Source organism: Typha angustifolia, chromosome 4 (genome assembly GCF_048772165.1).
Source record: "Typha angustifolia cultivar Huaian chromosome 4, ASM4877216v1, whole genome shotgun sequence".
Taxonomy (NCBI): Eukaryota; Viridiplantae; Streptophyta; class Magnoliopsida; order Poales; family Typhaceae; genus Typha; species Typha angustifolia.
This window is the reverse complement of record NC_133242.1, coordinates 2,202,502-2,748,523: the sequence shown is the minus strand read 5'-3', so window position 1 is coordinate 2,748,523 and position 546,022 is coordinate 2,202,502. Positions and strand designations below refer to the sequence as shown.

Sequence of the window (546,022 nt, the reverse complement as noted above, 5' to 3'; positions counted from 1 at the left end):
ATATATTTCTCTCTTCTTAGTCTAAATGAGGTTTGAGTCTCTAACCCAGGTGTGATTTGTTTGTTTGGTAGGGTTTCCGGTGAAAGAAGCAGAGGGCAGTGATTGTGACTTCGTTGGAATTTGTAGAACCAAGCAAGACTGTGCCGGTCCATGCAGCCAAGCCGGCCACTCTCCTACCGCAGTGTTGTGCGTTCCTGATCCTGCTCCCATTGGCGGTAGCCCTACTGGAATGCGTTGTTGCTGCATCGTTGCCTAAATCTTGGAAGAGAGGGGGGGAGGGGGGGGGGGGGGGGGGTCCGATTTGGATGTTAGCTAGTGGGAAGATTATTAGGCTTTTATGATGGGATTATAGTGCCTCAATAAATGTAGTCTTTTATCTTAAATCGCATGGAATAAATAAATTTATCTTGTATTTTAATGAATTAGTGATTTGGTTTCATGACCCATGTCTCAATTTATGCAAGTTGTTTGGGAGAAATAAGTAGAAAAATTATGAGATTAAAAACCCAAATAATAATGAAAGAGCTGCTAAATCTCCTAGAGGTTGCCATTTTTGATCCAAAATAGTTGGTATACATGATTGCCATAGCATTCTAACCACAAGACAAAGAATTTGTCAGGATATTTTTTTAATTTATTTTTGTTTCCATATTTATTAGATACACACACAAATGTATCTTCTCATTAGTATAACCAATTATACACAAATTAATTCAAGTTAAATAAAATCTTTTAAAATTTATTATGAAATTAATATTAGTTTCTATTATCATTTTGTATGTATCTCAATTTAAGCTTAAAATTTATTTAGGATTTTTAGCCCTTTCTCTTATTTTTTTTAAAAAAATTTTAGGTATCAAATCATGATTAATATTTTTTGAACCTTTTAATGAAGTATCTGCCCACGGACTTGACTTTAAAGAATAATAAATCGGGACCGAATCCCTTCTACTTTTGCCCTCGGGAGTATTCGGATTCGCTGGGTCCTTTGATAGAACGATCTAGAAGACGACGCTTCACTGGTTTTCTCTCTACCTTCTCCCATGCCCTTAGCGAGATCTCCAACCAGAGAAGTTAATTTTCTTCGCAATTCTCTCTGTGAGTAATGGAAGATTCCCTTCAGGATCCGCAGAATAAATCGGATGGTTGGTTCTCTCATGCTCTAATTTCTAGTTTGGTCTCTCTTGCTTGGATTTGTGTAGATGGAATCGTCTTTTATGTACTCGATGCTCCTAATTTGAGCTGAGTAACGTCTGTTTGTCCTGTGGGAACTGTGATCTAGCACTAATTTCTACATTTGAGTGCTTGCTAAGAGTTATTTCGCGCATCTTATTGGTTTTTGAAGTTTAACATTTTATCTTGATGGGAGAATATTCTAGCAAATGTAGAGTCCATCAGTCTGTTAGTTGACTTTTCACGGGAAATTTTAATGGGATTTTTTTTTTCGTATTAATTTATCTTGTAGGTGTAGATGGTGATGATGATATTGTTATGGAGAATGCTTCGTTTGTGCGTAGCGAGCCTCCCCAGGATGACCAACTTCCTCCAAAAGTTGACTCTACAATGGAGATCCTCCATGAGAAAGTCAAGAAGCAAGTCATTAGGGAAGGCCATGGTCAGAAACCTAGGAATCTGTCGACATGCTTCTGTAAGTAGTTTACATTCTACTTCGGTATGTCTTTCTCAAGTAATGCGTTTAAGTTTGGACAGTATAAACAGTTTTAACGATTTTGGATTGTGTTTTCTTGATAATTTTATTCTATAGCTATTTCATTGACCATTCTTCATTTAATTACTAAGATTTTTTACCTGTACCTGTTTCTTCTCATTGTCGTTATCTGCAGAACTATTTATTGTTGTATTCCTGCACTTTGCAAATCTCGCCTCTTCATGGTCGTGCATTTTGACTAACTTGTATTATGTCCTAGAATGGGAGATTGTGAAGACAACAAGGTCACTAGTATTGGGCTCGTTCTTAATTATGTCTTTTTGATGTGGCAGTGCACTACAGGGCATGGGTTGAGAGCTCTTTGCACAAGTTTGAAGATACTTGGCAAGAACAACGCCCGATTGAACTTATCTTGGGAAAAGGTATGCCAGTTAGTCATTACCTTTTTATTCTTTATTTTTTACCTTAAGCTACCTTAATGTAGATAAGATATCAGTGTAGAAAGTGGCCTCAAAATTATAATGGTTTATTCTACCTTTTTATCTAATATAGTGCAAATCCAATTCTCTACTATGTAAAAGTAGAACTGAAATTTTCATTCGTCTTCAACTCCACTTGGTTTTTGCATGGTTCACCAATCCAATAAGCACCAAGCAACATAAAAACCAATTAGAGAAAAAATATAGGTATGGCAGTTGGTATTTGGACCCCAATGTATAAATTGGTACAGTTCTGGCACACAAGGACCCACTCCCTATTCCATATCAAGCTTGGGTATGACTTTGATCCTTCATCCTAGTACCATTGTACACTACAATTTTGGCTAAAACTGGTTCTTGATGCAAGTCTTACCTTTTATTCAAGTTGAAACTTGAGACGACAGTATGTTTATTTTCTAATTCAAGGAAAATGATCTGTAAAGGCTAATTAGTCTTGTAATGGCGTTCAAACAAAGCAAGCATTCTATATTCTGAATTGATTGCATAATCTAATATGTGATGCCAGACATGTCAATTGTTATTATTCCTTCAGATCTATTTTTGCCTTAGATCTGCAAGCTTGCATGTATTCTGTTGGGATGAATTAAATCTGAATTTGATTGTGAACATTGGATCCACGATAGATTTTAATCATTTTGTTAGTGGAATAGCAAATGGTACTTATTGTTTAACTCTTTGAATTGTGACAGAAAAAAAGGAAATGGCTGGTTTGGGAATTGGCATTGCAAGCATGAAGAGTGGGGAGCGTGCACTGTTGCATGTTGCGTGGGAACTAGGATATGGGAAAGAAGGAAGCTTTTCTTTCCCAAATGTCCCCCCTATGGCAGACCTTTTATATGAAGTTGAGCTTATCGGTTTTGATGAGATCAAAGAAGTAGGACTAAATACTTCTCTTAATTTTGTGATCTGTATTTACAGTCTTCTTTTAAGTAGATTCAGATCTTTTATGCTTCATTTGGCAAATCATTTGTGCTGTCTTGCTGAGTATGTAAAAGTTGTTTTTGGCTCTTAGTCATCGAAGAGACTAATTAAACATGGGAATTTATTAATATGAAGTAGGGTAAAGCTCGTAGTGACATGACTGTAGAAGAGAGAATTGAGGCAGCTGATAGGAGGAAGGTTGAAGGGAATGCTTACTTTAAGGAAGAAAAGCTTCAGGAGGCCATGCAGCAGTATGAAATGGTTGGTGGCTAAAAATTTACTTGTGTTTCACTTATTTGTTACTATGCACAGGTTTTGTAGGAGTTATAATATGATTTCTTTCTGTCAGGCTATAGCATATATGGGAGATGACTTCATGTTTCAGTTATTTGGGAAATACAGAGATATGGCCTTATCTGTGAAAAACCCCTGCCACCTCAACATGGCTGCATGCTTGATCAAGCTAAAGCGATATGAGGAAGCCATTGGGCAATGTACCATTGTATGGTGATATAGTGCTTTAAAAAAATGTTCTTTATCACTTCATGTTTTAATTCATTTTCCTAATAAATCCAAGATTATTTTACCTTCCATATTAAAAAATTTCCAATATCTTCTGATAACTTGGTAGTTTAATCACAGTATGTTCTTTCATTTAAAATCAATATTCGTAGTGAGAAGAACGAAAACGAAACGTGACCATTCTCTGATTCATTAAAGATTTGGTAAATGGCGATCTACATAATTGGAAGTTTTTCTGTTTCAAGATTACAATATTTAAACAATGGGGATATAACACCAAAAAGCTGTAGCAGGACATTTTATAGGGCTGGTTAAAAAGGGATACATAAGTGGAAGTGGATGACTAGCTGGATTAGCTTCCATATTATATGTGTCTGATGTGTTTGTTGTTTGACTTGGAAGTGTAAGATCCTTGTTTTTGTTTAAAATAAGGTCCAGTAGCATAGTCAAATTTTGGTGAGTATCACAGAGTTACCAAGCTACCTTGGGGAAAAAGAACAAAACAAAGCATAAACAATGTTAATGATGCTAGAGGCTTGAGGTTTTTCTTTTATATTGTACTGTGCGAGTGCATTGTTGTCATGAATGTTGTAAGAGGCATTCAACCCTTTGCATATTCAAGTTTTAATACGATGGATAAAGTGCACAGCTATTGCCACATGTGGCCTTAGAACTCAAAGATATATGTTTTTATGATACTAATGCTAATCATTTTGCCTCTGCTCTCAGGTACTGTCAGAAGATGAAAACAATGTAAAGGCCTTGTTTAGACGAGGAAAAGCTAGAGCAGCACTTGGTCAGACAGAAGCTGCCCGAGAGGACTTCTGGAAAGCACAAAAGTATGCTCCAGAAGATAAAGCGATTTTGAAAGAACTTCGATTGCTTGCTGAACATGACAAAGCTGTTTACCAAAAGCAGAAAGAGATCTACAAGGGCATATTTGGACCCAGACCTGAACCCAGACCAAAGAGGTTGAATTACATTGTCCTTTTCTGGCAATGGCTCATCTCTCTAATCCGTCGCATATTCAGGTTTTTTAGTCATAAGACTGATTAGCCTGATTCATGCCGTAACCACCGAAACAGGTGTTCAGTAGAAACTCTGATGCCATATCCCTCTGGATCCCAGGACTATCTGACTTTTAATTTATTGCGATTTGGATGCTGTGGGAGAATTAGGAACTGTTATATTTTCTTGAGAGAAACTGTTAAAATTTGAAGTACGAAAATTTGAGGATTTGATCTACCTCTTGTATAATGATATTGTTATCGACAGCTCGACAGCTCATTGAGGATCTGTGTTGCCTTTACCAGCTCATTGTAGGACTCTACAAAGATTAAGAATCATATCTGTGAATTACTTTACTCTTTATTTCTACAGATGCTGCTCTTTCTTAGCTATGTCCTCCAAAATCTGCAGCTACTTGATTGAGTGATTAAAGAAATGAAGTATATATTACTATTTGATTTTACTCTCCTGCAGTTTTTATTGTTCGTCTACTTCAATGTATCAGAAATCTTCTACTGATCCAAAGGACTAAGCTTACTTTTCCCCTCCATTTGGAGGGTTCAAAGACAACTGGAAAGAATCCAGGAAACCCCTAAGGTTTTGAGCATAGTCTTCTGTTCCAATAACCATTTTGTCAGTTGTATTGCATGCATAGATAATTTACTTCGACAGCTTCACTTCTTTTCATTGCAAATTTCTTCTTTTATATGGTTAACATGATCTATACTGTTTTATTTTCTCTTCCAGTGTCATAAGAGAATACTCAAACACTTCATACCATTGGAATGAAGAACTAATCTTCTGAAATACTTCTCTTTTTCTTTGGAGAAAGTGGGATGATACCAAAGTTAGCATAAACTTTTTCCAGGAATCAAGAATTATTGCTACTTATCACTATCGGATCTATCATAAGACTACTTTACTTTAAGTATTTAAACAGGTTCTGATGTGCTCCCACTCAGAAAACATAGCTTTACCACTATCCCACTTTGTATCTCAAACACTTCATACCATTGGAATGAAGAACTTATCTTCTTAAAGACCTCTTTTCCATTGGAGAAAGTGTGATGATACCAAAGTTAGCATAAACTTTTTCCAGGAATCAAGAATTATTGCTACTTATCACTATCAGATCTATCATAAAACTACTTTTCTAACTATTTGAAACAGGATCTGATGTGCTCCCACTCAGAAAACACACCCTTACCACTATCCCACTTTGTATCTCATTGGGCCTCTTCACACTATCTAAACACAACAATTTTAGGGTTAATTACCTCTTAACCCTTTCAACTATCTCTCAATATTATTTTTACCCCATTAAGAAAAAAGTGGATAGAAACATTCCTTAAATTATCTAAATGCATTACTAAACCTCATTCGCTAATATTTCATTAGAAATTCCTATATAAAATAATCTTAAAAGTTAACATTCCATATCGTTCTACCTTCTCCAGGAACGACAACTTCTCTAAATATTAAATTCTAAATCGATATTTAGAGAAATAAAATCATTTTGCCCATCTAACTAGTTAATTAGTTTTACAATATTTTTTCTAACAAATTTTTTAATGAAGGTGGCTTAATGATATAATTAGATAATCTAGGAGATGCATGTGTTAATTATTATTATTTTCTTGGGAGGATCAAAATATAATCAACCCATAATTTTCTGAGAGAGAATCTATAAGAAATTTTAATAATTGGGGCCTACTTGTTGCAAAATGACAACCTTGTTCCCTGATCACCTTAAGATTACGCTTGGAATTTATACTGGAACAATGTTATAATAACATTCAAAGATGCTCTCCAAAAGTTGCTTATGGAACAGCAGAAATGGTCCCTCTAATTCTATATACCATGTTCTGATAAACAAGTATCATGGAAAGAGAATTTTCTCTCAACAAAAAGGTAAGAGTGGAAAGGGAAAGATCATAGTGGACATGACTACTGATAATTTTAAACAATAATAAATAAATTATGATATTTTTACATAATTGCTATTAAATTTTAAATTACCACCTAAATTACTGTGCTCTTTTAGTAATATCATTCTGTTAGTTAAATCTAACTAATCATAATTAAGTAATAATAATATTTTGCAGCAAAATAGATTAAAAGCTATCCAATTTTATACCTGATGCCTAGTGCAATGAAAAATATTTAAAAATAATATTTGATAAATATTTTACATTCTAACTTAAAAGAGAGAATATTTTAGTCTAATAACATATTAAAAATATTTTATTTAAAACTAACTATAATGACAATTTTAAAATGAGTCACACGATTTTAGCTAAGGTTTAAAAAAATGTAACAATAATTATAATATTTTAAAATATTTCAGTGTCAATTATATAAACAAACATAATATTTTGGTAGAAAATTAATTTCATCTCCCAAATATTCTGTACTGTAAATATCTCTTCCTTACACTTTTGATTAAGTTGCAATAATTAAGGATTTTGTCCATCCCACTTTTAACTCAAAAACTTAAGCTATTAAATAAGGACCAACAATATATATTATATATTTAACACATTTTATGATACTATACATAGACAAATAATAGATAATATGATGTGCAGCTTATCATACTACAATACTAAGTGTTATAAAATAAAAGTGGATTATTGAGATTAAAACCTAAGATCTTCAAAAAAAAATTTACTCTGATATCATATTAGATAATCAGTTGACTTAAAAACTTAAGTCATTAATTAAGAACCAATGTGACTTTAACATTAACAATTTAAATAAAAATGACTTAACTTCACCTCTCAGAATTTTTTTTTTCTTTCTTATATCAATAAGACAACTTTTAACTTTCTCTCTGAATATATATATATACTTAGCATAAACAAAATTATTTAAAATTATTTTGTTAAGATGTGTACTAGTTCCAGTTAAATTAAAAATTTATGAGGTAAAGTACATGAGATAAAATTCTTTATTAAGAAAGGTAACATCTTTGTATACATAAGAAAGGCTTTCAAGCAATAGCATGAGTCAAAGGACATTCTCATGGCAGTGAGCACTTGGACTCTGACCTCTCTACTGTTCATTTCCCCTCCTTTTCCTGCACACTGAAAACCCCTCCTTTGCTCCACTGGTCAATGCCAATGCCAATGCCAATGCCAATGCCAATGACAATGCCAATGCCAATGCCCCACTCTTGTACGCCTCCAAAAGAAGCCCATTCTTCCATGATCAGAGAGGAGAAGTAGCTCTTTTCTTGGTGGGTTTTTGGAGGAAATATGAGCAAATAAGAGGTTTTATTTTTTGATCCATTTCCAAGAGGAAAGGCGATGGCTTTCCTTCTCTGGCCCTTCTCTCTTCTAATGGTCGGTCTCTTGCTAACCGACCACCCATCCGTTGCCCAGCTCCATGACCAACTCACCATGGCGGCTCTCAAGAGGGAGTTCATGGTGTCGGATTGGGACCTCGCCAACCCCAACTACTGCGCCTGGCGCGGCGTGGTCTGTGCCGCAGCCGGAGACCAATCCGTGCGAGCCCTCGACCTCTCCCGCCGCAGCCTCCAAGGTAACATCTCCCTCATCCCCGAGCTCAAGTCGTTGCGGCATTTGGATCTCTCCTTCAATTCCTTTCGCGGGCCCATTCCGTCATCTCTCGGAAAGTTAGCGTCTTTGGAGTTTCTCGATTTGTCCATGAACAAGTTTGAAGGCGGGATTCCTCCTTCGTTGGGCGGTTTGCGAAGCCTTAGATCTTTAAACCTTTCGAATAATTTCCTCTCGGGTGAATTGCCTTACGAATTGAGGGGTTTAGAGAGATTGCAAGAGTTTCAGATTTCGGGGAACAATCTCAGTGGTTCCATTCCGGATTGGATTGGAAACTTCACTGATCTCAGGGTGTTTTCTGCGTATGAGAATGGATTAACTGGTGCTATTCCAGGGAATCTGGGATTGGTGTCTCAGCTCCAAGTGCTGAACCTCCATTCCAATCAGCTCGAAGGAGGGATTCCGGAGAGCATTTTTGCATCTGGGCAGCTTCAGGTTTTGGTCCTGACTGTCAACAAATTGAACGGTAGCATTTCTGATTCGGTTGGCAAATGTAGAGGGCTCTCAAATTTTCGAATCGGAGACAATATGTTCACTGGAACAATCCCGGTATCGATAGGCAATATTAGTAGTCTTACCTACTTTGAAGCAGACAACAATAATCTTTCAGGGGAGATTGTTCCGCAATTTGCAGAGTGTTTAAACCTCACCCTTCTGAATTTGGCGTCGAACAGGTTGACCGGTACCATTCCTGAGAAGCTTGGGGAGCTTAAGAACCTCCAGGAATTTATTGTCTCAGATAACAATTTAGGAGGTGAGTTCCCCAAGTCAATCCTCAGGTGCAAGAACCTTAGCAAGCTTGATCTGAGCTATAATAGATTCAATGGAAGCTTACCCGAAAGTATCTGCAACATGTCAAGGTTACAGTTTCTGCTCCTTGATCATAACTCCATCAGCGGGGTGATACCTCGGGGCATTGGAAACTGCGGCAGGCTGCTCGAGCTGCAGATTGGTAGTAACTATCTTACTGAAAGTATTCCACCTGAGATTGGGAAGATTAGGAATCTGCAGATTGCTCTCAACCTTAGCTTCAATCATCTCTACGGACCATTGCCTCGAGAGCTTGGGAGCCTCGACAAATTGGTAGCATTGGATTTGTCGAATAACCAGATTTCTGGAGAAATTCCATCACAGCTCAAGGGCATGCTGAGCTTGATAGAGGTGAATTTCTCAAACAATCAGTTAAGTGGCCAAATACCACTCTTCGGTCCCTTTCAGAAGAGCCCTCACTCAAGCTTTTCAGGCAATAAGGATCTCTGCGGCGATCCATTGAGTTCCAAATGTGAGGGCTACTTTGCATCAAATTATGGACTAGACCACCACAAGGTGTCTTACAAGATAATATTAGCCGTCGTCGGATCTGGTCTGACTGTATTCGCTGCAGTGTCTGTTGTCGTTGGTTTGTTCATGTTGAGGGAGAAACAAGAATTGGAGACCAAGGCAACTGCAGATGCAGGAGATGTAGTTGTGTCTCCAGAGGTGATAGCTGGGGATGTCTTCATAGAAAGCTTGAGACAAGCTATAGATTTTGATAGTTCTGTTAAAGCAACTCTCAAGGACTCAAATAAGCTGAGCAGTGGAACATTTAGCACTGCTTATAAGGCAGTTATGCCATCAGGATTGGTTATTTCTGTGAAGATGCTGAAATCCGTCGATCAAACAGTCGTCCATCACCAAAACAAAATGATAAGAGAGCTTGAAAGGCTGGCAAATATTAGCCACGGCAATCTGATGCGACCTATAGGTTATGTCATTTATGAGGATGTCGCTTTGTTGCTTCACCATCATATGCCTAATGGCACACTCACGCAGCTTCTCCATGACACTGCTACTGCTGATTACAAACCAGATTGGCCACGGCGGCTGTCGATTGCTATTGGTGTTGCTGAAGGATTAGCTTTCCTTCACCACATAGCCATCATCCATCTAGACATTTCCTCAGGCAATGTGTTCCTTGATTCTCATTTCAATGCTTTTGTTGGTGAGATAGAGATATCCAGGCTCTTAGACCCATCAAAAGGAACTGCTAGCATCAGTGCTGTGGCAGGCTCCTTTGGTTATATCCCTCCAGGTAAATCTCAATCTCCATTCTTCTTTTATTCCTTTTGATATACTATAGAGCTAACATTGCTCCATATCTCCTGGTATATTAACAGAGTATGCCTACACAATGCAAGTTACAGCACCAGGAAATGTCTACAGCTTTGGAGTAGTATTACTCGAGATCCTAACGTCCCGATCGCCGGTCGACGAGGGTTTCGGGGAAGGCATAGATTTGGTCAAATGGGTCCATGGTGCATCAGCAAGAGGTGAGACCCCTGAGCAGATACTGGATGCAAGGCTGAGCACAGTTTCATTTGCATGGAGGAAACAAATGCTGGCAGTTTTGAAGGTTGCAATGCTCTGCACTGATAGTACCCCAGCCAAACGACCAAAGATGAAGAAAGTAGTAGAGATGCTCCTTGAAGCAAAAGAAAGCTAAATGCAAGCAAAACCAAAAGAGTAGTGTTCAAGTTGGTTTAGAAGTTATTGCTTGCACTCGATTGCCAGTATGAATAATTCAGTTTATAGAATTTGATGGTAGTTTTCTTGTATTTTGGACACCTTAATTAGGCAAGAATCCTATTTGCAGAGGGGAAAAGAAAATGATAGCATCCCTTCTAATGTAGTGGAAGGATTAGTTAGTGTTGTTATCTTATGTATCTGATAAAATTATAATTCGCAAATTAGTTCCACTTTATAATTACAAATATAGACCAGAACTTGGTGTTTACCAAAACTTCCCTTAAAACTAGATTTCTTGTGAAAGACATCTTAAAATCTTGCCTTTTGTTTTCATGAATACCCTTCAAACCTAAACCTAAGTAACAGCTAAAAATATCATCAATTCAATTATGAAGGATAAAAATATATATACTCTGTTTGCATGCTACTATGTAGTTATGTGCATTTCATTCAGTTTTAAAAGCTCAAATTTACTATTATTCCAACATAAACCTTTATATAATAAGAAAATCTTATTCTGATATAAGCCTCCTTATATTAATATAATAAGTAGTCACTCATTTATCTCAATGCTAATTTATTAATAATACCCACTTTTCTCTTCTCTCACTTTAGATCACCAAATAAATAATAAAAGTTTACATATTTGCTCTCTCAAGAGAATAAAACTCAAACCAACTCTCATTTCATTATTATACTCTATCTCTCTCAAAGGTGCTTAATGCTCTCATCTCTCTTAAAAGTTAAGTTATCTCTCCTTTTAAAAGTATTGCAAAGAAATAGTTTGGCACTAATATGCCCTTAATTATGTAGTTCCTATTTTCATCAATGTAAGAAAACGTATACACTTAAGTATATATAAGTCTAGATTATATTTAAATATACAAAAAAAGTTGCTCATAATACAAGAAAATATGGTCTCACTGCATTGCAAAAAGTCTGGATTACATTTAATTATGTAGAAAATTTTATCAGTAATACAAAAGAATATATTCATATTATATTATTACATGATAAAAAGTCCCCATTACATGGTATAATCACTGCACTTTTCTTATAAAGATTACATAAGTACAAATTAATTAAAATATTATTTATATATTAATACTATTTTTATATACTAATGGGTATTTTATACTTTTGGTATAAAACATTATTAATTTTTAATACAATTTAATATTCTCTATTATTTAATATCAAATTTATGTCATATTAAATATAATAATTATTTTTTATAGTAGTATACAACTAAATATTAAAATAGTTTATATCAGTATTTTTTATTCTAATGTAAAAAAATTAAAATAATTCTTCTAAAGCCTAGAAGAAAGAAAACTTTTCATACGTCTTTGGCACATATTTGATAAAATAGAGGGTTTGACCTGTAAATATTGAGAATATAGGGTGTGAAGTTTATATAGGTAAAAAGGCAGGGCGTTAATTGCAATATTCGAAGAAAAGAGGAAAAAGAGAAGCATCAATAGTCGGATAGAAGAATCAGATAACAAACATAACCGGGGAGTAGGTACTCAACTACCTCAGCGATGGAGAAGATGGAATCACAAACCCTAGACCCTCTCCTCTCCCAATCATCGCTTCCTTCCCCTCCCCTGCCTTACTACGCCGTCGGATCCAGCCCTTCCGACAATCCCCCGGCCTACTACCTCCTCCCCGCCTACCCTGTCCTCATCCGCCGTCTCCGGCGGCGGCGGCGGCCCTCCTCCTGCTCCTGCTTCTCCTGCTTCCTCCCATTCCTCTCCGTCATCTTCCTCCTCTCCCTCGTCGGCGTATTTCTCCTCTACCCCTCCGATCCCGATCTCTCCGTCGCCCGCCTCCGCCTCGATCGTCTTCACTTCTCCCCGCCTCCTCGCGCTGCCCTCGACCTCGCCCTCCGCCTCGATCTCCGCGTTCGTAACAAAGATTTCTTTGCTCTCGACTACAATTCCGTCACCGCCGCCGTCTCCTACCGCGGCCGCACGCTCGGATCCGTCGCCTCCGCCGGCGGCCGGGTGAGAGCGCGCGGGGTCTCTTACCTTGATGCGGAGCTCCGGCTTGATGGGATTAGGGTTATTGATGATGCTGTTTATCTGATCGAGGATATAGCTAGGAGAGCCGTGCCGTTGGATACTGTTACGGAGGTGGAGGGGACGTTAAAGCTCTTCTTTCTCGAATTCCCCGTTAAGGTATTGTTCTTTTGGTCTTAAAAATCTGTACTTTTTTTCTTCTGTTCTGTTTTTTTTTAATCCTTACTTTGGTTCAAGATTTAATTGACTGTTAGGAACTTCTAACATCTGATAATCTTGCCTGACATTGTTTGACTGAAGGGATGGGAGAAGAGAAAAGAGAACGGCTTTCTGTTTTCTTGTTTGGTTGCGAGTGAAGAGAAGGAAAATAACTTCCTTTTCTTTTGTGTTAAAAGGGCTTTTAGATAGCTTATAAGGATTCAAGAGGAAGTTATGCATCTCCTTTTTGAAAGGAAGATGATAGAATATGAAAATGACAGGAAATTGTTACTTTAAACGAAAACCTACATATAGCATCACTTCTTAAGACGAAAGAGATTCTACTTGGTTAGAGGAGAAGATCTAAGTTTTTCAAGAGTTAATTTCAGGTATTGATGTGTAAGTGTAGTGACAAGCCTTCCGAAAATGTGGCATTTTGGCAGAAGGGGAAGGAATAGAGGGAGAAAAATAGGTAATGTTGGAGTAAGATAACGAGGAGACAAGAACTTGGTCTTGTGGTTAAAATAAGAAGGGAGGGTAACTTTTTATATTGATTGGGATCTAACAGATTGCCGCTTAAGGTCATCATTACTTTTTCTCGTCTCTGTCCTCTTGAAGCCTGAGTATAAGCCTTTGACTATCAAGAGTAGGTCTAACCCATGTTTGGGTGTATTTCATATTTGCATTCACTCTTTGTACGATTTACATGATAGATGATGGAAAGTATTAATACTCAGAGCTCTCTGGTCATTTCTTTCATCCATCTATTTATGTTACTGATGTTTCTTGTTGTCTGTAAGTGACCTGATCGTGAGGCTGGAATTAAAATTACAGTGTGGGTTCACCGTCTGCTTTGGCTTAAGATTCAACATGTTCCAACTGGTTGATGAGCACCTTTCATATAGTTGGAGAATGAAGAGACATATCTAGGACTTTAAAATTAATGTGATGCTTATCATTCATATTTACCTGTCTATTAACCTTGATAAGTTTATATGATATAGGAGAATTGATTGTAATCACCTTTGCAGAAGATAAGGTTTAGGAACAGAATATTAATCAATGTGGTAGCTTTGATAAAGTAATATGTAGAAGGTAAGATATAGGTCTTTTGTGAATTTCTGGTATGTTTCCGAACATGCTCTGATTCAATTCTTATTGGAACTACCCATGCTACTGTTCAAGATAGTAAGAGCCAAGTTCTATTTCGTGAAACCTTTTTGTTGCTTGGTTATTCTATCTTATGTTCAAGACTTCAATTGTTAGTTGAGTACTTGAGCCTTTGACTAGGAAAACATGGTTGTATCCCTAGTTAGTCTACATTGACATTCTGAACTTTCTTGCTAGAAGTGTTTGGGAGCTTCCACAATCATAAGGATTGCAGGAGATTCTATAAATCTCTCTGATGATGCCTTGAGCATTGTACCTTTGTACTTCAAGTATTGGATACATCATTCCAGGGATACATTCATGAATCTTAATCTTTCTCTCTCTCTCTCTCTTTTTCACTTCATTCCAGGGAAAAATTTCTTGTTCACTGATTGTCAATCCAGCAAACCAGAAAATCATTCAGCAAGATTGTTATCCCGAGGTAACTCTTCTTGATGCTTTTTTATCTGTTAACATATGGCTATTGCAGTTCTCGTCCAGTTGCGCTCTGATCCTTTTATATTACTTCTTGATTCTATGTCCAGTAATGGATGATACAGGGGTCCTGCTTGGATAATACAAAGCATACAACAACAAGGTTGCACACCTCACCAGCTGTGATTTTATCTGGATTCAGTGTGTAAAACGTAGTATCTGTGTACATATATTTATGTATCCGTTTGAGGAGCTCTGTTTGGGAACATGGCACATAGCCTTTGTGAATAAAAAGGCTCTTTCATTTTTTGTCTATCTAGTATGTTTCAATTTTTAGTCTATCTAACATATTATTGCACATGAGGAACAGATGAAGGCTACAATCATACATTTTCTCAATCAACTGCGTTCAGTCCAAAATCTCAAAATAAAGATGGTAACTCCTTCAAATTTATTATATAACAATTTATAAATTATTTTCTCTGAAAGCAATTTATTTTATAAAGCATTTTATATATATATATATATATATAAAAAGCAGTTTATATAGAAACAAAGGTAGAAAAAAAAAAAAAAAATCTCTGTCCAAGATGATAACTTTCCTAACAATTATGCAATACATTAAAAAACAATTAATTCACTAAAAATTGTTGTACGAGACATACAACTTGACTATCGTAGAGAATAATTTGAGCAGCGATGTATTTTAGAAAATATTTTGTCCTAAATACTTTAGTCAAAAACTCGAAATTCTCTATCAGACGACCAAAACATACGTGAAACATTTCAATTCTCGATCTCTCGGGATCCCCCCAATAATGCTGGGTGAGTCACTAAGTTAGCACTCTTTATTTTATTCGCCCTATCTAATCTCGGATCGGTTGGGTTGCCTTGTCAAATCCCGTGACAAGATTCCTAAAGCTGGAGACCACAAACGATGTGACTCTTGATTAACTTATAAATTTTACCTATATTGTACTTTAACCTTGGTTCTGCCTAATTTTAATTTTAATTTACCCGTTTATAATCTAAGCTTAAGCATTTGTTATATAAAAATTATAGAAGAAAATGAGAGGTTAAATTAGTGTGTTAATTAGAAAATTTAAAAAATAAAATAAAGTGTAATATATATTTGAAGAAGAGTGCGCTCCAAACTTTGTGCTCCTCCTGGGTTTTTTACTTTGTCTCTTATGATATAATAAATGCTTTATATATTTTATAAAAATATTTAATTATTTACCACTACTTTTTAGGATCTTCAAATTTTGACCTGGTCAAATGCTATGGAAACTTAACAGTTTCCGCTTGTTATATAACTATTAAAGGGTAAAACGACTCAAATAGAATTATAAGAGTGAATTTAAACCTAAGCTAAGGGTTAAACTGTAAATTTTACTCACTCTAACGCAAGGCATCTTATAATTAATATCCTTCCTTTCTGAGCTTCAAGATCCCTCGTAAGTTGTAAGTAAACGCCCTTACTGGTCTCGATAATTACGTAATATATTTCCTTTGCATTGCTTCTCTGATCTCCTCTCTCATCTTTCCTTCTCGTTTATACCGCACGACCCAAATCAAAAAAACCATAGGATATATTTTCTTTTCCCGAAGGTTTTCCTTCTATCAGCATCTTGATGTCGTCTCCTTTCGTTTGGGAAAAGATGTTTTTTTTTTTTTTAAATTTTAATTTTCGATTGTTGAGATGTTAAAGACTGTGAAAATGCTGGTGTCATGCATTTGGATTTGGCTCTTTATTATATCTAATTCGTGAATAAACAAGATTGTGGTGTTTTTTTTTTCCTCTTTAGATTTTGGCCTTGTTTTCTTTTCTCCCCTTATTTAGTGGAATCGGCGCATGACGAGGTTGTCTTTTGATCTGGATTTTATTTTTCGTGCGTGTTTATTTTGTGAGTAATAGAGCAAATTTGTAAAAATAACACTCTTTTCCTTGCTTTCTTATGCCTAATATTGTAATGCTCCTATGAAGTTTGTTTGTTTTCTTTTCGTACTCGGTAGATTCTATTTTTTTTTTTTAAAAAATATAACTCGAATAGGTGGAAATCTGTGCAGATTATATATTGGTGGGTTGGTGAAGGTTTCCAGCGATGTCGAAGACAGGGGCTCTAGATCTTGCTTCGGGTGTGGGAGGAAAGATCACCAAGGATGAAGTAAAATCGGCCGTTGAAGAGTATATTTCTCTGTCCTCTGATCTTTTCTTTTTTCTTCCTCTTGGTATAATTTTTAATAGACCCCTCTTATGATAATATTATGGAGGAAAGAAAAAGGTAAGGCAAAAAAATTTAAAAGAGTATAGTTTAACGACAGTGACAGCATTAGATGGTTTTAGTGATGTTTCAATTTGTACACCGTTTAAGATCAAAAGAATATTGTTTTAGTGGCAATGACAGCACTAGATGGTTCTAGTGCTGTTTCAATTTATACTCCATTTAAGACCAAAAGAATATATTCTAGTGGTAATGACAGCACTAGATGGTTCTAGTGCTGTTTCAAGTTATACTCCTATTTAGATCAAAAGACTATCGTATTAATGATATGACAGCAACCATTTAAGGTCAAAAGATTCTTTGCAATTTCTACTCTTACTGACTTTATAAATATTTGATGGCAACATATTGGAAATTCTACATCTTGTAGAATGATCGATAGCGGAGACGTTGCTTTTACCATCATGACCCGTGAGATTATCATGAATACTTAGTGTAGCATGCAAAGTAGTGTTGAATGCCATCTAGGAGTTGTTTGAAATAACTTCTTCCATGTGTTGCGTATTATTGGAGAAGAAGATGCCACAAAATTAAAGATTCCATCATTTATAGAATGCCTTGAGTTGTTTTAAGCCATATTATCTGCCACTGGTTTTGTTCAGCTACCAGTAGAGCTTTGCTTCATCTGTTAATAGTTACTATCAACTGATCAATCAACTAACGACGGGGAATTTCAAAATAAAGAACATCAAAGAATGTAACAGGAATCCAGATCTTTAAGATTGAAGAGGCATTTTCAATTTACATAGTGTTTTGGCCTTGTCTTGAAATTGGTTCTTACCAGGTCATGATGGTAATGTGAGTTTTCTTATTCTTGCTTCTGACTCTTTCCACTCTTTTTCTTGAAATTCTATAGTTAAATCTATTAGGCCAACCTACTGTGTTGAAGGGTCTTTGGTGCAAAACACTATGTAAAATATGTGCATATTTTCATTTCACTAGGTATGAGAAGTATCATGTTTGTTTTGGAGGGGAGGAGGAAACAAGGAAAACCAATTACAGTGATATGGTAAGAGTACCTTCTGTCTGTTTATTCTGTATTTATTTGCTGAATATATAGGAGAATAATTTTCGGTAAGTATAATAGGTTCAAACTTACTGCTACAATATGACACTTGAAGATCACCCCCTGATGAAGCCTAGGAAAATAAACAGAGAAGAAGAATGAGAGATCGATGCTACATAAGTTGAGTAGCTGAAGTGGTGTTACACTAAGATTGTTAATTATGAAATACATTGGAGCAGTTGATGACATCTGGGTTAACTGCCTCAAGCTATAACTATGAAATACATCAATTTTCGGTAATGATCATTCACAGTTGCATATTGTCAGTGAGTTTTAAGGGAAACACAATAAGCCCTACTGCCTGATCTGATACCAAAAGTAACTTACAGTACTCAATCCATTTGTATCTGTGATGGGTTTATGTAATTGTATCTAGGATGATAGGAAACATATGGATGGAAAGGTTGTTATTTCCTAGTTTCTCTAGATGCGGTATGACTCTTGCCACCTAGATAATTTGTTCTTATCATCATACCCAAATTGCTGCCCAAGTTGCATGAACTTTTAGGTCAGAAAACTGACAGAGATGATTTAGATAGTTATCTAGGCTCCAACATGAAAATAAATAAAGTTCAAATTGCTTGTTTGATTTGAAAATACCTATATCTTTAGTGGAATGTACTACAATTATGTTGAAAGTTGTCTTATACTTAAACATAACTTAGTGAAGTGAGAAAATGGACAGAACTGAGTGGCTGAATGAATGCCAGCTGAATGTGCACCTCCAAAGTCCCTTACTGTTGATGTTAGCCAACTCTGGGCAGTCATTATATTTATAATAAATCAAAATCCCTTAGTGTTGTTTATCCTTTTGAGTATAGCCTGATCTTTGCTTTTTTATTTCAGGTTAATAAGTATTATGATCTTGCCACCAGCTTCTATGAGTATGGATGGGGAGAATCCTTTCACTTTGCTCACAGGTTATTTTTCTTTCTTGACTAAAGATTGTATAAATAGTTGCAGCATATTGACAAAGCAAGTCACTTATTGGTAGATGGAAAGGCGAATCATTACGTGAAAGCATCAAGCGACACGAACACTTTCTTGCGCTGCAACTTGGACTGAAAATGGGAATGAAGGTCTGAATGATTTTTCCTTTTACTTGGAACAAATACAATGTTTTTGTCAAAGGATAACAGAACCAAGAGTTAAATGTTCTCTTCTGCAGGTTTTGGATGTGGGTTGTGGAATTGGAGGACCACTACGAGAAATTGCTAGATTCAGGTAATTACATTCATAGAATGATTTATTCCTGCTTAGATGCCATGTTTTATATAAAAAGCTGCAGTTGGTCTTCTTGCACAAGATATGTTTGACATGATTAAAAGTCGGTGGAACTTTGAGATAGCATTATGTTGGAAATGTGGATGTTATTAGGATCCTGTTGTTAGGTACTCAGCTGAGTTTGGAAGACAATAGTAGGAGGCTTCTCTTTAGGTTCTTAGGTTCAACCATTCAGATTTCCCAACTTGTACTGGCCCTTACGAGTTCTGTACTGTTAATTGATTAGATGAGCCCGTTTAGATGACAAAGTCAAAAGGAGAATTTTTTTAAGAAATATTCAAGTTTTATCAGCAATAATAACATATTCAGAATTGAATTGTGAGCTATTGGATAAATAGTCCATGTTAATGCCTGCAGCTCAAGAGTAAATCATTATTGTCCATTTGAATCTTATGTAATGGGAATAGTGGCAATATACATTACGTACTTATAATGCTTCCAGAGCCATGTGATCTTTGTCAGATATGAATACATTTCTGGGTGAATCAAGTATACTACCTGTCGAGTTCACCAATTTGGAACAGTGATTGTTTTCTTTGTCAAGTAGATCTTCTTGACATATAAAACCAATTAATCATCTTTACTTGTATTCAAATAGAAATGTTAGAGATTGATTTATATTGGGTATAACAATCAAGACAAACCAAGGTACTGCACTTTCGAAGAGTTCCGTATGCAATCCAAGGATGTTTAGGTACATTCTCCAACAAACACCACTCTTGCCTTTCCACAGTTAGCTTGCAATTGTCTCTCCAGGCTTCTTTACTCTTATTATAAATGTTCATGACAAAGCTATCAAAGTCTAATGTACAGTAGATGATTAAAAAGGAATTGTAATTCTTTTAATTTCATTTCTCCACTATGCAACTAATGTTTGAAAGTTGTCTGAAATTTCGTGTTGATTAGAGGTTTCAGTAATTCTTAAAAGTGATGATGATGATGATGGCATTTCAATTTTGATTTGTTACATTTTGATCTATTATCATATTATTTATTCATCATTGCAGCTCAACGTCGGTTACTGGATTGAACAATAATGAGTACCAGATATCTAGGGGAGAGGTTATTTCACACATCCTCCTTTTCCCCTTTTCTGCTGGAATGAAAAGATATTTTAACTTACAGAGTCATAGACATTATTGAACTTTTTCTTCTTAATGTTTCGATAATTATGGTCACTGCTGTGGGTGGCGCTCATCTATCATCATTCATAATGTTAATTTTATTTTCCAACTTATATTTCATTTCACAGGAGCTAAATCGGTTGGCAGGACTGAATGAATCTTGCAACTTTGTTAAGGTAGGTATTATGTCTGATAAATTTTACCATTATAAATGCAACTAAGTTTCTAATGTATCTATTTATAAATACTCTATTATTAGTTGTGATTAAATCATATAGCTCTTGGTGCTAACTTACTCCAATTTTAATGGATAATTTTATCTTCCTACACACCCCTTTTTTTAGAAATGAAAATTTTGTTATTCTATAAAAAAACATCTAACCTTAAGAGAATATATGTTGTGAAGCATATTATATGCAATCTTCTATGTTTTGGATTAATATATTTGCACTTGTTTCAACTTATAAATTATAAGAAACTTTGGAGGAGTTCCTATTGCAAAAGGCCCCTTTTATATGCTTATAACCTCTATGCGAGGCTAGGTGCATTAAGGAACTCGGTTATCTGAAATATAATAAGGCAATACTTATGTTCTTTCACTTCACTTTTCATTGTGCAGGCAGACTTCATGAAAATGCCATTCTCTGATAATACTTTTGATGCAATTTATGCAATAGAGGCTACGTGCCATGCACCTGATGCGGTACATAACAAATGCTTATGAGAATTCCCAATGCTTTTGCTATTCTATGAAATAACTTTAGCTCGTTTCTTCTGGTTATCTGGCTGGCATAGGTTGGCTGCTATAATGAGATACACAGAGTGCTGAAGCCTGGGCAGTGTTTTGCTGCCTATGAATGGTGCATGACTGACAATTTTGACCCTAACAATGAAACCCACCAGAAAACAAAGGCTGAAATTGAGCTAGGTAATGGCCTTCCAGATGTCCGTACAACAACCCAATGCCTTGAAGCTTTAAAACTTGCAGGATTCGAGGTAAGTCTCTAGAATTGACATAGCATTGCTGATGAATGATATATGGGGTTCAGACATTTCTGAGTACTATCATCATTGAAGGTCATATGGGAAAAGGATCTTGCACAAGATTCTCCTGTGCCATGGTATTTGCCCTTGGATGCTAGTCGGTTTTCCTTAACTAGCTTTCGCTTGACAGCCTTAGGACGTCTCATTACTCGAACAATGGTAAACAAGATAACTGCTTCCTATGTATCTCTCTTAATTCATTTATTCTATTCTGTCTAAATTCATTTTTTATTTGATTATTCCATCGGTCCATTTGCTTTGTAGGTTAAAGCATTAGAGTTCGCAGGTCTTGCTCCGCAAGGAAGTGACAGAGTCTCATCATTTCTTGAGAAGGCTGCTGTAGGGCTTGTAGATGGCGGAAGGTTAGTTAAATTTCAAACATTTTACTGAACTTTACACTGATAGGCTGCATGCTAGAGTGGTGTTTTTTCTTTCCTTTTCTAACTACCATTCGATTATCTTATTAACTGCTACAGGAAAGAGATCTTTACACCAATGTACTTCTTCTTGGCCCGGAAGCCTCTTTCAGAGTCATGAGGAACAAGTGCCAAATTTATGGTAGGCCTCAGAATATTTCTATCTTTTGGGGAGATTGAACTTTTGGTAATTTTCTTTTACTCAATTATTCTGAGAAATTATAAGATCTCTTCAAATACTCTTTCCGTGGAAGTTGGATGCAATGCTTAGATTGGAATTGAAACAAAAAAAATGTTCCTCTCTTTGAGAGTATTATTCAGATGCTTGTTGATTCTACTTTATGGATAATTATGCACCTTAATTATAGTGTCATAGCGGTGGTTTATGACAGTACTTTGTCTCAATCAGCATGTACATTAGGGTGGTATTCGCTGAGCTTGCTCAATCACTACCATGAATGCATGGTAGCCTGAAGTTTAACCCCTACGGTTTGACCTGATTTTAACGTACCTGTGTATTTTAAATTTAATGTGACAATACTTGATTACTTCTGTAGAAATAAAGTCTTATTTATATATTAGTTTCGATGGCAAGTTCAATAGTTATAGCTTGGTTTGAATCGAAGGAGCTTGAATTAAATGCTTAAATTTGAAGTATATGGCTTTAAGTTAAAAGTACATAATTTTATTTAGAACTCTTAAATTACCACTGTTTTATATGTACTCTCTAATTTGTTTATTATCTAAATATACTTTATAAACTAAAAATTATATTTATATATATCTTCTTGAATTAAGAGAAAAAGTAATTAGAGCGATGTATGTGGTGAAAGAATAAAAGTTTAAAATAGATACGTAGAAAATTGTGATAGTTTAGAAGATCTAAGTGAAATTATGATAAAATTATATAATCTAATATGGCTGATTTGAGGAAATCCTTCGCCGCATGTAGGCTCTTGTTAGGGTTTCTCCCCCTTTTGAGATCTTATTATATCCTTTTGCCTTTATCCTTACCCCTCTCTCTCTGTGTTACCTTCCTGCGTTCTTTCCCCCTTATATTGCTTCCTATATTTAGCTTTCACCTCTATCATTTTCCAGGCATAAAACACCAATCCACCAACCACCACTTGATAGCCCTTTTTTCTACCCTGATGGCCTCTACTGATGAAGATTTACTTTTAAGAAGTTCTTCTCTGTGCTTATTTCAAAGGACAAGATGGAGGAAGACTTAGTTCTCCTAGAAGACAACCACATTGCCAAACCAGAAGAGTTGAGACAGAGACGAGACAAAGATGGCGATCAACAGGCATGAGGAGTTGCCTCACAGCATGCAAATCAATCTCCAAAGACCCAAAAAAAATTTTGTAGCAATGCGTTGTATGGATAAACGTGAGCCAGAGGTGGCGTGGATATTCGACGATTATCAAAGTGCGGTTTAAGATATAATAATTGCAAAAAAAGAAGTGCCAAGACTGGAATTTTCTACTTCTAATTCAAGATTGTAATAAGTGGGTGATTTTCAATCCTAGGATAAGAGTACGCTATGCTATACTAGTCGTTGTAACAGTGTGGATGCACACAGTGTAGCTTGCCATGCCATTAACTTGCATATTACAGCAACATGGACGACCACTTGATCAAATATGTAATCATGGTTACCACTAAATACATTCATTTGTGCTCCTAAAAAATGATAGAGAATCAAAGAAAAACAAATTGTGGAAAAAATTTCATTTGTTTGTAGATGGGCCGTTTGACTTGGCTCAACAACTTAGCTCAGGCTCACCAGTAGAAGGACAACTTAAATTGTTAATGGATTTGAAGTATTTGGATAAGAGGGTTGACCTAATTATCTAACTCATTATTTTATATGCTCTGAAATCTAGATGTCCTTGTATCAAAGGAAGACTAGTCATTTATCCAGCCTTTGATGCCTTCGTAATCAAAATAAAGAAATAAATAAAGGAAACATCAAAAGCTGGCCACAGATTATGTGCAAATTAATTCCATAATATAATCACATTAGTAAAAATATAGATCCCAACCCTATATTTTGCATCATACCTACTTATTTATTATAATCATATGTTGTTTTATTAGCATGTTGTACATAAGTAGCCCCCTTTTGCAAGCAAACATGTGTTTTAGTCTACTTCTACAACGTGACATCCAGCAATACCTTGTCTAGAATATTTGTTTCAACAAAACAAGAGAAAAAAGAACCGTATGTTTGTAATGATTTAACCAACAGCAAAAACAACCTATATTCTTCTTTTAAATTTGTACATTTATACAGTTGATAATTTTGTATACTGGAAAGAATCAAGAAGAAAATCTATTTAGTTTCCTGGAAGAGGACGTGTCTTTCTCCAGAGCCAGTCACGGGCAGCGCCATCCAGCAGAGGTGAAACCTGTAAATGAGATGTACAAATTTAATTTGTGATTAGCTGCATTAAAGTGGACAATCAGAAACTATGGTAAATGGAAACGACGAGGAAAGATTAAAAAACAACTATTAGTATCGGGTTTTTGACCCAAAAAAAAAGGAACTATTAGTATTTGGCAAGTCTGAATATTGTATGCAAACTTTGCCATAGTTGCTACCTTCAGTCACCATTAATGAAAAGATAGTGTAGTTGCCATTCAAAATGAGGTAACTGACCTTCTCCCAAACTTGTAAATGATAGTCGTTGAGCCACTTGATCTCCATAGGAGACAACAGGGAAGAGTCGACTAGATTATTCTGCAAGATAAGCACAAAAGAGAATAACTTGGACAAACTCAGGAAGACATCATATGAACTATGAAGTTCAATGAAAACAACAATCAGATGCAGAAGAAAAGTGGAGAGATTTAAGGATTACAACAATGATAAGTTTTTCAAATGTAGTTGCCCGTATTGAAAGAGAGCTACTGCAGTATATTGTTTAACCAGTTAAAACTAAGTTATCATCTAATCTGAGGAAAACTAGGTTATCGTCATCATATAATTATTTCTCATCATGAAAATATTTGGAGTAGGTTTGGGTATGTAGCTGTTGGGTGCAACCGCATCTCATGCACCAATCATTATTCTATACTACTTGTTAGGATATCTAGTAACAAGGTGGCTAAGGCAGGTCCTTAAGGTGGTTAGTCAAGCACTAGGTACTAGGTGATTGGAGGTTTTGATCAGTTAAAATTTCTAGCATAGGTATTAAGTATAAGGTACTATTTCTACTTGGGTACAAGAATATACCTTATTGTTCAACTTCTAAGGGGTTCCTAACTCCTAGTAGGTGGATGTTTAGCCATAGTTTCTATTATTCTCATCCTCTCTCCCTCTCTTTTCTTCTTGCAAGGATTAGCAACAAACAAGCTTTCTTGCATATACATACGAACATTTTGATGTTTCTCAGCTTTTGTGTTATATGGCCTTAATTCTAGGCACCCGCCTAGGACCCAGATGGTCTATGCGACTCCTTGCCGCCCATCTACCACCTATAGTTTTTCAAAATATTGCTCGTATGAAATCATCTTCTTCAAAAAGTAGAATCTACATTACGAATTTCAATTATCATAACTTATATACACCGCAAGAGAGGAAGGAAATGAAGTGAAATGTAAGATACCTCAATTGGGACAAAAGTAAGCTTCTCAAAACCAAGATAACTGATGCCCCCATAAGAATTTGGCAAATCAACCTCTTTTACAAGGAGAAGATTCTGTAGAGCCAAAAAAAATAAAGAAATTAATGAAAGAAAGGTACAAAACAAAGAAAAGACAGCAGCAATTTCTATCCATAAAATATGGATCTACATTATGAGTTTGAAATTCAGCCCAAAACCAAATAGCACTACACGTTAAACAGATCAGTATTTGATGGTGAAATTATAGGGACACTAGAAACTAAGATGAACATCACACCTACAAATTTACAGGACTTCTACACTTGAAATGATTAAACAATATGGGATAAATTGCCAATATAATATATTCCTGAGAGCTACACAAAGGCATCTTGAGAGGACACAGTTTTACAGGATTCAGTCAGCATGAGATAGGATATGTATGGTATGCAAACCACATGGAGATTTTTCCATTTGCAAGTTTGAAGTTGATTAATGAGGTCTTAGATGTTGTCTGCTGTCCATGATCCCATGTGATATATCCCAATTACTTGGGTTTGGCTACATGAGTTTGTCATTCAGCTGTATCAGGGATAACGTCATCCATCAATCCATGTTATGAAAATCCTTTGGCATATAATGGCAGACAATAGACATTACAGCATGTACATGGTGGATTATAGAAATTATGGTGCTCTGCAGATGGCAGAGTCACAGAAGCTGCCTTGGCCTTAAATTGGGCATCAAGATGGATGAAAATTGCATGCAAGCATCATTTGTTGTGGAAGGTTGATCATTACTCAATGTAGAAAATACAACCTTCAAGCAGGAGACAAGAAGCTTACCAACAATAGTAAAATAGTATAGCAACTTGAAAGAAGATAGACTAACATAACCTAGAGATGCTTATAATTAAGAAAGAAAAAAGTGATACAAATAATATCACCCATAAATTTAGCTGAAGACCACAATTGTGTATAATAAGAAAAACTTACCTCTATGCGTATGCCAAAGGAGTTGTCTTCATAATAACCAGGTTCATTGCTTACAATCATGCCCTTCTGCAAAGCTGTCAAATTTCCATATCGGAAACTTATACCTTGTGGCCCCTCATGGACGTTTAGTGCAGCTCCAACGCCATGACCAGTCCCTGAAACAACCAAAGGGAAACCCAGCTATATTACATACAAAGTATAAGCTTCGACAGGTCAACAGGCATGATAGGTAATCTCAGTACAAATGCTTCTGACGGACTGGACTACCATGTCTGTAATCAAGCCCAATTTTCCAGAGAGAAGATCGTGCTAGTACATCAAGAACAAAACCAGGTGTCCTTTCAGGGAATATTGCCTGATCAAGAGCTATATGACCCTATATCAACAAGATATAATGAGTTATCCACATAACAAAGCAACAAAAGTGTTTCAGCACTTTACTGGTCTTCTGCAAAGAACAAGGGAAGTGTGATCCCAGAAGACGAAGCAGCTACTTCAAAGTCTATCTTGGTCCACATTAATGTAGTTTAACAATTCATATAATTTAGATAAAAGGAACACCTGTAAGACTCTTGTGAAACACTCCTTTTGCCATGACGAAGGCTCGCCAAAATGCACTGTCCTTGTTATATCAGTGGTTCCATCAATATATTGACCACCACTATCCAGCAGGAAGAGGTTCTTGTGACCAACAACACTGCAACTCTCTGGAGTTGCCCCATAATGTATTATAGCACCATTTGCACCATAACCTGAAAATTCAGTCAATTATAAGTGGAAGAACTGGTGCCTAATTTCATTGCGGTAGAAAGAACGTGGATATACCAAGCCAAAATAAATAAAGAAAAAGCTCAAAAGTGTAGCATCAGACATAGCAATTATGAAAATATCAAAAGTTCAAAACAAATTAAATGCTCGTTAAGAATTAAACTTATTATATTGCCCATCCAAACCAAAGGCATATCGAGAATTTAGTTTCTTCCAGTAGAAAAGGAACTGGAAGGTTGCCTGTTACCATGCAAAAATTGCCCATAAGAAAGGACAAGATTATAAAAATGTTCTCTTACATTGGCATTATCCTGAATTGTAGCATGTAAATAATATTGTAAGCAGGAAATAGAGAATCACTTAATTTTAAGGAATATACCACTTATAGTATCAAAGCTAGTTTCAATGAAACCCTCCTGCTTTTTACGAAATTCAAGTAGTTTATCAGCAACCTCTACTTCCGTAAGTTCCACATTCTCTAAAACTGCCTGTTCCATCCAGCACCAGAATTCTGATAAAGCAGCTGCATCTCTGCAACAATATTATTTATCAATAACATATGATGCAAGGAGATGAATAATATCGATGCCGAAAGACCACTAACGTTGGAACCAGTTGTGTTAAATGGGGCTCTGAAATTAAAACCAACAACTTGTTTAAAATCGATAGAAGCTAAATTTCAAACAAAATCTTAAAGTAACCTATAGGGCCTCAGCTGAATACTTGAGCACCAGTAAATTTGGACCCTGCACTAACACCAGCAACTAGCCATAATATTAGTAACTAATTTCAACCATCATTCAACTAGCCCGACCTTGATTCATAAATTATATAGTTGTATTTTGGGTCACTAAAGTCTCTACTCTCTATATTACATGATCAGATGAAAGTTCTTCACATATAGACCAAAGAAAATATCAGCAATTATTTCAACTCCAACATTCGTTAAATAGCAAATAAAAAACTTGATGGCAAAATCCTTAGCACATCATCATGCTACTTTGACTTCATTCTTTGTCTCCGTACTACCTATGTTAACAACATTCTGTATATCAAGTATATTTAAATAAAAAGCTGGGAGAAAACATAAAGGGCATCAGTTCTATAACCAGCAGCCTACAATTAGCTTATTAAGTCTTTTGAGACAAGAGGCTGGCCAAGTAGCATGATGATGGAACTAGCAGGTATATTGAAACACTGTATGTGAAGAGGACAAGTTCCAAAGAGCTTCTTATGGTACCAACAAGCACATATAAAAAAGTAATTAATGTACTTATCACCATAAGATTAACTGCCCAATCCACTTTTAAACAATATTTAGCTCGAGTTGTCTTTTTAGCCTAAGTTAAAATCTCCTCATGTAACTTGCACCATAAAGGAAATCAATAATGATAGAAGTCTACAGCTATAAATTGGATTACCTCAAATGTGAACCCTTCATTCCCTCAATTTCTGCCTTGTTTTTCACTGCTTTGGCAATGGCAACAGGAGAAACTTTATACAATCCATTAGGCCCTCCATTTTGAATACTTTTATTCAAGTTTGAGAAAAGATCTGGAGATGATTCATTATTAACTTGCTTCCTTGTATTGTTTCCATGTTTTGCGGCAAATTTGTCACAAGCAGATCTAAATATGCTAACAATTGCAGCATTTACACTTGATGTATCCAACCAAAGCTTTGCACCGTTTGCTGCCAAACTGGACAAAAATGATGAGCCTTAAAATTTTGGGCATATGAAAAACAATATGAAAAAGTATTGTGGACCAGGTGAGTCTCTTCTCAATGCCAAATATAATATCAATGTTCTTATATATAATCTATTAGATATAATATATGGCAATGAAAAGAGAAACCATCAAGTAAATCTGCTACAACCACATTGCTAAGAAGTTGATAGAGGGAAATATAATGCGAAAGAAAGTTGGGTAGCAATCCAGAACATGGGGTGACAATCCATTAGCCTTATTCTCTGGTACATTCCATTAGAACCTCCCATTCTCTTTTTGTGAGAAGACATGATAATCTAATTAACATAGTTAAGAATTGCATTCCTTACTATCCTATGGTGAGTGAATGAGATGGAATCAAGGGATCTCCAGACTCCAAATATGATAGTTTGGGTGCAAAAGTACTAATTGCTAAAGTAAGCAAAAGAAAAAAATAAGTTGAGTTATTCCTACTTCCTAGAATCGAATTTCTATGGATCTCAGTGGCTGCATTATGTCCCACAGTCCCAGACTAAGTTGTTTGATACCAAAAGTAATTGATGCCTGTATCATTCTTGAATATTATGGACTCATTCTTAAGCCTGGAAGGCTAATCGAAGCATCATTAGCTTCTTACAGAACAACAACTATTAAACATGAGCTTTAGTACAAGTATATCAAATCAAATGGATAGGCACGATTACATCTTCCCTTGAGTTCATTGGATAATGTGTACTAGATCAGATATATACTTACACTATATAATATAGGAGAACAGACACCGTTGGGATGTAACATCAGGTGTAACAGAGCATACCTTTCTATTTCAGATAGAATTGCTTCATATGGTTTCAGTTCTACTCCAGCATTTGTTAGGTGATCCAGTACTTCAGCAGAGACTTTATTATTATCGACAAACAGTGTAGCACCAGTAATATCCACAAGTAAGTAGCTATAGAATACAGGTGAATGTGGAACATCATTTCCTCTCTGCATATTCAAAGGTGACATGCATACATCAATAGAGCATATTTAGTAAAGCATACAATATAGATGAATTTTAGAAAAAGAAAGACTGAAAAATTAGCTCAAGAAGACAATGATCAAGAAAAGAATCTTAAAATTAATAAGAAAGCAACTTGTCCTTTTTCTGGATATTTATTATGGAATTTAATATCCCGCTATGAATTTATGATAACCATATCACTTATTTCTTCCAGATCCACATAATGGAACCCAGTGGTGGAATTATTCCTTTGATGAAAGATAACAGTAAATAGCTTAGCGGTGATATTTCTTTGAGAAGATAGCTCAAAGAAGAATGAAATATATAAAAAAAAAATTAAGAAATATCGAGCTCAATAATATTTACATCGTTGAAAAAAAAAATTGGACTAAATTCACAGCATGAGTGTTGAACTGAGCTACACATACATCTACTTCCAAAAAAATTAAATCAATTAACATGAAATTGATATGAGACATTTGATTGTTTGACATCATAGCAAAATTTACCAATTCATGTTTCCTGAAATTTTTTATCCACCTGATTAACCATAAGATGGGTAAAGCTAAGGGAACTTTTTCACCTATTCCTATTCATTTTTATTTACAATAGATGAAGTATCCTTTATCCCATTTCATGTCTACGGGATGTAATACTTCATAAAACAAAATTAAAAATTAATTAAATTCTAAAGTACACTTTACAAAAAAGAAAAGCTAATGGTAGAGTTTTGCTACTTTACTGTTGTAATACAGCATGACAATTAATGAAATTTAACAACCAATTTGCCTACTTCGGAATTCAGATAAAAGGTTTCAGAATCTTACCATGTTTAACAACCATGCAACTTCATCAAGCATAGAAACAACAATAGCTGTACAGCCATTGTCAATAATTTCAGATCGTAAGAATGACAATTTTGATGAGACATCAACACCAGCATATTTGATATCATGCACTCTAATTGGTTTGCTTGGGGCCTTTGGCCTTTCTTTCCAAATTTCATCAACAAGGTTGAAATCTTTCATCAAAATCAATTCATGATTCTTCTTGGAGATTGCTTCTTTCAATTCCTCAGCTGCATCAAAAGAAAAAAGAAACTGCTCCCTTCAAAAAGTCAAAGATGACATGACATTAGATCAAGAACAGTTAAAATAAGAGCTCCAGGACTGAAGTTAAATGAGGTTTAAGATTCTACCTAAATAAAACAGTTTCAATCAAATGGCCTCAGTTGCTGTCTTGGGGAATCTAGGTACTACTAAATTTCTGATTCCTTATTCCCTCCTTATACTCATATAAGTGGTCTGTCTATTTGAATGAAATCAGGAGATTTTTAATTTTTCTTCTTGTTGATGATGTAAACAGTACATTAAATAAAAGATAGAGACTATTTTCTGTTGAATTCAATAGATCGATGTGCAATAAGGTTATGCAAGTTTTCCATTATGATATCTATTAAATGTTAATTTACAAAATCTCAGACAACAAAGTCCTTGACAGTTTTTTTTGTAGATGTGATGGTAAAAAGATTTTGACACCATTAACTCAGATAAGTACTTACAAGTACAGTAAGTTTTGATGATTGCAGCAGAAAAGAGAAAGAAGTAATTGTTTGTCCTGAGGTCTTTGATAAATATTATGCCTAAGTTGCTAACAGAAGACCACATAACTAAATATAAAAAAGGAACATGGAAAATGAAATATTTTGTATGCAAGGGACATAAATTGACTTGCATTACCACACAATGCATAATTGCTAATGTAATCACAAAATCATGAAAACCAATTAACTGATACAAAATTATCCAGAGATTAACAGGAACTCACAGGGTCAATGCCAATTCGGCAACCAGGGGTTAAAACATCATTGAGCCACTCAGTGGTAGTAGGAACACCATGAGTTCCACTTCGCATGAGGATCCAATCACGACCCAATTGCTTCTCAGCCTATTCTTCATGGATATCAATTATATTATAATAAACACTAATGGTATAGATCTTAACTGAACAAAGAAAAGCCGTAGAATGGAATAGCTTAAATTATCTAGAATAACTACCTGCAGAAAATAACGGCCATCAGTCCACAGAGCAGCTTTTTCTTTGGTCACCACAGCAGTACCAGCACTACCAGTGAAGCCCGTTATGTAGGGCCGTCGCATGAAACATTCAGCAATAAATTCACTCTAAAATATACATAACAGATAGAATAGTAAGATGGTTGACAGGCAGAAATGATTCCGTTTGGCAAGAAACACATTATGGGAGAAAATGCGAGACTGTCCAATCAACATATCAAACTTAGAAGCAACATTTATGTCATTGGCAGATAAGAGCATGCAAATGTACTTATCCATTTATACATCATGAGATGGCCAATGGATAGAGATTATCTTCTTGTGCAATACCCACAGCCATGGGAGAAATTATGTCAGTGAGACCCTTCCAGCCAACACTTCTAACATGCCAAACATTTGTGAAAATGGCAAAGAACATGAGGATATACAAATTTACATAGTACGTTACTTATGCATATACATGTGGACGTATGTAAATACGATAGTTTAATAGAGGTTTAGAGTAAGAAAAAGGTTTTATGTGCAGGCAATAGAAATCACCATATGCCTCTAATTTAGAGCATAAAGAGAACATAAATCTTGACAACTAGTTCGTGGCAACCAATGTGAAGACCCCTCTTGTTATATGAATATAAAAGTTTACAATTATTATTCTTCTCTCCTGAATCTTCTTCTCATCCTTCCTCCACGTCTACTCATTTTTTGATCTCTTTTCACCAACCGCTGACTAGGATTGACCCAGATTCTACCAAAAAATTCCCATCGTAATTCTTGATTCAAATTAAGAATCAACTGAAAACCAGAAAATTATGTCAAATCTCAAACCATAAATACCCAAAGAGAAAATTATATCTTACACAGCACCCATTTACTTATCTTAATTCCCTTCATGGTAAGTCGTTATATAGACAAAAAGAAACACTAATGTTTTATTAACCATCTCTATATCATCTAATCTGATTAACGAAAAAAAAAAGTACTCGCAATTCAAATCAGAACCCTTAAAATCCTAACCTGGTGGGCGTCCTGGGAGGGAATGATATAGGCATCGATCCCGACATCGGACCTCGAGAACAACTGCCGGAGAGCTCGGAGCTTCTCGTCCTCAGCGGCGGCGGCGCTACTTCCATTGCGCTCCTTTCGGAGTTCCTTGGATGGCCGAGCGACGATGGGATCGCCGGCGGCGGAGGAGGAGATGCGGCGGCTTTGAGACGCGCGCCGGGCGCCGCCGCGCGGCGAGAGGCGGGTGAGGAAGGAGAGAGGGATGGAGAGGAAGCGGAGGGATCGAGGAGGAAGAGAGGAATGAGGTCGAGAGAGGAGGGAGGAAATGGGAGGGGAGAAGTGAGCTGCTTCCATGGGGAAGGGAGATAAGGCTGTTGAAAGCTTCACGCTTGTATTGAAATGAGACCGAGACGCGAACATTGTTAAAGTTCCGTTTTGCAATTGTATTAGCAAAGGAGGACAAAAACACATATTCCTTGCAAAGACGACCTACTTAAGCTGGATTAGTATGAGTTCTGATTTATGTTTACTAATAGTATGACTGTGAAGGAATTAATTTGTAAACCGCAAGTCACTCGCTCTTAGTATTGATTTTTTCTTTTAGAAAACAAATTTAAATCACAGCTTATATTTTATCTATTTTATGATTCACATATTGCCATTTAAGATTTTTATGATCCAACTCCTCTTGTTATTTATGATTCTTATTTAACATCTTGAGTTAATTTGAACAATATCAGTAAAAAAATAGTCTATAAATAGTTAAAGAAAAGGCAGAAAAAAAAAGGCAATGATAGGAAAATGAAGATCGGGGGGTAATTTAGTTAACATTAGTTAGTTAAAATAATATCAAAGTATTAAATAAAAATTATATATATATAAATAAAGAGTTAATTTACAAAATCTTCGAATGAGATATAAAGTACAAAATGAAGTAAAATGTACCGTGAGATTGTAAAATTCTCATTTAAAAAAAAATAACACTGTACTTTTATTATTTTTTTATTAAATTGGCTTAACGGCACAAACCTAATCATTTCAGATGGAAGTATTAACCAAGAAATATATATTTTTTAAATACTAAAGGTAGTTTTTCAAGTACCTAAATTTACTTTTGGTGGGTAAAATAGGATGATTAGATCCATGAAGAGGTTGTGATTTGGTGGAATACATTAGAGTGGAATATGACTTAACAGTTAGTTTTTCATGATTAAAAAATTGTAAATTTTTAGTAATTTAGTAAATTCTAGACTATGATTAATGATAATTAGTCAAAAGAATGGGTGCGATGTTAATCATGTTATATAAAAATTATAAGAAAAAACGAAAGGGTTAGTTACAAAATCATCAAAAACAAATTGGTAATAGTGAACATATTTTCTTTAAATAGTATTTGGCAGCAATTTATGAATATATAGAAAAAAGAATAACTCACAAACATGAAGCAACCACAAAAGATTTCATCAAGAATTAATTCACAAATACATTCTAAAAAATTAATTCACAAAGAGATGGAATCCATAAACTATATTTTAGAATTTCACTCTCCACTATATTTGTTGATGGCACTTACAAATCGAGTCATGTAAATGCTGTCATAGAAGTTTTAAGAAGGGATTGCATTATCATCAACAACTATTTAAGAGATAAACACGAATTAGGATAAGAAAAGGACGCTTTCCAATATGAACCTTCTTTTCGTCAAATGAAAGTAATTACGACATCATGTTTACTTAAAAACAATTAACAGTCGAGCCTTTCAGCTTTTTCCACTCAGTTCCAAAGAGGCAAATACACATCAACTTTTGCTAATTGCTAAGCACGCCTTGGAGCGCATCTGAGTGCAACCTACTGAATAATGACAGAATCTCCAGTGGCGTAAGAGTAAGGTGAAAATATAATTTAGTCAATAGTTTATCCACTGTACACCATAATAATGTGGATGATTGATGGCATACCACCGCATTTTCTAATAACTAGCAATGGCTTCCACCAGAAGTTGACTGAAGTTTCAAAGAATTATCAGACTGAATCACATGTCAGTGGCACAATTTGAGTTAGGGATGGAATGTGCTTTTCCTGATAACTTGGTGGCCAACTCCAAGTCTTGTTGCTCCTTAAGATATCTCTGTGCGATGGATGTCACAATTTTAGCAAAGAAATTTACGAGCACAATCCATACCACGGTGTTCCAGATTGAAGCGAAGGACAAGGTCCACTGTTTTCCCTAGTGAAGAAATGCAAAGAGATGCTCAACTTGTATATCATGAGGCAAAGAAAAGAACGCGAGAGAAAGAAGCCTAGCAATTACTACAAACATGTCAAGCAAACATGGAGACAATCCAGAGCCAACTTTGGTCAATTACACGAGCCCCATATAAATATTTTAGGTTTAACATATTTGCATGACGCTGAAAGCATGGTGTCCTACCTTCGCAGTTGTGGAAGATAAATGTGGGGATGGAGCTGATAAATACTTCTCCTGGGCCATGTGCAGTTTGGCAACTATAGTAGGAAGCATGGAAGAAAATCCAGGTATATAACCTAGTAACCAGATCAACCTATTCACCAGTTCTAGGAGTTGGTTGTTACACAAAGCAATGATAAATATAGTCTGCAGCAGCAATCACATCAAAGAAAAAAATAGATTAGTAACACCAACAACCTGAGATCCAGAAGAACTGCATATATAGTTATATACAAGGCGGGAAAATATGGGTGCACATAATTAAAAGAAATTTCAGAACATGTAGCGTATTTCTTCTAATGCAGGAAGTTGAAACAAGACAAAAGCTTTGTAAGAGAATACCTGTAGGTGAGTTTTAATAATTGCCTTTCCTATCAAAGTTGCAAGAAAAAACTCCCAGAACGGGATACCAAATTGTCCACACATGATGCCAGCAAGATCAAAGAGGGGATTTGGCACCTGATAATGGAATGAGATAAATAAAAGTTAGACCTGCCTAAGCAACTCAGGCATATCTTGAGTGAGTCGAGGAGCACCCATGCAGGCAAGGGCAATGCATATTGGTCCCGTGTTGTCATGGTACATTGGCATGTCATACCAAAAATGGGATACCACCCATCCACGTTAGATGACAACACAGTACCATGCCCTGCCACCATACTGCTGTCATAAAGCAGCATACAGAATAGTTGATACTTGGACATGATAACAAAATTAAACATTATACAACACAAGTTGAGCATTGTGCATACAAAGACAGTTGCATAAGATGCAGCATATTCCTTTATGTTTCAGCTGAAAGCTGCAAAAAAGCTACATTTACAAGTTTGAAAGAATGTAATCTCCCCTGCACAGACTAAAAGTGGAAGTGCCCATTAACTTGCTATAATTTAAACATTTTCTAACCCCTTATATAGGACATCTTAGCAAGCCTTACCCGTCAAACTTTATTTAACCTTCTTGTTCAGGACCTATAGATCCTTATCAGGCAATCTAATACAGTGAGAAGTTCCTATGGTTAATTAAATTGTTTGTTAATTTAATTTAAGCCAAGCGATAAATGGATAAAATCATGCAGACATTATATTCCAGATTTTGTTTTTGGTTTTGTGTTGTAAAAAGTATAGTTTTCTTCCCTTTATAATTGTACATGTAAACTTATATTCCCCAGCAAAATAGTCTCACAGTAATTCAAGTTTTCAACCATCTCAGAAATAGTCGATTAATTGTTGGGAATATTATAAGGATAAGATGAAATACCATATTAGTAGTAACAAAATTAGCTTACTTATCAACTATACAAGTACTACTAAACAGCTATGGAAAAGATAACTGACCGAAGCAAGTAATAAAATAGTAAAGAAGTTGAGATGTTGTGAATGAGAAAGAAGCCAGCGCTTGGTTCGACTTAGGGTTCCAGATATTCGTTCATCTCCAGAAGAAGAATCAAGTTCCTCCACAGCTTCCAGTTTGCTTCCTGATAATTGTGCTGCCAAACACACTGACATTAACATATGAAATCTACAGTATCTAACTAAAATAAACATATAATCCTAGTATCCAATAATCTTCAAAGAAGTAAGAAATATGCCATCCTAAAGGTATAATAAGAAGAAAAAAAACAGTTCGCCCAAAACTTAAAATAAATATAACTCTGCTGCAGTATTGTCCCCTGTTAGGTGACTTTTGGAATGGACTTACAATTAGGTCATTGAGCCAAGTGAACTAAGCAGATTGGTGGCAGACTGAGGTTGTGATATTCCTATTCGATTAATGTGAAATCTCACTTTCTTCCATGTTAGACAGGACTAAGTATACACAAGAATTAATAAAAGAGCATTCTAATGCACGAGGCTCCCAAATTTGGGTCTGAGGAGAGGGGGATGTCACAATCTTACCTTCATTTCTGAGGAGGCTATTTTCAAGACTTGAACCCATAATCTCTTAAATGCAAGGATTTACATATACACTAAGTAATGAGTACAATCGTACAAGTATATTGACACTACATCCTAGGATAAGTAAGGGAAGGTGCTTCTTTTCCTTCACTTGGAACCATACCATTTTCCAAGTTTTTTTTTTTCATAAAATTTTCCGAGAAATTGAAGGTATTGAAATAAACAATACCATATGGCTTCATCATGACAAAAGTGTAAAACAAGGAGCCTAGGATTATATCTCAGCGATATAAGGAAACAACTCATATAAAACAATAAAATTCAACAAACTATCTATGTTTGCATTTACATACATACCGAAACAACCAAAGTGAGAAATTAGTGTAATCTAATAATTCATACTACAAGTAATAAATTATCTTGGGTTGTTCTACACTTCTACATATATGGATCTTTGAAGCATCAATCTTATTGCAGTAATATCTGTCTCAAATTTTAAGATGGAAATTAAATGGAAAACTATATTAAGCAATCATTTAATATTATAATACCCTACTAGAATAGTATAATTACAAATGAAATGAGTTGGTATGATTAACAATTCTCCTTTACTTGTATTTTGTATATGCCATTTTGCTTAATGTCTTTATATTTGTTTGCAAGTGCATCCTGGGAAAAAAAAAACCAACATATGGAAAGTTGGATACTATATATGAAGATTGTAACTTTGTAACGAACTTATGCCATTACTACTCTGAAAAGTAGAGAAAAGATTTGAAATTTATGAACCACTGGTTGAACTTATATTATTTATTTATTATTATGTTTTGAAGGAAAAAATTTTTGTTAGATACTAGCATTAAGGTGCACAATACATTTAAACAATCATATGATTTCAGAGCCTTACTAGCCTGTTTCTATGTCAATATGCATGTAAACCAAAAGAAATGTGAAGGGTTTCCTAGAACATGTGAAGGCTGATATAGCTGCCATAAGGATTTGCATAAGAAACGGAGCACATGACTTGTATGGTAGCCAATCCAGCTAGCAATTCTTGCTTTCAAATTATGCTTACTAAATTTGGAAAATCTAAGAATAAACATGAATAAAGCAACTTAATCTTGAATCAGAAAATGAACATGGAAGGATCTTCTGGTATCTTCTATCAAAATCAAAATGGAATATATCAATAAGCATTAATACATATAATATTTGAAATTAACCTGCTCTTGAGATAAAATAAGGAGGAAGCTCCCCAAGTGCAGTTCCAATGCCCCAAAGAATAGCTTCTAGCTGAATCTGGGGAAGTATTTTTCCAACTGAAATCCCAACGAGTGAACCAGGAGATGGCAGATATAAAGGAGGTCCAAATTCTAAACAATCTTTATCGAGCCAAGAAGGTCCTTTCTTCAGTTGTATGGTATCATAGGGGGCAATTTTCAAATCAACTCGTCCACATTGTAGAGCTTTGATTGTGAAAAAGGCAATGTGAGGGCCTAAATACATCACAAATGTGTGCAAACCAGATCCTGCAGAAAATTGTTTTATATTGATTAGTATTGGATTGCTTCAATATGCTACTAGAATACTTGCTGTGTTAAGGTTGTGCACTAATACGTAAGGAAGCTCTTAAGACAGAATTAAAATGGATTTGGAAAACCAAGTTTGGTACAGTAACATCCTAACATGCATGAGATGTCATTAAAAACATTAAATTAGCATGCTCATCAAGCTTCATTAGAAGGAAAAATTACCAAGGCCCCTCAATTTTAGATAAAATAATAATGAAGTAATGTGAACATAGTTTTGAGACAGCTTAAGATATGCATTGTGATGCTCAAAGAGTTTTAGTAAAAGATAATCATATTAAGGAAAAAGCAAGGATTTATTTTCATAATTCACCTCATGAAACCATGAAGGTGTCTAAACTTTAAACGTTTACAGCCATAGAGATAAAGCGTGGAGATAAAGCAGAGCAAAATTAGGTAGAATATTAATTAAAGATTGAGGAACATTAACAGAAAGTGAAAATCGAAAATGTTACAATACTGATAGTACCCCTTAAAAGATGACACATAATTAAAAAGAACACTTTTAATACCAATATATATATATATATATATATGAACAAATAAACTGGGTTATATAAATTATCATGGAATGACCTAAGAATCATACCGTTGAAACTGTGAGAGTTAGTAGTCACGCAAATGCTAGAATGCAAAATGAGTGTAACTAATCATCCATTTAGTCTTATTCTCAATGTCATTTATCTAATCCCACTTGGAACTTCTTATGCCCCAAAATTAACCGGCTTTAACTTTCTCGAAATGTTCCACAAGTGGTGCACTTAAAAGCTAAAGTAATCTAGCTAGATCTTATACAGAAAATATCAAGTAAATAATCAAAGTCAGGAATGGAGGATGAAAATCTAGTAGATTCCATATAGTTTTAGACTTGGGATTATTAGTTTTTCTATTCTGAATTTAATCTAGTACTTGGCGTCAGTTTCTCTAGCAATGAATAGTGTCAACAAATATTTACTATTATTTTTGAAGGAATCCTAAACAGTCTAGAATCTCTAGATTAGGGTTGATTAGGTTATCTAAAGTGTTGCAATTAGATTAAAAGTTTGTTTCCTTATGGAGTAGGTTAGGATTTACTTACAAAAGGCTATCACAGGCTCACATAACAGATGATAGATTTACGAAGAAGTTTCTTTGGGCCAGGATTTACCTATAAAAGACTATCATAAGCTCAAATATGTAATGAACAGATGATGGATTTATTCTTTAGGCCAGGTGTGTTGTGTTATCTTTCTTTCTCTCTCTTTCCTTTCCTTTCTTCCTCTCTATTATCTTTCTATCTAAAATATTACTCTCTCTCTCTCTCTTCTTCTCTTTTTGTTCTATCTTCTTTTCTGTTTGTATTCATCTCTAATAGAAGGTCCACAATAGCATAGTAGGCCCCCTACTTTGTCCTACATCACAGGATAAATGGGAACTAGGAATTTAACACTAACTCTTTGACCGGAGGAATTAAGTTTTTGGGAAGTACATAGTACTACTCAAGCAGTCCAGGATCCTTTAATGTAAAGTGACAAATAGTTCACCATAGCATCCTCAGAAAAACTAACTTCACTTACCCAGTCCAATAGATGATGCCACACCAAGTGCCACCCACCACAATCCAAATCTGGCATAATGAAGGAACTCCACTAGATGCTACACAAAATACATAAACAAAGTGAGTAGCAAACAAGGATCCATTCAAACAACTTAAGAGGTGTACGAGAGCATAAAATTGATAGATTTTGTAGTGTGAACATGTGTCAAGATTACAATAGAAAAAGATGAGTTTCCATCCAGGAAAAAAAAATTAATTGTCCTAATAGTTGTTAAAAATAAAAATAGACAATTGTCTGTGAAAAAAGAAGAAAAGGTAATACCTTCTCATGAGGACCAGGGGTGTTCATAAGCAGAAACCCAGTAAGTATTGTCAAAATAACTATGGTTCTAAAGTAGCCACCTTTCCTTAGAACATATAGAAAAGATCTTCTCAAATATTGCACTGTGGCAAAAATGAAAAGTTGTAACGTCTTGCATGGCTGAGTCATTAGTGTCAAGTTTTCTAGATCCAGCCGATGCTTTTCATGAAGTTCTGCAAAATAAAGTGAAACTCTTAAAGAAAAATCATTTTAATACTTTCAATTAGTACACACTTTTCCATTCTTGTTGTCATGTGCACCAAAATAAGTAACAATGTGGACCTATAAAATTTAGATTTCCATAAAGAAATAATCAAGTAGCAACTTGAATTTTATACAAAAATGTTGACTCTATAAAATACCTAACAACTCACTATGCCCCTATGATTTGTATTTGTATATATATATATCGTGTGAACTCTAACTTCTAGAGAATAGATCCACAATCTCATTACTGTCTGAATTAGTTGAGGTGAGTCCAATTGACTACATTAACGAAAACCAACGAGCAATCTGCAGGTGATTATAATATCACCTGTTCGCATACAACATGTTTTACCCTATCATCCAGGGGACTCCAACCAAGTATGCCACATCTGGCGCCAAAATCCAAAATGAACACTTACAAGCTAAAGATACCAGGGAGTCATGAAAACATCATAACTAGCATCAAGAAAACAGATAAAGCTATGTACCCAGACTTATTTGCATAAATCAATACATTTAAGAAAAGCAACAAATAACCACAGATCACCAGACGAAGAAGACCTTACCGGAGATCGAGAGATCCTCATCCTTCAACGACGAGGGAGACGCCACCTCTCCTCCCAGCCCCATCCTTCGTACACCAGATCGAAGCACCCGAACCCTAGACTCCCTTCGCGTGATCCCGGAACGGCAAGGAATCGCAGGACGGAGACACGATCTAGTGCGATCCAGTAGAGAAGGGAGGCGAACGCTTATCTAGGGTTTCCGAGTCGGATCTAGGATCCACGAGGCCGTCATCAAGGCGTAAAGCAATGGGAGTGTACAAGAGAAGAGTCCCGGAGCTTTGGGAGAGAATAAAAAAAAAGGAATCGAAACGTTATTCCCGTTTACGGAAGCAGTTGGTATGAAAGATCGGAAGGGAGAGATAGAGGCGAGGAGGTGTAGCCGTGTAGATAAATTCCGACGGTTTTTTGTCGCATAGACCCCTAAAAGTCCTTCATTTTGCATATATAACCCTTAGCATATGTTTAACATAGTTGCTATTGTGAGTATAAAATAAAAATTTATCTTGCAAATAATGCCTTGTTTTGGGTGAACTGGTTAATAGAAAACTACCAAGTAGATAGAGCCAAAAAGATTTCAAGGTACAGGGTCGATAATCAAATCTTTTTCAATCTATTGGTAGACAAAGCCTGCGGATCTGAAAAGGCTATGAGCATACGTTGCACTAGCACAGAGTTAACTCTTTACTGGTGAAATTTCCTGGAAAAAAGGCATATTCGTCGTTCAGGATTGGTTCGATAATTTATTTATTTGTATTTTATTTACGAGGATTCCTAGAAAATTACGTGATGTCCGAGTACCATGAGACCGAGATAGAATGATTCGAAAACGATCCCAATTCTATTTGGCTTAATCTATACCAACGGAAATCAATTTAATCCTAACTTTTTGTGCTAGTAGATCGGATCTTAAATTTCACAAAAGAATAGAAACCCGATCCATTAACAGGAGAAGGCCAAGGATTTCGAAAGAAAGGTTGCGACTTGGGACAAGAAAGTGGTAGCGTAAAAACCCTTCTGGATTTCTCCTTCAAATCTTATCCTCTGTTATATGTTCCTCTCTTCGTGTTCTTCTTCCCCGGATTAGACCAAGTGCTCCTCTTCCTCCCGACCCAAGTTGTAGTTGTTTCTTCTTCTTTCTTAGGCTTGGGCACAAGACTATTTTATTCAGTTGTAACGTTTCAGGTGCTTGTGCTTTTGTAACCTTTGAATGATGGATTTGAGTTAAAATTGCCAATTTGTCTATCTTCTGTTAGAATTTTGTCACGTAACCTAGAAAAAGGTTGTAGATGATGTTTAGTAACGCGGGAGCCGAGGGATGCATAGAGGAAGTGAGGTAGTACTTCTCTTACTGCTACTTGCTATAAAAAAAATTGGTGTCAGGAAGTCAAAATTATGATCATATCTGGGTCGTAGTATAATTGACTGGAGACTGTTTCCAAGAGGAAGGGAGAGTTTTTGTTTTTCTCCTTTTTGTAGCTTATCCACAGCAATGGAAGTAGGATTACAGAGAAATAAACATGGAGGGAGTGTGAAGATCACTACAGTGAAGGATTTATGAATCACTAAAGAGATCTTTTCAATATATGTTGCGTATTGAGCAAAACTATATGTACAGTTGGACTGTTCAAACAACTAAAGAAATGTACGTAGATGCACATAACTAACAACATTTTTCTAATTGCAAAAGGTATCTAAGCTTGTGTAATGATCTTAGGACTTAAGTAGCATAATTTGTCATAAGGCCATAATTACATAATTTATGTCCTGTTTTGCCTTCTCATCAATTTGGTTGGTTGGAAAATATTAACTGTTGACTTTTTGAGATCCTTTGTTTTCCTCATAGAATGGTTTTCCATTGAAATCTTTTGTTCTGCAAGCAAATCTATATTGCCTAGTATCTTCCATATTGGTTTCTTATGTCATTACTCACTCTTTATGACAATTGGCATATGGTGATCATATTCTTAACCTAAACTTCTACTCCACTTTGTAAAGTGATTGAATAAATCACATGATCAGCAATCAGATTCATGATCCAATCTGATTCGATGTTTTCGGTTACAATCTGATACTTATCTTTGACTTGATCTCCAGAAAATCTCTAGACGATTTTCTTAGGCAAATGGATTTTGTCTTGACTCTTGTGGCACCGGTGAATTATCCATTCTGCGTAGATGGAGGGAAGCTAGACCTAGACAATTGGCATATTGTTAGGGATCAACTTGCTTGCATTGAATTCTCCGTTACCATCATTTTTGTCTAACATAAGATATTCATTAGTTACACTAATATCAATCTGCAAAAATTTTGTATCACATCATCATATGCTCCTTTCTAGTTCCAAGCCAAATTCGATTTCCTTCTACCTTTAGATTTGATGTAAATGAGTAGCAGTCATGAAATCTGGTATTAGTATTTATCATAATCATATTGATAGTTTTTGCATGTGTTGTTATGGTGCTTGCCTACAAATTTGAATGAGAAATTGAGAATGACGGACAGAGAAGCTTGAAGAAAGATATATCAAGATCATGGAAGATAAGGTTATCAAGGGGACTACAGCAGAATCAACATTCTCAAAATCTGCATGGCTTCATATACGAGAAGTTTTCAATGCACAAAGTTGAAAAAGTTACAGCGGCATCCAGTTGAGAAGCAAATTTAACCAACTAAGAATCCGGCAGAGGGAATTCTCCAAATTGATAAAGGAGGCTGGAATTAATTATAACTCAGTAAGTGGCACCGGAACTGCATCTGAGGTGGTCTGGCAGAAGGTAACAAATTTGCTTTCAAACAGCAAGGAACACCTTAAATTCTAAATGCATCAATATTGTACTTATTCAATTCTTAGCTATTTATTAACTAGTTGAGATAACAAGGTCAACTTACTGCTATGTAGGTGAAGAAATCTGCAAGAGAAATGTATAAGAAAGGTTGTCCATTTTTCAATAAACTGTCTCATGTACGAGGATGCAACACTGAGCGCTGCTCCAATTTGCAATATGCAACCAGGAGTGCACATGAGATCGAAAACTTGAACATGTCAACATCTTTCAGTGGCCAATCTGATGGTGTAGGGACTCCACATACAGATATAAACCCATCAAGCTCAAATCGAGGAAAAGAACAAATGTTTCTGCTGCTTTGATCAGTGCACTAACTGCTTACACCACATACAGATATATACAGATGATCATGTCGTCTGGTTTTGATCTGAAGCCAGACAGTCCTTGAAAGATGCTTATAAAAGAGAGCATCCGAACACCGAATGCTCTTGCGGACATAGATGGAGCAACTTATGCAAAGGCGGTAGCGAGAGTTCATGATGATCAGCTATGGATGGAGCTGTTTCTGGAGATGCCTATGGAGAGAAGAAAGGATTGGGTGCTAAATTTGAAGTGATTCTGGATACTTGGTTGCTTTTCTGCCATAAGAGGCATTGTATTTTGACACATTCATATTTAATTTGTCATATTGATTATGGCCAAAATATATGGGATTCTTTTTTCCCAAGATGAATGCTCGAATGAGTGAAAAATGTCTAGCTTCTCAATTATATAGTTTGGAATGTGGCATATCCCCATTGGTTCACACTATCCAATCGTAGCAAATTCAGACAATTTGGTCTTTCAGAGATTCCTACTCCCTCCACTTGTTCAAGGAGCGTATCAAAACACTCTCTCCCATTGGTCGAACCATATCACCTTATCCAATCCCCACCCTCCCAAATCCAACAATCCAATGACACATGAAAACTTTCAAAACCCCTCGTCTTCCGCTCTTGCACCAATTCACACACTCTACTAACCCCAACAACTCCCCCACAATGGCCATGGCAATCCCCACCACCCTCTCCACGCCCAAAACCACCACCTCTCCCTCCCTCCTCCGCCCCGGGAAGCCATCGCCTCGCCTCCTCCCCCTCTCCCCCTCCTCCCGCCCCGCCGCCGCGAACGCATTCAGAATCTCCGCCACCGCCGACAAGCCCACGTCCACCGTTGAGCCCGAAGCCCCCGTCGGCTTCACCCCGCCGCAACTAGACCCCAACACCCCCTCCCCGATATTCGCCGGCAGCACCGGCGGCCTCCTCCGCAAGGCGCAGGTCGAAGAATTCTATGTGATCACATGGAGCTCCCCGAAGGAGCAAGTCTTCGAGATGCCGACCGGCGGCGCCGCCATAATGCGAGAGGGGCCGAACTTGCTAAAGTTGGCAAGAAAAGAGCAGTGCCTTGCGCTTGGGACAAGGTTGCGCTCTAAGTACAAGATAAACTACCAGTTCTATAGGGTATTCCCTAATGGGGAAGTGCAGTACTTGCACCCCAAGGATGGGGTTTACCCGGAGAAGGTCAACCCAGGGAGGCAGGGAGTGGGCCAGAACTTTAGGTCAATTGGGAAGAATGTTAGTCCCATAGAGGTTAAGTTTACCGGCAAGCAGGTGTTTGACCTATGAGGTGGATGCATGCATGGGAGATTGTTAAATTGTAATGTGAGGTGGTTGTTTTTTAGATTTTTGTGTGGGTGAGTGAGTGTGCTAAAATGTGTATTTATTGGTTTGATTTCATGTGTTAAATGGTATATTTGTCGGTTGCCATTCTAGTTGTACAAGGCCAATCATAAGATTGTGATGCATGATGATCTATGACATTATGAGTTACCTGCCAACTCTTTTAAGGTATTGTTCTAGGACAGCCAAACTGGTTAGAATTGATTATTATGAAAAAAATTATTGGATAATTTGATGGCTTAGCTCAATAGTTTGAATTAGCTTAGTTTATAATTGGACAATGTGATTAGTTTGAAGGCACAACTGAGATAACTTAGAATAATATCTCAACAATATTTAATTCGAAATAACAATTTGAGGATGAACACAAACTAAATTCTAGATTAAGTTGCTTAGTGTATTAGCTAAAAGTTTAGTGGGTCATAAGTTTCTTTATATTATAGAGGATTAGCTCTTTGTCTAGTTCAGCCTTCTCGCTCTTAAATGATAAAAAGAAAAGTATTCTCAAGTTTAAATTTCAACGGCATTAGTTTAAATATAGTATTGTTAAGTGAGTAATCACATATAGCATTGTTAAGTGAGTAGTCACTCAACAAAACTCATAATATAAGCATATAATTTTGGGCCAGCCTAATTTATATATATTTTTTACAAATCACAAAAAATTAAGCATTTCTTATTGCAACCATTGTTTGTTATTCTTAAATTTGATCCTTACAATTTTAAGACACACATAAATGTCATTTTTAAACAAAGTTGCATTTACCTAGTTAATTAATAAGGAAAGTGCAAAGTTGGTGGCAATATGGGTAGCAAGGCAATAATTAAGTATATATGTATATAGAATTAGAATATAGTACATTTGCATATCTACAAGATACTACCAAATGTTTTGACCAATTAGATGAGAAGAAAGAATGATTAAATTCCCAATGCTTTAGCTTCTTTCTATGCAGAGCTTTTTAATCAATCAACACAAATACCAGTAAGGTACATGCTACTAAAAATCCCTTTTGGGAGGTATATGATTCATCATGGTGTATGTTCTCCACTTCACAAAAGCCAAAAACTAGTAATGATTCATAGTATTTGATGCTAATTATACTTGCCAATTGCTCCTTTAATTTTGTTCCCCTTGAAGGGCATTCTAATAGAGGTGGTTTAAAAATACTAATCAGATTATTAAGGCTAGATACATTTTACTCTCATATTTTCATACTTATATCATTAAGCCCTCATCAATTTTGACTACAATAGTACTTTTAACATAGAAACGATATATTTAGGATTTACTCTTTAATGATGTCATGCTTTGAGAGACTTGATGTCATGAGCAATGGAGGAAGATCTTCTCTCTAATGGGGAGTTAGATTGGGTGCATGTAAGAGAGTGGTGGTGGTGATGGTGGTGGAGGAGGGAAAGGGTTAGATAATGGCGATGTATGAATCTATGATTAATGATGGCATGCGCCAAACCTCGGCACGCCTGATCTGATATAATTTATATATAACATTATTGAAATAGGTTATTAAATCTTATTTTATTTTATTTTCCTTTTTATTTGTCTTCTCCTAATTGGCAAATGGCAATAGTGATGATGGCCGATGGGCACGCCCACCCCCATCATCCACCTCCCATCCATTGCTGCCCTTCAACCAAGACAAATGGAATTATTATTTGAGATGGGGTTTTTCTCATCATGCGAAGGCAATCATGCATCATCATCAGCAGCAGCAGCAGCAGCAGCACCATGTACATGCATCAAGGCATGGAGGGAAATAAATGTGCTCTGGTCGGCGAGTTATTTCGGAGACATCGCCGAGTTAATTGTAACGTATTTAGAGAAATTCTTTATTTGTTACGGATAATATTACGTTGTAAATAAAAATTATAGAAAATAATTTATATAGAAATATTAAATTAATACGTGGATCATGCTGGTTGAAAGTTAAATATAAAAGAAAAAAATAATATAATTATTTATGAACCCAGATTTTTATTTTTATTTTATTTTACCGAGGAATTGGTCCGAAATCAAATCATCGGCCATGGATACCAGAATCCAGTTCATGGGTCATCCTAGCCATCATCACGACCACATAACTCCCCCAAGAAATCCTCGCCCACGCGCATAACTCCCCCCCTCGTATCCTCCTCAAAATTCGTGCACCATTCCTCCCCCACCCTCCTAAATCCCATGCACGCACGTTTCCCTCCCTCCCTCCCTCCCCTGCTTCTTATTCGTCGAAGCTATCATTTCCAGGGTTCAAATTGCAATTTTATACGATCTCTTTTGTAACTCCCTTTTTAACTTCTTCTTCTAGAGCAATCGAGTATCTTCCTACTCCAAGGAAGATTTGCTTGCAAGGATCCAATCTCAGTTCTCAAAGCCCAAAGGGTTGGAATCATACAGCCTCATCGATTCCTCTGCCAACTCCACTTCCCCTGTTTCGCTTATATATACAAGCTCACCCATGTCTCCAAGCTTCACTACCTTCCCTGTTCAAACACAGCAACTCTAATGGGTGACATATCGAGCTCTAATGGCAGTGGCAATGGCCATGGCAATGGCAATGGCAATGGCAATGGAAGTGGTGGTGGAGTGCAGGGAGAGACAAGGAGGAAGAGTTGTTGGTACGAGGAGGAGATCGAGGAGAACTTGAGATGGTGCTTTGCTCTCAATAGGTACTAATCTAGCATGAAAATAATCTTCTTTCTTAAAAAAATAAAGTTGGATCTTTTTTGTATAAGCTGCCAAACTTTTACATAGCTTGAACTACTTTTTGTTAGTTTAATTCGAAAAATGAATCATTTCTATTCTGCAGCATATTGCACACTGGGACTAGTCAGTACCAGGATATAGCTCTGCTCGACACGAAGCCATTTGGGAAGGTTAGAACTGGATTGAAAACCTCTTCTTTTTTCTTTTCTTTTTTGGGTTCCATGATAAGAATCCTAATACGATGGCATCTAACTTTGCAGGCATTGATCATTGATGGAAAGCTACAGAGTGCAGAGATAGATGAGTTCATCTATCACGAGTCTCTTGTTCATCCAGCTCTCCTCCACCACCCAAAGTATTATACAGTGTTTGCATCGCATTGGTTTTTAATTGTACTTAAAGAGTAGTAAATGTAACATTGCATGTAACCTTCCATTGCAGCCCAAAGACAGTGTTCATCATGGGTGGGGGTGAGGGTTCCACTGCAAGAGAAATCCTCAGGAATAGGAGTGTGGAGAGAGTGGTCATGTGTGACATTGATGAGGTATAAGCAGCCTCTCTATCTCACCCAATATGGCATCTTTCCCTTGCATGATATGCTTTCATACAAGACCCATTTCAAAGTTTACAATAATTTCTTGTGGCAGGAAGTTGTGGACTTTTGCAAGTCGCACCTGGTTGCCAATAAAGAAGCATTCTTCGATTCAAGGCTCCACCTTGTCATCAATGATGCAAGGTAGCCCTTGGCCTTAGTCTAAAACTAAGGATATTTCCATTGGCAGGCAGTACTTACTACTAATAATTTCATCTGTATCTTGCAACAGAGCTGAACTTGAGAAGAGTAAGGAACAATTTGACGTGATCATTGGAGACTTAGCTGATCCAATTGAAGGTGGCCCTTGCTACCAACTGTACACCAAATCCTTCTACGAGTCGACGGTGAAGCCGCGGCTCACCGGCGATGGCATCTTTGTCACTCAGGTGTGTGGCCATTTACTCATCTCTGACATAAACATTTAAACAAATATAATGTTAGATGTTCTCTTCTTCTATATTCTCCAGGCAGGGCCAGCAGGGATCTTCTCACACACAGAGGTGTTCTCTTGCATCTACAACACTTTACGACACGTATTCAGATGTATGTATAGATGAGAGAAACAATAATATGATCATGAAATATTTGCTTACTATATGTATAACTTTTGATGATAACAAAGTTGATTTCTATTCTTTGGTGTATAGATGTCGTGCCTTACTCAGCTCATATCCCTTCCTATGCTGATACTTGGGGCTGGGTCATGGTAAGATGTTTATCTGTCAACAGCGAATGTAAATACATTCACATGCCATGATCAAAAGTTTTGAGACTAAAGATTTATTCATCAGGCGTCGGAGTCTCCGTTTACTCTCGACGCAGAGGAGTTCGACGTGAGGATCAGGCAAAGGATCAACGGGGAAAACCGGTATCTCGACGGCAAGACCTTCGCATCGGCCTCGATTTTGAGCAAAACTGTTCGGAAATCGTAAGACTTGTTGTTGATCTTTCTTTCATCAGTTTGCTTTGTTCCTTAGGATTATAATCCAAACATAGCCTTTGTTATCAGGCTAGCAAAGGAAACAGAGGTGTACACAGAGGGCAAAGCCAAGTTCATCTATGGACATGGCACCTGCTACAAGTTGTTGTCAGCTTAATGAAGTCTTGCAGATGAGAGTGAAGAGACTGATGGAGATGAAGAGAGATTTGATAACTGAAGTCTTTCTTCTAGTTATGTAGCCAAAGTTTGTATTCTAAGAATAACACTCACAACTACTTGTCTTTCTGTTTGGCAATGAAAATTTTCGTTCTATTGAAGTGTGGGCTCCTCTGTTTTTCTTAAAGAAACTAAGATTTAAGTTTGCATATAACACCCTAAATTTAAGCAATTCTTCAGTTCTTTCCCAGCATTTCACTATTTGCAAATCACACCATGGATTTTTCCACAAATTAAGCAAACAACACCCTGGGTTGGGCTAGGCTGGGATCTGTTGGCCACTTTCAAGAAGGAAAGAGGGATTATTATTAGATTTTTATTTATTTATTTTGCATACTTGTTACTGATGAAAGTATCCATCTTTATTTTTATTTTTAGAATGTAAAATATTTATCAATGATTTGTCTCTTGTATAAAAAGAAAGATTGGCCTTTTAACCATCTTAAGCAATTCACATAAGGGTAAATAGTCATTTTATAATCTAATTTCAGTTTTAATCATAATTTATTAGATTTTGACAGTGATATTTTTAAAAGAACTTAATAATCCCTCACCTTGATCTTTACTATATTTTATTGCCACCCTTGTTAGGTCTTTGTCTATCACTTACTCTCGCTGTCCATTGCCCATATCATCCTCCTTATAGAAGGTAGTTTCGCCGCCATCCGCCGCCATCCACCATACCGAGTTGCCTCCATTTCTATCTCTCTGGGAAGGCCTTAGTAGCTACACTGCTTCAAGATCTACAACGATCATGATGGAGCTTTAGTTAGTAGGACTGAATTATTTGTCAACGAGTTTTTCATTAAAAGAAATATTGACAACTATGATATCTAACAAGTTTGCAAATGGCAATTATGTAAAAATCTAAATAGGACTCCTACTACATTTACTATTATTAAAAATGTAGGATTAAGACCTAGTTAAATCTAATTAGGGCTAAACAGGCTCTTTTACCTAGTTTTTCCCCCCTACTTTTGAGGAATGTACTCTTGTTTATTGGTAGGTGATGTTTTGTTTTCTACCAAGAAACTTTTACAAGTGGACTCCACTTTTAAACAATCCTAACCATGAATTTAAAATGACCCATAATATTAGACAGCTGTAATAAGTGTTAATCTCTGCAACAAAATTCCTCCATTTGAGCGAGAAGTAGAAGAAAAGCACTATTGGCAGACAGTGTGTTGGGAAAACCTAATTGTATTGCTTACTGCTATTACTTGTTCTCACCTAAATTTTTTTTAAATTTTTTTGAATGGTTTTATTTTCTTTTATTATCGATATATAAGCTGGATAACTCTCTTAACCCTTTGAAATAACTTTTTTAAGAAACATACTACGAGAAATTCAAATTATATGCTCAGATAAAATTTTTACTAAATATCAACCCTCCGGTATATCGAGAATAAAACTTATAAAGTTAGTAAAACAACTACTTTTTAGTGGATTGGAATCTCAAAAGCCTTTCTTTGAGATCAAATATAAGGAATTGCAGCTACCTTGAGTGCTTTTAAATGTCACAAGGCATCTAATCATCGTTTTTTAATTAAGCCATCAGCACCTTTCTTGATCTATTTCTTTTATCAATAGCTTTTCTAATGCATCAAGGCCCATCCTCCTTTATTTATTCAAGTGTGTGTTTTGAGTCCAAACAAAAGATCCACTATAAGGCATGTGAATGCATGACTCATGTACACATGCTCCTGAGATGCCCACCTCCATCCATGCTTTGAAACAAAGAGAGGTGGCTGGCTATATAATAGTCTAAAAATGAAAAAGATAAAGAAGGTAAAAGTTAGGGTGAGGAGAGGACCAGAGCAAGTGGAGGGACCCATTGATGTTCTTGGAATCAAACATAAAGCCCCAGATGTGTGTGTGTGTGTGTGTGTGTGAGAGAGAGAGAGAGAGAGAGAGCAATGGAGACAACCCACATTCACATGCTCAGGCATCCAAATCCAAGACAACTTTTACAATGCTCACAGTCACAGGACCAGGATCTCAAAATTACTCATGGGCCTCTGTTCCTCTTCAGGAACTTGGACAACTTACATGGGGGAGAGAGCAAGTACAAAAGGAAAGTTAAAAGGAGAACAACCCAAAATCTCTGAGGAAGAGAACAACAATTCACATGTCAAAGACACTGCCTAGGAGTAGAAAAAAAAGGGGGGGTTGGGGTGTGTTATACTTGAATGGTACAAGAGGAAATGGGGGAGGGGGAAGAAAACTATGGGCAATTGTTGTTTTTACCAGGACCACCATAGTAGAAGTAAGTCCCCCAGTCACCATTGTTGCCATTCTGCACATCATAGCAGTTGGATTGCTCTGTGAAGGAGCCAACTCCTTTGGGTGCCTTCAGGTTGTTGGACTCATCCACTACCTGGATGTTCCTGAAGTAGCTTGCCTTGCCAAAACCTTCTTCCGGGAAGTGGCCACTCCCCATTTGGGTGGAGGTGTGCTCCCCATCTGCCTCTGAGTTCACAACCTCACCTCCCCACTCTATCATGGAGGCACTGTCAGCCAAGTAGGAGAACAAGAAGGCAGGCCAGTATCCCAGAACATAGTCATTCCCAAATTGCATCCACCAGTTCCCTTCTTTTGGGTCCTGCTCAAATAAATAAATTAAAAAAAAAAAGCTATTAAGATAAGCAATGTGGGACAGAAAGATACAATTTTTAACAATTGTTTGGGTAGAGATTCCCAGTTCATTTGTTGTAAATATATATATATATATATATTACCTTCCAGATAAGTATGCTGATATCATACTGGGAGCTCTGGAAGTTTGAGATAGGGTAGATGCTAGCACCCATTGCAACCTCACTGTTGATTTGAATGAACCCAGAGCACAGTAGGTTGTAGCAGCCAGTAGCTTGGTAAGCATCACTCTACAGTTCCATGGCAGCAGCATATGAGAGAAGCCAACCAAAACAAATTAAAAGAAGCTTCAAGCATTGAAATGAAGAATGTTTGTTAAGATAGGAAGGAATAGAAACTTACAGTCCAGTAGGTAAATAGCCTTGTGTTGTTATCCCCATAGAGATCTGGGCTGACCTGATAATCGACATACAACAAGGCAATAAATCCCAATGGAAAATTAAATGCAAGACTGTTATGCCATTATTCAAAAGATTGACAAGAACTTTACCTGCCAACCTGCTTCAATGCTATTAAGATCTTCTCCAAAGGAACCTCCCAGTATCCAAAGCTGAGACAGGCTGAACTCATTGGACTGCTGGATCTTTGGTTCCCAGACATTAATGGTGGCCTTAGCTCCATAGTACTTGTCTCCTTCCACATAAGCTATGGCATGCTGCTCAAGAAGGCCCACAAGGAGTTTAATTAAAAAAAATGAGAAAGAAGTAAAAGGAATTTAAGGAATGGGAAAAAAGGAAGCACTTTATTGCAAAGGGGCTCTTTTATTACTTTCAGCTGCTAATACCTGATGGCCACTCTCATTTAGGAGGTCAGGATCTATGGACAAGGGGTGTGGGATGCTCTTGTGCTTCTTCTTGCCATACCTCTTAACAGAACTGGCTCTAAGTATGTCATCCTTCTTTGTCCTCCTAATGGGTATGGTGTTCTCAGGGCATCTCCCATTCTGATGCCAAAGTTGAACATGGGGCTTGCTCTTCTTCTCAGATGCAACCTTGTTCTCATCAAAGAGGCCTTCTGGGTGGAAAGCTGGCCTCATCTGAAATTTGGCAAACACAATGTGGGATAAAGTGAAGAGAACTAACAAAAGCATGAACAGTAAGGGATTTGAAAAGAAGAGAAAGTGAGAAAGAGAAGCAGACCTGGATAGTGTGGTTTTTGAGGAAAGGGTGATCAAAGGCTGGCTGATGAGAGACATGCACACAGTCTATGATATCTCCATCCGGGCTCTATTTTTAGCACACAAAAAAACAATAAATATAGAGGTTAGCAGAGAGATTGAGATGAAATTTGTATGTTTGAACAAAAGAACTAACAGAATCCTTCCTTGGCGAAGTATTCCAAACTTTAGTAGAAGAATCAACACACTGAAATGATCTTGTAACAAAGATCTAGCATTATTGTGGAAAAGTGCACATAAGCATAGCAAATGAGCTAGATTTAAGAGTGTATCTGAAATGTAGAGCAAACTAATCCTTTTCACAGAAAGCTACACATAACCCCCCAAAAAAAAAATCCCAAATGAGCCCAAAACAAGCATCTTTCTCAAAAATAAAAACATTAAGATGCTATTTTGCTTCATTTAATTAACTTTTCGAGAGAGAGAACAAAAAATGGAGAGAGTAAAGGGAGGCAGACCTGGATGCTCTTAACGGCAGCTTTATTGACCCGTTTCAGATGCCGGTGCAACTCCAAGTTCTGCTTCTCCACCCCGCTCAGCCTCCCGTTGGCGCACGATAAGCACACCACCGCCGCCAACAGCCACACTAAGCGGCGGCCAACGCAGACGTGCGCCGCCATGGCTCCTCTCCTTCTCCCCCCTCTCCAAAGAAGTAAAAACCCCAAGAACTCCAAAGGCCCCAAGTATCCTTTTCACAGAAAGGACCCTCCTTTCCTCTCCTCCTCCTCAGCAAACAAACCCCCTCAACACCACCATTTCCCACCCAAGAGAGGAGGGCTTAACCTCAGAATGTATCCGTTGGAAGGGTAAAATGGGAACAGGATCCGGACAAAAGCACTCATACACTCTCTCTCTCCTCTCTAGTTTGGCGTAGTCTAAGAATACTATAATGGAGTTTTGCGTCGTTTTGTTTCGGGGAGTGGTGGTGGAGGTGATGGGTGGGGGCCGACGAGCAAACTGACGACTCCTCTGCTGCTCCCTCTTCTCTCTCTCCTCCCTACTTTTTTACCATTTCCGAGCACGTCCTATGACCAAACTACCCTCTCCCCTTTGTGCCGGCACACGTTAACACGGCACGTGGGAACTGGGTCGTATGAGCCCCTTCATTGGATTCGAAATCTTATTTAGCGTCCTTTTTCTACCTCCCCGTGTTGGCCTTTTCACGTGCGAGACCACAGTAAGGAGGTGGCGGTTCAGCGCACCGCGTGACCACTGCCTCTTTTCTCTTTGGGTTCAAAAGCTCTTTTTTTTATCACATTCTTATGCCTAAATTTACTTTATGTTATTCTTTTCTTTCTTCTTTCTCAAATGGAGCCCCACTCAAAATTAATTCAAATATTCTTTTTAATTATATTTGTTATATAAACTCATCAAAAGAATACGTTGGAAAATATTTATATTAATTTGGACAAAAACTCTTACCAAAAAGTACAAGAACTAAGATATTTTGTAAAGAGGCTAAAACCTTTTTGGCTTTTACCTTCTCGCCTTGGGTCATTAGGGGGGAGTAATTAATGAAGGGTTTTGTGGTAATTGAGTGGGATTATAGTGTTGGCGTGGGAGGTGGAAACTGACCAACTCTGTTCAAATGACTTGGTCAAAGAAACCTCAATGTCAGGTGCCTAATAAGTAATTATGGCATGTTTTCTTGAGAAGAGGGAAGATATTAAGTACAATCTTTCTTTTTTTTAATTTTCTTTTCTTTATAGTAGTAGATAAAGATTTGAATGTAATTAATGTTCATGGAAGGAGACAAGATTTTGGCGCATTCTTAGATAATTTAAATTATCTTATTAGTATATATACTTATGCTTAAAATTATTTTACTTTTCATACTTTAAAATATAATTGTATTTTTGAGTTACCGGATTATAAATCAGTTGAATTTGTTTAATAATCTAATTAGGCAGGTCAACTCGTTTAAGGGAATCCGATTATCCTAACCCTAACTCTATTTAGTACCAGGTTAAAATTTGGCACATTTATCATAACGACTAGGGAAACAAAAAAAGTCCTTTTATTTTTTTTCTATTAGTCGCAAAAGTAATAATAAAATTGATGATTTAGGACCAGCTTCTTAACGAATTATAACAAAAGAATCCAATTTAGTACCAAGAGTAATGTTGTCATAAAGATTTATTAGTAGGCCAGATGTGTCAGTCAGTGCATCAGATTCTCTCATGTTTAGGTACCTCCATTGTTGAAAGGAAACGTAGTTCTGATGCTCTCTTTTTCAACTTTAGCGGGTAGAACGCACTGGGCAAAAGGCATCACATTCAACAACAACCCAATCTTTTCTCTCTCTCTCTCTTTCCAAAGAATTTGTTTCAATTATTTTGTAGTTGTGGTTATAAAATGCTCCATTAATCTCGGAAGATACCTGCCCAAGTACAGCTATAACCAATGAGACGACCAGTATTCACGAGTTAATCTGGAGCTTTATTGGGTTCCCATAGACATGAGAGATCTCAAGAAAGAGAGAGAGAGAGAGACAGATAAAAGTCTTAGATTCGATGAGCAGAGAGATGAACTCCTCAATCAGCGCAAGGCAAAGGATAGTCCAATATGTCCTTCAAAAGGGCAAATAATTATGTTTGTGTTTATGTCTCTGTCTTAGTGGGAACGTTATTGAAAAAAACAACGACAGCAATATGGAGATCAATAAGATCATCGCTGGCTTTGGGTTGATCGAAATTGATCAGTATTTTATCTCCTTAAGTAATAATAAGAGTAAAATGATCCTTAATAGAAACAGTCAAAAGATAAAAAGAGGTTTGAAAGTAGAGCAGTAAACTTGAGCAATATCTTGGAACATGCTCTGCTTTCACAAGCCAAATTTTACTGGCCAAGTTTTTTTATTCGTAATGAACAAGAACTGTATGTAGTCCTTATACTATATATGTTATGGTTCGCGATCCCAATCTTGCAAAATTTTACCATTATATTCCCAATTTTTTGGGGGGGCATTTGTTGCATGGAGTAATAGAAACACTAGAGTTGTGATCAGAAGAATTTACAGCAGTTCATAGAAATTGTATAGAGCGCAAAGAAGTATATATATATATATATATATATATATATATATATAATGGAACAGAAGTGATGAGGTCTTTTTCTAGAAAAAAAAATATTCTAAATTTTAAATCTAATTTCAACACTCAATCAGAACGGGAATCGTAGCCATCGGAGGAGGAGGAGGAGGAGGAGGAGGAAGAGTAGTAGATGGCGGCGGCGGCGCGGCGGGGGGAGGTGATGCGGAGGCAGAAGAAGGAGAAGAGGGAGCGGGCGAGGTGGCGGAGGGGGAGGCAGAAGAGGAGCTCGAGCATGTGATCGCTGCTGAGCCGCTCCGTGTTGTTGCGCATCACGTGCTGCTGACACAGCTCCGCCGACTTCCGCGCCGCCGCCGCCGCCCACGAGCTCCGCACCACCATCTCTCCTCTCTCTTATTCGATTCGGCTCGCTGCTTCCTTTGCTCTCCTTCTCTGTTTTAATTTTTGTTCTTATATTTTGACCCCCGACCTCTTTGTTGTGGTTGCCGTCTCGTAATTTGCTTCCCTTGCCCGTTTCTTTCACGGAAAGCGGAAAATAGAGGGCAAATTGCTGTCTCAGTAGTGCTCTCCAGGTGCCGGAAATATGTGTTGAATTAGAATATAACTCATCATGATGTAGAAAGATGATATACATCTTCGGTCCCAACTACGATCAAATTCAGGCATGTGAGCGTCGGTTCCACTTTGTTCTTGTGGTCTGCTATGTAGAGGAAAATTTCAAATTTTGCAATAGATTGGAGAACATAGGTAAAACTGCAATTCGCATACAAATAGACCATTAGGAGAGCTGGTACGAAGATCCCTTCAACCTTTAGCTCTAGGCTCTGCACTGGAATCACACTGTTTCCATGCGTGGGAATTTTTTCTGAGCCTTATTTCACGCAAGAACATTGTACTACTAGAGAAAGGACTGATCACTGGTGGCTAGAAATAAACAGTAGCATCCAAAGTATTTAAGCATCTGCAATGGCACATCTGGAAGCCAAATGCCAGATGGCAAAATTGTGCATAAAGAGCATCAACTCATGGGCGTCTACAGACCAAGAATAATACCAGCGTGCATTAAAGCAAAAAATATTGGGTGTAACCAACAATTATTTCATCTCACCCTCCAAGCAGATCTTAAGGTTATGAGAGTCTCTCGATGGTAAACCAAAATATATGCTGTCTCACAAGTGTCTACACAAGTTTCAAGTAACACAGATGAAGAGAGAGAAATTAAGAAAGCCAATGACTAAATCATCAGAAAGTACTTTTAGATAAGACACGGCTTCAGCATCATCTGCTGCATCTTATTCATGCACTACAGTTTAGGACCAGAGAAGAACATACTGGGTCCCTTTATGGAATGGTTCGCTGATACAGAGGCAGGGCTCCCAAAGCCTCCCTTTCTGCCCTCTCCTTTTTCACCTGCAAGAATTCACAAAAAAATAAATACAAATGGCAAGAATTTAGACAGGAACAAGAATACTGATAATGTGCTAAGTTCCATTTCATGGATCGTAGGCTTGTAGATATTATTTATTTACGTAAATACGACGAATTAAAAATCAATTAAGCTTCTTGATTATTGTCACTGCATCCGATAGACAAACATAACCTGATGAGTGATAACCACAACAAATTAAACTAGGGTATATCTGAACCCTCAAACAGTCAGGAAGGAGGGCAGATATTAAGGTAGTTGATGCTGCCTTTTTTAAGGACTAGAAACAGAGCCTCTCAATGATCACCCAAATCTATTTTCCGATAATTAGATTAAATGTAAATTTGGTTCTTTTGTAACATATAATGTCAATATACGAGGGTCAAGAAAACCCAAACTCCCTCTTCTGGATCAGGCCCCAGGCCAGGCTGATTGACCTGGATATGACAGGTTCATTCTATATGGGGTCATCCTTATTTTGCACTTTAGTTTAAGGCTACTGGAGGAAGCAAGATAAGAAATGGGCCTATCTAGTTAAACTGAGTGACCATGATACACACACACACACACAAGAAAAAGTAGTTTGGACCTCTATTATCTTTCCCTTTGGATGTGTGATGCATCAAGTCTACCAGAAGAATACAATACACAGTGATGACTTACCAGAGCCAACATATCGCTGAGATAACTTCTAAATGGTGTCTGCAGTGCCTGTAGAAAAAGATAAGCAAAAAGAGTTTGGTCATGCTGATCAGAATAATGGAGCAAAAGTCGATATGTATCCAACTCACTACATCACAATAAAAAAAATCATAATACTTAAATTCAAATTATCAAGGAAAACCTGCTTCAAATTATCAAGGCAAACCCGCTAAAAGCATTTGATCAAATACTAGATTGTGAGAAAGGTGAATAGAAGTTATGAAGCTAACTTATCAGCTATCACAAGCATCATTGCTGGCTCAGATTTTCAAAAGAGAGACAATGGCACCAAAGAAATGCGCATCTGGTTTTGTATGCATAAGTACATATAGCAACAAGGATTAATACAAAACCCACTTTTAAGAATAACCAATATTCATTAGAACATGCATGAACTAGATAATTCGAAAAATAATAAAATGTCATGATGTCTCAAGAGCATGGTTTGACGTTTCACCCAAGTGGAACAATAATGGCCAAAAGTTAATAAAAGTTCAAAACCTAAACTCATTGGTTAAGGTCGAAACTATCAAGATTTCTGTTTTTGACATTTATATTGGACCACAATAGACTAAAATAATTTGATTTTGGTTTAAAATATTTTTTTTTCCTAATGTTCCGAAATTCGGTATAGAGATTATGATTAGCCGCTAGAAGAAATGATACTTGCTGATCATATGGCTGTATTAGTCACCCGTATCAGATTAGACTATTTATTAATTATGTAATATTTAAATATTATTTAAAAATATAGGAAAATCTCTAACAATTAGGAAAAATAAGAAAATAAAAATTAGTCACACATATAGCCTAAAAATTAAAGAAAAAACTCACTTATTAAATTTTGAGTAAAATTTATTAAATTTTTATACTTATAAAATATTGCTACAGAAGTGAGATGAATGAAGAGAACGGAATCTCTTCACTGTTGTTCTGCAACAATAAGAAAATAGAAGTTAAAAAGTGGGTGAGAAAGAAAAAGAAGAGAAATGAGAAAAATAACCTCACTAGAGTTCACCAAAGTGCAGATTAACCAGAGGGGAAATTAACTGTTAAATGAACTTGGTGAAGTTTTAGGCGTGAGAAGAGTATGTATGAGAGATAGTATAAATGCTAAAAATTTTATAAAAAAAACATTTAGGAACATCAATTACAAACGTCTCCTAAGTCAAATATATTTTAGATTTGACTTGAACCTTAAAAAATTAAAAATTTGGTTGATCTAGTCAAAACTAGCCGATCTCAAACCAAAACTAGTCACTACAGAATTGGTCGATGTAACTCAAGATTAACTGATTCTGGGAACCATGATTTTTTCTAGGGGTCAAAATTGAAACCAACCAAAATAGAAACCGAAACTTCAAACAATGCTCAAGAGTCAACAAGATAGGCAAATCTTCCTGGTATCACTTATTACAATATTACTACTGTCTCCATTGTCCCAACTGAGAAAAGAATGTAGTAGCCGTTATTGAAAGGAATAGCCTCCATTTGATACAGGAAAGATCCTTAAGAGAACAGATAAACTAGCATTAAGAACGATATCCGTTCAAACCAATAGGAAAAGTACGCCTAAATGAACATTATCATACTTCATAAAAAGCAATGAGGTCTAGAGTCCATCAAATAATATTAGGAATAAGTTTGAATAGTAAGTTCTAAAAAAGCAACATTAGAATTAAGAAATAAAGATAGATGTGGCACTATTGCACCCACTAAAAGCAATTTTATAATTGCATTCCTTAAATCTAACCTAAATGGTCAAATATCAAACGTTTCTATCAATTATCTTACAATTTTCTTCAATTCATGAAGTCAAATATCAGAGTTCTTGTAAGGACCTCAGATAAGATAACATTGGTTTTGAAACCACAGAAGCATTCCAAGTGACCATTCCATACTGAGAAACTGTCAATTAGCGATCAAAAGAAAAAAAAATCATTTATTGTATAAATATTGTGAGGGCACAATACAAGAAGAATGCAGTAAATTGCCATTCGTGTATACGTGATATTAACGCTTTAGGCTCCACTATCAAACACATAATAAACCAATCAAGGAAACAAGAAGAGATTCCAACACCTATTCCAATACTTCATCCATGATCAAGGAAACAAGAAAGGATTCCACAACAGAAAGCAAGTAAAAGAATGACCTGAAGGTCCTCGGACAAGTACTCGTGCTTCATGGAGAGATCCATGGCGCGCTTGAGCCGCTGGTTCCGCGCGTCGACGACCTCCCGGGGAAGCCGCGCGAGGGCCTCCTTGATGTCCAGATCGTAGTAGGGATCATACAGATCGTCGTATCGAAGCCCTAAAAGAAGTAACAAAGAGACCAATTTTCAAGACCAAGATCGAGATCGGAGATCTTAATATTTCCAGATCGGAAACCCTAAGAGGGATAAGGAAAAAGGGGATTAGGGTTACCGTATCTCTTGAGGCGGCCGGAGACTGCCTTCATGTGCTGGCGAGCGAACCAGTTCTTCCGAGGGTTAATCAACCATTGCACCAAAGAAGAAGACGATGCCGCCATCGGAATCCTCCTCGTTTCCTGACTCCCTCCTTCCTTTCGGATCTAATCTCTATGCGGCGATAGATTTGGAGGAGCGGACCGTCGGAATTGGGAGACAAATGGATGTTTCGAGAAATCGGGTGTTAAACGGATCCGATATCGACCCGAACGACCCACCAACTGGCACGGTCCCAATCCGGAATTATTGGGCTTTGGCCCGGCCCATTTATATTTCCTTTGGGAAACTATTAAAACTAACCTACTTTTTGCCTTTATTATCAAACAAATATTTATCATTTGACCATTTGCTTTTAATCCTCCAAAACACCATGAATAAATTTTTAATCTAATATCATGTTACTACTACTGCTCACGGCTGTGCCGGTCCATAACAAAAGGTCATGAGTTTAACTCTTCTCTTAAATGTTAGGGCGGATGCTTCAAAGTAAATTTAACCTATCGACAAATGATCTATATAAGAAGATTAATCTAATAACAACTAACCGAACAGAAAATACCCTATTACCTTTAAACTTAAATTTTTTTATAAAAAAATATAGACTATTCCTCATGATATCTACTCAGAGTTATTAATGTCATTGTCCAAACTTGTGTCAAGAAGAACAGGTCAGACTGTAGCCTATCGATGTTGAATAGACTCTGCTTACTCTAACTTCAAATTGGTTAAACAAGTATCCAATTCTGGATGTTTGGTTTTGATTGGTGTGCCAAATTTTTGTATAAATATATCGCCGTGTTGTTAAATTCAAGTTCAAGTTCCTTTTCCTAGAAGAGGGGGGATTAGGGTTTGAAATATAAATGCTAAATTGAAAATTGATAGAAATATAAAAACTTATATTCCTCTTCAAAATGGTATATATTATTCTCAAATAGAAGAAGTAGTAGGCCCATCCATGGTTTCTAAAGTTTGGCCATTATATCTTGACCTCTCTTTTGGCTGTTACACTAAGAACAGCAAAGAAGTCATTCCACATTCATGAACTGAAATTTTTTTGGTCAGACGCAAGGTCAAAACGACCAAATGAATGCCTCCTCTGTTCTCCTGCAAGTTGCTTTCAAGAGTAGTGATTTATAATGTAACAATTGTAAAGGCCTCTGGATTAGATCAGTCAATAGTTCGGGAGCTCATCATAATTTAGTGAAAGGCACCCTGCTTCTACTACCAAGTTGCAAGGTAGGCTGATGCTTTCTCCTTTTCCAATGCCAGCCTTTATAAGGATGGTGAGAAGAAGAGAACAATGGCATTCTACACCATGGCATATTGGTATAGGCTAGTGTTGAAAGTTATTTTGTTTTTAAATGTAGAGCTACCATATGTCATGCCCCCTTGGAAGCTAGCAAGAGCAGTGCTCTTTGTCCCCTTTCCATTAATAATCTAATAGACATAAGCCATGAGCATTATAAGTACTTTATATGTATGTATATATATATATATATATATATATATCTCCTCATCTAAGCCTTATCCTGCATGGCATCATTATCCATGGCAGACTTCCTAAGTTTTCAACACCATCTGTGTCCAGAATCAACATGGAAGGAGAGCTGGCATGCTTGAAAGCTTGCATGAGATGGACCACAAAAATCTCTTTCTGGTGGTATCCAATGTGAACCAGTGTGGGCTCTAGGAAGACTACACACACACAGTCACACAGACACACACACACACACACACACACACACATATATATATATAGAGCATTCGATAATTGCATCTGATCATATGTAGCCCAAAATGTAGGAATTTACTGCACCCAGAGACTGGGAGACGAGCGGTTGCCATGTATTTTCAGAATGCAAGAAATTCCTGCAGACGGGTATGCAGACGATCCGCTGAGTAGGATAATCTCGAAATCTTTGTTTGGCCATCCACAAATTGAAATGTGGCAGTGAAGTCGAAGCTATAGCAGTATATGTGGTCAGGAATGGATCAGTGAGTGGTTCCATTTACAGTTGGAATTTGCAAATTGACAGCCTACATTGAGCTAATGGTGAATGAATGGCTTCAGTTGATCATGTCAAACAAAGAGGCTTATAGAATCTTTGATATCTATTTACTTCTTTGATCTTGAGACTGAGCACAAGGAGTTTATTTCTTGGACAGCAGTAGCAGAACAAGTAGGCATTGCAGAAGAAAACTAACAATAAATTCTTCTGAAACATCTTTAGATGCTGGCTTTAGCATACACTATTGAGATTTATTTAGTGAAAGTCATAAAGCAATTACAGATTTCAGCAATCCACCCCTTCCGCTTGGTACTAGAGTGCCAAACTTTCTCCAGAACTTTATTCCCCAACTCTCAAGTGGACAAGATGGAGAAAAATTTAAGCATAATGACTATGTTGTTGGACTTCAAATGTAGCGAATTGATCTTATTTCTCAGATGATTCTGAACAAATAAAAGGCATCAGGTTGAATGGATTGTACAAACTCTGCTGAAGAAACAAAATGACATTCCACTTCAGCTGGAGAAGAAGAAAAAATGAAGTTCCATATGGCAACTGATGAGTAGATAGGCAGGCACCCATCAAGTTCCATAGCACCTGGGCAAGATCAGAGCTATACAATCTGATACAAGAACCAAATAATGTACATCGGTTGCGCTAGAATGATCTGGAAAGCCCTTCAGGCATTAACCATCCACTGCATTGATCGGAAAGGACTTTGTTCTAGGGAGAGAGTTTGGCAGTAGACCAGCATCATAGAAGCTCTTAGAAGTAAATATATCATCAGGGCTCTCAGCGTTCACCTTATAATTTGGGGCCCTTTGGATATCCAAGTCGCGGTAGCTATTCAGGTAAGACCCTGCAATTGTATCAGGATCACTGCTTTCTTCCATGACTGAGTTTGTTTCGCAAAGAGGAATGCCAAAAGAGTATCGCGTGCCAAAGTGGAAGGACTCAATTTTCCCATTAGAAGCTCGGAATGGTTTTGTCACTGAATCTTTACCTCCATTTGCTGCACCTAAGTCCCAATTGACAAAGTCTATAGATGGATGCAAAGCTCTCCTTGATTCTCGACGTCGAATTCTATATTCTCTTAGTTTTGTTTGATGCTTTGATCTTAGTTCTCGCAACTCAATCCTGTAGTCATCAGCAATTACCTCAGGATGCTGTTGCAGGGAAGAACTAGAGCATAACCTGCCTAAATATTTTCTTTCATTACACTGCTTGTCCCCATTCATGTGTATAATCTTCTCATCTTTGGCTGACAGATTAAGTTGGTCATCTCCATCAATCGAAGCTTGCGAATTAGAATCAATTCCATCTGGTTGGCTAGATGACACAGTCACTTCTGCCATCATGCATTGTTTAGGTCCCTCAACTTGGTACTTTATCTCTTCGAATCGTCCATGCATTTCAGCACACTTACAGTGAAATGATTGCAGATCAGTACAATCTAAATTTTTTGCAGTAAGGTAGTCTAGAAGTGAACCACATGATGATTCATTGGATGCACAAGTTTGGCAGAAGGTTGTAGTTGTACCAGGAAGTCCTGGCATTTCTTCTATACCTGGCCCTGGCTTCCATTCAGGTACCAATAGAGCTAACTCCCCGTCGATCATTTCTGCTATTCTAGTCACCTCATGATCAGTTATGTCTAACTCGGCAACCATCTCTGTGGCCACACTCAGTGCAGTATCAGCCTCAATGTCAAAAGAGAAATGAATGTTCCGAACATGACCTGCATAATAAATCATTTCAAGCCATAAATTCCTTTGTTTGTATCATAAGAAAGGTTCAGAGATTTGGAAATCACTTATACCATCTTTATCGGCAATCCTAAGCCTCAAAAAGATCTCTCCATCTTCTCTCCTCCTCCCCTTGATTGTGATATCCACATCTGTAAGAGGATCATCCTCCTGGCCATGGAAAAGATCAATTCCGTGGGCCTCCATGTCGGTGTCACTGTACTCAAACCCATTTTCCGTCATTGTTTCTTGATTGAAATCATTGGAATATCCACTGGTCATTAAGGATCCATTACTTTGAACAATATTAAGAGAAGGTTGTCTTGATATATAGCTCATGTTGCTGATGTCCCCTTCCCCAGAAGCAAAACCATGATCGTCAATGAGAAGAAAAGGATCCTTAAGAAGCTCCCTCGCTGGAAGTCTTTGGGATGCCGTGGCCAAGCATTTTTCGATGAATTGCCTTACCTCCGGATCTTCAACTTTGTACAGAGCTTCGGGCTTCATTCCCTATCAACAAAATGCTAATTATCCCGAGCCATATGAAAGGAAATCGAATGCTCGCAACTCATGAGTATTGTTCAGAAATTAGATCTTACAGAGATAACTTTCTTATAGATCTGCACATGATGGGTACACTCACTATACGGGTAATCGAAGGTAACCATTTCCAAGACGCACATCCCAAAAGAGTATATGTCCACCAATTCATTGTATTCCTCCTCATACACCTCCGGAGCCATGAATTCAGGCGTGCCTGCCGAAATTGGAATAACCATCTAAATCATTTCTTATACTGAACCAACAAAAAAGATGGGAAAAGAAAAAAGATAATAATTTCTCGCTATCTTTGAAGTGTATAATAAGACCCCTAAAATGCTAGAGCAACCGAATGTTTAAAAGGAGCAGCAGCTACAATCTGTTTACCTACGACAGCATGAGATTTACGGAGGATGGCGGCGAGGCCGAGATCGCCAATCTTGACCTCCCCTTGGTTCCCATTGATGAATATATTGTCACACTTGAGGTCCCTGTGGATGATAGGGGGATCATGGCTGTGGAGGTAGAGAAGACCGCTCAAGATTTGCCTACACCAATTCTTCACAGCCCTGATGTTAACCTTTCTATGTTTCTGCCTATACCTATTCCAACAAAAACAAATCATAAACAAATCAAAATAAAAGCTTATACAACCCAGAACACCGCCAAACAAAGAAATAGATGCCTAAAATCCAAAACTTACTGCCTGAGAGTGCCAGAGGTGAACATCTCAGTGATGAAATTGATGTTCCTCTTGGAGATGTCGACCCAGGAGGTGTAAAATTTCATGATGTTCTTGTGCTTTAGGGTCTTGAGGAGGTGGATCTCACAGTAGAGCCTCTCCAAATCCTCAGGGCTCTGAAGGAAGTCATAGAGCTTCACCTGGTTCCAGGCAACCTCAATCCCCTCATACTCATCAAAGGCCCTGTAACTGCAATCAAATCATAAACAAACCAAATCAGAAATCTCCCAAAAAACAAAAAAAAAAAGGAAAAAAGGAATATTCCAACAAATAGACAGAAAATTAGAGGAATGAGATCAATACACTGTCTTTGAAGCTCCCTTGCCCAGGATCTCATTGTACTGCACATAAAAAGAAAATAAAAATAAAATAAACCAAGTTAGAAACTTTTTAAACATCTGAGGGAAAGGAAGTGATCATTGTTCATGATTACCCTGCCATATCTTCCAGTGGGATCAACTTCTACAAACTCCGGATAATCTGGATCATCACTGGCCTTATCACCCATCATTCTTCTTCCCCTCCTCTAGACAATAGTCTCTCCAAGGACCCAAGAACCACTACTCCTTGTGCTTCTCCTTGGAGGCCCAGAAGAGGGATTGGAGAGCGAAGGCCAGATATTTAAGCATAAGAAGCGGATAAAGGTGGGAAGAGAAGAGGCCAAGAGAAGCAATTCTCTTGTTTGTGGAAATGCCTAGATATGTGGGAGGAGAAACAGAGGAGAGGGGGAAGATAGGCTAATGGCTTTGTGGGGGATTGCAATAAAAGAAGACAGCGGCTTACAACTCATGCTAACAAAGGCTGTTTCTTTTCTATTATTTTTAATTTTTATTTATCTATAGTTTTCTCTCAAATGGATTGAATGCCCTTCCAAAAGGACAAAAGAAATAATAATAATAATTTAAAAAAAGGACAAAAGGATTTCACTCTCTTTCTTAGGATCATCCACTGGCAAGTCTTTTATTAATTATTTGTCCAAAATAATAATAATAATAATAAGAGTAAAATTGGGATTTAATATTTTTAATCTCTATAAATTTAATTCATCTTCACATGGGCCTTTTGTTTAATTTAATTTTACTTTGACTCTCTCAAAAGAGTAAAATAATTTTTTAATATTTTTTTTAAATATAATTCTCTTTTAAAAAAAATTATGAGAAATTGAGTGAGGGTTTAAATTTAATTAATCTAAAACTAAAATTCCTATCTCTTTTTTCTCTCTCATCAACCACCCAACCACAGATTCAAGCCGCAGGAAACATATAATTTAAGACTGAAAGAAAAAAAAAAAAAAAAAGAATATATCTTTAGGAATATTTTATGGTTGAATTTTTCCAATGTCAAAATAACTTTGGCCATTGATTTGAGCCAATTAATCTAACCACTGAGATAAAATACTCATTAATATTTAATATAAACAAGATGTTTCCTTGTTTCTTTCAACTGATCAACACTGCATTAGGTGATAAATTTATATCTAGAGCTTCTCATGGTGATTTCTCAGGACATCAGACAGCATTTATTATTTCCTATGTGGGTTTTCTTTTTTAATTTTTTAATACAAGCTTTTCTAAAGAGTGACAAAAAGGAAACAAAGAAAAATATTATTCAAGAATGGCTACTTAGGAGATTGAGATAATTATGGGAGTATACAGTTGTAACTTAAACCTATCCTTCTGAAGAATATATGGACAAATTCCTATCTCAAAGTGGATATTACTGTTTAAACTCTTGTAATTTTCTTTTAATCCCTCAAAAAAAAAATCCTCTGTTAAAAATTAAAAAAAAACTAAAACATTTAAATATACCCTTGATTTAACTTTAGAGATATCTATTTTGTATAGAGTAAACTATAATTAAAAATAGAGAGAGAGAGGGTGTTTCTTATAAATTTCTCAATGAAATTTTTACAATTATATTTTTGTCCTTTTTTCATTGCAATGGGTCAATAAGACATGGAATTGTGTAATTTTCATTAAAGTGGGTAGTATATTGTAAATTTATGGTGTCGAAAGATATGAAGAAGTTGTGAGTTATCTTTTCAAAGCGGGAGGAGTCTTTTGTTTGACGAATATTAGCGTAGAAGTAGTAGTAAACTGCAGCTTGGTGCCGACTCAAATGTGACATATGGAAGTTAAATTCAATCCTCAATCCAGTTGTTCAAACCTAAGATTAAGACCATTATTTCATATTTGACCAACTGGATTATAATAACTCCAATTTACTCTCTGAGTCTCACTGTGAACAAAAGAATAATAGAGTTTTTGACCAAACTCTAAACTTGTCCCAATTTTTCTTTTTTTTTGTTGTTATCTAAGGAGAGAAAACGGTGATGCGTTGATCTGATCAGCGCTTTATGTGTAGTAACAAACAAAATAACGATAATAAGTCAGTCGGACTTAGTTGAATCTATTACTATTTCATCTAAAAATTTATATGTGACAAATTTTAGTTTTGTACATATACTGATAAAATTAGCTTCCAATCAACCGAGCCATCAGGTTTGAGAATAAGTTAGGATCTCTGAATGTTCACCAGTCTGCCAATGGAAACACCATTTTCTGTATGACTTACATGTGTTAAGCATGCTGTCGGTGTCATTTTATTTTATTAACTTATAAATATGAACGTTGAATTTATTAGGGTTTCTATCGGTTAAATTTAGGGTCTATCTATTTCAACAAAAAAGTTTCGGACAAAAAATTCAAGAATATGTCAAAAAGGTAATTATAAATTATTCTTTTAAAGTTATTTAGCCATCACATCAATTAAAGTCTCTCTCTCTCCTTTTAAACATGAAAAAAAGAAGAAGATAAAGAGTTAACCCTACTTAATAAATACTTAAGCCAGTTCTCTTAAGAAAATAATCACAACGTAGTAATTCATGCAACTTATAATATAATATTTGTGTGGAAATATTATTAGGGGAAATTGAGTGTCAAAAGTAGGAAGAAAGTTCTCAAGATAAGAAATTAAGAATGACATTAAGGTGACGATATGTATTAGAAACCTCCTTGGTATATCGTTAATGTAATTTATTGGGGTTTTTATATATGACTAATTTGCAACAAAGAATTGACCGAATCCGATGTGAAATTTCTTGGGTGGAAATTAAATTAGTAGGTGAGTAGGCTGAAATGTTCACTTAATTTAATACTTTAATCTTATGAAGAGATGCTGAGAGAGGAAATGTTTTAAATCCATCGTTTTATTTGAAAGCTTTGAAATTAAAAAAAAAATAGTAGAAAATTTATTAAATATTAATCTTAACTGTCTACATATAAGACTCAATAACTTAGCTATAGTGGTGATATTATTAGGTATTTTATTCTAGTGTTAAATATATGTTTTTATTATGTATCTATACTCAAAATTACTTTACCTTATGTACTTTAAAAGTCTCAAATCAGTCTTTATACTTAGGAGTAAGATGATACCGGAGCAGCCAGATGACCAAAATACCTCATCGATTTGTTAGGCAAAATCGACAGAGTTTTGATATAGTTTTTGAGTTTGGGCAACTTCATCTTCTTCCCCAACAACGGTAGCATTACCTCGAAAATTTATCCATAGTTGATGGTCGGAAAGAGGCCATAAAAAAAGACTATCAAAACAAGAGAAAAAAATTTAGTATCAAAGAGAAAGGCGAATTTATATAAAAGAGGAAGGGTATTCTTGTCTATAAAAAAAGAAAATGAGAAAAGTGAACGTGTTACACAACGTTAAATTAGACAGAATCACTTTAATTATAACTACAGAGACTTGTTGAGACTTTTTGAAATACAAATATCTAAAGTGATTTTAGACATAAGTATAAGAAGATAAAATATATTTAACAATTTATTTTATTTTTATTTTCTAAAGTAATATAATATTTATTATTTTATTAGTTTTTGTTCAACTTAAAATATTTTGAGGCATTGAAAAAATAAAAAAGAGGATTTATTCATGTAAATTTTAAAATCCTCAAAGTCTATCTGGACTCTCCAAATAAACAATCTAAAATAATTCTCATACATCGAGAAAATAAGGAGCCAAATATATTTCTCAAATATAAAACTACTCTGCATCAAATCCTATAAATATATTTAGAAGTTGGAGGCATATGTGGAGATTTAATTCAAATATTTATATAATAATTCAACCTGATACACTGAAAGAAAGAGACATATCGAAAGAAATAAAGAAAGAAAGAAAGAAAGAGACTTTTGGATTAATTAAAGATTGTGTACTTGTAAGTACGCGTAATGTGATCGATTGTCAAATGTTCTATGTCACTATTGGAGGACTAATGAAGGAGTTGTCTCTATTACTTCTTTTAACAAAGTAATTAAAGGTAAAAGAAAGTGACTTCCTAATTAAAGGAGTATCAACTACTCTAGTGGATGACTCCATGAGAATCCACAATCCACAAGCTAATTCACAAATTATATTTGTAGATTATAGGGAGCCAGGAATTTTGATTAGGGAGGACCAATACTTATAAAAAAAGAGATATTATATGTTACACTAATCTAATTAACAATATGTTAGGAGGTTCTCAATATATCAAATTTGAATTTCTTATCACATAGTTTAGTTTTTTAAATACTACAATATACTTATTTGAAAATAAAAGAATACATGAAAGTTTTTGTGTCAATCGTCATATCTAAGTGAATTTGGATGTCTAGCCGGATGCCCAACAGCGCATTGATTGCGAGCATTCAACAGTTCTGATCGCATTTACAAAATAATTATAAGATGTTCGTAGAAAGGATGAGCGAATGCATATGATTGATGTGTTAGTGTGTTTCGGTGGCATGCTAAAACTATATAAGTTTATGTGAAAAATAAGTAAGCTCTTAATATAATTTAAGCCAATATAGGTGGAAACTCCAAAATCAACAGTGCATGGAGGTCAGCTACTCTTCTTGTCCCAACTAAAACAAAGTAATCCACCACGAAGAGTTCATTTAATCCACCTAGCTAGTAATACTATAATTTAATATTGAGGAGATTTGAGACAAGCTTGTGACAAAGCCCACACTTCATGCATGCCTAGATGAAGGTGGAGAGCTGGATAATTAATCTTTCTATTTTATGGAAGCTCCTTTCCCCAAATATAAACTAGTATCTATATAACGTGATGACCAAAGTTTTATGCTCTATAATTTACTTGTCCCCATGACGAAGTTTCGGTGCATCCTTAAGGATATTAATGGTGAGAACTTTATTCCACATGCATCTTACCTTATGTCTTGCTGGAATAAGTTATCCATCTTATCCTTGTCAACTCTACTTATTCATCTTTTGTAATTATGCATAAGAGCATGTCAAACTTAAACATATAACCTTTTTGTAATAATTTAATCAAAATATAGAGGGTTAGTTACCGCTGAAATATAGATCATTTTTAAGTAGATCACCCACTATTTAATGTTTTGATATTTTAACTCCCTTTACTATTTAAAATCTCATATGTCCTAATGATACTAAGAAAAAGTGGTTAAATATATTTTATCTCTTATATTTATACCTAAAATTATTTTTCCAATGTACTAAATAACGAAATAAATAACCAGTCAATATATTTTGACTAAAGTTTGAATATTAAAATTTTCATCCAACTTACTGAACCTGCTAATAATTTTCAGAATTAATTTTTTTCTCAAAATCTTATATTTTATAGACCAAACTATCATTGTATTCTTTCTCACCTTTTTTAATAATAATAATAATAATAATAATAATAACTTATCGTTTTCTTCTCATCTCTCGTCATATTCTTCATGATGGTGTAAAGAACAAGATGAGTAAAATGAGCCAAGGATATTTTATTAATTTATGTGCGTCCAATTAAGTTAGATGAAAAACTTAACAGTCTCACATTAGTTATAAGTATATGAGCTTATTAAATTTTTTTTTAATACATAGAGGTAAATTTTTTTAACCTTAACAAAAAAAAGGCCAAATGACTATTTTATCTTACCATTACTTTTCTATCTTTCCTCGCTCTAAAATAATAGTAAAATGGCTTTTAAAGGATCTAAAATTAATCACATAATTTTTTTAAACAAAAAATATTATCAATAACTAATGAATAGATATTTCTAAGGTTTTATAATGTCTCAATTTAAAAATAAAAATATAATTATCACTAAAATATGCACACAAATATTAGAAACGAAAGGAAAAGGAAAGAAGGTAAGACAAAAAAAATCAAACCTATTCCAAAGCTTTGTGACCCATATACGTGTCGAGAAAACAAAGCAGGAAGGGAGGCTGTTTGCTGTTACAGCAAACGTAGCTGCCTATTTAGTGGAGCTGTGCGGTCGTCGGAGACTCTTCCAAGTATTTTATTTATTTATTTATTTATTTATGTGTGTTTTGATTGGAAGCTGAATCGACCAATGAGAGGACGAGGGAGCGACAGCGCACGTGGGTGTGCATGAAAAGTAAATAAAATTAAGTTGTCGTGAACGTACCATCCAAAGACTGCACGATACATGGAGTTTTTTTTTCTGACCAAAATAGCCCTCTCTCAAGACCTTTTTCACCTAAAAAGGACAACCTCAAATTTAAAATACTTATTAAGAAATATAACAATAAGTTCAGGGTTAGCATCTGTAAATTAATAAAATAAAGTACAAATTTTATCAGCAAATACTTTAACGTAAGTTTAGATAAAATTATTGATAAATTTAATATTTTACCCACAACTACGTTGAAGATCTATTCATGGAGCCTTCCTCTCCAATTCCTTTTTAATATTTATTGTGGCCTCATATTATAATATTTTATATATATATATATATATTTTATATTTGATGTGGTCAATAACTCTACCAAATATTAATGTCCGATTTATAAATGTTAGAATACAGGGTGTAAATTATAAATAGATGAAAAGACAGGATATATTAAGATCAAATAAGATTATTTTTTCAGGAATAATTTTAACGAATAGAATTTATATTCTAAGATTATTATAATATTTAACTGTTATTTCAAAATAATAAAATACAAATGTATTGACGGAGGAACCGCAGCATCACTCGCCTGATACGGTGTGGTGTACTTGTTGTGAGTACTAGTTAAACACAGGAAGACAAACTAAAAACCTAGCTGTTTGTTTGTTTGTCTGTGAAGTTTAGTGGTAGGGAGGAGACGAGACGGTCCACCTCATAAAAGCTTACGTTACAAAGTCGAGCTCTGATAACTGCCAATTGGGTACGGATTACGGAATCTCATCACATGTGATGTGGTTCACAGGAGACCGTGGAAAAAAGGGACCAGTTTGGGTACGGCTAAACGTCATTCATTCTCCTTAGATCTTCTTTTTTTTTGGATACCCTTCATTATAAGTTACACTAATTTCGGATCACAATAAATCTAAACCTTGCACTTAGCACTCAGCATTAAACTTACACAGGGTAACCAATCTAGAGGCGATCGATTGGTCCAAAGTCACCCGAGCCCAAGTTAGTAATGAACTCTGCGAGTTTGGTGACCAATTCCTACCTAACACCATAATATCTACCTTCCAATGGAATGTGGATAAGTCCTGGAATAATTATCCTAGAGGACTCACCTACTTTCCATTTATTACCTTCCATCCAGAGACACCTCAGCTCAAAACTATTTCGTGTCATGGGGTGAAGCTTTTGCCGCCGGTGGAGATCTCGTCAAAAGAAAACTATTGAGTCTGAACGGAGGTCCAGGCACAGTCTAGTAATCACCTCCAGTAGTAGGAAATATATAATTTAGCAAGTCACAGAATATTCTGCAATAAAACTAAAGGTTTTTAAAATGACTATTTTTCCACTGGCGACCATTGAAGAGGAAGAGCATATACGTACATTAGAAGATCGTAAGGAAGAAATTTATGCACCTGAGACGATTACAAATAAAAAGAAATCAACATCATGGCTGCACACAGCTACATTTGTTGGTAGCAAAATGCAGAGCAGTAGAGATTATATCTGATAGACTATAGCCATATATATTCATTGCATGTTGGGAGAAGTGCATCTGCTAAAAGATCTTGACGATTCCACTCTTGAGGAGATTCAAAGCATTACTTACAGGTGCCATTAAAATCAAAGAACTCGTATATTAGTAGTTATACCTTCCCTATAAAAGGGAAAAAGATATGCTATAATACATACAGAAAGAAGATGGAATCTAAGCAGGCCATCGAGTCTTAGAAAGAAGCACCAGAAAAATATCATGTAAAACATGACACAAACTGAATTATGGTACTACATATAATGGTGAATAAAGGAAATCTAAGGCGCAACAATAGTTGTCTATATGAGTATCATCAGAGCATTAGAACGGGCTTACCCATCACAACAAAATGAAGAAAAAATGTTAAATGCAACACTCCTATCTATAAGATGGCATAAAATAAGATGATTGATGTATTTTGCATGAACGGCAAGGTACTTCATCAAACCTGACAAACCAAAATTTTTTAGCTATCAATCTCTCTGGGAGCCACCTTAAATATCTGGCTAATCGCTTCAAGTGAAGAAACATTCCAGCTCTCAGCATGCCTAACAATCTGAATTGGGCAAAATTAACTTAATCTAGAATTTACACTGCCCTGGTTACTGTTAAAAAAAACCTGTAGAATGAAACGAAAAGGTTTCTTACTTTGAAATCTTTGTCCAAATCATACGTGGTTTTTCCACCAATCGCAATGAAGGGCCTCCAAGGAAGCTTCAGATATGTCCTGGAATCATAATGAATATATTAGAACCTTCACATTAGTAGGGCACTGACGTAGATACTTCTAACCAAACGCATTGCATTGAGCTGTCTTGGATAAACCAAGGAAAATTTGTTCCGTGAAAGTATAGTTGTACATAGGTAGTAGCTTAAGTTATGTGCAAATATAGGCCATATAGAATGTACAAAAAAAGAACCTCAGTTTCCATGTGGCTAATATGAAGTTTACTTCATTGTTGCAACCCTGCATAATTAGTGAAAAGATTAGAAAATTAGTATAAAAAGTACAACGTGAAGCTATGTAGCCTTCATTCTAATTAAAATGACTTTCTGAGTCCATGAAAGGGATAATTATGAGAGAGGACTATAAATCTCGTCCTCACAATTATATTCCAACTATTCCCCCCCAAACCACATTTTTCTTGAATCTAAATTCATCTGTAATAGTATCCATCCATTGTTATGCATCTATAGATTAATCATGTTGTAGATCTTCATTATCTTGCAAAGAATGCTTAGCAACTTGGTTTGGGGAGATAAATTAAGAAGTTTGCTAAGTAGAAAAAGCACTAACTAATTCCCATGAAAACATAAAATATTTCAATAGACAAGATTATTTTCTTTTATTAGAAGAAAATACAAAACTAATTTTCATTATTGACATATTTATGATGAATAATTGCCTAAATGTTACAGGGGCATAGAAAATGACTTAAACATGAACTACTTGGCGGAAATGGCTACCTTCTCAATTTTTTCTAGTTCAAGTGACGGGTCATCAAAGAAAGGAACAAGCAAGTCCAAATTTTGGGCATAACGAGCTCTTCCTAGGAGAAATAAGGAATTAGAATTAGCTTTTCCATCATATTATCTTAACTTTGCTGTTATGATTACAACATTATAATTGATTAGTTGATAATAATCGATCCAACAAAGTCTTCTACTTCCACAATAAGGGTCTGACCTTCTTTTTCTTGAAATCAATAATTAAATCATTTGATATAAACAATGCAAGCCGTAGGAGTAACTCAATTGTTTTAGTAACAATCAAATTAAAATAATAAATCTACATGTCAAGTAGACCTTCAACAAAACATACTTAACAACGGACTGTTACACTCAAGTGTAAGATGAGTCGAAGGGTATACATGCAAAGTCTAATCAAGTTATCTATACAATTCCTTTTGTCTGAAGGGTGGATGGAAAGAATAAAATCTCAAGGGATACATAAGCAAACATCTATGACGGTATTTCTATAATATAAAAAGTAAAGAATTCTAAATTGCTAACGCCAAATAAAGGAAATCTTTAGAAAAGAAAGTGACATAGAAGAAGAAATCAAAGGATCACGTCATACCACGGAATATTATAGTTGGATCCTCAAATAAGCAATCCTCAGCATATATGTCTGGGGTGAAATTTCCTGGTGTTTTGAGATCTCATTAGTCATTTCTTATAAATGTAATAATAGAGTTTTCCAATTCATATCGTTTCTATTCTCAATTTCTTTCCTCCTTATATATCGATGTGAGCATATCAGGTATTACAAATTTGAAATATAGAATTGGCAAAAGAATTTCTTGCCAAAGATGGAGTTATCTCTAATTAACGCGACTAACTTCAAAATGTTCCTTTCAAGTCCCAAATCAAGGAAATTTTTTTTGCAATTCATAAAGATTTTTAGACCTAATTCTAAACTTTCGATGCGAGCAATCAAAAATACTACCTGTGAGGAAATAAGCACGCTCATAGTCAGCCGCAAGAAATCCTAAGACATCATCGACACTTCTAGGAAGAGACACTTCCTCTCGATTCCCCACCGCATCTTCCCTGTAGCACGATTCACTTCACAACCAAATTACGGTACGAATTTGGGATGTACAAAACAAGAAGAGACGGAAACCGAACCTCGGATCCTTGGGAGAGAAAAACCTGAGGAGCTCCGTGACGCCGCCGACCGCTGCTTTTAGCAGCGGCGGAGCACCGCTACCCTCAGGTGAACCGGCGGAGCACCGGAAGCGGCGGGATTGGCGAGGAAACAGAGAAGAAAACCTAATGGTACTGATCGAATTGGGATAGCGGAGGGAAGAAGAGAGAGGTGGCGATGCGGTTAAGATTGCCGCCATTGTCCGCCCACTTTCTATGGTTCTAAATTTCCAGTTAAGTACTCGTCAATACTATATTGAAGGAATCGTTAAACTGGAACTATTTTTCCTTCTCTCCTTCTCTTCTTAAATTAAAGATAAAATAATCCCTAAAAACTAAAAAGCTATTATATCACACTTATTACATACCAATTTTCAATGAAAATAATAATAACGAATAACTTATCTGAAGAGCAGTTTGGAATTTTCGGCAGTTGTTTTATATGGTAATGTGCACCAGTTCAGGAAGTATATAGAATTTGAGAGGCCCAGTTGCACTTGCAATTACCAAGGAGATAAGGAGGAATAGGTAAAAGGATAAACTATGGATAAAAGATTTATCATTTTTCAAAGTTATCTATTTCCTCCACTATTCTGGTTGTCAACGCGTTTTAACAGTCGGCCTAACTTAGCTTTTACTCCAGTCTGATAAATACCGGCTATTCTAAGGATCATTTGTCTTCGTGCTAAATTTATATCTATTTTTATAAGCCATACTGTCCTTTCCGGACTTATGCCCTCTAACATAAATATGTAAGTTGATATTGTGATTTGTGAGAGCCATACTGAACTACAAACTCATTATTCAAGATTATAGTAAATACTAAAATTTGAAGAAAGAAAGATATGCTTCAAAACGTTTATAGTTCTGCAAGTTTAATTGTTTCATATCATTTACTCAACTTCAATTGTCAAACATAGCCCATTAGAGTCTCTGAATCTAGCGTTCATAGCTCTCTCTCTCTCTCTCTCTCTCTCTCTCTCTCTCTCTCTCTCTCTCTCTCTCTCTTATAGCAAAGGAACAATTCAGCACTGCAAAAAGATTAAAAGGGTCAATCTTTTATGGTATTAAACCAATATGATGTGATGTAATAATTTTAACTTTGCTCCAGGTGATTAATCATTGCCTGAATTTATCCCGTATGCCATCTGTTCTCAGTCGGTAAATTACATACAATAATTGAATGATGAGGGCCAGGTAAAAGGGGCAGCAGCAGCAGCAGGACTGAAGGTAAATTTGGAGCTGTGGAATCTCGGCAGTTGGATACTCCCATATCCTACCTAATTAGATCATCAAATAGTCTCAAACAAGACTCAATTCATCTGCAGTGTTTGAATCTTCCAATATGCTTCCATTTTCGGTGGAAGCAAGCTTCTTCCGCAGTGCTGCTAATTCTTCGCCAGCACCGCAGATATAGGCAGCCGTCTGTCTACCGGAAAGAGTTGCCCCTTCCATGCTGTCAATATAATCCTGCAAAAAAGACCTTCAATGTTAAGTTTCTCTAGATAAATGTCAACCTCTATTGCCCAAGAAAATACAAAAGAGAATTGGGGGATGGTTTTAAGATCTATATGCAGCTATCAGACTAGGAAAGTTGGAGATCTTTTAACAAGCTCAAAGAAATAACATGAATATCTATTGGGAAATAATTTTCCGTAGGAATGATGGAAGATAACTGAAGAATATAGAGTACAACAGATAGGTATATTAGATAATTGAAACTGAACTAGAAAACAGAACTAATTTACATTATAGAAATAAAATGTGGCCAACATGAAATAGTACATCACCAATTTACCTGTTTTGTGTAGGAACCAGCAAGGAAGAAATTCTTAATGGGTGTCTTTTGATCAGGTCTAAATGGATCACTTCCAGGAGCCTCACGATACAGGGATTGCCCAATTTTGACCACAGAGGACCACAAAACTTCTAGATTCCGAGATGAAGGGAACAAATCTAAGACCTGACAGAAAAAAAGTAAATCAACTACATGCTATTATATGTTATGCTGAAATGGCTGATCTCAAGTAGTAAGCATAAGTATGCCTCTTCTGCTACGAGAGTGTTGCAATATCTGTGGCAGATATATAAGTGGCAATTTTCTAATTTAATAAAACATTCAACTTCTAGACTACTTTAGATAAATATGTTAGCCCTTATGGTATAAACTGTCTTCATCGTGCAATTTGGCGAGGTCTATATGTATCTGGAAGGGACGCTAAGATCCATAATTCTCCAAGCTTAGTTGTCTAGTGTAGTATATAAAAGCAGAAGTGTAGCTTATCTACTGGAAAAGGTGAACTTATATCTCTATTGTAAGATATAAAACCACAAGTTGAGGTCATCTACTGGAAAGTAGGTCAGAACTAGGACAGAAGTGCTGTCGCATGTTTAATTAAGAGAAAGTTCAATCAACATACTAACCTGCTTTTGAACTCTTTTTATGATTTCATCATTAGGCAACGGCATGTAAGGATCTCCTGGTGTCAGCACAGCTCTAGAAGGAAGAGAGACAAATGTTAAAAGATAATAAGACCACTCATATATTACAAGACATATTTGCAGCAGATATTAGCAATAGAAAATTATAATATTGGGGAGTTATTGATATATAGTCAAAGTATCCAGAATTTCTAAAATGGTGAAAGAGCAAGGATATACTTACAAACAAGTCCACACATATCAAACAAAAAGAAAAGAGTCAAAGAGGTTTGGGACTCTGTATGCATGTGTTGCGTATGTGTGTTCTCCTACCTTAGCAATTAATAGTGGAATGAAGTAGTTGAAACTTGAAAGGCAACTGAGACATTGACTATTCCAGATTTATCAATAAAGAAACCCAGGAAGATGGTAATTCAGACAATGACTAATCAAGATTTATCAATAAAATAACCCAGTAAGACGGTAATTCAGACATTGACTGCTCTTAAACTGGAAAGTTGTTGCATTCGTTATCCGTACTATTAACATAAGAAATTCTAATAATAGAAGCCAAGGATGACGTTAAGCTCAGAAAGTTGGAAGAAATTATGGACTCACATCAAGATAATGGAAGGGCGACTTTCACAAAGTAGATCTCATTTGTTACATCATAATTGCAAAAGATTAAGCTAGCCTTACTGGATTAGGGATCCTTGTCCTTCAATTCTATAATCTTCCGGTGACGTGAGTGCAAGGTCAGCGAAGCAGGAGAAGTCAGCATCTGGAGTGTAAAGAAGGTTATCCAATCCTACAGCTTGTTTCAGTTGCCTATAGTCCAAGAAGGGAAGACGTCAAATAAAAAATAAAATGCAAGTTTGTAAAACTAATGAACATTGGAACCGGTAAGCATCAAATGTAACCATTAAGATACCTTCACAAGATAGATACTGTATTTGCCAAATGCCAACATTTAAATACAACTAATCAAGTTCACTTTCAAATAGCTGCTAGTTTAAAAAAAACTCAACAAGTATGTTACCTTGATTTCTCCAAATCTTGTAGCTCTGTAACCCATCCATTGTAACGAAGCTGAACAGTAACAACAGGGACTCCAACTAATTTATATAGATTGTCAAAGAGATCCCATTCTCTCCACTGAGATGGAATTAGTCTTTTGATTCCAGGGACATCACATGCTGCCATTTTAAGACCATAGTTTATTATGCTTATCAAATTAAATGTATGACACAAAGTGTAAGAAAGGATAGATGGGTGATTACAAACCTGCAACATAGGCATCTGCTTTGATAATTTTCTTACTTGTAGCCTGGCATATTTATGAAGAAGACAGTTAAACATACAGTGTTAGCAGGACGACGATAATAGCAAAAAATTGTTTCAGTATAAGAGGAAGAGACAAGGTTCACAATGTATCAAACAGACAAGAACAAAAGACAGCTCATACTTATAGGTAAGAAACATTCTCAAGTACTTTAAATGTATAATTATTGTTACGAACCTTAGATATGACAATGCCTGTAACATGTGTGTCTCCGCCAAGTGACTTCTCGTAAAGCACCTCTCTGCATCCCCACCTTAGGTGAAACCTGTAAAAGAAATTGGTCGATTCACAAATGTAACTTTTAATAACTCGAGCATATCTGTAGCACATCTGCTCACCATACCTTCCACCTCTATCTGTGATATAATTCCTTATAGGGCCACTTAAGTAAACATCAGGAGAACCCTTCAGCATACGTAATAGAGATGCTTCCGTCTTGGTGGCAAACAGGGAAAAGATAGTAAGCATACAGCGGGCACTAATATTGTCACAGTCAATAAAACCAAGGGCATAAGCAACAGGGTCCCACATTCTTTGGATGCTTGCTCGAGTGCCACCTTTGGACAAGAACCAATCTGAGAAACTTATCTGGAAAATCACAATGGAATGACAAATTCCATTAATTTGAAAGACAAACAATAGCAAATATGTGAAGTAGAAATAGAAGTGCACATAAAGCTTATACATGAAAACATCTGCTTCAAAGTTCAAACACAGACACGTATATGGAGAAAAATTGAAGGGAAGGAAGCAATCGAGTAATGTGGATCTCTAGTACATATCATACCATGTGAATCAAATGACAAATACTTGTATGTATAATTACTACAAAAATTTTAAGCACAGATTATCTGACCATTCAATATTAAGAACAATTGCTTACATTGTCTAAGTTCCGTATATCCTGCAATGCTCCATCTGGATCAACAAGAGCCCGAACAACCGGGCTTAGAGCAAGAGCCAAAGCATTCCTTGCTTTATCATAAGGCTGATCAAATGTCAGAAACTATTAGATAAGCGACCGTGACTAGGACATCAAGAGAAGATAGAGATAACAATAGCAGGAATGATTTCATCGAATCTCTCTGACAAAATAGTAATCCAGTTCAGACAGCCAAACAGTCAGAAACATTGTTCTATATTTTAAACAATAAGGATAGCAAGGATGATGATAAGATGCAATAACCATGTGCGGTGACACATAATACTACAATGGAAATTATGTAGGAAAAGGGATTATGGTGGCGCTCGATCACTTGATTTTAGGTTCACATATATGACAGATAAACCTCTTCTTAGATGCTATTATCAGCAAAAGACTTTAGTTAGCCCTTTCCAGCAAGCAATTGAACACATCAATACCCATTAAAATTTTCTGCATGAGTACAAAATCAAAGGCTAGAAAGAATCACCTTGAGCTGGTTAGTTGCTAGAAATGCACGTATACCATGTATTGGAGCCCCAACTGGAAATCGAAAATCAAGTTCTGCATAGTAATCAAAGTAACATAAGACTAGAAAATGGTGCTGCAAGCTTGTAAACTGTAGCAAAGAAGTTGATTATGTTTCTTCATTTTATTAATTTACTCAATAACCTAGGATTCAATAATCGGATATGCTATGGCACCTAGATCATAGAGAATAGTAGTAAGGAATGAAAAGCAACACTGGTAGTTTGAATGCAAAAATATACAACATACCGCCAATTTCACCTCCTTTATTTACAAAAGTGTGAGTGTGATCCTTCACCAGTAAATTGTCATCAGCACCCACCTGAAACATGTAAAGCATTCATAAGTATGGAGATGCCAATGGAACAGGAATCTAATGTTCACATGATGATAAACCAATAACACCAAGCATTTCAGCAATTTCTTTTAAAGATAGACAATCATTTCGGATGATGATGTTTTAATAAGCACAAAGATTAAATACAATTAATTAACTATCTAGGGAAACAAACAAACCATATAGATTATCTAGTAAACATCAAGAGAGAATGGCTGCAGGCGTTAAATGATACCAAGTCCTAGCAAAGAGTGTGACATCACTAGAATCAGATGTCTCCTATTTCTCTTGAGATATATTTAACGGTGCAGCACACTCTTAAATTGCCCAATGACACTTTACCATTTTATCCAAAAGTCGTCAAGTACAGATAAGTACATGGTTTGTATAAAGTCTATTAAGTATACAATGTAGTAAAAGTAACACCAAAGCGATCAAGAACTGCAGCACTACTTGAACTCATATAGAAGGTAAAATAAGTTACTCTGTTTTCCCTCTCAGCTCTAGCCGGCTTCCCAGCATAAACAGCTAGAGTGCACACTCAAGTATGAATGTATCAATATTGATATCTAGTGGCAAAGGTCTGCATAAAAGGCATGAACAATTCCCTTTGTCAAACAGTAAAAATGCGGAGATGTGCTAACCTTTTTCATAAGACGGAAAAGATTGCTGTAGCAACCAAAGAACACATGTAGTCCCATTTCAATATGGTTTCCACGCTTATCCACGAATGAACCTACTTTACCACCAATGAAAGGTCGGGATTCATATATATCAACCTGCAGATGCCAATCAACGACTACAGTTAAGTTCGCATTTCTAGCGCACAGTAAGGACCATAAGGCTATCTCAAAACATATGGGACGAATATAAGAAATCACAACCAATCTACTGAAACCAACCAAGAAATGGAATGTACAACATGAGAGGTAGCTAATATAGAACATTTCAATGATCAATCGAGCTAAACCTCGTGTCCCTGATCAAGAAGCTCCACTGCAGTTGACATACCAGCAAGCCCAGCTCCAATTATTGCTACTTTAAGCTTCGGCCCTCTATAATGCTCAGGTTCAGGAGGGAACAACCCTTTTGGAGCTGACGACAAGAACAAAAGCCAATTGTAAAGATGAACAATTCACAAACCCTAAGATTATCAAACCTTCTATACAACCAGTACATCGGAAAACCACAGACGACTGTCGAAGAAGACACTAAAAGTAACTTCCCGAACTCACCATTCACGCCCATATCAGAGACCTTCTTGTCCAGAGAACACCGAACCGACATAGCCCGATGCAGATCCTTCGGACATCCGAGAAGTTCCCTTCTCCCATTGCTCAAGGATGTAGTAGGCCGGAAGGTAGAGGAGCAGCAAGGTGAAGCCATGGCAGGATTCCACTAACAAGAGCGGAAGACAGAAGAAGCCCGATTCTCTCGCTTCTCTTAAGATGAAGAAGGGGAGGAGGAGGAGGAGGAGGAACTGGGTAGCATCTGAGCCGGGGAGATGCTTATGGTGTGGAGTTTGTCACGGCACCAAGAAGAGGAGAGCAAACTAGACTTCTCGCTCGTTAGTGTGATAATTAAGTTCACAGCGTTGGTACGAGCAACCAGAACTGCACCCCGAGAAATTACATCGCTGCGTTCCAACGTTTCGCGGGTTATGCAATTACCATTGTACCCTTGATCGTTCTCAGGCTAGGGGGCATTTTGGGTACACTTGTTTGTATGACGAATGCAAAGTGGTGGTGTCTTATTTTGCGCCCTTGGTGCGCCTTATCTCTTCCGGTTTCCCACCGTCAGTCACTAGTCGGTGCGGATCTTTACAGCCCCGGTTGCATGGATCTCCCGCAGTCGGATACTTGGCAGCATTTGATACGCTGCGAGAATACTTGATTTCTTGACTTTGGCTTTGACTTCCGCAACATTTTATTGACAGCCAGTTAGATGCTAGTAGTGTATTGTCTTGATTACAAAGTGTAGTCAAGATTCATAAATTAAAAAGATGAAGTTCATTAACAAAAATATAAGCCCATTAAGGACAACTTAAATTTAGAGATAATTATACTAAAATTCTATAAATTCTTGCTCATTTTCAATTAAACCCTCACTTTTCTTTAACACGGAAGCTCTAAATTATGGAAAACTTCCCCAACTCCGGACGATGTTGACATTTCAAACGGAGCATAATATTAATTATGTGACACTCACATATTAATTTTTAATAAAAAAAATTAACAGACAATTAATGGAAGAAATTTTTTAGAATTTTTTTATAATTAAGGGAGTCAATATGTAATTAGAAAAAAAATGGGAGGATCTATATAAAAATAGGCAATAGTGAGGTCTAGATATAAATATCCTAAAAATTTATACTTCCTTGGATCCATCCAAATTCAGAAACGCATGCTGGTTTTCGACATTACACAAACTTAAAAGGTCGTTAAGCAGTTAATATTTAATGCTATTAAGTAGATGACTATTGACTAGTATTGGTTGTTGCTCAATACAAAGTTAGGTGATTGCTTACAGTGGTTTCAGATTTCACTCTTGCACTTCAACAAGCTTCCCATGTACCCACTTTTTCTTGATTCCGTTACCTGCTGATCCATGTTCTTGGCTTACTGTAGTGTTCATTGGAGCTTCAGTTGACAGAGGAGAATTCTTGGTATTGCTTGCATCATGTCGTCCTGTGGAGTTTGCACGGCTACTTCCGATTGAACTTTGGTAGTGAGAATTTGCTCGTTGTTCATCTGTTACTAGATCTCTTTCTGGAGATTGTATACTACTCTGTGAATGTTCTACGAACCCACTAATATTTGAGGACGGTCTGTCACTCGTGTCACGATTTGCTAATTGCCTGTCTTCTGCTATTCTAATGTACTGGTTTGCCTCAGCAAGCAGTTTCCTAGTCTCCAGAAGTGAAGCTTGTGCAAGAGGGCTTCTCAGGGCAGCTACCTCTAGAGTTATGGCAGCTCTCTCTGCTTCTGCAACTAATAACCTGATCAACAATAACAAGCATGTTTTACAACTAAGTATAAATGTGAACCAACTAAAGAATAAGTTTGACTTACTTGGCCCTCTTGGTGGCTTCTCTTTTTCTGGTTTCTGTTGCTTCCCTTTGTTCTCTTATCCTTTTTATCATGTCAAACTTGGAACTTGCCATTGGATCCCTGAATGATGGATTAGAACAACTTTTACTAGATGTGATAGTGTTGGCTTCACCATTTATGCCTTCAGGTCGCACAACTTTCTTCTTCCCATAAGTCCTGACTGCAGCTTCACCATTTGCTCTTTTCCTTTGTTTTCTTTCGCTTGCAGCATGCATGCTATGATATTTTGCCAGAGCAGTGCAAACTCGTGCACGATAGCCCTGAAAGAAATTATGAAAATGGTCACAGATAACCGAATGGGAATTAGATACAAGCTAGCAGTTGAAAGGGATAAATATGCAATCCAAATATCAACAGTAAAAGAACTCTCCATACAGGATCTGCCCACTTGGCGGATATAGCCTCAGAAATCCTCCTCCTCTGCTCAGGGGACTTGGGTGCTCTCTTGCTGCCTTTGGGCCTATGTACCATTTTCCGCTTCTCCACACTTTCCAACCACTCCTGCTTCAATTGCTTGTCCAAAATCTCGTATGAATCCCACTGGAGCTCCCTTCCACCAGCATATCCCTTCCTAGATGCTTCAGCAATCACGTTGTGCCATTGAGAAAAGCAACTCTCCTGCACCAACAATCGCACATGACGTCGGCGCCAACCCTCTCGCACTCCTATACCAATTTTTGTCCTCGTCTCCTTACTTGAGAACAAGAGAAGGCAATGACACAATATGTTATTTGTTTCATGCTAAAATGAAATATCTTATAGTGACCAGAAGGCTGCTGTGGGCAATTATTTGCAGCATTACGGAAAAGTTGAACATAATGCTCATGGGCGTGCTGATTTGCAATACAAAATATTCAGATTTAACTAATCCTTTAAATCCATGATCTATATCTTTTTCTGATCCAAGTTCTTCTGTTGTAAAATTTTTACATTGCAGAATTAATTCTATGAAAACACAGAAGAATATCACAAAGATATCTACCAAACAAACCCCTAGTTGAAACAGAAAAAGAATATAATAGAGAAATGCACTGAATACTGCTTATATTTTGTCTACGCCATTGCATACAGAAAAGAAACAAGAAAAGGAAACATGGGCAGTGGTGACATTAATATGAAGTAGCAAACGATTTCTGTTTAGGTAGATATTAATAAATTTGAAGAATCAACTAACCTCTGAGCATGCCCCAACATTAGCAGCTTTCTTTTCACCTGCAGATTAGATTTTAAAAAAAAATCAAATTTGAATTGCTAGTAAGCTGAATATCATCAATTGATCTTCTAGCGCATACAAAGGGAAAACACATGCTAGGGTTCCTGATGTGCCATCTTAGAAAACAGAAAACATCTAATTCGACATTATGCCAAATGAGAAGCTACACAGATGTAAATGTTATGGTTCAACACTCAGGAAAAAGTGAATTTGAATGTTTAATTAATTGATCCAATGCTGAGAACCCCTTAAAAGTCAATGAAGCAAGTCTAGCATATCAACCATGAACCTTACTTCACTAGCTAAATAAACTAAATATATAATAAAGATTCCTCATATAATTAAGCATGATGATAAAGAAGGAACAAATCATGCACATCAATTGAGAACTAAAAGATCTAAATTTCTTATCATACTATCAGACCACATTTTAAAAGCTAAAACAACTATCTAGCATTAGAAAATTTTCATCCTAATATCAGAACAGTTAAAAAATAGAAAATAATAAGTATCTAACAAGATTGTCTGCCTCCATATTTCTATCACTAATGAAACATGTAAAGTGTAAATTAGTGCCAATATTCCAGTATCCAAATGTAACATTACCTTGGGGTCCTGCATCGCTATTTTAGTTCTTTCTCTGATCCGTTGAATTGTTACTGCATGACAGATCAACGGAGGATGAAGAAATCAATAACGCAGAACATAGCATAATACTGACAGGAGATGAAATAACAGAAAACAAACTGATATGTGCTAATTTGCCACCTGCACTATGTTTCTTTCCCTTGTTCCATGGAACTTTTCCCTTATTTGCTTTTGATATCTTCATTCGTCTCAATTTCTCCCTATCATCAAGTTTAGGAGTGTCATCAGCTGAAGATTGATGGATCTGAGAATTCGAATCAGAACCAAAGAGATGAAATTTTCCGGCTTCCTCACTCAGAAACAACCAGCTTGATGTGGCAGTAACAGCCATCCTAGAAGGTGTATAATGATCTTCAGAAGCTTCTTTAATGTTCAATCTCCAAGGACAGCAAAAGAATTGCTTCTTTGCACATGAAAACTCATCTAATATATTCCCACGAAATAAGAGCTGAAACCTTGGTAGACCTATGATATGATATGAAAGATTATAAATTAATAGCATCAGCCGACGGCACAATAAGAAAGAAAAAAAATATAAGTGAAATGACTATTAGCCATCAACCCGAGTCAAAGAACACATATATTATTTTCATCAATGCTATAAAAGATAAAAATACTACTTTGCTTAATTTTGCAATTACTTACTGGAAGAAAATTATATCAAAGTAAAGAAAATATATAGTTCGATGGAATCTTATCAATTGTCTCAACATTTTTCTGAAATCAAGCTCTTTTTTAATTGTATACATGATATAATCATCTGTTCCTTCGAGAAGAAGCAAAACCATTGACACAAGCTCACATTCCATGATCGACCATTCCAAGTACTGAGATATAATGGAAATAAGCAAGCAAGTAGTACTCGGATCATATGCACCATTCAGGACCAAAACATCTCAAAGAATCTCAAACTGATCAGTAATCGGTAGTAATTAAAAATCACAATCCATAGACAAGTATTATAGTTTTGGAAATCTCACCAGACGCAGGGTTAGCCGAGAGCACCAAGCCCGGCAACCGCCTCGATTGGCGCTGCCCCTTGCGCAACCCTAGCGAGAACGTGAAGAGATCACTCTCGGATACGCAAGACGAGGAAGCCATTTCCGGGACTAGAGAAGAAACCTAGCTCGGGGTTAGAGAGGTAGCTGCGTCGAACAAGACGCTCATGGCGGCGACGGTTTTGGGTCGAGCGGAGGCTAAGTACGAATAGGAGGAGACCGACGAAGAAGCACACATGGGAGCTCTGCAACGGAGAATATAACAAGCGAGGAGAGAGCCAGGGAGGAGGGCGTCGACTAAGCTGTGGAGTTTTGGGGGGGTGGCATGTAAAATATCTTTTTTGTCTTTTTTTTTTCTTGGGACATTTGCAAAAATGCCCCTATATTATAATTTTTTTTTGGATTTTACAAATCACATCCTATAATTTACCTATTTTGTAATTCACACTCCATATTTAAATATTGAGAATTATATATATAACACCCTAACTTTTAGCTAAATTTGTATTTATACCATATATTTTCACTATTTATAAATTGACTACTATATTTTAGGGAATATGTGCAGGAAATACCTTGTCATTAGATCTATTAGTTAAATTTAACTCAACCTCTAAATTAACTTAACTATACTACAAAAATTATAAAAATACTCCCAAAGCAAACCAACTAATCAATTAAACCCAACTCAACCCAAACAAATTACCCAAATAAACCCAACCCTTCTCCATCCTCACCATCCCCGCCTAACACTCATCCGACCTCCCTCCTCCTACCTTCTCATTCCTTCCTCCCTCTTCATCATCCCAACTTTCCTTGTCAAGATCCAACATCCGTGAGGTGTTGGACATTAGAGTTTACTTGAGCGCAAGATCTTTCGTCGAGGATGTCAGGTGCCTCATCAAGGATGCCAACGAGGGGCAAGGCTCCCTTGGCAGCACCTTCGCCGAGATTTGGGGATCAATCTCGAGGACGTAGGCAAGTTTTGAGGATGTTGATAAGGTCTAAGAATGCCTACAAGAGGCGAGAGCCAAGGATGTAAGCAAGGGTTGTGGCCGCGTTCTCCTCCCGTGGGTCAACCTTAAGGTCAACGGTCAATCTATATTTTTAGAAATAAAATAATTTTAATTAATGAAAATATCCTCACAGTGTTAGTTGAAATTTAACTTAAAGTGTTTTCTGCACATATTTTTTAAATTATAAGACTCGATTCGTAAATAATGAAAATATTGGGTGTAAATATAAATTTAGCTAAAAGGAAGGGTGTTATATACAAATTTCTCTTAAATATTTTATAATCCGCCCTCATTTTTCCTAATAATTCTTATTTAATAACTTGAGTTAACTTAGACAATACTAGAAAAAGAATATTCTATTATAATATATAAAATAATTTATAAATATCTAAATTACTTTTGTCTTTTTTATTGGAAAAAAAAAAGAATGAGGAAGAGGAAGAGGAGAAGGGAAGATAAGGAAAGGTGATGGTGGTGGCCGGAGGAGGTAGGTGAAAAAGACAGTGAAGGATATATAAAATAAAAAGGAATAGTAGGAGTATTTTATTGATTTGGTGGACGTTAGTCAAGTTAAAATAATATCAAAATGTTGAATGAGAACTATAGGGAAAAATAAAGAGTCAGCTTATAAAATTCTAAAATACAACGTGTGATCACAAAATAGGTAAAGTATAGGATATGATCTATAAAAATTATTTTCTTTTCAAAAAAAAATATTTTTATTTTATATATATATATTTTTAAAATGTACCGAGTTAATTTAACTTTATATTAGCTTAACAGAACATGAATATTCTGTTTTATTAGATATTAGGTATTGAATTGAAAAATAGATGAAAAAGAGGCTTATATATATATATATATCCGTAAACTTGTATTAAAATAAATTGTATTTAATTACTATACTAATATAAATTGTACCAATGACTTTATTATGTTCATTTTTTCAATTTTAACTTACATAAGAATATAAGAATTGAGAAAACTAACTGTCTAAGTGAATTCTAGTCAAATCCACCCTCAAATAAATATATTCACTGAAATCGACTGAAATTAATTAAAATCTCACCACTTATTTATATTCTAACACATGTATTTGGTGAAATTAGAAATTTTCAAAGTATGAATGGAGTTTTTTTTTTCCGAATAAGAATAAAGAAGAAAGAAGAAATACTACGATTCCAGCTCCGGGGATAGAAATTTATTCCCGAATTAAAGAATAAAGAAAGACCACCGATCCAAGGAACGATCAACCCCGCTGGTTTTCCGCCAACCGAGCGTCAAACTTATACGCTCTTCGTCTTCTTCCTCCTCGCATCGCATCTCTGCCGCCTCTGTTCGTCCCTAAGAATAACTTATTGCCGCAATGGACGGGACGACGAGCCCTACCCCTCTCCCCATCGTAATGGTCACCAACGATGACGGGATTGACGCCTCCGGCTTGCGAGTCCTCGTTGATCTCCTCGTCGCCTCCGGCCGCTATCGCGTCCTCGTCTGCGCCCCCGATTCGTGAGTTATCTCATTCATCTTGTTTTCTCTATTTCTTCTCTTCATCGCACTTATTTTTATGGGTTGTTTACATAATTGCCGAAGTTCCAAAATGACATATTATCATAATTGCCATTAAGATCTTTTGACTTTTTCAGAATTGCCATTGTGGATAAATTTTAACATAATACTCTTAAGAGATAATTGTTAAAGTTAACAAGCACATGTAAATGTAAATGGCTAAAATATCCTTCTTTCTGAAAGGGTAGAGCGTAAAATATTTACCAACAATTTTTACCTTATATAAAAGAAGATATATTTCTTATAATATGATATTGAGTAAAGAATTGGATAGTTTTTGAACTATTTTATATTATTTATACAAAATGAATCTAATTTTTCTTGTAATCATGATTAGTTAAATTTAGCTAAAGGAGTACAAAGATTTCGGTGGGAATTGCGATATTTTGCAAAATATAATGGGAACTATGATATTTTAAAAGTTTACTGGCAATTATGTAAAAAATCCCTATTTTTGTTCTACCATATATATGCTTATTTTGTTGTGAGTTTTTCTAGTCTTAAATAAGATTATTTGGGGATTTTGGTGGGTATTTTATTTGAAATTACTATGCTTTAAGCTAAGGTAAGCAGTTCTAGATGCGATTAATTTATGCAATTAAGCCAGATAATATCCATCTATTCATTGTTAGAAGCCTGACAAATATTGACATGAGATATTATCGGGAATCAAAATTAAATCTTTATTGGAAGCAACTCAGCAAGTACACATTATGTGTGGTATTAGTATACAATTGTACACCATACCTTATATGAAAGATTCTTGATTGTAGGATGCTAATGTATGATGTTATTATAAAATTTATGCTTAGTTGGGTAACTTAAATCTTCTTTCTGTCTGTACAAGGATCATGTCTTGCTCCTGATATAAATACATTTTCATTTCCTTAATTTTTTTTTCAATCTAATTTTCTAGAAAATCATGCATGATAATTTTTTTTATATTCCAATTTCTGCTTGTAATATAATAAATCTTTTGATGTGGTATGCGTGAATGGTAGTTAGGAAGGCTGAAACGTTTGGCACCTTATTTTTTTTTCCATTTAGAAACTCAGTAAAATCTAGTGCTGTCTAGTGTTTAATGGTATTCCTGTTGTCAATCTTCATATGATTTGCAGGGACAAGTCAGGTGTTGGTCATGGCATAACTTGGCGTTATCTGAGTGCCAAAAGTGTTGAAATTGAAGGAGCTACAGCTTTCGCAGTTTCAGGTTTATTCTGCTATCAAGTCATGTTTCCTCTGAACAATACTAAGTTGCTTCTTGGCCTATGGGTACAGATTATCTAGAAAAGTTAGATATAAAAAGACTTTCTGGTGTTCTCCAATTATTTTGTTAATCCTGTGGAAGTCTACATCAGTTTTTATAAAGAAATGCTATACCAGTTCTTTAAGATAATTGCTGATGACATTTTATTTTTAGTGCTGAACCTTCAAAGATGTCTAAAACCAGGGTAGACATGTAGAGAATTAAGGTAGATTCGAGTCTATTTTAGATTGATGAAGCCATTGCGTGGAATGGGGCAGGATGTTTAAAGTAAAGATGTCTCTTGTGTATTTTGTGACCATTATATACTTCTTGAGATAAGCGAAACCTTCGTTAGATTGCTACCCAACCATGATGTTTATTACTTTATCCCTATTGTGGTCATCTGAAGAATTTCTTATAGCAATAATCCCTTCAATCCAGACTGTATTACATGCTTTTGCTCCTGAATTTATTGTGCAAATTTTATATGTTCTCCTTTACTGCTGCTACTCTTTTTCCTTTCCTTTTCGCCATCTATTAGTCTATGTTTCAAATATCTGTGTTTGAAAATAAAATATGAAAAATCACTACTCTCTAACAACTTAATATTTTATAGTAGTTGGTAAATTATCATAGCACTAGGGCAAAGGTTCTGAGTTCAAATCTTGTCAGATCGTTTATCGTTTAAAAATATGAAATTCTACCCATTTAAGTCAAGTCTACTTTTTGGGCCTATCAAAATATCTCAAACCGAAAAATAAGTTTTAGAGTAATTGATGAGTTTTTAATCTAATTTGTCATATTATCTCCTTACTGAAAATCTAGGGAAGAAGGTTATTGGTGACAATATATGCAATATTTTTCTACAATTTAGAAGATAAAATACAGTTGATAAGTAAATCATAGTTGCTTACGGCCGAGCTACTCTAACAATTTTAAGTACTACTCCAACATGTTATTTTGCTGAATCAATCTTGGAGCAGTCATTTGTAAGGTTAAGATATAAATCTTTGACATGAATACCTTCACTCACTATTATCTTATTCTGTGCATTATAGGAACTCCTGCAGACTGTGTTTCTCTGGGTGTTTCTGGGAAACTATTCCATGATTTGGTTCCTGACCTGGTAAGCTCTTGATTAATGTGGAAAAACCATTTGCTTTATCAACACAATCCAATTACCTGGAAGCCCAAAAAGTGGGGTTTTGCTTTGTGATTTGTGGTGTTAAGTTGCTCTCTTTTGTCAAGTCTTAAAATGTAAATTACTTGACCAATTGCTTACTTAGTTTTCTTCTTGATTCAGGTAATTAGTGGCATCAACGTTGGCCACAATTGTGGATACCACATGTTAGTTATTCATCCCTTTCATCGCGTTGCTTTACTTCTAAGGAACCCTTATTTTCATAAATCATCCATCCATGAAGTACTTCTAAGCAACCCCTAGGTTACAAACTTCTGTCTGAATCTGAAATAGAATTTCTTAGTTTAGTTCAGAGCATGAGGTTCGAATCCAACTACTTCGGTTCAAATTGAACTTATATACCATAAGTAATCCTGGGCATCACTGTTTAGCTATTCAAACTATTTTTGCAGGCTGCTATATCATCTTTTAATTGAATTAACCTCTAATTTTTTTGCACAAATTGATCTTCCATAAGATGTTCGTCTTGGCCATATACGTAGATAAAATTTGTATTACTCCAGTAGAAGTATTTTTGTCCACAAATTTGCTATTACAAAACAATTGGACTAACAAAGCTACATTCATTAGTTTGACTTTTGAGTGATATATAGTATGTTTGATTGAGAATGTTAAATCCATAATTATGTATATTGATTTCAATATCAGAATTCATTGAGTGGCCTTTATGATGCTCAAATCTGTGCAACATTTTGGTCGATTCTTTGGATGTATATTTTTTGTTACCTACTTTTTATTCTGGTGCCTTCACTTTTAAACATGTGCTTATTCTTGAAAACTTGTGATGCGACCTGGTCAAGTTGGATCATATTATGAAGGCCTTAAACTCGATGGATCAAGTCTATTTGTTTTTTAATTGATTCATGTTTATCTTTTATATAAAAAATTTAAGCAAGTCTAGTTATATTATGTAAACCCTTAAGGCAAGTCTAGTTAAGGTAAGTAAGCCTCTAAGATAAGTTTAATTAAATTATGTAAATCTTTAAGATAAATCTTAGTTTGAGTTATACAAGCTTTTAGGACTAGTCCTAATAGGACTTATTATACCCAATCTCTCTATATATAGAGGTTGGGCTCCTTGTTTTTTTAATAATTTAAATATTGAGAAATTATTCAGTTTAGCCAATTTATCATCGTATTTATCGTTTTATCATAGCCATTAGATCATCTTTATTTTAATATGAGTAGATCATAGCTCTAGATCAATCCAAAGCATCTAAACCCTAGCCACCATCTTCCTCCATAAGTCACTCTATTTTATGGCCGTCCACCACCCACCCTTGGCCATCTGTGACCCTTTCAATAACCCCCGCAACTTCGGATAATTACCGATCTGTCTAATTCTTATATTCCTCCACTATTTTATTTTTAACTTTTTACCTCGACTTTGGATTCACATAAAACGAAAGTCATTAGAACCCAAACTCACAAGACTACTACTCATAAAAATATCATAATTTTCTTACATCTAGATTGGTCTAAATCTGATTCGAAACAACTTGTTGTGCGTTTCTTCTGCATGTGCGTCATTCAACTTATCTTTTTTAATTATATAGCCATGTTATCCAAGTCTCCAAGATGCTAAAAACATTCTTGACATATGCTTTTAAAGTTAATGGTTTTGGATTGGCTTGATGAAAGGATGTTATTCGACTTTCCTTAACTACAATCTTGGATCTGTTCATATACAACACTTCACAAAATAGACGCTTTTAAGTGGTTAATGGAGCTCAATTTCAATTCTCGATATCAGCATTCCATTAAGATGGATGTCAGTTGATCACAGTCTTTCTTCTTTTCTTTTAGATTTAATTAGTTAATTGCAGTCGACCAGGAAAGGCAGTTCAGTTTTATCAACAATAAGTACATTTTGACGTTCTATAGAATGGTTAGCAGCTTTTTTTGTTCATATGCAGTATTTACTCTGGGACAGTGGCTGGTGCTAGGGAGGCATTCTTGCATGGTATACCTGCCTTAGCTATATCATACAAGTGGTGAGTGAGATGCTTAGTCATTCATTCTTTCATTTCTAATCCTATTCCATATTCACGGAAGTATTATGTTGAAGGGATTGCACTTTCTTATTCTTGTATAGAACTTGAAACTTTTGCCAGCCTGTTAGTTTCTTTAGTTTGGTTAACGAGGTCCATTTTGTTGTTTATACTATTAATTATGCCCAACCTGATACAACATTCTTGGTGCTCTCCGCTATTTATTCTAGTAAAACACTTCTTATTTCTCAGGAATGTCCAAATTGAGCTACCTTTTGTAGCAAGTGATGCAATCCCACATTTCCACTACATATTTGCAGGGTAGGAGATAAGAGCAGCATTAATGACCTCAAACTAGCTGCAGAGGTTTGCTTGCCTCTAATAGATTTTGTCTTTGTCAAGTTGAAAAGTAAGAGTTATCTTGAAGGATCATTCTTGAACATAGATGTACCAACTGATGTTGCACATCACAAGGTAACTCTCAGTCTCATCGAACTGTACTCCCAATTGTGTGTAACTTTTGTTTTCTTTAATCCTTCCCTTAGATGTTTGAGTATACGTGCTTCCCTGTTAGGTGCAACTGGTTTTGTATGAGGATTCTATGATGTGGTGAATACTGGTCATTGCAAATATTTTATCTTTAGTGTAAATTGATATAAAATTCTGAGTGCTTCTATATTTCTTTCTTGTCCTCTGTGTGCCAGTAGGGATTTAAGATCACTAAGCAGGGAAAATACAATAAAAGTATTGGTTGGGAGCAAACAGATTCAAGCTTGTCTGCAGTAGATACGTATCAGACAACAAATATCGATGTTGACATTGAAAAGAACAGCTCTTCATCTGTATCAGAGAATCAATTATTGTTCAAAAGAGCGGTATTTCCATCTCACTTTTAATCTATATTGTTCTGAAACCCTCTTTGTTTACGTATATGAAATACATTACGAATAAACATTTTTCTTGTTTTTCCATTTCTTGGAAAATAGTGGTTTTCCATGATATTCATAGTTCTATACTCTGCAATATTTGGTGAGTCTTCATTGGCAAATTGTTGTCTTGCCAATATATTTCTTTATCCAAAGTATATGTCGAGAATGCCTCAATTTACTAAGAAACAGCTGCTCTGCACTACCTATTAACAAGTCAAATTTTCTAGGCAAAGCAACAATCATTGTTTCTCAATTTTTGTAGTTGTTATGTACTGATCTACTATAATCATGATAATCATCTGGCTTGATGGCATTAGACTAGCAGAGAATATAATGATCCTTTAGCACAACATGCAGATGCTTAATATATGTAGGTGATTTACTGGCTGTCTTCAAATGCTTTCCTTTTAAATTTGAAATATGAGTGAAATAAATCCTTTAATGCACTCTTTGCTACACATCTAATAGAGGGTGAAGAGAAGCAGCGAAGAAGAAGAAGAGGAAGAAGACACGGATCATAAAGCCCTCCTAGAAGGATATGTCAGTTTGTTTTAATATTGTCAGACTACTCTATTCTTTTCCTTTCCAGTTTTGGCTATTTCCTAAATTTGGATGTTTCATAATTCTTGCAGGTCTCGGTTACCCCTCTTGGTGCCCTCTCTCATACAGAAGATGCTATACCCTATTTCAAAAGGTTGTTGGTCCGATTGGTTGATCATTCCTCTTCATCCTCATAAAATGACCACTGTTCCCTTCAACAGTCGAGGTTAATTGGTGTCATTAACATTTATTCTTGCAGAAAGTTCTTAGGAATTGTCCGAAGATCTGCTATTTCTACTTCTGCTGTAATTCGTATATTGATGCTCATTGACATGATTCTCTTACCGTAATAATTTCTTTGCAGGAACCTCTGCAGTATGCAAGATAGTGCAATTGCTATCAAATAAATTTGTTCGTAAAGCTGCGAAATTTACATTGTATTTTTTTTATTGCCGCGTGGGAGTTATTCTTCAGGCTTGCTCATCCTGACAGATTAACCAGCAATTTTACAATTCATTAATATAAAATGAAATGGTGCGACTGTCATATCTGTAAGTTGTTGTATCTTGAATAAAGATTGTTGATGGCAAATACTTTTAATCACTACTGTTGTCTCAGACATCTTAAGCATCTTTGACTTGGGAGGCTTTAATTTTGATCAAATATTTCTGTTCACAGCTTGATACAGGGCCTTTTCATCTTGATGATTTGTACCATTTAAGTATCTGATATTTAACTGAAAATTATTGGCATATATCATCTGGTTCGCATGAATATTGTACTTTGAATCTCATCCATATTCTTGTTCTTAGTCCAATTGTTTCTTTATTCTTGGTTGTTTAGGTTCAAAGTGATTAAATAGATGCCTCAGAGTCATGTTTTCAGCTATGTCCATGAAATTTTCCTTGTATCTCTACTTCCTTTGTTGCAGATTATGCTAAGAAAACCCTTGATTGTCCCTGCGACAGACATTTCAGAACAGTGGACTATTGATCGAGTCTGCTATTATCTGCTATCAGGAGGATTTATATTTCTGATGAAATTCTTTTTAGAGGTTGAGATTTTAGAATTGTTGAGAAGTCAATTTCAAGCTGATCTATTTTGAAAGTTTTGAGATAGTATTTTTCTCCCAAACTTTCTAAATGAATAATACTTCACATAAAAACGAGCAACTTTGTCTCGTCCATTTGTGGAATAAGAATAGTCTTCTTCTTGCGTTAGTCTTATTATTCTTGTATAATAATTAAATAATATATATATATATATATATATATATATATATATTTATATATTTTGACATACCTTATACTAATTCATTATTTTTTCTTCTTTTATTTTATACAACTTTTAAAAATTAAAAAATAATAACTCAAAATTATTATTTTATCCTTAGATTAGACGGTACTTAATTACCGGTACTACTTAACATCCAATTAAGAGTTTTTATTATTTGATTTAAAATATCACTATTTCTCACTACTTTAATATCAAGTCTATATCACACTAAATGCAATAGTTACTCTTTATACTAGTATTCAAATAAATAATAAAATAGTTATATTAGCATTAACTTTCTTCTTATGATATTAAAATTAGAATACTTTTTTTTTAAAATTGATCTTATTTCACAAATGAACCGGACCTTTAAGACTACATATTCTAAGTAAAGCGCAAGTCAAGTCTTAACGGAGCTTGAAGATTAAGAAATTCCAACTTAAGTCTATACATCAAGCTTGACTCGTTTAAGACATTAAGGGAGTTTGATTGAGCTTAGGGGTCAAAGATATTAGTGGTGGTCTCCATCTCGAGGGCTAATTCATTAGCATCCTGTATACATACCGTTGCTTTAGTTAGAAGTTAGTCGAGCTTGAGTGAGCTAGGCCTGGGTTGACTGATAGAATTTTCTTAGCTCGAGCTTGACTTGAGTCGGCTAGTCTCTTATGGAGGAGTTTCTTAGGTCAGATATCTATATGGATATTATTTTTTTAAAAGTTTAGGGGGATAATTGTAATTATTCCTAAAGTAATTTATTCCAATAAAGAACGACTACCCGTCGAACTACACATTCTTCGTCTCTTCCGCTTCTTCCTCCTCGCTGGATAGCTTATTCTCGAAAATGGACGGGACGACGAGCCCCACTCCTCTCCCCATCGTAATGATCACCAACGACGACGGGATCGACGCCCCCGGGTTGCGTTTCCTCGTTGATCTCCTCGTCGCGTCCGGTCGCTATCGCGTCCTCGTCTGCGCCCCCGATTCGTGAGTTACTCCTTCATCTTGTTCCCTATTTCTCTTAATCCCACCTTTTTTTTTTGTTCTACTATAGTTATGCTTATTTTCTTATCAGTTTTCTTTAATCTTAAATAAGATTATTGGGGATATTGGTGGGTATTTTATTGTTTTACTATGTAGTTATGTTTAAGTGTTAATCAAACAAGGTAAATGGATGCGGTTAATATATGCTAGTATGCCATATAATGTCCATCTATTCATTGTTAGAAGTTAAACAAATGCATATGATATTTTCGGGAATCGAAATTAAATCTTTATTGGAAGCAAGTTTACATTGTATGTGATATTAGTATACAATTGTGCCCCATACCTTATATGAAAGATTCTTGACTATAGGATGCTAATATATGCTGTTATTACAAAATTTGTGTGTTTAGTTGGGTAACTTAAATCTTCCTTCTGTCTGTACAAGGATCAAGTCTTGCTCTTGATATAAATATCTTTTCATTTCGATAAATTTTCAATCTGATGTTCCAGAAAATTCATGCACTATTAACTTTTTATGTTCCAGTTTCTGCTTGTGATATAATAAATCTTTTGATGTAGTCTGTGTGAATTGCTAGTTAGAAAGGCGGAAAAGTTTGACACCTTATTTTTTACTTTTAGAAACTCTGGGAAATCTAATGTTGTCTAGTGTTTAATGGTATTCCTGTTGTCAATCTTCATATGATATGCAGGGACAAGTCAGGTGTTGGTCATGGCATAACTTGGCGTTATGCACTGAGTGCCAACAGTGTGGAAATCGAAGGGGCTACAGCCTTTGCAGTTTCAGGTTTCTTCTGCTCTCAAGTCATGTTTTGTCTGAATAATATTAAGTTGCTTACAGCCTATGGGTACATATTATCCAGAAAAGTTAGATATGAAAAGATTTTCTGGCATTCTCCAATTATTTCGTTAATTCCGTGGAAGGCAACCTAAGATGTTATAGAGCAAGGCTATACCGTATCTGTGGTTGGTCTACTCGTTACCCACCAATTTGGAGGAAACCAATAAGATAGTTTGCTCTTATCACTTGTGCGTTGTAGTACCATCCTTCCTTTATTTTTTTGTGTCGCCTAGCTTTGAAAAGAAAAGAGGGCGGCCTGCCCCTTTTCTTCTTATCATATCACAAGGGCTCGGCCTTCTTGAGACCCCTCGTAAGCTGGATGGAGGGCCGAGATGATACTGAAATGGGATTTCCTTTGCGTGCCATATCTCACTTAGTTTTGATGGTGAAGGCTTGAGTCCTAAGGATCTTGGTTGTTGTTGTGAGTGGTTGATAAACTGCGATTGCAGTTTGATTAAGATCTTTTTCTTTTGAGTTCCGGTCCAGCCCATATCAAAGGACCACGGCCCACCTTCCAGCACCTTGTAACAATCTTATTCTGTGAAGCAGAATAGAGAAGAAATGAAATGAAACTTAGCACTTGCCCTTCAAGTTAATTGTTGATGGCATTGCTTTAGTGGTGGACCATTAAAGATGTTGAAAATGAAGGAAGAAATAATGAAATATAGAGAAAAAGTTAGAATCTAGTCTATTTATAATTCTGATGATCTGTCTGATCTATTGCTTAGTCACATTAGAATGATGAAGACATTGTATCGAATGAGCAGGATACTTAAGGGAAAGAAGTATCTCGATTCTCAAGTGAATTAGAGTAGGATGTTTAAAGTAAAGAAGTGTCTCTTGTGTATTTTGTGATCGCTATGTACTTCTTGAGACAAATGAAAGCTTTGTAAGATGGCTATCCAACCATAATGTTTATCCCTATCATTGTCAGCTGGTCATCTGAGGACTTTCTAATAGCAAAATCCCTGCAATCCCAACTGTATTTCATGTTTTTGCTATTGCCTTTATTTAGCAAATCTTATATTTTTCTCCTTTACTTCTGCTATTCTTTTTTCTTTTTCTTTTCTACCATTTTCTAGTCTATGTTTCAAATTTCTGATTTGTCATATTATCTCCTTACTGAAAATCTAGGAAAGAAGGTTATTGGTGACATTATATACAGTATTTTCCTATAACAATAAGTCTTCCTTCAATGATAAAATGTACTAATGTTGTTAATTAGCAGATGCATAGCTGTTCTAACAATCTTTAGTACTATGCCAACATGTTATTTTTCTCAATCAGACTTGGAGCTGCTATTTGTAAGGTTAAATATATATACTTTGACATGCATACCTTTATTCACTATTGTTTGATTTCGTGCATTATAGGAACTCCTGCAGACTGTGCTTCTCTTGGTGTTTCTGGAAAACTCTTCCATGGTTTGGTTCCTGACCTGGTAAGCTCTTGATTAACGTGTAAAAGTTCTCATTTTCTTTGTGAATTTGTAGTGTTAATTTGCTCTTTTTTCTCAAGTATCAAAATGTTAAGATACTTGACAAATTGCTTAATTAGTTTTTCTTGATTCAGGTAATTAGTGGCATCAACGTTGGCAACAACTGTGGATATCACATGTTAGTTATTCATCCCTTTCATTACCTTGATTTATCTCTAGGCAATATCTATTTTCAGAAATCATCTATCCATGAAGTACAGTTATACTAAGAAATGAACCCTGTTTATGTTACAAATCAAATATTATCTGTGATCCTAATTAAAAGCTTTCAATGCTTGTCTTGTGGTTAAAAGGAACTCGACAGTGTTTGGGAATTGATGAATTATTTATCCATCAAGAAGCTACATTATGTGGTTTGTGTGATATATAATATGTTTATTGGAACTTTAAAATCCATAATGATGTATCTTGATTTCAGTATCAGAATACATTGAATAGCCTTTACGGTGCCCAAATCTATTCCAGCATTTTGGTTGATTCTTTGGATGTCTATATTCTGTTACCTACTTTTTTTTCTTTCGGTTCTGTTCACATTTAAACAGGTGCCTATCCTTGGAAAGTTGTTGTGCGCCTCTCCTGCATGTGTGTCATTCTTCTAGTCTTTTTTAATTATGTAGACCATGCTGCCCAAGTCTCGAAGATGCTAAAAACATTCTTGATATATGCTTTTAAAGTTGGTTTTGGATTGGCTTGACGAAAAGATGTTACTCAACTTTCATTTAGCCACAATCTTGGAGTTGTTCATATATAGTACTTCACAAATTAGATATGCTTTTAGGTGGTTAATGAAGCATGATTGCTATTTTTGATATTAGCATTTCCATTAAGATGGCTGTCAGGTGATCACAATCTTTCTTCTTTTCTTTTAGTTCTAATTTTTATTGCAGTTGATCAGGATAGATATTCAGTTTTATCAACAATAAATACATTTTGAAGTTTTATAGAATGATGAGCAGCAGCTTCTTCTTCTTCCTTTTTTTGGTTCATATGCAGTGTTTACTCTGGGACAGTAGCTGGTGCCAGGGAGGCATTCTTGCATGGCATACCTGCTTTAGCTATATCATACAATTGGTGAGAGAAATGCTTAGTGATTCATCCTTTTATGTCTAATCCTATTCCATATTTGATGAAGTATTCTGTTAAAGGGATTGCTCTTTCTTATTCTTGTATAGAACTTGAAATTTTTGCCGGTCTGCTTGCTTATTTAGTTTGGCTAATGAATTCCATTTTGTTGTTTGTACTTATTCAAACATATTTATCTTCAATCTGATACACCACTGTTGGTGTTCTCAGCTATTTATTCTAGTAACATAGTTCTTATTTCTGATGAATGTCTAAATTGAGCTGCCTTTTGTAGCAAGTGATGTTATTCCACTACATATTCTCAGGGCAGCAGGTAAGAGCAGCATTAATGACCTCAAACTAGCTGCAAAGGTTTGCTTGCCTCTAATAAATGCTGTTTTCGTCGAGCTGAAAAATAAGAGTTATCTTGAAGGATCATTCTTGAACATAGATGTACCAACAGATGTTGCACATCACAAGGTAACCTCAGATAGAACTGGACTTCCAAATGTCTTAACTTTTGTCTTCTTTAATACTTCTCTTGGATGTAAAGAGTTATGTGGATCTTAACAGATTATATGTGCTTCTCTGTTAGGTGCCTCTGGTTAAGTATGAAAATGCTAAGATGTGCTGAATGCTGATCATTGCTAATATTTTATCTTCAATGTAAATTGATGTAGAAATCTGAGCGCTTCTATATTTCTTTCTTTTCCTCTGCATGCCAGTAGGGATTTAAGATTACAAAGCAGGGAAAATTCATGATCAGGATTGGTTGGGAGCAAACATATTCGAGCGTGCCTGCAGTAGATACTTATCAGACAGCAAATATCAATGATGACTCTGTAAAAGACTCTGAAAAGAACAGCTCTTCATCTGTATCAGAGAATCAACTATTATTCAAAAGAGTGGTAACTCCATCCATTTTTAATCTATATTATTCTGAAACCCTCTTTGTTTAAATATATGAAATACATTATTAGTAAACATTTTTCTTGTTTTTTCATTTCTTGGAAATTTATGGTTTTTCATGATATTCATAGTTTATACTCTGCAGTATTTTGTAAGCCTTTATCAGCAAACTTTTGTCTTGGCAACATATTTATTTATCTGAATGTTTTAGAGATGTGTAGAGAATACTTAAATTTAGTAAGAAACAACTGCTCTGGACTATCCATTAACTAGTCAAATTGTCTAGGCAAAGAAACCATCATTGTTTCTCACTTCTTGTAGATGTAAAGTACTAATATACTATAATCATGATAATCATCTGGCTTGGTGGCATTAGACAAGCGTAGAACACGGTGATCCTTTGTCACAATATGCAGATGCTTAATATTTGTCAGTGACTTAGTGAACAGGCTTCAAATGCTTCCTTTTAACTTTGAAATATGAGTGAAATAGATCATTAATATGTTCTTTACGCATTAAATAGGTGGCAAAGAAAAATAGTGAAGAAGAAGAGGAAGAGGACACGGACCATAAAGCCCTCCTAGAAGGATATGTCAGTTTGTTTTAAAATTGTCAGACTACTGTATTTTTTTCATTTCCAGTTGCGGTTATTTCCTTATTTGGTTATTTCATAATTCTTGCAGATTACAGTTACCCCTCTTGGTGCCCTCTCTCATACAGAAGTAGATGCTGTACCCTATTTCAAAGGGTGGTTGATCAGATTGGCTGATTATTTGTCTTCGTCCTCCTTATAAAATGAGCACTGTTTCTTTCAACAGCCAAGGTTAATTAGTATCATTGACATTTATTTTGCATAAAGTTCTAACTTAGGAATCGCCCTACTTATGTTGTAATTTGTATATTTATGATTATTGGCACAATTCTCTTATCATAATAATTTATTTGCAGGAACCTTTGCAGTACGCAAGATAGTGCAATGCCCATCAAATAAATTTGTCCATGAAGCTGTGAAATTTACATTGTATTTTTCTATTACCGCATGGCAGCTGTCCATGATCATGCTTGATCATCCTGACGGATTAACGAGCAATTTTATAAGTCATTAATATGAAATTAATATAAAATTTTATAAGTCATTATCTATAAGTTGTTATATCTTGAATAATGATTGTTGGTGGTAAGTACTTCTAACCACTGCAGTTGTCCTAGACATTGAGCAGCTTTGAGTTTGGTAGCCTGTAACTTAATCAAATATATTTGGTCATATGACCAGCATTTCTGTTGACAGATCGATACAGGTCATGTTCATCTTGATGGTTTGTGCAATTCAAGTATCCGATAGCTAACAGACTAAACATTTTGGCCATATCATCATCTGGTTCGCACGAACATCATACTTTGAATATCATTGATATCAATCAACTTCGTCCTCATTGCACTCCAAAATATGTGGTAGGTCATCATTTTAGAACAGTATCATTTTCTTCTTTTTAGGAGGTTGAGCTCTCAGAACTGTTGAGAAGTCAATTCGAAGCTGATCTAATTTGAAAGTTTTGAGATGTATTTTTCTCCGACTTTCAGATTCTTGTTGCCTAATAAGTTTTCTTGATGGTCTCATTCAGAGAGTTATTTTTTTACATATAACCAGCAATAGTTTCTATCATTTATTTTATAACATATATATATTCCAACACAACACTACCTTTTGAACCATAAGAAGCACCAAGATGCGGAGATAATACCATCTGAATGACCTCTTGGGCTTGAATTTGCTAGCATATGACTTGAAAACTTAGGATTTGCTCTAAGGGTTTCCAAAACCATTTTAATTTTCTGGATGTTACACAACTAAAGTTCAATATTTTAAAAAGATTCGAGTTGTTTATTACCTTGGAGTGAGGACTGGCTGTTGATATTACTGATAATTTTTTGGCATCATAGAAGTAAAAGATTGCATGAATTTATGACATTTTGGACATGCAAGATGCTTGTATTTAATATCGAATCAAGGCACCTTCACTTTATATGATAAAATTCTTGATGCAAAGCAACATCATGCACATGAAAACGAAATCCCTGCAACCTTCCAACTACTCTAAATAGACAAACCACCAAATCATAAAAGAGGTAGACCACCTTCTACCAAATCTCTAATATGTACATTCATTCTTCTCTATATCTTGTATATAAAGTATGCATGTATATATGGAGTATCACTCCACTTATCATATACATCAAGGTCTCATTCGACCAAGCGAGAAGCAGCCCTTCTTCCACAGCGAAGCTACATTATATACATCATCCTATAAACCCAAAAGGACTGATGTGGTTATGTATCAAATCTACATATTACCAAACCTTACAGCAGACATGCAGTTCTACACAGCCAACCTTACTCTCTTCGGCTATTTGCATGTGTGAAGCATTCCTGCTTCAATTGAACAGGTAGTTCGTGCGACTCCACAAGGATCGACCAAAGTACTTGCACATCTTCAGATGGGCATGACTTCACATCCTTGTACAGGATGTATATTCCTCTCCCTGTCAGAATAAACAACAATATCAACACTATAATTCATTAGCATTCAAAAGAATTTTTTGAAACAAATCTCAAACTAAGAGATAAGTATCTCACTGATGATAATGTTCACATAGAAATAGCACATAAATGATAACTACAACTGATACCAGGAGTTACAGAATGAAGCATTATGATAAGATAGGAAGCTAGTGTGGAGCAGAACGTACTCTTCTCCTGGGTGGAATGCAGACGAAACCACAGCTTCTTCAGCGGGCTGAAGAGGGACTGAAGCCACCCCATGAGGATGGGCGCTTGCTATTGTTTCATTTGTAGGGTGAATGGAGAATGAGGAAAATAGCAAGAGCTTGCTTTAGGCTAAGGCGAAGTCCATTTTAAAAAAAAAATCCCCCCCACCACATTCCATTCACTCGCATTCCTATCACGAGTTACATATTTGTTGGTACCTTGTCATTTTCCACCTTTCACTCTTCACTTTCAAGCTCTTTCTCATTTTGAGAAACCATTTCTAGCCCTATGTATCATAAAATGGAAAAGGAAAAGAGAGGAATAATCGAATGTCCAAGGAATTTCAAGATTAGGAAATGGCCCAGTTCTGGCCGGAACATAGAAATACCTTTAAAGTGCTTGAAATGAGTAACCGGGTCTATCTAAATCTTCTTAGGTAGGTCAATTAGTTGGTGGGTTGATTTTGGGGGCCAATTTTGGCCCCTATTCGAGTCACCAAATGTCTAAATGAAGCCAAATAACTAATACTAAGAACCACTTTTCTCAAAAAATTAGTTCTTGCTTGATATTTTCACCTTAAGTGAGTAATACAATTTTTTTCATAATCATATTCAGTAAGATCAAGGTTGTAAACCATCCAAACTAGGTCAAAATTGGTGAACACCTTTAAACTGAAAGGTGAATGCCTAGGAAGAAAATGGGTGATGGAAGAAGAAAAGGCAAAAATAAAAACAAATATTTATATATACAACAACAATCATCATAAATAACATGTGAAATGAAATAGCACCACCTAGATCAAAAAGAAGATGAAATATGCATCACAGAAGATGTAGTAAAGGGAAGCATGCTCTTATCGATATGTCGTTCCTTGCAACTAACAATTGCAATGCACACCTATGTCAGATAATTTTCCTTCAGACCAGAGATCCCTTCATGTCAGACAGGAAACAAGTAGTTGCTAGCTTCCATATATTGTCAGCTGATATGCAGTGTGTTTTTCAGAGTAATTTACTACATGGGCTTATCTAAATTGTTGTATCTGTAGCCTGTGGCAGTGTCCATGCTTCAAAGACATGAAAGACAAGGTACTCCATCACATAATAAAGAATGCTTTTGAGCCTTATGTGCATCATCTTGCATTCACAATCTAAGGTTAAAAAACGCAGACTAGTAGAGCATCTACTTTCTGTACCGATATGGATCCTTACATTTTACAACTGACTACTATGTCTTATTGCAGAGCTTTATATGTCAAATAATTCTGTTGTCACAGCAAAGCATTAGAAGTATCAAGATAGGTCCTCTACTTCATTAAACAGTAAAATAATGCGTAAAAACCATGATGTGGAACTAAGATCAAGTAACACATATTAGGCATGTCGTGGCGAAGAAGGTAAGTTCAGCTAACCTTCAGCAGAACCCTCGGTTGACATACATTCCGTAAAGGTGACTGTTGGCAGTTCAGAACTAGTTAAAAAATACTGGTGTGTATCACAAAAAGTCGAGCATAGTATTGGCAGTTGATGATTCTCAAGGTAATGATCCTGCATAGAATATGCATATTCAGAAGACAATCAGGGAAAGAATGCAAACATAATCCACAGATTTCAATTTGGCGAACCTTCGCAATTCATTCTTCCATATATATCTCTGATAGCAACTTTAGTTTCCTCAACAGGATCACAAAACTATACTATGGTATAGATTCAAGATGGTGAATCAGCAACTCTTTCTTCTCACTCTCTTGAGGCAGTATTGGCTCTAGTGCAGAAAGTCATAACACCATGCCTAGTATTGAATAAGATAACTATAGCACATGATGCTGAATAAGAACAATTAAAATCATTCAATAGCACGGCTAAAAGAATAACAGAGTCAATTCCAAACTTGATTTGATCTGCCTCACATTGAAATAAAATTTTACATTAAATTTTTTATTAAGTTCATGTATCATTTTTCTAAGAGAATTGCCATTTAAAACTGCTGACATATTAGACAAAAACTCAATGAAGGAGAGCAAATGTTACCAATCTATTCAAACATTTTAATTTATAAGAGATGGTAAATCAAAAGAAAAAAAAATGGTAGCCTCACACACATTTTTAAAAACAAAATACACTCACTAAAGTATCTTGTTAGCACTCAAGAGGTGTGGCAGTAAGATACCATCCTTTATACATCTAGTCATTCTTCCATGCATATAATATCAAAGAAAAACCGAGGCTTCGCAACTGAGATTCCACAATGATCTGTGAGGATGACCATGGCAACAACTTTTCAGCTGATTGGGATGTCTGAAACATGAAGACAGCATTTCCAACAGGTGAACCAAAAAGCCAATTGTGGACATCCCAGAATACCTCCACAGGGAGCCCATCCACTACGATCGTTTGATTCCCCCTGAACTTCCATGCGAGTCGCTTCACCTGCATCACCCGCTTCTTGTCGACGCGAATTTCAAGGCATGGATCTTGGAGTCCAACTGTATCACACTCTATTGCAATATCATGAGACTGACCATTATCACAAAATTGAGCCTTGGCACAGTAGATCCTCTTCCCATATATATGCTCTCTCTTGGCTATGAACACTGCATTCGAAGGAGAAGGGCTAGCATTAGTTTTACGGTAGGCTTCCTTTGTCATATCGCCAAGCAAGAGGACCATCTCAAGATCAAAGATCACTGCTACATAGAAACCTTCCAGTGGCTCAGGCCCGGCTCCGAACTTAGCAGCAGAGAGGTCCCAGAAGATCTCCACCTTGCTATTGTCCGCCTCCATGCTTTTTGAACCTTTCCTCTTAGAGAACAACCATGGCTTTATGTCCACCTTGCAGAGGGATTGGTTCGCAGAATCGTCCACCCCAATGCTAAATCCTTGTCCCATAAGACTCTTGCTCCATGTAATGGTGATAACGCAAGATCGGCCAGACAATTGGGTCTGGTAAAGGCAAGTCACCAGATTAGGCGTAGTTCTGCTAGAACTCCCTGAGGAATCAGCGACCTGCACCCCACTCTCACCAAAGCAAGAAGGGAAATCCCTCATTCTGGCCGCAAGTATCCGACCTCTAACTCTATCCGGCTTTTCTACAAACACTACCCGTGCCGCTTGGAAACGAAATGGGATCTCTCACAGCATCCAAAGGACCGATCAAGACGAAACCTTTTTGACGGTTCCTTCAAGTATCAACCAAACTAAGCACGAAAAGGACCAGATTAGCACAACAAAATTCAAGAGCCTCAACAAACCCACCAAGAAGGGATTGCCACCGATGCCTGCCAGAGACGCAAACAAGCCAAGAACTCACGAACCCATCTCCCGAGACACTGCTCCCACCTGCTTCTATGGGCGGAGAGGATCAAAATGGGAGCTTGGGGTTGCTTTCAGCATCCCAAAGAAGGTATGGGGGCAGACCAAGGACCCTACTCAAAGCCAGAGGCCAGATTGGGGAATGTAGGCAGTAGAAAAGGTCGGAGGGTTAAAAAGAAAAAGTCCCTGCCGCTAAAGCAGACAAAGAGGCACTCGTTTCACTGCCAGCCAACTCACACCGCAGTGGTGAAGAAGAAGAAGGTAAAGAGTTGGGTTTGGGTTCTCCTGTAAAGCCACATTAAATTAATGTTAAAATAAAGGGCTTAAAAGCTATTAAAACCCCATTTTTTTTATTAAAGAAAAGAAAAAACTCCGACTATATATATACATAGAGAGAGAGAGAGAGAGAGAGATCGAAGAGCAAGATTCAAGAAAAGATCCTTCCTTTATTGGGCAAAATCACATGCATTAGAACACAGAGACCACGAAGAGATGCCAAAGAAAAGATTGCTTGTGATGCGAAGAAATAACCCAGTACCAGAAATTGGTTCTTTATTGCAAAGTTTTTTTTTAATTATTTTGCAATTTAATAACATTTTTCTATTTGATCGCTAATTAATGAGCTTTGGAGTGTAAGAGTGTACTGCTGCATGTATAATTGTGTGCACTCTTCTATTATTATAACAAAATTATATATAATTTTCAAAATCTTAATCTTGCCGATCAAGAAAATAGTTATAATTAGATTGCAAAATGCCTCTAAAATCAATTATTCATTATAATACACAGTAAATTTAGAATGTTTTGGCCTTACAAGTGAGATGATTAATAGGGTTTATTACTCTTGTATCACTCCTTGCTGTTATACCATTCTAAACAGATTAAAAAAAAGAAGAAAAGAAATATGCTCTTAATTGATATTAATGTCTACAATAAAAAAGTAAGAGTAGTTTAATCTGTTTACTATTTAAATAATATATATATATATATACCCACAAATAAAAAAATCTTGAAGGGTTTATAAATGTTTAAAAAAGAAATTAGAGAAGAAAAGCAGCCATACCAAGCAACCTAGTCTAAACCATCTATTATTAGTGCCGTAATAACTGCAATTAATTAATAAATGGAAAGGGGGAGGGTTTTCTTTGGATCTGGGCCCTTTGATAAGTGCACCCACGAGCTGCCATTAATGGAGAGGGATGAATAAAACCCAACCTCCATTCCTTTCGACACCCACATGAAATTGGATGGGAGTCCCAGCTCCAATTAATTACTCACCTGCAGCCAATTCGGAGTTTTTGACCAAACTAATCTTTCAAATTTATTTTTACTGAAGTAGACTATTTATTATGAGATCTAATTTACTGTATTTCTAATAAAAATATTGAACTATTCAATGTTTTATCTCTAAGTAAAAATACTAATTAATTTAGTGTTTTTGTCTTGTCCTAAAATACTGATTAGTTTAGCATTTTATGTATATAAATTCTTTTAACTTAATATTTCAACAGTTAAGGAAAAAAATTATCTAAGGATAAAAACGCTGAACTGATTAGTGTTTTTATTATGACTACAGTAAATTAAACTCTATTTAATAATAAGTTTAAAAGATTATCTATTTTGATAAAAGAAAATATACAAAAGAAGGCTAGTTTCGCCGATTCATACCATTTCGGATAATCGCCTCTGGTTCATGCACTAGAAGTTTATTGTATCTCTTCAGATAAATTATTAGATAATATACATAATAGTTTTAACATATTTCTTTTGTGAGAGGTTTTTATGTGCCAAAAGATTCTAAGTCAATTCTAGCGCATAGTTGAATGCATATCAGAACATCAATTGTGTATATTTGATAACTTGTCGACGGATGCAAGCGATATATGATTTCTTCTTATTTCATGGAGTTATCTCTATGTGTGCATGGGCATGGGCCATTGCTATCTTTAACCATGTTACACAAACTAACAAGAAGAAATCTGGGTGATAAGAACCCTCCTGAAAAGGTTTTCTTCTGCTAAAATGCAGTTGAGAGTCTCCTATCAAACTATAAAAGAAAAACATATCTATGTAGTTGTCTAGCTGACAGTGATCTCCTTTTCTATTTCTCTCCACTGTGGCCCTTTTATTAAGAAAAAAAAAATGGGTGGCTGGCCATTTGATTTAAGAATGAGATTATTCTAATTGAAAATAATGTAATAATCTGTAGAGCTGTCACTTGGGTTGCTGTCACTTGGCATTGTCACAAGCTTTGAATATTAGTTCTTGGGGCCAAATAAAACTATCTGAAAAGATTCTTGAATTCATGGTTTGCTTACAAAACTGGGTCTCTTATCCAAGCTCCAGACCAGGTCAAAATGAATAGACAATGATCATAAACACTTGGGGAAGATGATAACAATGTTGACAAAGAATAAAAGAATCATGCAAGACCTGAAAGAAGAAACTGCAGTGCAAGTTCTTGAGTAATTAAATTAGTAATAAAGTTGAGGATACTAAGATATAAATTGTCCTTTAATTTGTTACTCCCTCCAAGGTAAGCATATGTGACCCACCTCCTAGGGTGATTGAGACTCTCTCAGTGCAAGTTTGTTTACATGTTATGGTATAGTGAAACTAAGCTACTCTTTCTTACTTTTGGAAAGTGAGATCATGGAAAAGCCATAGACAACTCAAAAGCTTAAGTCACTCCCATCCTCTCCTATCATGATGAAGTGTTAGCCCTGAGGGGAACACTTGCTTGTACAAGACTTATAGGCACATGATGCTCTACTCAAAAGTAATCCATCTAATGTATAAACTTCTATCAAGCTATGGTGAGCTTTTGGTGCTATGGTTTCCTTGTCCCCTTTCTCTTCTTTTACCCTTCTTTGATTCCTTCCTTTTGGCAAATCATTCTCATTTGTAACCCTTCATCAAGTAAAGATGTAAAAGTGATGGTTAATTGAGTCATTCTTGAAAAAAAAAATATCTAAACTACCTTTGATTGTTTTCTAAATTAGGTTGTATAACTGGGCCAACTCTAGTCACAAACGTCTTCGTAAGAAGATTCTTCTCACATCTAACTGAGTGGAGTTTCGAAACCTGACCAATTATGCAAGCGACTGATTACATTATTTAACTTGGTAGTCTTAAATTTACTTCTAAGATTAAAACTAAAAGACAATGTGCTAGTTAAGGGGAGCTTTCAATTGAAGTGGCATTTGCTAACATCAATTGAAAGGAGGAAATGTAGACAGTTGCATAGGAATGCTGCCATCCTACCCCCATCTTTTGCAAGTGTTCCTTTGTCTTATGCAAGAAAATTATAATAAAAGTACCTCCTTTTAGTATATTTTGAAAGGTAATTAGGTGCAATACCATTTCTTCAGCATTGTCTATTAATTCTTATTTTGTTTTGGTAGAGCAGCACAAATAGAAGTAGTTATGCTTTCAATTCATTTCCAGCTTTTTACTCTGGAAAAGTTGTTGGTCAATTGAGCTAGAAGTATCCCCTCGAAAGATACAAGAACTTAAGATCAAATATTAGCATAAGGATTTATCAACCTATTAAGTGGATCCTTGAGAAATGTAAAGATTATAATTGATATGGAAGTATCTCTCTAAAGCACATAATCCTTAAGTATAAAGATTATATTACATTCTTAATATTAATCAAATAGTTATGATTTGATAAAAAATAAGGAATTGCTTAAATAAGATTCTATCCTTAGATAAAACTAGCATTTTACATGCAGTACTTATTTAAATGCTGAATGTAAGCTAAAACTTAAGAGCAATCTCATATTATATATTCCATGGTGTGAAGGGGTAGGAAGTCAACTATTAATATTAACTGAGAAATTTACAAGACATATATGGGATTAAAAATTTAAAATAGTTGAGATTGAATTCAAACTTTAAATTTAATTATTTTGGTTAAGGAATTTTAGTTTAAGTGAATGGACTGTAGTAATTCTTTTTCCTTGGTATGATTGATAAAAAATATTATAATCAAATTTAATTTAATTAGAATAGACCTCTTCTCCTACTTAAACTAAAATTTCTCAATCAAATTAATTTAAATTTGAATTTTAAATAAAATCTCAACTACTCGTAGAAATCTCTCATCAGCATATCACTTACATAATTAAAAGTCTATAGTTCCAACCATACTAATCTATACTTCTAGTTAATTTTATATAACTTTAGCTGATAGAAATTAGAGATTAATATTAGATCATCTGTCATGAAATAACCACCTATACTATGAGAGCTGCAGCTTAGGAGTTGGCCCATGGGCTTTTCCTCAACACTTATAGATATTTGTACAAAGACCAACCACCATAAAAGAAAAATTTGATACAATAACATATAAGATTTTCTATTTAATTTAATTAACACAGAATTCATTCCTATGTATTATATATATATATATATATATATTCTATTTATTTAAAAAAAGAGGGTTAATCTGGCTTGATACCAACCATGAGATTTGAATAATGGAGATAGATTTTTCCTGAACATTAAGTATTGCATTTCTCCTCTCTTTTTTTAACCAAAAAAAATAGAGTTTGATAAATATGATTAAATTTTGTGGGCTTAAAATTTAATAAGGAATTTGCAGTTCCGGACATACATTTTTTAATAATTAGCATCTGATATATTTTCGCGCATTGCACTTTCGGCCGGTACGTGTACTAAAATGAGGCAGGAGCACCTTGTTTACCACTACGGTCAATCTTTGCAATCATTCATCCATCCACGATCTTATATACGTGTAGGCACGAATCTCAATGAACAAAAGGACGCTGAAGAAACCGCCACAGGTTTCTTTAATTCTTTTTTAGATTAAATGACGAGAAAGGGAACCGGGGAAATGAACCAGACCAGCTTGCCCGTGGGACCCAGTAGGCTTGCGACAGCTGTGTGGGGCCCGATCGTGTGAACATTACACCCTGTCACTAACATGCGTGGTCCTTTGTCCGCTTTCTAAACCAAATCCACCCCCCCCCCCTCGTTATTTTTTTGGACCGAGTCATAGGGTTATTTTTACACGTACACCCTCCACAGATATTTATTTATGCGTATGCGCCTCCGAGTCGAATACGCCTATAGGGTTACTTTTACATGTCTACCCTCTATAGATCTTTATTTATGTGTACGGGCCTCCGAATTTGATATTTAATGTATATGAAAAACACCAACACTGAAAGAGATCTTTCGAGTGTAGCGCTACAAATTACGTATGATGTGAAATCGGTGACGAAGTAATTTACTATCTTTTAAGGGTATATATGTGAATATGAAATTTAGAAGTATATATGTACAGAGACTGAGAGAGAGAGGGTTCTACACACATAGATCCTTATATTAATGTCAATTACAATTCTACCCCAAGTCATTGTGGAGATTTTGTTTAACATTACTGAAAATTATAAGCATTTTCTATTATTTTTATAGAAATAACTTTTTTAGGGTTTAGGGTTTTTATAATTTCATTGTATTTACTTTGATAATGTAGCATATAAAATTGAGTGCAAATATTTTTCATACCCCATAAGTATTTTGTTATACTAGAATACACACAGTTTATATTTGTAAATTATAATGCACATTAGAGTTTACTATTAAAATTAAATATAATTAAATTATAAAAGCCTTTCTCTTTTCCTATGTTGCAAATGAAACTCCAAAAAAGCATTTTTTTAAAATAAAAATGTAGATTATTCTGGCTTTATAATTTATTTGTGTTTTTATATAGGCATACTCATAAAAGAGGTCTCTTTATAAATATATAAAACGGAGGAGGTTTTTGTAATAAATCCGTAACATGGGTGATTACATTTGTAAAAAGAACCCTTTATTCTTCCTTTATTTTTTCTTTCTTCTTCTTCTTTTCATCTGAAAGCCCATAGGCAAAGACACATGGGTATACTGTACCACGACCAACCATTACCAACCCCTTCGGCCAGCTTGACAGGCTGCCCGAGGCCCATCTCTCCACTATAAAGTCCTCTCCTTCTCCTTCCCTCTTCCTACCTCTCTCTCTCTCTCTCTCACACACACATTCTCTCTTCTCTCTCAAACTGAAACAAGCTCCTCCTTCCACAACAACTAAATGGAAGCCACTAGGAAGCTAAGGCTCTTCGCCATGGCCATGATGGCCATAATGATGACCATGTCACTGGCGGAGAGAGCCATGGCCGCCGATGCCCCTGCCCCGGCTCCCACCTCCGACGCCACCTCCCTCGTCCCAGCCTTCGCCTTCGTCTCCTTCCTCGCCTTTGTCGTCGGATTCCTTCACTGATGAATGATGACCGATGCTTTGACATGCTGATCGTTATATATGTACGTCTGTATGTATATGTGGGAGTGACGGGCTCTGTACTCTGTATAATTTGGAAAAAAATTTGGTGGGTTTGGATTTGCATTCTTTAGAAGTTTGTAGAGAGAATAAGAGATTTTATTTTGTCATTTTGTTTAAGGGTGTGTATTTTTATTTTACGTATGATTTTGTTGTATATGATGGATTTGTATCATTGGTGATGTGATGGAGTACTTTTTTGGTGTAGATGAATGCTTCCAATATTTTTCCCATGATAAACTATATCTATTACAATATTAGGGTTTATCCACAAACTGTATTTATGATAAACTATATCTATCCATGAATTCGGGCCTTCAAAATAAAAACTCAGCCCAAGCAACTCGACCCAAATGCAAATATTATCAAAAACTTAAACAAAGAAAGGAACGATTTGCAAGTATGTTAAGATGAGTCTTTTGTTTTAAAAGACTAAAATTAGATTAACTGCTAGATAAGAAAATATATGATTCAACTTAGAATAAGTGACAGGGACCAAGCCATAATATTACTAATAGCACAGGTGCAAAACTAAGAAATCTCCACAGAAAGTGAGTTTCTTCTACTCTGTTGATTTATAAGAACTCACTCATCATCCTCAACACTTGACTCATCTTTGGCCTCTCCTCAGGGATCTCAGCAGTGCACAGCATCCCAATCTTCACCATCTCCATCACCTCACCTTCACACTCTCCATCATCCACTCCCTTGTCTGTGACCACTTCAAGAAGCACCATCCCGAAGCTATACACGTCGGACTCCTGCGTGGCTTTGCCTCTGCTGGCCAAGAGCTCAGGAGCTCTGTAACCATGCCAATTCGATGTCGTAGCGCAGTTCGTCCTATCGTACAAAAGGCTCGAAGGATAGGAAAGCAAGGATTGGCATGCATTCGTCGCGAACCGCATTAGTCCGCATTCGGAGATGCAAGCATTGCCCTGCTCATCAATGAGGATGTTTGATGGCTTGACGCTGGCATGGACTAATGGTGGTCTCGCCGCGGGGAATGTGTGGATGTAGTTTAGGCCATGGGCTGCTCCGATGAGTATTTGCTTCCTAGTCTTCCAATCCAAACCTCCATCTGCAACAAAGGAGAAAATATAAAAGACAAGTTTAAGTATGTTAAGATTTGATATCAAGAACTTGAGTTGGTATGGAGGAGGGCATACTGTTGCTTTGCAAAAGGGATTGAAGGCTTCCATTGGGCATGTAATCATAGACGAGGAGCTTCTCCTCATTTGCATTGCAGTAAGCTCTCAGGCTAACAACATGGCTATGCCGCAGTTTACCGATGAGTTGCATATGCCGATCGAAAGCCTTGGTATGTGATGGAAATTGCATTGCACTGAGTCTTTTAACTGCTACAATTATACCATCATCTAGGATTGCTTTGTATGTGCTCCCTGATACACCTTTGCCTAACACTTCAGCTGAAGCCTTCAGCAAGCAATCCAACTTGAGATCCTCCCCTCCTTCGAAACAAACTAGCCCACCATTCTTTTCCTTCTCCTCAATACACCCCTGATCTGACTCTTGTAGTTGAAGACTCGTAGTAGTATTTGGAGGCATGAAGAGTTTCCTTCTTAACCATACATAAATTCCTACTATTATTGCTAAAGACACTGAAATCACCAATATATCGCCTACGCCGATTGCTAAGAGTGCAGTGAGACCAAGTTTGGTTAGGCTCTTATTAGAGCAAACACTAGTGATCGAAGGAATTGGTGATGAGATATCAGTGCTAGTGTTAGAAAGTCGCAAAGTGTTGATGCAATTTCGAAGAGGCCTACCGCAGAGTGCTAAATTCCCTTCGAAAGACGAAGTTGGAAATTGCGAAAGATCACTAGAAATCTCACCGGCTAGATTGTTCTCTGAAACATTGAAGCTCTTCAAAATGGGCAGTTGCAATCCCTCTAACCCACCAGAGAAGTTGTTGTGTTCAACACGCAGGGAAACCAAGGAAGGAAGTGAAATATTCAGCGTACCACTGAATTGGTTGTGAGAGATCAAGAGATGCCTTAATCTTGGGTGTGTCAAATTGTTCAGAGAAGGCAGAGAGTCATTAAGTGCATTCCTTCTAAGGCTGAGGACTCGTAGTCTACGTACTCCAAGAAGCGGGGTTATGCCCCCGACCAACGATGAATTGTCGAGGTAGATGCTCGCAACTCTTCCTCTAAAACACTTGATACCAACCCATGAGCCAGAGCATGGATCGAGGCCAACCCAAGTACTCAAAACTCCACGAGTGTCAGCAGAGGACTTAAAGGAGAGTAGACGATGGAGGTCTGGATTGTTTACAGCTACTTCACGAGAAGTAGCCATTGATATAGATAGGAAGAAGGAGAAGAGGCAGTAGCAGTAGGAGTAGAGCAATGCCATTTAGGATTGTGTTGCATAAGAGTTTACTACAGGACTTATAAAGGGCTTCATTACAGAGAGACAGAGAGAGAGAAGTGGAAAGGGGGTAAGGCGGGGAGTGTTTGATGTTTGAAAAGGAGTTAAGAGTAAGGGACAGTGAGAGAAATCCAAAAGGAAAGGGTTGGTTATTGGTGAGGGTGAAAGGTTAAGGTTGAGGACAGGTAAAAGTATCCAAAAGGAAAGGGAAAAGTGTGTTGACATATGGGTAGGAAATGGTTGGGGTGTTTTTGGAGCTGAGTGAGCTATTGATGTTTTCTAGATATTCTTCTGCATTGGATGAACAAAACTAGTCTCAATTGATTTATTAGCTCAAGGAGGTTTTTAGCATTGGATAGCACATAAGAAATACATCATGGTAAGGAGGAGAAATCCTTACCCAAGTAAAGATTTTTAATACTTGTTTACAAATTTGATAATGTGGTATCTGATTGTATTCTTTTGTCGAAATCTTCTACAACCTGGGTATGTGGCATAACTTTCTTAATGTTGAAATTATACTAATTCATGCTGCAATGAGTGGTTTCATCTTCTTAATGTCTTCATGTGTAAATGAAAGTGACAATGTACTGACAGGAAGATGTCCTCATCTTATTTGTAATGTGCATGTCTAGCCCTTAAAAGCTTTACCGGTAAAGAGAAAAGCTTTCTTCTCTTCCATTGGTAAGAGGAATCAAAATGATGTGTCTTCTCCTTGAAGGACAATAACATTATTAAGATAAGTGTGGTTAACAAGTTCCTCTTATTAAATTAAAGCCCTTTTGATTCACTTTCACCATTCTTCCACAACCAAATCAATCAAATCAAAGATGACCTTTTTTTTTAATTTGACAGTGCTCAAATTGGATTGATGTGCTGTGCCTGTCCTTCAGTTCCTATTTGTTTCTTCTTTTGATGAAGGCACACTTACAATATCTAAAGCTCAATCACTGGAGAGCATTAAGTAATATGCTAATTATCTAAATATAAATACTTACAGAACATTCAATAGTTGTCAGCACAAAAATATATTTATTCAAATAATCTCCATTAAAGTTCCATTACAACCATGACAGAACTTAGCATCACAAGCAAGGGACAGTAGACCGCTTTCTAATCCTAATCTCTTTCAGCAGTCGTTGCTCCTTTTAAGCATACTTGCATTGTCCATAACCTGCAATTTGAAAGGAAAAAAAGCATACAATTATTCCAGAAGCATAGTTTAGCATCTTAGTTTATAATACTCACTTGGGTCAGTAAGGACTGTGACGCCAGTGCCATTGAAGTGGCAGTTCCAGGAGTTCTTCCCCTGGGACTGGTAGTAGAGGTTCATAGCTATTGAAGCATGGGATATGAGAGTATTTGGAAGGAAGCATATGCCACCCTTTGCAATGCAGCTGCAATCCTCCATGGAGCAGGCAAAGTGGATGTTGTCCAGGAGAGCAGTGTCACCAGTTGAAGGTTTTGCCACACACCAAGTTTTCTGGGATGATCACATTGGCAAGTAGTTAATGCTCAAAGTTCCATTCTTTCAAATTTCTTACTCATTCTATTCTCCTGTTGTATTACCAAGTGAAACATTGGTTTAAAGGAGCAATGTTACTATACCTGCCCACTCACTAAATCCACAGTTACTTCTGAGAAGGAAAAAAGAATGTGCATCAGCAGTACATATCAGAGCTTAAGAAAACATGGAAAGACTAAGAAAAAGACGTTAACTACCCGAAATCTTGACAAGAACCCAACTAATATTTCCATGAATCATGGCAACAAAATAAAGATCTGACTGAACTTAAATCTTCAATAAAACAAGCCACTCATGTAAGGAGAACCAAGTGCAAGAGAACATCTAAGACTAGAGTAGTACCAGGGATTAAAACCAGAAGCATAACAAGTAAGGATAGTGTGGTGAAGGGCATTGCTCCGTTAGCCATTTTTTACAGTAGAGATTGCTGAGAGGAGATGGGTTTATCTAAGGATGCAGGTTAAGTACTTAATTCTAAAGTGGTTACTTTTGCTTTGAGCCTAGTTTGGCTTGTAGTAACGCAGTGACCCGTGATTTGGTCAGAGAATGGTATTGAAGGCCCATCCGTTTTACCTTTTTGATAGAGGGAATATATTCTGTAGACTTATCAATGCACTATTACACTTATTTGGGCTCATTGGGACATTAACCATGCCAATTGTGCAGTGTACACAGAGGAGTCAGTTGAGCACTTCTCAGTGCACTAGGGAAAGATTGAGAATGCCTCCAATTCCATTGTTGGCACTTCGGCTATTACAAGGCCCTTCATGTTTAAGTTTGGCACTCTTTTCTCAGTGGGCTTGTGTAACAATTTCAAAGACATCTGGGAATCTTGAGTAGAAGAAATACAAATGAGACATGTGGACCAAACTCTGTCCAACACTAATAGAGATACACATTCATGAAAGTGGAAATTGTAACCGATTTAAAGTGCCGTGTGTGAATTGCAACCGGTGGCTTTCTTTGGTGTCAACATCAATAAACAGCTATGCCATGAAATGGACTGATTCCCTTCTTGTTGGCTTCTTATGGCCACATCCTCATTTCATTGTTGAATGCTTCTTTGTTCTTATAAATGATGGTAGATTTTTTTTTTCTTTTTGCTCTAGTCTTTGATGACCAGAAGGTATATATAAGGAGGAATGGTAGTTATTGCTGAAATACTATTCAGAAACACTTCCTAGTTGAATTAATTTTCTATTTAACTCTGTTTAATTAGTGGTACAGTTCAAAGTACCCTTTAACAGACTAAATAATTTGTGTTACAAATCAAATATAGCAATAACCTGTCTATAATCAATTTCCCCCAATACCTACATGAACATCCAACGGCATACATTTCCCCTTCCATAAACATCCAGGGGAGTGTACAAGAAGTTCTTCTACTACATATATTTTGTTCCATGTACAGATCAATATTACAAATTACAGCATCTATCTGATCAGATCCTTGCAGGCAGGCAAAGGTGATCAAATTCCATCATAATATCCACCAAATGTTATGTGTGCCCTTGTCATTGGAGCTCCCCTTACTGCTGCCATTGCCTGATTCAGCCTTGAGGCTTGCTGCACCACTTGCTTAATTCCCTGCAATCCAACATTTCAGATAATCCAGTTAGCAGATCAACACATATATCAAGGGCTGGTGACGATAAAATACCGATTAAATGCGGTTATCGGGCTCTTTTTTCATCCAAATTACTCTCGTTAATTATCTCTTTTCATTGTCTATCAAGGATATATATTTAAATCTAACCTTATCATCAGAATAGATCTGAAACTTGATCTTCTGGTGTTGCTGCTGCTGCTGCTTCTGCCTTTGTTTGCCACCCAGTACAATGATACATATGGTAGCAGCTGCCACCCCTATGGAGCAAAGTGCGCCAATTCCTGTCACTCTCCACCTCCAGATACCAAAACCAATGCCTCCCAAACATGGCTCTCCTTTCATCTCAGAACCCTTGCAGTCCTCCTCCATCTTTATACCCTCATCACTTGATGCTACCACTTCCTTAGCCTTGCACACCTCCTCCTCTCCCTCATCATACAACACTGGATCAGAATCAGCTTGTGGCATGACCACCCTACTGCTAGCCTTGGGAGATTCCATCTTCATGTCAACAAATTCATTCTCTTCCATCTTCTTGAAGAAGACCTGAGACACCACTTCCTGTATATCCTTGAACTCTTTGCTTGGTCCACTGTCCTGGGTCTCCTCACCAACTGGGTCTGGGAGGATTGGAGGCACAAGTGCTTGCTTGGTGTCCCCTTGGAGGATACAATGAGAAGGGTGAGATGGGCAGATGAAGTAATTCATGTCTATGATCCCCTTGGGGTCAAAGAAGAGCTCCTTGGAGAAGAAGTCCTTACCATCATGGTTGAAACAACCCAGGTTATAGCTCTTGTTGTCAGGGAGGAGCTCCCACTCATCTAGGCTCATCTCTATGGAAGCTTTCTCCATTAATGGTGAGAGGCGTGGAGGTTGGAGTCATATAGAGGTAAAGGATTTGGTAGTGTGAGATGTTATCATTGAGTCTTCAGAGAGGGTTGCTTTCTTTTGATGTGGTGGGCTTCATGTGATATATATGTATATATATGTATATATATATATATATATATATATATCTAATATTTCTTTTTTCTTCTTGGCAAACTAATGGCAGCCCATAGCAACTGTCTTCTTGCTATAGGGGGGGAGGTTTGTTTGTGGGCTTATCCTTCCTACAAGTGACAAATGAGAAAGGTCCATTGGGTCCCACCAGTTATGACTTTTTTTTAAAGCAGGTGGGAGAATATCTTATCCCTGGAAGGTCTAAGCTAATTGGTCTTCATATTTTATTATCCCAAGAGTATCGTATCCGATTCGTCTGCTTCGAGGATTATCAATATATAATTAGATTAAATCATACAAATTAGTTCTCAAAGTTGGGCTTAATTGATTCTTTTAAGGGCTCTTGTTGGCTTAAAGCTTGTCAGGACCCCAATTGATTGGTACTTGGGGAGATCTACAAGCCAGTAAAGCAAGTAAAGATCACCTGATTGCCAACCAAACGTGTATACACCTCTCTGTTCCTTCTCCTGCAAGTGTACTCTCTCAAGGCAAGGGTTTGGTTTGCTTGAGTCCTGGGAAAGAATCGAGTCTGATAGAGATGGGATGGGGAGGATAACGATGATAAATGAGATATTATGGGTTTCTTTTGTGCACGAATAGGCCCTTATCAAATTCTGTATTTATTTGTATACCCCTCTGGACTGCATATTTATATGTATGCTTCTAAAATTTTATATTTATATGTACACCTATAAAATCTATAATAATGGTTAGTTTGAGGGCTATCCGAACAAAAAAGAAGAAGGGTTTCAAGAAAAACATATGTAAATATAAAATATTCTAACAGAGATATATATAAATATCGACTTGAAAGGGGTATATATGCAAATAAGTAATTCAGATTTTACATATGTTCTCTCAATTAAGGACATTTTTATCTTTTTCATCTATTAAAAGACTCAGATTTTAGCATACAGTATCGTAATAGGCTTTGAAAGGTACTTAAGAAAATACGAATTTTTAGAAGAGTATAAAAACAAATAAGGATCTTTTGGAGGGCATACCTGTAAAAAAAAATTGAAATTTAGAAAGGTGTACAAACAAATAAGGAGCTTTTGAGGGGGGCCATGTGCTAAAAACGTAAGACAAATAAAGCTTTAATTCCACCGTCCAAAAAGTTGAATTAAAGTTAGATTCAATCAAAGCATCTACTTCGTTATCTGCACTCAGTTATTGACCAAATTATGGATAAGAGATGGCTTAGTATGAAACACTGCCCAGGGAATATAAATTAGAGATCAAAACCTATAGCTTTCCATGGCGTTTAGTTTTAAACTCGCATAATAGTTCAATTATTATTTTTAATGTGGATAATTAAAATATTATTTATAATGGATAGACGAAGAGAATAGAGAAAGAGAGTCTTTTGACAATAAAATAGTAATAAATCAATATAAAAATATTAAATGAAGGAGAAGAAAAGAAAGAAGTATTAAAATAAATTGTTATCCAGTTATATACTCGTATAAAGTGGCTTATAATGAAATAAATTTATACTAATTCCATGAGTGAACAAAGATAAGAGATGAATAGATAACATGTAAGTTTGAGAAGAATCCATGCACAAATACGTGTTTTGAATGATAAAACATGCAAATATTACCTTTTAAGAAGGTACGAATAAGAGAATTTAGAAGAGTAAACCCTGTTTTTAAACTGGGATCTTATCCTCACTTCGGCAAAGAGAGATTAATTAACAAAAAAGAGATTGATAGCATATGAATATAAAGGATGTAATAGATTGACAGCAACCTTGCAAATGACTTGGTCCAAGAAGCCTTAAATATTAAAACAGAAGCACAAATTTAGCACTAAGGAAAATATAGCTTGGGTTGAAAAATATGGAAGAAACCATACAGTTAACTGGAACAGATGAAAAATTGGGAAAAACTTGTATCAGATGACAACGATAGCCGACAAAAGAATGCTCCAATCCTAGAAATGGAAAGGTAAAAAAATGAAGCTATCAGAAAGCAACAGACAGACAGACAGTCAATTGCATATGAGACAGGGGAGAACATTAATGATTGAACCATAATATAACTAAATTCTCTTGAGAAATGAAGGGTTGGGTCAATAGAAGATGAATGGTGGTTATGATATTTCTCATTCAACATGACTGAAATGATACATCTAAAAAACATGAAATCAGACAGTAGAGGAATCTATTAAAGAAGCTATAAAGCTAATTGGCACATCGACTTTTCTATTCTTTACGCTTCCAAAATTTCCTCTATAAGAATGAAATAGTCATGCATACCTGAGAGGATTGTACAATCAGTTGAGAGGTCACAAGTTCCCTCGAACTGCAACTGCTTCTGAACTTCGAACACGTACGAAATCCCAAGGCAATTGAACTTTCTGTGGAGGTGCTTTCAAAAAGACAAAACAGTCAAATTCGACTTCAGGACAATAACTTAAGCATGAGAGGAAAATAACTTAATGTTGACGTGGTGTACAAAGTAAATGAAGAATTACAACATATTCCAAAGGAGTTCTTCTTCATTGCAAGGTAATTATACTGAAGATCCAGAGCGATTGTGCATGTCATTAGCAATGCAGACTACAGAACCTTCTTCTTCAGTATATGCAGACTACAGCACTTAATATACAAAAAGATTGAGGTCCTCAAAATTTACATGCCTATGATGCCTTTCCATGTGCCAACACCAAACAGAACAGGCACAGGTACAGTTACATAACTGGAGGAAATAATAAGATTTTACACATTGAGACGCTTTCTTGTTCCCCCTGTCATCAAGTCAAAGTCTGAGATCACGAGTTGGAAAGAGCTACTCTTGAGGAGGAGGATTCACCCAGAGAAACGGAAGTGAGCGAGGAAGCCCAGACTCGTGCGTTACTTGCCCCTTTCCTAAAGTTCCTCGTCTTGTTAAATAGCCTAATCTTGCTCCAAAGCCTCTTAATATCAACTGCATGCAGTACTCGCTCCAAAAGCTGGCTTGATCCACCAATAACCCATAAGTTCAGATGCCAGGCATATGAGACCCAGAAAGCCCTCATCCAGGAGAAAACCACCGGGAAGGAGTGTATGATCATCCTCAGAATGACAAAAAGTACACCAAGTGCTAAGAAAGGTTCATCAGTTACTATATCCCGTAATGGTTGATCTCGTGACCACCGTGATCTCATGTTTCTTGAATCACTTAACTTATCGACGACAAAATATGCAGCTGGATCAAGACCTGGAGAAAGCAGCATATCAAAATATAAGTATAGAAAAGAAGCACAATTGAAGATGTATTACCCTATTAGAAATGGTGCAGATATAGATTGTATTTCTTTTTCTAAATCAGTTCATACATTGATTATCTAGGAAGTCCTGAAAAATCCAGAAGATTTTGAAAGTCATACCAATTTATAGGATATAAAAACATATTGCATGCCCAAATAGCTAGTTGATGTTAGATTATCAAGAAGTGTGTATATCTCAAGGTGAGCTGATATTTGCTAAAGGCCACTATACTGGTCTAGGAGAGAAAAGGACTTCTGTAAAAACCTCTTAGAACTCCAAAATAAAGAATAAACTAAATCCCAACAAATACTTTTCTTCTCATCTGCCTCCAAGAAAAGAGCAAAACCTGGGAACTAAGTGGACTATTTATATTCTGATGCAATCAATATGAAGGAAACTAAATTAGCTGAAGGAATCTACCTGTAGTTTCTTTGTAAAACTCCACAAGAGAGCTGAGATCTTTCATGCCATGGTAGCGAACCATTGACGTCTTGTTTGCAAGCAGAATAGCTGGAAAGCTATGAATACCATACCTTGAAAACACACTGCATAGGATACAGGAAAAAAAATTCCAATAATCATGTCAGCACTGTCAGAGAAAGGGGTCAAATGATGCATCACTGCAACAAAGGAAAATCAGAGAAGCTAACCAATCACATACCTTGGCATTGCAGAGGATTCTTCAACAGTAAAGTGCCTTATGTTAGGAAACATGGAGCTGAGAACATTGAAAATGGGTCGATAATTGCTCGAGAATGGACACCATGAGGCATAGAAAAATACAGAGGTATAAGTATTTCTCTGAGCAAGACCCAACTCTCTGTCAAGGGTTTCACCACTCACCTTCAAAAGGCAAAAATCATAAGTTCTTCGTCTGACTCTAAAAGAATGAAATCATTACAGAACATCAAGTAAAATCAATCATCAGAAATTCCATCATATTGTAAATTCTAGCTAGCTTTGCCCCACCATTAATGCTACGTATTTATGTTTAGTATAGTAATTACATTCTTATTTTTACACTACATACAGTAGAGATTAAATAATTTATTCAATTAAATTGATCTTGTATTATAGTTTGGGGAATTAGGAGGAAAAAAAGAAGAAGATTGAAATATCTAGTATAACCCAACCATATAGTAAAAACAAGCCCATGCAACATCATTGGGTACGTATGTCACTTGATGCATAAATCAACTAAATCATTAGCATCAGATGACGCAAAATATGGAAGACCCTATTTCTCTTAAAAATTTCAAAATTCTTGATAACCAAAAGTGATTTCACTCGTTGTGCATCAAACATCTCCATTATCATCTTTATCATAGATAACAAATCCATTGGCTAAACAAATGGTCTAAAGTAGGGGTAAAAACAGGTCGGATTAACTCCGACCCGACCCGCTATCCGATCCGACTCGGATCAGATTCGGATAAAAAATTTCTAACCGACTCGGATTCGAATTCGGATACGGATAGAATTTTTGAAAAAAAATCGGATACGGGTCGGATAAATTTTTCGGATTCGGATACGGATATCGGATATCCGTTTACCCGCATATTTTTTAAATGATTTACAGTTTTTAGTTTGCTTATTTAAATAGTAAGTATTAATATTATTACTAATAATACATTATATATTATTTATAGAGATTAATTTCTCTAATTTTATATATTTGGCATACAAAAAAATTATTTGTTGTAAAACTCTTAATAATTTTGTGTTAATTATATTTAAATAAAATATTATAATTATTTTAAATTTAATCAATATCCGTTTAAGATCCGATCCTTTATCCGAAAATTATCCGTATCCGTTTAGTAAGAATATGGTTTTAAATTTTGCTATCCGTCCGATATCTGTATCCGAATCCGTATCCGAACTAAAAATACGGATCCGGATATGGGTTGAGCACTATCCGATCCGTTTCACCCCTAGTCTGAAGGCATGTAGATCTATAGTACTAGATCCTTACCATTTCAAAAGTCCAACATTCTAGCTAAACAATTTCTACTCCATACACTTTATGCTTCTTACATCTCCACTATGATCTTTATTTCTTTACAAAACAACTTGGACTTTTATATTTTTTCTAACTTCACTTGCCACTGTTTAATGATTCGCTGCAGCTGATAGTCAAGTGATCTGACCTCATGAGGTCCAAGAGTGGACAGTAGGGCAGGACATGAGGTCGTGCATAAAGCATAGGTCTGACACACAAACATATCCTAAAGGAAGGGCAAGGATAGTATCTAATTTGCTGAAAAGGCACAAGGAGGAAATGGATTGACGCACTGCAACCAAACAATATACCAAGAAGGCCTTCAAGTAAGTAACATGCACAGCACTGTGACATCTCTCAATAAATTAAATACGACCACCTCAATAGCTGGTAGTCCCCATTCACACATTACAGCTTTATAGAGACATCACAACTACACTATGCACAAGTATCACCACAAGTGAAGACTGGATAATTTCATCAAAGCCTATATATTTGATCTACAAAGAATGACCTCATGATCCACAGAATCATCAATAATTCAGATCAAGATATAAAGGAAAGGCTTTCTTTACAAAAGACATGATAAAACTATACAATCATATGCTTCTTTATCAGATACAATTGAATGTCCACAATACATTCTTTGTAAAAGAAAAGGAAACACTACACACACACACACACTAGATTTCCTCATTCACGTCCATGTTCAATTATTGATCTTCTATTTCTTCTGGTATACTGAAAACCATGTAGATGTTCCTTACTACTTGCATGCTATCTTTGCATTACTCTCTTACTACGTAGCATCAATATATGAATACTATATGATTCTTACCATGAATTCCACTAGAGTTCTTGATCGCATCCAGAATAAGTAGGAACCAATATTAACATCAAGAGAAGTAATATATCTAGTTTCTTTGTCACATTTCAACTTGCAAGAAGCACAAACACTGCATAGCAGAAATAACTAGCCAAATACTCATAAACTTAAACGTTATGGAAAAGATATTCTGCGAATAAACTACCATCCATGGAACAAACCCAACATCACACAATATGATCGGATAGTACTAATGTAAATAGCATATGCATGTTATTCTTTCATTCTATCGAAACACGGTGGTCGATGACTCCAGATGTATAAACAAGCTATCATTAAATAAAAATAAAAGAAACTATGCGATTAATCGTGCCATATTGCTAATATGATGGAGTTCAAACAAGAGAGAAAAAAAAATCGCATAGATCCCATGACAGCTAGTGTAAATATGCAGCCCTGTTAATCTAAAAGAGCCGAAGAGGGCAGAAGCCCCTTATCGGACGCGAATACGATAAGGTAAACAAGCGGGGAAAAAAAACCCCAAGATTCCGTTAGTAACAAATCTGGAAGACAAGAAACATGATGACTAAGACGCAATTTTGGAGGAAGCCCATCAGCCAATAAGAACGATTAACCACGAAAATCATCAAAAGACAAGATCTTGCAGGCATCCACGAAGAGGCAAAAGAGAAAACAATACCTCCAGAGGCAAAGACCGGTCGATCCAGACAGGGCATTGGGATTTGACATCATCCAGGAAACCCAAGTCCGATCTAGGGCAGAGAGATGATCGCGCAGCCAAGGATCTAGGGAAGGAGAAGAAGACGACGACGACGAAAAGAGAGACGAGGAGGCGTAGAGACGACGCGGCCATCGGATGAAGGAGGTGAACAGGTTGACAGGAGAGGAGATCTCGAAAGAAAAAAAAAAAAAAAACTTCCCCCTTTTAGACCCTCCTTAAATTAGCCATTTTCGATGCTTCTCCCTCTCTTCTTCTTCTTCTTCTTCTTCTTCTTCTTCTTCTTCTTCTTCTTCTTCTTTGGATCTTTGGCCCTCCACTAAAGATTCTCTTCGGTAGTTGTCTCCGTCGCTCTCTCGTCTACCGCCCTTCTAATTTCTCTCCGCCAATCCAGACCTCTCACCAAACAAAACCCACCCCCTTCTACTTTTCCCAAGCTCGAACATGTGAAAAATTGGACCCCACGCATTATAAATGCAATCTAGATATATATCGACAGGATCATATTTTTAGATTTCTTTTTTCTTATATCCATTTACGCCTAAATTTTATTTTGTATTCCTACGTCTTCCAATTTTTTTGATTGGGGGAGCGATGATTTGATACGTCCAAGTGAATTCTAGATCTATCAAGGGATAAAATTAACATTTTTATATATAATTCTTGACAGATCGGTTAATTTAGTCTCGAAGCTTGACCAACGGTTTCATTCAATGTCCTTCAAAGTCGCAGATCTTGTGGTGAGAATCTGAGACGAGAGAACTTTTGGCTTGTGAATTATCTTGTTATTAATTTATAAATCACGTACAGAAAGAATATTAATTAGTAAAGAGACTAATTTCGTTTGAAAAGTATTAGTATTAATTGATACTTTTAATCAACTTTATAAACTGTTTAAAATTTCAGACTTCGGATAAAAGAAGAGGTGATTTTGTATCGTAAATACAATGGATGAGGTTTTATTATTTATTAAAGATGATTTGATAAATAAATGAAAGAAATAAGAGGGATACAGCCCAACACTTTGATTATAATAATAAAATATAAAAATAATATATCTAAGCTCAAAGTAACAAATTAATATAACATGAAAAAAAAACCTCTCTACAAGCATATTATTTCTATAATTTTTTTTAATCCAAGGTTGAATATTAGTAAATTATATATTAATATATATATGAATGTTTTTATGAAAGATAATTAAAATTTATAATTTTTATATTTAACTCATTATGTTAGATTCACTATTTAAATCTAAGCTTAATATGTAATGAATAAGTGGACAGTAACATATTAGAATATTCTGATAAGACTTGAATCCTACCTAGTACGAGTGATTAGTGGGTCGAACCGTAAACAAAACCCGGCCAGAATCTGGGGTGGCCCAAACCCGACCCGGCCCGGTCATCACGTATGGTTAAGAATCCCCAACTTTCTAAAATTACATATTTATTTAATAAAAATAGATAGGGAAAGGGAGAGAGAATTCTGGGGTTTAGGACTCCGGCTCTCTTCTAACGAGCTCCAATGCAGACGATGAGAAGAAAACTATTGGAAACCCTCCTCCTCCGTCTTCCCCGATCTCCAGCTCCGTCTCCTCATCGTCGGTCGACTACAACACTCACAGCTCGAACTCCAAAAGGATCGCTGCCTCGTGCCACCTTCGCCGCTCCATGGGCCGCAACCCAGATCCGAGGCGCTAAAGTTCTCGGTACCGATGTAACCTTTTATCTCCCTTCTCTTGATATCTTTTCATTCGCTGTTAGGTTTAGAAAAACCGGTGCATTGGGTTAAAATCGATGCATATTACTTTCATTTTGTTTTAATAATCGGGTTATGAATAACGCCCAGGAACAGGCAAATGCAGTGTGGATTTTTTTTTTTTATGTTTACTTGCATTAATTGGAAAGATGGTAGTTGTACACTGTGGCGGAGCCAGGATTTTTCAATATAGGGGGCCAAAGATGAATACATAGAAACATGCAAACTCTAAGAAGAAAAACATAGAAAGAACAGGCAAAATATTAAAAAAAAAAAGTATTAATAATGATCCATAAATTTTCACAATGAGGCTTCATACTTTGAAATCGTTGGACAATAATTTTATCATTTGAACCCATATTAAAATTTTAAATTCAGATCGCCACATCTTTTGGAGTTATACCAAAATAAACAAGAATGCACACCTTAATACAAGCAATAATATTCATAAACAATTTTTTTTTTTTTTTTGACAAAAGGCTAAGCCATGTTTCATTGAAACAATTTTCATAAACAATTAATAAAAATTAGGAAAACATAAAGTAATGATATACTAAGTAATTTATTATTTCGATCAAATTAGATGCTCAAACATTAGATAGTAAAGAGGAAGATAAATTAATATAAGATAGAGATAACTTACACATAAGAAATGAGATTAATCAGTTTGATTGTCACTTTTTTCTTAATTGCAAAGTAACAAAATCTATGAGGTAAAGTATTGATTGTGAGAGAGGGATTATTTTAGATTATATCGGCCAAAATATAAAATTACACAAATTTTCTGCTTTAGTGCCTATAGTTTTGGATTTTGAGGGGTGACCAGTGACCATGTTCCCCACCCCCACCCCCACCATGAACGTGGCTATGCCCTTGGTTGTAGATTCACAAAAAATTACAACTTTATGTCTTTCCATTGTTTCTCACCACAAGATCATTCCTCTTATTGGAGCCTGAAGAGAACTACTGATATACTAGGAGTTAGAACAAGATCGAGTTTGGAAGAGAGATGATAAGTTGGTCATAGTTTGCAAATGAAAATTTTTGTTGAGGGGGTATTCATATTGTTTTCTTTCCATTATTTGCATTTTTCTCTTAGGTAAATTGTAAGTTGACCAAGTATTAGGGTTCCTCGTTGGATAAGTTTTGGATATTTAAGGCAGTGAAGATTCTAATTTGAGATAGATTATATGTTTTGGTGTGATCAATCGTGAACTGTATGTACTTCTTTAGTTTATCTTTGACGTATTCTTTCTTTATATCATAAGAATGCAGAATTTCAACAAGACAGCATTTATCTTGAACTGTCTCCAGAAGTTGACTTATTTGCCCTACTGGAGTTCTATCGTTTATCTACTAGCTGCTAGTATGCACATGTTTAATTATTTATCATACTTTCTGTTAACTATATAATTTCATCCTGGCACGGTGCAGGTGAGACTTGGAAATGTTATACAAAGAAAAGGTCTGTGCTTACATCAAAATCTTTTGTCTTTCTTCAAGGTTTTTGTTTGTGGCTTGTTACTCATCAATTTGATTGAATCCTACTGATAGGGCGTATTTATCAGGTATAATCCCCAGTCATTGAGTTTGTGTCATCATTGATAAGAATCAGTCATTTCCTTAATTTGCAGATTCCTTTAGGTTGACTTATTCATATTATTTCAGGTACTAAAAGCCCAGCATACACAGCATGGGAGAGGAGGAGCCACCATACAGGTAAAAACTAGGAGTAACATACATATTTTTAAAAATGCTATCCTATTTGTAAACTTAAAAATATACGAGTATCTTTCATGAGTTACCTTTTACAGGAACTGCTCATCTTGCAGCAATTGTTCATATATTTATTGCTTTGTTGCATCATAGATTTGCGGTCATTTATTCTAGCTGATTATATAGTTAAGCGAACCAGATTGTTGCTAAACTTCTTAGAGTAGCATATAATTGAGCATCGAATGAAGCTAGCAATCTTCTACTTTGCCTCTTAAGTGCTAGTTTGAATATGTGTTTACTTGAGCAAATCTTAGTAGTTGGCCTATAGATAGAACTCTAAGCACACAAGGACATGTGCTTATGAGATCAATATGAATATTGAATCTTCTAAACTTCAACTCCAGTTAAGTAAAGTGTAATCATGTCTCTCTTATAGAGATTAAAGACTCTAGTTTGTCATCTGTGTTTTAATATTGGTCCAAGATATAGAAAACTTTGCAGGGCTTCAGGTTGATCAGATAAGCTGCCATGGCTAGTTATATCACTTCTATGTTTTGGTTACTACCGATTATGACTTTTTCAATTGTTTTAATGATTTTAGGCTTGATGTACTAATGAGAGAGATTTACAGGATCTTCTTTCTTTGTTCCCATCATAGTTGACCTTCTCTGAATCTTATTAGTTATACAATTATTGTATTTTGTTCATAAACGAGAACTTAGAGTCCAATTTTGGCTGTTACAGGTTGAACTTCGAGATGTTGATACTGGTAACAAGACAACTGAAAGATTCCGTACTGATGAGGCTATTGAGCGTATGCATCTATATTACGAGAACTGTTTTTGAGAACTAGCTTTTTAATATATCCTTGCTTTACCCATTGAATATCAGACCCTTGTTCTATGTTCTTTCTGGTATTTTCTGGTTCGCAGAGGTTGTTTGTTACTATGTGGTACTATCATTAACAATTTAATATGAATTCACTATCGCATACTGCTGAGGCACTTTAGCTTGATGAAGTTGTTCTTATTTGGAAGTAATCATATGTCCAACAAGAAGTTGGTCTTGTTACTCTTGATTTGACTGTTGTAATAGGTACAAAAGCTTGATGCTACACATGATGGCTTATCTATGTAATGTCATTATATTAACGGTAGGCATGGTGCTCACAGCACACTTGCCTGTCCTGTCACATGCCAATTTGCTCTGTCTCAAAGCATTGCGAGAGTGCTGCACATCAGCTCATCCATTTCCATTGTTTATGCTGTGTTTATGAAAGACATGCACACTCTTCTGCAGTAACAAGTAAATATATGGTCAACGTAGTTGTGAACTCATTTAAAAGATGTCCTAAAAGCGGGAACATTTCGATTGTCACAAGGAAGAATTCGGTTCACATAAGGTTTCTGCTTAGTGTTTGTTACCGTTCGAACTGGTTTGTTTTCATGTAGCTTTCCTCAGATGCACATGAGGTTAGGCAATGTCATTGTTTTCTTGGACCTAACTTGTTTATCCCCAGAATAAATAGAATTAAAATCTCTTAATATGATTTAGGTGTAGGATTCTACTCCTGGTGAAATGGAAGGAACATTTATTATTATCATTCAAAGGATGATAAGTAAATTCTGATTATGTCCAATGTCATCAGGGGTGTTTGTTGAAGAGAAATCATTCACATATCTGTATCAAGAAGGCGAATCTGTCATGCTTATGGAGTGAGTTACTTTCATGGCTTGCTTTGATCATTGTTTTCATTCTTTTTGTTCTTATTTATTGAGTTATTTTGTGCTTTGATTAATTGCTGATCCTTGTTTTATCAGGCCCAGCACATTTGAGCAATTGGAAATTCGCAAGGAATTATTTGGCAAATCTGCTGCATACCTAAAAGGTGATAATTGTTAATGTTAAACTGTGGACATCATTGATACCAGGAAGATGTTGTACTTTATATTTTCCATGTAACTTTTGGGGCAGCAAGGGACTAATATGCACAACCATATAGATGGTGTGGTTATGGATTCATTCATCACTTAGCTTTTTGGTCAATTATGATGTTAAAAGTGTTAATATTTTATATTTTAACAGATGATATGTCAGTGACTCTACAATATTATGACGGTAGACCAATGTCTGCATCAGTACCTCAGCGAGTAACATGTACTGTGGTTGAAGCACAGCCTAACACAAAAGGGCTAACTGCTGCTCCTCAGTAAGTTCTATAGCATCACTCTGAAAAGTTGCAAGATTCTTTTTCTTCTATAAGCTCGATTAAGTCAGTGCCTACCTATTATCCAATTGGCATAATTCTGCTGTATAATAAGTTGTTGAAATATTTTTTCCTCAACATACATAAAATATGTTTTTCTATTTGATCACCATGATCTTTTCACATTTAGTGAGTACCTAGATTTTGAGTTGATTCTACTTATCTATATCATTGCATTTGTAACTGACAAGTGTGGATAAATCAAGATCCTTCACAACAAGGATCCTTGTGCCGCCTATATAGGATGAATATGGGTGGTACATGCCTCAGTCATGTTGTATAAACATGCAGCATGCAAAATGTCCACAATGCTCTCACTGCTCACCCAAACTCCTCACAAGATATGCATGTCTTCCAAAATTTTTTGTAATGAATTTATTATGTCTGGAAATCAAATCTATCATGTGAATATATAAGGATGGAAATCCTATGAAAACCATGGAGGAAATGTTCATCTTAATATATGTTCTCTCTTATGGAGAAGTGATTATCCCAACCTAGCTATGTGATTATCTGTGCATGCATTTACATGATAATCAACCGTGAACCCGGCATTGCCTAAGATGCCTTCTGAAGATATTCTATTGCTAGTTTCTACAGTAATTCCTCCTGCTACCAAAATGTGGAATATATGAGGAATTTTGCTAGCACTTATGTTCTGTTAACAAATCTTCTCATAGACCTCTTTGAAATGCAGGTATAAAAGGGTGGTACTGGATAATGGTCTCACTGTGCTTGTAAGTTGATAGAAGTACTTGTCTAGAATGTTAATACATTTAAAATGCTTTTTGATTCCCAGATCATTCACTTTCTTATCTATTTGTACATTCATTAAGATACTAGAGAAGAGAATTATGGTGAGCTTTTTTTTTTTTTCTGTTTTCTTTCTTTCCTTTTTTTTTGTTGGGGGGAGGGGGGCGGGGGATATTCCATGTGACTCATGAGCGCGGGGGATATTCCATGTGACTCATGAGCTACCTCTTTATTTCTTGCATAACTTGACAAACCAGAAGTCTATAAAGTGAAGATCTTAAGAACCTCACTTCTAGCTGAGGCAAGAGAGAAGCAAAGAGTGGAGGAGAGAAAGTGAGGGGGACTTTGAAGGAAGTGAGGGCAGTGAACTAGAGAAAAGGGGATGGTAATGCACATGGAAAGGGGAAGAAGGATGAACGAGTCTAGGAAGGATAAGAGGAAGAATAGAAGACATCATGTTAGCGGTGTGAGAGAGAAGAGAAGATGGGAAAATAGGATGGTAAGGGAAGAGGAAAAAAGGCCTATTGTAGATGTTTAAATCTGATGGTCTTAAGAGATGGTAAGAGGAACTGTACCTAGCTAAGGGTTTTTTGTGTGGATAATAATGATCAAACGCCCAATAAGTGTAGGGTTAGTGGTGATATTAATCTTATTAAGATATATGGAGAAACTTGCGTTATTTATCATTTACATGAGAGCTCGAATTGTTTCACTAATAAACCTAATCCTCAAGTTTGAAGTTCGCTTCTATTAATAAAGAGGTAGCCTGACCAAAGTCACAATGGATGAGGTTGCTGGGATAGAACATCACTAATTTTCTTACTGCTAATTTTTTCCAATTAGTGTAGATACGTTTTTACAGATTTGAGATTGTTACTACTTTTCTTTTCCACATTTCATGTTTTGCTTGAATATTTGCTAGAATATATCCCATAAGTTTCTGTAGCAAAAACATTAAGCATTTACTTTATCTTTTAATGTTGTAGGCACCACCGTTTGTGGAAGCTGGCGATGAGATTGTCATAAATACTACTGATGACTCATATATGACTAGGTACTCTTTTACCCCTTCTTTATCATGTTGATTTATTGGTCTCGTTTTGAAGATTTGACATTACTGCTAACACAGTATGAGGATAGAAAATTTTGTTATCCTGTTGAGAAAATCAGCTGTGCTGCACGAATGTACTGCTTACACAGTATGATAAAGATCTCATTGGTAGAAGATGGTTAGACTGATAGACTCAAACATCAGAATCTCCCAAGGAAGTAACAAATAACCTACATTTTGTAATCACATTGTTTAAAAGAACTAATTGTAAAACTACCTTATTATGCTATTAAGAGACAAAATTTGGAATCTATCTTTGGTTCTTTTCTGTATTTTCATACTAGTTGATTTCTAGGATTTTCCTCGATTGTTTTCTCTTTTTGTTTTTCTCCCTTTCAGTTCTGTTTAGATGTAACCACCTTTTTGCTGATGAGTGTGATATTTTATGTGATTTTCTCCCTTTATTGACTGTGCTTGGAGGAATCACCTTATGCATTTTCTCTCCATATATGTGTGTGTAAAATTGATTTCATTTTCTTTATGCACTCAGCTTCTTTCATCACATAAATCCTATTTTTGCTTAGGGAAGCCCAATAAGCATGCTCTTTTCTTTCTTATTCTGTTCTAATATCTTTTAGAGGGACCTACTTTTTCACTCTGAGTACTCCGATATTCATTCTATGGTTTGCATGTATGCATTTTCAGGGCCAAGGAGTAGCATCTATCTGCATTTGCCGCAACCGTGTAGCTTCTCGGTACAAGTTTACAAAGAAGTTGAGAATACAAAATTTGATAAGTGGAGTGAATAACTGTAGCAGAAGAAAAGAAGCCGTCTTCATTAGTTAGTTGTTAGCACTTCGGCTGAAACACATGAAGGATTATATTATGTTGGATTTTACATGGAAAAAAAAAAGGATCGCTGAGTTGATGATCTGGAGTTCAATCAATATTTTATTTATTTTCAAATTTCAACCATTTGTCCTCCTAACCAGCATCAGTGAGTATAAGCTGTTTGTAAAATTGTCTGAGATGACAGATTAACAGCTCAGTCGTGAAATATCCACATATGTCAGATGGCTGTGGCACTTGTTTTCTGCTCGTCGTTTTTATATGTATGCATACAACCAACGTCTGTTACCATGATCACCGCCTAGTAGAGGATGGAAACAGAGAGTGTTTAACCCGATATGCTTCTACTCAGGCAGGTTTTATTCTGGAGTCCAATGTTTTCATGCAAGGAGAAGGAGGAGTAGGTAGTAATTAAGGTCGTTATTTCCGTCAGAGGCGGTTATTTTGCAGGAGGGTTATGTGGGCGCACTTAAAATTAATGAAACTTTAAGGCCTCGAATAGATTTTAAAAAAAAAAATAAGGTTTTTATTTTACAAAAATAATTATTATTATTATGTTTATTTATATTTTGAAGTAAGAATATAATAATTATTTTTGATGTGACACAAAATAAAATTAAAAAAAATTTAAAAAAAAAGTGTGTTTTGTTTTTTTAATAAATTTATCATGAATATTTTTAATTTGATATAAAGTAGATTGATGGGATATATATTAAAGATAAATTAGTAATTGAGTTAATGTATCGTATAAGATATAATTTTAATAAATAGTATTTATATTTTATAATAAGATTATTATAGTGTTCAGTCGTTATTTTTAAATAAAAAGTTTTATTCTAAAACAAAAAATTTATCATTCCTAAAGTGAACAAGGGCCTTAAATAAGGGTAAGTAAGCGGCCTTAGTTATCTTATGGGGTATTTTTTATCGCATGCATAACGCTCTAAAATTGATATTTCCAGTGTACCCTTCCAGGAATTATATTCCATAGACACCCTTTAAAATCTATGATTTAAGATTACTTTTGACACGTATAAGTTAAAAGTTTTAATAGTTTAACAGACAAAAGAGCCATTTACAAATCGATTTATAATTAATTAAATAACGCAAATATAAACCCCCCCCATCTTAGAAGATTATTCTAGACAGAGGGCCTTTTCGTAAATTTATTGTATTAGAAAAGGAACAAAAGCGACTAATAAGTAGTATACAGTAGACAGTCGTAAAGCTCACAGAAACAGAACCAGAAACAACTCGAATCGCCAATCATCAGTAGCGGAATGCATAACCACACCAGAAACTACTACTTGTGTGCTAATGTCCACTTCACGTTTCCATCTTCATCTTTTACCAGCACCAGTCATATTAGTATTTAGTAGCTGGACGCAAATGCCGCAATGTGGACAAATCTTAGTCCTCACACCGAAGCCACTCTCCGGATACGTGGCTGGGGCAACATAATTGTCGGAGATTGGTTTACAAAAGTAATAGTACAAACTGTACAAGACTACATATCGGAATGTGCACATAACTTGTTTGTAGAATTGTCTAGCATAACAAGTAAACAGTAGACAGTTCCGTTAACTCGCATTAGTCCGACCACGCAGTTTCCGTGACACTTGACGTTGTCTCTGCGCCCTTGCACCACGGGCGGCTCCAGAGGTCCGCCGAGGTTTCTGACGTTGAACAGATTGGGCAGGCCTTGCCACTGCATGGGTACTCGCGGTAGGAGCTGCATATGGAGCAACAAAATTGGTTTATGTTATTATGAGGCGAGAGAGAGAGAGAGAGAGAGAGAGAGAGATACCATTTTGAGTGGGACTTGTGAACTGGGAAAGAGGGGCCGAGTTTTGCATTTGCTGATGTGCTTCTATTTGTGTGTTCATGGCAGCTGCATGCTCGTCATTGTATGATCATATATCAAATACTTACATAAGCAAATTATATGGCTTCCCAAAGAGTCTAGAGAGAGGCAGAGAGAGAAACCATTTTCAATGGGCCCAATGCAGCGGGGAAGAGGGCCCGAGCCTTGTTGCAGTCGTAATAATTCCCTCTGCATGCAATCACATATACACACATACAACCAGAGAGGGTTAATAAGTATAGAACTAAAAGAAGGATTTCAAAAACAAGGGAAAAATAACCTCCCGTTGCCTTTCCATTTCGATTTGTCGCCTTTCCATTTCGATTTGTCTGTCTATGGCAACTGCATGCTCGTCATCGCATGATCATATCAAATACATAAACAATTATAGCTTCCTATGAGTGAGAGAGAAAGGAAGAAAGAGAGAGACCACGCTGTGGGCCTGAAATGTAATCCCGATTGGGAGGCATTGATATTGATCCCTGCATCTTTATTGCCATCTGAGATCGTATATTGTAAATACGTAACCATGGGTTGCAAATGTGAATTTAAAACTTTAAAATTAAAAAAAAAAGACTAGGAGGAGTTCATCTTGGGGGTTTCAAGGCAAGGAGAAATGACCGTAGCTTCCTGATTCTGTTCGTTACTGCACGTCGAGATAGCTGCATGCATGCATTAACCAGAGCAAATAGAATATATCTATATATATATAAACTATTTGGGTTTATTTAACATATATTATAGATTGTTCAAAGTTCAAAATGGAGCCTTACAAATCTTTGTTGCCACAAAAAAATCTTGCAGAGTCAGGAACTCGCTGATGAGCTTAGGAATGCCTGAGTGAACCCAGATTTAATCAAACTTCTGTTATATCTATCAATTAGAAAAGTTTGAGAGACACAGAGTATGTATTGTACTAGATCCACGTGCAACAAGACAGAGAAGCTTCCCCTGCTCCAGGGCTGCCTGCAAATTAATGAACGACAAAGAAAAGGACATCTGATTACTACTTGGAGAGAGAGAGAGAGAGAGAGAGAGAGAGAGAGAAGGGGAGATATATGAATACACAGGCAGCTTGTAACCAATTGATCAAAGAATCGGTGCATATCACGCAATTCGGGGACATATCGAGTGGGAATTCTGGGGTCAAGGCCGTTGACATCAATATCATGATCTGCAAAGTGATCAGGATGAGATATTGCAAAGCAATGTATCTAATTCTTGTTCGGTAAGAGGTTTAGCGGAGTACTACCTTGGGGAGATCAAACTGGCTATCAACACGATAACGACCCACATCTACACCTGCATGCGTGGTTCTTAGTCCATGCTTGTAAATTAGCATGAACAATTTTAAGGTTGATGAGGGTGTCAATTATAGAGTCGCTTACAAATCTTGCGTGCAATTCGGCACCTCTCTAGCTGCTCTGCCACCCTTATCGCCAGAGTAACACCTAGATGTGTGTATATATATATATATAGGACAAATAAACAAAAGAAATGTACAGAAGATAAGAGGAAAGATTTAAAAAGATATATCCAAGATTTCGAGCTTGAGCCATTTGAAGAAATGAAGGGTAGATAAGAGAAAGGAGGTTTATTTAGAGGGCAGTACCATCGCCGTAGGATATGATGAGTAGATTACTGAGACGTTGTATCTCATACTGCGAACAAACAAAGACAAAAAGAGAAGAGTTGAGACGAAAAGAAATAATCCAAGCAAGAAACAAAGATAAGAAAACTAAAGCGACCAATTAGTGCTCCTAAATCAGAAGATGAGAAGGCTAATGATACCGCGAGATTTCCGACTAACTCCGTAATGTCCCCCCCGGGACGGATCAAATAATTGTAAATTTGTTGCTGCTTTTCCATGTCTCTTTAATTCTCTTGCTAGAAGAAGAAGAGAAGAAAGAAGAAGAAGAAGAAGAAGAAGAAGAAGAAGAAGAAGAAGAAGAAGAAGAAGAAGAAGAAGAAGAAGAAGAAGAAGAAGAAGAAGAAGAAGAAGAAGAAGAAGAAGAAGAAGAGACTGTAGGACGAAGGCGGTTATTTCCGTTGGGAGCGGTTATTATTATCACTGGAAGAGATAAGTTAAGTAGCAGTACGTATTACTTAAATAGGAGCAATTAAGAGTGGCTTACTCACGACGTGGCCCATAATTCGTTGATGACTTTGATATCCTACGTGTCAAGATTAAGAGCGAAAAATGCATTGAAACCTGGTAAAATTAGTTATTTATTTTATAGTAATTAGTGGAAACATAGTTATGGTAATTGGGTGGCTCTTGATCCAAATACTACCGGCCATTTATTGCAGTCGGCTGACTACGGTCTCTCGTCGCCGACTTGAAATCACAAGCAGATTATGACATGTTGGAAATTGCATATAACTTGTTTGTAAAATTGTCAATGAGAAGAAATGTATCAAACATCTCCGGATGTACAAACATCATCTTTTACAAGCAGCCGTCCACTTAGCAGAGGAAGCAAACAGAGAAAAGCATTTAACCTCAAATCCCTCATGTCGACGTACGGCGGAGCGCCGCTGCTTCGGCTCATTGCGGCGGCGGCGAGAATGGCAGCTGACCTCTGCCAATGCAACGATATGGTTGTTGCTAGGAACTGCAGAGCAACACAATGGGTACGTTATTATGAGTCTATGGAGAGACACATAAGAGATGCATACCAACAGGAGGGCCAGCCAGCCAACCGAGGCGCTGCGAATGCAAAACCTCGAAAGGTTTTTATTTGATCGCATGCGCTTTCCAGCTTTCATGTTTTAAAGTGTACGCCCTTCAAAATCTTCTATGTAGGGTATTTCTGCCTTTTTACCGTTAAATGATGAAACATTAAAGCCCATTGAGGTGCATTACTCATTAAAGTTGGGATCTTTCTTTTTATCAAATTTCACGTCCTACATTACTTGATTATTTCGGCTTAGACCACCACCAAACAAGCAACATGAACTCTGTCCAGCGTCCGAATACATTATGCACACAACCTGTTTGTAAAATTGTCTAACATAACAAGTAAACAGTTCCGTTAATTCGCATTATTTCGATTACTCGAGTTTATCTCTCTGCCCGGCCACTGCCAGTGGCTTCAGAAGTCTGCCTCTGCATTATTTGCGGTAGGAGCTGCATGTGGAGCAACAAAATTGGTTTATGTTATTATGAGGCTAGAGAGAGAGAGAGAGAGAGAGAGAGAGACCATTTTGAACAGGCCCTGTGGACTCGGGAAGATAACCGAAGAAGCGTTGCAGTTTTAGTATGTCGATCTGCGTGCAATCACATACATACACAACCAGAGAAGGTTAATAAGTATAAAACTAGCAAGATCTCAGAAATTAATCTTAGGTTCAAGTCAAAGAAAAATGACCTGCATTTGCTGATCCTCTTCACTTTCTGAGGTCATGGCAACTGCGTGCTCGTCATTGCATGATCGTATCAAATACATAAGCAATTATATGGTTAGTAAAGAGTCTAGAGCAAGAGAAAGAGGGGAGAGAAGAGAGACAGAGAGAGACAGGGATACCATTTTGAATGGGCCCTGTGGACTGGGAAAGAGGAGCCGAGGTTTGCATTGGCTCATCTTCTTCTCTTTGCGAGTTCATGGCAACTGCATGCTCGTGATTGCATGATCATATATCAAATACGTACATAAATATATTATATGCCTTCCTAAATAGTCTAGAGAGAGAGAGAGAGAGAGATACCAGTTTGGACAACTTGAGGAGGCAAATTGTGGCCTGGAAACTGGGGAGGAAGGCCCAAGCGATGCTCAGGCGTATCTATTGCCTCCTGCAGTAATTGACGTAGACCTGCATGGGAGGCCTTAGTCAGAGATGGATCTTTTGCATTTATACCCATCAACTATTATTATTTTGCTTCCATATCCCTTAACACATTTAGTCTTTGCATAGGTACTCTTTAAAACTTTAATTTACTATATATTAAAATTATTTACATACATTCATTTTAAGTTAAAGGTCTCTGCATAGGTACCTATATATATATTCAATCTTTTAAATTACTAAGCTTTTAACTTACAAGTGTCAAAAAGTAACCTTGAGGGCATTCACTGAAAATCGTAGGTTTTAAAGGGTACAGATCCAATTCTAAAATTTAAAATGTTACAGACGCAAATAAAAAAACTTTGAAAGGATATACATGCAAAAAAATAAACATCATAATAATATGGTCTACAGGGAGAGAGAAGGATACCATTTTCAATGGGCTCTGGGTAGTGGGGAAGAGGGCCCAGGCCTTGTCGCAGTCGTAATAAGTCCCTCTGCATTCAATCACATACACACAGACAATTAACTATAAAACTAGAAGGAGGACTGCAGAAATTAATCTTAGGTTCAAATCAAGGGAAAATTACCTGCAGTCGCTGTTCCATTTCGATTTTTCGCTTCAGGGCAACTGAAAAGCTCGTCATTGCATGATCATGTCAAATATATAAGCAATTATATGGGGGAGAGAGAGAGAGAGAGAGAGAGAGAGAGAGAGAGAGAGACCATATTGTGGCCTTGAATTGAGAAGCTGATTGGGCTGCATTGAAATTGCTCCCTGAATCTTTATTGACATCTGCAATCAGAACATAATAAATACATAACCATGGATTGGAAATATGAATTTAAAACTACCATGATGTAAAGAAAAAAAGAGAGAGACTAGGAGAAGTTCAAAATCTTGAGGGTTTCAAGGAAAGGAGAAATGACCGAGGGTCGCTGATTCTGTTCGTCACTTCCCGTCGAAATAGCTGCATGCATGCATTAACCAGAGCAACTAAAATATATATAAATTATTTGGGTTTCTTCAGCATATACTATAACTTGTTCAAAGTTCAAAATGCAGACTTACAAATCCTTGCTGCCAAAAGATAATCTCGCAGAATCACGAACAAGCTGATGAGGTTAGGAATGCCTGAGTGAACCCAGATTTAAATCAAACTTCTTTTATATCTATTAATTAGAGATGTTTGAGAGACACAGAGTAATGTATTGTACTAGATCCAAATGCAGCAAGACAGAGAATCTTCCCCTGCTCCAGGGCTGCCTGCAAGTTAATGAACGACAAAGGAAAGCACATCTGATTACTACTTGGAGAGAGAGAGAGAGAGAGAGAGAGAGAGAGAGAGAGAGAGAGAGGTTGAAGGGGAGATATGTGAATACATAGGCTTCTTGGATACAACTGATCATAGGATCGACGATTATCACGTAATCCGGCGGCATATCGAGTGGGAATTCTGAGGCCATGATCGTTGACATCAATATCATGATCTGCAAAAGTGATCAGAATGAGATATTGCAAGGCAATGAACTCAAGGGGATCATGTACTTAATTCTTGTCAAGTATGAGGTTTAAGGAAGGAGTACCTTGGAGTATGCAATCTGGCCGTCCAGATGAAATCCCACATGGACAGCTGCATGCATGGGTTTTTAGTCCATGCACGTAAGTAAGTTTACATGAACAATCTTAAGGCAAATGAGGGTGTCAATGGAAAAGTCGCTTACAAATCTTGAATGCAACTCGGTTCCTCTGTAGCTGCTCTGCCACTCTGATCGCCAGAGTAACACCTAGATGTATATATAAGTAGGACAAATAAACGAAAGATATGTACAAAAGAGAAGAGGATAAGAAAAACCAAGATTTCGTGCTTGGGCCATTTCAAGAAATGAAAAATAGATAAGAGGAGGAGGAGGAGGTTAATTAAGAGAGCAATACCATCGCCGTAGGATATGATGAATAGATTATTGAGACGTTGTAAGGTGTACTGTCAACAAAGTTGAGACGAAAAGAATTAATCCAAGCAAGAAACAAAGATAAGGAAATCTAAAGTGACCAATTAGTGCTCCTAAATCTCAGACGATGAGAAGGCTAATGATACCGTGAAATTGTTGACTAACTCCTCAAAGTTCGTCCCGGGATGGATCAAATAATTGTAAATTTGTTGCTGCTCTTCCATCTCTCTCTTTTTTTTTTTTTTTTTGATTCTCTTGCTAGAAGAAGAAGAAGAAGAAGAAGAAGAAGAAGAAGAAGAAGGGAATGATGGACGAAGGCGGTTATTATCACTGGAAGACTTCCAGTTAAATAGGCAGTAAGTACTACTTAGTGGCCTTTCTGATGCAGGAGATCACGATATAACTAAGTTGTTAGGATTCCTCTAGTTAGTATCTCGGTCAGTTTGTTTTGTTATGATTCTTTTTAGCTGGTATTTTGTTCTTTCTTTGTTAGTCGGTTGAGATGTGACTTGATATCCTACGTGTCAATATTAAGAGCAAAATATGCAAATTCTTCGATACACCTTTAAAAATTATAATATTAATTCAACGGCTATAATAATCAGCACACTACGTACAGAAAAAAATATATTAGTTAAGAATATTTAATTACACGTGCCTAACTTCTCAATTTTCTTATTATACCTTGAAAATCTTAACCATTAGATATTTATTAAACTGATTGATAAATAATTAACTTTACGGTATGGAAGAAGTGCTCTACAAGTTCTTTTTCTTCTATTAAGATTTCTCTCTTAAATATAATTATGTCTTAATTATAAGAGATATTATTTAATATTAAATAATTTAAATGTAATTATTTGGAGATAAATTTTAATTTAAATATAATTCTCTATCTCTATCTATTAAAATTTAATTTAAATCAATCTTAAATTAATGAGAGATATATATAAATAATTATAAATAATTAAATATAATTAAATATAATTAAATTTTTATCAAGTTAATTATAAAATACATAAATATCCTTATTTTGAGATATATACGTTACTCTCAGTTATGTTTTTTACTTGATAAAATATTAAGATAATATAATTATAAAAAATAATGTGTAAATCTTAACCGTTAATTCTTATTATACTTTAAAGATCTTAACCGTTAGATTTTCGTCAAACTAATTGATAAATAATTAAATCTCAGTAATTAATTAGTGGGGTAAGTATTGCAGTCGGCCGACTTAACATCGCGAAGACGGAACACATTATGGCATGTAGGACGACCAGGGTCTCTGCCCACCGACTTCAGGCCACAAAGACGCAAACAACCTGCTTGTAGAATTGTCTAGGATAGCAAATATATGACCAACGGACGCTCGTGAAGTTAGAGTTCGCCAAGCAGTAATAGTACGAGTCCACACCACGAAGTATGACTCGGTTCTGTAACCGAGTAGAATATGTACATAACCTGTTTGCACAATTGTCTAGCATAACAAGTAAACAGTAGACAGTTCGTTAATTTGCATTATGTAAAATTGTCTCCGATTGACGGACTCTCCGTATCCTGCCACGTCGTCCCTCCTCCGCTGCTGCTGCCAGGTCGTCCCTCCGCTGGGGTAATGGTGGTGGTGGTGGATTCAGCGGTCTCCGGAGACGGAGGTCGAGCACCTTCGATGTGCTGTACCTCTGCATGAGTAGTAGCGGTGGGAGGTGGATGTGGAGCAACAAAATTGGTTTATGTTATTATGAGGCTAGAGAGAGAGAGAGAGAGAGAGAGAGAGAGAGAGAGAGAGAGACCATCTTGAATGGGCCCTGTGAAATCGGGAAGATGGCCCAAGGCACGTTTTATCATTAGTATATCGATCTGCATGCAATCACATACACAACCAGAGAGGGTTAACAAGTAAAAAACTAGAAGGATCTCAGAAATTAATCTTAGGTTCAAGTGAAAGAAAGATGACCGGTAGTAGCGGATCCTCTTCTCTTTGTGAGTTCGTGGCAACTGCACGCTCGTCATTGCACGGTCATATCATATACATAAGCAATTATATGGCTTGTTAAGTATCTAACGAGAGAAGAGAGAGAGGGATACCATTTTGACTGGGACCTATGGACTGCAGAGGGGGGCCTAAGATTTGCGTGTGCTGATCCTCTTGGATTTGTGAGTTTATGACAACTGCATGTTCGTCATTATATGGTCATATCAAATACGTACATAACCAATTATATGGCTTCCTAAAGAGTTGAGAGAGAGAGAGATAGAGAGAGAGAGAGGGATACCATTTTGAATTGGCTCTGTGAACTCGGGAGGAGGGCAAAAGTTTTGTGTTTGCTGAACCGCTTGGATTTGTGAGTTCATGTCAACTGTATGCTCGTCATTGCACGATCAGATATGAAATACGTATATAACCAAGTATATGGCTTCCTATAGAGTCGAGATCAAGAGAAAGAGGATACCATCTTGAACTGGCCATGTGAACTGCGGAAGAAGACCCAAGATTTGCATTTGCTGAAACTCTTGGATTTGTGAGTTCATGGCAACTGCATGCTCGTTATTGCACGATCATATATCAAATACGTACATAACTAATTATATGGCTTCCTAAAGATTCAAGAGAGAGATATATACCATTTTGAATAGACCCTGTGAATTGGGGAAGAGGATCTAAGATTTGCGTTTGTTGAACCTCTTGGATTTGTGGGTTCATGACAACTGCACGCTCGTCATTGCATGATCATATATCGAATATTATACTAACGCTTCCAAAAGAGTATAGAGAGAGAGAGAGAGAAAAGCGTACCACTTTGGACAACTTCGGGAGGCAAATTTTGGCTTGGAAACTGGGGAGGAAGGCTCAACGGATTTGGAACCATTTTTAATGCCTGATGTGGTTGTTGAAGTAGACCTGCATGGGTTAAAGAAAACTATATATAATTTAAAGTTATACATATTGACTATACTTAAAGTAATTAAAGAGTCTAAAATTAAGGCATGTAAATATGGATCTAGAGAGAGAGAGAGAGAGAGACCATATTTTGGGCCTGAATTGAGAAGCGGATCGGTCGGCATTGAAATTGATCCCTGCATCTGTATGACCATCTGCAATCAGATATAATAATTAATAAATACATATCCATGGGTTGCTAATATGAATTCAAAAATAAGCCTAGGAGGAGTTCAAAATGGGGTTCCAAAGGCAAGGAGAAATTAATGACCCCGGCTTGCTGATTCGTTAGGTTGCTCGACGTGAAGATATCTGCATGCATCCATTAATCGAAGTAAATATACATTTGGGTTTCTTCAACGTCTATTACAGCTTGTTCAAGTTTCAAACTGGAGCCTTACTAATCCTTGTCGCCAAGGCAAAATCTCGCAAAGTCACGAACAAGGTAATGAGGATAGGAATGTCTGCGTGAACCCAGACTAATCAAACTCCTACTACTTAGAGTTCTTAGAGAGAGAGAGAGAGAGATTAATATATTTTACTAGGTTCAACTGCCAAAAGCGATATATACTTCCCCTTCTCGAGGGCTGCCTGCAAATTAATGAACGTCAAAGAAGAGCACATCTGATTAGTAATTGCAGAGAGAGAGAGAGAGAGAGAGAGATGAGTACACAGGCTTCTTGGGCAGCATTGTGGAAAGAATGTACTCTTATGAAGCAATCCGGGTTCGGCTTATTGCGTGGCAAATCTGGAACCATGACCGTTGACATCAATATCAAGATCTGCAAAGTGGTCAGAATGAGATATTACAAGGCAATATTATTTAGTTTTTTGTTAAGTAAGAGGTTTAGGGGAGGAGTACCATGGGGAATTCATTCTGGCCATCAACAAGATAAAGACCCACACGTACACCTGCATGCATGCAAGTAAATTAACGTGAACAGTTTTACGATAAATGAGGGTGTCGAGTGAAAAATCGCTTACGAATCTTGGATGCCTTTCGGTTCCTCTCTAGCCGCTCTGCCAGTCTGATCGCCTCATTAACACCTAGAGGTATATGCATGTAGACAGATTAACGGAAGACATGTAGAAATTAAAGATAAACCAAGATTTCGATCTTAAGCCATTTCAAGAAATTCAAGATAAATACCATTGCCGTAGGATATGATGAGTAGATTATTGATGAGATGCTGTAAGATATACTGCGAACAAACAAAGACAGAGGAGAAGAGTTGAGACGAAAAGAATTGATCCAGGCACGAAACAAAGATAAAGAAATTAAGGTGACCCAATTAGTGCTCCTAAATCTCAGAAGATTAGAAGGCTTACCGCAAGATTGTAGAATAACTCCACAATGTCCTCCCCGGGATGGAAAAAGTAATTGTAAATTTCTTGCTGCTGTGCCATCTCTCTCTCTCTCTCTCGCTTTAATTCTCTTGCTAGAAGAAGAGGAGAAGAAAGAAAGAACGGAAGGAAGGGAGAAGAGACTGTTGCGAGGCTGTTATTATTATCAATGTAAGAGTTAAGTTAATGAGCAGTAATTAATGGCCTTTAAATAGGGGAACTTAAGAGGGACTCACTCAGAATGTACCCCAAAATTCGTTGATGACTAGATATCCTAAGTGTCAAGATTAAGAGCGAAATATGGATGAATTAGTCCTTAAACCTTAATTTCGTATCTTTCTTCCCACATGCAGAGGTTTTGACCGTGTTGATGAGCCTAAGAATGCCTGAATAAAGTATAAATTTCTTCCTAAGGATCAAGGACTAAAGTGAAAGAAATTACTGATGTAAGCTATGCAGAAGGTTATACGCCTTCGACAGTGTTCTTTCCATCTCTCTCTAGAAGAAGAAGAAGAAGAAGAAGAAGAAGAAGAAGAAGAAGAGACTGCTCTCAGGGAATTCTTGAGGGTTTTTTTTAATAGATTTCTCAGCTTTCTAAATTTCAAAATCTATGGATTTTGCTATAAGTTAAGGATATTTGCATCTTTTTACAGTTGACTTGGTGAAATATTAAGACTTGAAGTCGGACGACCAGGGTCTTTAGCCACCGACTTTCAGATCACAGAGACGCACACGACCTGCTCGTGGAATTGTCTAAGATGGCGAATATATGACAAGATGCTCATGAATTGGAGTTCGTCAGGGGTTCGTAGTTACTATGCTCCTACTGCCCATTTATTGGAGATCGGTTTATATCAGTAACGCATGGTACAAGTTCACACTACAAGACGTGATGAGTTCTGGAACCAGGTACAATATGCACATAACCTGTTTGTAAAATTGTCTAGCATAACGAGTAAACAGTTCCGTTAATTGGCATTATGAAGAACTTTCTTCGTTCACTAAGGTGTCGTTTAATGACGTTGTCTCTTTGCCCGGGAACTGCCGGCGGCTTCAGAGGTCTGCCGAGGTTCCTGACGTTGAGCAGGTTGGACAGCCTCTGCCTCTGCATGAGTAGTAGCAGGAGGAGCTGCATCTGGAGCAACGAAATTGAGACTAGAGCGAGAGAGAGAGAGAGAGACCATTTTGAATGGGCCCCATGGACTGGGGAATTATATAGCTTCTTGTCAAAGAGAGAGAGAAAGGGGGATACCATTTTGGATACCATTTTGCGTGAACTGGGGAAGAGAGCCAAAGATTTGCGTTTGCTGACCCTCTTGAATTTGTGAGTTCATGGAAACTGCATACTCGTCAAATACGTACATAAGTAATTCTACGGCTTACTCTAGAGCGATAGAGAGAGAATGAGACCTACCAGTTTGGACAACTTGAGGAGGCAAATTGTGGCCTGGAGCCCCGGGAAGCAACAACGAGGGGAGGATTGGGCCTTGTGGCGTACTTAATGCCCGCTGTGGTAGTGGAATTACACCTGCACAAGAGATTCCTAGTGAGAAATATATTAATAGGTAATTTTCTGCATTTAAACCCTTCTAAAATCTCTTATTTGCATCTGTATTATTTAAACTGTTATATTTGCATTTATATTGACATGATCCTAGAGAGAGAGAGAGAGAGAGAGAGAGATACAACATTGTGCGTTGGCATTGTGAGATGGATTGCAGTGCATTGGAATTACTCCCTGCATCACTATGTCCATCTGCAATCATATAGAAAATTAATACATAACAACCATGGGTTGCAAATATAAACAAAAAAAAAAAAAACAGGAGAAATTTAAAAACTTTAAAGGTTTCAAGGCAAAATTGAATGACCGAAACATTCCGAGACACTACGTTGAACGAGGTCGAGATAGCTGCATGCGTGCATGAAACGAGAGCAAAGATAATTATTTGAGTTTCTTTTAACATAATTTAGGCGGTTCAAAGTTCAAAATGGAATCTTACAATTCCTCGTGCTGAAGTCATATTGTCGCAGAGCCAAGAATAAGTTTACGAGGTGAGGTATGCCTGAGTGAACCCAGAGTAATTAAACTCCTTTTATAGTTATTAGTTAGATCTTAGAGAGGATCTAGAGAGAAACAAAGTGATATATTATACTATCTCCAGATGCAGTGAGACGTAGAACCATCCCCTGCCTCAGGGCATGCTGCAAATTAACGAACAACAAAGAAGAGCACATCTGATTAGCAATTGCGAAAGAAAAGGAGGAGGAATTGAGAGAGAGGTATATGAATACATAGGCTTCTCCAGAACGATCGATGTTCCTCTCGACAACTATCACATAATTCGGCACCATTTCGAGAGGTATTTCTGGAGTCATGACCCTTGACATCAATATCATGATCTGAAAAGAAATTAGAATGAGATATTAGATAGGAGGCATTAATGCACACAAGGAGATCACGTACCTTGGGGTATGTAATTTGGCCAACAGGCCAATCACCCACATCAACACCTGCATAGTTGATTGGCTTATAGTTCATGCAAGAAAACTATAACTTGGACAACTTTTAATGTAAATAAGGGTGTGAATTGAAAAGTTGCTTACGAATCTTGCGTGCTAATCGGAACCTCTCTAGCAGCTCTGCCAAGTTGATCACCGCACGAACACCTAGAGGCATATGTAGACAAATAGACGAAAGAAATGTACAAAAGAGAAGAAGAAAAACCAAGAAATTTTCAAGAAATCAAAGATAAATAAGAGGAGAAGGTTTAGAGAGCAATACCATTGCCGTAGGATACGATGAGTAGATTATTGAGTCGTCGTATGTTGTACTGCGAAGAAGCAAAGATAAAAGGGAAGAGTTTGAGACGAAAAGAATGAATCCAACCAAGAAACGAAGAATTGATTCTCCTACTGTTCAGAAGACTAGAAGGCCAATGATACCCTAATATTGTCGAATATCTCTTGAGCTTCGTTCAGATAGCAGTGATGGATAAGATACTCGTAAATTTTTTGCTGCTGTGCCATCTCTCTCTCTCTCTCTCTCTCTCTCTCTCTCTCTCTCTCTCTCTCTAATTGAAGAAGAAGAACGAACGAACAACGAACGAACGAACGAACAACGAACGAACGAACGAATGAACGAAGAACGAAGAACGAAGAACGAAGAACGAAGAACGAAGAACGAAGAACGAAGAACGAAGAACGAACGACGAAGAACGAATAACGAACAACGAACGACGAAGGCGGTGATTTCCGTTGGTGGTGGTTACTATTATCACTCGAAGAGTAGTGGCCCTTAAATAGGAGCGATGCTTACCAAGAATATGTACCCCTAAATATCCTACGTGTCAAGATTAAGAACGCAGTATGCCTGGAAAAGGAAGGGAGGTGGTTATCGTTACCAAGAATATGTACCCCATAATTTGTGGATGACTAGATATCCTACGTGTCAAGATTAAGAACGGAATACACATGCGAAAAGGTGGTTGGTATTAGTGGCTCCATATTTTCCTTGTAGCTTAATTTTATTTTACAGTAATTAGTAGGGTAAAATTAAGTGCAAGTCTTGGTTAAGATTAGTTAGTGTAGCAATTGGCCGGGTCTTGATCCAAAAGGTGGTTGGTATCAGATCACAACGACGCAGACATCATGACATGTACAAAATTGCATATCACGTGTTTGTAAAATTGTTTAGACTCAGAATGCAAGCGGCAGCTCTTAGCAGAAGAAGACTCAAACAGAGAAAAGCATTTATCCCAAATCTTTCACGTCGACAAGCGGCGGAGAGCCGCTGCTTCGGCTCGTTCCCGACGGCGGCAATAGTGACAGCTGAGTTTGGTCCTCTAGCCATGCAAGGACACGACTGTTACTTGCACCTGCAGATATTGTGCTATTATGAGTAGATAACAATCCATCGTTGAAGTCGGACGACCAGGGTCACTCTAGCCACACCGACTTCAGACCACAAAGACGCATACAAACCTGCTTGTGGAATTGCCTATGAAAGCAAATATTTTATGAGGCCAGGGAGAGAGGGATACCATTTTGCAATTGCTGATGATCCTCTTGGATTTGCGCGTTCGTGGCAACTGCATACTCGTCATTGGATGATCAAATACGTACATAAGCAAGGCTTCTTAAAGATGGGAGAGAGAGAGAGAGACGTACGTACCACTTTGGTTAACTGGAGGAGGCAAACTGCGGCCTAGAATTCGTGGGGGAGGAGGGCCCAAGGCAACTACATCCTCGATCGTTAGTGCATGATTATATATATCAAATAAGAACATAAGCGATTACATGGCTTCCTAAGGAGTCTAGAGAGAAAGATATACCAAACTGGACAACTTGAGGAGGCAAATTGTAGCCTGGAACATGGGGAGGAATGCCGAAGGGATGAAACATATCTAATGCATGCTGCTGTCGTTGAAGTAGGCCTGCATATATGGGAGGTCATCTTTTGCATCTATAAAGCATTTAATCTTTATATAGTATCCTATAAGCGTCAAAAAGAAAGTAACCATGGGGACATCCACGTAACAAAAAATAAAGACTATATATTTTAAAGAGTTACACATGCAAATAAGAAATTTTGGAGGGTTAGATAGGCAAAGAGAAGCTATATATATTGATATGATTCTAGAGAGAGGTGTACAATATTGTTGGCCGACATTATGAGATGGATCGAGCTGCAATGGAATTACTCCCTGCATCACTATTTCCATCTGCAATCAAATACAAAATTAATACATAACAACCATGGGATGCAAATATAAACAAACAAACAACAAAAAGTAGAAGGCTAGTGGGAAATGACCCAGGGAATCCGTTCGTCGTTCGACGTCAAAATAGCTGCATGCATGCATGAATGAAACCAGAGCAGATATAATTATTTGGGTTTCTTTTAACATAACTTAGCTAGTTCAAAGTTCAAAATGGATCCTTACAAATCCTTGTTATAAAGTCGAATTGCCGCAGGATCCCGAATAAGAAAACGAGGTAAGGAATGCCTGAGTGAAGCCAGATCTAGTAATTAAACTCCTTTTATAGCTATTAGTTTGATCTTAGAGAGACACAGAGTAATATGTTATACTATCTCCATATGCAACAAGCTGTAGAATCTTCCCGCGCTCCAGGGCACACTGCAATTTAATGAACAGCAAAGAAGAGCAGATCTGATTAGTAATTGGAAAAAGAAAAGGAGAAGGAATTGACAGGGAGATATATATATGCATATATATATATATATATGAATACACAGGCATCTTGAAATGAATTGATGAAAGGATCGACGACTATCAAAAAATTCGGCGCCATATTGAGCGGTATTTCTGGGGTCATGACCCTTGACATCAATATCATGATCTGAAAATAAAGGTATTAATTAGATGCCAGGCGTTAATGAAACACGAGGAAATCATGTACTTAATTCTTTACAGTACCTTGGGGATTGCATTCTGGCCAAAAAAATTAAGGCTCAAATCAACCCCTGCATGATTGATTGGTTTACAGTTCGTGCATGTAAACTAACATGGACAAATTTAACGTAAATGAGGGTGTCAATTGAAAAGTTTCTTACGAATCTTGCGTGCAATTTGGGACCTCTGGAGCTGCTCTGCCAAATCGATCACCAGAGTAACACCTACAGGTTTGTGTAGACAGAAAAACTATAGAAATGTATAAAAATAAACCAAGATCTTGGGCCATTTCAAGAAATTAAAGATAAGTAAGAGGAGGAGGAGGAGGTTAAGAGAGCAATACAATCGCCGTAGGATACGATGAGTAGATTATCGAGACGTAGTAAGATAACCTGCGAACAAACAATGACAAAAGAGAAGTGTTGAGACGAATCGAATTAATCCAACCAAGAAAAGAAGAAGTAATGCTCCTAAAATTCAGAAGGCTAGAAGGCCAATGATACCCTAATATTGTCGAATATCTCTTGAAGTTGGTTCGCCGTGCAGTGATAGATAGTATACTCGTAAATCTTTTGTTGCGCTGCCATCTCTCTCTCTTTCTCTCTCTCTTTCTCTAATTGAAGAAGAAGAAGAAGAAGAAGAAGAAGAAGAAGAAGAAGAAGGAAGAAGAAGACTGTTGGACGTAGGCGGTTATTTCCGTTGGAGGCGGTTATAGCAGTACTTAGTGGCCTTTAAATAGGAGCAACTCAGAGGGGTACCTCAGAATATGTACCCCATAATTTGTGGATGAACATATATCCTACGTGCCAAGATTAAGAACGAAATATGCGTGGGAAAAGATGGTTAGTATTAATCACGCCATATATTCCCTTGTAGCTTAATTATTTATTTTACAGTAGGGTAAAAGTGAAAATATTGGCTAAGATTAGTTAGTGTAGTAATTATCTGGGTTTGATCCAATAACTACAGCCCCATTAACATGAGATCACAAAGACGCAGACATCATGACATGCACAAAATCGCATATCACATGTTTGTATAGTTGTCTAAACTAGAGAACAAATGTACCAATATCTCCAGAATACAAGCATGATCGTCTTTTACAAGCAGCAGTCCTCTTAGCAGAAGAAGCAAACAGTTATCTCAAATCCTTCATGTCGACAAGCGGCGGCGCGCTGATGCTTCCACTTGTTGCGGCAGCGGCAAGAATGGCAGCTGAGCAACTTGGCCAACCTCTGGCCATGCATCAATACGGCCGTTGCGAGGAACTGCAGAGGAACACAATAGCTTTGTTGTTATTATGAGTCTAGAGAGATAGAGGAGAGAGAGGAGAGAGAGACGTATGCCAATCGCTGAGCAGCTACGAGGCCAAGCTGGCCATTGAGGTGCTGCAAAAACTCTCATGTTTGGCTCCGGTTCATCGGATGTTTGTATCCCTTGCATCACTACGACCATCTGCAAAAACGCTCAAGTAGTACTGCTCGTTAGATGACGAAGTTTTGGAGGGTAAAATCTAGGAAGTTGAAGAAAAGACAACGGACCCGGGTGTGCCCGCGTGGCTCATTACTGGAGGTGGAGATAGCTGCATGGGCATATAGCGTTCTCACCATTAATTCATACATATTCTTCTAAATTCCATAACATGAGAAATTCTTATAAACTGTTGCGTATTGCTTACAAATCTTTCTTCCGACGTTCAGATCTTGCAGAGACGTGGCTATGCCGATGAGATTTAGAATGACTGGATAATGTATAAAATTAAGTAGTGCTTTAAAATGAAACAATTTATTGAAGTAATTAAATTATTTAATACCAGAGTCACAAGCAACAAGCATTACACGTTTCGCTGGAATCAGAGCAAGCTGCAGATTAATTAACAAATATAGAATTAGACCAAATTAATTAATACTAATGGCTAGTTTGGATAAGAAAAGAAAATGGAATTGGAGGGAAGAAAGAGGAGTACGTAAGCTTCATGCAAATGAGTCCCTCTTTCAACAAAGATTACTCGATCCATCGTTTTCTTCTCGGCTATTAATGGTTGAGGCTCTTCCCTTGTACTCATCCGTATTGTGATCTGAAACAAGGGATCAAAATGTAAGACCGCAGGGTTCCTGGAAGAGAAGAAGAAGAAGAAGAAGAAGAAAAATTTTGTACAAGGATGAGGTTTTAGACCTGGGGGAAGTCTCTCCAAAAACCTACATTTACATCTGCTTAAGGTGCAAGAATTGGATTAAAATTGAGAAACTAAGGCAAAAGCAAATCAAAAAATTAAAAGAAAAAAGAGCTTACTGATCTTTCGAGCTACATTGTTCCTCTGTAGATGCTCTGCCACTCTGATGACCGTAATTGCAACTGGAGATATGTACAGAAAGAACAAGAATGATGCCAAATAAGCAAAAAGAACCACCCAGATCAAATATCTCAGCAATGATGAGATAAAATGAGAGGCAGCGCATACGAATGTCAGTTCCTATGAGTGTTACATTCCGGTGAGCCTCTATCAATTCCTGGGAACCATTAACAAGATCAAGAAGAGCCAATCAAGAAGAAGAAGAAGAGATCAAAGATAATGGAAAGATAACTGAGAAGATTGCAAGGTTGGTGTGATCGATACCCTGGTGGAAGCGTACCACTGTTGAAAACTCCGTATTCCTCTAAGGACCAGTATGTGACTTTCCTCCATTCTCTCTCTCCCTGTCTCTCTAAGAAGAAGAAGAAGAAGAAGAAGAAGAAGAAGAGACTGCTCTCAGGGGAATTCTTGGACAAAGGCGGTTAAATTCGTTGGAGGCGGATATGAATTATGATCTCTGGAAGAGTTAAGTGGCAGTACTTAATAGGATTGATGAAGAGTGTTTCTCCCCATAATTTACCCCATGATCTGTTGATTACTGGACCACCAGTATAGAAATGATGGTCGGTGGTGATCCGTCCACGTCATCAGAATATACTTTTGAGGCCCAAAACCAGCATAGCCCGCCTTGGGCCCAATCACATAGGCCCAACAAGGTTTAGCTACGTAGGAAAAGCGTTAAATGACCATCTTACCCCTAACCTTTATTGAAAATGAGCCTGAATACAATTATCCCTTTAATTTAAATCCAACTCGAGGCTTCATATAAGTAAATGATACTAAGGCTGCAGTTGCAAAAAAATTGGGTCATATACTCATACGCATCGGATTATTATTATTATCCTGACGTTGTTTCACATCAGTATGTCATCAAATAATATCATACTAAATAAATCCGCAAGCAAAATATAACGCAATCTGAGTCATATCACTGGATGATTGCAACTGCTTACTTACCTAATGTTCCATCGAAAAGGATAAGCACCAGCATCGCTTAATAGGAATAAGACAACTCCAGGATAAATTACTCAAACTAATACAAAATATTAATGCACATCACAACCAAGCATGTTAGTTTCCATGATCACTTTGAATCTTTTACTCTCAAACTTGTCGACCAAAATAATCTCTCATTCCAATCCATGAGTTATGATGAGTAGGGCCAAGTACGGCCCTTGATCCAAAAGAGGAGCGATGTCGAATATGCCATTGTTTGTGTGAGCTGTTGATGCCTCGACTCACTACCATCCACTATTATTGGGGATGGTGGGTGAGTGGTGTGTTTTCCAACTCAGGGAGATGATATTTCTAAACCTAATAAGGTGTGTATGCATAATGCATTCACGAATTTTAATTTTTAACAACCAAAATTCACTAATTATTTTTAATATTTATCATTAGAATAATTTAGTCCTAATATGATTTTTAGAATTATTTAAACTATAAATTTATTATTAAATGTTTAAAGCAAATCTTAAATAAACTGATAGTTTGGTTAGGTGACCCATTAGTGTCCAGTAATCCAGTGACTCCACCCCTAACGGGGCCATCCTCTAGTTTTAATTAATATAGTGTGGAGTATTTAATATATATCTTTCAAATTTTATCTTATTTATAACTATATATTAAGATGTAGCGTTCTTTTCACACTATTGCTACCTAAAAGTTATAAAGGTATCACAACCATATATAGTACAATTCGTTTTTGAATTTTGACATAGATATTGCTAATAAATAGTTATTAAAGTTAATAAATATATATAAATAACTAAAACAAAAGAATTTTTTCTTGGATTATGATATCCGATAATATTAGAAATCTTTTTAGTCGTTTTAAGAAGTTTGCACAAGGTAAAATCATTTTTTCTTAATCTAAATTTACTTTTGATTATAATTAGTTACATTTAACTTACTGAATAGCTTAATGATTCTTTTATGATAATTATAATATTTAAATAATATAGTAATAAGCATGATATTTAAAATGTTTTTAGATGCAATCCTTTTTCTATCATCGAAGATTAGATATGAGCTGGATAAATGATCGATCATCTCTAGATATAGAGGCACTTAAGTCTTCCTAAAATTTTTAGTTAATATAGTAAGCTGTATAGTCTAGGTTTCAAGCCATATGCGTCGCCGAAAAATTATTTCGAACCAAGTGCTGCTGAAAACTACTCCAAGTTGGTATGTTGTTGAGCTGCTACTCTAAATTAACCACACTGCTAAGCCATCAATCGAGTCAAACCGTTAAGCCAAGCCACCGAATAATCAAATAATTTCTTCATAATATTATTTAGGGTTAGAGTTGCCATGACCAAGATGGTCACGGGAAAGATACCTATCAACTCTACTCGAAAAGAATCTTTCGATTCCATTGGAAGTCTAAATTTCCAATCTTTTTTATTAAGAGAAATTTACTAATTTTAATATTATCAAAATTGAGAGGACTGGATTAGATTGATCTATGTCATGGTAGTATCGTAATTATTCAAAGAGACGGGTGCATTTACGAGGGGGGAAATGAAAGAAAAAAAAAACAGCTCATTCCAGATCCCATTTCACATGTGACATGCCTCCTCTGATCCGCTCAACAAAATTTGCCAAATGGACCCTGTAGTTTTCGTAAAAGTATAAACAGTGACTAGATTTTGTTCAATTTTGTAAATTTTACAAAGTTAGGGTTGAAACAATAAACTTTCGTAATAAATGTTTCTCCCCGTGACGTCCTTTAAAAAAAACGCCTCTTCTCCCGAAACAGATCACCTCTCTCTCTCTGTGTCTCGTTTGCTTTCGCAGCTGAGGAAGTAATAGAAGCACAGGAGCAGATCTAGAGATCGAGGATTAGGTTCTGCGGCATTAGAGAACGGTCGAGATGAGGGAAATCATCAGCATCCACATTGGGCAAGCCGGGATCCAGGTGGGAAATGCGTGCTGGGAGCTCTACTGCCTCGAGCATGGCATCCACCCCGATGGCATCATGCCGAGGTATTCTCTCTCCTTATCTTGGATGTAATCTTTTTATTTATATTTTCCAGATTTTTCTTCAATTTTCTTGTTACCGCGTTCTATGATGTTGTTGTCCACTGGCTTACGTGAAACCCTAGTGATAAATCCACTGAAACTTCATTATTTTTGTTACCGCGTTCCATGACGTTCTTGGATTTGATGTGGAGTACTTACTTTATCAGATCTGCTGTTTGGATCTGTTAAAATTTTGGATCTCAATTAGTTTCAGTGTCTTTGAGTGTCTTTGAGTGAGAATAATTAAATACGATCGTTTTAGGTTTGAAGTTTGGAAAATTGAAATGGATCTATATCTTTTGCATCTTTTCAAACGGGAGAAAATAGAATGCAATTCAATTACATCTATCTCCAACCATCTTTGTTCGTTTTTAACTGAAATTATATGAATTTTTTCCACATTTGGTTTCAAAGAAGTGTCTTTTGTGCAAAGTAATCATGATTTAGCTGATGCCTTGAGCTCTTCTTTGTCCGCAGTGATACCACAGTGGGTGTGGCTCATGATGCCTTCAACACCTTCTTCAGTGAGACAAGTGCCGGTAAGCACGTGCCCAGGGCCATCTTTGTCGACTTGGAGCCCACTGTCATCGATGAAGTCCGCACCGGTACTTACCGCCAGCTCTTCCACCCAGAGCAGCTCATCTCTGGGAAAGAGGATGCCGCCAATAACTTTGCCCGAGGACACTACACAGGTGATCCACCTTTCTCTAGTTCGATTGTGATGCAATGTTGCAGCTATGCTTAATTTCTTTTCAGATTAAGTTGATTTTTGCTAATGCATTGCAGTTGGAAAGGAGATTGTGGATCTCTGCCTTGACCGGGTCCGGAAGCTAGCAGATAATTGCACTGGCTTGCAAGGCTTCCTGGTCTTCAATGCGGTCGGTGGTGGTACTGGATCTGGATTGGGTTCTTTGCTGCTGGAACGTTTGTCGGTGGATTATGGGAAGAAATCGAAGCTTGGCTTCACAATCTATCCTTCCCCACAGGTATGGATTGCTTGAATTCTGTTTTATCTGATTGAGCAATGCCTATGATAATGAATTCTCTGAGTAAAAACAATCAAATTATTCCACTCAAGGAGTTGATCTGCAATAAGTTTCAAATTATACTCTTAGAATAAATGCATAGGTGGTCCATGATGGAGCATCCACTTGTTAATAGGAGCAAGTGCGTAGGTGTTTGTTAGACATATGGGACAATGTGAAGTAGGTGGTAGATATTAGGCTTATCCTGTTGACCTTCATGAATTGCAGGTTTCTACGGCAGTTGTTGAACCCTACAACAGTGTCCTTTCCACCCATTCCTTGCTCGAGCACACTGATGTTGCAGTTCTTTTGGACAATGAGGCCATCTATGATATCTGCAGGAGATCCCTGGACATCGAGAGGCCTACCTATACCAATTTGAACCGCTTGATATCTCAGATTATATCCTCATTGACTACCTCTCTTAGGTTTGATGGAGCTATTAATGTCGATGTTACAGAATTCCAAACCAACCTTGTGCCATACCCCCGAATCCACTTCATGCTTTCCTCATATGCACCTGTTATCTCTGCTGAGAAAGCGTACCATGAGCAGCTTTCGGTGCCTGAAATCACTAATGCTGTATTTGATCCTGCAAGTATGATGGCTAAATGTGACCCAAGGCACGGCAAATACATGGCATGCTGTTTGATGTATCGTGGAGATGTTGTGCCCAAAGATGTTAATGCTGCTGTTGCCACTATTAAAACCAAAAGAACGGTCCAATTTGTTGACTGGTGAGCATTTGCTGATGCGATTTATTTTCTCTTGTCAATTCAATTTGTTTATGTCCAACAAGTTAGTTTACATTGAGATTGACTACTTTCTCATGTTAAGGTGTCCTACTGGTTTCAAGTGCGGGATAAACTATCAGCCACCGACCGTCGTCCCGGGAGGCGATCTAGCCAAGGTGCAGCGTGCTGTATGCATGATCAGCAACAATACTGCAGTAGCCGAGGTGTTCTCACGAATTGACCACAAATTTGACCTCATGTATGCCAAGCGGGCTTTCGTGCACTGGTACGTTGGTGAGGGAATGGAAGAAGGGGAGTTCTCTGAAGCACGAGAGGACTTAGCTGCCCTCGAGAAGGATTATGAAGAAGTGGGGGCAGAGGGTGCAGATGATGAGGTAGATGAGGGCGAAGATTACTGAGTTGTCGATGTCTGTTAGTTGTAATTGTTTGTATCTTGGCTTTGTGATATACTCTCTTTAATATCTGTCCATTGTACGGTGCTTTCTTGCTGCATTATGTTGCACTGTATTTTCTCAAGTTGCCTATGATTGTTAATATCTTCCAGACTTCCAGTTGATTTTGTCTTGATATTTTTTATCTGTATAACCTTTTATCTTTTATTTGGCATGTAGAATTGCTTGATTACCGTACTATTTAAAAAGATAGGAAAATAATGGACACAAATTAGTTGTGTTTCCTTCAACCTTGAACATGAAATTAGTTTTGTTTCCCAGTAAAGTTAATTATACTTGAAAAATCAAATTGCTTACCATCAATATTGCTCGTATCTCTGCGTACTCTGATTCTTGATTTAGTTTTAAGTCTTAGTCATTGAGTAAATATTTGGTTCATTTGCCTTTTCTGCTGAACATTTACAGAAAAAGAAGAAACAAGTACTTCTCAGGTATGAGATGCTTCCTTTCAACATCCAACTCAGAATAAAACCGACAGCTCTATAATAAAAAAAACAAATCATTTGTTTCCCTTTCTTTTTCTTCTGGAATGGGTCAGTGCTCACTCAGCTTAAGTGGATTGATTTAGATTCACATCACCAACTACCATTTGTTGCAACAGTAGGACAACTCATCTTTGTTCCTTCTATGTGGCATTACTCATCCTCTCCATTATACAACCTGTCTTCTTATCAAGACATGCATTTCTGCAGCTTGATGGTGTACTGCAACCTGAAGTATAAATCTTTGTCTAGATAGATAAAAGATAAATTTTAATTTGGCTGCTTTAGAAACCAAACCACAGTAATTTAAATTTACAAAACTAGATTGAACTTAAATTTCTGAAAGAATCCATGAGGTCATAGGAAAATACTAGTGTTTTAGTTTCCCTTTAGTACAGTGGATAAACCAAGATATTTTCATACAGGAACTGTATGTAATTGGTTTCTTCAAGCAGAAAAGATACAGAAGAATTGAGAAGGAGAAGAAACTGACAATCTAACACGTCAGGACTTGCAAGACAAGTGAGAAAGTGGAGGAAGATCCCATATCGAATCGCGGTGATCATGAACCATCTCAAAGTACTCTTGAACTCCATTAATGGCATAAAGTGATGCTGATATCTGCCTCTCCACCTTCATCCTCTCGAACTCTGAGATCTCTGGGCTGATGTTGGACAAGTTGTTACCATCAAACATCGCAAGGCGATTGAAACCAGCTTCAAATATCCAAGATTGATCGAACTGCGAAGAAGCCAACTGGAACTCTTCATCTCCGCTGTTGGCATATGGCCTAAAAACTTCATCAGCAATTGCGATGTCCTGTTTTGTGTCATCACAGGTAGTAGCAGCGATGCAATTGCTTTTGGCTGTTGTTCTACTAGAATAGCTTGCACAAGTATTGGTCATAGGAGATCGAGACCCTTTGTTCTTAAGCTTCTTATGATCAATGAGATTGCGAATTCTCGAGGTCAGGGAGGAGTCGGAGGACGCATGAGTGTCGAAGTTGGTGCGGGTGTTTGATCCTCTGAGAAGGCAAGCAGCCTCGTCGTAGGCCCGAGCCGCCGCCTCGGCGGTCTCGAATGTGCCAAGCCACACCCTGATCTTTTTCGTGGTGTCTTTGATCTCTGCCACCCATCTCCCTGAGGGCCTTTGCCTCACACCTACAAACTTGTTAGCACTACTCTTATTCCTTCCTTTGAACCTGCTAGATTTTGAAACTGCAACTTTGTAGTGCTGCTGCTGGCTCTGTTGTTCAAACTGGATTTCCATCAGTTTAAGGGGGAATTGATGGCTAAATTTTGAAGAGAGGAATCGGAGGGAGGGAAGGAGACTGGAGTTGGCTTGCTCTCATTCTCTCTTGAAGGCTTTTGGGAGTTTTATAGAGTTTGAAGATGACCGAGTTCACTGCCGGACAAAATGAAACATAATATGCTTGGGAGATTCTTCTTCCACAATGTTGGTTAGAACTTTAGTAGTATATATATGACCCTTTTCTTTTCCCCATGCGATTTGACCAAATTGCCCTTTTCTTTGACAGCGAAATTAGCTTCTATGATTCTTTTATATATAAATGTCTTTATTTGAAATTTTACGGAGGACATGCTCGGTATTGTAGAGAAACACAGGGTTAATATTGGTAAATAACCGACGATAAAGGTACAACTAACTTGAAAATTTGGAACGAGTCCTGAAGGCACGATGCTTTGCCACTTGGCAGCATTTGAGCACTCCACGATGACGGCACGGATGTTGACTAAAAGGACTCGGTTTTACTCGACCAATGCAATATATAAATAATAATAATAAAAATCCAAGAAAATGATAAATAAATCAAATTAGAAAGGGAAATTTTAACTTACTCTGTGAGCTTCAACCTTAAGGAATTCATTCAAGCACTCAATTCGCTTGTGATTTGATCTAAACTATAATTATTAGTTAATCGTAAATCATCAGTATGTTACTCCCATCATTTTGCTCTTTATTTACGACAGGAAATAGTAGTGTTAATAAAACATTATTAATTGCAGATAAAAAAATCTAACAATGGTAATTTGATTTGGACTGAGTTAAAATCAAACTAAACTATTTGACCCTTAAATTAAAGCCCCCTCAAGGTGGGAGGCATGGTCAATTAATTTGTCTAGAAGTATCTATATTAATACCATTATTAGGAGCAATGTTTGTTTAGTGATTGTTAGGAATTTATCATGCATGCCTCCTATGTTTCTTCAGCATTCCACTCTTGGTTTTGTTAGCCATGACCATATAATGAGGAAATAATTTAGAGTACCTAATGTAACCTATATTATAAATAATGACTAATGAGGTCGGCTTTAATATATGATTAATTTTCTCTAATATTAAATTTATTTCCTAGTAGTAGTAATAATAACAATAAGGAGAATTTATTAAAGATGCCATATATTTTGGCTTTCTTATCGTTTAACAACCTGTATTTTATTTTTAATGCATAAAAAACAACTTGAGTTTAATTTAACATAGCATAGCTAATATAGATATTATGGTCATTAAGTGTGCATAATTAATTTAGTGTATATGTATGAGAATTATCGGTTAAGTGAATTAAGTTAAAATATTTTTGAGACAAGAGATTGAGTAACAAATACCTATATCTATATATTCTTAGAGTGTTAGTAATAACAGTTAGGCTGAGGCCGACGGACCCAATACCCTGGAGTTATGTAACCTTATTCTGGAGGAGGCCTTTGTCCCGTCAGACGAATATGTCTGTCTAATATAGCTAGCTATTCTCAACAAAAAAAAAAATATAATACAAAATAAAAATCTAAGAGATCATAATTAATATGAAAATAAAAAAGAGGGTTTTAGAAACAATTTCTCAAATAGCAGGTCAGTTGTGAATATTTTTCCGCTATGGGCTGACGTTATTGGGCCAAGCCTCAAGGGCCCACGAAACTATTACCCAATTAAAAGCTTGATACGAATAGAATTAGAGAGGTATAACCGTAAATTTATTACATTATAAGGTCACTCCTCTAACTCTATATAAAAGTCGAAAACTGAACGAGAGCTAGGGCTTTTTATCTCTCCTTGTTTCCGAACGCCGCACCCGTTCTCGCTTCCTCAAGACCAGAAACCCTCAGGTTTTTTCTCCATAATCTTTTAGTTTAATTTTTTTTTCACTATCTTCTTCGAGTCTTCTTTCGATTTCCTCTTGCTCGTTGGTGCATAACATCATGTGATCGGTTAAATTTTTTTCTTCTTCTTCTTCTTCTTCTGTAACTGTGATCATTGAAGTCGTTGTCGCTATGATCTATTTATGTCTTGAACTAGAGATGAAGAACCTTAAAGCATCTTAAATTTGATTTCAATTAAAAGCTCTGCGGTTGCATGAGTTGGACACTACCTCCTTAGATCGAAAGGTGCCCCCACTTTTAATGGAAGTTTGTTTCTGAAATCGGTCTTTGTATTGGATGCTTGGCTGCTACCCAGGGCTGAACTAGTTTGCGTTGGTTTAAATCTCGTGCTAACTGTTCTTCGTTTACTTAGGATGATAGAGGTAGGCAATTAAAATTTAAACATATGAATACTTCGCATATTTTTATGGTACTAATATGATATTCCTATTCCTGAGTTAGTGGTATCCTTGTGTTTACTCCTTCCATGCTATTGTAATTGTTGCTTGTAAGATATATCTAGTTTTCGTATAGAGAACTCCATACATACTTCATTCGATGTTTGTCCTTGACGTTTATAGTGTTTATATACCCTTAATAATCTTGTGCTATGTATTATAAGGCTATCAGCATTGCTATTGATTTTTCATTCTATATAAAAAAAGCACCATCGGTGGTCTCGAGCTAGTTGATAATTGGAACTAGAACTAGACTAAATCATTCACGCTGTGGGACTTGAGTGGATTGCTTGCTTGATGATCAGGTGGTTTGCTCAAAAAGTTCACACATCCCTAGAGCTATGCTGAATCTTTGTAGACATCAAAGTACACAAATTGCGCTTTATCTTTCTTCATGTATGAAAATGTAATTCATTTATGCGGAGAATGTAATCTCTAGCATGGAATCTGAATTTGCCCCATGTTAGGTTTGTGCAGTGGTGCAGCATGGATTCTCAAGTTAAGCTTGCAGTTGTGGTGAAGGTGATGGGAAGAACCGGATCAAGAGGTCAGGTGACCCAGGTGAGGGTCAAGTTTTTGGATGACCAGAATCGGCTCATCATGAGGAATGTGAAGGGCCCCGTGAGGGAAGGTGATGTTCTTACCCTTCTCGAGTCTGAACGTGAAGCAAGGAGACTGCGCTAATGAGTAATGAGATATGCTGTTCTGGTTGTATTCCTAGCTTCTGTATCAGTCTTTAGAAGCCCGGGGAAAGATGTTATAATTTAATGTTTGAGGAGTTGCTAGATGCTTCTGTTACTATGAACTTCGAACAAACATGCTTTACTTCCATTTTGCTTATTAATAGAAGGCACTTGTGCCAGAGATTATTAAGTAATTATTGTCAGCACAGTGGCTATATCTGTCTTTGCATGGCTATTGACCTTCTTTGTTGTGATGGAATTTGGGCGATGTTTAGAGGTTGTATTATCTTTTATCTATCAAATTGTTAGATAGGATGAGATCTTTTTTAAGTGTGAAAGAACACAGAGTGAAGTGTTTATTTCGTTTGTTCAATCTATAGCAGGAAATGTACATTGTGTACCAAGTTCTCAATCCCTCCACTTGATCATTAGTACACCTTACACTGCTCTAAATTGCCATATTATTCTTTCAAAACTGATGTTTTTGCTAGTAATCTCCTCAAAACAGATCAAACAAAAACATATACATCTCCATCTATAAGTTTCCCATGCATTTCAAAACAAAAAAATAAAAAATAAAAATTTAAAAGAGATTCAAAACAACCTCTCGAGAAACCTCCTCACTTCTGGATTAAATTCTTCTTACTGCCATCTCTTCCTAGATTTGTATTATTTTGCCCCCTACTCCTTACCAAAGCTTTACATGACTTCATATGCGAATGTAGCTTCTCCGGCTTGAACGCTTTCCCGCATTGCCTGCGGTGGACACAAAACAAAACGCAACGTGTCGGATTTCTATGGTGCCTAGTACCGTAGTTTTCTGATCCAACCAGACTTGCACGGGATCCGGTCAGGGTAGAGAGAGAGAGAGAAAGAGACCACTTACGAGCAATGCGGCGCTCCTACCGGCCTATAAGCCGCTGCTCCACCCTTCTCTCCCGCCTTCCTCGTCCCTTTCCCGCCACTAGAACTGCTCTCCCTACATACTCTCCAAAATTAATCTTTTTTATAAGATTAACATTTTTATTGGGTTTTATTTTCCCCAAATCATTTGATTAATTTTCTCACCGGCTGCTCTCTCGCCGGTCGGTTGGCATCAGAGCTGCGTCATTGGTCTCCACGGAGCTACGGCAGGTGAGGATGCTGCGAAACACTTGCAACGTCTGACGGCTTTTCCTCGTCGCCGTAGCTGCTGCACCTTCTCGCTCCACCTCCTCCTCCTTCCTCTTATTCTTCTTCTTCTTCTTGTCTTCCTCCTCTTGCTCTTTCGAAATGTCTATCCTAAATATGGCAGTTCGTCGGGTAGACTCGCCCGGCGAATCATCGTCAGGCCGCGGTGGCGAAACCTCGTCATCCGCCTCGATTTCAACGGTCTCTGGCACCTTTCCTTCTTCTTCTTCTCTCACATAATCTTTCTGAGCCTCCTCATCTTTCGTATACCGGAGTAATAATTATCATCAGTAATGTAAAAGATTAAAAAGGTAATTGAAGACATTTTTGGGAAAAGAAAATTTGAAATGATTACGTAGAGGGCGAGGGAGCTCGCATCCTTTAAGCACGAATTCGTTATCGGAGATCGGAGTAATAAGATCGCCCTCCAATAAATCCTGCCATATATATCCACTTTTATACCTCCTGCAAGAATAAAAGCAACATTTTATCCACACATTTCATCAACACAACCAAAAACTCGGATAAATAAACCGAACCTTTTATAAGACCAAGCAAACGAATCCGGCATCTCTCTCCCCCTCAACTCCGATAGCCATCTCTTCACGTCTGCGGCCGAGAATTAATTAACTCCTCAAAAAACCAATCACCACACACGAATAACCTTACCGGATAAACCGAGAATAAGCAAAAGATATCCTCACCCCGCAGCCGAACACCCGAGCGATTAAGGTGGTGAACTCGGATAAGGTGGGGTTGCTCAACTCTTCCGTCCCGGCTAAGGAAATACACCACGTTCAACTTTCTCACCTCCCCCTTGGATAACTCCATCCTACTCCCTAGACGAAAACTTGGATAACATCAAGAAAAAAACAGGGATAAGTACGAGAATAGATGCTCGCCGGCTTTCCCGAGAATCCCACCAAAAAAGAGAGCAATGAAACACAAATTTTTCTACGTTTTATCGTTGTCGTATTAAAGTAAGAGAAGAACCTGCAGGCCTGGAGCTCTGGAATGAATATAATATTGCCGTGTTAATTTGCGTCGTTGGAATAGTTTCCTATCGAATTAATTCACTGAATTAGATAAATGAAACCAACCTCGTAGAAATGGAAGGAATAAATCGTGGGTCGAGATCTCCTCTCCCTTTTCCTTTTCCTTTTAGCTTCCTTCTAATCCTCTGTTTGATCCTTTGCTTAGTGTAATCTCCGGTGGTATTTATAGGTGTGCTTCCAGACCATGAATTAATTAACGGGCTCAGAGTTTGCTAATCCTTTCTTATCATAATGTGGTTGGTGATTAGGATGTATATGACATGATACAACAGTGATAAAAGAATAATTATTAAATCACACAAGATCGGTGATTATGATTTATTTGTATATACGTAGAAAGTTATATTCATTTCTATTTTGGGAGATCAGATCCATTTATGTGCAACATATTCTACTATTTCTAAATATGGCTAACAGACAAGGTTGTGAGGAAGATATCCAAGTACTGTATACTATGGAATTATATATATTTTTTTACCCCCTCATTTTTTGTTATATTTAATTCCACCCCTATTTTTATCCGTTATTATCTCAAAAATAACATCTTAGTAATAGTAACATTAGGCCAACAAAGACATACTTTTGTCTATCTTGAGATTATGGTCATGATAATTAGAAAAATTAATTTAAATAGGCTGAAAAAGGCGGGGAGTGAATAAAAAATATAATAAAAGGAGGCTTTTAAATATAATTTCCAAGGACAACATGTTCATTACAACAACCATGGACAAGAAACATTTTTAATTAACAAAAAACAAAACCATTTATAATTAGTGCCGCATTAGATTAAGATCTGGATAGTAATTATAATTAGACTTTGTGACAGCTACTACTATTCTAAAGTCTTAGAATATTTAAACTGGTCAGTTTTTTTTAATAATTTAGTCAATATCAGTTAGTTAAAATAACGTCAGAATGTTAAACGAGAATTATAGAGATAAAATAGGGTCACGTTATAAAATTATTAAATATGAAATAATATCTTAATTTTTATATAAGTTAGTTGAGATTGTAGCCCATAATTCTCACTGCAAACTAATTGAGATTAAGCATTCTTCCCATGAAATCAAAATACATGGTGGTTGGAATGACAGGGAGAATATTTATTGTCACATTGAATAACATAACTACTAATTCTATAAAAAGTTATATTTTATCTCATGTAATTAGTCCTAAACTCATCTCATCCCCTGTAATTTCATTTAAGCTGAAACTATATTTTTATTATAAATTTGAATTTACTCGTTAGAAATAAAATTTAAATATGATTAAAAAGTTAAAGTGACATAAATAAAGCCATAAATGAACAAAATAATTTTATACCTAACCACAGTAGGTAAAATATAAATTTCGATAACTAGTATTATTCATATCTTAGACAGGTAAGAAACTTTGACTGTAAGTATCTGCCAATAGGGATAACTTTAATACTACTTTAACTCTAATAGATATCACATCAATTAAATACTTGATATAAATGAATAAAAAAAACCCCTCCTTTATGATCAAATCACTGTCCATAATAAATAGCAATTGAAATTATAGGTGCAGGCACACCACTAATGATTAATCTCATTTAAATCCTTGGATTAAGTTATCTACTACAGTCTGTAAAAATAGCTTAGTCATTTGGGTATGTCAAAGATGATTAAATAGTGTTTATCTCATGGAAATACTTTGCATCACCTATGTCTAATCTCTACTTCTATAGATGCATTGAGCATGGAGATATTAAACATAAACATAATCCGTTCAAATTATTATGTCATAAACGAGTTGATAGATTAGATTATAAGTGATTCTAAATATATTAAATAAATTAAGGTAATAATTATGAGACGTATTTTATGTTAAATTGTAAATTAAATAAGGAGATAAGAAATTCGTAGGCACCACCTGGATGTTTGACAGATCGCCTAATGATTAATTAATGTCTCATCTAAGAAGTTAAATAACACGAAACTTAAAAATAATAATATTAACATATCATTAAATACAAATTCTGTCATTAATTTAATAAATGGATAATAAATATTTTTAATCGGAAGAAATGTATAGAATAAAAAGAATAAGAGCATTGGTTATATTTAATGGAAGTACAGTTAGTTATATTTAAATGGTATATAGGTAAAAACGTAATTTTGAGGGATGGACAAATAAATATTGACTTTAGAGGGACACAGACGCAAATAAGAAATTTAGAAGGGTATATATGCAAAAGTACTTAAAAAATATAGCAATTTCTTAATATCGAGAGCCCTCCTTCGAATTCCTTTTGAAGTTTCAAGAACCAGCCGAAAGTCGGTGGCGACTCGATCCCGCACCCGAATCCAAACTCAAAACCCTAACTCCACCTCCCTGGAGAGATCGAGAGCAAGGAGGGGATGGTGATGGACGAGGAGGACGCGGGGCCACCGATCCAGCTCCCGCCGCGACCCTCCAGCGGGGGCGGAACTCACTACCTTGCCAAGTGCGTCCTCAAGGGTAGCGCCGTCCTCCACGCCGTCCACGGCCATTTCCGCTCACCCTCATCCTTCGACGTCGTCTTCGGAAAGGTGCCTCTTTTGTTCTTTGGATTTGGTCCGTCTAGTTCTTGAATGGTAGAATTGTTTATGTATCGTCTGGTATTGGATTCTTCGATTCTTGAGGACTTCATAGTTTGATGTGCTGAGGAAAGTCCAGCTATGGGCTGTAGTTTATTGATGGTAAATTCGTTTTCCTTTTTGTTGGTTACTGTTTCTGTTTCTTTAAAATTGCATGTGTAGGATCTTGCAGCCGAAATCTGATAATTTTGTTTGCAAAAAGGGTGAAGTATTTGCTAATTCTTCTGTATTTGGGTTATATTCTAGCCATTCTTCTCTCTGCTAATTGAGTGCAATAATTATTTATTGTCTTCCAATTTTGTTTTGATCTCTGATCAATCCAATTGCAGCCGTCTTGAGTTCTATAAATTTCAAGACGGGTCCTATAGTTTGTACTTCATGCATAATTGTCCTGAATCAGGTCTGTACCCATCTTTTAAAAAAATGATTCCTTGTCTTCCCATTTTCCTGGCGAATTAGTTTGTGGTTGCCCATCAATTTGCTCTTTTTCTTTAGAATTTAGTCTCTACTATCTAGTCTGTTGTATGTTGATCTTATGATGGTTTTTTGCTTCTGGCTTTCATCAATGCTTTAAAGAAGCATATAATTTTGTATAAACAGTTTGGTAAGTGTTCAATTCTGGTTCTGGGCTGCATTGCGAGGATCTTTTGTATTTTTAATTAAGATAATAAATATTAACTTCAATAATTGAATTGCTATGAAGCTTCTTCATTAGGTGATTAGTCTGTAGAAGAAAATCCTCGCCCTTTGATATGCTCCCTCCAAAGATATTCTTTAAGTACTTTAATGAATAGTAATTGAAGGGCATATAATATTGATTCTCTTTATTCTATTGTTCGTGTGGATAACTTTCGTAATGGTTGCTGTTTCCAGGAGACATCTCTAGAGTTAGTACTTATTGGTGAAGATGGAGTGGTACAATCAATCTGCGAACAAACTTTATTTGGGATTATAAAAGATCTTGCTGTCCTGCGATGGAGTGATAGATTTCATGAGTCCATGCTGCAGGTCCTGTGTTTATCAAAGTCCTGTAGTACATTTTAAGTTTCTTCTTTTTCTTTTTCTCTTGAACAGGTTTGTTGAGAGATTTACAAGATAAACCAAAATTTTCTTTATTTTGTGACTTCCTCTTTACTGTTGACTTCTGTCAGATGTTCTGAAATGTAGTGCATATATGTTACAGGCACAGGGAAAAGATATACTAGTTGTTCTTTCAGATTCCGGGAAGCTTTCTTTTCTTGCCTTTTGTTCTGAGATGCACAGGTGGGCACTCCATTGTCTTTCTTAAGCTCTGTCTTCCATCCGCTAGATATCACTTTATCCCTGAGCATTATGTTCTCTTTGGTCATTTAATATTTTTGGGGCATCATGCTGTCTTCAGTTAATTTGCTCTTTGCAATCACCAATATGCATCATTTGCTTTAGGTTCTTTGCTGTGACACATGTTGAGCTATCAAAACCAGGAAACTATAGACATCTATTGGGAAGAATGCTAGCTGTTGATCCAGAGTAAGTTTTTTTTTTCCTCCCCTCTACTTTCATGGAGAATACTAGTATAATAGATGTGGTTGTCCCCATTTTTTTCTCAAAGAATTCTTTTGAATATTGCCATTGACCTTCTTTGACAAGAAATGTAGGTAACTTGTCACATTATTATGGTGTATTGGTGATTATCTACAGGTTATGCACTGTTAGAATAGAGCCACTGTTCTCTAATAGCTAACTCACTAATTACTCTAAGTTTAAGTCATTAGAGAATTGTGATTTATATTCTAACGTGCATTATATGTTGTTGAGAGGTTCAAATATACCTTGCAGACTTCTTCATTCACTGCATTTGTGTAAACATCTAGATTTCTTAGCTTTAAGAGGTCTGTAAGAAACTTTTATACTTGAATTGCAATGCTCACACTTACCAGAGTTGTGGTTTGTGATATATATATATATATTTCCTGCTTTTTTTTTTAAAAAAAATAAGAAGTCTCTTCGGCTCTTTTGTCAATATCTCATTCTTCTCTATGCTGCTATACTAGACTTACTATAAGTATGCTTAAATTACCATTTTGCAGAGGCTGCTACATTGCTGTTAGTGCACAGGAGGATCGATTTGCCATATTTTCTGTAGCTCTGACTTCTAGCAGCAACATTATTGATGAGGTTGGTAACTTTAGTTCAATTGGTTAATCAATAACTTAGTAACTTTAAACGCTATAGATATGGTCCATCTCATATCTTATAGTACTTATTTCAGAGTTTGAAGATCTTCCCATCTCGTAATTTCAGAAAATCTGTTATCCACCAGAAAACGAAGAAGATAATCTAAGGGATACATCTAAGACCATTGTCCGTGGCACAATTTGGAGCATGTGCTTTATTTCATGTGGCATTAATCATTTCAGCAGAGAAGGGTACAATCCTGTACTGGCTGTTGTAATGCACAGGTTGTTCTTTTTCGCTATAAGCACTTCCAATAGGTTTCTTAATTTTTGACTGACATTGTAAGACTACCTTAAGATTTGGTTTGCTGCTTCAATGTCATCAATATGATAATTTATTGGAGTTATGGCTGGCTTCTGAATTTGTTGAAATATAAACTGCAGGAAAGGTTGTATCGCAAATGACTTGTTATTGTTTGGATGCAACCCTAGGACTCATGCTATTCAAGTTATATCTCGGTACTCAGAGTCTGGACCTTTGGCACTTAATATATCTGCAGTACCTCATTTTTCTGGCTTTGCATTTCTTTTCCGTCTTGGCGATGTGCTTCTGATGGATCTTAGAGACCCAGAGCATATTTGTTCCATTCACAGGATAAGCTTGAATTCACCTAGTGTAGTTGAAGAGCGAAATTCTGTTGAAGATCCATGCAGAGGATCAGATGTAGATGATGAAGGTATGTTTAATGTAGCTGCTTGTGCATTGCTAGAATTAAGAGATTCAGCTGATGAAATGGTGAAAGATGATGATCCGATGAATATTGATAGTGGAGATGACAAAGGGTTGTCGAGTTCTAGGCTTGTTTGCTCATGGAATTGGGAGCCTGCCAAATCAACAAGTTCTAAGATGATCTTTTGTTTGAACACTGGAGAACTTTTTATAATGGAAATTAATTTTGATGTTGAAGGTATCCGAGTTAATTTGTCTGAGTGCCTCTATAGGGGTTTGCCTTGCAGGGCTGTCTTATGGGCTAAAGGTGGCCTAATAGCTGGACTTGTGGAGATGGGAGATGGGATGGTCTTGAAGTTGGTGCATGGTAAGTTAGTATACAAAAATTCCATCCAAAACATAGCACCGATTTTGGATATATCAATTGCTGATTACCATGATGAGAAACAAGATCAAATATTTGCCTGCTGTGGAATGAGTCCTGAGGGATCATTGAGGATAATTCGAAGTGGCATCAGTGTGGAAAAGCTATTAAGGACCGCTTCTATATATGTTGGAGTGGCTGGTATATGGACATTGAGGATGAAAGAGACTGATATTCATCATTCTTTTCTTGTCTTGTCTTTTGTAGAAGAAACTAGAGTACTCTCGGTCGGTTTAAGTTTTAATGATGTCAGTGACGCTGTTGGTTTTCAGCCTGATGTCTGCACTTTGGCTTGTGGTTTGATGGCTGATGGGTTGCTTGTGCAAATCCACAATAGAGGTGTAAGACTTTGTTTGCCCACTACATTTGCTCATCCTGATGGTGCTCCCTTCTCTGTGCCAATCTGCACCTCTTGGTGTCCTGATAAAGTGACTATAATTGTGGGTGCAGTTGGACATGAATTGGTTATTGTTGCTACGTCTAGTCCTTGCATTCTATATATTCTTGGGGTGAGATTGCTCTCAGCTTATCATTATGAGCTTTATGAGATACGACATATGAAACTGCTTGATGAAGTATCCTGCATATCTATACCAAGGGAAGGTGTCAAGTTAGGTCCGTTAGCTTCAAAGCTCAGTGCTAACAATGATCACAGGACTAGTATCCCACATAAAAATAAAGTTGGTAAAATTGTTGTCATTGGTACTCATAAGCCTTCAGTGGAAATTCTTTCATTGGAACATGATGAACCCTACAGTGTTGGGGTCCTTGCAGTTGGGCTAATTTCAATAAATAATGCATTCGGATGTCCTATTAGCGGATGTATCCCTGAAGATGTTAGACTTGTATCAATTGACCGATCTTACATCCTTTCAGGACTGAGAAATGGAATGCTTCTTAGATTTGAGTGGCCTGCGCTTTCTGCAATTTCCCAATCAGAGGAATCTATGCCTGTTTTTCTTGAATTGATTGCTGTGAGACGTATAGGGATTTCTCCTGTAGTTTTGGTACCTCTGCAAGATTCACCTGATGCAGACATTATTGTGCTCAGTGATAGGCCTTGGCTATTGCATTCTGCGAGACACAGCCTTGCATATTCGTCTATCTCATTTCAGCAAGCCACTCATGTGACTCCGGTTAGCTCTGTTGATTGCCCCATGGGTATCTTGTTTGTTGCCGAGAACAGTTTAAATTTGGTAAGATTCCTCTACACTAATTTAAATTCGTATAGTTTTTCAAAATTATTTTTTAGTCTATCTTTTGGGACATGAGAATATTTTGCTATCAGTGTGGTCATACTTCTGACAAACTGCAGAAGCACTAATGTGGATTTTGTTTTGGATATATATGTTGTGAGACTGATGGCTTAGTGGACTTGGGGTCACTATTTCCTATATATTTTAAGTTTTGACATAGTGGTAGAGTTTTCTGTTGTTGACTGAAAGTGCAATAGATCTCAGTGATGAGCAAAGTTAGTTTCCTTGTTGGATAAATGTGTGATGATGGTGAGCATGAAAAATCACAGGTTGGAGTTACCTTGGAATGTTTAAGTATCTGGAGTTACCTTGGAATGTTTTAAGTATCTGTGATAGTTCTCTAAGAAGCAAGGTCTAAGTACATGTACATTATTATTTTGAATTGTTATGAAACATTACCTGCATTGGACATAATGTCAACATGTTTATGCATATTTTGCCTTGGTTCATATGCGACTTTAAAGTGGATATGATTTGTGAATTAATATTACCTCAAGCAGAGGAAGAAAATTTTATATCCTGCGTAGCTCTTTTATTTTCTAAAATTACAAGGTTAGCCTGCAGTCTTTGTTGCAGGACTAGATGGTTTTGTTATTTGTGATTCTTAGTTATCTAGTATCCTTAGTTTGGAACTTTATACTTACGAAGATTCATATATTGAGGCATGCCCCTTTGTTAGTAACCATCATGGAGCATGTGCTGATCTGCATGGATTGGCAAGGGTTAGCAGAACACGGTGCTGAGTATAAGGGAATATCAATATACTCCTTGTATCAATGCTGATATGGGATTTGGATAGTATGTGCCAACATATGTTGATCGGCATGGAAAATCAGTGACCCCTCTACCATTACTATTTTTTTGTATTGCTTGTTGCATTCAATTATCTATCTTATGAAATGTCTTTTCTAGGTTCCTAGTGCAATAACTGAGTGTCTTGTTTATGATGAACTGTTATCAGTATGAGTGAATCTTATATTTGTACCGAGTGACATTTTGTCCTCTTATATAAACCTTCTTGCAGGTTGAAATGGTTCATAACAAGAGATTGAATGTACAGAAGTTTTCTATAGCAGGGACTCCAAGAGAAGTTCTGTATCATAGCAAAAGTAAAACATTATTGGTAAGGAGAACACAGCAATGTGGTGCATCCATTTCCTCAGATATTTGCCGGGTAGATCCTCTAAGTGGATTCGTGCTTTCAAAGTTCAAGTGTGATCCTGGAGAATCAGCAAAATGCATGCAAATCGTAAGAGTAGGAAATGAGCAAGTATTGATTGTTGGAACCAGTCAGTCTGCTGGACAGATAATTATGCCAAGTGGTGAAGCTGAAGGGTTGTATTCTACCTTAATATTTATTCCTAATTGTTCTTTTCCTGTTAAGCTTGAAATGCAATATAGTTTGGTGTATTTATTTGCTCTATGTTAAGCACTCTTTGTACCATCTATATGATATTGGATGATTCCATGATTCCATCTCCCCGGCCAGCTGCATGCTGGCATAAATTATCTTTTGTTCCTTTCCAGGTTAGCTGATGTTTAATTAAAAGCTAGGGAATCCTTTCCAACAATATTGAGCATGATTCTGCTTTCAAGCTTTTTAGAACTTTCATAGATATAATATTGAGCATGCTATACTTCCTTTTGCAGTCTATCATGATAAGCAGCTAATATTAACTATGCTTTCTTCACATTAGTTGAAATTGGTAGCAATCGATTTGAAATTTTTGCTTTGCTACTTGGAAGCAACTCCTTTTGTTTTCTAATTTATATTTTGAGTATACTACTATACTCCACATTTGTTGGTAGTCATGTTTTTCTTTTTCCTGTCCAAATATGTTCTTTCTTTTCTTTAGTCAGTGTAAAAATTAAGATGTACCGTTATGTGTAGTACATCATATAACTTTTCTCTTCTGAATGAAGCAGTGGCAAGGGGCGCATAATAGTTTTGAGCTTGGAAACTGCACAAATTTCTTCAGAGAGCAGTTCAGTCTACTGTTCTAATTTGAGTTCTGCTTCCCAAATTGGTTCTCCCTTCCGGGAAATTGTCGGGTATGCAACTGAGCAGTTATCAAACAGTAGTCTTTGCAGCAGTCCAGATGATATCTTCTGTGACAGGATTCAGCTTGAAGAAATGGGGGCAGGACATTTAAGACCACTTTTTCAAACTACATTATCAGGTGCTGTGGTTTCTGTATGCCCATACCTTGATCGCTATATCTTAGCATCTGCTGGAAATATGGTAAGTAGTTGGTTTTTTTTCCTTTTGTGAATTTCATTGCAAACTCTCTTCTGCTGGAAAAGAATGAATTTAAGTGGAATTTGAGCAATAACAACACCTCAAGAACACACAACCCAACACTCAAAAGAATAAAATGAAACCTCTTCTTTCATCCTAGTTGGTGAAACTAATGCATTTCTTTCCTTACCAGCTCAATGTGTTTGGCTTTGTAAATGAAAATCCTCATCGGTTGAGAAAGTTTGCAATGACCAGGACACGATTTACTATAACGTGCTTGAGAACTCATTTTACAAGAATAGCTGTTGGTGATTGTCGTGATGGTATCCTTTTCTATTCCTATAATGAGGTATAACATCTCTTATTATTCAGGTACCTTTTGCCATGTTGTGTTATATGATGATCAGAGTTCATTTCTAGAGTTGTTTTGGTCAACATTTTGAAGTAAATTCTATTTCCAGGAACTTAGGAAGCTGGAGCAAATGTATTCTGATCCGGCTCGGAGATTGGTTGCTGATTGTGCACTTATGGATTGCCAGACTGCTGTAGTATCAGACCGTTTTGGGATTATATCTGTTTTGTCATGCCCAGACAATTTTGAAGGTGTTCATTTATTCCACCTTATTTTTTCCTGTCCACTGTGTAGTTGAAGAAGCAATTATTATTTGTGATTATAAAAAAACCCTGCTTCCTTGCTTGTGGTCATCAAATGTATGAGCACAGATATGTTTGCAAGCTCTAACTTTGATGCCATAAATAGACTGTAGAACGGTAGGTCTGCAATCTTTTGAATTATAGAAGGTCCAAGCAGACAACAAGAATGCAGTTGAAATAGCAGTTTGTATGAAGTAAAATTATTGAACATGGGGAGGGGATAGAGCCATAGAGAGTCCAATGGTTGGAAGTAATAAAGAGCAGCTCTTTAGGATATAAATGTGGGGAATGAGAGTTGATGTCAAAATTAAGATTATTGAGGTTGGGTGAAGAATTAAAATTAGTTTTGAAGGATCTTGGTAATGGGGAATAAAAATCTCCTGCAGCACTGGACAATATTTTTATAAATGATAAGCAAATGAAGATGCATGAAATTTATGTGTGTAAATTAGTTAACTTTGGCGGTTAAGGTCATGGGTCTTAGTTTTAATATTTAGTTATTTTTAACAAGGTGAGAACTTTTGGCGGAAGACAGAAGCAACTTTCATGTAATTGGCACAGACACGGTTATTATCATCCCTCTTGTTTTGGAGTGAAGCTATATTGTACAGGAGGGCTGAGATTACTAGGCTATCTTTTGGTCTGTAACTGAGGAGAAATAGAGCTACAAAACTATAAAATTAGCTTATCTTGGGTCAAATTACTATCAGAATCATATGAAAAGGACTCAACTTCCGACATAATAATCTAAATTGGACTTTGAATGATAGATGGTAGAACAACCCACATCTGACTGTTTTAGCCAAAGTCAGCCATTGAAACTACCTAAAGGGCAGGTCTACCAATTTTAGTGTGAGGTTAAGACAAGTTATGGCCAAAATTGACCTGCCTCAGCTGAAATGCAAAACCATGCTTTTCAATGTACCTAAGGGCCACCTCAGTGCACGAGGCATCATCCTTCTGGATGTTTTCTGATATACGTATGGTTAATGGTTGTCATTACATATTGATGTAGTAATTTATGTTGGGTTTCTGAGAGCATAAATGTTTCATCTTTGCTTCATTTGTGGTATAGTTATATTTCTTGATGTTGTTTGAATTCTACTTATACATGCGTAGCTTGCAAACTGTAATAATGTAATGTTGACTGTCTACTAACTAGATTTGGTATATTATTCCTTGCAATCAACGGAATACTTTAAGATTCAAAGAGGAATTTAAAAAGATGCCCAATGGTTTGTGAGTGAGTGAAGGTTTTGCGAGGAATATAATTATGCAGTGCAATCATACTTAGTTGCCTATTCTTCCATTTGCTCACTAGTTACTTCCTAACTGCCCTTTTCTTCATTTATTCATTTTGTTGAATATTTCTCAAGAGTTCTATCTTGGTGCTTTTCTTTGGTTCATCTTTCAGCTAATGAAAGCCCAGAAAAGAACCTGAAGATAAATTGTTCATTCTACATGGGAGAAGTTGCTATGAGCATCCAGAAGGTAATATCACTATTTGCATTGTAACAATTACAAGGAATTATGAAAGGTGGAATAGTTTATGCAAGTACAAGAATATAAAATCACATGGATAGGCTGTTTCCAGCAAATAGTAACTTCTCTATAACTAATCTCTATGTATGAGAAAATAAGTTTCCGAAACTGTCCCATCTGGACACCTGATATGGATGCTAGTCAAGTTAGGAGACTTTTCTATCAAGCTTCCTTTTTTACAAATGAATACAATGTATATCTGCAATTATATTTTATTTGAAGTAGTATTACGTAATGTTGGTATTTAGAGCTGAATGATTCCATGCGTATTTACATTTCACTACTGATGTTAATGCTAAAATAGACTAGGTGGTACGTTTATCATGGTCTATTGCCATGCCAAGAAGAGTATGATATTGTTTTTTTGTTATTTCTGATACTTATTATTGATTTAATAGTGATGAACTTAATCATGAGTCATCAAAATAAGAGCTTTCCAGTGGTTAAGTATATATAAATGTTATCCTACCATTATGTTTGCTTTTCTGTCTAGACTTAAAAGTTAAAACAAAAAAATTGAATTGGTTCTTTTGCAATTATCAGTTGCAAGTAGGACAACAAGGGAGTCCCATGTCCCTATTTTTTATGTGGCTATATTAAGCTCTTTTTCATTCCAACTCTGTTTATGGCGACATCCTTCATTGATCTACAGGTCACTGTTTTATTTCCCGTATGGTCTTATAGATTTTCCTATCACTATATTGCTGAATATTGCAGACAAGCAGAGTGCCTTAGGACTCAATACTAATGTTTACATCTTAGGACTTATCACTTCTCATGTTAATTCTCATCTTCTGTCAGCAATTTGAAGGAAACCTAGACTGTTAAGTAGGCAAATACTACTCTTTTGAGCTTTCAAAAGTTAATATGCACTTTTTTGTACCATTAGATGATAGCTTCGCTAATGATGACATCCAAATAAATTCATAGCTTTAATCACTGTACTTTCAATGTTTATAGGCTTCATTTTCATACAAACTTCCAGTTGATGATCTAATGAACAGCTGTAATGGTGTGGAGAGAATATTAGATTCGGCCTACAACAGTGTTGTTGCAAGCACTTTGCTGGGGAGTGTGATGATTCTGATCCCCATTACAAGGTGGTACTCTCTTCTTCTTTTGGTTGGTTTTAAGGTGACTACGCTCTTACATAAAACTGAGAAATGAGTACGGTAGTTTTTTCTGGTCTTGCTATGACTAGATCTCATTGGATTAAAATCATATATTCTTATTCACATGAAGCTATTTTTCCATTACTTTTCAGTAGCAAATTAATGGAGTTTAACTAGCAAGCATTAAAGTTTCTCTATAAAATTACTAATCAGCTCCTAAAGACATCTGATAATCACCTTCTAGAAGTCCACTTCCAAGTCAAAAGCAAAATCAGACAAGGAATTATGGATTCCTGTGCCAACAATAGGTCAACACATGTCATGGGGAGTGCCGATGGCACTCCCCACAAGGCTTATAAAGTCTTCCAATGAGTGAGAAACATGTCTTGCCGTCGTGTTGAGACACCAGAGAAGATGAAGCCCCATTGAAGCCTTCCGTAACTGTGTGGAGATGTTGGAGGAGTGACCTTTGCTAGGGTTTGAATCCCGTGTTATCATGGAGAAGATGGTTGGTACTTAGGATCATCATAGCTTTGCAGTGTGTTCAGGGATATAACTTTTAAGATGCATCTGGGATGGTATTTCTAAGTTGCTCTTGTTAGAGCCTAAAGCCATGAAGATTTGTTGTTTTTGTTCATAATATAATGATGTATGCATATGCATGCATTCAGAAAAATAAGTTTGACATCAGTCACAGCCTAAATTTCTTATCCAGATGAAAAGAAAAATAATGCACTAGGTTAATAGAAGCTGGAAACCTTATTCAGTGATCCAAATTTACCTATATTTACATGAAAATCAACTTTATCTGCATACCGAAGTTTACTCTGCAAGGGGAAGTAGCTACCAAGACAAACATATGACAGATCATAGTTGTCATTAGTATCAGAGTTATGCAAATACGGTCCTTGCTAAAGAGCTGCAATTGTGAATTAATAACCACAAATCAGTATCTTCCTTTCTTGCGTCCAAAACTGAGGATGACTAGTGATAATCTTCTGGGATATAAGATGGTTCTTGATTTCTTTCTTGTCTGAGGCATTAATATACCTAATATTTAATTAATGTTCTCCTAGTTGTGGTAACTTTACTGTACTTACATATTAGATATTTGATCCTGGATAGCCAGATATTCTGGAGCTTTTTATGGCAACTCCCCTGGATGAAATGCCTTATCAGACTACTATCTTTGATATGAAATGTTCCTACATCAATTCTTGATTGTCTTATGTGATTGCAGTGAAGAACATCAATTACTAGAGGCTGTTCAAGCTAGACTTGCAATTCATCCATTGACATCTCCGGTCCTGGGAAATGATCACAAGGAATTCCGTGGACGTGGAGTACCTGCACGGGTAAAATTTTCTCTAGATCTCTTTTATGTTTTGGTGTCGTTCTTTTATATTATATTTGAATTTTCCCTGCTGGAATTCTATATCAATTTATAGCAGATTAGTCCAGTTCTTGCTTATCTATCTATGCCGATTAACTTGTAGTACCTGTAGCTGTTAATTGCTTGTTTTAGGCACATTTCTTTCCCTATATATTTCATCTATTTTTCACTTCCATTCAGACACATGATTAGAACATCTGGTTTCTGTAGAGATTATGGGCAAAGAAAGGAAAAGAAAGTCTTTTGCAACAATATGATTTGGAAGGTTTCTCTTTTGTTGAAAAAGACTTGATCTTTTGATGATAAAGACAGAAAAGTCTTCAGAGTGTGTATAATCCGAAATTCATTTTCCTTTCCCTGCAGGAAATAGTAAAAGAAACATAAGATAATCAAAATTTGTGTCTCTGTTTTGCATGTTTACCATTGATACAGCCTATGCTTTGCATTGTCTTGTTTGGTCATCTTGAAAAGTAAGAGTTATGCATAAGAAAGATCTGTTGTAAGATGCAGGCAGGAGTACCCACCATACTGGATGGAGACATGCTTGTTCAGTTCTTGGAACTGACTAGCATACAACAAGAAGCTGTCCTTGCATTATCTGGCATTCCAAGTAACAAAATCCCGGCTTTAGGTGTACAACACACTCCTATCTCAGTCAATCATGTCGTCCGGGTTCTTGAACGAGTTCACTATGCTCTTAACTAAGGAATTGTGTCCAAGTCCAGTGACCCTTTGTGCTGCAAAAGATTGGCTCTCCTTTTGATATTCGGAGGGCTCTGGTTGTTGAGAAAGATAAGCACTAGTTGAATTCTTTGGTAGCGGTCAAGCAGCTTTCACGTACTAGGTGCAAACTTCTTTCGAGAAGCAATGTGGAGCCAGCAGGAGCATGCTTTGTAATTGAGGCATGAACAAGTAATCCAGAAGGAGCCAAGTTCTTGCATGTTAAGGCAAGAACACATTCGCAGCACCATCACTGCCATTTCTACTGGATGGATGCCATTGTAAGATTATCAAAATAATTCTTTTTGGTTTTGTTTTCTTTGATTGCCCTTTCGCTTTTCTCTTCACCTGGAAAGCTTGTTTCATTGTCCATAATATTCTTTTTCTAAACATTTGAAGGTGTATCAGCACATTTGAATATATCTTATGGAAAGAATTAGTTCTTTGTACTGTACAAAAAGCTAACGGAGCGAATCAATAAGAATTATATGCTAGCCCACAAACCTAGAGCCATATGCTTATGGATATTTGTTTGTTTTTGGTCGACTGATATGTAATTTCCATGTCAGATATGGGAGCATCTGGAAAAATGGACTTTTCCTCGGTGGGGGTGAAAGTATGTCACAGAAAATCCCATTTTTTTCTTCCTTCAAAACACCCTACATTCTGGTGATGTTGTGATCAAAATTCACGTCTTTGAGTGACATTCGATTATAGGCAGATTATACACGTAAACTCTAGCAATTTGATGATTTTGTGATCCTATGCCTCTTATTCCTAGGAGGTTTTGACTTCCTCCACTAGCAGGTTTTTTCGTTTTCTTAATTATTCTTATTTGGATGGCTGGCTGGTCTATATTTCTTGGAGTCGTGGTTTTATCTCTCTCTCTCTCTCTCTCTCTCTATATATATATATATATATACAAATATATTTTAACTAGGTTGATTGGGTTCTTGTAATTAGAAAAACGAACAAATTTGTATTAACTTATATCATCTCTCTTTTCTTTTTCGTTTTTGCCCTTTCATTGCCCAGAATACTATTAAAAGAATCTAAACATCTTCAGCAACAAGGTATTTTAATAAGTTTGATTAATAGTGATTAGGTCGGGCTTTTAGGGGGGTATTTTTGTTGTTTTGCTCATAATTGAATAAATTATAGCTTAAGAATAAGTGTTAGAATAAATTATAGCTTAAGAATAAGTGTTGGATGAGCTGAAAAAGTGTAGTTAGTTAAAGTAATAATATAGTGTTATATGAAAATTATAAGTAAAATAAAAGAGTTGAATTATAAATATCTCAAAGACAGGAGTTTATCACAAAGCACTAAACTAAAGGTCCAATATAGAGAGTAGGCCCTTATTCATCATTTTGGAAGAGAGCGATATTATTCAACCAAAATTTGCTAACTTGAGCTTAATTGGGACCCTTAGCAAATTAAGAGATTGTTTGATACGAACTAAATTAGATCGGATCGCATGAGAATAGTAGGCTTTATGGATCGAGGGTTATTTATTTTTATGCTTATTTCTTATGTAAACCCTTAAGGTAAGTCTAGTTAAGTCATAAACGCTTCAAAAAGTAAATCTAATTAAGTTATATAAACCTCTAAGATAAGTCCAATTAAATTATGTAAGTTACTAAGATAAGTTTAATTAAGTCATGTAAGCCATTAAGACAAGTTCAATTAAGTCATGTATGCCTCTAAGACAAATCCTAATTCGAGTCGTATAAACATTTATGGCTAGTCTGAGTAAAACTTATTGTACCTAATCTCTATATATAGAGAGGTTGAGCTTTTTTATTTATTCATCCAAGCATTGAGAAATTATTTTAATCTTGAGTTTATCTTAAGAGTGAAAGTAAGATAATCTAAAAGTGAAAGTAAGTTAACCTCTATAGCCGTTTATTTTTCCAATAGTAGATCTAACTTAGAACTTTAATTTTACCTCTAAATCCTAACTACCATCACCTCCACTAGTAGATTTTACGACCGTCCGCCACCACCTTTGGTTGTCCATTATCTTCCAACTACCGCTGTAATGTCTGATAATTACCAATGTGTCCAATTATGACCTTTCTCCATTATTTTAAAAAATACTTTTTTATCCCGACATTCGATTTACGTGAAACTAAAACAATTAGACTTTTGAGGTTATCACCATATAAATTTTTATAATTTTTTTTACGTCCAGATAGGGCTGTCAAAATAAATGAACTTCTCATGTTTGACTCAATTGTGGCTCGGCTCGAGCTTGGCTTGTAATGAGCTGAGTCGAGCTTAAATAACAAATAGGATTCGAAATTTGATTTCGAGCCAAGCCTGAGCCAAAGCTGGATCACTCAAGCTTAGCTCAATAAGCTCAAAATTATATATATATATATATATATATATATATATATATATATATATCTTAATATACTCCTTTACTCCTCTCTCCCATAAATCACTAATATCTATTTCCCAAACACCACCAACTCCTTAAATAACCAATCGTTCAATAATAATTAAAAAAAACCTAATTTTCTTCTTCTCTTGGTGGTGAGCGATCGTCTCTCTTTCGTTGGCCTTCTCCATTGACAAGCGCTGTCATTGCCTCCTCTTCCATTGGCAAGTCGCCACCGTCTCCTCTTTTAGCCTCTTATTCCTCTATCGGTCTCCTTTTCCTCCGGCAAGCCATTGTCCCCACTGTCTCTATCGACACCTCATCCTCCTCCTCTAACTAAGCTCGGGCTTGACTTAGGCTCGACTCAGGCTCAGTCTAGCTCGACTTGAGTTGAGTCGAGCTGAGCCTAAACATCAAATTATGGCATGAAACTAATTTTGAGCTGAGTCTGAGTTAAAGTTGGCTTGCTCAGAATTGACTTGTTTATACCCCTACTTCCATATCGATGTTTGTAATATTGTTTACGATAATTTTTAAGAGGTTGTAGTTAAAATCTTCTTATAACCCCAAAAAATCTCTGAGAAATTTCATATCAAATAAAATTGCTAATGGAGACAATAATTATAAACATGTATAAATTATCCTACGCCGTAATTACGTGGATTAGAAGTCATATAATATTATAAATAATTTTTTACTCACATGATTAGCTAGATTGTTCGGTGTGCAGACTTAAAATAGTAGAAAATCCTACTTTCTCGGCCCCAACTGCCAGTCTTTGTGTCTCACTCGCGGTCGTTGCTTCTTACTACCTACCACAACCTCTAACCCTTAACTACCTCCGACCTCTCACAACTCACAAGCTACAGAGGTTGGTGTGTGTGTGTGTGCGAGAGAGAGAGAGAGAGAAGACGATGGCGGGGAAGGCGAAGGGAAGCGTGTGGGAGATCTCGGTGGACGACGTGGCTGCGGCGGGGTTGCCGGCCGACGAAGCAGCAGCCTTCCACACGGCGCTCCATCGGGTGGCCGCGGCCGCGGATAGCTCCAGCGAGAGGGCGGAGGCGGCGGTTTGGGAAGCGGTGGCGGCGGCGCGGGTGCTGAGGCCGGAGCATCCCCACGCCCTCCACCAGCTCGTCTACTACTCCGTCTACGCTCGATGGGATCTCGCCTCGCGAGGCCCACCGCCCTACTGGTTCCCCTCCCCGTACGATTTGCTTTGATCTGATTTAATTTTAATTAGATACGATCCCTCCAATGGGTCCAATCCCTCTTCCTTTCTGCCATTTCTCGAGTAGTTTACTAGTTTACTCTTCTTTTTCCAATTCAAACCTTACGTTTAAGATTAAAAGAAAAAGGTGAGTTTTGCTTTAAAAACCCAAAATAGTTTTCAGATTGCACTTTCTTCCCATTTTACGTTTCATTGCAAATTCTTCTTATTCCAAGATTCTCCTCGTCTTACCTTTTGTAATTTTCTGATAACTCTAATTTTTATTTAATGGAATTAGTGAAATGATATGACATGTTCTTAATATTAAATGAGAGAGTGTGAGGAAATAGTTATGATCATTTTAAAAATTTTTCCTCCCCGTTCTCGTCCTCCCCATCTTCATTTTGAGAACTTTTTTTTGCAGTGCAATTTTTGAAGTTTTCGTTCATCTCCCTACAACGTATTATTTTTTGGCTCAATTCTACGAGGCATTCATAATTCAGCCCTATAAATATAAATGTTAGGTTTTGGGGTTTTGGTGGGAGCACTTTGCATGAGAGAAAATGCAAGAGATTTTGCAAGAGGAGAGGGCTCTATAAGAGAACACTTCTCTATTATATTTGAGAGAAATTGGAAAGGGAAAATCCTTTGTATTTGCATTGGATTAGTGGATTGAAGATTTGCACCGCCTAAAGACGTAGGCATATTGTCAAACCACGTAAATCTTTGCCTCTCCCTCTCTATCTCTTCTCTGTGGTTTGGAGTTTTTATCTGTGATTAACTTGGCATTTGAAGATCTTTACATCTAACATCTTGATTGTGGATTTCTCATTTGATATTGATATTAGCTTTGCTGCTGTTTGGTTTATTCTTATCTTTTGCTATCCTATTAGATTTGTTTGTGGGTGTTTAAAATCACTTCTGCTATCTTTCACCCATTTGGCATCCACCATAACTCTATGATAGAGTCAAAATCTTTTCAATATAAAATTAGCTTGACATTATTTTACATGCATTGGAAACTTATTTAATTCTAAAGCTTTATCTCTAATGAGTATCTTTAAATTCGACCATTTTGGTGACTTAAAATTGATTTGAATATTATAATTTACAAAAGACTCTTTTGCTCATATCTTTTGCATAGAACTCTGATTGATCATATTTTATATGCGTGGAAAAACTTTATTTAGTCCTCTACAAATTATTCCTTGACGAGTTTCTTTAAATTCGATCACTTTTAAAACTTAAATTCATTTAAACATTATAACTTAAAAAAATAAAAAAATCTACCTTACGTAAGGTTAAGTTGTCCTTCCTTTTACCAATTTATTTTTAAAATTATAATATTTAAATTAATTTTAAGACATCAAAATGATCGAAATTGAAAATACTCATTAGAGATTAAGTTGTAGAGGATTGGATAAGTATTTTCCAACGCATATCAAATATTATTAATCAGAGTTTATATGCAAAAGATATGAGCAAAATAGTGAATAAAACTATTTTACTCATATCTTTTTCGTATGAGCTCCGATCTACGTTATTTATAAATGTTGGAAAGCTTATTCACTCTTCTACAATTTCATTCTTAATGAGTATTTTAAAATTCGATCATTTTGATAATTTAAAATTACTTTAAATATGATAATGTTTAAATAAATTTTAAGTTTTAGAGATGATTGAATTTAAAGATACCCATTAGAAATGAAGTTGTAAAGAACTGAAGAACCTTTCCAACTCCTACAAAATATCATCGATCATGGTTCATATGAAAAAGATATGACAAAAAGAGTGAATGAAAATAATTTTATTATTCAAATTAGCAAGTTTAAAATTTAAAACTCTGAACAGGTCGAATTTTAAAATACTTATTAAAAAGGAAGTTGTAGAGAATTGAATAAACTTTCTAACGCGTATAAAATAACATTGATCGGAGTTCATATGAAAAACATATGAGTAAAATAATGAAGTAAAAGTTATCACAGTAAGGAGCTGAATAAAGACTTCACTGCAATTTTTGTAGTGCCTTTTCTCAAAAAAAAATTGATTTTTTGAAAAATGATAAGAAGGAAAACGAGGATGAGGACGAAGAACTTAAAAAATGGTCACACCTATTTTTTTATACACAGTCTCACCTAATAAGGAAGAGTTCTCTTAAAATATTATGTGTTTACATATGAATAAAGAATTTGTCTTATCATTTCTCTATTTTTTATTAAACAAAGAAAAGAGTTATTGGAAACATTTAAAAGGTAAAACGATGACAAATTAGTCAAAAACAATGAAATAGAGAGAATTTGGGAAGAAAGTGCAACTTGAAACATATCTTAGATTTTTAAAGAAAAAGTCTAAAAAATGTGTACTTTTTTGAGGTTAAATTAAATTACAATGGTATTTTAGTAATTTGGATAGTAGTTGGTACAGATAATGGTTAAGTTATGCTGAGCTTTAAAACATTTCTTGGGAAGTTCAGGGCTACATGCTAGCCCTCCTTGCTTGAATAGTGGAGTTGAAAGGAAATATATTTTCCATGGAGGTTATATATCCGCAATTGGAAATTTGGACCTCTGTCGTGTAATATATGTGTTCATGTTTTTAAGCTATCATTAATTCATAGTTAAGATTACAGTTGCGGCCGTATACAAGCTACAACTTGATTTCATCGGCTAGAGATTTTCTATTTAAAAAAAATCTAACTGGCTATATCTAGATCTTCTATCCTAACTCAATAAATATATGTAAATAGATGGGCAAAAAAATTCCTAAATTTCCATAGGTGATTTAGTATCCTGAAGTTGCTTTTGGCTCTAGATATAGTGTACTATTAAATAAAAACATATGTTAGTAGCAAGACAACATCTACATTAATGGAATGATTGCAGGACACTTTGTAAACAAACGAATCTCGGGAAGTTGATGGAAATTTATGGACCGAAGCTTTTAGGATCACTGTATCAGGACCCAATTACAAGCTTTAGTCTATTCCAGAGGTTCTCGGCGCAGCATCCAGAGGTGACTCTCTATACACAAGTGGCCTCAACTTATTATTCTTTTTCTATTTACTGCCTGTTGTGATGATTTTTGGCAACTTCCCCAGATGTATTGGCCAATTGTTGTGAAAGAGATCTCTGTCCAGTTTCAGCAAGCTCCAAATTCTATTCTTGATACTTCAGACAAACAAAAGGATGGTGGAACATGGTTCGAGGGTGCAATGTTAAATATTGCTGAATGCTGTCTGTTACCAGCGCAGTTTCAAAATAAAACAGATGACAGTGTCGCTATTGTATGGAGGGATGAGGGTTTTGATAATTCGCCAATAAATTATGTGTCGCTAAGGGAGTTACGTAATCAGGTGATGTATGTATCATTCCATTTTTTATCTCACTATTTGATACCAAACCAGAAATAGCATTATTATTAGTTCAGGACATAAAGCATGATATTTCACATGTGTTGTCTGTTGTCCTATTTTATGTTCCTTGTAGTGGATTGTAGAGGATCATTCACTGTGTATGATTTCCAGGCTAGTTGCAAATGCACTTGATACAATGTTTACAAAGGGAGATGCAATTGCCATAGATATGCCAATGACATGCACTGCAGTTATCATATACTTGGCAATCATCCTTGCTGGATATGTTGTTGTATCGATAGCTGACAGCTTTGCAGCAAAAGAAATTGGTTCTCGCTTGAAGGTTTCTAAAGCAAAAGGGATATTTACTCAGGTGAAGTTTCAACTATTATTTTTTAAACAAAGATTTCACAAAATTCTTGTTCACTATAAACATCTTTGTGTTACTTCCAAAAGAAGTCAAAAGAATCTTTTGTATAATGTAACAAGTATAATGTTATTCACAAGCATATCTGCTTCATTCATCTTAGCTTTTATAACATAATTATTAGAATCCAAGATCCATATTAGATTTTATAATCGTTTTAGCTTTTGTAACATAATTATTGGTAATTGTGTAATAATAGTTATAGTATTGTTATTATTCATAGTTCCTTTTATAATATAAGTTCTAACATTTCAGGATTACATTATCAGAGGAGGGAGAAAGTTTCCTCTTTACAGGTAATGTTACTCCACTTTGTTGAACTAATCTATGCATATCTACTATCATTGCATACTAATATCAATTTCAAACTTAATGAAGTAAAAAATATATCATCTTACATTATTTCACTCTTTCTAGAGAAGAAAAAGAAATAAACAAATCTAAGTGGGAATTGACAAATCAAATTAAGCTGTTAACCATAAGGTTTTAGAAGTCATTACTATTGAAATAAATATTAACAACAGGTTTTTTTTTTCTTTTTCTGTGAAGACCTAGTAAAATTTTATTGAAATAAGATATTTTCTGGACACCCATTTTCTTCTTGTTCCACTTTGCTTTGTCTGATGAATGACATTATTTATCTTCCTGAACATGGCAAGTCAGTCTAACAATTTCTTTATTCAGTCGTGTGGTAGCAGGAACTTCATGTAAAGCCATTGTGATTCCTGCTCTGGGAAAGGATGTGAGAGTTCAACTAAGAAATGATGATTTGTCCTGGAAAGATTTTCTCTCGCGCACTGCTGGCCTTAAAAGGTAGCCTCAACTTCTGTTGCACTTTGTCACTTCAAGTTTCTGTAACATTGAACTGGCCTATCAAATGCTTTCTTTAGTGTTGGATTTTTCTAACCTGCTATTGTGAGCACAATATGTTTTCCCCAAAATATCAAGATATTTCTTTCCTGGGATGTACTAAACTACTAATTGCTTGTTAATTTAAGTTGGGATCATTGTGCTATTCTAACAACAATATTAGGAAAAATGATATATTGATTTAATCTTGGATATCCTGGAAAAAAGATCTCACAGAGACAGACTGGCATTCACCTGCTTTAGCATGACCCATATGACATTCTAAAGCATTATTTAAAGCTGATCTTCTTCATTATTTTTCTTTGTAATCTTCATTTAATTTATTATTTTGACATGAATTCCAATAGGGTATAGATTCTTATTTGTCATCTTACAAGAGCCTTCTAGTCAATTTAGCTGAATATCCCTTCCAATCAATGTGTTACAATGACCCTCACTTCTGCCAACTCGGAACCCACCGTGAACCTATACTTCTCTGTGCACCCGGAAGGAAATTTAAAGAGAACACAACGATGATTTGTGATAGGTTAATCTTATGCATCATATTTTGTCTCTGATTATTTTATTATATCTCCATGACATCTTACAATGCTTGTAATTGTTTCATCGTACTAAAAGCTTCTCATTAGCAGGCCATACAGTTATGCTTCAGTTTATCAACCTGTAGAGCATGTGACTAACATATTGTTTTCTTCCGGAACAACGGGTGCCTTTTCTTATACTTGCATTTTCTTTTATCTGCACTACTTTGTCTATTTCGGTCCATTTATTGTTTATTTATTTGCTCCTTCACAGGAGATCCAAAAGCTATTCCATGGACACAACTTTCTCCAATAAGATCTGCAGCCGATTCATGGGCACATACTGATAGTAAACCAGGAGATATCTTTTGCTGGCCAACCAATTTGGGCTGGGTTGTGGGACCCACTATGGTGTACAGTTGTCTTCTAAATGGTGCTACTTTAGCACTATATCATGGATCTCCTCTCGGACGGGGCTTTGGAAAATTTATCCAGGTGATGGCAGTAAAAGATTTCCAATTACTTCAATGATTTATTGTCCTTTAGCTTGACAAGCAAGGATGATTCCCTGGAACTTCGATTAGGATGCTGGTGTGACAATGCTGGGAACAGTACCAAGCCTAGTGAAAACTTGGAAAAGCAGCAATTGCATGGAAGGACTCGACTGGACAAGGATCAGGTGGCTTATGAAACGTATCCTAATACGATGCTTCATCTCAATCTGATAGAAGGAAATTTTGCTGAACTATCCTTTCAGGTTATTTGGTTCGACAGGAGAGGCTTCTGATGTTGATGATGATCTATGGCTTTCTTCACGAGCCTTCTACAAACCCATCATTGAATGCTGTGGTGGTACGGAACTTGCATCCTCCTACATTATGGGAAGCTTGCTGCAGCCACAAGCTTTCGGAGCATTTAGCACTCCAACCATGTCAACTGACTTAGTCATATTTGATGAACGTGGAACTCCTTTTGTAAGTAGTTGCTTCTTAGTTTTACTTAGTTGAACAAATATTGCATCAAACAAATGAAAGCTTGTGTCTTCCATTATAAGCCCAATGATCAACCTTGTGTTGGAGAGATGGGTCTGTTTCCTATATACCTGGGGGCAACTGATCGACTACTCAACGCTGATCACAAAAAGGTCTACTTTGATGGGATGCCAACTTACAGAGGAATCGTAAGGAATTTCCATTCTTCTACTTGTTCACTACTTGAAACAATTTGGAGCTATGTAGATGATCTAATATTTATTCTGTGGCTACAAAATTGCCACTGAAGATAGTCTAGACTGAGAGGTTCTCATTATTATGTCTGTCTTGCCACCAGAAACTCAGAAGGCATGGGGATATAATCCAAAGAACTGTCGGTGGTTATTACATAGTACATGGTAGGGCAGATGATACCATGAATCTGGGGGGCATCAAGGTGATAACACCACCTTTATCTTTTACTCTCCATGTTTTCCAAAGGAATCACAACTCTGAAAACGGTAAGTTGATCTAATTTTCTGTCCTAGCAGACAAGTTCGGTGGAGATTGAACGCGTATGCAATAATGCCGATGAGAATGTGCTAGAGACAGCTGCTGTTAGCATTAAATCTAGTACTGGAGGACCTGAGCAGCTGGTTGTCTTGGCAGCACTGAAGAACAGATCGGTGGAGTTCGACACTAATATGCTGAGAATAAAATTCCAAAAAGTCATCCAGAACAACCTGAATCCTCTCTTCAAGGTATCACCTCTACTTGGAATACTAGATTCAGAACCTATAGCTCACCACTGCTGCCGCCTTGTGCTCAACTTTATTATTGAAATAATTCTAGATTTCTTGCTGGTTTCTGCTTGAGACAATTACTAGTTTGATTCCTAATCTTGTTTACTTATTAGGTGAGCTTTGTCAAAGTAGTTCCAGAGTTCCCTAGGACTGCCTCAAACAAATTGATGAGAAGAGTTCTTAGAGAACAGCTAAAGAAGGAGCTCTCAACGAGCAGCAAATTGTGATAGTATTATTATCTTCGGATGAGTAGCTCAAGGACATATAATTACTTCACAGACACCGGAATAAACTGGGGACCATCCTATATTTTGGGGAATAAAGGTGCTTCAAATAAAACCTACTCTGCCGGAGTGGTCATTGGTTCGTGCATGCTTGTATTTAGAGAGTCATCTGATTGTACAAGAGATGCAGTGTGAGAACGAAATACTTAATTATTGAATAGCTTTAATAAACTTTTTTTCGTTGAGAAAGGGTAAGTTATATGGGATATATGTATATTATACTTTGGTGTGATGTTCTTAAAGATGCTAAATTAACATATAATTTTAAGTAACCATATTTTAATGATGCATCTCTTTACGTAGAGTCTCAATGCATAAATCTAAGCATATTAATATGCTGCATTTTGACAGTCATTCAATTAAACTAAACACAATTTTCTCATCTTTAATGAGAAGGGAAGGAAGCTCTACTTTTTTGAAAGGAAGCAATAGCACTTCTTTTTTTTACTATAATTTGATGACAAATTCAAAAGCTATTTGCTAATGGTGTTTATTTAAAATTGTAGCTATGTTCACATATGCAGTATCTACAAAAGTACAAAACAAATACATCCAACCAAACCAAACAGCCCTTTATGTTTAACTAGAATGCAATGCATTCCTATCAGTACATCTTCCTCAAATAACAACCAGCAACTCGAACTTGAACACTAAAATTCATTATTTCAGCAAGCTTACATGAAAAAGGCTTAACTACCACTTGGAAGAAGTGGAGCTGTTGGTTGCGGTATGCATATATATATATATATATATATATATATATATATATATATATATATATATATCTGATGTCTGATGCTGAGCAAAGTAATCATTCTTAACGGCAATAGTTGGACAAGTAACAGTATACCACTGGCCAATATTCTAACCATCATCACTTCCACTGGGGACCCTACTTTACAATCGTTCGCCACCACCCTGGCCGTCCGTTATCTTTCAACTATTGCTGCAATATCGGATAATTAGCAATGTGTCTAATTATGATCTTTCTTCACTATTTTATTTATAACTTTGTATCCCGATATCCGATTTATGTGTAACTAAAGCCATTAGAATTTAGAGGCTATCGCCATACAAATTTTTATAATTTTTTTTACGTCCAGATAGGGCTGTCAAAATAAATGAACTTCTTGTGTTTGGCTCGATTGTGGCTCGGCTCGAGCTTGGCTTGTAACGAGCTGAGAGCCTAAATAAAAAAATAGGGTTCAGAATTTAATTTCGAGCCAAGCTTAAGCCAAAGTTGGCTTGCTCAGACTCAGCTCAATAAGCTCAAAATTATATATATATATATATATATATATATATATATATATATATATAAATATCTTAATATACTCCTTTACTCCTCTCTCCCATAAATCACTAATATCTATTTCGCAAATACCACCAACTCCTTAAATAACCAACTGTTCAAAAAAAAAAAAAAAAAAAACTAATTTTCTTCTTTCTCTTAGTGGTGACCGATCATCTTTTTCTTCCGTTGGCCTCCTCCATTGACAAGCGCTGTCGTTGCCTCCTCCTCTTCCATTGGCAAGCCGCCACCGTCTCCTCTATCGGCCTCCTATTCCTCTATCAGTCTCCTCTTCCTCCAACAAGCCACTGTCCACACTGCCTCCATCGACACCTCATCCTTCTCCTCTAATTAAGCTCGGGCTCGACTTAGGCGTCTAGCTCGACTTGAGTTGAGCCGAGCTGAGCCTAAACATCAAATTATGTATGAAACTAATTTTGAGTCGAGTTTGAGCTAAAGCTGGCTTGCTCAGGCTTGACTAGTTTATACCCCTACATCCGGATCGATTTAGATCTGGTTTGTAACATTGTTTACGGTAATGTTTAAGAGGTTGTAGTTAAAATCTTCTTATAACCCCAAAAAAATCTCTGAGAAATTTCATATCAAATAAAATTGCTAATGGAGACAATAATTATATACATGTATAAATTATTCTACGCGGTAATTACGTGGATTAGAAGTCATATAATATTATAAATAATTTTTTAGTCACATGCTTAGCTAAATTGTTCGGTATGCGGACTTAAAATAGTAGAAAATCCTACTTTCTCGCCCCCAACTGCCAGTCCCTGTGTCTCACCCACGGTCGTTGCTTCTTCCTACCTACCACAATCTCTAACCCTCCACGACCTCCGACCTCTCACAACTCACAAGCTACAGAGGTAGGTGTGTGTGTGTGTGTGTGTGTGTGCGAGAGAGAGAGAGAGAGAGAAGACGATGGCGGGGAAGGCGAAGGGAAGCGTGTGGGAGATCTCGGTGGACGACGTGGCTGCGGCGGGGTTGCCGGCCGACGAAGCAGCAGCCTTCCACACGGCGCTCCATCGGGTGGCCGCGGCCGCGGATAGCTCCAGCGAGAGGGCGGAGGCGGCGGTTTGGGAAGCGGTGGCGGCGGCGCGGGTGCTGAGGCCGGAGCATCCCCACACCCTCCACCAGCTCGTCTACTACTCCGTCTACGCTCGATGGGATCTCGCCTCGCGAGGCCCACCGCCCTACTGGTTCCCCTCCCCGTACGATTTGCTTTGATCTGATTTAATTTTAATTAGATACGATCCCTCCAATGGGCCCAATCCCTCTTCCTTTCTGCCCTTTCTCGAGTAGTTTACTAGTTTACTCTTCTTTTTCCAATTCAAAACTTACGTTTAAGATTAGAGTTTTGCTATAGAAACCCAAAATAGCTTTCAGATTGTACTTTCTTCCCATTTTCCGTTTCATTGCAAATTCTTCTTATTTCAAGATTTTCCCTCGTCTTACCTTTTTGTAATTTTCTGATAGCTCTAATTTTTATTTAATGGAATATAGTGAAATGATATGACATGTTATGTTATTAATTTATACACAAAATATAGATTATTTTAGAGGGAACTCTTTTTTATTAGATGAGACTGGGTGTGAGGAAATAGTTATGACCATTTTAAAAATTTTTCCTCCTCGTTCTCGTCCTCTCCATCGTCATTTTGAAAACTTTTTTTGGCTCAATTTAACGAGGCGTTCGTAAGTCAGCCCTATAAAGAAAATGTTAGGTTTTAGGGTTTTGGTGGGGACATTTTGCAAGAGAGAAAGTGAGAGATTTTGCAAAAGGAGAGGGGTCTATAAGAGAACACTTCTTTATTATAGTTGAGAGAAATTGGAAAAGAGAAATCCTTTCTATTTGCATTAGATTAGTGAATTGAAGATTTGCACCACCCAAGGACGTAGGCATATTGTCGAACCATATAAATTTTTATATCTCTTTCTCTCTCTACTCTTTGTGGTTTGCATGTTTGGAGTTTTTATCTGTGATTAACTTGGTCATTTGAAGATCTTTACATCTAACATCTTAATTGTGGATTTCTCATTTAATATTTAATATTATTTTTGCTACTGTTTGATTTATTCTTATCTTTTGCTATCTTATTGGATTTGTTTGTGGGTGTTTGAAATCACTTTTGTTCCCTTCCACCCATTGGACATCTATCACAACTCTACAATAGAATCAGAATCTTTTCAATGTAAAATCCACTCGGCATTATTTTACATGCGTTGGAAACTTATTTAATTCTAAAACTTTATCTCTAATGAGTGTCTTTAAATTCGATCATTTTGGTCACTTAAAATTAATTTGAATATTATAATTTATAAAAGACTCTTCTGCTCATTTCTTTTGCATAGAACTTCGATTGATGATATTTTATATGCGTTGGAAAACTTTATTCAATCCTCTACAAATTATTCCTTGACAAGTATCTTTAAATTCGATCACTTTTAAGACTTAAATTCATTTAAACATTATAACTTAAAAAAATAAAAAGATCTACCTTACGTAAGTTTAAGTTGCCCTTCCTTTTACCAATTTATTTTTTTAATTATAATATTTAAATTAATTTTAAGATATCAAAATGATCAAATTTGAATATACTCATTAGAGATTAAGTTGTAGAGGATTAGATAAGAACTTTCCAACGCATATAAAATATTATTAATCAGAGTTTATATGCAAAAAATATGAGCAAAATAGTGAGTATATATATAGAGTTTATACGTAGAAAATATTATTAACAATTTTGCTCATATCTTTTTCGGATGAACTCCGATCTATATTATTTATAAACATTGGAAAGTTTATTCACTTTTTTACCATTTCATTTTTAATGAGTATTTTAAAATTTGATCATTTCGATAAATTTAAAATTAATTTACACATGATAATGTTTAAATGAATTTTAAGTTTTAGGGATGATTGAATTTAAAGATACTCATTAGAAATGAAGTTGTAAAAAACTGAAAAATCTTTCCAACGCCTACAAAATATCAATGATCAGAGTTAATATGAAAAAAATATGACAAAAAGAGTGAATGAAAATAATTTTATTATTCAAATTAGCAAGTTTAAAATTTAAAACTCTGAACCAAGGATTTCAGTTTCGGCCGATCCCGAGTGGGATCGGCCGAAATGGATCGGATCAGCTGGTTTTGGCCTGCAGCAGGCAACTATCAGCTGCTGTGACAGCTGCTGCTGACAGCAGCTAGCTGTCAGAGAGAGAGAGAGAGAGAGAGAGATTAAAAAAAAAAGAGGGTGAGAAAGAGAGAGGGTGAGAAAGATAGGAAAAAAAAAGTACGGGAGATAATGAATATTTCAGACTAACAGTTAGAGGGATAGGAAAGAAGAGAGGGAGGAAGACAGATTTTTATTTTTTAGGCTTTATATGTGAGTAATTATTATTTCTTATTTTCTTATAAATTTTTCTAAATTTTTAGAAATTTTTCAATATTTTTAATAATATTTAGAATTTTATTAAATTAAAATAGTCCAATCTGATACAAGCGGTCGATATGGCCGATACGTACCGTTTTTCTAGACAGCCGATCCTGATACCAATTTTTGGAACCTTGCTCTGAACAAGTCGAAATTAGAAATACTTATTAAAGATGAAGTTGTAAAGTACTGAACAAAGACTTTACTGTATTGCAGTAAGGAGCTGAACAAAGACTTTACTGTATTTTTTATAGTGCCTTTTGTCAAAAAAAGAAAAAAAGTGCACTGCATATATTTAAAAATTGATAAGGAGGAAAACGAGGATGAGAATGAAGAACTTAAAAAATGGTCACACATATTCTCTTATACACAGCCTCACCTTATAAGGAAGAGTTCCCTTGAAATACTTTGTGTGTTTGCATATGAATGAAGAATTTGTCTTATCATTTCTCTATTTTTTATTAAATAATAAAAAGAGTTGTTGGAAACTTTTAAAAGGTAAAACAATGACAAATTAGTCAAAAACAATGAAATAGAGAGAATTTGGGAAGAAAGTGCAACTTGAAACATATCTTAGCTTTTTAAAGAAAAAGTCTCTGAAAAAAATGTGTACTTTTTTGAGGTTAAATTAAATTATAATGGTATTTTAGTAATTTGGTTGGTAGTTGGTACAGATAATGGTTATGTTATCCTGAGCTTTAAAACGTTTCTTGGGAAGTTGAGGGCTACATGCTAGCCCTCCTTGCTTGAATAGTGGAGTTGAAAGGAAATATATTTTCCATGGAGGTTATATATCCACAATTGGAAATTTGTACCTCTGTCGTGTAATATATGTGTTCATTTTTTAAGCTATCATTAATTCATTGTTAAGATTACAGTTGCGGCCGTATACAAGCTACAACTTGATTTCTGGATTGGTTAGAGATTTTCTTTTTTAAAATAAATCTAACCGGCTATATCTAGATCTTCTATCCTAACTCAATAAATATATGTAAATAGATGGGCAAAAAAATTCCTAAATTTCCATAGGTGATTTCCTATCCTGAAATTGCTTTTGGCTCTAGATATAGTGTACTATTAAATAAAAACATATGTTAGTAGCAAGACAACATCTACATTAATGGAATGATTGCAGGACACTTTGTAAACAAACGAATCTCGGGAGGTTGATGGAAATTTATGGACCGAAGCTTTTAGGATCACTGTATCAGGACCCAATTACAAGCTTTAGTCTATTCCAGAGGTTCTCGGCGCAGCATCCAGAGGTGACTTTCTATACACAAGTGGCCTCAACATATTATTCTTTTTCTATTTACTGCTTGTTGTGATGATTTTTGGCAACTTCCCCAGATGTATTGGCCAATTGTTGTGAAAGAGATCTCTGTCCAGTTTCAGCAAGCTGCAAATTCTATTCTTGATACTTCAGACAAACAAAAGGATGGTGGAACATGGTTCGAGGGTGCAATGTTAAATATTGCTGAATGCTGTCTGTTACCAGTGCAGTTTCAAAATAAAACAGATGACAGTGTCGCTATTGTATGGAGAGATGAGGGTTTTGATAATTCGCCAATAAATTATATGTCGCTAAGGGAGTTACGTGATCAGGTGATGTATGTATCATTCCATTTTTTATCTCACTATTTGGTACCAAATCAGAAATAGCATTATTATTAGTTCAGGACATAAAGCATGATATTTCACATGTGTTGTCTGTTGTCCTATTTTATGTTCCTTGTAGTGGATTATAGAGGATCATTCACTGTGTATGATTTCCAGGCTAGTTGCGAATGCACTTGATACAATGTTTACAAAGGGAGATGCAATTGCCATAGATATGCCAATGACATGCACTGCAGTTATTGTATACTTGGCAATCATCCTTGCTGGATGTGTTGTTGTATCGATAGCTGACAGCTTTGCAGCAAAAGAAATTGGTTCTCGCATGAAGGTTTCTAAAGCAAAAGGAATATTTACTCAGGTGAAGTTTCAACTATTATTTTTTAAACAAAGATTTCACAAAATTCTTGTTCACTATAAACATCTTTGTGTTACTTACAAAAGAAGTCAAAAGAATCTTTTGTATAATGTAACAAGTCTAATGTTATTCGCAATCATATCTGCTTCATTCATCTTTAGCTTTTATAACATAATTATTAGAATCCAAGATCCATATTAGATTTTATAATCATTTTAGCTTTTGTAACATAATTATTGGTAATTGTGTAATAATAGTTATAGTATTCTTATTATTCATAATTCCTTATATAATATAAGTTTTAACATTTCAGGATTACATTATCAGGGGAGGGAGAAAGTTTCCTCTTTACAGGTAATGTTACTCCACTTTGTTGAACTAATCTATGCATATCTACTATCATTTCATACTAATATCAATTTCAAACTTAATGCAGGAAGTAAAGAATATATCATCTTACATTATTTCACTCTTTCTAGAGAAGAAAAAGAAATAAACAAATCTAAGTGGGAATTGACAAATCAAATTAAGCTGTTAACCATAAGGTTTTAGAAGTCATTACTATTGAAATAAATATTCACAACAGGGTTTTTTTTTTTCCTGTGAAGACCTAGTAAAATTTTACTGAAATAAGATATTTTCTGGACACCCATTTTCTTCTTGTTCCACTTTGCTTTGTCTGATGAATGACATTATTTATCTTACTGAACATGGCAAGTCAGTCTAACAGTTTCTTTATTCAGTCGTGTGGTAGCAGGAACTTCATGTAAAGCCATTGTGATTCCTGCTCTGGGAAAGGATGTGAGAGTTCAACTAAGAAATGATGATTTGTCCTGGAAAGATTTTCTCTCGCGCACTGCTGGCCTTAAAAGGTAGCCTCAACTTCTGTTGCACTTTGTCACTTCAAGTTTCTGTAACATTGAACTGGCCTATCAAATGCTTTCTTTAGTGTTGGATTTTTCTAACCTGCTATTGTGAGCACAATATGTTTTCCATCCTTTTCTCGATCCATCATTTTGTCAAAATATCAAGATATTTCTTTCCTGGTATGTACTAAACTACTAATTGCTTGTTAATTTAAGTTGGGATCATTGTGCTATTCTAACAACAATATTAGGGAAGCTGATATATTGATTTAATCTTGGATATCCTGGAAAAAAGATCTCACAGAGACAGACTGGCATTCACCAAAATTACATGTATACAAGACGCATTATCGAGCCTCTGCCATAGCTTGACCAATATGACATTCTAAAGCATTATTTAAAGCTGATCTTCTTCAATATTTTTCTTTGTAATCTTCATTGATTTATTATTTTGGCATGATTTCCAATAGGGTATAATTTCTTATTTGTCATCTTACAAGAGTCTTTTAGTCAATTTGGCTGAATATTTCTTCCAATCAATATGTTACAATGACCCTCACTTCTGCCAACTCGGAACCCACAGTGAACCTATACTTCTCTGTGCACCCAGAAGGAAGTTTAAAGAGAACACAACAATGATTTTTGATAGGTTAATCTTATGCATCATATTTTGTCTCTGATTATTTTATTTTATCTCCATGACATCTTACAATGCTTGTAATTGTTTCATTGTACTAAAAGCTTTTCCTTAGCAGGCCATACAGTTATGCTTCAGTTTATCAACCTGCAGAGCATGTGACTAACATATTGTTTTCTTCTGGAACAACCGGTGCTTTTTCTTATCCTTGCATTTTCTTTTATCTGCACTACTTTGTCTATTTCGGTCCATTTATTGTTTATTTATTTGCTCCTTCACAGGAGATCCAAAAGCTATTCCATGGACACAACTTTCTCCAATAAGATCTGCAGCCGATTCATGGGCACATACTGATACTCAACCAGGAGATATCTTTTGCTGGCCAACCAATTTGGGCTGGGTTATGGGGCCCATTATGGTGTACAGTTGTCTTCTAAATGGTGCTACTTTAGCACTATATCATGGATCTCCTCTCGGACGTGGCTTTGGAAAATTTATCCAGGTGATGGCAGTAAAAGATTTCCAATTACTTCAATGATTTATTGTCATTTAGCTTGACAAGCAAGGATGATTCCCTGGAACTTCGATTAGGATGCTGGTGTGACAATGCTGGGAACAGTACCAAGCCTAGTGAAAACTTGGAAAAGCAGCAATTGCATGGAAGGACTCGACTGGACAAGGATCAGGTGGCTTCTGAAACGTATCCTAATTACAGTGCTTCATCTCAATCTGATAGAAGGAAATTTTGCTGAACTATCCTTTCAGGTTATTTGGTTCGACAGGAGAGGCTTCCGATGTTGATGATGATCTATGGCTTTCTTCACGAGCCTCCTACAAACCCATCATTGAATGCTGTGGCGGCACAGAACTTGCATCCTCCTACATACAAGGAAGCTTGCTGCAGCCACAAGCTTTCGGAGCATTTAGCACTCCAACCATGTCAACTGACTTAGTCATATTTGATGAACGTGGAACTCCTTTTGTAAGTAGTTGCTTCTTAGTTTTACTTAGTTGAGCAAATATTGCATCAAACAAATGAAAGCTTGTGTCTTCCATTATAAGCCCAATGATCAACCTTGTATTGGAGAGGTGGGTCTGTTTCCTATACTCCTGGGGGCAACTAATCGACTACTCAACGCTGATCACAAAAAGGTCTACTTTGACGGAATGCCAACTTACAGAGGAATCGTAAGGAATTTCCATTCTTCTGCTTGTTCACTACATGTAACAATGTGCAGCTATTTAGATGATCTAATATTTATTCTGTGGTTACAAAGTTGCCACTGAAGATAGTCTAGACTGAGAGGTTCTCATTATTCTGTCTGTCTTGCCACCAGAAACTCAGAAGGCATGGGGATATAATCCAAAGAACTGTTGGTGGTTATTACATAGTACATGGTAGGGCAGATGATACCATGAATCTGGGGGGCATCAAGGTGATAATACCACCTTTATCTTTTACTTCTCCATGTTTTCCAACAGAATCACAACTCTGAAAATGGTAAGTTGATCTAATTTTCTGTCCTAGCAGACAAGTTCGGTGGAGATTGAACGCATATGCAATAATGCTGATGAGAATGTGCTAGAGACAGCTGCTGTTAGCATTAAATCTAGTATTGGAGGACCTGAGCAGCTGGTTGTCTTGGCAGCACTGAAGAACAGATCGGTGGAGTTCGACACTAATATGCTGAGAATAAAATTCCAAAAAGCCATCCAGAGCAACCTCAATCCTCTCTTCAGGGTATCTCCTCTACTTGGAATACTAGATTCAGAATCTATAGCTCACCACTGCTGCCGCCTTCTAATCAACTTTATTATTGGAATAAATCTAGATTTCTTCCTGGTTTCTGCTTGAGACGATTACTAGTTTGATTCCTAATCTTGTTTACTTAATAGGTAAGCTTTGTCGAAGTAGTTTTGATTCCTAATCTTGTTTACTTAATAGGTGAGCTTTGTCAAAGTAGTTCCAGAGTTCCCTAGGACTGCCTCAAACAAATTGATGAGAAGAGTTCTTAGAGAACAGCTAAAGAAGGAGCTCTCAACGGGCAGCAAATTGTGATAGCATTATTATCTTCTGATGGGTAGCTCAATGGCACATAATTACTTCACAGACACCGGAATAAACTGGGGACCATCCTATATTTTGGGGAATAAATGTGCTTCAAATAAAATCTACTCTGCCGAAGTGCTCATTGGTTCGTGCATGCTTGTATTTAGCGAGTTATCTGATCGTACAAGAGATGCAGTGTAAGAACGAAAGACTTAATTATTGAATAGCTTTAATAAATTTTATTTTATTTTTGTTGAGAGAGGGTAAGTTATATTGGATATTTGGATATTATACTTTGGTGTGATGTTCTTAAAGATGCTAAATTAACTTATAATATTAAGTAACCATATTTTAATGATGCATCTCTTTACGTAGAGTCTCACTGCATAAATCTAAGCATATTAATATGCTGCATTTTGACAGTCATTCAATTAAACTAAACACAATTTTCTCATCTTTAATGAAAAGGGAAGGAAGCTCTACTTTTTTGAAAGGAAGCAATAGCACTGCTATTTTTTTAACTATAATATGATGACAAATTTAAAAGCTATTTGCTAATGGTGTTTATTTAAAATTGTAGCTATGTTCACATATGCAGTATCTACAAAAGTACAAAACAAATACATCCAACCAAACCAAACAGCCCTTTATGTTTAACTAGAATGCAATGCATTCCTATCAGTACTTCCTCAAATAACAACCACCAACTCGAACTTCACCACTAAAATTCATTATTTCAGCAAGATTACATGAAAAAGGCTTCACAACCACTTGGAAGAAGTGGAGCTGTAGGTTGCGGTATGCATATATATCTGATGTCTGATGCTGAGCAAAGTAATCATTCTTAACGGCAATAGTTGGACGAGTAACAGTATACCACCAGCCAAAATGTAGCATAAATTAGAACAATGGTCAGAGGGGAAAATAAAAGAGTAGCAGTTGCTGATATAAGCAGATCAATTGGCTTGTGAGAAAGACCGATGGACTTGTACCTAAAAGAGAAATGAAAACAAAAGAGAAGAAAGGAATAAGTTAAATTAGTTCGAAGAAAAGGAAAGTGAAGAATTACAAGAAATTCTTAGGTGGATTTTGTGATTGTGACAGAAGTTGGCCTTCGCTTCTGCAGAAAAAGAAAAACAGAAGGAATCTATATTCTATACCTCATGTTTCTTCACCTTTCTTATACGAATGGCGCCAACCACCTCATCTCTGAACCATTTCCATTGGACAAATAGTATATCTTTTTCCACCTCTCCTCTGAGAATGTCTCACGCCGTATAAGCCTTTGCCTGCCAAGCAAAGAAATATCACGATTCATGAGGTAAGTCTATATAAGTAAATGGGGTTGGATAAACCATTCAGACATAGAAAAGTTGAACCCAGAGAAAGTATACCAAATACAACTTCAAAAGAAATAGAGATGAATTTAAGTTCTTTATCTCTTCTGTATTTCAAGAGATCACTGAAAAGAAAAATCCTTTCCATTATCCAGTGGATCAATTATTCACAAACTTTTGGAGGAACCAAGAATGCTACGGTGGGAGTCTAAGGAGAAGTTTCTTTGGAAATTACATGATCATATCAGCATCAAGAGCTGAATTGATTTTTGAGGAAATGAGAAGGCTTTGGTGGCACTGAGTACATCAACCATGATTTGTCGAGAATAAGTCAAAAAATGTTTTATACTGTAAGAGAGCCACCAACATAGGAATGAAAGGAGGATCTAAAATTTATAACAGAAAAGCAAGTGCTTCCAAGAGAAACTTATTTAATAAAAATAATAATGAACTAATAGAAGTCAACCTAAGTAAATAGTTTTTGTTCATTAAATCTTGATATTATAAATGGAAATGAAGCATAGGCAATTCCTTTATCAACCAGTGCTACTTCATATTTGAATCATTCAGCAGGTGTCATGTCTGCCATCAATTATTGCTGCCAAAGATAGTTGACAAATATGCTAAGATAAACAGATAAAAAGTACTTTTCTGCTACCAATTATTTCTGCAGCTTTTAATACCTTAGATAATAGTGGCAAACAGTGGCAGCTTCATCCAATGTGTACCGAGGCAACATGATACGAGCACCTAGAGGAACATCTGGAAGTTCCTGACGTAGTTTGCCAACAGCTGTTGAATGAGAAAAGGCTCCTATCATCATGTCATTATGCATCATTGACCGATAAATATTCACCTGTCAGAAGGAAATATATAGTAAGGAATGGTTACATAACAAAGATAACAGTGGATGGGCTACACATTGGGTTCTGTAATGATCGAGCTGATTCAAATAAAAAATTTGAGCACACAAGACTCCTATCTATGGCAAAGAACTACAAGCAAATGTCTGGACTAAAGTTTCTAGTGCCTCAAACAAATTTCTGGCGGACAACAAACACTAGCAAAGTTATGGATTTCATAGACTCTCAGTTCCTAGGTTCAAATTTATAGCCGTACTATTGCCATTTCATCTTAACCTTTTATTTTACTATCAAAGTTATTGAGCCTTCCACTAGCCATGATCAGCTATGACTAGTGCTACACCTTCCGATCTGTGTATGTTGGATAGTTCTGTTTAGCTTAGATAAACTCCATACTTAGTGCCACCAATATGGATACACAAGAGATCAAGACTCCAACCGTGTGGTTTACGACTTTATTTTTTATAACTTTCATGCATACCACTCACCCCAATAAGAAAGATATTTGCTATTCAATCTATACAAACATACAAGTAGAAGAAGGTGGCACAGGAAATAAAGATGACAACAGAAAATAATCAGATCAAATCACCAGGACCATGAAATAGAAGGAGAAAGCCAAACAGCTTCTGTGACAATTGAGGTCAAACTAAATAGGAAATCCCATATATGAGATGTAAATATTTTGCTACTTTTCCAAAAACAGTCCTATAAAACTTTTGGGATAAGAGTAGCCAGATATAAGATAGTGATGCTTAAAGACCCAACATGTGATATTGCTAGAAACATAGATAATACTGACCATTGAAAGTTCTTTTGCATGAATTGGCCGGCAGGAACGAACAGTAACAGGTTCCTGATACTCGCTGAATGTAAACCAATTGTTATACTGGAATAAGAAACAGAAAGAATGCACAATACATGTCATTTGCATAAAATCATGGAGATATGTATCAAAATGAGTAATTAATGGAAAATCGTCTCACTCTGGATCTCCTATTATACCTGATCAATTGCAAAAAGTACAGGTACATCTTTTACCAGTGATAACTCCTTCCGTAGACGAACCACTACTCCAGCTGCAGCATGTGTGTAAGAAATCCCAGTTTGAATGAGATCATAAAGTGTAGACCCTTCTGGCATTGCCATGGAATCAACTCCTTTCATCATTCCAACACCAGAACCTTCTCCCAAAGGAATGGGATCAAAAATTTGACAAGGCAACTCTTGTAAACGTGACTCATTGAACTTCAGAAAATCCTGAAGTGACGACAAAGTTGTGGTAGTAAGCAAAAGACTGAAGATATCTAATGGCCAGATGAAGCTAAGGATGTAATTTCCACTGTATGCAAATAACAATCCTTTAAGAACTTCCAATAGGATATAAGGAGAATAGAAGTCTCACTCTGAATACTTCATTGTCACCGAAACATAAAAGAGAACTTTTCTGGAGAGCTGATACATAATGAATTTTGACCTCTTCAAGATAATTTGATATAATTAATTTTGTGCACTTCTAGGTTACAACAGATGCAGGAATATGTCGGTATTTTGTCAGTAAATATGTAGAGAATAGATTTGGTCATATTTATATTCACAAGAAAAATTCTGATACTACTTAAATTAATAAGATGATATATATATATATATATATTAATGGCTTCATGGGCTCCAAGTCATTTATTACAAGTTAGGATCAACTCCGAGCTGGACATGAACATAATTGCTTCGGTTAAAATTCAGATCCTATCATTCATTTAGCAAACCATGATCAAATATGAGCTTAAGAGAAGCAAAATGGGTTTGGGTAAGCGTCATTCAAAAGATCAGATACATATCTGATCTTTGACCTCAAAATCATAGTTTAAAGGCGAGAACAACCAGTGGCCTCAATTTGTATAAGTATGCACCATATGTGGTGAGGCAAAGATCACCTTGGGCACATCACGAATACCTAATTGGTACATCCAATAAGCAATAAAAGATGTTAAGGTAGAAAAAGTCAAAGATAAATCAAAGCATGCCCTAATAATGAGATATATCAGAACCATAAAAAGCTTCTTGGAAAATTCATTAAAAAAACATCAACAGGTGAGTTTCAGAAAAAAGTACCTCACAATTAGGAACACATAAATCCATTTTAAGCAGATGAAACAAAATTTTGATATCATCTTTATAAGGCCAAAATTAAAAAAATGATGTGATTCATTTAAATTAGAAGAATGATACCTGTAGGACTTTTGTAGCCTGAACAGGAGTATCCCAAAGATCATTGTAGGGGTTTTTGTAGAAGAATCCACCATGAGTCCAATCTTTACCTTTTGGGACATAAAAGACCAGCCAGCCTTCAGTACGAGCCCAATGGACAAGCATAGCAAGCACAATGCTTTTCCCGCAGCTAACAGGACCATCCAAAACTATTTGTTTCTTTGACTCTGGAACAGAAGAGACGCATTGCAATCTTAAAGAGCTGTTAAAACATGTTCATGCAAATCTAATGAACATGTTAAAAAATCTACTATTATATTCACAAGGGAAGTGATAGAGCACATAAGATAAAGGCATACAGCACATGCGGAATGTATGGATCAAGTAGAGGATTCAAGTCCTAGCTATAAATAATATAAAGATGCCTATCGGCCATTAACAAGAGACATATATAATATATAGTTGACCAATTACAAGTGTCACTCTTCTCCGTACTTCTCTAGATTTGAGGGAAATGTTTCAAAGACTCCAGAATAATGAGCAGTGGTGAATGTTAAATAGAACAAATTTAATAGCCACAGTCACCAAACATTTTCTGACCAGAAAAAGTGGAATTAAATAGTGGGTAGGTTAAAAAATCAGAAGTACAACAGACCATATGGAAGTGATGACAAATAATCCCTCAGCTAAAGTCTACAATTCTGAACTAGAAATATCTTTTATCCTAATTAATCTACCTTTAGACTGATACAATTATTCTCTTAATCACTCTGTGATTCAAAATAACCTACAAGAATAGTACACCCAGGAGATTGTCACTATTTCCAGATTTACAGATTTTAGGTCATGAGAACTTTGAGTTTCTTTCATAATACCCAAACAAATTGTTGGCAAATCCATCATTCAGTTAGCAAAAAAGAATTCTAACTTTATTTAAAAAATAATGAAAAAATGAACTATGGAATTAAATAGCGCATAGTACTATAGCAGGAGCAAGAAGTCTGAACTCACCTTTAAGTTTATTTGAGACTGGTGGATCAACAATCCTCCGGAAATTATCGCGGAGATCAAGAAAGCTCTTCCTCACCATCACGGCACACCTCCGCGTCTCTTCAAACTCTTTCGTCATCCCCACAGGCAATCCCTCCGGCAACATTTCCTTCCACTCATCCAAACTAATTCAAGAAAGAGAAACAAATTGCGCCGTGAAATAACACTAGAAGTTCCAAACTTCATCACAGAAATGGTAAATCTTCATCTCCAAATGCCCCACCTGAAGTCAACGTAAGTGCAAGCGTCCTTGTGAGTGAAGGAGGAGAAGGTCTTGGTGATGGCAAAGAGAGGTCTCCCTTCGGGGCCCAAGTCGAGGGCAGGATCATAGGTCACGGGGAGGGGATCCGTAGGGAGCTCGAACTCGACGTTGAGGTCATCGCCGGCGGATGACGTGGCGTCTGCGCCGGCGGAGGAATCATCGGCGGCGACGCCGCGAGGGTCCTTGGCACGGACCTTACCCTTGTTGGTGGTGGCCTTGGTCTTAGCCTTGGCATAGGACCGAGTAGCTCCGGCACCGGCGCCGGGGAGGAGATCGGAGAGAGGCGAGAAGGGGTTACGAGTAGCTCCGCCTGCGCCGCCAGCGGTGGCGGCGGAACGTAGGACGGATCGGAGTAGCATTCGGATCGGGGTTTGGGAGAAGGGCTTGCTAGTTTGGTTTTGGGTCTGGAGAGGAGTGGGGGTTTTGGGTTTTGGACCGTTGATTGTGGTAAATGTTATTCGCCTTCGCACGGGCCCAAAAGCGGGACAGTCTATTAGCGCGGGCCCGTAATAATTAAGTAATCTAAGTGGTAATGTGCAAAAGTTCAAATGGGCTAGGAAAGAAACAACTACTGAATACCCTTGATCCCTCAAAATGAAATTATTTATATTTGAAATTTTGGGTGAAGCACAGCCACAGGGGTTAATTTATTACATTTTTCCGTCGATACTAAACAATGCTTATATCCCACAGAAAACTCATATCGATAAACAAATTTATCCTCGTATCAACTCAAATACATACCGCTGTTAACATCACTGAGCATGGAAATGGATAGTATTCTCGCTGGCGCTGCAGCTTCAGTGGTAAAACAATCATTTTACTCTCACCAGTGTGAGAGTTGTCAAGCTCATGGATGAAGCTTGAAGGATCAAAAGCATTTCAATAACATTACAGAACGCTCTGAAGCAGATGGAGAACTAACAAAGAAAGGAAACCTTTACACATGATGATTAAGCAGTGTCAAAATATCCCTAGTGATTACAATCAGTCGCACTGGTTGAAAGAAAATAGAACAATCCAGAAAAATAGGCTAACAATCTGAAACTAAGAACAGCAACGCAAATTCTTAGATGCCTCTGTAGAGGTTCAGGAAAAGGGTAAAAAGAAAAGAAAATGAAGGGAGAAAAAAGGGGGGAAATAAGCCAAATTCCTCATAAATGATACATATTGCTGCTGATGCTGAATTTATCAGCCCTGGTGCTTCTGACCACAATGGAAACCAATCAGATGTCTGTAACTACAAAACAAGATAATGCCTCCCACCAAATTATACATTTATGGAAGTACCATCCACAGCAGCACCTGTTAAAAATGTGATCTTGAGGAAATATATGCAATCACAACCTCATTTAGCATAAACCCTATAAATCAGCACTGCGCCTCCGTAGAAGTTTCACAGGAAATAATCAGGTGTTCTGCGAGTTACATCTGGTTCTCCTCTTCTTGGGGCTGGCTCAAACTGCATGTTTGAGAAGGTCGAACATCATTAGACTACCTTAGGAAACCATGCAGCCAAACAGAAGTAGATGTGTACAAATGAATGATAAGTTAGTAGTTCAAAGCAGCAACAGGAAAATAATTTTCTTTAAATCAACATAAAGGCCATTAACATTAGTCATGCATCGTCACTTGTCTAACAATTAGCAAGCCAAAGCTCTTGTTTTGAAAATCATAAGGTGTAGTGTCATACTGTTTTCAAAGAGTGATGCCACAGTTCCTATATTAGCAGGAAAAAGTTTCACCTTTTTCATATGTTGGAAGAGGAAATCAAATAATCCTACCCTCCACAAGTTTAAATAAACTAGAAATTACTAACATATAATTTCTTCAATATGCTTCTGTTTTAATAGATTGAATGGTTCAGGATCATATGGATCATTGTAATGTATGTGATATTACAGTGGGAGAGGTTTGCGAACAAAAGAGGCTGAAAATTTACCTGGATAAAAGTGTGCCCATTGCAATCATCAACCTCCAAGATAGACGCCATATTTCCACATCGATAGCAATAATTAGGCGCACTAAATATGGTGACCACCTTTTGTTCCTGTTTCATGAAATTGAAATTTAACAAAAATTAAAAGGCCAAAACAGCTGTTGCAGATTCAAAGATTGAAAAGTGTGAACAAATACATGTCCCCAGTTGTATCCCTCCATGACTAATTGATGAGCTCTAGCTATCAGCTTAAGGTTATTGGTGTGGTTGAATTGCTCTGATATGTCCTGAAATCATCACGTGTGCAAGTCAAAACATAAATAAACTAAATTAAAAAAATAAAATCAAAATCAAAATGTCTTACTTGTCCAAAAGTATATCCTGCACCACGGGGAGAAATACCCCAGCCGCATCGATCGTCAGGGTCAGACCACAAAAGATCACACATAGGCCCCTCATGAGGAACTTCTTGGATGCGATCAAAGTTGCGTATGTTATCAAGGGTCTCAATTGATGGTGATAGCCCACCATGCAAACAAAATATTTCTGATTCAACCTGAAGTTTCAACAAGACAGATTTCAAATAATTTAACTTCACAATTGATATCAGGCTGATATAGTAACAATAACAAAGTTAGGCATTATTGGATGTGACTAATGATTTCAAACACAAAAGACAATGACAGTCGGATTCTTACACATTATTCTCATATTTTCAAGAGAATAACATAAAAAATAATTAGGCTTTAAGAGACTTGAATCACAACTTAAGTACTACGTGATGTACAGTGACATGCATTAAAAAAAAATGATAACTACAAGTTCAAAATAAACGACAAAGGGTTTAACTTTCAAAATTTAAGTACTATGTGGTCTATTTTTCAATAGGTTTGACTTTCAAGAAAACCAGAACACATATTTAGAAGGAAAAAACTTTGGTCAAATAACAAGATATATTGAGACCATCTGTCATTCACAACAAGATGCCAGAAAGAATTTCATGAACCAAACTATATTAATTATGACAAGAAATATGAAGGCATAGCATCATAGACCAAATCTACTCATTATAGAAGTTTCACATGTATCTGGGCCATTGATAAATGCCAGCGGATAAGATGATGACCAACACCTTGAAATAGTTTTTCTCAACCAAATATATTGCATATTTAAATTGTACGAAAAAATATTATATACTTAGCAAAGCTAATGAAGAAACTGTTAGAAAGTAAAACTAAATTAAAAAAAAAAAGCTCCAGTACACACCAATGCCGTCAAAGGGAAATAATCAAAAAGATCTGTAAAGATCTTCCAAACGTTTGCATTGCCATACCTACCAAAACACAATGAAAGAATTATTAGTAACTTTGTTGGAAAGAGAAGTAGGTCACTTGCAATTATGTATAACGAGTAAGTACAATAAGAGTTCATGTATGAGGCGCTCATAACATGTTCGATGGGAATGCATATTGCATTTCTTTTTATAGATCAACAGAGTTTAGTTAAATATTTCAACTTCACTGATCATAAAACCAACAATCAGAGAATAATCAATGAGATGAGAAATAATATTACAATATGCAAAGTAACTCACTTCCTTAAGCACTCGTCATAAAATCCATAAACCTGAGTAATCTGCAATTCAGTATAAAAATTATTGAGTGCAAAGCCATTCATCTATGTCATAACAAACTGAAAAATGAATAAAATAGGAACCAGATTATATACAAGCTCTTCAGTAGCTTACTAGCCCTTATTCTCCTTATGGGAATATATTTGCAAATAAAACTGTCAACTTAAAATTACAGGGGTAAAAGATAATGTTTACCTGCCGGCTCTCATGGTTTCCTCTAAGAATCGTAATTCGCTGAGCATATCGAACCTTCAAGGCTACCAGAAGCTGCTCATTTGCATAGATCAAATCAGTCTGACATATACTAATTACACAAAGACGTACTAAACAGTAGATGCCACAATCTGCTTGATTCTAAGGAACCCAAATAAAGTATTCATAAGTTATTATATTTCAACATGTTTGGATATTAATTTAATGTTTTTATCTATACAAGAGAAGACCAAATCAGCCAAGCGAAATAATAGGGAAGCAATGGAAGTAGTGTGCCAGAATTTCTAAGACACTCAAGTTATTCCCAGATTAGATGGAGCTACAAGTACAGGGCCTTCAAATGAACCAACATAATCTCAGCGAACCTTCACCAGACCAATAATTCAAGAAAGTGTAAATTGACAAGCAACAAAGATGAGCAAATTATTCAAATTATCAAGTACGACCTTAATATGAGTGCATGACAGAAACATAGCTTAAAAGAGAATATCAAGATAGAGATGAAGATACATAAAGACAGAGCTAAGTATTGCAAGAAAAATGCGATTCTTTTTCTTAACAGGTATTTTAAAACATGTACATTATATCGATATCCAGTTTTCATTTTAGTGCCCACTGATGAATTTGGTTTAATCTCTCAATCATGCTGCATGGAAGTTGGCATTGAGTGGTACATTCAGCACAAAAGTATTAACATGTATGGGCATGGTACATGGGGTATCCATTTCGAGCACCCCCCCCCCCCCCCCTAGCCAGAAGAAAAAAAGGTAAGAAATAGAAATAGGTGGAAGCATATTGATTGGTAAGAAATAGTAATTGAAGTGCAAGAACTAAGAACTTGAACCTAAGAAAACTGTAGTCTAATTTGTTACTTAAATTGAAAGAATAATGTACACTTTAGCAATCTTTTCTCTTACCGTGACAGTTTCAACTGAATAGTACCCTCGATCAACATAATCTCCCATAAATAGATAGTTTGTATCTGGGCACTAGCAATAAGAAAAAGATATTGTCAAAATATTGCTAAAAAACAGATTGTCTTACACAATAAAAGGAAAGTTATATTAGAATTCTAATTGTAAATATTTCACTGTATTTTTTCACTTAATGCAATTGAAGCATAAAAATATAAGACATAAAATAGGTACCTTCCCTCCAATTCGAAATAGTTCAGCTAGATCATGAAATTGGCCATGAATATCACCACAGATTGTCACAGGGCTTTTTACAGGCTGCAGTAAAGGACAACTGCTTAGTTACACATTTATTCATAGTACCTTGTTATGATCATGGAACAAAAATAAGATTCTCTCAACTGCAATTTCAGCTCCAAGTACACCATTAAAGCTCAAAAATAAATTTAAAAATTGGAATACTTTTCCTGTCAAGTGATGACTAGATATCACAATCCATGACAGCAGAGTTTCCATGATGGAACTAAGACTTTTTAGAAAGAACATTCTAGACAAGCTCATCTTAATTCTAATCATAGTAGCAGCACTTGCTTTCTATCACTGACTTCTACACATCTATTCACGCTTTAATGGAGAACATGCAAGACCCCAATATACTGTGGCGAACATGGTTTAAGTAATGAAAACTAAAACTCAAATAAATGTTTATTAAATGTTTATTCTCGACCACGTCACTTATTAAATGTTTATTCTCAATATACTGGATGTGCATGCATTGCATAAGTATCATTGAGAACAAAAAGAAAAAAAAACCAAGATAAAAGTTGAGAAGTATTCGCCTTCTTGGTTTTAACTGACTTAAATCAACAAAGTAATGACAAGTAGAACTGAACTGTGTGATTTGACTTATGATACACAATACAATTAAATATGATCACTTAAAAATAGCCAACATTAAGTGCAACAACTGACCAAATTAAGTGGTTCGATATTCACTAGTTGATGAGACACTGATGATTTTTTGGTACCAAAAAAGAATCCCTCAAAACATGTTGGCAAGCAGAAACACTACAATATATTGGGAACTTAGAATATGAAATTAATTGACATTTTGGTTTCAATATCCTCTTTACTTTTTCAATAAAACCACATTCCTGGATGATATACATCTCTCTGGTGTCCAAGGTGACAAAGGCCTTGCATTATAGCTTTAATCCCCACTTACTTCTAAATTCTAGAATGTTCTCTTCTGTGTGACTCAGCTAGCATTACACGTATCTTAGTGTGCTATGTTCAAAAGCATTATCTCCTTATAAAGACGAATAGAAAAATGTAGTGCACATGAGGATAGCAAATAAAATCCCACTCTTTGCAATTGTTATGCAAAATCAAACAACCCAAAATATAAAGGCCTTACCTGGACATTGCTTTCTTGCATCAATATCTCTTTTGCCTTCTCACATAATACCCTAACCTGAAAAAGAGGTCAATCTTTTGAAACCTAAAGAGGCAAGTCTGAAAAGTTATTAAAAAAAATTGACCAGCGTTAAACTTTCCCATTCTAACAGGAACGGGATCCTTCCTAGTTTCAGTAATAGCGTTGAACTTGAGAACGAGAGAGAAAGGGAAAAGAATCTTCTGATCCTCTCCAAATTCTATTCAGCAAGAGATCAAGTACAGGAGGCACATCTCCAGCTAAAAGAATATCCATACAACAGATCCGCCTTATCCGACAATTAATCCATATGCAACAGCCCCAAACTCTACCGCACCCCCACCAATTTACCAATACAGAACACTAATATCACCAGATCCCGCAAATAAACCCGTTTACCCACACAAACCATTCTTCTTCCACCTACACACACCTCCATTCGATCCTCCAGCACAAAAAACTAGGGCATCGAAGCTGTACTGAAAGGAAACGGCTAACCTCTTGTTCAGAGAGCGGCTTGCACTGCATGAGCTGCGCGATCTGCTCATCGAGGTTGCCATGGGAGCTGGACGCCGCCGGATTCGTGGTGCTCATCTCTTCTCCTTCAGCCCGCGCGGAAGCCCTATGAATCCTAAACCTAGATTTCGATCCCCCTGCTGCTTCCTCGTTCCCTCTCTAGACGCCTCTCTCTGCTTCACAGGTTTGAGAATAGCGAATGGGGGTAGAGAGAGCGAGAGAGAGAGAGTAAATAAATTATAATCTCTCGGGTTTCTCCTCGGCGACCTCTTTGTATGAACTTTTGTGCTTTTGTCCCTTTCTCTCTCTCGTCCGTCTTCAAGCGATAATTTGTGCGACAGAGAGAAAAGAACAAGAAAAAAAAAAAAGAAAAAACGAGAAGGCGAAAGCATCTTGCTGTGTTCCTCGTAACAGCGTTTTAGGTCGTCCGCCACGTGTCACCTTTTGATGGGTGTCCCCTCGCTAACTAGCAATTCTTAGATGGATCAATCAATCCTATGTCGGTATGTTTACCTGAGACGCAGCGCGGTTACGAGACGACTCCTTAATTAAGAGCTTATGACAGAGATTATAAGCTTGACTTTGGATTGGGGTTGGTAGATTAGGGTTTGTACCGCTCTTTCCTACCATCAACATCTGAAATCGACCTAAATTTTAAATAATTATTATAAAGAAAATTATTTAATAGTTTAACTTGAGTATAAAAGAAAATCCTATTCCATTATAAATTATGTCAAATATGAGATAATATTTTAGAGTAGAAAAAATATAATAATCTCTATGTTTGAGATATTTTTATTCCAGATCTTGATGGGATAAAAAGCTTAGATTATATTTGGAGTTTAGTTGGACACCATAAAAATCTCAATGCTTAGATTATATATGATCAACTATACAATATTTGTATGTAACGTGGTTAAGTTTCATATAATTAGGGTCTTTTATAGAAATAATTAGAACCACGGGGTGGATTTATACTTCCCTTCAAAAGTAGGCGACAAGTAGAGAGAGAATTTCGTGTTGGAGTCGAAAAAAAAGGGAGATATTTGAGTTCTTTTAAACTTGTCTATCTCTTCCAGCTTTATTAGGGTTTCCTCCTTTGCTTCTCCGTCTTCTAGCGACGAACCGATCGGAAGGTATCTCATCGCTCTTCTCTTCTCCTCTCCAGGTGTGTCTCTAAGAACAATTTATACACTTGTGGCAAATACCATCTGTTTTAGTTTCAATTTGTTCCTTCTTTAATGCTTCTATAGTCTTTTTGGGGGCTTTCCACATTTAACCGAGACAAAGTTTTGATTTTTATGTCGATTTCTTTGTTCGGCAGGAAACATCAGTTAGGGTTTTGATCGATTTCTTTATTGGGGATTGGATCTGCTGTGAAATTTTTCTACTGGTCTGAAGGAATCGCTGGTTTAGGGTTTAGATAGTTTACCAAAGTTATGCGAAACTCATGGGCTGATGCAGTTGCGAACGCCGAGAGCTCGGCGCCCGCAACTGGTGCTTCCGCTGGAAATTCCACTGCCGCTGCTCCTCGTGGCACTCGTGGCACTTACGTCCCTCCTCATCTTCGCAACCGACCGGTGACTTCTGAGATCCCTGCTCCGTCCCCAGTCGACGTTCCTCGTGCAACTGAGTATGCTGGCGCCGTTGGTGGTCATCGCCTGGGCGGTAACCCTGTTCACGATGTGAGCCGTTCTGGCTTTGGTGGTGGTAGCCACGCTGGAGGTGGCAGTGGATGGAACTCCAGAACTGGTGGATGGGATCGAAGGCCTCAGCGTGAGGCAAACCCTTTTGCAAATGATGAGGCTGCTGAGGCTGCATTTGATGGGGAGGAGAACACGGCAATCAATTTCGATGCTTATGAGGATATCCCTGTGGAGACGAGTGGCAAGAATGTGCCTCCAGCGGTGAACACATTTGCAGAGATTGATTTGGGGGATGCATTGAATGAGAACATTCGGAGGTGCAAGTATGTGAGGCCAACTCCAGTCCAGCGTCATGCAATTCCCATCTCCCTTGCAGGGCGGGACCTGATGGCATGTGCTCAGACGGGTTCAGGAAAGACGGCAGCCTTCTGCTTCCCGATCATCAGCGGGATCTTGAGGGGGCCACCCCCTCAGAGGCCAAGAGGATCAAGGACTGCATACCCACTTGCATTGGTTTTGTCTCCTACCAGGGAGCTTTCCGCCCAAGTATGTTCAAATTTCATAAGTGTTTCTGAATACTGGCTTACTATAGCTACTTCAGGCTTTCTTTTTTTTTATTTGTTTTCCTTTTATTTTCATGCATTAGATACATGATGAAGCAAGAAAATTCGCTTATCAAACTGGTGTCAGGGTGGTTGTTGCTTATGGAGGAGCACCAATTAACCAACAGGTTTTCATTTCAAATCTTTTTTCTCAATTTTTTTCCTGACTTGGATTTGATTCTGTTTTCTATGTTTTTCTGGTCTATTCATCTGCTCAAGTATTAAGGTTTTTATTTGCTCTTTAATTTTTTTGCTTCTATTATGAGAGTATTAAATTGCAATGTTGTTGAAGAAAGGTGTCCTGCTTCAATTTTTCTACTCATTTCACTATGTAAGCCTGTCCCTATGTTCCTAAATGCAAGGATTGCCCTTGATTGGCGTGGGGAAGCACACTCCATGCTGGTAGCGGCAAGAGAAGACCTTGTTTATCTAGTGCTGGCCTCTATCAGCCATGTGCCGCAGCTCCTTCTAAAGTTGGAAGAGATCATGCAAGGAGTCTCTTGAGCTTCAGCTGTTCATTCTAAGCCCAATGTGTCTTTCAATACCATTGAAAGAGATATTATGAGCTGCAGTTTAGTTAATGCTCTTGGATGGTGGTTCTTCAGCTTGAGGCTTTTGAGCTCTCAAAATTGGTCTTATTTGGTGTGGCATCCTTGTCGAGATCTATTCCCTTCAAACTTCCATTTGTTGTTTCTGAATTAATTACCATAGATTTCCATACTCTATTATATAGATATGTTAGGATCTTCGGTGCACAAAATTAGACCAAATTGTTGAAAGTCCCTATTAATATTTTCATTCTTTCTTATGATCTCCTTTTATTGTTGTATGTTTGCGTGATGATCCACCATACACTAGCTTAATTGTAGAAGCCCTTTAATCCAATATGACCTATTGAGTAAGGACTACACCTAATTTGGTTGGCTGAAATCAGTTTATCTGGAACTTCTTCAGATTTTGGCTGCATTGGACCATATTGGGGCTGAAATTAATTTACTAGAAAGGAACTATAGGAAGACCAAAGACCAACCTAAGGTCAAAATGGTTGAAGTGTAAATGCGATGTTACTGCTCTTGATTTGTAATTCCAGAAGAATAAACTTTTTATGCAGAAAAAAGGTAATGAATATCAAGGAAGAGAAGGAGAATAAAATGTGAAACAGTTGGATGGAGGAATGGAAAAGGAGGAATATCAAGACAGATAAAGGGATCGAGAAACTACCTTTTCTTTATCGGTTGATCCATCAAAATTGATTATTACATACTTGTGTGGATACCAATTTTGAGAAAAACTTATCTGTCCTAAAGGTCTTCTAATGAATCAAGGTTTGGGGAGGAGAGGTTGGCCATGTGATGAAATGCCTCATTGATAGTGAAACGATTCTAAATTGAGGGCTCTATGTCACTGCAAATGTTCAATACCATCAAAATTCATTGTTGTACTGCATCGTACCTAATATTCTTCATACTTCTGATAGCCTGTTCAATCATCATCCAGGTTCATTAAGTTTTTGATTTAGAATTTTTTGCTCAACAGTTGCCGTGTTTTAAGATGATTTATCAGATCAAAAAAATTAGACATGTTGCAGTGGCAATATTTATGTATTGTTTTTTTTTTAATGAAATGCTAATTTTCTTATCACATTTTATACATTCTGGCAGTTGAGGGACCTTGAAAGGGGTGTTGAAATTCTTGTGGCAACTCCTGGTCGTTTAGTGGATTTGCTGGAGAGGGCCAGAGTTTCACTGCAGATGATACAATATTTAGCTCTAGATGAAGCTGATAGAATGCTTGACATGGGATTTGAGCCACAAATCCGTAAGATTGTTGAGCAAATGGACATGCCTCCACAAGGTGTAAGACAGACCATGCTGTTCAGTGCCACGTTTCCGAAAGAGATACAGGTTTTTTTTTTCCTAGTGATTACTCTTGCAGTTTAGATTTTTTTTTGTTTTTTTCATTTGTATTAGGAGGCATAACAGGGGTTTTTAGTTGTTGGAACCTTCTTCTTTTTTTATGCAAAGTAACTTGTTTGTTCTTCTCTAATATATTCTATGGGTTCTATTGTGGTAATAATTGTTCATCTTTTCTGCATTATTTTGATCTGAAGAATATGGTTCAGCTTGTTTTTATGATTATGATTCTACATATGCTTAAGCTTAAATATAGTTTTGTAATGATTAGTCTATATTTCTTTCTGACATTTTAACTTCTTGTGCAGAGATTGGCTTCTGATTTCCTTTCCGATTATATCTTTCTTTCCGTTGGTAGGGTTGGTTCTAGTACTGATTTGATTGTCCAGAGAGTTGAGTTTGTTCTTGAGTCCGACAAAAGAAGCCACCTTATGGACCTTATTCATGCCCAGAGAGCTAATGGTGATCATGGAAGGGTAGTTCCCATTTCATTCTGTGAATATCAGTTGTTTTACTATATTCTTTCCTTTTTACATAAGAGTGGTCTGAGACTATTTGAGTAAATATTCCTGTTCACCTCATATTCACATGCAGCTAATTGTTTAGAATTATGATCTTATATGATATTGAGCATTTCACTTATAGGAGTTGCTTTGATTCTTGTAGCAATCTCTGACTTTGGTATTCGTGGAGACAAAGAGAGGGGCCGACTCATTGGAGCACTGGTTGTGTATGAATGGGTTTCCTGCAACTACAATTCATGGAGATAGGACGCAACAGGTAGGAGAATCATTATTGATCACTTTATATCTTGATTGTCATTAAAACATGTTATTGTTGTTCATATATTTATCACCCTCAATTTTATGGAGAACAAAAGTTGTTTCTAGTGAGTGAAGTTGTCAAAATAACATTTGATGGTTCAAACGTTTACAATTGTTTAGACATCTACTAGAAGCACTTGCATAAAGAAATGTAATTAACTTCGGTAGGTCTAAAATGTAAACCAATAGAGGCCCTTATTTATGATAAAATCTTCATTCAGTGATCACCTTGTACATGGGTGAAGTTTTCTTTTTTAGTTTTTACTGTAAAATTCGCATTCTTGAATCAAGGCTGCGTAAGTGTTATATTTGCTAAAAGTTGGACATACTATATGAAAGTGTAGGATGATGAAGCACCTCGATGCATTCATGAACCGTTTGGAATCTCTTAGTTGCATGAGTTTTGGGGTCAATTTTGCAAGGCGTGGTGGTTATATTCTGATGAAGCATTGTGATTTTGGGTGCTTATTATAGGGTGACATAATTTTTTGAAAAGGAATAGCCTGCATTGCTATAAAAGTAAGTTCGCCTGATGCATAGAAACACACACAATAATACATAATTGCCTCATTTCAAGTGTTCCCATAGCGCATCAGCTAGCTGGCCTAGTGATGGATTAAAAATATCTGATAGTCTTTCTTAGTGCTTGTCAGATGATTTGATTACTCCAGCCCTAGTTGATTGTGGATCAAAAAAGTTCTTGTTTGCTTGTCAGATTATTTGATTACCTCAGTCTTCAGATGATTGTGGTTCCTCATGGAATTCATTTTGTTCTGGAGGCTGACTCCACTTTTTCTAGAAATTGTTTTGGACAATCTTGAACTTTATGCTGCTACGTGACTGCTCCTGTAGTCCTGTTGTTGGGTTTTGTGGTCTGTGACATTTCATTCATATCATCATGCAGGAAAGGGAGTATGCACTGAGATCATTCAAGAGTGGAGCAACTCCAATTCTTGTGGCAACTGATGTGGCAGCACGTGGTCTTGACATTCCCCATGTGGCGCATGTTATCAATTTTGACCTTCCTAATGACATTGATGACTACGTCCATCGTATTGGAAGGACAGGCAGAGCTGGAAAGAGTGGCCTAGCTACTGCCTTCTTCAATGAAAGCAATTCATCCCTGGCAAGGCCGCTGACTGAGCTTATGCAAGAATCTAACCAGGAGGTGCCCGCTTGGCTAGAGCGGTATGCTGCTCGCTCGTCTTACGGTGGTGGTGGTAGGAATCGTCGATCAGGTGGGGGTGCTAGGTTTGGTGGTCGTGACTTCAGAAGAGACTCCAACAGGGGAGGGGGAGGTGGAGGTGGAGGTGGTGGTTACTATGGCGGAGGAGGATATGGAGCACCTTCAGGGTATGGGGGAGGTGGTGGTGGTGGTGGTCAAGGGATGACCAGTGCTTGGGACTGATTATACCCTGAGAGTATCGGACAGTTTAAATCTATTCATCCTTTTAGGAAGAAATATATCTTTTGATGGGGTTGGCACACTTGGAAGGGTCAAAGTGGTGGTTGATTGTCCTTTTCTTTCTATTCCGCTCATTCACTAACCTCCCTTTCTCATTAGTTTTCTAGTATTGGGAGTGCTATGGATGACTGATGGATTGTTATGGTGGATTAGTAAATGGTCACTAACTGTTCGGTTGAGGATGGTCTTTTATCATATTATTATTTCTTTTTGCCTTTTTGTTTCTTCTTGGATGTAGTATGTAAGCAGAGGCTGCAAGCCTTCTTTTGGCTATTGATTCATCTTGGAGCTTAACATTTTGCTACCCGAGTTTATGGTCGAGAGTCAGGCGATTGCTTATCTTTTGCCTTTTCACACTTTATGTGGTAAATTCTGGTTGGTTTGATATAGTCGACTATTATTAAGATGTGTATATCTATTGTGGATATATACAGATGTATACATAAAATGGATGTTTGGAAAGAGACATTAATGTGATACTTTTGAGAGTAGTAAGCATTCATTATATCAAGTCAAATGTATATTGTGAATTGAGAAATCAAGATCTTTTTATATATGCATCATGTCAGACACCAGATAGATGATACAATTTGATCAAGCTTGTTTAAATATTAGCATGAAATTTGCTATATTATTATATTTGAAATCCTACAGTCTCCTTTTGTTTTTCTCCTCCCAATATTTTATATGGCTATGGGTTTCCATGTGTTCTTCTTATCTTTAGCCAATCTCTAAGTTAACCTTATGGGATCTAAGGATTTGCCTAAATATAAAATCAATTTGGTTTTATTTGATAAAAACCTAGATATAATATCTTAGTAGCCAGCACTCCTTACATATTTGTATAGTAAATGGTCTCATAAACACATTGGCTAGTATTCATCCAAAACAATGCTACCTTCTAATTGGGTTTTTTCTTTACACATGTACACCCCTGCAAAATTTCTTATTTATGTGCATACCCTTCTAAACTTTTTTGATATCTCTAAGGTAAAATCTTAGTAACAAATAAATGAAGTGACATAAATACTCTTAAATAAAGCGAATCTATAAGAATAACGGTTAATTAGAGTTTTGAGATGTATCAATGTAAAAAACTGGAGTTTTTACGGGATATGTATGTAAATATGAATTTTTGAGTGTTAACAATACATCTAAATAACAGATTCTTGAAGGGTCTACATGTAAAAACTCATTCGTATATATAAATATAAATATATATATATATATATATATATATATATATATATATAATGATCTCAACTCGAGCACTTAATTTGTTAAGTAGACGTGCTGTCCAGACCACCCCAACTACCCCAACAATATAACCAATCTCCAACCCCCTTCTATCATCCGAACGTAACAAATTAATACCAACCATCACTTTATTCTTCTCCTTTAATAGAGAGAGAAAGAGAACTTAGGAGATAGGGGAGAGAGAAGCATGTCAAAGCTGCAGAGATCGTCGGTGTCCTTTCGCCGGCAAGGATCGTCGGGCCGCATATGGGACGATCCCGTACACGGCCTCGGCCTCGACCTGAAAAGTGCCGTCGGCACGCCCCGTGCCACTTCTGGGCCGTTGGCCGGCCCTTCCTCTACCCCCAGAGTCAGCAACGTCACGCCGCCTTACGCCCGTCCCCCGGCGGCTCCTAGGCGCCGCCAGAAGCCGCCGCGAGGTTGCAGCTTCTCCGTCGCCTTTTGCACGTGCATCAGACCTCCCTCCGCCACCCCAACTCAATAGAATGGTATAGATGCACCACATTTAATTATTTTCTTTTTCTTTTTTTTTTGGACTTTCTTGTAAAATAAAAAACGGGAGAAGTTAAATGGGAGGGAATGAGGGAGGAGGTCGCAAGTGATTTAATAGACATGCACGTATAATCGTACTTGTGTTGGAATGATCGTCTTTTCTGCTCTCATTTTATGTCATTCTTGTGTTCAATTTCTATGTCTTGATGCTTCTTTTGGAATTAAAGAGAGCACGATGAAATTGAGCTTATAAATCAACTAATGATCCCTTTTCTATCTATCTGCACAAGATTTTTGTTATCGGTGCAGTTTGAATTCCAATTAACTTACATTTATTCAACACGGGCCCCTTAAATTTAAGTATTATCCTATTGGCTTATAATATTGACATACATTATTAATTTGTTCTCTATCTAAGGTTTTAAAAACCTACTGATTATCTAAAATAATATCAATAATTATTTTTTAAGGTTATGGGTTTAAATATTATATCTAACATAAGTTCATCCCCATATTAAGGGCAAGGGCCACACATAATACAGCGTGTGAAAACATGTTATATATTATTGATCCATTTTCTAATAACTAAAGTTCTTAAATCAACTAATTATCTAATATATATATATATATATATATGAATTCGTTGCAGCACAATGCTGATCGTGCAAGCAAGTTATTAGGTCTGTCTCCATTCTTTTCATCACTGCTATTAGTTTAATCACGTAAAACTATTAGGTTTATATTTGGTCATGGCGTAAGACATTTGACTTTGCTTAAATAGCCTGTATTTTGACCAGGTGACAGATGAGAGCGAGGTTTTTGCAATTTAATTATATTTAATTTTTAAATTGAATATATAAAATTGAATGTATATATTTTCTATAGCTAATGTATATTTAATTATATTAGAATGCACATAATTTATATTTATAATACACATTATAGTTTATTACTGTAAATAAAAAATCAATTGCAATTAAATTGTAAAAGCCTAATGAGAGCTTGACATCATATAATAGAATCCGGGAAGATTCATCATTTTTTAAGACAAAATTACAAATGACACCCTGTGTTTTGTCTATATATAAATAAGGCCTCTTTTTATATATATATAATTTATAAATAAAGCCTTCTATTTGCTGTAAAATATCGTTAGCTTCACAAGTAGTTAAATAAGAAGTATAATATTTGGGTAATTTCAGATAATATTTTTATATTCCATAAAACTTTCCCCTAATATGACCTTAAAATTAAACAATAGTAGTTTTGGATTCGTCTATATTATGGAATTCAATGTTTTGATGAGATTTTAGAGGTTTAATTTATTCTTATTTTACCGTTTTGGTTTGTCTCCAAGCTATCATTGAGGCTTATCAGTTATATAACTAAGTTAATCTGGAGTCTAGTTAAATTATAGGAAAGTTTATAAATCACACCCTATTTTATTTATTTTGTGATTAATATTTTTAATTTTTATTTAAAATTCTGAATTAACTTAGATAATACTAATAAAAATATATTTTATTATAATATACTAAATAATTTATAAGATATCTAAAACACCCCCTTCTCTTTCATTTCATTCTCCTTCTCTCCCATTTTAGTAATTTAATTAATGTAAGTTAAAATGATGTGCGGATATTAAATAAAAATTAAAAGGAAAATAAGGGTCGGTTACAAAATCTCTAAAGAGAGATGTAAATTATAAAATAGATAAAATATAACGTATGATCTGTGTAATTTAATATCTTTTGAGCAAATAGAAGATCTTATTTAGTAATAAAAAGAAGGCTTTTTTGATAATATAGTGAAAATGTAAAGTATTTCCCTTTCTATTTTTAAGAGACACAAGTATGCATTTATGACATTGCTTACTAATATTTCAAGATTTTTTTTCACTTCCTGCAGACATTCATTCACATATTTCAGAGGTTGAGAACTTCCTCCTATTTCTATCCTGCCTTGTGAGCAGGCATGCTAATCAGTAGAGTAACAGAAATGATAATACCACAACTTTATCAACATCACCCAATTCATGCAATCTTTAAAGAAGAAAAAAAATGATCATTAAGTATGTGGTATGGGATCTGTCATCCCAATCAAACAATGGTACACTGTGTGGGATCATAATCGTTCTGTTTTCTGATTTCTTCCTAACAATCGAACTGATCATAAGCTTTAAATCATTGACAATATTTGCCAGTATTTCTTCTGCAACTAACATCCGCCAGCCTCGACGAGTTGTTACGTGCAAATTTATTGCCAGAGTTGGCCAAATCCATCCTTTTCATGAATATTCTGCATGAATGGCATCAGTCCGATGTTGAAAGGCGTCTCTACCTCAAGGAGGAAGTCCGACATGTCGCCCTGAATCCCAACAGTTGCAAAAGTCTCAAGATCTACGAAAATGTTTAGCCTATCAACATCTTGGCAGTCATTTGTTAGATGATTAACTGATCAGCAAAAGCCCTTTAAACTCAAGGACTATGCACGGCAAGTCGGTTATAATTGGTGTAATCAATTCCATTCAATCTCACGCAGCATAATATCTGCTCTGGCAGTTCTTCAGGCTTGGTTCCCTGTGTATGAAAGTATTAGTTTCGTCCCTGCAAGTAATTAAACAGGAGATTTATCTTTTCGTATTAGAATACCTGAATCGTGAGGCCAAAATCCAAGACACACAGCTTCAGCCTGTCTAGAAATGATTCAAAACCCTTCCTTGCGATGTAATTGAATCGATGCATGTCCAAATCAATCTCCAAGTAATTATCTCCCTGTTGGCAATGCATAAAAAAATACTACATTAGAGTTCGCCATATGAGGAAGTATGTATAAGAAAAACTTCAAAATAGATTGATGGTTAAGACGTATCAGATAATACTAAGTAATGAAGTAGAGAAAAACAAAGAACTTTGAAAGAGATCCATAGATTAAAAAAAGAAAATGTTAAAACGACTGAAGATGCATGCTGACGAATGACAGTAGTCAGCATTTAGGATAATTTGGAAATCCACATACACGACTAAGAAAAAGATGGCTAGCTTGGTCTCAATTTATTTGATCTAACTTAGAAATTTCAAGAGAAGAGAAGATAAATGGTAGTTTTGACAGTTCTGGAGAAGTTTATGGAAAGCAAGAAATGGAGTGAAACATTTGAGAGACAAGATAGTGACGGAACAGATTGTCGACAAATTTAACAATTCTAGCTGAAGGACATTGTTGTTAACAATTAAAGTGATAGATATCTTTAAATAATCATGCCAGAAGGCCCAGAACAAACTTTATAGTAAACCTGTTGCAATCAATGACCTGATACAAATGGCTTAACACTGACAGTGAACCAATTACAAGCAAAGTTTTCAACATGAAGCATAACCAAAAACTAGAACTGGACAGGCTAACTGTCACCTAAGCCAAAAGAAACATGGAGAAGGCTAACACCAAAGTATGATGAGTTATCATGCCATTCTCATAACTGAAAGTGGAAAGCCAGTTTTCTTTTTAGCATCTTCTTATGCTCCACTTTTGTTTTTTAATTTGAAATCTTTTTAGATGATAAAATGAAAATAAATAGCAATTGAACTTCGTGTACATCAGGAGCTAACAGACAAAGATATGAAAATAAAGGAACTTACCAAGTAAAACTCATGCTGAGGACGAGAGAGCACAGGTTTCTCATTGTATGTGTTCATGATCTTCCTTTCTGCTGCACTTAAAGGAAGATCCTCCAAATTTGCAACACGACCAAGTATTTTTAATCTTTCCCGAAAAGGTACAGTCGTATCCACAGGAAAGGCTTTGACCTTTTCAACTTCATCATCAATTAACCTCTATTCACAAAGCAAGATCAAATGGTATTAAGGACCATAAATAAATAAATTTAATTCTTCTGTAACAAGAGCAAGTCTAGGACCCGTGTTACAAAGATTTGACAGAACTATCAATAAAAGGACAGATTGTACAAAGATGAGGAATCAACTAAATAAAAACCATCATTAACAGATAACAATAAGAGATGAATGCCGCACCATGAGAAAAATGCAAGCATGAAGAACAAAAAAGTACCAACACAATTTAACACCCAGGTATAACTACCCCCCACAAATGGAAAAAGGTAGTACTCTCATATTTCTAACCATGAAAATACGGATGATTGAAAGCAAAGTTTTAACTGGAAATAGTCTTACTCTAATATTATCTATGAACTGGGGCGAAAGCTCCTTTAAGTAACTTTCTGAAAGCCTAAAATACAGGACAAAGCTTAGCCCTTCCCCATCCGTTGCATTTTGAAAGAGTGAAGCAGGATATAGAGGAACCTGAGAGGACCACAGGAGGTCAGACATGCCAAAAAACTATTTCAATTGCTTAGAGCAAATACCAAACTATATATCTGAAAAAAGGAAATGAAACTTATGTAGCAGAATATAGTACTAGGTATATCAATATTCCAAAGAAGAAATAAAAATACTATTTATTCCGACTGTTAGAATTCTATACTCAAGAGTCAAGCTATTCAATATGGGATGTGTAATGATTTTCTATACATATGTTGCTTAGAAATTGCGATGTTCTACGTTTCCAATTATTACCATTCATTGGTTGCACTATCTTAATTATTGAAAGGAAGAAAAATGCAGAAATCTATAAGCCAATTCTCGATTAATATTGCACAAGCACCTGATCACATATTTACCACCAGAACAAGTTTATAAAATGGTGGTATCTTTCTCATCTTTGGTCTAATTTCTGCTGGTTTCTTTGTCCTCTTAAGGTGATACCCGTTCCTTTATAGCAATTTAAAGTATTATGACCTTCAGGTTTGACAATGAATTCTGTTAGGCAAGTAAGAAGGGAAACAAGACCCATAAGATAATGTGTACATTTACTAAAATGGACTGAGTTTCATACTTTAAAATATTCTAAGTTTTAACAACTAATGCAAAATAATTTTAGCTCTTTCCATGAGAGTACACTTAACTGAAACAAAGAAGTGGACAAATATAAATCAGTAAGACATGCCAAAAGCAAATATTATTGATTGCTGGCACATGCTTCTTAGGGCCCACTAAGGCACTAACTAGTACAATGATTCTTGAGGAACAGTGGGAGTAAAGATTGACATGAAATAAAGCAGAAATAATTGTAATCTTGCTAGCAAGTAAGCAAGCATTTTACGGCAGGAAGCATAAGGGCTGCTTACCTGAATATTAACTACAAGAACAGGTGGAAACTTGCTCGATGAATTTGTAATTGGAAGATCAACGAATCTACTAATATGCTTAATCTTCTGCTGAGACAAGTAGACATCAACACCAAAGGGGTAATATGCTGCATGGTTTGGAGCAAGATCTTTCTTCTTATCCCTGTCAAATAAAGACCATGTTTGGGAAACGACTTTTAGAAGATGACTCAGGAAGCAATATCTTTAGTTGTATCTATCACATGCATTGTGCACTCTTTAAAATGTTATTCATATATTTTCATTTCAAACAAATGAATGGGAGATTATTAATCACCTGAAGAAATTGGCTCCTCTGACTCGGAATACGCCGGGTTCAACATGGGACCAGCTATCGAGCATTTTCTTTTCCACTAAGCATAAAGGTACTTGAGAACCTCCAACTGGTCTTTCAAGGATAGTCTTTGTAGAAACTAAAATGCAAATTAAATGTAAGAAGTCGATACATTTAAGGTGAGATTGAAATTTACTTAGTTAATCTACTAAGGTATTCAACATATAAAGCTTGAACATGAATATGGCAATATTGAACCACCTGCTGATTAATAAGTCCAACGTTTCTTGCTGATTTTTTTTATCTGTTAAACTCAAATCTATTAGAGGTAGGGAAAAGCGCAGAACCCACATGCTATGATGGAGCAAACACCATGTGATGAAGGCAAAAACGTTGAACTACTGTCTAAAAACATAATTATCTTTTCCTGATCACTTAATAAAACAAGATACAATTGTACTTTTGGACTCTGGAGAAGACAAGTGCCAAAAAAATAAATAATTTGAAACACTCACTTAGCGATGAGGTAGTATGGCCTTCACCAGTTCTTCGCTTAAAAGAAAGCTTCAAAGAAGGCATCTTCAAAGAATTAGTCGGGCTGGAACTAAAATGCTTCCTTTTTTCGGTAATGGAGGCAGTAGAAGGAAGACAAGGCAAGCAAGTATTTGGCAGGATACCGCAATTGTTCAATATCCCCCCTTCCCCCGCATCAGTACTTTCATCATCAGAAAGGCTCGACACATTTACACCATACTCTATAGTCACCTTGGATTGCTCCCCAAATTTATGTCTCTTCTGGTTTTGAGCAATGGAAGAAATGGAGGAAGCACTGATCTTGAAGCTTCCACTCTCAAGATCTTTTGATGACGAATTACTCAACACGGCCTCATTCTCAAGGCCAGTTAAAGAAAAAGCATCTGCAGAAATTTCAGCAGCATCCATAAAGATTCAAGAACAAGGAAATCAGAATAAACTTCAAATACATTGGAAAGATGATGCTGTGTTATGACCACCTGCCACATACCATCCTGTACACTATGGAAATCATCCTCGCCCTCTGACTCTGTTTCCGCAACTGAATCGAACCATGTATCCTCGAGGCTTCCAGATACGGCTGTTAATAACACAAGTTAGCACATGATCATGATCAAGAAAGCCATACTCCAAATTTCTACCTCCGTTTCAAACAATGTAGACAAACAAAACCTCCAGGAAATACACAAGATGAAATTGACTCAACGTGTAATTGCTACCCAGTGGCAGTTGAAATTAACTAACATCTGATTTTTAAGAATTTGACACAATTTAGAAACCAGCAGCTACTAAGCTCAAAACAAATAATGAGTACCCAGGGTTCCCAGCAAATCCCCAAGATCTAACCTTTCTAAGCTCCTAGCGAAGATCTAAACGTTCACCAAGATTCTAAATTTAGCCTGGAACTGGGACTCAAAACCCAATGCCGCACCTGGGTTCATGTCATCTCCGAGAACCAAGCAAAGTGAACAAACATCTACCTTGGAACGCGGGAATACAGTACGCCCTCTGGTCGGCCCCATCCGTCTGCTCCACCTCGGCGATCGTCTCCATCGACTGCCGCGACGACAGCCGATTCGTCGCCGCCCTCCTCCGCCGGCGGCCATGGGGCTTCCTGCGAGCGCTGAGGCAGCCATCCGGCCTCGATACGCACCCACCCATCGCGATTCCTTCAGCTGTGAGAGAAGAAATCAAGCATAGAGCGAGGGAGACTAGTCAGAGGATGTCAGCCGCTGGGATTTCTAGTAATAGGAGACAACGCCTCGGGAGTCGTGTTGGGGGGCCGACGAATCGGCGAGTTGGCGGGCGAAGTCGTGGAGGCGAATCAGGGTTGCTCTGACGGCAGAACGCGTGTCGCCGACTAGTCGCCACGACCGCACGGCTCTGTAACTTTCCTCGGTGTCCCTTCGTTCTGTTTCTTTTTCCACATCACCCCCTGCATTTATCATTTATTGTAGCAAGTAAACTTTTAATTAAAAGATCCTTCTCTTTTTCTAGATATCACAATTTACTCTCCTCCTTTCTAGTTTCTACCGACAGGGGGGAGATTTTATGAAAAGAAAAAAGAAAAAAGTGGTACATGGTAATCTATGCAAACAGTTTACTGGATGCCAGTTTGGTCTCTTCACACGAATGGGTCGTCTAGTGAGCTTGTGGTCCACGCTACTCTAGTATCATGTTCCTTCCTATTTGGAGCTTTTGCCACAAGAATCCATAATTGTACCCCATTAACATACCACCTTGTAGATGACGTTAAGATGATCATATTATCCCGTGACAAGAGGTTCTTGTCCATCCTTATGATTAGCTTACAAATTCACCTAGCCTGTGAAGAGAAGTCTTATTATTGGGGGGTATTCTTGGATGCATCGTGTGAGTAGAGTTTGGAAGTTGGGAATATAACGTAGTCAAAAAGGGAAGGATAAAAGAGAGGAATCGAGGTTGGCTTTTTGTTGGGTTTGTGAATTGTGATCATGAGAAGAGTGCAGTCCACCTTGGCTGCCGATGTTGTTGGCGTTGGCGCCATCCCATTGGCTAGCAGGTCTGGGTGGGACTGGGACCCACGTGGTAGTCGGCAGTGGGTGTGTTCATGTGAATCATGCAGGCCATGCAATAGTAAATGCCTATTTTGGAAGCCCTCGATGGTAATGGTTGGCGTACGTACCGCCAATTCGTGCTTAACCCGGTCCAACGTACCTCATCAAACGCCCTGCCAATTCGTGCCTAACCCGGTTTGGACCGGGTTAAGCCCGACCCGAACCCGCTTTAGGTCTGATCTCAGCTAGCGCCCGACCATCAGTGGACGGTATGGACCAACTCTTTGCCTGTCTGACTTGGTCTTGAAGCCTGTCCATCGATCTGACCCAAAAGCCCGGTCCAAAAGCTCACCCATTAGCTCGCATAAAAGCCTGCCTATTTCAGCCCGCAACTAAAACCACCCATATTGCTACTGAAATCAAAAGGAGAAACAAATATATTTTATAAAAAAAACTAATTAAAATATAAGAAAAAATTACAAATAACACCCTATATTTTACTTATAAATAAAATCTCCCATCAGTTTATTAGAAAATAATACCGTGCAACGCACTAAATTAAGTTTAATTTAAAAAGTATAATATTTTTATATTTTCTGAATATCTTATTTATTATTATAATTTTTTAGATTAAACAAGAATAGTTTTGGATCCATTGACATTGTGATATACTGATATTCGACGTTTAAATATTTTTCTGGTACGCTCGTACTTTAATTTCTCTAGACTCATCCACCGTTGACAAATAGATACGAATTCTTTCTTTCATTATGAAGAGTTATTTTTACGAATATCATTTTTAAAAACATGTTTTAAATTTCAGGAAAATTTATCAAAAATGCTCTACGATTTTCTTTTATTATCTAGAAATAATCTCATTTAAATTAAACATAAAAGCTGCAAATGAAATAGAGAAATATTGCATACTTTAAAAAAACCTTATTTAAGGGCATTAAGTTTATTTTATATTTATAATTAATTTAACTTATCTATATGATAACTTGCTGTTAAGAAAACTAACCGGCAATATACTTTTCAATAATTGTATAATAAAAATCTAGACAGTAGCTTTTAGTTATTTAAATGATATGCCCAAATCTAGACTCGTTCCACCTGTACTGAAGAAGTCCACAAATTAGGAAAAGTCGATCAAATATTGTCATTAATTCAACTCCCATCACATTCAATTAAATCAACACCCAAGAATCAATGATTTATTTCAATAGTTAAATAGAGTTTACTTACTACAGAACGACAAATCCAACGACGAATACAAAATTTATTTTAGTTTATTCCACCAATCCACGTATAAATAAATTAATTCCCGAACTTGGACTTCAATAGATCGATGACGTTATTGTCCACCTGGAAGGTCTTAGCCAAGACCTCATCGGGAATAGCGGGTTTGGATCCGAACAGACCTAACGGAGCCAAAACCACACCCGGCAACTGGCTGTTGAACACCGTCATAGCTCGCGCATTAACCTTCCCCGCGTTGTACTGGAAGTGGACGAGCCCCCTCGGGATGACGAAATTCTCGCCGGCCTTAACGACCTTGGAGTAGAAGACGTTGGCGGTGCTAACGAAGCCGACTAAGAGCTCGCCCTCGAGCACGAACACGAGCTCGGTGGCACGAGGGTGGCTGTGGAGGGGGTTGACGCCGCCGGGGGCGAAGTCGGCGCGGTTCATGGAGAGTCCGAGGGTGTTGAGCCCCGGGAAGCTCGCCACGTTGGCCTGCGTGATGTTGGATCCGAACATGCCGCTGGTGTCGCCCCCAGTGGCGAGGCCGGAGAAGAAGAAGTCGTCGGAGACGACGGCGGAGGCCGGCTTGCATGGGAAGCCGTTGACGGTTATTTTGGTTGAGTCGAGGTCGGCGACGCAGAAGTCTTGGAGCGGATCCGGGTCGGCGAGGCACGCGGAGTAGTTGATGGAGAAGATGATCGCCAAGAGGAGGAGGAGTGAAGTTGGAATGGATTTGGAGGACTCCATGGTTAATTAATTAACTTACTCTTGGGATGAGATATAGGAGAAAGGATTCACGATCGTTTTATTATATAGCGGTGGGTTTGGTTTGAAGTGTTCAAAGACTCAGTAAAGTGCGATCGTATGATCTTGAAATTTATAACATGATGATGTAATTGGTGAGGTTGGTAAGAATAAGATAAGCAAAGAAGTAGTCCTTAATTTCTACCGTTATTCTTAATTTGCTTTTATTTCATTGAAAAGATGGAAAGTGAACTCCAGAATAGATTGGAAAGACCGAGTCATGGAGTGGAAATCTGTGACCGAAAGGACTGGGTCAATCGATCAAGCTTAAGATTTGACAAACTGATCACAATAACGCAAAGCTAGCCTTGCCTATCTATTTGTAATGAGGAAACGAAGAAATTATATCATATATACCAATGTCTAGTTGAACCATTTCAAGAATGTAAACATAATTGTGTAAACAAGACGATAGCTTATGCAGGCTTGAACTAAAGCTCAAAGGTAATTAATGAGCAGCGGGACAGTAATGATTCATAAATAGTATTATCATACTTATTTTACATCCATGGTTTAGAGGAAAGTTATCACTATTCATGTTGCAATACTAGGGTATATAGAGGGTGTAAATTTAACTACGGATAAGGAGGCATTTAGTTGTTAAAATGTGAATTAAGCTTGATCGGGCTAAACTTTGTTTAAGCTTGGATTGAAAGCATAATAAAGCTCAGCTTGTTTAGATTTTAGTTAAGTTTGACTCGTGCTAAAATCAACTTGATCAGCTCAAGGTGCTCAATTATTTCGATATCTCTATACACGAGTGGCACGTAAATGTAGCGTGTTAAAAGATATGATACATCTTTTAATCGGTTGTATATCTAATAACATAAACTTTTTGGTCAGTTGACTGCAAGAAATTCCTGACGGGAGACAAGTAAACCTCAAGCCACCTAATAATCGAATTATGAATTGGCTTCCTAGACTAATTCCAATAATAATAATTCTAAAGAAAAACTCAACAACTATCTTCATAGCTAAAGCTTTGAATCGTTCGTATATATATGTTTCCATGCATCACTATATATACAAGTATCACAAATCCTTTCTCCTCTCATCAGTAACCAAATCAAACAACAACATCCCAAAAACCATGGAGTTCTCCAAATCCATTCTAACTTCACTCCTCCTCGCGGCCATCTTCTCGATCAACTACTCTGCGTGCGTCGCCGACCCGGATCCTCTCCAAGACTTCTGCGTCGCCGACCTCAACTCGACCGACGTAACTGTCAACGGCTTCCCATGCAAGCCGGCCTCAGCCGTGGTCTCCGACGACTTCTTCTTCTCCGGCCTCGCTACAGGGGGCGACACCAGCGGCATGTTCGGATCCAACATCACGCAGGCCAACGTGGCGAGCTTCCCGGGGCTCAACACCCTCGGTCTCTCCATGAACCGCGCCGACTTCGCCCCCGGCGGCGTCAACGCGCTCCACAGCCACCCTCGCGCCACCGAGCTCGTGTTCGTGGTCGAGGGCGAGCTCCTAGTCGGCTTCGTTAGCACCGCCAACGTCTTCTACTCCAAGGTCGTTAAGGCCGGCGAGAGTTTCGTCATCCCAAGGGGGCTCGTCCACTTCCAGTACAACGCGGGGAAGGTTAATGCGCGAGCTATGACGGTGTTCAACAGCCAGTTGCCGGGTGTGGTTTTGGCTCCGTTTACTCTGTTCGGATCCAAACCCGCTATTCCCGATGAGGTCTTGGCTAAGACCTTCCAGGTGGACAATAACGTCATCGATCTATTGAAGTCCAAGTTTGTTGGAGCTGGAGGCGTCTATTAATTAATTAAATATATTAACATCTATTTAACTATTGAAATAAGTGGAATCCATATCTATGGATTGTTGCAATAAAGTAAAAGTAAACATACATTTATATAATTTGTTGATTTGGGATTCTATGTATTAATTAATAAGCTCTATTTATGAAAACAAATAAAATAAATGAATCTATTGATTGCTAAATTTATAGCCGAGTATTAGTTTGATTTACGTGTTGGTTATCTCGAACCTCTTGAAACAAAGTGAGGAAAATATATACCCTTCAGCTAAGAAGAATAGATGGTTCGTGTCATATAACTTTTAACTCTGGAAGAATAATCGAAGGAGTAAAGTTCGGATGCACGTTAAGTTGATCGGTCAACGTATCTTACACGTCACCATTGTGCAGGACCCCACATACAACATATTCTCGGATCCGAGTCATTGAAGTCACGTGCTGACGTGTACGTTGCATGATGTTGGGTCCCACATCCGACGGTCTTAAATAACTCTCGTGTTTCCGCCTCCTCTATTCCTAAGGGTGTAAATAAGAGGAGTCTGAACGAGCTGAATTAAGCTGGAAGGCCAATAAAAGATCATTAATTGCTTGAAATTTAATATTTAACTAGTAAATTCTAAAAATTATATACGTCTGATTATTAAAAGAAAAATAGACGTCACAATAATTTTAAATTTTAAAATCAAAATTTAATCAAAATTTGGTTTAAAGAAAGTCTAAATTATAAGTTAGTGACCATCAAATATTGTAATAAAAGATCTCACTTGTTCCATCCATTATATATATAAATTTGGTCAAGCCTACATCTTCCTCGTCACTGTTTTGGGCCTTTACAATGTGACAAGCCCAATAATAGGCCGTCGTTCATCAGTTAATTAAGATAATTATATGGTGGAGAATTAGGCCTACTTAATTACCAAATGATTCAATTAATTAACTCTTGCACCTTTAAATTCCCACTTATTGGCGTCTCCTTTGTCTAAGAAGTAAAAGGAGATTACATCCCTAAGAAAAAGAGAAATTTGCTTATTTTTTAATAAAATTATGGTTTATATTCTACATTTTATTATTTATAAATCGAGACTAATAATTTAACGAAAACGTCCAGATTTGTTAGCTAAACTTAATCAAACATCTAGGTTAACAACTAAGCTATACCTACCCAAAGCTATATTAACTCAACCTAATCCAAATAAATCCAACCTAACACATATCAAGGACATTTTGGTCATTTTAAAATAAAATATCTCTAAATATTTCCACAGTGTTAGTTCTGCACATATTCAGTAAATCATAAGACTCGATTTATAAATATTAAAAATATATGACATAAATTATAATTTCGTTAGAATGTAAGGTGTTATATGCAAATTTCCCTTTAAAAAAAATGAAGTTAGAATAAGTGATGGTTAATCCAAAAGCTTAATAAAGTGTTAGATGCTATATCAATAATATATATTACATTTAGTAAACATGTTATGTCATTTTTCTTTCTAATTGATTGAAGCCCGTAAGATAAGGAAAGATATTAAAATCGTTAGGTGGGATGGCCCTTGTCAGTAGTAGTAGTACGTAGCTCCACCGATGGCGACAAGCTAACAATAAATAAAGAATTCCTAATTTGATGAAAGAGATTTCATATTCTTCAACTAAATGAGCACTCAATCACATATATTTATTTATTTATTTATTTATTTATGTTGTACATGTTTTTGTTCAGATGGGAAATCCTAATCATCAAATAGTTAGTATGATGTCGGTGCCCTTTCCAATAGTAATTAGCATCAATGCCGACTTTGGATCCTTTAAATCTATTCCACATTGGAGCTAGCCCAAGATGTCATTAGCTCCTACCAAAGAATCGTGCTTTATATCTTAATCAAGAGTTACATTTTGGGACATAGAAACTCGTTATGATGTTAGAATCTTTTAGATCCAACTTCAAATAGTTATTAGCAACTATTGAGAGAATTAGGGTTTCGCTTCTTTGATAGGTTCTGCTTTGAAAGCCGAATAATTTGTTAGTTATTTTGTATAAGAACTCATTGGGACTTATTTCTGTGTGTTTTTTGCCTTAATTTTGAAATATTAAATTAGACATTTTAAGATAGAGATGGTTAGACAAAATTTTACAAATAATAAAACATATATATAGATGAAAAAACTAAAGTTAGCCTCAATGATTTTATTGTTTTTTGTTGTTGAAAGCACGTAGGTGCAAAAGCAATTCTTCAACACCTGCTAACTATAAATACATTATACATAGAAGAGATAGGGGATAGAGTGATCGACTCTTTGTGGCAAGCTCTATACTTAGCTTAAAATAGACACCCGTACAGATAAAGCAAAGCATCAAACCCAACGATATACAAAAATGTATAAAATAAAGAATGATCATACTAGATTCACACAAGCAAAGAGACTTGAGTCAGCCTAAGGTTCTGTCGAGATTCAACAGTTCAAGACATAACCCTATGAATCTCTAAAGATCAAATTAACTAATTTATAATAGTAAAAAAAAAGGAACCTATAACATATTAAACACTACAGTAGGGAAAAGCATAGAAAATAAAAACAAGCTCCCATAAAAGAAAACCCAGTTTCAAGATCCAATTAGCATGCAGGAAGCAGTAGGCTAAGGAGGTGCTTGGAGATGATGGAGATGAGGAGGGAAGAGAAGCTATCGAAATGAGCTAATCTGCGCAAACTGTAATAAGATGGGAGTTGCATGAGATTAGGAAGGATTTCAAATCAAATAGATTAAACCTAATTTCTCACACCAAAGCCCCAATGCCAACCCACTAACGGGCACCCGTCACACCTTACGATCAACGACCAGGTCATAACAACCATAGGCTACCACGACCAAACAAGGAGGAAATTTGTGAGAGTCTCTTGCCTAACTTGCAACCAACCTTCCAGATCCACATTACAAGACAAGCCCAGTAAAAGGAATGATTAGCTAGGAGGTAGAGAGTGGGAGGTCACAAGCAACGATGATGCTACTGCAACAATGACAAAGGGAGCGGGTGGAGTGGAGAGATTAGCGACGTCGAGGAAGATAGATGTTACCAAATAAAAGAGGGGGCAGAAATAGTGGCAAATAAGGGAAGGACGACAATGGTTAAAGCAACGTAGGATGAAAGGAGCGGAATTGATGGTGCTGAGGAAAGAAAAGACAATACATAGTGGTTGTGTCGAAAGAGGACGGTGGTAGAATTGGCCACAAGACTTAGATCTAGTGAATATTGATGGAGACCTTGGTGAAGATAACAAGCCTAGAATGATGGTGAGAAAGGGAAGAGGGAAAAGGAGAAAAAGACCTAGAGAGAGAAGAGTGGAAAACTAAAAAGAGAAATAAAGGTTTGATAAAAGCCTCCCAATCTCTATTGCACCTAACCACTTGGCTAGAGGAGGGGATGTTATTAATTTTAGAATCTATTTGAAACTAATAATTAAATAATTTAAAATTCAAACATTATAAGAATGTTACTGGATTTTTAACAGTCATAATGACACTTTTAATGGTTAATGGATTGAATAAATTTAGAGGGCTACAATTGTATAGATAAATTCAAAAGCCTCTAAAACTTCTAGATATATCCCCATTTGTGTATGAGAAAAATTAATAATAACAAAAATATTTTTACTTATCTCTCTCAAATTTTCTCAATTTCCTTTATATATTATTTTAATTGGATCAAATAAGTATGGTTATTATATAGAAACATTAAAATGAGTGTATTAACCACCCATATATAAACAATGTTCTTAATTGTATCTTGTGAGAAAGATAGTATAATATTGCACAGAGAGCATTATTTTTTTAGGGTTGTTGCGATTTGACATATAAGAGTTCCTAACTTTTATTTAATTTATACTAAATTATATATATAAGTAGATTTACTCTATCTGCTGCGGCAACCACTTACTGAGTGATCTTCTAGCTGTGTGGTAGAGCGGTTCATGCGGCGACGAGTGACATCTTGCGCACCAATCAACTTGTTTGAGAAAGTTAGCAACCTTTGGGGGGGGGGGGGGGGGGGGGGGGGGAGGAGAGGTGTGGGTCTTCTGCAGTCCTAAAAGCATTAAATTACTACTGTTAAACGAGTCTTAACTCTTTGACAACCAAACGAGGTGACGAAGTGTCAAATTCGTACGTTTCAGGATGCAGAAGATCCACCACAATTACATGGGGGACATGACTATCTATACTTATCTTGGTTTAGGTGTGACGTGTCCATTCTAAGAATTTATTAACATTTAAATCTATCTCTAATTTTAATTATTGGAAGCCGACGTATCTTAAAGGAGCCTTTTAACGTTCAAAAATCTTCTATTTCTTCGTTACAGACTGGCGTCCACAATATTATATAGTATATCACTATAGATTCGCTGCCAATTAGGAAACGTTGCATGCACCCACCTCCCCACTATCTGATAAGAAGTCTTATTTAACTCGCCATTCTTGACCATATCTATAGTTTATGTGACACAGCGTACAGTAGCTTCCTAATTATCCGAACTTTAGGAGCAAGTAATAATCTTTAAAGATATTCAAAGGTGGTGTCCTATGAACTACTATATAAAGGCATGCATTGATACACTATGTTTCATATCCTTCATCAACTCTATCTATAATCTCATCACTTGCAAGCATGGAGTTCCAACTCTTAGCAAAAACACTCTTCCTCTTGCTCTCCATAACTACCTTACTCCCCGCGTCGACCTGCCGCGACCCCGATCCCGTGCAGGACATATGCGTCGCCGACATGAAGGCGGGCGTGACGGTTAACGGGTTCCCCTGCAAGCCGATGTCGGAGGTCGTCTCCGACGACTTCTTCTCCTCGGCCATCTCCAAGGAGGGCGACACCAACAACCCTTCAGGGTTTAAGGTGACGGCAGGGAACGTGCTCAGCTTCCCGGGCCTGAACACGCTCGGGCTGTCGATGAACCGTGTCGACCTGGCCGTCGGCGGCATCAACCCTCTTCACGTCCATCCCCGGGCCACAGAACTAGGGTTCGTGGTGACGGGAGAGGTGCTCGTTGGGTTTGTTACCACGTCCAACGTGTACTACTCCAAAGTTATCAAGGCCGGCGATAACTTTGTGATCCCTCGGGGACTCATGCACTTTGAGCTCAATGTCGGGCCTGGGAAGGCTCTTGAGTTAAATGTGTTCGATAGCCAGTTGCCTGGTACGCTCTCGGCCCCGCTATCCCTATTCGGATCCAAACCCGCTATTCCGACCGAAGTCCTTACGAAGACATTCCTGGTGGAGCCTAATATCATCCATCTCCTCAAGTCCAAGTTCGGAAACTAATGAAGTCTAATATGTGGATTTGTTTCAAGATTTAAAGCATCTGTGCTAAATTTTTTTGCATTTTTTTTAATGTATGTGTGCTTAATTTCCTGTAACTTAGTACTATGTATTGGCATGCACGAATAAGTACTGTATTGCATGCGATGACATGCATGCATGTCTACGAAATAAAATGACGTTTCTTGCAATAAATAAACTATGGTTGTTACTATTGTTGTTTATCTTATTCTATGTAGAGAATATGGTATATATAGTATTGAATCATTTGTCTAGAAAATTGTTGATGCTAGTCTGTAACGAATAACTAGAGAAATATTCTATTTTAACGTAAAGAAGGCTCCTTAGGAAAGCGAGAATTAAACCCTAATTTTATTGAGAGTTGGTAATAATTTTGCAGTACATAGTTAGCTTCTCTAAGAAGATCAGAAACATTAAAAACAATAAACACACCCGAAATAGGAAAAAGATGGTGTTAATAACTTTTATTAGTTTGAAAGATTCAACCCCATATCTTGTGAATGAAGTTATATGTCCAAAAAAAACTAGGCAACTCGATTAAGAAATTAATCACGGGTGTTTGGTAGAAGCTAACATCTTGGGCTCCAGCATCGATTGGTAGGATACGATTTAAACGGCTAAAATCTAAATTGATCAAGATAAGATATGCATGCCTACTTTTGGGCACGTAAGAGTACACGTGACGGTTTAAAACCGGCATTAATAAATGCTATTTACTATTTGGAATGGACACGCAAACATAATGCTAATTGACGTCCTATCTCACACGACAAATTTAGATGAATTTAATTTAATTGAAGTACAATAGTAAGTGAACGAGGCTGAACAGCTTAAACTTGTAAGATCTTATATTCTATGTAAACATATTTAGATAAAATCTTAAATTATAGACACTCTAGATAGAGAATGGTTAGACGAATTTTACAAAGAACAAAATCGTATATAGAAGTTAGCTCACCAATCAAGCTTCACCATCATGACCGGGCTATTGTTGTTGTCATTTGCCAGCGAATGAGCTACCTCATGGGGAACCCCCCAGCTCCTGGGTAAGGTGGTGTGCTAGAGATGAAATGCCTCACGAATGCACCCCCCCCCCCCCCCCCCCCCCCCCCCAATGGCATTGCAATAGGGAATAAGAACCTCCGCTTGTATGCCATCTGGGCCCTGTGCCTTCCCATGAGGCATGCTCTTCACCACAGTATAGATCTACTCTCGGGTGACGGGGGCCAGTAGCTGTTGTCCTTCCTCAATCGTGAGAATTGGAAGCACCGGCCAATTATAATTGGTAGGACCAACTTGACTTCCTCCGCGCCCCCACAACCTTCTATAGAACTCCACAAAGGTTGCATTCACCTCAGCCTGGTTCTGCAGCCAAACATCCTCCTCACCTCTTATACTAAGAATATGGTTTCACTATCGTCTGGTCGTTGCAATGATGTGGAAAATTTTGGAGTTGGGATACCCTTCTAATATCCAGCAAAGCCTGGACCTTTGAAGCCATTTGATATTCACTTGTCCACATAGTGCAGACTTTATTGGCTTGTCACATCTAGCAGGCCCTCCTCGTTCAGTTGTCCAACAGCGTCCAGCTTCTCAAGATGCATGATGGCATCGTTTGTTGCTTTTAGAGCATTTTCAATGCTGCCCGGTTCGTCATTATTCCATTTACGTAAGGACTTCTGGAGTTTACTAACTTTATGCATGAGCCCATGCATGGGATTCCCAGGTGACCCACTATTCCATGTTCTCTCCACAGTGTGACTACATTCCTCATAATCCAACCAGTAGAGTTCAAATTGGAACAGTGAATAGCAACGGAGCATGGTCCATTGCCGACCTGTCGAGTTGGAATACTTTACAGAGAGGGTTCAAACTCATCCAGCCGGCGTTCGCCGAGACGCGATCGAGCCTAACCCAAATTCGATTGCGGCCTGACTGGTTGTTGCACCATGTAAAGAGAATGCCGTCATAGCCGAGATCGCAGAGGCCGGCATCGTCGATGAACTTAACAAAACAAAAGCTTTACACTTTGGCCCCAACTCCACTGTTCCCGTGCTCACTTTTTCTTAAGGCACCGTGAAAGCGCTGGAATCACCTGCGATGACCCATAGGATATCGAGCACAGCCAGCTTAGATAGTTCCTCCAATAGATCCTTTTGACCCTGGAGAAGACTGCTAGCATAAACTATGGACCAAAGCCAAGTCTGTCCAAGGTACCAAATTCCTACGCTTGAGGGTGCAGAAAATCCACCACAATTTTCAGGGGGACATGGCCCGTCTATCTTTATCTTTAGACAACCTGAGTTTAGGTATGAAGTGTCTGAATTTCTTAGCATTTAAATCCATCTCTAATTGTAATTCTCGTATGAAAAAAGAAATAATAACAACAATATCAAATCTTTTTTTCACTTCTCTTGCTCCCTCATTTAATTCTTGGAAGACACCCGTTGATGTCACCAAGCTCCACAACCGGGAGAACGTGCTCTAAGTTGCTTGAGAAAGATGGTACTCAAATCCTATCAAAATAAGGGAGGTATGATTATGATCGTGGGAAAGATCTAATCATTGATAATCCATGGAAATGTATAAAAACTCATTCTTCACTTCTTAATATTTATAGTAATTTTATTTTTTTCTCTCTCAAATAAAACTAAAATATTTTAAAAAAATAAAATTAATAAAAATTAGGTTTTAGCGACGCAAAAAGAACTTGATCAATTTAAGAGAAATTACGTTTGGATCATAATACCTAGACTAAATGATTATTTCGTAATTGATACTAAATAATTTTTTAAAATAAAGCAGATAAATCTAATGTCATAATTAAAAATAAAACTAGATTAATAATCCAATATTCCAATCAAGAAGAAGGCCCAATGAGGGCATTACATTCTTTTAGAGTAGTTACACCTTAACATATAAGAATACCTAACTTTTTATTTTATTTATACTAAATAATATATATATATATATATATACATTTTTTTAAACAAAAAATTAGATTTACTCTAATCCGCAGAGGCAGCCACCGAGTGCCCTTCTAGCTGTCCGGTATAGGGCGGTTCATGCGGCGACACGTGACTCCATGAGCACCAATCAACTTGTTCGACTAAGTCGTGAGAACAAAATTACTTGTTTAAGAAAGTTAGCAACCTTTTGGGGGAGAGGTGTGGGTCTTCTGCAGTCCTAAAAGCATGAAATTGCTACTATTTCACGATTCTTAACTTTTTGACAACCGGACGAGGTGCCGCCAAAGTACCACATTCCTACGCTTAAGGATGCATAAGATCCACCACAATATCACGTGGACATGACTATCCATCTTTATCTTGAGACGAACTTGGGTTTAGGTATGACGTGTCCATTCTAAGAATGCCTTAACATTTAAATCCATCTCTAATTGTAATTATTGGGAGCCGACGTATCTTAAAGGAGCCCTTTTAACGTTCAAAAGTCTACTCGTTCTTCATTATAGACTAGCATCCATAATATTATATAGTATATCACTAGAGATTCGCAGCCAATTAGGAAACGTTACATGCACCCACCTCCGCACTATCGGATAAGAAGTCTTATTCTACTCTCCATTCTTGGCCTTATCCATACTTCATGTGACAGAAACGTACAATAGCTTCCTAATTATCCCAACTTTCGGAGCAAGTAATAATCTTTAAAGACATTCAAAGGTGGTGTCCTATGAACTACTATATAAAGGCATGCATAGATACACTATGTTTCATATCCTTCGTCAACTCTATCTATAATCTCATCACTTGCAAGCATGGAGCTCCAACTCTTAGCAAAAACACTCTTCCTCTTGCTCTCCATAACTACCTTACTCCCCGCGTCGAGCGGCCGCGACCCCGATCCCGTGCAGGACATATGCGTCGCCGACATGAAGGCGGGCGTGACGGTTAACGGGTTCCCCTGCAAGCCGATGTCGGAGGTCGTCTCCGACGACTTCTTCTCCTCAGCCATCTCCAAGGAGGGCGACACCAACAACCCTTCAGGGTTTAAGGTGACGGCAGGGAACGTGCTCAGCTTCCCGGGCCTGAACACGCTCGGGCTGTCGATGAACCGTGTCGACCTGGCCGTCGGCGGCATCAACCCTCTTCACGTCCATCCCCGGGCCACAGAACTAGGGTTCGTGGTGACGGGAGAGGTGCTCGTAGGGTTTGTGACCACGTCCAACGTGTACTACTCCAAAGTTATCAAGGCCGGCGAGAACTTTGTGATCCCTCGGGGGCTCATGCACTTTGAGCTCAATGTCGGGCCTGGGAAGGCTCTTGAGTTAAATGTGTTCGATAGCCAGTTGCCTGGTACGCTCTCGGCCCCGCTATCCCTATTCGGATCCAAACCCGCTATTCCGACCGAAGTCCTTACGAAGACATTCCTGGTGGAGCCTAATATCATCAATCTCCTCAAGTCCAAGTTCGGAAACTACTGAAGTCTAATATGTGCACTTGTTTCAAGATTTAAAGTATCTGTGCTTAATTTTTTTTTTCTTCAAGTATTTGTGCTTAATTTCCTGTCACTTATGTACTATGTATTAGCATGCACGAATAAGTACTGTTTTGCACGCGATGACATGCATGCATGCCTATGAAATAAAATGACGTTTATTGCAATAAATAAACTATGGTTGTTATTATTGTTGTTTTATCTTATTCTACGTAGAGAATATATCATATATATATAGTATTGAAACATTTGTCTAGAATATCATGGACACCAGTCTGTAAGAAAGCAAAAGCTAGAAGGTTTGTTCTGGATAAGTGTATAAGATACGACGACTTCGAATATAATTACAACTAGGAAGGGCTTAAATGTTAAATTCCTACGTAATTACTTAGTTCTTACAGATTGATCTTTTAGGATTACTTTGATCTGCGTGTATATATATATATATATATATATATAGGTCATAATCATGAAATCAAAGAACACGTCGTATGTAAATAGTTGTCTGAAGAAGTTGTCTGGTTAAGAAAGATGCATGGTCACTTCTCCTTGAAATGGAGTGGTTATAAATTCCTCAAAGGACTTAATTGCTAGTCTGATAAAGATAGATTGTCATATCTCAAACCATCGCCTGTCTAGCTATTGTAGGTCTTAAATCCGTTGATGGAATTTTATTGTTCTTAATTTGATATATCAGTCTACGAACTATTCTCTCAGACAAAGAAACCGAGTTGATTGGTGGGCTATGTGGATCCTATCACATTCAAAATCGCATCAGGATTCGGAAATAAGTTCCATTAATTGCTTCTCTATACAAAATAATATCTAACTAGTTATATACGGAGCAAAACCTACCAACGAGAAGAGAAACCATAATTTTATTGAGAGTTGCTAATAATTATGCAGTACATGGTTAGCTTCTCTAAAAGAATGAGAAACATTTTAAAAAGTTACAGCCGAGATAGGAAAAAAGAATGTGTTAGTATCTATTTTAAGTTTGAAAGATTCAACACCATATCTTGTGAATGAAATTATATGTCCAAAAAGCTAGGCAACTCGATTAAGAGATTAAGCACGGGTGTTTGGTAGAAGCTAACATCTTGGGCTCCAGCATCGATTGATTGGATAAGATTTAAAGGGCTCAAATCTAAATTGACCAAGATAAGATATGCATGCCTACTTTGGATAAGAGTACACGCAACGCTTTAAAAATCGGCAATTAATTAACGCTAATTACTATTTGGAATCGACACAAAAACATAATGCTAATTGATGTCCTATCTAGCTAACATGACAAAGATGATGAATATGATTGAAGTACAATAGCAAGTGAAAGCCGGACAGTTTAAACTTGTAAGATTTCAACGTAATTAGCCATGTATATCAAAATATTCTATCTTACGTAAACATGTTTAGATTATTTGTATGAATATGTTTAGATTTTAGTTTTTCTGCATCTTTCTTAAACAATTTTGCAGGGCTTTATGGACTTAATTTGAAAGAGATACTCAAGGAGATCATTTTAACCTCATTCGAGGCAGTTGTTTTATTATCTCTTTGAAACATCTTCTGAAGTTTATTTGGAGATCACCTCACTGTTTTGGACAGAACACATGCTGAATCATTTTTCACTTATTATATTGATTTTAGATCTGGAAAAACTACCACAGTTAGAGAGTAGATTACCAAAAAGCCGTAAAGAAAAATAGATGACATGTGTTAGCGATTTAGCGTGTATCCAAATGTCAACTCGACTGAACCAGATGCTACGTGTCTATGACTAAGCCCATGTTATTTGCATGTAAAGTTTATATTTTAGTTTCTCATGTACAACCCTCTAAATATATATATGGTATTTACTTGTGTAAGTTTTCTTTATTCTTATATTTATTAACTAGACTAATTAAGACCTCGTCGGGAATAGCTTTTGCCGTATCCTTCCCATCGTTCTAATCTTATGAATCCTAGTCTCTTTATATACTATATGCATATATACATAAGATGAGCATTAATAATAGCAAGCATAGTTTATGGAAATTAGTACACACCTCTCTATTTCATAGATATGCATGCATGTCTATTCGTAACTCACAATACATATTCATACATTCTAATATGTAGTACATAAGTTATAAGGAACTTATATATATATATGACTATATGAGGTTGCTAGTTTCCGAACTTGGACTTGATGAGATCGATGATATTGGGATCCACGAGGAATGTCTTAGTAAGGACGTCTGTGGGAATAGGTGGTTTGGATCCGAATAGGGATAACGGGGCGGAGACCGTACCCGGTAACTGGCTATTGAACACGGTGATCTCAAATGCCTTGTCATGACCGACATTGAGCTCAAAGTGCATGAGCCCTCGAGGGATCACAAAGTTCTCGCCGGCCTTGATGACTTTGGAGTAGAACACGTTGGACGTGGTAACAAACCCAACGAGCACCTCTCCCTTCACCACAAACCCTAACTGGGTGGCGCGGGGATGGACGTGAGGAGGGTTGATGCCGCCGACGGCCAGGTCGACGCGGTTCATCGACAGCCCCAGCGTGTTCAGGCCTGGGAAGCTGAGCACGTTCCCTGCCGTCACCTGAAACCCGGAAGGGTTGTTGGTGTCGCCCTCCATCGAGATGGCCGAGGAGAAGAAGTCGTCGGAGACGACCTCCGACATCGGCTTGCAGGGGAATCCGTTAACCGTCACGTCCCCCTCCATCTTCGCCACGCATATGTCCTGCAGGGGATCGGAGTCGGCGCCCCTCGACGCCGGGAGTAAGATAGTTATGGAGAGCGAGAGGAAGAGTGTTTTTGCTAAGAGTCGGAGCCCCATGCTTGGAAGTGATGAGATTGTAGATACAATACTGAAGGATATGGAGAATAGTGTGTATGTTTGCATGCCTTTATATAGTAGTTCATAGGGATCACCTTTGGAATAGTTCAATATCTTGTGTCGTAAGATTACTTGCTAACAAAGTTCTGATAGATAAGATCATGAATTGAAAAATGACTTCAAGACTTTTCGGGTAACGTTTCCTAATTAATTTGCTAAGAAATTAAGCAAATGAGAGATAAAACTATCATTGTACATATATTATTTGTCTCATAGGTTAATTGAGTCCCAAAACTTTAGGGCAGTCTCGTCGTAGTAGATAGTGTGGAGAAACTAAGGTATCAAAATTATTTCAATATTGAATTGAATCTCGACAACTTCAAGCTCAAATAAGTACCCAATACATGACTTTCTATATCTTCACGATTTATAGATCATATAGGAGAGAAAAAGATTTTAGAAAAACTAATTTATTTTTAATAAGGTATAAAAAGTTATTGATACTTCTGCTCGTACTAACCGGTTCCGTAATGAGAGGAAAAAAAATTAAATATTCGAATTCATTACTACTTCCCAAAGTTACGGTGACACGCAAAGAAAATGGTAACTTATATATATGAGACAGAGTAAAGATTTAGAAGCATATAAACGTAGTTAGGACATCACGACGTGAAGTTATTAATAGCCACATCAGCACCATTAGCCAATTAGTTCCAAATCCCAGTCATGGTAACGCTAACTGACGTTGATATATATATATATATATATGACATGGTCAAGGGATCCATAAATATATGACCAAGGTTGAAATATACAATCTAAAAATATCAACCATAAGCCAAGTCAAACAAAATTAAAGAGATATATGTTACCCAATAACAGTATCCAAGAAGAAGTCTTTTATTATCTCTTTAAACCAATCTCAAGCAGAGGATGAGGGGAGCCGAGAGTGACTTATTGTGAGTCATTGTAACTAAATATAATTATTTATCATAAAGTCAAGTCAAATAAAATTAAAGAAATTACCGAGTAGAGGGTGAGAGAAGCCGAGAGTGGACACACAGACAAACTTAGCTTACTAATTCATACCAAGTTATTGACCATTTCAAAGTCTTTGCACTGCTATATAACATACATACATAATTTGTAGGAATAGTCTTCTTCCTCTCTATAACTAATTTTCTCATCTCGCCCATCAGACTGCTGACGGCATTGACGGCGATGACTTCGCGGCAGCCATCAAATGGGCTCGGCCAGACCCATCAGGCCCTTCGAGTTTAAGATATTCCAAGAAGCTAGATATATGTTACAATAGAGTGTGTTATTTAACCAAGAAATTTAGATATATAAACGTGTAATACCGAGGAAAGAAAATATAATTATAAGAGGGCCATTAGATTTTCTTGGGAAATTGCACCTCCTCTTTGTAGTTTGGTAAGTTACGATCGAAGAGTGTTTTCCTTTTCAATCGAAAAGGTAACGATTGCATTAATTTCGGTCTAAGTAAGCAAATTAGATGCTTAAGTTGAAAGTAATGAAAGATTTCGTACGATTAGGCCAAACCACGTCGAGATAAAGTGCACACAACTTTTCCTAATTTTTTATCCATGCAACACATCTAAAATATAATAACGATCCTCTAGTGCAGCTTTCGGATAAAGCACTCCTAGGTTATAACCAAATTGTAATCCATTAAATACATCAACCAACAAGGCAACAAATGATAATATTACACACACATACACAGAGAGAAAGAGAAAGAGAGAGCTCATAGAGGGTAAAAACTTAAGGTGGCTGAGACATTGAGATCATGAGCTGTTGAAAGTATGCAACTTATTGTGCACTTAGCCACTATAATAAAACAAAGGGTTGCCCTAGCTAGATAGATAGCTATGTAGTAATGTAGCATTTAACTCAAGAACAAGAAAACAAGAGAGAGGAAGTAGATGAATGCATAGGCCTCGCCCAACCACCTACTACTACTACTCTTCCCTCCAATCGCACTGCGGCTGCCATCACTGCTGCTCGCTTCTGCCGCAGCTGAGCTCCCAACCTGGCTTCCCTTTGTATCACTGCTCACTGTAACACAACCACAGTAATCTTTTTTCATCAACTGGACTTTTTTGATCCCGGGGGGAGGGGGGCAAGATTGTAGAGTTACTCGTATACAAAATATGAATAATTTCACTTTAATTTTATAAACTATTATTATTTTTGACATACACTTTTGAATTAAAATATTGTGTACTTCAAAAGTAGTTTATGTAGTTACCTTTTCTCGTGCTTCAATGAAATATATATAGTTTTTTTTAGTTTAAGAGGTTTAAATAAAATTAATCTTGAGAAATATAAATTATATTTTGATTATGTTAAAAATGTAAACCATATAAAATTTATTAGTATCAACCAAATTCTTGCATCAGAACTTTCACTTTTTTTTTTCACATACACTTACAAAATTTCTTTTTACTACGTAAATTCTCTAACCAAAATTTTGTTTAGTTTAGAAGTCCATATTCATAGTTTAAAGGGATATACGTAGAATTCTTTGTTTAGTTTAAGGGAGTCTAATTAAAATTAACCCTAAAAGATATTAAATTATGTAAAAAATGTCAATCATAAAAAATTAATAGCATAATACTCTTCCCTCTAAATTGTACTAGAAGTTATAGTTAAACAAATTAGAATAAAATCTTCAATAAATAGTTCTAAACTTTATTTTAGGAAAATTTAACATATACCCCTTTATAACAGTCTCTTCTGATTATAACAATTAAATAACAACTTAATATGCTTGTAACTAAATAAATACTTACCTAATACCATTTGAGTGGATTTAATCATAACAATTAATTTATAATAGAATGCCCACGGTTCGAGAGAGAAAAGATTGAAGATAATATAATGTTTCTTCACTTCTCCAATACTGCCAAGCTAATTAAAAACTAAAATATATTAACTGAAAACATTTTTATTGTTATTGTCCTCACTATAAAGTAATATATATATATAAAGTAATATATTCACTCTCTCGGAACTATTGAAAAGCGACACATGTTGACCTATTCCCAGATACAATGTACATCTAATTAATTATATTGTGGGCACTGACAAGTTTTAGGTGTGTGCAGGAATTACATGCACATGCATGTTCTTAAATTTAAATTTGAATTTGATCTAAAATATATAAAAATTAATAACTACAATACGAAACTGACCACTGCTACTTGTGCTATTCTTTTCACCTCCACTTCCGAATTGCTCAAAGATCTCAGCATCCTTTGAATGTGGTGGCAGGTTCAACAGGGCTGCAATATTAATCATCAATTAATGTATAACAGGAAGAACTTAATAAGGGAAAAAATAATAGAAAGTTTTATCATTTATTCATATATATATTTTTCTTTCTTTATTATCATAATTAATATTCTAGATAGAATACGTTAATTAACTATTTTACTATCAACTTTCTTTCCTTTTTTTTTGTTTAACATAAGCTTAATAAAAGAAAATCAAACAGTCGACTAATGGAAGGGTCAATATGAAAATAAACAATAGATCAAGGGCTGTTTCTGAAATAATAAAAGTAAAATCCAAGGTTTATTGAAAAAAAATAAAAAAAACTAAGAACAAAAAGGTAAGAGTGCAAGAAGTAGATCATTGTTTACCTGGACAGCGAGAGATATTAGCAGGCAGTTTACACAAAGAAGGAACCATCATAGCAAGTGTAACATTCATCTTAATCCCTACATTAGGATCATCTCTATCCTTAATCAAAACACACAGGCATTTCCTCTTGGTGTCGAGCACATGCTTCATTCCGGCGCAGCAGTCCGGCGTCGGCGCCACCGCGTGGCCCTGCACGTACGTCAGGCACGTCGCCAGCCCTATAAGCTCGTCGGTGCATTCCGCCCGGTCGCTCGCCAAGTCCGGCGCGGCGAAGCCAAGGAACCCCAAAACTACCATGGCCAAGAGCATCATCCCTTGAGAGCGAAATGCCATTGAGTTGAAGAGAAGAATAAAGAGAGAGAGAGAGAGAGAGAGAGAGAGAGAGAGAGAGGGACGAAGAAGAAGAAGTTGATTAGAATACTATATATGGGCCTCCTTTTCGTATATATATATATATATATATATATATATATAGAGAGAGAGAGAGAGAGAGAGAGAGAGAGAGAGAGAGAGAGAGAGAGAGAGAGAGAGAGAGAGAGAGAATCATAGAGATAGATAGATAGATAGATAGATAGATAGATAGATAGATAGATAGGGAGGGGATGAGATTGCAATAAAGACTGGTACAAAGGTGGTTTGGCATGTGTAAATGGGTAGAGATACAAGTGGATGTGTGGGCTTGTTTGGTTAGTTGGGGTGGTCCTTTGTGACACCTTGTGCATGCATGGTGGATAAGTGCATGGATTAATATATATATATATGGACTGCATGGCTTGTGGGCTTTCTTCAATTGGACTTGAATTGGGACATCGGGACGGGAGTTACAAATTAGGGCATTTGATGGAGTATCTCAAAGCCGATGTTTTATTGGATTCCAGGGGAATTTGCGTTTGGAGAGTACATGCATATTAACGCATCGATTGTAAGTGTTTGGTTATGTTTGTTCTATTCATATGAGTTTCTATATTCAATTTCAGATATAATTAGGGCACCATGCTCAGACGAACTAGGATAGATTGACACATATCGTTTGCACATATCTGACGGCTATACTAATACCTGCTTAATTCTATGGGACCCTTGAGAATTTGATTTTAAATGTTCACGATCAAATCGGTACCACACTAAATTTGTCATTTGTCCATTAAATGGCTAGACATTTTAAATGGAATATTATTTGACACAACTGTGAATCTGAGAGGAAATTCACTGAGAACACATTCAATGGTGGCAGTTAGCTAGACAAAGTGTTTGCTAGGGCAGGTACATCGAAAGTGATCATCAATGAATGGGCTGGGAAAATTTTGGATCTTTATTGGACGCCATGAATGCTTACGAGGACCTCAATCAATATTCAGAATTGACTAAAGATCTTAGAGGTCGCTTGGCTGCCTAATATATCATATAAGTATAATATATACATAGAAATACAGTAACATAGTATTAGGATAAGTTAGTATTTATTCTAAATATTCAGTAGAGATAGTTTGATTCTTTTATAATTTCTTCCTAGTGACAAATACTAGCAGCTAATCAAACACCTTATGTTTGAATGAAATATCTAATTGTTATGATTTGGTCTGAACTACTGGGAGTTAAAGGTTTAAGAAGTTTAAAGCATAACAAAGTAAGTGAAAATAGAGCTGAATCACAAATGATAAATTATAAGTTGTCTTTAGTATTGGTTAAAGAACAATAATAACTCTTATCTTCCAAAATATTTATGGCGTATATTATGAGGCCCCCACGACTATATATCTAGTTTTCTTGCATATATATTATATAGAATTATTAGCAACTATATCAAGATTTGCTAATTACTCGTATCATGGATTTACTGAATGGAATAAATATCACGTTATTCGTGAATAGAATAATGAACATTAATCAGTTGTACTTACTTTACATATTTCCACCTGCGATATACAGGCGTGTCATTAACTATGGCCATGCACGGTCCATATGTATTATACTATTAGACTATTATTGTGATAAGGACCGACTTAGATATAGAGTCTAATTATATTTAGACCCCTGAAGTGCTCATTTTTATATACTTTTTTTATTTATTTTATAGTTTCGACACATTTACCCTCTTAACTATATAAAATCTTCAAACTATCTCTTCAATTTATGACAGGATAAAATAGTTAAAAAGGTCAAAGTATTATAAAAAAAGAAATAAAAGAGAGTATATGAAAATAAGCAACAGATTATGAACAAACTTTTATCTTCCAAACCTCTCACAGCTCATATTTATGCAATCTGGACTAAATAAAACTAGTTCAAGAATTACAAATTTATCAGCCATATGATGAATTGTAAGAATAATTATGCAAAGTTGCACAAGGATTAGCACAAACTAATTCCCTAATTTAAAAAGAGAATAAAAATGGAGAATATCCATGCCCCGCTTTCCATCGTCATCCCTAGCAATCTTTTGCTACTTCCATTGCTAGTGTTTGTCAATGGTGCTACGTTTCCGGTTGTAGCACTTCCTCCTGCAAGGAGGAGAACAAAGGTGAAAAAAATAATCAACAAAGTAAGATTAAGGTAGTTGCAAATATATTTAGTTAACTAATTGCTGCAATTAATGCATGGTTAGAGCAATTAATGATGAGTTGGATCGATTGTGATATTTAGATAATTAAGACAAAGACTTGAATTTTTATTTTTTATTTTTTCTTTTTGGTTTATAGAAGGGATGATTACCATTTGATTTGGATCCATTTCCTCCTGCAGCTTCAAACCCTTTGATTTCATCTGCAAGCTGCTCGAAGTCCTTTGTATCTGCTGAGTTCGTGGGGAGATTCAGTAGTCCTTCGCCATTAAGAAGAGCTTATTAATTAGAAAGAAACTAAAAACAATTCATATTACTTGACGCATGATCCATTAATTAACTCTTTCATATGGTTCTCCTTTTTATGTTTTACTTGTTACTTTATGATTTACGAACTCTTATATATCAAAAAGCTAAGGAAACTCAAATAGTTCCTGCAAAACAAAAGGAACTATAAATTTGATATATATTTCTATTTACAACCCCTTAAAAATTTTGATTCTTTTTGTAGATAAACTATATATATAGTCAAAATTTATTTATTAAGAGCATCTTTGGTTAATATACTTATTAAATGCTTCATTAAAAAGTAGCTAGAAAGACATACGTATAAAAACTACAGATTTTGGAGGGCATTCCAAAAAAAAAAAAAATTCAAATAAAAAACAATGAAACAGAAAATAGTAAGCCCATCTCACTTGAGCAAGTATAAATTTCTTTGCAAAAGAAATTAAAAAGCAATGCGTTATGTTTGCTTTGTCTCGTTAATTACTAATTAAAATAAAACGAAACCTATTTCCAAATGCATGCAATTAACATGTCTAAGGTTGATATATACTTACTAGGGCATTTAGCAACATCGACAGGAAGATGACATTTGGAAGGGAGGCGAAGCACACTAGTGAGGTTATACTTAATCCCTAGATTTGGATCATTTCTATCATGCACAAGAATACAAAGACACTTCATGCTCTTATCAACCACAGTCTTAAGGCTGGAGCAGCAGTCCGGTGTCGGACTCTTCGAATCCCCACCGCCCATGATAAAACTCATGCACGGTCCAAGCCCGATCAACTGGTCGGTGCACTCCGACCGGTCTTTTGCGAGATCGGCGCTCGCAAGAGAGTAGAAGCTCGAGAAAAGTAGCAGCAGCTGCAGCAATGGTACTGGTGCTCTAGAGGTTGCCATAGGGGATGGGGATGATATCGAAATTGCTTCTCTAGTTAGTCTTTTTATAGTTGATAGATGGTTAGATGAAGCTATCATTGCCATCTATGAATTTAATGGCCGTAGAATATTGTGGTACGAGTGTAACCAATTTGAAATGAAAGTTCACCTATCTTTTATGTTGCTACGTACGTAAGAGTACTGTAACCAACTTGAAAGGCCATGCAGTTCAACCACATATATGTTGTGGAATATTTACGTGAAAAACGTTTGATCAGAATTGATCACTAAATCCAACTCCAAAACCAAGTCAAAAGAGTGTAAACAATCGATTTATGCATTCACGAAAAGTTTAAATGTTAAAACATATATAAACGAATCTCTTACTTGACTTTAGTCAGTTGGGGCCTATCATTCATATCGATAATGACATATAGTAAAATGTGATTCATATGCTAATTTGTGAATAGAAAAGTTTGTGGGCGATACTTAGACACGTAAACAGAGATCTAGAAACACTCACAATCAAAGACTTGTCCTCTGCCCATTGGAAATTGCAATTATATAACTTATAACACTTTAGGGCAAACTGACCCACTTCCCCGTTAGAAAAGATCATTCTCAATTTAGCTACTGAAGTGGACTCACTGGTCCTTACCAAAATTCTATATCATTGCAGGGTTAGTTCCCTCGCGGTTCAAACACATATTTATGGATATGTTTCGTTTAGTTTCGTGTTTCACTTTTGCTTCAGCGAAGTTAATCATTAGTATTTTGATTGGCAAATTTGGATAGAAAGTAGAATTTCTTTTTCCTTCTTTTTTTTTTTATTAGTTCAATTTGATCTTCTTTAACTAGTTTAATGTATAGGGATACCGAGGGTATTGCAATTATGAATTTAAGATTTTAAACCATTTTATCCATCTTTAATTTCTTTCCAAGATGTGGAGTTATATATATATATATATATATATATATATATATATATATATATATATATATATATCTAGAGAAAGAGTTTCAACCAACTATCCAACTTACATTCTAACCTAAGCTTGTAATTCTCAATTTTTTTAAAAAAATATATATATCGAATTTATGTATATAAGTTGTAGATCTTAATTTTGTAGCAGTATAGAAGCCCTTCTAGTATCATGGGTGTTATTGATCAATGGAAGATATATAACTCATTTCAATTTAAGATAGAGAAATGCACATTTCACATATTGTGCTTGCTTTTATAAATTTATGATTTACTCTCTATCTTTTAGTATTTACATTTCGGAGTTTATTCTCAAAAAATGCTTCTCATTTGGCGATTTGATGGAAGGTATCAACATTAAAATATTTTACCTTTTAATTTATCATTATTAACATTTTATTATTACTACAAAAATACTTGCTATTAGCAGCACCAAATTAATCCTGATACTTGTAACTAAAGTGAAACAATTAGATTTCTCGTTCAACTTATCAAAATCAATTAAAATTGTTTAAATACTTTTTTTATTAAATATAATAAAATTGTCAAAATATTTAAATTACTCATAAAGGGACATCTTGATAACTTCGGCAAGGCTATGTTAAATTGGATGAGAAATCTAACTATTGAACTACTTTTGTTATAAAAAAAACAATTGTATAAAAAAAAAATAGTTATAGACATAAGCACATAGTTAGAATGTTATTATCCAAGAAGTAGATCATTATTTACATGGACGGTGAGAGATACTAATAGGTAGTTTGCACAAAGGAGGAACCATCATAGCAAGTGCATGTAACATTCATTCTTAATCCCTACAGTAGGATCATCTCTATGCTTCATCAAATCACACAGGGAGCAATCCGGCGTCGGTGTCGGACCCGCCTCAGGGTCCTGGACGTCGGCAGTCCGCCGGACACTCGCCAAATCCGGCGGGGCGAAGAAGCCGAGGGAACCCTAAAGCTACAATCCAAGAGCATCATCCCCTTAGAGTGAGACGTCATTGAGTTGAGGGAAGAATAATAAGCGAGAGAAGAAGTTGATAGGAACCTTATGAGCCTCCTTCTGGTATATATATATATATATATATATATATATTGATAGGGAACCTTCTGAGTTGGTTAGGGTGGAGATACAAATGGATGTTTGGTTAGTTGGGTTGGTCCTTTTGCACCTCTTGGTACATGGGTCTGGCTTCTGGGCTTTCTTCTTCTTCTTCTTCTTCTTCTTTCTTTAGATTGGTCTTGGATTGGGAGTTAATAAATTAGGGCATGCATATATGTTATGAAACAAAATAAAAAAATTGTGATGAAGTTTGGGGAAGGTCATCTTTGTTGGATATATTGGTTGCACATATCTGACGGCTATGATTACACTCACTCTAATTGTAGAGTCCTAATGTATTTCATTTTGGGCACGATTAGGGCAACACATCCGAATTAAACCACAATAAGTTAGCCATATAAAATATGTTCCCCAATTTGTACTACCAACCATGAAGGCACGAAAAGTAAGTTATAATCGAGCTAAACTATAATATAAAGAGAAACCGTAAAAGTTTGAACAAATTTCTTAGATCTCAAACCCTGCACAACTTATATTTATGCAATCAGGACTAAATAAAATTAGTTCAAAAATTACAAATTTATTTGTGATTTGATGAATTGTAACAATAATTGCGCAAAGTTGTGGCAAGGATTTAAAGGAAACTAATTCCCCAATATATAAAGAGAGGATAAATAAGGGAAAATATCCATGCCCCATTTGCCATCGTAATCCCTAGCAACCTTTTGCTACATCCATTGCTTGTATTTGTCGTCGGTGTTGCGTTTTCATTTGCATTGCTTTCGACTGCAAGGATGAGAGCAAAATTTTAAGAAATAAAATAAATTAATATGAAATTTTTTAAATAACACCTTTATGTTAACCCTATATCTATATATATTTTTTATCATCTTTTATAATTTATGTCTAAAATTACTTTACTTTTTATACTTAAAAATATAGTCTCGAATCAATCTCCATACTTATGACTAAAGTAAAATCGTGACTATTTTATTCAGTTAGCAGCATTATCTTAAAATCTTACATGTCTTTGTAACAAACACGATAAATATATTTTAGTTATTTTGCTTCGTGAAGTTAAGTTTAAGAGAAAAATTAATGATCTCACTTTAAATATAGATACACAGATTAATTTAAAACTTTTGAAATACATAAATTAATATAATTTTGAGGATAAATATAAAATAATAAAATATATTTAACCATAAATTAAATTTATAGATGAAGACGGTGCATGACATTATATCAATATTCGAGTTAGGTGCAACAGAATGAACAGAAGTAACGTCATCAATCTTATTAATTTCAAGTACAACGACTACCTTATATTAATTATTTTTCGCCCTAACTTTAATTAGAGGAAAAAGAGAAAACGACACCATCAGGACGGTTGAGAGATATTACATAGTCGAGGGGTCAAAGTGTCAAAAAAATATATTAAAAATAGCTCTATGTCAAAATATGTACACGAAACACCTCATGTTTATGGTATTTATACTTTGAACCTAATGTTTGGACCTCATTCCCAAAAAATTAGAATTTATCGTCAGAATCATACTTATTTTTTTTCGAAAAACACCTTCTCATATTAGAGAATCCATTTTAGAAAATAGGAGCAAGTAATTAAGAAAATTATTTTCTCATACTTAGGGTTAAGTCTAGCATATGATCAACCACATACACACACTTTTTTTTACCATATAGACCCTGAATTAAGAGGGTTTTGTGGATAGATATATAATTTGTTCGAGGGCCTAAGTGGATATAAAAAAGCTTATAGGTATTTATGTGTAAAATAACGATAACTTAAGAGTGCTACGTATAACCAACCTAAGCTATTAATTTATCTCAACTGCCGACATGGTTAACGAACAAAGTACTATATATATATATATATATATGGTTATGTGTGTGTATTACCGCAATTAATGCAAGATTAGAACGACTAATGATAAGATTAGGTTAATAATTGCATACAAGGGATGATTACCATTGGATTTGGATCCATTTCCTCCTGCAGCTTTAAACGCTTCGATTTCATCTTCGAGCTGCTCAAAGTCCTTCGCATCTGCTGAGTTCTTTGGGAGATTCAGCAGTCCTTCACCATCAACAAGAGCTTATTAATTAGAAAGAAACTACAGCAATTCATATTAATTAATGACCCATTAATTCAATCTTTTACTTCTCTGGGATTAGAAAGTTCCTTCTAATGTATACGTACTCTTTTAAATTTTTCTTATTTAATATTTATATATACATCCCTTAAAACCCTTACTTTTGAGGGAAAAGTTGAAAAGACTATAAATTACCCCCCTAAAAAGATAATATATTTTAATAAATTAAAAAATTTCTAATTTTTCTTCTCCAAAATATAATGTTAGCATGTCATATAAATTTGTTGGGAGGAAAAATAATAAAAATCTAAAGAAATAGATGTTTGAGATAATTTTAATAATTCAAAGGATCTATTTATCATAAAGAAGATTCATGAGATGCATATATATGGAAACGATAGCAATTCAAATAAGGGCATTATTTCTATTTTAATTTAAATAATTATAAAAATATATAATTATCAGAAAGTAACTCGAAGAGTATCCATAAATGCATATATGCAAGTAATTAACATGCCTAAGGTTGTTATATACTCACCGAGGCATTCAGAAATATTGAGAGGAAGGCCACACTTGGGAGGGAGTATAACCACACGAGTGATGTTAAATTTTATCCCTAAATTCGGATCATTTCTATCATGGATAAGAACACAAAGACACCGCATGCTCTTATCTATAACGGTTTTAGTGCTAGAGCAGCAATCTGGTGTCGGAGTCTTTGCACTTGCACCGTATTGGACATAACTCAAGCACGGTGTGAGCCCGACCAACTGGTTGGTGCATTCTGCTCGATCTTTTGCGAGGTCGGAGCTCACAAAGACCGTAAAGCTCAACAGAAGCAGCAGCAACAACAACAATGGCATCATTGCTACTACAGAGGCTGCCATGATACTACCGAGGAAGGTAAAGAGGGGAGAGAAATAGGATGAATGATATGGATATTTGGTTCTTTAGCTGGCCTTCTTATAGTTGATAGATGGGGTTAGGGGAAGCTATCATTGCCGTCTATGAATTTAATGGGCATAGGAAGCTTTGGTACGAGTGTAACCAATTTGAAAGGAAAGTTCAACTATATATATTATGTTGGAACTGCAAAAGACTTCAATCATGAAAACTTACGTGAGCAACAATATCTTTGTTTTTGTTTTTATTTTTATTTTTAATCATCGTTGTATTAATTCGGTGTCATATACCCATCATTTTATATTTATATATAACAAAAAAATGTGATTCTTATGTTAGTTTGTGAGGTTCTCATACAAACATATATATGAAATTTTGTGGTCTATATTTAGACGTTCGAAAATATCTATAAATATCTAAATTCAACGACATATATATGACAAATTTTGTCGACGATGAATATTTTATAAAATTTTAAGGCAAATCAAATCTCAATCATCTAAATTTTTCGGTAAATAATTATTCAATTTATATGTCAGAAAAGAGTAACTAACTATTTTATCTAGCTTATGATTAATCTATGAATTCGTTAATCTATCAGATATGTATATAATTAAAATCGGATCGAGAGACAAATTTATTTTATTTTATTTTTTTCACCGACACTTTTAAGGAGAGCCGTAAGTCTCAAACTATAGTCCATTAATTTTGGAGCAGGATAAAAGGTTGTCATATTTATTGCTTGGCCCAAATATGGACTAAAGAAACGATAGAGAGATCTTAGGAACAGATATATAAACTCCATAGACTTGTAATTCTGAATTAAATATATCTTTTCTCTTGTCTTAGTTATTAATTATATGTATAAGTTTTATAAACCGTTCAATTTTGATGCTATTTGTCAAGAAAAAGCAGAAGAAGTAGTAGTAGTAGAAGAGAAGAAGAAGTAGAAGAAGAAGAAGCTATCTAAATAATTAAATCATGGGTCTGTAGCAGTGCAGATAGAAGTCCTTGTAGTTAAGAGAATGTGATGCAAATATAGCTTCTGGTAGAATGAAGTATCATGGGTCTAGTGGTCATGGAAGCATGCTAAATGGTCCCATATTAATGGAAGATATATATCTCTTTTCAATTTAAGATAGGAAAATGTAGATTTCACATCTCATCTGTTTCTAGATTTATAATTTATACTCTACCTTTTCATATCTATATATATATATTAGAAAAAAGTTGTCTAATGAACTCCAAAGGCTAGCAAATTAGAGTGGAGTTAGCAAACCCTTGGCTCTTTTTAGCGAAAATTTAGGGCTTTGATGTCCCTCCACATTTAAGAAATCTCTAGGTGCATGCATGATTCATTCACCCACTATTTGCTTCTGTTCTACGGATATATGAAATAATATAACTGCTCATGATCTTATTGGACAAGCTTTTTGTCTTCGCGTTTGTAAAGTCTGATCTGACCCACTGCAATAAGCTCTTTGTAACTCTTATCTTAAATGATACCGACTTTATTTATTTTTTAAATACTCTGTCATCTTCTTCGAGAGTAAGTCCTTTTTAGGTTATTTTTTATAAAATGCAGGTGAATACTCCTTATCAACCTAGGAGCTATCTCGCAATAAAATTCAAAATATTCGGCTACATTTATAATGTATGTAGGATGTTAATCATAAATTTGTAACAATAATATAGAGAGAAAATTTTAAGATATACTATAAGTTAGTTTGGCAAAAAAAAAAAAAAAAAAAATCTAGGTCTAATTTAAATGGATCTTAACTTATTCATTTTGTTCATAGAACTAGCCCTCCTTAATATATCAATTAAAAATAACTGAATCGAATTCTAATAAATATAAACAATATACATATGATAATAATATTACTATGAAAACTTTATCAAATATCAACTCTAATATCTTATATTTACCGGCAATATGAACGAGTTGCACTTGAATAGGATTATTATGGTTAGACAAGTCGAAGTCAAGTTCTTAGTTAGATAAACTATCAATGAAGAAGACAAGATTGCTAAGATTTCGGTGTTTAAATGAGATACAGTTGGAATGTCTTAAAGATGCTCAAATGACACTACTTCTGCATTAATGTTGCAGCTACGCAGTCAATTGAGCTGGTTGTTTATGAATTCTAAATTTAAATTTCTTTTTTCTAACTAAGATTTGATGTCAGAAATATAAAAAACGAGTTGAATATAAGCATGACTTTGCTCGTTTCTAATATTCCTGGCTACTAAATTGAGATTACTAGGTATTTAAACAGTTGAAGATTGATTATGAGTTAATAGATATTCTAATCTAGATTAATGGTTAGATCTTTAGTTTTGTAAGCTTATTGGTTTAAGAAAATAAAGAGATTAATTTACTCTTAGAATGTGATCGAAGGGATGATCGACACTTTTATGATCATTTTAGTAAATGTATAGCGCTCAGATAATCAGGTTCGAATCGAAACAAAAAATATACGACATTAATTTAACTGGGACACTATTAGATTCTCTACTCCTCTCGAAGTAGCTTCGGGCCCAGGCCCAACCTTTTGGGCCTGGCCTGGCCTGGCCCTATGAAGAGCCCTAAGCCCAAGTGATCTAGATGATGTAATTAACAAAGTTTGCTTGTCTATTAATTAACAAAAATAATCCCAAATTATATGCTCAAAATAGTCTTTTAGGATTCTAATTAATCACATGGAATCGTATCAACACAGTTGGCCACCGCCCAAACCAGCCAATATGACCATATAACTCCATATACTTCCATTATTACAATTAGCCGCCAGCGTGACATTGCGGTGGACTTATACCTACTATATATATATATATATATATATATATATATATATATGTTCTTTAATTAAGGGCAGCCAACTTATTATTTATAGGCCTTGTAATTATTTTTGATAAATTAAAGGCTTCGTTTGATTGAAGAATAAATTTGAATAAGAAACGAAGGAAATGGGTAATAAGTTTTATTAGAGCGATTAATATGTTAATATGTTAATATGATAATATAGTCAGCACTTATGAGTTCAAATTCTATTATGGCTATCTTTGTAAGAAAATATAAAAACTCTATTTTTTTAATTTTATTAAAAAAATTAGTTTAGAAATTAATAATATTTTCTAAATAGTTTAGGTGACTTTTAAGTTGTGTATAAAAAATAAATATATACATGAAATCAACTAAACATTCGTTTATGTATACAAATTATTATGTATCTAATTTACATTAAAGAAATGTATAATCTTTTAGAATAGCTGACAGGCCAATAGATAATTAGTTATAGTAGATGTGATTGTGTTTGACTACAAACTATAAATAAAAGGTTTCTTATTCCTCTATCAAAATGGGGCCTAATTGAAAAAACGAAGAAGAGAAACTTGTTCTAATTTCTTGAATAAAAGTCTTTTAACACCGAAAGAAAGTTATAGTTTGAGTTTACTTCACCGCGTCGAGTCTTCTTCTTCTTCTTCAACGGCGGCCTCAGTTTTCTTCGGTGGAGTTGACCTGTCAACCGCGTGCCATCTCATCTCTATCCATCATAGTCGCAGTTAGGCAGCCTGTAAAGATTGCGAAAGAGTTTATTTATTTATTTTTCTTTTTACACTTTGCACCTTATATTATATCGTTTTTATTTTTAGTTTTATTCTTGTTCAGTTGAGCGCTGTAGCTCTAGCTCTAATATCAGAGGCAAAATGGAAATTTGATTTCACTGTTAAACTAGTTCAATTTATTTGATTATAAAATCATGTTAGTAGATGTATAGAATACGAACCTGACTTATTTGTTAAAAAATAAATAAATAAATAAATAAAATGGAGCTTAAAAAAATAATTTAGTTGTCCAATTTATATGTCAGTAGGTAATTTATTTATCCTAGGATTAACTTATAAATGCTTATGATTAGGAATCCAATCTAAGCAAATAAAACCACGCAATTTTTTGTGTGGATATCTGGACGACGAAAAAGAATGTTTAAAAAGAAAAGAACGATTACACTACCTCGGTCTCAGCACCAACGACTCTTTGGAGCAGCCATCGGATCCGCTGTCTTCCCTTTCTCAGAAGAGTGCATTAGTCTATTGAGTGCGGTCAACGTGTCAGACTTCTACACTCTTTGCTTCCACTTCCGTGTATTAGAGCAAGCAGCAGATCCCAACGGTCGGCCGCCGACTTGTCGTCCTCATCATTCTATTATTCTCTGCCTGTGCATTGAAATTTCCACAAAAAAATAAGAAATTTTGATTCAAATTCTCGATGAACACCTCAAACGGCTACCTCTCTATTTCTCTCTCTCTCTCTCCCGTCTTATAATTACTTCCTCCTCTTCTCTCCTCTCTCCGATTTAGGAATTAGAGTTGAGTTTTCGCTGCTCTCCTCACCGCAATGAGGAGATCGATCCAAATCCTCCTCGCCTTAGCGTTTCTCTACCTGGCCTTCCTCGTCCTCTGCGAGCTCCCGTTCGTTTCCCGCCGCTTCGCCGACGCTGGCGGCGGCTCCTCCGCCACAGCCGCCGTAGTCCGCCCAATCCGGCTCTACACTAAGGAGGATATTCAGATGATGTCCGCCCCCATCCGCCCCTCCAAACTCCCGTACCGCCTCCCCACTCGTCGGCGACGCCTGTCCCCCATAATCTCCGGCATCGAATTCTTAGAACCCAGGTCCTCTCACAGCACGCGCTTATCTGGCCTCGACAAGTCCGCAGCCGATGCGTGGCGGGTCGGGAAGAAGCTCCTGGACGAGCTTAGAGCTGCTCCCCCAGCGATGTCCCCATCGCCGGAGGCGAATCGGGCGGTGCAGAGCTGCCCGAGATCAATCACGCTCACCGGCGCTGCGTTCTCGGATCAGGGGAAGGTGATGGTTCTCCCCTGCGGGCTCAGTTTGGGGTCACACATCACAGTGGTGGCGACGCCAAGGATTGCACATCCCGAGTACGATCCAAAGATCGCCAATTTGAAGGAAGGGGAAACATCGGTAATGGTGTCGCAGTTTATGATGGAGTTACAGGGGCTCAAGACGGTGGACGGCGAGGATCCCCCGAGAATTCTCCACTTCAATCCCCGGTTGAAGGGAGATTGGAGCAGAAAGCCGGTGATCGAGCAGAACACCTGCTATAGAATGCAATGGGGCACGCCGCTCCGGTGCGACGGCTGGAAGTCTAGGGCTGATGAGGAGACTGGTAATGCCATAATATCATCAAAATGATGCTTACTTAATTCCAGTGTCTTAATTCAATTTCTCTGCATCGATATTTCAGTCGACGGGCAAGCGAAGTGCGAAAAATGGATTCGCGATGACGGTGATCGGTCGGAGGAATCGCAGATGACTTGGTGGTTGAATCGCTTGATCGGGCGGACAAAGAAGGTTCCCATTGATTGGCCTTACCCATTTGAGGAAGACAAGTTGTTCGTTTTAACTCTAACCGCTGGTTTGGAAGGTTACCATGTCCATGTTGATGGGAGGCATCTATCCTCGTTCCCTTATCGCACTGTAAGTTCCGATCAAAAAAGCTCGCAAATTTATGGGTTATTTTGGTTACTATCTAATACTTGTAATTCGCCAGGGATTCCTCCTAGAAGATGCAACTGGTCTGTCGTTGAATGGGGACATTGACGTGCAGTCAATCATTGCTGCTTCATTACCCACTTCACATCCCAGTTTTGCCCCGCAGAGGCATCTTGAAATGTCGCCGCAATGGAAGGCGCCGCAGTTGCCAGATGAACCGGTGGAACTCTTCATCGGGATCCTCTCTGCCGGCAATCATTTCGCGGAGCGTATGGCCGTGAGGAAGTCGTGGATGTCCGCCGCCAGGAGATCACCGAATGTTGTAGCTCGGTTTTTCGTCGCCTTGGTAACTATCGGATTTGGAAACGGTAGCTATGGTCTCTTCCCATAGAACTTTTAGAATTCCTTACTGATTGAAGCATTCGTATTCTTGACAGCACGGAAGAAAAGAAGTGAATGTGGAGCTGGAAAGGGAAGCGGCGTTCTTCGGCGACATTGTTATAGTTCCTTTCATGGATAGCTACGATCTTGTAGTAATGAAGACGGTGGCCATTTGTGAGTATGGGGTAAGTGAAAGCGGAGTCTACTGAGCTTTCTCTGTTAATTGCCTCTAAAACTTCTCTCACTCACTCTCTCTCTATTCATGCAGGTCAGGGTTGTTTCTGCCAAATATGTGATGAAATGCGATGATGATACGTTTGTTAGAATAGATTCAGTGATGAAGGAGGTGAAGAAAATTCCAAGCAACAAAAGCCTCTATGTAGGAAATGTGAATTACTACCACAAACCCTTGCGGCATGGGAAATGGGCTGTAACATATGAGGTAATTGTTTGATATGCCCCCATATTGTAACATAAAGAGAATACATATATATATATATAGCTTACCGAATGTTAGTAAAACAACAACAATAGCAAATCTTAGTCCAAACTATTGGAGGTTGAACATATGCATACCCTATTTGCAATACTAGCAACATAACGAGTAGAAAATAACATATGTTTTTGGTAAGCATTTTTATCATACAAATGATATCTAAAACTCCTTCCATCTTATGGTTGTTGAATTAATCTCATAATTTTTTTTTTCTCTTCTCAGGAATGGCCAGAGGAAGATTATCCTCCTTATGCTAATGGCCCTGGCTATGTTGTATCATCTGATATTGCACAATTTGTTGTCTCAGAGTTTGAAAACGGTACACTTAGGGTAAGCCTACTAGTGCTTCAGTTTGATTAGCATCTCTTGATACTTGATTTAGATGTATGCAGTAGTCAACATTTTGTTTAGTTTGGCTACTACATTTTAACCTCTTCCACTACACCTGCTGAGATAGATTTTAGTACCAAGGAGAAGCAACAGACATGCTATGCCGTCAACTTGGTGGTTTAAGAAACAACTTCTAGTGCTGTATATTTTTGGCACATTTGTTCTAACAAGTGAATTGTGACAATGTTGCAGCTATTTAAAATGGAAGATGTGAGCATGGGCATGTGGGTCGAGAAATTCAACAGTTCGCGACCTGTGGAGTATCTCCATAACCTCAAATTTTGCCAGTTTGGCTGCATAGATGATTACTACACAGCACACTATCAGTCCCCTCAGCAGATGATATGCATGTGGGGCAAATTGCAGGCTGGAAGTGCTCAATGCTGCAACATGAGATGACATCGGCAGAGAGTTACATTGAAGAGAAGCAATGATTCGACGCTGTTCAACGAGTGTTATATGAGATAGGCCGAGCTCTATGCACTGCTTTTAGCTGCCCATTCTTTTAAGAAGTTGATCAGGATGATATGGAGTTTTTCGTCTTGAAATTGTTTTATTCTTTTGATCCTGTGACATAGAAATGTAACAGTTAGGAATACGATCGACAATTTTGTCGTTGTTTTAGACACCATACATCTTGTTGGGTAATCAGATGTGAGATCAAACTTGCATTTCCTGAGGGGCAGAGTTTGTACCAGAAACAGCACTTGTATTTTAACAAAGAGCAAGTTCTTTATTGTTTGAAAAAAAAAATGAGCACATATTTTCTCTATGTCATGTATGATCTTGTTTAATTTTCGAAACGGGTGTCACTGAGCTGTGAGCTCAAGTTGATGATTGGAAATTGATATTGTTTGGTCAGATTTGGTGGCAGAAGCTTTTGAGAGGTGTGGCATTTGATTGCAGAAAAGAGGTTTCCATTTTACTCTTCAAACTTTCTAATGCTATACGCAAACTGCATAGTTGAGCTGGAAAGACATGCATCAATAATGACAACATCCAGGGTGTTTAAAGAGGGAAGTCTGTTGTTAGGGATGAAACAAATGTGCCCTACTCATAGTGAGTGCCTCACAAATAAGAGCAAGTAGGGACCAACTTATTATAGACAAAAGATCTTTGGATCAAATTTGAGCAAAACTCGAGAATTAACCGAAGAAATTTATACGCAAGTAAACTCAATGATCACAGAGAAAAAAAAATTAAAAAAGATACAGTGAGCGTCACAAATTACAAGATTTGTTTCTAAGGATTTAAGAGGAGCCCTCCTTCTCCTCCTTAGGTAGTGAGTTACAAACTCCACAACTCAACCTACAATTCCCCAAGGTAGTGCTAGTTCCTATCATATAAAGAGAGTTGCTCTCACACTCTCCTGCAGCAGCCCACTGTGGACACATCTCATTCTCATCAACGCATTCCCCAGCTGGCCTGCTCCCATGCATGATATCGAAGGATCGAACATGGATCCATTTTGGTGCAGACCATTTCTCACCTTCAATGACTGGGCAACTCCCATGCAAACTGTGTGGATCTGTTGTTCCATCTGGGTGAAGGTTGAAGAAGAGCACTGCGTCACCCTTGATAGGTTTCACTGCAACAAGAGAGTAACCAATTCGTGAGTTGGAAAGGAGGGGTGCTTAACTTTGTGATGTAGTAGACCATCAAAAGAATTATTCATGCAGATGCTAATTGACACATATATATTAATATTTCATCAACATTAAAAAGAGATGGAACTCTTTTTGTCCCCCATTTAACCTTGAAATATGATGAGTCGAAGGAATAGAGTGGGGATAAACATAGCCTAAGAGCACAGAAAGTTTTAATGCAGCAATTATGGAGCATATTAATAATGTCTATTTCTCATGCTATTCAAAAAGAAAATAGTAAACCAATGCTACTCTATTGAATATAACATGCATTATGGTTTAGGATTCTTGTCAAGATTTTATATTCTTTTTGAATCTATACCTGCATAGCCTTTTCTGGCACAATCGGAGAAAGTATCATCCTTAGGTTGAGACTCCCAACCCTACAAAGAATGCATATAAGACATTAGAATACGCAAATCTTAGATTAGATAAGAGAACTGTAAGTAATTAATTTACCTACCACAGCATTAGGGAAGACAGTCTCCCCACCCTTCTTCACATCAGAGAGATACATGAGCACTGTGGCAGCTCTATGACCTCCACGCACTTGGTTGTTCTTGTCGGAAAAATAGTCAAAATGTGGGTCATATTTTTGACCATTTTCGTATCGTAGAATTTGAAGGGATTCAGCATTCTCTGATCAAGAAATAGTTTGATAAAAAGTTATATGAGAGAGACTATGAGTTATGAAAGTAATTAAAGAAGCTACACAAAGTTTACCTTCTGGGAGGAAGGTCCAACCAGCAATTCTTCTCTCAATTCCAGCGACAATTTCATCCTTCAGAGTTAGAAAAAAAGGAGGCATTACAAACTTAACAATCCAAAGTTTCAGTCTATGTGAGTAATGTTGGATTATGCAATATTAAATAGGACTATATTTTTAGCATTTGGTGAAGGATGAAATAAGCTCGCCTAGGATTAGGAATAAACTTTCAAAAAGGATGATTTTTTTTTAAATTTAAATTTCAAAATGCCCTTTTTAATTAAACTAAACTAAACACATTTATCTTTTTTTAACTATTAAAAAGCATCTTCAAAAAAGATAATAGCATTTAGTCCTTTCTCTAGTATTTCTCTATTAACAAACAGTTGCTTACCACTTTGGAACCCTAGTCAAATGCAATAAATCAAAATTTAAGGGCACCTCATTCATAATCAAGACCGTCAATTCATCACATATGCGCGATTAATCCCTTAATTTTGGGCGTAATCCTAGAGGAGCAATTTGCATATATATAACCCTCAATTTTGATTCCAATTTACCATAGGGGTTTTTATTTTATGCAAAACCAACCCTATATTAAATATATATATATATATATATATATATATATACATACCTGGCGCTTTTCCAGAAACATCCCTGAGCTCGTCCTGACCTCGCTTTTCACACTCTCCCCGGAGTCGCTATCCGCCACCTTCGACTCCTCCAGCTTACTCTTCCCCTGCTCACAATCACATCACCATCCTTTTATTCCAACACATCGCCTAAGAAAATAGGAATTTCGCAATCAAGGACAAGAGAAGGAGGCAATTTCTCTCACCAACTTGATCAGGTGATCACATTCCTCGTCGGAAAGAAACCCCTTGTACAAGAAAGCCCTGCGCAGATGACGAATATAACCATCAACGAAGCAAAGAAAGAAGATGGATGGATAGATGTAGGTATCATCTAATAGGTACCTTGGTTTCCACGAGATTTGGGTAACTTTGGCTGCGTCGAAGGATTCGGATTTGGGCTTTCCTTGCGGGATAAAGACTGGGAGAGCCGTGAGGAAGAGGAGGAAGAAGGCGACGTAGAACCAATTGCGAGTTTCCATTGATGAGATGAAAGTGGAAGAAGGATGGATTTGGATTTGGATTTGGATTCGGTTTCCATCGGAGTTGTTTGTTTTATAAAGTGAGAGGGGCGCCCACGGGGATAATTTGGGTGGGTTTTTGCCGGGGTTTTAGATGGGGAAATAAATTGGACGTGGGGGATGATGGATTTTGACCCGCCGGAAGTGGGGAAGAAGGTATTTTCTAATTAAGCCCACGGCAATTGGCCCACGGGATGAAAACGTGTGCGATTTTTGTGAAAATAAATGGGATAATTACGCCTAGATCCCTAAACAATCGCACATTCTTATATTATACCCCTCGTTTATTTTTTTTAAGGGTTAATATTTTAAAACATCAGTATTTATACTTACCACTAAAATAAAATTATTAGTTTTTTATCCAAATAAATGGAGTATGCCCAAAAAAATTTATCCGTAGCTATTTTGTTAAAATGTATTGTCAGCCCTTTTAGGAAAAAAAAAACTGAGAGTAAAATGATTATTTAATATTTTTATTGATAATATTGTGAGATATTAGATAACTAAGATACCAAGGTGTCACAAATTAGAAATAATTAGGTCTACGTTTTGAAGTTTCTATATAATTAACTCAAAATAAAATGGAAAATCATATCTAAAACCTTATGTTTGGATTTGATAATTCACACCCTTTCTTGACAGAATTTATATTTTGAGCGCTATGTTTATGGCTTTCTTTTTCTAAAAAACACCTTATAGTTGTAACATATTACAGAGTGAGAATGAAACTTGGCTTTCTGAGAATACTCTCATTTTCTTTATACGAGGAGTCCAGAGTTCCTTAATAGCTTTTTGTTTGCCATGAGTAATCTAAGTATCTCAGACAAAAAAATCCAAAATAATTGGGTTTGAACTTTGAAATTTAATAACGAATAGGTGGGGGTCTGAACGTAATTCATCAAAAATAGGGTGTTGAATGTAAATTTCCCTACAGTCTTTACCCCTAATAATACGGTTTAAGTTATTCCACAGTATTACCCAATACATTGTAATAACTCGAAGATGACCAAAGATGACTTCTATTTTCTTTCTTTTCTTAATCTTGGATTAGAATATATATATATATATAATTATATTAATGTTAGATAGTTTCGGTAACATCCTGTAGGTTTGAACAGAACGTAAAAAGGACGTGAACTTGGCCTTCTATGTTGTTTGATGGAAGGAAATTGGAATAAGATACTATCAAATATTACTGTAGTTAGTCCCACTAGCTAATATATTTGACGGAATTAATTATGGAAAAAAGAATAATCTGATCCCGGGATTGGAATTGGCTGTGTTTTAGTTGAATTGGATTCTTTTCCATCGTTCTAACTCGCCCGTTTTGATGTCAGGATTTGGTTCTGTGGATTTACCTGCAAGAATTTTTTATGAAATTAGAAGACAATATCCTTGAAATGACCTCATCGACGTTAGAAATACAAAGAATGGAGAAAAGAAGAAGACATAGCTATTGCAAAGATTAAAAGATAATAATTGACTTATCTCCTGTGGATGAAAGGCACAGAGACAGGAAGAGATTTATATATCATCACAACAAGAAAGCACCAAATGCATTGGATTAGTATTTATTAGGAAATTATGATAGGGAATTCAAAGAAGAGAGAAATATTTCATGAAAAGCTGTAGATCGTTCCCTTCTGTCCAGATTAACATTTTAAAAGCAACTCAAAAGATTTAATCATCTGTGCTACGGCCACTTTGCTTCAATGTTTTTTTACAAGTAAATGATTTCAAAAAAGATGAGATGCAGTCAGTACTGAATCAACTGGACGACGACGAGTCACACACTCCGCAACTCTTTCGACAAAATCCAACTGAATCCTCAGAGCCTACCATGTACTTGGGGTTCTTTTGGCACTCCCCGATCGCCGCCCATCTTGGGCACAGCTCGTTATCATCAGAACATTCCCCGCTTGTGCTCTTCCTCAGAGGCTTGTCAAAGTTCCGAACATGAATCCATTTTGTTGCAGACCATTTTTCACCTTCTATGACTGGACAGCTTGCATGCAGACTACTTGGATCAGTTGTGGCGTCAATACGAAGGCTAAAGAAGAGTAATGCATCACCCTTATTAGGTTTCACTGCAAAGAAAGCAAACCAGTGAAGGGATTAGATACTTTTAGTGGCACATCAAGCTGAGAATTTACAGATTTATGTTTCACATCCAGATCTCAAGGCTTTGCATGTAATATCTGCTTATCAGTCAACTATTAAGTCTAACATATACTCAGGGTTAGGTTATTGCATAGTATCTTTACATTCTTCTTTAAACACAAATTACATGTTACCTGCATAGCCAGTTCTTGCACAGTCAGACCAAGTTTCATCCTTGTGTTGAGAAAGTTTTCCCTGAAATTAACGTGCACGAGGGTTGCAATAGTTAAAGTTAGAGAAATAGTAAGATATGTATATCAGTATATGACTATATTCCATACCTCAGCGTTAGGAAAGACTGTTTCCCCACCCTTCTTTACATCAGATAAGTACATCAGAACTGTGGCAACTCGATGACCGCCCAGTGCTTGATTCCTTTTGTCATGGAAATAATCAAAATGTGCATCATACTTCTGACCATTTTCGTAGTGCAGTATTTGAATGGATTCACCATTTTCTAAATTAGAAAAATAAAAAGGATCAACTCAAAGATACGAGGAGGGACATCTGAGTTGAGAAAAGAATAAGCTATGTAAGTTACCTTCAGGAAGAAAAGTCCAAGCTGCAATTCTTTGCTCAACTCTAGCAACAATTTCATCCTACGAGGGAAAAAATAAGAATGTGCTAAGTTCTTTTCTTCATCGGTACTTAAGTATCCATTTTACGCTGTCAGTATCTTTTAGAAAGGAACCGTTCATAATAAAGAAACAGTTTGCTGTTAAACAAACACTACAAAAAATAAAACTATGCAGTTGGTACTGTTTGCGCGATTCTGCACGGAAAATTGCATTCGTTTTCTGGTTTTTCTCTTACCCATGTTTCTGTTTCATGTTCAATTCTTCCCCGAGGAAGTTACTTAGTCTAATGATAAGGCTTGCCTCCTTCCCACATGCGTGGTCAAAGGTCCAAGCAATCTATCCCAAGAAGGCAAAAGTAAATATAAATCTTAACAGGTTTAGCTGATTATGAACTTCAGTGTAGTTAAACTATTATGCATTCTTGTCGTATAATTCTGAAAGTCCTGATACAGGATGGGCTTCAGATGAAATTTTGAATCTTATGTTCATGCACATTTACTTAGATTTTCGTGCATATTTAAAGGAGTTTTTGGCAAGTCTTCATACATCTTTCTGAGACTAAATTGATATCAATATATGAGAGAATTTCCTCCATGGTAATTTACTAATTTCTGCTAAAGACTGAAAACTAATCCTTTTTGCTGACAATTTTGACCATAATAGAATGTTTTATCTTGGATCCTAACTAGGATCAAAGACAAAAACTAAAACCAAAATTTTGCTCCTTTTGATTTCAGAGGGATCCACGATAAAAGACCAATTGATTTCATAGGAAGGATTCATGCAGGTCTCTTAAATAACTATACTACCATTGGCAACAGCTCTATCCTCGTATTAAGAAATGATGAACTTCTGAAAATCACAATGAATCCAGAGCTTCGAACTTCCAGTGAAACTGCAACCTAGATTTCGGTTATATGCAACATAAGAGACTTAAATATCTGGAGGAATTTGATAGTTTGCTTAACAGAGGACACCTTCTCCATTAGGATTTGAGCAACTTGATGCTATCTGATTAGGTAACAAGAAATCAGTACAAAGGATAAAAGATTATTTGTGAGCTTTCTAGATCGGAGAATTGTACTCCGCAATTATATCTGCACATTTGTTCTTATGTTTTTTCTTTATTTTTTGAGATGATCAATATAAGTAATGCAATATAATCTCCCCAAGAAGAACAACATTAGCCACCTTAATTCACAGCAACATCAAGTAACTAACCAATAAAGGATTCAAATCAATAAATTTCAAGCTGAAAATGGTGAAGTATACCTGGTGCTTCTCCAAGAACATGCCGGAGCTCGTCCTGACTGTGCTCATGACACTCTTTCCGGAGTCATTGTCGGCCACCATCGACTTCACCAGCTTTCCTTTCGCCTGCCACAGTCAAACCCGATTACCCAAATGAATCCAATATTCCAATCTCTCTTATTCACTTGATGACAGGAAAGGAGAGATCTTTCTCACCAACTTGATCAGGTGATCACATTCCTCATGAGAAAGAAACCCCTTGTACAAGAAAGCCCTGCAACCAATACCCAAATTCCAAAATCTCGAATAAACCAACCAACCGCAAACAATAACAGCGGTAAATCGAGATTATAGTACCTTGGGCGCCACGAGAGCTGGGTAACTCGAGCTGGGTCGTAGAAATCGGGTTCACCTTTAGCCATCGAGACGGTCGAAAGCGCCGTGAAGAGGAGGAAGGAGGAGAAGAACGCCATTTTTGAGGGGAAGAGTGGGAGTAGTTGGTCATGGCGGCGTTTATTACCTCCCGATAGTTATAATGTATTGGAAGGTAGAAGAGGAGGAATAGAGAGTGGTTTTGGTGTCCGAGAGGCGCCCACAGGCTTGGGAAGGGTGAGTTTTTTCGTTTCGCCCTGCAGGTGTTTGATGAAATGCTACGCCCACGGAATTGTAAGCGTCTCAGCGGTATCCTAAGGTTGGATTTTGGGGTACGCGCTTGGAAGGAAGGAATCGGTTGACTTTTCATGGAAGACTCCTGCTTTATGGAATTTGCCGGTGAATTTTTTACCGATAGAATATTATCAAGACTACTTCTTTTTCTTTTTCTTAAATAGAGAGCTATACTAAGCTAAAACCCCTCGGCCACCATCCGAGGGTGAGGTGTCACCGAAGATAAGATTACATAGATCAAGAGGGATTAGATCCTCAGGCCCAACCAAAACACAATTTGATACTAGTTTACCTTACTCGTCACCCTAATCAACAGCACCATTAGCCTCACAGCCTACATGCAGGATGCACATATTCTGAAAGGCTCATAGTTGGAAAATACACTCAATTATAAGGTTTTGGACCTTCCGAGGACTCGTCGCTTCTCATCTTAGCAGTTTAACCGCTTTCAAATAGTCAAATTCGAGGACTAGATTCATCCCAACTTCGATGAAGCTGATCTCTAACTGCATAGCTCAGACCTCAACATGGAGGGCAAACACCTTAGGACAAAGTTCCCAAGCAACGCACCAATCTCAGTGTGGCCACAATGCCAACACCAAATTGATATCCTTCCGTTGCAAAAGCATCATCGGTATTTAGCTTCACCCAGCTAGGTGTCGGTGCCCACCACTTAGCGAGTCGCCTTGTTTTGGGAATATTATCGAAACTACGGTATTGATGTAATGTTTAATAAGGTAAATAGCTCTTTCACCTCCAATTTTACAAAGTTAGAGGAATATCCACTTTGTAACATCTACTCATCCAAGTAAATATGTGCTCAATCTCCTTAATAGTTCCGTAGTGTGTTGACTTGGCTCTGTAACACAACTATTTAGAATTTATACTAAATAATTTTATATGTTGGCTAAAAGCTGAGTAAAATCCAATCGCCGATAAAAGGTTAGTTATTTATCAAGTTCTTATTTAATCTTTAGCCCTTCAATGATAATTAAAAAAAATTGCTTCCCAAAATAATGTAATAAACTATTTTTTTGAGATAATAGTTTATACAGTAATATTCATCCAAAAAAAATATATATAACAATATATCTTATAAGAGAATGTTTTCTGTGTGACTTTTAAAATCATTTTATATAAAAATGATTTAATTTTTTAAAAGAAACTTTACATGGCTGCTTACGTAATTTGGTATATATTTTCAATAGATTGAAGTAGAACTGTAATAAATTTTTCATACGAATAGTAGACTAAATTATGAAACTTAAATTACAAGTGATGTGCGCGGATCTCAAAGCATATTGGGTCGTATGTGAACTCTGCTTTGTTTAATTTCATGATAATGAAAACATAATTAGACAAAACAAATAGACTAATCCTTCTGATATATAAACCAGACAATTATGTTAACCTTCTTAAGAAATATGTCATAATAGGTTTGAATCTAATACCTCCATCATAGACAGGTAGAACTCTAATAATTAATTATTTTAAGTTAGTTTTAATCGCCACTAGTTATCTAATGTTTTCTCTCTTATTTGTTAGAATAGAACCAAAAAAAAAAGAAACCAAAATTATTAAGACATCAGAGAAGAAGACTCATAGTCTCACCGTGCAGTGGATGAGAGGTAGAAAGATATGGTTAAGTAAATTTGTTCCTAAACTTCCATAAGAGCTCTTAGCGTTGCTAAGCAGGTCTCTTAAGTTCCAAGATTAGGGGCTAATTAAGGTAGACTTCAAAAGGTCTTAAACCCTAAGAAAAGCATCTAACATTTTTCTCTCTTGAGGATTAGCTTCAGCAAACAATGTTTTAGAATCTCCGAGATCAAAGGGACAAACAAAGTACTGTGTACTTTAGTTGATAAGGGTTAAAGAATTTAACCTTTGTTAAATATTGGAAAGCTATGGATCCCATTTATGTACTCCCTTCCTAACATTAGTAATATATATATTTATATATATGTTGAAGTGTGCAGACTATGGACAGACTTATCCACTGACAGGAACAATCAAAGGTTGGTTCTTTGTTGGGGTTTGTTATTGTTTAGACGATGAGATATATAGCCTTCTTTCATTGGCTCTTCCTTTTTTTTCCTTGCATCAAAGAACTCAATCCAAAGGCAAAGTGAGAGGTCCACGTTGTCACCATCTTGCTTTTATTCCTACAAAAGTGCAACAGAATCACCTCCAACTCCAAAGACAGAGAAAAGAGAAAGAGGAATCCAAACCAAAGAGGATCTTATAACAAGAATGTAGTAGTAGCGAAGAAAGAAATCCTTCCTTCTTTCTTCTTCTTCTTCTTCTTCTTCATCTTCATATATGGAAGAAGGTAGGGAGTGGTGAGAGGGGAAAGGAGTAGTGGGTGGGTGGAAGCTAGAAGAAGGAAGGATTTGGGAAGGGAGAGGCAACTGATGGCATTGTTGAGTTGGCTACTGGCGTGCTTGTTTTGTATTGGGTTTTTGGTGTCTCTGGCAGTAGGAAGTGGGGGTGCAAGTAGGGAGAGTTTGATGCATTTGGAGGGCTCAAGATCAAGAGATGGGCCCATGAAGAAGCACAGCAATTTAGATCCTTTCACTAGTCGTAAAAGGAGAGTGCCTAATGGCCCTGATCCAATTCATAACAGGTACTTGTCCTTCACTCTTGTCTTTGTTTCCTTCATCTCATTTCTACCCTTCATTTCGTTTTAATGGTACAACTATATTGTTTTAGGAATCACATCGGTAATATGTAGCTCTCTCAAAATAAATTAAGAACAAAGTGATCATAAGCTCATGACTACTATGTTTGACACCTCCCATGTCCAGCTAACCACCATTAATGGATGCATGAACTTCTCAGGAAATCAGGGAACTCACGGCGACCGCCGGGAAGAGCGTAATCGGAATATCGGAGGCATGGAAACTTCCTGCGAGTAGAGAGAGGAGGTGGTTTACATGCATGGCTGGTGATCATCTTTTAAACAAACACTTATCTTCTCCATTTTTATTTGTATTTGTATTTTATTTTATTTTTCTACTTTTCCTTCTTCTTCTTCTTTTCCAGTAGAATGATGTATTTGTTTAAGAAGTACAGGAGTTACCTAAATACTCTCTTTAGTGATGAAGCCATGCATGGATTCATGGGCTTTGACTTCCTTTGTGATTGGTGCCCTATAAAGTGAAGTAATCCCACCAATTTTAACAGTAAAAGTGAGCAGGATATATATAGTCTTAAGAAGTAGGATAAAAATCAAACTGATAACAATTGGACTAAACTAACAACTTATATTGATCACCAGATAGGTGGAACTATTGACTGGTCCAAGGGTCATTAAGACTTGCCCAAAATGGCACTACTTGTTCATGGAGTCTCGTAGTAATCACCAAACAGTGGAATAATAATGCAAAGCAAAAGAAAAAGGAAGACAGCAAAGTAGCTTCTACCCTGCTTTCCTTTTTTTTTATGTTAAAACCCTTTTGCTTCTTTTGTTGCAAAAATTCTGAAGGAATCGAGGAGCAAAGATTGTTGTTATAAAGCAATCGACTCTTTAACCTTTTTTACCTTAAATAAAATTTAATTATTCTTACCCCTTCTGAATTATTATTATTATTATTATTATTATTATTGAGTCGATGCACACTAAATCTAAACAAATTAAATGTAATTAAATTGCAAAAGTGTCCATAATACCCCTCAGTGTATTTGTTATATAAAGAAGATTTGCCATGGGTCAAAACTACATCGATATTAGCTATCTTTTTTCCTTTGCAATAAAAGCTCAAAGTTCAGACACCACTGAAGTAGTTTTTACTACACTTTACTACGTCTATATTTACTGAGTCTAACTGCCACCAACCCATATCCACTCTATATAAGGAGCAGTGACCTTCCCTTTCTTATCAATCGTCTAGATGTATAGATATAGAGAGATGGAGAGGTGGTGCATTGTTGCAATAGTCCTAGCCCTAGCACTAGTTCAAGTAATTGTAGCAAGGGGCATGCCTAAACTTAGCCATGCAAGCAATGTTGAAGGAGTTAATGACCAGAAAATTTTTGTATTTGGTGGCAGTATTGGCGGTGGCGGCGGCGCTGGAATGCTGCTCGTCGGTGGCATTGGCAGCGGTGGTGGAGGAGGTGGTGGTGGTTTGCAATGATTAATTAGCTAAATTCTTAACCTGAAATTTTTTTTAAGGTTCTTGCATGGAAGTTAATTAGTTAAAGTGGGTTAGGTTAGGGTTTTTTTATTTAATAATTTTAGTTACTTGAGTTGAGTAGTTCCTAGGTGAGGTTGGGCTTCATGGCTTCATGGACCAGTTTGGTTGCTTCTTTGAAGAGTCTTTGTCATGTATTATTGATTGGTATTCTAAAATGATGAAAATATGCTATTCCATGCACTAAATTTTCAATGTTATGCAAAAATATGATGAAGTGGATTATTTCACTAGTATATATATATAATTTGATAGCTTAATTGGGAAGAGTATTTAATTTTGACATCCAAGTAGCACTTCTCTAGCCCTAGTTCATAATGAGTCTAGAATGGACATTGGACTTTAAACAAGTTCACAAAGATGAGAGATGATTGGAATTACCCTCAACTATTTCATCCACACACATTAATCAAGGAAAAAAAAGAGAATTTTGATATAAATAACCTATGTTAGAGCTGGTAGTTGAGCTGTATTCATTTATTCCAACTATTTTATCCACATCAACTCCATCATTATATTATGTTATATTAATTAATCAATTCACCATTTAATTCCTTTCAAAAAATAAACTTATTATATATATAGAAATACTCTATAGGTTAGAAACTCTATGCAATCGGATCCAAATCAGGAAAAGGTATAGTCCAAAACCGGGTTCAGAGGAGTCGCCCATAGAACCCGAATCCCACTTCCAAACGAGCAGCGGATCCAAAAAGGTAATTTTCTTTTCTTATCTGGCACCCTACATTACGTACTTATTACGATTTACACCTAATCTTTCAATAATGTTTATTCGACCCTGCGTATTGAATAAAATACTAAAAGACCCCCCCCCCCCCCGGTAGGCATTCGTTTTTGAAGAAAGCAAGGAGAAATATTTTGTTTCTTCTAAGACAAAATGTTAAAATAATAACTCATTTACATACTATCGTTACATATGTTGTTTTAATAAATTGTCTGAAATGAAAAAACTATAGATGATCAATTCTTTTTCCACGACGAAAAATATCATAAGATCGACTTTAACTCTAAATAATTATTATGGAGAAAATTATTTGGTGGTCGGTGGTGACTTGACTGAATAACCTGGCTCAATTGATGGCTTAGCAATACGATTGGCTTAAAGGAGCAGCTTGGCAGTGCGATAGCTTAGAGCAATATCTCAGCAATGTTTAGTTCGGAGCAATAGTTTGATGATGTACACGGTTTGAAGTCTAAATTAGACAGTTTAGTATATTGACTAAAGCTTGATGGATTAATGGTGCCTTAGTGTCCTTGTATCTAGGAAGAGTTGACTCTTTGTCTAGCTCATATCTAACCGTCAGACTCTTAATGATAAAATAAAAAAAATAAAAAGGACTAGGGATGGAGTTTAGAATAATGAAATAAGATGGCTTAAATCGCAATAAACGCCATACCCGAGGAATTTCCGAGCGTAGAAAGGTCCGCAAGAGGCAACTACTGAAAAGACGAAAGTGCCCTCGGCTTCCATCACTATTCCCCCGAACCGCCGCACAAGGTTCGCTCGGAGTTCACGTCGCCCCTCATCGTTCGACACGTGTCCTCCCGCATCCCGTTGGATACGGCCACAAGGCTCAAAACCAGCTCCGGTTGCGAACCTGGCCTATTTGCCGTCCAAGTTCATCCCTCCTCCTTTTTCTTATTATAGGTGTGTCTTCTCTCTCTTCTCCCTCATCTCTCCACTACTGGGGATTGTGGAAGTCTACGCGCGTATTAATCGGCTTTCCTTCTCTTTTCGCCTCAGAGATAGAGGAGAGAGAGAAAAGGAGTTATAGAGAGAGAGAGAGAGATGGAGGGGAATGGAAATATTAGTTGGAAGAGGAAAGGGATAGAGAAGAAGGATCTGTTTCATGTCATCCATAAAGTACCGGCAGGGGATAGCCCTTATGTTCGAGCTAAGAACTTGCAGGTATAATTCTTGATTGGCTAAATATAACGTCTTTTTTTTTTTGTTTTGTTGTCGTTGTTGGAATCTATCTAAGTTCAGGTAGGCAATTGATGTTTTATTGTTTGTATCTTTTCTCCATGACGTGTTGTCTCTTTGGTGTCAATTTTTTTTGATGGTATCGGATATTGTTGGGTTTTAATCTATATTTTAAGTGAGATGTTAGTTTGTGAGCATTGGTGTAACAGCTTGATCTCTTTTGGAGAGAGAGAGAGAGAGAGTTTCTAATTTGATCAGTAGTAGTATATATTGTGGAGACCATCAATTTGAGATTTGGGCTTTTGTTCTTATGAGAAGTTGAGTTAGTTCACCAATTCCTATGGAATATCACTACTGCTTCTCACATTTGGGAGGCAAATAGGCTTGATTAGATTATATCACCAATTTTTGTCAGAGATTAGATTGTAGGGAATGGTTAATATGATCTCCTTTTTCTCCAAAATGACATGGATTAAATCTTGGATGAAGCATACATATCTAAATCTGCGAACTTATATTCTTCTTTAGATTCGACTTCAAACTTTTAGCTCCTTTCTCAATTGTGTGATTGGTTTTATGTGAAAGGAGCTAAATTGCTGCACTTGAATCCTATCCAGCATTACAAAGAATTGATAATCTTAATTGTGAAATCATTGCATCTATACTATATTTAGCTGATAGGTTTCCTTGGTTTGCTATCAGAAACTACTTGTTTAGTTGGGTATGAGTCATAAAACTCCATTTGATTCTTTGGCAGCTCATTGAGAAGGACCCTGAAGCAGCCATTGTGTGGTTCTGGAAGGCAATTAATGCTGGTGATAGGGTGGACAGTGCCCTTAAGGACATGGCTGTGGTAATGAAGCAGCAAGACCGCGCAGAGGAAGCGATTGAAGCCATCAGATCCTTCAGACACCGATGCTCGAAGCAAGCGCAGGAGTCTCTCGATAACCTATTAATTGACCTTTACAAGGTATGATTGCGAGTATAATTTTACTTCGGTAAATTAGTAGATGTAGTATACGAGCTTTTCTCTCAATTGAACTATTTTGATCAGAAATGTGGGAGGATTGAGGAGCAAATAGAGCTTCTGAAGGAGAAGCTCAGAATGATATACCTTGGGGAGGCCTTCAATGGGAAGTCCACCAAGACGGCGCGTTCTCATGGCAAGAAGTTCCAGGTTTCGATCAAGCAAGAGACAGCCCGCATTCTTGTAAGTTACTACTGCCAAATGCTGTTCTTGTTGCTTTTGCTACTATTGCAAGTTTTACCTCATAGCAATATCACACTCAAACACAGCAGAAGCTTCCCTTTTAAGTTTTAGTGATTGAAGTGAAACCGGTAAGCATACCAAGAGAGATGATGAAGTAGATCTTGATATGCTGAGTTAGATTAATTGAACTCTTGTAGGAAGAAAGACAGAGATGACTAAATTGTAGAACTCTTGTTCAGGCTGGTAGAAGTCTTTCAAATACTGATTCATTTCAAAATTTATCTGACAGGGAAATTTAGGTTGGGCTTACATGCAGCATGAAAATTATGATGCAGCTGAGGTGGTATATAGCAAAGCTCAATCTATCGAACCAGATGCAAACAAGGCCTGCAATCTTGGCTTGTGCCTCATGAAGCAGGGTCGGATGGATGATGCTCGCCAAGTCCTTCAAGACGTTGCACTCCGTAGGTTTTCAGGATCTGACGACAATAAGATGGTTGCCCGAGCTGAGGAGCTGCTGTGTGAGATTGAGTTGCAGCAGGCTGTTTCGCCGTTGGAGATGGGTCTGAGCATAGGAGAAGAGATCATGGAGAGATTGGATAGTGTGATGAATGAATGGACTCCATTCAAGTCGAAGAGACTACCTATATTTGAGGAGATTTCGGCCTTCAGAGATCAGATGGCTTGTTGATCTTTGTTTCAAGATTCTCCTCCTTTCTTTTTTTTTTTGGTAGATTAGTAGATGTGTACATTCCATTGTAGGGGAGTGATGTGGAAGGTAGCAAATGTGCATTGTGAAATTCCCCTTCCTGAATGGCTGACCATAGAAGTCAGTAAAGGTAATAAGGGATTTATTTCTGGGATAAGGAGCCCTTGTATCGTTGTTTGAAGGATGCAATGAGTATAATCCTCAGTAAAATTGCAGTGCAGCAGTGCTTTCTGGATTCTCGGATTTTTGTTGATGAGTAATTGGAGAAGAATAGGTTCAAGAATTAAGTATTCCCTTTTCCACCAGAAACGAGCAATAAAACCATCGAAACAAATTAAGATCAAAGATTTAACTTGGAGAGCTTATACATCATTAATAGAGTACAATTCAAAAAATGCAATGGGACGCTTGGAACATGAGCATGCATATGGCATAAACAACCAATCCTTCTGATCACCATGAAACAACCAAAAAATGTGGTAATTGAGCACACAGACACCTTTCCACTAACGCAGCAAAGACAATTGTGTTCAAGCTTTACACAAAGTAATATCCAAAGTATAATTCAATCCCAACTCATAGACCCAGTTACGAACAAACAACATGAGAAAGGAAATACAAAGAAGCCAATTTCTCTGCAGTTCCAATTTAAAGCAACGGACTGGCGGTCTCAAGTCCAACTATATTAGCATTTGAAGCCATGGCAGACAGACAAGATTATGATGAGGATTAGAGCAATTATGATGCCCAGGACAATTAGCTTTATCTTCATGTTCTGTAACCACATCTTTCGCCGCACCTGTGTTCCTTGCTGCCTGAAATCCTGTGCCTGCATAGTTAAGGATTGGAAAATATGAGCTCAAATAAGGTAACAAAGCACTAAAAGGGAGGAGGCAGTTCATGCTTCTCCATCCTAATACAAGTGGATGATAACAAGATAAATCCCAGCATTTATGTGAGGTAGAGTTTGCACTACAGAGGGCTTACCTGGGATCGAAGGTTCTCTGTCTTGTCAACAAGCAGCTCGATTTTCTCTCCACGATCAAGAACCTGAAATCAAGAGGAATTTTTACAAAAACAGTAACATTTTAGACAAGTAACTCTCAGTTCATAACAGCATAATGTAAATCCACTATCGGACATGCAAATGCAATACCTTCTCGATATTTTCCATCATAACTCCTTTGACTTCTGAAACTTGGGCTTTGACTTTGGCCAGCTTGCTTATCTCCTCAGGGTGGTCCACACAATACTGCATCTGCTCTTTGAGTTTTGATCTGGCACGTCAGCAAATAGTTCCATTATCAGATACTAAATGCACTATATTATATTTATTTATGCCGTTCCTAGGAACAAAAGTTACCCAAACTCTCGGCTAAGACTGCTGGCTGGAGATGTTGCTGCTTTTCCTCCTGCATATTTTTTGGTGAAGTCCTCCTTAACCCTCTCCAGGAATGCAATAGGAACTTGTCTACCAACTGACTCAACTGCAACTACGCAATATGCTGCAAAATCAAAACCTGAAATTAGCTCCTCAAGAATAAGTCAGTTGTTTTGACTAAACGAATCTAATAAAAAAAAAACTCAAAAGACAAAGATAAAATTGTCTTGGAAAATTTTGCAGCAACAAGATAAAAAGCTAACATGCTTGCTGGAATAGTTAAGTAAGAAATTGGTATGGAAGAGAAATACAAGTGAAAAGGTTTCAACAAAAGGTGTACAGCAGTATAGGAGGAAGTCCAAGCTAAGCACAGCTTGCTGGAGGTGAGTATTACAGAGAGGGTTAGAGTATGGAGCCAAATAAAGAATGGCCAACATACAACATACTTACCGTATTTCAAGGCACCTATCGAACCACTACAGATATTGCTCATATACGAGGCAGTTATCATGCATCTAATAAGAGTGGATTGAATATAATATTTGATAAAATCATAGAATAAAAACCTTCGTAAGAAATTTAGATCTAAATCATCAGCATGTTTACTATAATCTATGCTGAAAACAAAAAAACTCGAAAAAAGATATCACAAAGAAAGGACACATATTAGCAATATTAATAGAAGATTACAAAGGAATGGAAAAATAATCATGATTTAACACTCCATGCAGATCCTTAAATATATGCATGACAAGAGCAGATATTCCAGGGTACTGTACCATAAATCTAGAAAATGCCCTAAAACAATATGCTGAACACAATAAAATCCAGCAAGCTCTCGACTAAAATTCCACCAGATCACTTAAAAATTTTCTACCCGCAATAGCAAAAGACAAGGATATACATTTTTTACTCTCCATGTCCAAGTACAATCATTTTTATTCCTCAAAATAGTTAAATACTACATCCGGAAGACTGTTTTTTCATTACAATATTACAAGTGGAAACTAAAAAGAATGATATGAGTTAACTATATGGTGATACTTTTCCTATTAAAAGTGAGACAGAAGTTACATAGTCTTAATAATCTATTGCCAAAAGTAAAAGTATCACTCTCAATTTTTCCAACAAGAAGATGTTCCTTCATTTAGAGGATGCCTATGTAGGTAAGTGGGCAGGTGTTGATAGACACAGCATTAGATGGACCCTTTTTCAGGGGAAAAGGCAAATGTTTGTTCTCCCTACATGCAGTAATGTGTGCACCTTAGGAATATCGGTAATATGAAAGGAATAGACCTGAGGTGGCATTTAAGTAATCATTCTGCTAGTTGGATGTAGATTACACTCCTTTCAACTCATAACAACTAGACAAAGTAAAGTCTACAAACCTCCGACTCTAATAGCACTGGGCAGGTTAATCGTGAATTGCAGCGTTGTAGAAGTTGCAAACTTACAATTATATACCCATACCATCCATTCAAAATAGTAAACAGAGAAGATAACATAATCAAACTAACTTTTCTAATCCAACAATAAATCAAAAGAAATCCCCATAAACCACATTACTGTATGAAATCTTTGAATAAAAAACCAACCATTCGATTCCTATCGTATTAAATTTTGGATATTTCAGAAAAAAACCTAATCCATAAAAGAAAGAACAAAATAAACCTAGGATTCGCTCGCGAACTAATCCAAACACCATCCAACCCCAAAATCCCCCACCGATTAAACACAAAATCGGAGTAAAGGCGAGACGAGCGAGAGAGAGAGAGAGAGAGAGAGAGAGAGAGAGAGAGAGAGAGATGGAAGGAGAGATTACTGTATCCATCCTCAACGAGGTAGTTGAAGGTATGGCCATCGCAGTTGTAGGTGAACCTATTGTTGCTCGCCGGAAGCTTCATGAGGCACTGCGAGGCGACACCAGTGAAGTTACCGGTGAACTCGGTGTACTCCGCTAAGATCACCGTCCCCCGGGCCACGAAGCTGTAGATCAACGATTGCTGCCCCATGGATTCCCCAAACGAAACACTAACCCTAACCCTAACCCTAATAAAGAGAAAACGATAGGGCGTAGAGAGGAGACGGAGGAGGAGGAGGAGGAGGAGGTGGTGGAATCCCTTTTTTTTCCCTTTACGCGTGAAAAGAAAAAGGAGAGTGAAATGGTCGACAAGGTCGATGTTGGGAAAATATATATCTATATATCTAATTTAATTTCGTGATTTGGGAGGGGGTTAGATGGAAATATGGGTGAGAACTGAGAAGGGGGGAAGAATAAAAAGGGAAGTTACTTGTTTGAAACGGAAGCAGTGACTTGTGACTGGTTTTCAAGATAAAACGTCCTTATCTATTCCTATTATTACAAACTAGCCACGCTCTATATCATAGCCTTTCAATACTTTCATCATTTCGAATCTTCTAGTCCTTAGGGCCTGGGCTCCGCGATTTATATTAGTACAAATTATATGGTTTTTTCTCACATGCATCCTTCTAGAAATCTTTATTTTTACATAAACTCGTGTTTGGTATTTATATAAATACCCCTCAAACTATTTAGTTTTTTATAAGTACCCTTTAAAACTCTTATTCTTCCTAAGTACAAAAATTTATGGTGTTTTAATTAAGAATCGAGCATCTCAACCATCGTAAAATTAGTCGAGACATTTTTTTTTCTTTTTATATTACTATGTGTTAATTTTATAATTAGTAAGTTTGTGATAAATAAAGTTCTCTCATAATATATTTTCTCTGGACTTACTTGTAAAAATTGCAACATAATTTCTATCTCGTAGGTAACCAAAATGTAGAAGAATGGGGTCAAGCATTCGAAGGACCTTAGTGATTTCCTAATAGTATGGTTTTTGGAGTTATATTTTTGCTGACTTTGAAGTCTCTAAACGCTAGAGAAGTTAGCCGTAAAAGTCTAACTATATTTCGATGAAATTTAATATTTACAGTTCAACTAAAATTTTATCAATTTTAATGATAAAAAAACTTTTTAAATAGGAGAGTAAATTGATTTTCCGATAAGGTAAAATATACTTAATCTAATTGTATCGTAAGGCATTGATTAGTAGTCAATTAACGAAATGTCATTAGCTAAAGTTTAAAACAAAAGTCTAAAAGAATGGGAATTTGATCTTTTGTTCTTATATGACTATAAATAAGTCTTTTTTTTTAATCATTTATAAATTCGAAGGCTAGATATAGGCTGAATAAAATGTTGACTCTTTTTGGATACAAAGACACTTTTGTCTACCGAGTTTTAGCTAATATACTAAACTACCTAATTTAGGCTTCAAGCCACGTGCATCGTCGAACAATTGTTTCGAATTAAAATGTGGCTGAAATCTACTCTAAGTCACCGTGCTACTGAGTTGCTCTTTAAAACTAACTATACTATCAAACCATCAACCGAGTCAAGCTGTTAAGCCAAGCTATCAAACCACCAAACAATTTTTTCCATAATAATTATTTGAGATTAGAATTGAACCCATAACCTCCATAGTCACCAGGTAAATATATACTAACTCTAGTTGACTATAGACAAGTCAAAGAAAATGTATATAGTCTTAATTTATTATTAATTTTTTGCATGTATACACCTTAAAAGCTTCTTATTTATTTGTATACCTTTTCTAAATTTTGTATTAGTATACATAGTCTTTAAAACCTCCGGTTTTGCATAAATATTCTTCCAGTTTTTTTCTTTTTTGGTTTTGATAATTATACATTAAAATCAAATAATTAATAGATGGAAAGACAAAGATGTTCTTAATTAAGAGTAATGCATGTGAAATATAATTTAGATGTTTTTATCTTTCTACTGCAAGTGGATTAAAATTAACTCTCAGTTAACTTTTATGGGTAATTCTTTGAAAAAAAATTAAAGGAAGAGAACAAGGCTTAACCTAGTATCATACGTGATGCTTAAGAATTTCGTGCGTAATATATATGCTCATAAATATGGGATTTTAGAGGGGCATACGTGTAAAAAAGAAACTTTAATTTATTTTGTATGTGCAGTAGATTCCTGCAACCATAAGTTCAGACGATCTGCTGCCACTTGCCTGGCTCGCTTATAGCGCCAATTGCGCCTCATCATTATTTTGTCCCCCTGACTTTAAATGCTTCCGAAAGGAGACCAACAGCGAAACCCACCATCCGATCCACACCCTCCCCTCCTATTATTATTGAGAAACTTTTCTCATTTAACCCTTTGATTTTTTATTATTTCTAATTTAACCCTTACATAAAACGAGAATGTAGGTTGAAATAACAAAGGGCCGACGAAAAATAATCAAAAATAGGGGGCAAAATAAAAATTTCCTGTCAATAAATAAATGAAGAATCCCGAAGATCCAAAACCTCTCTCTTCTCACTCTCTTCGAGCTCTCTCTTCGCACTCTCTCAGTCATCTCGACCTCGGCTCAACCACAGATCTACTCAGATTTCCTCCTCCAAATGCCCGCGTGGGGTCGAATTTAATCCTATCTGAACTGGAATCGATCTGGGTTTATCTGGATTTCTCGGAATGGATCCGCCATCTCTGGTGTCGGAGATTTGGCTGCAGCAGCAGCAGCCCGGCGCGGTCGGTAGACGAGTAGGTGGCAACCGGGATTTGTCGGTGGACGAGTCGAGCCTTACGGAGCAGAGCGCGGGGAGTCGCGGAAAGAGGAGCTGGAGGGATTCGGCATCGGAGGACGAGTCTTCGAGGCTTGTTTCCACAAGCAGCGCCAATGTTTTGGTAATTGTTCTTTCTCTTTCTTTTGGTCGTTTTGAGTGGTATCGGATCTGGGGATTGGTTAACGGCGAAATGGGTCCCCTTGATCTGCTTCTTTCCGGTTTGAATTTTACTGAAAGAATTGGTTTGGGAGAGATTGTTAGGGTAATGTAGTGCTACATGGGGTAAGATTGGATTTTAGAGGGATAAGAGTAACCTTTTATATTTCTACCAGAAATTTGATGTGATCATATATAGGACAGTATGGATCCATTGGAAAGTTCCTTATAATCGAATGAAACAGTGTGATCCTTAGCCTGCTAAAATGCCCAACTTTTCTATAATAATGTCAAGATAACTTCATCTGCGCTAGATGGAACTTCGAGTATGTTAATCACCGGCTTTCATAATATTAGTACATCAATAAATTGGAAACTCCCAATTCTGATTTCCTTTACCTACCTCAACATTTGATGGCGATATATGTTTCTTGACAAATGTTGCGAAGCTTTAAAAATTGTTGCCATTCTTTGTTCACCAAATGTGTGCGATTACAAGCCCACCAAGGACAAAGGGATGACAAGCCGATCATACGGCCACACTGTTTAATATATGGCAGTTATTCAACGTATCTTAGTGAGATCAACAAGTATATGCGTCCATTCTCTTACAATGAAGGCGTTAGGTCTGGTGGCGTATATTTTGAACTATTAGACTTGGCAATAAGAGACTAAGAAAGAATAGGTTGGATCTACAGTGGATTCTATATCTCCCAACTAGAAAGCACGTTATTATGGCCATTCTAGATCTCTTATCAACTTGACTTGATACTTAAATCATATAAGTGGTTTAACATGAACTTTCTAATACATTATGGATCCTTAAAGTTGTGGCTCGATCTGGCCATTTCGTCTTAGTTCAAAGAGATCAATATGGCCATACTGATAGGACAAGGCTAGTATCGCAATACTATGCTAGTTCTTGTGCGATACCTTCTCATACCATTTACTAGAGTCATTGAATCTGATGCAACTTCTATGGGATATATGGGAACTCCCATCTAATGAGAAATACCTTGACACATACATAATAACCTATATCCAACCCTAAAACTGAAGCAACTAACTTTGGGTCCAAGTTTATATCAAATTCTCACTTTAAACTCTCTTTCCCATGTGGGACTAACCTCCTACATGGAACTCTGCATGTTCTTTCTAAAATTCCTCAACTTTAAAAGAGATCTTGTAATTTCTAGAACTTCAAATATTATTCAAGTAAATGTCAATTTGAGATGGCTCCTTTTGATTTACAATATGGAATTCAATTTTTCTTAAGCTTTACAAATTCAGAATATGCCAATGAAATCCTTGTGGTTTTAACTGCTGGATGTATTATTCAGATAATGAGTGATTTATGATATGCATCTTTTGATTTCTCTCCTTTTTTTCTTCTTTTTGATTCAAATGAATCTATGTTTTGTAGAACGATATTGAAGTGAAACGTATAAAGGTCATGAAATCTAGTGATGACAACGACAACTTAAAAGCTGAGGGTGAAGCCAATTCAGAAATTGGTGGTAATCCAGTTGATCAAAATCCTCTACCACCAGAGCCACTCAAGCAAGATTACATCCATGTAAGAGCAAGAAGGGGTCAAGCAACTGACAGCCATAGTCTTGCAGAAAGAGTAAGTTTTTCCTTGTACTACAAGCTTAGAAGTAATAAGTGTTTTTATTAAATTTTATTTCAAACAGATTTCTAGAAGAGTTTCCGTGCCCTTTCTAAAATGCATATGATAACACACATGCAACAATACTAACATGTATTCATGACTGCCAACTTGGAATTTTTTTTTTTTTGGTCATAACATGAGCAGAATAGAAAGGCTCACATGCATAGGTATTGCAAAATCATAACCGGAGTCACCTTACTGGCTGAAATCTCTTTATTGACAGGCAAGAAGAGAAAAAATAAGTGAGCGGATGAGGATTCTTCAAGATCTGGTCCCTGGATGCAATAAGGTGCATTTTCAGTATCTCATCTTTACAATAATTTTCTTTATATGCTTTTGGATCTCATGTATTACCACCTTGGAAATGAGCTTCCAATTCATTTGGGAGTCTTTAAATCCACGCTAGTTAGAAATTTTACTATTTGTTAAAAAGAATGCTATGTCAAACTGGGTTATTTCTTCGAGCAGGTTATTGGCAAAGCATCAGTCCTTGATGAGATAATTAATTATATCCAGGCTTTACAACGTCAAGTTGAGGTATCTCTTTCCTCGGTATCTGACATTCTGTGGCATCTGTCTTTAACTTCCAGCAAAGATTTATAATTACTGGATTTCACAGTTCTTATCGATGAAGCTTGAAGCAGTTAATTCCCGCATGAATTCTGGTATCGAAGGGTTTGCACCTAAAGATGTAAGTTGAGTTTTTGCAGATAAATAAGAAATTAGTCTTACCTGTTGTTTGCACATAAATGCCACTTTAAATAATGGATCAGCTTTGGTACTTTTATATGAGAGGATGCTGTTGGCATTCCATGTTTGTGTTAAGCCTCATTGCTGCAAGTGTATGCCTTCTGCTTATTTATGTTTCTTCAACTCTGGTTAGCCATGACTGATGTATGACACTTTCTGATATAACCTGGCTTTGTGTGGTTCATTTGCTTGCTTAACTTTCTAGTTTAATATGGTGCAGTCTTTTACTCAAATTACTGGAATATAGTCTCATGAGTTTACCCTATTTCAATTGGGGACCATGGAATAAGGATTCTACCATTTTAATGGTCAATATTCAGCTGTCAATATTACTGGCTAACTATGTGTCACCTACGCTGGTCCCCTCTTTTTTGTTTGCTTCCCATGATAATAATCGCCAATATCATTGATGCATGGTGCTGTCTCCAGGTCAGAGTTCAAATACTACATCATTGCCCTTTCTCCGTGATTTTAATCTGCATCTCATGCACTGAGCTAAATGCATATTTATGTTTGTATATATATAAATGTACATATCTTTACTGTATCTTATCAGATTCATTGATGAAGCTCCTGCTATTGCAACAGTTGGGTCCTATCATGAACATAGCATGGTTATTGTACCCTTCATTGTTTTCAAAAGTCCGTAACAACTTACATGTGCCTTCTGTCTTGCAGTTTGGTGCTCAGACATACGATACGGCTTCCGGTCTGGCATTCAACACACAGGCACCAAGAGAATACGCACAGGGTCCAGCAACAGAATGGCTTCATATGCAGCTTGGTGGTGCCTTTGAAAGAGTAACATAATTGCAACAGAACGTAACAAATAAAATTCTACCAGGATGAACCCAGTGTACCGTTGTAGTTTATTAGTTTCTAGATCTTCCAAGTGATTGTGCTCCAAGTGCGGCTTTGTTATACTGTTTTCAGTTTGGATCTCTCTGTTGATAGAGTCGTGCACTTAACGGAAATATCTTAGTATCCACCTTCTTATATACATAGAAGAACATTTTTCTTTCTCTGATGTCTTCAATAGAATTTCTACACGGTTGTAACAAGGATGGAGTATGCTAAAAAATCTGTGATTTTGGATTCTGCCCTACCTAAGAGAATCAAGTTTTAAATTTTCTGCACTTATTTCTGTTAAAATATAATATATATATATATATATATTGATATATTATCTTAATCAACAATAGCCGTGCCACAAACACGGCACGTGCCGTAAGAGGAGAGAAAAAAGTAATGGATACTCATCACCGCTGATCGTCGCTCGCTTTCGTCGTCGCCCGAGCTTGCGTCGAGTGTCTTAGAAAAATTTAAGTTGCGAATCTAGATCCGATTCCACAACTTAAGTTTTTAACCGATAACTCCCCCCCCCCTCTCGATCTTTCTTTCTTTTCCCTTAGGCTACGGCACCCGATGCAAGCTCGGATGACGACGAAGGCGATTCAGCGACAAGTAGCTCGATGACGAGCGACAAAGCTATTAGGAGGAGTGTCGCGCGATACCTCTTGTGCCACGTGCTAGTATGCCGACCAGCTCGTCCCATGCCGGTTGATATGACCATCCATGATCTTAATAACTTAAGCTTTTTAATCAATTGTGTTATTAATCATTGTCTAGGGTTGCCCGCGTTACTTTAGAAATATGACATACATTGTTTTTATATATCTAATAGCTTAAGCTTTTAAATTAATTAGTTATCTAATAATTTTCTATACGACTTAGTTATACTTGCTACGGTAATGCTCAAGTCTGGGTATGTGACGTTTGTAAGAGATGTGCCACCTCGTTAGTTGTATGTTTCTGATGACCATAATCCCCACTTGCTTAGAGCTTTTGTACCATATTTTACATGCGACCGTGGCTGTTGAACGTGTGTGATTGACATACAAACCTAGCTTCTAAACTGCAGTAAATTCGAGTTTTCTTTTAACAAAAACACCCGAAGGAAGGCGAAGAATTTTATTAATGCAACCAATTACAAATCTAATACACAATCATAAAAGATTAAAAAGAGAGAGATCACCACCGACAAACAACAAACCAGTAGAAGAAATCGGAGAAAAACCAAAAATTCGAGTATTTGACCCGTTTTAGGCATTATTCACATAAGTCAATAACTCCGATACGATACCCGATTAGCTTCTTATCGGGTCCAGGCCCTCACAAAATCCGATAAAAATCCTAATCCATTGGCAGTTTGCAATTCCTACCGAATATTTAATTAATCCGCAATTTTTAACAATCAAACTAACCTTGAATACGAATCCAATTGTTAACATAAACAACCAGGTACATGCATTCTATATTTCGTGCGTTATTACTTATATTCGATCTCAGCAGCAGAAGATTACCCCCCGCCCCCAGGGAAAATACCTAATTTGCCCCTTCTCTCCACCCGCGACCCCCCTCTTCCCCCTTTCCTCTCCCCCACCCTCTTATGGGCTCTCTTTCCTCACCTCGCCGTCTCCTTCTTCGACTCTCCCCTCTCGATTCCTCTCCCCTACCCCCTTCCAAACCCTATTCCCCGCCCGATCTCACCTCTAACCCTCCCCTCTCCCTTCCTCCCCCTCCGAAACCCTCGATGCCGTCCGATTCGCCGCCGGCGCAGCCTTCCGGCGACGGATCCTCGCCGGAGAGACGTCCCTCGCCGGAGCCCGCACCTAGGAAGACCCGCTTCCCGCGCGCGTGCACTTCCCGCCCTCCGCAGACGCGGAAACCGGCGCCGCCGCCTCCGGAGCGCCGCACGTCGTTGCGGAGGGAGAAGGAGGAGCGGCAACAATGCGCGCGTGTGGTGACCCCGTTGGTCCAGGAGCCGGTGCCTGCAGAGCTGCCGCAGTGGAAGCTCCGGTCCATGTGGGAGCTAGCGTCGGTGCTCGACTTCCTCCATGTGAGTGATCGCTTCTGCTTCGTGATGGGTTGGATTTTGTATTAGTTAGGTCTTATTCTGCTGCTCTTTGGCACTTTTCCTAGATTTTTAGGCCGCTTCTTAACATTGCGGTGGAGTTCTCGGCCGAGGAGCTCGAGATGGCTTTGATTTCGCCCAACTCCACGCTGTACGACGTGCACATGCCACTGTTAAGGGTTAGTTCTTTCTAGTTTTGATTGAAAGATTGAATCTTTCTCTTGATTTTCTAGTATGTTTCTTTGTTTTACCAAGAAGTGTACTTCTTTTGGTAAAGTTGTTTGTTAAGAGAATATGGTTTTCTCGAGAACTGTTTTTCTCTTATTTCTTTTAGTTGATATTTACAGCTTTACCCCCAAAAAAAAAAAGGTGTTTTAAAATTTGCTTGACATAAACCTAAGAACATGTTACCCCTGCTTCTCATTGCGCTCTAGACAATATGCATCTACCTTATATTATCCTTCTCAAGTTTTTGGTTGTGTTGTATACTTGTATGTACTAATTTTCTCGTACACTTTTGCCTTGTTCTGCGCAATGTTAGCTTAATGAATCTGAATGACATGAAATAATTTTACTATTGCTGTCTTGTTACATACCAACCTTACTATCAATCCTTCAGTTTGCTATTGAAACTTCTGTTGTATAGTGTGTGAAATGACGCTTTCTATCTTCGTTGATGATCATTATAATTTGTTATCCTTCTATATTGATATTTTTCAAAGTAACGATTGGAGTCTTACCATCTGATGTTTATTATTTCACCATCTATGTATGTTAGACAAAGACATATAAAGAAGCTGTTAATGCTAAATAGTCTGAAAATGTATGCAATGGATGGGTATTTTTGGAGTTCTGTAATATTACTACTTACCTTTTGTTCTCAAGGTACATTGACTGCAATCTTGAAATAGGCTACTAGCTCATTTTCCATGAGAAGTTGACTCAGCCTTAGGAGGCGATTATTATGGACGTGTTCTTTTTTTGTTGATATATTGCCTTTATTCAACCATTTGATATCTAATATTATGCATCCAAGAAAGTTGTTTTCCCATTCGCCATTCCTTCGCTTTGAAATCTTTTGTTGGCAAGCCAGTTTCTAGCTTTCTTCCAATTTGCTGCTTCTAGTAACTCTTTCATAATTTTCTCCATCTACTTGCCAGTACTTGACCTTGACTATAGGTTGCATATTTTTGGAGAGAGGCTGTGCTATATGCAGTCTTTCTGTGAATTTGGCATGCATGGTTAGCTTAGTATGTATTTTTATGCCTGAATGAGTTTTGTTTTGCATGGGTAGCTTAGTTTACATTCTTTCATGTAACCGTATTATTGACATAGCATTCTGCTACATGACAGCGGAATACCTATTCACCGTGTTACTTAAATACTATTTCTAGATTATATACCTGTTCTCAGAAAGAGCTCTAATTAAATGTTTCTGAATCATCATATAACCTTATAACCTTGTGTGCTTCTTTTATCATATCATAGGCAATCCCTCCCGTAACTCGTATGGCTCTAGGGCATGCAACCTGGGTTACAGTGTTGTGTAGAAAGCTAAAAGATTGGTGGCATTGGGTATGTATTACCATTATTTCGTCAGCTGTATTTTTCATACCAATGTAAAGCTAACTAACATTAGAACTGCAGGTTGCAGAAGGTGACATACCAATTGTTGCATCACATGGGTGAGTTCTTTACACACTCTTGATTTCTAATACATTCAATTTAGATTAACCTCACAATTCAAGTGTCTTGACTTGCCTAGTGCGGAGGTTGAAACATACAAAAGTCTTGATCCTGCAACTAGATTGCTGATTTTGAAAGCAATATGCGATATCCGTGTTGAGGTGTGTTCTGAATCTACTTTTTATTCCACCAGCACTCTTAAACTTGACTTTTAAAGATTATAGTGTCTGTTCGTATATGTACTGCCTCGCAGGTTGTGTTGTGTTTTTGCTCTTTGACTTGAAGAGATAAAAGTTATCCAATTAACTAGCTCAACCTTTTATCTTTATTATTGATAATGCTCAATCTTTTGTTTTATTTTCTTGAATTTCCATATTGGTTTGCATAAATTTACTTGATTTTGGCACTGGAAATTTTTTGATGAACTACATTTGTGGTCACATTTTTACATCTAACCCCCTTGAAGATATCTAAAATCAATTTCTTTGCTCTGTATCTATGAATCAAGTAGACACAAAATGGGCAGTAACAATCATGTAAAGATGTTAATATGGCCAAGTTTCTTTAATCAAGTATCATAGCTGTCGATAATTGTCTTGATAATTACTAGCATGTGCAAACAGAAATGCCTATCTAATCAAATCTGAGCCTTCAATGTAATTGATTCTGTATCAACATTAAAATTTTTAATACTGGAAGCACTTTATTATAAGGTAAGAGACCTCCTACATTCTTGATTTTGGTTCAATATTATAAATCCACTTAAAGCTTTCCATGCAAACTAGGAAAATCTTCCGAGCTTTGAGTGCAGACTTTATGGGGTGGCATAATACCCTGGCTGAACAATAAATTATTATTCAGTATTTTGGCCTCTAAACTTTGCTGATGATTATCTATTTATAAAGCTGTTTTAGAAAGATCCCACGTTTCACCTCTTTAGCATCTTTTGGAACCTGCAAGTGTCATGGATTTGACATCAATGACTTAATTCTCAAGTCTGCGAGATTGTGTGCTTGTCGTTTAACAGGAATAAAGATAAAATGGGATCTTTTAAAGTTAGATTCTATGTAATTTATCTTTTAGGTAATGAAATATCTCACATGTTGATATCTCATAGAAAATTTTCTCTGGCTATCTACATTTGGTTCAATTCTTTGGAAGTGCTAATTGATTGTGGGTGTAACATTTATACTACATAAAGAGAGTCAACCTGATCTTTACCTGTTTCAACACAAGGTTGAAATGAATAAAGATATTAGTTTCTATGTTATTAATCTTTCAGGTAATAAAATATCTCACATGATATCTCGTGGAAAAATTTCTCAGGCTATCTACTTTTGGTTCAATTCTTTGATGAGAAGTACTAACTATTTGTGGTTGTGACATTTGTGCTAAATAAAGAGGTCTGGCAATCTACTTTTGGTTCAATTCTTCAATGAGAAGTACTAACTGTTTGTGGTTGTGACATTTGTGCTAAATAAAGAGGGTCAACCTGATCTTTATCTGTTTCAACTCATGGTTGACTTGTGACTCCATCAATCGTTGCATTTACACCTCTCTTGTGTGACTCATTGCAATGAACAAGTCAAAAGACAGTGGATCAAGCAAAGTGCACTTTGGAGACTTGGGGGGGTGTGTGGGGTGGGGGGGGGTGGCTTTTGATCAATAGAGGATGCACCTGAAGTGAAGCTCTTTTCTTGTGTGATCATTGATGCGGTTGCATTACTAATTATGGGCATCACTGGCTCCCGAGGTGATCTTGTGAGGTCAGGGGAAATAGAGCTGTTTGATTGTTAATTAAGATATCTATAAAGAAGACAAATTTAGAGAAGTGATGGAAAAATGCATCAGTGGTTATATTAGGTTTTCTCCTAGTGAGACAGATTCTGGTGGTACGGTTGTTATTTATGTCTATAGATTATAACTGATTGCTTAACTATTTCTTGTACATTGATGCTTATTGTTGGTGATTTATGTCTTATGTATAAGTTGACAGCCAAGTATATTTTTTTGCAGCAAGATGACATTAGGAATTATATTGACAATTCTTTAAAGCGGGGAATCCAACTTTCAGAATTTCGTAAAGAACGGATTGGGGGTGATTCTTATGGAGTCTCATACTGGTAGAGACAGTCTAGTTTTTTCTTCTTGTAGTTGCCTAATCTAATAATGTCTGAAAGTTCTGCTTATTTCAAGAAACATGCTCATTTAAGCTGTGTTGTATAGGTATGAGGATGATCCTGTTATTGGTCATCGTCTGTATCGTGAAATTAGACGGGTTGAGGGAAAGAAGTTGAAAGCAAAAGGATCTTTGGTTGTTCCACTTGTATCTTACCAGTGGGAAACTGTTGCAACCAACTTTGATGAGTTTCAAGAAGTTTCGGTGAGTTTCCATATGATTGCTTTTGTTTTTGTTTGGCAATATCTTTTTTTTTAAAAAAATTATTGTTGCTGATTGCTAATACTATCTCTATATGACATATGTCGTAATAAAGGAAAGCAAGTTATTATCTACAAAATAGGTGCCTACTCTTTACTATGTAAAGAAGCTTGCATTATATATGTAATAGAGTTTATATCACCTTTGCGGGCTACATGATTGAGGAAACTATCTTATTCTGCATGTCATGTGTCAAGGAGGGCTTCCCTTTTGATGTAACAACACTTAATTGAGAGTTCTAGAATCTCACGATTTCGTCTTTGAAGGAGACTTCAGTTTTGAATGCATCTTAAACACTTTTTGAACAATGAGTGTTATGCTAAAGCAGGAATTAGCTAAATCATGGATGGTATACCATTTGAGCATGATATTATAATGTTATCCGCGTTACTCATATTTGTACTATTCATCTTTGCCCAAGGTAGGTAGCATTTACATGAAAATTACATCATTTGACATCTCAATCTATTCGTCTAGTGAGTTCAAATAAATTTATACTCATTATTCTCATGTGATTTACCTGCTGCTGCTTCACATTTATTGTTGCTATAACTTGGTTCACAAACCAAGTCTGACAAAGTTAAGTTTTACTTTCCTTTCCTTATATCTCCAGGAGAAACTTTTTTTGAGTAAGAACAGGACAGAAGCCTCACTTGGGAAGAAGTTGAAGATTGATTTTCTTCCAGAGATTGAGAAAATTCATAAAGTATCTGACTCTTTCCACTTAAGTGACTGTTCTACTTTTTTTTGGTTGTCACTACTATAGGCAAATTGAACAGATTGTGATGATTTTCTTACTCATACAGAGGAAAGAGAGGCTGTTGAAGAAACAACAAAGGGAAGCCCTCCTTCTTGACAGCTATTTGACAGCAGATGGACTTTCATCTGGTCGCTCTCTACGTGATAGAAAACCTGTCACCTATACTTTTGGTAAGCACTTTAAATTGGAAATGACTTTATCACTTTTGTCGATAAATAAGCCTTATCCTTGATTAACTGATTCAAAATGGTTGGAGATGAAGGGCTCGGATTCTTCTCATTTGCTGCCAATTCTTCCTACTGAATTGCCTATACCTTTATTTCTTTAGTGTAAATTTATTCTTTGATAATCACTCAGATTTTTTGTCGTGCTGGTTGTTGCAATGTCCTAGTTACTTTGGTGAGTTGGTCCTAGATTTCAATAGGCTGCATAGTACTTTCTGGGGCATGTAATATAAGTTCTGTTGTACATGGTTGAAGTTTAAGAAGCTAGTTGTTTTACTCTCCATTTCCCACCGGATGATAGTTCTTCAGGATCGAATCACTGGCTTTATCCTTATATACTTGCCTTTATTCTGTTCTTTGTAGATGATGATTTTTAGTATTATATCTGGAATTTTGGATAAATAAATGGTGTGTAAATGTTTGAGTTTATGGCCTATGCCATTTTTAAATCTTATGAAGGATGAGATTAAACAAAACCAGATTTTGTTTCTTGCATTTGGCTACTGACAGATTTTAAATTGCAAACTTGTAGAAATATTAGTTCGTTTTGAATTCGTCTAACCTGAAAAATAAATTTGGTTTCGCAGATGACTATGACCGGTCAATTAATGAGGCTATAAAAATTACCAAGTATGTATATCATCTCCAACTACTACATTATTCATAACTCTTAGTTATTTATCACCAAATAATGTAACTAATGTGCACTAAACATTGTTTCCAGGAAAAGGCAGAATTCACCTGAGAATGTTGTTGTTAGAAGAGCGATTACTCCAAAACCTGAGGAATCAACTAATGGTAACTGGAATGCTCCATCACCAGTAGCTCATGACTTCTATGATGCAGAATCTCCTAAGTCAAATGACTATGAAGAAACTGATGGAGAACGACAAGCTGAGCCTCTTGACCGCAGGTATCCTAACACTCAGGTTATGCTTATAATATATTTTCTTGTACAAACTTTGTCTTCTTATTCTCTGTTGCATTAAAAACATCCAGCAACCGGCGGAGGAAAAGGCCTCAAAGGTATTCAGAGGACTTTGTTGAAGCTGTTTCAGATGCTGACGCAGGATTTGAAAGTGATGATGATATAGTAGGAGAAGCAGTTTACGATGAGGAATATCTGAGAAGCCGGAAGCAACAAAAGGTATCAAGTGGTTCAGAGGAGGACGAGGAGTATCGGTGGGAGGAAGAAAATGCAGACGACGACGAAGAAGAAGAAGAAGAAGAGGAATATTCTCTAAGTACAAGTGAAGATACAGAGGAGCATCGCAGGCGCAAGAAGATTCCAACCCGAAGCAGGAGAGCCACAAAATTGAGAAATGTGGATGATCTTCAAAAAGGTCTCCGGCGCAGCAAGAGGGCCACACGACCTCGTATTAATTATCGGCAGTATGACTTGTCGGACACTGATGCAGATTCAGGAAAGACTGAGAAGTCTGATGCATCTGATGCCCATTCAGATGCAACTAATGATCTGGAACTTTCAACTGCAAGTCAAGATCAGGATGAGGAAAGTGGTGAAGAAATGGTACATAACCAGATAAATCATGGCCAAACCGAGGCTGTAGATAAAGAACAGCAATCAGTAGAGAAGTCAAGTGCCCCTGGGAAGGAGAGCGACGGTCAACAGCAAAGAAGGTTCTTAGACTTGAATGAGCTTGCCCCTGGTAGTGGCTTTGATGATGGGCCTAATACAATGATGAAAGGCGAGGACATGGACAACAGTTAACAAATTATCACAAGAACATTGGGCACTTAGTGGCAGTTCTACTTCTATTTACCTACAAAGTCCTCTGCGCCAAGCTGAAGGCCTCCGGCGAGATGATAGGATGATAATTTTACTCATGAAGGCTCATGATTGATGTTCTTCATGCCATTGCAATCTTATGAGATTGGGCTGGCAGATTCCAAAATATGAGCTGTTCATGTCCCATGTGAGTGAAGACGAGTAGTCAATGGGAGAGCAGCTTCTTCCTACTTGCTCATCCCAAGCTTTATTAACTACTTGGTGGCAGGGTTGGGAAGTTCTGTATTGATTACATCATATTCTGCATATCTGATGTACAATATACTTAGTTCTGATTTATAACCAGATCTGTGGGATTTTGATTGATATATCCCTTTTCTTAGGCATAACAATTCAAATGTAGTTGAGGAAATCATTTTAGCATGTCTGCAAAATAAATTAGTGCATCTTAAGTATTTTTTATCCGGAAGGCACGTCTTCTTATCACTATTTGAGCTGCAGCTAGGGATGAAAACGGATCGGATAATGCTTAATCCATATCTAGATTCGTATTTTTAGTTTGGATTCGAATATGAATGTTGGACGGATAGCAAAATTTAAAACCATATTCTAACTAAACGGATAAAAATAATTTTCGAATAAAAGATCGGATCTAAACGGATATTAATTAAATTTAAAATAATTATAATATTTTATTTAAATATAATTAATATAAAATTATTAAAAGTTTTACAACAAATAAATTTTTTGTATATAAAATTAGAGAAATTAATCTCTATAAATAATATATAATATATTATTAATATTTATTATTTAAATAAGTAAACTAAAAACTGTAAATCATTTAAAAAAATAAACGGGTAAACGGATATCCGTATCCGAAAAATTTATCGGATCCGTATCCAAATTTTTTTAAAAAATTCTATCCGTATCCGAATCGATAAAATTTTTTTATCGGAATCTAATTTGAGTCAGGGTCGGGTCGGAGTTAATCCAACCCGTTTTCACCCCTAGCTGCAGCAGATCACATCGACCGAATACTTGTATTTCGGTACAACTAGATTTGATCGAATTAGCGTTAGCTTAACTGAAGTCTAAAGCTCTCGAAATAATTTCCTACCCCAATATGATAAGGTGGAAACTGCATGCCATTACTATTCGTATGGCAATGTGCAAATGATGAGGTGAGCTGTAAAAGGAAAAAGTGACATAACAAGTAAAAGATAATATTTTACCAATTAAGTCCAAAAGGATGCACATACAAAAGCAGAATCAACATGCATGGCAACCGTTTTCCTTTTTTTCCTCAAACTTGAGGATCCTACCAGACTGTAGGATTCGAGTCTGTCATGCAGCAACCTACAAGTATTTAGGATAAATAAAAAGAATTGCTAACGATACAGACCATCTCTAAAGAGGAGAATTGGTGAGGGGTTGACTGCAAATGTGTGAGTTCATCTGTCAAAATTTTCTGCTACCAACTGGACTTAATCTGTCAAAATTGCCCAGCTAAAACCTTGAAAACTGTCTTTTATCATCACCTCCCTTTCGCCCGTAAGGATTGACAGCGTTGATTCCATGTCGGCCACCACTGACTTTGCGCATCTTCTTCCTAAATTTGGAGGCACTACTCTCCAAGTCCAGATTCACTTTTGGAGGGGAAGTGAAACAGAAGGATGCTGCAACGTCCTGTCAAATGGCAGAAAAGTCAAAATCAGGCTTATATAGAATCCTTCTCTTTATACAAATAAAAGAAACTTGAGAGCAGCTGAAGATAACCAAGTAGGTCTAGTAATAAGAACTAGAGTCAGGTTGCAGTCATTCATGATAACGAAGAAAAAAATCTTTCCAAAAATTTGGCGGCGCTATGTGAGTTCCAACAGTACTAGAGTTTAAATTTAAATGAAACACATTCTGCTATACCCTACACAGTACATGTGCAAGTTCACTTTTACTTCCCAGAAAAATAAGTCAATCCAATGCCTGCATAAACTTAACTAGTTAACTACTGCATAGTATTAATCAAGTAGATCAGAATCTCCAGAAGAAAAATCTATATTGTACCTTTAGATTGAGGTGGTGCACATTGAAAATGTGCTTCATTGAGTGTGAATTGTATGATAGAATATACGACCTATATGCATCTTTAGCTGACTGACCCAGATAGTAGTTTTCTCCAACAATCTTCTCCTGTATGATACCTTCATAGGTGAGCTCCTGGTATACTTTATATCTTTCATGAAAAAATGAAACTTTGTGCGAAGAAAATATACCAGGTGGGACTGCAAATTTGCCACCTTTTTCTCATTGAACTCATATTCTTTCATGGGAACTTTGGCTTCCTGGCAGTAGCAGTGGTATCAGTCATCTGATTTGTACCGTAGCAAAATGAAGTAAATATTCTTGTAAGAATAATTACCTTCAAATAGCTAAGAAACTGCAACTCCTCAGGCAATAGAAACAACAATGCATGTCCCTTCCCACCTTCCCCACGAGCTGTTCGGCCAACCCTATGAATATACTCCTGAAAGTACAAAAATTGACATTTTTAAAGGTTGATGAAGAAGCTAGAGTTGCCAGCTCGCATTCTGCTATACTAACCTTTGGCTCATCAGGGGGATCATACTGCACAATCCAGTCCTACATAGAAAAGAAAATCATTAAGACAACAGGAAAAGGAAGAAGGAAAAAACAGCACAAAGAAACATTGAACTAACCACATCAGGAATATCAAGTCCTCGAGCAGCAACATCAGTACATAATAAGATCCCTTTCTCTGCCTTGCAGAAGTTGAAAAAGGTGGCAGTCCTTTTCTCCTGCTTTTGTTTTCCATGGATATCCATACAATCGACCTGAATATATCTCAAAAGCTCTGAATGGTACTTGACTGAGTTGCAAGATGAAAAGAAAACCATAATCTTCTTCGACATATTTCTCTTCAGAAATGCATATAAAACCAGAAGTCTTTTGTTGCTTGGAATGACACAATATCCCTGCTGCAACCCTTCAACGGTAACCTGCACCACTGACCTTGTCAACACCACTAAAGGAATTAATAGTTTCAAGAAATAAAATTCCAAGATGCCATAACCATTCCTTACCCTTGACCTCCCATCATCAACTCCTATGTATACTGGTTTTTCCTCTCCTTCCTTTTTCTTAAATGACAACCGTGCAAAATCTTCAACCTGAGGTATATAAAATTGTACATCGAACTTCCTCACAAATAAAAGATACAAGATGGAAGAGAATAATGCAATAATAAAAGATGCGAACCTCTTTAGTCTGTGTAGCAGAAAAAAGAACCGTTTGCCTATTCTGCACATGAATAACTCAAAATGAGTTGATAAAATTACTCATATTATCAAAAAAATGCTCTACATCTTAAGTGTGATATATATATCGAATAGAAGAGTTCAAAGTTCAAACCATTGGCAGAATAGGCAAATAATTACATATACCTCTGGAAGGCGCTTAAATATTTGCTTCATATCTTCCTCAAAGTTGGCTTCTAATATCCGATCAGCTTCATCAATGATAAGGCACTATAACAGGAAAGGAATCACATATGATAGCCGATATAATGGTAAATGGCAAAACTAATCTTCAGCTAATCAATAACATAATGATTAAAACTGGCATGACATCTGAATGCACACACGCACAAAATGAACACACATGTAATCGCTATGTATCACCACTGGTTAGATGAATTTAAGAGGTATGCATAAACATGGAAGGGTGGCCTCATCAGACATAATTGAGAATGATGATGCTCCCTAACTTCAAATGATTATAAAGCAATCAACTCAGGTATCTTATGGGAAAAAGATCAATAGGATTTTTACCAACAAAATAGCTAAAAATTACAAGCAAAGAATTAATAGGGACTAAAAAGAAATTTCTTCACCTGTAATCTTCTATATATAAATGCACTAGTATTTTGAAGATGGTCCAAAAGCCTGCCAGGTGTTGCAACTAAGAGATTTATTCCCTTCACGAGATGCTCAGCTTCTCCTTTTCGTGAACTACCACCCATAACCAACCCAAGAGTCTGCGAATGATACTTCAAAAGGTCCTTAGCAACAGCATGTGTCTACAACACGACAAACACCAGCTAACATGAGAGCTTTTCAGCAATAAGGGAAATACAAGAGTTTAATAAGCAACACTATGAAGTAAGAACTGGATATTATGGATTTATTATAGGGAATATGTCTTTAAACAATTAAAGAGAACAAATAAAATAAAAGATAACAATGAAAGGACATTAGAGATTTGGGCAGTACCAGCCAACATTCTAGAACCAAACGTCTTTTGACTCATTTTTTGATGAAATGTTTGATTTCAATTTTCCACCCTAGTTGGAAAAATGAACAGTGTACATGGAATAGTTGAATTATGCATTTCTACTTTCAAGTAGAAGTAAAAAATGAATAAGTTTAACTTAGAAAAAGAACACCCTACTAGTTAACACGGTTGACTGATCATCTATTTCATCATAGGAGTGGGCAATCATGCCATTTTAGACTACATTTGCATCTGGCTTTCATCTTCGTCAATTAAATCAGTCTGAGAGTTCAAACACATCATGTTTAAGACTCAAAATCAAGGGTAACATCAAAAGAGGCAAAGAATTATCTGCTTTGGAATGCAGCTTGTGAAGGTAGACTTGATTGTTACATAAACCCGATCAACGGTAATGTAGAACTCTTCAGATTGACAACCAACATTGTTTTTTCCCCTAGAATCTGGACCCTAAAATAATCAGAATCTGGACATTCGCACAAGTAATCTTGTTTCTACTGATCTGAGCAGTCAAGACTGAACCATTTGTGTGGTAAGCAAATTGTTTTCCCAATTTCAGAGTTATAAACTTGACGAAATTGATCCAAAACTATACTGAGGCAACGAAATATGCATACCTGGATAGCAAGCTCCCTTGTTGGACAGACTACAATCACTCCAGCTCCATTCCTAGGACTGAAATGAGCATGATACAGCAACTCCACTGCCGGAATCAAGAAAGCCAGTGTCTTCCCAGAGCCAGTCCTTGCTGCACCCATAACATCTTTCCCTTCCATCAGATGAGGAATCGATCGAGCTTGAATCTGCAAAAATGACATGCATCGCGAGTTACAGAAATATTGAACTATTCCAAATAAAGACATGATCCTTACACAATGAGGTAAGCCTACTCCAAAACCCACATACTACCTTAAACCCTAACCGAGTCAAGCTAATTTACTAACATTTCTTAAATTATGCCCAATGTTGAACTCAGGAAACAAAAACTCCTTACAATCCTAACTTACGCCACTCGACTGCAGAGAAAAGGGCTTCTACGCAATCAGGTCACCCTACTCTAAAACCCCACAAATCACCCTAAACCCTAACACCTAAAATATTCTAACCTGGGTCATGTTGACGAAGCCCATCTCCTTAATGGCCTTCATGGTTGGCTCGGAGAGGGGAAGATCAGAGAACGGTTGGTTGGTCATGATTCCCGATCCTTTCTTCTTCGCTTCCGTCTTCGATTTCTTCGCCGAAGGAGCTTCCTCTTCCTCTCCTTCTTCTCCATCATCGGTACCTCGACTCTGGCCAGGGTTTTGACCACCTCCTTGTGGCTCTAATCCTTCATCTTCTCCCACGACCACTCCGTCGTCGTCGATTGCCTCGGCCATCTCCTCCGCTTCTTTGACGACGGTGGCGGTGGACTTAGCCTTTCTCTTCTTCATCTTTTTCTCCTTCTTGGCGTCCATCGTTGCAGGACACATAACGGCGAGAGAAGGGGGACGGAGGAGCGGGGCTTAGCGCTAAACCCTAGAATTTATTCATAGTCGGAAGAAATTTCTATTTCACACCCTACCCTTTGATAATATTATGGCACACAAGTTACTCTTTTACAAATAAAACCTTGTATTTACGAGTTTTTGTTAAACTAATCAGATAGCTAATTAAACAGAATATTATTAAAGATAAACCAACCTTATGGATAGTTATGAAAATTTTCCTCAGAAGCCCATGATTGGGTGATGATCTTAAATTGAGATTCCAAAGAAACTATTATTGGGCTAAAACAAACTCATTACACCCATCTTGTTTGAGAAAGAAGACCCTGAAGTTGCCCCTTTTCTTATTCTCTTTTATTTAATTTTTTGGAACAAAAGATCCTGAACTTTTATCCTTTGAATGGAAGTTTGCATAAGTTCATATTTCATGTAGAATTGTAATGATGCTGGACATATTCAACTAATCCATTGAAAGTACACCATCTCCGGAGAAATTGTTTGAACATAATACACCATTGTACATGACATCTGATGCCAAGAAAAAATAGATAGTGCAATATCCATACAGGCTTTATCACACCACTAGATGGAAAACTAGTACCTAGAATCTAAATGAAATCTTCTGCAGCAAAACTACCACCAAAAGATCATTTGAAAGCTCAACCTAGTAGAAGCAAGAAACATGTCAACAGAAAAATCGCAAGCTTTTCCGGTAGATTATCCAACTTGGGTGCAGATGAGGAGGAGCCTGCAGGAGGTGGTGCAGTAGTGGTTGAGTTCTCCTTCGCGCAAGTGTAATTGCAGAGGCTTGGCCGAACAACTCGGTAGACGCCTTTGCTTGTTAAGAAGAAAACATCCTTGTTGTTATCCTCGCCAAATGAGAATATATAGCCTAGTGATGGAAATGAACTTCCAGCAACAGAATCACAGGCAATTGGAGAGTTCTTGGAGCAGCTGAAAGGAATCAATGTAGAGGTGTAGTTTCCGCTACTTTCAGGGGTCTCTGTGCCTACCCATATGGCTGTTGCATACAAGTCGGCGTAAATGTACCTGACATTCCATTAACAGGGAAAAAAAGGTTAAAACGATACAGCTGAAGCAGTGGATCTAAAAGAACTGCAGAATAGAATACTTAAGTGATAAGTTAATGTACACCTTCCAAACATGCATGGATCAGTTGATGACCTATATACATAGCCAGCAGTGATTGATGCAGATCCCACATTTGTATTTACATCCGAATGAGAGTAGCCCATGACAGGGAAGATGGGGTCTATGGAGCGAAGTGATGTATTTCCTCCAGGAGTCCATGATGAATTATACAAATTATTTCCCTCATAAACTCGCCATCCATAGTTTCCAGCTTTTGAGATCAGATCAACTTCTTCATAAGCTTCCTGATTTCATTCAGTTACAATCATTGAACAAGTTAAAATGACTAAATTTTTATGCATTCTCTTTTTGAAATAAGACGGGAACAGAAGGATGGTCATGGATCTGCAGAAATCATGCATTTCTTGGTTTCATTGTTAAGGATGAAATATATGTGCTGTATGGAATTAAACCAAGTATAGAAAAAAATGAGGCTATTTTTTAGCAAGTCAGATGATTTCGATCACTGATGAGGTCTATTAGACAGAGGTAAAAATTATCCTGCAGTAATTATTACTTAAAATCCTCTACAGCATTTTATGATTTCTGGACTTTTCCTTTTTTAAGTATGAACATAGTTCTTAAAACACTAATATAAGACCCTTAGAGAAAAATTCCATGGTTCAAAATTAAGATATAAGAGAACTCAAGAAATACTGAAATCACTCAGGATAAAATACCTGGCCAACATCTCCACAGAAAAAATAAGATGGCTTTTCTGAATCAAAACTGCATCTCCATGGATTTCTCAGACCTAAGGCCCAGATCTCAGGTTGGAATTCGCTATCATCAGCAGATGGATTGTCCTTTGGAACGGAATAATTTCCCCATAAACCAAGCTTACTTATTTCTGTCTGACCTAGAAACTGACTTCAGTTACAAAAGATGGCAGAATAGTAAAATCTATTATAGAGAGAATATGAACTGTAAACTAATCAAATTAGATAGGTATATGTGAGCTGATCTTTATAGTAAGGACTGTATATCATCTAAGATTAGCTCATAAGAACATTTGTAGTGAAACATGGCATGAAAAGAGAGATCTAATGCTACAACATCCTCGGATGCAACCATCACATTGCAGGAGTATCTGTACCAAATGATCTAGGAATTGACAATCCATTTAATCAAGCATTGTTTCCTCACTGCTTGGGAATGTAAAATACCAAAAAGTCTTTTTAAGCTCTGGCGACTTCAACTGTTTCTTTTCTTCTGTGATTTTACAATATCACTTCAAGCAACAGTGAGAATGAGATTACATTGGATGGTCTTGGAGACTCTAATATATCCTAAGTGGACCTAGGGAGTATCATGTTGAAAGAATTAGCCGTGCCATGTCTATGCTAGTCAAATCCAAACCTATGTCAACAACTTACATGCATAATAATGTGCAAAGATAAGGTAATCCTTGTTTTATTTTGTGCATTACTAAACAAAACTAACAAAGATATGATTTATGAAGAAGGAACTAAAAGTACAAACAATCAGTGATACCATATTATGCAAATTTATGTGTATGAACAGTTCTTACAAGACATTTATGTTTGTCAATTTGTTATGATAGACAATGGTCTTAAACTAACATAAGTCTTGCAACTTGAGATGCAATAGCTTGAATGAAAGTGTTAATTCACTAACTTTTCTAAAAACTTATTTAAGCAATTAGAGAATAATAGATTTTATATATTATATTCTAGTATTTCTGTTCACTTCTGAGTTTGAGACATTTTGATAGGCTTAAGAAGTGAACTTTAAATTAAATTGATGAAGTTTTTATATTTTAAACAATAGATATGATTGACAGGATCCAAACTTAGGACATTTGCTCTGTTACATATTAACATACTAATTACTTTAAAAACTTAAGTTGTTAAAGAACGAAACTTCTATATTTTATATTCCAAAATAAAGAAATAGAAACAAACAAACAAAAAGTTTTGTAGGAAACTTTTTCTAGAGATTTACTTGGTATGTCATCTATGTTAAGACGCATGATTTTTCCAAGCAACGACTTTTTGTTTTGAGCAAAGTTGAAAGGATCTCCTTTGTTCCCGCCATCTCCCATCATAAAGTACAAATATCCATCTGCAGGCCCAAAAAGAATTTGGCCTGCATGATGAGTTGTATATGGAAGCCCCATAGTAAAAATCCTTCTGACTTCAGATGGATTGGCAGTTTCAGCCTGAAAGCAGAAGAAAAAAAGAACAGAGGAAGTTTGTCACTGACTTTCATCTAATAACAAGGCAGATAAACAGCAACAGTTATGTCAAAAAAGAGAAGAGAATATTGCACAATGGGGATGATAAGAAGCTTACCTTGGAAGGCATTGATGAAGAACTATAAGCGGTATACTCTGCAATGACACTATGATATTGGCATGGTTGAGCACCATTATCCAAGCCAAGTTTTGAAGGATCACAACCCATTTCAGAATTACATGAACATCTACCAGAGCAGCTAGTTGATTGAACTTTATCGCAACTATATGATACAAAAAAACGTCCATTGGTCGTATAGTTTGGATGAAATGCTATACCCAGTAATCCAAACTCATTATCAAAATGAACTACATCAGTTAAGTCAAGAAAAGGGTTTGCTTCATCAAGTTCCAGAACTCCTCCAGATCCTTGTTCAGGGACAGTTGCCAACCATATCTTTCCAGCTTGGTTAGACAAGAAGATACGATTGGATCCATCAGGATGCGGAGCCATGTTAATGTAAGAACCATTCCCAATCCTCTCAAGACACATTCCTTTCGGGGCTGGTGAAGTTTCTGTAGTGTTAAATGAAACTGAGTTACCATTGAAGCAAACTGACTTATCACTTGATGAGCCTCCAAATGCTGCACAAAAGTCATTTTCTGATTGCCATATATCGGTAAGTTTAGATGAAGAAGTTGGCAGGCCAGCACTTCCTTGTAATGGGGACTCAAAAGGAGAGTTTGCTATTGTTATATTCTTGCAAGTATCCCAAACTTCTGTGCAGAAGCTCTTGGTGGAATCCTTGGTAGAAGAGCTAGCTGATAATGTAGTGTTGCACAAGATGGGAACAGTTCGAAGCTTTGGTTCAGTATTGAACAGATCAGCTGAAAATGGATTACATTTCTGCAAATAACATAAGTTTGGTTTAACACATGGACTTTCATCTTCTTTCATAGTTTGAGATTGAAATCTTTATACAAACAGATTGCTGGATAACCAAGTTAATCAAAGTGAGAGTCAACTGGATGCTTGCGGCTTATTTTTCAAAAAGAATCACAAGACATCATTTGCTATTAGTTCTGGAACTGATGAACTTAATATATCAGCAAAAACTGGGAGGAAGATACACCCGGAATATCCACAAAAGCATGGCAGAAAATGCACTGAGAGAAGGTAAAAGGAACTCAGAGAAAGGTGCCTTGACACACTCTTAACTGCATTCCCTGACCATACATCCTCAACGCCCAATTACTTTGGAAAAGGTGGGGAAGTAGAAAGTCAATGATTTTAAAACTCTCAATTTAGATGAAATGTCACCTCATATTCTGCATCACAATTAGTGCTCATGCTCATAAAATAATTCCCAAGATAGTATATCCTTCGTAATATCTGTTTTAATTATCTATTCTCTCACTGGTCAATTAGATAAAGATCACTAAAGTGATGAAAAAGTTGAGAGGCCCTAAACAAGTCATTGATGAAATCTACAAAATGTAGGCACCACCAACCAAAACAATTCAATTGCAGAAAAATAAAGCTTTACCAATTGAGAATCTACTCTCAAAATAACCAACAAAAGGACTACCTAAGCTTGTAAATTAGTCATGCAGAGTTTAATTGATAAATCACAGAAATAGCATCATTCTAAGATTTACAGCCACTCAGAGCTCGGAATTACCGCACAGAGAACAGATTTGACAACGGAGCCGCAGGAAGAGTTGGAAATGTTCATCGACTTGAATTGCTTCTCAATGGCCGCATCATCGGTGGCGTTGCAGCAGCAGCTCCCGTTATAAGCACAGAAGGTCAACGGCGCCTTTGGTACCACGGGCAGTCCTGCTCAAAAGCCCAAAGAGGCAAAATACAGACATGATACAGACGCTAGGAGAGACATGAGAATCCAAAGCAAAGCAGAAGGATAAAAGCAAACCCACTTGAATCTGTGCATAAGGGGAGGGAATAGCAACTGGGTAGAAGGAAAAGGAGGAGGAGGAGGAGGAGAAGATAAGTCATTACTTCCCACCTCATCTGAACCAAATGAACCTCCTTTCCAAAGGCGCACAAGCGAGGCTTTCTTTTATTGAAGTCGGAGATGGGAAAAGCAATCAGCCGTGGATCAGCACAGCTTTGACTAAGCTCTAGAACAACCTCTATTAAGCACTTTTTGGGGGATATAGTAGGAGACAGAGTCACGGAGAGTAGAACGGAAATCCATTGAAATGATTAAAAAAGGGAAGAGAGAGAAATATGTCGGCATTTTTAAAATCAGCATTAATATATAGCTTGTGGTTGTTGGATTTGTGCCAGAGAAGTAGATCAAAATGCTCAGATAATATTGAAGATAAAGCTGTGAGCTTCAGTTACAAAAATTTACGTGAAAAATGGAAAAATCTAAGATTATTTTCCCTCTTTGGTAGGTCAAGAATCAAGAAACTTAAAGATCGGGTTTGATAGTGACATGCGGGATCCATCTCGGGTGAGAGGTGAGAACGTTTGACCTTAGTGAGTGTGACGGCGGTTGACTTTGTATCCTAAATGGCAGTATCGTCTGCAGTTCCTGATGCAGGAATTACCTGCAGACCAAATACTTGGCAGCTCCTGATTGATTTATATGTTTCCAGAGCCACTGAACGTCTGCGAAGTGTTTCTCTTCCACTCGGGTCTATTATGATATCCAGAGATAGGAACGCCATTGGCGGTGGATGCATAACAGTTGACTTTCCTTTAATTGGTTAAGATGCAGACACCACCGGTGCTTCAGCATACAGTCTCTTTTTGACTAAATGGTAGGTCGACAATATTGGAAAAAAAACATGAGAACGAATTGGGATAGGGTATGACAATTGGAGTTGGACTATTTTAAGTCTGACATTAATTTTAACAAATTAGGTGGATTACAAAACCACTGGCTTAGATTACGACTTCTAAATATAAATCGTTGACTCTAATTATTTAAAAAGTATCATCACGATTAAACAATTTTACTGAGATAAAGTTTTTAATTCTCTCGAGAAAAACAAAACAATTGTACCCTCAAACTATTCATTATACTCACTGAAGAAAGATTATGGTATCTACCAACAACCCAGATTGAAGAAATATCAGCACGCACGTCAATGCCAGCTCCTTTCTTCAACTTCCACCAGGACAAGATTTAAGAACATCGAAATCTTATATTACTGGGTCCTTGCACATCACCATATTCGAGGAGAAGCATCTGCAATACATCATCGAAGTATACCTTGAATGATTAGAATTGTCAGCAAACCGAAATGGCCGAGAATTTCAAATCCACTGTTCTCAGTGAATCACAGTTATCTACAACAAAGAGGAACTCATACAACCCAAGACGCGATGTTTAGTTTATATAGGCTGCAAGATTGGCAAGAAACAAACAGCTCTCAATAATTCAGACAACAGACAGGCTGCCTGCGCTAATCATAACAGTTAACATTTCTTCATTTTTGATCCATTTGCAAAAAAGTGCGTAAAAGAAGCCAAGATCAAGCAACATGCCAACATCTACAGAATACACTAAAGAAGATGATACAATTGGTTAGAATAACATTTTCATGACCATAAATGTCTAATATCCATTGACAAATATCTGGCTCTTGATAATAGAATCATATTCCCATTGAGGAAATTTCAAGCTCAATTTTGTACTTGAAGATAAGCCATCAGGTTGCAACTTTTAGATCCAATGTGATGTCCCAGATGTTTTGATCAGACAGAGGGCACACATATTTAGCTTTGTCGGTTTGATATGCCAATGTTAGACAAAAGGGTCATACCGCCTATGGAAAATGAATAACATGAATATGGAGCTTTGAGGACAAAAAGATATAATTATTCTAGCCAGCACCACAAAGACATAATCACTGGCATCTTCCCTTGCATTTGGATCCTAAACTGGAGTCTGTTAGCTTGCCATGGCATCTCATAGATGCCTAGCCTTCAAGAGCGCCCAGTGCTTTCATGTCCTCCAAAAAGGCTGTATACGAGTCATCAATACTCTGTGCCTTTGTTGTTGATGACGTCGCCATTGAGACAGGCTTTCCAATGGTAGTGGTAGCTGAAGGTTTGGGAGCTGAAGCTGTTGCTGAGAGCTGCTGCTTCGGTTTTGTTTTTGGGTTTGCAGATTCTCTCCTCACACGCACGGATGCAGGAACCTGCACCAATGGACGAACTACTGATAATACTGCAGATAAAACGGGCATATGCAATGATATAAAGATATAATAAATAAAAAGGACTATCAACCCTAAACGTAGCACAACAGATTGACATAGTAATATTGCTGAATTTATCGCATTTCCAGAGGTCATGACATTGAAACTTTTCCCTCTGTTGATACTTTAAGTGCCAAAGAAAAAAAACTGCCAAAATATAATTACTGAAATCAGCAACTCCTTTATCTGCTTACTGCATTAAACAGTAAGCAAATGGAAAATAGAGGAAAACAGAGAACTCGAGTTCTCAAGTGAAACATTGTAAAACTATCAATCTCAAATGCACAGCCTTTTCAAATGAAAGCAAGAAACTCGACCAAATAAACATGAAAAGAACCAGCATTTGGAACAAACTTCAGCTACAAATGCTCTGACCTTGGAGCAAAGAGATCCAACTGCATAAAAAGAATAATTGTTTTAAAAAAATGATGATATTGCTGTTATTCAGAACCCCAGCAATACTAGTTTGGCAATGTCTGCTCAATGTGCAAAACTTAATTATTCTCTAACCTACAGTAGCCTAAGCTTCTTTCTTTCATTTCTTCAACACTACCCTTTCTAGTTACTAATGCACTATTTGATAGGAATAAGAAACTAAGATATCATATTGACTATCTAATTTAAAAGTCACAAGCCAATTCGCAGACAAGTTTGGAATGCACCGACTGCAAGGAATTAACAGAGTGAAGAACAAACCATAGCTGTCAGTTCTGGGTTATGTTGTGCTAATGGTCTCTTCACAACTGTTGATGCAGCTGATTTGACGTATGATGGTTTCTGAGGCAAGGGGTGGTTGAATGCAGCAAAATCATCATCTTGAGCGTTGAAAAGACCTGCCATGGCTGGAGGCCTAGGAATTGGCGGTGGACCAGGAGGCATACCAAAAGGTGGCCTTGTAATTTGAGGAGGAATCCCTGGAGGAGGAGGAGGAGGAGGAGGTGGAGGCCTACTAGGAATTCCAGGGATCATCAGTGGTGGTCTCATATCTGGTGGAGGGGGAAATCGTGCAATTCCGGGAGGTAAAATGTCAGGTTGTAAAGAGTGGATCAGGGGAGGTCTGTGAGACAAGGGTGGTAGGTGTGTTGGAGGTGGTGGTAGCAATTGTGCCATTTTAGTATTTTCCCTTCTTCCTGTAGCATTATCTTCCGAGGGTGCAATACCATATTGCCCATCTGTTGATTTGAAGGACAATCCAGGGGGTGGTGGAGGTGGAGGGAGCACAGCTGTACCCTGAAAAAGAAGAGATACAAACTCAATAAAAAAAGGTGTTTTTTTTTTGTTAAAAAGGTAACTTTATTGCTTGTACTTAAGCTCTACCAGGATAAGGAAGAACCATGTTGACAACTGATCTATATAGACCACTAAATTAAAATGTTCATCATGCAAGTTTTCTTTAGGCATGTTACCTAGTGCTAGATGTCAATGCATTTAAGCTGAACAAAATAATACCTGATTAGAATCTTTCATATGTAGGCCCTCTGAAGCTGCACTTTTGCTATTGTGTACTTCCTCTACATTTGTGCTTATTGGTGGTAGCTGTAAAGACCGCTGAAGGGGTGGGGGTGGAGGAGGAGGTAACGATGTATGAGCTGCATTTTGTTCTTTTGGTGGTGGTCCTGGAGGAGGTGGAGGTGGTGGTGGCAGTATCAGAGCTTTTGCATCTGCAGTTGGCTTAGGTGGGTTTGGTGGTGGTGGAGGTAAAGGTATTGATGAAGGAACAGAAGAATCTTCCATAGAAGCAATTTCACCAGAGGTTGGCAAGGGAGGTGGCAGTGGGGGTGGGGGTGGTAAGGAAAGTCCTGCTTCTTCTGATTCTGACTTGGAGGAAGATGCTCCAGTGCTTGAGGAAGCAGGTAATGGGATTCTAGGTCCTACACATATACCACAAAACTGAAATTTGGACTTGGTATATCATTAATTGTCAAAATATACAGACAAAGGTGGAAGAAGAATAGTAACCTATAGATGATTTGTACATGGGGGGTTTGCCCGGAGGAGGTGCCCCTGTTGGGTTTAATGTAGGATGATAATAAACTGAGTCCTGCAGTAAGAAGCCGGTTAGTTTGTCCACATTTAAGTCTTAAAAGAAATGACTTGGTTTAGAAACACACTTCAGGCTTTGGGTGCTTTGCTCTTTCATCTTCCTCTGCAGTGGACCGTCTCCGAGGGGGACCCAGGTGGCTGGTAACAAATGCACATACAAAAGGAAATGACAAATAGGGAAAATCAATATGGAATATGAAATGAAAGTAGAGCAGATCAATGGGATAAACCTCACCTGAACATAACTGGTTCCTCACCTTTTTCACGCATTTTCTCTTCATATTCCTGTGTCAAAATTGAATACCAAATATTAAAGGAACAGATTCAGAAAAATAGAATCAGTTTTTTTCAACTGTTTATAGTGGCATATGAAGATATTCTTATTACTTATGGAAATAATCAATCTCACTCCAACCAACTTGTCTAAAGTATTTAGGTTTAAATTGAACTCAGTTGAAGTAGCTTGAGATCATTTTAGGTCAATTGGAGTTCCATTATACTTATTGTGGGTCCAACTGATTCAGTTTCTGTTCTATTAGATTCAATTGCCAGTCAGTAGAGTCGATCTCCTTTTCAGTCTAGTTTGAAATCAAAATGAGTTTGATTAGTCAATTGGCAAGCAGTTTACATGGAACACAAGAAATAGCACTAATAGAGAGATGAAGAAATCAAACATCCAACAATTAGCAGTTCCACCAAGAAAATAAGGAAAGAACAAAACCTTCCTTTTCTTCAAAACTAGGTTTAATGTATCCTCAAGTTGCCTCTTCTTATGCTTCCTTGCCTTGTCCAGAGCACCATCTGCCTCTGCATCGAACAGTCACGAATGCAACCAGTTCAAGTATCAGTACTTTGTGCACTAATATTCTAATTTTAAGCTACTTAAACTTCAAACAGTGCTGGATATTGGATACATGCAACAAATCTGGTTATAATGAATTAAAATACAGAAAGGGACCCTGCATTATAGAAAGCTATTGATCAACGGATCATGTGAATTTGGATTTGCACCTAGCAAATATCTTTTCAGCTCTATATAGATTAAATAACTAAAATAGCAGTGATCTCACTGAGGTCCTATCTTTGAAACATTAATTGTTAGAAGACTATTGGACATGAAGGTTTATCTGTTTAAAATGTCATAAAGAGGCGAAAAATAGCATGGATCAGTTCAAAATAGCAAGGATCAGTTCAAAGTAGCAAGGAAAGACTACACATTACTAGTAAAACTTTATAATGGAAAACACACATTGCAAACAATGTCTTTTAAGTCAATATGCTCCATAAACTGAACTCGTTTCACCAGTAGGATTAAGATAGCTGAGACGCCAGTAAGCATATTTTGAACTGATCCTTGCTATTTTGTATGTGCTGCCCCAAATTTTTCACCATGGATTAGACCAAATTGAATATATTGCAATGATGAGTCTAAAACCCATTAAGCTTTGCAAAGCACTGCATATGAGGATTCAGATAAATAACAGCCAACTGAATACATTACACCTTACTCTTACAAAGCATGTCTAGCTAAACAAATAGATTACTACATATATACTTTCACCAAGACAACATGATTTATGATATGGGACGACACCAGCAATTTACTTCATGTAAAAGATGCAGACATCTAAAAAAATAGCAAAGGAGGTAATCAGCTAAATCCTGATATTCTTGCTAATAATAAAATTAGAAAAGGTTAAAGCAACAATAGGATCTGCACTAATCATATGAAGAATATGATATGTCAAAGGCAATAGCAAGTACTCATCATTTCCAGCTTGTCAATCTGATCCTTGATGGCATCAGGGTCCTTCTTCAGGATACCAACCTCCCGTACCTTCTTTCTTTCTTTCTTGTTCTGTTTATATTATAAGAGAACAGAAGAAATGCAACCATAATTTAGTGTCAGAGACATGAGTAGTTAGGATAGCAATAACCAGCAAGATAGATGATAGAACGAACAACAATGGAGACTTATAATCACAATACTCATTTTGTATCAAATAGAATTGCGACTGGAAGAAATAATAGATTGTGCCAATGATAATTGCTCCATACACACAAATGCATATGATATATATGAGAGAGATACGAGAAAAAAATATAAGTAGCTTGACAATTGACGGTGTCATTGAGAACAAAAATCATCGTATTTCCAAAGAAATAACAAACCCATGAAAGTGGAGAAATTTGGGTCAACATTCTAAAATTATCACATCCTCACTCATTAGAACATTATAGGCTGGAAAAGAGATAATTCATGTACTTGATTTTTGTGATATCAGAAAATAATAAGCATGGAAAGGAAGCAGATCAAACTTCAAAGAACTATGAGTCCCCAAGAATGCATCCTTACAAATTTCATGTACTGCTCAGATAACAGCCAAACCATTAAATCCACCAAATATAGTAATGCCATTTGTTCTCCACTAGAAGTATCAAGAACTGAGTAGGACATATATACTTTCAATGGAGCTGCAAAAGAAGAGCCTCTGAGAATGATTGCAATTAACTAATTTGTCTTCATTAGTTATTTTGGAGGTAGAATAGTCTGTAACAAAAGTCAGAAAACAACCGGCATGAAGACAATAAACATTGCCCAGTTAATGACGACCAATTGATATAACTTCAATCAACAAAAGGTGAATTGAGAACAATCTTAGACTCGCATTGATATTTCTAATAAGATGTAGCTAAGCAAATGCCTGATGATACCAGGAATAGCATCAACAAAGCACTGGTATTAGTGTATAACAAAGTAAGATAATAATATAAGATATCTTGAAAGAAGTCTAGAAACAAGGTTGCACCAGTAGGTGGCAAAGCAGCAAACTAGTAATCTCTTGTTTGACTTAGACCTCAATTAACTTTTATTCAAGTGACATCCGGATAAGTACCAATTAGTAATTGCTACATATAATCTAGATTAGCACGAGAGAAAGACAATTGTATGAGAGGCAACTAACAGAACGAGCTTCTCTATAGTTAATAATTTTACTATAAAACCAGAGGCAACAAAGAATTCAATATTAACTTGGATTTTAGACGGCTAAACCCTAAAATCATTTCAAGAATGCAGTACGTGCCCCAATGTCCAAACGGTGGAATCGACTGAAGCAATTCGATTTGAAAAATAGATAAATTTAACTTATTTCCACTTTCACTCACATTCTACTTTTCGCAAGAAATTCAGAAAAAGAAAAATCTAGAACTCTTTCTCCCAATTTGCCTACACAAATTGGATAAAGAATTCAACTTTAATGTGCATATAATGCTCGAAGCGAGAGATACGTACAAAAGATTCATCCTAAGCATCAAAAGGCCAATTAAATAACATTTCGCGGAAGCATTCAATCCACTCAAAGAAGTTGTTTAGATGGGGAACATTCAAGTTGCAAATCAACAACAATAAGCTTTAAGGGGAACGGATTCGTAATTGCTTACCCTCTTCAGCTCCTTCTTGCGGAGCTCCTTCCGATAGGCGTCGGTAGGGTTCATCACCTTCCCTCCCTTGGTTGTCTTCATCTTGGCCGCCTCCGCCGCCGGTAAAACTGCCGCCGGTGAGATCGAACGAAGAAGAAGACGACTCTAATCAATCTCTTTGACCCCCTTACAGCGGCGTTCGCATTCGATCTCTCAATCGAAATCGCAGCAGAAAGGTTGTGGAATGTGGAACTGTTTCTTGGCCCCTGGACTCAATTGGATTGGGCTACGCAATTGGGTAATTTTTCGATTCGAATCGCATCCTTTCACTATCACCAGAGACGGAGTTAACTCTACATTTCCAAAAAAATAGGAAAAAGTAGGGTCTGAAATGTAAAACTGTTTAAATATAGCCCGTTATGTGGGTTTCTAAACTTTCCATGGATCCGAAACGCAATGGGCCTAAATATCTTAAGAACAAAATGATGCACAAATTCCACACAAACTGGTCTGCAAGGCAGGTCGTCAATTTGCAACCGTGACGATCGCCCAACTTTAGAAAATTAGAAGGGTACTCTTTTATAACCTAGGTTTAAGTAAGAACAAAATGATGCACAAATTCCACACAAACTGAGTAGATCGTCACTCTACAATCGTGATGACTGCCCAGCTTTAAAAAATTAGAAGGGTATTCACTTATAACCTAGGTTTAAATAAGAACAAGCAATGATACACAAATTCCACACAAACCGATCTGCAGGTTGTTTGTCTGCAACCGTGACGATTGCCCAACTTTAGAAAATTAGGAGGGTATTCACTTATGACCTAGATTTAAGTTCAGCTCTTGGTTTGTGACTTAGCTTAACAAGTTAATTCAGCTCAACTAAATGGCTCAACGGTGTATTGGCTTTGAGACATAGCTTGACAGCATAACATCTAGGAGCAATAGTTTGATGGCATTATGACTTAGCGTTTAGATTGAATAATTATATCTATTAGCTAAAAGTTTAGTAAAGCCTAAATATTTGTGTATTAAAGGACAGTTGATATTTTATATTGTCCAAATCTAACCTTCGAACTCTTTAATAATCAAAAGGTTGGAATTCTATTTTGGTCGACCTTGTGCTCCAATGTTTTAAGCAATTTTTTCTCCAAGCTAACACATAACTAAGCTATTAAAACGAACTGAACTAAGCTAAGCCATCAATAGCGAACTAGTTTGTTTAGAGTTAACCTTAAAACTCATGTAATATGTACCCTTCCAATTTTTAAAAGTTAGTTAAGTGATAGTATTTCAAAGGATTAGCGAATTGGTTAGAATCATCAAATCTAAGTGACAAATATATTAGTACATATTTGACGACAGCTCGAACTAAACAGTACGAAGCAGCTCAAACAAATCACCATGTTCTAATTTGGCTCCACTAATTTCATTTGCACAGCTTTTTAGTGTCTCTTTTCCTTTCTATTGCCCTATGCTTACAATTTTAAGACTCAGAATGGTACAAAATTATTCTCTCATCTTATGGAAAATTGCTATATTTATTGGATTCTGTAGAGTGAACAGATTGACTTTCAACGACTACAAAAGAAGAGAGATGGGAGAAAGTGAGAGAGAGAGAGAGAGAGAGAGAGTTCTCCTTCTCCACCATCAAGATTACATGGCTTCTCATCTTTTTCCTAAGTGCATGGCCTTATCATATGACGCAGCCCCATCTTAACTTATTATTCTCGATGACTCAGAAAGATGCCAAGTTGTACTTTCTTTTTCTATAAAATTAAACTTATTGAAGCTTAATAGTGTTGCCACGTAGACGCAAGGGAGAGGGAGAAACGTGCATATCCAACAACTCCAAATATCTAGATTTAGAGCTTGAGAAATCCCATATAAATGCTTCAAAATATTATATAATTTAAGAATAGATAATTTAAGATGTATTCCTTTGTGTGTGTAAAAGGTAATCATATTATCACAGGAAAAGTATAAAAACATAAGCTAGCACCTCTGAATAATGGAAACATGACCCCTTAGTCAATGCACCGAGCTCTGGAATATAATTTACTCTACAATATTGGAGTCCAAAGAGGTACAAAGTTAGGCGTAGATGCTGACGTAGAGGTCATCGGTGTCGCCGTGTCGGCCATGCTCCTTTCCAAGCACCTTCATCGTAAGTCAAAAGGTCAATTTTAATTGTTTTTCTGTGTTTGGTTTTTTGATCCGACAAATGAATCTTTGATCTCTTCCGCTCATCTCTCATCCCTTCCGTCCTATATATAGTATGGTGCAGACCGGAAGGCAATCAAGAAGCAGACAGAGAATCAATAGATAGATTGATAGAAGTAAAAGGATCGAGTGAGAGATGTTCGAGAAGATGGCAGGGGTGGGGTCGGCCATGGGCAGCCTCTTGTTCCTCTACACGATGCTCCGCCAGTTCTTGCCCCCTCATCTCCAGGCCTACTTCACCGCCTACATGAGCAAGCTGCTGTCCTGGATCGACCCGTACATCTACGTCAGCATCCCCGAGTACGCCGGCGAGCGCATGAAGCGCAGCGAGGCCTACGCCGCCGTCGAGGCCTACCTCTCCGCCTCGTGCTCGCAGCGCGCGCGCAAGCTCAAGGCGGAGATCGGGAAGGACAGCGACCGACTGCTCGTCAGCATGGGCGATCACGAGGAGGTCACCGACGAGTTCCAAGGTATGTGAAAGTGTGAATACGACACCGGCGGAAACTTTGCAACCAAGGCACTTATATATATATATATATATTTTCTTTCTTTTTTCACAAATTTATGATTCACACACAAACTTTTCAATATTTATATATTATTAGCCCTACCATAGGTCCATAGCCAATTTGTACTAAAATCTGGCCCTAATATCCAAAATAATTTTTTTTTAATTTTGCGATATCACGTATTTTCCTTTTCGCTTTGCATAATTACAAAATCTTAAGAGAAACGGGAATGTTAATTAAAAATAATGATAAAATATAGGGTGTTCTTTAAAAAATTTGCACCAGAGAGTGATGCGATTACTTATCCAATACAAGGTACCAAGCTGTGGTGGACGTCCACCTCCCGGCCTACGCAGTCCACCTCGCCGCCGTGGCGCCCGGCGGTGAGCGACGAGAAGAGATACTACAAGCTCGCTTTCCACAAGCGCCAGCGCGAGCTCGTAATGTCCTCCTACCTCAGCCACGTCCTTAAAGAAGGCCGCGAGGTCACCATCAAGAACCGGCAGCGCAAGCTCTTCACCAACATCGCTAGCAACAAGTACGACTTTTTTTCCAGGGCGTCGGCGTGGAGCCACGTCGTCTTCGAGCACCCCTCGACCTTCGCCACCCTTGCCATGGACCCCGACAAGAAGAAGGAGATCATCGACGATCTCCTCGCCTTCCGGAATCGCAAGGAGTACTACGCCAAGATCGGCAAGGCATGGAAGAGGGGGTACCTCCTCTATGGCCCGCCGGGGACCGGCAAGTCCACCATGGTCGCCGCCATGGCTAACCTATTGGACTACGACATCTACGACCTCGAGCTGACGGCGGTCAAGGACAACACCGCGCTGCGCAAGCTTTTCATCGAGACGACGAGCAAGTCGATCATCGTCGTCGAGGACGTGGATTGCTCGCTCGACCTGACCGGGAAGCGGAAGGACGGCAAGAAGACAAGCGGAGACAAAGAAGACGACGGTAAGGAGAAGAAGAGCGACCCAGAGGAGAGCAGCAAGGTGACGTTGTCCGGGCTGCTAAACTTCATCGACGGGCTCTGGTCGGCGTGTGGCGGAGAGCGGCTCATCGTGTTCACGACCAACCATATAGAGAAGCTCGATCCGGCGTTAATAAGGAGAGGAAGGATGGACAAGCACATAGAGATGTCGTACTGTGGATTTGAGGCTTTTAAGGTGTTGGCTAAGAACTACCTCGACATTGACTCGCATCCATTGTTCGATACTATTCGCCAACTGCTCGAGGAGGTTAACATCACCCCGGCCGACGTCGCCGAGAACCTGACGCCGAAGTCCCTTAACGACGGCGAGGAGACCTGCCTTGGGAGTTTGATTCAAGCTTTGAAAAGGGCCAAGGAGGAAGGAAATGGAGGAGAGAGCAGCAGCGAGGAGACAGTGATCGACGCAGCTCAAAATTGAGGATTTTATAAATAGAAGGTAAATGATTGAATAATTACTATTGATTTCTCTCTCTTAATAGAAAACGATACTAAATAAAATTAATTAAAAGTATCGGTAAAGATTTTTTAATAACAAATTGGTTAATATAGAATCAATCGCTCTTTATAGAATCATCATCTCTATCATTTTGTAAGCATAAACGAATCTATCTTTTTAAGAGTAATTGCTATCGTGAAGCCTATGATTGCTCTGCTGCTACTGCTTGGATAATCTAGTGCATCTCAGCGGACTAGATTAATTTGGTAATGCGAAAAAGATTTCAAATTTTAACGAAGGCAATATCTATTCATTTCACCCCCAAAAGTCAAATCGAATCAAATTAACGCTAAAGAGAAAATTCCTTTTGGTTCTACTATGCATTCCACTGATTAAGCCATTATAAGCATATTTACCTGTAGAATTATTAAATATGAAAGAACCAAGCCTTACGTAATATCATTGCATTGAACGAGAACAACAAAGAAGACCAAAACACCCACCTCATTATGAAACGAAAGATTGTAATCTCTGTAATCTAGCATATATAACCTGCTTATAAAACCTTCTAGACCTATAGAACAGTCCTAAAGCAACGGCAAATCCGAGAAGACAAACACATGCCATTATCAAGAATGATAGCATGAAGCAGTGCTTACCCACGCATGTATGCCCGTCGGATGCTTTCATGTCGTATATATAGCCTACCACTCTAACTGAGAGAACATAAGAACCGCAGGGGCTTGCAACGGCCACGGTGTTGAATAAGGTGCCGAAATGCGTGAGGCCAAATATTTCTGAGGTGACACTGGGCATCAGTGCCCATTGAGAACCATAGCACAGGCCAACCAAGAAAGAACCCACATATAGAGAACCAGGAAGGCCAGAGGAGATGATAACATGGCCAGCACTCATTATAAGAAGTGCTAAAGCTATGAATAAGGGCCTAGCACAACCTCTTGAGTGAAGGAAGTAATCAGAGATATAGCCTGCACCAAAACGCCCCAGAAAATTCCATATACTCCATAGCGAAACTAAGGTATTCATATCGGAGATCTTGTAACCAAGTGATGCTCCAATTTGGCTAATGTTGTTTACAGTTGCCAACCCTGAACCCATCCCACATGCCATGACTATAAACAGTAACCAGAAGTCATACGAACACATTGCTTGCAATAAGTTCATGTCTTCTCTTGGCTGCTGCAGCTTCTCTTGAAAAGATGGCTCAAGCTCACTGTAAGAGTCGACGCCGCCACTACGATCATTCTGCGTACGAGCCCCTTTGGCTACTAATCGTTCGTGACCCCTGTAGCCAGCAATTTCTCTTGTATCTTTTTCTTCAATCAATGTAACACTTTCGTGACAAGCAATTCCTACCGGTGCTTCTGAGTCCTCCCTCATCTGGGCTTTTACTACAAGGGCTAGCGGTGATAGAAGCAATAACATGAGTATAGCAAATATCACAGCGCGAGCTGTTGATCCAATTATGATAGCATGTCCACCAATTATGACAAGCATAAGATAGCCAGCAACACATAAGGCAATAACTGAAAAGGCACCAAGGAATTTCTTGTCATATTTTCCATTTTCATGATGAACTTCAACAAAGAACAGGAGCAACACTGCTAGAGAAGTAGGCAACAGTGCAAGCATCAGAAGAAAAGAACTTGGGCTGTCATTGAACATTGTTTGGTATATTTGAACCAAAATAGCTCCACTTAGACCCAGAAAACCCTATACATATATATGCACAAAGAGCAAAAGCAAAATGTTAATCACCATTATAACAGTTATATTATCCAGCGAACTTAAAGTAAATCAATCATTATATCCTTGATATCCAGGGACTTTCCCTGATTCCGTAAATTAGAAGGCAGTAGGTATTGGTGTGCACTGCTCAAGATCAGATTATTTACAAATTGAGCAAAAGCTCAACCAGAGATCAAGAAAGTCAACTTATTTAAGTGATTAGTTACATTTTATTAATAGTTCTCTGTAGTACGATCTCAATAAAACAACTGCAGCATCTATCATATCAAATATATCATCTATCAACTAAAATTGTAGGATAGCTAAAAACACCGCTCGAAGGGCTCACTATGGATAGAGAAATTGAAGAGGGATAACAGGGGAGGTCAAGACTCCCATAATTATTTTTTAAATTTTTTTTACAACTTATAAATGATCGATCAGAACAAGAAATTCTGCTCTCAATCTAGCTAATTCTCCACTAAAAGCTTCTACATGCAAGAAGAATTTCTAACCTCAGTACCCACCAAACATTCCAAAAATTAATAAGAAATGAATTCCCTTTTGTATCCAAGAAACGAAACTTTCCACCAAACTAGTAATCTGATCATATAGACAAATCATTGAAATAAAAAGGAGACGATCGAGGAAAAGAAAAACCCTACCTTCATGATGCCGATCACGGTGCCACGGTACTCCGGGAAATTCTCGACGGCCGTGACAACATCCGCCGTGTTGAGGTAGGTCTGCGCCTGCGCGGCGAGGAGCATGTAGAGGCACATGGCCCAGGGCGGCGGCCGGTTCACCGCGCCGGTGACGGAGAGCCACATGAGGAGGTACCCGACGAAACACTGGGCGGCGCCGGCGAGGAGGACGAGCCACGGGCGCCGGCGTCCGAGCGGGGCCCACGAGGCTAGGAGGCCAGAGAGAACTCCGGCGTTGGCGCCGACGTCCTTGAAAAAGGCGACGGAGTCGAGCGTGGACTGGTCGTATCCCTGACTCGACTTTAAGAGCGGCGAGTACACCCCAAAGCAGTAAGACCCACCGGCGGAGCACTGGATCCACGTCCCCGCCGCCATCGCCGCCCATTTGCTCCGCCGCGCGGAGCACCGGATCCCCATCATCTCCGGCTAGTCGTTTGCGATGTTGCTCATCGAGCTGTCTGCTTCCTAATAAATTTATAGATTAACTATAGGAGTTTCAGATTAAGGCAGACGTGGCATGAGTTGGATGGGTAGATAAAGTGGGCCGTAGTTGCAAAAGTCTGAAGGGTATAAACTTTTCTGCAAAATAAATTTATTTTTAAATACATTAAGCAAATAGGGGTGAATAGAGAAATATATTAAAAGACCAGCAACGTCATTAGCAAATTGTTTTCATCTAAAGCAGTCTGGCATACTACTCTATATAATTTAATAACTCACTTATTTATCTAAAATGTTTGAAAAAGGCCACTCATGTTATCGACGTGAGAGGGCCACAGGGGACTACTACTGAGATAATTGTACTTAATTTGCAGAAAATTACTCCCTTTAGAATAAGACGACGATTGTACCAAATTTTAAGGAAAAAGACATCTGTTAATTTCTTTGCATCATTGTCCAATTTTGTCTTTTAGAAGGTAGTGTCTGAAGTGGGAAGGTATCCAATTCAAAGTTGTCTTCCATCTTCAATCGTCCAAGTATCCACTCTGTAAACTCTGTAGCTAGAAGAGAACGGCGAAATAACATCTGTCATGTTCTCGCCTGACTATTTTCTCTTCGCCCGGAGGTATAATAAGCAACTGTTGTCGTAGTCAAAAGTTTAAAGGAAAACCAAAATAGTTTAGAGTTAATTACACTAACACTTCTGAAGTATTTTTATTTTTATGGAGATCCTTTAAGTTTTTTAAGTTATAATATTTTTTATAATCTTTAATTTTATTTCCTATTCTACCGTCTGTTTTATTGTTGACCGAGTGTATATAATAAATAAAAATAATTAAAATACTCTTATTTGAAGAGAAAGATATTCATTTTATTTTGACCCAACCATAATGGACCAAAATAACTTTCACTCTCCTCTTTCCTTCTATTTCATTTGGCCAAATAACTCCTTGCCGATCATCACTTCCTAACCCTCCTTGGCTTACTACCTCCTTCCCCACGGGTAAAAGGGCCTTAAGATTAAGACCCACGTAGTGGTCCTCCATGGAGGCATTCAAGATCCACACTGCGAACCCTCCCTATTGATAGCCACCGGATGGGTCCTTCTCATCAAGACCCACGCAACTCGCCATCGCGGCAACAAGGTTGTGGTCACCTCTATTGCCTCTATCCATGTGATTGAGAAGTTCGTTAAGGAGGCAGTCTAAGGCAACAAGGCGATCGGTGGAGGAGTTGGAGGTGTGGATCCACTTGATTGGTGACGACAAGGATGATGTCGATGGCGCAAAAAGGACGACGACCTCCTCAGTGGTCCAAAAGGAGGCAAAGAAAGAAAGAAATTAAAATAGAATGAGGTAACTGTATGTTTCATTAAGATGAATCAAGTATATAAAAGAAGATTACAACAATCTCTCTTACAATTAAGCTTGTCTATCCAACAGATTAGGATAGAACTGCCATATACAAGAAAAGTAAATAACAAATAGATTAACCAAATCAATAACAATAGTAATAAAATCTGATTTTGATATTTCTTTCCAACACTCCTCCCTCAAGTTAGAACCAAATCTGATTTCGATATTTCTTTCCAACAAACACCCCTCTCAAGTTGGAACCAAATTTTATTTCAATATTTCTTTCCAACAGACCTCCTTCTGCATCGCCTCCACCAATGAACAAGTTGGCCTCCTTCTGAGTTGCCTCCATTGAGACCTATGTAGTAGGCCATCCTCGGTGAGACCCACATGGTTGTGGCGTCTAGATTGGCGTCAGCCTCCTTCCGCACAACTATTCTCGACTTCCAGGGCTTTGGGTCCAAGATCCATTAGCGGTTCATCGAGGCAACCAAGTCCGAATCACCTCCGTTATTCAATCCCAATGTCAATGGTGCCCACCCTGCCTTGCCATCCTTCTCGCCCGACGCCAGAGAAGGTAGAAGGAAGTGGAGAGAATAGATGTTACATATTTAATTTAAAAATTAATAATATGATATATTTATTAGGGGTATAAAAATTATTGGGCGTATTTTGCCGTTTGCCTTTTTATTTATATCTAAAAGTTAGGAGAGACATTACAACTTTAAATAGTTTATAAACTTTTCGTAAAAATTAGATATACTTCAGGGAGATATCAGCATAATTAACCAAATAGTTTATATAATTATACAACTTGCATTTATTCATGCCTTGCAGTCAAGTAATACATAATTTTGTTGATCAATGCCCAGTAGAGATTGAAGAGTATGCAATCTACGAGCAAGGAAATTCACATATACAACTCTCAGGTGATCCACAGTACACAGCAGATAACTTGCCACTGTAACGGTGATGGCAGATCTGAACACATTCAGTGGTGTTGCATGCATGGTTAAAGCGTATTGCGTCGAAGCATACTGCCATAGTTCCTGCAGCACTTTCTCCGAGTGCCACCTTCCCTACAAAGGAATTACAAAACAAAGTGATAAATCCGTGACTGACATGCCATGTTGACAAAACATATTATAACCTCTACCCAAGTGAAACAATATTTCATCCCGAAGTTTAAGCATGAAAACATCACGATAGGATCAAGCCTTATCATCAAAGTGTCCATAGGAATATAATGGCATATCTTTAATTCTTTCTGTATGATCAAGCATTGAAAAGTAAGCTGACAAATTAGTGTAACTAGTGTATGCTTACCTAGTGAGCAAATCAGAAGAATCATGAGAATGGTCGATGTGGCAGCTTGTGATTTCGTCATCCTGTTTGAAATAATTTTGTCAAGTCAAGAAATACATAAGCACGAGGCTTTGTTGCAATATATAGAATCAGCATTTAGAAGAATGAATTTGGATAAGAAGAAGAAACAGAATTGGGAGAAGAGAAAAGGATAATTTGTTTGGGTTAATAACTGCCCCCTTCATTCAATTCATTCAGACAACATATGCCTTACAGACATAAAAATAAAGCTAGAAAATAGGAAAATGCTGAAGAATAGGAAAAAAAAAACCATTACTACTCATGACGACGACCAGCACAGTTTTAAGCTCATTCAACTAACAAACTTGACCGATTCTTGTTTGACCTGATCTTCTCCATTATGCCATCCATTCATAGTGGAAGTTAGCTTTCTCTGGGAGCGGTTTCTCTGCAACTCCAGCTGCAAGAATTTCCTGCAGTCCAAAAAATCTACAACAATATATGTGAAAAGACAGGACTTTCAGCTAAACTACGAGCTGCCTGAATCCTAATACAATTATAGGAAAATCCTGCATTTCTCTGCTGCCTAACATCCTTGTTAGGAATGGACATAATTCATATACAGTTTCGAATAAAATGTTATAGTATTCCAGATGGAAACAAATATTAAGCAAGTTGCCATTAGAAGAATCTGATCGACCCTTTGCAATGATCAATCAAGTCCAGCTAATATAAGACCACTTGGCAATTAAGACCTTCTAAAAATATTATATAAATCAATATATGAAAGATTTTAGGGGTGCTCACAGACGGAGCTAGACTGGCTTGGACAAAATAAAATTGGGCTTAGGCCAGGTTCAAGTTTTCTAAGCCAGTCTAGCCTATACCCATATTATTGGGCGGGCCAATTGTAAATGGATGGACAGACCATGTCTAGCTAAATCTAAATATTTGAAAAGAGTATTTTTATATAGTAGAAAAACTTTTAAACGCCTAGAAAGAATTTTATATGATTCAAAATTTTTTTAAATATTCTCACTTCTATAATTGTTTCCAATCTATCAAGCTAGTCACAATTTAATTTTGTTACTGTGGCTAATGCTCCCTATTCCCTAATGAGCAAACAAGTATTTAACGTTTAAGGAATATAAGTAATTAAATTTAAGAAACTTAAATTTAAATGTAATAGACATGGGTCAAACTAATTACGGGCGGATTGGCTAGAGCTTAAAAGATGGGTCATTATCTATGGGCCTTAATGGACGGGTTGGATGCTACGAGCTCGAGCTAGGTCAGGCTTAGACGTGGCTTGACCTGAAGCCAATCAAATAGACTTTCGGTTCTAGCCGGGCTGGGTCCAAAGCGGCTTGGGATGGGTAATGACCCAATTTTATTGGGTTGGACACATGGACGGGCTTCGGACTCTTAGACTTTTTGAGCAACTCTAAAAGATTTCTACAACTTGCATCAACTATGAGTGCAATTAATGCATACATGATAACAAGTGAGACATGATTTAAAAATCTATGGAGAATTTCCTACTTAGTTTCAACCTCGTGTGTTAGCACTGAGATGGTACATCATGTACCCTGTGTACAGCAACCAAGTGAGAAATAAGCATTTCTATGTTGTGAGAAAAAAAAGTTTCCGCTACAGTTATGCAATGCAGAATGAACTTTGTACTTACTATAGGATAGGCTGTCTGTCTCAAAACTTCTGAATTGGAGTATATCTAAAGGATCGTTGCATAAGTATAACTAACCTATAGTGGAACTAAAGCTCACCTTTTCATCCAACAAAACACTTTGAACAAAGATTTGTTTATTCTTCCTTTTTGATTTATAAGATGGTGAGTTTTCTTCTAAAAGCTGTATTAATAAATGATACTATTTCAGTACACCAATTAAAAATAAAAAAGTGGAGCTTAAAATTAACTTGAGAAGTGGGCATATGCACTGAAGTTCAGATTGCTGCTAGAGGGGAGTTGAATTCCCCAATTGCCAATAATGGATCTCTACCACTTTGGCAGAAGTACTTTGACTCCTCTACAATCCAATAACTGAATCATAGAAAGTGTATCCAGTAAAAGAGAGTGAAGTGGGGTATACGATACAAATATCCTTAGGCATTGAGGCCCAGGCACTAAGGACTCTATGTAGGATTAATTCTACTATATGATATCACTACATAAACATGGACGCGACAAACAAGTGAGCTCATTCATCAGGCATGGAATATGCAGATAGATACAAATGAAATCAAGTCTAAGCAATTCAATTCATGCATTATTCAGGGCCTCAATGTATATAATTTCATGCTGTTACAGAAAAGCCAAATACTGAGAAAGATTTACCTCTAAAAATGGCATGATTTTGTATGAGCAGTCTTCATGATTTGAGTCAAATTAACTAACACCAAGAGGAAGAAGCATAAAGTATAATAAACAAAAATGGACGTTGCCTCAACCAGGATGCTTTAAGAACCAGAGTAGGACAGATGATAAAAAAATGTCAATGAGAGAATCTCAATTAAAAGTCTCCAAGGAGCAATGGGAAACAGACAGTTATAAAACTATAAGCAAGTTCAAATTAACAAACAACAGGAAAATGGAACATCCAAAAATCTTGCCGCTGCAAAAGTGTAAATGACTTACAGATACTGATCTCAAAAGAGAAGGAATTGATTTGACTGAACTGAATTCAGCATTTCCCACACAAATTGGCAACATCTATTCACACCAGACTGGTTTAACTCGTCAACTATATTGCAGGGCATGAGCTATCATACAGCATTGCAGGCAACCAATACTGAAGACATGCAACACAGCCATCTCTGCATACCTAAACCAACAGGTGAAATGACACATTTTACGAGAACTAATGTTAGCAGTTGAGACAAGCCTTCTAAAAATAGACTTTTTTGACGTCCCATACAACTATATTAACTTCATCTAATTCTGGACCACATTGTAGATGCAAAATCATCAATCAAGGATGCAGTGGTGCTTTACAAGGGTTCTAAAATTTAAATTCTCAATACCCACATAAGCAAGAATAGCTTCCCAGCTGTGGAAATATTGTCCTAGTTACATTAGATCTGCCTTAACCTTCTCCACCATACATTGACACCCTGCTAATGTACTATCTTGTTCCTATATCTCTTCAAATAAAGCATTGAAATGTCATCCATTATTCAACCAATGTTTAGAAGCTCAGAGTAAATGAGAAAAGTTCATAAGACCTTTGATATGTAATCGCTTCAAAGAAATTTCTTCTTCAATCAGCTGCAAGAAAACTGACTTCTGTTCTCCATTCAACCAAGGCAAAGCAACATCTCTGAACATCATTTCAAATGTGGCATCTAACTTTTGAAATTTGAAACTACATTAGCAGAATGCAATGTGATCGTTTGCCTTTTTTTTTTTCCTGGTAACTTCTCCAGGATCTCAATAAGGCAGAAAATTCCTGACCTTGCATTCCTGAGAAAATATACTCTCACCAGAACCTTATGGCTTCCCACTTTGCAAGACTGTAGCAAATTATCTATAAAAATTCCAAAAGTCCAAACTATAGGAACATACAAGGACCCTGCCCAATCTTCTCTGAACAAAATGTATATAGCATTTCATGAATGAGAATTGAAATATCTTTTTTGGAAAAATCATACTGCTCCTCTTTGTAGCTAAAAGATGCCTTAATTGGAAGCTCATGTTAACTTTCCACGGATTCTCTTCAGCTCCAATACCAGCTCCCTTGCATCCGGCCTGTCATCCTTATCCCCTGCCACACATCTAAAAGCAAGCTCAGCAATGGCCTCAATGCTACTCATCACTGCCTCCTCCGCATCCCCCTTCCCTTTCACAACTAGAACTGGGTCAACCACCTGAGCCAGCTCCCCGGCTTGTATCTTCCCAACCACCAGGTCCACCAGGGTCATCTCCCTCCTCTCCCTCCTCACGTCCACTGCCCTCATCCCCGTCACTAGTTCCAACATAACCACCCCAAAGCTATACACATCGCTCTTCTCTGTGAGCCGGAACGACCGATGGTACTCCGGATCAAGATAACCAGGCGTCCCCTGCGGCCCAGTGCAGCAAACGAGCTCTCTGGAAGCTGACGTGGAGCAGGCGTCTGGCAACGTCAAAAGCCGTGAAAGTCCGAAATCACCGAGTCGGACGCGCATATCAGCCTCGACGAAGATGTTAGCTGACGTGACATCGCGGTGGACGACGGCAGGTTTGACAGCGAAATGGAGGTATTCAAGCGCCGCGGCGGTTTGGAGTGCGACGTCAACACGGACGCCCCACGCGAGGCCGCAGCGGCGGCGGTGGCCGTGGAGGTGGTCTGCAAGGGTGCCATTGGGGACATAGTCGTAGACGAGGAGGAGGCCACGGGGATCGGCGCAGTAGCCGTGGAGGCGGACAAGGTTCGGATGGCGGAGCGAGGAGAGGATTAAGATCTCGTTGCAGAAGGATTTGGTAACTGTGGAGGCGGAGGTGGCTTCGGGGTGGTGGCGGTGGAGCCGCTTCACGGCAGCGGCGCGGCCGTCGCCGAGGTCTGCAAGGTAGACGGATCCGAACCCGCCGTCGCCAAGCTTGCGCAAGGGGTCGAAGCCTCCGGTCGCGGTGTGGAGCTGATCGTACGTAAAAACCGGCGGGTAGAGGTGGTGGCGGCGGAGGAAGACTGTCATCGGATCGGCGGCGGCGCAGCCGCCCCCGCCCTGTCGGCGGCGGAGAGCCGCCGCAACGCAGAAGGAGAACAGAAGAAGCAATACGAGCGCCGCCGCAGCGAAGAGCGCAGTGGTGAGGAAGAGAACACGGCGGGTGGCGCCGTCGCCGGCTCCGCCGCGGCGGTTGAGATGAGCGGAGGAGGGGAAGCAGAGGAAGGGCTTCGCGGCCGAGGAGTCGTTGAAGCCGCAGGAGCCAACGCAAGAGGAGCATTTGGTGTAGTAGGGATCAGACGTTGGATACCACTCTACCGTTATACCTTTTCGAAGAAATGCCGCAATGGACCTCGACACGTCTCCCTCGCAGGCATGGCTATGCGAGGGCACGGTACTGGCATTTGAGCATGAGGCAAGGAGGCGACCGGGGCGAGCCAAGAGACCCATCTGCCATATAGAAAGAGAACACGAAGACGACAAGTTCGCCGGTGAAGATCGGCAGGAGCGGAGCGAGAAGAGCCGATCGCACTCGTTCGCAGCGAGGCGGAAAGGAGATCCGGAGAAGTCAATGGGCTTCGTTGGGAGAGAAGGGCACTTAGAGGAGGAAGAGGGAGAAGAGGAAGGGGAGAGGAGGAGAGAGGTATTGCCATGGTCGAGGAGGAGGAAGCGGGTGGAGTTGATGAAGATGAGCGCGTGGGGAGCGGAGCAGCGGATCTGGAACGAGGGGTGACCGCAACCCGGAGAGGTGGCGAAGGGGAAGCTGGGCGGTGACCGGAAGGGGGGGCAAGGGGAATGGGTTTGGAGAAGAGAAGGTGAGCAAGGAGGGTAGCGGTGGGATCCGGTCACCGCCGAGCAGAAGAAGAGGAATAGGGCGATGAGGTACAAGGTCGGTGACGGCATTGGGCGGTGTCCGGAACCAAGGGAAAGGAGAGGAGAGTGAGATAGAATACGAGAGTTATGGGAGGCACGGAGGAGGGAAAGAGAGGGAAGTGGTCACGTGCGGAGTTGTTTTATTCTCTGTTCGGTGGATTGGATTCGACCGTGTCGAATTGGAAAAAGGAAAAAAAAGAAAAACAAAGGGATCTATTTGTAAATAAAGAAAAGTTCCTTCTTCAAATTCTCTTCAATCCGGGGTTCTATGTGTAAAGTTCCAAATAAATAATGCACTGGTAGTACTTAGAAGCAATTATAGAGCTGACACGTTATCCGGACGATAGGAAAATTGCTCGTATACGAATAAACCGAGGCGACAGCCGACATGGCATGTGCAAATTGCATATCGAACCCTGCACGGAAAGATCATTTGCAGCAAAGCCGGTTTTATCTACAGAAAACGTAGTGTTCCCACACATTTAGTGGACCAATCTCACGAAGAAAGAGATCATAACGTAATAAATAAGAATAGTGCCATAATATATATACAGATATTATTTTCAACATTCTATATCTCTATTTTGGTCTGAAATAATATTCGTTTAAATATATAAGAAACAATAAAAACAAAACATCTGCATTCATTACCAGTAGAACCCCCTATTCATTGATAAGCATGTCTGCCTCACAAGCCAAAGACATTTTTTTGTAGTTGAAAAATTGGGTACAGAGGGGGATCACAGGAGGATCCATTCAGACTTTATGAACTCGATCTTTGACAACAAACCTGGAAAAAATATGAGCTACAAAATTGTTGCACCGACTAGTTTAACCATAACTTTCACAGATTTATTATGAAGTCAGGGATTAGGCAGCATTGACCAGAAGCTGCCTTGATGAACACCTTCCAGGAGGGCAAGAGCCTCTCACATAAGAGCACTTTTGCAGTAGTCTAAGAATATGGACTTTCCCATACTATCCTGGAGAACCACTTCAGTTGTGATCACGAAATAATGATGGTCATTCCAGAATTACATGCCCAAACAGATATCGCTCATTTTAAAAAACAATCAAAACATCTACAACCGTTCGGTTCGAAAGAATCTCGAACCAACTAGTTTGCAAGCAATAAATTCGACACAATGACGAGAAATATATCTATGATTCGAGATGATATATTGATATATACAATTCTTAGCCTCTTAGGTCTCTGAATTGAGACCTGTATCATGTATAATCTAAGAGAGAAACCTCAAAACTGCAAAACGACTAATCCAAAGAATTTCCCAATGTCTTCAATCGAAAACTATCCCTGTTGCTAATGCCAAACCTCCACCAGTTCGAGTAGATATCCCCACAAAACTATGATTTGTTCCAGTATCAATGATTTGGTCATATGATGAGGAAGACAAGTGCATAAATCCAGCTTGTACCTCTAGTGCTGTGACTGACTATGAACCGTAAGATCTGCTGAAGGTCCTGGCCACTGAAAATTAATAAGAGGATAAATTAAATACTGAAGGAACAGCAACAGAAATACCAGGTAAATTGACCATCACTATGTTAAATGTTAGCTAACATATTTCCAGGCCAAAAACTATTTCAAGATAATTCATAGAAATGGAAACCGAAGAGGAAATGCCAGGCAATTTTATCAGCATTAATACATTTCTTTATGTATTGAAGGAGAACTGAAAGTTACCTACTAAAATCAACAGAAATACCAGGTAACTGGACTAGCTTTATGTTTAACTTACATACATCCAGACCAAAATCAATGGCGAGATACGTCCGCAGAAATAATAATGAAATAGGAAACTTTTCAGGTAATCAACAAAAAATGAACATGGCTTTCACTCTCCAGTAGGGATGTGAATGTGTAATCGAACTTGATACTTCGAGTTAGGCTTGAAACCAATTTCAAGCCAAGCTTGAACGGACATGGTTTATCATTTCAAAGCAACTGCCTATTACGAGCGATTGCTTATCAAACTTGATACTTTCAAGCCAATTGCTTATCAAATTTTGTTTTAGAGTCAGCTCAAGCCAATCTTGAGTTTCGAGCAGTTTGATAAGCAAATTCAAGCCAATTTTCAATCGAACTAATTTTAGTGTAAATCAACTCAAATCAAGCTTGAATTAAATTTTGGATAGTCTACACTTTAGAAAATCAAATTAAACATGTAACCAAATTAAAAATTTCGTTATTCGTAAATTGAGCCTTATCGAGCTGGCTTGTGCTCAAGTTTGATTTAAAATTAATTTCGAGCATGATCCAATTGATCAAGCTCGACTCATTTCAAATGCATGCAGAGGTGAAGCCTTATCGAGCCGAGTCAAGCTCAAGACGGCTTGATTATTTTTACAAGCCTACTATCTAGTTCAAGTATGAACATCCATTACATGATATGATGCAAACTTATTTTAAATGATAACAATGTACATTGAAAATAAATAAGAAACTCACCTTTGGAAGACTCCGGCACAACAACAATATGCATTGTCGCATTGTTTGGCGGCAACTGCAGGCGCAGAGGGCAAAGCTTCCCATTGAATGGGTTACGGGTGCAAATGATTACTCCGTCCATACCTATTTCCACCTCCAACAAACGAGTCAACTCCACCAAGCTTGTCCCATTGAAAGTCAACGAATAGCTGCTCTGAATGGCCTCATCCACATCTTCACCATCATCATCCCCCACAATAGCATAATAAATTGTTCGACCCTCCACCTTGCGCGGTGGAGCAGAGAAAGAAACCGATGACTGCATATGATTCCGGCACAATAACATCATTCATCACAAACGATATAAAAATTTTAAAGGGAATTTTACATAATTTATTGAAAAAATTTCATGATTGCCACCGAAATTATCGTACTCTTTTAAAAATATCTTTCTGTGAGTTAAATGTAACTAATCATGATTAAATCCAAACTTAAAATTTAAAAAGACTATTTCGCCTTTGCATAATTTTTTTTAATTATTTAATAGCTATGCCAGCACAACCAAAAATATCTTCTTTTATACAAGATAAAAATTATTAATAAACATTTTATACTGTAAATTAAAAAAGAAGAAGAGTATTTTAGTGTTTGTAAACTTTAATAATAATCTGTTAGGATTATGACCTTAAAATTAACCATTATAATGATTCTGAAAGAGCCTGGATTTTAGCGGATATTTTAAAGAACGCAATGGCAATTTTGATATTTTGAAAATTTTCAGTGATAATTATGTTAAGAAAAACAATTTAGAGTGTCTGAGATTTAAACCGATGCAACAAAATCCCAAGGAAAATTCAAGAGAAGTGGATTTGAGTTGAATTGGTGAAAGTTTGATTGATTCGAAGTCAAGACCTCCAGAGAATACTAATTTAACAATCAATGAGATAGAATACCAATTCAAGTACCAGAAAGATAAATTACCTCAAGCTTGGACAACTTCGTGGGCGCCAATGGCGGCTCAGGCAAGGAAGAGACCTCTAGTGGGGCCGGCGGTGCTGAGGCCACGGGCGGTCGCGATGCCACGCGAACGGGCACTGCCCGCGGGGGCGTCGGCGGAGATGGATCGGGGGCCGGCGATGCTGATGCCACGGGCGCAAGCGGTCGCGATGCCACGCGGACGGGCACTGCCCGCGGCGGCGGCGATGGATCGGGGGCCGGCGACACCACGATTTCCACAATCTCCACATCCCAGAAGACCCAATCCTGCGTGGCGGTGCGGTGCGGGACGTCGTGGGTCACCGTGTTCCGCCACGGCGGCAAGCCGCCGTTGGCGCGGAGGTAATTCCCATACCTCGTCTTGAGCTTAACGTGCATCCCATCGCGGATCGGCTCCCACTCCAACGACGAGTCGAGCCGGTCGGGCAGGGTCTGCAGCACCTTGCGGCCGGTCACCCCGAGTAGGAACGGCTCGCCAGAGGCGGTCAGGTACTTCCCGAAACGGCTCTTCAACCGGAGGAACTGGGGGTCCCCGGGCACGGCCTCCACCGTCCACCGCGCGCTACGGGAGGAGCCGTCCCGGTCCTGGATGACGCAGTGCTCGTCCTCCTCCGCGAACAGGTACTTGTTGTGCCGGCTCTTGAGACGCACCGCCTTGGCTTTCCTGAACATCTCCATCTGGAACAAAAGATACAAAAGAAATGGGATTTTCTTTTTCTTTTTTCCTTTTCCTTCTTCAAGATTTGGGATGGCGACGAAGAGTATATATATATATATATATATATATATATATATATATATATATATATCGGAATTGGAAGGCGTGTGAGGAAGAGGGAGGGAAATGGGAGGATTACTTGGTTGACTATGGAAAACGAAAGGAAATTGACAGCAAGAAGGAAAGAGAGACAAGACAAATTGGTTTCAATTAAGTGCGGCTTCAGACGTGGCGGTAGAAAGTTTTTGACCAAACTAGCCCTCCCCTTTACTTTATTAACTGAAATGGATCATCATAATCCCTTAATCCGACAGTAAAGTGCCCAATTGATTAGCATTTTATTTATAACACGAACTGCTGATAAATTTAATGTTTTTTTTATTAAATAAAATATTAAAAAATCTAGCGTTTTTCTTTTTTAGGATGTTACTAACCATAATCATGTTCATCTGTCAGTTTACTAACTATAAAAATATTGATAAGATCACGACTTGATCTATAAGAAAGATGATTAATTCTTCAAATTAAATTTTACTGACGTGAACGCATACATGATAAATCTAGACCCTTTTTAATTATAAAGATTTAGTTTGGTATATAAAGTTTAGACAAAGAGCTAATTTAGTTAGAAACTCTTCTCATCTGGCCCAAACGCATGTTTGTTATACACGTTTACTTCTCTATTAGCTTTTCTTATTCTTTTGACTATCGCAATGATATAATCCACGTCGTTAATGGAGCTGAAAGTAGGTCGTAGTGATGAAGTATACAGGTATTTATCGAGAAGCCAACGTTGACTCGTTCAAGCTACAGCCGCGGAATTCCTTAAGAGATTCGAGAAGTTCACTAGCTTAGTGGATAAGAGGGACAACTCGGCATGGTCCTCACCCAATTAAAAAACGCGGATCCGAGTGGACCCTACCTGAGCTGGAGTAGTTTGAACAAGCCATTGGACCTCTTTCTTGGAACTCTGGCCACCTCCGATGTGCAAGGAAAATACCAAAGAAATTCTGGAAAGCTGCAGATATACCAAACGAATGGCCGTTCAAATCTTTCAGAATGCATCGCGTTTATTCAGTTGGGGGAATACACATTCCTTTTACGAATAACTTACATGCAATAAACATTCTCATCCCAGAATCCACAAAAGAGAAGGGGGTATCAACAAGAACTCAAGGCTGGCTGCTCTATAATCCCCAACTAAGATGAGGCCTACCAGAGAGCCGTAGAGGAAACTCTTAACAAAATTTTGGTAACTACCAAGAGTGAGGACTCACTCGAACCACCTTCTGACTTCTTTATGGCCGGGATTTTTAGCATCTTTTGTTTTGTTTGCACCGTGCTGCGAGAAGCTGGACCGATATTTCTCTACTAGCATGTCCAGCTTATCCATGACTTCCTCTCCTGAGGATTCTTTCTTTTTCTTCTTTTGATCTTTGCGTGTTTTCTTCGGTTCAGAACCACCAGCAGTTCTAGCTTTCCTTTTTCTAGAAGATGCCATCGTTTCCACGTCCATAGGCATATTTTTCTGCTTGAAATCAAGGAGTTACCATGGTCTAAGCTAAAATTATATGACAAGATAATACGACCCGACTGAAAAAAAAGAAGAAAAGAGACCCAGGCATTCTTACTTTTCCTGCAGAGTTTATTGACTTTCCTTCTTTTATCCCTTCTTGGTGTGCTTTAGGTTTTACATCTGTCTTGTCATCTTCCAATTCAACAGACCTAGTAGTCTTTCCTCTTCTTGCAGCTCTGTTATGTTTATTAGTCTTCCTACTCCCTCCCGCACTAAGTTCTGTATTGCTACCTTCACCAGCCACACCACCTTGCTCTACTACTCTGGGTCCTTTGGTAGGTTCTGATACATCAGATGAGATGTTATTCATTCGCTGTTTCTTTGTCTTTCTCAAAGTCCTTTTATCATTTACTTTTGAGTCACCATCTGTAGGTTGTTGCAGAATTTTGTCCCCTCTTGAGTTGCCGTGACTCTCCTTTGTCGACTCCTTAGCTTTAATGAGCCTTAATTTCTGGAGGTCCTCAAGAGCAAACTCCACAATGGGACGGCGTTCTGGACCGAAGGTTTCTGAAATAATAAAGCATGACAGCTTGATAAGGAATCATCTACAGGTTACCACATCATTGTCCAAGAAAATAAGGAAGATATAAGTATGTACAATGAAGCAAACCATACGCCGCACAAGGAGATGGAGTAAATAAGAAAAAGTAATCTCATAAGCCTCTCAGCTAACATTAAACCTTATTATCTAAATATGATGCTACCGTGTGAAGCAAACCAACATGAACTACTCTTAAAATCTAAGTTTTGAAAAACAAAACATACTGAAATCAACAGTCTTACTCTGAAAGCAAAAAATAAGCATATTATAATCGCTCTAACATACTTTTCTGTCAGGGACAATGAGTAAATTATTACCAGGATTATTATTTAAAACTCTTAGAGCCACCAGTGCATGCTCATGATCTTTAAAATCAACAAAAGCTACACCACGTGAATGTTTCCTGACACCACTCTCGCCTTTCTTTTCATCTTTCAAAAGCTTTACCTGGTAAATGTATGTAAATTAGAAAAAGGAAAAAAGCAAAGCAAAAGGAACTTAAAAACCAAAAGTGCACTGAACCTTTTGAATAACAGGTTTTTGCTTGGAAGCACGAGAGAGAACTGCATCTCGACAAAGTTTTGTGACTTGCATGGATGTCATAGTCTTTGGAAGATTATAGATAATAAGTCTAGTTCTAGAAACATGAAACTTTGGAGACTGAAGCATTTCCGTCTTTTTCCTCGCAAGCCTACATGATAGCACAAAGAAAAGTAATAATATGCACAGGAGTGGATACTCCTTCAGGGGCAGCATTCGCCAATCGAGTAATCTAGAGCAGAATTTATCAGGTACTTTGGATTAGATTTTTTGAACTACCAAAGTTTTGATAGCCCAGTAGCCCACATTTCAGATAGGAAAAACTACCACAGAAAAGAAGAAAAAAGTATTGGAATTTTCTTTTGAACTCATATTAGAAGGAAGAACCTTAGTAATAAAAGAACAAAATGATACAGTAAGGCTGTTTCAGGTTTAATGATATATTAACGCTGCGCAAAATTATCAGATTAGCATTAGACCTGTGATGCAACAAAAGAGGCAAAAGAACGAATCTTTGAGTGGGCAAATATTTTGAGGACAATGATTTAATATTTTTTTTTTGTTGTTGTGAAAATCTGGTGATTCGACTCAATCACTAGAAAATCTTGAAGACAGAAGGAATCAGTAAATAGGATAGAAATCATTTTAAGGTGTGAAATATTAAGACAGAAGGAATCAGTAAACAGGATAGAAATCATTTTAAGGTGTGCAAGTTACATTTACAGGAATAAAAGAGACTGAAGATTAAAAAGCATGGTACAACTTCATATATTATTAAGCATTAAATTTGCTTTTAGTAAAAAAGAGTGCATCCAACATTTTAGCTACCAAAATAGGTACCTAAAGATTGGTCTAAAGTAAATAGAGAAAACGATGAAAAATGTGGCATCACTATAAAAAAAGGCTCCAAATTTAAATTCAAAAATTAGCAGCTTACGTTTCACGCTTCTTCATATCAGCTTCTGACACACCTTCAGCAGCTGGTGTTTTGGGAAGAATTACACCTTCCTGTCTCAATGTATAAGAAAATATATGATACAAAAATATTACTTGATGAATGCAATGAGGTGAAGGGAGGTATAGTTCTTTACCTGTGCTAGGTATAAATTACGTCGATCATGGATCTCATTTTTCGTCTTCTCAACTTCTTTTCTGTGAGCTGATTCCTTGTTCAATGCCTTCATAACTTTCAGTGCTCTCCCCTTCATTACAATTCCCAAACCAGGAGCAGCATTTGCAGCAGAAACAGATGCATCTGCCGCAGCTGCTGTGGCAAACTTCAGAAAAGCTGTTCCTCTTGGTCTTCTGCATGAACAACGCAAAAGTATCTATGTTACAAGACATAACAAATAGATTTCAACCTAGTTATTTATACAAGGGAATAAACTATTAGAGTACAAAACACAAGAGAGGAATATCCGGACATACTTGGTAAGTTGATGAAGAACAGGAAGAAAAGATTGCACCTTCCCAAACACAGAGAACCTCTGTTTGACCTCCTCATTACTAATATCAAATGGAAGATTGCTTATGAATATTGTTCTCTCCAAATCAGTGTCTCCAGTTTTCACAGCTTCTGATCCTTTAGCAACTCTAAGTTCAGTGGTGTCAGCATCTTTAAGAGGCACAAGAGCTTTCTTGCTTTCCGAGATAATTCTTTTCTTTTCTTTGATATCCTCAGCTGCCTCTGAAATGTCAATACTTGATGGTTTTAATGATTCAGATACATTCTTCGATGACTCAATCAAGCTTTCAAGAACCTTTTTGGAAACTTCTGCCTCAATTCCAAAATTATTTTCGTCAGGATGAGTTCCAGTCATGTCATCATGCTCAGGTTCATGATCATCAAGATTAAAAGCCTCTCCGACCAGATTATCTTCACTAGCTTCATTTTCCTCATCACTGTCGTTGTCATTTATACTTGGGTGTCCTGAATAACAGAAACAAACATATCAAAATCATGGTTTCCAAATTGTCAAAGTGGCATTCAATTGCTGACGTGACTCAGAGGGTGTAATAGCTCGATGTGAAAAATGAAGGAAATGACTAATGAGGTTTTACTTGTTCTTATGTTTTCCTACTCATCTACCCAATTATAATCAGTTACTTGGGGGGAAGTAAAGGAAGCATACAAGCAAACATAGTATACCATCATCTTCTAATGCAGCAGATGTCGTGGCAACCGCGTATACTCTCTTTGGAACAGCCCAATCAACAGCCACAGTTCTCTTTGCAAGCACTCGCCCATTGAAATTTTTTATTGCCTAATAAAAAGCAGCATATTACATAAATTCTCTGTGAAATATTTTCCTAACACTACTGAAATGGTACTAACCGTACATTTTCGGCATCATGCTTGCATGTAAAAGAGACAAAAGCAAAGCCTTTGGAAGTTCTGGAAGTTCTGGAAGAAAGGAAAAAAGAGTAAATGAAAGATACAATATCTCAATAGTTAAAAAGCTAAAGGAACAGTTGCAAAGTAAAAATACCTTTCTTCCAACTTGTGTGGAACTAAAACATCCCAAACAAATCCTGCAGAGCTAAACATATCTTTGATCTCCTGTGGCGTAATCTGCATTAGATTTTGCATCAGTTGACTGTCATTTCCCCCCACATACACACACATATACATACACACTACATTTAGCAATGAATGCAATAGAGCAAGAACTATGAAGAACCTTAAATGGTAGATTCCTGAGAATAACTCTCCACTTCCTAGGTTTTGATCCCTGAGTCAGAAAACATACAGACACAAGGATCTAGTCAGAACATAACACAATCCACTAAATAAGGGTAAGTTCCATCAATAAGCATCCTGCAGTACATACTATATGACACATTGCATAAGGATGAAACATACCTCCCCACCCAATTGCCGAGCCCACACACATCCACCCTTTATCTCTTGTTGATGCAATCTTCGTACTGAATCCCGTGCTGATTTAACACTTGCAAAAAGAACTGATGAAGCACCTAAAGTACATCCATCTCGAGCTAGCCCTGAAAGTTGTAACAATATTTTCTACACAATCTTAAAGAGACATCTTAAAGCAATTCTTAGAAAAACAATCCAACCTTTCACAGAATAATCCACTAGTAAAATGAAACATTTTCTTAAAATGCAAAGATTAAAAAAATATCTAAGGGAGAACCCCATGAAGTTCAAAAGATCAGCAAGTGATACTTATAAAATTTACTGTCATTATACTATCCTTCAAGTTGTTTTATTTCTCTGAACCTAAATATATTGTGTCTTACCATGCAGACTGATTCTTCTCCAGAGCAGATTAGGGCATGATGCACACAAAGTTAGTAGATGATTGCATGAGGGAATTTTTTATCTGACAAATAGATAATATTGGCCCTCTTCAAAATATTATCTGTTATCTTCTCCTTGTTTCAATCTTTGATATGCTTTTTATCTTCTCTCAAGTCATAGAGGGCCCTCTAGTTGCCTACCTTTATTTACTAGTGGCCCATCTCCACTGGATTATCTTCTCTTCCACACCCTCTTTTAACTCTTGCTAGTTCTTTCTGGAAAAAGTTGGAGACAACATTCTTCTTTGAGACAATCTAGCAAACATATTTGATGAAAATCTGCTTGATGATACATAGAAAATTGCTTTTCTTTGTTGTGCTAAGACTTTAGGGAAGAAAGCAAACAATGCAGCTCGCAACTCATCAACTATGTAGATTAGAAATTGAGATTCTTCAAAGCAAGGTTCAAAAAATCGGAAAAAACCTTCCAAAAATACAACACATGTCGGCCATATCGGCCACTCAAATCGGATCAACCTACTTTTAATTACATAAAATTCTGAATGTTATTTAAAAAAAAAATCTAAAATTTAAAAAAATAAGAAAAATAAGAAAATAATAATTACTCACATATGAAGTTTAAACACTTAAAAAAAATACTAACTTAAAACTGCTGCAATAAAGGAGAGAGTGGAAGAAACGAAAAGAAAAAAAGAAAAACTCTGCCATAGTGAAGGAGAAAGAAGAAAAAAAATTGAAGTGAATAAATAAGAGAAGAGAGAGGAAAAGAAATAAAATAAAAAAATCACATAACCGAGGTTATCAGAGTTGGATCTGCATCGGTGGAGTTGGTAAGAGCTGAATTTCTACGTCGGAGAAGCAATAGCTGTGGTAGGGAGATAAAGAGAAAAATAGTGAAAGAGAGAGAAAGAGGAATAGTGAAAGAGAGAAAGAGGATTGGCCGATCCTTCGAACCATGTTTCAAAGAGTAACACTCAAGAAACATTCATAGGAGCTACATTAGAAGGATACGCTAAAGATTCTCAAGTTCTCTAATTAGAAAATTATTCTACTATAATAAGCACGGTACCACAAAACTGGGAGGACAGTCATTGTATGTCTCCAACTTCAACGGTGGTACATCTAAGCTCAATCAGCTCCCTAATTAGAAGATTCCTGCTATTATTGTAATTGTACCACACTACCACCAGAAACATGAGATTGAACACGCCATTAGATGCCTATTAATTTATTATAATCATTAATAGCTAATTAATTGCACTGCATCAAATGTAGTGAACAAATCTAGCACATTGCTAGAAGCCCATAACCTTATGTTCGTTGAAAGAGCTCCATCAAAAATCAATTATAAAGTAGAGCTTGAGATATTTAATGGCAAAGAAGAGCCAACGTACCATGGAACTCTAGTTCTTCTTTTGGGAGAGGATAATTAATGGAGACTATAGATCCAACCTCTCCAGCCAGACGAAATACTTCAACTGCCATCTCAGAGTTAAGAAGACCACCAAATATTACTGTTCTTGCAACCCTTCAAGATATCAGGAGAAAGAATGAGATGAGAAAAAGCTTGGGATACTTAGACATGTCAGCCATTAGTATTATCTGAAAGTATGATTTTATTCTCTTCAAAATATATAGATAAAGACAGCTACCAAAGACAAATTTCAGTTAAAAGTTCTCAGTTTTGATAAATTGGAAACAAAAAGTGATCTCCCAAATAAGACAACCAAAGAATACAAAGATGTTCTGAAGAAAACAATGCTGATTTCATAACTGAAAACTTCTTTTAACATTTCTTTTCTTAGAGCAATCATGCGTGAAGCAGTAAATTCCATAATGCAAGCAAGAGATTCAAAAATTTAGATAAACTAATATAGTGACCAGTAGCTGCGCATAAAAAATTCATGAAGTAATAGTCAGATGAAAAAAAACGTTTGCGCGTCTATATACCCAGGTGTCAACAAGTAAGCAAGTGTTTGTATGTGAATTATTGATACTAATCCCACATAGGTCCAATATAGCATTATATTCCTGAAACTTTCCATGTAATCATTAAATCATTTTCTGCACAATTTCTTGAAAGAAGTCATATGCTAGCATTACCTAAAGATGATAATGTATAGCCAATATTAAGATACACGTGATTAGCATTGTGACACAAACGATAACTGACCTTTCGTCTGGCAGAACCCAATGACTACACTTATGTCTTACTAGATCACTAAAGTATGTCAAGTTTGTCAAAGCTACTTGAATAAGGTAGAAACCTTATCTCATATTTCTTTCCCCTCCCTCCCACTCTCTCTCCAGCTTTTGAGATACTTCCTAATGCAGATATTCTTTCACCCTAAGTCTCATAAAAGAAGCAATTAGCACTTGTAACTCTACCAGTTTTAGACTATAAACAAACACTTTACTAATGAATGCACAGGAGGAAACAATAAGTATTTATTAATGAAAGGTAGGAAATGTACAAAGTAATCAATGCTACAATGAATTGGTTCTGAATTTATCTGAAACAGAATTATATATTAAAAGTAATTTGTATCCAGAGTATCTGAATGCAATTTGCTGGAAATTGCAGTCCATACCTCTGCTTCTCTGAACCATCCACTTTATCAGTATGCTCATTGTCCACAGCCATCACCATCCCATCATCCTTGGTGACCCTTGGAGTTCCTAGATCAACAAAACATCTATTAATTTCAGCCAATTTACGAAATTTAAATGATGTCATAAGAAAGTGCAGGGAAAATGTTAACGGTTTACTGCAACCTAATTCTGATGTTTGAGAAGTTCCCTTAAGCTTGTTGCTACTTGCTGAATGATCAGTTGCCTCATTTTCCAAAGTAGAGTCATCCACGTTGACTGCTTATTCAAACCAAAAAGATTGAAGAGAAAACTCAGTGATATGTCAATACTGAGATAATACATGAATTTTAAGAATCTACACACACACACACACACACAAAAAAAAGAACTTGAGCAAGGAGGATAACCATTCTTTGCCTTTTCCAGGCGTTGCTTGAGAGGAAGACGGTGCATTGCAAGCTTGGCTCTAATTTTCCTACCACTAATAGCTAAGCCATTTTTAAGTTGAATAGAACGCTCAGCATCTTCAACAGAAGCACTAACAAGAACAAGGCAACACATCAGTTGGTTATCTGAGTATTGAGTGATAATTAGCATATCTAAGAACTAAGAACTAACATCGCAAAAGTTTCAAAGAAGACCAAGGTCAACAAGTTGTCAAACACTAAGACTTACAATTGTACAAACCCAAACCCACGGCTCACTTCGGATCCTGCATCGACAATAAAGAGCACAAAGTAAGATAAACTGCTTTACTAGTAGCATTTTTCATGATAATCATTTTAATCATAAGATGCACATAAAAAAATAACAAAACGAACATGAAAAATGTGATTAAAAAAATAAGTAAAACACGCCTTATCTACTAGCTCATCTATTTAGAACCAAGTAACATTGCGTAGATATACGAAAAATCTAGTAGAAATAAAATAAAAACCAAATCTTATCGTCCCCTTACCCTTCTTGGTGACCATAAAGCATCGCCGCACTGGGCCCACCTCGCTAAAAATTTCCTCCAACTAAATCAAGAGTCAAGAACGAGGGATTAGAGAAAATTCGAACAAAATAAGAGGACCTAAATCACAAAGACGAAGTGGGAACGATAAGAGTACCTGTGATGACTTGAAGGTGTAAGGTAGATTCGAGACAAAGATTGTCGATGGACAGTGTTCCGCGTCGCCCTTCTTAGATTCGCCGCCATCGCTTCTCTTTCTCTTAACCATAGCAAGGGTTTTGGAGTCCAGAAGCGAAGAAGAGAAGAGCAAGGGTTTTGGAGATCGAGAAGAGGTGAGAAGGTGGAGGGTCTACTCATGCTGCAGAGTGGGGCCCAATTTTTAAGCCCAGTAGATTAACTGAGCTCGGCCCAAAATGTTTTGGCCTGTTTTCCAATTTTGGCAATTTCGAACTGCATTTACGGTTCACACCCTAACTTTTTCCTAAATTTATAGAGGCAGATTTTTTTTCTTAAAAACACCCCATGGTAACAAGCATTGACAGAAAGGTATCAAAAGCTTTATTTTGTAAATGAATTTAGGGAAAATTATATGAAACACCCTACAATTAACTTTTATCATCATTAGCATTCAATCATATGATTATTTATAAATTAACCCCTATATTTTACTTTTATTATCTCAGAAATACCGCGTGCATACTTAATAGCTTTAGAGAAAGCAGTACGTGAGGAAAAGCGTTGGCTTTGAACTCTGATTGATTTTAACTCAGAGAGCATTTAAGTATTTGAGAGTATTTAACTTATAATGAGGGTCCGTAATACAAATATGCTTAAAACAATTAAATACTTTGGCATTATAAATTTTTTAGGTCTTTTAAAACGTCCCTATAATTTCTTTTTATAGTTTTTTATAAATATAAATAAATTATTTAGCGCCGAGTTTTTTGTTGCAAAAAAATATAAGATTTTTTTACTTCTTATACTATAATATCAAATAACATTAGATAGCTTTTAATTTATTTTTAAATAATTTATATAAATTAAAGTTAGATTTAATATATATATATATATATATTTATTTATTTATTTAAACTATATATTAGATAAAAGAGTTAGTATTTTCAGATGTATAGATAGATAATTAGATAACTCTGGTAAGAAACAAGCTATAGATCATATAGTGTTTCAATAATAAAGAAAAAGGTTGTAAAAGATTAATCTTTAATCCTAATATCACTGGGGAATCAAATCCATAACCTCTATTATCATTGTAAGATCCAACCTACAATGGTGGCTTAATCGTTAATTAGTTTGATTAGTGACACTTACCGTATCCACACAAATCGACCACTTCCTAATCCAGAAACCTCATCCTCTTTCCATCAAACACGCGTCAACGAAACCATGCCGCCGTCACCACCACCACCAGCATCCTACTTCCATTTCCCACAATGTCCTCCACCCCACCATCACCACCACCACCATCTCCTCCTCATCATCTTCTCCCACCTCCCCACCCTTCGCTCTCCGTCCTCCACCTCAAACCCCTGCCCGCCTCCTTCTCCTGGAACTCCCTCTTCCGCTCTTATTCCCGCTCCCCCAACCCATCCCACAAGCTCCACGCCCTCCACCTCTACCGCTCCATGCTCCTGGACCCTTTTGCCCCTCCCCCCGACCACTTCACCTTCCCCTTCGTCCTCAAGTCCTGCGCCTTCTTCGCCGCTCTGTCCGAGGGCACCCAGCTCCACGCCCACATCGCCAAGCTCGGCTTCGCTTCCAACACCTACGTCGCCAATTCCCTCGTCCACTTCTACGCCTCCTGCGGCCTCCCTTTGCTCGGACGCAAGCTGTTCGACCGAATCCCGCACAGGTCCCGCGTCTCGTGGAACGTTGCGATTGACGGGTACGTGTGCAATGGGGAGTATGAGAAATCTCTCGCTTTGTTCAGAGAAATGCAGGCTTTTTTCGAGCCTGACGAGTTCACGATGCAGAGCGTGTTGGGTGCCTGCGGCGGGGTGGGGGCGTTGTCGTTGGGGATGTGGGCGCATGCATTGATGTTGAGAAAGCTTGATAAGGACACGGTGGTTGCGGATGTTTTGATTAATAATTCTCTGGTCGATTTGTACTGCAAATGTGGATCGATTGATTTGGCTCGTCAGGTGTTCGAGAAAATGCCAGTTAGGGACTTGGCGTCATGGAATGTCATGATCTTGGGGCTCGCGATGCATGGGTGCGTCGAGGAGGCTTTTGAGGCGTTCTCTCGCATGTTGGAGGTGGAGAAGTTGAAGCCCAATTCGATCACATTCATCGGCGTTTTGAGTGCATGTAATCACGGTGGTCTGGTACGCGAGGGTAGGAGGTACTTCAAGTTGATGGTTAGCGAGTTCAAGATCGAGCCTCAAATCGAGCACTATGGATGCATGGTTGATATCTTCGCAAGGGCCGGGTTCATAGATGAAGCTCTCGATGTCGTGTCAACAATGCCCTGCAAACCTGACGCAGTGATCTGGAGGAGTCTTCTTGATGCTTTCTGCAAGAAAAACGCCGGTCTGGAGGTCAGTGAATCAGTGGCCAGGCAGGCCCTAGAGGTAGGGGATGATGCCACCAGCGGCGTCTACGTCATGATGTCGAGGGTCTACGCATCGGCCAACCGGTGGAATGACGTTGCTCTGGTTCGTCGGCTGATGAGTGAAGAAGGAATCAGGAAGGAGCCCGGATGTAGTTCGATCGAAATGGATGGCGCAGTTCACCAGTTTGTTGCAGGAGACACATCTCATCCTCAATCAGAAGAAATTTACAAGACCCTGAATGAAGTTGAGCAAAGGCTTGCTTTGACTGGATACAAGCCAGATACATCTCAGGCGCCATTGGTCGCCGGAGTCGATAACGTGAAAGAAGATTCTCTTCGTCTCCACAGCGAGAGGCTCGCTATATCCTTTGGCCTACTCAACATGGCGCCAGGGACGCCCATTCGAATACTGAAGAACCTAAGAGTATGCAAAGATTGCCATACGATGACCAAACTGATCTCACGGTTATACAACGTTGAGATCATTGTGAGGGATCGGATTAGATTTCATCACTTTAGAGATGGTTCATGTTCTTGCATGGATTACTGGTGATAATCTGACGCTAGCTAGAAATTGAGCTGTTTATAGGAAGCTAATAGAATTGCAAATGTCCGAAAATGGAGCAGAGGAAGTTACAGTACAATGTTAAGGTGGTGTTACTTTGACACTGCTTTAAATTATTGGTTGACATATCAAAAGCTTTGTTTTGATATTATCAGGATATCTTTCTATCATGTTATAGCTTGATGACAAGTATATTTTGAGACGTCAACGTATCTGAAACTATGCTCATTAGTCCAGAAGTTCTATCCCTATGCCTTAAACCACTGGAAAGTGATGGGACTATGGCTATGGACGAAGAGAACTACTTTATGTCTTTATCCTATCCAGAATTAAAATATTTCACTATGTATCACCAAGAGAGTCCCATTACGAAAAACATCTCTTTGAGTGGGAAATTCCACAACTCAGGACTATTAACTTCAGCTCAAATCACGAAAGAGAAATATGAAGCACCGACAAGGCAACAAGCAAGATTGTATTTTGACATAAAAGAAACCAATTTTCCTTATACACTGGTTAGTCAATAAGTACAACAATACATGATTATAAGGAATCTAAAAATTCCTACACGATCTCAAAACACCTAATCACATTATCACTCCTACACAGCAGAGAAAACGAACTTTTCTATATCAGAGAAGTAAAGAATAGAGGAAGGAAAGTAAGATGACTTTGTGCGACAACCAATAGATGATTATACATCTTTACATACAATACTTTATGCAGAGATAGAAAATGGAGACCACCTCCCAACCCTGTCCAGTGCCAAGCATCTCGTGGTGCTCCGCTTAAATGGACACCAAGAAAAATAATCCACTCCCCCTCACAGAAGATAAAGATAGTGGGTTCAATCTCTAACCTCAGCTAGCCATAGACAATGAACCATCCTTCATAAGATTGATGCTAAGACTTTTAAACCTTTCTCTTGAATACTGTCGAGATGCTTTTCTCCAATCAGTGCCGGCTTTCATCATCGCTACAAACTCCTCATAACTGATACGACCGTCCTGAAATATGGTTACATAGCAAACCATCGCAGCAAGATCATATGTGAATAGGTCTAAACATATCAAACAACTCAAGAAAACATAATTATAACAAGAATGTCTACCTTGTCTGTGTCAACTTCCTGCAAAATGTCATTCAGAACTTCAATATCTGCTTGGCCAGAGTCATCTGTTAAGGCTTCTCTTAGTTCGTCAAATTCAATATAATTGCTCCCATCTTTGTCAAAGAACATGAATGCTTTGTGGAGATGCTCATCATTCGATAATCTCTGTAAGTGGATGGTTACCGCCACAAACTCGCCATAGTCCAAGAAACCATTTCCATCAGCATCAGCCTACATGAAATTTTGGAGCAAAGTTGCATTATATTTATTGAGAAATAACTGAGGGTCCAATGATCACATCACATCAAATAAGTAAATTGAATCAGAGGTGTTTGTGACTGACGAAAATATCTGTTCATAGCCTAACCTTGATCAATTCAATCATCCTTTGACATATCAAGTACAGCCTAATAAATACTTTTCTTATTGCAACACCACCAAGATCACCACAACAACCATCAGAAGTTGGAAGAACCTTAAAGTCCATCTCGAGGAAAATTAATAATCCTTCTCTTGAATTCAGATTTATTTAGGGCCAACCAATCTATCAATGAAATCTTAGGCTAAAGCTAACATTTCAGTACATTCTGCGGAGAAGCCATCTGACTTTTGCTTCAAGCCTTTAATATAAGATAAGGTCTAAGCATTGAAACAATTCCCATTGACTGATTTTCAAAAAAAAAAAAAAAATATATATATATATATATATATATGATAACGTTCTTCAGTCCAGTGACAATGTGAAGCATATAATACATAACTGGACTAGACAAATTGAGAAGCAAGTAGCATGCCCATCTGAGAATTTAGACAATAACGAGATGATATGGATGATGGAACATGAGAAAGTCAATGATAAAACAAAAGATAACAGCATCTTACACAGTTGCCAACCGACAGTGTACATTTAAAGATATATGTCAAGGACTCACTTGAATAGAAGATTGAAAAACAAACAGATAGTAGTATCAAACATAAATATACCAAACAATTAAATTAAGAGTTAATTGTAAGAATTATCAAGAACTATAAAAATGTGAAGATACTTACAGCCTCCATCAACAACTTCATCTCTGGTTCAGCCAGTTGAGAACCAACTTTTTGAAGGCCAACCTTCAGTTCTTCAAATGTGATCTTTCCATTATTATCTGTATCCATTAGCTTAAACATTTCTCTGATGACCTCTACTTCTTCAATCGATAGGTGCTCAGCAATTACCTGAAAAATCTCAACTCATTAAGCTTTACCAACCATAAAATCATTGCTGAGCTAAATAGAGGACATATTACTAACCCGCATAGCTTTCTTTTTGAACCTATTCATCACTGAAAATTGTTTTAGCCTTGCTCTAACAATATCTCCAAGTGGAACATTTGGAGCTTTCTTTGCATTCTGCAGCCACGAGTGTTCTACGGAGCATAACATGGATACAAGTGAAAGAAAATTAACATTAGCAAGAAAAGTTGATTTGTGCTTTTACATTAAGACGCTTTTTTTTTTCTTTCGTCACTAAACCACAAGCTATGAACTTTAAAATATTATCATGCATATAAGTGTTAGTTACTTAATTCTAGCCACTCAATAATGATTTGGATATCGAAGAAGGATAATCTGCTAAAAACTTAAGTTCATAACACACATCAAGCTATCACAAATAAAAATGGTGGTTCCTTTGTAAATGGAAGAACTTTAAACAACATCTAGTAGTCAAGTATCTCAAAATTACTAGTGCCAAATCAATTGACTCACCAAGAACCTGCTGAGCAGTTAACCGCCGCTTCGGATCTGGCTCCAGCATCTGACGAACAAGACTCTTAGCGCTCTCTGAGATCTGTGGCCATGGTTCCCTCTCAAAGTCTATCACCCCTCGTAGAATCGCCCGGGCAACACCTTGCTCGGTCTCTACAATTCAATTCCGAGGACAAGATAGAAAGACTAAACAACGTTTAACCACAATTCGCTCAAAGAAATTACATTATAATCAAATAACCCACCAGCCCAAAACGGTGGAACTCCGCAGAGCAAGATATAAAGGATCACCCCGGCACTCCAGATATCCACCTCTTGCCCATAATTCCTCTTCAGCACCTCTGGCGCCATGTAATATGGACTCCCCACAATCTCCGAGAACCTTTCCCCTGCTCACCATCAACCAAATCTGATCACCAACTATTGCAATTAAGGCATAAACAAGAGTTTTTGACCACTAGGCATGCTTGAAAGTTTGTCTTTATGAAAAAGAAGAAGACATTTTAAGCTATTTGAAGAGCATAACATTCCGATAAGTATTCTATATGACAACGCCGCTGTGCCGTCCAGTACCTGGATGGAAGAAGATGGAGAGGCCAAAATCAATAGCCTTGAGCGGTGAATTCTCCTTCTTATTGGCATACAAGAAATTCTCCGGCTTGAGGTCCCGGTGAATGACCCCATTCTCATGGCACATCCTCACGACCTCCGCGACGGTCCTCGCCACTGCGGCCGCCGCCCGCTCGCTGTAATGCCCCCTCGCCACGATCCGATCAAAGAGCTCACCGCCCTCGCAGAGCTCCATGACGAGGTGCACCGCGTCGGCGTCCTCGTACGCGGCCCTGAGGCGGACGAGGTTGGGGTGATCGGGGAGCGACGACATGATGGCGACCTCGCGGCGGACGTCGTCGACATCAACGGCTGTCCGGAGCTTCCGCTTGGGGATAGATTTACACGCTAGGGTTTCGGAGGTCTGCTTGTCCGTGCAGAGGCGGGTAATACCGAACTCGCCGCGGCCAAGCTCGCGGCCGAGGACGTACTTATCGGAGAGGCGGACGCGGCGGTGGACGGCGTCCTTTAGAACGACGAGAGGAGGCGAGGAGACCGACGGGTCTTCAGAGAAGGGGTTGCGTTTGGGCTTCTTCTTGTTCCTATCTCGACGGGGTTTCTTCTTCTTGGTGGATTGGAAGCAAGCGAAGGTGTTGCCCATGAGAGAGAGAGAAAGAGAGAGGAGAAATGGATATCGAGATTGGTTTCGCTTTTTTCCACCTCCCAATCTTTCTCTATCTCTATCTACCTCTCTATGGATTTGGTGTTTAGAGAATTCCAAGGTTGAAACTTTGGAAGGAGTAGGTGAGGAAGAGGGGGAGGAGGAGGAGGGAGATTTAAGATTTTTGGTGGGGAATTGAGAAAAAGAGACGCGGTTAACACTTTATGCAGTCAAATGGAAACGTATTATTATTATCAAAGAGCAATATAGCTTTCGCTTTTATTATTGTTCACTCTATCCCATTATAGTATTTATTTTCTATTTAATATTTTGTAATTTTACCCTAATAACACAGCAGCTAATTAGAATATATGTATATATATATCTCGTAACTACTAAAAAATTTTAAAGATTAAGAAACTTAAAATACTCTTATTTGACTTTCAAGGTAAATTTTAAATTGTCTAATATGATTAAATTTATAATGTAGGTATATCTAAAATCAAACTAACTCTCTGCCCCCATATGATTTAAATTTATATAAAATTAAACTTCTTTTTATATAAACTGGCAGAGAAAATATAGTATATATATTCCATGATTACATATTTAAAGGGACTTGAGGTTTATAATATTAGATTGGAGATTATAAAGGATGTTGAAAGTGTATTCTGTTTTAAATTAAAAAATATATAAGGTCATAATAATTTTAAATTAATTTACTGAATTTTTTAATTTTAGTTTTTTTTAGTTAATTTGGATAAAAATATTAACAGTTTCACATTAATTTAAGCCACATAGGAAAAATAATATGAATAAAAATTTAAAGGTAGGATAATATTAGGCATAACTTGAGGACAACTATTTATAATTTATCCGGAATTTAATATTTAGCTCTCCATATATCTCTAATCTTAATCTAAATTTTTTTCAAAAAATATTAAGATTATCTATATGATAGTTAACCGTTAGAAACGAATGACATGATTTATGTGACATTAAAGTGAACAGTAAGGTTTGAAATGATAAATATTTTGTATCAAGTAAAGTGGAAATAATAACGAAAGTAAAATATATACTATATTTTTTTTATAAATTTATCTAAAATGTGCTAAGGAGAAAAAGATGCGACAGGTGGAGGAATTATTACTCGAAGACTTTTCGAAGAAGGGGAGGCTATAACATCATTGCGAGTGGTGGTCGATGGTCCACTATATTTAGGTAGAAGGTCTAATCTACATCTAAAATTAGAATTTTAAAATAAAAATTAGAGATAATTTTTAATTTATTTTTCACCGTCCACCATCGATTTTTTTTTTACTGACCTGACCCATAACTTTCTTTTGTTCGTGACCTCCTAAATTTTTATTTTTAGTACATAATATTTTCTTAATAAAATAATATTTTGAATAGTTCAGAAGTTAGTAAATAAAAATAAATAATAGTTGATGGAGTGAATAAAAAATTGTTCCAAGAAAATAATTAGTTAAGAAATTTGACTAGAGAACAAAAGAAATAATTAGAGTGCGTCAGGCGAAGACTGGGAAGGTCATAAAATTCTTTTTTGAGAAGAGCTGAAGAGGTCGTGGAATTCCCGATGCTGTTAAAGATGAGATGAACCATTCATCGTCTTCGTTTAGGTTGACATATATGATCTTGGGTCCCATTCGAGAAAAAGTTGGTAGAATAGTGGGTCGTCGATAAGTGGTGGTTATTCCTTCCTATCGTCTTGTTGATAGGATAATAAACGGACTTAGTTGTTGGTGTGTTGGTCCTTCTAAATTTCTGGGCATTGACGCTGCTAAACAGTAATTTTACAGAGATATTTTGCGTGTCAGTTCTGATAAGCATCTAAAAAACAATTGTCCTTTTTTTTCTAATCCGAGAACCAAACAGGGATTAAAAAGGATAGGGGGAAAGATTAGCTACTCCAACAAGGAAGCTTTTAAAACGAATACAAAACTACCTGCTGAAGATATCATGATCCTAGACAAATAACAAGCCTCCAATCTGTTCAGGTCGCTTGCAGGCCACTATTCAGAAATGGTCAGTCAGGCTATCTCTTAAGAATGCGAGAAAGATACTGAGCGGAATAATACCAAGTTGTTTCACCACCTAATCACTACATCAAATGATGGAAGTCATCAATTTATAACTCTAAAGCTAGATATCTTGTTTGCCACTCTGTTGAAGTCAAAAGGATGTACTTCGGGAGTAGAATCAGTTCTGGAAATTTGGACAATCCCCATCAAAGGTTTCTGAAGCCAAGTTTTCTAATATATATAAGCAGAATACCAGGTGAAACACACCAGCTTAGTAGCTTTTAGATAACACGGGTGTATTAAAAGTGCAGATTGTCTTCAGATAAGACAATAACTCTCGACAAAAGACTATCCTGCTCAGCTAGAAATGTCCTAACAAATTGATTGAAAAACCTAAGCATTTGCACCCAATTCGACACCTGGAGACACATGACCTTCGTTAGGTCCTCCATGATTGTTGTACATGGCAGGGCCACCAGGCCGACCTCGCCTGCCCCTATTGTTATAGTAGCTTCGCGGGTAGTATCCCATGTCATAGTGCTGGCCTCGGCCATTCTGGTAACCGCTACCACCCCCACCTCGGCCTCCTCGACCACCACGGCCGTTTTCATAACCCCTCCTGCCCCAACCACGACTCCCTCCTCGTTGGTTCTGGTAAGGCCTCCGAGGAATGTGCTGCTGATCTTTTGGTTCTGTGTCTCTCAGGCTATGGTCTTCTGCATCGGCTTCAAATTCTAGCTGCTCTTTTGGTGACGAGGCAACATCAATAGTAGGATTAAGTGAATCTTCATCATCCTGCAAAGCAGAACGTATAATTAAACCATAAAGTTGGGACAGATGGCAAATTTTGTTGCAATTTTTAGGAGATATCACCTTAGGTGATGCATCAACTGAAGCAGACTGATGATCCACATGGACTTCAGTTGCCTGAATAGCTTCCTGCTCGTCCTGCCATGAAGTACATCAGATCAGAACAAGATTCTAAGTAATATTATCTTGTAAGTAAATCAGTATTCCATTACAACTATTAGTTTCTAAAGAAATATTGCCAATCTAATTTCTAACACATCCCCATGCAATTACTTCAGAGTATTAAGAGTATCGAAGAGAAAAAAATATGTTGCACTGGGTTTGTCTTCATGATTCGAATAATTCACTATGTTCTCCACATTTAGAATGCTAGACGTGAGAAATACAAAGACTAGCAAACTTAAATACTTTATATAAAGAGGAACAAAGAAAAAAAAAATCAAATTGCTAGTCCTCTGCATCATTTCAACATACCAGATATAGCAAGCATAAATGCAAAAACTGCCATTAATGCAATGCAATCACAAGTAAGCTCATATATATCCAGAGGTTGACTGCAATTAGCACTAACTTGGATATGACAATGAAAAGAGAAAAATTATGATTATCATGTAATTGCTCAAAAATCTTCTTGCTCATCCCGCCATACAACACACTGAAATCAGAAAAAGCTTCTTAGTACTAACTTACACATCACATATACACTAGAAGCCCCTCTACATCTATTAGTTTCTCTAAAAAATGTCACCAAGCTGATTCTTGATATGATGATATCTTAGTAAAATATCCAATTTATTAAATACTGCTAATATCAGAAAGAAAGAGTTTGGCAAATCAAAATCTTCACATGGTTCTTCACACCTTGATGATAGATACAAAACCAACAACTACAACGACAAAACAAAAATATCAATCACCCAAAATGAGAACAGAAGAAATGACTAGTCTAGATATAAGAAATAAATCCAAGAATAGAAATATCATAGGGGTTCTTTGGTCATACAGACCACGTCTGTCAGATCAGTCTGGACAGGCTCAAATTTGTAAACCTAATGTCATTTTGGTTAATGCACACATACACACCCCTCTATGCAACTGAAAATGGTCCTACTTGTAAGTGCCTTTTAAGTCCCAACTATCCAACAGAGCCACCAATTAAATAAAGCCAAGTCAGGGCTGGTCAAACTGAGGTCTCGTATAACTTAAAATTTTGCCAGCCCATGCTTTTTCAAAATACTGTCTGAATCTGTAACTGAGAGGCTCTCATCAAGCATTAAGTGCTCAATCATAACATGTAACCCAGCCAAACACAGACTAGCAAGACTGATTGTTGTGTTGTCCATTCCTAAAGCCAGCAATAGAAAGCAATAAGAGGAAACAAAAAGAGCCATTAAACATTTCATTCAAAAGAAGACAGCAAGATCAAAAGCCAAAAGATCAATAATATGCCTCGTCCTACTCATATGGCAAAATAGAAACTCCTTATTAAAAAGTAAAATAATTTAAGGCACAAGACAAAAATGAATTGCATAGGAAAACAATCGCCACCAGATATACATTATCTCTATTCATAATTCCAGATAAAAGAAATCAAATTTTCTGAGAAGGAACGATGATGATAAGAGCTTGTCATGCTCAAATTAAGCAATACCTATTTAATGACCTTTCATAATGTTTTGACAACCAACATAAGGTCGCAGACAACTGAGAGGAAATTTAAAAGGAATTGAAAAGACACGAGAGTTGAGAATATTAACAGTAACAACACATACAAAAGGAAATTAATCCAAAAGACATTGCTAATAACAAAGAAGAATATTACTAGGTAAAATATAGACTACTTTGAAAATTACATCTACCAGAAATACAAAAGCAAATATTAACATGATTAGATAGGATGATATGATCAAACTTATCATGCTCTGGTTCAATAATCAACAAGAAACTGTAATCATTTAGATTGAAAATTGAATCCTAACAAAATAACAACATGCATGTACATGGAAAAGGTTTCTTACACGCTCTGGTTTGAGTCACACTGACAACTGTAATCTTCATCATCAAATCTCAGTTGCCCATCTACAAAGAACAAACTATACTTCTATGTCATGATGATTCTTACACCTAGCAATAAAAGCATGCATGCGTATCTTGTGAAGAATATATTTTTCTTACATCTGCATCAACTCTCAGTTACCATTGATGTTCTTAGCAAGATATTGCCAATCAGTTCTAAGGAAATTAGAGAGTGATCTTTCAGTGACTCATAGTACATGTACTCAATGAGATTTTTTGTTCGAGTCTTCCTACAATTGTCATTGGATTAAAACCAAGTGGCAAGGGTGACTGAGGCCTTTCCAAGCTTCCAACTGTCATTCTTATGATGTGTTTTGACACATGAGACAAGCATCAACTATTAAATCCAATGACAATACCTGTTTCATGAACTAAAACTATGGGAATGACCGCCAAAAGGTGTAAGGAAAAATAAATGCGCAAGAGCCAAGCTAAATATAACTATGAGTATCATAAAATGTGCATTATTTATAAATGTACACAATGACAAGAGAAATATGATCAAATTTATATGGCCAAAAATAAGCAAGCCATACTTACTGGAACAAGATATAACAAAACCCATCAGTGGCATAGTAAAGCTACAAAACTCTACATGCTTGTCCATAAAGGTTTCTCAACACTCTCTTTCAGGATAAGTAAGAACCAGGCCGAAGGAAAAAAAAAATCATAATTCCTACATGAAGTACGCATTGGAGCATTCCCTCTTCTTTTTTAGCTTATCGATCTCCTCCCTTCAAGTTAAAGTTGCACAAAACAATCAATTACCTAGACAAAGATCCAACAGAGAAAAATAGATGTCCTTCAACATTGTGCATCTCTGCTAAATCCTCCTAATTGAATTTTTGCAGAATTCTGCAACTTCCTCTAAGTTGCTGCTTTATCAGAGTTTTGGAGAAAAAAGGTCATGCCTAGAAGAAAAAAAAGATCCCCAAAAAAGAACATTCATAGAGAAAAAATAAGCAGACGGATTGTTTTGTATTATCAGGAAGAGACGAGAACCAACATAGTGTCCCCTTATCCCCCGTACATTTGCGCGCATTGTATAAGTATATTAACAATTTCAAGTAAATCGATAGACGGAAAGCATTGAATGCATTGATGATTAACAGAAGCAGCAACAAGATTAGCAACATGCATGAAATAAAAGCAACACATTAAGAAGTAACAAGAATTACCTTCTCGTGAAAATTCTCCTGATCACCAACTGTCTCGACACTGGGTGCTGGCACAGTGTCCGCATCAGAAATCTGCACCTGAGAAACACCACCATACTTCCCCACCGCCGCGGCCACATCTACCGGCGCCTTCATCTCTGGCGTCGTAGTGAAATAATCCGATGCCAGGATCTTCTTCAACTTCTCCCTCAATCCGCCATCTGTCGGAAAACCCCCCAAACAAACATTAAAAAAAACCCCCCAAAACTGGAAAAAAAAAATTTCTACCAAGATCATACATGTCACTGTGGAATCGGGATGGATAGGCTGATCGGATTTGCTAATCCAGAGCCTCGCGTGCTCCACGCAACCCCTAAGCGCATCCTTATGCGACACACCAACACACGCCGGCCGCGACGTCACTAGTGCGCCAAGCGCGGAGATCGCGTCGAGATCCCTCTCCCCCAGCAAATCGGTAGCGTCATCCGTCACGTAATCGTACGTCAGGCAGCAACCCCGCTCGTGCGTCCTCGTCAGCATCGTCGCCGTGAACTCGCTCTGTGGCTTGACGTCGAACAAGCAACCGAAGTAGAGCAGCGACACCAAATCTTCCACGTCGGCCGTTTCCGGCGCCTCCTTTGGGGGAGGGGGAGGAGGAGGAGGAGAGGCAGCGCGGGAGAGCTCCTCGGAGATGGCGGCGGAGAGGGGGAGGCGGAGCTTCTCTAGTTCGTCGATGAGGGAGGCGACGATGGGTTTGGAGCGCAGGACCTCCTCTTGCTCCTTGTTGAGAGGCTTGCCCTGGGCGAGGTTTTCCTCCATCTGGAGAATGCGGTTCTGCTTCTTGCGCAGGGCGCGGAGGCGCTTGGAGACGACGCTAAGGACCGGGCCGTCCGTAGACTCCGCCGCGCCCGACGCCGACGCCATGGGTTTGAGCTCTAGGGTTTAGGATGAGGGGCTGAGAGGTGAAGAAGAAATCGGCGGCGGCGGCTAGTAAAGAGAGTAGGTGGGGGATGGGGGGGGGGCCTTAAGAAGTGGCGAGAGAAAGAGGGATTATAATTGGGGTGTGAGCTTAAAATATGGAAATAATAAGAGATTGGGCTCTGGGCTATGGGCTCTCGGCCTTCTTTTTTTAAAATTCAAGATGATGAAGATAAAGGGTCAACCCCTTCCTTAGTAGAAAGTAGTAAATTTCACTGAGTTTTGGTCGTTATACTAAATTATTTATTTTAAGTTTTATTAAGTTGTTGCATTGCAGAAATATAGCTCCGAGTTTTACGTTGACGAGCTGATTCTGCACTTCAATTCAAGTGACACCCCGTCTAACCATTAAATTTAATTGAGCTGAGTCTTTAAATTAAATTATCACACTAAATTACTAACTAAATTTTCAATAGTAATTTAGATTCGATTCTACGATCGCCCGAAGAGTGCGTAGTAGTCCATAGTAGTGCATTACAATGTATTAGTTCTATAGTGACAAGACGATGTATGATAATTTGTGGCAATATGTTATAATGTATTGTAATGTATAACAATATGTGACAATAATACATTGTAATGTGTGACAATGCAATGGCTATATAGTGTGTGTTAATATGTTGCAGTACGTGACACCGTGTTATAGTGTATAATAATGAGCACTAATAACGTGACATTACAGTGCTTGGCGGATGGATATTTATGTGAAATCACTGTTTTGCAAAAAAGAGAGAAATGAGGAGAGAAAGAATATTAACTATAACCGAGATGATGTGTAATCAAATAATATCTAATTTAATGGTAATATAATAATTTTCAAATTTTCAAATTTTGATTGATATTTCTTTATCATTTTCAAGAGCCTGAAAACTAGATATGATGCAAAGTTACTTAGGCGAAACTTGCTCTAAGTTGTCATGTTGCCGAACTACTCATTTAAGAATTACATTATCAAGCTATCAACCGAATTAAGTCATTAAAACTAAGCTACCAAACTACCAAATAATTTTTTTGTGATAATTATTTGGGGTTGGGGAAATAGTATCTATCAACTCTAAATTTGGTTGATATATATTTTTTATCATTAATGAGTCTGAAACCTAAATACGGGGCAGACAAAAAGTTAACCCTTCCTACGTACAATAATATTTAGGTATCATAAAACTTTAGCCAATATAGTAAGATATTTAATTTAGGCTTTTTAAATTATATGCATACGGAATAATTTTTTTGATCTAAATAGCGCTGAGTCATACTCCTTTTAAGCCAATCGTATCATCGAAGCATCAACTAATGCTCTGTGATGCTCTGAACTATGCATTGGCAAATAATTTTATGCACAATAATTGATTGGAGTTGGATGTTGATATTCTTGGGGTTGGGGGGTTTCTTACTGGTTCTTACTGGCACGTGAAAAGGTCACATGAGAAAAAAGAAAAAAAAAATGATCGTCTGGAGAGACGCATGTAGGAATTTGGTAGAGTCGGAGTCATTATCCAGCAGGGCGCAGCAGTACGAACGTACGATTGCCAAATTCCTACGACTGGGCCTGTATAGAATTTATTTTTTAAACCACTACAGTCATATTGAATCTGAACCTTAACGGGTTGGATCTCGATGTTATCTGACCTGTTTCGTACTCCTACTGCCTTCTTCCTGACCCGCTAAACCCTAAACCACTCTCCCTCCTCCCTCCGAGACGATGGGAGCTCTCGCGACCGCGACGAAGTGGATCCCGGAGGACGATCTCCTCCTCAAGAACGCCGTAGAAGTAAGTCAAATTTCTATCTTCTATCCTTTTCTGGATATTTACTCCCTTCAAATCACGCAATTTGCAAGAATCTTCGTCACCAAATTTGTTGATTAGGTGAAGTACATCTGGGACTTCCGATACTCTTTTGTCGATCTCTATCTTCCTAGGTGGAACAAGGGTGTTTTAATTTATTAATTTAATTGTAGATTTTCCCAACTCTTCTTCTGAGAATTCCGAGCAAAAAGTTGGGTATTGATTGGACTTACCATATGATTGAGAGGAATATTTGGGATATTAGTTTGTTAAAGGTCTAGCTGAAAACGAAACTTTGTACTTTGGATAAATGTTCCAAAGCAGTAAGAGACTAGCTAATTCCAAAATTTTCTAGGTACTCGTAAATAGAAAGAGAGATATGGTAAGATTATACGTTCATAAAAATGGAGTAAAGAGATTGATTGATAGCTTGAGGCGGAATGGATCTATTAGGAGGAAATATAGAATGAGTGTTATTAAGAATGCAATGAGGGTCCCGCGGAAAAGTTCATTCCTGAGATAAGGTTAGGAGTACCCTACTTGTACACACATCGTGGTACAAGTTCCTTGCCGAGCTTGACACAGGTTGCTAAATTGTGGAATATTTGAAAAATTACTGCTTGGTTGCACGAGTTCACTAACCATTAGTATGCTGTCTTCTTTTGTGCAATGCCTTTAGTGTAGGTGCTCTTTTGATTGTTCACACTTCTTGAACATGAACGCTATTATCTCGAGGTTTAATCTTACACTGAGTCACTGATGTCTGTTTCCTAATTCCCACATTAGCTTAATTTTTATGGAGTGTTCTACTTCAATTTTTGCTCTCTAACCAACTGAAATTTTAATGGGAAATGCTTCGTTGATAATGATGTTAAAGTACAGTTTTTCTTTGCAATTTGAAAAAGTATTTTTTACCAATTTTCTTGTTATACGTGTTACAGTTTTTGCTTCCTTTACTACCTTTTGTCAAATTGGATTTACAAAGTATTTTTTTTATGCCCATAGGCTGGTGCTTCCTTAGAATCATTGGCTAAAGGTGCCGTGTGTTTTTCCCGTCGATTCACTCTCCGAGAACTGCAAGACCGTTGGCATTCACTCCTCTATGATCCAGACACCTCAGCAGAGGCATCTGCTCGTATTGTTGATTTTGAGATTGAACTTCCTATATCCAATACTTCCAAAGCAAACCGAACTTGCAATTGGAAAGGAAGAGATCCTTTCTCTCATAAACGAAAAGGAGACAGTGTACGGAATTATTACTATGCTATGCGGAAGAGAGTATGCAATGAACCATGTCAGTCTGCTGATCTGGTTTCTCATGGTGTGCCGTGTTCATGTGTATCTAGTGGTAGAGAATGTAGCTGCATCGATCCATTAAAAACTCAAAATCACCATTCAGCTGAAAACAATGCTGTAGGTGCACCTTTGTTGAACAGCTATGAGCACTCGGTCACAGGCTTCAATCGTGGAGAACATGCTTTCCCCAGAATGCTAAATGTTGATTCTACTGGTACTGATGATAATAATGTTCAGTGTATCAATAAAAGAGTTGACAGAGCCCGCTTATATGGCTGTAAACATAATATTCCTCCCTTGGTCAACAGATCTGGAATGAACCATGTCGACCAGTCCTTTGAGCATGACTACAAGAAGGATCCTCAGGTTTGCGGAGAGAATCTTAGTTCTCTAAGAAGCTTATCAAATGTTGAAGAAAATAAGAGACTGCAGCCCCTGGCTACCAGCAATTTGTATGACAATAAAGCAATAGAAGAAAAACCATTTCCTAGTTCTGGTTCAGATAAAGGAAAATGTGATGGGTTTACAGGGAACAGTAACATCAACTTGCAAGTTCCAGATTGTAGGAACTCACATGATCAGCTTGGATGTTCGTCTCTAGCATCTGCCCTTCCTATTTGGAGAACAATTCAGGATGTTACTACACCTACCATCTCAAAAGAGAAAGAACAAGAGGAGCTCACCATTCATGACAGTAAGATGAGGAATACATTAGAATGTGAGGCCCTTACATTGCAGGCCAAGTTGAGTGATGGAGCTTCAGATGATGGAACAAGTAAAGTAGCAATAATCTCGGAAGGCGACTTCTTGGATATTTCTAGCTCATACATGGATTTTGGTGATGATGATGATGAGCTGCTTCTCATAGATGTGGATGAGAAAGATATTGTAGATACGGCTTGCCTAAGCGGTCTAAGCTCCATTTTGTTAAGTTCTCCCAGCGATACCAACCATGAGAACTCATCTGTTCCAAAAGTTAAAGAAGTCATGGACTCATGCCTGGCAGTTACTGATTCGGCATGTTCTGAAGAGACCAAAGAGTGTTGTGATCCGATTTCTTTTAACCATGATGAAGACCATGCGATAAATGTTTCAGGAGAAAACTTGCCATCTACTACATTGGAATTATCTCATAGTGGCGAAACTACTGAAAGGGTTTTAGTTTGTGGGGTTAATACAGAAGATCCTGAAATCCCATCCAACGATGATATCATCCTACCTTCTCAGCTAATTCCACAATATTATACCTCTACTTGGAAGCACAATGAACACTGTATGCACTCTACTTCCTCCTCTATTAAGCACTTGCCCAGCGAGGGAAAATCTACTGTTGGAGATTTGGGCACAGTAAAAGAGGAAGCAGTGGGAAATGCACAGCCACGTCTACACTCTGCCAAGGTAAACTCATCTGTTTTACAACAGAATGGTTTTATGCATTCAAATGATGGCTCTATAGTAGGAACGGAGTCCTTTGAAGGTGCCCTGGTAGCAGAAGTTGTTCCAAATTCGCGTGCACTATCAGCAATTGTTTCTTTTCGCTCTGACCATGTTGCTGCACAGGAAGAAGAATGCACAACTGGATATTCGAGGAAACATGATACTTTTGATAAGTTTGGTCTCCTGGAGAACCCAGTTCCTGGTCCTCATCATATGGACTGCTTCTCCATAAAGGCACCTGATGATTTTAAACAGGAAAAGAACTCTCCATTTGCAGCACAAAAGTGTTTGCCATCACATGTAGCTGCTGATTTGGGGCTTCAAGATGCAGTTGCCACAAGATCCAATTCAGACCAAGAAGAACAAGTTTCTGACGTGGAAAATGATTTACCAAGCTTTTCTGACATTGAGGCTATGGTATAGTAACATAGTCTTTAGTTTCTTTTAGCTAAATGTTCTTCTACTAGAGTTCTGATTTTGATCAAATGCTTCAATTTTAGAGATATGATCATTTTATCCATGAACATTTGTTGCAGATACTTGGGATGGATTTGGGTCCATATGATCAGGAATCTCATCTTGCAAACAAGGAAGGTAATGCTCTGATTATGGTAACTAACCGATTGGCTAAGACTACACCTTACTTTCTTTCCGGTTATATCCTTGCATATGTTTTATTAAAGTATAACCAAAGCTAATCATGAAACTTTATCCACTTAAATCATAAATAGAATAATTTATTAATTTTCATTCTTTGACTTGCTACCGTAATCTTGTGTATCTTGCTCTCATGATCAGTCTTACGGTACCAGTACATGGGGAGTAAGAAGGCCATTTTCAGGTTGGAGCAAGGTGCTAAGTCTTATATGAACAGGATGATTTCATCCCGTGGAGCTTTTGCAGTTCTCTATGGCCGCCATTTGAAATACTTTATGAAGACTCCTGAGGTAACTACAGAGTCTTTGTGGTTATTATTTGTATGTAATCTTGTTTTCGTCTTTTAGATGCCATGAAGTATCAAGTATGAGGGTTGTAAAATCCAATTTTAAACTGTCGATGCACAACTAATCAGTAACTCCTGTTGGCTATGCATCAGTTATCCCAATTCCAACATAAAGTCAAGGTGTTATATTGATTGTCAAACTACTTAATACATTAGCAGTAGAGTTCCAAGACATGATTTTCTGGTGTACTGGTTTTGACATTATAGATCACAATTAACTTTATACCCTTGATTCTCAACTTGATAGTAGATGTAAGCTCTCTGCCACACCGAATTGTTGTTTATATTATCTATATTATGCTTGTGTTTTGTTAAATGCACTCAGGAGATGGAATCTACATGTATATCTCTTGCACACACTCATACTCCCTTTTTCTTGAAATGTGCGCACTAAATATAATTATTTATCTATATATGATTTATTTATTAATCATTGAGCTGGAAGTTTCTTGTATTCCATATCAGTAATTTAGTTTTATCCAATGTTGCATTTATTTTTAAAGGATGTTATGCTTGTAGTATCATGTATGAGATTTATTCATAAGCAATTGTTTGGTTCATTATTCTCTTAAGGTTCAAATATCAAAACTATAACATCCGCGCGGTATTTTCTTTTTCCTTCTGAACGATCATGTTCCTTGAATTCACTATTTGTACATATGAAGGTGACACTAGGAAGAGAGACAGAAGATATAAAGGTTGACATTGACTTGGGAAGAGAGGGACTAGCAAATAAAATATCTCGCCAACAGGTGACTACACTTGGTTCTTCACTCTTAAATGCATATCTCATTACAAAAATATTTGATTAGTTTGAGAGTTATTTCTTGTGTGATAAGAGGATTGATATTCATTTGGAACCTAAGAATTTTTAATTCAGTTTCATTCGGGAACGTTGTTTATGTTCTACTTTTGCCCTCGTTTTCTTAAGTAATTGATTCAGTAAATTTTGTAGGCTTTAAAAATCAGGATATCTGATGTTGGAAATCAACTTTAACTTGGATTTGTGGATGAGTGCTAGTTAAGACCATTAAAAGTTGTAGGCATCGTACAAGTAAATATGATTTATTTCAATTGATAACATGGTGCTGAATTTTGTATATATATGTATTTTTTGGATCATACCACATTGTTTGACCTACATTTCTCCATGGATGATATTTTTTTTTTATTAAGTGGACAATTAAGTTGTTACTGCTCAGTAATTCTGTGCTTCTTTTTTGCCTCATTCTATTAAAATCTAAACCTACTTTGTATTTTCCGATCCTCCTCTCAGTATGGATATTACCGTCCAATATTTATTTCAATGTGACGCCATCTCCATCTCCAATATACTTGAACCTCAATTTTATGCTCTTAGTAGGGGCTATAATGTGCACCAGATGCGCATGGCTTACTGCTGGATTTTTAATTCCAGTATATTCAGTTATCCAATATGGCTTGTTTAAGCAACCTTTATTTTTACCTGCAATAATTTCTTATTATTTTTTTCTCTTACATTAGTCCATTATCAAGATGGACGAGGGTGGATCATTTCTCATAAAGAACATTGGGAAGTGTTCAATCTTCATTAATGGCAAGGAAGTACCAACTAAGAAATGCATAAATCTAAGTTCTAGTTCCCTGATTGAGGTATGGTTTTGTTTTTGTTTTTGTACATTGTAGAACTTGTATATAATTATTATAAACATTACCAAATAATGGTTACCTGTTGAAACAGATCAGGGACATGAGATTTATCTTCGAGGTGAATCAGAATGCTGTAAAGCGTTACATCGCTGGGATGAAAAGCAGCAAGAAAGGTGGGATCACAAGATTCGATTGGGCTCCGGGTGCTCATGAATAAAAGCATCCACTTAAGGCTACTAATTTGTAATTATTCCATCTTTTAAAATTGTATTATCTTCACAAAGGAAGAATATCAGATACTGATTGCACTGCTCGATAATAATATAATATCATAATGTATGTATCGTGATGTATATTGCATGCCTCTCATCTTCCATGTGGATCAGCCAAACTTGGAAATTTTGTGATTGCAATTATTTGTTTGCAATCACAATTTGAATCAACTAGTAATCTAATATGTAGGCATGTCAATTTAGTAAGTTTTGGACAGAATAGAGCACACATTATATAAAGACTAACATTGTTATGCTTGAATAATAAGATACAGGAATTCATGTATCTTTTAATCAACTAGTAATCTAACAACCAACCACTTATATATGCATCTCCAAACAATGCAACAGGACTGCTAAAACAATAAGCTAATGTTACTGATATCTGCATAGTCTCATCAACTAATAATCTATTTGCCGCGGAGCCAATTTGAACTGGAGAAAGCTTACAAACTGACCTAATTCCTTCTCAAAGAAGATCATCATAAGCAACTATCTCCCTTCTTTTATAACCCAAGTCTGATCCACTTCTGGTGGTTGGAGTAGTTGCCTCTTCATTAAGCTTTTTATTACTTCTTCCATGCTTGCGCAAGGGTGTTTCGCCTCGAAGTAGCTTGGATGTGGGAGAAACCCTAACTGCTGTCTTCCAATGCAGCAGAGGATCACTTGACTGCACCACCAATACCTGTATCTCGTATATATGTATATGGAGCAATGAAGTAATCATTAAGAGGCTTGAGCTCTGAAGATCCAATAACACCAGGGAAACAGAAGAGAGAAGAGCTCAATGGGGGGGGGAGACAAACTATGAGCTTAGATCAATCCAATAAGTTTTGTATCTTTTGACGCACGTAGGATAAAACACCAATAAATATTGTCAATCATTAAGACAATGTACTTCAGTATTACATAAAGCAAAAGAACACTTGTGCAAAAAAGAGAATGAAATGGCAAAAATCTTACCAGATGATTGATGGGCTACAATTGCTAGCATTGCTAAGCTTTAGGAAAGGTGATGTAAATGGAATATATTCAAAGAGCACAACATTATTATCTCATAAACCAATACTTCTTTTCGTACTTCCTGTACTTAATTTAGGGTTTGTTGTTGATATATATGATTCTTTACCAATATTCCTGTTTGGTATTCCAAAATCTTCCTCCTTTCGAATAAATTGACATAGGCCGAAGCCGAAAACTCAATGGCGATAGTAAAATTACACTGCAAACGCATATGGGTCGCAATAGGGAACCTCAAGAAAAGAAAGGAGCTACCTTTATTATTTCTTCGAATCGGGAATTCCAAAATCTTCTCCCTCTCAAAGAAACCAACACAGGACCAATCAAAGCTAAAAACCAACTGGAATCCTAAAATTTACACTATAAAGCCTTTACAGGACGCAAAAAAGGGGACCTCGACAAAGTGCGGGGAAGTACCTTTTGGGACCGGATGGTGATGCCTAAGGCCGGATCGAGCGACGCGGCGATGGCGGACTCGGCGGCGGCGGCAGAACGGAAAGTGACGTAGCCGGAGCCGTCGACGTCGATCCGGATGCGGGAGATGGGCCCGTACATCTCGAGGCGGTACTTGAGCTCGAGCACGGTGCAGTCACCAGGGAGGCCAGTGACCATGACCAGAGAGGGAGAGGGAGAGGCAGAGGAGCTCTGCCGCTCTCCGGAGGCGATGATCTCACCGTCCTCCGGCTCCGGGAGAGGGCCGCGGAGGCGCTTGGATAGAGCAGGAGGTGGATTTGAGCGCTCGCGCTTTCCCCTTCTCATGGCTGCTCGAGTGCTCTCTCGCCCGCTCGGCTTTGCATCAAAAAGAGAAAAAGAAAACGTAAAGTAAATTAAAATTTGTACATAATACCCTACGTTTAACAAATTCGCGTTTTAAACCCTTTACTTTTCACAATTTACAAATCACGTTGACGTATTTAATTTAACATAACTCAGGGTGTTTTTCACTTATTTTACGAGAACTATATAGTGACTAGTGAGGGATGTCCCGAGTTACTCCGAGCTTTGACTTAGCTCATCACCATAGTGAGGTTAATATCCTTATTTCCCCAGCATAGGCACCTCATCATCATAGATTTAGATGGGTCATTTCTATAACTAGTTCATTTCCTCCTTGGTAGGATGAGAAAGGCATTGTAGTACTTGTAGAAAAGTAGTAAGGGCACATAACATTACTGAAGAAAAGGCCCAAAGAAATACAGTATCATGTTTGATAGATCATCAACTTCAAGAGAATTATAAACTGGATACAGAGAAAAAGAATCTTAGAATAACAAATAGTGATTAATGATTCATAAATCCCAATAATAATTGGAATTGATGAAAGAAAAAAGCTTGTATCAAAGAACCTGAAGATCAAAAGGTTCTAAAGATAAGCGAACCTGAGCATCATCGTTGACAACCAAAATTCAGGACAAATCAAGATCGTGCAAGTGAATATTGCTATCTTTATGATCTTTAGCTTTAACATATATTCCAACATCAATCAACATGAAAGGAAATAGATGTTTATCTCGTCAGATTATCGATGCTTATTGAAAATAGAATTCAACACCGAATCGAACAGCAGGGACTTCCAGAGTATTAAGTGAATAAATATAATTTGGTCCAACGCCACATGAAAGTTTTTCTCCAAATTTCACCACTTCACAAGTAGCTTCCACCATCTAGGTTACAGAAGCTTTCTAAATATACCTGCTCAAATGATCATTTCAAAACTATCAGAACATCGTGCAGGAAACAGGAGTAGAATGTACTCAATCTTAAATTTGCCAATATAACAAACTAACTCATGACTAGTGGAAAAATGCAACTCCTAACAATAATTTTATCTGAAATCTACTACATGGTTTCTATTTTTATGACCCTAGTTTATACCCACTAAGCAAGCAAGAGACTTGCAACATATAGAAGTATGAACTGACTATCACGTTAGAATCAGACCACTGGGTCTCTAAATTTCTCGTTGAGCAAACGTAAAGATGGAATGATGAAAGAAAGAATACTTCAAAGTGAAAGAAAAAAGAAAAAAAAAGAATTGCAGCATATCTTAAACTGAAATATATCATATAACTTTTCGAACGAGTTGATGCTTTGCACATCTTCATAATGGTGACAGTAATTAATTTCAGTCCCAAAAATTAATATTTAAATGGCCAATATAAATATATAATGGTTGCAGTCCGACGAGAAACAGTGAGGAAAGGAGATAAGAGTTTCAATAAACAGTTCACAGACACATTATTTGAAAAACACTACATTTTCAAACAGTTACCAAAACAAAGAAGGATTCCTAAGCATATTTGTAAAATGAGCAGTTGGAGTTTTTGCACTAACAAGAAAAAAGAAAAAAGAAAAAAGAAAAAAGAAGAAAGGGATGTTTAAGAAGATGCTGAATAATATAGGAGGAAAATAAGTTAATGAATGGAAGGAACTTTGGGCTAGAACTGCTTAGGGGCGTTATTATTTGGTGCTATAATATGTTCTGTGATTGACTGGAACATAGAGGGATAAATTTTCATTACCAATGCAGCTGAGTTACAAAGGAAGGGGAGGCTGGATTTGGGTGCTGACTTCTGTATGTGGCCCTAATAATATAAAGTAGAACCGGAAATTAACAGAGAGGCTTGGGATGAACTTGGGCGACTTTAATGCAACAAGAACAATGGAGGATTTAAAGGAAGGAAAGTAGGGATAGGGAGAGAAGGATGTTTAATGAAGTGATCAATAATTTAGAGTAGACATAATTTGAGATGGTTGTAGGAGGTCAAATTTGACCGCTTGTCAATGTTCCTTTTGGGCAGTATTTTAGTGTCAGTAGATTGGGAAGATAGAATCCCTTTGGCTATAGCCAAACCACTGAGCAACTTTCTATCTGATCATGTAACATTGCTGCTACATAGTAGTGAGGAAAGAATAAAAAAGTAGAAAGAATTCGCATTTAAGAAGAGATAGCAGGAGAGAGATGGGTTGCAGAGCTAGTTGAAAGCTGCTGGAATCACTGAGGAGGTGCTATGGTACTGATTGATAGGTGGTGAAGAAAATCAGAAAGCCAAGAAGAAAATTAAGGGATCAAGTGCAAATGTTAGATAATAAGAGATAAGAAGTTAGTTTGAGGCTTTGAGCTGTATTGAGTCTATTGACAAATGGGACATAATTTAAAATGAGGGAAATTTGACAAAGGAAGAAGACAGTGAATACTAAGGCTAAGGTAGTGTACAGAGAAGGAAAAAAAAAATCAAAGGCAGTGATGCTGTCAAAACAAGGGGATTTAAATATAAAATGTCATTAATATTATAAATGATATTAATATGTTCCAGAAGACTGTAACCTTAAAATTGAGTTTTGCTAAAGACAATTTTTGGTCGCCTTACGGTCTAATATAAGGACATCAACTAAATACTCTTGATTGTTCCAAATATTTAAGACAGCAGGCTCCCTAGATAACTCGATAATTACATTAAAATTCAAGCAGTTCTATGTTTATTTTTATCATCAGGATGACTAGTTTCAACAACCAAATAAGATCAACAGAAGTCTGCAATACATAAAGGTTGACAAACCTCAAGATCCACCTATACAAACCTAGTTTTTGCTCCATCCTAGTCAACTACTATCACTTGAACAAACTTGAGATATTTATCTACAAGGTAGTATTGATTCAGAAAAGAAACATTTGTCTTTCTTGTAAAAACTTGGGAGAAAGTTAAGCCTGCCACCAATATTTCTAATCAATTTACTACATTGATGTGATTGCTGATAACCATAACATCTAATTAAGATGAGTATACCGAGTTAATAATTAGGCCACTTTGCAATTCACAATGATCGAATTATCACAGAAGTTTGGGATAAACTAATTATTTAGTAAGAAATAATGGAACATATATTACGATAGACATCCTTGTTGACAAAAGGACCTTTTTGTCTAGAAACAACAAATAGGCATACTTAGATGCATTTAAATAATGTTTTCGATGTATCACACAAAAACCTATAATGACCTCTCGTATGGAATGATGAGTTTTACTTGGTAAGAAAAGAACTGACGCCCGCAGTCATCATCTCCATCATCTCACTTCCAATGGTTTCAAGAAATGCCACGAATGAACCACAATAGACAGATTTTTGGTTCTATTTCAGAAATAAATATGGAACAGATTTGAGGAAAAAATTTCTGACTCACTAATCTTATCTACCATGATATCGACCAATTGGACGAGGAAAAGAAACATCTTAATCTTTTTCCACACCTCTGAACCTGATAACACATACCGCCATGTTAAAGTCAAAATCTTTGATGGATACGAACCAAGATCTAACCCAGATACAATCATAGAATGAATCAAATTAATCGACAAATTGACTCCTAGTAATGTAAAGGTCACACTTTTTCCATCACTCTTTGATCTCCTAACTTCGTAAAAGAAGAAAATATTAACTTATTTCGTGCGTAAAAGAATAACAAAACCATTGCTGCTAACAAAACAAGATCCACCTCAGACATTAAACCGAGCAATTGAAACCGTTTTCCAGCACCAAGGAAAAAAAAAGATAGGAAGGCAGACCTACTCAATCTTGGGTCGGATTGGACGACGGAGGCGGCGGAGGCTGGTGGAGGAGAACGTCATCGTAGGGATCGCGACGGCCGGGGACTTGGCTAATCTGGGCATCCCAAAACAGCTGGGCATTGAATCGGTCAAAGGTCCAAAAGCCGTAGGGGCGAAGGGGAAGGCTCCAGTTTCCCTTCGTCTTCTCGCACCGCTCCCGCATCTTGGAGAGGTACTCCCTCTGCTTCTGGTCTCTCTCTTGAGGATCCTCCATTAATCGAAGGATCAAGTTCTCCGCGAACTCCATCACAAACTTCATCGCATCAAACTCGCAAATTCCCCTCGCTTGCGATCTCCTCCTTTGCGTAATCTACCTTCGAGTTTAGAACACTAGCAAACTCGGGCCCTGTGGATTTCTTCGTCAATCCCAAGCCCGGTCCGGAAAAGATAATAAAGGGCTAGTTTGTAAATAACCACCTACCTCCTCCCGTTTAGATATTTGCAAATTAATCCCTCTTTTATGGGTACATTTACAAAACACTCCTCGATGTATGTACATAGTTTTACTGCCTTTTAGTGGGGATCGCAAGCCGGCGCTGCCTCCTATTCGCCTCGGGCTCTCCTCCCTCTCCGAGAACCCTTTGACCTGATTAGGCTCTTCGAACAACGTCACCATCATCCGATCCGAAACCTAAAGAAGTCGTTGGAGATGGAGGATTACCCAAAGAGATAAAGGCGCAGGACGAGGGATTGGCTTCCTTTTCTCCCATTTCTTCTTCTCGTTTTCCTATCCGGGCTCCACTGTAAAAGAAGAGATTTTTGAACAAAGTTTTGATCCTTTCTGGCTTTCTTGACTACCATTGCTTCTTTCCCCAATGGCTGCTGCTACTTTTGCTCTACCATTAGCTCTGACTACCTTTTCTGCAAATAAACAGAAAGCCCACTTCCCGTCTCTCTCTTTAAATCGTCCCCTGGCCTATTTCCGATGTTCCTCGCACCCTTATTGCTCAAAAATCCCATCTTTGAGAGCAAAGGTGAGTTTTTATTTATAGGTCCCTGTTCTCGTCTTATCATTCTGTTTTAATTGCTGTCAGCTTTTCTGGTTGTAGACTCCTATTCCAGTGCTTTCATCGTCAACAGCAGTGGTGACATTGGAAGGAGAATCGGAAAAGCCCGCAGTGATTGTTGGCAAAAGGGTGCTTTTCGGTTTCTTGATTTGGGTTGCTCTGACTTTTGCTTCCTACATTGTCTGTGGGGCTTCTCTTGCGGCGGATAATTCTATCAAAGCTTCTGGCTTTGGCTTGAAGGTTGCGACGGCGCTGAGAAGATCGGGTTGGGCCGATGAGGCTATAGTCTTTACTCTTGCTACCCTTCCCGTTCTGGAGCTTCGAGGGGCCATTCCTGTGGGCTATTGGATGGAATTGAATCCCCTCCATCTGACCGTCCTTTCGATTCTGGGGTTTGTTTCTTTTCTGTCTTCTTTCCTGCACAATTTGAGAAATTCTCATTGCATAGGAGCAATTGGCAACTGAGAATTGAAGTTAATTGACTGAATATTTTGAACAAAGCTTAATTTATTGCAATTGATGACTCCCCAATTCTTGATGGCTTTTCAGGAACATGGTTCCGGTGCCATTCCTAGTCCTCTACTTAAAAAGGTTTGCATCTTTTATCTCCCGGAAGAGTGCCTCAGCTACCCGTATTTTTGACCTTTTGTTTGAGAGAGCCAGAGAAAAGGCTGGACCGGTCGAGGAATTCCAGTGGCTAGGTCTGATGTTGTTCGTCGCAGTTCCATTTCCTGGAACAGGAGCTTGGACTGGAGCCATTATCGCGTCAATCCTTGACATACCACTGTGGTCAGCTGTCTCTGCTAATTTTGCTGGTGTTGTCCTAGCTGGTCTGCTAGTAAATTTGCTTATGAATCTTGGTCTCAAGTATGCCATTTTAACTGGTCTACTTATGTTCTTTGTATCGACCGTCATGTGGAGTGTCCTGCGGTCATTTAAGAAATCGTTGAAGGGAAATGATGGCTAACATTTGCTTGTAGAAGTTCTACTTTTGCTCGAAACTGGAGAAAAGAAGAAATCATGGTAATCATGTACTTTGTTTCGATCTTTGTAATGGCATCCAGATAGCATCTATAGTTTTATTATTGTAGAAATAACTCAAATAAGTGTTGATTTATTTGTAATTGCAGTTTTGATGATTAAGATTAAGCTCATTTAGGGAGTAGTTGAGTTGTTATTAATTGTAAAGCTTGACATCAGGGGGACAGCTTCATTGTGACTGAAAAACATGACTTCTTGTATCTCTCCATCATGTATCAAAAATCATTATTTTAACTTATACTTGTATGACTTTGGGTTGAGTACCTTCTAGTATATATGTTCAGTTGCAGGTATACTATGAAATGTTGTGTTTAGCTGTTAAATATATTATACTTATGAATGTGTAATGTGTATGGGAATATCAAGCTTATAAATTTGTGTTTGATCCTTAGTGTCCTTTTTTGTCTTGGTCATTATAAGAGTTGCTTCCAGATGTCTGTGCCTATTTTATTTTTAATTATGTAGGTTATAAGTAGTTGATTCCATAGCAGTTTAAACTATACAGATATGGTTACTTCTACATAATAACTGATATTGTTGCTCATTTAAGATGAGAGCTTCTAGTTCTCTCAAAGATTAAAACTAATGCAGTATATATTTTTTAGGGACCTCTCATGGCAGAAGGTTTATAGGTGACAAGATCCTATTTCTCATTAATTTGATATGTTACTCAGATAAAGCTCAAAGAAATTTGTATGAACTTGGACAAAGACTTGCAAATAACCTTTTCTTCAAAACAAAATAGAGCACACTGTTGTTTTGGTAACAAGCTTCTGCATGGCATTGGTAAGTCAAAGTTCTTGTGCATTTGTCTCCTGTAATGGCCAAATTAGGTTTCGAAATTGCAGGTGATCTATTCTGAGTACAGTGATACTGGGCATAGGAAGGCCATATTAAGAGAATAGTACAGTGTGATACTTCCATGCTGAGTTTATTCTTGTGTTCTACATGTACTCATACTTTAATTTCCTTGATGAATTAGCACTCAAAACTAACCACAGGAAAAGGAATTGAAATTTGCATTCTATTTCACTGCATGAAAATGGAATTATCTTACAGATGATTGGAAGAGAATCTGAATGCATGAGGCTCCTATCAATGCAGGTCAGCAAATTGCAGTCTTATCCTCTACACCTAATGTTATATAACTCTCGATTGTTCTAGCAAACGAACTTTTTGCTCACTCTTCCCATTGTGCAGTAAAGTAGATCACCTGCTTGCAGAATCACAGAGAAAAGCAATTCAATCTTGTTTGCTCATATTCTGCAACTTGGCATGTTAGATTTTGTTGTTGTTATTTCTATTCCACTGAAGGCTATGGCTGCATTCAAACAAGTTTCTTTCTCAGCTGTACAAAGAGTGGTCCAAATTGCTACATTTAGTTAGAGATTTATGATTCAACTGTTAGTGGCTCTAGGTGGATGAAAATTAACAGAGATATGGGTCTTTAGCTCAAGAAAGTGTATCTAGACCTGTTTGTAAGAACTCATTCTATGTGATGTTGATAGCATTCAGAAAGCTGTTGGAATTGGTTGAAGAAGAATAACTGTTAGACAGAGACTCAAAAGTTTCTGGTGCATATTTTGAGGAGAAAAATGGATGCTCTATGACTGGAGATTTTTGTAATTTAATTGCATTTAGTTTCTCCATTTACAATAATAGTCTCTAGTGTACATCATAAATATAAATTATGTAAAATAAATATGCATCCCTAATGTTTGCGCAGCAAATCTTTATAACACCAAGATATGAGATCAAATCCTGCAGCACCCTACTGCCTCAAATAAGAAAAAGGGAAAAAAAGTTTAACTTCATTGTTGTTCTCATCATGGTTCTTAGTTCATCTGGCAAAAGGGAGGCAATTCTATTTAGGATTTATTTACCAGAAAAGAGGCAATTCTATCAAGGATGGCAACTCTGGAAGATCCCGAGTTGAATACATAAATTGGATTGAGAATTATTGGGCTCTCATATATGGCTCAGTGAAAACTTCTTCGGCCCAAAGCCCAGCCCGTTTCAAAACTTGTGGGTCCCAAAGTTGTACGAGCCACTCTAAACACACTGTTTTATTATGTCTCTTGTATATTTACTTTTAAATCCTCAAAAATATCCTAATCTAATTGAATAAAAATAGAAAACTATAATACCTAAAAGATCTGTTATTTGACTTTAAAGATTTAGTTTTATTTTATTTTTATTTTTATTTTTAAAATTTACTCGAGAGTATAGGGTGGTCTTAAAACATTCACCAAACAACCACATTTCCTTTTTAATTTCCAAATTATTTTTAATATTTAAGTAAAGCCGACATCAAAGAAAGTGTAGATTTCTTTTTTACTTTATTTTCTTTATTAACAGAAGAATAGGGTAAAGAAAAGAATCTTCTCGCTCTTTCTCTGAGATAGGCTCCGTTTAACCCAAACGTGTACCTGAGGGATATCAGAACGAAAGAAGTAGGATAATACGCAAGAAGAGTAAAGCACGCAGTTTTTGAAGCAAAAACTGAAACTTTTCGGTCTTCTCTGCGAAGAAAACCCTCGCCGACTCCTCCCTTCCGTAACACTGCTCGGAAGTTAATCAGTTTTGGGAGTTGAAATCTTTGGCGAAGGCTTGGATCGGGAGGTAACGTTTGTCTTCTTCGTGTCGTGAAAGTTGTGTTTATTTGCTGTTATTTCTGAATTTTGTTAAAATTTAGGTTGCTTTCATGAAATTTCATTAAAGTTGGAGAAAGAAATAATTTTGTTGTAAACTATGATGTGGGTAGTATTTATTTTGATCGGTAGATATTTATCATCGTTTGTATTAGATTCATTTGAAGTATTTATTTCCTGTTGTATATTTATCTACTCTTGGAGAAGTATATTTTGGGTACCTAATTTAGACTCGTAGTATCTTGAGAGTGCTTTTGAATGGATTGAAATTTAGAACAGTTCATCGTTTCTCTATAGCTGTAATTTGTTAGTAAAATTGAAGAAAGATTTTGTGTAGTATTTAACGGAAGGTAAAGAAGAACAAGGGAAGTCTGGGAGAGGTATATAATATCCTATTTCTGATGGTTAAAAGAGATTTTTTTTTTCTTAAAAGTTCAGTATTTTACCAATTCTTATGTTTCATAAGTTATCCCTCGTGGTTTCATGTAATTGATGGTAACCATATTTTGAGCATTTCTTTATTTCTTGTATAAAAGTGGCTACTAATTGATGTTGCAGACTTTAGTTTGATTTTGAGAACATAATAGTTAGGTTTCTCAGACATGTATATCATTCATACTTTCTTATTTTTTAAGATCTGCTATTTTTGCTTTTCTAGTCATCATGATTTGTAGAGGGAGGATCTGTGACTAAGGTCTGTTGCATCCTTTCCAGGCTGCAATTATCTGTTTTTTTCATAACATTAGGTTTAATTTTGATTTGATTGGATCAATATCAAACATTTAAATGACAACAGAGTTAGATGTGCCTCTCCACTTCTTTTATCCCCTTTCGCCGTGGAGGTTTTAGTTCGTTTTGATCAAAGTCAAATTTGAAATTCTATGATTCTACTATATGTCTTTGTAGTGTTTGTTTAGTACTTTTAGCAATTTAATCTAATGGGTAGTATCTTGTGCTATTCTTTTCAGCAATGTATGATAATCTAGGCAATCAGGCTGGGATGCAGAGAGCCCCGATGAATCCTCAGCCGAACCCATTTGGCAATGCATTCTATGGTGCGGGATCTGGTTTAATAAAAAGTGGTTTGGAATCATATGGAGAGAAATTCTTGGGTTCAAGTTCTGAATTCATGCAAAGCAATGTATGCATGTGTCAATGTACAGTGCCAAATAGACTATTCCTTTCATATATTGCTTGATAGGCTTTCAGCTTTAATATCATGTGTTCTTGTTGTCTAATTGCTGATGTCTATTGAAACAGATTAGCAGGTATTTCTCCAACCCGCAATATTATTTTCAAGTTAATGAGCAATACGTACGGAACAAATTGAAAGTGGTCTTGTTCCCGTTCCTCCACAGGGTAAGCCTTCCTTCTTTGGCTAGTACCACCTTTTGAACTTTTGTTTGGCTTTACAAGCTCAAGAAAGAACTCACTTTTTCCCCCTTCAGGGACACTGGACTAGGATAACAGAGCCAGTTGGAGGCAGGCTGTCCTACAAACCTCCAATTTATGACATAAATGCTCCAGATTTATACATACCTTTCATGGCATTTGGTAGTTATGTTGTTCTTGCAGGCTTTGCATTAGGTTTCATGGGAAAGTAAGTAATTGAACTGTAGCCTCTTTGATTATAAATCTACATATTCCTTCATGGTTTACTTTTATTCAGGTTCACTCCGGAAGCTCTAAGTATACAGTTTACGAGGGGGTTAGCTGGATGGATCATGCAGGTCGCTTTACTGAAAGGGTTATTATATTCACTGGGTGGTGGTGAGTCGCCTTTGCTCGATATCACAGCATATGGCGGTTATGCGTTTACAGGACTATCCCTGGCCATTGTTGCAAGACTCCTTTGGAGTTATTCATACTACTTCTTGATGCCATGGATGAGTCTGTGCATGGGGGTGTTCTTAGTGAAAACCATGAAGAGGGTACTTTTTGCAGAGACGAGGAGCTATGAGAAGCACTCTAGCAGACAACACTATTTTCTCCTCTTCATGGCAATCGCTCAGTTTCCCTTGTTCTTCTGGCTTGGCAATATAGGAGCATGATAATTTTTGGTCTCTTTTTTTTTCGCATTTCTGTAGCAACGACCTAATCATTAGGATATTTCGGTGTACAATATCAAGCAGTTGTATCTAGTGATATTTCTTCTTGTTCAGTGTGCTCTCCACTGTACTTATGATATAAAGATCAGGTTTAATTATGTGAAATCACAAAACAGTGTGCAGTATGGAAATATCCTTCATGTGTGATGGTCCTGATTGCAGTGTATGTTCTCATGATTCAGGGATAAGATAATGTAAGTCAAATAATATTTGTTATTGGAGTTCAATATATCAAGGAATTTTGTGATGTCTATTGATTGAATTGTATCTACTTACAGTTCCATGCATTGAAAATGATGATAATATTAACAAAATTCCAAAAATTCAGCAACAATCAATTTCATTTCTTTACTTTATCTCTTGTGTTTTAGGGAGATACATATCAAATAAAGTCTTGACAGATATTAAACAATAAAAAGAAAGAATAGTGTTAGTATTTCCTTTTGATGTCTTATTTGAGGAGCATCTCTATTTCAGAGTTCTAATATAACATGGAGTAGATGTGGAAAATTAATTTCCTGACCATTGACCAACTCCTAGGAAAAAAATTAAGGGCATTGGATTAAACCATTTTGACCTCATGGGAGAGAAGAAAACATTCCTTTTTATGCCATTTTAATTGACTTCACATGAGACTTGACACTAATGAGATGGTGAGGAGTTGGAAGTTATAATATCCACAATAATAGCTAGGAATAAAGAATAAGGTCCAGAAGGATCCCACGGTCGATTATACCCTCGCTGGCTCAACCGTCTGATCACAATCTGACGGCTTACTTCCTAAGAGGAGGCCATTAATATCCGATGCGTTTGGGATATTCTTTGAAAATTACGCCCAACCACATGGGCAAATAGGGAAATCGAGTCTTCCTCCTCTGGCCCTCCGCCGTCTATAAATCGCTACTTCTCCATCTCTCTTTTATCCGCTGAGCCATTTCAGGGTTTCGTTTAGCTTCTAATCCGGGCGGCCACCATGCCTCGACGGAGCTCTGGAGGTACGCATCCTCTCTCTCTCTCTCTCTCTCTCTCTCTGTGTCTGTGTGTGTGTGTGTGTTAGGGTCTAGATCTTTGATCTCTATTTTAGGGTTCGGTTAACAATTATTGCTATTGCTATTTCATGGTAGCTGCGGTTATTGTGTGGTTAACTATGCATTCAATTCATTATCATCTAGTTGTTGGTGTTGGTTTTGCCACCGTGAATTAGGATTGTCGCGATTTTGCTGAAATGGAGGTTTTTTTTTTTCTTTTTTTTCTTGTTCAAGCGTATCTATTTTCTTCTTAGGTCGATTAAGAGATAAATCGGGAGAGGCAGCGACATGCATGATTTTAATGTGATATTATTTCTTCAAACTCGGGATAGCCTCTCAAACATGTTTAGTGTACATCTGGATTAGACACGATTTGCAAATCTTTCTTTGGTATCTGGTCTTAGGAAAACCTGGGAGTACGAAAATTAATTTTCAATCCTGCCCACTTTTTTAAGGGAATATTTTGGATTCTTCATCTTCTGGCTGACTGATCGATTCTTATAAATTTTTTTATGATAAAGAATTAGTAGTTCTCTATTGGCGTAATCCTAGTTCAGATGAAAAGTGTGGCAGAGACTATCATTTTTGTCGAGAAAGCTACCTTCTGTCATGTCGATTCAACTTTTTGTCCACTTTTTCTGCGACTTGTTATCTGGTCTGTCTTGTTTCCTGCACAAGTGTAATCTCTTGATTAGCAAACATAGTTGGGTCCAGTAATGAGGAGCTTAGCTAGTGGTGCAAGGCTCTTTTCTCTTGGAATTGTTCAAGAGAATAACTTGAGGAAGGGGTTGAAGGGAGGAACGTAAGAACATTTTATTTCTGATATAGGAATTATTATCTTTGGAATGTCTAAAGGAAACTTTAGTACTTTGATTTTCAGAATTACTGTAGATTGCCTTGCTTCAGTGCTACAAGCCAACTATAGATTTCCATGGCTTTTCTCTTATATCATGTTAGTAACTTGACTTTTTTATTGTAATCTCGGAATGGATTTTAGTTGCGAAATCCAGTTCTTTGTCTATATCCTCTAAAGGTTATGTTTCTGGCAAAGAATTATTGTATATGTCAATTTAGGATAAAATCATGATTTCTGTCAATTGTAACACTCTTCATATTATCTTTGTAGGACGGCCTCGCCCTGCTTCACGCCCTGCTTCACGCCCTGCTCCAGTGAGAAACCCACCCCAACCAGGTAGGTCATGTTTGTATCTTATATTCCATCAAGTGCTTCACTGTCTAGACTAGCAGTGTTTTATGCTGCTCTGGTATCTTGTAATCCCTTCTTGCTCTAATATTTACTACTGTTGCAATTTAATTTTCTGTTCTTTCCGCTTAAACAGTTCTTACATTATTTGAACTTTTATTGGCCCCATTGTAATGTATAAACCTCGATAGCTAACGTAGAGTGTAAAATGGGTTGAACTGCTGAAGGAAGCAGTACTGTGGCATCTGACATTTGGTTATGTGAAAATGGATAAATTCTAGGATTTCAAACTGAATACGTACTGGAACATTTATTAATTGGACCTTATGATGTGAAAGCATTGCTTTGCTCTTTGGTCCATATTGCTTACTTAATTTAAATGAAGTAATGTTCAATTGAACTCATACTGTTGACCTTTTTGTTCTTACAGTACATCAGGCCCCACCTCCAGCTCCAGTTCAAGGAGGTGGATCTGTCCTTGGAGGAATTGGATCTACTATTGCTCAAGGTTCATTCTATTTATCTTCCTAACACCTGAATATGCACCATCTTAAAGATGATTTTTGGGTTTGTATGTATTTATTTATTCATTGTCCTTTCAGGCATGGCTTTTGGCACGGGCAGCGCCATGGCCCACAGAGCTGTTGATGCTGTGCTGGGACCCCGAACAATTCAACATGAGACTGTGGCTGCTGAAGCTCCTGCCTCTTCTGCTGCTCCAATGGGCAGTGCTGCTGGAACTGATGCATGCAACATCCATTCGAAGGCCTTCCAGGATGTATGGATGCTTCTTCACATTTCTCTCTTATTCTAGAAATACATTATAAAGAGTTACTCATACCGCTGTCAGCTAATTCTATTCCACTGAACTTTTTTGGATGGTGCAGTGCGTCAATAATTTTGGCAGCGACATCAGTAAATGCCAGTTTTATTTGGACATGCTTAATGAGTGCCGCCGAGGATCCGGTTCCATGCTTGGTGCTTAAATTTGTTGCAGTGCCATCCTTGCAACTATTGCTATTTCAACTAAGATACAACTAATGAGGTGGCTGCCACTTCTGGAATCAGGGAGCTGGTTTTAGTAAAACATTCTAGGAATTTGGCTCATAATAATTAAGAAAACATTGGTGGTGAATACATGCTTCCATGTATAAGCACTGTGAATTCAGTTGAATGCTTTTTATTGGACATGGCACTTCTTATGATTGGTTTACCTTCATGTCTCTTTTGTTTTGTTTTTTGTTTTTGTTTTTGTTTTTTTTTTTTAGCTTTTGTTAAGAAACTAGTTTATTTCTTATTTTTGCTTGGGAAGTTCTTGGAGAAAATAGTGTGCCTAAAATTATTAGTATTGGATTATATGGTTTACACCGTGACACGTAATACTTATGTTGGATTATTGCGCTGCTTATATAAACAGTCTGAAGAGGTTCTGTCCTGAGGTACCTTTGTTGGAAAAACTTCTCTCTAATAAAACCACTGCTAGATGCAAGTTTGATTGCTGAGTGCTACTGGATTCTACTGAGGGAAATTAATTCCCAAGTTTCTTGGTAAATGGTAAGTATTTTGCCATTTCTGCATCAAGTCGAATTGATATTATACCAATTTGTTTGTCGGCAAATTTACTAGAGAGAATAATGACCTGGCCGTTCAGTCCTGTGTTTGAAAAATGATGCATTAGTATGCTTTTGTTTTGTTATGTTTTAGTTTATGAGTTAGATAAGATATGTCAAAAAGTGCCAAAAATCCATATGCTGTATCTTGATAATCACTTAAATTGGGCATTTAACCTTATATTGTAAAAGAAGGTTGGAGAGAATATTGATGAAGATTATATTGTAATTATGCTGCCGCCGTAAATACAGCATCTTGAAATACATTAATCAAAACAGCAATGTGTTCTTTCCTCTTCTTTCAGACAACTTTATTTGAGCTACACCCCCGATTAAAACAAAGTAATGCTCAATCCATAGATTGTCAACAATTACATCTAGAACAAGTAGTAGATAACCAGGATTAGTACAATTGGTTTGCCTTTTTTCTGGTCCTTCGCTGAATGAAGTGTTTCTGTACAACTCTTGAGACTTGGCTATCAGATTCCTCCAGTTTTAAATACTGCAGGGCACTGTGAGCTATGAGAACGGATCTCCCTTCAGAAATCCTTTGCAGAGTCTCTTCCAGGCCTCTCGATCTGGCTCTCGTGCATCTAGCTTTGCCTTTGCAGCTTCAGCATGACAATTCTGCAACAAAATCTCTAATCTATTCAACTTCTTCTTCACAAGAATACTTGCTATTCTTTAGCTCGATGGCTCAAGAATATGCATCCATAGTCATGGCAAATTGTGGATTTACTCGTTTAATATGGATTTCTTTTCCATATATTAGCTTGAGAGTACTACTTAAATACCTGATTACACGCTAGAAATGAAGATTAAGAGTTATAAAATTGTGACCAGACAGAAATAGCCCAGTAGTAGCATACAGGAGTATGTAGAAATGTCAGAGAAAACTTGATTGAAAGATGATTGTTGGCCAGAAAAGGTATCAATTTATAAATCTGAATGAAGCTTTTTAAGTCACATGTTCTTGATTGAGTAATCTGGAGATACTACACAAACAATCTTAGGGAGGCCAAAATGATAAGAAACGATAAGTACAGACACAAGGCTGTCCACATCTTATCTTTCCCGGACCTCACATTAGTGAGCCTCAGGCACTGAGACGTCTATATAGAATGAAACCAACACAACCTTTCTAAATCAGCATTCGAATTTGAAACGACGTACCCAAATAGATGCCGTCAGATTAATGACGACATCCAGCGAAATTTAGGTCGTTATGATAACTAGAAGCCAACGTTCAGAGATAAAAAGCTCGTTGCTATCGCATTCTCATCCAAATTTTGGTTAATTTAGGCCCACGTCAAACCTATGCCAAAAGATACTCTCAATCTTAAAGGTGGTGGTCCAAACTTCTGAATTATACCAACAAGTAGAGGTAGTCAAGTTATAGATAAAATCTTTGCAGACTTAGCTTATAAGGAATTCTTAACACACCTGAATAAGATTGCGTTGGAGAAGGCGATCGATGAGGTGCAAGAGAATGTCCTTGTTGTACTCCGGGTGTCCTTGGATGCCCATGATGTGGTCTCCATACCTAAACATCTCAACACCGGTCTTCTCCGACCACGCCATCACCTCTGCGAGAGGAGGCACCTCCCACACCTGAAGTTGAACACATTTGAAATGAGTAACCTCCAAATGCATCAGTTGTTGAGTAAGCAAACAGACAAGAAAACGTAGACGTCAATTCATCGAACACCTTTCGAGTACCTCATCCTGGTGACATTCGATCACAGGAAGATGTGAAGGGATGCGGAGGGCGGCGAGCAACCTACTTGTCGAGTGAGAAGGGTGGATGCAGGTCACTCCTATGTCCCATCCTTTGGTTGCTCGGCCAGTCTTCCCACCTAAAGCACGGCTTAAAATCTGTACAAATATTAGCTAAGTTTTCCCAAAAGTGCATACATGCATCAACAATATGCTCACATAGCTAATTCTACCATACCATACTATAATGTTTATATTCTAATTCATTTATTAGGCCTCTTTAATAGGATAACAATCATACAGAAAAGTAGGAGGGCAGTAGAGGATGCATTAAAAGATCAAGAAGGTTATCTTTTTCTCCTTTCCAAATAGTTAGGAAGAGAAAAAAGTAACTATAGTCAGTGCCAATCGCATGAAAGAGACAACCATGAAATCCAAACTACCTAATTGCCTCACATGCATAAGATGTACGAGTCACATCCACCAGCCTACCTTCCTATTTGCCATGAATATATATATCATAAATGTTTATACAAATGACTAGAAAAACAGGAATTGAAATAATTACTGAAAATAGAGTCAATTAGTCGAGTGACGCTTGCGGAAGATTTGAGCTATCGGTTCATTGTGGGTCCATTTTAGAGCATTTCTCCCGGCATGGGGTATATAATTAAAGAAGCCAATGTACGAATTGCCCCCAGAAGAACCAGACAATTTTAATTAAGTTCTGAAACAACCACACCACTTTGCCATCTCACCCAACGTACGAAGAATTTCCTTGTAACCCCCCACTACTATTCCTTTATTTTGTTTATAATAATAAAAAAGAGTCTGTGGCGTTGAAGAGTGAAACTATTGAGTCATTATTTTTAAGCTAAATGTACTAACTAATGCCTCCACTAAACCTCTGACCTTTAATCCGCTTTGACATTCTTAAATTTATTGTAAGTATGAACGGCTAATCCTATTTATTTAAACTGAGACAAGGTTTAGTGTCTGTTAGCGTAGACAGCAACTGGGTTTTGGACTTTAAATCATGACTTAAAACTCTCTCGTCCTTTGTCAGCTCATGTCACGGTGTGCTCCAGATCTAGCATAAATTTCTCCAACATAAAATCCTGGCAAGATCTAAAAATTTATTTTTTCTTTTATCGTTTACCACCTGCGACTTATTTTTATTGTCAAAAAACATCCTTCCTTTTTTAAAAACACTTAATGCACTTCTCTCTTCTTTTACACAGACCCAAATATATATATAGTTTTTTTTTCTTTTGAAGTTTCATTTATTTATTTATTTATTTTAGTTTATTTACTTCTTTGCTATTTATGGATTCTCTAAATAACAAAAAAAAAAAAAAAGGTTTGGATATTTCTGCAAAGTAATGAACCAATAAATAAGAGATGCTGCAAAATGAAAAGCCACTTTAGAGTAGTTGTTAATGCAAATGCGAAATACGCCAAAACCGCCGGTGCTAATATGCAAAAAGACCCAAAACCTTACCTGATGCCCAAAACAAATCCCGAGCACCTTCTTCCGCTTGGCATCCAACTTCTTGAGGAGGAGAACGAGCTCTCGAATCCACTGGTCGTCGCCGTGCGCATCGCTGCAACTCCCGGTGATCACGAAGCCATCGTACCCGTCGATCACGTCGTCGCCGCGAGGGAGCTCCCCCTTGGCGGCGTGGAAGACGTCCCAAGTCTCCCCTTCCTCCCCGAGCAATGCGACGAAGACTTTAAAGTAGCCTCCGTAGACCTTCTTGATGTACTCCGAATCGTCGGCGCACAGTAGCACCGCGTACTTCCTCCTCATCTCCATCCCTCCTTCGCCTCCCATTTCTCTCCTCTCCTCTTCTCTTCTCTCTTAGATTTTCAAAGAGAAAGAACGAAAGAAATCTAGCGAGACACAGAGAGAGAGAGAGAGAGAGAGAGAGAGAGGGGGGGGGGGGGGATGAGATCGATGCAGTTGGAACTTGGAAGGAGAAGGAGAGGGACTGGGGGGGTGTTTTATAAGGTTGGGGAGGGGAAAGAGGGTTTTAAATTGGGGCACATTTGATGCAATAAATTACGGGATACGCCACTGCCTAAATTTTATTTGTTTTCCACTCCGGAAAAGCCTTGGCAGTTTCTACGCTCGTAGATTGCCTGGTTTTCCTTGTTCCACTTTTACCTTTTTAGGCCACCGACAACCGGCCAAGTGGCCATTTCTGACTGAGGGTATTATTGGAATCTACATAATTATTTTCATTTCAGTTTTTTTATTCTCAAAATATTGCCCCTAAAAACTTTTAAAACATTAACTATATATTTTCCGAAATATCATAATTATCATTACGATTAGATAATTTGAAATTTTCCAGTGACTTTTATGTAAAAGTTCCCAGCAAAGTAGCTAGATTTAGTCGTTTAAATATATTTGCTGCTGCAAAATAGATCATAAATAAGATCTCAATTAGATTATATAATCCAATTATTTTATAATTAATTATAACAAAATTATCAAAACAAACGTTATAACGAAGCTTGAAGTCTCGGAAATCGGAATGCATGCGTTAAAGATAGAAGAAAGTAGCGTAAAGGATTAGGGAAAATAACAAACAAACTTGTGAACGATTCTGGTTGAATTGGACAAGGAGTTTGAAGATTTTAGGAGGTCTTCCACCATCCAAAATTTTCAACTCTTCTAAAAAAATTGGGGGAAAAAAAAGTCAACTCTTACCTTCATACAGAGGTCAAATTTTGATCCAAGTCATTACCAAGAGGAAAACGTACCCAAGTCTCCAATTTGGACACGGCTTATTTTTGTTTATTAACTCAAAAGCTTGATTGGTTCATTAATACGGACTCTTCGGAAGATTTAAATACAAATTATTTCTGTGCTTATATCCAAAATTATTTTTAAAAAAATAAAGATAAATACTTGTATATTTATTTTAATCACTCTCATATATTTGCTTAACAAAAAAGAGGACGGTCAATGTGAATGCAAGATAAATAAAATTGATGTGAAAATAAGCAATTGTCAAAGTCTAAGTTTAATTATCTCTTAGTCATTAAAAAAACTTTATTTACTCAACCTCATGATGATGATGTAGAAGGAGGTGTGACACGGAGAAGGTTTTCTTCAATAAGAATATAATTAAAAACGTTTTAAATATCTTTATTGGTTTAATTAGCCAATTTTTCTCTCTTTTTTTTTAATAGAATTGAATGACCCAAATGGTTGAATTTTTTAGTTTGCCGCGTTATGCAATGCAAACATAATCTTCCATAATTTATTTTTAATCTTTTCTTTATAGGAATATATTCTTTTCTTCTCTCTAACAAACAGTGGGATTAAATGCCTCCAGCTTTGCTAATTACAACCGAGTCAAGCTTAACAACACCTAAATCAAGCAAACCCAGCAGGGTAAATAAAAGCTATATAATAAGAACTCAGTAGAATATAATCAGTGAACACGCCAATCTATTACTTTATTTAATTTTTAATCTTTAATATTTTGTTTTTGTGACCCTATTCACTGTCCTTATCTTATGCATTTAATTTTAGTGTCTTTTGAAATATTATCTAGATATTAATAGAGTAAAACAATGACAGGGAAAGACCAACCACACTGTGATACACACACGTTTATTGTTGGTCTTTTCTTCGGATCGTTTATTTTATTTATATATATATATATATATATGTGAGTGTGAATGGAGTGTCTCAACTAGTGAGATAACAATTAAAAAATTAATATGGAGATGTATACACTAAATTAAAATAATAAATTTACATTAATTCTTTATTCTTTCAAATTCTAATCACTCTGGTCAACTTCAAGGCCTATATGTTGAGATACACAACCCAATAATACTTTGCCAACCTTTGGTATCAATTTTGACTCCATTTTACAATTTAGCCATGTAAAACATTTTATCTCCCCATTAATGAACAAAATAACAAATTGTTGATGCATATTATGGCTGTAATTTTTATGTATATAATAATATAAAATAATATAAAATAAAAGAAGGTCATGGCTGCTGGATTTGCTAAAAAGATTCAAGTCTTGTCTGCAACTAAGACAGACCAAACCTAATCCCTGCACATCCTGCTGCATGCATCCTAGTGCAATAGCTCTGGGACCAGGTCAATGTGTCATACCCCTCCTCTATGGCTCCCAGTTAGTTCATGTGAGGGGTACATTCTACTTTAATAGGGAAAGGACAATTTTGATGCTTTTCTTGTTCTTTGTGGAGAGATTCAAGGAACTCCTTTTTATTTATTTATTTGATTTATTCTCTCATCACTTAGAGATTTATTCACAGGGTTGTGAGGATTTGCATCACTTGTATCTTAAATATTTAAGATATTTATTTAACCTGCTCTCAATATGTATGATGTATCATCCATCCCCTTTGCATGAGTTGCTTTCATCAAGATTTCATGGGTAGTGGTGTGTTCAACTATTGGTACTATTTGATTGTGTCCTTGTCCTTTACTATTCTTGAACATGAGTTCTAAAATTTGAGCCTCTTTTATTTTTTATTTTTTATTTTTTTTGGATTGATAATGCTAAAGATCTCATGAGCATACAAATTAACAAGCAAGTGGAGCATGTGATTGTGTCCAAGAAGGCAAAGATACCCCTCTTGGTGCACTTTGGACATTTGTTGTTCCTCTTCTTTTAAACTCATTGTTAACCTTACTCTAAATTGTCCATCTGAATTTAGCATTAGCTCTTCTGACAATGTTACAAATAAAAACAGGAAACTTAGGAGATTAGATTCCACTCTCTCTTTAATTTATTTCATTGTTCTCTCTTGCTATGGCCATGTTGCTCTTTCTGATCATTTAGGAAAGCATCTTTAAGTGTAGTGTTACGAACCAGATCTGAAATAATCTGGACGTAATAAAATTGTGAAAATTTATATGGAGATAGCTTCTGAAGATTCTAATGAAACTAGTTTCAGGAGAATTCGGCGTTAAGATGAAAAGTTATAAATGAAACAGTGAAGGAAGGTCGAAATATGGCAGAATAGTAAATATCTGACTTTGTGACAGTCGTTGTAGAGTGGTGGACGACTTGTAAGGTAGGGTGACTGCTGGTGGAGGCAGATGATTACGGTTTGAAAGGTCGAAATATTTTTATAACTATGATATGCTCCTAGAGAGATAATAACAATCTAACAGCTACAGTAAAAGATAAAGACGAGATAATTAAACAAATTAACTTAATCTTTATTCTATGACTCCCTTGATCAACACATGACTACTCCTATTTATAGGAGTAGAATTCTAGCGAATTAAATCCACATACAGATTATTCGATTTATTTAAAATTTAAAACGATAAGATAAAACTAACTAATTTGACTTGACTTAACCCACGTAGTCGGATCGTAATATATAATCCAAAAAAAAAAAAGATGGAAATGATTAATTTGTAATAATGGGTCTATAATCTAGAGGTAATGAAGTTAATATGGGTACCCACAACTTGTGAAAGTTGTATTTTTTTTTGTTAAGGATGTATATTTGGAATCAGGTATCAGGAGATCATACTTTGCTGGCTTGAATGGAGTCATTCCTTTTGACTTAATTAATTATGTAGCATCACATAAGTACAAAAACTAAACTTTTTCTCTCAGAATATATATATATATATATATTTAATTAAAATAAAATTATTTAAGTAATTTTATCATCTCTTGGCATTTTCTATTCATAGTTTAGCTAATTATTTAGAATGGCACAGTGATATAACATAAAGTTTATTTGAATTAAATAATCTTTGGTCCTCGAGGCATAAAACTATTTATGGAAAGAAAAGAAAAAAAAATCTCCTATGGCTGTTGAGATAATTAAAGAGGCTTATATTATAATATAAGTATTGTCCGATTTGAATCCTAATTTAAAATATTATTAAAATTTTGCTTCTCTCTTAATTAATTAAAAAAAGAAAAATCTAATTTGGATCTAATTGAGGCATGTGAAAGATGTGTGCAAGCCTGGGGGGAAATTGTCGGCCAAATTCGGTGACCTAGAGAGCTCTATACTTATAATAAAATTAAAGGAGATGAATTGCTTTCATGCTGAATCGTTTAAGTTAATTAATTAATTAATCTAGGTATTAAATTATGGGCCAATTGCATTCCAATTCATATTCCGGCATGATGCGTATGAGAGCAACATGGAAGCTTATCAGGGACATTATTTAATTAATTAAATAATGCAAAGACAAACGAAAACGTTATTAATTAGCACTTCCTTTAAAATACGCCTAATTATAAAGCTTGTAACGTACGTTACGTGTCCACGTGAGAACCTCATAAGCCTCCAAAGTCCAAAGCAAAGGATGGGTTGATAAATATACGGAATAATTGCATTTCGCACCCCGTATTTTCACAAATTTATAATTCGATTTACGAGCCTTCTTTTGGGCGTCTAAATTGAGATATAAAAAAAGTAGGATATTAGTAGGGGTGAAAACGGATCGGATAATGTGCTTAACCCATATCCGGATTCATAGTTTTAGTCCGGATATAGATATTGGACAGATAGTAAAATATAAAACCATATACTAACTAAACGGATAAGGATAATTTTCGGATAAATGATCGGATCTTAAATGGATATTAATTAAATTTAAAGTAATTATAATATTTTATTTAGATATAATTAACACAAAATTATTAAGAGTTTTACAACTAATAATTTTTTTGTATGTCAAATATATAAAATTAGAGAAATTAATCTCTAAGTAACAATATTAATATTTACTATTTAAATAAGTAAACTAAAAACTGTAAATTATTTAAAAAAGTATACAGATAAACGGATATCCGATATTCGTATCCGAAAAATATATTCGACATGTATCCGAAACCGTATCCGAATTTTTTTCAAAAATTCTATCCGTACTCGAATCGGATAGAAATTTTTTATCCGAATCCAATCCGAGTTGGGTCGGATAGCGAGTCGGGTCGGAATTAATCGGACCCTAATATTTAGTTTTTCTAGGAGACCCTTCTAGAGAGGGATGGGTACTTTGGAAAAAGTTTTTAAGAGAAATCCTACAGTTGATATATTTTATTAGTTTGCTGTGATTACTTTCAAATGTGTTCTGAAAATTTTAAAAAAAAACCAAAAATTTGGGATTTAAAATACTGAAAATTTGGGTGTGAATCATAAAAGACAAATATCATGAAATGGTGTGACATGCAATTCTTCTTCTATTTTTTTTATATAGTAGTAGTATATAGTTGTCCTTTCTGCAAATGGCCATCTACATTAGGCCACTTTGTTTGGAGAAAGTATTGGGCCAGAAGGCAGTGGCTCAAACCATGTAGATAGACCTGCAAGCTAGCAACAAACTCAGTAGTGCACTCAGGCATAACATCTCACTATTTTCTCAAATCACCAAATTTACGTCCACCAAAGTGCACTACTGCTACAAATCTTAGCAATATAGACAAGACAAGAACAGACAAATCCAGAGAGATGACAACTCCCACAACATTTGTAAAAACATTTTGATGATAAATTAATACTGTCCAAGACACTGTTTTATTGGCCATTTCACAGACCCACTTGGATGTTTGTAGCATTACATTCTAAGAAGTAAAAGCATCGATTGTCTTTTATGACTTCAGAGATGTGGGCATAGCCAGTGACACTCCCTGGCTCGGTGAGTCCTTCCACTGCTGTGTGACTGTTTTGATCTGAGTGTAAAACTGGACACCAGCCTTGCCTGTCATTCCAATCATTTGTTAGAATTTCACTAACCAACTATCCTAAATGGAAAGAGAGAGTGTTGTACCGTAAAAATTTAGATCTCCTGCAAAAGAAGCCTTGGAACCAGTAAATGAAAAGAATGGCAGTGGCACTGGAATGGGCACATTAATGCCAACCTTCAAGAAACACACCTCATGTAAGAGGTCGAAAGTGAATGGTAGCTTTTCATCAAAATAAACTAGGTAGCTAAGAGCATCTTAAAGGAAATCCAAAATCTTAGATGAACAATTTTACGCTATTAGAACTCTCGGACAAGATAGCAGCTTTTATGACTAATAAGGATTACCAGTTATGCATACTCTTTCACGGGATTCACATTTTTACCTTTTTATTTTTTATTTTTCAATTTTTTGTTCTTTTTTCAATTGTTAATAAGTCTTAACACAGAAAAAATCTCAGCGATTAAAAAAGCTCCTACTACCTCCACTATGCCAAATAGATTTGTTATGTTAGGAGTCAGAGCAGGATACGAGTGAAATATAGCTTCTGCCAGGATTAAAGATGAAAAGAGTATCCAAGATAGTAATATCTCAAGTGAAAAAACAGAGATATTTGGAATTTGGATAGTTAAAAAATGGAAGATAATTCTTTCAGAGATTCCAACAGGGGGCAAGTCCAAAATCATCTCTCTCCCTTATTCTTGGATTCTAATTTCTTTTTTCCCAAGGTAGTTCACCGCTTGATTCTTAAAAGTAATGCTTGAGTTCCAATGAACCTTGAGATTTGCTTAGCAATCCTAAATCTTCACTACAAATTACCTTGAAATCATTATCTCTAGTTCGATCATGAAGAAAAATCCTAGCATATTCTACTACAGTTTTAACACAATTTAATCCACAATCTGAAAACTTTTCTTTGCCCAGCGTCAGCCTATTAGTAAGTTCTAGTGTTGATTGTTCTATATGCTTTGGAATAGGTAATATGCTGTCATATCATTTCTTAAACAGATACAGTTAATGCTCTCTCTGCTGCTTCTGTGTAGCAGGAGATCAAAATGATATGCTACTGCATCTTACCTGACCAGCTTCAATCTCACTCTGAAACTTTCTTGCTGACACGCCTGATGTGGTAAATATCGATGCACCATTGCCATACCTGAGATAGGGAAGGAAGAGATGACTTACAAATTAAACAAAGACCTATCAAGTAATTAGAATCCAAGGGAGGAACACATTACTTGTTCCTGTTCACAATCTGGATAGCCTCTTCCAGGCTGTCAGCCTGTGATTTCAGAGATTATTTCAAAAACTCAATATCAATCAAGAAAAGGTTGCATATAATGCACTACTAGCATACCTTCATCAAGAGAAGAACTGGACCAAAAATTTCCTCCTGTTCAAGTTCAAATGTTCAATAACATTGCCATCAAAATACAAATAGACATACTTGCTGTGTACCAATCCAACTTGAGCACTAAATTTTTACATTCAACATAGAACAATGTAAGCATCTTTCCAGTGCTTCAACTGAAACATCAAAATCAATTGTGAAGAACCCCATACCTTATAACACTCCATCTCACTTGTAACATCAGCTAAAATGGTTGGACCAACAAAATTACCATTCTCATAACCAGGAACCTATATAAGATTAATAAAAAAAAAGATCATATTAACAACTAGAGGTAATCAGATGTCAACTTTGTCTATGCAAAGTATGAAAAGTACCAACAAGCACTTAATTTCAGGCTAAATGTAGCATAAAACTCAAGTATTCATGGAGATCTTGAAAATGTAAAGAACATCCCTTGTCTCTCCAGAGAAGAGAAGTTGGGGTTTTACTTGCATCTAAAAGCCAAGCCTCTTTATTGACTAACTTCACATCCAACATCCCTTGCACTTAATCTCCAACTCTAGAAATGTTAGAGATAGGAAGATTATGAAAAGTTTATCACACTACAAGTTGCATTCCACGAATCTTTACAAAGATCAACTCTTACCTAAAATCTACATGTATCTTTCAATTCGACTCAATAATATACATAGTATAACATATTACTGCTGAATATAAGAATCCAGTAAATATGTATCAACTAGATGAAGTATATGAACTAACCTCAGGAAGTTCAATGACAACAATAAAAGTAAGACTACAAGCACGTAGTGATGGGTTCATATTATTACCACAATGTCCCTTCCATCAAGTAACACTCGAGCACCACTATCAATGCCACTTTGGATCAATCTGCAAATGCGATCCTTCGCCTGTTGATTGGAATTCATTAGATAAGACATAATGTAAAAGTAACATATCTCCAATCATCTGCCTATAGAGGTACAAAAGAAAAGAAAGTAAGGGTCCAAAAAGCCTATCCACTTTCAGTTTCATTCTTAGAAAATTGATATTGGCAGGAAAAATATTCCAAGTATTACATGGAGTAACCATGAAGTAGCCAAGAAGCTTTGTTCCAGATATATACAGTCAGCTCTTTCATTATAAATGTTCACTATGCATCATAATTGATGCAATCTTTCACATTCTTCTTCTTCTGGCTTTACAGTGAATCCCAGAAACACATAGTTGGTATCACTTCTCTAATCCTTTCTTTGTGCTCTGTCCAGAGTTATATAAAGTTGCAATGGGATTCTGTTGCACTATATGCAATTCATATTTCCTATGCATCAAGAACCTTTTTATGCATTTGCTGAAAATTCTAATTCACTTTATTTTTAGTTGCAAAGTTTTTTTGAAGTGCTTGCTAATTTTTCAGCGTATGAACATTTCGCCTTGAATAGAGGGTTAAGCTCATGTGATTAAGAGTCAGTTGTCCTTCCCTATGAATGCGGAAAGAGAAGAAGAAAGTTCAATGAACCTACAGGATGATAATACTGATATTGAATCATTTTTCTTACCAGATTATCTGTAAATAAATCATGTGAATGCAAGTATTATAAATCCATTTTAATTCCCAGCAATTTATTTACCTTTTATTTTTCCAGTAGTGTCATAGACAATCAACATTTTCTTTCGGCTGAGTACAAGAATACGAAGAGCTGAAATCCTATTCTAGAATGTCACTTTATTTCTCTAATCAAAGAAAAGAATAATGAAATCAACGGAAACTTCAATTACTTGCTGTTGCACCCCACAGATCCATTAATGAAATTTTAAAATAGCAGTCGCTGTCACATAATTTAAGGTGGATGGAAAGTGATTAATTACAATCTCCTGTAGGTCATACCTGCCTGCTGATCACTGGACCAAGGTCTGTGTCAGGCTCTACTCCTGCATTCACTTTCAGAGACTTTGCAGACTTAACTAGTGCATCCTCCCTGTAAGATAGAAGCTAGTAAGAGTTCAAATATACAAGCTATTCACACATCTATATCTATATGCCATAAGATGGATGTAATACATAAACTGAAGGAGAATTCGTAACTAACAACTAGATTTTAAAACCGTAAAGATGAAGCTGAATCTTTACTTAAGAAATCCTACCATGGTTCTGAACCTCCAACAAAAACAGCAGTGCTTAATGCCATGCACCGTTGACCTGCAGCTCCAAAACCAGCAGCAACAAGGGCATTTAATGTAGCATCTGCGCTGGCATCAGGAAGGATGATTGCATGGTTCTTTGCTCCCATGTTTGACTAAATAAAGGAAATAGTCTTTACAAATGAGAAATCACATGACAAAGCATGTACTCAGTTGAGATGGAAATAAAAACCAACCAAAACACTGAAAAATTATAGTGGTTGAAGACGAGCAGAATCATATAATACTGTGGAAAAGAAGTTAAAATTCACCTGAACACGTTTCCCCTTAGCAGCTGCTCTAGCATATATGTGCATCCCAGCCTAATAGCATAAACCAAAAATAGAAGACAGCTAGATAAGCCTATGAGTGATAGTCAATTACAGCATCCACTAGTATCCTACTGAATATACAACTTGAAACACAGTATAGAGAAAATGGACCTTCACATGTGGACCAAGCTTTCAAATGTTACGGTCAACCTTATTCTGAGAAAAACATAAACCCTCTAATGCTTCTAAAATTTGTAACTGAAACCCATATTTAATATTTTATGGATGACCTGCTAAGAATTCCCAACTATTTATCTAACAAAACTACTAAAAGGAATAACATATAACCCTATCTTAGCAATGTAGGAGGGATTGTACATGGAAATGCAAATGACCACCATAGACAATCATGGCTTACTAAGATGCACACAAGCCGATGTATTCCATATGATCTAGTTAATTGCTTTAGAATAGATAGTTATGCAGAACAAATGTTATTTTGCACTAGCTAGTGACTAAGATCAGGAAGATGTTGTAAAACTAAACAATAAATAATTCTCCTAAGATCATATCAAATGCAGTTATCGGTCACTGAAGCTTGACTTACTATGTTTGAACCAACAAATGATATTGCCTTGATATCGTCATCATCACAAATATTATTAACCGTGTCCTGCAAAAGTTTAAGAAATCAGAATATAACAAATTAAAATTTTCAGAAAGCAGAAATAGGTTATGGAGTAAATAACAATCAAACTTCAATTGATGGTCAATCAATTGGAATAAATATTTCCTGGTACAAGATTAAAATTATTTAATTTCCACTAAACAAAGTAAAAAAAAAAGTATTAATAACTATACTCTAGTACTGTTAGTTTCTACGACTATGCATAATTGCATACACAACCCTCATGACATGCCTCTTCTCTATTTTCCAGTACTTCCGATAGTTTGTGATGTCTAACTAGGCCAACAAAAGATGCACCAATGTGTCATTCACATAGTTTTGGATGAGATCTACGCAAAAGAATAAAGCTGCTAAGCAGATCTTACATTGGTTCCGTGAACAATATTAAAGACCCCCTTTGGTAAACCAGCCTCCATTGCTAGCTCCGCAAGCATCATAGACGCCCCTGAAAGGATAATGACAAATGATTAAAAACTGCCAGCTATTACTATTTAACCTTTGTTGGTGTGTGGAATCACCCTTTTCTCCTAATAAATAATATGAAATTCACCACTAGAGACATTGTTCAAGCTTTGCACGTTATAGCCATCCTCTTATGTTTGTACTATGTTATAGATATCTAGGTAATTTATTAGTCAATTTTTACCTTTTTTCCTTTTTTTTCCTTTTTCCCTTTTTTCCTTAGTGTGCAAAAGCCCTACCATTCAATAGGGTGACATTACAACATATATGGCAAAGTGCTAGCAGCCACTCGACCAATCAACTCTAGCCAGATTTAGGATCTCTTAGATCAAGGTTCTAAGTATCGGTTTCGGAATTTAGTGCTTACGAAGATGATACGTATCGCCTAACTAGGTATGCATAACTAATAACCTGCCAGACCAAGAAATATGAAAGAAATCCATAATAGATTCCGTTTATTATAGTGGCATACAAGTTACCAGTATAAAGTACATGTGCAAGTAACACAAAATCTTTTCTCTTCTTATTACCAAGCTTTGACTCTACAAACTACATGGAAGAATTGAAAAACGAAAATCACCTGGATCTTTCTCTGATGGCTTTAAAACAAACGTATTCCCACAAGTAATTGCCATTGGAAACATCTGCATATTAACGGAGTAGGAAAAGAAGTTATAAGAGGCAAACTTAATTTTAACTTGTAAGAAGGAATGCAGTAGCAAGTTAAAAACTTAAAATGATTCTCTATACAGTACAAACTAAAAAGTCAATGTAGCCATACCCATAGGGGAATCATTGCAGGAAAATTGAAGGGACATATTCCTGCACAGACACCAAGCGGTTCCCTAATACTATATGTGTCTATGCCAGTTGATACATTGCTGATATATTCCCCCATTTGCAAAGTTGCCATTCCACAAGCATGCTCCACCACCTCTACAAAAGAAAATTGCACAGATAGCTACTATCACATTCTTAATGAAATCATAGCTAATGGCCCAAAATTCAGATTACCAACAATTTGACTTAGAAAACCAATAATTTTTCACACTAATGCAAACGAAACCACAGTAAAGTCAGGTTCTTATATCCAATTAGAGATCAACCTAATCCACGGAAAACATCACCCTGGGCATCCTTAAGTGTCTTCCCCTGTTCTGTAGTAATATTCAATGCAAGCTTATCCTGAAATTTAAAAAGAAAAAAGAAAAATAAAATCATAAGAAAGAAGCTAAACTAATTATATAAAAAAAAAACTAATTAGTAACTCGTAAGATAACCCTGTTGTATATTTACCATGTCCCTTCGGATGAGTTCTTGGAGCTTTAACATGATCCGCTGCCTCGCTGTAACGGGCGAGTTCCTCCACTGAGGAAAAGCTCTCTTCGCCGCTTCCACTGCAGACTTGAACTCTTCGTTGGTAGTGAGAGGAACCCTAGAAACAACCTCTTGCGTAGCCTGCCGTCCGGAAACAAGAAACCACCATAAGCCAAAAGAAAAATTAAATCTTTTAGTCGAATCTCACATCGGCAAAGGTCCAACCCACAGGATTTATAACATCGATAGATCCTTCCGCCTGGGATTCCAAGAACTCCCCTCCGATGAGATTCCGAACCCTCGGCTGCCATATTTTTCACAAAAAAAAAGGAAAGATTTTTTACAGAGAACTCCAACAAGGAACATGGCGAAGAAACCAATCACATAACAGAATTAAGAAATTACAGGTGGATTCTTGTGGATCGCCGACGCTTCGGCGGCGGTGGAGAGGCGAAGGATGCCGACGGCGTAGGCCGGAGATCTCCATCGCTGGAAGCCAGCCGCTGCGAGTAACAAAGGATTCATACATTAGAGAAGAAATGGTTGAAGAGTCTCGGACGATAAGGAGGAGAGGAAATGGATCGAAAGATTAGGGTTTGATTGCTGACCGCGGTGGAGAGATGAGCGAAGCATCTTTTTGAGACGACGAAGAAGAAGACAGACTCCAGTAGTCGAAGTGGAGAAGCGTTACCAGTTTTCCTTTTATAGTAAATTTATCGGGCAGCAGCATTTGGGGATGATACAATGGATATGTGCACAATACACGTATGCACAATACACGTCAGCACGTATGTCATTAAGATTCATCGGAATGGTGTTTTACTCTAATAAACTACAATTTGAGACTACCATCACTGGAGGCAGTGGTGGTGTGGCAGAAGGTCACGAGTTCGAGCCTTTAATCCGTCAGGGCTAGTAATTTAATTTATTTATAAATTATTTTTCAGGAGAGTTAGTCTTGTATATCCAACTCATTTCGACATAGGTGATGCAAAATAATATAATTAAACTGAGCCTTCGAGTTCTTCCTTTTATCTCTTGAGTTTTTTACTTATCTACTTGGTTTTTTTACCTCGGCTTTATCAATTTTTATCTCGTTTGAATTTCACACGAATCATGGACATCGCTATAAATAAACCTAAATAATATAAGTTTATTTTTATACTCTTTAAAAACTTCTTATTTGTTTAGAGGATACTCAAAATTCATACTTAGATTTTTACGTACAAGTTAGTGTTTGGAATCATATTTAGATGCATCATTTTTTACCAGTTTAAGTTCACACGGCATAATTGTTCATATCACACAGGAGTTTCATACATATTATTATAACTATATTTTTGATACATTAATTATATGATTTGGTTTTTGATACCTTTGGTACGCTAGTTTATTACTTGTATATAACTTTACTGTGTGTATAGTTTAATACTTAAGTTACTGTATCAACTTTGCTTCAGGATTTGCGTTCAATTGATGAAATTATTATCAGCATTTTTTATTTTTATTTTTGCTTTAGAAGTTATACTTAATAAGATACGAGATTGTTGTTGTTGTTCTAAAGACTGTTGTTCTTGTTCTTGTTTTTTAAGATGTTGTTCGTTATTCCTAAGATTTTGTTCTTTAGGTGGTGGTGTAGCTGGTGTTAATTGTTTTCAGTCATTGTTTTGTTCTTAAGGTTTTAGGGTGTTCATATTTTGTTTGAGCAATTAGTTTCTTAATTTTGTTTTGGACATAGATTCTGAGTTGAAAATTTTCTACTCTACTGAGATATTGTAGTAAATTAAGATTCCAATTAAGATAAATTAAGATATCATGTTGTAACAAGCTTTAGTGTTACCAGATTACTTTACTAAGATATTCTAGTAAAGTAATCTATTCTTGCTGAAGCTGAGAACTCTATTACCACCTGTGGATAGAGTTCCACAGGTGGTAATAGAGTTCTCATGAATTGAATCATTCATGAGTTCTTCTTCTTCTTCTTCTTCTTCTTCTTCTACAATATCTTAGTAAAGTAATCTGGTAACACTAAAGCTTGTTACAACATGATATTTATACACAAACTTCACACTTAGATTTTAAGTCTAAGTTAATCTTTGGAATCAAATTTAGATGCATCATTTTTTCCCCTGTTTAAGTTCACTTGTCATAATCCTACATGTCATACGGGGGTTTAGAACAAGATTTGGAATAACTGAAATTCCATTATTTAAACTTTGCACAGAATGACCATCAAAAAGGTACCATCTACAAATAAAGGTTTCCTTTCGTATCTAGTAAGGTAAGAATTACCAGGTATACTAAAATCTGGTCTTTTCAAGTAATAATAACTCATAAGTTCCAACCAGCGAGGACATGGAATCTCATAGAACAGCCGTTGGAATCACCGTTTGCATAAACTACCAACAAGCTTTCATATTAAGTGGGGTATGTATCAGCAAGGCCTACAATATCCTTCTTCTCTTTAGATATGAATACATGAAGAAAAACGAAGCCACTGCTCCAGCTATGATTCCTGCTGTTGTCAGCCAAAACGCGAACTGCTCCAAAAGGACTTCATATTAGAATGAGATAGAGGTGATATAGGAAATATTGGAAAAACATTAGTAACAGTGTTAGGATAAAGGAGTTCAGCATTATACCACATGCTCCTCAAGGTAGGATTTGAGATTCATCCCGAATATCCCTGCAAAAAGGATTCTTCCATTAGCTGGGCGTTCCATGTCCTCCAGAAACTAACTTTACCATACAAATACATGAGAACTATATCAGGAATTTAGGATTGCAATGGACCACAACAACCAGCCTAGATGATGACTGAAGCCTCGCCCAGTTTAGCAGATTTTGTTTTCCAAATGTCATATGTTAATGGTGATCTGTTGGATCCTAGCACTAGGCAATGTATATACATATATACATCTAAACATATAATTCAAGTATGACGCGCATTTCCATTCTATGCCACTTATTATTACCAATGAAGTGTGTTGTTCATGATTTTGCCTTCGTTAAAAAAGTAGCTTCTATAGTCAGAAACAAGGTAGTCAGCAATGGTAGATAAGGAAAACAAGCTGCACCACTTTTGTTCTCCTTTTCGAAAGAGTCGGACTACTTCTTTTTCAGTGCAGTAATTTAAATAAAAATATCTTCTTTTGGAGAAAAGAAACAACCATCAAATGATTTTAATTTTGTTCTGTATGTTTAGGACAATAAGCAAAATAAAGTCTACACTTTTGAAACATATCATACCTGCAACTAAAGCTCCAACAGCAACACAAAATGTCCCGACCTGAAGAAGCAGTTCCACTCTACTTACCTCAAGGCGACGGGAGCTGAAAAACAACATAGCCTCCATTAGAACCAAAACCAATATTTGACCTGAAGGGCAGTGTAGCACTAATCTGTTCTTCTGAAGGCTAATTCATCAGGTACAAGAAAAGAAAGATGTCGCTGAATATATAACTTTTTGTTCAAACAAGTGCAATATTATGAGGCTTAATTCCTAATTTAGAACCTCTGTTGAATTTACTGTCTATTTTGTGAACTTATTTCACTACATTAAAAAAAACTACAGCTTTTATTAGCAGTATAAAAGAACAAGTTAATGTTCAAGTACCCAAAAACCAAGTGGATAGTGAAAATTGACAAGCTTAATCGACCTTATGAGAAATGGATAAAGGAGGAAATGTACCTTAAATTCACTGCAATTGAGTCTTCCATTTCTCTTGCAGAATCAAGAAGTTTTTCTGCTTGACCATGGCAAGATTCACATCTGACAAAAGTAAAACCAAGAAATTAAAATAGTTGGATTGGACATGCAACTTCCTTTTCAACCTTCAATCTACTATGAATGTTCCTATCACCTATAAACAGGAAGTATAACAACATTATGCCTCGTGATGAATCATATTGTGTATATGAAGTACGGTGACACCACAATACCTTTGAAGATAATTCTCTAGGAGCATTTCAATCTCTTCCTCTTCTTCTGTATAAATATATGCAAAATCACATCATAATACTACACAAAATCTTTCAGCAGTAGATCTATACTTACTCTACAGAAAAGCAACAGCAGTTGAATGCTGTATAGGACTGAAGATGAAGCTACAACTCCAATAAGGAAGAAATGACTATAATCATACCTTCGGCAATCTGCTTTTCTGAAGGAAGGGAGCATTCCAGATCATTATTCCCTCTATGAAGTGTACAATTTCGACCCATGATACATATGCGACGAATTTCATGAGGATCCTCTAAAATATCAAGCAACATCTGTTTGAGAGCTCCTGCTCGTGAACCCAGCTCAACCTTGAGAGTATGAGGACAAAAACATATTATATGTTTTAGATAGTTAAAAGAGTATAAATGAGTCCTGCAATATTACCAAAGTCTGTTTACTAAGACGAAGCTGCTCCAGCACATCAGCTGTCAACCGATTGGGAAGAACTTCAAGCAATGCAGCCACCTGGAAACAAAATGTAGCCATCACTCTCTTTAACATGCATACCAATACTTGGAAAAAGAATTGGTACTTGGCATACATGCAATAGAGGACTCCAGAGCTGACTTCATCTATTAAAATTGCATATCAAAGTTAAAACTTCTCAATCCTGAGGTTCTCTTTCCATTAAAGCTGTAAATTAGTGATTATTTTCAGATCTTTTAGAATTTATTTTGATATATAATAAGATGTATACTGCTACTTGATGAATTCCTTTCAGAGTAAAACATGTCGCACATGAAAATCAACAAGCAATTCTTTGGAAAGAACAATTTATACTCACTATTTTCCCATACTCACACGAGGTTCAACATCCATCAATTTTTGTTCCAGTCGTTGTATTCTTGAGACCAATGCAGCTTCAACAACCTAAGCACAAGAAATATACACCAGTTAATGAAGAAAATATTACTCCCATAGCTCTCAGACATTGTTTTGCATAAAATTACATGAAATTGGACATGACAGTTCAATAACTTATCAAAATTAAATCCACTGCATAATTACAACCTAAGTACATAAGAGACATTCTTTTGCTACTCTTCCAAGCTTCTTTGGCGTAAAAATTCTTTGGAAAAGGAATCTATCTCTCAGATGGTCTCAGTAATTCAATAACTGAGTAGAAAATAAAATCAGTTTAATAATGCTTTAAAGGAAAGATTTTATAGAATCATGTATTACCTCAAGTTCAAAAGGCATGAAAGGTCCTCCGTTGATGTTTTTAGGATTTAATCGGGGCAAAAGTGATTGCAGAAATGCTTTTCCTCCTTTGCTACATAAGTTTAAGAGAACTAGTTATAGACAGAAGGTTTAACAATAAATAAACTCCATGAGGTGTTCCATGTAGGAAATTTACCGGTTATAATCAAATATAAGGACACGCTCGTGCATTGCAATTGCTCGTAAGGAACCAAGATTCAATAAGATAGCTTGCTCACGAACCTATCAATACAAGGCTCATGTTAAACAGTATATATGATATATAAAGACAATTTAAAATTAAATAATACTAAAAAAATAAATTGAAGAAGAAAAGAGAATAATTTCATAAAGACGTGGCACAAAAGAAACAAGGGAGAAAGTTACAACAAACCGAGCTATCCAATAAATTTAACTGTTCATCAGAAAACATGACAACTGCACATTTTATTGCACACTAATGAAGCAAATATCAATGTTTTTTATCAGTATAACTGCATCATACACATAAAACAGACATAATTTTTCTATGAAATATCATACTATAAGCAATTGAAAGAGATCTAAAAATAGCAAAAACAAGCTGACAACAACTAGAAAATATGATGACGAATCTTTTCTCACATATCAGAATATTTAGATGTGGCACTTGGTATGATGTTTAAAGACTGAAAGCATAACCATGGCACCGGTGGCACAATATCAATAGCACAAAGAGCCTCTTAGTAACTGAGGTAACACTCTATACATCTTGCCCTCCCTAGAGACAGAAATGGCAGGAGATTCATGTACTATAACTTTCCTTTTACGCTTTTGTAGCTCGCTACTGTGCAGAAGATACTAATAACTTGCAAGATACAATGATGCAACATATATTATAAGCTGTCTGAAAGAAGACAGTAGTTGGTTCAACCATAATAATAAATTCCATCTCCTATTGAAAGGATGAGTACTTCTAATGAAGTGATAGGCTCTCAGCATTATATATGTGTATTCCTTACCTTAAATTATAGAGAAACATGCAAAGTTGTTAACAGAAAATGTCAAAGATAAAAGGCACAGAAACTCAATAAATGCTACAAGGATAACACTTGGTTTCACCTACCAGCAAAGAAGGCATTGAATTCATCAGCCACAATGATGGGTCAACGCTCCTGATATCTCGAAGGCGAAGGCCTAGTTTTGAAGGCAACAGTCAGAAGAAATTCTGATAAACATGGTGCTTAATGGAAGGAAGAAAATGGAAGATATATTAAAACCTTTTTATTTACACAGTCCTTTCGAGGCAAATCATCCACCCAGACATGGATTTCTTAGCTTTCATATTTGATCTGATTATTAGATTTTTCAAGCATAAAGGATGTGTGTCTTACGTAGCGTAGATGGTTCCTCTCTTTTCTAGTCCTAATCGAGGAATGCCCAGAGACTCCAGACAATGCGCTGTCGAGGAAGAACATGACATGCAGTCTTAATCCTACTAGAAGTTGTTTCCTTATTCAAACCCTCAAAACTAGGGTACATGGGTGGCAACTTACCACCACTCCTAGAAAAGTTGCTGTCATCACCATAGCAGGTCATGTGGAAGACCTTAGTCTACTGGATGGGGATATAAATATTAAATACTTTAATCTATCGGATGAGATAGTATAGAAGAACAACTGAAACTTTGATTCCAGAATGGCATGAAGGCATAAAATTATAAAGAAAATTGTATAAGCAAAATCTAGATTTTTAGGTGCTTACCACTTGACTTCAACAGTTGCCGCCTATTAATATTCTTCATTGACATTGTTCCATCCGTTTTCACTTCTATCACCTAAATACATTTCCATCGTAAGAAAAAGAAAAACTATAAGAATATCACTTGTGTTGCAGCATTGCAATTTATCCATGAAAAGAATAGAAAAATATATATATAAGTTTGCTGAAATGTGAACACAAAAGGAACTTAAAAAACACCGAGTTCAGCTCACAATATCGCAAACACCCTTCCTATAATCATCTCTCCACTTACTGTAGAATCAAAACCTCTTTTTCATAATGATTCACTTTACCACCGGCAAAAGAACATGGAATGATGGAATGTTCTAAAATCCCGGCCAGAGGAAACCAAATGAGGCGTTACCTCGTAAACCGGCTCTTTGATACCGAGCGAAATCGAATCCGCGGAGGCACTCTTCCTCTGCCTCTGCTGTCGCTGCTTCTGCTGCAACTGCTCGGGAATCGATCTGTTCGGCTCCTGCTCGATTCGATCGGGAGAAAGATCCAATCCTTCCACCTCCCCAAGTTGTTCTTTCACAAGTGCGCCTCCCTCGCCGCCCTTGCCCTCGGGCAAAGACCACAAAGGGGAGACGGTAACCGTTCTCGGTGCACTCCCACTCTTCTTGCTCCAATGGGGGAGCACGAGCTGAGCACTTCGAGAGGGAGCGGAGGGAGGAAGGGAGAGCAAGGGAGGGTTGGTGTTCTGGTGCGAGGATGGAGGCAGATGAAGGAAGAGGAGCGTAAAGGAAGAAGTAGAAGAAGAGCAGGAAGACATGGTTGCCTACTAAATGGCGAGAAGAAGAGAGAGCGCAAGAGAAGCATGCGATGTGAGAGAAGAGGAGGTGGTCATCGGCTTAGCCTTCTTGCGTTAGTTATTAGCTCTCGGCTCTTTGCGCCATTGATAATTTGCTTAGAGAGAAAAGCGAGAGACTGAGACGAACGATATCCACAACCTTCGAAACGTTGGGTGTGGTCATGAAGGCAGCAGCGCAGCTCAGAAAAAGGATTCTATGAAGAATTGATTATAGGAATTTGCTACGCCAGGACATTTGGCATTTTGTTTAACAGCTGCGAATGGACAGTACAAGACTATAACAATTTCCTATAATCCGGTAAGCAGAGCATCCGCATCCTATGTTTCAACTATTCATCTTTTGATAATTCACTCGATACTTATTTCTTAATTATATCTCAACCCCAACGTCTATGATTAAAATAAATTAATGATGCTATTAACAAAATATCTAAAATTATCATAACAGTCCTATTATTTTTTTCAGATAATATATATATATATATATATTATTCAAGAATTTAAAGATTAATATAGACTTAACTATTTCTAAATATAGAGACACTTATATCTTACTATATTTTAGTCAATATATTAAGTCGTATAGTCTATAATTTAGACTATGTGTATCACCAAACTATTATTTCGTTCCAAACTACCGCACCACTGAGCCATCAACCAAACTAAGTCATTGAGTCTAATCACTAAATTGCCAAATAATTTCTATAAAAATATGACAAGAAATTAGTTGATTACGATGAAGATGAGTTTTTGTTTAAAAGGCCAATCTATCTTTTTACATTTATATTTAATTAGAGATGAAATTCTAACTTATTTCTTAGCAAGCACAGGGTGGAAAGAAATATCACAACCTACAATTTAGAGAACAAATAAAGAACTAAGTTCAAAGAATTATTTAATTCAAATGTTATCAAAATTGAAAACAAAATTGAAACACCACAATCAAATGAAACAAAAGAGCTTTTAATTAAAGTGAAACAAAAAGTTCAGAAAGAGGAAGGTGGTTTCAGCCTCTTATTTTACAAATTTAACATCCACTTGAACAAAAGAATGGCAGGACGACAACACTGTGCACATCTACACTACAACAGAATTCAACTATACGTTCAAAAGATCAAACTTATTTTCCCTCTGAATCTGTGCAGCTGTTTTAAAAAAAAAAAGAAAGGTTCAGCATTGAATCAATCTTCTTGATGAATTCGAATGTTGAGCCTTCGAAGCCACACCGAATGAAGGATCATATAGAACACATCGAATCTTTTCGGAGGATTATTCACCATGAAGTGCCTTCTCACCACCCTCACTCTCCTCTGCATCCTTATATATTGCCTGGGCGAAATGCTCATCAGAATGTTCTTAATATTTGGTATGTCCTCTACTGAGACCTGGACTGAGAAGGCTCTCCAGTTTATGATATCGCTGAAAGGAAGTACATAGTGATCGCTGATCGTCACCGGTACACATTCAAGATAGATTGCCTCCACGATTCTTGGACTCGCCACTTCGTATCCGCTTGGACATAGGCAATACTTGCTCTTCCTCATCATGTCGTAGTATGACACTCCTTTAGGTAGGTATTCAGTTACGTGCACATCGCTGTCCTTGTCCTTCCAGTGCTTCAACAGCAAAGGCCGGACAGGGCCATGATTGCCGCCGGCAAAGAATGCGAGGATCGGACGGTGTGAAGCTGACGGTCCTCCGACCATTCCTGCGATGACATCTGATTTGATGTTGATTTCGGGGAGGGAGACATCTTTGGAAGGGTTGAAACCTTCTGATGTGTTTGCATTGCAGAGCACACGGATGGAGTTCATAAATAGATGGCGATTCGTCGACGAAACAGAAGGCCCCTGCAATTAGATCATTGCAAACAATTTTTTGTAGATTAAAGAAAAAAAAAACTATGTTTGATATGATCACTTAGGCATAATAAGAGTTTTCTTCATACCCAGTCATGGCATGAAAGCATGAAATGATCTGCACCAAGGCTTCTGTTCCAATACGGGTGTTTGCCAGAAATAACATTGATATAATCCAACACTGTTCGTCGCAAGGGCTCCATATTATGCGAGTTTGGCTCGTAAATCAATCGAACCATATTCACTACACTAAACGGAAGGAAATGCACATGAGCTAGCTCTGGATCTCTTGTTCGCATCTGGTTCTCCATCTCTATGGCGTAGATAAATCTTCCCTCAGTTGAATATATACTCCGGCAGGGTCCATCATGGAATATTGGAGGTTCCCCTTCTTCATAAATATAGACTTTAAACAACTTCTCCATTTCTAAATAACTCCTGCATATTTTAAAAAAGATGTTGTCAGAAGAGAAATTCAAACTCGCTGATCTTATTTTTCTCTACAAGCAGTATGAAAACTAATCCTCCTGCTACTTCCAGAAGGACATAAGTAGATATAAAATGATTTTTCTTTGATTAAGAGTAGATCAATAGCAGGATAAGAAGCAAGTTGATTCTCAGCCACTAATCATCAAGACTGTTCTGAACAATTACTGTGATCATCACCGTTACGATCCTTTTGAGTGTATACTCATTTCAATTATCAACAAAAGTTCTCTTTTGCGAAAAGAAAGCAGATTAATGGATCGATATGCAATTTGCGAGACATCTACCAGGTGTTCATCTTCCTACCTATGAAATGCGTATGCATTCCTGTATACTGGACCTTGCGGTACATAATCTATATCAGCCAACGCAGATCGATTGTTCGTATTTGAGATGGCGTCTCTGATAGCAGCTCGAGCTTTGGCTAGATCAAGCTCAATTTTCTCCAATTTGACATCTCGTCTCCTTGGTCTTCTAGTCAATTGTATTGCAGCTTCTGAAATTGAGTCCCTGAAATATACTGCAGCCTACCATGACAAACTGTCACATTTCACATATATATATATATATATATATTATTACAAGTAAAAGTACAAATAGCATTATAAGAAATATAACGCCATCTAGATTAGTTACAATGTAAGAAGTAATTAATGGAAGAATATATAGTCCCAAATTCTCCTCTATCTGAGTTTGGAACCTATCATTCTGTTCTTCTGAAATCTGGGGTAGTTAAAACCACTCATGAGATCTGGCACGGACTTCTTAAAGCATATGATTAATATCAAATGAACATTTGAAATAGTAGAGAAAAGATAGCTTTGGAGGAAATTAGGGATATTTGTTCCACAACTAAAGCTCATAGGTTTGAATTATGGGAGAAGGATAAGACCAACTGTCAGTCTCTCCTTCCACAGAAAACAAGGACAAGACCAACTGTCAGTCTCTCCTTCCACAGAAGCCATCAACTGTAAACTGGTAGGAACAAGGAAACAAAGAATTACACCAAATTAATAGATGAGACCGATTCGATTACGATGTCAAAGCTATAAGCTTAGAACCAAAACCTTATAGCCTTCAAACAACAATTGATGTCAAATTCAGAAGACTTCTCAAAGAAGACATTGAATGTTATAGCATCAAACATCCATATAGCATGAAGAAGATATCCTTGTATGGCATGATTCAAAATGCAAGACTGAAGAAATTTAGACTCCCTTTTCACAGAAGCCACCTAGAAAAAAAAAATATTCCTTCTTTCCACTTATATGGAAGCAAATTCAATAACCTTCTAATCATATAGCTGCATGTCAGGGTGATCAAATGGAAGACCATCCTGTGCTTAAGTAACACAATTTTGAATATAACTTCTATATAGGCATCCTCCAAATATATAACTTTTGCATAATTATTAGAACCAATAAATAATTTGAGCTATAAAACACATAATATTAGAACCAATAAATTAAGGTGTCCAAAAGTCATTCCAAGCATTGCACTGCATTATATGCTCTTATCTCCAAATTTGGGGTCTAAAATTTCACTGCCACAAATTATTTCTGTGATGATGCCTAACCAATGGGTTTCTTTCAAGTACTAATGTCTTTTTACTAAAACAGTGCGTGTAGAAAGGGAATTGATCATGGAATTCCACACCATAGATGACCAATTGTTCTCAATCCTTGATGCCTTAAAAGAACAAGAGAAAGGTGGATAGAGAAAGCTCCTGAAAGTTCCAACGATCCAAGCCGTCTGATGCCCAAATCCAAGGGTTGAGAGATAAGAGTGCTCACTTTTGTTCTCTTGTATGCTAGAAGAAAGAATGTCCAAATTCTCCTACCAGAAAGAAGAAAAGAATAACTCTCTTTCTTCAAATGCATGCATGTATAACATAAATTAATCCAGTAACCCATTATTGCAAAATTGAGCCGTTTCTTCTCACCAATACCCACATCAAATCAGTATGGCGAACAAAGTAACAACCACACCATGCATAAGAAATCAAGCACCACATCAAAATAAATTATAACAAAAAGAAGAAGAAGAGTACTTACCGGCGCCGGCGCCGGTGCCGGAGCGGGGGCTGGGCTCGGCGCCGCCGTAGGAGGAAGAGAAGCATAAGAACTATGGAACTGATCGACAACCCCTTCTTCACTACTACTAGCACCAAGAGTAGAAGAAGATGATGTGACCGAGAGAGCATCACCACTTCTTCTATCCCTGGAGCTCAAGCTGGGAGAATAGTAGTATGAAGAGAACCAAGAAGAGGGTGTCTTGGAATCAAAAGCCAACACCATAACTGACACCAGAAGGAGAGATGCCACCAAGCATAACACCACTGACTTTTTTCCATGGCCATGCAACCATGTCAAAGAAGAAGAGGAAGAAGAAGAGTCCCTCATAATTACTACAAGAAACTTTTTTGTGGAGACTACACCCTGGGCTTGGTTATATATATGTACATATATTAGGAAGAGGTAATTATTTCCTTATCACTGAGAATCAAACAAAAGCTTCCGGAGTTAAAAGTGTATGGAATTCTAATTATGGTAGAGAGAGAGAGAGAGAGAGAGAGAGATACATGGGAATAAACCTTGGCTTCAGTGAATCTCCAATTTAACTTCCCAAATATCTTATTAAAGAACCAGCTTGGAAGGCACTGTCTTTGTAATTTTCTCGAAACTAATGGGGTCATGTTTGGAATTGGACGAGATAGAATGGAATAAAAAGGCATTAATGCGAGTTATTTCTTTTCTTTTTTTGGTAATTAATTGATGGTCAAATTAGAGGAGAGAGGAAGGTAATTGGGAAGAAGCTACGTAGATAAGCGTTACGTGACAGAATAAATGAGCCAGGTGGCGGGAGATAAGTTACGTTGTGGTGCGGCGCACTCGACACGAGTCGGAAGCATCTCTTTCTTGGCTTTGCGGAGAAGAAACGAAGCAGCCGTTGAAAATTACCGAAAGCTTGTGGTTTGGGTTTGGATTTGGATTTGGATTTCGAATTGGTTTGGTATCGGGCTTTTTGGGTTTGGATTTCGAATTTGTTCGGCTTTTGTTAGTTGTAACACATTACAGGGTCCCTAAATTAAAAAATAATCGAAAATAAAATGTGCATTCAATTATATCAGGGTGTTAAATGAAACTTTTACTAAAACTAAAAGAAATTTACAATTAGCATCCCGTATTTATGTATTTATGTATTTTTAATGAAATTTAATTGAAGTGACAATTAAGTTATATACGGGGTGAGAAATTAAAATTTCATTAATAAAATAAATAGATTTGTGTTTAGCGCCCTGTAATTATGCAATATTATTCAAACTGAAAATTCACACATATTATATAGGGTGTTAAAATGTAAACTTTACTAAACTAAAAAAGAAATGTTCTTAAAACCTGAAATGTTATTGAACCGAAAGTTCACTTATATGTAATATTATTTGAGTCAAATTCACTCATAGGGTGTTTAATAAAAACTTCACCAAAAAAATTAAGAAATTTGCATCCGGAGCCCTATATTTCTGCTATATTATTAAATCTAAAATTCACTTATACACGAGGTGCTAAATTAAAAGTTTACCAAAATGAGAGAAATTTGCATGCAGCTTCCTTATTTATGCAATATTATTAAATAACAACTCCACGAGGTTCAAAAATAAAAATAGATGAAAGTTTTTTTTAAAAACACCTTATCTACGAATATTTTACTTTTATCACGTCGAAACATATAAGAGTTCGTTAGTTTAAATAATGAAGTAAGCCCATTAACCTTTGGGCCAGTTAAAAACCCTTTATATATGCAACAAAATCCGGAGCACAACTCCTTTGCGATTCCAAGGGCGTAAGTGAAACCCTAGCTCGCCATGGATAGGGTTTCCGAGAGAGAGAGATCGACCCGGCGATCTCGAGACGAACGCGACAAGAAGGAGAAGAATCGAGAACGCGATCGCGATTCCTCCAAAAACTACCACCGGGATCGCGATCGAGATCAAGAGCGAGATCGAGATCACAAGCACTGGAATCGTCATCACCGCGAAGACGATGACGAGCGCCGACGCCGCCGATCCCGGAGCGAGGATTCCCCCTCCGATACCGAACACCGGCGCGAGAAGGAGAGGCGCCATCGCCGTCACCACTCCCGAGACGAATCCCCTTCTGATGTCGAGGGGGAGAGGTCTGCGAGTCGGACCAGGGATTCCGTGGATCTTGATGGGGTCGAGAACCGCCGCTCCTCGAGGAAGAGGAAAGAGCATAGCGGAGACGAGGAGTTGGACGGGGACGGGAAGCGGGTTAGGGTTTTCGACGTGGTGAGAGAGGAGAAGAGGGAAAGACGGCGTTTTGATGATGATAAGAATGGCGTTCGTATGGACGAGAAGGAAGAAGAGAGGGATACGAATTTAATTGACACGGAGGTCGATAGGAATGAGAAGAAGTCGAAAGAAGGATACTTGAATGCGGTGGATGATAGAAAGAAGAGGGAGAAAAGGAAGTTCAGTGATGGTGTTAACGAGGAAGAGACGAGACCGGAGAATAGGGTTAAAGACAGGGCAAGGAATGGAGAATTTGGACAGGAAGAAGGATCAAAAACAGTAAGTTTTTCTACGGACAAACAGGTGGCTAATGGTAACCAGGAGAATGATGCATTGGAGAAGGGCGGTTCGGCGGTTAATGTGAGTATCTTCCTTTCTTCATTCCTCATGTTCATTATCTCTACCTCCCTAAAACCTTGGATCTTGTTGAACGAATGGTTTGCTTGATCTAAAAAAAAAAATGAAGACCAGATAATATTGCATTGCTTTGATAAATTATGCTCCAAGTCATGATGTACAACAAGTTTGATCCCTATGTGTCCTTGATTTTGATATTTTGGTCTCATAAGTAGTATGCACAAATAACTCTGTGAAAGTAAATAGAAAATGATAAGCAATAGTATTTAATCTTAATATATACAGAAGATTTTAGAGAGGTAGTTCCAGTATTTTTTTTTATCAACTATTAACTAAGTTGTTCTTGATGAATTCATTAAGTTTAAAATAAAGCTCTCTTCATGTACAGCTAGCTAGCATATTTTGGGGTTGGGGCTATGGCTGTCAAATTTTATATTATGCTTTAGTTGAACTTGTTGGACTACATTTAATAGATTCTAGTGCAACAACACAACCAAGACTCTAGTCTGGAAGCATGAGGAAGATCTTTTGAATGTGTTATCCTCATATTATTAAATTGCAATAACTTATGCTTATTGATAACTTTAACCTTAAACAAATGACATGCGCATACTGAGATATATATGGAACATGTGTACCAAGGACATTCCGGCACTAGTAGGTAGGTATGCAAGTACATAAACCATTTTGATATGGAATTGGTTCATCTGGTAAGTCAATTTGGAAAATTTGATAGACCTCTTCATTTGATAGATTTTGGAGTTTAAGATAAATATTCCGACATCTAAGAATCAATCTTGGTAGTTAGATTTTCAGTAGAAGATGTGGTAAATTTTTTATATAAGGAATACATATTTCATAAAGATCAATTTTAAGAGACTAGCTCACTTGTTCTCTTTCACCCTTCCCCATCCTTATCATGGACGTCTTAGTATTGAAATGCAATTATCCGGTTTGATTTCATGTATTCTTATTTGATCTTATGGTTGAAGCTACCCTTTCCCATCCTTATCATGGACGTCTTAGTATTGAAATGCAATTATCTGGTTTGATTTCATGTATATTCTTATTTGATCTTATGGTCAAAGCTTGAGCTACATGAATTTTCTTCACTGTTCAGCTCTGAGCTTAATTGTCATTTGTTCCCAGGTTATGTAATTTTGTCATAATTAGATTTCTCAACAATTTGTCATGCCATTGGCTATTATGTATCTTGTTATACTGCTTTAAGCATGTTGGTAATAATGTTACTGTGACATTTATTGGTTGTATTTGGGGCTCTTTGTGATTTTTGTATGTTGACTTTCTTTTACATTTTTGGGTCTTACAGAATGCTGCTCAGAAACCGCTGGTTGTGGCATCAAAGGTTTCAGTGACCTCTTCTTCTCATCCCCTTCCTACCAAGGTATCTTCAATAACTACCACCAATGAAAATGAGGGAGTTAGTATTAGATCTGATGAGGTTCCTGGAAAATCTAGTACAGATGGGACAGCAACTTCAACTGCTGGCAAATCTGGCAACCTGTCTCTTGATGCTTTAGCAAAAGCAAAAAAAGCTTTACAGTTGCAGAAGGAATTGTCTGAAAAACTGAAGAAGATACCGGCGGTAATTATAGACTTGGCATAGTCTCCTGTACTGTTCATGAATAACATTATTATGTTTCTGCAGTTGTTCTAAATCTTCCTTCCTATCTTTTCACAGCTTAATAAGCTTGGCAGCACGAGCTCTAATAACTCATTGGTGACATCCAAGAAAGATGAAAATAGAGTTCCTCTGTCAGGTGCAGGAACACAGTCAGCTTTCAGTTTTACAACTGCTTCTGCAGCCCCTCCTGAGGCAACGACCAATTTAGCAGTGGGAAGTACATCATCTGGAAAGCAAGCTGCAATAGGTGGCATACCTGAGCTCACTAACATTTCTAATATTGAAGCAGTAAAGAGAGCACAAGAGCTTGCTGCTAAGATGGGGTTCCGCCAGGATCCAGAGTTTGCACCACTCATAAATATGTTTCCTGGTCCAGTATCTGAAGTGGTTGCACCTCAGAGACCTGCCAAAGCTCCTGTTCTGCGTTTGGATGCACAGGGTAGGGAGATTGATGAACATGGGAATGTTATTAATATGCCTAAGCTGACAAATCTCAGTACTCTCAAGGTGATTATTGCAACTTATATTCATTTTCTGTTAGCTGCCTGACTGCCTCTAAATGGGTGAACTTGAGTTCTTATCTTTTTTATTTTTTATTTGACAGGTCAACATAAACAAACAGAAGAAAGAAGCATTCCAAATAATTAGACCAGACTTAGATTCTAATGTGGAATCAAATCCTCATTTTGACCCAAACATGGGTGTTAATAAGACAAAGCTTCTTAGGCCTAAAAGGCCAGGGTTTCAGTTTGTAGAGGAAGGAAAAATGTCAAAAATTGCCGAAATGCAAAGGATCAAGGTGTCTATAGTGCTTTAAGTTCATTTGTTCTGTTACATTTGCTGCAACTTTACCTTGCCCTGATGTCTTGATTTTCAGAGTCAATTTGGTGAAGCACAAGCTAAGGAGTTAAAAGTGAAGCAGGCTCAGCTTGCCAAGGCAAAAGCTGAGGCGGATATCAACCCAAACTTAATAACTGTAGCAGCAAGAGTTTCTAAAGAGAAAAAGAAGGAAGAGATTCCTGATATTGAGTGGTGGTACGCTTCCATTTCTCTGTGATTCTAGTATGCCTTACTTGCGATGGAAGCAAATTACTGATCTGATCTTGTTCTGTCAGGGACAAACAAATTATTCTTTCAGGTTTGTATGACGATGTTTCTGAGGAAAAACTGAATATGGACAAGATCACAATTTATATAGAACATCCACGTCCTATTGAGCCGCCAGCAGAGCCTGCACCTCCGCCACCACAACCCCTTAAGTTGACAAAGAAGGAGCAGAAGAAACTAAGGACTCAGAGGCGTCTTGCGAAGGAAAGAGACAGGCAAGAAATGATTAGGCAAGGGCTCTTAGAGCCCCCTAAGGCCAAGGTTAAGATGAGCAATCTCATGAAAGTTCTAGGCACTGAAGCAACTCAAGATCCTACACGCCTTGAGATGGAAATACGTAGTGCTGCTGCTGAGCGTGAACAAGCTCATGTTGACAGAAACATTGCCCGCAAGCTTACTCCTGCAGAACGTCGTGAGAAGAAAGAAAGGAAGCTTTTTGAGGATCAAAGCACACTGGAGACTCTAGTTTCTGTCTACAAAATCAGGGACCTTTCGCACCCACAGACACGCTTTAAAGTTGATGTGAATGCCCAAGAGAACCGACTGACGGGCTGCGTTGTTATCTCGGATGGCATAAGCGTTGTGGTTGTCGAGGGAGGGAAAAAGCCAATCAAACGGTACAACAAGCTGATGCTGCATCGGATTGACTGGGCAGCTGCTGTGGGCAGTGAGGATGATGCAGATGAAAAACCGGATGAGCCAACTAATAGTTGTGTCTTGGTGTGGCAGGGTAGTGTTGCAAAACCCAGCTTCAATAAGTTCCTTGTTCACCAATGTAGAAGTGAGGCTGCTGCGAGGAAGTTGTTTGCTGATGCTGGGGTTCCACACTACTGGGATCTGGCTATTAATTTCTCAGAAGAATTACTGTAATCTGATGCGCCTATCATTTAGATTATGTCCCCAATGTCCAGATGAGAAAGTAGGGATTCGAAGTACTATTTTCCCTCTTTCACCCTAGCTTTCTTGGGCGTGCCATCTCGTCTCTGCACTGCGGAAGCTTGTTTCTTGTATTCTTGATTGGGATCGTTGGCTAGTAATGCTTAGTTCGATATCCTTTTTGTATCTTCTTGCAAGAAGCGGTTTTAAGTGTTGAATGATATTTGTCCTGCTTGTTTGCTGCCATGTTTGTACCATGTTTATTACCTTTGCAGTAGTAACATCTGCGCCATGTCTTATTTAAGCTTGTTCTTCATAAAAACATCAAGTATTATCCATCACCTATCCAGTATCAAACCACTTAAAACATTCTTATGAATATATACAAAGTAGTCTAAAATCTAGATAGGTGGAAGGATAGGGCTGTTCTAGAGTGAGGCACCACTGTTTCTTAGGAGATGAGATCAATTCCCTGGAGCAGGAGTGCATCTGCCAAGACCTGGTTTGCAGCCTCTGTAGGGTGAAAACTGTCCCAGAAAACATAGCCAGACGCATTAGAGCATGTCCCTATTGACCTCGAATTGCATAAGAGCGACGTCTCGATTATTCCAGTTCCGCAACATGCCCTCCTTGCCTCAAAGAACCCTAACATTGCAACTCTAATTGTTAGAAAGAGATCCTGAAGCTTGTAGAACTTAGAGCAAAGCATGTTTGCAGTAATTACCGTCGTTCGATGGGTTCTTGATGAGCTCAAGAAGCGGGTTGTAGATATCAAAGATGACAAGCTTCAGGTCAGAGTATCGCTTCTTCAGGACCTGGGAGGCTGCATTGATCTTCTTGTTGAATGTGATAGCATTGTTGTTTAAACGGGCGACGCAGTTGTTATTGCCGCCACTGAAGAGTGTTATGGCTGCTGGCAAGCAGCCCATCGGCGGCAGTGATGTCACCCCGATCCTTCTTGCTCCTAGATTGTATAGATTCTGATCAATGAAGTCAGTACATTGTTGTTGTTATGAAGTTATCTACACACCTTTATGAAATTTCAAACATAAATATCTGACATATAAAGAAAGCATGTAGGAAAGATGAGAAGGTTGGAACCAGTTGAAGAGATTGAAAGGAAATGCCATTTCTGCTGCAACTATTTTGTTTGAAAGGATAGTTTTGCCATTAAATAGTGGGGGATTTCCCAAGGATGCTAATAAAGGAAGAATGGTGAATATATCAGAGCATTAATGGTGAATCTACCTATACATGGGATCTGATGAAATAAATTCCTGCCAGTTCTATCATCTCACACCTTTAAAACTGCATTTGTTGACTACCAACTTCAAAGTTTGATTGCCTCAAAAACAACCAATCTTGGAAGTTACGATAGTAATAAGTCATTCTTATTCACATAGAATTTCGTATCATCTTGGATTTCTAATTAATCATTAGCAATAAATTATGAAATAAATGCTATCCAAGCAAGCCATAAATCTACAAGTTATAAAAAGGAAAAAAAATTAATTAAAAAATACATGCTGAATTATCAATATAAGCAAGTGATTTAAATTCATGCGATGCTCCAACATATTTGATATAAACATGTAACTCTCTTCTTTATACGCATGACAAAGACAACAAGTACTTACTAAAAATTTTAACTTGATAGCCACTGCCTACTATTTATATGCATGGTCTCAGATGCTTGGCTACTACTATTAGCTATTAGGACTCCATTGAGATAAATTAGCTTGCATGAAAGTTAGTATAAGAAGGGAGACCTCAATGAAGGAGTTGAAAGATTGAACAAGCAGATCAGCAAATCGTTCAGGAGTATAGACACTGTAAAGGAGGGGATTGATGTAATAATTCTGCACGTAGTCGCTGTTCCCCGTGCTAAGAACATAGATTGAGCCGCTAAAAAGGTCGGCCGCAACCTCCTTTCCGGCGATCGCCACCACCTTGGATTGGTACTCCTTGTAGTAGTGCAGCTGCTGGGTCAGTGAAATTGAATTCTGCAACATGGGCACCAGTCTAACCATCATTAGTACTCCCAAGTGCCAAAATAAGAATAAGCTATTCTAGTATAATCACGAATTCTAAAGCAGTCACATAGAGGTTTGCAGTGATATCCAAGTAGCCAGAGGCAGCAGAGGCAAAGTTTGCACCAGCCAAGAGGTTCTCCCCTTGTGCTTCTTTGCTCAGATAAGATGGTGGGTATGAAGTAAAGCCCAAGTTCTCAACTGCACAAAACAAGTAAGCTTATTAGATTTTTACAACCTACATTTTTTATCATTCTACTCAGTCCTATGTTCTATTTCCATTAATTGGTCCATGGAGCCTGATATTACTCTAACCATGTAACTTAATTCGACATAAACTAATTATATCGCTTCTCAAAGGAGAATATTCACCCTTTTGGTCCAAGTCTATCAGCAATTGCTACATTAATTCCTGAGGTATATAATTTTCTTTATATAACAAACAGAAAATTTTCAATGTTAAACCTTAAAGTGGATATTAACTTAAAGAAAGGGAAGAATCATTGACTTCTTACCAGTGAAATCAGTGGCCAATTTGCCATTGCAGAACCTCCCAGTGGGTAATTGGTTGCTGAAATCTCTTCCATAAGGTGGGAAGTTGGCCTTGACAAGCGTGAGTCGATTGTTATTGTTACCAGAATCCACAACTGAGTCCCCAAAGATGACAACACCTGGAACCAGGCTCTGCCCATGAGAGAGCCCAACCAGAGCAACTAACAATTGGGCCACAAAGATCACCACCATCATACTCAAGTGTTGTGCAAAAGCTTCTCTTCTTGGGTTTGTAAGCCAAGAGTAGTTAGGTGAGAAGGGAAGAAGAGAATGTGGGAGATAAATAGTGGAAGAGGTGAACGTTTTGGGGATTTGGGTTGTTGGAATTTGGGAATATGGGTGGTGGGACACAAGTAGAGATGAGCGTGGATTTGAGCATCTAAAGAAGGAGACACAGGATGTAATGGAAGAGTGAGGAGAGGGCACTTGCATAGTTTTTAAATAGTGAATTGTTAAAGTGCAACAGGTGGTGGGGTAAATAGAAGTGGAGCATGTTTTGCACCTCCAAGTCCTAGTGCTTTGCACGAGTTTTATTGTCATTTGTTTCAAGAGAGTTCAGAGAATGAGAAAGAAAAATCTTCTTATATTGTTATAGATAAGGTGTAATTCATGAGGAGAGGTACAACAGTGGACATAAATATGGCATATAAATTTCTAGTTGGAATTAGAGGAGTTCAAATCATAACCAAATTATGAGGCACAATCTGAGTAATGAAACCAATTATACACATATCAGAAAATCTTTGTTCAGCCTAGAAATTTGAACCAATGACGTAGAAATGAGTTTTTATGTTATTGATTCCATCTTTAACTTATAATACAGCAGCTGATACATTTGTATGTAGTTAATCAGTTGATCTTAAAAGTATTCAACTGAATCGTAGAAATCTCAATTAATTTTGTCTCTAAGACAGGATCTCTTGGACTTCCCCTTCCCATTAGCCCATCCTTTAAGCTTGTGGAACAATCTTGGCTTTGTCAAACCCCGATCGCCGTTCGCCACCATGATATCCTTGCAATGTTCTCTATCATCTCCAGTCAATGAGGGACTTTCGGAATCATGAAACTCTACATGGCAATGTTGAGCCTTGTCATTTACTGATACTTCCACTATCAATTGATCTCCCTTGTCTCTTGGAAATTCTAATGTTTGTTCCTCTTGATTTGTTAGCAGTTCATGCCTCAAGCATGCAGCAGTCCATCCGAGATATATCATCTCCTCCATATCAGCTGTCCACTGATCTCGGAGCTCCGCTAGTTGACATATCAATTCTTTGGTGTTTGATGGTCTTCTTATGTTATATTCTTCGGTTATCACTTCCTTGTTCTACAGAAAAAAGAAACTTGAATTCATTAAGTTAGACGAACTATTACTATAGAAAGAACATATGAAGAAAAAAAAAAACTATCAGTAGAAGATCCATCCTGATTACCTTTGATGTGTGTTGGTGTATTGGTTCTCTCATTTCTATCTTCTCGTTGGTCGTTTTCCTTTCCTCATGCAAATTCTTAACCAAGTCTTTTACTTCTTCCATGGCACGTTCCAACTCTGCATTCCTTCTCGACGATTCTACCTCTCTAACTTCAAGATTCAGCATCTGTTGACAAATGAGATGCGAATTATGCTTGTTTAGTTTGAAGAGCTTCTTAAATTTCCTCTGCAGCATCTTGTAGCCAGCTCTCATATCATCAAGCTCTTCCGTCGCCACTCGAAGCTCGGTTATAGTATCTTCAAGCCTCTGACTCTGGGCCTCTAAAGATTCAAGCTTGAGACCCAGGCACATGATCTGGAGCTTCTGGAATGCAGACTCCTGCTCTTTCATGCAGCAGTAGTCATGAACCTGTAACTCAAAGTTGCAAGCTTTCTCTTCAAGGATAGCTATCATGCTCCTCAGATTCTCAATCTCTTCTTTTAAACAGGGTCCTTCTTGGATGTCCTTGATCGAGATCTCTTTCGACTCCACAACGCAGTGTGTCGTCGCGATTTCTAGGGTGCCAGAGGTCTGTAACTTGTTCAATTGCTCCAATTCTTCTGCATCTGCTTCATCATGGTTGAGAGGTCCATCCAGGCTGTGGGAGCTCTCCTCATCCTCATGCTCATGCTGGGAGAGACAATCCGGAGAACCCATTTCCTCTTCTTCTTGATCTTTATCACTTGTTCTCCTCTTGTTGATAAAGATGGAGATGATAAAACCTGCCAATGGAAAAGCTAAGGGAACGATAATCTTTAGGAGAAGAGGTTTAACATCCACTGTTCTCTTCTCTCTTTCCATAGAGAAGATTTTATCATGTATTTAGGTTTATGGGATAGTATGAAGGATTTTGCCAAGGCACCAAATATTCCCCTACCTTTCTTTGCCTTGAGGGATGCTAAACTATGTTGGTGCCCTGATGAGCTACCTTGAGTTTCATCTTTGAACTCCTTTCCTTTAGGTTTGGAATCCCTGTTGATCTGTTGCTTATGCCATCTACCACCACCATTAATAAATTACAGCTTAATTAGGGTTATCCTTACTTAAATTGGGCCTAAGCCCAGACAAAATGGCAAGATTACACACCAAAATATATAATTAGCAAGAAAACTAACACTCGAGTTGGACAAGTGTGCTTTACTTCTGTTTGAAGGAAGAGGTGAAAGTAGTTGGCTTCACAAGCTAAAAAGATGTAAGAAACCCTGAAGTGCACACTTTCATCTTATACACAAGCACTCAATTCCGCCACTGAAAACTTACAATTACCGTGAAACAATGGTTGTAATTACATTCTACTTCATCAAGATATAACATCATCTATTTTCTTTCTCTGATGTAAAAAAGCAACTGCGATAATAGACTTTATAAGCCAATGTAGGAGAAAGATGTACACTCTCATCCTTCGACAATCTTCACGGGAGTCCTGTAAGATAACTCAAAAGTTACTGAAGATTTCTATTTGACAAAACTTCAACAAAGAAGAGATGGAACAAATTGGAGAAGCACCAAGAAATATTGTATTTAGTGTACATACCCAAACGGACTTTGCTTGATCGATAGTAGTTCGACATCTATCTGCAGAATATAAAAGGAAAGCAATAACAACAAGGCAGAAGAAAATCATCTGGCCATTCATGAAAAAGCAAGAAAACAACTCCTTAAACTCTTAGATAGTGGAACAACGATGTATTCATAATGAACAGATACACTGAAAAATCAAATAAATGTTTCCACACAGAATTAAAAATTGTTTTGACAAGTCAATTAAGGGACTTATAAATTCATCACTCAGGAGAGTCATAACCCCAATGTGTTAACAGTAAAGTTAATAGAAATGGTAGTTTACAGTGAATTACTTAGTGATGGCCATTGAAGTTGCTCCTAGTAAAAAAGAAGATAAAATGCATTGAGGAATGCTGCTTACCTCAATTGTTGCATTTGGAGGAATTTCTTGTACTCCTTTACTTCCATAAGCCAGCTCAGGAGGAATTATCAGCAATCTCTGAAAATTACATCTTTCCGTATCAGTCTAAAGAGCAACGGAAGTATCTACCATTCAAAGAAACCTAGCATAGTTGCAGAGTTCACCCAATCAATATATGATTGTAAATAGAGAAGTATATTGCACATTGTTTATAAAATATCTGCTAAGCAGCCTAATGACATTGAAAAGAAACAGGCAATCAATCTATGGCTCAACCTTGGAAAGAAAATAGTGATCCACCTTCTGGTTATTTAAGATTATGCTCTTGAGATATTGTTTCTTAGTCCGCAACCAGTATGATTGAAAAGATTGGAATTATTGGACCATGAATGAAATATATACTAAATAAAGATTAGTTTTAAGACAGTCAAACCTGGCCTCCAACTTTCATTCCATCGACCCCAAGATCCAATCCTTTTAGGACATTGCCTCTCTCTGATTGCCCGATATCAAACCCATAGGGCTACAAAGAAAAGAAAAAACTTTAGAAGTGAGCCACCTAAATAGTAGAGAAGTAGTCACCTTTAAATGCTGAAGCTATAACAATTTCAGATAGAATTACAAGATTCAGACATCATATAATATAATGAATCATATTGAAGTGAGTCACAAGGAGTGACTTAATGATTGCTCCCTGTGTCTAAGAAGTCATAGGTTCAAGCCTCAGAAACAACCTATTTAGAAGTGAGGGTAAGGTTGCATATTTCTCTCCTCCTTGAACCTCATATGGAAGAGCCTCATTCACCAAGACACATTGTTTTTTATAATTGAAAAATCAGTCACATGTACAATTATCAATGATGTAACAGGTCATCTGAATGAAAAAACCTTATAATTATACATGTACGCTAACAAAAAAAGATGCACATAGTCAACCATACCGTTCCACCACCAACACCAAGACCTTGCCTACTAGTCATGAAGGTTATACCCTTCCACTTGGCCACATAATGCACCTAAAATGAAAAAAAAAAGTTTTTTATGTTGACAACATAAAAACAGGTAATAAGCAGAGATTCTTCGGCAAAACATACAGCAACACGTGATCCTTTCACAGCTTTAGGCCCTCCTCCAACCTTAATATCATAATACCTGCTCAAAAAGCAATAAGATAAACAAATGAGTACCTTCTGCGGGGAGGCAATGCACCAGCCATTTTAAAAAACTTGTGAAAAGGTATGCATGAATCAAAAAGCTCATACAGACATGTAAAAGTTCACACTTATTGTAATTTATGAAAAGGAAAAAAATAAGTTCATGAATATGTGTTTCAAATTCCATATTCCATAGACTAGATGACATGAGAATGAACTGTTTTACATAATCTCATGAGAGGAAAAATAGAACTTTAGTATATTGTTATTATGCCTGAAGATCAGAACGTTGTTTAGTGTGGTTCAGAATATCAATGTTTACTAACAGTACACATCAGTTAAACAAATATAACGCGAGAAAAATGTTCCAATCTCTCTGTCAACTAAACTGCTGTTCACCTCACTTATCTTGTAATCATACCATTTTTATTTACAAATATATATTAGGAACATACGGAGTTACTTTGTGACTCAAAAAAACAAACCACCGTATATATTCTTCTACTGAATATGGTGATGTTAAAGACACTGATAGTAACATGGCATTATCTACATACTATATTCAGGTTGGGATTCTGTCCAAGCCAACCTCGTGCGGGACAGTTCAGGCAACCATTAATTGTGCACATCCGACGGTTTTGATTATATCTGTCACATCCAACAACCCCTTGTACCCGTATACAGGTATGCTTGGAGCCATTAGATGGGTGCGAGATTTATATGTTATAGCATATCCGACGACTGCCCCGCCGACCCGCACAAGGTCAGCCCAGACAGAAACTAAGCTCACTAAATTCATTCTTACCTTTCATATAAGCTATTTGTTAGCTTTAGAAAACAACCCTCATGGTTATAATTAATCCAATGTAAATTCCAGTCATAATTCCAGGATAGTAATCTTGTAAACTTAACCATCAATTACTCAATTGAAAAAATTATGCATAAAATAAATGACCTGAATCAAAAAAAATTTATCACATCATTTTGGTTTGTGTCAAGCAATTGTCATATCCATCAATAGTAGAAGTGAACAAGACTAACTGATTAAAAAAAAAACGACTACCATATTACTATATTAGATGGAAAAGCACTAACTTTAGCCCACTTGGTAGGGTAGTGAACTCACTCTCAGGTATCTGGGAACTTCGAAGCTGCAAAGAGGAATCACAAAAATATAGTATGTAACAATTATATTATGAATTGACATAATTTGTGGAGTAAAACAAATCTCTTACAGCTCTTCTACTAGTGGAAACTGCATAAGCTTTGCCATCAATGTTGAACCCTGTAGCTGAATCCATATGAAAAAACAAAAATTACAACATGATCACTACATTTTCTGCTATGCTGCCATCATTGTAACTTCTTTCCTCAGCCTATTGAAGCTAAGGACTTGATTAGTTTAAAAGGGAGAAAAACTCAGCTCTGATAGCTAAGGAATATTAGTGCTTCTCGATTCGACGACCACAACATTTCATGTTTTTTTTCCCTAAAGTGAATTCAAAACCAGAGGTATTATATTCTAAATCTCTTACATTTAAAAGAAGAATTGATATCAAACATGATCCAAATTTTTTTAAAAAAAAATTGATATTAAAACAGAATGGCATCTTATTCAATCAAAAACAAGGAAATAAAGGGTTTCTAAAAGCTCAAACGAAGATCCCGCTTCCACATTTCCACTCCATTCTCTAAAACAACTTGTAATCCGCGAATTGATTGCTATCTGTTGCCTTGACAAAACCTAACCTTGGATTGGAACTAAAATGGACAAAAAGGGTTGCCTGAACTCACCAGAAGCAGCCAGAAGACCCAAGAACCATCTCCTCCCGTCAGTTGGAGAAACCCCAGAAGACACCAAAATCGAATCTTGCTTCTCCCCAAATGATTCGTTCGAGCAATTGCACCGAAAAGACGCCAACTTGGGCGTCTTGATCCGGCCCCTGACTAGGAATTAGGTGGAAACAACAACGAATCTATCAAAGAGAGAGAGAAGAAGAGGAAGAGGGAGAAGAGGGAGAAGAATTCTTACTCGAGCAAGGGGTTGTAAATGGAGCGTTGCGATGCGGGAGAAGGGAAAGCTCCATGGTGTAAGTGTTTCCTTCCCGAAGCGAGGGAAGGGGAAGAGATGAATAAAAACAGACTTGGTTTTCCGGTACTTGTCGTCCTTAATTTGATCTTATTTTTGTCCACTCGTTTTGGATTTTGCTCTCATCTTGATCGCAATAAAGGTTTAGATCTCCTCTTTCTTTTAGTTTTACGTGGAATTTATTCATGTGAATGTGGATAGATGATGTAATGATTATATAGGACACGGTTCGTTTTTTGTTCCTTTTCTGAGATATTCAACTCTAAAATTGATCAGATAATATTCAAAGTAGTAAATAATTAGTATCCAAAGAAATTGAATCCAATGTCCACAATTCTCAATCAAAGATGTAATCCACCATAACATGGGAGAAGAAATAATAAGAATTAAATTTTATGAGAACTCCTCAAACAGTTCTAAAAGCATAAATAAGAAAGAAAAGTCTTAAGCATTATAGCAAGAGGTCCTAATAATAAACAAATAAAAGCTTACTAATATACTCATTAGCCTAAAAGTGCATAAATGAATGCTAATTTATTTCTGAAACAATGGTTGAATTGCTATTCTGCTCAGTTGACAGAAACCTCCGCCGACAAATAATTGGAATGTAAGCTCTCTTGGTCACCTACGTTGCCTTTGGAGAGATTAAGAACTTGTACAGCTTCTTCCACTTTAGCAGCTAATGACTCTGGTGACTCCAATAGCAGCAGCAACTCGGAGTTGTCCATCTCCAGGAGCATTCCGGTGATTTTTGCAGCGAGATCACACTACAATGTGATGCCATATGAAATTAATGACAAAGAGAACGACATGCTTGACATTTCTAATAAGGAATGCTGGGGAATAGCATCAAAAGGATAAAATTTGGAACTTATATGATTGGAGAATGTGAGATCACCTTAAGTTTCTCAACCAGGGGAAAGAGACGTTCCCCAAGCATCTGCTTTTGCTGCTTTGGTGTCGCCGCAGCAAGCATGCTACTGAGCATCTCAGTTCCTTGAGAGTTTGAAGTACTGAGTTGAACCATTGAGCCATTAGCTATATCAGGCTCATTTCCGTTCATCATGTATTTGCTCTGCCCAGACCGCTGCTAGAGCACAAAGAAAGCTACTTTAGACTCGAAAATTAATAGAGCTAATAAGATGCGATGATACTTCATTCATGAAGGTAGCAAAAGTGGATGTATCCACCATATCCACCACTAGCATGCGATATTAACCATATACTAGATAACAGATTCTGCAACAAGATGTAACTGTGAGTTGCATGGACATGTCATAAGTCAAATACACACGCCATGTGAAGAATAATTAAATAGTTGCTTCTTACTTTAGTAAGTTCTACATCAATATAGATCCTCAAGTAAGTGCTGCAAACTCAATTTCTCTCGGCTCTTTTCTCAAGATTTCTACTAATTTGTCATTTCATTTGCAGTTCAAATATTACATTTATACTTGCAGGATGTGGTTCTATGATGCACACGCAAATGCACCGGGCAGGTACTAGAAAGATAGACGAAACATTTATGGTGAAACAGCAATGCATAGTATACGATATAGAAACAATCTGGGCAAAAACAAACCTGCTGGTTGGTAGAATGTTTTGAAGAGAACATAGAATTGTTAGCTTGTTGTAAATTTGACATATATGGAGTAGACTGCCCTGGTTGAGGCATCATATGTCCATTCATCCTTCCTCTATTCTGTCTATGCTGCCTTGGAGCATTTGGCATCTAGAAGAGCGATATAAAAAGGGTCAGTACAGTTAAAAGACTAGTTCAGTACTAATGATGAAAATCTACTTAAGATTCTATTGTAACAGACAGGGGAATACCACTGGAAGAGGCAGCGGATGGAAACCTGGCCTTGATGGAGGAACAAAGGCCCTTGGCCTCCATTCAGGTCTCAGTCCAAATGGTTGATACATAAGACCCTGTCTTGGAGAAACTTGGGAGACAACATTAGGAGGAGTATAGTAAACAGGGGGGTATCCAGCAGGCAAAACAGCCGGTGGTCCTGCTAACCCCGCCATGTAAGCATAACGAAGCTGAAATTGAGCTTGTCTTTCCTCTTTCCTTTGAGCCATTGCAACATATAAAGGTTTTCCATTGAACATCTGTCCTGCTTAGAACAACACAGGAACATCAGTATCATGATAAGAACAGAAGAATTAACCCGTAAATGAAATCCTAATTACCATGCAGAGTGGTGACAGCTTTCTTAGCTTCCTCTGGAGTGCTATAGCAGACAAACCCAAACCCTTTACTGATCCCTTTGTCATCGCGCATGATTTTGGCAGAAGTGATGTTGCCACATTGGCTAAAGTGTTCGCGGAGAGCGTTATCGTCAAGAGATTCATCAATATTCTTTATATAAACATTTGAATCCTGAGAAATGGATCATTAATAGCTATAATACTGAAATACTCTAAAAAGTAACAGGATCATGCAAGGAACTTCACAAAGAAAACACAAGATGCATTACTATGCTCTTCCTGATTTTCTCATTCCTCTTCTCCTCATACAAACGCCGCAAAATCTGCTGTCGTTCAGATTTTTTCTGGGCCCTTGCCACATACAGGGTCTTTGATCCTACTCAATGACAGAGTAAAAATTGATAACAATATAGTCGAGATAAAGCTTTCTTATTGCTTGATCTTTATAAAAAACAGGAGTAACCTTACCAAGTTGGACTCCATCCATTGCCTCCCTAGCTCTTTTGGCACTATCAGCACTTTCAAAACTACAAAATCCAAAACCCTTCGAATTTCCATTTTCGTCCTTTTCAATCTTCGCAGTAACTATTGAACCAAATTCAGAGAACTTCACTTTAATAAGTTCTTCTGTTATGTCCTGATCCAAGTTCTTCATGTATAAGTTGGTGTATTTATCTTCAGGATTTTGTGCAGCAAGACGTTCACTCTTTTTTATGAACTTAGCAACGTAACTGTATGAAAGAGCGATGCCTTAATAAGAACATGCAAGACCAAATAAATCCCATATAGAGAAGTTACATTATAAGTCTGGAGAAAAAGGAGGACAAGGCAGAAGAAAGTCTTTCAAATCTAACAAACAGTGGCTCATGCGTAGAAATAAAAATCCAGAAGAAAGCATGTCTAGAGAATATCTCATACATACATTTGCTTCCCATCATGAAAGGAGTTATTGAGTTTCGTGATAGCAGAAATTGCTGATTCCTGAGAATCGTACTGAACAAATCCATATCCTCTGCTCTTCCCATCTGTATCTCTAGATACTTTACAAGACAAAATAGTCCCATACTCTGAAAATATCTCTTGAAGCCTTGTGTCATCAGTAGAGCTGCTTAGGTTCTGTAAAATATAAGCCAATCTCATAAATTTTTTCCAAATAGCATCAAAATGGGCGACACTGCAATAAAAATAAAATAAAAAATAAAGGTTGAAAAGATCAGCTTATTGTTCAGAACACCTTCACAAACACATTTCCCATCCCACTGTTCCTATCATCTGGATTTCGGTTGGACCACATAATTCTGATAGGTTTGCCATATAAGAGCGTATGATTTAACTTCTCCACAGCGCGCATGGCTGCCACATTGAAGAGCAAAGAGTAAAAATGACAAATGATCTACAAATATAATAGAGAAATTAAACGCAAAAAATAAATATCAGGACCTTCTCTCAGATATAGAAAAAGATAACCTATAATACAGGATGGGAACAAAAATTGAAATTGTATTACTGATCAAGAGAGAGAGAGAGAGAGAGAGAGAGAGAGAAACAAAACAATAGTACAGGAATCAGAAAGATCCAATTCAAAGAAATGCACAAGTCGAAATTTATTCAGGAACAGACCAAAAACAAGATCGGAAAGAAAAATTCCTATTTGAATCGAACAAATCAAAAATCGTCATAAGAAACGTGATAGAGATAACGCCGAGAAGGAAAGAAAGACGCTGGGATCAGAGATTTCCGATGCAAAATACCATCTTGCGGGGCAATGTAGTTGACGTAGCCGTATCCGAGCGACCTTCCGGTGGCGAGATCCTTGCAGATTCTAACAGAGCCGACGACCCCGACGGACGAGAAGAGATCGAATAGCTGGCTCTCGGCAACGTCAGGGTGGACGTCGCCGACGTAGAGCGCCGTCAGGGGATCCACCTCCATTGGACCTAATCCCTCCTCCTCCAGATGATACAATTAGGGCTAGGGTTAGGATTAGAGAGGAGAAGAGGAGACGGAAAGGATGCGTTGGTTCGTGTAAGAGACGCGGGAGTTCGGGGGGGAAGGAACGGTTTCTGTGGTGACGAAGACGCTTTTATTTATTTATTAGAAAGAATAAAGTAATATTTATATGGTGGTGGGGACGAGAGGGACCCAGTCTACCTCTGTAGGCCGATCTTGCCGGCTTGGTTCAGGTACAATTTCTCGTACTTATTTTCATTCCTTTTCTTTTGTCTTTTATATTTATTTCTTATGGGGATCTTGTAGATTATAATCTTTCTAGCCTTCGAATCTACGTGTCTTGTAACAACTCTCCTAATAAATAATAATCTTAAGAAGAATCTCAAGCGTATCACCTTTTTTTTTAATAAAATTATAATTTATATTATATATTTTTATTATTTATAAATTGGACTCTATAATTTAACGACTATATACAGAAAATACCGTACTATTAGATATGTTATTAAACTTAACAAAATTTCTGAGTTAAGTTAATTATATTAAAAAAATTATAAAATTACTCTCAATTAAGTCATACTAAGAATGTTTTAATTATTTTTAAAATAAGTATATTTTAGTCATTTTGAAAATAATTATATATTAGTAATTTTAAAAATAAAATATCTGTACTTAACAGAATATTCTCATAGTATTAGTTATATTTTCTACGCATATTACCTAAATTATAGTAATTTTGTTATTAAAAAGCAAGGTATTATTTGCAAAATTTCCTAATCCCAAAGATGAAAGAAAACATATAGTCTTGAAGCAAACTAAAAAAAAGGTAAAAGGTAAAGCAATGTTTGTCCCAGCTCCAAAGTAGTGAGATAAATATATTTAACTCTATTAAATAAATTTTAGAAGATAATTATGTTCTTGTATTCAGTTGCAATACTAAGAAGGGCGTCTCTCTCTTATTCTAATTCTAAGTTGGAATAAAGATAATAATGACCAGTATCCATGGTATTAGTAATATCATGATATTAATTGTACTAAATTTGGTGGTATTTGGTTGTTAGCTATAAATAAGGGATATCTAATTCATGAATAGAAATTTCTTATTCTTTAACCTAATAGACAGTGAGTAATTTTAGTCAAAAATCCAGGAGAGACATGCAACACAAAGTTTCGGAGGTAAACTCATTTTAAGGGTGTGGACATAAAATGTGTTTAGTCCTATTTAATGATATTGTGCATGTCACTACTTAGTTTAGCTCTAAAATGAGTAATAATAATATCCTCAGGTGAAGTGAAGTTGAAACTAAGGAACCCAAAGAAAATAAGTAGATAATAGAAGGTCTTGGAATCAAGCCACTTAAATGATTCGCCTATATCATACACTTCCAACTAGACCAAAAATTATGCCTAGGCTCTAGCTCTACTAAAATTTACATCCCTTATTTCTCCCCTCTTTGTTAAGGAATCGGTGTCTTCCTCTCCTCCCTTTCTCGTAGCCTGTGTGGCTAAGAGAGGGGAGAGGTTTTCCCTCCGGCTCGAGAGTCCTTTTTCTCTCTCTTTCTCCTGTCTTTCTCATAGCCTATGTGACTAAGAGAGGAGAGGTTTTTGCTCCGACTAAGAGAGAGTATTTACTATCTCTCTTTCCTTCTCTTTCTTTGCTCGCCTTTCTTTTTTCTGTTTTTCTTCTCTATCTATATTTTCTTCCCTTTTGGTTGTCCCCCTTCAAGTAGTCGTTGTCTTCTTCTCTATCTATGTTCGACTTGGTGTGTTTCCAAAAGTTGCATCTACACTAATAAAATATAATATCTCGGGCTTATTGACATTCATTTTAATTTAAGTGAATGCCAAAAAATACATTCTATCAACCTTTAATAGAAGCAAAGTGGAAATATATACAATTTTGTTTAAATGATTTCTTATTGAATATTACCGATGCTACTTCTTGTTTTCCTATAGTGTCCAGGACACCAGGACCTATACTAAGAATCATTTTACCTCTAAGCTTTTTTCTTTTGATTTCATCCTAAAATTGCTCTCTGAGTACATATTTATTTAGCAATAGTTAAATAAGTACTTTTGTCATCTCTCTTAACAACTTTGTCGTTGTAGTTCAATTAAAATTTTTGGAGCATAAGACAAAATAAAGCTTAGAAGATAAGTTAACTGTGTAAAATATATTTAACATTGTTTAATAATATTGTGCATGCTTTCCAATAGGATAATATTGGAAAATACTCAAATAGTTTACAAGCCTCATACTGCATTATTATTCTCGGATTTGAATTCAACAGCATTGATTTTATTAGGACATTATTAAATTTCCACTTATCTCAAGCAAACAAAAGATAATACTGTGCGTGCTTACCATGTAAGCTTATTCCAATCTATAGCTTATGAGTTCTTAAAAAAAAATGCCTGATGAACCTGAATAAAATAAATAATGATTGAAGGCCATGGAATCGTGCCAACTAAACGGTCTCTCACATCATAAAAATTTCTTATGAGCAAGAAACAGAATATTCGGCAGATATCACCTGTTTCTAATGAATGTAACTGTTCATAAAATGCTACGCAGAGTCCCAATAATTGCTTATAGTATTTCAATACTCATTCAGAGAATAGAACTCATCAGTTTAACATATATATGTTTGAATCTATGAAAGATAGAGCTCAAGAAACAATAAGAAATCAATACATTTGAGGGACATGAAAAGATAAATATCAGTCAACACAGAAGTTCTCTGGTGCAACAATCAACGGTGAACATGCCGTGAAATTAACACAGTAGTGCTGCCTACAAAGAACCTTAGTACAATAGTTCTCTAGATTTAGAGATATATATGGTCACCATGGGTTCCGGTCATCTGGAAGCTGAGAATCCTTGAAGGCTCCCCATGGTTTTGCAGGTTGATGCCTTCCGAGGGGAAAGTTCCAGAATGAATCAGAGTGCTCGTAGAATATATAGAATAGAACAGCTGAGCCCACAAATAAGGACAGGAGTAGAAGGTAGATCTGCCACACTGCAGGAGACAAAGGAACATTCAGAATGATGAGTTACCCTAAATACCAAATGCAGTTTGAATGCTGAGATTCATATACCTTTCCAATCGCCTGGCACATTGAGCTTTGTGACCACCGCCCCCCATTGATTTGAAGTGGAAATCACAACTCTGCAATATCAGCAGATAAGGCTGGTAAATAGATGCCGAAACTAATGGCAAATGCACAACAGGAAATAGCCCAAAATTGCAGTAAAGTTCATAGGTTGCAAATTAGGAAGAAAAAATATTGTAATCAAACAGGCTGTGCCACCAAAATCACATAAATTTATTAAAAAAAAGGTGCTAGATGCTGAAAGAAAACGAGTAATGATGTTAGCTTAAAATACCAGCGCAGGATCCACAAGAGACAATATGATTAAGGATATGGGAGACGGTAAATTAATTCTCAGTGATAGACGAGTAGAGATGGTAGATTGCACCAGTAATAGATATTTATGCTGATATTCCTATGAATGGCGTGTTTAGTTGAACTTGTGGACTTTATTATGTCTGAACTAATCTGTCCTGGTAAATTGTCCTGTATAAGGGATAAAATAATCAACGCAATAAGAATATTCTCAAACTCTGAGCCAACAGAAACCTCTTGACGAAAATAGAAATTCAGCCACCTCCTTGCCGTTGGAAATAAAGAAAGATTAGGCTGATGGTCTGCAGCCCGAATTCTCATTGTATTTTGGAAGGCAACATATATGCCAAATAAGCTAACAAAGTAAATATAGACTAACTGGGCTTTCACTTCCACGATATGATATCCTAATGCAGATGATGAAGTATATCAAGGTAAGAAAGTAAGGTATATTTTCTACATAGGTCATGTAAATTACCTTTCTGTAGGACAGAAGTCAATTGCAGAAATTCTTGTACCAAGATGAACCTTCTTGCTCCAATGACAAATCTCCATTTTCTTTACTTCAGCTACACAAAAGTCGCCATCATTGCTCCCCCTGAAAAAAGTAATGCAACCATCTAAGTCAGTAACACTTCTATGGCCAAAGGAATCTAATATGTCTAATATGAATATAACAAAAAATTTAAGTCATTTACAGGGCAGAAAGCTAACATACTGCCTCAGGGAGATAATTACTGTAGCAAGGATGAAAGAGACTTTAGTGAGAGTTTTGAAATGTAGGTGAAGATCATGAGTAAATGCAGCACTAAACTGTAGTGGAATAAAAATATACTGGATCACCAGTAAAAGTAATGGCCAAGGCTACTCAAGTAAATCTGTCATACAACCACACAAGTTCATCCAGTTTAAGGGAGAATTCCTTACTAGCACTAAAATAATGGCTCAGCTTCGGGGATAAATTGATGCCTGTGAGGTGTTTTATGTTTTGGACAGCACAAAGTTCTGTGACATTGTATGGCTCAATTTTACAAATAAAAAGGAAAAAAGAAAAATAACAGAGGGCATAGACACATATGATGAGCACGTAAGACAAGCATATCAAGGTGAATGTGCAATGAAGAAGTAAAGCATAATGAAGTTGAAGAGATTATTGTCTGCCTATGTAATGACAAAATACAAAAGGCAAGTAGGAGAATTGGTGAATATATCTTGGATAGTAATGCAACAAGATTGCAAGTGTTCTCAAATAGAAGACAGATTTAAAATGTTCAAATGATATACGCACAAAGATAGTTATAAACAAGAAACAAAGATCAGCCATTTCAACAACTTACAGTGCAATGTATTTTCCATCCAAGCTGATTGAAAGTACAGAGGCAGGCTTTCCAAGTAGCCTTTTGTGTCCAATTCTTTCCCACGTACTCATATCCCAAACTACAGTGACAACCTTTCCATCTGTTTTGCATATCAAGATTTATGAAATACAACGGCAATTAATAGATTGACTCTCAGGTTCATCAGAAAGCTTACTCTTTTCAACTGTGCAGAACAGGAAAGGTTTAGTTCCATCCCTAGAAAACCGACAACATTCAATCTTCTCATTCTGCAAACAAGAAATAACAGAAAACATAAGACCAAAAGCACATAGGCTTTCTGTTTGCGCAAGAAGAAAAAATGACTCTATACCGAATTTCGAGTCAAATTAACCAGCGGAACTCCATCGTTTATCTTCCATATTCTTGCAGAACCATCAATAGATGTTGACACCAAAAACTCTGAGTCTAAGCTGTAGGACACAGTCAAAGTGAATATTTTTAAATCAGCATCAATCATAAGAGAAGCAATGTACACGAATAACTCTTCAAACAGAACATTTAGGTAGTTAATCTTGTGCAGAACTCATTGAGAGATTTTTGAAAATCTATGAATCTACAGGAATACATGCATAAACTTCTGCATCAGAGTCACAAGATTTGTTATAATATTTTGGAGCTTACATACCTTGTAGTTATCCAAATTTATCTGATTATAAGAATATCATGTATTGCTCGTACACCCTCTTATCTAATGTGTACTGAAAATACATAATCAAATTACAGATGATTCCAAAAGAAACATAACTGTCCCAGTGACAAGATAAAAGGAGAGCTATTCACAAATTTTACCAGTGAATTTACATTCTAAAACAGATGAAGGTTAACTGCAGAATGACTACATCTGTGGATTCACTGTGAAGGTGACTTTATAATGAGAATGAAAGCAGTGTTATAGAATTGAAAGAGTCACTTCTTTTTTCTATTATTGTTATACAGTATACAGACAATAAGAGGTGCAAGCATAATTATGCATAAATAAATTCATACTCATATACAATTATGAGGATCATGTCCACTTCCATGAGAAAATAGTATGTATTCCCTCACCTGATATCCATATCTCGAAAAGATTTATGAGCTTTAGGTTCATCTAGGAGCACATTCAAGCTTGGCCAATGCAATATCCTAAGATGACCATCCTAAGATAACAAAAATTCTTATCAAAGACCAAAAAGAATTATTCTCCTTCCATAAGATTAATGATAAATACTAATCTTTTACTAAAAGAAGGAGCCGCATTAATAAGCAAACAATGTCGGGATAGAAAAAGAGTGGCTGGAAGGTGTCAACATTCTAGCAGTCATATTATCGAGATAGCATTTGATATATTAAATTAGAGATGGTAACTCTTTTCCAAGGCAAGCTTCTACGTAGCATAGATTATTTGTGTAGTCATTTATTTTCTGCATGATTTTTTTCTGTGACTATTACCTGGTTCATAATTGTTTCTGCAAGTCAATGCTTTCTCTATTTGTTAGCACCTAGACACAGCCCTACTATATACAGGATTGTTTGAAGTACTGCTTTCCTAATATAAAATCAGAGATAAGCCACGGCCACATACCTCACCACCCATGGCAAATTTAGAACCATCTGTGCTAAAAGCCAGGCATTTCTGGAGCCCAACAGATTGAAGCTGTGGAATATCTCTAGAAAGAAGACGGACAGAAAATTCTTGATGAACCAACTTAATTAATCTGCACATGCAAGAGGGGCTTAATCAGTGGAATCCTTTCACAGCTGATAAGAGAAAATATGAACAAAGCAATACAAGTACATGTCTAAGTAAGTCGGTAAGTAAATCCTTGATTGTTATGGAAGTTTCTGGATTTCAGAAGTCCTGCTTTAGTTTAAAAAAAAATTTATCTCTACTACTTATGATCAAATAAGAGTCGGTTGCAGTCATGACAAGCGACATACGATCACAATATGACTATAATCCAAATCTTCAGGTGCAACATGCCAAAATTTCCATCTAGTCACTTGTCCATAAAAAGGGACGAATTTTCCAGTGTTTGAATCCATTTGCCAATAAAACTCATAAGTAAACCTATGCTCGGTTCCAGTGTAACTTTTTAAAACTTTCTCGGTCATTTTCTACAAAGCACAACATCATATCCTGCATAATTGAAGAAATCGGTAGGAAATTCGACGTAAACAATAACAACAAGAATAAAGTCACGAAGCTTACTTGCAACCATTAGAGGTGGCACAGACGAACTCATCCCCACTCGGGTGCACCGCGAAACTCAGCGGATCGCCATCTTCTTCCCGAATCGCAAACCTCACCTACAGGAACAACGATTCCACGATATCAAAACAACAAAAAGAAGGCAAATTTGAGGAGGAGGATTAGGGTTTAGGAAGCAAGAACGCACCAACGGATCATTGGAGAGAGAAGTCGTCTTGGGATCGAAGGAGAAGATCTCGAGCATAGCAGGGCAAGAAGAGAACCCACTCGCCGCCCTCCCCATGACGACCAGGACGGTATTCTCGCGCCGCCGGATCCATGCGGCGCACGTCACCGCGCCTTGGGCCCCGGAGAGAACCAGCTCCTTCTCGCCCTCGCCTTCCATGAACACTTCTCTTAGCGCGATTCCGCTGGTGGGAATTTTGTACTGATTTTATAGAGGAGATGACGCGTTTAGATAGCGATTATATCAAAGAGGAGAGAGCGGAAGCAGCGGAGAGAATAAACCGAAAGGGCGAAATTATGCGGTTTGAGATACCATTAGGCTGCGTGGTGGGTCCCAGTGCTGTGTTGACTTTATTAAATGTCAACGCTTAGGTACGAAGACTTTTGCTATCCCTGCCAAAGTAATCAAGGCTGCTTGTGATCGGTTCTGAGTTCGGGTCAATTAAACTAGGCCTACATTTGATACCAGTCAAGCTTGATAATTTTAATCAGACTTAAATTTTATTTCAGAGCTTGAGAAAGACCAACTCGATAGAGCTCAATTTATGCATACTAACTGAGATTTAATTTATTATTTTATTTAATTTTACAAAGTGTAGCCCACCCAATATTTAATTCAAGCTTAATTCAAATTAGATTCGAATTTAGTTTAAACTTAATTCAAACTTAATATGAAATAGTCTTAAATTTACTTATCAAGGGGCTCAAAAAATAAAGTTTAATTACAATAACACCTACTAAACTATAGGGTAATATAGAAGTGATACTGTGACATTTTAAATGCTACAACCATACTCGTAAATAACCGGAAACGTAACAGTGCAGGCGATGCTAAGAGAAAATGGTTGGTTACTCTTTTATTTATGTCCATGTGGTATTATTATCTATTTTTATTTATCATTATTAGAAGAAATACGGATTACTTATTTTACCATTTGTTATGATTTGATCGGGGGAAGAAATTGTGGCAATTTTACCTTCTCCGCTCTCCATCCCCTCTGACTCAATCACAATGACAACCTCTGAGGATTCTGAACCGCTAATCTCCACTGAAAACATCAAGAGCATCGTCAATGAGGTTATGCGAATTTGCATAAGGCTTTTACTACACATGAACAATAAGGAGAAGAAGGCAAGTGTAGGCACTATTATAGGGCTCCGGTGAAGTGATCCATCCTATAACTATTTTACGAAACTATAGGAGATAACTTTTTAGCAATTAACTTAATTTTTTTTATCCAAATTGTGAGAAGGTAACTCATTACCAAGCTCAACTGGTTTATTACCTCCTTCAATGGAATGATCTCCATCTTTGCATCTTTTATTATTCTCCTTTTCCACTACTTTAGCTGCAGAACACACAATTCCACAATTCTTCGCAGCTAAGAAGGCTTAAGAAACTTGGGGCTTGTGAAGCATCATATTGTGAATCTGATCTATTTATCTCATATGCAAGTTGGCACCAAAAGTATAAAATTAAAAAGAAATGTAGAAGAGGAATATTTCTATCCTAATATATAATATTTTTATATTCTAAGAATACATTTTTTTGGTATAAATTTCACACATGAATCACCCGTGTCGTGAATATTTTCAGTCAAAAAATAAGACGACAGTATAACAACAGGGTAACACTGCATTGCCCAATTAATTTAGGAGGTCTAGTTATAATCACTTCGATATTACTTTATAATTCAATGGGTGTTAATGTAATTAAACCAAAAATAAACTTAAATTAAAATTAATCAATTCAAATTTAATTTTCACTTTTACTTAAAGTTAATTTTAAGTCAATCAGCCAAACAAACTGATACTTTCTTCTGATAAGAGAGTTCCTTCATCGATAGTAATTCTTGCTTTGTAAATATGCATTAGACCTGCCATAAGTAATAAGCTACCATCATATACAACTTTTATGCTAACCATATCATCAAACTATACACATCAATAACTCGTACAACAATTCCCAGTGCAGAGAGCTGCCTCGTTTTTCGTAGTTCAAGAATCATATATTATATGTTAATGATAGGCTAAATAACTATGAATTAAATGATTGAGCCAACCTTATAGAAAAGTGGAATTATATTATGAGCCAAGATAGTCGAGCGAGAAGAACAAACTAACCAGAGCAAATTTGGCTCAAAATTGCAAGAGATAAGCCTAGCTCATGCAAACTTGAGGCTAATCCAAGCTCTAGTGGTGCAAGGGAATTAAGTTAGACCAAATCGGATATGTCCTAGATTCAAACTCAGACTTAAGCTGACCCAATCCGACCCAACCCAATAGCTAGCTCGATATCTAATCTCCCCAACAAAGGGACCAGTCAGGAGGCCCTCCATCTATTGAACTCGGAGGGTACCACTAAACTATCGCAATCGATATCAATGAAGAGACGTCATCCATATGGGACAGATTTTCCATCAAAAACTGGAGGGAACCACAATTTCACAACCACAAAATTTGGGGAATTTTTTTTATTAAAAAAAAGAAAGAAGAACATAAAAGAAAGAGTCATTTTGCATATCACCACCAACATTTTTCTCATATACCAAACAACTTCCTTTTATGTGATATTTGTAAACTGCTTTTTATAAGAAAACGTTCTTTTATTAGTTCGCCATCGCAACAATAGCACATTTAACTCAATAGATTATAAGGAATATCATCTCGACTCCCAGGATCAATGAGATCTAATGCGAGTCAACTCGTTAGGATCTACTGGAGCACATCGTTGAGTGCACGCTAGCCATTAACAGTACACATCAAATAATTATAATTGTACTAAAAATTAAGAGCAGGTGCGATCATGGCTGTCCAAAGTGAATTAGCATCGTAACAGACGTCCGATAGGATATCGTCCGGCTCCGAATTTGATCGCATTTCGTAAGCTTGGTCAAAATAAGGAAAAGAATAAGTAAGAGTAAAGACGTAATATGCAAAAAAAGACTCCCAAAAGGGAAGAAAAGACCGAACACCTCTCCTTCGTCCTCCGCCACAAGTATCAAGTATGTGGACCGCAGCCCACAAGTGAATGCGGGTGTGTGATCCCACATTTTTCGTTCAACAGCCGAGAAGAGTTCGTTGCGTGCCTACCTCTCGAACTCCTTCCACCCTCCTGAAATAAGAATTAAAATAGATCCCCTTCGAATCTTCCCTTGTTTTATTCCCCGTTCCCTCTCTCTCTCTCTCTCTCTCTCCCTCTCTTCTCCTCTACCCCCCACCCGTTCGGCGAAATATCCCACTGGAACCATTTATTAAAGCCCTGCTCCGACCTCCCATTTCTCCAATCCCGACACGTCTCGGATCTCAAAACCACAACCGGTTCGGAAAACGAGATGCTGAAAGTTTTGTGTCCCGCCTCTCTCCAGCATCCCGTACCAGCCTTGGTGATTTCTTCTTCCTTTCGCCGCCTCCCCGCTCCCCGAAAAGCGATCGCGCCGCCCTCAATTCGCCGGCCTAGCGGTGAAAGATGCGCTCCTTGGAGCAATGGGGGCCACGTGGGCACGTCGACGACGAGGACGGATGGATCCGGCGGCGTCGGTGGCGGAGCTGCAGGTGGTGTCCATGATGAGCTGGAGCAGTTCCTGGAGCTGGTTCCGGCGAGGATGAGGAGGGAGCTGGTGCGGCACGGGGAGATAAGGGAGTTGATTGAGGTGGTGATGGATCTGGGGAGGAAGCCGGTGGCCCGGTTCCCCTCCGGGGATTGGGTCATGTCGCAGCAGCCCGTGGGTCTCGAGGATCTCCGACACGCCATCTCGAAGGTAATTATCGTTGGAGGTTGGAAGTTTATTGGTCTACGGTTTTCTTTTTGGGTCCAATTTAGGATATTAGATATCCGTACGGTTATGATGGTGTTCCATGTTGTCTATTGTTTAGCTTGTAGCTCTATATTGGTTCTTGAAGGAAATTTGATCGGATAAAAATATTCCAAGTTAAATACGTTTTGATTATCTATGTTTTACAAGTGATCGGATTGAACCTGGGAATCGGAAGTAGAGATAGTTTGGATCCCTTACTTGGCAAGTGTTGTTGTATTTTATCTTCTCATTTGAAACTTTAATCATTCTTTGTTATCCTAGGAAGAAATTTTTCATCTTGGTAATGAATTGTGTTAGTACAGTCTTTTATGCCGGTCTGGTTGTGATATTATTACTTAGAAGTACAATCATTCTTCCACTTTGGTCGTGCATGATTTAGATAGAACTTTATCATTTGCATTTACCATTATCTTGTGGAGAATACTCATTTCAGTGTGGTCTTGTTTGCAGGTAGGTGACTTCTCTGAGGACAATCGCTCTGGGATTAACCATTCCCTACACCGAATTAGTGCTATTCGGAACCGCAAGAAGCAAATAATTGGTCTCACTTGTCGAGTTGGTCGAGCTATATCTGGAAGTGCAGAGATGATACGTGATTTGGTTGAGAGTGGCGGTTCCATCTTAGTGATTGGACCTCCAGGAGTTGGAAAGACAACCTTGATAAGGTAAAGTCTCATTTTAGCGGAAGCCATGCTAGAAGTAATTGATTTGTGTTAATTCTGAAAAAAGGAACTATATTATGTCAACAATATTACTATTATGTTGTCTGTCATTCTAGCCTCTCAAGGAGAGATTCTAACTCTCTAGTTCTCACACCTATCTATACCGTCCCACCTTGACTAAGGATATTATATGGTTAAAGATTATCTGTGCTGCAGCTAACTTGCATTAGAGAATCATTCAAGAAGGCCAGAAAATGTGCCTCATCTTATTCATGATATTAATGTCTCCAAATGGTTTTCTTAATGCAGGGAAATGGCAAGAATTTTAGCAGATGAACGACTGAAACGAGTTATTATTGTAGACACATCGAATGAGATAGGAGGTGATGGGGATGTACCTCATTCTGGTATTGGTCGTGCAAGAAGAATGCAAGTTCCTAATGTTAGCATGCAGCACAATGTGCGTCCTCAATAGTGTACCTCACACCTTGATTTAATTCTTGAAATTCTGTAGAGTTCAAATTCTTCTGAGCAGTGTCACTAGACACCATAAGAAAATTTATTAATACAAAGTGGAACTTAAAAAAATTGTGATGTTCTACAGGTTATGATTGAAGCGGTTGAAAATCACATGCCAGAAGTCATTATAATTGATGAAATTGGCACAGAACTTGAAGCGATGGCAGCCAGCACTATTGCTCAAAGAGGTGTTCAACTTGTTGGGACAGCACATGGAGTGACAATTGATAGCATTATTAAAAATCCCTGCCTGCAGATACTTGTTGGTGGGATAGAGGTACAAATCTATGTTTCAGAATCTTTCAAATTGCAATTATATTGCTGTAATGTCATGGCATTTGGTGAACGAACCAAGCATCTTGTTGAATTTATGAATTAGCTAGCCCTATGAAACAAGATCTGGAATCTATCAGTTAATTAAAGATATCACTCAGCAATACATGCTAAACAAATTTGCTTACCCTCTATTGGTCTAATCAACCTTTTCTTTCACTATATTGAACTGTCAATTGTTAATTAAATAGGTGAGGTATTTATAATATATTTTGGTGAAATCAACTTCATAAAGTTGATGTCAACTTGGATTAGCTCGACAAGACTCAAGAGCTTGGTTCAAGCTTGTTAAATTAGTACAGTAGCTGAGGCTGAACACAGCCTGACTTGAGAAACTCTGTAGCAGTTAGATTCAGCTTGACTGCCAAGTGGGTGATACCTATTACTAGAACACCTCATCAAGAACATAAGTCATATTTCCTATCTATGCATGCAGAGTGTCACACTTGGTGATGAGGAGGCACGGAAAAGAAAAGTTCAGAAAACTATTCTTGAGAGAAAAGGACCTCCAACATTTACTTGTGCTGTCGAGATGATATCTAAGACTGAATGTCGGGTGCATCACAAGTTAGAAGCAACTGTAGATGCTATTCTGGCAGGTAATATTTTGTCGTTTGTAACTCATTACCTGTTCAAGTAGTTCCTTGTCATTTGTTCATTAATTATTTAGGCACCTTTATAAAAAAGATCTGGTCTTATTTTAACATCTTGTTTTTATCTGAAATAGGAAAATCTCCTATTTTTGAAGTACGCAAGGTAGATGGAAGAACTAATGATTCAAGGATATCTATGCCAACATCAGAGGAATATGAAAAAGAATCCTCAACTCCCTTTAAGGAGGATGTGACAAGCAAAAGACTGCCTTGTGGACATGATTCTGATACGAGTTTTGGGTTTACAAGAGAAAAAAGATGTAATACATCAGTGTCAAAGAGATCGCCAGTGTGTGTGTTTACTTACAAGGTAAGTGCATTGACATACCAGTTACAAAAACTGTTCATCATCTATTGGGACAGCTATAGTACAACCAAGCATTGATGAGGGTTCACAGTCTGTGTGGTGTCAAATTTATTGCTTCTGAAATGTGCATTTTTTTTCTTTACCTATGCTTATTTACTGCTTTGATACTTCCTTTTCTTGTTCAACTTAAGCTGAGTCCCCGGCTCAGTTGTACACGTCCAAGCTCCCCTCCTTTATAGAAGCTACTATGTCCTAGCACTTGTTTGACCGGTACCTGTGTTGTTCTACTCTTCGCTAACGTCAATCTTGTGTAGCCTATCCTTAATTGTCATCTTGTCCATATATAGTTTATATACTCTCCAAGAAACTTTTTTTAAAGTTTTCAATACTAGTAATATATTCAAATTTTAGGTTCTTCCTTCCAGCAGGTCTTTGTTATTGTCTCAATTATGCATCTCTATTTGACTGATTTCTTTTTTTGATTGTAAGTAGAAGAATTGCTTCACTAGAACGATAAACAAATGAGATAATACTGTTTTTCCTTTGTCGGTTTACTGCCAGATCTTGGAATCTGATCTGCTGCAAGTAGCAAAAGTGATGGGATTTGAGAGTGACTTATACATAACTGATGACATTGGAACTGCAAATGTAATTCTAGCATCAAGTTCTGAAATGAAGCAGAATCCTTGGATTCGCAGTGTTGCTAAGTACCGCCAGATTCCAGTATTTGTAATCAAGGTATCATCCATGGATCCTTATTGTTATGTATAAAGTGATCTTATTACTGATTTATTGTCCTTTATATTTTTCAACTTGCAGGCAAACACCATGGCACAGATGGTAAAGGCTGTCAAAATGATTCTTGAGATGGATGATTTTGGTTCTGGATTAAAGAGGCATACTAACATTAAAGAGGGAGATGTAGAGATTGAAGATGATGCGCCAAAAAGAAAACCGTCCTTGGAGGAGATTGACGCATTGGAGGTAATATTGTCGAGTACATATCGTATACTTACTGATCCCGGATACTAGAGAATATATAAAAAAAAAAGAGAGGCTAAAGTTTAAGCAATACTGATTGAAAATGGGTGTCACTTTTTTTCAGTTTATATAATTTATACCAAAGTACCAAGTGATGGTAATTGTTCAACCTCATTGATCTTCACGCTTACTTACTAGCAGCCTAACGCTCATGGTTCTTCATCTCTTCATCTGGCATTCTCAATTAGCTTGTCTTGTTTATAAAATGCTGTAAAATGTGTAACGTATGGTATTTTAACAGATAATCACATGAGGTCTTTGATCATCATTTCATCATAGGCATAAGTTACATAATCTGATTTTGGATTTTAATTGTTGTAATCTTACTATATTAATTAGGCTTAATTGTTTCAATCTTGAGATATCTTGATTTATTCTTTGGTGTGTCAGTTTTCTTCTTTCTTTAAGGTTGCCTAAAATGAAATTCAATTTTCGACCCACAATATATTTCTAATAAGGAGTTGTTGCTTTTGTAGGAGGTTCGACTGGCTATTGAATACATTGTAATTCCTGGCGGAGAACCTGTTGAACTCCTTCCCAGATGTTCGGAGATAATCGCTCGCCAACTGGAGCTTGTGGAGAGCTACCAGCTTGCTGCAGAGACCTCAGGAACTGAGTTGAACTCTAGGTTGCAGATTCTTCCAATGAGGATAAAAAAGAAAAACCTCTCTCTTAAGTCTCCTGGAATAACTTCAACTAAACAAGGAGACCTTAATTCATTAGTCGGTGAGAATGGGGGTGCCAGTGTTATCAGCGAGAATGGGGGTGCTAGTGTTACTCGGTTGCCCCTTTTGCCCGAATAAGTGGTTGTCATGAAGTTCTCACCTCTCTCACTCCAAAAAGAAAGAAAAAAACCTCCATCGCCATTGTACATCATTAATCCATAGTTGTACAGTATCATGTACAGAAATGTAAATCATAACTGCTATTTTCTGATCAAAATGGCAGATTACTTGTAATTCATATTGGTTTTTTCTTAATTAAAATAGATGACACAACCATTAACTTCGTCTCAGCTTATTCTTGTTCCTTACTTTATACCTCAATTTTCAACACTCTGAGCCCAGCTTATTTAGTAATATTCATGCTTGATATCTTACTCATCATTTAATCTTGCATGTACAACAAGAACAAAAAGAAAAAGGAAGAAAAATTAAACTAAGTATGCACCAACCGAATGATAAATAACTAAATTAGAATAACACATAATTATAAAAAAAATTAAAATATTTGATGAAATGGAGATATCAAATATTAGAATCCAACAAAAAATAAAGTGCAACCAATCCTAACTGAGCATTATTAATTAATTCTCAAAAAATAAAATCTATCTAACAGAAAATATATAAGGAGAATTGGAACCCTAGATAAAATAAAAAATATTTATGTATACTCTTTTATTTCCAAATAAATACATTTTATTATTAGAAATTATATTATATAATAAGACATCTAAATTTGATTAATTGAGAAAATTTAGATATATTTTATTTCATTCTTGTTTTAGTGGTTCTCAGGTGTTTTTTTATGGATCGCCGTTTCTAGTATTGCTCTTATTAGCTTAGGATACGAGTCGAATAATAAATATTCCTTTTCAGGTGGTCTACGAGCTGCTGCTCAATCTATGACTATTAGTTATGAAATACCATTAACTCTATGTGTGTTATTAATATCTCTACGTGTGATTCACCGTACCTAAAATATTTTTAGTTAAATTATTATAATAGATAATATTTTTATAAGTATATATATCTAAAAATTCTAGGTCGGCCCTTGCTCAACTAAGGTGATGATCGCTCTTTCTTTGGTGACATCGACGCCCTTGGCATTGACTACTTAGTCATTCGCAATCATATTCTCTTTACAAGAGGGTTTTAACAAGAAGGTGATTTAAATAGTATTTATAGTTGCTGAAACTTTATGCAGTCGCTTAAAGATCTAGCAAGTATGTACTAAATACTATAACATTTTTAAACTGAAACCAATAAGGAATATGAGATAATTCAATTTAAATTCTGCTCTACTACTTATTTTATATAACATTCTGAACTTTTTAATTATCTATATACATTTTTTAAATCTATATATATATATATATATATTTTAATTCGGGAGAATTTATATGACTCGTCGGCACCAGGTTAACCTAAACAAAATACCGCGAGATATTTTATCACTCGGCCCCATTAAACTTATATAATCGTTCTACGACGACACAAATTCTAGGGTTTCCTAATTCCGTCTTCTTCATTCCGGTAGGGTTTCTCCTCATCGATCTAGATCTTTGATCTCGACTGTAATTATACCGATTTCTAGGGCTCTATATCGAGTTATCTCACCTTCGTCCTTTGATCTCAGCTGAAGGAAGAAACGACCTCGCGTGGAGATGTCGAGTAAAGAAGAGAATCGTATATTTGTGGGTGGATTGTCATGGGACACCACGGAGCGGCAGCTGGAGCAGGCGTTTAGCCGCTTCGGAAAGGTTATCGAGGCTCAGGTATTGGTCTCATGTGGAAAGCGTCCTTCTTGGTCGTTACTGTTGTCTAGCTTGGGTTCCTCTGCGATGTTCTACGAACGTGATCTCTTTTTGTGGTAAATTATTTATCGAGTTACAGGATTTGATGGGGTTTGGCTTCAAATAGAAGTTGAAATTAGGAAGTGGATATCAGTTTCTCTTTCTTGAAGCAACTCGAACCTTTCTTGCTATAGAATGTGGAGCAAAAGAAGTTGATCCGTTGCTAGTCAGGTTCTCTTTTGAATCATTGTAGTTGCCTTCAGGGATTTAGCGCTGGGGTAGTTGATGATGATTTTAATAGCGGAATTAGAGGAGATTTTGGTGGTTTTTGGTTTATAAATTGTCAGATGAATTCGAGGCAGAGCATGCAAATTTTACAGGAAAGAAATTTGTTGGATCGGCTGGATAATGGAGGTTCTACTGAATTTTAGTTTATGTGGCAACAAAGATTGGTATTTATAAGAAACAATGAAGATTTCCATTTCATTCAGTTGGATGTGTCTGCCCGTTTATGGTAGTAATTTTATATGTTTTGCTGAAGTTGTCGATTCCCCCCTTTTCTACTTGTCTTTGACTTTGAATCTACTTGTGATATTGGGTCTGATTAGAAGAAAGTTTCAGATGTAAGGTAGTTCTAAGAAAGAACAAGATGTGTGTACGTGCTTGTCAGTTTGCTGGACAAGGGCCCTTCTGCTGGTGTCGTAGTCTGTTGGTTGAGTGTGTATCATGATTATTTTTCTTTGGTAATGTTTAGCTTGACACAATAGGTATCATGATGCAACAGCAAGGCTGTGCTATCAGGTCACATCGGTTTTCTTTGATTGGCAAAGTGCCTCCTGGCTGTTATCGGTACTTTTGACTAGGGACTTTAGATCCACTTAAGATCAGCTTTATTTTTCTTACCTACTGTGCTGAAATTGAAAGGCCTTTTGTTTATGACTGGAATAGGATTGTTTATTTTTTCCTATCTTGTGATATGCTATCTTACTGTTTCAGAAGAGATTGAACGAGCAGAGTAATGATGATGCCCTCGTATTGCTTTCCTTTCTATCTTTTATTTTATTTTTCCTTTTAGCACAAAATCCTTGCGACACTTTTGGAGCATGGTTTGGCTGTTCTTGCATTGAGTATGCATGCTAATTGCTGATGACCAGCTCAATTTGGGAAATTCTGCTTGGTAACAGTTGGCAGTAGCATGATGTCTATGCTTTCCATTTTGCGGACAGCGGTGAATTATTCTCATAAATGCTCACACTTTGGTGGTTTCACTGTAACACAAGGATATCAAATATTGATTTTATGTTGTTTATTACATGATAGACTATGTTACTGTCAATGCTAGAAATTCTGATCAATGATATGATCGTGAGCTGTTTCTCTCTGATCGATTTTGCTGGAATTCTGGGTTTAATTAAATATGAGGATCCCTCTCTATGAGTTTTGTTGGTGATTTTGGCAGTTTTGCATATATCATTCTTTGCCAGCTTGTCCAAGTGAAAGCATAGCCAATTAATGCCCAAACTTCTGCCGACTGCCTTTTCCTAAATAGAGATGCTCTTAGAATTTTACTTGTCAAGGAACTGCTTGATAAGCAGGTAGCTGCTAATTTTCTGACCTGCGAGATAGAGTACCTTTAGAGACAGTGTTCCATATATGTTGATGGTGCTGCTTGAGTTTGGTATTTGGAATCTTACTGTTTTACAGCTGTAATTATGCTTCCAGCATGTGCCTTTCTGCAGTCATTGAATTGTGATTCTTTGTTTTGGATACTGATTGCTGGATGGTACAAAGAGTGAAGATTTGTCTGAAAGGATTAGCAGTTGATTCGTGATTGGTGTTTTCACATAGATGACAACTTGATCTGGGTATTTCATAGTTTTTCCTGTTATTACCGAGTTCTTACTGGGCATGTCCACTGAGTACATTTGGACCTTGGATTTCCTTGTTTGTTCAGATATCAGTGACATGGCTGTCTTCTGGAAGGTAAGATTACTTGTGTTGTAGTATTAACACCTAGAAATTATGTCTTTCGGATGTTCAGTTTTGGTGCATCTTTAGTTATAAATCTTGGTGCCTTCTATTTGTAGAGTAGATCCGCGTGCATGATATAATTAAAGTACAAAATTATTCACCTGATGAATGATATAATTAAAATACGGAATTATTCACCTGACTATTGTTTCATGATGATGCCTTAGCTAATACCTATATTTCTTATTATCAGGTACATGAGCTCTACCTTTACCAGTGCGTCTAAATAGGACATATAGTGTAAAGTAGCATAAGATCTTTTTCTAACCAAGTACTAGTTTGAATTTATTCGAAAGTAAGTGCTTCTTCATTTAAGTGTTTAACTCTTTTGTGTATCTATTGTGAATAAGCAGATTGTTCATGGAAAGACCTGACAATAGCTTATTATGTCTTTCTGTGCCTTTTTTGCTACCTTTTGTGTTTCAGTATGTATATCGTAATTATTGTACCGCTTGTTATCTTGCATTCACAGATCTCCATTTTGGTTTTCATGGATGCATGCCATCTGTCCCCAAATTAGTATATTCTAATTATGGCGGCAACCCTTCTACTGCTTTTCTGATATGACCTATGTTGTATATCTTTATTCTTTTTCCCCTGTTATCTTGATCTGCAATAGTTTGAAAAATGGGGGTTGTGATATAAGTATGAAAAGGTGGCTATTCATTTCGCTGTATGTCTTGGTGAATTTTGTTAAATTGGGTGATTGGGCATTTAGTCATGATTAATTTATTGGTGGTTCAATTTGCCGCTGGCTCACTGCAGCTGAAGAATTTGCTATTTAATGTTGCTGGGAGATAAAAATCTTCCTAATATATCACTTCCTAATATATCACTTCTATAGCTTGCATTTTTATTTGATTATGAGTTGTTTGTTTATTTTACTGTTTCCTATATTGGCAATACCTACTATTATAATGTGAAATGAATTATGTTGGCTGATGATGTTGGTTGAAGTTCAGATTACTAATTCTGCAGGAAATTTGAGCAAGTTTTCCTCTCTCATCTTCTATGTAATGAGTTTTTACATTTTTATCATGTTTAGATCATGGTGGAAAGAGATACAGGGCGGCCTCGCGGATTTGGATTTGTCACATTTGCAGAACCACGGGCAGTGGAGGATGCCATCAGTGAGATGCATAACCGTGAGCTTGATGGGAGGACAATTTCAGTTAACAAAGCCCAGCCTAAGATGAATTCAGATGATGGCTATGGCTACAGTGGTGGGGGCTACTCATCTGGTGGCAGAGGAGGCGGAGGTTATCGCGGCGGAGGTGATGGACCTCCTCCTGTTGGACGCTCTGATTGCTTCAAGTGCGGCCGTCCTGGGCATTGGGCTCGTGAGTGCCCTTCCGCTGGTGGAGGTGGAGGTGGACGGTTCTCTTCTCGTTCTAGGTTTGGTGGTGGTGGTGCTGGACGTGGGGATCGTTTTGGAGGGCCAGATCGCTATGGTGACCGTTATATAGATGATCGGTATGATGGAGGCCGTTATGGGGACCGTGATCGCATCGATGGTAGGGACGGAAAGTATGGTGGTGGACGTGATCGTTATGCCAATGATCGATACCTACCTGGTGGAGATCGTTTTTCTGGTGATAGATATGGAGGGGGACCTGACCGGTACCCGCAGAATGGTTACAGCAAGGAAAGAAGCTATGAGAGAGATGGACGGGGTGGCAGCAGCTATGACAGAGAGGCCCCAAGGGGTGGAACTGGATATGATAGGGATGGGCCACGTGGTGGTGCCAGTGATAGATATGTTAGTGGTGGACCCGCGCGGTATGAAGGGGGTGGTTACAGTAGTAGGCCTGGACCCTATGATCGTCCCAGTAGGGGAGGAAGGCCTTCGGTCTATGATGACCGCTACTAGTACAGGTCACTCTTTGATAGGCTGCAGATAATCTTTTTAATTTCAGCATATGCCATGACCATCTCTGGATGCTCTGATACTTTGTCATGGTTGTGTTGCTAGACTAGGTTTGTTGCTCTCTTTAGATTCCATTATTATGAACTATTTGGATCTTTAAGGCGTACTCTTTGTAAGACTGGCTCATGGTTCCATTGCTGCCTTCAACTGTTTCTGATTTCCCTGGTCACATGGATCTGTAGTTTGTAATGTCAAATTGCTCTTGTGTGCTCCCATTACCAGTGCAAGACTTGAGCAATCAATATGTTCATGATTGTTTAGCTTATAGCATGACACTATCTTGGTTGGCTTGTGTTAAAACTTTTGGAATGCTGGCCTTATCAGGGGGATGATGAGCAAGTTATCTCTCATAACCAATTGCAGAATTCTTGATCACTGTTGGGTTTTCCTCCTTGCTGTAGTCAGAGCCAGTGGGATGTTTCTAGAGATTTGTGTGCCATATTTGTGATCTGATGGTAGTGTGCTTTGCTTGACAGCTAAACTCTTGCTATCTGAATCGGAGTAATCAATGACTTGAGGATTGTTTCATGATTTAAAAATTTGTTCTCTGTATCAGCTACATGTACATTGTTTGTTGAGGAACATATTGATGCTGTCCTTTGCATTTCTGTTCTGGTTTGGTAGGACAGCATTTTAGTAGTATTTATGCTGGAAGGTGGATATACATTACTTGAGCTTGAATCATTGATGCTGAGATTCAAATCCAGCAGGTATCCTTTTGTTAAGATGCTGTCTTCACTGAATAGAGTTCCATCCAACCAGTTTTTTTAAAAATATCTTGGTGCTGTAGCTGTTGAACATGCTGATTGTTGTCTATTGATCAACAATAGGCCTGTCATTATTGTGGTTTGATGTTTTACTGCACTACCCCAACGATTTATGCTCACAGGGTATGGCTTTCTTATTCTCCTTGTTGGGTTATATTTATATATTCCCACCTATTGGTTTCTCAGTGTGTCGCAGCACCACGGCGCTGCTTCCAATTCTCTACCGTTGCCATTTCTCAGTGGAGTGGGTATTGTTTTCTGCTAAAGAAGAGTACATGTTGAAGATACAAGGACCTAGAAAGGGGTGAATTATACTTCAGGTCAACAAAGTAATTGCTATTTAATAATGTGTACAACATGAATCAAGAAATGGATCATCAGGAAAGAAATTGTGCTAATAAACGGATTATTGAAAATAAAGAGACTTTCTTTCTCACATTTAAAGTGTTTTGAGAATTAACTTCAGCACATGTCTGCCTTCTCGTTGCCTTCTTTTTTCAAGAATAAATCCGCAAGGAGTTGTCCTTCCTATCAAACGGAGGGTGTCATTCTCTACTCAGTAAAGTAGGGTACCGGTTGTGAAGGAGATTTAACTTTGGTAAGTAGTCTTCTACTTAACAAGGAAGAACAGACATCTCAGCATCATCGCGGTTTATGAGTCAGGTGTGACAGCAGACATGAGCAATTGTTCTGGGTAAGGAAATCACAATGTAAAGCATTGTAACATCACTATCTTGCCATCAACTGCAACTATTGGAGAGTTAACAGCTCATTAATCGAGCATCGCAGATGCTGCATGTTATAATCCACTTGTTTAAGCGCATCTTCAAGTGCGATCTTGACTATAATTAGTGGGAAGAGATGTACAACACTACACACTGCTCAACTAGCCAACTTGATCGCTAAAGTCAACAATGTATTGGCTCCAAGATGGATCCCCACAATCTTTGTCGGCAATAATATTGAACGGCCGCTGAACGAGTTGCTGTAAAGGGAAATATCCATAAAGTTAAGTCATGCCAACTCGACAGATAAGGTCAAAGGTTTACTTATTTTGGGGAAGATGTTACAATTACTGTCAGAATTTAATTCTGAACAAACTGATATATATATATATATATATATATATATATATATATATATATATATATATATACATGTAGGTCCAGAACTTTGGGTGATGAACAGTAGCCATGCTCTTGAGGCATAATGCAACTTGTAAAAGGCATTCACTTGAGCTTGCTAAAGTGGGTTAAAGGATGCGCTTTTTGGAATTAATGGGATCCGATAAAGGCATCAAACTTGCAATGATTGCAGCCTACCTATGGCCAACACAATATTCAGTACGAAAAGGTTGGATCTCCTCTTCATTTCTCTCAAATCTATGCCTCTGCTCTCGCGCATCCGAATAATTTAAAGTCAACCATCTCTTCCCAGCCCTCCGTGTTGTCTCAATTTTCAATCTAATGCTAGATTCGACCGCCCTTGTGAATCTTACCATAGACTATTAGGTCGAATCTAATCATAGGATTTTAGATAGAGTGAGATTTTTTATTTATTTATTATAATTCAAAAAATCCAACTAGATACGGCCTGGATAAAATATCATCCCTTTCTTAGCTAAAGAAAAAAAAAATGCTTACTCCATAACATGTCACATAATAGAGCTAGAAAATTGAATTAATCCTGAGTTTTTGACCGAACTAGTAATGTTCTAAATTTTTTTTACTAAAATACTAAACTGATTAGCGTTTTAGATTAGTTTAAAACATTGAATTGATCAATATTTTATATAAATAAATTTATTTAACTTAGTCTTTCTACCGTTAAGATAAAAATGTCTGACGATAGAAATGCTAAACTAATCACCGTTTTAAAAAAGCATTGATCTATTTACCGTTTTTGTTAGGACTTGAGTAAATTAGATTCAATTTAATAATAAATTTGAATCCCAATCTATCTCGATAAAATATATTATAAAATAGTTCTAGTTTGAACAAAAACCCGCTAATACTTCCATTAATCCTGCCATAGACAGTCCCAGCAAAGCGCCAAATTGTTCAGTGGAAATCTATTTTGTCGTCGAATCATTGCATCCAGTGAAATTGGCATCTATTGAAATCGCCGAATTATCATTCTAAGTCGTAGTATACTGTTTAAGTATGTCATGAGAAGAGTTCAACCATCTGGGTTAATATATATATATATTCACTTAGAATTATCCCTGCGTACGGTTTGGTGGTGATTGAACAGGATGTTTCTGGGCACACATCACATTCCTAGGATGTACGAAATCCTTACACCTTGGCTGTATGGAATCCATATTCTGAATGATTCCCGCACACCATTCAAAGCAAACAATATTAAAGGTACAATTGGCATAAAAAATAAATAAATAAAGAAAGGTACAATTTGCTTCAAAAATAAAATAAAAAATTAAAGGTACAAATGGGAGCAGACAGCGGGTGAGTCGGCACTGAGCGCTGACGATTGCTGCGGGTCACAATAGAGTATTAGTCCGAGTTTTGGGGGAATGCGTGACCCGCACATGCAAGATGAGATCATCGGGTGGGCCGGGAAGGGTTCAAATCAGTCCGTCAGCCAAAGATCGAGCTAGCCGGGTAAGGTTCCTATAAACTAGTCGTTTATTTTTGTTAAAAAAATAAAAAAAATAAATGGAGGTTCTATTTTGTTAATTTGCAGAATTTTTTTTTTACTGTTAGCATATTTTTTAAAAAATATTTTTGTTCTTTCCTCTTTTTAAAATAAATAATATATTAAAAATTTTAAACAGTACATATAATATTGTACATGCTGGGCTGATCTGTGATGGGAAAGGTGGGCTAAAAAAATTGTAAAACGGTAAAGCGTACAAATGGCTGATCTTCCGAGTCGGGATGGGCGGGCAAAGGGCTGGCTTGTGCTGCCCATTAGCAGTTCTGCCTCGGGTCATGCCGGGCCCAAACCGGGTTTGAGCCAGGCACAGGCGAGCTAGGCCATTTAATCAGGTCTAAATGTCTTACTTAGCTCTTTTGTAACTCGTAATATATCACATGTTAGACTTGATGAAAACAAGGCCACAAATTGGGCGGCCAAGCGAGGAAAGGGTAGTTCGTATCTGGCTAGGCTGAGACTAATAGATCCTATACTCCCAAGCTATGTAAGCTTATCTTTATAGATGCATGTTTCCTTACTGGGGGATAGGCACAGCTGAGTCCAACTTTCTTTTCAAATATATATATTGAAGGTACAAGTGGGTAGGTAATGGTCGAACAATGGCCGACTAAATTGTGGATCACCCCTATCCCATAGAGCAAACAGTTAAGGATAATGCAGCAAGGGATGCATGATAGCTAGTTACTGGTAGCAAAATTGGCGAAAGGGGTGTAATGGCTGACCGAGAGGATAACGAGGGAAGGAGGTTTGGATCTAGCTTTTAAGTGGCCTCTCTCTTGCATTAGGGAATGCCACTAGTTCTAACTAAAAGCGGCCTCTCTCTTGAATTGGGGAATGCCACTAGTTCTGACTGTTGGATCTAGTGGCCTCATCCAAAGGGGAGAACCTTGGGCCAATTCCATATACAACTTCCTTCCGCAAGCTCAAGATCACTAGATTGGGTAGAAGGATATATGACAAATCAAGGTGGGTCAAGGGTGTGCTTATTCTGTTGGAAGGCGGCGTGGAACCTCATCCCGACATTGGCCTACCTTGGCAACCTCAACTTAGGGGTGCAAAGATGTGTGGAACAAGGTAGACGAGGAAACCGAGTATACCATGTGCCTAGCAAAGTAGGCTAGCTAGACTTGGCTGGAAGTTGGCCGACGCCGAGAGAGAAGGTTGGATCTATAAGCCAAGGCTATTTTTGCTTTTGCACTGTGGGGCATTTGGAAGCAGCAAAATATATTAAGCAGCCTTTGGCGAAGTGGTTGCATAACCACATGTGGTGGCGCATTTGGCACTTGAGATGGCGGCCGAGTATGGTAGTAGGGATGATAGGAGATCGCCTCAACAGACTTCTATTCAGGTCAAGTGGTGCAAGCCAGAGGTCGACTGGACTAAGCTTAACACAGATGGTGCTTGTCTATAGCTAGTTACTAGGGCGGAGCCGAGGCTGTGCTCTAATTTGATGAAAGTGAGCTCATGAGCATTACCTAGGAACCTGCTCCATGCAACTTAGCGCAAAATGACAAAGGCTTGGGCGTTAAGACTTAGGCTTCGTTATGCCCTATTGCTCAATTGTAGGAAGGTTAAGGTGGAGATGGACTAGGCAAAGAGACTGAGAGTCCTCGGAAAGTGAAGAGGATTGTGCTATATTGTTTAAATATATTGAAAGGCTTTGATAGGGCCAAGGTTGGTGGCGAATTGGGTCGCAAACCAGGGTAAGGTAGCTTCCCGTTCTTTTTGGCTAGGGCTTGCTTAAGAGCTCCCCCAAGATCTTTGTAATATCCTCTAATTCGATGCTTCAACAACTTCCATGAGTCGGGGCATCTTAATCTAAGTTCTTGCAACTCTTTTCATAAAAAAAATATATTAAAGGTATAAGCGCCCAATTTTCGAAAGTTAGAAAGATACCTATTGATGATCTAGATCACAAATGCAAGTCCAACTTTAAATACATTTATTGTGGACAAAATGTTCAGTTTTTTGTGGTTTAGCTTGACTTGGCGATTCGATTCAGCTCAGTTCAATAGCTCGATGGTGTGTTGGGTTAAAGGAATAGCTCGTCAACAATTAGCTAGGAGTAGTAGCTCGACAGCACAATTATTTGAAATTTAGACCGAATGATATTATATGTTGGCGAAAGAAATTTAGTGGGATCTAAGTATCTTCTTATCATGGAGGGTCAATCTTTTATCCACCCAAGTATGGATTTTTATTAAATGATAAAAATAAAATTAAAATAAATGAACAACTTCCTACCTAACCGGTTTTAGTTCCCAGTAATTTATGCTCCAATGTATCTCTTTACCTGCAACTTACCACTTACCGAGAATGTTTTTCACCTTGTCACTTCTTATCCGATTCTAACATTTGGAAGTCGACTTCTCTTCTGGTCTCTTCCATTTTGAGACCTTCGGGTATATTTAAAGGGGACCCAACAATCCAAAGAGTGGTGTGGTTGAGAGGAACAAAGAGTCGAAGCAGGGGAGTGAGAGATGGGGAGATTGGGATCTCCTTGCCATCTCGGTCTTGTGTTAGTTTTAGTCTTGGCTTGGGAGTTTACCACTAAATGCAATGCAGGGATCACTAGTCCCTTTGTGAGGAAGCTGGAAGAGAGCATCGACATGTCACTCGATAGTGATGTCTTCCGAGCTCCCCATGGTTTCAATGCACCGCAGCAGGTGAGATCTTTAGCTCTGCTCAGTTTGCAAATTGTTTCCTTTTTGTGTTTTTCATGTACTAATTCATGTCCTGGACTTTACTGCATAAATGCGTGAATGTGGATTTTGTTAAATCTATCCTAGTCTTATCCTAAGTAGATAGTTGGATTCATGCAATGATCTCTTTTTTCTCAACTGTTGTTGTTCCTTTAATAGTTAAGCTTCTTAGTTTGTTCAAAGATGGGCTGAAAGGTGATTCTTTTTTCTGTGAAGGTTCATATAACTCAAGGGGACCACGACGGGAGAGCAGTGATTGTGTCTTGGGTGACTCCAACTGAGCCTGGCTCTAGCAAGGTTCTATATGGAACTTCGGCGAAGAATCTCGACAAGTCAAGTGAGGGCTCTTATACTCGGTACAAGTACTACAATTACACCTCCGGATATATCCATCACTGCACTCTCAAGAATTTGAAGGTGATTCAAGCAAACTCAGATAATTCAGTTCTTTGTGGCAATGTCTGATGAACTAATTTTCTTCGTTGATGAGCTTCCGTGAGTTTTAGCATATAAATTTGCTTTTGTTGAGTACAAAACGAAGTCTTTCACATAAATTTAGTTCATAAGCATATTCTCAAAATAGTATCCGTTTATGACTAAAATTTCCATCTCTCTTCTCCCCTTTTTGCACCTTCAGCAAAGAGCACACGAAAAACATTTTAGTGAAGACTAGAATGTAAATGCTGATACTGGAAATGTTCCAAGAAACTTTTTTTTTAATTTTATACTCGCTGTGTAATGCTTTTAAGTGATTAAAAGAGTTTGGCAGAGTGATAATCCTTTGTGTTTGCAGTATAACACGAAGTATCACTATGCAGTTGGAATTGGGCAAACAGTAAGACATTTCTGGTTCAAAACTCCTCCTAAGGTTGGTCCAGATGTGCCGTATACTTTTGGCCTTATAGGTAATACCTTTGTTCAAATAGTTTTTGTCAATCATTCTGAGAGGAACAATTATTGTACTTAGTCTATAATCATTTATCTTGTGTTATTATGTGCAGGCGACCTTGGACAAACCTATGACTCAAACTCCACACTTTCACATTATGAGTTAAATCGGGAAGCACAGACAGTCCTTTTTGTGGGAGACCTTTCATATGCAGATAACCACCCAAATCATGACAATGTCAGGTGGGATACATGGGGAAGGTTTGTTGAGAGAAGCACCGCTTATCAGCCATGGATTTGGACTGCGGGAAACCATGAACTCGACTTTGCTCCTGAAATTGTGAGTAGAGAGCTTGCCCATATACATGCGTTTTATGTTTGATCATGTGTCACAATATAATTTATAAAGTTCAAGTGCACACATCATTTGTATTGACATAAATTGTCAATATGAATTTGTTTCATGCCTAAATTTTGTAGATTTCACCCTTCTTGTTATATTGGAACTTAAAGTTCAAAATGACAACCATATCATATTTGGGAGACTTGACACTTCATCTCTTTATTTGAGAAACAATTGGGCTTTCAGCTAGTTCTATTTTGGATGGATAAATCAGTTGAACAGTGTTACATTAAACAAATTTTACTAAATTAAGATTTTTCATGTTAATTCTGCAGGGTGAAACTGTGCCATTTAAACCTTTCACACATAGGTACCATGTTCCCTACAAGGCTTCTGGTAGCACAGATCCACTGTGGTACTCGATTAAGCGGGCCTCTGCATACATCATTGTCTTGTCATCATATTCAGCATACGGTATGTGTATGTTGATGCAATCATCCACTATCTCATTGTTTTACTTTTCATGTGAAGTCTTCTAGTTTCAACTGAAATAATAATTAGAAAAACTTTGACATCTAACCTCATCATTTTCCTAACTTTCTGCTATGGTGGAATATTTGATTTACCACTTCAAACACAATAATTCAACTATATATAAATCTTTCTTTAGTTAAATATAATTTTGAATGTATCCCTTTTGTTTGGTATAACGATGTACTTGAAGTTAGAGTTCTCCTAACTTGTCATACATTTTACATTATCTTTTCTCAAAGAAGTTGCTAATCCAGCATTACGGTGTATTTAAACTTGTACTATTATGCTTGTCAAACAAATTTTTTTGTTCATGAAAGTTTTTGATTGCCTACTTTTTCTTCCTAATTATTTGTTCAACTCCTTGGTAAATTAAAAAAATAAGATTGTTAGTTATTTGACGCTAAGGTCTGCTTTCATTTTCCCTCCAGGCACATATACTCCCCAGTATCAGTGGCTTCTAGAAGAGCTACCCAAAGTGAACAGAAATGAGACACCATGGTTGATTGTTCTCATGCACTCGCCATGGTATAACAGCAATGACTATCACTACATGGAAGGTGAAACCATGAGAGTGATGTTTGAGCAATGGTTTGTGCAATATAAGGTTGATGTGGTATATGCTGGCCATGTTCATGCCTATGAACGCAGTGTAAGAGCCAAAATTTCACCTTTGTTTCGATTGTGTCAGACTAATGGCCCATCGAGATGCTTTGATTAGAAATTTAGAGGCTCTCTTCTTGTTCTTCTGGGGCACTCCTACTTCCACAACAAAAATGCATTGAATCATCTCTTTTTCCTTCCTGTTGCAGCATAGGATATCAAACATTGCTTACAATATCATAAACAGGAAATGCACTCCAGTTCGTAATCTTTCAGCACCAGTTTACATCACCATCGGAGACGGAGGCAATATTGAAGGTCTTGCAAACAAGTAAGAGCAATCCTGTTAATGAAACACCAAGAGTTTTGATTGATCACTGACAATCCTTCTTTCATCTGAAAAATCCAGATTGACCGTGCCGCAGCCCAGTTACTCAGCTTTCAGAGAAGCCAGCTTTGGTCATGCGATCTTCGATATCAAGAACAGGACACATGCGCACTACATATGGCACCGCAATCATGATGGCAATGCAGTGGTTGCTGATTCAATGTGGTTCACTAATAGATACTGGCATGCAACAGATGATTCCTCTACTACTTGATGGTTTCTTCAATGTAATCTTTAGAATAAACATCAGCCTCTGATACTGAGGCAAAGATGACAGTTCTTCTATCTTTGTATCATCTACTTTGTTAACTTGTGACTATTTATGCGAAGCATGTTGATTTGGGATCACAGTTTAAGTTCATTTCTCATTAGTACTTCAAACAGTGACAAGTCTGATACTGATAGTATCAGAGCAAGAAGTGTTACAGAGAGAAATTATTATGAATTGAGAATAACACCTCACAAAGAAGTATGAGATTCAAATGTGAAGTTGATAATTTACAGGACAAAGTTTTTATTTTTTTTATTTTACACCCTACATTATGTGTTCATTGCGATTTACACCCTGTCTTTTCACTATTTTAAATGCGACCCTTCCATTTTTGATGAAGTACCAAAAATTACCTAAAGTATTGTCATCGTCAAGTAGGGTGTTTTCTATGATTTAGTGAACAAAAGTTAGGATCGAGTAAAAGTAATGGAAAGGTCAGGGTTTGAATCGCAAATAGACACAGATATCAAATCCCTAGATAAGAGGCAACGTACTTTTTCTTTTATTATTCCCGCGAAGCTCCTCAAGTGAGATCCACGAACCAAGTCGGCCAAACTCCTCAAATGAAGTCATAATTACGACTTCAAATTCGATCGGGATCAAGACGATGGAGGTGGAGAAGGAGCTAGAAGAAATCAATCTCGGAATGGAGATAGAGAAGACCACGGGGCCCATGGATCCAGAGTTCTTGAGCTGCCTTCTCCAACCTCCGATCTCCCACCACGACACCAACTACGTCGCAATCCGCCGGCTTCTCCTCCACCGCAAGGCCCAGTCCTCGGACGCGATCGATCGCCGCAAGGTACCTCTTCTCCCTCTTTTGGAACTTATGATTGGATCTTGGCTTTGATTCTTGTGAAAAGTTTGGATCTTGAGTCGTGAATCGAGACGGGTCTGTGTCATTTTTGGTCATTTGAAGGAATGGAAGTGCAATGGGAAAGGGTATGTGGCTTATAGGAATTACATTCGCAGGCCGAGCAATTGGGAGAGCCAGCCGAGCACCCCGGGACACAGGTTAGTGTTTGTTAATTGTCTTTCTTGGGTTTGGATCGGGATCGGAAGTAAGTGAGTTCCGTCAAGTAAATTTAGAAAAGATGCCCAATTTACTTTCTCAAGTGAATTACGAGTTCAAGCAAGAATTGTCAAATCCTTGTTTGAAATCTATTCTTGATCCAAAGTTCAAATACTAAATTGTGAGTATTTGTTTCATGTAAGATTATCTAGCTATTCAAGTTATCAAGTTTCAGGAATAATTCAGGTTGTTAACATTCTGCAAAGTTTCTGTGTTGGATTCTGAATATGTGAACTTTTCACATGTACTGCATTTGGTTGTCCAAAGTCAAAAGTTAATCATCTGAATATATGTTCCTGTCAGGAAGGTTACTACTAAGTAACCTTCAACTGCTACATCAATCTCTCATCAACATTTATCTAAATCCATCTCGTGCTGAAAATAGTTAGAAAGCATGTAAATCTTATATATGTTCCTATTACTGTAGTTAGTTTTCTAACAACGTACATAGTGGCAATGTGGAGTTTTTGCTTCTTTATTGAGGTTAGTATTGGTATATATTACCAGGTGCAGCTTTTCTCTTGTATTGCATGAGGTCCATTGTGTTGCAATTATTAGGCTATAGCCTAATTTAAATCCTGAATCATTGTCGGTAGATATCTATTCTTAAAAAGGTTTCATAGAGTGCTAAATATTAGCTTTCGGAAATAAAATTGTTTTCTCTATTCCCAAGTTGAGGTTATGGCACTGCTTCTTTGGCTAGTTTAAGTGTTTTTCCATTTTATGAGATGGAGGAATGTCAATCAAAACCAGGTAGATGAACAATCTATTATAGTACATCTTGCTGAATGTTTCTCTCGTTTTATACTATATCTTATTTTCCTACAATTTTAGTCACTTTATCTTTTTGCTTCTCATAAAATCTGCTTTCACAAATCTAACGTCAAGGTGCTAATGTATCAGTGGACATTGGGCTTCATCTCCAGGTCCGCAGTCCATAATGCTTGAGACAGACAGTTGGAGTTCTAGCAGGGTATGTTGGCAAGTTTCAAATTTCTTTTTCTTGTAAGTGGTATATTCAAGAAGTATTGTAAGGGTAATATATCAGTTCCTTCGATGGGATTAAGTAGATTCAAGAAGTATTGTGCTGCCTTGTGCTGATCAGCATACAATGGCATGTACCACGTCAATCTTGAACATATGCCAATTTTGGGTATCCGCAATATCCATAATATTGATCAATATAAGGTTTCTTTAAATCCAGAGCAGTTTATAAGCTTTACAATCACTTCCCTTCTCATAAATTACTCAAATTAAAGTGACGAAGAGTAGAAAGCAAAGGTTTTGATAAAAATGGAAAAAGCAATTTCCTCAGTAGAAATTTGAGAAACCCAAAGCAGTTAGTATTGAGTAAGTGAACATGATGATCAATTAGGGTTAAATTGTATAAATCTAGCCTTTAATGCATCATCTAATACAAGTTCCTCTAAATTTGGGTGAAATTTGGACTTCATAATGGGAAAATAATTTAATTTATTTTTTTATCCAGAAGATAGAAGTTATGAACAAAATTAGTTTGAGTGATGGAAGGTGATGATGTTCAATGCTAATAGTGTATATTTACCCTTTGACTGGTTGTATCAAATGTCTCTAAAATCTAAAGTTGGGATGAAATTTCAGATCAAATTTAGAGATTTCTTTTCACTAATTTAATTTAAGAATAATTTGAAAGCTTTAAATAGTCTATAAGGTTTCACATTTTGAAATTTTATTGGAAACTTGCAGTTCTAAATCCTTTCATTCTTTTAGTATATGTTTTTCTTGAGGAATTTCTTTTTCGTGTGTGTGACTGTGTTGATATCAGCAGCTTTTCTCTACAGGATTTAAGAAGTGACAGCCAAGCTTATAACCGACGTATAAGTTTCAGCTCAAGTACGAGTGATACTGATCGTCAAGTTCGATTTGTTGAGCCAGCATATTCATTTGTTGGAATGCACTGCATATTTGACAATTGTAAAGCTTCAGGTGATCTTTAATTATTCTGAAATTTATTGATCTTTTTGTTATTTTACTATTCTGAATCAACTATGAAGTTATTAGTTTGAAGGCATTGAATGTTTCATTATTTTTCTAGTTACCATTTTGAAGTTTGGACATATGCGTTCGGATCTACTTGCATATGGTGCATCAGATGGAACTTTAACAATTTGTCATGTTTCTGATCCACCATCAGTTCTTCAGCAATTGAAAGGACATTCAAAAGCCATCACAGGTTTGGCTGCATTTAATTGTTCCAAACCTCTTACAAACTATACTTGCTTGCTTTATTTTCCGTATGCTTCTACCTTTTATTACTAGTACTGTAATGTCAGTGTATTGCCCTGAATGATTTTCTAATTTTCTATTTCATATGTTAGTAGCTATACTTGTTTTCCTTAAATGCTGACGTGATTACAGATTTTGATTTTTCATCTAACAACCAGTACGTTGCTTCATCCTCAATGGATAAAACGGTGAGAGTGTGGGAAGTCTCTAAAGGTCATTGTATTCGAGTAGTATATGGAGTTTCTTCCCAATTGTGCATCCGTTTTCATCCGGTATGTAAATTTCTTCTCTATCTGTTTCTCTCAATACTTATCGAAATTTTCTATGTATGAATATATATTATCAAGGGATAATTATTAACATTTCCGGACACTATAATTGAAGGAATTGTTTCATTATGCCCACAACTCTAACATGTTAGGTTATGGAAAATCAAGTTATGCTATAATTTGCTTTATCAGAAATAGCCCTAATTTTTTTTCTGAACTTACTGATTACTTTTTGAGTTAGAACTTGAAATTTAAATCTGTGGTACATCTACTCAGTATAAACCAACTATTCATCAATACCTGGTGGTTCAAGAACTTGAACTGAAGATACTGCAGAGTGCAAAATATTGATTAGGATTTAAATTATATATGCCACAATATCTTGAACAGGAGAAATCAGAAATTGCTCTAATACTCTAACCACATCTCTTACATCATTGAGTTGGATTCTGAGGTTCACTCCTAGATGTAGCTCAGTACTTCACCAGAAACTTGCTGCTTGTTTCTCCTAAATGATCAACACTCTACTTATCTATGTACATCAAATCAATATAAGCAGATAAGAGAGAACCTTTCCATCAATCTTAGATCTCTGAAAGTTGAAATCGTCCTACTTAAATCCAGCTCATGTTATGGTTCTATTTTACTAATTATCTATACAATTGATCTTTGCTGTATAATTTGGTAATTTGTTTACTATTATGAGTGTTGGTTCTTGAATTAATCAAGCTCTGGGTTAGTATTTAGCACTTCTGAGTCATGCAAACTCAAAGAAATGACTTCTGGTTTTTGAATTTTCTTTCTAATGCTACATGCAGGTGAATAATAACTTGCTTCTGGTTGGCAATGCTAATAAAGAGATTAATGTAAGAGTTCTATTCTTCTCAATTTCATGTACTGTATGTTTTGTAATGTCATTTGTTGGCAAAAGATGCAATTTTAAGGCTGAATTTGGTCCACATAGCTTATAGGTATTCCAGCAAGGCATAAGCGTGACTTCTTGGATCTTGTTTATCAGCTAATTTTCATATTTGCATATTTATTGAGGACTTCACTTCTCTTTTCTGCACCAGTAATACTATTTCGACAGTTCAAGTACAAATAGTCTGTAATACCCTCTTCTGTAATAATCTAAAGCCAAAATGAAGCTTACCTCCCAGACATAGCAGTGCTGGGAGTCCCATGCCCTTGAATCTCTTTTCTTTTGTTCACTAATTTATTGATTCCACTTCATTTGATTCAGGTAATTAATTTTAGCACTGGTAGAGTAGTTAGTAAGCTTCTCTTTGAAGATGAAATTACAGCAATGGACAATGACCACACTGGTCAGCTCATTTTTGCTGGCGATGCTCTGGTATGGTAATCTTTTTGTTCTACTCTTTGTTCAATGTTAGAATGAGTATCTATGTGCTATATGTGTAGATACATAGACATATAGGAGTTCTTTCATTAATTGTAAATTGGATTACCCCCAAATGGGTAAAATTGCTTTTTGTAGTTATATTCATATATTGCAATTTTGAATGGCGATAACAGGGATGCATATACACTGTTAGCATAAACTCGCATACAGGGTCAATATCAAGGTCCCGCAAAAATAGGAGTATCAAGAGCAAAACCCCAATTACAACTGTACAGTATCGTACATTTTCTCTCGTAGCACGGTGTCCTGTGCTTCTTGTATGTGCTCAAGATGGAAATATTTGTTTCTTCAGGTAAGATTTCTGGTTTTCTTTGTATCTTCGATCATTTGTTTACTCATTCTGGGCTCCTAGAATTCATCTCTATTAATCTGACCGTGCATGTTCTATCTATTGATCAGTGTCGCCTTGGAGGTGCAGGGTTATTTAACTCTTGTATGCTCCTTGAAATTAGCTCCCCGGGTGCATAGTATCCGTGCTTCTTTCTGTCCACTCCTTTCCCTCGAGAAAGGTGAATTCATTGGTGAGTTATTAAGGTAGTTTTTGGTGCACCTTAATTGCAATACCTACAATTTTCCTAGCAAGCATCCGCACATACCCTAAAAGAACTTGTTTGACAGACATGCCTTGTTAGCCCGTCTCCTGCTTTCATTTAGTAATCATGACAAGCAACTGACTGTTATAAAAGAACAACAGGCCAACTAACTATGGTAATCTGTTGAACATAGTGTCTGGCAGTGAGGATTCAAATGTTTACTTCTATGATTTGACTCGGCCGAAGCACACATGTGTAAATAAGCTACAGGTCTGTCTCTTTATATGTTTGTGATGGATTTGTGTCTTCTATGTGTCATACCAATGCTTTTAATTACTGCAGGGTCATGGTTCTCCAGTAGTTGGAGTAGCCTGGAACCACGGGGAGAATTTGTTGGCCTCATCTGACTCAGATGGAACAGTAATTGTCTGGAAGCGAGCAAAAACTAGTTAAAAGATGACAGCTACTACAGGTCCTAGTGACAGCATCATTTGTACATTTGTTCCTTTTTATTTCATAGATGTGGTGATACTGAAACAGACGGGGGTTCATCTCTTTTCTGGAGAAGCGAAAAAAAATTACCTATGTTTCCTACAATGTAGGTCTCAAAGAGTGTACAGGACCCCCCTCTTGTTTTTGGCATTTGTTGCATCAACTTCTTACTCTCTTTTCTTAATAATGTTATATTTGTTGTCTTTATGCACTAAACATCGTAGCAGTTAAGGCATGCTGAGATAAAATCAAACCGTTCCTTTTCCAACAGACAGTCATAGTGCGAGAAGCATAAATCATTTGCATATTGATAAGGTTGAACTTCTTGATGGTGCTAAAATAATTATGGAAGATAACCCTACCTATACTATGATTTGGAGGCTCTAGTCTTGGAGAACTATAGATGGGTCTAAAGAACTTCACATTTTTTCATAGCTTCTCAATATCTAAGAAGCATTACGGGGCTTTCTTGGCTTCCAAATTTCATTCCACATAAATTGCATCCGACTATTTAAATCCTCATCATGAACCTGATGTATGCAACTTACTGCAATTAGCATTGCTGATTTCGCACTACAAGCCTGATACTAGGTAGTAATTAGTTTTTGGAATAAGATAACAACACAAGTAAAAGAGTAATTATTTGGACAGATAACAAAACCTCTCTTAATTGACAAAACTTTACTGCCTGTTTGCCACATCCATATTCTGTACTGCATAGTAGGATACCATAGTGCTATGCCAAGACTTGTGGACATTGGATGCGAATGATTACAACTTACAGGACCCACAAGATATTCCTACATGAAGATGCCTTCTTACTGACATCTGAAACCAAAACTGCTGTACAAGTTTTCGCAATTCATACATCTAAATACGATCAGGCAAGGTGCACGATGGTTGAGATGAAACACATTTGCTGCTTGTTAGTCCATATGCAAGTGCACAATGGTTGATAGAACTATGGAAGAACCAGTGTGGAGGAGGAGCCCCAAAGGCATGCAATCTATCCTCATTCCTCAGTGAGCTAGAATTTTGGATACTTGATGGTAAATGTTGCAAATAGCCAGGTAGGTTCCAACAATATAATCTCATATCTGGAGTACTTGGCTTCTCAAAATATCTGCAGCTTAAAGCCCTTCTATGTACTGACACCTATGATTGACGGTTCCCTGCCGTTTCTGTTTCAAGTGCTTTGTCTAGATCCCAACATTTTCTAAGAGCCGCCCTTATCTCAGTCAGCATCTCATCAATGCCAATATGTTTCCTGCAACAAAAGAATAAAGCCAGTCAGAATATTCCAACAGTACAAGCCAACTAACAGTTGATAGATACAGGAGCTTTTTCAAGCCATGTATGTCAAATGAGATCTGCAGTCATTTCTTACACTAACAAACTATTCATTGAAGTATTGAGAGGTGTAGATTTTATAAGGCATGCAATTTGGAGAAAAATATATAAGGTAATATAAGAGTATATATATAACAGCATGAAGCAGTTGATATATGTAAGGTAATATGAGGGTATTACTCAACTAGACCAAGCATAAAAGTGAGATTTTGCAAAAGAAGCAAATAAACCACTTAAGGATGAAATGCAGAAGCGAGTTTCTAGTAGGAGAAGAGGATATTACAATACGCTAGCACCAACAACTGCTAGAGGCCGTGGGTAGTCCTCAAGTTCCTTTTCCTTCATCTCTTGACAACTAGTTTTACTTTCAATTGGCTTGATATCTATGCCAGGTGCTTCTCTATGTCCAATCATAGAGATTTCTTGCACCAGCAATGCTAATCTATCTCGAGCCTGCCAAAAAAAACAAAGTAATTCCTCTAATTTTCCAAACTTTGACTGATTATTTCAAGAGCAAGTTCTCTGTGCTTAAAGGGAGACAGATTGACGGCATCAACAGATGAGGAATGTAGCAATTTTTTTTGTTTTGAAGATCATATATAAACTTGATGATGGTAATATAATTCACCTCTGGCAGGTCGATCTTGTTCAACACCACGACGTAAGGTCGTTCTAGGTAATTTGGGTTGTACATCCGCAATTCCTGCAAAAAGTCCTCGGTTAGATTTCAACATAGTAGCATATTCTTATAAAGGAATTAAAGGATCATAAAAATAAGCAAAGATACAAATCTATGTATTAATTTTTTTTCCCAGTTCTTCAAACAAAGATATTAACTCACCCTAATCCAGGTAATCATGCAGAACAAGAATGAAGAAGCTAAGTTTTGCTACTGTGAATTAAAAGTGGCAATATTTGGTACACGAAACTCATTCATAAAATTAAGGAGTCAACAAACATTCACAACATGTATGATGTAATATCTAGTGCATAGCTACGATGAAAATCTTTATCCACACCACCATCTCTAGTTCCTCAATGAATTTTTGTTCCTAGAAAAGATTTGTCTCCTAAGTTTATAAAAATACATTAGCTCGAATTTAAAGGGCAAAGAGACCAGCAGACAAAGTACTAGAAAACAAGAAACATAGGTAACCTCTTTGACAGTCTTATAATCTTTTACAGGGTTCTCAGCAGCAGCATCAACCACATGAACCAGTAGCCTAGTTCTCCTCAAATGTCTCAAGAAGTTGCGACCAAGACCCTGTAGTTCAAGATATCTCTATTATGATGCATGTAATCCTTCAAATAAGCAAGTGAGACAAGATGCATATATGCAGCAATACCTTTCCCAAGTGAGCACCTTCAATCAAACCTGGCAAATCTGCCAATGTTGCTTCAGAGGAATATTTTAGAGGCCCCAAAGTAGGGTCTCCATCAAGACGGCCAAGATTTGGCATTAGGGTTGTGAATGGATAATCAGCGATATCTGGTTTTGCAAAAGTTATAGCTGAAAGAAGTGTCGATTTCCCAGCATTTGGAAGTCCCTGGAAGAGCAACAAAGACCATCTTTCAGCAAAATCTAACTTTATTTACTATCAAACTAAGAGTAGTTGAACAAAGTTTAGCATGGCAACTACCAGAAGGTCTTGATAGTCTCATAGATTATTAGAATTTCATACTTATTACTTGTTAGATCTATCATCAACTTTGATGAGATGAATAGGGTCTTGTCTTATAGGTAAACACAAAATATAATTACAGAATACTGTAAATCTTTGTCAAGATCTTCTCCTTGAACCTTTAACTATATGGGCAAGTACCAAATTATTATTGAGCTCCCTTTTATCAGTCGATGGTTGACAAGAATTATACTAATTTTAGCTAATAAACTTTACCATTTCACTAACTACTGTGATCAACATAGGAACTAATAGTAACAAACCATATGCACCAATCATTTTCCCAGAGATTTGGAAAAAATTAATCAATGAGCATACCACAAGACCCACATCAGCAACCACTCTTAATATCAGTTCCAAGCTAACCTCCTCACCAGGCTGACCAAGAACTAGGACCTGCAAAAGATGAGGCAACAAGATGGTCACATGAAAAAGAACAAGAAAAGGAAAATGTAGACACGGCCTAAGAATGAATTAATTGAGAACTTAAATAGCCAATAGAATAAATGGCATATGTATGATGTTGATAATTCAATTTAAATTTCACTAGCGGCACACTGATACACTGCTAGTACTTAGTACCTTGAATCCTTGATTCTAGAAGCCAATAAACAAAAAATAAATACTGGTATCTCTACGTCGTGACATCGTGCACACTATCCAGGAAAAAAATGTTGAAACTGATTTTAGGATGCATTGACACCATGTGTTCAATTTCCCATTTTCATAACATATGCTGCATAAAAGTAACCAATCATAGTACATTCTATAAAGTATGCAGTATGTGGACCTAATCTTATAAGCATAATTACGACACTTGTTTATCCTGGACCTAATAAGCTCACAATTAGAAAGATATTATCTTCACCAAACATGCTGCAAGATGTCATGGTATGTACTATGTACACACTTTCTTCTACATTTTAATCGCTCATTCACTTATCCTGCAAGCATTTGTTATGGAGTTCTGATAATTGGAGTATCAACAAATTCAAGGCAGTCACAAATACTTATTCATATTCATAGATAAAACGTAGAAAGCTAAATAGTTAGTGTACCAACCACAACACATTGAAAATGACATTTCAGCCACATCATGCTAAACAAACTAACCTTGTCGCTCTCATCTCGCATTACATTAGCTGATAGAGCCATCATCTTTTTCCTTCTGTGTTCAGGCATCTCTAACAAGCTTATCTGCCAAACAAGGAAAGAAAATAAAAACCAAATATCAACTTATAAAGCCAGAGTATTATTGCGTTCACAATACATCAAAACTTTCTTTCTGCTTATACTGATACTCACCCCACCTTGTCCACCCCTGGCAACCAGAATTGCATCACCTGGACGAGCCAAATCAGCAAGGACATTTCCTTTCTTGCGCTTTACAACTGTACCTGTAATGTTATCCAATGGTTAAAAATTTTGAAAAACCCAAGCTTGTCCTCATCAAGTTATTCAAATATCATGTAGATTACGGGGAGTCATATAATGTAGAGATTTGGCATACTTATATACACATTCGTGATTGTGCCATTGTTTAGGACGAAAAAAATGTAGAAAATTCTGGAATTAAGAAAAAGTAATGGGCAATTGTTCCTCCTCTTAAAACATAAGTTTTTCTTAAAAATCTAATTGTGAATCAGAAACTAGACCCAATAATTAGTTATGCAGAAATTTACAAACCTACAGGCACGGCTATCCGTAATGTAGGTGCGGCGAATCCATCATGCAATTGCGAAGTCAAAGCACCCATGGCATCAACATTCCCTCCTCGCTTTGCATTGTACCGCCTCTTCTTGTGAAAGTCCAACAAAGACTCTTCCCCCTCGTCTGCATAGATGACGACATCACCCCCATGCCCACCCATTGGTAGGATAAGAGAGCCGTGCGAATCCCTCTTATAAGAAATTTTCTTTCTCTTATCCTTGTCGTTCTTCCCTCGCGACTTCGAATTGGTTCCCAAGCTCGGCATACCGAGGACTGCGCCATGACCGCCATCCCCAGCGCGAACGGTGATGACGGCGTGGTCGAAGAACTTGTGTGCTTCTTTCGCCAAAACGGCGGCATCGGTAGAAGGAGGTTCTTTGACCCTAGAAATTCTACAAGTAATCGTGAAAGTAGGGTTCCATCGCTTACTCCTGCATTATAATTAAGGGAAATTTAGGAGGTTACTACATATGAAATCTAAAGAAACAAGAACTACGAAGAAGAAGAAGAAGAAGAAGAGACCTGGTAGTGGAGGAGAAGAGGAGAGGTTTGGGAAGAATAGATGGCACCGATAAGTCTTTGGGGAAGTGGATCGAGTTGAGAGGCAAAGAAGGGTGGAGAAGAATCGACATGGAAGTGTGCGAGAAGGGAAATGGGAGAGGTGTGCCGCCATTCGAGGATGAGGGGTTACTGGAATAAATATCTTCGGTTTCGGATCCTGTCCGAGAGATCCGGTAGCAATGCGAAATTTCTTGAACGTTGCTACTTACTCTGCATGAAGATTTTGGAGGCATTTGATAAATAAATAAATATATATATTGTATTTTAGTAATAGTGAAAATTAAACTCTTATATAAATTATGTCCGTTCTGTAAATGAACTCAGTTTCCAGTTCAATCTTAATATTATTGTTACAACTTAAGCCCCTTTGATTCAAGCACGAAGATTTTGCAAAACCAGTCTTACCAAATCTTTGGGGAACAATTAGCTAGATAGTTCCACTTCATATCAAAGCAAATATGAACTAAACCCTATGTTACTTTCACTACTTGCAAACAAATGCTGTTCTTTAGTTTACGTAAGCCAACACTCTCTACTAGGTTAGTACTTGGGCCTCTTTTTTTCCCCCATTACTTTTGAGTTCAATGAATAACTTATAAGTGCTGCTGAATGTCGATTAGCAACAGCTGCCATCACACAATCATAATATGAAAATGTAGCAGAGAAAAGATAACTTTTTTCAATGATTGACCGTATGATAGTAGAACTTGGATCTTGAAGCAACGATATAAATTCGAACTCGTCAAGTAGAACAGCATGCAACTGACATCAGGTGATACGACGAAATAGGACAATGTCGCAGAGAAAGTGCAAGCATCCTTTATTTTCATCATCTGATATAATTTATTGCTCTCCTCTTACATGGGTAGAGTTCATGAGCACAGAAATACATCACCAAACGATATTTTATACGGCAATAGTGAAACATCTGCTTCTGTGAGAATAATATAGCTGAACGGGAAGAGGCCTGGATTTAAAACGAAATGAGTCGATTCTTTGGCCATCGATATCTCCCCAGAAACACTGTCCGCACCAGAACATATGATTGATTTATGTTAGCAGGACAAAAGTGAAGAGGATAGCAGTTCTGAAAAATTCACTTAAAAAGAACACATAGAAATTGATTACCTTGCTCAGTTGAGCAAAGACTGTGGTAGGACTTTATAAGGATTCAATATACAATTAGGGTCCAATAACTTCTTGATGGAAGCCATCAGTTGCACCTGAGAACATGGTATGCACAACTGAGAGAGAGAAACTTTACACCCTAAATAGAGTTACAAAAGAGGAGCAAAGCACCAACCCAGAAAACTGAACAATTGTTCGTCGATTTGAGTTTTGTGAAAACAGAGTAGAAAATGTTCTCCCTATGAGATTAACTGGGAATTGATTGTACTAGCAACTAGCAAGATCAACATATTGTTCTAAAAGAAAATTTGGTTTTATCCTTTTCCAACATCTAACTGCTGCAATAGAGTAACTGGAAAAATTAAAAGATGAGTATAATAAGCAATCAACAAAAAATAATTTTTTGACTGCTCATTGCACTTATATATAATGCTTCTAAGTGTAATTGTAAATATCAGAGTTACTTACGGTTTCTGATGTCTTGCTGTAGTGAATCTTGTTCGCTTTCATTAATCCTAAACCATGCTCCGCACTGATACTTCCTCTATGCATGGAGGTCCACTCGTAGACAAAGGGTTCAATTTTTGCTATAATCTGAAAATTACTGAGGATGAGACACTTCATACACCCAATTAATATGAAATGGATCTCAGCCAAGTCAGAAGATCTACATTATCACTATACTCAGTCGCTGAGATGTTTAAGTGCAAATTACCATCTCCAAGATGGCCATATCCCACTACCTTCGCCATTTCACCTATAACCAAAAAGTAATAATAAAAATCAGAACATATCAGTGAATGCCACTTTCCTTGTAGTCTTGTAGACCAAATAGTAACGATCTGATGGAGACTACCAAGACGGAGGCGCATTTCTTCAACAATATCATAGAGCTTTTCTACTGGTAATGATAAGTCATACTTGTAGACTGGCCCTGCCTTCACTGTTGCTTCTGATATACCCTGCCACCACAAGGATTTTCTGAATGTTGACTAACAATTGGAAAACTACAATGTAATAGTTGTTAATGCTTTGGAGCAATAACTGTGAAAGTTATAGCAATGAAATTTGAAGATTCAAAATCCTTTCTGTTTGTTTACGACAGGACGTTCAAGAAGAAATAAGTACATATATACTTTGATAGCAATGTGGAAAAAGTGCACTTTTTGACTACTACTACTATTTCTTATACTTTTTTCAAGGAAACATCGTTTTTTCCATTTTGACTGAATTGGTCTCCGCGTAGACGAGCGAGCAGAGCCCTGGAAAGAGGTCAGACCGCGCTTGCTTCGGATACCAGGGGGACAGGGACCAAGCGTAAGAGTTAACATTGCCAAAAATGAACTGATCAGTGATGGACTGGAGGAGTCTTAAGGAACTCTCTAGGCAGGTTACCTGCACATAAACATGGCCTAGATTGTTCGGAGTGTCTGCAGTGGCTGAGGAATCGCATAGCTTACAAGGCATCCCTTTAAACCGGATACGTATCGATGGCTTGAATATCCGATAACTGAATATTAAACTTTTGGAATTTCCAACACCACCTAATTTGAGTACCACTTGGACCCTAAAATCTGAACTACTTAAACCAACAACGACATTTGTCAAGGCCATCTCTAATATTGCAATACAGATTACCAATAATCGTATTCCAGTATGCCACAGGAAACTCAACAGAGGATCTTAAAACTTTTTAATTCTAGGACATGACCAAGGATATTAGAGAAAGATTAAACAGTAAAATGACAGCACAACTAACACCAAAATCTTAAGTTATAACAATACCAGACATTAAGCTGGTATAGTCAACTTGTATGGTGTAAATGTAATCACTCATCTAAATTTGTGGATCCATGATTATAGGAAACAAAGCTAAGAGCCTAAGACAAAATGATGTACATTAGCCCCAAAAGATTCATTCTAGAAAATTGAAGAAAAATAAAATCAGAGTATCAGTTTAAAGATGAAGAACCTCACGGATCCTCCAAAACATGGATTCTTGATTAATATCTTGAGCTATGACACCATCTGATACCAGACCATCTTCCATTGAGCGTAACAAAAAGGCTTCCAATTTTGCTCTACAAATGGCATGAAAATAGAAATTATAGCAGGAAGAAGGAAAACAAAGTGTAATAAATTAAAAACTAAAGTAGAGCAAGAGGACCATATGAATTGCAACTCTATACATACAAGAGACAATGCCTTCGATGTTCTGATATACTTTGTCTTATGTCAATCTGTTTACACAACTAAATAATCTAAAAGAAAAAAAGAGTTTCTGTTCCAGTTAGTTCAGCAATAATGAATTTGCACAGCTCCATCTAGAACTGAACTTAAAATACAACCTTACCCTATAGAGATGAGGAAAACAATCCGTATAGGCTAATAGCTGACCTCAAATAGTTGGGACTAACATCCTCAGCTCTTTCTAGAGACATCTGATCTATCAATTTAATGACCTAAGTGATGCTTTCTCACTGTTTTGCACAAGATAATGCAAAGTTTGATTACTATTTGCACTACCGCATGAAGTTAAGCTACATTAAAAGGATAGGTCACATTGTTTGGAAAGTGAACTTACTTGTCATGTGATTCATCACTCCCAGTTGTCTCTATGAGAACATAAAATTTGGATAGTGAGAGAGGTAAAGGATTGCGAATTCCCTCTAGATGAACCAAAACCTTCATATCCAAATAGACAATATAAGATAAAAGTCAATGTAATTACAAATTAGCGCAATATAATCAGTTTGAATTTAAGATAAGCATAAAACAACCAGACTTGGTCAAAAAAATTTATAGGATCATTGAGGACAAACATAATTCAATGAATTAGTTTCATAACTGAAAATGTGCCATCGTTTTATCAAATAATACGATTGAGTATCCTCTTATAATAAAGCAGACACCTAAATAGAAAATCAGCAAGGTTCATAGTTTGATACAAATAAAAGTGTGGTACTGTTTATACTAGAAGACCGTGTATCTCCCTTTTTTATTATCCTGTTTATACTTTCAAAACTTTTTATTAGATAATAAGTATCCAACATGTTATGGCAATTATTTTTCGGGGATATCACTAACTTAACTTCTCTCTGGTTTTCAAGTTAACTATTTATTAAGGACTAAATATTCCAACTAATTTTTTAAGAACAATCTTTCCCAAAAAGGAGATATCCAGAAATTCCTATGGATCAAATAGTAAAGATTAAAATTGAATCATGGAACTGAGCAATTGGAAATGTTCAACTCTAGCAGATTCTTTGCAATTCCACTATCTTGCGTCCAATACTTACCAGTGAGATGATGTAAGGGATAAAGATTATTGCTTTTATCTTATCTCACCCTCATTAGTTTCACACTTGTGCCTTATTCAGAGTCTCAGACTATTGGAGGCACTGCAAATTCATTCAGCAAATGGCTGAAAAACCCTAATACTGCAACTTCTCTAGATCTGTATAATAATCCTGCATATTCTAACTCAAATATGAGGTTATCATTCAACCAACTGGAAATTGTAAATGCATGATTCAGATTCTTAATTTTTACTGGTGTATAAGCCATTAAACATAGTGTAAATGATGAGTGATATATAACTTATACAAGATCTTGCTTTGGCATAAGAGATTTTCCATATGCTGATATACCATATCTATAGAGTGGCTATCCATGAATTCAAACGCAGAAAGAATTTCACCAAGTCCCTTCTTTGCCTCCAATAATAGCTTCTGAAAACATGAAATTAAGTCCTGGTAAGTATGAAGGTGATTATATCCTGTAGATTTCCAAGTCATCAAAACTCATGTAATTTGAAAAACTATAAGAATGGGATGCATTGTATGACTTCATATGTAGGTCACTCTGTATAGAGAGATTTCATGTCCATTCTCTGCAAGGAAACAGAACTATGAAATTTTGCTATACAATGAGCAGAGTATAGGACTTTCAGTAAGCACACTGAATATATAAGAAAGAAAATGCATATTCAACCTTGTATATCGTGAAAGACAGCTACAACAATCACAGAGTAACTTCCACTATCATAGTATGCACAGGAAATCTAAATCTCATCCATAAGTAATCACTATACCAACTAAATCATAGTGAAGATTATGAATACCAGATGATTCATATCAGACCAACATAATAACCATCCACTCAACAACTTAATTATTCAAGAAATGCTCGGGAAGAAAATCATATTTGTGACAAATATACACATATGCACCAAAAAAGAAAAAAGTGCTAGGGAAGAAAATCATACTTGGCAGCTCAGGTAATCCTGGCAAGCAAGAAAAGCAAGGTTAGTTGACAATAGCTTAGCTGGGGTAAGTATCGAAACCTTTGTGACAATCCCCAGAGAGCCTTCACTTCCTGAACCATCCATCACGCATTTGCTGTTTCCCAGTTATTGAATGCTATTGATGTATCCAGAAATCAGAATCGTATAATATTGTACTCATACCAATAAATAAGTGCTTCAGGTCATATCCTGTATTATCTTTGCGTAATGTACCAAGCATGTTAAGGACAGTCCCATTAGCTAGCACAACTTCGAGGCCTGCAGACATGAAAGAAATATACAGAATGGTGACCAGCAAGTCATCAGAAAGGTCAAATAGTTTTGCTGCAACAGCTAAGAAAGACCTCACCAACTTTTATCTCCTCAATTCAAACTCAAATTCCAAATAAGAGTTCATAAGGAAAGAAAATTGAGGTTCCAGACAGATTATGGAAGAGTTAGCTGAACAAAAGAAACAAGAGAATAAACTATAAGTTCGTCTGGGATTTCGGTCTACTATCTATTAGACTTTAGAACTGCAAAACAGTTACCTGCAACAGAAAAAATTAACTTTGCTGATAGTTATAACTTATAATCATCTTGCAGAAAGCAAAAGGTGAATGTTATGTAGCTAAATAAATCACAAGTAAGTACAGAATTTAGGCGAGAATAAAAATCAAGGGTTGTCGTGCCCATGAAACTTGCTGCATGGCATATACCTGGAAGGCCTCTTAGAGGCCTTTGTATAAGTTAAAGATGACACTGAGGCAGAAGAAAAGGATATGCATGGTCAACTTTACATGAAACACAATTAAAAACAGTCATTTAGTTAAATGGAAAGAGACCCTCTCTGACATAATTAGCCATTGCAAAGGCAAAGATAAAACCATAACTAGCATGAAATTTTGAAAATAAACACAAAAGAAGCGGCTATTAAATGGAATCATAATGAATGCGTTCTTTTAAGGTATCTTATCTCACCAAGAGTATTTCCATGAAGTGATCCATAGCGTATAAAGCGCAAACCACCAGCATTAGTTGAAACGTTGCCTCCAATTTGACAACTTCCTTTCGCCCCCAAGTCGAGTGGCATGATAAATCTACAGGGAAGAAAACTTAGGCTTTATGTTCATTAACGAACATTATCAAGCTAAAAGAAAAGATTGCGGTGCGACCACCACACGGCATGGCACCGCAGGGCCCAATTGAAAATTTTAGGATTCTTTTTGGTGGAAGACGGGGGAGGTATTGGGTCGTCTCATGATCTGCTTACTTTCAAAACAAATATCTACATGTGAATAAGGATCCACTTTCAAAAGTGGATCCTAACTTATTCTCAAGCTGATTGTGAGAATAGAAGACAATCCAACTAGACAGTCTCTTCCTCTCAAGAGAATCCCGTAAAAACTCTAAGAAGCTTGAAGAAAGCAGAGGCAGAGGCAGAAGTGGAGTCGGGCACAGCACAAAAGGAGGCGAAAGCAGGAGAAGATGAGAGGCAATTAGGGAGGAAGGTAAACATTTGTTATTCTTATGGCATGACCGACATGTGCCATACCGCGCCAATGAGTGATTGGCATGGGTCGTGCATGTGGCACGGCAATCCTTAGCTAAAAGTACTACAAAGCTAATATGGGAGCATGAGCCATAATGCAACAAAATAAAATGAACAATGATTTAATTAAATACAATATGCATCAAAACTAAATCTACCAAAATCATATTGCATAAAAAAGCACAAAATTTTGATGGAAAATAGTGACAATTTTTGCTAGCATAAAGAGAGGCAAATTGTCTATAACTTGAACTAGTTTGATTCCTCACACCTAAAATATTCAATGATTTCAGCAGCTTCAATATAATATGTACCATCTCATAGAACCTCACCATCAAGTTCAAGAATGGAAAAGAACATTAAGAGATTCATTTAGAGAGAAAATTAAGATGAGTTCTGAACTGATTAGCACATAATGAAGACTTGCTGCCAGAATGCCATAAACATCAGATAATACAAATGATTGAAATAAATAAATACTTAACCTCATTTTCTATCCAGAGAAAAACCTATATACTTATAAGGACTATCCATGGTATGAACTTACGGGTGAAAACGGATCGGATACGAATTGAATAATGCTCAACCCTATCCGGATCATATTTTTGTTCTGGATATGGATTTGAATATGAATATTTGACGAATAACAAAAGTTAAAATTATATCATAAAAAACCGGATAGGGATCGGATAGTTTTCGGATACAAATCAGATATTAAACGGATTTTATGGATTATAGTCTTTTATTTTTCAATCTTCTCATTGGTCCTAATAAACCACTATCGTGAAATTAATGAACTAAACAAAGAGAACTTCGTTGCACACTAAAAAAGAAAATAGAGACCAAGGAATCAGATTTACCATATAAACAATAAGTGATAGCCTACTGGGATAAAAAAAGAAATCTTATAAGACTAACATGTAACTCATATTCTCTAGTCTATATATACCATGCAAATGACACTCCAATGTGAAAATTCACAACTACTCTAACTAAATGTTCAGATTTAAATTGTATGGTTTGAACAAACTTTACCCGGAAAGCTCAAAGCAAGACAAGTGCAAATGTCTGCTAGAAGAAACAGAAATATTAAATGAATATGGCATAAAATAACAGTGCTAGAAGATTATATCACTATCATGTTACACATGTGAATATTTTCGAAACAATTTATAATATTTTGGATATTTAACAGTCAGACTCAATATTAGTGAACATAATCTTCACAAATTTTGAAAGCTACAACAATACTTAAGAAGAGAATCTGATTGCAATTAAAGGATTTGATAATAAGTTGAAAGTGACTTTTCCTTAAAAAAATGTTCCAGTTCAAAAACCTCATATATCACTATTGGTCATACACCTAAAAAATACAGTGTTATGTTAACATTTTTGGTTACATTGTCAACCATAAAACAAATAAAATATCCTTGCACAAGGTGGAGACAAAATTAAAACATAAGAAACTATTGCTCTTACCACTTCAAGATCCAATCTTTGATCATTTTACTAGAAAACAATTCATGTAATTGGCCTTCACATGCATGATTCCCAGAATACCCAACAACAAAAGTATCGAATATAAAAAGTGGCAGGAGTTCTGAAGGAATCAATACTTCCCAAAAGAAATTCCAATGCACAACCAAAGATTCAAGAGATTCTTCGCCAGCTTGGTGACGGCGGAGATTTTGCAAAGTTTGGTGACGGTGGAGATTTGGCGAAGCTTGGTGACGACGGAGATGTGATGCCGGTGGAGCTCGATGACGACAGAGATGCGATGGCTGTAGTTATTGGTGATGGCGAGCTCGAGGAGGGAGGAGGCAGAGCTTGGTGACGCTGCGATATAGTGGCAATGGCGGCAGAGAGACTGGAGAGGTGATGGCGACGAAGGAGGATTGAAGACAGTGATAGGTTGGGTTAGGGATTGGGGTGGAGGCGGCTATAGGCTTGGGAAAAAGATGGAGAGGATTAGAGATTAGGGATTTAGGGTGACTTGAGGGTACTTATATAAGCGGTTAAACAGATATTCATTATGTGAATCTAAATATGAAAAAATTAGTTATACCCATATTTGTATCTGGATCCAGATTTTTTCTAAAAGACTATCTGTATCTGGATTCAGATTCGGACATTTTACTATGACTATCCGTATCCGAATTGGATAGAATTTTTTATCCATATCCAATCTGATCCGAATCGGATAGCGAGTCAAGTCGGACTTAATCCGACCCTTTTGCACTCCTAACTATCCAACTAAAATTGAAACCAACAAAAAGTCAATATTACAAAATTATTACCCTTCATTTGCCAAAAAAGAATTCAAGTTTTGCAATATACATCCAGCTTCACATGTCAGAATACCATTAACCTGAAACCACCATTGAAAGTATATTTAGTAGCTAGCTATCCTTATTGCTTGAAACAAGTAATCTGACTTTGGGAGTGTTCCATCATATAAATCTTTGAAAGCCATGATCAACTCATTTTCCTTAATTTTACATTAAATAGAAGTAGACTTTCAATTTATAAAAATGTTGGTAATTTTGATCCACTCAAACACAAGGAATGGAAGACAAAAATTCTAAAGAAACTTCCCTGCACAAACTCAACAATAGGTTAGAAATTATGCCTACTACTTTTACTTGTTTGTACCCCACAGAATTTCTTGATATAGGGCATATGGTGAGTGATAATTAGTGACAACACACTGTAAGACACATGAATTGTTGTGCCTATCAGTGTGTCAATATACATATCATGCTAGTGAATTATCGGCACCGATACAAGAAGAGTATCTCGATACTCTCCTATGGTCACCCATGCCTATGCATGCAACTAGAAATTGAGCAAATCTTACTTTAAACAAACAGAATTGGGGGTTTATTTCATCCTTTTTTATACCTTTTTATATTGTGGTGATTGATCTATACGAAGAATACTTCAAAATTTAGAAATTAAAGGGAAATTTTAATTTCTTGAAGTTATTTATATTTTATACCACTTAACTCCAAGAAAAAATTAGAAGAGATGACAATATTATAACCTAATTGTATACTTTACACAAATATCTAGTGTTGAAGGACTTTATATATAAGTATATACCTTAAGACCTTAAAAAGGTTTAAAACTATTTTTTTCTATTTGTCAAAACTATATTGTGTGCTAACGACAAACCGGCTCATGTCAGCGATATGTATTATGTCGAGCCAAGGTCAGTATGCCCCATGCCTTTGGCAAGACAATCCTTGGACTAAGATATACACATATTTTCTAAATATTTAGACTAGACAAGAACTTGATGACCACATGAATGTCTAAATGCATACCAATAATTTTCAAGATTATTGGAAGTGTGTGAAAATATCTACTGAAAAGTGTATCTACCTTGTCAAAGGATATTATCTTGTCCATGGAAGCAAGACTGATGATTACCTGCAAATAAACATGCTACCATGATGTTGCACCAAAAGAAAAAAGAAAGATTAAAATGGACCTAATGGTTAGATAGTGTAAAATATAAATAATTGTCAATGTGAAACATCTTTCAAAATGGTAAAGTTGCATGATACTGATGATATATATAATTTGGATTTCTTTGGAGAGACTAATCTATATGAACTATGAAGTAGCAGTATTCTGAATTAAGAATTGATTATATTGGAGAATGTATATCTCCTGAAAGATCCATTCAATTTCTAGAGGAAGTCAAAATGCCCAGAACTACAAGGGTTAAGGTCACTTGCTCCAGAGAAAGGTCAAGGCTTAGCAGGAGAAATGTGGCCTGACACTAATATTGGAAGCTGAAAGGAACACTGAGATGGAAAAAATGGAATATTTTCCTTTTAAGGTAAAAATTTCTAAGGTAGAAATATTCTGCTAAACCACTTTAACACCTGTGTAGTTGAGTGTCAATCTTCCGTTATAACTATGCATTGGAATCAGAGTACTGCTCCTTATATGGGTTTTAGTCATCTTTCAGCTGATTGGAATCAGAGAAAACATATTAAGTATAGCTCATATATATGTATTGAGAGAGAGAGAGAGAGAGAGAGAGAGAATGGAATGATATTTCAACTTATTAGGAAGTCCAATCCGATCAAGTAGTATTTTCGGTATTTCCTGATTTAGGGCAATACAAAAGAGAGGAAACAGAGAGAAAAAAGAATCTTGTTTCTCTTTATTAGAGAATGAAACTTTGTTCTTTTTTTCCCAAAGAATCATTCTTCATGTGAATAATATTTCAGAAGTATCACATGTTAGCACCAGGATTACCTCATCATAAACAGGAACGCTTCCTCCTACTAGACCAGTATTGCCACCTTGGGGAACTACTGCAAGATGCTTGGTGTTGCAATAAGAAAGAATCTTAGACACCTGAAAGATAACAGAAATGCATCAAGATAGATCTCATGTCTGAAGTCCAAATTACAGACATAATAGGTGAAAACCTTAAAGAAGCATTGGCATAAGGTGATAACACAGAAAAGAGAAAAGATGGTTGTCAAGTCATAAAATAAGTATCATACACAGTCTAAATCATTTTCTTCCCCAAAAAACATACTGTGGGACTTTAAGCTGCATTCTAGTTCAATGTCCTATGGGGATGATAAAAACTCTATGGTTCCTAAAATTTATAGATGAATCTAACACTGTCTAGACTAAATCCTTTCCCAAATGGGAGTTGAGGAGTTAATCTGATTCCTACTTCAGTACCCTATAAAGATGAGAAAAACTCTCATAGCTGTACAAGCAAGTTACATTTGCATTAACTCTTGTAACATTTATTTTAATGGAACATGTTGTTAGAAAACTATTAGATGCATCATCTATTACTTCTTGCGTGCTCAAACAAAAGTACATATATTTAAATTAGAGGTCTTCTGAAGCGAGCCAAAGTATTCACATTGCCGACTATTAATAGTTATACTGAAATTCAGTGTCTAGTATAAGTTGGCTATTTCCTGTATGTTCGTATTACCCATATATATACTCAATATATACTGATAAAAATAGGAAGGTTGTCCACAGACTTTTTATTTTAGCATCAAAATAAATGAAATCTTTTTCATTTACCCACACAGCAGTCACCATGGAAGCAAACATAACCTGCTAGAACATCACTTGAAAATCTCAAGATAAACAATGCAAACACACGTAAAAGTTGAACTACACTTGATCTTCAATTAGTTAGCGAGCAAACACCTCATCAGTGTTTCTTGGTAAGAGGAGAAGCTGGCTTGAACCTTTATATTTCCGCATCCAATCCACATTTGCAACTGAAAGTCTATCTTCATCTTGAACTACATTTTTGTCACCTAAGATATTTTTGAAGTAGTTGATGTCATTGGAATCAAGTATTGAATAGGATGGATTCCTCTGATTGTTCATGGCAGCAGAACCAAATGACCTCCGTTGAAATGCAGTAAGACCATTAAGATTAAAAAATTTTGGGGCTTGATTGCTCTGTATCTGAATTTGCAACATATAGCAGGATAACAGAGGCTGCAAAGTTCGACAAAATTCTTTATGTGACTTGAGAGAGTGGCTTGCAGCTTCACCTTTAGTTTGAGAAAGGCCTACAAAATATCGTTGAAAATAAGCTGCAATAGACGAAAAGAATGTGATGCATACTGAATATTAAGAAAGAATCTATCAATATTATTCCTTATACAAGAGAAAGAATGTGTGAGCATCTGGGGCTAGAGATGATCCAGAACATTAGGACAGAAGTAACAGTAGAATAATTTTGCTGGTTGACCCACACGGTGCACAAGTTGTAGCATATTTCAGCAACTACGTAAGGTTATTTCTCTCCTCACCCTTATGGCTATCATGGTAATAAATCTTAAATCATTTTACAAATTTATCCTCAAAATCCTCCATAAAGATTGACGGATAATTTTCCTTTTCTGGTCTTATCATTATCTACTGGAAGGGTACACTGCAATCAGGGAACTCTTGAGTTGGTTATAGCTCGCCATATCCTTCCTTTTCTGATACTTTTGCTGCTGTAGCTTCCCCTACCTACTCACCATATAATACTATACTCGCATACCCCAGTATTATACACATCACCCTTATGGCTATCATGATAATAAATCTTAAATCATTCTACAAATTTATCCTCTAAATTATACATAAAGATTGACGGATAATTTCCTTTTCTGATCTTATCATCATCTACTGTAAGGGAGCATTGCAATCAGGGAGCTCTTGAATCTGTTATAGCTCGCCGTATCCTTGCACTCAACATGATTAAATCATCAGATCACACAGATTTTCCCTTACGTCTTTCAATAGAAATTTCTACCATAAGATTAGCTTGCGCGCCAAATTACCCAAGAAAAATCTAAGAACTGGATCGAGTTCAAATTCTTGCTCTCGTATCTATCAAGCAAGAGGTGGATACCTGGATTATAGTTGGATCGTGGTTCTCGGGGGAGGAGGGAGGGTTGGCGCGCAAAGAGAGCGCGGTATCGAGACGAGATGTATCGGAGAAGCTGCTGCGATGCCCTTTGCCTCTCCATTCCTTTCGAAAGATTTCGTTAATCGGAGTCCGGAGGAATAGTGTCAGCCGGACTGGAATCGTCGTAGGCGACGAGGGGCGTGAATCATAAGCTAACCTTCTCTGAGATCGAACTCACTTATCCAAATGACCCTCCAAATTTAATACCAGGAGACGTGTGAATTATTTAGCGTTATATCCAAAGACTCCCTGAATTTCCGCGATATTATTTGAACCAAAATTCACATAAATATAGGGTGTTAAATGAAAACTTTACCAAAACTAAAGACATTTATATTTAGAACCCTGTATTTATGCTAGATTATTAGATCCAAAAATTTACATAAATATAATGTTAAATGAAAATTTTGCCACATTTAGAACCATTAATTTCAGCAATATTATTTGAACCGATAATTTACATAAATATAGGGTGTTAACTAAAAATTTCACCGTGTAGCACTCTGATTTCTGGGTTATTATTTGGACCAAAATTCACATACATATAGGGTGTTAAATGAAAATTTCACCAAAATTCAAGATATTTACGAATAGAACCCTGTATCTCTGCGATATTATTTGATCCGCAAATTCACTTAAATATAGGTTGTTAAATGATAACTTCACCAAAATTAAAGACATTTATATTTAGCACCCTGTCTTTATGCCATATTATGTTCTCTTAAAAATTTACATAAATATAGGGTGTTAAATGAAAATTTCGCCAAAAATTAGTGATGTTTACATTTAGAACCCTTAATTTCCGCGATATTATTTTAACTGATAATGAATTTCTGCAATATTATTTGAAAAAATTCACATAAATATAGGGTGCAAATAAAAAACTTCACCAATATTCAAAATATTTACGATTAGCACCCTGAATTTCCGAGATATTGTTTGGACAAAAATTTACATAATTACAGGGTGTTAAATGAACATTTCACCAAAATTAAAGACATTTATATTTAGCACCCTGTATTATGCCATATTATGTGTCACAAAAATTTACATAAATATAGGGTGTTAATTAAAAATTTGCCAAACATTAATGATGTTTACATTTAGAACCCTTACTTTCCTCGATATTATTTGAATCGAGAATTCACATAAGTACAGGGTGTTAAATAAAATTTCACCGAAACTAAAGATATTTACAACTAGAACCCTGCATTTCTGCAATATTATTGAAACCAAAATTCACATAAAATATGGTGTTAAATGAAAATTTCACCAAAAATAAATATATTTATATTTAGCACCCTGTATCATAGCATATTATGTATGCATTATAAAATTTTACATAAATAAAGGGTGTTAAATAAAAATTTTGCCAAAAAGTAAAGATGTTTACACTTAGAACCCTTAATTTCCGCGATATTATTTGAACCGAGAATTCACATAAATACAAGGTGTTAACTAAAAATTTCATCGAAACTAAAGATATTTACAGCTAGCACCCTGAATTCCTGCAATATTATTTGGACCAAAATTCACATAAATATAGGGTGTTAAATGAAAATATCACCAAAATTAAATACATTATATTTAGCACCCTGTATTATGCCATAGTATGTGTTATAAAAATTTACATAAAGATGGGGTGTTAAATAAAAATTTTGCCGAAAATTAATGATGTTTACATTTAGAACCCTTAATTTCCGCGATATTATTTGAACGGATAATTCACATAAGTATAGGGTGTTAATTTAAAATTTTACCGAAACTAAAGATAACGAGTAGCACCCTGAATTTTCTACAGTATTATTTGGATCAAAATTTACATAAATATAGGGTGTTTAAATAAAAACTTCACCAAAACTGAAGTCTTTTACGAATAGCACCCTGTATTTCTGCGATATTAAATGATCCGAATTCACATAAAAAATACGGTGTTAAACATCGCTGAAACTAAAGATATTTATATTTAGCACCCTGAATTTGCTATATTATATGACTCAAAAATTCACATAACATAAATATAAAGTGTTTAAATGAAAATTTACTAATAATAAAGATATTTACATTTAGAATCCTGAATTTCTGCGATATTATTTTGATCCAAATAATCAACATAAACTAAAACCTTATATTTTGGATGAAAAAAAAAAACTAACGTTTTCCATCCACATCAGCCATAAACTTGAAGGTCAATTCATATTTAGGAAAAATTAACGAATAACATCCTGTATTTTATGTTTATTATCCTACCTGGATATTTTGTTTCCAAATAGTTTGAAAAGGAGAAGACTGCAGGAAATTCCTGCAATCGACGATCCACTCCCATCACAAAAGGACTTCCAATCCGACGGTCCACATCGCCCCATCAAGCTGATTTATGCGCGGGAAATTTCTAGACTACTCCGCGATCCCCCCCTACAGCGTAAGCATAAAGCACTACGTTGGGACATTTGACGTTCCGTATGTAACGCGATAGTTCACAGCTTAACCATCTCCGATGGACGGACAGGATGCACTCTACCATGCACATCAAACGGCAGATGCAACTCCCCCCATAAATAAATAAAAAATTCAATACTATTTCAATTAACCCACATCCTTCTACCTTAAATTTTTCGAAATAAATTTTTATTTTTTTTCCCTTCTCTCTTTTACCGTCTTCGTCTTCGTCTTCCCCGTCCTGCGATTCCCGACGCCTTTTCATCTCACTCATGGCAAAATCGCGTCCCCCGAAACGAATCCTCGATTCTTATACTATCAAAGGAACCAACAAAGTAGTCAAGCGTAAGCTCGTCTTCTTTTGATCTTTTTATGCATCGAAAAAAGCTGTATAAATCCAAAAACAATTTATAACTTTTTCGTGCTTCCATCCAATTTGCCCGTTTCTGTCATTGTTAAATCTGCGCTCGAACCTTGGGTACGATAGAAGAAACGACTTTGGCCATCTAATCTCGTTTTCTGGTGGGAATTCTACTCAATTCAATCGTGGGATCGATTTGGATGAGAAAACCCTAATTTAGACGTGCGATTGTTTTGGTTACAGCTGGGGATTGTGTGCTGATGCGGCCGCCGGACTCGTCGAAGCTCCCTTATGTGGCTAAAGTTGAGAACATCGAGGCAGGAGCGCGGAAATCGAACGTGAGGGTTCGAGTCCGATGGTACTACCGCCCAGAGGAGTCGATCGGGGGGCGACGGCAGTTCCATGGAGCTAAAGAGGTGTTCCTGTCCGATCATTATGATGTGCAGAGCGCCGACACCATCGAGGGCAAGTGCTTTGTGCATACCTTCAAGAAGTACACCAAGCTAGAAGATGTAGGTAATGAGGATTTCTTTTGCCGCTTTGAGTACAAGTCGGCAACTGGGAGCTTCGTCCCTGATCGAATCGCTGTGTAAGAATTCGTCTTCTGCTATTTGGAATTTAAAATTGCAGACTGTGAGATTGTGTGGTCACGGTTATAGCTAGATTTGAATATTATCCGCTGTAGGTCCCTAGTATTTGAACTTTTTCTGCTAGCATGTGATATGATTTTGCATGCTTAATATCCTAGTGTATATGCAAACTACCATTTTTTTTCTTGAGGTTTGCACGATTATACATTTAGAGGTGCAATAGCTATTTGTGAGGTATGCTTGCACTTGCTAACTCAGTATTATGATTTTTTTTTTCAGCAAACCATGTCATAGAAAACGTTGTCCAGTCTTATCTAGGACTGTAGGTTGGTTGGGTGTGTTGTCTATTTGGATTTTCCCGAGTTATCTTGCTTTTTCAAAATATATGTGGCAGGTTTTGCAAGTGTGAGATGCCTTACAATCCTGATGACCTGATGATTCAATGTGAGGAGTGCTCGGACTGGTGAGTTGCAGTAAAACTTAGTTTGGCTTCCTTGACTACTTTATAGGTTGTCCATTTTCTACTTTTTTAAATACGGAATACCTTTCTGGGTTCAGGTTATTCTATTAAAACATATTGAGTTTAATCATATTTGCATTTCATGAACATTTTGATTGTGTGTTAAGAAGGTTTGGAAGAAATGTTTATCCAAGGACTGCAGTTAACATTGTAAAATCCTTCTTTCTATATGTAGATTTGAATTAAATGACATCTATTTAGCTAGGGGGTTCATTATGTTGATACTAGTTTCAAATTATCTTTTTTCACATAAGTGTACATGATAATAGAGAGATCATATTGGAGTTCTGTGAACTTGATTTGAGATGGACAGGGAGTATTTAGAAATGGGTTTCTTTTCTACTGCCTATTTTCCACTTTTTAAATTTTAACTGAGATTGATTTCTAGAGATCCTATTTTACTTACAGGTTGGTTATAATTTTTTCAGAACTGAACCAGATGTTTGGAAATGGTTTTAATCGTTTTCCATGATTTGTTGCCATCAGAATCCAAGTTGTCCCACTCCCACCTCTTACAAATGTTTAGTAATTCTTGGTTATTGAAAGGTCTTAATTTCTGAAAGCTGTTAGAGGTAGGATTGGCTTGTAAGACAGGACCTGATGTTATCTACATGTATTTGGATGCCTCTTGGATGGCTTTCCACTTTACCATGGAAAGATCCTTTAGAGAAGGCTTGAAGCTTTGGATATGTCCATATGTCTCCTTGGTCCTGAGCTTTACAATGTTTGTGGTTTCTCCTTGACTACTGTAACAAGGAATGCATCTTTTTCTAAGTAATGCTTGATACTTTAGGAAGAAGAATAACCAGATCTATGTTTCTATTTCTATAATATTAATAGTACTCCGTTTGTTCATTATGCTTTCCTTTTCATGACTACTACTAACCTGTCCCTTCCAAATCTGTGGTCTTTTCAAGGAAAAGAATTGTTTCCTGATAATTCAGTATATTCCTTATGATTTAGTAGTTTTATCTTATCCAAGGATGGGCGGGAATATAGTGTTGATTTTGTTTGTTTCATTGAGTACACCATATTGAAGCTTTAAAACATTGTTGTAGCCTTTACCTTCCAGGTACCATCCTTCTTGTATAGGTATGACAGTTGAAAAAGCAAAGAAACTTGAACACTTTTTCTGTGAAACCTGTTCCACTGAAAATGGAAAAAAGACTGAAGATTCTCCCAATGCTTCACGACAATCAGAGAAAAAGGTACATTTATGGTGCAGTGGTATCTCATTAGTTAACTTACATGTTTTCATTCAAATTTTGTTGGTAAATGAATATGATGATTATCTTTCAGCTCTCACATATATCAATAAAGCATGTTGGTGTCAAGTCTGCACAATAGAATACGGGGCTTGGGGGTGCTGGTGGCACCCCCTAAAACCAAGGTTTTAGGACTTGTACAAGGAAGAAGCCTTTCAGATCATGTATTAGGTATAAGTTAGGATTTGGTTTGGTTAGGATCTGCTTATTCCCGTAGTGGATCCCAAATCGGATCATGAGATATAAGTTACAAGTTGCTTTGGCAGATGGTAACTTATTTCTCATTCCCATTTGGGTTTGGTTTGGTTTTGAGTGCTTGGAGGTGGAAGTGGAAGCAGAGTAGGAGACAGGTAGAGGTCAGCAACAAAGGAGAGGTAAGTATGGCTTGTTGTTCTTGCAATACAGTTGGCAGGGACTGTGTCTGTGGCACGACATTCTTTGCACATGGAAGATGCCAAGTGTTTGTCTATAAAAAAAGCTCAATAGGTACCAGGCTAGTTTTGACAAGCAAAACATGGTCATTACTTCATTATGGTTTGACCTTTAATATAGGGCTAGTATCAAAACTAAGTATGTAGTACATTTTTACTGCACCATGGATGTATTTAACATTGACCCTTGGCTGGAAATCGTTGTGTGATGTCCGACGGGTTGATAAGATTTGAAATCTCAGCAAATAAAGAATATGGTTTAGGAGTGTAACATAATTCATATGGGAATGGATTTTTGCATTTCATAAGATAAAATTTCCCCGATCTGATGGTAGTCTATGAAAAGTTCTTTTGTTCTATACGTTGTCAAGTGCTCTATCTGGTGAGCATATTTCCCTTTCACTTAATATGCTGTGCCATAGCAATAAACAATGTTGTTTTTTTTTCCCATCTATATCTCTTATATTTGCCACCTTGCATAACTAGCTGAGGTGCAGATACTCCATTCAAATTACAGGAAATTTGAAGCTTTTATGGTGTACAGGTAGAACCGAAACGACGCAGAAGGTGACGCCACGGATGCTTTTATGTAGCTTCGTCAGGTTGTACATTGTTTTCTGTCATTGCCAGGTCTGTAAATGGTCATTTGTAACAGGAGTTAATGTGTGACTGGATAGTCTTTTGTTTACATTACATAGTTACTTGCCGTTGTCTGAAGTTGGAAGTGAGATAAGAGTAGCTACATGCTAATCTCATCTATGCATACATCATCTAGGGTATTGTCAAAGAATGTATGTACTTTGAGGATATCAGTGTTTTGGTGTATGTATTGTATTTAAAACCAGCGATGATGCCTTTGCAGATGTTTCAGTTTGGCTAGAGTTATTCCGTCTTCTGTCTTCTGTCTTTCTTCTCTGTTGTTCATAAATTGCAATTCAAAAGGTGTATCTAATTTGCCAGCTTGTGAATTAAAATTTTCTACTAATAATTAATTACACACTGTGTAATATGTTGATGATTGTTAATCACATAGAAAAGGAAATCTGAAAGTGGAACGAAATATACTTTCTAATCAGATTTGTGCGAACACACATTGCTTTGATTTGTGTTATTGATAAATCCAATAGTTCTCTCACACAATGGTAGCCCAGGATGCTTGATCTCTTGAACCACATAAATATAAAGGTTTTGCTCTCCTCCTGACCAAATGAGTTAGGGTCATTTGCACGAAAAATCAAAATTGATATTTATTTTGCAGAATCATTGTTGTATGTATGGATTCAGTAGATAGTCCAAAGGGTTCGAGTTTATCTGTAAAGTGAAACAAAAATTAGGTGATGGTACGAATTCAAAAACCTTCTGGTTTTCTTCTGCAAATTACCTAATGAGTTTGTTAGATCAACATATTTCTTGGATCAAATATCCCCAGGAGGATCAAACTCATCCTCAGGAATAAGTTCAAACTATCAGTGACTTGAAATGGTTGAACTCATGCTCTGTAGAAAAATTGGTGCTGATAGCCTGATACAATGTTAATTTGTAAGTTGTTTAACTATCAAGCAACATAGACAACCAACTGTAATGAGCATGTTCACAATCAGTCCGGAAAAATCTTGCTATTTCAGTTTAAAAAATTACAAGAGGATAAGATTCTTGATACAGTAGGTCCCAACAAGGAACCAACCAATTAGCGCAAATGCGAAAGCAAACAGGCCTATTAAAAAGCTCGAGCCACCAAAATAAAGACCGAAACAGAGCACAACAAAGAATGGCAAAAATGACTTGACAAATGATGCTTTGCTGACCCAGTTACCTCGCAAGAACATCAAAGCAGCCAAATTGACCACATTCCATTTATCATAGCCACCGTAAGACAATCTGTTCATGTTATTTGCTACAAAAGAGTGGCAATTGCATGTAAAGAGGTTGTAGGACCTGTGCTGAAACTCCTGGGTGCCTTTTCTGAGCGCTTCATCCCATGGCATGCTTCCCTCTGGTTCAATCAGCTTACAGAACTGCAGGAAATAGAGCAATCTCCAAGTCAAATTTCTGGAAGACTTGAAATTTTGATGTTTAATACATGAAGTAGCAAACAGAAATGCCATGTTCAAGAGAATTGCTAGTGCAAGAATTTCTAATCCTTTTCTTTCGAGAGAAATTTATGGTCCCTGTTACTTTCCAAGAATTGGTGCTCAGAAAATAACTTCGCTGCCATAGTAAATTCAACTGAAAATGGCATCTATGTGATAAGACTCCCATGTATGTAGGTTCTTGGTGGTAGAAACTAGGAAGTGTGTGCCTTAACACTGTACTGGAGAGGATCCATGAATATTCCACAAGACACATGCCTCAAGGATTTCGCCAAATGGAATCAAGGCCATTAACAAATGTTCAACTAGGTTATAGTTATGAATAACAAACATAAGGTATGGGAAAATTTGTAAACCTCTTCTCTGCTGATCTGTATGTACCGAGCAACTGCCCCAAAAGCAAAGTGATCAACAGACACAAAATTGGGCCCAGCAAAGTCCAAAATCACTCCATCTTCCCTGCAGATTCCTATGTGGCCAATGAAAGGTATCAACCAAGAGATGACAGGCAAAGGTGTCCAGACTATGCAACAAGGAAACCGAGCTCTCCTTGGATCAATCGGCCTAAGCTGAAAGTCCCGTGTTGGCATCATGTTGCTCTCAAAGATTGCCTCTGACTCAAGAGCCTCCAGCTGCATTTTCTATAAAGTGTAGCTACTGCAATACAATGACTATGAATGTTAGTGTATGTCTTATTGTAATAAAACAAGAGAGCACACATCAGAAAAATGAATTTAAGAATCTAAGTAGCCACTTGCAGCGTGGTGCTTGTCTGAAAAGGAAATGTTTGAAATCTAACAGCCACAAACTTTAGGCTACACTGATGACTTTTATAGACCTTGAAGGGATATATGATTGAAATTTTGTAGTATATCAACAATAAAGAGAAAAAGTTTATCATAACACAACCACATTGTGAATATCAAAAAAGAGTAAGCATAAGAAGGCAATAGATAAAGATTCTATTCTGCATGAGGATTTAAAGGCATAAATTTTGTTGAAGGAAGCTTGCAGTCACAGAATTTAAAGCTGATGACTTCAAGTAACACCTTAATATCAAGCTTCCATACAGAAAGGACCTCAATATTTTGCCTTCGTGATCTGCAAGTCTAGTCAATTGTTCAGCATCCCAGCACATCATCACAAAGCTGATATCTTTGAGTCGTTTTAGATGTAATCTTGTAATCATTTTATGATGAAAACAATGAATTTGTCTAGTTGAAGGTCCTAGAGAATGCTTTAAAACGCCATCTATATCACTGTACAGGTTTCTTTTCTTGTATTTCTCATTGTTCAACATTTAGATAATACCGCTAAATTCAGAATAAATATTATCAGCAACGCTAGTATCACCAAAATAAAAACCTTCCAGGCGTAGGAATCAGTAAAAATTCGGGTTTAAACTAGCTTATGGATCAAAATTCTCAACTCAAAGGAAACCTAACCTAAAGGAACAAATAAACACAGAGAAATTAGCAGATCTAGGTTAAGAGAAAGAGAAACTCTCATCCAAGAAGTAGAATCTAATTATTCGTGCAGTAAGAGATCCGAAATTTCTAAAACCCCTTTCATGGATCAAGTAACCGAGCGATCTAAAACAGTTTGATGAGTATTGCAAGGTAAGTATCAAAATTACACAGATTGGTAAGATTATATGTAATCCATTACCCAGTACCTCTAGATTAGCGATAATAGCGCGGATTTCTGGTAGCTGATTACGATCGAAGAGATCGACTTCACCGGATTCACCCGTCAACTTCGAGCGAGAGAGGGATTTATTCGTATGACCACCGAAACCGCAAACTATGCACTCTCATTTGGAAAGGGAAAAAAATGAATTTAATACCTTTCTTCGGATTGACTGCTGGAGGACAGCAGGGGTGTAAACGAGCCGGGCCTGAGCCGAGTCTGAGCTCTCGCTCAACTGAGCCAGATCTGAGTCGAGCCTATTATCGAGCCATACTCAAACCGAGCTGGATCGAGCCAAGTTAAGCTAAGAACAATTCAAGCTGAATTAAACTTTAATAGTTAAACTAAATAAAACTTTACTAAAGCTAAAATTTTTAAAATTTAACCATTAAATATTATAATAATATAACTCTAATACCAAAAATAATATCAAATTATCAAATAAAAAAGCCTCACACCGATTTCAAATTTTAATTTAGCACTATTCAAGCTATCAAGCCTAATTAAGCTGACAAAACTAAATTAAATAAAACTAAAAATTCAAACTGCCTTTGACTTAGAGATCGCCCTTTTGCCCTCATCGTCGCTAAGAACGGTGCCTTGCCGATCTCTTTTCCTTCTCCATTGTCACAATCGACATCGGTGTTTCCTCAACACTTTCCCCTACACCTTCGACTGATCTAGTCTCTTCTTTTCGAGAATGGCTCAAATCAACGATGAGAATGAAAAGGAAGGCGTCGAGGACTTCGTATTCACTCGAATTGACAGCGAGCAGCAACTACTCAATGGAGTCTTCTCCATGGCACTCAACACTGACACTAATGCAGTGAATTGGCCACAATCTCCACCTATGCCGCCAAGACGATGGAGTGATGTTGGGGTTTGCTGTGTAAGACCAAGCCCTAGCTATCGAAGGTGCCACATGATCAATGTTGGGTTCTTAGGTGAGCTTCGAAGAGCGAAAGCTTTGCAGCGCCACCACTATGGCGGCGGAGGAGGCTTGCCAATGGTGGAGGAGGAGGATGATGAGGCTTATTGATGGCGAAGGAGAAGGAGGAAGCTTGCCGATGGTGGAGAAGAAGACGATGAGGCGGGGATTTGAGTGGGACTCGGAGGTGAGCGCGTCAAAAGATTTAGAAATTGGGGATAGGAATTGTGTGAATAGTGCTCGGTATATATACCAAGCTTTCTCCGACTCTAGTTCAGGCTCGGCTCGATATTAATTTCAAGCCTTAAATGGAGGCTTAGGCTCAGGCTCAGGCTCAGGCTCAGGCTCAGGCTCAGGCTCAGGCTCAGGCTCAGGCTCAGGCTCAGGCTCAGCTCGGTTCGACTTAGCTCAGCTTCAGTCGAGCCTGAGCTTCAACTGAGCCACTCGTTTATTTTGGCATCCCTGTAGAGGAGTCGAGGGCCTATTTTTTAATTTTTTTTACTCAAGGGCGTATATTCAAAAAAATAAAATTAATTTTTTAATTTTTTAATCGTATAAGACTCTGAAGGATATAGGATCAATCCTCGTTTGATATAATGACACTATATAGCCATTAAATTTTGTCATGTGAAGTCAAATTAAGCTGCAATGTCAAAATAAGATTGATATTCTTGTACCTTTGTATAGTTGTGTAATAATTTTATATCTTTTTTATGAAACACAATTACAAAGTATTTAAAAAAATTATTAACGACTTATTCTTTAATTTTAAAAAAATAAAGATAATAAAATTGCACTTTGCTAGCACAAACATAATGGTGTACATAACTGATGACGTAAACAACCAACTTTTTTATCAATTTATTCATAGCTAAGGAATCGAATATTAGAATATATACTATGAGAAAGTCATGCGATTGCCTGCAGGAACTTTCTGCAGCCAATCTATTATACTGCCAAGTTTCCGTTTGCAACAAGTTCCTGCAATCTCCGGTATAGACACAATCAGAAGAAGGTGGGCAATATAGTAATTTCAACCATGATGGTCTTCTATAAATGTGAGGCGGTCCTCGGTGGAGAAGGCATCAAGCATTTGTGACCTCTTTTGATAACTACGAGCATTTCAGATTCGGCCGAAGAGAGAAAGAGAGATGGCGGAGGAGGGAGTCGTGATCGGTTGCCACAAGGTGGAGGAATGGACACGGTATCTCGAACAGGCAAACGAATCTAAGAAACTGGTAACATTTTCTTTTCTTTTCCTCTTCTCCCAAATCCTTCTCCTTCGTCGTGTTCTTGTTTGAAGCTCCTGTTGCTCACCATCACCATTTGTTTCATGATTGATGCTTTTTTGTGTTGCATTTGCGGAATTATATGGTCGATTTTGTTCCTGATGTTGTAATCGTTGATGGGTCATGCGCAATTTTGTTCGTCGGTTTTTTTTTTTTTTTCCATTTTGTCTGTGTTGGGAATAAAGTTCTGTTCGTTGGTGTATTTTGCCTCTTAATTTTTTATTACTTATATGGTAATTAGGTTCGTATCTTCGTGGTCTGCTAATAATTGGACGTGTCATGATTTCAATCAATTTTGAAGGGGCAAAAATCTAATTTTGACTTGTAACCTTTTAGAATTTCAGCCTTCTGTTTGAGTTTTTATCGTAGATATTTCAGTGGTCTATGGCAAAAAAATTAGGTGTCGATTGCGTATTGGTCCTTATGCATTAGTTGTATAATATAGCAAATTCTTCCATACCAATAAAAATCATAGGGACCTCTCTGATAAAGCTTTTTAAAATCATTAATGTGGTTACGTATTTACCAACAAATCTAATCTTGTTTTTGTTAGAATATAGAAATATACAGATCATCCTTCTCTAATTGTGGTAAATTGTGAGTTGACTTGCTATAACATCTTCTACTTGATATATTACTGGCCTTATTCTAATGACTAAGATAAGATTGTTATATTTGCTGGTATAGGTGGTGGTTGACTTCACTGCTTCATGGTGTGGGCCTTGCCGCATGATCGCCCCAATTTTCGCTGAGTTTGCTAAGAAGTACCCTGGTGTTGTATTCCTGAAGGTGGATGTTGATGAGCTAAGGGTAGGTTATATTAACTCATATCTTTTATAAAACGCGTCTATGCTGTAGCTGTAGTTGTAGTTGTAATCAACTGTACTAATTCACTAACAAGTTGTAGGTTATATTAACTCATATCTTTTATAAAACGCGTCTATGCTGTAGCTGTAGTTGTAGTTGTAGTTGTAATCAACTGTACTAATTCACTAACAAGTTTCATCAAATGACAGACTGTTGCACAAGATTGGGCAGTGGAAGCGATGCCGACCTTCGTGTTCGTGAAGGAAGGGACTATCATCGACAGGACTGTCGGCGCTCAGAAGGTGGAATTGCAGAGGAAGATTGAGATGCACATGTCCAAGTGAAGTCTCCTTGTGTGCTTGAATAATTAGGCGTGATATATTTATATATGTACTGGGTGATTTAGGGTTATGAACTCTGAACTCTGTTGTGTGAAATCTTCATATATGGATGGTTTCAAGACATGGATAGGAGTGCTGATACTGTTCTCTGTATGGATATATTGTGCTATATATAAATAAAGTTGCCCATTTTACTTTTCTGCCTTCTTCCATCTTGTTCTATAAGAATGTGGTGTAAATAATGTTGGCTGTTCTTGTGCTGAAAGAAGAAGCATGGTTGAAGTTTGGAAAGACAAAAGGTTAATCCTCTCTACTTTGTTGATTGTTATTATTTCCACTATAGCTAACAAGGCCTGTCAAAATGATGGAGCTCAGCACAAGTTTGGGCCGGCTCAATCAAGCGCAGCCTTTAGTCAATTTAAGCTTGAATAGGCTCAGACTTTATATTGAAACGACCTCATGCACTCCTGCAGCTTGATCAGAGCTCACCCCTAGATGATACATAACTACATGGATTTGAAACAATATATCACTAGTAATATTTACATTCTTGAGATAGTAAGTCCTTCCAAATAAATGGAAAAACTAATATTCATATAAAGCAACTCAGCAGTATTTTTAAGAAAAAATCATTTAATTCTATTCTTTATATATGTTTTTAAGATAAAGTGTGTGGGCCTAGATTTTATACAATCTTTAAACATGGTATGATGCATAGAAGGGGAATAAATGAACAAGTCGTTCACTTGGTTACAATACTAAACATTACGACATAGAAAATTAAGGCATTGAGTTTATACGCCTATATTTCGGTCGTGATCCGACAGCTGTACGTATACAATCAATGTTGACTAGAAAGAGGAGAATATCACTTTCCTCTTTTTTGTGATGAGCTTTATTCACGGAGAATCTGTCAAATTTGAGCACTCATTCACATAATCAATGCTGGATTGATCAGTCCTTTTTTTCTCTTTCTCGTGTTAAATTACCAGCATAACACATAGAAGTGGACAGCATGGCCAATGAAGTCCATGTGTACTTGCATTACATGCCACAATTTGGTCATCTTCTTTATGACCAAAGGAAGCTCGGACAAATTGCAAAAGATGCTTAGATAAAGTTCTGGTGACATAACTTGCACCTTAGTGTTGGAATCTCCAGCATCTAGGTCCTAATACAGGCTTAAGCAATCTTAAATGGGCAACTCTTCTTCCCAAAGAGATTATCTGATGATCATTTGGTAAAAGTTGACTCGGCTCAATAATTTGGTTCAATAAGTTTGAGTTTGGTGTCATTAATCTATTAAACAAATTATATTTGTGTTTATTATCTTAATTTATTTATCATCCAAATGACAAAATAAAAAATATAATTCAAATAAATATATTTATAATTCGAATAACTTGTATTATTCGATAATCCGTTTATAACTCATATAATTTGAGTGTAACTCAGATTAATCTGATTCGAATTGTTTAAATTTGTACCGTTCCTATTTAGTTTGACTATGTGATAAAATAATTATGCTATGCTGTAAGTATTGCATTTAATCTTCTCAATTCGTAGTGATTGTCCAAATTAAAACTCGTACATAAGTACATCACAAAATTATGTGAGGGGTATAAATGGGGGAATACAACGTAAATAAGTGTAAATAGCTTATGTAAAGTACTTTTGACGAATATATATATATATATATTAAACAAAACAAAACCTCATATTATAAAGGGGCAGAAGCCAAAGCCGGCGTCTTTCCTCTTTCTCCTCTCTCTCTCTCTCTCTCTCTCTCTCTCTCTCTCTGATCCCCTCCGTTCCACTTTCTACTCTTCTCTCTCTTCTCCATCGAAACATGACGAGTTCCTCCTCCCCATCTCGAAAGGTCATATCTTTCCCAATCTTTCCATCTCTTTCGTTAATCCGATTTGAGATTAAAGCCCATCTCTCAAATTATCTCCCTTCTTATTGTTTCCTCAATTTTGCGATGATTTCTTAACTTGGCTTCGTCTAACGCAGGCCCTGAGCAAGATCGCTTGCAATAGATTGCAGAAGGAGCTGGTGGAATGGCAATCGAATCCCCCTGCCGGATTCAAGCACAAGGTCACCGATAACCTCCAAAGGTTGGAGCGTTTGGGCTTATCCATATATCTTGATCTTTAATCGTGTTGTTCCTCTAAGTTTTTCTTGCCTATTTGGGTAATTGTGAGATGGGTTCTCGATCTGCAGGTGGATTATCGAGGTGGCTGGGGCAGCGGGGACTCTTTATGCAGGCGAGACGTATCAATTACAGGTGGACTTTCCGGAACATTACCCGATGGAAGCACCACAGGTTGATGATAAATTTGAGGTTTTTTGTGGTAAAAATTCGATTATGAGTTGCATGGATTATATTCTGATTGATGGATTTTTTTGTTAGGTTATTTTTCTTCACCCAGCGCCGCTTCATCCTCACATATACAGCAACGGGCATATCTGTTTAGGTAGTTATCATTTTCTTTGGTTGATTTATGTTGGTTGTTATTCTACTGATAGTATTTAACTTGATTCTTGGTGTTGGAATTCTTTTCTTCCATGGGACCTTCTCTTTCTTCCAACATAAGTTATTGGTCAAGTATGAGACCGATCAAACTTAAGAGGAACTATTATATCTTGTTTGCTTGGGCATTATATTGACGAGTTTGATATGTGATAATCTGTTGTGAACTTCTAAAATTCAGTTCTAACTTTCTAATCGAGGAGACAAAATTGCGTTTGACCTAGATATTGTTCCTCTCGAGATCGTATCATAAATGCTGTCATCTCATCCTAACTTACATTTTAGCATGTCATCATGTTGCTCGAATTTTCTTTTCTGGTCCAGTTAAGTGTTATATTTGCTTCTCTAAAGCTTTCTCGTATGATGCGAAAGAAGATAATTATAATGAGCATCAGTCGGTATGCTGCTTAAGGGTTCCTAATTCTTCCTTGTGGCATGTGTTCAGTAACAGTGGGGAAATTTCTCCTATGAAAGGGTAACCCTGTATTTGCATGATATGAGGGCCTGATGCAAAGAAAACCTTTCCGATAGAAGATTTATGAGGAATGCTAACAGTAATTTTATACTATATTTTTCCATTATTTTGGGTCTTCATTTCTGAAACTGTTGCATTTTAAAGAATGTGCTTGGATGTTTTTTAGTATCTTCAGAAACAGTAAGATTATCCCTAGACTTTTTAAACAGTGCATGTACTTTCTTGGCCCATATCCACATGACACATGGCAGGATAAACCTTTGTCCGACCTACTCTATCAAGATTTCTTCTACTTCTTGCGTTTAGGTGTATGATAAGCACCTCTACAAAGTACATGTTAGACCATCTATGACTGGAAGTCATATATTATATTGTTTATGTTGGCTTTGGTAGATTTAATTTTCCAAGTTCATATCATATCCATAGATCTTTTCTTCAATTTCTTATATATAATGATGACAATATGGGGCTTGATACAGGAGTTATGTTTTTATATTTGGAACCTTGTACAAGTTGCTACACTTAACATCCTAAAAGTACTACAGGGAATTGCTAGTCCTTTGTTTCTTTTATATTGTGTTACTGCATACATGTAGAGATCCATATTCCATCCACATGCATGAAAGAAACACCGGTGTGAAGGCAGCAGAAGAACATATTTGTAGAAAAAAAAATTGGGATGCAATTTTTTAATTAGGGTTACTGAAAGAACTTGTAGTCAATGTAACTTGCTATTGATAAATATTGGAATCTACTAAATACCATTGCTTGGAGGCCTAACAAGTCCTTATTGAATTATACTTGTTATGAGATACTTTTCATGCTAACATATGGTGGGATGGAGAGCTAGGTAAAATATATGGGTGGAGGGAGACAAATAACTGCTTTATCAGTTAACAAAGTTTTGAAGGTACTACTTTAATAGCTATTTTGAGATTGAGATTATTTTGTGAATCAATTTGTTAAATGTTATATATTGGAGCACAAGAGAAAAGTGCATATGGGCATAATCTTGAGGTTTTGTCATAATTGGATTGTAAATCCTGGTAAGTGCAAGAGAGGGTTCTCAAATTCGCTATGGAATCTCTTATGGAGAATGGATGTATGTAATAGCTGGTCTGACCACTACTAGAATATGGTTTTTCTAAATTGGGTTCTAGAAAGATGTGGGTTATTATACTTAAGGATTTCATGGAAGTTAGATCAAAATATAGAGTAACTTCTTGAAATGCTTCACAATATATTTGACATTTCATCCAAAACTGAGACATTTTGCCAAAATATATCTCATTTTTGTTCTATCCAATCTGAAATTCTCCCCTAAAACTAGCTTCCAACCGAAACAACCATAATAATAATTTGTTTAATGTATGTTTTATTCAAAGCTAGATATAACTTGAATCCAATTTGTACTTGACTCAATGTCAATCTCATTGCTTGAATGTTATAAGATTTTATGTGATACCTTGAAAATTAAGATAAAGAAGACTATTATCAAAGGAAATTTGATACCGATACAACGAAATTAGAACCGAAACCAATCAAAACTGATCAGAATATTTCATTTTCTAACCAAGTTGAAATCTAAACCGAAACTGAAACTTCTAACTATTATAGTTCATCTGAAAAAGAACAGAGCTGAAAAGCTGGCTGCCCAAGAGAAAGCAAGTAAGCAACTCATGTTATAAAAATCCATATCCTTGAAGAGTTGAAGTGTTATTTATCTTTTCTTGGCTCATTGTTGATATACCTTCCTTTTTCTTACTTGGTTCTCCTTCACTCTATTAACATTTCAATTGTGCAGAGGGTTAATGTGGATTCATAACGCTTATGTAACATCGCTGTTCTGGATTATGACAGATATCTTATATGATTCTTGGTCTCCAGCAATGACCGTAAGTTCTGTCTGTATCAGCATCTTATCTATGCTGTCAAGTTCGACTGTAAAGGTACTCTTGCTCTCTTTTGGCAGTGCTTGTTAATCAATCCATCTCACTTATATTTTGACTCAAAACCCTCTTGTGATTGCAGCAACGCCCTGCTGACAATGACCGCTATGTAAAGAACTGTAGGAATGGTAGGTCTCCGAAGGAGACAAGATGGTGGTTTCATGATGACAAAGTATAACAAGGATCACAACGCTTCTCCAGTAGTTCAACTATCCTACTTCTTAAATATGCATACTTCGTTATCTTAATTGTGGGATAATCAGGTTACCCAATCAAGTGTCCGTAAACTGCAAGTCACATCTTGTGCTGTTTGTAAAGGGAAGCATAGGCTGTATGAATTCGAATATATTACAGGAACCAATAAGGCCTTACAGAACTCAGTGTGAGGGATAGTTGATAGTTGTCACCTTTGTCACTCAAAACCCGATACTGAATTTAGTTCTAATTGCAATGTGTTCGTCTTTCTCGTCTTATCTTTGTTTTCTTACAAATGTCCACCTAGCATATCATACATTTGGAATATGCATTCCCCATCATCAGGGCTCAGGAGTCTCTGTATCATATTTTGAGCATTTGTGTCTCTAGCTGGATGCTGTATAAATGTGGTCAGTTTTGTCGAGATATGTTTGATTTATTCCGAGTTTTTCATAGGATTCTACAGACAAATGTTTACATGAAATTCTACACTGAATGAAATGAGCTGGTGACTAATCTCTCCTTTTTCTTAGTATCATATAATTTATTGAGCAAAGCAGGATCCTTTCCTAGTATTATGCAAAATTATGCTTAGTTCCTTTCCCTCTCTAAATTACTCATCTTCTCACTCTTCTAATATAATTTGTAAACTTAAACAATGATAATTGTGGATCCATTGTGGTATATAATATGTCCTATATTAGTTTAGCTATACTTTTTGCTAATATGGTATTTGGGTATCGAGCAATATAATAATTATATTTAATATAATAAAAAATGTGAGAAGACGAGAGATAAAGAGAGAAGAGATGAGAGAATGATTGAAGTAATATTTTATTTAGGGCAAAATAGTAATCGTAATTGTTATTTAGTAGCAAATATTAGATGGAAGTGTGTCAATTTCAGTGCTTTAATTTGTCTGTAAGCTGTTTTGGAGACTAAAACTTGGTTCTACAATTGAGTTAACTTGAGTATCGAATAATTTCTCTTGTTTATAAGAATATTTTGTCCACATGGATCTGACCCAAATTTGACCGGTTAAAACGATAGGTTGTCGTACTGTCATTATCTCGACAAATAAGAATTAAAAACGAGAACGTCGAGAAGGCTGTGTGTGAACAGGAATCACGGAAATATTCTTTTATTGACTCTCAAATAATTATCACATTTTTCGCGTATCCATAGAGAGTCTTCCACGTGTGGTGGGTGGGATTCCTGCCAATTTTTCATATCACGTCCTACATTTTAGTCGTATTGGAAAAACGTCCTCTATGCAAGACATTCCTTCCTCTCGAAAAGAATAACTATAAAATCGAATGGATTTAGGAGAGGTTTTTGCCAAAGTAGGTCCGAAAGCACTAAAAAAAATTGTACCTAAATATGTTACCTCTAAAGTAGGTGTGTCACTGACTGCTACAAACAATCAAAGAATTAGTAGTACTTATTGCTAGAGACTTGTAAGTATGATGAATTATTGACCATAAGCTTTTATCTGGGGCATGCTATTCTGTCAAGTCTACAAAGAACCCATAACTATGTCAATGACTATTATCATATTAAATGACAATAATTAATATAGGCACATCTTACATGTTATCGATATTCAAAATCTCTTCCTATTCGCTTCAATTTCTTTATAGCTCTTATATTATAATGTCATAAATATAACTAGCCTTTTATAGTCACTTAATTATTAAGAAATAAGGTTTAACCTCAACTACATAAGATACGAAATTCGTTGTTAAGACTAGTTTGGTATGAAACACAAAACAGAGGGTTCAATTTGCAAAAGTGTAAAGACAACTGGAGAGTGGAGCACAGATATTATCAACCCTAGGAAGTAGGAAGCTCTCCATCCCTCCCCCTGGCGCGGCGCGGAGTACTCCAAGTTGGACTATTACAATTACACACGCATCCGCGTTGTCTCTCCGCGCTGTTTAAACTTTGCAACCTCTCTTTTTTAAATTCAATCCCCGACCAACCAAAAAGAAGGAAAAAAAAAAGTCTTTTCTTTTTTTATTAAAAAAAACCTTCTCGAAACAGATAATTATTCCTATAAATGAATCCCATCCTCCTAAAATCCCCCCACGAGAAAGTCGACGTCTCTCCTCTCCTCTCTTTCTCTCTTCTCCCTTTCATGGCCTCGGCCTCCATTTGGGACGTCTTCTGAGTTGTTCTCTCCTTTCTCTCTGCTCTCTCCTCTCTATACCTCTCTCGCTTTCTCTCGTCTCGTGCTCTGTTTCGATGGGAAAGTACGTGGAGTTGTTGGATTTGGGGGTGAGGATAGCGGCGCGGTTCCACTCCCACTGCCCCCAGACGGCGCGGATGTACTACAAGCCGCCGGCCTCCTCCTCCCACGACGGCGACGGTGGCCCCACAGCCGGCGGTGACCGGACCGCCGGCCATCGGATGCCGGAGGCGTGGTTCGGATCGGGAGCGTCGGTTCCGGGATGCGGGGGGAAGAGGGGGTTCGACACCGCCGAGATCATTCTTTACTCCGTCGTTTGATTTGATAGTCCAAAGATTTTTAAAACAAAAAAAAAAAAAAATGATCGCAGTCAAATTGTTTGAGAGGAGAGGGGAAAGAAGTGAGGTTATAGTTGTATTGTTCGAAGTGAACAAGGATTCAATGTCACTTCTTTACTTTTATAAACGTGTTGCTTTTTTTTCGATTTAATTTTGGCTTTTCTTTTTAGGAGACTTCATGGCAACACTATCTTGATTCTATTGGATGGATCATTGATTAAGGTCAAACTTAGTGAAAGCTAACAAGGATTCTCAATTACGATCGAAAATAATATTATTACTTCCTAATTTTGCAGTTTAAATTGAAATCAAATCTAAATTTTGCTCTATAAATACCATTTCTTAAGAGGAGCTAATTAAGGTGTCCACTGTTTTCTCTCTCAAATGACGTTTTCTTTCTCTAATTCTCCCCTGTCCTCGTCTCTTCCCAGCTTTGAGCGCGGAACGCTTGCCAGTTAATTTTAGGTTGAGATTTGCAGTCTTGTTTCCTTCGTGATATTTACGATCTTTCTCTTCATGTGGATGTCATTTTATTAGTGATATCCTTCTCTTACGTACTACGTATCTATATGTGCATCATGAGTGACTCAACAATCAACGTCTCAACATCACGATGAACCATTCCTTCCTGCCACCTAAACGGACGGTTGCAACTTGCCAATCTCGTGGTATTTTTTCTTAATAATAATAAGTACTTTTGGTGCTCCCAATTAAGATTTTGACCAAAATAGCGGTGTTCCAATTTACTTTTACTAAAATAGATTATTTACAAAATTATTATTAAATAAGTTTAATTTACTATAATTTTAATAAAAATATTAAATTAATCAGTATTTTATTGAATTAGATTATATTTGATAATAAAATTAAGAGATAGTCTATTTCAAGAAAATAATAATGTCTAGTTTGGTGTAAAAAAAAAACGATCTCCAAATTTGAAAAGTAAAAGTATAAGCCAAGTATGAACAGAATCGTGAGAAGAATATTTGGTCGAATAAGGTCAGATTCAGAAGAGAGAGAAACGAAATTTATATCAATAGCGTGCATTGAGTGGTCGGCGGGCGTCCTGCCAATCTTATTATTCTCTTTTTCCTCTTGAACCACGTGGCCCAACCAGTGTCTCTCTCACGTCGGCGTCATGCGATGTAGCGAGTTCTTGTACTCGGCGGTGCAGGTGATCGCCTTCTCTCTCTCTCTCTCTCTCTCTCACGGGTCGCCGAGTCGTGCAAGTTGGACATCTACAGCTCTTTGTGTGATGCCCACGCCATCCAAATCTTTATTCCCAATTGGTTCCAATTGGTCCAATTAGAGGGAATTAAATAATTAAAAAAACTGAGAATTTAGATATTCTCTTCAGCGTGGCAATTTTTCAACCAAAGAAAAATAAAAATAAATAAAAAGCCAAAGTGGTTGAAATTGAAATTTTATTTATTTGGTTAAGTCGGTGCAGCTAATATGACATTATAGACCTTCGTTGGAGATAGTAATTTAACTTAAAGTCAGTGTAGCTACTTAATGCTTTGGTTAGGTTTAGTTAATAAGAGAGTTGACTTAGCTGTTCAATCTATTATTTACTATAAATAAATTTAGTTTATATTTAGTTTTATAGACGATATAATGTCATTATAAAAAAAAATCTTAATTTCGGCTTCCAAATGTGCACCATAGATCTTATTTAGGAAAAAAATATATAAGAATGCTATAGTGGTGGATTTTTCTTCCTTTGTACTTGTATGGTTTTGAGCCTCTCATTTCATATGGTTGATTCGAATTATTAGTGTCACGCCCTGGTCCTTCTGACCCTACGAATAATGCCCACACCCGTAGATCGAGATCTTATTATATTTTCACATGAATATATATGTATATACTTATTTTTTTTATATTTTATGGGGGGTGCGGAATGAGATATTCTTGGAAGGAAACGGCAGAGGGTGTGTTGAGCTGTTGATTGACTGTTGATTGCTATTTGGTTGTAAATAATTTACTCTAGGTAATTTTTCAAGTAGCACCTTGTATTTTAGTAATTTTATGATTAGCTCCCTGTTTCTTTTTATTTTTTAGTATTATTTTATCATTAAGTCTAATTATCTCTCCAATTAAAAGGTTAGGAGCTTAAATTTTTGTTATAATCTACTCCTATAAGAATGTTAGATCAGTTATCTAATCTAATTATCTAATCTAATTATTGAGAATATATAACTTGCTTGCTCTTGATGCTATGTTGATGTTTTATTCCCATTAAATTTAATATCATAATCTTTTTGTTGTAATGCATCTATCTACTTTAGTAGATGTTTTTTATTCTGCAGTCTTTTGTAGATAAATTGGAGGCTTCTCTTAATATTTTCTCTATATCAAGTTTTGTAGCTTTTGAAATCTAGCTTTCCTTTAAAAATAAAAGAGAGAGAGAGAGAGAGAAAAACCACTGCCTAGTTTTGAATTTTCTTATAACAAGTTAATGGTCAAAATGTTTCACTGCGGACTTTCTCAGAGAGAGAAAAAGAAAGTCCCCAGAAAGTGGTCAAAAGTGATGATCGTAGTCAACTCTACCACGAAGTTGGTACTACAAATCTGGCAAAAATAGTGGTGGAATTATTAAAGTGGAATCTACCAATAAATACATTATGTTCGTCTTTAAATGATGTCCGATATTAGTGCATGACTGGACCACAACCATACACTCGCAAAGATGTACAGAATCCAATGTCCTTTTTTCTACTACTACTATTATTATTATTATTGTTGTCTATTTATTTTACTTACATTATTTTTATTATTAAGAGAGAAGAGGAATCCAAATCCGATGTTATTGTCTCAGATCATTTGTTGTTATAGGGGAAAAAGGCTCAGCTTAGAAAAGATATTTTAATTTTTAATATCATAGGAAGATAACTAATGCATAAGTTATTTTATTGTTTAGTTGAATCCTAGTATAGAAGTTAATAATTATATTTAACGTGACGTAACGTTGATATTAAAATAATAAATTATAGTGAATTTGTATTAGAAATTAGTGACATTTTAAACTAAATGATACAAATAATTTTGATTGGATATAAAGTAGTACTAGTAGTAATTAGTTGTTATCTAATATAGGCACAAAATAGTAATTTTATATTATTATTAAATTGATGTTTAAAAGTTGTATGTAATAAAAAGAAAGATGAATTAGTATACAGATGAAGCTAATTTTATGCTTAGTTACTACACTAGAATAAGAACTTTTTTCAGAAAAAGATTATTCATATTTCACGGGTAAACGACGGTTTAGTCTACAATTATCTTCTTTTTTAGGGTATCTAGACCTTTGAATTATATCATTTTTTTCCACATAGATTCCCTTATGTATTTATATATTAACACTGCTCTGAACTATATAAACTTCTCAAATATTGCCCCTTTCTTTAGTTGTGCATTTAATTTTTCTGTTAAAAAATATCATAAGATTAATCTTAGATGCTCTGAGGATCGCTTAACCCTCATTCAAAGAAAAAAAAAAGACAGAGAAATTAAGAGTAAAATAGTCATCTAATGTTTTTCATCTACTAAACCAGAGATGTAAGAGATATTAAATAGCTGATGAGAGAATTAAAATGTCTCAATAGTTCAAAGGGTCTTGTAACCATCCCATATGGTTATCGGTAAGTATTACGAGAGGTAAGTTATAAGTTAAATTACATTTAATGATTAATGTGAAGCAAAGTTTTTCCTTGCTTTAATTCCTCAGTTATTTTCTAAACCCGAAAAGCATCATTATTTCGACCATCTTATAGTGTTATTCAGAATAATAATCTAAAGTAAATGCAATTTATCAAAAGATAAAAACAAGGATACTGAATTGAGTTAGTTTGCTAGCACCAATTAGTTTTACAAGAGTCTCTGTAGTCTAGTTATTGTGCTTTTTGAGCAGGGAAGTGAAACAAGGAAACAAATTCTCACTTGATAAATTGATGATAGAAATGTGGATAAGGATCATAACAGAACTGAAACAAAGAAATACAATATTGTGCAACAATTTTAAGTAGGAAGCTCTTCTCTTTGATCAGCAAAAAGAATAACTATGACTTCACAAACAGTAAAAATTGTTGAAACATATAAGAGTAAAAGTAATCACTTGTGGAATTGTCTCATGATGGAACTTTTGTAGTATCAGCATTCATAGTGTCCTTGAAAGCTGTTTGAGTTCTTAAGCTCTTCAAGCTGCAATAATTTAAACACAAGATATAGATGTAAATATCAGAGTAAACAAATATAGTGATTTCAAGGAATAACACACACTCTTCAATGACTTCCAGTTCATTGTTGTATTTTGTATTTAACGCCTGCCAACTTCATGTAAACTAGAAAGCATTCCACATGAAGTAATTTTCACACTAAGACTAAGCAGTGTGTTAATTGTTCATTGCTTTCTGATCTACATTTTGCATCATCTGTTTATGGAAGTCCCCACTCCCCACAGTATGTAAGAACAAAAGTACCTGTCTGCATATTTCTCTGTGACTTGCCAAAAGTTCGTCATACTTCAACTGCAAGTCCAACTTCTCAGCCTTGAGCTTTTCATAATCAGAAACTGATGGGCCACCTAACTTCTGCTGAACGAACCTAAGAAAGAAAAAGGACAAATCGTAATACTCATTTCAACCTGCTGTTAAGCATCTGCAACAGACTGAAAGGTAACTAAGCTAAGTCTTGAGAGTTGAGAGTGAAAATTTGTGCAACAGTGCCTGCAAAGTATCTTTCACCATGCTGCCATTTGTTTATGTATCTGTTACTTCTTCAGGGAATCATCTTATCTATATTTTAGAAACGAAAATTTATTTGCCACTTCTTCAAAGAAGCATTTATCTCTATGAATTATATTCCAAGTAAACTAACATCAGCACATTACTATATAAGCTAAATAATTTCAGTAATCTCTTTTTCTTTCTCAAAAGAACTATCAATTACTTGAGCAGCAGTCAGACTAACTTCATGATTAAAGTTACTGAACTTACTCAACTGCAGAAGAAGGCTTCTCATTCTCTTCGTATAAAGCAACAAGAACTACAAAGCATTGCAGAGGAAACAGGCATAACTACAGTGCACAAATATGTATAAATAATGGAACTCTTTTAGAGCCATAGAATGAAACCACAATCAGGATAGAGGAGAACCTTTTGTAAGAGCATCAAGAACTCCACTGGATTCTAGATACTTTCTAAAGGCCTCCTTCTTTGCTTCCCTTTCCTGCGAAGAACATTGTTGGGCACTGCATTTAGGGAAAACTACACCATTTGCTAAAATAAAGGAAATTCTATCTTTTACGCACAATGCAGTTAGTATAGGTTCTATCAACTTGAGCTCAATCTTCGTTTCTTCTTCGTTTTTGGCTCGAGAGATTCTGTAATATTCTTAGCAGGGCATAAACAAAAGCTAGAATCTACATAATAAGATTGCAATGGCACAAAGTTTCCAATTCCCCCACTAATCTGGGAAAAAGAAAGCACCACAAATTTATTAAATTCGGTTCGCAAATATTCCAAAAGACTTGTCATTATCTCAGAATAATATACCGAACACAACCATAAACCCATTGTGCTCAAAATGCGTCTCTACCCGCAAAATCACAGTAATGATACTAATCCATCAAATAATCCCCAAAAAGATGGGGAAAAAGATAAAAGATTAGATCTTTATAAGCATAAAGGGAAATAAAGACCATTTGATCTACAAATGAAGAACGAATTGTGTGATCTGTAGGAACATACCATGTTTATAGCATCAATCTCAGAGCTTACCCAAGTGAGAATTAGTAAAGATCTGGAGCAAAAGCGTGTAACTTTGGGAGATGGTTAGGTTAGGTTAAGAGTGGGGAGATGGGTGAAAGGTAGAGATCGGGGAAGAGGGCCGGAGAATGGAAGCCATCACAAGCAAATAACGTGGAGCTTGGGAGAGGAATTATATGCATTTAGCACCTCCTCCTTCTACCTATTTGCGTATGCCGTTTTCTTATGCAGTCCCATTATTTTTAAGAATAATTATTAGGTCCTCGTAGTGTCTTCCATAAATGCCCTCAAGACAGCAATCTTTTTTGCTTTGACTACCATAAAGGCAAGATTAATTAAGACTCTAAGGAGAAATTTATTGGACAACACTTAGCATTAAGCAATTTTTTTCAATAGATAAATTATTATTCATAACTTTTGGTTTGGCCCGATTTTAAGTTACCCTATGTACTTTAAATTTAAATAGTTAAACGTTCTTATGATTTAGACCAAATTAAAAAGACTTAATTAGCCACACATAAATATAGCGATAGTTTCAAGGGGAGAGCCAGACTAAAATATTAGAGAGCCAACTATATTATTTGATCTAATTTCCTGTGAAAAAAGGCTCAGAATTAAGTGCTTAAATTAAAATCACACGAGTATACATTGAAATCAAGTCAAACCCACATGGATAAATTATAATTTGCATGGAAGTCCACGGATCTTTGAACAAATCAACTACAGTAATTTGTTTTGGCCGCTTCTGTTGCAGTGACATGAGGTACTATTCCACTGACTTCATTGAGAACACTCTGTAGCAATTTGTGGATTCAAGCAGTAAAGAAGACTCGGACAAAAATATCATCGTGAATGTAAGTGGGAAGTGGTACTAAAATGCTTCCGAAGGGTGAAGAGATGAACAAGATGGGATTATATAAAATATGTAAAAGAGTAACAAGACTTCCACTATAAATACATTACAATAGTATAAAGGAAAAAAAAAAAACTGGTATGCAAAATACATTTGATGTGTCAACAGTATCTCGAAATAATACAACAATAACCAACTGCAAGGTTCACTATTGCAGATAGCATCAAAAGAAACCATTCCTGCCAAGAAGACTTGTGAAACTGGTTGCAGGGAAAGTTCTCGGTGATCACTTTTCTATTAAACCAGAAGTGATAAGGAGAAAAGGAATTCGATGCACTAGAAGAGAAAGCATGCGACCAGTTACCACACACAGTAGTGTGGGATGGTTGATCCGCTGTATTTTGAGAATTTGCAGCTCATCCATCTGGACAATGGAACTATCTGTGTGGAACTCGCAGACAACTGTTACTCTTGGAGAGCTTTGACACGAGCAGTGAGCTCCCTGACTTGATTCCTGAGACGATCCGGGTTGCAGAAGAAATCAACAAATACCTGCCTTTCCCGCCCGACCTCATGTGGATGATGTTTCACAATCTATGATTCAGACATCATGAGCATGATCAAGAGGATTGAAAAAGGATAAGACATAACTATTTTATTGTATTCCCCTTCACATAATGTTCGTATTCATGCACTTTATTTCAACATTTTATTAGTTAGGAAACTAGACAGACCAATCCGCAAAAACAAATTAAAGTGAACTACCTCAGCCTTCTGACGGTGAACCTCTGTTACTTCCTCAACAAAAGCAGAGACCTGTGAGTTGACCTTTTCCATATCATCAAGTGCTCGCATCAAAGGCTGTGATACAATGGTACATATTATTAGAGCATTCTCACATGAAAGCAAGCCAAAAACCATTGAAATGATTCTTGTGACAAAGATAATGCGTCGTCTAAGTTTCTCAAAGTACAACATTCACGAGCAAGCATGAGACAACAGCACCATTTCAAAAAATTATCATGCTTATTTCAAAAAATTAATATTCTAATACTGCAGAAAAGTTCTGAAAATGTTATCATCGTTGTTCCTTTTCTTGGCTATCAGTACCATTTATAATTTCTCCCTTCAGAATTCCTTTCCTTTTCTCTCTAACTATCTGAACTTTGGAATTCAACTTCAATGTTTTCCAAATGGAAAACAAGTGTCTTGTGGTTCAAAAATGCAAAGAAAAAAATACTCATATATAGTCCTTGACTGGTTAGAGTAGGTTTTCCTTGTTCTTTTTAAGTCTTTTCAAACACATTATTTCTATGTGGAAGACAATCAGCCAATGAACAGGATGACATGACTACAGTTATAAGCTTAAATTATATTAGCAGTTAACAATCAATATCTTGGACCAGCAGCAAATCATCTCAAAAACTTTCTTGCCCTGCTTTGATGCTTCTCAAGGTGAATCTTTTAACTATAAGAAATTTGGCATGCATCATTTTAAGACAAGAGAGCAGTGCAGCTTAGTAAGTGAATTCACATTATGGAGATCAATGCACAGAAGACATCTACTCTTGAATAGTTTGGGCCAGACTGTGCAACCCATGGATGGGCGTTCAAATCGTGGAAACCTCTCCAAGAATGGAGGTAAGTAGCACACCTCTTTTCCTCCCTAATCATAATTTTCATGCAATAGACATATAATTATAGGTCACATAGACCATATTTACACAACCTTGATATTGCGAACAGATTGGTTAGAGAGAATTATAATATTAAACCACTTGGAACTTGGAAGAGTAAAAAATCTCAGTGATAAAAGAATAAAGGTGTTCCTATATAATACAACAGATACAACTGGTTGAGAGAGAAAACATATACCCTAGGAGTCAATATTGGTTCTGCAGTTGCTGATGATGCAAACAGGAGTTGTTCAAGAGTTTGAATCAAAGTGCATCTGCAGAAAAAGTTGCAAACTGTAAAACTACACAGACCAAATATTTAGTAGAACATTATATTGAAGCAATATTCTACTATCTCAAGTAGCGTAAATCAACTTAGTCATCGTGCTACCAAGTTCTTGTTAGCTTATAGTCCTCGCAGAACTTTTCTAACATTGGCAGTAAAATTTTGGATGAGACTATAAGATTGAGCAGGACATAACTCATATCATGAATTAGATCTACACTCTCCTGATATACAGTACAACTTCGTGATGCCTTTTGATGGCAATGGAAAATTTTTAAAAAATTCAGAAACATCATATGCTGGTTTAAAAGACATTCATAAATTTTGCTTCTATTGGATGCCGATGCTTAATTAAGTAAACGGACTGTAAAGTGCAAACAATTAAAATATATTGAACAGTACATATAAGAGCTTTTTCCCTAAATTTGGTAGCAGGAAGAACCAGACTAGTTCATGTAGTTTAGGGGTTGTCAAGTATACACAAATATGACTAAGAAAACTACATAGTATTTCCTTGTCATGATTGGTGGCAAAGCTTATCTTCCTACTTTGTTGTCTTCATTGCATATTACTTGTCTACCATGATGAAACTTGTGCGATTTCAACAAGCATAACATAGTTCTCATTTTTGCATATTTTGTAATGTAGCTCTCAGCCTCTCTTATTTCATGTTACTTTCAATGATATCAAAAAAGGATTACATATCTTTTGCAATTCATGAAAGGCAACGACACGTTGCAGGCAGAAGTTGTCTTGGATAGAGAAAATATAACCAACAAGATTCCTGAGTAGCCAAAGGCACTGAAGTTAATCCTAGGTGAAGAAGAAACATAAAATATGATGAAATGGTTGAAATATATTAGTAAGTACCGGGCTAATTTATGATAAACTAATAGCAAAGCACAACACCTCATAGCAATGAATGAAAACGACCCCAATTTAAGCAACAACACCTCATAGCTAGGAATGGATACTTCTTAAATACTTTTTAGGTACTTCCGAGATTTTTATCAATAGAAGCTAACTGAATGAGTTGCCATATCCCTTGTCCATGCTTCATAGCCTCATACTAATGAACAAAAATGTTCCACAAATTAAGCAACTTCTGTTAAGTTCTGTCAAAGCACAATTTCAAAAGTTCTTCACAAGAAGAAACCCACTAAACTGAATTTTCTAGAAAGCTCAAGCTAAAATACAAATGTTGAATATGACCACTATGGACATTAGAAAAAAAACTAAAAGCTCAATATATGAGATGATGCAAAAAGAAGAAGAAGAACTCACAAATCGTTGATGCATCTTCTTCGGTCAGCTGGAAGAGTATTTTCTAATTCAAACTGAAGAGACAGTAAGTCAGACTGCAGCGTTGATATCTGCTGAACTATGCCATGTGCAGACACATATGTTGGTAATGCTGCTTGGGCATCTACAAAGGAGAAAATATCAGATAGGCACATAAAAGCCTGCAAATTGAGCCAATACACGTATTGGATGTTTACTTGAATGGATGCTAAGAAGATCCCGCACACCATGCAGGAAAGTATCACGATCATCAACTGCACCTTGTTCTTGTACCTCAGATGCAGCTTGAATTAGAGAAAGACAATGCCCCTATGGCATTAATGGAAGCCAAAATTCAATTCACATTCAAGGAAAATTTTGAGTTATATGTTCTATTAAGTCAACAACAATGAAAAATTAAAAATGAAACAACTTGATCCCAATGCTCCCATGCATGAAGAAAGTAAGAGGTCCAGGGCAAACAAGAAGTTATACTAACATAGTCTTTTTTCTTTTTTTGGACACAACCTACTGTAGCATAGTTATTGTACAAGAAGTAGCATAGTTAAAGGGTATCTTGCATAGTTATACCAAACCTAGAAGATACATGATGCTATCAGTGATACATATGATTGCATACCAGACGCCCATTGGCTGCCGATAGATAACCTTGCAACTCTGATTCAATAACTTTAAGCAAGGAATATGCACTCAGTATGGTCCTCCTTTCAAGCTGACAAGCAATTTTCAGAAAACGGTGCCTGGCAAGTTGATTAACTAGATGATTGATGAACTGCATGAAAATAGAAGCTTCAGCATGATAAGTTAAAGTAAACAGTTGTCACAATGAATGATAATTATTGTTATAACAATTGAAAGTTGTCAGCATTGACAAGAAACAAATAATTATTTAAGAATACTATCTCATTTTGAAACAGGTGAATAAACAAAACAGTTAATAGAAACAGCAATGTGCATTTGGAAAATTGGCCAATCTCATGAAACATATCCATTTCTAAACTGTAAAAAATTTCAAAGACATTGCTTTAAAATATAATCATTTTGGGCCTAACTTTAGTAATTGAATAATCCAAGCAAAAAAAGTTAACAAAATAACAGCAAGAAAGTCTATTGGTCTACGACACATCTGAATATTGACCGACAAATGTATCATGCCGTTGGCACATGCAATGTGCATGCCGACACGGCAAGCATGGGTAAGAATAAAGAGGAGAAGAAAAGGAAAGGAAAAAGGAGAAAAAAGAGAAAGAAGAGAGAAGAAGAGAAAGAAGAGAGGAACCAGTTGGAAGGCTTCACCGCCACTTCTCCCTCTCAGCCACTGCTATGTTTTAATCGGCCGTAGAGGAAAGGGAAAGAAGATGATGAATTAATCATTCTTAATGGATCCTCACTTTAAGTGATAATGGATCCTTAAGTGATTGAATATTAATGGATCCTAACTTAAGTGATATATTAATGGATCTTAACTTTAAGTGATATATTAATGAAACCTAACTTAAGTGATAATGCAACGATGGTACTTCTCCAATTCCTCCATAGGACTAAGAAAAGCTTATACAAAGCCTTTCTCACTTGTATAAAGGTTTTTTTAGCTCTTTAGGGGCGTTCCTACAGCACATCCCATGCAACATGTCGACACTATGTTGGCATGGTAAGTATCGGCCAGCACAGTAGTCCATACATGAGGATCCACCCATACAGTGTCGATGGAGGGAATCCCTACCCCATTAGAAAGCAAGGCTGTTTGTACATGACTTCAATGTATCGTCCAATGAAAATCATGACTCTATGTCCTCTGAATTAGTTTATAGTATTGAAAATCAGTCAATCAAGTGGAGATAAAGAGAGTGCCCATGTAGAGATTAAACAAGTAAAAGGATCTTATGATTTGCTATGAAACAGTTCTTCAAAGGAAACGGTTAGCAATGAAGGTTAATTGGGTTAGAGGTGCACGTAAAACAGATTAATGCACCTTCATGGTACACATTGCCATTTAACAGCTAGTGGATGTACATACCGTCTTTTGCCGGTTAATGTAGTATTCTTGGCGCATAACCTTCAAATCATAATCCCCTAAAGGTTGAAATGAGAAAATCATTAACCCCAAGCCAAATATTTCAGCAAGTACTACATTTCAATCTCATTAACACCACACCTTGCAAAATATACGTGTCTTGAAGTTGAGCAAGCTCTGAGCATAGACATGGAATAGTCTGAAGAAGGAAACAAATGAAACAAAGATGAGACAACTCTAATTGCAGCTAAACATCAAATAAAAAGTAAATAATACTTTCATAAACAGAAACATATACAAAGAAAAATGATAAAATTCAATTTTCTCAAAAAAAAAAATGATGGAACTTCAGTTACACTGTCTTGAACAATGAAATCTTACCATTGAAAGTTGGAACAGCACTCAGAGACTTCTAATACATATATGAAATGGTGCAAAAGAAAGTATAAGCATCTTGAAAGTGCAAATTCTATGTTTTGAAGTTCACAAAGAAGATACAGAAAAGTCAAAATATGTAAGAACTTAGGACTTGATAGGAGATTTGATTATATACTTCGTCAAATAATGAGAAAGAATGAACTGCCAACCAAAAAGAAAGAAAAGAAATGTTCTTGTTTAGGCAACGGTTGTAGGGTACATCACAGTAGTCACATGAAAAAGCCACTTAGCTACAACATAGTATTTATTGAAGGTGTATCTTTATGGGGGTATGGAAATATAGAGCTCAATATTAACCTGTTATGATCGTATTATTTATCAAAATCAATAAAAAAGAAAGATAATACAAGAAATAATGGACCAATGCATATGGGAAGCATTGTAATGTTGTTAATTTTTCCCATAGTTGAATACCTTATGCACAAGAAACATGCTATTTCCAATCTACATGGATGACTGATACTAAACTAATCAGCAGACTGTGGATGACCCACAGCAATATAGGAGGTGCATCCCTATACCCACCCTGTTAGATGCTCACACTGTTTGTTCACTCTGTAAACTGGCTCGACTCCTACTCCCGCAGGTCTATCTGGCCTATGCCATATAGATAGACTATTTATAGCTATCCTCACTAGCTTAATTGATAATTTGTGCAACAAAATCTAGCGTCCTACATCTGTCATGTATCAAGGCACGTGTGCACACAGAAAAACAGAATTTAAGAAAAGCCATATGGACTGGTTCCTAACAATGAAAAATGGAGATTTTCAGACAAGAATGAATCTACTGCATACCTCGGATAAGAATTTCTGCACCTTCTGGGAAAGGTTCGCAAGTTCCCCAGCCAGTTCAGAACTCTTCCTCCTGCAATGAGAATTACATCCAAAAGGTTTGAAATACTTTAGAACTAGTACACTAATGAAATACGTGCCACACTTCAGAGCTCATCAAGAACAATTATCTTTAATCAAGATAACCCAGCTATTAAAAGGAACAATACTATAATCTCAGAAAAATAATAGCTTTTCCACATATGTAATTATCTCCAGTTTGCATGTGACAAATCCTAATTCAAAAGAAACCAATGATTATCCAGTTATCCTGGTGTATGTCACAAAAATATGTAGGAGATACCTAAGTGAATGAATATCCCGATGAATGTGAGCCTCATCAGATGATATTTGAGACTTCAGCATTGAGAGTATAGCCTGCTGCTTAGCATTCTCAACTTGGGCTTCCACCCATTGTCTCTCACTTGTTGCGAATCTGTTATGTAATTTACAAACATATAAGCCAGACAAATTTACCTACATTAAATCTTAAAGCAAAAACTGGAAATATGCTCCACAAACAGATTAATAACTTTGTTGTGCAAGCTTCGGGTGGCAGAAATAATTTTAATTATGCATCTTCGTGGAAAAAAAGAAGTTGTGACAGTGAAACATTTTCATTATTTCATGAGCTTATCTTATCAACAATACTTTACACTCGACCAGAACAATAAAAGGAATGCTGAGAGTAATTCATAATATCAAGCAACTTGATTTAGTTTCCAAGACATAAAATAGTACGTGGACAGAGGGTAAAGAATTTCAATATGTAGAACCGATGTCATCCCTAAGCACATATAACCTAATAACCAACTAAAACACAAATCAAAACAAGGAAATACCCAAACAACAATAAATATCCAAGTTGATAAAGGCATTATCATATTATGTACACAAAACATGAAGAAAAAATAGAAGCATCAAGTAGCTTTGAGAGTTGCATGATATGTAGTGCAAAATATAAGTAAAGCCAGAAAAGGATCAAACCAAAAGATATCTACATGGAACGAAGTCGTTGGAGCTCAGCTACACGGTGATGATGCGACTTCTCAGAATCCCCTATTGTATACATCAAATAGAGAAAAATAAGCTTATAAAATTTGTAGCTCCAAGGACAATGAAAGTAAAAATGAGGAAACAAAATAAGCAGAACTACAAGAATCACAAGAAATCTGAAGGTTCTTACCTCTTATCAAGCAATTAGTGATGTCATCAAGACTCACCCATGAACATTTAGACTTGCCCTCCTCAGCAACAAGCCGAAATGGTCCCTAATTGGAACAACATATTAATGTATTGACAAAGATAATCAGCATGTTTTGAAAGTACATTGATCCAAATATTTGCAAATATTGAATATATAAATCACATGGGACAAAATCACTGAAAAGTTTGCAGCAAACAGCATAAATAGCTTAATACTAGCAATGATTCCAAGTAGCAATCCAACAGCATCGAGAACAAGGTTTCTGTCATCTTCAATTCTTCATAACCATTGCAATGCAAATATTATACTAAGTTATTATCGTCATCAGTACTCGGTAGTTCCAATCAAGCTGAAGCCAAGATACGAAAATGACTAGATTCTACAAGAAAGCATGGGAACTTTTGCAGGACAGTACCATGCAGGAATATTATGAACTGACCTCACAATTGTTCACTAATAAAACTTGATGCACATATTTTGGCAGAGATATATTATGATATGACGAAACCTTCAGAGCGCATTCACTCTACTGTACATAATCAGGTCTAAATTCAACACGATAGTTAAAGGCTTAAAGCAACAATATTGTGACAATATTGTGACACACATCGCTATTGCAGGCATATAAAGTTATATTTCTGCTCTTTATTAGTCATAATCTTCTAGCCAAAGTGCAAGATCTACTGCAGAATGCAGAACTGATACCCACTCCTAACACTTCAAAGAATTCTTAAAACAATTATGTCGTAAATTACTTGAAGTTCAAATACATATAATCTTCCACTTCTTGATTCATTCTTTTTGTTTAACTTTGTGATAGTGTACAATTCCGAATGCAAATTTTAGTGAGAACGGTAACACTAATATGTGGCCCATCTCTTTTAAATTCTAAAGTGCTTTGTAAGCCTAATTAATCTTCCATACTCTTCCACAGATGCTTTAGCAAAAAAGAAATCTCACCAAGTCTAGCAAACTCAAACCATTGATCTTAATTCTTAAATTAAGTGAAAGTATAGTAAAATCCTTGGATCAGATGAATAACTTCCTACTTCCTAGGAAGGCTCGGATATACCAACCAATTTATGAAAATCTCAGTTGACTTAATGTCATTTGAAACAAAATATAGTAGATAACAACAGATACCTGAATAAATAAAGCAATAACTGGGAAGACTGTACCTTGTCAAATTGCTTGGAGAACCACTGGTTTAGCTCTTTGGTACAAGCTAAATCTCCAATCAAGTAAGCATGGAAATCGGAGTATGCTAGGTAGATCCCATCCTCTGCACATCAGATTACATTACTTAAAAGCACAAAGGAAAAATTACGTACATATTCAGTTATTCACTATCATCTAGCTACCTATTAGGAATCATTAGATTGTTGCAAAGAAAATCATAGGTGCTAATCAGACAAATGGTAATTTTGGACTTGAGAAAGCATACCATCCCCTGAATGATAGTGAGCGAGCTCCTGAGCTGTAGCAGCAATTTTTCCTAGAACTGCATTCATCTGATAGTAGGCAAAAGAAGTAAAATAAAGTATAATGAGATTAAGTTTCAAAGTTAACCTACATACTATAGCATCATAAAGGATATTGATCACATAGACACCTAGTCAGGACTCAAGCAGAGTATGCTTAAGCTTAAGCAGTTATGCAGTTGTTTTCTAGAACGTAAATGATTCCAAATTTCAGTCTCAATCTACTATTCTTCTCTAGTTACAGCAAACGAAATATCTTGAACTTCCGGCAGCTTAGGTTGCACCTTCCATCAAAAAGTCCTAACAATATTATGGAAGAATAATGGGATGAGAAGTTGAAACACTACTTCAATTTTCACTTTCACATGGAATTGAACATCTGTAATTGTTTCCAAACACCTTAAAACTAAATTTCCAAGTATTGTGCATACTGGAATGGATCAGTGCTTTAAAATGGATGGCATCGTACTTGTACTCTAATGATGAGCTCATTTCAAGGTCAAGTTTTCCCAAAAGATATGGTTGTACAACAGAATGTGTTTTTGCAGATGTACATCTGGAAACTAAGAACTGGAATTGGCATACCAAACTACAATACAAGTTTAAAGAGCTCCTCCAGCATCTTTTGTTAGATCACTATCAATAATAGAAGGGACAAGAGATAGTAAAGATCAGATCTGATTTACTACCTGCAGCCTTCATCAAGAATATGGCGTACCTCTAAATTCTCCGCAGAAAGCTTCTCTTCCAATGACAGGAGTTGACCATTGACTGTAGATGTAGCTGCCACTCGTGCCCTTCTTCCCTGGATAAGAGCAGAAGCTTGACCTGTCAGCAAATCAAACTGTGACTGTTGGCGTGCAAGCTGCTTCTGCAATTCTAGAACTTCAGCATTGTATGCTAGCTTTGCCTCACTAGAAAGAAAAGGTGGTAATTATTAACGATGAAAATTGAGATAAACAGATGAAGGCATAAAACTTTGATTGACAAATGAAGTTAGCAAGCAGATTGCCAGCGATGACTTTAAAATCAATTGGCTACAACCTACAGCAGCAGGTTTATTGTTTCGTGAAACCTAAATTCTGCAATATTTATAGCAGTGAGTTAGCATGACAGATGCTTTTCACATGGCAACATACATAATATGCATGATGAACATCTAATAAACTTTCAATTTGATGGATTCACCTTTCAAGACCACATTTGCAATTTAAACCATGAAAATATGATGGCTAATGTTAAACATTTTATGTGCTAAGACATTATACTGGACAATGCAAGTTATACTGTTTATGTAATAAATAAAGAACTGTATGCTGGATTGAACTACTCCAGTTATCAAGATGTCGGCACACAAATAGATATTGCACATTACATGGAAGTTTTATTCCATACTATGAATTATAACGAGCAGAATATGAGAACAGCCACCTCACATTTCTAATCTGACCAACTATGTGTTGCTTACAAGAATTAGTTGACGATGTGACCAAACAATAACATTGAATTTGGCACTTAAAAATAGTTACATAGAAATAGAGATCTGTGAAAATAAGAAGAATGAAAAGAGAATGGCTGAATATACCGGATGTCTATTAGTCTTTCTTCAGCTCCAAATACTGCTTCCTGGTTGTCTCTCTTGCTTGAAAAGGCTGAAATGCTATCAAAAGCAGAATCTAGGTCCACCCCCTAAAATATTTCCACATTACAAGATGTGATACTGGAAAGTGCAGCTTAAAGAAATTGAAGCAGTTTGTATCAAAACAAATGACAATTGATATTAAATAACATATGACATAAACAATCAATAGATTCTATTCCAACTATTTGGGTCAAGTTTCTAAATCTTATCTTCTGTGCAATTTTCTCTCAAGATTCAACAATCTCATCACACGCATTTTCAGTCATTTCGTAAAATTTATGCCTTTAGTGCATATCTACCTGCACAATTTATCATATTATATTCATTATTTTTTTCCCTTTTCCCTTTTCTCTTTATTGGAGAAAAGGGGTGATGAGATAAAAGTATAATCACAGTCCATATTTATTATTTTATTGAAGTTAGTAATGCATTATTTTCTTCAAAGTTCATAATACATAATCAAATCAAAATAGAACAGCACGAAGCCTCGTACATTTAAACCAGCACATCTCCAAGCTTAGTTTGTTAACAATAAAGAGAAATATTTCTACCTCCAGAAGCTTCTCTTCTTGCACAAATTGCTCGTACCTGTAAACCAAATTATCATATGTCTAATTAGCACGTAAATGAGAAACCCAAACCAAAGGAATACTTGACCAAGTGCACCGCAAAGTTTTTTCTCCTAATTGACCAACTCAGACAATCCAACTGAGCCACCAACTCAGACCAGAAAAAACATCAAAATGTCTAAGCAAAACGCAGCAAAATAACGTCTTTCCTCTTAAACCCAAGTAAAGAAAAATAAAAGAGAGCAAAGGAATACTGTGCCAACTGCACCAGCAAACTTTTCTTCCCTAACTAAGCTCCAATTAATGAAGAAACCCACGAACCCGAAACCAAATAATCCGAACGGAGCACCAACTCGAATAGATATAAACTATCAAATTTTCCAACCATTTCCCAACCTAAACACAAAACCGCCAATAATTCACAGCGGAACCCAAGAAAGACGCGGCAAGATCTCCATTTCCTCGTCCAACCCGACAAAGACAAAAAGATCGATAGGACAGAGAAAGAGAGGTACTGAGAAAGCTCCGATGGCGAGAGAACGTTCGAAGGCCGGAGACTGGAGCAGATCCATTCAAGAAGGGGTCGGACCTCCTCGTACTGGAACGGCCACTCGAAGCTATCCGGATCAAGCGAATCCTGGCCGTGAAATCCCAGCTCCGTCAACACCGTACATAGCCGAGCGCCGCTCATCGCCGCCCCTGCCAATGCCGGCGCTTCTTCGGCGTCTTCCTCTTGTCTCGATCCCGGAATTGGAGGAGAAAGGTGTGGAAATTTTGAAATTTGGGGGTTTCGCTAAAGGGCTTAAGCCTTGGTGCGATTGTTCGATGGGTGGGGCGGGGGATTAGCTGGTTGGGTTGGAACTTTTGGAACATTTTCATTTCACACCCTCCATTATGCGTTTATACCCTTCCTATATTTCACTATTTTCAATTGGATTCTTTTCTCACAAACATATCAAAAACACCCTAAAGCTAAAAGCCCCCGATAAGAGGGTGGAATTAAAAACAGTGTAGGATGCAAAATGGAAAATTCCTTTTTCTTTTTCGTTTTTGCATATTACCGCCTAGGTTTCCCTCTTTTTTCAATTAGACACCTGAATTATTATTGTTTTTCGCATATAATCTCTAAAAAAATTTTATTATCATATACACTCCTAAAATAAAAAAGATATTCATATAAGAAAAAAAATTAATTATATAGTCCTCTAAAAACGTGAAATATTATAGATGTCTAAACAAATTTATCCATTATATTTTTCATATGTACTGAATTCTATATAACTTCACGGTTAATCTGGATTGAGCAAAATTAATATTAGGATGAGTAACTCGTGGGAAGTCCTACCCCAGAAGTTGAGCAGCCTTATATGATTTTATAGATTTTCAAGGTTTAAACAACAAATAAAATTATCTATCGTGATTTCATCATGTCTAGTTAATAATTTATCTCCATCTGATAGTGTAATAATGGATAAAATAATGGCATTATTTCTGGAGTGTTTATGAACATAAACAGTACTCACATCATCTCGAGTAGAGTTGCATAATTTGCGAGATAGAAACAACAGGATAATCTTCACAAAAGGAAATAAAATATGTAATAATTATTTACAACTCTGCAGGCCATTAATAAATATTTCATACACCTCTATAATGTCATATTTAGAGAGGGTGAAAAAAAGGATTGTGACTAATTACAAATCTTTCCGGGAGGATCACTAAATATGCGCTAATTGTCTCGCTTGCATCCGATAATATTGATCATATTAGTTAGATGCACACGATTAATATATTAGCACATATTTAGCGACACTAAAATTATCATAACGAAGCCGTCCTGCAACAAATCTGACCTCAAAAGAAATGTCTGAAAAAATTCAATGAAATCAAATTAATCATGCCAACAGGGACGAAAGCTGAGTCAGTCAACCAATTGGACACGGGCCACCATTGTTGGCGGAGCCATTGGTGCAACCCGAAGGCCGAGATGATTCGCCGGAACCCTTGGCCTGAGAGGTAACACCACCATTCATCTTGCCCATGAGCCGCGCTGCCTCCGCCGGGCCACCGGAGCTGAGGAGAGCCAAGAAGAGAAGAGCTACGGTCACTACTCTGAGATGGCTTTGCCCGGCAAACTTCATAGCAAATGAGAGGAGAATGTCTTTTGACAGGAGTTTGATGAAGTGAAGCAAGTCGAAAGGGAAATATTATAACATATTTATAAGTAGAAGTAATTAACTTGTTACATGTAGATTAATATAAGGAGACGTAGGTGCCCAAGATTTTGACTTGAGACTTAGTTGTTGGGCAATAAGTCTACAAGATGTGACTTCAAAAAGAAGAGAGGGAACCAGAAGCAAAGCAACAAGGTAGTGAGAGAGTTTATGAATATGAATATGAAACAGCTTGGATGAGTTAAATTCTTCTTCCACTCATGAGTACCATTGGATAAACAACTACAATAAACTTTGACTATAACAAGACTTTATTTTTTTCAATTATTATCTTAAAAAACACTGTTGTCCTATCTTTGAAGAAGAATAAACAAAGGACTAAAACCTAACTCATAAACCCATAAATAGGGGCATCAGTATAATTGGGCTCGGATCGGACTCCACGGAACGTGAATTCGAATGGAAACCTAATAGGGCATGTTACTTAGGGTTTGGTTTTTGGGTCGGATTAGGGGATAATTAGTAAGGATCCAAATTCCACTCCAACCCACAGAAGAGCTTCTGTACGTTTTTTGACTCCAGAGATTAGTAGACTAGTATTAGTCAACTTAGTTAATTGTTGCCACGTCAAAAGAATGGGGGTTGCTAAGTGGCACTAATAAATTTTGGCCACCTGGATTGGCATGCACCTATCATTTTCCATCATGATAGAAGCCTAACACACTCACCAACTTATAATACCTTTTTTTCTTGTATTGTCTAATGATAGAATAATGTCACATTCTTGAAGGAAGTAGTACATATGAACGAAAGCTCATGGGAAATTATCCTTACTAGCTTCCAGAACACAACACATGCCCAATTGACTATTTTTTTTTTTTTTGAAAAGCTGGCTATATTAGACTGACCTATCCTCCTACGAGATCACGGCCTCCTCCAAAACGAGATTACATAATTCCACGGGGATAGAGTCTGTCGGCCCCAGCCGAGAGGCCCCCAGATTCCGCTTACCACATTTGGCCACCCAGTCGACCACTTTATTCCCTTCTCGTCTTATATGACTCAAGCGACAACTTACAAAAGAGCTGAGTAATGCGCTGCACTCAGCAACTAAACCCCTAATTTCCCAAGGGCAGCTGACTCTATTCCCAATTGACTTTTTTTTTTCCCCTAAGGTTTTGCTGCTGTTTAGTGTGACAGCTCGTCCTCTGTAGCCCTGGTTGCATGAATTCCTACGACCAGAACATTTTAGCTTCTGGGGTCTCATGACATTCAATATTTTTCTATTAAAATGCTCTAAAAGGTAACGGTAAATAATTGAGGGCAATGCCTCAATGGAGTGCTAACAAAAATTACTTGTAGTTTGTAGCTCATCTATTTTATTTCAAACTAAAGTAATTAATTTAATAATTAGTCAACTATCAATAAAAAAAAAACTTAATTGCCCTTAGAAGAATACAATCTGATTTAGAATATTATAGTAGTTTAGTCATTTAGCAATTTCTGTAGTATAACATCTCCATTAAATAAACTCATTCAAAGTAATTAAATTATTGCAACAACTTATCTTTTCACCGTAATCTCCCTTTTAATTTTTGATTAGGGATTTCGACGGGAGGATTTTGCCCAGATGAGACCGTCTCATAGGGGAAACAAATTAAGCTGCTTCCACTAATTAAGAGTATAGCTTTTTTTTTTTTTTCTAGCCGGAGATTATCATAGATTTCCCAATGTCTTATTGCTGAATTTTTCTTGTAATTTGACGATGAGGTCGATCTTCGACTCAGTTTAATTATGTGAACCCTCGCAGTTCTAAAATATTAAATATTTCTTCTTTGGTGTGCATCAGATAAAAAACAAATTGAAATTGTGAGATATTTAATTCATAATGAATAAAAACAATCTATTGATTGAGAGGAAAATGAAAAAAATAAAATCTTATAATTTAATATGGAATAAAAATAAATATATAATTTATTATAGTTCACTGCCCTTCTTAATGGATGGGAACTCACAGCTAAGACTGCCAGGTTGAGATGATCCCAGAATTAAGCCCAAGAAAGGAAGCCATGGCTACCAAGGTATCCTCCTCCTTAATTGGAGTGGTATATATATTTTTTGAGTTGATGATAGCGCTAAACAAAAAGATTGCAGAGAGAAGGTTGTGACGATAAATAAAAGAAAATTTAGTTTGTTATTAAAAAAAAATATGCTCCTCTTACTCTTCACTCGAAGCTATAAAATATTTAGTTTGTATGGAATATAGAATATTATATTACTTTCAAATTTTTAAAACTAAAATATAAAAGTATCTCTTATGAGCAACACTATCATCTTCTTAATTAACTCGATTTAATCTCCTCTCTCTCTCTCTTCCCCTATCCTCATTAAACTTTCATTTTCTATTTCAATTTGTGTGTATCGAATATCTTATCATAATTCATTACTCATATCTTCTCTCTCTTAAATATCTTATCGACATCCTATCATAATTTATTATTTTTTGTAAATATAAATATTATAAAATTCTTACCTTTATTTAACTGATATATTAGTTATTTTATAAATTATCTTATTATTAAAGTATATTTTATATGTACTACTAACATTAAAAATACAATATTAATAAACTAATATTTTATTAAATTAAATATTAACTCATAGATAAAATATATATTTTACTATTTAAACTATGTATTAATCTAAATTAATCTTTTTTAAAAATAGAAAAAGAAAATTTAGAAAAAAATTAATATAATACTATTAATAATCTCATGTTTTAAGCTAAAATAAAACATATGAAAGTATAAATATTTTAATATTATTAATAATCTCATTTTACAAAGATTATTAAAAAAATATATGTTTCATGTAAAATAAAATTTTAATATTTTTTTACTATTAAATCTAATAATTTTTAAAATATTATATATTATTTTTGACTAGAAAATATGTAAGATTAAATATAGCAAAAGACTAATATAATTAAACTAATATTTTAATACCTTACATACGTACCAGCACACAATACATAGGTACGCTCGACCACGGTAATGGGTTGCTAGTAGATAGATAAAGCATAGTAATGATTAATATTGTTTGCCAAAATATAATGTATTACATATATACCGGCATATAATGCATAAGTACGCTTCCACCATAGTAATGGGCGTTGGTGGATAGGTAAAGCATGCTAATGATTGATATTATTTGCCAAAATATAATACATTAAATACATACTAGCATATAATGTGTAGGTATGCTCCCACCATAGTAATAGGTGCTGGTAGATAAGTAAAGCATGATAACGATTGATATTGCTTGCCAAAAAGTAATACATTACATACGTATCATCACATAATGCATATGTATACTTCTAACATAGTAATATGTGTTGGTAGATAAATAAAGCATAGTAATAATTAATATTAATTGCTAAAAGATAATGTATTATATATGTACCGGCACACATTGAATATGTATGGTCCCGCTATAGTAATACGCACTAGTAGGTGCATAAAACATAATCATGCAATATTTTATGCATGCATTGCATACTTATAATATTATAAGCTTCTCTCACTCTATCCCATCAATATATTTTAAATCAAATATAAGGGTAATATAGTAAAAGAAATTATTATTTTATTCACTTTATATCACATTAAAAATAATTATTACACACTTATTTTAAAATACTGATAAATATAGGAATAGCTATTTTTAGAATACAACTATTATATTATGAATAAAAAAAATAAGATTTTACTATTTTTATTCCTCCTTATCCTAGATGTGAACAGGGCCTAAGGTAATTTAGCTTCCCTCGAGTCATCCACGAGCCAGACTTGAGATATACATCTAACAACGATTAGTACAACGGCACCCTAGTGTACGTGTCATAACTACCCAACTCAGAGAGGTTTGGGAGGTTTAGGAATACGTACGGGTCCTGTACACTTCTCAGTGCGTGGCATGCAGGTCGAACTATGTATGGCTAAGCTTAGGAATTGAAACAGTCCTTTTCCTTGCACGAGACTATGAGTGGAATAGTTGGCCAGGAGATTTGACCATAAGAGCTCCACATAGACTAAGTGCAGAAAAACAGACATCTTTCCTCCTAGATCGACCACAAGCGGATGTTAGTCTTTGGCTTCGATTTCACGTTACTAGAGTATTCTTGGGCCTTTAATTTTGTTAGTTTAGACTCTTAATTCGGCTTACAGCGACAATGTGAGGATGGAATTAATGCGCCAAAGACTTTTCCTATTTACTGAAGCTGCTGCTAGGACACGTCAATCTCAGTTGTGGAACCACACAAATTTGTTCACAGGTCTATATATATATATATATATATATAAACTATATTATCAATCATGAATGTTGAAAAGTTTCAAGGTGTAAGCTGTAAAATTTTCATTCCACATCCTGGATATGGATTTTAGCAATATTATAGTTATTGCTGTCCGATTTTAGTGCAAAATTATATCTATTTTAAGAAAAAAAATATAATTAATCTCAATATAGTTTAATTTAATTTTAACTTACCGCTACGTATTTTAAACTTAAATACTCAACTCTTATATGATCAAGCCTTTGATGAAGATGTAAAAAGATTTCATTACTTCACAGAAATATAATCTAATTTAAGGATGATAGGAATAATTTGGTCATTTAGCAATTCTTTTTTATAGTAGAAACTACTGATGCTAATGAACTAGATTGGATCCAGCATTTGTATTGTTAGTTTCGAGTTAAAAAAATCTAACAGTAATAGTGAAACAAAAATAATTACATACTTAAAATTAAAGTATATAGAATAAGTTAAAAATCGGATCGATGGCTATGATCCCACGTTAAGATGTCAGTCAATCTGAAAAACTTATTTCATTTTACTATATAAATCATGGATACTTAACTTTCATAATCGTGTACGAAACTAAATACTAGTGCATGCATACTTTTAAAGAAATTTATTTTTTCAATTCAATCGTACCACCAACTTTCTAAGAAATAGATAAATATTTTTAAAACTATGAACTCGGAGATTCTAATTACATAACAAAACATTAATATCCAATGATCAACGGAACAAACAGAATCGAATTACAAGTTACATACAAACTCACACACTCATGGTATTCCACTCGGTATTCCCAAAATTGTTCACTATTTTTAATTAAATTTTTTTTTTCATATTTAATTATGTTTACTGTTCAAATAATTGAGTTTGTGGCTTACCGTTAAACTAAATAAGACCTTATCTCTTCTCTTTAAATTATATATATGTTACTTTTGTCTAATAATATGTTATTTATATATATTTTTTCTAAACTTTATGACGGCTTGTACGTATATTCGTTAAAACCCTCGATTTTGCATAGATATAGATACGGTTAAGTTCCTCTTTGAGGATTGTAAGTTAAAAAGACGATCGAGTAGTACCAATAAACAGATTGAGTATATATATATATGTACACCGTTGATTAGCATTAAGGGGCTATTGTTTCATCCAAAAAGATTAAAGAAAACAAGGTTCTAGTACTACTAGAGAGGAGTATATAAACAAATGAGGGAGTTTTTGACGAATACACATGCAAAAAAGAAACCCTTAAAATATATAGAAAGCTGGCCCTTCCCTTCCATAAGTTTAAGAAGAAAAAAATACACTTAGGTTAATATAAAGAAAAGGTCTCCAATCACAACTTCGCTTATCAATGTTTGGCGGAGGGCACAGTAATGGGCGGAGGACGTCGAGGTTTTGGGACAGGGGGAAGGCTTACGGAACCTTCGCAAGTCTCGCCTTTACAGGGACTATGATCGTAATTCGATGCACGGCTTGGGATCACTGGATGCTGAAGCCAAAGAATGGAACAAGTGACGATGAAGATGAGAAGGAAGAGAGTAGCAGCGCTAGTACTCCTCCTCCTCCCCCTGTAATGGGCCATCTCTTCTCTTAACTATATAGTTTTCTTGGGGATGGATGGAGGGGAGATGAATGGTGCACTACCTTAGTTAGTTATATAGAGGGACGACGAGATGGTTGGACTCCTTCCTTTCCATCAAAGCTAGCAGGGAATTATATATTGCTTTTGACAAATTAATCGCTTGGATTCACACGAGAGTAGACTTAGACTAGACTAGTTTTCAACTATACTGTTTGATTCTTGCGTAGCAATAGCAAGAAGATATACACCGTGTTGGCCGTTTGTGATTGGTAAATTTATGAGAAAGAATTTATTTTTATAATATACATTATTTATCTTTGTTTAATAAAATATTAAAATAATATAATTGTTAAAAAATAAAGGGGGAAGGTATACATATAAATATGAAAATTTAAAAGAGCATGTATGTAAAAGAAAACAAATTGAGGGTCTTTATGTAAAAGAACATGCTAAACAATACTAACTTAGATATTATAATTTAGACATAAAAATAATCATCCGTTGAATCCGTTATAGGATTTAAATTTCAGTGTTCTTATTAAATACCTATAATTTAGATATGAAGAGTGACAGATAGATGGATACCAAGGGTAAATACCTATAATTTGGATGCCACATGAGTTATCGTTGTACGAGAGAAGGTATTAATTAGCACCACTAAATAAAAATTTGTTAGTGAGTGAGACCCTTTAAAATTTAATTTTTGGCCAAAATGGGTCTGATCATAGAAAAATTTATTCCTTTTTTTTTGGTGCCAAAATGTATCGAAAATGCAGGCTATCTCCCGCAGAAGGAACAATTCTTGATATTAATAATAGCCGGAGACATATAATAAAGGTGAGAAAACATATGAAACATGGTATTTTGCTAAGTATTCTTAAATTGTTGATTAGCTTAAGAAACTTTATTAGATTAAATTACTACTAATTAGGCGCCAAGGAGAGGAAAAACTAGTCACAGGAGTTAAAAAGAACCGAGCCATTCTCCAAGGAGGAGTAGCCTCTTGTTTGTGAATTTTCTTGTTAAAAAGAACCGAGCCATCCATATTGACCTTTAAAAGTTGTGCAAGGAATAAATCAGGAGAATTTTCTAAGTTGTTCACTGATACGTTGATGCCTTTGATCAAACTATTCCTTCTGAATCACAACATGACTAAGAAGTAAGAAGTTTTTATCTGGTGTTCCTCCTGTGGAGTGAATACTTGGTTAGTTTGCAACTTTTTATTGATAGCATATAATAGATCTCATCTTTCAAAATATTTATTATATTTTTTAATTAGTCTAACGTGTCCCTTAAATTTTTGATAGCGCGACCACAAATGGATCTATATTTACGAGAAGTTTTCATTGGATTCAGACTTCACCGGTTTCAATACTAGAATTCTCCACCTTTAACGAAAGTAAGTGTTGTTATCGTGTGGAAAGTTGAAAACAAATTAAAGTCAAGAGTCTTCTACTGCCACGTCCGGTAAGTCAATGGTAATTACCATCATGGGTCAGTCATTGCCAGGGTTGTATTTATATCCTCATCGCGCTCTGATCTTCTTCTTCATCTTCTTCTTCTTCTGTGATTAGTTAGTATTTTTTTTCCATGTGTCTCCTTTCCCAACTTTTCTTAATGAAGCCCCCGCAAATGTTTAGCCCAACTGTAAAGATTTATTGCTCGTACCTCCTCCTCCTCCTCCTCCAAACTAGTGTTCTTCTTCTCCAGTCCCCCGTCGTCAAGGCTTTGGGAAGTAGTGAAACCGACCGTAGTGCTCTCCTAGCCTTCAAGGCAGCAATAACCCATGATCCTAACGACTTCCTAAGGTCGTGGAACGTGACCGTTCCCTTCTGCCAATGGCCTGGCGTCGCTTGCCGTGGCCAAAACAAGGGAAGGGTGACATCCTTGGTCCTCGAGTCCAAGGGCCTTCAAGGCCCTCTATCTCCTTCTATTGGAAATCTTACCTTCCTTATTGAACTTCGCCTCCCAGACAACACACTCGGCGGCACTATACCCCCTCAGTTAGGTCAGCTAAGAAGCCTACATCTCCTTAACTTGAGCTCCAACTCCTTGGAGGGAGCCATTCCTTCTAGTTTAGGCTTATGCAATGATCTTGTAGGTATCGATTTCACCAATAATAGGCTCTCCGAAAGCATCCCTTTTGAGCTCGGCTCCCTGCCCAAGCTGCGGGTGCTGAATCTAGGCTCTAGCTGGCTTACAGGACACATCCCATCTTGGCCTGCGGGGAGCCTCTCATCCCTGCTGCAGCTTGATCTCTCCTATAACAATCTCTCCGGCGAGATACCGCCATCCTTGGGAGACATCCCTTCCCTCATGCAGCTTTATCTATCAGCCAATGACCTTACAGGGCACATACCACCTTCCTTCGGAAATCTTTCCTCGCTCCAGCTACTCGCTCTTGCCGAAAATAAGCTCGACGGTGTAATTCCCGCCGAGATTGGGAAGCTCCTGAATCTAAGCTATCTCGATCTCTCTAACAACGGCCTTACCGGGGAGATTCCATCCTCGGTAGGTAAACTCCTATCCCTTGATAACCTCATTCTGTCAAACAACAATCTCACAGGAGTTATTCCTCCTTGGCTGGGTAACCTTGCTTTTCTCAGTTTTCTTGACCTCTCAGGAAATGGCCTCAGTGGTTTGATCCCTTCATCACTCACCAACCTATCATCTCTCGCTGTTCTTGATCTAGCGAGAAACCGTCTGGAAGGGCACCTGCCAGAGGACTTTGGCCAGCTGACGAGCCTAGTCTTCTTTGAAGTGTCTGAGAATAATCTTTCAGGCGCCATTCCCCTGTCGCTCTACAATATATCATCTCTGCAGACTCTGAGTTGTATAAATAATCACCTTTCTGGAACACTTCCTCTCCACATAGGCGATACCCTTCCTAACCTCCAATTCCTCGGCATGGTGGGAAACCAGCTCGAAGGTCCTATTCCAATCTCGTTATCCAATGCTTCTGGGCTTCGGCACATTGATCTAAGTCACAACCAATTTAGTGGAAGAATACCTGCAAATCTTGGTAGATTGCAATCTCTCTTTTGGTTGGGTTTGGAGTACAACGAGCTTGAAGCTAGGGAGGCAAGCGATTGGGATTTTCTCTCTTCACTGGCTAACTGCACTCAGTTGCAGCTGCTAAGCCTAAATAAGAACGACCTTGCAGGTGACTTACCTACCTCAATTACCAATCTCTCTACTCAGATCCAAATGTTAACCCTTGGGCAGAATCAGCTTACTGGGACCCTTCCTCCTGGGATTGGGAACCTGGTAAACTTGAACACCTTGGGTTTTCAGCAGAACAACTTCATTGGCACTATTCCGGAGTCTTTTGGCAAACTCACAAACCTAGAAGCTTTAATCTTGTTTAGCAATAAACTTTCAGGTACGATACCATCTTCCCTTGGTAATCTCACCCGGTTGAATGATCTCCATCTTGAAAAAAATGAACTGCAAGGTGAAATACCGATAAGCCTTGGAAACTGTCAGACCTTGAACTTCTTAAATCTTAGTAGCAACCACCTCATTGGATCCATTCCCAAAGAAATCCTTAGTCTTCCTTCTTTATCCAACTATTTTGGCTTATCAAACAATTCCTTGAGTGGGTCACTGCCATCAGAAGTGGGTAATCTGAAGAACCTTGGGTTCTTGGATATCTCCAACAATAGGTTCTCAGGTAGAATTCCTGATGCCATAGGTGATTGTCAGTTGTTGGAAGATCTCTATTTGAATGGCAATTTCTTCGAAGGAGCTATCCCTTCATCTTTCAAGTTCTTAAGAGGCATGAAGATACTGGATTTATCACATAATAATCTTTCCGGCTCTATCCCCGATTTTCTAGCAGATTTTCGGTATCTGCAACTTGTAAACCTATCGTTCAACAATCTTGATGGTGAAGTACCAGATCAAGGGGTCTTCAAGAATGCCAGTGCAATATCACTCGTTGGAAACAACCACCTTTGTGGGGGTGTCATGGATTTACATTTGCCTCGTTGCTCAATTCAAACATCAAAGAAGCATCGATCACTTGTGCTGAGAGTAATTGTCCCAGTCATCTGTGGACTCTTACTGTTGGTCCTAATGTTCATCACTTGTCTTCTGACAAGAAGTTCAAAGAAGCAACATTTGTCTATGATCCCCTCGGCCTCGTGGGATCTTCACTGGAGAGTTTCTTATACGGAATTGATGAAGGCAACTGATAATTTTTCTTCGGAAAATTTGATCGGCAGGGGAGCACATGGTTCTGTGTTCAAAGGGATTTTGTCTGATGGGGAAACTGTAGTTGCAGTCAAGGTGGTTGATCTCCAGCAGCGACGAGCCCTTAGGACCTTCATGGCAGAATGTGAAGTTTTGAGGAATATTAGACATCGCAATCTAGTCAAGATCTTGACAACTTGTGCAACTTTGGACTCCAGAGGTAACGATTTTAGAGCTTTGGTTTTTGAGTTCATGCCAAACAGGAGCCTGGAGAATTGGTTGCATCCAGAAGCTGATGCAAAGATTTATTCGAGGAGTTTAAAACTTGTTGAAAGAGTAAACATTGCGACAGATGTGGCTGCCGCACTGAATTATCTTCACAATGAATGCGAGATACCAATCATCCATTGTGATCTAAAGCCAAGCAATGTCCTTCTTGACCAAAATATGACGGCGCGTGTCGGAGACTTTGGCCTGGCAAGGTTCCTTGGAACAAGCAGCAACATGGCGTATCGAGATCCATCTAATTCGGTTGCTGTTAAGGGGTCCATTGGATACGTTCCTCCTGGTAATGATACTAAGTCTTTTTCTTTCAAGTGTTTATACACATATATATAACTAGAATGTATAAGAAGACTTAAAAAAGGAGATCAAACTTCATCTTTTCTAATTTCTTCCACTTGTTTAGGTCCTTGTTGCTTTAGAGAGTAATAGCATGCATACATATATTTTTAAGTTTCTTGGCCATTGGTAAATTGCAGAATATGGGATGGGCAGCCCTGTGTCAGCTGAAGGTGATGTTTACAGCTATGGTATCCTCCTGCTAGAGCTACTAACGGGAAGGAGGCCTACAGATGACATGTTCCAAGATGGTCTTACCCTTCAAACTTTCATCGAGAAGGAAATGTCAAAAGAAGTATCCCTCCTCACAGTGATTGTGGATCCCTCTCTGTTTACAGAAGTTGGAGATGAAACTATAGTTGATCTTCACCAAGGAAACAATTCGAGTAATAGGATAGAGCGTTGCCTAACTTGGCTTCTCAAAGTTGGACTATCATGCGCAAAGGAGTCACCAAGAGATCGGATGAAGATGAAGGATGTGGAATCCCAGATGATGACCATCAGGGAATTGCTTCTACAGTGATCTTCTTCTCCTTCTTCTATTAGGAGCAATTATTATCTATACTCTGAATGCTTGTTATTATATATGTCCACTGGCAATAAAGCTTACCTTCTCCACAATCTCTTTTCGGTCTCGATTTGGTCAAAATAGCAATACCTCTGAGCTATTTGTAACAGTACTCTGAGTCATAAATAAAATATTTTTTTCCCAATTATTCCTAAATAAAGCCTTCGTAGGAGGGGGGGAAGGAGAAAGAGGAGAGAAATAATTTGCAATGAAGGGGAACTACCCCTCCACTCCTCTCAAATTCATCAACTATTAAGCACTTGGTATCGAAAAAAAGATATTAAGGGCAACAGAAAAATCTTAAATTTATTGAATAACAAGTTTTACATAGATAATTCCTCCACACAAACATACGGTCATTCATCATAATTAGTCTAGGGCTGTACAGGAGGAGGAGGAGGACAATTCTCAACCTTAGCAAAACAAGGTGTAGGGCCAGTCGACACGATCCGGTTGGACGCTTTTGGAAGTGAGTCAGGCAACTCTCTTGCCTCTGATACCATCTGTACTTGCGAAGGAGAGAAGAGCAAAAGAATAGATGCAATGTAGATGAGGAACAAGAGAAGATTAACACTCCTCTTTCGGTGATGATGCCCCATTCTTTAACTCCTAGATCTTCTCTTACTTTTGTT

The 546,022-nt window shown here is 36.9% G+C and overlaps 87 protein-coding genes and 2 long non-coding RNA genes across 125 annotated transcripts; 38 read left to right on the top strand and 51 right to left on the bottom strand.

Annotated features, from left to right (window-relative positions):
• The first annotated feature begins 940 nt into the window (after positions 1-940).
• On the top strand, positions 941-4,976 carry LOC140758727 (peptidyl-prolyl cis-trans isomerase FKBP42). The gene is made up of 7 exons (XM_073094996.1): positions 941-1,145; positions 1,466-1,648; positions 2,002-2,091; positions 2,859-3,043; positions 3,229-3,351; positions 3,440-3,592; positions 4,342-4,976. Exons 1-7 carry the CDS (start codon positions 1,106-1,108, stop codon positions 4,666-4,668), a joined length of 1,101 nt encoding a protein of 366 aa, XP_072951097.1. The 5' UTR covers positions 941-1,105; the 3' UTR covers positions 4,669-4,976.
• Positions 4,977-7,640: 2,664 nt separating this feature from the next.
• On the top strand, positions 7,641-10,947 carry LOC140758604 (leucine-rich repeat receptor-like tyrosine-protein kinase PXC3). The gene is made up of 2 exons (XM_073094826.1): positions 7,641-10,269; positions 10,355-10,947. Exons 1-2 carry the CDS (start codon positions 7,929-7,931, stop codon positions 10,678-10,680), a joined length of 2,667 nt encoding a protein of 888 aa, XP_072950927.1. The 5' UTR covers positions 7,641-7,928; the 3' UTR covers positions 10,681-10,947.
• Positions 10,948-12,175: 1,228 nt separating this feature from the next.
• On the top strand, positions 12,176-14,822 carry LOC140759718 (uncharacterized). Its single transcript, XM_073096350.1, has 3 exons — positions 12,176-12,886; positions 14,445-14,516; positions 14,620-14,822. Exons 1-3 carry the CDS (start codon positions 12,248-12,250, stop codon positions 14,620-14,622), a joined length of 714 nt encoding a protein of 237 aa, XP_072952451.1. The 5' UTR covers positions 12,176-12,247; the 3' UTR covers positions 14,623-14,822.
• A 1,148-nt stretch (positions 14,823-15,970) lies between these two features.
• LOC140758856 (cycloartenol-C-24-methyltransferase 1-like) lies at positions 15,971-22,119 on the top strand. 2 transcript variants are annotated; one of them, XM_073095222.1, is made up of 13 exons: positions 15,971-16,007; positions 16,580-16,697; positions 17,737-17,803; positions 18,707-18,780; positions 18,855-18,939; positions 19,029-19,084; positions 20,152-20,206; positions 20,397-20,444; positions 20,888-20,971; positions 21,064-21,264; positions 21,346-21,471; positions 21,577-21,674; positions 21,789-22,119. In XM_073095222.1, exons 2-13 carry the CDS (start codon positions 16,615-16,617, stop codon positions 21,847-21,849), a joined length of 1,038 nt encoding a protein of 345 aa, XP_072951323.1. In that variant the 5' UTR covers positions 15,971-16,007; positions 16,580-16,614; the 3' UTR covers positions 21,850-22,119. The 2 variants fall into 2 exon arrangements, with proteins under 2 accessions (XP_072951323.1, XP_072951322.1); XM_073095221.1 differs by having other exon boundaries at positions 15,983-16,120.
• Positions 22,120-23,940: 1,821 nt separating this feature from the next.
• Positions 23,941-33,346, bottom strand: LOC140758854 (aminopeptidase P2). Its single transcript, XM_073095220.1, has 13 exons — positions 32,904-33,346; positions 31,872-31,997; positions 31,642-31,761; positions 30,642-30,914; positions 29,626-29,798; positions 28,521-28,799; positions 27,479-27,630; positions 26,893-27,083; positions 26,599-26,707; positions 26,332-26,486; positions 25,340-25,432; positions 24,391-24,471; positions 23,941-24,139 (listed from the first exon to the last, which is right to left on the bottom strand). Exons 1-13 carry the CDS (start codon positions 33,309-33,311, stop codon positions 24,068-24,070), a joined length of 2,232 nt encoding a protein of 743 aa, XP_072951321.1. The 5' UTR covers positions 33,312-33,346; the 3' UTR covers positions 23,941-24,067.
• Positions 33,347-34,548: 1,202 nt separating this feature from the next.
• On the bottom strand, positions 34,549-41,879 carry LOC140759472 (vacuole membrane protein KMS1-like). 2 transcript variants are annotated; one of them, XM_073096047.1, is made up of 8 exons: positions 41,517-41,879; positions 40,705-40,916; positions 40,402-40,480; positions 38,480-38,785; positions 36,696-36,847; positions 35,701-35,817; positions 35,323-35,505; positions 34,549-35,118 (listed from the first exon to the last, which is right to left on the bottom strand). In XM_073096047.1, exons 1-8 carry the CDS (start codon positions 41,578-41,580, stop codon positions 34,924-34,926), a joined length of 1,308 nt encoding a protein of 435 aa, XP_072952148.1. In that variant the 5' UTR covers positions 41,581-41,879; the 3' UTR covers positions 34,549-34,923. The 2 variants fall into 2 exon arrangements, with proteins under 2 accessions (XP_072952148.1, XP_072952149.1); XM_073096048.1 differs by lacking the exon at positions 40,705-40,916.
• A 3,420-nt stretch (positions 41,880-45,299) lies between these two features.
• On the top strand, positions 45,300-46,121 carry LOC140759281 (photosystem I reaction center subunit II, chloroplastic-like). Its single transcript, XM_073095795.1, has one exon. The coding sequence runs from the start codon at positions 45,343-45,345 to the stop codon at positions 45,964-45,966; it is 624 nt and encodes a 207-aa protein (XP_072951896.1). The 5' UTR covers positions 45,300-45,342; the 3' UTR covers positions 45,967-46,121.
• Positions 46,122-48,274: 2,153 nt separating this feature from the next.
• On the top strand, positions 48,275-50,613 carry LOC140759377 (thermospermine synthase ACAULIS5-like). The gene is made up of 10 exons (XM_073095921.1): positions 48,275-48,705; positions 48,846-48,912; positions 49,003-49,097; positions 49,184-49,286; positions 49,390-49,478; positions 49,567-49,723; positions 49,805-49,880; positions 49,985-50,043; positions 50,129-50,265; positions 50,347-50,613. The coding sequence occupies exons 1-10, from the start codon at positions 48,542-48,544 to the stop codon at positions 50,432-50,434; spliced, it is 1,035 nt and encodes a 344-aa protein (XP_072952022.1). The 5' UTR covers positions 48,275-48,541; the 3' UTR covers positions 50,435-50,613.
• Positions 50,614-52,437: 1,824 nt separating this feature from the next.
• LOC140758593 (protein neprosin-like) lies at positions 52,438-55,290 on the bottom strand. Its single transcript, XM_073094804.1, has 7 exons — positions 54,784-55,290; positions 54,288-54,374; positions 53,933-54,184; positions 53,639-53,803; positions 53,491-53,544; positions 53,232-53,378; positions 52,438-53,095 (listed from the first exon to the last, which is right to left on the bottom strand). The coding sequence occupies exons 1-7, from the start codon at positions 54,943-54,945 to the stop codon at positions 52,718-52,720; spliced, it is 1,245 nt and encodes a 414-aa protein (XP_072950905.1). The 5' UTR covers positions 54,946-55,290; the 3' UTR covers positions 52,438-52,717.
• A 3,119-nt stretch (positions 55,291-58,409) lies between these two features.
• Positions 58,410-62,111, bottom strand: LOC140759649 (cytochrome b-c1 complex subunit 7-2, mitochondrial-like). The gene is made up of 4 exons (XM_073096264.1): positions 61,930-62,111; positions 61,659-61,816; positions 59,465-59,512; positions 58,410-58,785 (listed from the first exon to the last, which is right to left on the bottom strand). Exons 1-4 carry the CDS (start codon positions 62,033-62,035, stop codon positions 58,717-58,719), a joined length of 381 nt encoding a protein of 126 aa, XP_072952365.1. The 5' UTR covers positions 62,036-62,111; the 3' UTR covers positions 58,410-58,716.
• A 1,686-nt stretch (positions 62,112-63,797) lies between these two features.
• LOC140758985 (probable serine/threonine-protein kinase WNK1) lies at positions 63,798-67,792 on the bottom strand. Its single transcript, XM_073095422.1, has 7 exons — positions 67,443-67,792; positions 67,313-67,350; positions 66,971-67,198; positions 66,655-66,869; positions 66,327-66,484; positions 65,802-66,237; positions 63,798-65,720 (listed from the first exon to the last, which is right to left on the bottom strand). The coding sequence occupies exons 1-7, from the start codon at positions 67,518-67,520 to the stop codon at positions 64,669-64,671; spliced, it is 2,205 nt and encodes a 734-aa protein (XP_072951523.1). The 5' UTR covers positions 67,521-67,792; the 3' UTR covers positions 63,798-64,668.
• Positions 67,793-75,194: 7,402 nt separating this feature from the next.
• On the bottom strand, positions 75,195-78,092 carry LOC140759160 (uncharacterized). The gene is made up of 7 exons (XM_073095644.1): positions 77,633-78,092; positions 77,451-77,554; positions 77,082-77,147; positions 76,469-76,551; positions 75,922-75,968; positions 75,650-75,728; positions 75,195-75,557 (listed from the first exon to the last, which is right to left on the bottom strand). Exons 1-7 carry the CDS (start codon positions 77,848-77,850, stop codon positions 75,468-75,470), a joined length of 687 nt encoding a protein of 228 aa, XP_072951745.1. The 5' UTR covers positions 77,851-78,092; the 3' UTR covers positions 75,195-75,467.
• A 416-nt stretch (positions 78,093-78,508) lies between these two features.
• Positions 78,509-84,586, bottom strand: LOC140759615 (zeta-carotene desaturase, chloroplastic/chromoplastic). Its single transcript, XM_073096222.1, has 14 exons — positions 84,436-84,586; positions 84,171-84,295; positions 83,845-83,979; positions 83,113-83,185; positions 82,826-82,899; positions 82,297-82,401; positions 81,757-82,001; positions 81,591-81,678; positions 81,356-81,398; positions 81,111-81,267; positions 80,771-80,899; positions 80,075-80,147; positions 79,449-79,613; positions 78,509-79,120 (listed from the first exon to the last, which is right to left on the bottom strand). Exons 1-14 carry the CDS (start codon positions 84,584-84,586, stop codon positions 78,953-78,955), a joined length of 1,731 nt encoding a protein of 576 aa, XP_072952323.1. The 3' UTR covers positions 78,509-78,952.
• Positions 84,587-84,971: 385 nt separating this feature from the next.
• On the bottom strand, positions 84,972-89,486 carry LOC140759616 (uncharacterized). 2 transcript variants are annotated; one of them, XM_073096224.1, is made up of 8 exons: positions 89,152-89,486; positions 88,292-88,636; positions 88,130-88,182; positions 87,485-87,522; positions 86,686-87,004; positions 86,272-86,570; positions 85,728-86,198; positions 84,972-85,113 (listed from the first exon to the last, which is right to left on the bottom strand). In XM_073096224.1, the coding sequence occupies exons 1-7, from the start codon at positions 89,270-89,272 to the stop codon at positions 85,742-85,744; spliced, it is 1,632 nt and encodes a 543-aa protein (XP_072952325.1). In that variant the 5' UTR covers positions 89,273-89,486; the 3' UTR covers positions 84,972-85,113; positions 85,728-85,741. The 2 variants fall into 2 exon arrangements, with proteins under 2 accessions (XP_072952325.1, XP_072952324.1); XM_073096223.1 differs by lacking the exon at positions 84,972-85,113 and having other exon boundaries at positions 85,558-86,198.
• Positions 89,487-91,292: 1,806 nt separating this feature from the next.
• Positions 91,293-98,468, top strand: LOC140759618 (uncharacterized). Of its 2 annotated transcripts, none has more exons than XM_073096226.1 (10): positions 91,293-91,694; positions 92,873-92,964; positions 94,059-94,126; positions 94,304-94,347; positions 96,118-96,195; positions 96,513-96,666; positions 96,900-97,067; positions 97,590-97,661; positions 97,754-97,815; positions 98,026-98,468. In XM_073096226.1, the coding sequence occupies exons 1-10, from the start codon at positions 91,552-91,554 to the stop codon at positions 98,066-98,068; spliced, it is 924 nt and encodes a 307-aa protein (XP_072952327.1). In that variant the 5' UTR covers positions 91,293-91,551; the 3' UTR covers positions 98,069-98,468. The 2 variants fall into 2 exon arrangements, with proteins under 2 accessions (XP_072952327.1, XP_072952326.1); XM_073096225.1 differs by having other exon boundaries at positions 91,301-91,694; positions 97,754-97,887; positions 98,026-98,406.
• Positions 98,469-99,709: 1,241 nt separating this feature from the next.
• Positions 99,710-105,535, top strand: LOC140759042 (uncharacterized). The gene is made up of 10 exons (XM_073095500.1): positions 99,710-99,920; positions 100,631-100,725; positions 102,153-102,220; positions 102,352-102,395; positions 103,271-103,348; positions 103,666-103,819; positions 104,068-104,247; positions 104,772-104,840; positions 104,932-105,071; positions 105,197-105,535. Exons 1-9 carry the CDS (start codon positions 99,778-99,780, stop codon positions 105,040-105,042), a joined length of 942 nt encoding a protein of 313 aa, XP_072951601.1. The 5' UTR covers positions 99,710-99,777; the 3' UTR covers positions 105,043-105,071; positions 105,197-105,535.
• A 1,115-nt stretch (positions 105,536-106,650) lies between these two features.
• LOC140759697 (uncharacterized) lies at positions 106,651-110,805 on the bottom strand. Its single transcript, XM_073096330.1, has 3 exons — positions 108,640-110,805; positions 108,427-108,562; positions 106,651-106,789 (listed from the first exon to the last, which is right to left on the bottom strand). Exon 1 carries the CDS (start codon positions 110,060-110,062, stop codon positions 109,199-109,201), a length of 864 nt encoding a protein of 287 aa, XP_072952431.1. The 5' UTR covers positions 110,063-110,805; the 3' UTR covers positions 106,651-106,789; positions 108,427-108,562; positions 108,640-109,198.
• Positions 110,806-117,138: 6,333 nt separating this feature from the next.
• LOC140759497 (probable leucine-rich repeat receptor-like protein kinase At1g68400) lies at positions 117,139-119,039 on the bottom strand. Its single transcript, XM_073096078.1, has 2 exons — positions 117,842-119,039; positions 117,139-117,753 (listed from the first exon to the last, which is right to left on the bottom strand). Exons 1-2 carry the CDS (start codon positions 118,992-118,994, stop codon positions 117,251-117,253), a joined length of 1,656 nt encoding a protein of 551 aa, XP_072952179.1. The 5' UTR covers positions 118,995-119,039; the 3' UTR covers positions 117,139-117,250.
• A 1,047-nt stretch (positions 119,040-120,086) lies between these two features.
• Positions 120,087-121,078, bottom strand: LOC140759528 (major pollen allergen Ole e 10-like). The gene is made up of 4 exons (XM_073096111.1): positions 120,934-121,078; positions 120,675-120,703; positions 120,315-120,549; positions 120,087-120,240 (listed from the first exon to the last, which is right to left on the bottom strand). The coding sequence occupies exons 1-4, from the start codon at positions 120,998-121,000 to the stop codon at positions 120,215-120,217; spliced, it is 357 nt and encodes a 118-aa protein (XP_072952212.1). The 5' UTR covers positions 121,001-121,078; the 3' UTR covers positions 120,087-120,214.
• Positions 121,079-121,768: 690 nt separating this feature from the next.
• LOC140759723 (uncharacterized) lies at positions 121,769-123,164 on the bottom strand. Of its 2 annotated transcripts, XM_073096355.1 has the most exons (3): positions 122,962-123,163; positions 122,348-122,859; positions 121,769-122,178 (listed from the first exon to the last, which is right to left on the bottom strand). In XM_073096355.1, the coding sequence occupies exons 1-3, from the start codon at positions 123,050-123,052 to the stop codon at positions 122,062-122,064; spliced, it is 720 nt and encodes a 239-aa protein (XP_072952456.1). In that variant the 5' UTR covers positions 123,053-123,163; the 3' UTR covers positions 121,769-122,061. The 2 variants fall into 2 exon arrangements, with proteins under 2 accessions (XP_072952456.1, XP_072952455.1); XM_073096354.1 differs by having other exon boundaries at positions 122,348-123,164.
• A 2,520-nt stretch (positions 123,165-125,684) lies between these two features.
• On the bottom strand, positions 125,685-130,460 carry LOC140759302 (5'-adenylylsulfate reductase-like 5). The gene is made up of 4 exons (XM_073095826.1): positions 129,984-130,460; positions 127,117-127,298; positions 126,876-127,000; positions 125,685-126,405 (listed from the first exon to the last, which is right to left on the bottom strand). Exons 1-4 carry the CDS (start codon positions 130,155-130,157, stop codon positions 125,978-125,980), a joined length of 909 nt encoding a protein of 302 aa, XP_072951927.1. The 5' UTR covers positions 130,158-130,460; the 3' UTR covers positions 125,685-125,977.
• A 275-nt stretch (positions 130,461-130,735) lies between these two features.
• LOC140759086 (uncharacterized) lies at positions 130,736-138,654 on the top strand. Its single transcript, XM_073095558.1, has 13 exons — positions 130,736-130,762; positions 130,929-130,947; positions 131,567-131,733; positions 133,218-133,248; positions 133,338-133,351; positions 133,452-133,502; positions 134,244-134,313; positions 135,148-135,214; positions 135,320-135,387; positions 135,585-135,708; positions 136,463-136,502; positions 137,505-137,572; positions 138,275-138,654. Exons 1-13 carry the CDS (start codon positions 130,736-130,738, stop codon positions 138,285-138,287), a joined length of 759 nt encoding a protein of 252 aa, XP_072951659.1. The 3' UTR covers positions 138,288-138,654.
• A 3,938-nt stretch (positions 138,655-142,592) lies between these two features.
• Positions 142,593-146,300, bottom strand: LOC140759513 (uncharacterized). Its single transcript, XM_073096093.1, has 16 exons — positions 146,168-146,300; positions 146,005-146,053; positions 145,794-145,856; positions 145,656-145,702; positions 145,452-145,559; positions 145,287-145,335; positions 145,141-145,203; positions 144,999-145,039; positions 144,795-144,864; positions 144,659-144,699; positions 144,499-144,565; positions 143,991-144,095; positions 143,810-143,893; positions 143,654-143,694; positions 143,486-143,552; positions 142,593-143,412 (listed from the first exon to the last, which is right to left on the bottom strand). Exons 1-16 carry the CDS (start codon positions 146,243-146,245, stop codon positions 143,378-143,380), a joined length of 1,008 nt encoding a protein of 335 aa, XP_072952194.1. The 5' UTR covers positions 146,246-146,300; the 3' UTR covers positions 142,593-143,377.
• Positions 146,301-160,815: 14,515 nt separating this feature from the next.
• LOC140759713 (tubulin alpha-1 chain-like) lies at positions 160,816-163,436 on the top strand. The gene is made up of 5 exons (XM_073096346.1): positions 160,816-161,064; positions 161,578-161,792; positions 161,887-162,086; positions 162,354-162,862; positions 162,963-163,436. The coding sequence occupies exons 1-5, from the start codon at positions 160,952-160,954 to the stop codon at positions 163,276-163,278; spliced, it is 1,353 nt and encodes a 450-aa protein (XP_072952447.1). The 5' UTR covers positions 160,816-160,951; the 3' UTR covers positions 163,279-163,436.
• A 785-nt stretch (positions 163,437-164,221) lies between these two features.
• LOC140759575 (ethylene-responsive transcription factor ERN1-like) lies at positions 164,222-165,149 on the bottom strand. The gene has a single exon (XM_073096173.1). It carries the CDS (start codon positions 165,081-165,083, stop codon positions 164,319-164,321), a length of 765 nt encoding a protein of 254 aa, XP_072952274.1. The 5' UTR covers positions 165,084-165,149; the 3' UTR covers positions 164,222-164,318.
• Positions 165,150-166,824: 1,675 nt separating this feature from the next.
• Positions 166,825-168,316, top strand: LOC140758980 (small ribosomal subunit protein eS28-like). Of its 2 annotated transcripts, none has more exons than XM_073095410.1 (2): positions 166,825-166,939; positions 167,898-168,316. In XM_073095410.1, the coding sequence occupies exon 2, from the start codon at positions 167,917-167,919 to the stop codon at positions 168,112-168,114; it is 198 nt and encodes a 65-aa protein (XP_072951511.1). In that variant the 5' UTR covers positions 166,825-166,939; positions 167,898-167,916; the 3' UTR covers positions 168,115-168,316. The 2 variants fall into 2 exon arrangements, with proteins under 2 accessions (XP_072951511.1, XP_072951512.1); XM_073095411.1 differs by having other exon boundaries at positions 166,838-166,939; positions 167,908-168,316.
• Positions 168,317-168,648: 332 nt separating this feature from the next.
• LOC140758613 (protein SOSEKI 1) lies at positions 168,649-170,453 on the bottom strand. Of its 2 annotated transcripts, none has more exons than XM_073094844.1 (7): positions 170,384-170,453; positions 169,988-170,122; positions 169,823-169,892; positions 169,639-169,748; positions 169,182-169,542; positions 169,000-169,092; positions 168,649-168,869 (listed from the first exon to the last, which is right to left on the bottom strand). In XM_073094844.1, the coding sequence occupies exons 2-7, from the start codon at positions 170,112-170,114 to the stop codon at positions 168,734-168,736; spliced, it is 897 nt and encodes a 298-aa protein (XP_072950945.1). In that variant the 5' UTR covers positions 170,115-170,122; positions 170,384-170,453; the 3' UTR covers positions 168,649-168,733. The 2 variants fall into 2 exon arrangements, with proteins under 2 accessions (XP_072950945.1, XP_072950944.1); XM_073094843.1 differs by having other exon boundaries at positions 169,988-170,133; positions 170,384-170,443.
• Positions 170,454-172,607: 2,154 nt separating this feature from the next.
• On the top strand, positions 172,608-185,667 carry LOC140758611 (uncharacterized). Of its 6 annotated transcripts, none has more exons than XM_073094839.1 (16): positions 172,608-172,893; positions 173,815-173,949; positions 174,125-174,204; positions 174,367-174,450; positions 175,011-175,098; positions 175,225-175,382; positions 175,542-177,447; positions 178,532-178,842; positions 179,434-179,559; positions 179,626-179,749; positions 179,940-180,095; positions 180,208-180,349; positions 181,815-181,891; positions 182,903-183,042; positions 184,295-184,409; positions 184,958-185,667. In XM_073094839.1, the coding sequence occupies exons 1-16, from the start codon at positions 172,723-172,725 to the stop codon at positions 185,150-185,152; spliced, it is 4,008 nt and encodes a 1,335-aa protein (XP_072950940.1). In that variant the 5' UTR covers positions 172,608-172,722; the 3' UTR covers positions 185,153-185,667. The 6 variants fall into 6 exon arrangements, with proteins under 6 accessions (XP_072950940.1, XP_072950939.1, XP_072950938.1 ...); XM_073094838.1 differs by having other exon boundaries at positions 179,431-179,559; XM_073094837.1 differs by having other exon boundaries at positions 179,434-179,749.
• A 2,742-nt stretch (positions 185,668-188,409) lies between these two features.
• LOC140759293 (probable CoA ligase CCL12) lies at positions 188,410-196,240 on the top strand. Of its 2 annotated transcripts, none has more exons than XM_073095808.1 (14): positions 188,410-188,757; positions 191,643-191,772; positions 191,858-192,112; positions 192,246-192,485; positions 192,795-192,835; positions 193,224-193,352; positions 194,042-194,115; positions 194,205-194,425; positions 194,515-194,609; positions 194,688-194,904; positions 194,985-195,110; positions 195,260-195,358; positions 195,453-195,662; positions 195,818-196,240. In XM_073095808.1, the coding sequence occupies exons 1-14, from the start codon at positions 188,468-188,470 to the stop codon at positions 195,929-195,931; spliced, it is 2,241 nt and encodes a 746-aa protein (XP_072951909.1). In that variant the 5' UTR covers positions 188,410-188,467; the 3' UTR covers positions 195,932-196,240. The 2 variants fall into 2 exon arrangements, with proteins under 2 accessions (XP_072951909.1, XP_072951910.1); XM_073095809.1 differs by having other exon boundaries at positions 188,411-188,757; positions 191,858-192,117; positions 192,284-192,485; positions 195,818-196,238.
• Positions 196,241-198,057: 1,817 nt separating this feature from the next.
• Positions 198,058-206,509, top strand: LOC140759013 (probable CoA ligase CCL12). The gene is made up of 14 exons (XM_073095461.1): positions 198,058-198,505; positions 201,866-201,995; positions 202,081-202,340; positions 202,507-202,708; positions 203,019-203,059; positions 203,449-203,577; positions 204,327-204,400; positions 204,490-204,710; positions 204,800-204,894; positions 204,974-205,190; positions 205,271-205,396; positions 205,546-205,644; positions 205,740-205,949; positions 206,154-206,509. Exons 1-14 carry the CDS (start codon positions 198,216-198,218, stop codon positions 206,265-206,267), a joined length of 2,208 nt encoding a protein of 735 aa, XP_072951562.1. The 5' UTR covers positions 198,058-198,215; the 3' UTR covers positions 206,268-206,509.
• A 301-nt stretch (positions 206,510-206,810) lies between these two features.
• LOC140759703 (uncharacterized) lies at positions 206,811-212,410 on the bottom strand. The gene is made up of 8 exons (XM_073096336.1): positions 211,940-212,410; positions 211,678-211,841; positions 210,688-210,893; positions 209,464-209,718; positions 209,261-209,347; positions 208,279-208,451; positions 207,419-207,547; positions 206,811-207,250 (listed from the first exon to the last, which is right to left on the bottom strand). The coding sequence occupies exons 1-7, from the start codon at positions 212,335-212,337 to the stop codon at positions 207,439-207,441; spliced, it is 1,392 nt and encodes a 463-aa protein (XP_072952437.1). The 5' UTR covers positions 212,338-212,410; the 3' UTR covers positions 206,811-207,250; positions 207,419-207,438.
• Positions 212,411-212,895: 485 nt separating this feature from the next.
• On the bottom strand, positions 212,896-218,951 carry LOC140759456 (serine/threonine-protein phosphatase PP2A-2 catalytic subunit-like). Its single transcript, XM_073096023.1, has 11 exons — positions 218,611-218,951; positions 218,095-218,151; positions 216,912-216,995; positions 216,681-216,752; positions 215,746-215,817; positions 215,512-215,552; positions 215,184-215,250; positions 214,282-214,473; positions 214,115-214,204; positions 213,921-214,028; positions 212,896-213,440 (listed from the first exon to the last, which is right to left on the bottom strand). The coding sequence occupies exons 1-11, from the start codon at positions 218,704-218,706 to the stop codon at positions 213,375-213,377; spliced, it is 945 nt and encodes a 314-aa protein (XP_072952124.1). The 5' UTR covers positions 218,707-218,951; the 3' UTR covers positions 212,896-213,374.
• A 644-nt stretch (positions 218,952-219,595) lies between these two features.
• Positions 219,596-225,589, top strand: LOC140758913 (DEAD-box ATP-dependent RNA helicase 37-like). Of its 2 annotated transcripts, none has more exons than XM_073095310.1 (7): positions 219,596-219,764; positions 219,953-220,820; positions 220,921-221,004; positions 222,538-222,780; positions 223,098-223,265; positions 223,456-223,569; positions 224,518-225,589. In XM_073095310.1, exons 2-7 carry the CDS (start codon positions 220,068-220,070, stop codon positions 225,019-225,021), a joined length of 1,866 nt encoding a protein of 621 aa, XP_072951411.1. In that variant the 5' UTR covers positions 219,596-219,764; positions 219,953-220,067; the 3' UTR covers positions 225,022-225,589. The 2 variants fall into 2 exon arrangements, with proteins under 2 accessions (XP_072951411.1, XP_072951410.1); XM_073095309.1 differs by having other exon boundaries at positions 219,596-219,796.
• A 3,147-nt stretch (positions 225,590-228,736) lies between these two features.
• On the bottom strand, positions 228,737-234,332 carry LOC140759591 (uncharacterized). The gene is made up of 9 exons (XM_073096194.1): positions 233,855-234,332; positions 233,365-233,454; positions 232,856-233,257; positions 232,344-232,479; positions 232,028-232,190; positions 231,015-231,143; positions 230,463-230,657; positions 229,479-229,601; positions 228,737-229,406 (listed from the first exon to the last, which is right to left on the bottom strand). Exons 1-9 carry the CDS (start codon positions 234,033-234,035, stop codon positions 229,305-229,307), a joined length of 1,521 nt encoding a protein of 506 aa, XP_072952295.1. The 5' UTR covers positions 234,036-234,332; the 3' UTR covers positions 228,737-229,304.
• A 1,765-nt stretch (positions 234,333-236,097) lies between these two features.
• On the bottom strand, positions 236,098-236,938 carry LOC140759250 (germin-like protein 3-7). The gene has a single exon (XM_073095758.1). It carries the CDS (start codon positions 236,897-236,899, stop codon positions 236,228-236,230), a length of 672 nt encoding a protein of 223 aa, XP_072951859.1. The 5' UTR covers positions 236,900-236,938; the 3' UTR covers positions 236,098-236,227.
• A 1,062-nt stretch (positions 236,939-238,000) lies between these two features.
• LOC140759332 (germin-like protein 3-8) lies at positions 238,001-238,826 on the top strand. The gene has a single exon (XM_073095863.1). It carries the CDS (start codon positions 238,047-238,049, stop codon positions 238,725-238,727), a length of 681 nt encoding a protein of 226 aa, XP_072951964.1. The 5' UTR covers positions 238,001-238,046; the 3' UTR covers positions 238,728-238,826.
• A 4,513-nt stretch (positions 238,827-243,339) lies between these two features.
• On the top strand, positions 243,340-244,254 carry LOC140759192 (oxalate oxidase 1-like). The gene has a single exon (XM_073095683.1). It carries the CDS (start codon positions 243,384-243,386, stop codon positions 244,044-244,046), a length of 663 nt encoding a protein of 220 aa, XP_072951784.1. The 5' UTR covers positions 243,340-243,383; the 3' UTR covers positions 244,047-244,254.
• A 3,547-nt stretch (positions 244,255-247,801) lies between these two features.
• On the top strand, positions 247,802-248,715 carry LOC140759138 (oxalate oxidase 1-like). Its single transcript, XM_073095623.1, has one exon. The coding sequence runs from the start codon at positions 247,846-247,848 to the stop codon at positions 248,509-248,511; it is 666 nt and encodes a 221-aa protein (XP_072951724.1). The 5' UTR covers positions 247,802-247,845; the 3' UTR covers positions 248,512-248,715.
• Positions 248,716-250,527: 1,812 nt separating this feature from the next.
• LOC140759328 (oxalate oxidase 1-like) lies at positions 250,528-251,391 on the bottom strand. The gene has a single exon (XM_073095858.1). It carries the CDS (start codon positions 251,355-251,357, stop codon positions 250,695-250,697), a length of 663 nt encoding a protein of 220 aa, XP_072951959.1. The 5' UTR covers positions 251,358-251,391; the 3' UTR covers positions 250,528-250,694.
• A 1,633-nt stretch (positions 251,392-253,024) lies between these two features.
• Positions 253,025-255,430, bottom strand: LOC140759529 (non-specific lipid transfer protein GPI-anchored 14-like). The gene is made up of 3 exons (XM_073096112.1): positions 255,026-255,430; positions 254,576-254,665; positions 253,025-253,436 (listed from the first exon to the last, which is right to left on the bottom strand). The coding sequence occupies exons 1-3, from the start codon at positions 255,357-255,359 to the stop codon at positions 253,267-253,269; spliced, it is 594 nt and encodes a 197-aa protein (XP_072952213.1). The 5' UTR covers positions 255,360-255,430; the 3' UTR covers positions 253,025-253,266.
• Positions 255,431-257,251: 1,821 nt separating this feature from the next.
• On the bottom strand, positions 257,252-258,773 carry LOC140759404 (uncharacterized). The gene is made up of 3 exons (XR_012104229.1): positions 258,429-258,773; positions 257,739-257,846; positions 257,252-257,527 (listed from the first exon to the last, which is right to left on the bottom strand). It is a non-coding gene; the product is annotated as an uncharacterized lncRNA (long non-coding RNA).
• Positions 258,774-261,294: 2,521 nt separating this feature from the next.
• On the bottom strand, positions 261,295-263,857 carry LOC140759375 (non-specific lipid transfer protein GPI-anchored 6-like). Its single transcript, XM_073095920.1, has 3 exons — positions 263,453-263,857; positions 262,791-262,898; positions 261,295-261,586 (listed from the first exon to the last, which is right to left on the bottom strand). Exons 1-3 carry the CDS (start codon positions 263,799-263,801, stop codon positions 261,435-261,437), a joined length of 609 nt encoding a protein of 202 aa, XP_072952021.1. The 5' UTR covers positions 263,802-263,857; the 3' UTR covers positions 261,295-261,434.
• A 4,222-nt stretch (positions 263,858-268,079) lies between these two features.
• LOC140759787 (hydroxyproline O-galactosyltransferase GALT6-like) lies at positions 268,080-271,373 on the top strand. The gene is made up of 7 exons (XM_073096450.1): positions 268,080-269,012; positions 269,091-269,323; positions 269,397-269,684; positions 269,776-269,904; positions 269,988-270,161; positions 270,438-270,545; positions 270,798-271,373. The coding sequence occupies exons 1-7, from the start codon at positions 268,220-268,222 to the stop codon at positions 271,002-271,004; spliced, it is 1,932 nt and encodes a 643-aa protein (XP_072952551.1). The 5' UTR covers positions 268,080-268,219; the 3' UTR covers positions 271,005-271,373.
• Positions 271,374-271,714: 341 nt separating this feature from the next.
• On the bottom strand, positions 271,715-274,238 carry LOC140759278 (probable prolyl 4-hydroxylase 6). Its single transcript, XM_073095790.1, has 7 exons — positions 273,938-274,238; positions 273,799-273,856; positions 273,595-273,699; positions 272,975-273,032; positions 272,715-272,890; positions 272,574-272,634; positions 271,715-272,193 (listed from the first exon to the last, which is right to left on the bottom strand). The coding sequence occupies exons 1-7, from the start codon at positions 274,072-274,074 to the stop codon at positions 271,856-271,858; spliced, it is 933 nt and encodes a 310-aa protein (XP_072951891.1). The 5' UTR covers positions 274,075-274,238; the 3' UTR covers positions 271,715-271,855.
• Positions 274,239-275,708: 1,470 nt separating this feature from the next.
• LOC140758995 (probable prolyl 4-hydroxylase 6) lies at positions 275,709-278,797 on the bottom strand. The gene is made up of 7 exons (XM_073095433.1): positions 278,460-278,797; positions 278,319-278,376; positions 278,124-278,228; positions 276,815-276,872; positions 276,555-276,730; positions 276,408-276,468; positions 275,709-276,200 (listed from the first exon to the last, which is right to left on the bottom strand). The coding sequence occupies exons 1-7, from the start codon at positions 278,573-278,575 to the stop codon at positions 275,881-275,883; spliced, it is 894 nt and encodes a 297-aa protein (XP_072951534.1). The 5' UTR covers positions 278,576-278,797; the 3' UTR covers positions 275,709-275,880.
• Positions 278,798-281,044: 2,247 nt separating this feature from the next.
• Positions 281,045-282,847, top strand: LOC140759622 (uncharacterized). Its single transcript, XR_012104251.1, has 3 exons — positions 281,045-281,391; positions 281,607-281,712; positions 282,817-282,847. It is a non-coding gene; the product is annotated as an uncharacterized lncRNA (long non-coding RNA).
• Positions 282,848-284,635: 1,788 nt separating this feature from the next.
• Positions 284,636-287,059, top strand: LOC140758937 (protein SULFUR DEFICIENCY-INDUCED 1-like). The gene is made up of 4 exons (XM_073095344.1): positions 284,636-284,888; positions 285,661-285,873; positions 285,958-286,113; positions 286,403-287,059. The coding sequence occupies exons 1-4, from the start codon at positions 284,769-284,771 to the stop codon at positions 286,802-286,804; spliced, it is 891 nt and encodes a 296-aa protein (XP_072951445.1). The 5' UTR covers positions 284,636-284,768; the 3' UTR covers positions 286,805-287,059.
• Positions 287,060-287,297: 238 nt separating this feature from the next.
• Positions 287,298-290,368, bottom strand: LOC140758938 (vesicle-associated membrane protein 721-like). The gene is made up of 5 exons (XM_073095346.1): positions 290,026-290,368; positions 288,186-288,327; positions 287,979-288,099; positions 287,810-287,872; positions 287,298-287,651 (listed from the first exon to the last, which is right to left on the bottom strand). Exons 1-5 carry the CDS (start codon positions 290,213-290,215, stop codon positions 287,508-287,510), a joined length of 660 nt encoding a protein of 219 aa, XP_072951447.1. The 5' UTR covers positions 290,216-290,368; the 3' UTR covers positions 287,298-287,507.
• Positions 290,369-292,564: 2,196 nt separating this feature from the next.
• Positions 292,565-296,512, top strand: LOC140759000 (transcription factor BHLH089-like). Its single transcript, XM_073095442.1, has 6 exons — positions 292,565-292,950; positions 294,409-294,612; positions 294,881-294,946; positions 295,126-295,194; positions 295,277-295,348; positions 296,086-296,512. Exons 1-6 carry the CDS (start codon positions 292,738-292,740, stop codon positions 296,215-296,217), a joined length of 756 nt encoding a protein of 251 aa, XP_072951543.1. The 5' UTR covers positions 292,565-292,737; the 3' UTR covers positions 296,218-296,512.
• Positions 296,513-297,851: 1,339 nt separating this feature from the next.
• LOC140759245 (DDT domain-containing protein DDR4) lies at positions 297,852-305,642 on the top strand. Its single transcript, XM_073095752.1, has 12 exons — positions 297,852-298,306; positions 298,390-298,500; positions 299,810-299,896; positions 299,969-300,006; positions 300,087-300,168; positions 302,024-302,130; positions 302,234-302,390; positions 303,061-303,153; positions 303,254-303,377; positions 304,019-304,061; positions 304,156-304,344; positions 304,431-305,642. Exons 1-12 carry the CDS (start codon positions 297,857-297,859, stop codon positions 305,161-305,163), a joined length of 2,214 nt encoding a protein of 737 aa, XP_072951853.1. The 5' UTR covers positions 297,852-297,856; the 3' UTR covers positions 305,164-305,642.
• A 749-nt stretch (positions 305,643-306,391) lies between these two features.
• Positions 306,392-310,994, bottom strand: LOC140759619 (DEAD-box ATP-dependent RNA helicase 27-like). Its single transcript, XM_073096227.1, has 12 exons — positions 310,596-310,994; positions 310,107-310,292; positions 309,092-309,277; positions 308,643-308,726; positions 308,458-308,499; positions 308,283-308,369; positions 307,899-308,198; positions 307,783-307,821; positions 307,601-307,705; positions 307,455-307,523; positions 307,246-307,371; positions 306,392-306,870 (listed from the first exon to the last, which is right to left on the bottom strand). Exons 1-12 carry the CDS (start codon positions 310,956-310,958, stop codon positions 306,691-306,693), a joined length of 1,767 nt encoding a protein of 588 aa, XP_072952328.1. The 5' UTR covers positions 310,959-310,994; the 3' UTR covers positions 306,392-306,690.
• Positions 310,995-311,426: 432 nt separating this feature from the next.
• LOC140758634 (HIPL1 protein-like) lies at positions 311,427-316,612 on the bottom strand. The gene is made up of 7 exons (XM_073094870.1): positions 316,261-316,612; positions 316,005-316,162; positions 314,441-315,229; positions 314,091-314,307; positions 312,806-312,984; positions 312,129-312,370; positions 311,427-312,023 (listed from the first exon to the last, which is right to left on the bottom strand). Exons 1-7 carry the CDS (start codon positions 316,352-316,354, stop codon positions 311,633-311,635), a joined length of 2,070 nt encoding a protein of 689 aa, XP_072950971.1. The 5' UTR covers positions 316,355-316,612; the 3' UTR covers positions 311,427-311,632.
• A 1,217-nt stretch (positions 316,613-317,829) lies between these two features.
• On the bottom strand, positions 317,830-324,179 carry LOC140759119 (protein EARLY FLOWERING 5-like). Its single transcript, XM_073095594.1, has 9 exons — positions 324,046-324,179; positions 322,366-322,459; positions 321,323-321,408; positions 320,837-320,886; positions 320,670-320,739; positions 320,518-320,599; positions 320,008-320,429; positions 319,255-319,788; positions 317,830-318,498 (listed from the first exon to the last, which is right to left on the bottom strand). The coding sequence occupies exons 1-9, from the start codon at positions 324,124-324,126 to the stop codon at positions 318,277-318,279; spliced, it is 1,641 nt and encodes a 546-aa protein (XP_072951695.1). The 5' UTR covers positions 324,127-324,179; the 3' UTR covers positions 317,830-318,276.
• On the bottom strand, positions 324,046-331,099 carry LOC140759118 (protein NUCLEAR FUSION DEFECTIVE 4-like). Of its 2 annotated transcripts, XM_073095593.1 has the most exons (3): positions 330,602-331,099; positions 328,847-329,921; positions 324,046-324,353 (listed from the first exon to the last, which is right to left on the bottom strand). In XM_073095593.1, exons 1-3 carry the CDS (start codon positions 331,058-331,060, stop codon positions 324,238-324,240), a joined length of 1,650 nt encoding a protein of 549 aa, XP_072951694.1. In that variant the 5' UTR covers positions 331,061-331,099; the 3' UTR covers positions 324,046-324,237. The 2 variants fall into 2 exon arrangements, with proteins under 2 accessions (XP_072951694.1, XP_072951693.1); XM_073095592.1 differs by lacking the exon at positions 324,046-324,353 and having other exon boundaries at positions 328,410-329,921; positions 330,602-331,098.
• LOC140759120 (AAA-ATPase ASD, mitochondrial-like) lies at positions 326,249-328,262 on the top strand. Its single transcript, XM_073095596.1, has 2 exons — positions 326,249-326,718; positions 327,073-328,262. The coding sequence occupies exons 1-2, from the start codon at positions 326,385-326,387 to the stop codon at positions 328,167-328,169; spliced, it is 1,431 nt and encodes a 476-aa protein (XP_072951697.1). The 5' UTR covers positions 326,249-326,384; the 3' UTR covers positions 328,170-328,262.
• Positions 331,100-333,255: 2,156 nt separating the features above from the next.
• Positions 333,256-339,465, bottom strand: LOC140759645 (LEAF RUST 10 DISEASE-RESISTANCE LOCUS RECEPTOR-LIKE PROTEIN KINASE-like 1.5). 4 transcript variants are annotated; one of them, XM_073096259.1, is made up of 3 exons: positions 334,073-339,465; positions 333,763-333,824; positions 333,256-333,515 (listed from the first exon to the last, which is right to left on the bottom strand). In XM_073096259.1, exon 1 carries the CDS (start codon positions 339,322-339,324, stop codon positions 337,468-337,470), a length of 1,857 nt encoding a protein of 618 aa, XP_072952360.1. In that variant the 5' UTR covers positions 339,325-339,465; the 3' UTR covers positions 333,256-333,515; positions 333,763-333,824; positions 334,073-337,467. The 4 variants fall into 4 exon arrangements, with proteins under 4 accessions (XP_072952360.1, XP_072952359.1, XP_072952361.1 ...); XM_073096258.1 differs by having other exon boundaries at positions 334,079-339,465; XM_073096260.1 differs by having other exon boundaries at positions 334,148-339,465.
• Positions 339,466-340,333: 868 nt separating this feature from the next.
• Positions 340,334-343,494, bottom strand: LOC140759541 (uncharacterized). The gene is made up of 3 exons (XM_073096126.1): positions 342,725-343,494; positions 341,765-342,062; positions 340,334-340,783 (listed from the first exon to the last, which is right to left on the bottom strand). Exons 1-3 carry the CDS (start codon positions 343,415-343,417, stop codon positions 340,749-340,751), a joined length of 1,026 nt encoding a protein of 341 aa, XP_072952227.1. The 5' UTR covers positions 343,418-343,494; the 3' UTR covers positions 340,334-340,748.
• Positions 343,495-344,484: 990 nt separating this feature from the next.
• On the bottom strand, positions 344,485-353,259 carry LOC140759353 (uncharacterized). 2 transcript variants are annotated; one of them, XM_073095892.1, is made up of 19 exons: positions 353,101-353,259; positions 352,947-353,007; positions 352,664-352,700; positions 352,396-352,526; positions 352,172-352,264; positions 351,988-352,075; positions 350,791-350,924; positions 348,978-349,117; positions 348,796-348,846; positions 348,604-348,686; positions 348,455-348,518; positions 348,264-348,378; positions 347,543-348,044; positions 347,206-347,419; positions 347,052-347,122; positions 346,097-346,265; positions 345,892-346,021; positions 345,089-345,540; positions 344,485-344,985 (listed from the first exon to the last, which is right to left on the bottom strand). In XM_073095892.1, the coding sequence occupies exons 1-19, from the start codon at positions 353,209-353,211 to the stop codon at positions 344,731-344,733; spliced, it is 2,901 nt and encodes a 966-aa protein (XP_072951993.1). In that variant the 5' UTR covers positions 353,212-353,259; the 3' UTR covers positions 344,485-344,730. The 2 variants fall into 2 exon arrangements, with proteins under 2 accessions (XP_072951993.1, XP_072951994.1); XM_073095893.1 differs by having other exon boundaries at positions 348,455-348,509.
• A 1,034-nt stretch (positions 353,260-354,293) lies between these two features.
• Positions 354,294-356,369, top strand: LOC140759354 (pentatricopeptide repeat-containing protein At1g59720, chloroplastic/mitochondrial). Its single transcript, XM_073095894.1, has one exon. The coding sequence runs from the start codon at positions 354,395-354,397 to the stop codon at positions 356,063-356,065; it is 1,671 nt and encodes a 556-aa protein (XP_072951995.1). The 5' UTR covers positions 354,294-354,394; the 3' UTR covers positions 356,066-356,369.
• A 158-nt stretch (positions 356,370-356,527) lies between these two features.
• On the bottom strand, positions 356,528-360,340 carry LOC140759355 (calcium-dependent protein kinase 10). Its single transcript, XM_073095895.1, has 7 exons — positions 359,511-360,340; positions 359,183-359,326; positions 358,938-359,090; positions 358,482-358,597; positions 358,239-358,406; positions 357,189-357,419; positions 356,528-357,084 (listed from the first exon to the last, which is right to left on the bottom strand). The coding sequence occupies exons 1-7, from the start codon at positions 360,145-360,147 to the stop codon at positions 356,938-356,940; spliced, it is 1,596 nt and encodes a 531-aa protein (XP_072951996.1). The 5' UTR covers positions 360,148-360,340; the 3' UTR covers positions 356,528-356,937.
• Positions 360,341-362,402: 2,062 nt separating this feature from the next.
• LOC140758955 (uncharacterized) lies at positions 362,403-367,265 on the bottom strand. Of its 2 annotated transcripts, none has more exons than XM_073095377.1 (4): positions 366,532-367,265; positions 366,254-366,453; positions 363,063-363,128; positions 362,403-362,984 (listed from the first exon to the last, which is right to left on the bottom strand). In XM_073095377.1, exons 1-4 carry the CDS (start codon positions 367,154-367,156, stop codon positions 362,583-362,585), a joined length of 1,293 nt encoding a protein of 430 aa, XP_072951478.1. In that variant the 5' UTR covers positions 367,157-367,265; the 3' UTR covers positions 362,403-362,582. The 2 variants fall into 2 exon arrangements, with proteins under 2 accessions (XP_072951478.1, XP_072951477.1); XM_073095376.1 differs by having other exon boundaries at positions 363,063-363,137; positions 366,532-367,264.
• Positions 367,266-368,829: 1,564 nt separating this feature from the next.
• LOC140759123 (uncharacterized) lies at positions 368,830-374,714 on the top strand. Of its 2 annotated transcripts, XM_073095600.1 has the most exons (8): positions 368,830-368,981; positions 370,002-371,690; positions 371,853-372,146; positions 372,266-372,323; positions 372,528-372,676; positions 373,398-373,484; positions 374,236-374,364; positions 374,453-374,714. In XM_073095600.1, the coding sequence occupies exons 1-8, from the start codon at positions 368,913-368,915 to the stop codon at positions 374,576-374,578; spliced, it is 2,601 nt and encodes an 866-aa protein (XP_072951701.1). In that variant the 5' UTR covers positions 368,830-368,912; the 3' UTR covers positions 374,579-374,714. The 2 variants fall into 2 exon arrangements, with proteins under 2 accessions (XP_072951701.1, XP_072951700.1); XM_073095599.1 differs by having other exon boundaries at positions 370,002-372,146.
• A 123-nt stretch (positions 374,715-374,837) lies between these two features.
• On the bottom strand, positions 374,838-376,471 carry LOC140758892 (uncharacterized protein At1g27050). The gene is made up of 2 exons (XM_073095280.1): positions 376,071-376,471; positions 374,838-375,318 (listed from the first exon to the last, which is right to left on the bottom strand). Exons 1-2 carry the CDS (start codon positions 376,410-376,412, stop codon positions 375,103-375,105), a joined length of 558 nt encoding a protein of 185 aa, XP_072951381.1. The 5' UTR covers positions 376,413-376,471; the 3' UTR covers positions 374,838-375,102.
• Positions 376,472-377,058: 587 nt separating this feature from the next.
• On the bottom strand, positions 377,059-380,633 carry LOC140758893 (uncharacterized). 2 transcript variants are annotated; one of them, XM_073095282.1, is made up of 2 exons: positions 380,223-380,633; positions 377,059-377,345 (listed from the first exon to the last, which is right to left on the bottom strand). In XM_073095282.1, the coding sequence occupies exon 1, from the start codon at positions 380,517-380,519 to the stop codon at positions 380,223-380,225; it is 297 nt and encodes a 98-aa protein (XP_072951383.1). In that variant the 5' UTR covers positions 380,520-380,633; the 3' UTR covers positions 377,059-377,345. The 2 variants fall into 2 exon arrangements, with proteins under 2 accessions (XP_072951383.1, XP_072951382.1); XM_073095281.1 differs by having other exon boundaries at positions 380,219-380,632.
• Positions 380,634-380,760: 127 nt separating this feature from the next.
• Positions 380,761-382,391, top strand: LOC140758891 (uncharacterized). Its single transcript, XM_073095279.1, has 3 exons — positions 380,761-381,234; positions 381,310-381,659; positions 381,817-382,391. The coding sequence occupies exons 1-3, from the start codon at positions 381,076-381,078 to the stop codon at positions 382,232-382,234; spliced, it is 927 nt and encodes a 308-aa protein (XP_072951380.1). The 5' UTR covers positions 380,761-381,075; the 3' UTR covers positions 382,235-382,391.
• A 2,400-nt stretch (positions 382,392-384,791) lies between these two features.
• LOC140759032 (uncharacterized) lies at positions 384,792-387,119 on the top strand. Of its 2 annotated transcripts, XM_073095482.1 has the most exons (5): positions 384,792-384,930; positions 385,928-386,100; positions 386,220-386,318; positions 386,408-386,559; positions 386,629-387,119. In XM_073095482.1, the coding sequence occupies exons 2-5, from the start codon at positions 385,930-385,932 to the stop codon at positions 387,008-387,010; spliced, it is 804 nt and encodes a 267-aa protein (XP_072951583.1). In that variant the 5' UTR covers positions 384,792-384,930; positions 385,928-385,929; the 3' UTR covers positions 387,011-387,119. The 2 variants fall into 2 exon arrangements, with proteins under 2 accessions (XP_072951583.1, XP_072951584.1); XM_073095483.1 differs by lacking the exon at positions 384,792-384,930 and having other exon boundaries at positions 385,963-386,116.
• Positions 387,120-387,929: 810 nt separating this feature from the next.
• Positions 387,930-390,512, top strand: LOC140758976 (uncharacterized). Its single transcript, XM_073095404.1, has 5 exons — positions 387,930-388,062; positions 389,222-389,287; positions 389,730-389,807; positions 389,902-390,077; positions 390,187-390,512. The coding sequence occupies exons 1-5, from the start codon at positions 388,041-388,043 to the stop codon at positions 390,283-390,285; spliced, it is 441 nt and encodes a 146-aa protein (XP_072951505.1). The 5' UTR covers positions 387,930-388,040; the 3' UTR covers positions 390,286-390,512.
• A 605-nt stretch (positions 390,513-391,117) lies between these two features.
• On the bottom strand, positions 391,118-394,576 carry LOC140759791 (gamma-glutamyl peptidase 5-like). Of its 3 annotated transcripts, none has more exons than XM_073096459.1 (4): positions 394,127-394,573; positions 392,629-392,784; positions 392,353-392,520; positions 391,118-391,536 (listed from the first exon to the last, which is right to left on the bottom strand). In XM_073096459.1, exons 1-4 carry the CDS (start codon positions 394,457-394,459, stop codon positions 391,429-391,431), a joined length of 765 nt encoding a protein of 254 aa, XP_072952560.1. In that variant the 5' UTR covers positions 394,460-394,573; the 3' UTR covers positions 391,118-391,428. The 3 variants fall into 3 exon arrangements, with proteins under 3 accessions (XP_072952560.1, XP_072952561.1, XP_072952562.1); XM_073096460.1 differs by lacking the exon at positions 391,118-391,536 and adding an exon at positions 391,543-392,270 and having other exon boundaries at positions 394,127-394,576; XM_073096461.1 differs by lacking the exon at positions 391,118-391,536 and adding an exon at positions 391,543-392,224 and having other exon boundaries at positions 394,127-394,576.
• Positions 394,577-400,128: 5,552 nt separating this feature from the next.
• Positions 400,129-414,534, bottom strand: LOC140759083 (uncharacterized). The gene is made up of 32 exons (XM_073095555.1): positions 413,946-414,534; positions 413,564-413,636; positions 412,926-412,996; positions 411,978-412,063; positions 411,803-411,893; positions 411,422-411,490; positions 411,005-411,085; positions 410,763-410,928; positions 410,560-410,605; positions 410,309-410,389; positions 409,867-409,949; positions 409,260-409,303; positions 409,066-409,157; positions 407,226-407,305; positions 407,023-407,120; positions 406,847-406,921; positions 406,597-406,758; positions 406,407-406,485; positions 406,082-406,236; positions 405,881-405,944; positions 405,204-405,283; positions 404,758-404,823; positions 404,151-404,201; positions 403,843-403,994; positions 403,586-403,676; positions 402,528-402,608; positions 401,907-401,984; positions 401,701-401,736; positions 401,582-401,625; positions 401,421-401,499; positions 400,430-400,520; positions 400,129-400,360 (listed from the first exon to the last, which is right to left on the bottom strand). The coding sequence occupies exons 1-32, from the start codon at positions 414,354-414,356 to the stop codon at positions 400,251-400,253; spliced, it is 3,066 nt and encodes a 1,021-aa protein (XP_072951656.1). The 5' UTR covers positions 414,357-414,534; the 3' UTR covers positions 400,129-400,250.
• An 808-nt stretch (positions 414,535-415,342) lies between these two features.
• Positions 415,343-419,327, bottom strand: LOC140759461 (probable glycosyltransferase At5g03795). 2 transcript variants are annotated; one of them, XM_073096035.1, is made up of 5 exons: positions 418,795-419,327; positions 418,534-418,576; positions 417,047-417,267; positions 416,344-416,692; positions 415,343-416,245 (listed from the first exon to the last, which is right to left on the bottom strand). In XM_073096035.1, exons 1-5 carry the CDS (start codon positions 418,941-418,943, stop codon positions 415,577-415,579), a joined length of 1,431 nt encoding a protein of 476 aa, XP_072952136.1. In that variant the 5' UTR covers positions 418,944-419,327; the 3' UTR covers positions 415,343-415,576. The 2 variants fall into 2 exon arrangements, with proteins under 2 accessions (XP_072952136.1, XP_072952135.1); XM_073096034.1 differs by lacking the exon at positions 418,534-418,576 and having other exon boundaries at positions 418,795-419,326.
• A 1,215-nt stretch (positions 419,328-420,542) lies between these two features.
• On the top strand, positions 420,543-425,298 carry LOC140758823 (protein RDM16). The gene is made up of 6 exons (XM_073095145.1): positions 420,543-421,412; positions 422,740-423,015; positions 423,112-423,561; positions 423,659-423,853; positions 423,932-424,089; positions 424,170-425,298. Exons 1-6 carry the CDS (start codon positions 420,606-420,608, stop codon positions 425,029-425,031), a joined length of 2,748 nt encoding a protein of 915 aa, XP_072951246.1. The 5' UTR covers positions 420,543-420,605; the 3' UTR covers positions 425,032-425,298.
• Positions 425,299-425,427: 129 nt separating this feature from the next.
• Positions 425,428-428,001, bottom strand: LOC140758824 (GDSL esterase/lipase At5g03810-like). The gene is made up of 5 exons (XM_073095146.1): positions 427,583-428,001; positions 427,138-427,268; positions 426,807-427,040; positions 425,762-426,017; positions 425,428-425,682 (listed from the first exon to the last, which is right to left on the bottom strand). The coding sequence occupies exons 1-5, from the start codon at positions 427,812-427,814 to the stop codon at positions 425,489-425,491; spliced, it is 1,047 nt and encodes a 348-aa protein (XP_072951247.1). The 5' UTR covers positions 427,815-428,001; the 3' UTR covers positions 425,428-425,488.
• A 408-nt stretch (positions 428,002-428,409) lies between these two features.
• LOC140759798 (protein CHUP1, chloroplastic-like) lies at positions 428,410-430,161 on the bottom strand. 2 transcript variants are annotated; one of them, XM_073096472.1, is made up of 3 exons: positions 429,969-430,161; positions 429,053-429,813; positions 428,410-428,946 (listed from the first exon to the last, which is right to left on the bottom strand). In XM_073096472.1, exons 2-3 carry the CDS (start codon positions 429,746-429,748, stop codon positions 428,509-428,511), a joined length of 1,134 nt encoding a protein of 377 aa, XP_072952573.1. In that variant the 5' UTR covers positions 429,749-429,813; positions 429,969-430,161; the 3' UTR covers positions 428,410-428,508. The 2 variants fall into 2 exon arrangements, with proteins under 2 accessions (XP_072952573.1, XP_072952571.1); XM_073096470.1 differs by having other exon boundaries at positions 429,053-430,161.
• Positions 430,162-430,289: 128 nt separating this feature from the next.
• LOC140759799 (peptidyl-prolyl cis-trans isomerase FKBP16-4, chloroplastic) lies at positions 430,290-434,379 on the bottom strand. Its single transcript, XM_073096473.1, has 10 exons — positions 434,202-434,379; positions 433,964-434,116; positions 433,405-433,460; positions 433,265-433,320; positions 432,110-432,167; positions 431,957-432,031; positions 431,449-431,538; positions 431,016-431,093; positions 430,626-430,666; positions 430,290-430,514 (listed from the first exon to the last, which is right to left on the bottom strand). Exons 1-10 carry the CDS (start codon positions 434,254-434,256, stop codon positions 430,487-430,489), a joined length of 690 nt encoding a protein of 229 aa, XP_072952574.1. The 5' UTR covers positions 434,257-434,379; the 3' UTR covers positions 430,290-430,486.
• A 254-nt stretch (positions 434,380-434,633) lies between these two features.
• On the bottom strand, positions 434,634-438,532 carry LOC140759465 (polyadenylate-binding protein 7-like). Of its 2 annotated transcripts, none has more exons than XM_073096037.1 (10): positions 438,224-438,532; positions 437,707-437,825; positions 437,395-437,588; positions 436,941-437,203; positions 436,742-436,848; positions 436,455-436,644; positions 436,092-436,378; positions 435,841-435,990; positions 435,157-435,348; positions 434,634-435,025 (listed from the first exon to the last, which is right to left on the bottom strand). In XM_073096037.1, the coding sequence occupies exons 1-10, from the start codon at positions 438,402-438,404 to the stop codon at positions 434,828-434,830; spliced, it is 1,881 nt and encodes a 626-aa protein (XP_072952138.1). In that variant the 5' UTR covers positions 438,405-438,532; the 3' UTR covers positions 434,634-434,827. The 2 variants fall into 2 exon arrangements, with proteins under 2 accessions (XP_072952138.1, XP_072952140.1); XM_073096039.1 differs by having other exon boundaries at positions 435,157-435,345.
• A 2,476-nt stretch (positions 438,533-441,008) lies between these two features.
• On the bottom strand, positions 441,009-445,893 carry LOC140759704 (SEC12-like protein 1). The gene is made up of 10 exons (XM_073096337.1): positions 445,588-445,893; positions 445,401-445,498; positions 444,774-444,906; positions 444,257-444,348; positions 443,520-443,619; positions 443,364-443,436; positions 443,168-443,288; positions 442,309-442,428; positions 441,522-441,592; positions 441,009-441,442 (listed from the first exon to the last, which is right to left on the bottom strand). The coding sequence occupies exons 1-10, from the start codon at positions 445,783-445,785 to the stop codon at positions 441,267-441,269; spliced, it is 1,182 nt and encodes a 393-aa protein (XP_072952438.1). The 5' UTR covers positions 445,786-445,893; the 3' UTR covers positions 441,009-441,266.
• A 2,788-nt stretch (positions 445,894-448,681) lies between these two features.
• LOC140759701 (protein SEEDLING PLASTID DEVELOPMENT 1) lies at positions 448,682-453,973 on the top strand. The gene is made up of 9 exons (XM_073096333.1): positions 448,682-449,386; positions 449,894-450,108; positions 450,415-450,565; positions 450,710-450,901; positions 451,394-451,556; positions 451,685-451,920; positions 452,479-452,655; positions 452,737-452,901; positions 453,435-453,973. The coding sequence occupies exons 1-9, from the start codon at positions 448,961-448,963 to the stop codon at positions 453,759-453,761; spliced, it is 2,052 nt and encodes a 683-aa protein (XP_072952434.1). The 5' UTR covers positions 448,682-448,960; the 3' UTR covers positions 453,762-453,973.
• A 1,152-nt stretch (positions 453,974-455,125) lies between these two features.
• Positions 455,126-460,137, top strand: LOC140758719 (glycine-rich RNA-binding protein RZ1C-like). 2 transcript variants are annotated; one of them, XM_073094981.1, is made up of 3 exons: positions 455,126-455,213; positions 455,317-455,455; positions 458,550-460,137. In XM_073094981.1, exons 2-3 carry the CDS (start codon positions 455,345-455,347, stop codon positions 459,372-459,374), a joined length of 936 nt encoding a protein of 311 aa, XP_072951082.1. In that variant the 5' UTR covers positions 455,126-455,213; positions 455,317-455,344; the 3' UTR covers positions 459,375-460,137. The 2 variants fall into 2 exon arrangements, with proteins under 2 accessions (XP_072951082.1, XP_072951083.1); XM_073094982.1 differs by lacking the exon at positions 455,126-455,213 and adding an exon at positions 455,574-457,456 and having other exon boundaries at positions 455,316-455,455.
• Positions 460,138-465,238: 5,101 nt separating this feature from the next.
• On the top strand, positions 465,239-468,677 carry LOC140759201 (purple acid phosphatase 2-like). Its single transcript, XM_073095697.1, has 8 exons — positions 465,239-465,540; positions 465,793-465,993; positions 466,370-466,481; positions 466,578-466,804; positions 467,143-467,281; positions 467,770-467,990; positions 468,151-468,272; positions 468,351-468,677. Exons 1-8 carry the CDS (start codon positions 465,355-465,357, stop codon positions 468,541-468,543), a joined length of 1,401 nt encoding a protein of 466 aa, XP_072951798.1. The 5' UTR covers positions 465,239-465,354; the 3' UTR covers positions 468,544-468,677.
• A 424-nt stretch (positions 468,678-469,101) lies between these two features.
• Positions 469,102-474,870, top strand: LOC140759729 (uncharacterized). Of its 2 annotated transcripts, none has more exons than XM_073096364.1 (12): positions 469,102-469,402; positions 469,520-469,614; positions 470,576-470,645; positions 471,493-471,637; positions 471,747-471,884; positions 472,070-472,209; positions 473,025-473,072; positions 473,450-473,560; positions 473,743-473,921; positions 474,029-474,150; positions 474,356-474,432; positions 474,505-474,870. In XM_073096364.1, the coding sequence occupies exons 1-12, from the start codon at positions 469,208-469,210 to the stop codon at positions 474,613-474,615; spliced, it is 1,431 nt and encodes a 476-aa protein (XP_072952465.1). In that variant the 5' UTR covers positions 469,102-469,207; the 3' UTR covers positions 474,616-474,870. The 2 variants fall into 2 exon arrangements, with proteins under 2 accessions (XP_072952465.1, XP_072952466.1); XM_073096365.1 differs by having other exon boundaries at positions 469,263-469,402; positions 470,599-470,645.
• Positions 474,871-475,304: 434 nt separating this feature from the next.
• LOC140759210 (probable GTP-binding protein OBGC2) lies at positions 475,305-480,205 on the bottom strand. Of its 2 annotated transcripts, XM_073095708.1 has the most exons (10): positions 479,919-480,205; positions 479,373-479,827; positions 478,992-479,083; positions 478,800-478,883; positions 478,005-478,082; positions 477,351-477,551; positions 477,161-477,268; positions 476,633-476,707; positions 476,288-476,457; positions 475,305-475,921 (listed from the first exon to the last, which is right to left on the bottom strand). In XM_073095708.1, the coding sequence occupies exons 1-10, from the start codon at positions 480,188-480,190 to the stop codon at positions 475,810-475,812; spliced, it is 1,647 nt and encodes a 548-aa protein (XP_072951809.1). In that variant the 5' UTR covers positions 480,191-480,205; the 3' UTR covers positions 475,305-475,809. The 2 variants fall into 2 exon arrangements, with proteins under 2 accessions (XP_072951809.1, XP_072951810.1); XM_073095709.1 differs by lacking the exon at positions 476,288-476,457.
• Positions 480,206-480,751: 546 nt separating this feature from the next.
• LOC140759209 (probable D-2-hydroxyglutarate dehydrogenase, mitochondrial) lies at positions 480,752-493,571 on the bottom strand. Of its 2 annotated transcripts, XM_073095706.1 has the most exons (16): positions 493,332-493,571; positions 492,125-492,498; positions 491,195-491,296; positions 490,307-490,354; positions 489,220-489,290; positions 486,352-486,470; positions 485,554-485,649; positions 485,353-485,462; positions 484,736-484,816; positions 483,670-483,770; positions 483,058-483,166; positions 481,942-482,047; positions 481,757-481,842; positions 481,554-481,679; positions 481,086-481,180; positions 480,752-480,980 (listed from the first exon to the last, which is right to left on the bottom strand). In XM_073095706.1, exons 1-15 carry the CDS (start codon positions 493,447-493,449, stop codon positions 481,091-481,093), a joined length of 1,737 nt encoding a protein of 578 aa, XP_072951807.1. In that variant the 5' UTR covers positions 493,450-493,571; the 3' UTR covers positions 480,752-480,980; positions 481,086-481,090. The 2 variants fall into 2 exon arrangements, with proteins under 2 accessions (XP_072951807.1, XP_072951808.1); XM_073095707.1 differs by lacking the exon at positions 493,332-493,571 and having other exon boundaries at positions 492,166-492,355.
• A 2,413-nt stretch (positions 493,572-495,984) lies between these two features.
• On the top strand, positions 495,985-499,889 carry LOC140759738 (chromatin remodeling protein EBS-like). Of its 5 annotated transcripts, XM_073096376.1 has the most exons (6): positions 496,075-496,172; positions 496,315-496,349; positions 496,432-496,777; positions 497,173-497,241; positions 498,371-498,506; positions 499,539-499,889. In XM_073096376.1, the coding sequence occupies exons 3-6, from the start codon at positions 496,449-496,451 to the stop codon at positions 499,563-499,565; spliced, it is 561 nt and encodes a 186-aa protein (XP_072952477.1). In that variant the 5' UTR covers positions 496,075-496,172; positions 496,315-496,349; positions 496,432-496,448; the 3' UTR covers positions 499,566-499,889. The 5 variants fall into 5 exon arrangements, 3 of the variants coding, with proteins under 3 accessions (XP_072952476.1, XP_072952475.1, XP_072952477.1); XR_012104259.1 differs by lacking the exon at positions 496,315-496,349 and having other exon boundaries at positions 495,985-496,172; positions 498,357-498,506; positions 499,512-499,889; XR_012104260.1 differs by lacking the exon at positions 496,315-496,349 and having other exon boundaries at positions 495,986-496,172; positions 498,357-498,506.
• Positions 499,890-500,582: 693 nt separating this feature from the next.
• Positions 500,583-502,920, bottom strand: LOC140759231 (protein RTE1-HOMOLOG-like). The gene is made up of 3 exons (XM_073095732.1): positions 502,760-502,920; positions 501,441-501,741; positions 500,583-501,009 (listed from the first exon to the last, which is right to left on the bottom strand). The coding sequence occupies exons 2-3, from the start codon at positions 501,720-501,722 to the stop codon at positions 500,629-500,631; spliced, it is 663 nt and encodes a 220-aa protein (XP_072951833.1). The 5' UTR covers positions 501,723-501,741; positions 502,760-502,920; the 3' UTR covers positions 500,583-500,628.
• A 1,860-nt stretch (positions 502,921-504,780) lies between these two features.
• LOC140758906 (thioredoxin H1-like) lies at positions 504,781-506,338 on the top strand. The gene is made up of 3 exons (XM_073095301.1): positions 504,781-504,939; positions 505,678-505,800; positions 506,007-506,338. Exons 1-3 carry the CDS (start codon positions 504,853-504,855, stop codon positions 506,139-506,141), a joined length of 345 nt encoding a protein of 114 aa, XP_072951402.1. The 5' UTR covers positions 504,781-504,852; the 3' UTR covers positions 506,142-506,338.
• Positions 506,339-507,874: 1,536 nt separating this feature from the next.
• LOC140758905 (probable ubiquitin-conjugating enzyme E2 16) lies at positions 507,875-511,568 on the top strand. Its single transcript, XM_073095300.1, has 6 exons — positions 507,875-508,017; positions 508,152-508,255; positions 508,362-508,464; positions 508,552-508,615; positions 511,007-511,095; positions 511,178-511,568. The coding sequence occupies exons 1-6, from the start codon at positions 507,988-507,990 to the stop codon at positions 511,271-511,273; spliced, it is 486 nt and encodes a 161-aa protein (XP_072951401.1). The 5' UTR covers positions 507,875-507,987; the 3' UTR covers positions 511,274-511,568.
• A 6,166-nt stretch (positions 511,569-517,734) lies between these two features.
• LOC140759282 (uncharacterized) lies at positions 517,735-519,748 on the bottom strand. The gene is made up of 5 exons (XM_073095796.1): positions 519,567-519,748; positions 518,973-519,045; positions 518,814-518,862; positions 518,298-518,421; positions 517,735-518,019 (listed from the first exon to the last, which is right to left on the bottom strand). Exons 1-5 carry the CDS (start codon positions 519,567-519,569, stop codon positions 517,969-517,971), a joined length of 300 nt encoding a protein of 99 aa, XP_072951897.1. The 5' UTR covers positions 519,570-519,748; the 3' UTR covers positions 517,735-517,968.
• A 732-nt stretch (positions 519,749-520,480) lies between these two features.
• Positions 520,481-532,709, bottom strand: LOC140759572 (AUGMIN subunit 3). The gene is made up of 18 exons (XM_073096171.1): positions 532,401-532,709; positions 531,868-531,904; positions 531,260-531,363; positions 530,393-530,588; positions 529,638-529,704; positions 529,372-529,475; positions 528,173-528,257; positions 527,988-528,045; positions 527,291-527,422; positions 526,951-527,020; positions 525,857-525,914; positions 525,719-525,774; positions 524,321-524,473; positions 523,899-524,010; positions 523,684-523,825; positions 522,313-522,388; positions 521,203-521,298; positions 520,481-521,031 (listed from the first exon to the last, which is right to left on the bottom strand). Exons 1-18 carry the CDS (start codon positions 532,574-532,576, stop codon positions 520,903-520,905), a joined length of 1,851 nt encoding a protein of 616 aa, XP_072952272.1. The 5' UTR covers positions 532,577-532,709; the 3' UTR covers positions 520,481-520,902.
• An 8,870-nt stretch (positions 532,710-541,579) lies between these two features.
• On the top strand, positions 541,580-545,550 carry LOC140758568 (uncharacterized). The gene is made up of 2 exons (XM_073094764.1): positions 541,580-544,769; positions 544,963-545,550. Exons 1-2 carry the CDS (start codon positions 541,598-541,600, stop codon positions 545,343-545,345), a joined length of 3,555 nt encoding a protein of 1,184 aa, XP_072950865.1. The 5' UTR covers positions 541,580-541,597; the 3' UTR covers positions 545,346-545,550.
• The last annotated feature ends 472 nt before the right edge of the window (positions 545,551-546,022 follow it).

Bases quoted from the DNA above. Each gene is read 5' to 3' on its own strand.
- LOC140758727 (XM_073094996.1), top strand. From the start codon at position 1,106: ATGGAAGATTCCCTTCAGGATCCGCAGAATAAATCGGATG. The intron at 1,146-1,465 runs GTTGGTTCTCTC...TTTATCTTGTAG, and splicing joins TCCGCAGAATAAATCGGATG to GTGTAGATGGTGATGATGAT. The intron at 2,092-2,858 runs GTATGCCAGTTA...GAATTGTGACAG, and splicing joins TGAACTTATCTTGGGAAAAG to AAAAAAAGGAAATGGCTGGT.
- LOC140758604 (XM_073094826.1), top strand. From the start codon at position 7,929: ATGGCTTTCCTTCTCTGGCCCTTCTCTCTTCTAATGGTCGGTCTCTTG. The intron at 10,270-10,354 runs GTAAATCTCAAT...GTATATTAACAG, and splicing joins CTTTGGTTATATCCCTCCAG to AGTATGCCTACACAATGCAA.
- LOC140759718 (XM_073096350.1), top strand. From the start codon at position 12,248: ATGGAGAAGATGGAATCACAAACCCTAGACCCTCTCCTCTCCCAATCA. The intron at 12,887-14,444 runs GTATTGTTCTTT...ACTTCATTCCAG, and splicing joins TTCTCGAATTCCCCGTTAAG to GGAAAAATTTCTTGTTCACT.
- LOC140758856 (XM_073095222.1), top strand. From the start codon at position 16,615: ATGTCGAAGACAGGGGCTCTAGATCTTGCTTCGGGTGTGGGAGGAAAG. The intron at 17,804-18,706 runs GTAAGAGTACCT...TTTTTATTTCAG, and splicing joins AAACCAATTACAGTGATATG to GTTAATAAGTATTATGATCT. The intron at 18,781-18,854 runs GTTATTTTTCTT...ACTTATTGGTAG, and splicing joins TCCTTTCACTTTGCTCACAG to ATGGAAAGGCGAATCATTAC.
- LOC140758854 (XM_073095220.1), bottom strand. From the start codon at position 33,311: ATGTTCGCGTCTCGGTCTCATTTCAATACAAGCGTGAAGCTTTCAACA. The intron at 31,998-32,903 runs GTTAGGATTTTA...TGTATATTTTAG, and splicing joins CCTCCCAGGACGCCCACCAG to AGTGAATTTATTGCTGAATG. The intron at 24,472-25,339 runs GTATCTTACATT...CTTATCTTGCAG, and splicing joins TTACTTTTGTCCCAATTGAG to AATAATCTAGTCGACTCTTC.
- LOC140759472 (XM_073096047.1), bottom strand. From the start codon at position 41,580: ATGGGGCTGGGAGGAGAGGTGGCGTCTCCCTCGTCGTTGAAGGATGAG. The intron at 38,786-40,401 runs GTAAGTGAAGTT...AATTTTCTGCAG, and splicing joins GGCATCATCTATTGGACTGG to GATCTGGTTTGCACACATTT. The intron at 35,506-35,700 runs GTATTCTCTTAC...TTGCTGCTGCAG, and splicing joins TTATTAAAACTCACCTACAG to ACTATATTTATCATTGCTTT.
- LOC140759281 (XM_073095795.1), top strand. From the start codon at position 45,343: ATGGCCATGGCAATCCCCACCACCCTCTCCACGCCCAAAACCACCACC.
- LOC140759377 (XM_073095921.1), top strand. From the start codon at position 48,542: ATGGGTGACATATCGAGCTCTAATGGCAGTGGCAATGGCCATGGCAAT. The intron at 48,706-48,845 runs GTACTAATCTAG...TCTATTCTGCAG, and splicing joins TGGTGCTTTGCTCTCAATAG to CATATTGCACACTGGGACTA. The intron at 49,287-49,389 runs GTATAAGCAGCC...TTCTTGTGGCAG, and splicing joins TCATGTGTGACATTGATGAG to GAAGTTGTGGACTTTTGCAA.
- LOC140758593 (XM_073094804.1), bottom strand. From the start codon at position 54,945: ATGGCGGCGCACGTCTGCGTTGGCCGCCGCTTAGTGTGGCTGTTGGCG. The intron at 53,804-53,932 runs GTATTAGCAGCT...CTTCTTGAGCAG, and splicing joins TAAATGAGAGTGGCCATCAG to CATGCCATAGCTTATGTGGA. The intron at 53,545-53,638 runs GTAAAGTTCTTG...GTCGATTATCAG, and splicing joins GCATTGAAGCAGGTTGGCAG to GTCAGCCCAGATCTCTATGG.
- LOC140759649 (XM_073096264.1), bottom strand. From the start codon at position 62,035: ATGGCGGCATCGTCTTCTTCTTTGGTGCAATGGTTGATTAACCCTCGG. The intron at 59,513-61,658 runs GTCATTCTTTTA...CTTTTTCTACAG, and splicing joins ACTTGTCCGAGGACCTTCAG to GCACTGCAGACACCATTTAG. The intron at 58,786-59,464 runs GTAAGTCATCAC...GAATTCTTGCAG, and splicing joins TCAGCGATATGTTGGCTCTG to GTGAAAAAGGAGAGGGCAGA.
- LOC140758985 (XM_073095422.1), bottom strand. From the start codon at position 67,520: ATGATGGGTGATAAGGCCAGTGATGATCCAGATTATCCGGAGTTTGTA. The intron at 67,351-67,442 runs GTAATCATGAAC...TTTTATGTGCAG, and splicing joins CCACTGGAAGATATGGCAGG to TACAATGAGATCCTGGGCAA. The intron at 66,485-66,654 runs GTAAACAGATTG...CAATTTCGGCAG, and splicing joins TAAATCTCATGCTGTCGTAG to GCACGCCTGAATTCATGGCT.
- LOC140759160 (XM_073095644.1), bottom strand. From the start codon at position 77,850: ATGGCGGCAATCTTAACCGCATCGCCACCTCTCTCTTCTTCCCTCCGC. The intron at 75,969-76,468 runs GTAGCCATTTCC...CTAATTATGCAG, and splicing joins AACTAGAAAAAATTGAGAAG to GGTTGCAACAATGAAGTAAA. The intron at 75,729-75,921 runs GTTCTTTTTTTG...TTATGATTCCAG, and splicing joins TTAGCCACATGGAAACTGAG to GACATATCTGAAGCTTCCTT.
- LOC140759615 (XM_073096222.1), bottom strand. From the start codon at position 84,586: ATGGCTTCACCTTGCTGCTCCTCTACCTTCCGGCCTACTACATCCTTG. The intron at 81,679-81,756 runs GTATGGTGAGCA...TTTCTTTTACAG, and splicing joins ATCACAGATAGAGGTGGAAG to GTTTCACCTAAGGTGGGGAT. The intron at 81,399-81,590 runs GTTCGTAACAAT...TAAATATGCCAG, and splicing joins CAGGCATTGTCATATCTAAG to GCTACAAGTAAGAAAATTAT.
- LOC140759616 (XM_073096224.1), bottom strand. From the start codon at position 89,272: ATGGCTTCCTCGTCTTGCGTATCCGAGAGTGATCTCTTCACGTTCTCG. The intron at 88,637-89,151 runs GTGAGATTTCCA...ATCATATCATAG, and splicing joins CTCGGCTAACCCTGCGTCTG to GTCTACCAAGGTTTCAGCTC. The intron at 87,005-87,484 runs GTTAGTTGATTC...CTTGTTCTCAAG, and splicing joins ATGTTGGGGCATGCTCAGAG to TAAGGAGACGAGGACAAAAA.
- LOC140759618 (XM_073096226.1), top strand. From the start codon at position 91,552: ATGGACGGGACGACGAGCCCTACCCCTCTCCCCATCGTAATGGTCACC. The intron at 92,965-94,058 runs GTTTATTCTGCT...TGTGCATTATAG, and splicing joins TACAGCTTTCGCAGTTTCAG to GAACTCCTGCAGACTGTGTT. The intron at 97,816-98,025 runs GTTGTTGGTCCG...ATTTCTTTGCAG, and splicing joins GCTATACCCTATTTCAAAAG to GAACCTCTGCAGTATGCAAG.
- LOC140759042 (XM_073095500.1), top strand. From the start codon at position 99,778: ATGGACGGGACGACGAGCCCCACTCCTCTCCCCATCGTAATGATCACC. The intron at 100,726-102,152 runs GTTTCTTCTGCT...CGTGCATTATAG, and splicing joins TACAGCCTTTGCAGTTTCAG to GAACTCCTGCAGACTGTGCT. The intron at 103,349-103,665 runs GTGAGAGAAATG...ACATATTCTCAG, and splicing joins TTAGCTATATCATACAATTG to GGCAGCAGGTAAGAGCAGCA.
- LOC140759697 (XM_073096330.1), bottom strand. From the start codon at position 110,062: ATGAGGGATTTCCCTTCTTGCTTTGGTGAGAGTGGGGTGCAGGTCGCT.
- LOC140759497 (XM_073096078.1), bottom strand. From the start codon at position 118,994: ATGGCTACTTCTCGTGAAGTAGCTGTAAACAATCCAGACCTCCATCGT. The intron at 117,754-117,841 runs GTATGCCCTCCT...CCTTTGTTGCAG, and splicing joins ATCCCTTTTGCAAAGCAACA to ATGGAGGTTTGGATTGGAAG.
- LOC140759528 (XM_073096111.1), bottom strand. From the start codon at position 121,000: ATGGCTAACGGAGCAATGCCCTTCACCACACTATCCTTACTTGTTATG. The intron at 120,704-120,933 runs GTACTACTCTAG...TTTCCTTCTCAG, and splicing joins GCTTCTGGTTTTAATCCCTG to AAGTAACTGTGGATTTAGTG. The intron at 120,241-120,314 runs GTGAGTATTATA...TTCAAATTGCAG, and splicing joins CACAGTCCTTACTGACCCAA to GTTATGGACAATGCAAGTAT.
- LOC140759723 (XM_073096354.1), bottom strand. From the start codon at position 123,052: ATGGAGAAAGCTTCCATAGAGATGAGCCTAGATGAGTGGGAGCTCCTC. The intron at 122,179-122,347 runs GTTAGATTTAAA...GTTGGATTGCAG, and splicing joins AGATCTATTCTGATGATAAG to GGAATTAAGCAAGTGGTGCA.
- LOC140759302 (XM_073095826.1), bottom strand. From the start codon at position 130,157: ATGGCCGCGTCGTCTCTACGCCTCCTCGTCTCTCTTTTCGTCGTCGTC. The intron at 127,299-129,983 runs GTATTGTTTTCT...TGCCTTTTGAAG, and splicing joins ACCGGTCTTTGCCTCTGGAG to GTGAGTGGTGAAACCCTTGA. The intron at 126,406-126,875 runs GTAGATTCCTTC...TGCTTTCTCCAG, and splicing joins GTTTTACAAAGAAACTACAG to GTCTTGATCCAGCTGCATAT.
- LOC140759086 (XM_073095558.1), top strand. From the start codon at position 130,736: ATGTCCTTCAAAGTCGCAGATCTTGTG. The intron at 131,734-133,217 runs GTACCGATGTAA...GGCACGGTGCAG, and splicing joins CCGAGGCGCTAAAGTTCTCG to GTGAGACTTGGAAATGTTAT. The intron at 135,709-136,462 runs GTAAGTTCTATA...TTTGAAATGCAG, and splicing joins GGGCTAACTGCTGCTCCTCA to GTATAAAAGGGTGGTACTGG.
- LOC140759513 (XM_073096093.1), bottom strand. From the start codon at position 146,245: ATGGAAGAGCAGCAACAAATTTACAATTATTTGATCCATCCCGGGACG. The intron at 145,040-145,140 runs GTAAGTCTGCAT...GCATGCATGCAG, and splicing joins TCTTTTGGCAGCAAGGATTT to CTATTTCGACGGGAAGTGAC. The intron at 144,566-144,658 runs GTAATTTTCCCT...GATTGAATGCAG, and splicing joins AAATGGAACAGCGACTGCAG to AGGGACTTATTACGACTGCG.
- LOC140759713 (XM_073096346.1), top strand. From the start codon at position 160,952: ATGAGGGAAATCATCAGCATCCACATTGGGCAAGCCGGGATCCAGGTG. The intron at 161,793-161,886 runs GTGATCCACCTT...AATGCATTGCAG, and splicing joins TGCCCGAGGACACTACACAG to TTGGAAAGGAGATTGTGGAT. The intron at 162,863-162,962 runs GTGAGCATTTGC...TCTCATGTTAAG, and splicing joins ACGGTCCAATTTGTTGACTG to GTGTCCTACTGGTTTCAAGT.
- LOC140759575 (XM_073096173.1), bottom strand. From the start codon at position 165,083: ATGGAAATCCAGTTTGAACAACAGAGCCAGCAGCAGCACTACAAAGTT.
- LOC140758980 (XM_073095410.1), top strand. From the start codon at position 167,917: ATGGATTCTCAAGTTAAGCTTGCAGTTGTGGTGAAGGTGATGGGAAGA.
- LOC140758613 (XM_073094844.1), bottom strand. From the start codon at position 170,114: ATGGAGTTATCCAAGGGGGAGGTGAGAAAGTTGAACGTGGTGTATTTC. The intron at 169,543-169,638 runs GTAATCATTTCA...GGTATACGAAAG, and splicing joins CGAGCTCCCTCGCCCTCTAC to ATGAGGAGGCTCAGAAAGAT. The intron at 169,093-169,181 runs GTGAGAAAATTA...GAGAGTATGTAG, and splicing joins GACCGGCGAGAGAGCAGCCG to GGAGAGCAGTTCTAGTGGCG.
- LOC140758611 (XM_073094836.1), top strand. From the start codon at position 172,723: ATGGTGATGGACGAGGAGGACGCGGGGCCACCGATCCAGCTCCCGCCG. The intron at 180,350-181,814 runs GTGTTCATTTAT...TTCATCTTTCAG, and splicing joins ATGCCCAGACAATTTTGAAG to CTAATGAAAGCCCAGAAAAG. The intron at 184,410-184,957 runs GTAAAATTTTCT...TGTAAGATGCAG, and splicing joins GACGTGGAGTACCTGCACGG to GCAGGAGTACCCACCATACT.
- LOC140759293 (XM_073095808.1), top strand. From the start codon at position 188,468: ATGGCGGGGAAGGCGAAGGGAAGCGTGTGGGAGATCTCGGTGGACGAC. The intron at 193,353-194,041 runs GTAGCCTCAACT...TCTCATTAGCAG, and splicing joins CGCACTGCTGGCCTTAAAAG to GCCATACAGTTATGCTTCAG. The intron at 194,905-194,984 runs GTAAGTAGTTGC...TTCCATTATAAG, and splicing joins ATGAACGTGGAACTCCTTTT to CCCAATGATCAACCTTGTGT.
- LOC140759013 (XM_073095461.1), top strand. From the start codon at position 198,216: ATGGCGGGGAAGGCGAAGGGAAGCGTGTGGGAGATCTCGGTGGACGAC. The intron at 203,578-204,326 runs GTAGCCTCAACT...TTTCCTTAGCAG, and splicing joins CGCACTGCTGGCCTTAAAAG to GCCATACAGTTATGCTTCAG. The intron at 205,397-205,545 runs GTAAGGAATTTC...TCTTGCCACCAG, and splicing joins TGCCAACTTACAGAGGAATC to AAACTCAGAAGGCATGGGGA.
- LOC140759703 (XM_073096336.1), bottom strand. From the start codon at position 212,337: ATGCTACTCCGATCCGTCCTACGTTCCGCCGCCACCGCTGGCGGCGCA. The intron at 210,894-211,677 runs GTGAGTTCAGAC...CTTCTGTTCCAG, and splicing joins AGTCTCAAATAAACTTAAAG to AGTCAAAGAAACAAATAGTT. The intron at 209,719-210,687 runs GTATCATTCTTC...TCGTCACTTCAG, and splicing joins AGGCTACAAAAGTCCTACAG to GATTTTCTGAAGTTCAATGA.
- LOC140759456 (XM_073096023.1), bottom strand. From the start codon at position 218,706: ATGAGCACCACGAATCCGGCGGCGTCCAGCTCCCATGGCAACCTCGAT. The intron at 214,205-214,281 runs GTAAGACATTTT...TGATGATTTCAG, and splicing joins CAGGATATACTTTTGGACAA to GACATATCAGAGCAATTCAA. The intron at 214,029-214,114 runs GTATTTGTTCAC...TTCATGAAACAG, and splicing joins AGGGATACAACTGGGGACAT to GAACAAAAGGTGGTCACCAT.
- LOC140758913 (XM_073095310.1), top strand. From the start codon at position 220,068: ATGCGAAACTCATGGGCTGATGCAGTTGCGAACGCCGAGAGCTCGGCG. The intron at 221,005-222,537 runs GTTTTCATTTCA...ACATTCTGGCAG, and splicing joins GAGCACCAATTAACCAACAG to TTGAGGGACCTTGAAAGGGG. The intron at 222,781-223,097 runs GTTTTTTTTTTC...CTTCTTGTGCAG, and splicing joins CGTTTCCGAAAGAGATACAG to AGATTGGCTTCTGATTTCCT.
- LOC140759591 (XM_073096194.1), bottom strand. From the start codon at position 234,035: ATGGGTGGGTGCGTATCGAGGCCGGATGGCTGCCTCAGCGCTCGCAGG. The intron at 230,658-231,014 runs GTAAGACTATTT...CTTTGTGAATAG, and splicing joins AGTTCATAGATAATATTAGA to AGGTTAATTGATGATGAAGT. The intron at 229,602-230,462 runs GTAAGTTCCTTT...CATTGCCAACAG, and splicing joins CTCAGCATGAGTTTTACTTG to GGAGATAATTACTTGGAGAT.
- LOC140759250 (XM_073095758.1), bottom strand. From the start codon at position 236,899: ATGGAGTCCTCCAAATCCATTCCAACTTCACTCCTCCTCCTCTTGGCG.
- LOC140759332 (XM_073095863.1), top strand. From the start codon at position 238,047: ATGGAGTTCTCCAAATCCATTCTAACTTCACTCCTCCTCGCGGCCATC.
- LOC140759192 (XM_073095683.1), top strand. From the start codon at position 243,384: ATGGAGTTCCAACTCTTAGCAAAAACACTCTTCCTCTTGCTCTCCATA.
- LOC140759138 (XM_073095623.1), top strand. From the start codon at position 247,846: ATGGAGCTCCAACTCTTAGCAAAAACACTCTTCCTCTTGCTCTCCATA.
- LOC140759328 (XM_073095858.1), bottom strand. From the start codon at position 251,357: ATGGGGCTCCGACTCTTAGCAAAAACACTCTTCCTCTCGCTCTCCATA.
- LOC140759529 (XM_073096112.1), bottom strand. From the start codon at position 255,359: ATGGCATTTCGCTCTCAAGGGATGATGCTCTTGGCCATGGTAGTTTTG. The intron at 254,666-255,025 runs GTAAACAATGAT...TTAATATTGCAG, and splicing joins TAATATCTCTCGCTGTCCAG to CCCTGTTGAACCTGCCACCA. The intron at 253,437-254,575 runs GTCAGTTTCGTA...GTTGTGTTACAG, and splicing joins GAATAGCACAAGTAGCAGTG to TGAGCAGTGATACAAAGGGA.
- LOC140759375 (XM_073095920.1), bottom strand. From the start codon at position 263,801: ATGGCAGCCTCTGTAGTAGCAATGATGCCATTGTTGTTGTTGCTGCTG. The intron at 262,899-263,452 runs GTGAGTATATAA...TTGATGGTGAAG, and splicing joins CAATATTTCTGAATGCCTCG to GACTGCTGAATCTCCCAAAG. The intron at 261,587-262,790 runs GTAATCATCCCT...TCATCCTTGCAG, and splicing joins AAATGGATCCAAATCCAATG to TCGAAAGCAATGCAAATGAA.
- LOC140759787 (XM_073096450.1), top strand. From the start codon at position 268,220: ATGAGGAGATCGATCCAAATCCTCCTCGCCTTAGCGTTTCTCTACCTG. The intron at 269,905-269,987 runs GTAAGTGAAAGC...CTATTCATGCAG, and splicing joins TGGCCATTTGTGAGTATGGG to GTCAGGGTTGTTTCTGCCAA. The intron at 270,162-270,437 runs GTAATTGTTTGA...TTCTCTTCTCAG, and splicing joins AATGGGCTGTAACATATGAG to GAATGGCCAGAGGAAGATTA.
- LOC140759278 (XM_073095790.1), bottom strand. From the start codon at position 274,074: ATGGAAACTCGCAATTGGTTCTACGTCGCCTTCTTCCTCCTCTTCCTC. The intron at 273,033-273,594 runs GTATGTATATAT...CTAACTCTGAAG, and splicing joins TGTTTCTGGAAAAGCGCCAG to GATGAAATTGTCGCTGGAAT. The intron at 272,194-272,573 runs GTATAGATTCAA...CTCTTGTTGCAG, and splicing joins TGCCAGAAAAGGCTATGCAG to TGAAACCTATCAAGGGTGAC.
- LOC140758995 (XM_073095433.1), bottom strand. From the start codon at position 278,575: ATGGCGTTCTTCTCCTCCTTCCTCCTCTTCACGGCGCTTTCGACCGTC. The intron at 278,377-278,459 runs GTACTATAATCT...TATTGGTTGCAG, and splicing joins CAGCTCTCGTGGCGCCCAAG to GGCTTTCTTGTACAAGGGGT. The intron at 276,469-276,554 runs GTATGGAATATA...CGTTAATTTCAG, and splicing joins CAGTCTTTCCTAACGCTGAG to GGAAAACTTTCTCAACACAA.
- LOC140758937 (XM_073095344.1), top strand. From the start codon at position 284,769: ATGGAGGGGAATGGAAATATTAGTTGGAAGAGGAAAGGGATAGAGAAG. The intron at 284,889-285,660 runs GTATAATTCTTG...ATTCTTTGGCAG, and splicing joins TTCGAGCTAAGAACTTGCAG to CTCATTGAGAAGGACCCTGA. The intron at 285,874-285,957 runs GTATGATTGCGA...TATTTTGATCAG, and splicing joins TATTAATTGACCTTTACAAG to AAATGTGGGAGGATTGAGGA.
- LOC140758938 (XM_073095346.1), bottom strand. From the start codon at position 290,215: ATGGGGCAGCAATCGTTGATCTACAGCTTCGTGGCCCGGGGGACGGTG. The intron at 288,328-290,025 runs GTAATCTCTCCT...TTGATTTTGCAG, and splicing joins CCTCGTTGAGGATGGATACA to CATATTGCGTAGTTGCAGTT. The intron at 287,652-287,809 runs GTAAGCCCTCTG...TTAACTATGCAG, and splicing joins CAGAGAACCTTCGATCCCAG to GCACAGGATTTCAGGCAGCA.
- LOC140759000 (XM_073095442.1), top strand. From the start codon at position 292,738: ATGGATCCGCCATCTCTGGTGTCGGAGATTTGGCTGCAGCAGCAGCAG. The intron at 292,951-294,408 runs GTAATTGTTCTT...TATGTTTTGTAG, and splicing joins CAAGCAGCGCCAATGTTTTG to AACGATATTGAAGTGAAACG. The intron at 295,195-295,276 runs GTATCTCTTTCC...TGGATTTCACAG, and splicing joins CTTTACAACGTCAAGTTGAG to TTCTTATCGATGAAGCTTGA.
- LOC140759245 (XM_073095752.1), top strand. From the start codon at position 297,857: ATGGGCTCTCTTTCCTCACCTCGCCGTCTCCTTCTTCGACTCTCCCCT. The intron at 300,169-302,023 runs GTGTGTTCTGAA...ATTTTTTTGCAG, and splicing joins TATGCGATATCCGTGTTGAG to CAAGATGACATTAGGAATTA. The intron at 303,378-304,018 runs GTAAGCACTTTA...TTGGTTTCGCAG, and splicing joins ACCTGTCACCTATACTTTTG to ATGACTATGACCGGTCAATT.
- LOC140759619 (XM_073096227.1), bottom strand. From the start codon at position 310,958: ATGTGTCCTGCAACGATGGACGCCAAGAAGGAGAAAAAGATGAAGAAG. The intron at 307,706-307,782 runs GTTAGTATAGCA...TTGTACTTTCAG, and splicing joins ATCCCCCTGATGAGCCAAAG to GAGTATATTCATAGGGTTGG. The intron at 306,871-307,245 runs GTACAATATAGA...GCCATTTGACAG, and splicing joins TGCACCACCTCAATCTAAAG to GACGTTGCAGCATCCTTCTG.
- LOC140758634 (XM_073094870.1), bottom strand. From the start codon at position 316,354: ATGAGGTGGGAAGTAATGACTTATCTTCTCCTCCTCCTCCTCCTCCTT. The intron at 312,371-312,805 runs GTATTTTATCCT...GAATGAAATCAG, and splicing joins TCTGTGGAGATGTTGGCCAG to GAAGCTTATGAAGAAGTTGA. The intron at 312,024-312,128 runs GTGTACATTAAC...ATGGAATGTCAG, and splicing joins GATCCATGCATGTTTGGAAG to GTACATTTACGCCGACTTGT.
- LOC140759119 (XM_073095594.1), bottom strand. From the start codon at position 324,126: ATGAAGACAACCAAGGGAGGGAAGGTGATGAACCCTACCGACGCCTAT. The intron at 320,600-320,669 runs GTGTGTTTCTAA...TTCTTACTGCAG, and splicing joins CAAAGCACCCAAAGCCTGAA to GACTCAGTTTATTATCATCC. The intron at 320,430-320,517 runs GTTACTATTCTT...GTATATGTGTAG, and splicing joins CATGTACAAATCATCTATAG to GACCTAGAATCCCATTACCT.
- LOC140759120 (XM_073095596.1), top strand. From the start codon at position 326,385: ATGTTCGAGAAGATGGCAGGGGTGGGGTCGGCCATGGGCAGCCTCTTG. The intron at 326,719-327,072 runs GTATGTGAAAGT...ATCCAATACAAG, and splicing joins GGTCACCGACGAGTTCCAAG to GTACCAAGCTGTGGTGGACG.
- LOC140759118 (XM_073095592.1), bottom strand. From the start codon at position 331,060: ATGATGGGGATCCGGTGCTCCGCGCGGCGGAGCAAATGGGCGGCGATG. The intron at 329,922-330,601 runs GTAGGGTTTTTC...ATATATGTATAG, and splicing joins CCGTGATCGGCATCATGAAG to GGTTTTCTGGGTCTAAGTGG.
- LOC140759645 (XM_073096257.1), bottom strand. From the start codon at position 339,324: ATGCCGTCACCGACCTTGTACCTCATCGCCCTATTCCTCTTCTTCTGC.
- LOC140759541 (XM_073096126.1), bottom strand. From the start codon at position 343,417: ATGGAGATGTTCAGGAAAGCCAAGGCGGTGCGTCTCAAGAGCCGGCAC. The intron at 342,063-342,724 runs GTAATTTATCTT...AATCATATGCAG, and splicing joins CGAAGTTGTCCAAGCTTGAG to TCATCGGTTTCTTTCTCTGC. The intron at 340,784-341,764 runs GTGAGTTTCTTA...ATTAATTTTCAG, and splicing joins TGTGCCGGAGTCTTCCAAAG to TGGCCAGGACCTTCAGCAGA.
- LOC140759353 (XM_073095892.1), bottom strand. From the start codon at position 353,211: ATGGTTAAGAGAAAGAGAAGCGATGGCGGCGAATCTAAGAAGGGCGAC. The intron at 348,519-348,603 runs GTATTTTTACTT...CCTTTCTTCCAG, and splicing joins CCACACAAGTTGGAAGAAAG to AACTTCCAGAACTTCCAAAG. The intron at 348,045-348,263 runs GTATACTATGTT...TCTGTTATTCAG, and splicing joins TGCTGCATTAGAAGATGATG to GACACCCAAGTATAAATGAC.
- LOC140759354 (XM_073095894.1), top strand. From the start codon at position 354,395: ATGTCCTCCACCCCACCATCACCACCACCACCATCTCCTCCTCATCAT.
- LOC140759355 (XM_073095895.1), bottom strand. From the start codon at position 360,147: ATGGGCAACACCTTCGCTTGCTTCCAATCCACCAAGAAGAAGAAACCC. The intron at 358,598-358,937 runs GTGAGTCAATTG...TATGCTCCGTAG, and splicing joins AACTGCTCAGCAGGTTCTTG to AACACTCGTGGCTGCAGAAT. The intron at 358,407-358,481 runs GTTAGTAATATG...GAGATTTTTCAG, and splicing joins TCAAAAAGAAAGCTATGCGG to GTAATTGCTGAGCACCTATC.
- LOC140758955 (XM_073095376.1), bottom strand. From the start codon at position 367,156: ATGGCGTCGGCGTCGGGCGCGGCGGAGTCTACGGACGGCCCGGTCCTT. The intron at 366,454-366,531 runs GTATGATCTTGG...GTTTTCCGACAG, and splicing joins TCCCGATTCCACAGTGACAT to ATGGCGGATTGAGGGAGAAG. The intron at 363,138-366,253 runs GTAATTCTTGTT...ACTTCATGGCAG, and splicing joins AGGAGAATTTTCACGAGAAG to GACGAGCAGGAAGCTATTCA.
- LOC140759123 (XM_073095599.1), top strand. From the start codon at position 368,913: ATGGGAGCTCTCGCGACCGCGACGAAGTGGATCCCGGAGGACGATCTC. The intron at 368,982-370,001 runs GTAAGTCAAATT...TTATGCCCATAG, and splicing joins TCCTCAAGAACGCCGTAGAA to GCTGGTGCTTCCTTAGAATC. The intron at 372,147-372,265 runs GTATAGTAACAT...CATTTGTTGCAG, and splicing joins TTTCTGACATTGAGGCTATG to ATACTTGGGATGGATTTGGG.
- LOC140758892 (XM_073095280.1), bottom strand. From the start codon at position 376,412: ATGAGAAGGGGAAAGCGCGAGCGCTCAAATCCACCTCCTGCTCTATCC. The intron at 375,319-376,070 runs GTACTTCCCCGC...TACGAGATACAG, and splicing joins TCACCATCCGGTCCCAAAAG to GTATTGGTGGTGCAGTCAAG.
- LOC140758893 (XM_073095282.1), bottom strand. From the start codon at position 380,519: ATGAAGTTTGTGATGGAGTTCGCGGAGAACTTGATCCTTCGATTAATG.
- LOC140758891 (XM_073095279.1), top strand. From the start codon at position 381,076: ATGGCTGCTGCTACTTTTGCTCTACCATTAGCTCTGACTACCTTTTCT. The intron at 381,235-381,309 runs GTGAGTTTTTAT...TTCTGGTTGTAG, and splicing joins TCCCATCTTTGAGAGCAAAG to ACTCCTATTCCAGTGCTTTC. The intron at 381,660-381,816 runs GTTTGTTTCTTT...ATGGCTTTTCAG, and splicing joins ACCGTCCTTTCGATTCTGGG to GAACATGGTTCCGGTGCCAT.
- LOC140759032 (XM_073095482.1), top strand. From the start codon at position 385,930: ATGTATGATAATCTAGGCAATCAGGCTGGGATGCAGAGAGCCCCGATG. The intron at 386,101-386,219 runs GTATGCATGTGT...CTATTGAAACAG, and splicing joins CTGAATTCATGCAAAGCAAT to ATTAGCAGGTATTTCTCCAA. The intron at 386,319-386,407 runs GTAAGCCTTCCT...TTCCCCCTTCAG, and splicing joins TGTTCCCGTTCCTCCACAGG to GGACACTGGACTAGGATAAC.
- LOC140758976 (XM_073095404.1), top strand. From the start codon at position 388,041: ATGCCTCGACGGAGCTCTGGAG. The intron at 388,063-389,221 runs GTACGCATCCTC...TTATCTTTGTAG, and splicing joins GCCTCGACGGAGCTCTGGAG to GACGGCCTCGCCCTGCTTCA. The intron at 389,808-389,901 runs GTTCATTCTATT...TTGTCCTTTCAG, and splicing joins TGGATCTACTATTGCTCAAG to GCATGGCTTTTGGCACGGGC.
- LOC140759791 (XM_073096459.1), bottom strand. From the start codon at position 394,459: ATGGGAGGCGAAGGAGGGATGGAGATGAGGAGGAAGTACGCGGTGCTA. The intron at 392,785-394,126 runs GTAAGGTTTTGG...ATATTTGTACAG, and splicing joins GGATTTGTTTTGGGCATCAG to ATTTTAAGCCGTGCTTTAGG. The intron at 392,521-392,628 runs GTACTCGAAAGG...GTTCAACTTCAG, and splicing joins TCGAATGTCACCAGGATGAG to GTGTGGGAGGTGCCTCCTCT.
- LOC140759083 (XM_073095555.1), bottom strand. From the start codon at position 414,356: ATGTCTTCCTGCTCTTCTTCTACTTCTTCCTTTACGCTCCTCTTCCTT. The intron at 411,086-411,421 runs GTGAGTATGGGA...TTTTGTTTCCAG, and splicing joins TGATGGATGTTGAACCTCGT to GTGGCTGCATTGCTTGAAGT. The intron at 401,626-401,700 runs GTATGCTAGTAG...CTGAAATCACAG, and splicing joins CAGTTCTTCTCTTGATGAAG to GCTGACAGCCTGGAAGAGGC.
- LOC140759461 (XM_073096034.1), bottom strand. From the start codon at position 419,142: ATGAGGGACTCTTCTTCTTCCTCTTCTTCTTTGACATGGTTGCATGGC. The intron at 417,268-418,794 runs GTAAGTACTCTT...TTGTCATGGTAG, and splicing joins CGGCACCGGCGCCGGCGCCG to GCTGCAGTATATTTCAGGGA. The intron at 416,693-417,046 runs GTAGGAAGATGA...TAAAATATGCAG, and splicing joins AATGCATACGCATTTCATAG to GAGTTATTTAGAAATGGAGA.
- LOC140758823 (XM_073095145.1), top strand. From the start codon at position 420,606: ATGGATAGGGTTTCCGAGAGAGAGAGATCGACCCGGCGATCTCGAGAC. The intron at 421,413-422,739 runs GTGAGTATCTTC...TGGGTCTTACAG, and splicing joins AGGGCGGTTCGGCGGTTAAT to AATGCTGCTCAGAAACCGCT. The intron at 423,562-423,658 runs GTGATTATTGCA...TTTATTTGACAG, and splicing joins CAAATCTCAGTACTCTCAAG to GTCAACATAAACAAACAGAA.
- LOC140758824 (XM_073095146.1), bottom strand. From the start codon at position 427,814: ATGATGGTGGTGATCTTTGTGGCCCAATTGTTAGTTGCTCTGGTTGGG. The intron at 427,269-427,582 runs GTAAGAAGTCAA...TGTTTTGTGCAG, and splicing joins ATTGGCCACTGATTTCACTG to TTGAGAACTTGGGCTTTACT. The intron at 425,683-425,761 runs GTAATTACTGCA...TTGCAATGTTAG, and splicing joins CAAGAACCCATCGAACGACG to GGTTCTTTGAGGCAAGGAGG.
- LOC140759798 (XM_073096470.1), bottom strand. From the start codon at position 429,892: ATGGAAAGAGAGAAGAGAACAGTGGATGTTAAACCTCTTCTCCTAAAG. The intron at 428,947-429,052 runs GTAATCAGGATG...TTTTTTCTGTAG, and splicing joins TACACCAACACACATCAAAG to AACAAGGAAGTGATAACCGA.
- LOC140759799 (XM_073096473.1), bottom strand. From the start codon at position 434,256: ATGGAGCTTTCCCTTCTCCCGCATCGCAACGCTCCATTTACAACCCCT. The intron at 433,321-433,404 runs GTAAGAGATTTG...TCCTCTTTGCAG, and splicing joins TTTCCACTAGTAGAAGAGCT to CTTCGAAGTTCCCAGATACC. The intron at 432,032-432,109 runs GTATGTTTTGCC...TTTTCATTTTAG, and splicing joins TGAAAGGATCACGTGTTGCT to GTGCATTATGTGGCCAAGTG.
- LOC140759465 (XM_073096037.1), bottom strand. From the start codon at position 438,404: ATGGAGGTGGATCCCCTGACGGCGCTCTACGTCGGCGACGTCCACCCT. The intron at 436,645-436,741 runs GTAATGCATCTT...TCCATTTCTCAG, and splicing joins AGAAAATCAGGAAGAGCATA to GATTCAAATGTTTATATAAA. The intron at 435,026-435,156 runs GTGATCTCACAT...ATCACATTGTAG, and splicing joins CCCTGGTTGAGAAACTTAAG to TGTGATCTCGCTGCAAAAAT.
- LOC140759704 (XM_073096337.1), bottom strand. From the start codon at position 445,785: ATGGAAGGCGAGGGCGAGAAGGAGCTGGTTCTCTCCGGGGCCCAAGGC. The intron at 445,499-445,587 runs GTGCGTTCTTGC...TTGTTCCTGTAG, and splicing joins CTCTCTCCAATGATCCGTTG to GTGAGGTTTGCGATTCGGGA. The intron at 443,289-443,363 runs GTAAGCTTTCTG...TATGCAAAACAG, and splicing joins GTTCTGCACAGTTGAAAAGA to ATGGAAAGGTTGTCACTGTA.
- LOC140759701 (XM_073096333.1), top strand. From the start codon at position 448,961: ATGCTGAAAGTTTTGTGTCCCGCCTCTCTCCAGCATCCCGTACCAGCC. The intron at 451,557-451,684 runs GTAATATTTTGT...TATCTGAAATAG, and splicing joins TGTAGATGCTATTCTGGCAG to GAAAATCTCCTATTTTTGAA. The intron at 452,902-453,434 runs GTAATATTGTCG...TTGCTTTTGTAG, and splicing joins AGGAGATTGACGCATTGGAG to GAGGTTCGACTGGCTATTGA.
- LOC140758719 (XM_073094981.1), top strand. From the start codon at position 455,345: ATGTCGAGTAAAGAAGAGAATCGTATATTTGTGGGTGGATTGTCATGG. The intron at 455,456-458,549 runs GTATTGGTCTCA...TATCATGTTTAG, and splicing joins GAAAGGTTATCGAGGCTCAG to ATCATGGTGGAAAGAGATAC.
- LOC140759201 (XM_073095697.1), top strand. From the start codon at position 465,355: ATGGGGAGATTGGGATCTCCTTGCCATCTCGGTCTTGTGTTAGTTTTA. The intron at 465,994-466,369 runs GTGATTCAAGCA...TTGTGTTTGCAG, and splicing joins GCACTCTCAAGAATTTGAAG to TATAACACGAAGTATCACTA. The intron at 466,482-466,577 runs GTAATACCTTTG...TATTATGTGCAG, and splicing joins GTATACTTTTGGCCTTATAG to GCGACCTTGGACAAACCTAT.
- LOC140759729 (XM_073096364.1), top strand. From the start codon at position 469,208: ATGGAGGTGGAGAAGGAGCTAGAAGAAATCAATCTCGGAATGGAGATA. The intron at 471,638-471,746 runs GTGATCTTTAAT...TTATTTTTCTAG, and splicing joins TGACAATTGTAAAGCTTCAG to TTACCATTTTGAAGTTTGGA. The intron at 472,210-473,024 runs GTATGTAAATTT...TGCTACATGCAG, and splicing joins TGTGCATCCGTTTTCATCCG to GTGAATAATAACTTGCTTCT.
- LOC140759210 (XM_073095708.1), bottom strand. From the start codon at position 480,190: ATGCCTCCAAAATCTTCATGCAGAGTAAGTAGCAACGTTCAAGAAATT. The intron at 478,083-478,799 runs GTTAGTTTGTTT...CATCTTTTGCAG, and splicing joins TGCGAGATGAGAGCGACAAG to GTCCTAGTTCTTGGTCAGCC. The intron at 475,922-476,287 runs GTAATATCCTCT...CTTTTGTTGCAG, and splicing joins GTTGTTGGTGCTAGCGTATT to GAAACATATTGGCATTGATG.
- LOC140759209 (XM_073095706.1), bottom strand. From the start codon at position 493,449: ATGGAGAGGCAAAGGGCATCGCAGCAGCTTCTCCGATACATCTCGTCT. The intron at 486,471-489,219 runs GTAATAATTTTG...TCTTCCCTGTAG, and splicing joins TCTTTTTTGGCAAATGAAGG to ATTTATCATGCCACTCGACT. The intron at 485,650-486,351 runs GTGAGATAAGAT...TCATGTCTGCAG, and splicing joins ACTTCATGGAAATACTCTTG to GCCTCGAAGTTGTGCTAGCT.
- LOC140759738 (XM_073096374.1), top strand. From the start codon at position 496,100: ATGGCAAAATCGCGTCCCCCGAAACGAATCCTCGATTCTTATACTATC. The intron at 496,173-496,431 runs GTAAGCTCGTCT...TTTTGGTTACAG, and splicing joins AACCAACAAAGTAGTCAAGC to CTGGGGATTGTGTGCTGATG. The intron at 496,778-497,172 runs GTAAGAATTCGT...TATATGTGGCAG, and splicing joins GTCCCTGATCGAATCGCTGT to GTTTTGCAAGTGTGAGATGC.
- LOC140759231 (XM_073095732.1), bottom strand. From the start codon at position 501,722: ATGCAGCTGGAGGCTCTTGAGTCAGAGGCAATCTTTGAGAGCAACATG. The intron at 501,010-501,440 runs GTTTACAAATTT...TATTTCCTGCAG, and splicing joins TACAGATCAGCAGAGAAGAG to TTCTGTAAGCTGATTGAACC.
- LOC140758906 (XM_073095301.1), top strand. From the start codon at position 504,853: ATGGCGGAGGAGGGAGTCGTGATCGGTTGCCACAAGGTGGAGGAATGG. The intron at 504,940-505,677 runs GTAACATTTTCT...TTGCTGGTATAG, and splicing joins CAAACGAATCTAAGAAACTG to GTGGTGGTTGACTTCACTGC. The intron at 505,801-506,006 runs GTAGGTTATATT...ATCAAATGACAG, and splicing joins TGGATGTTGATGAGCTAAGG to ACTGTTGCACAAGATTGGGC.
- LOC140758905 (XM_073095300.1), top strand. From the start codon at position 507,988: ATGACGAGTTCCTCCTCCCCATCTCGAAAG. The intron at 508,018-508,151 runs GTCATATCTTTC...CGTCTAACGCAG, and splicing joins CCTCCTCCCCATCTCGAAAG to GCCCTGAGCAAGATCGCTTG. The intron at 508,465-508,551 runs GTTGATGATAAA...TTTTTTTGTTAG, and splicing joins ACCCGATGGAAGCACCACAG to GTTATTTTTCTTCACCCAGC.
- LOC140759282 (XM_073095796.1), bottom strand. The intron at 518,863-518,972 runs GTTCTCCTCTAT...AATGCTTTGTAG, and splicing joins TCTTGATGCTCTTACAAAAG to TTCTTGTTGCTTTATACGAA. The intron at 518,020-518,297 runs GTACTTTTGTTC...AAATTATTGCAG, and splicing joins ACAGAGAAATATGCAGACAG to CTTGAAGAGCTTAAGAACTC.
- LOC140759572 (XM_073096171.1), bottom strand. From the start codon at position 532,576: ATGAGCGGCGCTCGGCTATGTACGGTGTTGACGGAGCTGGGATTTCAC. The intron at 527,423-527,987 runs GTAGATATCTTT...ATTACATAACAG, and splicing joins CTCCAACGACTTCGTTCCAT to ATTCGCAACAAGTGAGAGAC. The intron at 524,474-525,718 runs GTATGTACATCC...ATTTTCATGCAG, and splicing joins ACATTAACCGGCAAAAGACG to TTCATCAATCATCTAGTTAA.
- LOC140758568 (XM_073094764.1), top strand. From the start codon at position 541,598: ATGTGTCTCCTTTCCCAACTTTTCTTAATGAAGCCCCCGCAAATGTTT. The intron at 544,770-544,962 runs GTAATGATACTA...GGTAAATTGCAG, and splicing joins CATTGGATACGTTCCTCCTG to AATATGGGATGGGCAGCCCT.